This window comes from Lepidochelys kempii, chromosome 2 (assembly GCF_965140285.1).
Source record: "Lepidochelys kempii isolate rLepKem1 chromosome 2, rLepKem1.hap1, whole genome shotgun sequence".
Classification (NCBI taxonomy): Eukaryota; Metazoa; Chordata; order Testudines; family Cheloniidae; genus Lepidochelys; species Lepidochelys kempii.
In genome coordinates, this window is record NC_136381.1 from 30,989,583 (window position 1) to 31,566,298 (window position 576,716).

The 576,716-nt window shown below is 40.8% G+C and overlaps 1 long non-coding RNA gene across 1 annotated transcript; it reads right to left on the reverse strand.

Annotated features, from left to right (window-relative positions):
* Window positions 1-205,918: 205,918 nt before the first annotated feature.
* Window positions 205,919-481,164, reverse strand: LOC144930148 (uncharacterized). Its single transcript, XR_013635252.1, has 3 exons — window positions 480,909-481,164; window positions 431,993-432,189; window positions 205,919-205,983 (listed from the first exon to the last, which is right to left on the reverse strand). It is a non-coding gene; the product is annotated as an uncharacterized LOC144930148 (long non-coding RNA).
* Between the last annotated feature and the right edge of the window lie 95,552 nt (window positions 481,165-576,716).

A 576,716-nucleotide genomic window follows, 5' to 3' on the forward strand; every position in this document is an offset into this window, starting at 1 on the left:
TTAGATGGTAAACTGTTTGGTGACAGAGACATTCCCCTTTTTGTGCTTGTACAATTCCTAGTCCATTGTGAATGCTATGGGCAAGCAAAAATTGTAGTAGTGCAGTGCACCTTTCTAGAAGCCTGACAGCAGGGGTAACTGCCATTTTTATGAGGCAAAGATCATGTTTAAAAGGAAACAAATACTCAGCTCTCTCACAGGGCTATTTCTATTAGCTCTTTCTTGTGTATTGTTTATTCAATTGAAAATAAGCCCTTGAAATTTAAGAATATGGTCACTATTAGGGGCAGTTCTTCAGCTGGAATAAATTCTCATAAGAACATAAGAATGGCCCTACTGGGTCAGACCAAAGGTCCATCTAGCCTGTTCCTCAAATTCTTTTTTGGCCTTCCTAATTGTATTTTTACATTTCATTTGCCAATGTTTATGCTCCTTTCTTTTTTCCTCACTAGGATTTAACTTCCACTTTTTAAAGGATGCCTTTTTGCCTCTCACTGCTTCTTTTACTTTGTTGTTTAGCCATGGTGGCTCTTCTGGGGTTCTCTTACTAGGATTTAATTTAATTTGGGTATACATTTAAGTTGAACCTCTATTAAAACATTTCCATGCAGCTTGCAAAGATTTCACTTTTGGTGCTGTACCCTTTAATTTCTGTTTAACTAACCTCCTCATTTTTGTGTAGTTCCCCTTTCTGAAATTAAATGCTACAGTGTTGAGTCACTGTGGTGTTTTTCCTGCCAGAGGGATATTAAATTTAATTATATTATGGTCACTGTTTCCAAGCTGTCCAGCTATATTCACCTCTTGGACCAGATCCTGTGCTCCACTTAGGACTAAATCAAGACTTGCCTCTCCTCTGTTGAGTTCCAGGACCAGCTGCTCCAAGAAGCAGTCCTTTAAGGTGTCAAGAAACTTTATCTCCGCATCCTGCCCTGAGGTGACATGTACCCACTCAATATGGGGATAATTGAACTCCTCCATTATTATTATTATTGAGTTTTTTTTTTTTTTAATTTAATAGCCGGTCTAATCTCCCTGAGCATTTCGCAGTTACTATCACCATTCTAGTCAGGTGGTCGGTAATATATCCCTACCACTATATTCTTATTATTAGAGCATGGAATTTCTATCCATAGAGATTGTATGTTACAGTTTGATTCATTTATGATTTTTACTTCATTTGATTATTTGCTTTCTTTCACATATAATGCCACTCCCCTACCAGCCCGACCTGTATTGTCCTTCCGATATATTTTGTACCCCAGTATTACAGTATCCCATTGATTATCCTCATTCCACCAAGTTTCTGTGATGCCTGTTATAGCAATATCCTCATTTAGTACGAGGCACTCTAGTTCACACATTTTATTATTTAGACTTCTAGCGTTGGTATATAAGCACTTTAAAAACTTGGGGGGAGTTTGTCCCCTAGGCCTTACCTGTAGTGTTTGGAAGAATGTCACTACCTTCATTTTTCTCTGAAGAGGAGGCATTATAAAACTCATTTTAATGTCAAGCGATATATTGCAGCACCTCAGAGAAACTAATAATCCATTGTAAAGAGTGCCCCAGTTAATCACAATAATTGTTCTCAACAAATCAGCAGAGGCTGAGCTCCAGATGATAAGACAGATGTGAGGAAGTTCCAAGCTGTTCTTGGTAATGGGAAATATACAGAAAGAACTGAAAATGTAAATGATAGTAAGCATGACTGTCTTGTAGATAGTTGTGGTAATTTTCTCAATGCTTAAACCGTGGGAAAACAGCTGAGAATTTCCCAGATTATACTCTATGGATTAATAGTAATATAATAGTTATGATTATTATGTATTGGTATTCCAGTATCAACTAGGAACCCCAGGCACGGGCTAGGATCTTACTGTGCTAGGTGCTGTATGGTAAACAAAAAGTCCCTACCCCAAAAAGCAGCACTCATATCACCTTTCCTAATGTAGATCCTTCACAAAGCTTTACATTCACTGCATGTTTAATGAAACTGGCTTATTGTATTAATGTGTTAGCCAATATCTACAGATAGTACTCATTAAGCAGAGCCAGGGATCAATTCCAGTCACAGTCAGACGTTATTTATTTATTTGGAAATATATGAAAATATATCTAGACTTGGTTGAGAAAAAGAAATGACACTAACAATACTGTAAATAAACAAAACAAAAGTCAGCTATTATTTATGGGGCAAATTCTGCCTGGTCCTAGGCGTGGAGCAGAAGAAAGGCATAAGAACACCTCCTCCTCTAGTGCAGCCCATGTAAGGGTTAGAAACAAAAAAAAGGATGGCCAAATTGTTAATTGCAACCTCTGCTCTTGGAGTGCAGTGGCTGCTCTGTTCCTGTTTCCGCAGAGTGTATGAGGACAGGAAAGAGCTGGAGTCCTAGCTCTAGCCCTCCTAAGCATCAGACAGAAGTTGGCCAACCTCATGAAAATAAGATAATACTCAGACAGGTGAACTCACGGAGCTCTCCATGGATTGGTGTGGTCCCAACACAGGACAGCCTCTGCTGATTTGTTGAGAACAAACAGGGCTGTGCCAGAATGGCATAATGTAGCTGTATGTCAGTAAAATGAACACATCCACTATGGCTCTGACATTTATAAAACTTACTCAAGGGATAATAAGTAGGTTCAGTAAGTTTATGACTTAATCTGTTGCCATCAAGAAACACAGGTAAGGTGGTTATTTTTGCACCAGTCATGAGGTTACACGTACCAATGTTGACAATGCCTGACACTGCCAACTCTTCATTTTGGTAAAGTAACTTTTCTGCAAAGGTAACAAAGTTCATTGACATCCAGGGCAAATTGGGCTAGATCCACAAAGGGCTGTATGTCCTAAACACCACTTTGGATGGCCAAGTACAAAATTTAGATCCTTAAAAGCCCTGCTCAGCTGCTACCTAGAATAATAGGATTAGAAGGGACCACAAGGGTCAGCTAGTCTAACCCAGTTCCAAGATGCAGGATACCTAACCCTGTGAGTTCCAAAAGTCCCCAGGGACATAAAGTTTCCACTAATAAAGTCCCTTAGGTACCTAAAATTGCTGCTGAGCATGCATATAGCCACCCAGTCTTAATGTCTAGCTCATACCTAAGCCCTAGCAATATCCTCAAACTAAGCATTCCCCGGCCTATGGGGCCCACAGTGAAATTGGCTGCATGAGACTAACTGTAGCCTGGTGCTTAGGCATCCACCTAGGATGTGGGAGACCCATGTTCTGGTCTATGCTCCAATGACTAATTATTTATACAAATAGTTTTAAAAGTCTCAGTGCCCCACCAGAGTAGCCCATTTCCTAGTTCTCATGTCACTCTCCGCTGAAGTGGTAGATTTGAACCTCAGTCTTCCACATCTTGGGTTAGTGTTTGGACCACTGGGCTAAAGGTTGTGAGGCTCCTGACATTTTTTCTTTTTGTGGAAAATGTGCTTATATGACTAATTCTGTGAGATGGTTCATGACTGACTCCGAAGAGAAGACCCAGATGGAGGCACCTAACTCCCTTTAATTGGGGAGGTTTAGGCCACACCTCTGTCCCCAGAACTTCCTACTGACTATTTCCCTGCTCAGATTGCTGGCTTTTTTACATCTGTTCTTAGGGGCCTAGCTCTCCCTAAGTATTGTATAGGGAGCCTGGGAACCTAATTCAGGGCTGTGGATTTCATTACGGCAGCTCAAGTTAGACACCTCAAAGCTGAGTCTAAGTCCCCTTTGTGGATCTAGCCCATCCTAATCTCACCTGTGTAAATCTCTCTGGGTTAGAGCTGAGAAATACTTGCACTGCAGTTGCCCATGTTTTATATGTGGACAAATGAGGGAATTGATTTTCGAGGGCTTTCAGAGGCAAGAAAATTCATACAAAGTGTCCAAACAAATGAAATTCTAGTTAAACATTAAAGGGTAATGTATACATTAAGTTGCTGGTGATGACTGTGTTTGATGCTAGTAGTGACAAAAAATCCCTATTAGATAAATGGTAAGGTCTGTAAATAACATTATCATGTAGTATAGTATATGGATAATGTTAATCATTGCATTTAAGTCATGCTTTACAGAATGGTAATAAATCATTCTTTGTCAGAGCAATGGATTGTTACAGCCTTAAGGCTTCAGATACAATTTTATTATAGCAGAGGAAAAATACTGTTCTTAATATGACTCAAACAGAAGAAGTCAGGTTTGTATTACGTTGCTTCAAGGAAGCCAGAACAGTTTATTATTTACATGTTAATATCATCAAGATTGCCACACAATTTTAATGGTTTTCCTCCAGTCAGCCTATTTTGGCAAATAGCAGGGTGAAAGCCTCTTCACTGTTGCTCCTGCTGTCATGCTGAATGGTTTGGCTAGAAGACTGACACTGTAATTGAATATAGTTGATGAGAATGTGACAGTGGTAGCCAAGGTGTATCCCCAGAGAAGAGAAAATATTTTTTTATAGTGCCTTCCACGTTTAAGGTATCCTCATGCAATTAATTAGATACTGGTTCTAAAGTTACTCTGTAGGCAATCAGGCAACAATTATTTAAGAATTTAAGATAGTTTAAACTATCAAGTCTAAAGGGTCAGTATCTGGCACCCTTATTTACCATGAGTATTGCTTCACTCCTTAACTAGACTCATTGACCTAGATAGTAGCTGTTGGGGTTTGAGCACGTTCAAAATTATTCCACTTATTTTCATGAGACGTCATGGAATAATGCAGAAAAATAAAAATAATATAAAAATGAAAAAGAAAACCTTTTCTAAACAGGACATTTTGAAAGATTTTTTTTAAAATAAACTCTGAAACAATTCACCTCCACAAGGATATTTCATCAGAATTAATATAGATTTTACCCAAAAAATCAGTTTAGTCAAAATGGCATGTTCTGATGGAAAACTGTTTTGACAAAAACATTCCAACCAGCTCCGCTGCTCAGTGCTTGACTGTCATTAGAGTGGAAAAACAAACTTCAAAAGGCAAGACCTGATTGGACTGGATGGGAAATAGCCAACAGCAACAAAAATCACTTAAAAGGTGTGGTGGGAAGGGAATAGCTTAATGCTGGAGGTAGCTGGAGGTAGCAGTGGGTTGTTCTTCTGTTTGGCTACCACAGGTTGGAAGTCGAGGAACAGTCAGACGGCATAGTATCTGAGAGGACATGGAGGACATGGAGATGAGACTGCCTTAACTAAATTTCCACTAAGTTCAGAAAAGTTTATTTAGGTTTGCTATTAGGACTAATATGGCAAGGTGCAGTCACTTTAGGAATAATGTAGGAGACCGAGCTTTCTGAACCATCTTGGAATCAATAATTAAAATTTAATAGCATAGGCACAACTCATTAGAACATTGTAAAATTATTATATTGTCATGCACTCTTACCGAAATTGGCTATTCAGGAGCCTGGAGAATTGATTATAATACTGATGAAATGATCACACACTGATCAAAATCTTTTAAAATGCTAATAAAAATTCCACAGAGAAATTAATCAGGGGTTAAGTAACCTGATTTAGGATTGGAGATGGTTAAACTTGGCTTCAATGGGAGTTAAGGAGTGTCAGCATTTCATGAGATCAAGAACTAAAGCAACACAAGAGGCAAGATGAGCACTCAGAGTTCTTAACCTCTTTAGGAGACTGCAGCACACTCCCCCACTTGACATGTGTCCAGACTGATGGAAGCTCCAAATGGGTCCCCCATTGTTGTCACCCTTCTTGTAAGTGTCAATGGCAGAAACAAGGGCTCAGTTCAATCTGTCTAAAGATCTTTCTCTAAAAGAAATGAAACTATGGCTGAAGGCCTCACCAAGAGCCATACTTCTACTTCTGGCTCTGGGATATTAAAATAAAACCTCCCTGGTCACCTTTACAGATGGCTCTTCTGAGCAAGCATTTGGGATTATTGGGAGCATAGAACCACAAATACCTATTATTTGGGAGCAAAGGAAAAAACAAACAAAAGAAACATGACAGACATATACACACAAATCAATATGTCTGCAGTTTGATCAACCCCACAATTCATTGTCTGGCTCCTTGAGGTCCATAATTAGTCATAAAATAATTCCCATCCACTTTAAACTTCACTCATGGATACAGTTTAATTATTCAGTGGTAGTCAAGGATATCAGGGATTAGTTCTCCTCTTCCTGTCTACTACTATCTAGAGAAGTCAGCACCACCAAGTGTCACTCCGATGTTCAGCTACTGGGTTTAGTTCCATGACATCATCTCTGTCACTGCTGGTCTGGTACTGTTGTGAAGTTCAGCTCTGTACCACTGCCATCTACTGGGCCACTATAAAATTAGTTCTGAGCTTGTGTGGGCCCCAGTGGGAAGGGAAAGAGTGGCAGTGGCATCCATGGAGGGTGGGGGGGAAGCATATGGAGAGAAGAGACTCAGGAATGGGGTTTCATATAAAAGAGTCTGTGACAGAGTTTCCTCACCACTCTGGTGCCTCCTGGCAGTTCTCATGAAAATTAGGTCTACTCACCAGGGTGCCCTCCTCCCTTTTGTTCCAGGACCTGCACCACTCCCAGGAATGTGGCATCCTCTTCTGTGACACTGCCTTCCGGCTGTGCCATACTCTGTGCTCCCCACTTCCGGGAGTCCTGCAATATCTGTCCAGCCACTCCCTCAGTAGCAACTGCAGACCATTGTAGCTCCAGCACCCTCTTCTGCCCTTACGTCAGGACCTCAGCGTGCAGGCCCTAGCAGCCAGTCAGGAGCTCTTTCTAGCTCTCCTGATCCCTGCTTGCAGCACTGCTATGTCCCAGGTGCTGGCAATCCTTCCACCTGCTATGAGCCTGGTCTTCTCCTCTCAAGCTCCAGTCAGCTATTGAACTCTGCTCTGCCCTGAAGCCCTTCTTACATGAGCCTGCCACACCATGATCGGTTGCTCCTCTTAGCCCCTTTCTAATTGGCTGCCTCTGGCACAGCCTAGCTAGGGCTGCTTTTAATGCCTTTTTCTGCCAGTGAGGGGCAGCCACCCCATCACAGGGTCCAAGATAGAAATAATAGGGGACTGTATGGGGGAACCTGGAGGCAGAAGGGAGAGATGTATGTGTATCTGAATGCACTGGTCATGTGTCTGGGGGAGAGCAGGAGAAAGCAGCATACTCAGGAATTCTGAAGACTGAATTTTCAGTTTGATGCTGAAAAGGGTGCAAAGTAGGGTTGGACTTTTTATTTCTCCCTCCCTTCTTATTAATTGCCTGGCGTCGTGTAGCCAGTCACCATCTGATGACTTGGTCTTAGATACTACTTCCACAGCACTTAGAAAATGTAGCTCTGAGCCCTAATTTGAATAAGAGCAGGATCTAGCCAATACATTGATTAAGTAATTCAGGATAGTTATTTTTAATAATTATGTTTAATAAAACCCTATCACCTAAATTCACAATCAGTTGTCTCTTTATATCAAGTATAAAGCAGTACATCTATGACCATCTGATTTAATGTACACAATTATTTAGCTAGTTTGATTTAAGGTTGTCTATTATGTTGCAGTTTTTTGGTTTATATGGAAAACTCAGAAATGGCACACTGCTGTTTTAATATAGACAGTGGTTCCTTATTCTTGTTAATGTATTGTGACAACACAGAGAATACATATATCTCTCAGTATCTTGACCCCTTTACAAAATTGAAAAGCCTGAACCAAATTTGACTAAATATTTGTGGAGACTGACCTTGTCTGTTGCTACATGCTATATTGTACTATGACAGCGCTAATTATTCCTGAGATGCAGGTATCTGGAAATTGTCATTTTGCATTGTGTACAAGAATAAGCCTTTCTATACTGCAACTCCCATCACAGCATGATAAACATTCCACTTGTGTTGCATTTCCATTATTCTGACCTGAATCTGTATCTGATTTCAAGTAGGGTTAAGAATATCCATTAGCTGTGTCCTTATAAATCATTCCTACTTAATATTGCAGAAAGGAAGTGTGATTCAATGAAAGGTACTAAAAGAGTAAAGTCAGACTGCATGAATACACAAATCAAGGTAGTTAAAATACAAAGAACACAAGTTCAAGAACTCAATATGCATTTAGACTCTGATTTCGGTCTGAGTCACATCCAGTGCAAGTCTATCAACTTCACTGGGGTTCCTCATGATGTGAGTCAGGGCTGATTTTTGCCTTTAGGATAAATTTAATCATCTTCCCTCAGCAGCAACCATTAATTAGCCTAAGTAACTGGGTTTCAGGGGGATCTCTGTGGTGGGTGGGTGAAAATGGAATTCACTTTTTAACCCACAGAGAGATTCCCTCCATGTTTGCTATTCCAGCCCATAGCTACAAAACACAGCTCTGAAATGTTTCTCCTACTGTGCATTTTGATTTGAGACCGACAATTATTGTAGGTCACGCTTAATAGCTCTCATTATTAAGTGTGACTTACTGGAAGCATATAGCAGAGATGTATTGTGTTAGGTGTATGTGGAGTTTGTGATTGCTTTTAATATTGTTTGTCGTGGTTTTCTTAGCTAGGTTGAATGTCATAGAGCCTTAAAGATATACATTCAAAATGTATACAATTTTAATATTATTAGTCTTCATTTGTGGTTTTCTTGGCTAGTTTGAATGTCAGAGAGAGCTAAGGAAGATATACATTCAAAATGTAGGTTACGCAAATAAAATAGCATATTTTTCTTATTTCTGAGTGTATTCATTACTGGTAAAATCTGCAGACTAAGTATATGTATTTTCTAGCAGCTAAACGGAAATCTGTGCTGTCTACCTGGGATAAAACACGGGCACTACAAGCTATACTGGTACAAATGATTTATCTTTCTAAGATCTATATACTATTTTACTATAATTTCTCTTTCCTTCTCTATTTTTTTTACAGTTTCTTTATATTTAGTTTCACACTTTTCCTCTTATGCACCCATACAGCATTACTTAGGTTTCCTACGCATATATCTTGGTCGTTCCACTACGTATAGAGGCTTCATGAGTATATACCATTGACCCTAACTTGATCTTGGAGGGTCTATAATTTTAGGTAACATATAAGTATCCGTTAAGCATGCTTATAGAAATAATAATGGAAAATATTGAAGCTGTAACTACATGACAAAGAAGAATCAAAATATAGGTATTAAAAATAGGCTTGATTATCGGTACGTATTAAGTGTTAAGGGATTAGAGTGAAGCCTAGTAGCAGTTGGCATAAAATAGCATGAGTACTATGTGGTTGACCAAAAGTTATGGAATGAGATGTCCTTGACCTAAGGTTATAAAATTTAGCAATATGTATCTTGTGATAGTTTAGCAATTCATTTTGTAATAAACAGGTAAACAGCAAACAGACAATAGTTTCTTAGTGCTTTTTACAATAAGAGCTAAACTTAATTGATGTCTCAAAACTATTGGGAAAGTGACTGATGCAAATGGTTGTTTAACTCCTGGAAATGTAAATATGGTCCACTGGAATACCTCATATGGATGACCGGAACCCTAAAATTGGTCTCCTGAAATATCAGATATGTATAGAAGCATGGGATTTCATTAGATAGGTCAGGGTGTATGGCAAACAAGTATAGTGCCTGAAACCACTATGGCTGATTGCTAAAAGCAGCCAAGTCAGCAGGCCTTAAATTGACCATTCAGCAGTCTCATTTTAACCAAGGCAGGAGGGAAGGGGAGTTTTGGGTGCCACAGAGAGGGCAGCTTGACCCCATGTCATTCCTGATAAGAATTGTGTTGAAGTTGCTTTGCTGGTACATGTGTAAGCAGAGTCAGGATGAGCTCCACCCTGACATCTGGTGGTGAGGTGTGGCAAGTTGTGGAAAAGAACTTCAGGGGCTGATCTCATTTGCATAGGCACATCCACCCCGCCTAGAATGAGCCCAGAGCTGCCCAAATGGTCACTTTGGCTGCTGTGGGATCCCCAGTGTCTCTGTTATTGGGGCAGAAAGAATAAATTGTTATTATCCTGATTATGGTAATCAAGGACAGTGGAACTGTACTTGGCCTTTTGTTATGGTGGAGGGACTCGCCATCAACTAAGTAGCACTCGCTAGGCAAGGGACATGGATTCCAAAACTCTGTGAATGTAGAGAAGTTGGAGACAGGTATTAGTACCTGGTGGTGTGGGCCCTTTTGTGAGGACCTGAAACATCAGTTGCTCCACTGTAGAGCATCAGAGCTAATTTTGGGTCTATTAGGAATCTAGCTACAGGTGCTGAGCTGAATTCACTTTGGACTTATGGTGTACTAGCACTGAGGCTCCCACTACTACAAGCTAAAATCCCTAAAGAGCTAAAATTACTAAGAGCTGAAATCACTGAGCACTGTGTTAAGTAGTGGGAAGCCTGATGATCTATTGCAGAGTGGAGCAAAGCTGTTTGTGGGATGGCTGGAGCATCTTGTGGACGGGCTGGTGGAGCAGTTCGTGGGATGGCTGGAGAGGCTCATGGACTGGCTGGTGGAGCAATTCATTAGACAGCTGGAAGCTGCTTGTGGGATGGCGAGTAGAGCGGAGCAGTTCGTGGGACAGCTGGAGAAGCTCGCGGACCGGCTGGCGGAGCAGTTTGTGGGACAGCAGGAGCTGCTTGTGGAGTGGAGAGGTTTGTGGGACGGCTGGTGGAGCGGAGCGGCTCGTGGAGTGGATTGGAGTGAAGCCCTATGGAGCTGCGGGGCAGTCAGCTTCAGATCACGTAAGGTGCTCCTTACTTCTTCCCCCCTCCACCCCCCACACACATTTTCACCCAGACTGGGGAGTAACTCTCTGCAGATGAACTTTTGAACTCTGGGACTGGACTTTTGGGTTGTTGGACTCAAGAACCTGAGGGAAAGGACATGGCCCAATTTGCTGGGGTGGGTCTTTGCTCATGGTTTGGTTAATGAACCCGAGTTGTGGCGTTTTCCCAATTTAATGCTGATGTCGTTTACCTCATGTTATTAAAGATTCTCTGCTACACCGAGACTCTGTGCTTGCGAGAGGAGAAGTATTGCCTCTTTGAGGGGTGTGTGTAAGATTTTCCCAGGTCACTGGGTGAGGGCTCGAGCCAGTTTTGCATTTGCTTCGATGAGAGGGAACCCCTGTGTACTGAACCCGGCCCTTGCTGCTATCAACTCGGCCTGGCAGAAGGGTTACACATGCATTTTAGAAGAGCAGGATGTGCCCCAGGAATGTCTTTTGGGGCCTCAAGGCGGCAAACTCTGGAAAAACCCACACCTGGTTAATCAATAATCAGAAGGAACCTCTTGCTTGACCATTGAAACTGCTTACTTAAGAAGTTTGCTTTAAAGGACATGCCATTCTATTACTAATGTATAAATAAGGGGGAAAAGTTTGAGGTGGTGGGACTCTTCAGGACTGGACTCTCCCTCTGGATGCATCTTGTGTTCCCCACCTGCAGACAGGCTGCCGCTGTGCCACTCGAGAGCCACACTCAGCTTTGGTAATTATCAAGTGTTGGGGTGTGTTTTACTAACCTGTTGCGGACGTGTGTATAAGTGCTTGACACTGAGTAAAGTTTAGCTTTAAGTGAAAGCACTCTTGTGATGTCCTGTTTGTGCCAGCCATCTATCGGTCGGGCGGTCGTGTCTCCCCTAATTTATTTCCTGTACCACCTCGCACAGAGTAAAAGTTACCAAGAGCTTTGGGTTGAAAGAACCCCAGGTAACAAGGGATCGGCAACCTTTGGCATGTGGCCCATCAGGAAATCCACTGGTGGGCCGGGCCAGTTTGTTTACCTGCAGCGTCCGCAGGTTCAGCTGGTCGCAGCTCCCATTGGCCATGGTTTGCCGTTCCAGGCCAATGTGAGCTGCAGGAAGCGGCGTGGGCCGAGGGATGTATTGTGGATCAGATTGTGTGGTAAACCATGGAAGACATTTAATTTCTTTTGTATAAAATACAGATGCATATTGTTGTCATGGATTGCATATTGTAAACAAAACTAAATAATAACTGAAAGCTTTAACTTCTAAGAATATAGTCACTCTACTTCATGCTTACATATTTTAAAATTAATTTTGCTTGATTTTACTGTACTGCATCATGTGGGTGCATTTATATTATCTTCTGACTTATCGTTAGATTTGTGTTCATGATTTGTACTTTCCATTTAGCTTTCTTACCTACACTATATTTGCGTGGACTGTATATTTCTAACATTCAGAATCAAGTATAACAGATCTATAGCATCATGCTAGGATGATCTCTTATTGGGGCAACTTTGATTGCCAATAAAAATGGACTAAAATAATGAAATGTCAAATATGAAAGAGCTTATTTTTAAGTTCCAATAAGAGGACTTTTCTTGCTATTTAGTACAGAATGTATCCATCAATGAAGCCTTGCTTTGGGCTTATGTTCATTAGGTCCGGCTTTCAACTGATCATGCTGACTTCCATGAAAGTGGAAATTGTAAGGAAACTCAGATTGAAATAAATTGTTATGAAGCAACACATTATAACTGCTGGTTATGAAGGATATGTGTAAAATAATGCTCCTGCCACGATCCACTGGAAGGTGATGTAATGTTGCAAGGATTCTCAGATTCTAAGCAATATTTTGTCCTATTAAAGGTACTCCCACTGCATTTTTTAAAATCAAAAATAAATCTCCAATCATCTGAAATTCAATCCAAGCATTTCTTTATGTTCTCCCTATTAATTAATAACTTCTATAGTCTAAATTTTCTAAAACATGCAGCTGTCAATAGGCCCTTACAAACCCCAATTATATTAATAGCAGAAGAAAAAGTATGAACAGTATTGTAGCAGTGGCAATATATTCTTCCAAATCTTAGCATACCTTCCTCACTCCTTTTGAGGCCACTTTCATTGAAACAGAGCTAGAAAGCTCTAACAGTGCTCCCAGTTTTCAAAGAGGTTCAGGAGCAACTTGATACAGTTTCAAAGTAGGATATTTTTCCACAACAGTGACAGGTAGCTGGAGTGCTGAAGTGCCTATATCGAGGAAAAATACAAATAGCATATTCCATAATCATTTGTGCTATAGGCCTTGTCTACACAGAAATGTATACCTGTTCTGATTTAGATAAACTGATTGCAGAAAAATGGGTGGATATACTTGTTTCAGTTTAAGAGTGGCTTATTTAAAATCTATATAAATGTAAGTGTTATTGAAGATTGTAGAGTTAATTGTTCAGATTATTTGGGACTATTCCACCTCTTACTATGGGTTTTGTCTTTGTGGCACAAATTAGCTCTGAAATACTTTCAGAATCAACTACTCAAATACTTCTGTAGAAAATAAATTAAGGGTGCAAAGAGCAGTTCAATGATCTCACCATTTTTATAATCCATGCGTACTTCTAGTGGAATATTCATGCCTTCTACTTTAATCTCTGCTAGTCATGTCAGATATACTTCCAGAAGTCTGAAAAGGGAAGGAAAAGTACCCCAAGAGTAGCCTTCAACTCACCTTGGAATGACACCCACCTTCAGCACAATAGAGTCCAGGATCATGGAGAGTTGAATGGTGGGAGCTTTTCCGGCTTCTAGGGAATCATGAGGGCATGCCACATTCAGTGCTGTTTTCTTTGCATTCCCTTTTAGTGTCTTTTTACCCCATTTTATCCCTTCTGCATTTCACGGTGAAGTGAACATACAACCTTGCATTTTTCCATCAAGTATTATTATTCCACAAAGAATGCAAAAACTTTCAGCATGAAAATGGGTCTAAACTCTTGTATGAATCAACACTGACTATTTAGTCTTTTCAAGGGGTTTATTTCTATCTTAGCGAAGTTTTGTCATGTTTTCAACAAGCATTTTCCCCTTCCTTGGGCTATTTTTATGTTCACCTTATCAATGCCCTTTTGTTCCTTCCTAAAGTAAAAAGGCTAGTTGTGATGAGACTTATTTAGAGCTGTTGTCACCTATTACCCATGTTTTAGGAAATATCTCCAAAAATAATTAATGATACCAAGAAACTGAAGAGTAAAGTCTACTTGCTAATAATGATATATTTCATTATCTGATGATGAAGTGCCATGAGGTCAAATAGTCTGAGAAATGCCTAATTATGTCTTTTTCCCTAAAGAGATTCTATGAATGCATTTAAATGATTTGTAACCTCCCCCACTGCTTTGACTTGCAGGAGGGTTTCAGTCCTAAAACTGTGTTCTGTTCTAGAGCTATGCAAAAAGATATACACATAAAGCTAAGCTGGAGAGTATTTTGCAAAAAGGCAAATAAATAACAACAAAAATAAAATAAAAATAGACCTGTGTGATGTATATGTAACAAACCTTAACACACAAAATTTGCAATGTCTTAGTGTTTGTTAACAGAGCTGGAATTTATGGAATGTTATGAAAGATCAGAAAACAGGCTGAGTTTTATACCTACATTTACTGGCTCCTCTTACCCAATAAACACCATTTTTGTTAGTCTCTAAGGTGCTACGAGTACTCCTTTCCAGTTTCTTAATGTGTGTCCTTTTCCCCACCACACACATATTCTGGTACCTAGTCTCTCTTGCCACGGAACTCTTCTGGAGGGCTGCCCTACCTTGAAACTCTCCTCATACACTTGTCTGTAATATTTTTCTGGGTGTCCCTAACCCTAACGCTAACCCCCCATCCTGAGTCTTTGCAACTGTGAGACATAGCAGCTCCTCACATATGACCCAACTCTGAGGAAAAGTCTTCAAAATGCTGGAGTGGGAGGGAAAGGGGTAACTGAGCACTCATTATCACTGCTATAAGGGCTTATGTGTCATTAATGCTCCCAAGCTCAATACAGGTATCAGGAATCGGATGGGGGATTACCTCAATAGCTTTTCTTGGACTGGAAAGGGATAGTATCCACACTGGGAAGTCACCCAAAAGGAGAGAGCAGTTGGCTAGTACCTCATGAGTTTCTGTGGTTGGGTGAAGAGGCTCATATCAAAACAGAGCAGGGGATGAAGTGGGGGTGGGAAGAGTTTCAGGCTGGTTCCAACCGCACCAGAAGATTTGAAAATGATGGGATACCTCTGAACAAACTGCTCATTGCAAAGTTTTCACTCTCCCCTAAGAGTATTATTACTATTCACAGACAGGGAAACTGAGCATTAGAAAAAGTAAAATCCTGATCCCTCACTCCATTTTTAAGCTCTTTTCTTCTAAGGAAGCAGCAAGACTTTGAGGTAAAGAAAGAAAACTATGAGATTTTGCCCATTCATCAGGGTATCTCAGCTCCAGTGACAGTATTTCATTCCAAAATTTTGATACCTGTTTCAAGCCACAGAATATGCTTCTGCTGTGATAATGGGCAGAGGTTGTAACTATTATCTCTACATCACTAGTGGTATGTGGGGTGCTTTAGAATCAAAAAAGAAATCAACATTCATCTATTTTTTACTTATTCATGTATTCCTAAGGCCTTGATTACCATATCAGGTATGTACCAGATACAGTAATTAAGACTTTTCTTAAGTTTGTCCATAATAGATGCTGCTCTTCATCTCTCCTACTATGTAAACACAAACACATATTTATATCAATCCTGGCATCTATTTCCAGAGCTTAAACAAATAAAATGATACATGACAAAAGCTGAGACAGATATCAAAAAATGAGGAGAAAGAGAAAACTGCTCCAGGGAAAGCATTAATTAAAAATAATGTTATTTATAAGGATTCAAATCAATCAGTTCCACATTAGAAATACAACTCATGAATACAACTTTCATAAACCATTTCCTGTGTTTCCTTCAAGGAGAAGAAAATCCACTTTCCTTAAAAAGTAGGGGTTTTCCCCTTGTCCCCCCTCTCTCCATATTGCTATATAGAAAAGAAGCTCACTTTAACAACACTTTTCAGAAATGTGTGAGAAAGACTGAAAGAGACCTCTAATCTCTTCAAAAGCAGCTTGAAGAGTGAAAGAGAAACATATTTTTCTGTGCTCTAAATAATAGTAGCTTGGATGATCACTGTATAAACATTATCAATTCCTTAAAGTAGCTTTCTTGGGTATTTATAAAAAAACACTTAAATACTCAGAGGCAATGTTAGCATCTAAAATAAGATCATAACATTTTGCATAAAGGGAACCCATTACATGAATTCTTAAAAAAACAAATCCACTGGGTGCTGGGTAAATCAGGGAGTGAACATAAAATCTAGACATAATTTTACTGTTGTAGTTGAACTATCATAATATGGTGCTAACATTTTAAAACACATGGATCCACTGCTTTTAGCAATAATTAACTGAATCTAGAAAGAGTCATAATATTCCCAAATAAGAATCTAATTTACTAACAGACCTATGGATGGCTGAAAAAGCCAGAACGCTATTTTAATGATTTGGGCCCTGAATTATCAGCTGCTGTTGAGGTAGTTTCCTGCAGAGAGAAAAGTAGTTCCAGAAACACTGTGAAACTGGGGCAGCAATTCCTTCTGAAACACGGGATTCACCATCCAAATCTGAGCACAGTTCAGTCATGTCCAGTATCAGACCTTTGACAGTAACCAAAACCTGATGCTTAACAGAATAAATAATGATATACAGTACACGTTCTGCATCCATCAGTTGTACACACTTGTAGGATATGTGAGAGAAAAGTACCCTTCTTGACATCTGCATTGTAAGTCTGATATTTCATGTATGGGTAAAAGGAAAAAGAAAAAAAGCAGCACAGGGGGATGATAGTTCCTTTCACAGGATTTCTTGTGATAGGGCCTGGAAAGATGAAATGTATAGGAGAACTTAATGGAAAGTTTCTTCAAAATGATTGCCTTGCCCTTCCCCTTCCTAGAAGCAGCAGGGATCCTACTCCCAAAACTGAAAGATCCCCTGGCTGCCCAGGTTTATCCTGGTGTGATTCCAGGAGCCACTTTGGCTCTGCCCAGCACCTGGCATCGCTTGGAGCCCTGTTACCAGGATATCCTCACAGGTGCTTGGCAGGAGTCTGAGGTTCCCGCAGCATAAAGGGGACTGCCACAGAAAAGGTAATACAGCTTGGACTGAAGTATTTTTTGCATACGTCTTACATTGGAGTTGAAGGAGTATTGTGGGGGATGACACATTTAATCACCGACACACTGCAAACCCCTCCAGCTCCTTGCTTACACATGGATCTTCAGATCAGCAGAGAGCGTTCCACCACATGGCGACAAAAGGGAATGGGGGTGAGTAGAGGTCATCACATTCCAGATACATGAGTCTGCCTGAGTAGGAATGACAATCACAACATCGTCATGCTGTTGGACTGATTGCTGATGCTTCAGATTTAGGAGAAATAAGTAACTATTTGCATTTGCTGGAGTTTTGGGTCACAAAGTGAAGCTTGAAAATTTGTTTAACTTAGACAGTTTGAATAACATAATGTAAGAACATAAGAACGGCCATATTGGGTCAGACCAATGGTTCCACTAGCCCAGTAACCTGTTTTCTGACAGTGGCCAATGCCAGATACTTCAAAGGGAATGAACAGAAAAGGGCAATCATCAAGTGATCCATCCCCTGTTGCCCAGTCCTAGCATCTGGCAGTCAGAGGCACAGGGACACCCATAGCGAGGAGCTGCATCCCTGACCATCTTGATGGACCTGTCTTCCATGGCTAAGTCCCCCTTTACCTTTCTGGACTTTCCTGAAATCAATCTCCCAGTCCTTATTGGAATAACTGCTACATTCAAATTCCACACATTTTGGCACTTTCCAGGTACTACATTAAATTTTTTGGAGCATCTCTTTACTCCACAAATGTCTAAAATATCATGTAATTAGATCAATTAGCCAAAACTAGACGTGACATTGTATCCCTCTCTCAGCATGCATGCTCCCACTCCTCTTAGAATATCCCTGAAGGCAGGGGTCACATGGAAGTAATTAGGGCATGAGGTGGGAGGGCTAGGGCCAGAAATGGAACAAGTATATTTTGAGGGACGGATGGCTTGGAGGTGGAAAACCCCCACAAGTATGGATATGCCTCCAAACATCTTCATAGTGTATGTCATCTGAACTAAAATCTTGAATTCTGCCTGTCAGTGATTTTCATGGAACACAAACCTTTCTAAAAGTCGTCTCCCTCCTCCCTGCCAACAGAAATGATAACCTAAGTTAATGCTGCACAGATATAATTCATGCTGAGAAGTGGATTGAAGAGGTTGTGTGGAGCCTTGTTCTCTCCCCAGAACACAGAGGCCCTTTCTTTCATCTTAGTCAATCCAGAGATATTTTTATTCCCACCTTATGGGAAGACACTTATTTTTATTTGAGTCCAGCTGTGTAATCTTCAGCAGTAGAGACTTCTGGCTTGGACTTCAAAGTGCAGCTGTGACTATATTTTGGATTCTCTCCTCCTGCCCAAATCAGCCCAATTTTGTGGGGGCAGAGGGGAAATGATTTGATTGAAAGTCTGCCCATTGCAATTAGTTTGTAAGTAAGTAAGGGTTTTTTTAGGTTATTAAATATTGACACACCTGCTCTAGGTGCCTATGGCACAGCTGTCACAGAACTGCGGCATTGGGGATAGCAGTGGCTAGAGGCAGAGACAACTCAATATTGTCAGTGAAGTTATATGATTTTTTTATTATTATTATTTTAAGCCTTAGGTGCCTGGGGCTGGTAAAAAATGCCAGACACATGTGGCACTGAGAGGACGATGCTTGAAGAGAGCCTAGAGACAAATGGTGCTCGTGTTCAATGCTGGGCCTGTAGCTGTGTCCTGCTTTAAAAGCTCAGGCCTTTGCAGAGCCAGATATATTAAAAACCACATGAGCTGTTTTAAATGGATACAAAAACATAGCAGCAGAACAGCTGTCATGGGCAGTTTCAAGGAGAGTTTACCCACAAATCCTCAACCCTTGAACCTTTCTGATAAAGATAACTTAGCTGAGGTTTAATTCTTCACGCTATATTTTCCCCCCCAATATCAATATCACTGCAATAGAGATGAAAGAACCTTTATGTAATAACTCTAGGCCTGAATTGTCTCAGTCACCTTTCTTTTGACTCTTTCTTTTCTACCTTAACACAAACTACTGTTAAGTAATTGCTCTTCTCTCTCCAAATCTCTCACCAGTAGCTTGCTACGCCTGCATCCTATGCAGCATATACATGATGCCATTGCTAGAAATCATAAGGCATCATGGACTCAGAGCCAACAATATGAAGGTTATAGGTAACTTCTTTACCATCTCCTAGGTTAGGAGTTCTCGCAACAAATATTTTGGTGGCCTCAGAGTGCGGCCACCAATTCTTGCTGGTGGCCGCTCTGACAATTTTTCCTAAAATACATAATTAACTTTAGGAAAAACAAATAAATATACACATATACATGTCCAAATTATTGTAATTTATTTATGTAAGTTTTTTTTTCTTTTTCAGCCTCAATAATAAAAATAATGTACAGTTGTCTTTATTCTTTTTTAGTCATGCTAATGCGTAAATCTACTACTGTGAAAAATCATATTTGTATATTTGTTAATATCACTTTTAAGAGCAGACTTACTCAGCCCCAGCAAGCTGGGGGACAAATTAAGCCCTAGATGGGGAGGTGGGTAGGGAGACAGGGAGGGCCAGGGGCAATGTGGGGTGAGCCTGAAGCCCTGCAGATGGGGGACAGAACCCGCCACCACATGGCCAGAGCTTGCCTCCCATCACCCCTGGGCTGAAGCCCGAAGTCCAAGCCCCACCGCTCCCAGGAAGGTAGGGAACTCACACTGTTTGCCTGTTCCTACAGTGTTTGTGGCTCCAGCTGGGGGCAGGGACAAGCCCCTGCTGGCAGCCCTGGGTGGGGGTAGCTGCTTTGCCCCCCCACATCACTACCCAGGATTCTGTGGCCACAAGAAAAACCTCCACAGTGGCCGCATTTGAGAAACACTGTCCTAGGTAACCTAGTGTATGGCCAAGACCAGCACTTGGATGAAGACAAGTTGGCTGAAGTCACATATGGACTATGCAGAGGTTATGCTGACAGGAAGAACAAAATACTTTGTGGTGGGAAAGGGGAAGTTATCATCATCCAGCGAGGGATTCTGACTTCAAACGGTCATCCTGGTTTGTAGCCTCAACATCCTTCTGGATTCCTCACTGCAACTTGATATTCAAATAACTAGTTCTTCTAAAAATATCTGCTTCCTGCTATGGCTTTCCAAGAAGTGGCAACCCATCCTGGGAGATTCTGAACTGGCCTGGATGGCCAATGCTTTTGCAACATACAGGTTGATCACTGCAATATGCACTCTACCTTGAAATGAAAATTGTAACCCTGAAAACGATGTCACTTAGTTTGTACTGCACTAACCCAGTTTCTTAGTCATACAGATCTCTGAGAACACTTAACCCCAATACTCACCTCACGACATTGGCACCCCCTTGAATTCTGCATTAAATTGAAGGGCTTGGTCCTATTCTGAAAGCCCTGCAGGGGATTGGCCCATGCTAAAGCCTCATTTTTCCCTAGGTCCCTAGGTTTTTCCACAAGGTCCACCTTCTTCCTCATTCATGGAAATGTCAGCTCTGAGAGCGAAGTTCCCTTATCGGGAAATCTTACAAGGGTCTAAAATAGCCACAAATCTTGCCAGCTTCAGCGCAAAATGTAAAATGTTCTTATTCAACTTAGTTTTGCCAAAACGCCAATACAAAATAATAATAACAACAATCTATTAAAACAATATGTTTTATTCAGGTGGAGGAGAGAAATAACCAAGTGTTGAAATCTTGCTGAATTTTAAAGTGTGTAAGGCCCTCAGACACCACAATAACATGCATGGCACTATTACATTGAAAGATATATTGACCCTATCCTCCTTATTCAGACAAAATTCCCTTTGATTTCAATGAGAGTTGTGCCTCTGTATAGTAACCTCTCTGAGGGAAGGGACCGCATTTTTTTTCTGTGCTTGCATAGCACCTAACATGTTTTTTTCCCTGTGCTTGCACAGGGGTCCTGGCACATAATGGGGTTTCTTGTATACTACTGTAATACTACTACAAATAATAATAATGGGGGCCACAGGATTGGACCCTTTGCTATTGGCAGTGCTTGATTAGTGACATTTCAGCAAGGTGAGAATAGGGAAGCAACAATCTGTAAGCTGTGGACCAAGATAGCTACACCCATGTCCATGTCACAGGGCCTGAACTTGGAATCATAGAATATCAGGGTTGGAAGGGACCTCAGGAGGTCATCTAGTCCAACCCCCTGCTCAAAGCATCTTTCACTCACTGAATTCCTACTACATCTGTGAAGAATTGGGGCCATATTTAGCAAATGATAATACAATCTGTAGAAAAAAAAAAGACATTGAAGGCAAGGGCAAAATAGGCTGAGAAGTTTTGAGCACATGGAGTTAGGGCACAAATCATAGCATCATAAGAATGAGAAATGGAAAAGAAATAATAGCATATCTATTTCAATCCTCCTGTATAACTGTCTCTCTCTCTCTCTCTCTCTCTGTGTATGTGTATATTGTTAAAATCTACATTTTGCCATCTGATTTTATGTTGAATTGATACAAGTTCTCATTCTAAGGACATCTGGGATGTGTGATCTCATAATCTTGAATAGTTAATTATTCAGAATTTTATTTTTTGTAGACTGGAACTCCTCTGCCAACAGACATCTGTGGTAACAACATAGATTAATATTTTTAGTCATACTCACAAAAGACGATGACATAGCTTTTCCTCAGATGAATAAGATCTCCAGGGATCTCTTTATGTTCACTGGTAGCAATGTGAAATGTGTACTATGGGTATAGAGAGATAAAATGAGTGCCAGAAGGGACTATTTTGTCATTTTAAGTGAGAACAAAAATGATGATACTCAGAGAGCTCTTATTTAAAATAAATAAATAAATAAATAAACAAAACACTTACAACAACCTGCAGTATTGCACACCCATAGTCCAAACCGCTGTTTCAATCCCTGTGCCCTGCCAACAGACCCGTAATGAATTCATGCCTGTAGGGGGGGCTACCATCTTGGCCAACACACTGGGGACTGACTCAGTGACCTCCAGAGCTAAAGTTGTGAGCTCTTGCACAGACTGATCTGCAGTTCTGTTGGGGTTGGGGAAATACCTGAGCCTAGGGGGTCATCTGACCCAGGCTCTACTCTGGGATAGTGCTGAGTCACTGCAGACACTGTGGGAAAAGTAAGTCAGTGCAGCTGAGCTGTTGCCCCATGCCTGAGTGATGACTCACTGCAGCTCTGTTAGAGGGGCAGCTGAGCAAGCTGCTGTGGTTTGCATGTGGGTTTGCCTCACATTGTGGTCCTGGCCCAGAAGTGGTGCTCTGCACAGCAGGAGACTACCACGGTAAACACAACCAGCTCAGTTCACACCTCCATGTCCATATGGCACCATTCTCTTGATGCTGTCGACTTCTCCTAGTAACTATAAGCCATTGCCTTAGTCTTCCCTAAGCCAAAACCAGCCCCTGAAATATCCGCACCATGTCTTGGCAGCAGCTTCTCAGAGAAACATTGCCTCCAGAAAAAGACGCCATGGCAAATCCCGGTTATTAAAGAAAGCATGATCTGTACCCTCAGCATATAACAGTAGCCCACACCTGCCTGGGTCTTGCCAGGAAATGAATTTCCCAGGTCTAGACCATTTCCTCCCACATTCCCCAGAGTGGGCCGCACACCACACAGCCAATGAAAGCTTACAGTACACACTGAGTTGTGACACTATGCATCCTGGGATATGCTCCCAGATAGCTGTATGGCTCGTCATGATCAGATACAGGGGCAGGGCAGATGCGGGGTATGACAGAAGCCATGCTGATATTGGCAGTGTGGCCATCCTGCAGGGAACTAGGCTACCATATATCGACTAACTTGTGATTGCTTATCCTATTAGTAGCATGCAGTGAATACATACCCTAAGTTGTGCTGGTGGAAATGCAAGAGGGAACTTGCCATTGTGTCCACAGCAATGGTAGCTGCATTCACAGTGTGGCAGCTGTCTCAGAAAGCAGCAGCTGGTTCGATCCCTGTCCAGAGAGTATTGAAGATATTAGCAAGATGAACTGGCCTGAGCATTTCTAAGCAGGGACATGACACAGCTTTTTCCCAACCCTCAGATATAACTGATTCTCCTACACTCTGATCACCCCACTATGCACAGGTTAAGATGATTTTTTGGACACACCCCAGCTAATGAAATTTAAAAAATATATTTGGAGAGCAGGGGGAATTAGAAGTCAAAAGGGGAGGGAGGATCCTTTTGCTTCCTCCTAACTTCCTGTTGCTGAAATGGAGACAAGCTGATTGTTCTGCTCCACACTTGTTTGCATTTGTTAACATTGATTTATAATTTCCCATACTATCTTCACAGGGCCTTTACATCCATGCTTGGACTGCAGACAAAGGAAAGGAAAAGCTGAGATTCTGCTCCCTTGGGCACAAAGAAAATTTCTCTTGTTAGCATACAAATAGACCTACATTGCTCTGCAGTCTGGCTGGAGAGCAGGCATTGCCTTTGCTGCAGAACTGTAAATCACACGTTACAATATAATAACAATTTGAGGACTGTCCTACTTCAGTGTAAAATAAAGTTACTTATCTCTAATTCATACTTTGTGACCTATAAATCTCACAGCATTACTACTCCTTGGTCTATGCTTCCAGAAAATTACCAGGAGGGAACTACCACAGGTTCCTAGTTCTAGACACTGTTGCATTTTACACAGCCCTCAGTTGCTGCCCCTGCATTCCAATCACCTGACACACAGCATTTGTCTTTTCCTTAACAGTGTACTAGGTTATCCATTTAATTGAATGTATTCACAGTATCTATATAGGGCCAGATTCTCAGAAATAGGTATAGGCAAATGTATATACATGTCCATTTAATTGCAGATTTTGTTGCTAAATACTAAGAACACTCTATAGCTATAGATCGGTCCAAAATACCCCGAAACAACATCAGAACCATCATTAAACTGAGATCATCAAGCATTGAATAATTCCCTGACAGGACAAAGCAGAGTTCTCTGTTCTCAACAGGCAACAGATAGATTGCTTTGCTGAAAGGCAGCCACCTCTGGGATGGAAAAGGGAATTTTGGTCAAATACCAGAAGGTTAAAAATTTCAAATCTGAATCCAACCCAAGATTTGAGGCTGTTCAGATACATGATTTTGATCTAGCCCATTAAAAATTAAGGGCTATTTCCAAAAATCAGATCTTCATCCAAGTATGCTTGGATCCATACTTTTGATTCAAGTCCTACTCTACCCAATCCACCTGAACAATTCTCTAAGCTTATGAAAAAATCCAAGTTCTTTAATATCTGTGCAGAGAGGAGAGATTGGGGTTTTAAGGTGTCATGAAAAAATGGACATAGTAAAGTATAGATTAATCAAACTTTCTCCCCCAGAAAGAAGATAGAGTAATTCATCCCTATCAAAACTGACCCTGAGGATCTAGCGAGATAGCGTACTCCACATTGTCTTAGATCATTAAGCCAACTCTTTGGTTTAGCAGAGAACCCTTAAGAGTTGACCCTGCTTGCTGGCTAGTCAAATAAAAATGAAAAATACCTTGAAAGAAGAAGATACTTAAAAGAAAAAAATAAAGTAAAAGATTCAGCTACACTGCTGATGTTTAGAGCAATCCTTGCCCTTATCTTTTAAGTAACACTAATTAATGCTGTGAGATACAAATCAAAACACTCCAGGGAAAGGATCAGGCTAGGCACATTCACAGTTCAGTTCAAAGTTTGTTAGCACATCAAAGTAATTTCCCAGAATTAGAAGTTAAACTGCACTATTCTGGCCAGTATTGTGTCTATTACTACAAGGAATTTCTATTAATGTATTGGGTTTATTATAACCCTACAATTTAGTACAATTATTAAACGCCCTGGTGTGCTTAGCTATGTAACTGTCTGAATTGTTCAATAATGTCACATTTTTAATTGGTTAAGAATGTAACGATTTTAATGCATCCATTTGTGGTACTGTGACTCTAAGAATTCCTCCTGGGTTCTAACAGTGACTTTGGTTGAGATCCTAAAGTTATTCAGCTGCCACTGGATAAGCTCTGAACAGTAGTGACAGAGATTTCTGACTATTTATGTTGAGACATATTTCTTAAGTTTAGAATCCACTTGAGCTCATTTGAAGAAGCGGGTAATACTCCTTTAACTAACATAAAACATATGAAAACAAAACTGTACTGTGTGATTATCTACTGGAACAGGACTTTATTATAGAGTATCTAAGAAATGATATCCATAGATTCACAGTATCTATATAGGGCCAGATTCTCAGAATTAGGTATAGGCAAATCTATATGCATGCCTATTTTTGACAATTATGTCCGTAATGTTCCTGAGTGTTAATGTTTACATTAGGATCTTCATAGGCTTGATGCAAACACCACTGCTGTCAAGAGGAGCCTTTACATTGACCTCAATGGGAGCCTGACCAGGGTGTAAATTAGTATATACGTATAAATATATATATTTCTCCAATGGGCCGCTTATTATCTTCATATCTGAGGAAGCTGCTGCATCCAAGATTGGCTACTTAAGTGCTAAAATAACTTAACTCAAATTTCATTTAAAATAATTGAAGAATAAAACAGTCAGTTTTAGACCCTAATCCCCATTTGAACTGAACTACTCCCTTCTATTCCAAGCCTGAAGTCAGCATAAAACTCTAGTTTGGATTTACATTTAAATCTGAAATTGAATTGGTGCTAATAGATGCACACAGAAAAACCTATATATGCATGCATTTTGACACAGTCCCTGAATACGCAGTTGTGCATTGCAAGCAAACAAAAAACCCTTCAGTTAAACCACTCTCTAGGTGTTCATTCTACTCCTCTAATGGTATAATTTAGCCCTTAGAACCAGAAAATATGGAGAGAATTGTGTGCACAGTATATTTTTTCTGTGAATAACAGAATTTCTACTGTATTATGCCCTTAGATTTCTAGAAACCTCTGTTGCTGAATATGTAACAGTATTGTAGGTTTAAGAACTGAATATTCATGAATTACTAGATGTTCCCAAAAAGGGAGCAAAACACAGTGTCATGCAAGTATTTTGTGCACTGTGGCAAGCTTCCCCAAAATGTTACTTAGGCTTCCAGTGGTGCAATTTGATTAATTTTAGGTTTAGAATACTCATGCCCTAAGTTCCAGGTCTATTTCCCCCACCCAAAACCAACCTACTATTTTGATTAATGGGGCATGCACAGTACTGTGAGACAGTACCCACCCTGACTTTCCCTGAATACGATAATTTCTATGTATAAGAGTAAAACCACTATGCAATATTGTGGTGCAAGCCTTCTTATCCCATGGGTGGCCTTCTGGACATGGACCATAATATACCATAAATGAAAATAATTGGTGAAATCATAACTCTATTTATGTCAATGGCAAAACTCCAATCGACTTTAATGGCGCAAGTATTTCACTCAATACCTTTCACTTTGAGCAATCTCAAAGGTATTGTTGGCACCTAACAAATAATAATTAATAAGAAATAATATAGAATGATATAAAGGCTTTAGATTATGGAGTTCAGTTCTTTCATCCTTCCGAAGTGGGGAGGGGTACTATGTTGGTCTTAGGAAGAGATTAATCATTTCCTGTGAATCAGAACAGACCTCAGCAAGGGCTTGACTCAACAGGCTTTGAATGTATGTGTCTTTCTATTGACATCAATGGGAATAAGATTAGGCCCGAGAGAGACTATAGGAAGTTGGCTCCAAGGTTACAAAGAATGCGGCCCAATTCAGCAGAAAAGAAGAATCTGCAAGTGCCCCCCTTGGGTCAGATTTGGGATAGCTGCCAAATGTTTGTGACTTGGCAGTTCTGTGCTAGAATGGTTGGGGCTGCAAGGATGGTTTTCAGATTCACACTTCACAAACACATGTGGCCAGATTCTCTTTCAGAAACACAAAGGGGCTATTAACAGGCCAGATCCCCAGCTAAGGATTCCCTCAGCCTTGTGGAGCCCACAGCTTGCACAGAGCTGGTGTAACTCCTTTGCCATCCCAGCTCTCCCACAGGTGCTATAGCTAGAATTACAAGTGTATAAGATGAGTTACCAAAAATAAGAAGCTGAAGTCACCCAAATCTCACAGCACACTACACGTTCACTGAGCCAGCAGGAGTTAATGCTGCTGCTGAGTATGGCTTTAAGTATTTGGTAATACTCATTGGATCTGATTTTTCTCTCACTTACACCAGTTTTACAGCAATGTAATTTCATATATATAATGGGAGTGTTTTCCTGAGTTATACTTGTATTAGTGAAAGGAGAATCGATCCAGTTGTGTTTATGATAACCACAGGGAAATTTTAATTAAAAAGCACAGTGACATCATCTTTGGGCCTGATCCTACAAATTGTGAGCACTCTGGCCCCCACCAATGAAGGGAAATACTGACGCCTTTGCCTAACTTTAAGCATGTGAATAGCCCCATAGAAGCCAGTGGTGTACTCAGGAGCTTAAAGTTAAGTATACACTTAAATTAAGTAATGGGAAAAAACTGTGACACAGGTTCATTTCTGGATTTTAAATGGTATGCTGCATCTTAGACTTTGATCTTCACAACCTGTATAAGCCAAGGTCAGTGTATATGCTACTGGCAGTGGAGTAACTTTTCCCCTGATTTAGTGGTAGAAGATATTGTATTGCTTATGCAGCCATTTTTACAGGGAGTTCCAGACCACCTGTAGCCACTAAAAAGGTGCTCAAGGGCATTTAATGTTTTTACTCATGTACAGCAGATTTCTCAGGAGCCAGCCCATGACTGTGGAATGAACTTTGTCCTTTAAGTGCAAGGTACATTTCTCTGACTGCCTCTCTAACATAAACATATAGCAATACATGTTATATGAGAGAATCAGAGAACAAATATGTGAGAGACTTACGTCATGTTGTTTAATGCACGACTGTGCTCTGGTAGTACAGTGAAGAGCACAATATAAGAACCTATATAGACTAGAGTAGAATCCTAGTGCATGAGGTACATTCTAATTTGCATAATTACATTGTGCTATATCTATCTTAAATCCCTGTACACATCAACTTTAATTGGTTATATTTTAATAAAGTTTATATTAATGGAATTAATAAGTAGCTTTGAAGAAACTTGATTTTGAACCATGACAGAGTGATAGATAACATTTCACCCAGTATCCCAGATGTGGCGAAAGTTCTGCAAATTATTATTTTGTTTATGAGCCTTTATCTATTTTAAGGAAGTATGAGCACAAGGTGGGTGTGAATGGATAAGGAACTACTTTTGTATGTTTGTACTTTTGCAAGTCAAGGGATTGTGGTCATAAGTTATAACCAGGAAGACAACAGGCCCCAGTTGCCAAGAGGACATTGAAGATTCTCAGATAAGCATCAAAATACAACCAAGCTAAAGAGCAAATACTTATTCTTTTTTCTAATCTTTTTGTCTGCTTAACAGGACATTTGAATATTTTTGCAGGAATGCTATAAAAAAACCTGTTCTAGCCATTTTAGGATGTGTGTCTATGTGTATATTGCTATGAATAGTAACAATGTAGAATTATTTTCTTTAGTTGTCTAAGATGGATAAGGACTTTTTCACTTTCTGGTCTGAACTATTTTGTAGTATTAAACAAGTTCTGTGCTGGTTTTTTTTTCAAGGAGTGGCTAAAGTTATGCTTTAATTTAATTAAACTTTATAACTATATACTTATATATACAATTATACAATATAATTATAACATTATAATTTGCTCAAAGATTATTTGGCCAAGTTCAGACTTGGGATGAAAGACCGTCAATAGAGTTGCACATTAACTCTAAATTTGGCCCAAATAGCTTATTAAGTTTTGAATTCGTAAACAACTGCAAACATTTCTCTTAACCCTTATTTAAACTTGCTTATAAAAGTAGTCTATTAGTCAAGCTCCAGTTTCAGAATTTTAATGTTCATTGAAAAGCTGAGAAAAACTGTGAAACTTTCAACGATATCCTGTTCGCCACAAAAATGAATAAAACCTATGGCTGTTTTTGAGACATATGGGAGGTTTTATAGTCAGCCAAAATTGCTGGATAATTTACAACTGGAAAAATTCATCTGAAAACAGAGAGTGTGGTGTTGCATTGTTTTGCAAAGCACTATTTGTGTTGTATATTTCTTTTTGCAATAAAGCTTAATATTACACTTTTTTGGTCATATGTTATTCTTATTGCTGCTTGCTCTCCATGTCATTTTTACTGGGTTCGGTGGCTAATCATCACAAACAATAAAACCAATATCTTGGGGTAATAATAGACATACTTAATATGTACACATTTTGATCTTAGATGGCATTATGTTCAGCAGTTCTGTACTGGCATGCAAGATGGTTGACAGCTATTTACTATATGAGTCTATGACATATTTTTTGCACTATAATATTTACTGTGCATAAGACCTTGATGTTTCTTGTTTCTTTTCCTCCCTGACTGTATGACTATGGCAGGTAACTACCTTCCTGACTTTTCTCTTTTGTTATTACAGATGTACCAGAAGAGTCATTATACTTAAGGCTGATATGGCTTTTTCCACAGTCAACCCCATTAGAGGACTTTAAATGCTTCAACCATTTCCAATTGCATCAGGTTGAAGCTTGATAAATGAGCTGTCAGCTTATATGTGCCTTGTTTTCAAAAAGCATGGAATAAAATCAATAAGCCATTTAAACAAATATGGAGTGGCAAACACATAATTGACAATTCCAGTTTAGTCTCATTTTTGACAAGTCCTACCTAAAATAATTGTCATTTAGCAATTTATTAACCTACACTGAGCCTTTTGCTTTTTAGAAACAAAAACAATTTTGAAATGTGCAAAATGTTAAAATATTTTAAAATGCATATTGGATATAAAGTTATGGTCGATAACAAGTTTACTTAACTCTGCTAATTGTCCATTCCCTTTACTCAGTTTTAATAGTGCTACTCGTAACTATATCGTAATGAAATAATATATATTTAGGGTGAAGACTGAACATTTTCACTTTCAGTATCTTACAGTGTCAAAATATAACACTGTCCAGAACTCCAAGATCAAAAAGAAAAGCAGAAATACATCAAAGGTGCTAAGGAGTCCTCATTTCACAAACGATTGGATTTCTGCATGTGGTGTTAGAGGGTGAGCATTTTCTGAGGAGATCCATCACACTACATTTAAAGAGATTTCATTACACTGTCACCATATGTGAAGAAATTCACCCACCTGGAAGATTTATGTAAATGAAAAAGTTTCTATAAATCCATCCACAAGCATGTTTTTTTTTCCTGAGTAGTTCAAATTTCTCCTCCCACCATGCATTACTGTACATTATCAACATTAAATGCCATTTAGCACAACTACTCATTTAGCTTTGTGAGGTTCCCCTGGAGTTCCCTACACTTTTCTTTCATCTTGACTCACCTAAATAGTTTCATATCCTCTCCAAATTTTGCATCTTACTGTTCACCATTTTTTCCAGGTCACTGATAAATTCATAAACACCAGTACTTGTGGCATCCTACTACTAACCTTTGCCTATGTTGGAAATGTATTATTTGTGGGTTGGATATGAGGAGAATGTATTCACTCATATTTATGCTGTAATGCTGTGATTCTCAAACTTTTATACTGGTACATAGCAAGCCTCTGAGTGTGATCCCCCCTTATCAATTAAAAACATAATTTAATATATTTAACACCATTATAAATGCTGGAGGCAAAGCAGGGTATGGGGTGGAAGCTGACAGCTCACAACCCGCCATGTAAGAACCTCATGACCCCGCCCAAGGGGTCCCAACCCCCAGTTTGAGAACCCCTGCTGTATAGGCTGTGTGACGGAATATGACAAAATGGAAAAAAAAATTCTCTGGGAGTAGAATGGGGACAGAAGTAGAACCAAGACTGAGTTCAAATAAATTACACATTTTATTGAAGCAGCTGCATAAATTTTACGTTGTCCACAGTCCTCTTACACTTACCCTTCCAAATGGAGTGAAGGATTTGATGAGGCAAAAAGTGATGCATAAACTGTCCTAATGAGGAAACCAATATATAATGAGTTACTTTGGAAGCAGGAAGATGTAGCTGTTTAAAAAATCTCTATTTAAAAAAGGCAACTGTATAATTAAAATAGGTCAAAGGATTACACAACCAGATATTTAAGATATTTAAGATATATATATATCTTGTTTTTTAAATTGCCAAAATTAGAGCTGTTTTGACCTATTTCATAAATAATTAAATGACTTAATTATAAATTCAACTAATTAAATTAAATATAAGATATTTAAAGAAATCTTTGAAGGCAATGGCTATTTGGGAAGACTAAATGGTATTTCTTGGGTTAAAATAACTATCCATTCATTTGTTTATTTATATAGGACTCAAATTATAAGAGCAACTTTGTAAACAAAGAAAGCAAGATCCCAACCTCAAAAAGCTAACAATTTGCTTCTTATGGTCCATACAAAGCCTTAGTGAAGTAAATGATCTGCAAGCATGGAACAACTTGAGGATCAGGGCCTAAACAGATAATGTGCAGATGAAGGATAAAGGAAGGAAATCAATACAAAACAAAGCAATTGAGCAATGTCAATTAGCACCAACATTATTAGTTCCGGGACAGATCATTTTATTTTTCTTCTTGTTTTTGTTTTGACTTTCTACACTGATTTTGTTAGCACTTCAGTGAGAAGAGGACAAGGTTCATCGGCCTTATAGATGGAAAAAAGGTTATTTGCCTAGCAACTGTAGTTCCTAGTGGAGATTGACAGCATATCAATACTCTTGCCGACAGCACATGTGTTCCCCAAGAGTGGGATCTATGCTGTCAATACTTGAAGAAGCATGTTTTAATGAATGACTTGAAGGACATGAGAGTAAAGGCATGACAGACTGGGTCAAGGTCTGCTCTTCAAGCATATAGGATAACTCAGATGAAGTCACAGAAACAAGAGCAATTATTAAGGATAAGTGGAAGCACAGAATATGTTGTCATATTTCTAAATGTTTTTAAAATGTATGAATTAATTTCTACCTATATTTTTCTTGCTGCCATATAAAGATAACATCATTTAGGAAGGCTGTAAACTGGTATATTTTCTCTCCAAGTTAATGTTTTGCTGCTTTTTAAAATGTAGCAAACATCTACAAAATCACAATATGCTCTGAAGCAGTTAGCTCAGATATGTGCAATGTAAATATATGCTTTTTGTTAGAAAGCAAATGATAAACTTTATTGTATGATGTGGGAATGGAATAAGAGGACTGCCTCCAGCCTCCCTCATAAGAGAACAATTTGGGATTTCTCTGAACCTTTTTCTCTCCAGTGGCTGGAGAAAATAACTGGATGTACTACATGTGGCTCATAGTAGAGGATACAGTTCTTGGGAGCTTTAATCTTCTATACAACAGTAGGTAATAGCAGGGTGAAATCTTCTAGGGAATAGAAGAGCCTCAAAGTATGCACAATTGGAATTTTCTAGACCACAGAAGTGTGGAGAAAAAGACATGAAGTCCTTCAAAAATGATCTGCACCATTTCATGATTCTTGCATCTCTCCATGTTTTCTGTATTTGTGATAGATTGTATGAGTCATATTTAAGTGTAAATTCCCCACATCAGGGATCATGAGTTCCTTTATATTTAATGTGCAAACCCTAGTATTGGTCCTCAGTAAATAGTAATACTTTACATGAGAGATCACAGGATCCCAGATGTGAAAAACAAAGATTGGAAACAGTGAAAGCAGAAAGTGAAGAGAGCACAGTAGCAGCCTGATTTTGAAATTGCTCTGCATAAATATTTCTTGCTCATTTCTTTGAGTACATCATGGGAGAAGGATGGCTTTGTGGTTGAGGAACTGGTCTGGGACTCAGGAGATCTGGTTCAAATTCTAGGTCTTGGTGTGACTTTCGATATGACCCAGAGGGCTAAATTCACAAGGAGGACTTAGATGTTGTAATACTGAGCATTACCTAAATCCCACCCCTCAAAGGGAAATATTAATTGGATCAGAGAGGGTGAATGAGCACTCTGTAGCCTAGTGATTAGTGAACTCATCTGAGAGACACAGATTCCAGTCCCTGCTCCGTTGAATATTTAATTATTTTATACAAAGTGAAAGAGCTTCCAGCAAGACAGACTAAGAGAGCCCCATCCCAGAATTTTCAATAGACTAGTGGTTAGGTTTCTTACAGTGGGAACCTAGTTTTGTCCCCCTTCTGTAACAAGTAGCGTGGGGATTTGAACCAGAGTATCTCATATCCTGGGTGAGTACACTAACCAGCTTCTCCTCAGCTGTGTTTTGTGCAGGCCCAGTATGGTGGGCATGCTCTTTGATATCCACTGAACATGCATACTGGATCGGGCCAAGCAGGCAAGAGAGATTGGGGAACACCTAGTTTGTGCATCCCACGGGAGCATGAATGTGAGTTAGGTGCTCAGCTGCTCATCAGCATCAGGACTGGCTGTACACATGCCCAGCAACTGAAATTTAAGTGTGGAGGAACATTATCAGTGGAAACTTAGGTGGCTACAGCACTAAGGTGCCTACAGTGTTAGGCAGCAGCTGAGTAATGGTTGACCCATGGTACCTAAATGTTGGACTCAGGCACCTGAAGTGGCAGTCAGGCACCTTATAGATTGGCTGTGCGGGAACATCAAGGAAAAATAATCCATATTAACTAAAGGTGTGAATCTGAAGTGGATTAGTTAAACCATATTAAACCCCTGTGTGAACACCCTCATTCATAAATAAAGTGGTCTTAATTTGGGTTAGCTTAATTCACTTCAAAACAAATATCACTTTTAATTTTTAATAACAGCATCAACAAAGGGATTTAATGCGGTTTACTAATCCACTTCAAATTCATACCTTTAGGTAATTCAGATTAATTATCCTGGATGTCCATGTAGACAAGCCCTAACTCCACCTTAATTAAACTGAAGATCTGGAGTACCTTCCTAATTCACCAGGGTGTGGAGAGGATAAATTGATAAGGGAGGCACTCAGATACTGTATTAATGGGGGCTTTATAGGTCTGATCCAAAGATTGTTGTAGTTAATGTCCAAAGGGGCTTTGAGAAAGTGAAAAGATAAATAGCTGTGTAAACTCTGCAAAGTGCACCTATACTTCTACAGGTCATGCTCACAATGCAAATTGTAAAATGTACATACAAACGTACATACATTTTTAAAAGATTTATTTTTAAAATCAAGAAATGGCAGTGGGTACTAAATGGGAATTATTTTTATTCCAAGTCTCAAACATTTTATTCAAGTCAAAAACTGGGAAGAATTAGAAGGGGAAGAAAAAGTGGATGGGAACCTGGGAGGCAGTGACCATGAAATGGTCGAGTTCAGGATCCTGACACAAGGAAGAAAGGAGAGCAGCAGACTTCAGAAAAGCAGACTTTGACTCCCTCAGGGAACTGATGGGCAGGATCCCTTGGGAGAATAAGGAGGGGGAAAGGAGTCCAGGAGAACAGTCTGTATTTTAAAGATTACATATTGAGGTTGCAGGAAAGAACCACCCCAATGTGTAGAAAGAATAGTAAATATGGCAGGCGGCCAGCTTTGCTTAACAGTGAAATCCTTGCTGATCTTAAACACAAAAAAGAAGCTTACAAGAAGTGGAAGATTGGACAAATGACCAGGGAGAAGTATAAAAATATTGCTCAGGCATGCAGGACTGAAATCAGGAAGGCCAAATCACACTTGCAGTTGCAGCTAGCAAGGTATGTTAAGAGTAACAAGAAGCGTTTCTTCAAGTATGTTAGCAACAAGAAGAAACTCAAGGGAAGTGTGGGCCCTTTCCTGGCTGAGGGAGGCAACCTAGTGACAGAGGATGTGGAAAAAGTTAATGTACTCAATGCTTTTTTTGCCTCTGTTTTCACGAACAAGGTCAGCTCCCAGACTATTGCACTGGGCAGCATGGCATGGGAGAACGTGACCAGCCCTCTGTGGAGAAAGAAGTGGTTCAGGACTATTTAGAAAAGCTGGAGGAGCAAAAGTCCATGGGACCAGATGCACTGCATCCAAGGGTGCTAAAGGAGTTGGTGGATGTGATTGAAGAGCCATTGGCCTTTGTCTTTGAAAACTCTGGGCTATGGGGGGAGGTCCCAGAAGACTGGAAAAAGGCTAATTTAGTGCCCATCTTTAAAAAAAGGGAAGGAGGAGGATCCGGGGAACTACAGGCCAGTCAGCCTCACCTCAGTCTCTGGAAAAATCATGGAGAAGGTCCTCAAGGAATCAATTCTGAAGCACTTACAGGACAGGAACAGTCAGCATGGATTCACAAAAGGCAAGTCATGCCTGACTTGCCTTCTATAACTGCCTTCTATGACGAGATAACTGGCTTTGTGGATGAAGGGAAAGCAGTGGATGTGTTATTCCTTGACTTTAGCAAAGTTTTTGACATAGTCTCCCACAGTATTCTTGCCAGCAAGTTAAAGAAGTATGGGCTAGATGAATGGACTATAAGGTGGATAGAAAGCTGGCTAGATCATCGAGCTCAACGGGTGGTGATCAATGGCTCCATGTCTAGTTGGCAGCTGGTATCAAGCAGAGTGCCCCAAGGGTCGGTCCTGGGACCGGTTTTGTTCAATATCTTCATTAATGGTCTGGAGAATGGCGTGGACTGCACTCTCAGCACTGTGAGGAGTGGTAGATACACTGGAGGGTAGGGATAGGATACAGAGGGACCTAGAGAAATTGCAGGATTGGGCCAAAAGAAATCTGATGAGGTTCAACAAGGAGTCCTGCACTTAGGAAGGAAGAATCCCATGCACTGCTATAGACTAGGGACCAAGTGGCTAGGCAGCAGTTCTGCAGAAAAGGACCTAGGGGTTACAGTGGACAAGAAGCTGGATATGAGTCAACAGTTTGCCCTTGTTGCCAAGAAGGCTAACTGCATTTTGGGCTATATAAGTAGGATCATTGCCAGCAGATTGAGGGACATGATCATTCCCCTCTATTCGACATTGGTGAGGCATCATCTGGAGTACTGTGCCCAGTTTTGAGTCCCACACTGCAAGAAGGATATGGAAAAATTGGAAAAAGTCCAGCAGAGGGCAACAAAAATGTTTGGGGGCTGGAGCTCTTGACTTATGAGGAGAGGCTGAGGGAACTGGGATTGTTTAGTCTGCAGAACAGAAGAATGAGGGGGTATTTGATAGCTTCTTTCAATGACCTGAAAGGGAATTCTAAAGAGGATGGCTCTATACTGTTCTCAGTGGTACCAGATGACAGAACGAGGAATAATGGTCTGAAGTTGCAGTGGGGGAGGTTTAGGTTGGATATTAGGAAAAAAAATTCACTAGGAGGGTGGTGAAGCACTGGAATGGGTTACCTAGGGAAGTGGTGGAATCTCCTTCCTTAGAAGTTTTCAAGGATAGGCCTGACAAAGCCCTGGCTGGGGTGATTTAGTTGGGGTTTGGTCCTGCTTTGAGCAGGGGGTTGGACTTGATGACCTGTTGTGGTCCCTTCCAAGCCTGATATTCTATGATTCTATGATTTTTGCTGTAGCATTTTTGTATGGTGAGAATCTTTCTAAGACAAAAAGTATACATTTTTTTCAGTTTTGACAAACTCAGAAAAGGACGAAGGGCTGCTTTGCTTGAATGTTTGAAACAAAAATATTCCCTTTAGGCACAGACCAAACCTGGACAGTTATGGGCACAGATGGTTGTTTTCCTATCAGTCTTACAGTTAATAGTTCAATGGAGCCCTGATCCTGACTGGAAAATTTGACTTTTATCATTCTACTAAAGATAATTAATAATATGTGAAAGCAACAAGATATAAGAACTGTATATGTAGCAATTATTACAAAGCACTTGTTGAAGAAAGATAAGTTTCTGCAAAATCATGTTAACCATTTTAACAAGAAAAAATTCTGCATTCACGACTGTTCCTATATCGTTTCATCTCTGTATAATTCTGCTGTTCCTACAGCTCCATAAGAATATATATATATATTCTTGGGTTTTCAGATTCAGAGAAAAAACAAGCATATAAGAAATATATATATATATATGGGTTACCTAGGGAGGTATAATATATAATATAAACTTTATATATATATAAGATCCTAGTCAAAGGTCTACTTGTCATATATGGCTTCTGACATCTCTGTTCAATTGTTTATAATAATCTCTTTTCAGTGATTAAAGGCTGCTCCTGAGGGAATGGTGAACTGATTGTTTTGTTCAAAATGTGGATCAAGAAATGTTGCCAAGATGCATCTTTTCCCCCAACATTTTAATTATTCATGACTGTTGAAAGTCTGAGAGCTCTGTCTGCCGGCAAATAAGACACAAATGTGTCCTTTTGATTTTCTAATTAGATTTTATATTGATTTTACTATGATGTGTAGATATCCTACCTGATTTCTGGCAGTACCCACATTAAACATGGTTCAGCTGTAATGTCTTTCTAACTAACTATCACAGTCTGTCAAATATGCTTCATTAACTCAAATGTGGTTAAGAGTATTTGAAATGTTAGGATGAAAAGAAGCCAGGAAAGTCATTTAGATACAATGTATTTTGTATGACCAGTTGTCTTATGATGGTCCAGTGATTAAAGAAATGGAACTGAAGCCAGAAATACTTGCTGCTCTCTCTGGTTTATTTGTTACTAATGCTTGCTCTGTGAGTTTCTTGAGAAAGCCATTATTTTCATAGATTCATAGATTTGAAAGTTAGGTGGCCAAAAAGCCACAATTCCAGAATTGCAAAAATAGACAACTTTGGTTAAAAGATGAACCTTTGGATAAGAGGGGCTGTGAAGGCAGCGATTAGATATAAAAAACAACAAACGGAAAATAGAGTTTATGTTATGTTATGAGGCACTTCACTGCCACCTGCCTTTAGAGTGAGGGAACCTGTACCTCACAAGAATTACAAAAACAATTCTATATCTGTCAGGGATCGGCTCCTTGACTTCACGAGGCAACACAAGCACTCCCCCTCTCAGGCCACAAAGGCTTCATTGTCCGTCTGCAGGTAAGCGATAGGAACACTCCAACCCTTGAGCCCTCTGAGAGTCCTGGAGTATCCAGCCTCTGTTCCACTAGGCATGCACAAAATTCACAGATCTGCTACTCCCAGCTTACTAGTTTCACCTCACGATTCCTGTTCTACTCAATACATCACACTTAGATTTGTTTATAGTGAAAATAAGTAAGAGTTTATTAAACAAAGAGAGTCAAGAAGAAGCAAGTAGAATTCATGCAAACATATGGTTACACACACAATATAATCATAGCATGGTTTCTAGAGTCTACACTTAACTAACAAGACATTCCCCTGCTTTATAAAGGTTAGGTCACCCAAAGTTTTTATCCCACGATTATCACACAGCCACACTGGCAGTGATCCTCCATTCGTAAGACAAACCAGCTAGCAGCTTCGGTGTAGGATACTTGAGTGTATCTCTGCATGCCCAGATGTAGTTCCAATCATCTATTGCCTTCACTTGTAAACAGGGTACCCCCTCTGCTGCTTGTTTTTTCCCTGTAAAGAAACTCCCTTGGACACTTTGCAATCTCTTGATTCGCCTTTTGCTCACTTATTTAGCATTTTGGTCAGACTGTAAACAGGCAATCCTTATGAAGCATACAATACTCAATTTACATACAGCCAGACAGATATATAAGTGTCTCCTTCTGAAATAAACTTATTTATCAATAAGCTTCTGGTAACTAGCCTCAGTTCACAGACCTTAAGAGCATAACTTTCAGTATATACCCCTCACATATTATACATACATACATTTCACAATGATTATAAGTATGAGTAGGATACAAGATTTCAGTAGAAACCTTACATGACACCCTTTGATGAATTATTATATAGGGGCCAGACCCAGGGGATTCCTATAGCCCTGTGGACCACTATGCCTTCTGGCAGCTGGCACCAAGAGGTCCCTGAGTCACAGATAGTTATCAATGTAAATTGGAACTTATGAAGTGTAAAAAAATTGATAAGGGAAGCTAAATAGATCAAGGAAAAATCCATGGCTAGCAGGAGTAAGGAGAATAAGCAGGCATTTTTAAGTATATGAGGAACAACACACAACAAAAATCCTAACAACAGTATAGTGCCATTACTAGGGGAAGGTGATATTCTTAATAATGGGTCAGAAAAAGGAGATGTATTCAACAGTTATGTTTGTTCTTTATTTAGAAAGAAGCAGAATGATGTATTCATATCACATGAGGATTTTAATCTATCTGTGCCTCAGTTTTCCTGTGTCTTAATAAAACCAAACTGTTGTGAGGCTTAAATCCCTGGTGTTGTAGAAAATGCTTTCAGAATCTTGCACAGAAGTTGCAAAAAAATGCAAAAAATAAAAATACAAGTACAGTGATGCAACTCCATCGTACACACTGGATACAGCCCCAAATGACACTGGGTGTAACTGAGAGCTGAACTTGGTCATATATATCTATAGTTGCCCTTTCCAGTTAATTCTACTTGTAATGATATATCTTCTATTTAAAGAAATATTGTTTTAATTTCTTTATTGCCCAATCCTTCCTTAAATTCATGTTTCCTTGATACTAGATCGGATAATATTAAGCAATCTAATTTCTTTATGATCTTCAAAATGTGGACAGTCTATCTCTATTTCTAGAGAGGTACTCACCATAGTATCTGGGCACTTTCAAGAGAATGGGAATATGGACTCAGCAGGCCACAGAATCTCACCCACCCACTCCTGTGGCCTGCATTGTGCAGGAGGTAAGACTAGATGATCATAATGGTCCCTTCTGGCCTTAATATCTATGAAATCAGCACCCACTCCTGCAAAAAACCTCTCACCTATGCCTGCGCTATTGAAGTCCTCAAATTGTGGTTTAAAGACTTCAAGGAGCAGAGAATCCTCCAGCAAGTGACCCATGCCCCATGCTACAGAGGAAGGCGAAAAACCTCCAGGGCCTCTTCCAATCTGCCCTGGAGGAAAATTCCTTCCCAATCCCAAATATGGCAATCAGCTAAACCCTGAGCATACGGGCAAGATTCACCAGCCAGATACCCAGGAAAGAATTCTCTGTAGTAACTCAGATCCCACCCCATCTAACATCGCATCACAGGCCATTGGGCCTGTTTACCATGAATATTTAAAGATCAATTAATTACCAAAATCATGTTATCCCATCATACCATCTCCTTTATAAACTTACCAAGTTTAATCTTAAAGCCAGATAGGTCTTTTGCCCCCACTGCTTCCCTTGGGAGGCCATTCCAGAACTTCACTTCTCTGATGGTTAGAAACCTTCATCTAATTTCGAGTCTAAACTTCCCAATGACCAGTTTATATCCATTTGTTCTTGTGTCCACATTGGTACTGAGCTTAAATAATTCCTTTCCCTCTCCAGTGTTTATCCCTCTGATATATTTATAGAGAGCAATCATATCTCCCCTCAACCTTCTTTTAGTTAGGCTAAACAAGCCAAGCTCCTTGAGTCTCCTTTCATAAGACAAGTTTTCCATTCCACGGATCATCCTAGAAGCCCTTCTCTGTACCTGTTCCAGTTTGAATTCATCCTTCTTAAACATGGGAGACCAGAACTGCACACAGTATTCCAGGTGAGGTCTCACCAGTGCCTTGTATAACAGTACTAAAACCTTCTTATCTCTACTGGAAATACCTCGCCTGATGCATCCCAAGACCGCATTAGCTTTTTTCACGGCCATATCACATTGGCGGCTCATAGTCATCCTATGATCAACCAATACTCCAAGGTCCTTCTCCTCCTCTGTTACTTCTAATTGATGCTGTCATAAATATAAAGGGAAGGGTAAACACCTTTAAAATCCCTCCTGGCCAGAGGAAAAAACCCTTTCATCTGTAAAGGGTTAAGAAGCTAGTGTTGCTGGCACAGAGTGCCCGAGGCAAGCAACAGCTGGGTTTGTTGCCCGGTATGCGTTGCACCAGTGACCATTTTTTGGGACATAAGTGCAATATTTATTTTTAATGAGGGCACACACCCTGTTTTGAGAGGCCAGAAGATAATTTAGGGCCTGGCGGTTTTGCAGGGACAACAACTGGAGTTGATAAAGCTTTGAGTTAAGGCTTTTTTTAATGGCCAACGTGTTATTGGCAAACTTAGTGAGGAATATAGAGAGCTGGTGATAGAGCTTGGCCAATTTATTTATTTTATATGCTGGGATGAGGATTATATTGAATTTATTTTTTTATGAATGGTTACAGGGGTGGCATATAGAGACCGCCGATGCCGGAGATTGCCCGATGGGAGTTGGGCCATGACCCGAAGGGGAGGGGTAAGGTATTTTAGGTAACAGCTTTTGTGCCAGCGGTGGGGTATCCATTTATAGGCTGAGTTATTATAGATGTAAAAGGACTGTTTGTTAGCTACTATGCCATTGTGGCCCAATTTGTTGACTGCGGCTTTTAAGGGGAATAATATTGAAGCTTTTTGTTTGTGTTTTGGCTAAAACTATTAAAGAGAAGAATAGTGGTATTTGCGGAAGGGGACAAATAAAACTGACAGGTACTGTTACCGGAGAACCAGGTATGGTTAGCAGTGGCTTTTTGGCGATAACAAAGGAGGCTCAAGGAGATGGCACATAGCTGGACTGGTTTGGGGGCATGGGTTGCATTTTAGTAGGGTTTTTAGGGATTATTATTGCTGCTAAAATTTGCCTTTTTAGTATAGTTTTTTGTTAGGGTGGGCTGTGTTTGCAACCGAGTGGCGTTTAGTTTTAACTATTAGTTGCAGAGGTTTGACCAGTTGTGGGGGGTTGTCCTTTAAGGGAAGCCGGCCGCATGGTAGGGGATTTGGGAACATATTTAGCAGTTGGAAAGATTAAATTTACGGGCAAAAGCTATTTTTAAGGCCTTATAGGTGTTTATATTTTGATTAATGGTTTTTATTTATTTATTTATTAGAGAGAGGAGATGGGGAACACTAGGCAAATGACACCTACTATGAGGGACTTTATGGTGTATATGCTTTTTTAGGTTTTTTTTTTTTTTTTGCTTATATATTTTTTTAAAATAATGATTTGAGTTTAAGATTCTTGGAGGGTGAAGTGGTGATGGGCTGGACGGTTCACTGTTCTGCTGGCGGAGGAGTAAGCACCGCCTTCAGGTGAAAGTGATGGATTTAGTTTCTTGTGTTTTTTTACTTTTGCCACTGTGTGGGAAACCAGCAGGACGGTGAGGGTTTTTTTTAACTTTTTTTGGAGAGGCTCGTCTTTCCAGGTATGAACAAGCACGGAATTGCCTGGCTGCAAGGAATGGATAGGGACATCCAATGGAAGAGGCTGGAAGTTTTTGGTGTACTTGTGGAGAGAAAAGAGAACAGCAGACAGAAAGCACATATACTGAGACAAAAAAACACACCCCATTTTTTACTTTTTGCCCAAACTGGTGTTCTATTTATAGGCCATGCCCTTTAAACATAATTTTAAAGGGACTAAGCCCTAATTTACCCTTTGGGAGAGCACGGACGCAGAGCAGGACAAGGGGCAGAGCATTGGGCCATTGCAGGTAGGCTTTTTAGCACACTTTTGAGAGGTGTCACTTAAGGATTTGATTGGTATGCTTTATTATGCCACTGGCTTGCAGTTTTCAGGGCTTATGGAGTTTTTAGGGGATTTGTAAGGCATTTGAGATGTTTTGAATGATTTTTGATGTGAAGTGCGTTTTATTGTTAGATTTAATTTCTTTTTATAGGACAGCGTGAGCATGTAGCACTTCAAAAGCATATTTTGAATTGGTAAAATATTGACCCGCTTTCCTGTTGACAGCTTGAGCGCACGGGTCAGGGCTACCAGCTCGGCAAGCTGGGCAGAGGTCCTGGCGGGCAACCCCTCGGCCTTTACGGTATTATGGAGGGTCACAACAGCATAACCTGCCCTTTTTTGCTTATTTATTATAGTGCTGCTATTATTGGTGTACCACTCACAATTTGCATTTGGGAGTGGTTGATTTTTTAAGTCTGGGCGGCTGGAGTATTGGGCATCTATGATATTTAGACAGTTGTGTTTTTGTTTTTTTGTTTTTTGGCAAAAGGGTGGCTGGGTTAAGGGACGGGCAAGGCTGCAGGGTGACTTTGGGTTTTTTTAAAAGCTTAGCCTGATACCGAGCTATTTAAGAGACCACCCTTAGTGTTTAGCAGGGCCTGGACCATACGGGGAGTATACATTTGCACGCCCCCCCCCCCAGTGTTAGCTTTTTAAAGTATTAGGGCAGTGGCCGCGACCGCCCGTAAACATGCCATCCACCCCTTGCAACTTGATTTAGTTGTTTGAAAAAATAAGCCACGGGACGTTTCCAGGTCCCTAACAACTGGGTTAGCACTCCCAGGGCTACCCCTTTTTGTTTATGTATGTATAACTCAAATGACTTAGAGAGATCCGGCAGACCCAGGGCTGGAGCTTTTATTAGCTTTTTTAAAAAAAAATTAAATGCTTTGTTAGCTTTTGGGGACCAGTGAAAGGGGTTGTGATTTGTTTTTTTGACGCAGTTGTACAACGGTTTAGCTCATAGTCCGAACTCTGGGATCCATATTCTGCAAAAGCCTGCCATACCCAGAAATGCCCTGAGCCGTTTACGATTGCTTGGGGTAGGAACTTGGCATATAGCTTTTTTTTTTTGTTTGAAAGCTGGTGCTCCCCTTGCCATATGTGGAACCCTAGGTACTGGACTTCTGGGAGGGCGATTTGAGCCTTATTTCATGCTACCTGATATTTTTGGAGTTTAACAAAGTTTAGGAGACCTACAGTGACTTTAAGGCAAGGGGATAGGCCCACAGTGGCAATTAACAAATTATTTACAAATTGCAAAAGGAGGGCCTTCTTCGTATTGTTCCACTTTTTTAGGTCCTTGGCCAGAGCCTGGCCAAAGAGGGTGGGGGTGTTAGGGCCAAAGGGGACACCGAATCTGCCATTACAGCTTGGGGTGGTGCTCTGGGGACTAACATTGGTTACTATTGAGCCTGCCGGAGTCAAATTACACCGCTGCAAAATATTTGTTCTATTTTTTAAAGCCATAAACGCTTGCACATACATATGTTTATTTTATTTACCTGTTTGCTGACAAAACAGGATCAATTGGAGGATTGCATTATAACTAATTGACCCTCCCAGTGGCCACCGTTCCTGGTCCTTTAGCTAATATTGAGGCCAGTTTACTGTACAGAATCTTTTACAGTTGTTTTTAGTTATTAGATTTGACCCAAGCTCTTTTTAGTTTGCTAGAATGCATTCTAGGGGTGTACTCTGAGCCCTGCCTGTGGTACTTTGTCCCTGTTCCATGTTCTCGGACGACACTGGGCATCCCCAGGTCTTAACAGAGAAAAATCCAGACCACTGGACTGTTCCTACCTTATCCAAGGGACCGGTTCCCTACCATCACCTGCAGTCGCTTTTCCATTATATGAGCATGTTGCACTGTTGTGCCCTCCGGGGTCAATCAAATCGCGTCTCCTCCGAGGCCTTTCGATGAAGTCACCGGTGCGCACTGGGCGTTGGTTCTCGCCGCAATCTGTTGACTGCCGGGAGGGGTCTGAGCAAAGCTAAATAGCAGCCTCGAGCCCCACGTTGGGTGCCAAAAACTGTTGCTGGCACACAGTGCCCGAGGCAAGCGACAGCTGGGTTTGTTGCCCGGTTTGCATTGCGCCAACGACCACAATGGGGTGGAGAAGCAGAGAGTTTTATTTGAAGCTTTAAATAGGGACACAGGGTGACTGAGCTGTCTCAAATCCTGCTCACTAGAGACAGGTTACACTGTACAATTTATGGCTTTTTTTTATTTAACTATGCAAGCATATATACTTAATTATGTGTTGCTTTGTACAATAGCGCAGCTAATTATTTAAAGCAGCTAGTTATTTTTTTTTAATTAGCATTATTTATGCTGTGCCGTATATGGTTATATTTCCCCTTAATTTTTGCTAAACATTTTTTTTTTTATTTATATGTTTACTTGGTTGAAGCTGGTTCTGGCTAGCGAGCTATATGCAAACAGGTTTGTTTGTGTGATAGCTGCCGCATAGTTTTGCAGGGTTACAGAAATTTCAAGGAATGGAGGAGCTGAGGTTTGCCTGGGCCTAGAGCAGGAAGGCTTTATTGACACTTGTGGTTTTTTACCCTTTCGAGTTATTTAGAGTAGTGCCCAGTAGTTCCAACAGTAGGATAACCTCGCTGGCACCTGACCAAAATGACCAATGAGGACATAAGATACTTTCAAAGCTGGAGAGGGGGGGAAACAAAGGTTCTCTCTGTCTGTGTGTTGTTTTTTTGCCAGGAACAGAAAAGGAATGGAGTCTTAGGACTTAGTAAGTAATCTAGCTAGATATGCGTTAGATTCTGTTTTGTTTAAATGGCTGATAAAATAAGCTGCGCTGAATGGAATGTGTATTCCTGTTTTTGTGTCTTTTTGTAACTTAAGGTTTTGCCTAGAGGGATTCTCTATGTTTTGAATCTGATTACCCTGTAAGGTATTTACCATCCTGATTTTACAAAGGTGATTCTTTTACTTTTTCTTCAATTAAAATTATTTTTTTAAGAACCTGATTGCTTTTTCATTGTTCTTAAGATCCAAGAGTTTGGGTCTGTGTTCACCTATGCAAATTGGTGAGGATTTTTATCAAGCCTTCCCCAGGAAAGGGGGTGTAGGGTTTGGGAGGATTCTGGGGGGAAAGATGTTTCCAAGCGGGCTCTTTCTCTGTTATATATTTGTTAGACGCTTGGTGGTGGCAGCAATAAAGTCCAAGGGCAAAAGGTAAAATAGTTTGTACCTTGGGGAAGTTTTAACCTAAGCTGGTAAAAATAAGCTTAGGGTTTTTTTTCATGCAGGTCCCCACATTTGTACCCTAGAGTTCAGAAGTGGGGAAGGAACCTTGACAGATGCGTCCCAGCTTATAACTAAAATTCTTTTAATCCCTAAATGCATAACCTTACACTTCTCACTATTAAATTCATCCTATAACTATTACTCCAGTTTACAAGATCATCCAAATCTTCCTGTATGATTTCCCAGTCCTTCTCTAAATTGGCAATACTTCCCAGCTTTGTATCATCCACAAACTTTATTAACACACTCCCACTTTTTGTGCCGAGGTCAGTAATAAAAAGATTAAATAAGATTGGTCCCTAAACTGATCCCTGAGGAACTCCACTGGTAACCTCCCTTCATGATTTGTCTTCATGGTGTACTGTTCTACAACCCCATTAAACTTTCCATTCTTCAAAACAGTTGTATGACTCCATGTTCCTGGTTGCTTGCCTTGTGGTCTCTTCTTCTGGACTCAATTGCTCCTTCTTCTTGACTCACTGTACTCCCTACTTGGGTCTTGGTCACTATACTTTTCCCCTTCTAGGGTATCAAAGTCCTCTGGACAAACTGTCTCAGGCAGTCTTCAGCTCCACAGCCAAGGAAACTCTAACCCACCCACTACTCCAGCCTAGGGATCCTATGGCTAGCAACCAAAGTCTATTCAATCCTAGACCCTTCTCCTATTTCCCTGGGCTCCTTCCTTATTTTCTGTCCAATCCTGGGCTACCACTAGAGCTTTCTCTGCTCTCTGTGGCTACTTCACCCCCTCTCGACTTCTTACCGGGGTCTATAGTTCACAGCAGCATCCCAGTGCTTACTATCCCCCTAGATCTCTTCCTTGCCTCTTGCCAAGTCCCCTCCTCTCTAGGGAGTAACAGCAGAGCTCCTTCCTGCTGCCCCCTCTTGCCAACAACTTCCTCTCTTTATCCACGAAAATGTAAATAGTGAGGATGAAGGAATGCATCCATCTCTTTCTTTAAAGCTTATGCTATGGTCCCTATGTCAACTGCATGTTATCACAAACTATTTGTAACTATTCTGGGTGCCCATTGGATGGAAGAACTAATGGGCAAACACTAGTGGTTCAGGCAATATAAATGTATTGTTTAAGTGAGTATGTTTGGTAGGTGCAGAAAGATATGCACTCACATTCTTATAATTAGCACTAGGCAAAATATTTGTAATGAACAATTTTGTATTGTTAACATTTGCTTGTTTTCAACTTCGGGAAAGTTTTATGAAATTGGAGCAAATTTTACCAAATTTGAACAGTTTCAATAAAATGTTGAAATTTGTTTTTATTATTATTTAAGGGTTTACAAAGAAGCAAAAACTTATGAGAGTGAGTGTGCTGGGCTTTACCACGACCTCTTCCACTGACCAGGATTATTAAGGCGTTGCAATTATAAAAGCACTTTAGAAACATAACTGAATAGGACAACATTATTACCCTGATTTCTGAGGTTCTCAAAAGTAAATGCTATGCCTAAGGTTGCATAGAAAGCCTGTGGGGAGGAGGAGTCAGAGGAGAGATAGAAGCTAGTCTTAACTCTCAGTTCCTTGCCTAATCCATTAGGTCACAGTGCCTCCCGGGCTTGTTTCCTAACATCTCTGCGTCTCAATTGTCCCATATGTATGTGGGGTGGGGAAATTTTTTTTTACTACAAGCATTTTACATGGAGTATTATCCTTACTTTGCAGATGGGGAAACAGAGGCAGGAGTGTGTGTGGAGGGAAGGGGATGGGGAATGATTTCTTCTGTGCAGTAATTTACCAATAGCCTAGTTGCTTCAGGCCTTCTGCAGGCACTAACTTACCAGAATCCTAGATGCTGTTGGCCTGGGTCATAAGAAATGGAAAGGCCTTTGAGATGAGATGAGGATTGGTGGAGGGTACTGGAGAATGGCAATGCCTGATTAATCTGCAACTCTTCTGAATTTAAGTATTAAATTCTTCTCTCCATTTTTTCTTACTTCTGTTATACTTCTTAAAATTCAAAGTCATTTTTTTTCTTAAATGCTTCTTTTAAACTTCTGCATTATATTGAAATGTCTGAAGTGACTTTTTTCTTTTTTAAAACATGGATCCACTGGGCTCATTGGGGTCAGAGCTTTTTGATCTCAGGCTTTGTATCACTACTATATTGCCACTGTCATGTGTGGATCATGTTTCCAAAGAATAAAGAGTGAAGGGGAAATTCAAAAGTTCTTTCATTCATAAACCTGTAAAAAATAAAGACACAGAGGCGACAGCCCTACGGGGGTCCAGAATTCATTATCTGAAGCTCCCATCTATAGCCATAATAGCATTTCTTGGATCCCATTTCAAAGAGCCAGTTCAGGCAGTGGAGAGTATAAATAAGCTAATTCATAACACAAGGTAGCATTTAAATGATTGGAGATTAGAACTGATACTAACTATGATATAAAACATTGAAAGTGGATACTAGAGAAGACTCATTGGAGGAAGCATTTTTTAAGGAGTGATACACTGCAATAAATAAATAAATAAGTAAATCAATCAATCAATCAATCAAACTACAGTCCTAGGAGCTGTTTCAGAGACTATTATAAAAGGAAATCAGCACATTGCACAGGAAAACAAACACTAATGAATCAAAAGTGACAAGGCCAGAAAGGAGAATTTGAGGTTCACATTCTGACTATCAGTATTTTGCAGAAATATTCATTACTGTTTTGTCTAACCTGTTTTGAAATACAGGCAGTCCTGCTTCTCCCACCTTCATTGCTAATCTATTCCACTGCTTAGTAGCTTTCATTGTTAATCACATTGTTTTATTATATAGCCCAGAGTTTTCCTTCTCTAGTTTTGGGCCATTGCTCTTTGTCCAATCCTTTTCAGGGACTCCAAATAGTTTCTTAATTTCATTTTTATTATGCCGTCGGAACGCACACTGTAGGTGGTGATCGTGTCTTCACTGAGTCTAGTGCAAGTTTAGCTCTATCAGTCTCTTTGTATTTCCTACACCCCAACCCTTACATCACTTTTCAAATCCTTCATTTAATTTTCACTGTATTTTCTACATCCTTCCTAAACTGTGAGAAACCAACTCTACACATGATGTGTAGTTCCCCGAAGGGTATATAGCATAGCATTGTTCTCTCTCTGCACTGGAAGACAGCTTTGGCCTTTTTTTTTTTTTTTGCATCATGCTCAAAGGTCATATTTAGTTTGCTATATTATTCCTAGATCTTTATAAGACTCAGCCATAATATTCTGGAGTTTGTGTCTGAGCTGCTTATTTCCTCTCCCTGTAGACTAGATTGTGCCATCTGAGTTGGGAGACAACTGGAACTGTACCATCCAAAGGGGAACTTGAAATGGAATTTACCTCATACATACTCATATGACTCTAAGCTTCCTGGTGCATAAGGGTATGTCTACATAGCATTTTGAAGTGAGCTTCCCAGCCAAGGTCTACAGACTACAGGCTAGCAGGGCTTGCACTAGTATTCTAGCGATTGCTGCATAGACAGCACTTTGAAGTTTCAGCTCAAGCTGCAGTTTGGTCTCTGAAGCGTAGGGAGGGGACAACACCACTTGCTAGGCTAACTCATCTAGATCAGGGATTGGCAACCTTTGGCACGTGGTCCCTTGACGGGCCAAGTCGGTTTGATTACTTGCTGCGTCCGCAGGTTCGGCCAATTGTGGCTCCCACTGGCCATGGTTCGCCGTCCCAATCCAATGGGGGCTGCAGAAAGCAGCGCGGGGTGAGGGATGTGCTGGCCACCACTTCCTGTAAACAAACTGTCCCGGCCCGCCGGGGGCTTTCCCTGGCAGGCCGCGGGTCAAAGATTGCCGATCACTGATCTAGATTATTCATTCCAGCATTCACTTATATTTCTTTGGTATATTTATCTATTCTTATTATGTGCTTTGAAAAAAGAATAGGTAACTATGTGGACAATGAGAAGCACATTTAAGAAGTGCATGTGATGTTGGACAGGAAAGATGAGCAGTGTTTGAGAACTGAAAATGTTGTAACCTCTGTGTATTTTTTGTAAATATAAACTGGAATACTTAGAAAATATCAAGGTCTTGAATGAAGGGATGTGAGATACTTGAAAAAAAGGAAATTTATTCGAAATTCAAGGGATCTTTTTTGCATTTCATTATAAATTTGAAAATGGGCTTATTTTTGTTGATTTTTTTGCTAAAATAAATGGATTTTTGAGCATATTCAGGCTCATTTTCAAGTGAAATGGACCTTTTATTAGTAAAAGTGATCTTTAAAGAAAACACCATACCAGCCAAAAATCTGATCCAATAACTGACTGCATAATCTGAAAGTTGTAATTTCTATTTTTTTCATATTCATAGTTCAAAATTATTATATTTTGAAAATGGAAAAAGAAAAACATATTGATTTACATCCTGTGTCTGCTATGTCTCTATCTAAAGCCATTCCCTCCACCATGAAGAAGTTGACAACACCTGTAAATTATTTTTTTTTCAGTTAGTTGATTTACCTGAAATAACAAATGCACCAGTTGCTTCTCCCCCACCCTCCAAACTCATTATTCTAAAGACAAAAGCCAAGGATGAAGGTTCTATATTTCTGTACAACTTATCTACGAGGTTGGTATTGCAGAAGTTGGTTGTTTGATTTTTAGACGTATGTGAATGGTCAGATTTTAATTTACATGACAAACTGGAAATTTTTGTGCCTAAGCAGTTCCTGAAACAGATTTGCTATTCATATTGTAATGTATTTATGCCTTTCATTCAAAGCTCTGTTCTCAGGAGTTATAGCATGTCTCTTCTACAAGTGTTATGAGAAGCTATTTGCCCTTTATTATTTTTTTTTTAAATTACTTTGCTGATAATGGAGGGTTGGCTCTTTGTGCTGCATACCAGTAATGATTCTTTTGTTATGTTGATAGAAAGCTTAAAAGAAAGGGCAATTAAAAGTTATTAAGAGAGATGACGATGAAAAGTGATTAACAATTGTTTTTAGCTGTAATGAGATAACCGTGAGTCATTTTTAATGGTACTATGATAATTCTGTTCAAGTTACCTCATGACAAACTGATACATCTCTTAAACAAGGAATGTTTAACATTTAAATAGGTTTATCAGAATTCTGTACTGTAGTATAGTACAGTGAGGCTTGTTAAGTGATGCTAGTACAGTGATGCTAATTAAGGATCCCACAACACATACAGTACATTTTTAGCCATTATTTTCGTTGGCTTAAAAACTCCTGACCATTCGAAATTTCACTGAACATACACTTGTCACTCGTGGGAATCCTGGAGCTGTATAAATTGCTTTGATGTTTAGATATTTAGCAGTGATGACTGAAAATTATCCATCAAAAATGCATGGAAATTTTGGCTTTTTTTCTATTTTTGTGTGTGCAAAGTGTCTGGTTTTGATTAAAAGCGTTGCCTTTACATAAAATAAAATAAAACTGAGCAACTGAAAATCAAAAAGCCAAAACTGGAGAAAAAAATAGCCAATAGCCCCCCCCCCCAAATTTTTGATTTGGAAATGCCATGGTGGTACCTCTGAAGAGTTGCAGTTCAGGTGCCTCATGCCCTGTTTTGTTCCTAGATCCTAAGGCTGGAAGGGACCATGGTGATCATCTCCTATATAACACAGGCCATAGAACTTCACCAAAATACTTTTTAGAGCCTATCTTTTATAAAAACATCCAATCTTATTTTAAAATGGGCCTATTTGTTCAATATCTTCATAAATGATCTGGAGGATGGTGTGGATTGCACTCTCAGCAAATTTGCGGATGATACTAAACTGGGAGGAGTGGTAGATACGCTGGAGGGGAGGGATAGGATACAGAAGGACCTAGACAAATTGGAGGATTGGGCCAAAAGAAATCTGATGAGGTTCAGTAAGGATAAGTGCAGGGTCCTGCACTTAGGACGGAAGAACCCAATGCACAGCTACAGACTAGGGACCGAATGGCTAGGCAGCAGTTCTGCGGAAAAGAACCTAGGGGTGACAGTGGACGAGAAGCTGGATATGAGTCAGCAGTGTGCCCTTGTTGCCAAGAAGGCCAATGGCATTTTGGGATGTATAAGTAGGGGCATAGCGAGCAGATCGAGGGACGTGATCGTTCCCCTCTATTCGACATTGGTGAGGCCTCATCTGGAGTACTGTGTCCAGTTTTGGGCCCCACACTTCAAGAAGGATGTGGATAAATTGGAGAGAGTCCAGCGAAGGGCAACAAAAATGATTAGGGGACTGGAACACATGACTTACGAGGAGAGGCTGAGGGAGCTGGGATTGTTTAGCCTGCAGAAGAGAAGAATGAGGGGGGATTTGATAGCTGCTTTCAACTACCTGAAAGGGGGTTCCAAAGAGGATGGCTCTAGACTGTTCTCAATGGTAGCAGATGACAGAACGAGGAGTAATGGTCTCAAGTTGGAGATTTAGATTGGATATTAGGAAAAACTTTTTCACTAAGAGGGTGGTGAAACACTGGAATGCGTTACCTAGGGAGGTGGTAGAATCTCCTTCCTTAGAGGTTTTTAAGGTCAGGCTTGACAAAGCCCTGGCTGGGATGATTTAACTGGGAATTGGTCCTGCTTCGAGCAGGGGGTTGGACGAGATGACCTTCAGGGGTCCCTTCCAACCCTGATATTCTATGATTCTATGATTCTATTTCCCAGATGAACTATATCTCTGAACTACATATTGCAGGAAGAATTTCGTCAGCAAAATGGGAATGATCATTGGGAATTTTTAATAACACTTTACTAGATGCCCCAAAAGCCACAATCCCAGAATCCAGGAAGGACATTAAAAAAAAAATGAACCTGATTTAGAAGGGAAGTGAAGGAAGCTTTAAAAAGTATAACTAATGGAAGAAAGAGGAAGTTGATATTAAAGAATATAAATCAGAAGATAGCAACTGTAGAAAATTGATAAGGAAAACAAAGGGACATAAAAATAAATCTACAGTCAATAGAATTAAGGACAATTAGGTGAATTTTTAAAGTTTATTAGGATCAAAAATAATCATAGAAATCATAGAATCATAGAACTGGAAGGGACCTTGAGACATCATCTAGTCCAGCCCCCTGCACTCAAGGCAGGACTAAGTATTATCTAGACCATCCCTGACAGGTGTTTATCCAACCTGCTCTTAAAAAGCCCCAATGCTGGAGATTCCACAACCTCCTTAGGCAATTTATTCCAGTGCTTAACCTCTTTGACAGTTAGGAAGTTTTTTCCTAATGTCCAACCTAAACTGCCATTGCTGCAATTTAAGCCTATTGCTTCTTGTCCTGTCCTCAGAGATTAAGCAGAACAATTTTTCTCCCTCCTCCTTGTAACATCCTTTTATGTACTTGAAAACTGTTATTATGTCCCCTCTCAGTCTTCTCTTCCCCAGACTAAACAAACCCAATTTTTTCAATCTACCCTCATAGATCATGTTTTTTAGAACTTTAATAATTTTTGTTGCTCTTCTCTGGACTTTCTCCAATTTGTCCACATCTTTCCTGAAATGTGGCATGCAGAACTGGACACAATAGTCCATTTGAGGCCTAATCAGTGCAGAGTAGAGCCGAAGAATTACTTCTTGTGTCTTGCTTACAATACTCCTGCTAATATATCCCAGAATGATGTTTGCTTTTTTTGCAACAGCATTACACTCTTGATTCATATTTAGCTTGTGATCCACTATGACCCCCAGATCCCTATCCGCAGTACTCTTTCCAAGGCAGTCATTTCTCATTTTGTATGAGTGCAACTGATTGTTCCTTCCTAACTGGAGTACTTTGCATTTGTCCTTATTGAATTTCATTCTATTTACTTCAGACCATTTATCCAGTTTGTTCAGATCATTTGAAGTTTAATCTTATCCTCCAAAGCACTTGCAACCCCTCCCAGCTTGGTATTGTCTGCAAACTTTATAAGTGTACTTTATAAGTCGATGATGAAAGGAGAACAGCAGAATACAGTACCTGGATTTCAGAAAAGAAGACTTTGACTCCCTCAGGGAACTGATGGGCAGGATCCCCTGGGACAATAACATGAAGGGGAAAGGAGTCCTGGAGATCTGGCTGTATTTTAAAGAATCCTTATTGATGTTGCAGGAAAGAACCACCTCAATGTGTAGAAAAAATAGTAAATATGGCAGGTTGCCAGCTTGGTTTAAAGGTGGAATGCTTGCTGATCTTAAACACAAAAGAAGAAGCTTATGAGACGTGGAAGACAAACAACCAGGGAGGAGTATAAAAATATTGCTCAGGTATGCAGGAGTGAAATCAGGAAGGCCAAATCACACTTGGAGTTGCAGCTAGCAAGGGATGTTAAGAGTAACAAGAAGGGTTTCTTCAGGTATGTTAGCAACAAGAAGAAGGCCAAGGAAAGTGTCGACCCTTACTGAATGAGGGAGGCAAACTAGTGACAGAGGATGTGGAAAAAGTTAATGTACTCAATGCTTTTTTTGCCTCCGTCTTCACAAACAAGGTCAGCCAGACTACTGCACTGGGCAGCACAGTATGGGAAGGAGGTAACCAGCCCTCCGTGGAGAAAGAAGTGGTTCAGGACTATTTAAAAAAGCTGAAAAAATCTATGGGACTGGATGCACTGCATCTGATGGTGCTAAAGGAGTTGTGGATGTGATTGCAGACCCATTGGCCATTATCTGTGAAAACTCTTGGCTATGGGGGGAGGTCCCAGATGACTGGAAAAAGGCTAATTTAGTTCCCATCTTTAAAAAAAGGGAAGAAGGAGGATCTGGGGAACTACAGGCCAGTGAGCCTCACCTCAGTCCCTGGAAAAATCATGGAGCAGGTCCTCAAGGAATCAATTCTGAAGCACTTAGAGGAGAGGAAAGTGATCAGGAACAGTCAGCATGGATTCACCAAGGGCAAGTCATGCCTGACTAACCTAACTGCCTTCTATGACAAGATACCTGGCTCTGTGAATGAGAGGAAAGCAGTGGACATGTTATTCCTTGACTTTAGCAAAGCTTTTGACACGTTCTCGCACAGTATTCTTGCCAGCAAGTTAAAGAAGTGTGGGCTGGATGGACTATAAGGTGGATAGAAAGCTGGCTAGATCATCGGGCTCAACGGGTGGTGATCAATGGCTCCATGTCTAGTTGGCAGCCGGTATCAAGCAGAGTGCCCCAAGGGTTGGTCCTGGGACCGGTTTTGTTCAATATCTTCATAAATGATCTGGAGGATGGCATAGACTGCACTCTCAACACTGTGAGGAGTGGTAGATACACTGGAGGGTAGGGATAGGATACAGAGGGATCTAGACACATTAGAGGATTGGGCCAAAATAAATCTGATGAGGTTCAACAAGGACAAGTGCAGAGTCCTGCACTCAAGACGGAAGAATCCAATGCACCGCTACAGACTAGGGACCGAATGGCTAGGCAGCAGTTCTGCGGAAAAGGACCTAGGGGTTACAGTGAACAAGAAGCTGGGTATGAGTCAACAGTGTGCCCTTGTTTCCAAGAAGGCTAACGACTTTTAGGGCTGTATAACTAGGAGCATTGCTAGCATAGAGGGGTTGTGATCATTCCCCTCTATTCAGCATTGGTGAGGCCAGTTTTGGGCCCCAAACTACAAGAAGGATGTGGAAAAATTGGAAAGAGTCCAGCGAAGGGCAAAAAAATGATTAGGGGTCTGGAGCACATGACTTATGAGGAGAGGCTGAGGGAACTGCAATTGTTTAGTCTGCAGAGGAGAAGAATGGCGGGGGGGAGGGGTTAGATAGCTGCTCTCAACTATCTGAAAGGGGGTTCCAAATAGGATGGATCTAGACTGTTCTCAGTGGTAGCAGATGACAGAACGAGGAGTAATGGTCTCAAGTTGCAGTGGGGGAGGTTTAGGTTGGATATTAGGAAAAACTTTTTCACTAGGATGGTGGTGAAACACTGGAATGGGTTACCTAGGGAGGTGGTGGAATCTCCTTCCATAGAGGTTTTTAAAGTCAGGCTTGACAAATCCCTTGCTGGGACGATTTAGTTGGGGATTGGTCCTGCTTAGAGCAGGGGGTTGGACTAGATGACCTTCTGAGGTTCCTTCCTACCCTGATAATCCATGATTCTATGATTGTATGATAATTTGTACCTAACAATTGTACTGGTCCATTACTAAATGGAAATGATAAAAATAACAGTAATAATTCAGAAAAGACAGAAGTGTTCAATACGTATTTCTGTTCTGTATTCTGGGGAAAAACAGATGATGTAGTCATATCATATGAGAATGATAACACTCTTTCCATTCCGCTAATATCTGAGGGGTATGCTAAACAGCAATTATTAAAGTTACACATCTTCAAATCATCAAGTCCAGATAATTTCAGGCCAAGAATTTTAAAAGACCTGGCTGATGCGCTTGCGGGACCCTTCATGTGATTTTCAATGAGTCTTGGAGCTCTGGGGAAGTTCTAGAAGACTGGAATAAAGGTAGTGTTGTGCCCATATTTTAAAAGGGTTAATGGGATGACATTATAAGATATTAATGCCGGGCAAGAAAATATAAGGTAAATTATAAGGTAATTTAGGTAAATTATAAGGTAAACTGTAAGATATCGATGCCGGGCAACAAAATACAACAGCTAATACAGGACTCAGCTAATAAAGAATTAAAGGAATATAATATAATTAATGCCAATAAATTGGGGTATATGGAAATAGTTACTGTCAAACTAACTGGATATCTTTTTTTAAGAGTGAGAGGTTGAGCCAGTGAGGATTAAACAACTAGAAGGCTAAGTGACTCAGAAACAACCTTTAAGGGCATTTAAAAAGGTCCTGAAATAGTAAACAGGGCCATTCCTTGTAGATAGTTAAGCAGACTACATTCTTTAATATGTATATATGTATTGTTAGAGAATCAAAGGATAGATACTAAGTGCACTTATCTGTATTTACCTATATCTCATTAGAAGTTTAACAATGTAACCAGATTAGCTTGTTGATGGTAATTCCCTATTATGTCTTAATTACATTATATTCTGCGTGCAGATGGTGCAGTTAACCTTAAAATAAAGACCTTGTCTTTAGCTTAAATTGTCTATTCCATAATGGAATGCATTTCTAGTATGAATGGCTAATTGTTTTACGTTAATTAATACTACTAGTTTACCTGTGTATACATAGGGAATAGACGTTTAGCTTCAAAGCAACAATATCCACTGCCCATTCTTCATCCAGGAAGGCCCCTGCTGTGATGTCTGCTGTCAAGAGGATAATGGCCGGCTAGAGAACTATTAAGGAAGCTTCTGGGATGATCATGTTTTATCTCAGATCTGGTTAAACTTTGTCAGAGGAAGTTCATGTCTCAAGACTGAGGGCTCCAGGTCTACCCTGGATTATCCCTGCAAATTCTCCTGGAAGAATTTGAACAAATGCTACACTTGGACTGCCTGTTGCACTATAACCTATTGAATTGATTCTAGAAGGTCTTTTACCTTCAGCAGCCTCACCATCTCTGCTGTGAAACTGACCTGAGAACTTTATTCATATCTGTATGTATAATGATCTTTTAGCCACAGTAACTCCTTTTCTTTTCTCTTTTAATAAATCTTAGATTTAGTTAAGAAGAATTGGCTATAAGCATGTATTTGGGTTTAGGAGAAGATTCAGGATTGGAAGTGTGTAGGGGTCCTCCTCAGTAATAAACAAGGCTGCTAGAAGCCAGAGTGGGGCTGGTGTCTTGCTGACAAGCTTCTAGGGTCAGAGTTGCTGGACAAGTTCTGCAGTTATACACAGACATTCATGGTATTACCTCCATGCTGTTTGGCTGTTTGAGAGTCACCCACATTCAGATCTACAACACCAAAGTATTATCAAGTACCCAAGATACAGGGTAGAAGGTGGCAACCCCTCACTAGTTTGGACTGTGTCCCGGAATGTGATAGTTAGCCTGTTTCATATACTACTAAAATTTATTATGGATTTGTTTGGTGTTCAGTTTAAAATGAGTTAGTGATCCCAGTCAATTTTACAGAGGACAGACAACTAGAGTACATAAGCTACCACCACCAAATTTTAAGTAATTGGCACTAAATGTTCTTGTTGACAAATTTAGCAGAAAGATCAATAAGTGCACAGACATGGGAACTGTACATTATCCCTCCACACTGCTGCACCATTGTCCTTCCAGGTCAGGGCTGAGACACATCAGAGGGAAGCTTGTACTGTGATTGCATATGGTTATCTGTGTTTAGCAAGAACAGGGGGTTTCTATTCTTGTCAATCTGCCACCTTTCACAAGCACTAAATTCAGTTAAAAGAACAAATTAAATGGATATTTTGATTCTGGATTTCCATGCCAGAATCGAAGTGCAGCTGAATGAACTTGCAAGTTAAATGAAAGGATGAGGGTTTATGGAGATATATTTTCTCTTTCCAGAAGTTTATTGCCTTGTATGTTTAACATCCAATATGAAAATAATTATAAATTATTAAAATGCATCAGCTTGTGATTTTTTTACTTTGAGAAGTTAAACCATCACTTTGGCATTTTAATCCTGTATAATTCATTTCATTACTAGTTGTTAAAGAAAGGCTATAGGCATCTTAGAAGATTTATTCAATTGTTTTACCAGAAGATATATATTAATTGTGTTAAATACATCTTTTACAAGAGTGATTATGAGAAATAGAAGACAACAATGCAAAGATAAAAGGACCAGTTAGATTATGGGATTGGTGGCTAGACGGCTACACTGAATCTTTTCTTCTTAGGCCACTCGCTGGAATCTAGCCAAGAGGCTGATAGGACATGAAGAAGAACTTCATTCTGTAGTAGCTGTTTGACGTTTTATGACAAATGAGCTGATGGTGAATTTGATTTTATTATTTATAGCACAGTGATGTAGTTTATACATATACATACACACAGACATATTAAGGGCACCTAAAGATGGCGACCATTATGAACCTCTATTTTAGTATCCCTACAAATTTTGGCTTAAACAATTATTTAAGTGCTGAAAATGGCTATATTTGTTCTGAAAGTAAAGGGGAAATGTTTCTACAAAGGTTGAGTAAAACTGGTCAAACTACCTTTGAGTTATAGGTTACTAAAAATTGCTGTTTGGAAATACTGACTTTTGTCTTATATTTATTAATCTCTATGTAGTGTCAGACCTTTGATGTGGTTAAATCACCTTAAAATTAATGTGTGATCTGTATTTGACAAAATTTAGCAAAGTTTAACATGTTTTTTTATGGATAGTTTGGGCCCTAATCCTGTTCTTATTCACTGAAGGACCAATACAACTCCCATTAAAGACTTACACATATGTGAGATTAGGCCCTTAAACTGAAGCTATAGGTACAATCCTGCTTCCATTGAGGTTAATAGAAGCATTTTTTAACACGGATTTAAGTGCAAGCAGGACTGGGCTCTGTATAAGTGTGTGCTTGCTGTCTTTCTATTAGCTGTCTGAAACTTAGAAAAAAAACATAAGGATCCTTCTGTATCTAACTGACAAGCAAATTGTGCCAGATCTTCAAATATTGGCAATTTCTTACAATTTTATTTTTTTCTGGACTTGTATTATTTTTCATGTGGATACTGTAATAGCTTGTGCACTTCTTACACATATCACATCGGTGTGTACTTGCTCACACAAGTAGTCCTATTGAACTAAATGCGATCAGTTGAGTGAGTAAGTGCACACTAGTGAAAATAAAGGGTTACATAATCTTGTCTTAAATGTTGGTTGTTATACTCTAATTAAAATGTGTCTGACATGATATAAAATATGATTTCTCCAAATATATTTCTGGCAGGATTTAAACTAAACTATAAAACAGATTTATCAGTTTAAATTTCTGATTTTGGGTAACATTTTTAAAAGTGCCAAAGTTATACTGGAGCCTAAGTTACATTTCAAAATTGGCTGAGGGCCAGATGAATTTTGTACAAAATACGCCTTGTAAGGTATCATTTGAAAACTCATAATTGGCTGATCTTTATTGTCCTGATAAAATATGTGTGGAAACACAGTATGTAAAGTTATAAGATTCTACTGTATGACATTGCTGACACAAGTTCCAAGTCTAGAAAGGCATACATAAACCAGCTCCTCAAAGACAAAGTCAAAATGACACCTGCACAAGGTGTCCACAATATCAAATGACTATAACCTGGTTAAGTGGCCATTCTTCATCAGGAAAAAGGGTGTGAGCGAGAAATCTAAATTTTGGCACCAGAAAAACAGCAAAAGGTTCCCATTCCCACAGATTTTCTGTCTCCTGAACCTCTTCTGGAGGTGATTTTCAAAGAAAAAGAGGCCCCAAAGTACTCCTCCCTTTCTGTCTGCTCACAGCATCTACAATATTTGAAGGACACGCAAAATATCACTGGACTTGGGGAGGGGTCCTGGCTAAAAGGAATCCAGCCAGTAAGCATGTTGTGAGACAAATCTTTGCTTTGAATTAATTTAGCTCATTAAGTTATTGGTTGTATTTTACCTTTAATTTCTTTGTGACCAGTTCTGGCTTTTATGCCTCATTACCTGTAATCACTTAAAATTTATATTTCTGTAGTTAATAAAACTTGTTTTATTGTTTTATCTAAATCATTGTGTTTGGACTGCAGTGTTTGGGAAATTCCATTTCAGATAACAGGATTTATGCATGCCATTTTCTATTAATGAAATGACTGACTTTAGATGATCTTGTATTGTCTGGGCGGGTACTGGGCAGTAAAAGACACACCTCTCTGGGGACAAATCTGGGACTGGGAGTTTGCTGATGTCGTCCTGCAATATAATTCATGAGTGGCTGGCTATAGCACTCATATAATATATCTGGGAATTATTTACATGCTGAAGGCTGTGTGTGTGCAGACCAAGAGTAGTTGTTCTCATAGAAAAACAGTGTAAGAGGCACCCCAGGCTGTAGAATTGAGGGGACACAGCTTTCAATCTGTCCAGATTGTATCCTGGATAATGTCACAGCCACCACTACATTACAGCTGGTAATGTATTTCATTCTGCCTGGAAGAGTGCATCTTTCTAAATTCAATATTAGTGCATGGAAGGGGACAAATAAAAACATGGTATTTTGGATTCACAGTGTGCTTGATACTCCTTACACTTACATCAGTTTTCCACTGGTGTAACCCCCCTGACTTATGTGGATATACTTCTAATTTGCATCAGTAAGCCAGAGGAGAATTGTGTCAGAGTTACACTAATTAGAGCATCAAATTAACATTGGAATTAGTGATCTACCCTCCACAAGATAGGCCACATTTCCCTCTGCGGAGTGAACTCTGAGGGGCTCACAGGCTAACATCAACTAAAGAGATTTGGAAACCTAATGGTATGACAGAGCAAGGCAATGACGCTCTTGTATCCAGAATAAAATCAATGACAAAACAAGAAAATTAAGCCAAATACTGATGAAAGTACCAGAAATTAAAAGAAAAGAGCAACTGCTAGGATTGCTAAAAAAAGCAATTGGCCATAACAATCTATATTTCTTCCCAATGCTCCCCAGTGTAGCTGATCAGAACATTCTAGGTGTGTGGCAATAGGGATAAAGAGAGAGACAATCACATCCTAGAGTTTAGAGCACTGCCCCAGTACATGGGAGCTCACATCACTCTGAATCAGGCAAGGCAGGGATTTGAAACTGGATTTTCTCCGTGTAGGGCAGGGTCCTAATCACTAAGCTAAATACACATATCTGGCAGCTCCCAAATCAAACAGCTCAGGTTTTGATCAGAAAATGGACATTTCAGCACAGCTCTGTTTTCTCAGTAATGTTGGAAAGGTTTTGCTTTCATTCCAATTTGGAACAAAAATAGATTTTGAAACCTCAAATGTTGCTGTGAAATGTAATTGTCCTCCAGGCAACTATTCTCCCTTGGCTCTTCAGAACAACATGTGGGTGTGAAACATCAGGACCCAGACACCCCTAGGGGAGAACAAGAAGTTTGAACCACACAGAATAAACAATTGAACCAGCTGACTGTATACAATGTTATTGTGCTATAAAATATGTTGAGTAAGGACTTTTTGTGCAAGCTTGTAATGTTTTAAACTAAATGCTCATTATAAGATGTATGCAGACTGTGGTTATGAATGTATGTATTTGTGCAGATAGAAAACTGCGCTCCTAATCTGTGGCATGGTCAGGAAGGGAGGGGTTGCCTCTCAACCAGATGAGACTAGCTCCAAGCAGCTAGCATTTGTACAACCCAGAAGAAGACAAATGTTGGGCCACTAGAATTAATGGGAAGACATTGAGACATCACAGCTAGAATTTCCCCACCCTGAATAACCATAAGTCACCGTGCCAGGAGAAAGAGAGAAAGGAAAACACTTTTTTAAGTAGACGGCTTGAAACAGAGGTCTTCATACAGAAACTGAGGGACAGTCATTTGTTTGATGCTTTCTGTGAAACTCTAGATCCCCTCCATGGCAGGCAGTATCCTGAGAAACTGTTCAAAGGTAATAGGTAACTTGTTCTAGAAATGGGATTTTTAGCTAATTTGAAAGCGTGAAGGCTGAGTTTGCATCTTTAAGTTTATTTTCTGTGTAACTTATATGTTTGCTGAGCTCTCCCTTACTAGTTCATCTTGGAATCTGTGGTTTTTCTATCAAATAAATCTTTTGTTTATTTTTTAGCCCAAGCTCATCTCTATTGTGCAAATGGTGTGAAGTATGTGCACCAAAATAAGATGATGTCTGCGGTGCTGGTTTTACTCCTTTGGGGGTAATGAACTATAGAGGAAAAATCTGAGTATCTGGTAGCTAAGAACTCTTGTGTGAATGTATCTGGGGAGATGGGGGATTGGAAATGTCGTTGGTGTCACCCTGCAAGGAATAACTAGGTTGGTGGAAATCAGGGTGAGACCTTGTGTTTGTCAGTCGGCTACTGGTGTCAGAAATCTACACAAAAACAATGCAGCATAAAGGTAGGTGGTGAAAGACTCTATTACTGGTCTGAGTTATCCCGCAAATCTCACAGTGTGGTGCATTTTACAAGCACTTGCAAAGAAACTGGAGAGGCTAATTTGTTGCCTGAAATATATATTTCCAATTTTTCTTTTCAAAGTATACAGTGTTCAAACATATCAGACAAAGCTGGAGAATAAAGCCTTCTTTCCACACAGCAGCACACAGCATACACCATACAGGCAGAAGTTGTGCAAGTTTTCCCCACTGTCTTGCCATCAGGCCCTAGTGAATAGCTTTGATTACAAAGATCCTCCCAACATCAGGGTGCTAATAAGACATTGATAAAGAAGAATCACACAAAATATGTACAATCATTGTTTCTTGGGTTGTCTTTTTTGTATTTTTCTAAAGCCTTTTATACACATGCACAGAGAAATTCCTTCAAGACATTTATTTCTAACCTTTCACAATCCTCCTGATCACTGATACCCCAAAAAAAGAGAAGACATCCCATTTGTATAAATGTCCCACACATCAATGGGTAATCGTACTCGATAACACAAGAGGTCCCACCCAGTCTTATTTTCTATGATCTCATGATCTTCAAACAGAAGACATCAAGTGCGTCAATATTTTCTGTGCCTAGCCACATAGAGTTTGGAAGCCAGATGACTGCAGAGTGGCTGCTTTATAATATACTTCATTTTCCAGCCCCTGCTCACTGTGCCAATAGTTATTAAACTGGAAAAAAAGGTCTACACTGAAACAAAAGCTAATTCTAATACTGTAGGTGCACTTAGAAAGCTCATTCCCATTTTAGAGGTATTACCAGTTCCACCAATAGTTTCCACCATTTCAATAGTTTCCACCATTTCAAATATAAGGAATATTGCTGGAATCCGTAAAACTTCCAAAGTGGGAATGAACAAAGGTGTACCCATTGTACATCCAACATACATAAACTAAGCATCTGCAGATATTTTTAGAGCTACTGCACCACAGGAAGAACAGCATGTTGTATGGTGTCGGAGAGAAGGCTTTGGATTCTTTGACCATGGGATGGTGTCCCAAGAAGGAGTGCTAGGCAGAGACGGGCTCCACCTAACGAAGAGAAGGAAGAGCATCTTTGCGAGCAGGCTGGCTAACCTAGCGAGGAGGGCTTTAAACTAGGTTCACCGGGGGAAGGAGACCAAAGCCCTGAGGTAAGTGGGGAAGTGGGATACCGGGAGGAGGCATGAGCAGGAGTGCGTGAGAGGGGAGGGCTCCTGCCTCATACTGAGAAAGAAGGGGGATCAGCAGGTTACCTCAAGTGCCTATATACAAATGCACAGAGCCTGGGAAACAAGCAGGGAGAACTGGAAGTCCTGGCACAGTCAAGGAATTATGATGTGATTGGAATAACAGAGACTTGGTGGGATAACTCACATGACTGGAGTACTGTCATGGATGGATATAAGCTGTTCAGGAAGGACAGGAAGTGCAGGAAAAGGTGGGGGAATTGCACTGTATGTAAGAGAGCAGTATGACTGCTCAGAGCTCAAGTATGAAACTGCAGAAAAACCTGAGAGTCTCTGGATTAAGTTTAGAAGTGTGAGCAACAAGGGTGATGTCATGTTGGGAGTCTACTATAGACCAGCAGACCAGGGGGATGAGGTGAACGAGGCTTTCTTCCAGCAACTCGCAGAAGCTACTAGATTGCACGCCCTGGTTCTCATGGGAGACTTCAGTCACCCTGATATCTGCTGGGAGAGCAATACAGCAGTGCACAGGCAATCCAGGAAGATTTTGGAAAATGTAGGGGACAATTTCCTGGTGCAAGTGCTGGTGGAACCAACTAGGGGCAGAGCTCTTCTTGACCTGCTGCTCACAAACCGGGAAGAATTAGTAGGGAAAGCAAAAGTGGATGGGAACCTGGGAGGCAGTGACCATGAAATGGTCGAGTTTAGGATCCTGACACAAGGAAGAAAGGAGACCAGCAGAATACAGACCCTGGACTTCAGAAAAGCAGACTTTGAAAACCTCAGGGAACTGATTTGCAGGATCCCCTGGGAGAGTAACATGAGGGGGAAAGGAGTCCAGGAGAGCTGGCTGTATTTTAAAGAATCCTTATTGAGGTTCAAGGGACAAAACATCCCGATGTGTAGAAAGAATAGTAAATATGGCAGGCGACCAGCTTGGCTTAACAGTGAAATCCTTGCTGCTCTTAAATACAAAAAAGAAGCTTACAAGAAGTGGAAGATTGGACAAATGACCAGGGATGAGTATAAAAATATTGCTCGGGCTTGCAGGAGTGAAATCAGGAAGGCCAAATTACACCTGGAGTTGCAGCTAGCAAGAGATGTTAAGAGTAACAAGAAGATATGTTAGCAACAAGAAGAAAGTCAAGGAAAATGTGGGCCCCTTACTGAATGAGGGAGGCAACCTAGTGACAGAGGATGTGGAAAAAGCTAATGTACTCAATGCTTTTTTTGCCTCTGTCTTCACGAACAAAGTCAGCTCCCAGACTACTGCACTGGGCAGCACAGCATGGGGAGAAGGTGACCAGCCCTCCGTGGAGAAAGAAGTGGTTCAGGACTATTTAGAAAAGCTGGACGAGCATAAGTCCATGGGGCCGGATGCATTGCATCCGAGACTGCTAAAGGAGTTAGTGGATGTGATTGCAGAGCCATTGACCATTATCTTTGAAAACTCATGGTGATCGGGGGAGGTCCCAGATGACTGGAAAAAGGCTAATGTAGTGCCCATCTTTAAAAAAGGGAAGAAGGAGGATCCGAGGATCTACTGGCCAGTCAGCCTCACCTCAGTCCCTGGAAAAATCATGGAGCATGTCCTCAAGGAATCAATTCTGAAGCACTTAGAGGAGAGGAAAGTGACCAGGAACAGTCAGCATGGATTCACCAAGGGCAAGTCATGCCTGACTAATCTAATTGCCTTCTATGATGAGATAACTGACTCTGTGGATGAAGGGAAAGCAGTGGACGTGTTGTTCCTTGACTTTAGCAAAGCTTTTGACATGGTCTCCCACAGTATTCTTGCCAGCAAGTTAAAGAAGTATGGGCTGGATGAATGGACTATAAGGTGGATAGAAAGCTGGCTAGATTGTCGGGCTCAACGGGTAGTGATCAATGGCTCCATGTCTAGTTGGCAGCCGGTATCAAGTGGAGTGCCCCAGGGGTCGGTCCTGGGACCGGTTTTGTTCAATATCTTCATAAATGATCTGGAGGATGTTGTGGACTGCACCCTCAGCAAGTTTGCAGATGACACTAAACTGGGAGGAGTGGTAGATATGCTGGAAGGTAGGGATAGGATACAGAGGGACCTAGACAAATTGGAGGATTGGGCCAAAAGAAGTCTGATGAGGTTCAACAAGGACAAGTGCAGAGTCCTGCACTCAAGACGGAAGAATCCAATGCACCGCTACAGACTAGGGACTGAATGGCTAGGCAGCAGTTCTGCGGAAAAGGACCTAGGGGTTACAGGTTACAGGGGTTACAGTGGATGAGAAGTTGGATATGAGTCAACAGTGTGCCCTTGTTGCCAAGAAGGCCAATGGCATTTTGGGATGTATAAGTAGGGGCATTGCCAGCAGATTGAGGGACGTGATCATTCCCCTCTATTCGACATTGGTGAGGCCTCATCTGGAGTACTGTGTCCAGTTTTGGACCCCACACTACAAGAAGGATGTGGAAAAATTGGAAAGTGTCCAGTGGAGGGCAACAAAAATGATTAGGGGACTGGAACACATGACTTATGAGGAGAGGCTGAGGGAACTGGGGATGTTTAGTCTTCAGAAGAGAAGAATGAGGGTGGATTTGATAGCTGCTTTCAACTACCTGAAAGGGGGTTCCAAAGAGGATGGCTCTAGACTGTTCTCAGTGGTAGCAGATGACAGAACAAGAATTAATGGTTTCAAGTTGCAGTGGGGGAGGTTTAGGTTGGATATTAGGAAAAAACTTTTTCACTGTGAGGGTGGTGAAATACTGGAATGCGTTACCTAGGGAGGTGGTGGAGTCTCCTTCCCTAGAAGTTTTTAAGGTCAGGCTTGACAAAGCCTTGGCTGGGATGATTTAGTCAGGGATCGGTCCTGCTTTGAGCAGGGGGTTGGACTAGATGACCTCCTGAGGTCCCTTCCAACCCTGATATTCTATGATTCTATGATTTATAGTGACTGCACATATCTACCTTACTCATTCCACATGAACACACACAAATGGAATATAATTGAGGATAAATCTTCATATGCTCATTTATCTATCACTAAGTGACCTGCTAGAGCCTTACAGTGTATGCTATAGTGAACATTTCCATTTATATGCAAAGTGAAAAATAAAAAAGTTCTTTTAGGAGTGTATCTGTGCATAATGTATCCCTTCAGTCACATTAATAAAAAAACCCCAACAACTTGTTGTACAAGAAAAATCCAAATAATTTAAAAAACCTGCTTACTACTGTTTATTGCACAGAAATTGCACATAGACTGAAAATCCCTCTGACTGTAACAGTAATATGATCATAAATCACAAAAGCATTATGTTTAAATTCATAATTATTTCATTAACTGAGCTGTTCAGACTTTAAACCTACACAAGGTTTAAAGTTTTACATTTGTAGGCATACAAGGAGATGTAGACTTAGTCTTCAAATATACTTTTGAGTGGAAGCCGATTGTGTAATGTCTCTTGATATATTGGTTCGTGTCTAAGGTGCCACTAGTACTCCTTTTCTTTTTGCAAATACAGACTAACACGGCTGCTACTCTGAAACAAATTTCACTGTAAATCTGATTTGGATAGCCTCCTACTCTGATTTTTTTTCCCTAAATACCATCCCTGTAATGTGGCATTTCATATGGTTACTGAAGTCTTGAGCATAAGGAGATTTTCCCCACTAAATTTAAAGTAAATATGACTTATTTTATTGACATTTAAAATCATACATGTTTCCAGTGACAACTCTTGCTCTCTTTGTTTGTACATAACTCAGATCAGTACAGTCTAGAAACATTATAATGTTCTTATGGATGAGATCTCATTGAGACTAAGGAGGACCAGTTGTATTTACATTTGTTTTTATAGTGTTCATAATGGTCATGAACCAGGATCTCCAGGCTCACTATTACTACAGACTAGGCAGGAAAGCCAACAGAGAGTATAGAGGCCATGAGCAGCCTACCTCATGCTGCAAATTCAGGATAGTGTCACTTAAAAGCACTGCTGTTACACCTCTATGGTGAAATCCAGGCTCCAGTGAAATGGGAATTTTAACATTTTCAAATATTTTAATAATGTGAATCCAATTCATTCTATGCACGAGTTCTCATTGAAACCTATCTAATAAGAATATTTTGACATTTCTATTCCAAGTAGATATGAATGCAATGTCATGTGAGAAAAGACTGGAGAATCAGGGTCCTAGTGTCTCTTTGGAGTGTGTAATCACCGTTAGCCAAAAAACAGTTGATTCATGACCACAACTCACTTGCTTTTCTGCAGAATTTGTACAAGCCATCTGTTAAGTGTGCAAATAACTCACTCATGATTTGTGTAAACTCCATGGCAACATCCAAGAACTTACAGGTATCCAGTACATTATAGCACTTTGCATTTATATGGCTTTGAGACTTAAATAGAAATGTCCAGGGTTTTAAAGATTTTGTTTTGGAGTTAGGATTTTAAACTATAAGATCAGGCTTGACAAACCCCTGGCTGGGATGATTTAGTTGGGGATTGGTCCTGCTTTGAGCAGGGGTTTGGACTAGATGACCTCCTGAGGTCCCTTCCAACCCTGATATTCTATGATTCTATGATTCTATTTTTTCTATTGATGTTTTCTGATATATACAGAGAAGTATGTCTACAATGCTAACTCTAGGTTAATAGAATGCTTGTGTGTAGTAACAACAGCAAAAAGAGAAGGGTTACAGAGGATAGAGACAGAGAGAAAATCTTGTTTCAGAAAAGATATGAAAATGGATGGTGTCAGTGGTGTGGAAAATACAAGAAAGCTTTTCCAGAGAGGAGGGGCTACAGAGCTTTAAAGACAACAAAGGTGATAATGCAAAGAGGAATGCACATATTTCTGCATTCTATAGAGCAGTGGCTCTCAACCTTTCCAGACCACTGTACGCCTTTCAGGAGTCTCATTTGTCTTGTGTATCCCCAAGTTTCACCTCCCTTACAAACTACTTGCTTACAAAATCAGACTCAAAGATATAAAAGTATCACAGCACACTATTACTGAAAAATTGCCTACCTTCTCATTTTTTACCATATAATTATACAATCAATTGAAATATAAATATTGTACTTACATTTCAGTCTATAGTATACAGAGAAGTATAAACAACGCATTGTCTGTATGAAATTTTAGTTTGTACTGACTTCGCTAGTGCTTTTTGTGTAGCGTGTTGTAAAATTAGGCAAATATTTGGATAAATTGATGTACTCCCTGGAAAATTTCTGCATACCCCCAGGAGTACACATACCCCTGGTTGAGAACCACTGCTATAGAGAATATGAGAGTAACATGTCTCACACGTTTTATGTAGCTGTGACTCCTGTCACGGTTCCTCCCCCACTCTGAACTCTAGGGTACAGATGTGGGGACCTGCATGAAAAACCTCCTAAGCTTATCTTTACCAGCTTAGGTCAAAACTTCCCCAAGGTACAAAATATTACACCTTGGACTGGCCGCTACCACCACCAAACTAATACTGGTTACTGGGGAAGAGCTGTTTGGACGCGTCCTTCCCCCCAAAATACTTCCCAAAACCTTGCACCCCACTTCCTGGACAAGGTTTGGTAAAAAGCCTCACCAATTTGCCTAGGTGACTACAGACCCAGACCCTTGGATCTTAAGAACAATGAACAATCCTCCCAACACTTGCACCCCCCCTTTCCTGGGAAATGTTGGATAAAAAGCCTCACCAATTTGCATAGGTGACCACAGACCCAAACCCTTGGATCTGAGAACAATGAAAAAGCATTCAGTGTTTTACAAGAAGACTTTTAATAAAAAATAGAAGTAAATAGAAATAAAGAAATCCCCCCTGTAAAATCAGGATGGTAGATATCTTACAGGGTAATTAGATTCAAAAACATAGAGAACCCCTCTAGGCAAAACCTTAAGTTACAAAAAAGATACACAGACAGAAATAGTTATTCTATTCAGCACAATTCTTTTCTCAGCCATTTAAAGAAATCATAATCTAACACATACCTAGCTAGATTACTTACTAAAAGTTCTAAGACTCCATTCCTGTTCTGTCCCTGGCCAAGACGACTACTGACAGACACAGACCCTTTGTTTCTCTCCCTCCTCCCAGCTTTTGAAAGTATCTTGTCTCCTCATTGGTCATTTTGGTCAGGTGCCAGCGAGGTTACCTTTAGCTTCTTAACCCTTTACAGGTGAGAGGAGCTTTCCCCTGGCCAGGAGGGATTTCAAAGGGGTTTACCCTTCCCTTTATATTTATGACAATTCCCCTGAAGTTAATGGAGTCACTCCTGATTTGAACAAGTGTGATTAAAAGGAGAATCAGTCCATGTATTCATTATCATTCCCCTCACCTTTACAATATTGTGGAAATAAGTGATTAAAATACTATTGAAATCTGAGGCTGCCATAAGTGAAATTACTTGGTGTCTAGTCCACTTCCTGGTGGAGATGGGTTCATGTCAAAAAACACTGCTGGCACAAAATAGCGTGCTTTTTGGAAGTCTTGGTAGAGAGGTGAATGAGCATAATCACTGAATCATCTTCTAAACTCTCAGAGATGGTCCCTCTGACTCAAAGTTGATACACATTTATGGCTTGCAAAGGTTTGTGCCAATTCTACTACAGTGTATATTTTCTAATGTTAGATATGGTACAGGATTTAATTCTCCACAACTGTCAAACCAGCACCTTTCTTTCGTATTGAAGTCACTATTTACATTTTAAAATGAGCTACTGGAAATTTTGTACAATTTACTATACCAAACTCTTCTGTTCTTCTGCAAGTCAAGAAATATGCCTGAAGAAATTACACCAAAGGAACAATTTGCTGACAAATTCTTTAGATAAAAGAACAAGTTAGCACGTTAATCTTCATAATTATTACAAGCACTCATATTTCTAAGGCCCTTAGTAAGTACAAAGTTCATTAGTGTTCTATGCATCTTCATTCCCCTGGTAATAAATGACTTGTAAGAACCACTGATGTTTACTAAAAATTGTACTGTATAATGTACAATCCAACACAACATATGCAGAATAAAAAGAAAAAAACAAAAAGAAAAGGAGTACTTGTGGCACCTTAGAGACTAACCAATTTATTTGAGCATAAGCTTTCGTGAGCTACAGCTCACTTCATCGGATGCATACTGTCGAAAGTATAGATCTTTTTATACACACAAAGCATGAAAAAATGGGTGTTTACCACTACAAAAGGTTTTCTCTCCCCCCACCCCACTCTCCTGTTGGGAATAGCTTACCTAAAGTGATCACTCTCCTTACAATGTGTATGATAATCAAGTTGGGCCATTTCCAGCACAAATCCAGGATTTCTTCCCCCCCCCCCCCCCCCGCCACACACACACAAACCCACTCTCCAGTTGGTAATAGCTTATCTAAAGTGATCACTCTCCTTACAATGTGTATGATAATCAAGGTGGGCCATTTCCAGCACAAATCCAGGGTTTAACAAGAACGTCTGGGGGGTAGAGGGGAAGGAAAAAACAAGGGGAAATAGGTTATCTTGCATAATGACTTAGCCACTCCCAGTCTCTATTCAAGCCTAAGTTAATTGTATCCAATCTGCAAATGAATTCCAATTCAACAGTTTCTCGCTGGAGTCTGGTTTTGAAGTTTTTTTGTTGTAATATCTCAACTTTCATGTCTGTAATCGCGTGACCAGAGAGATTGAAGTGTTCTCCAACTGGTTTATGAATGTTATAATTCTTGACATCTGATTTGTGTCCATTTATTCTTTTACGTAGAGACTGTCCAGTTTGACCAATGTACATGGCAGAGGGGCATTGCTGGCACATGAGGGCATATATCACATTGGGGGATGTGCAGGTGAACGAGCCTCTGATAGCGTGGCTGATGTTATTAGGCCCTGTGATGGTGTCCCCTGAATAGATATGTGGGCACAGTTGGCAACAGGCTTTGTTGCAAGGATAGGTTCCTGGGTTAGTGGTTCTGTTGTGTGGTATGTGGTTGCTGGTGAGTATTTGCTTCAAGTTGGGGGGCTGTCTGAAGGCAAGGACTGGCCTGTCTCCCAAGATTTGTGAGAGTGTTGGGTCATCCTTCAGGATAGGTTGTAGATCCTTAATAATGCGTTGGAGGGGTTTTAGTTGGGGGCTGAAGGTGACGGCTAGTGGCGTTCTGTTATTTTCTTTGTTAAGCCTGTCCTGTAGTAGGTGACTTCTGGGAACTCTTCTGGCTCTGTCAATCTGTTTCTTCACTTCATCAGGTGAGTATTGTAGTTGTAAGAATGCTTGATAAAGATCTTGTAGGTGTTTGTCTCTGTCTGAGGGGTTGGAGCAAATGTGTTTGTGGGGTGGGTAGTGGGGGGGAGAAAACCTGGATTTGTGCTGGAAATGGCCCAACTTGATTATCATACACATTGTAAGGAGAGTGATCACTTTAGATAAGCTATTACCAGCAGGAGAGTGGGGTGGGGGGAGAGAAAACATTTTGTAGTGGTAAACACCCATTTTTTTCATGCTTTGTGTGTATAAAAAGATCTTGTGTACTTTCCACAGTATGCATCCGATGAAGTGGGCTGTAGCTCACGAAAGCGTATGATCAAATAAATTGGTTAGTCTCTAAGCTGCCACAAGTACTCCTTTTCTTTTTGCGAATACAGACTAACACGGCTGTTACTCTTAAAGAAAAAAACATTAATCAATTACAACTAATATATATTAGTGTTTCCTACTACCTGAAGCTATTTATTTATTTACTAGCATTTCTATGACTTTCAACATGTATTACAAGAGAGTCTATAGTTTAAATTATGTACATTATAAAATCTTGATTTTGTGTGCTCATAAATTTCTCCAAATATCAGCATGATTCTTCATTTCACCGAAAGGTGAGTGCTTGTGTAAAATTTGTACAAAATTTGATGCTAGTTTTGGAGTTATAAGAGTTTTTTTAAAATTAGTTTTGCTCACTAGGAATCCAAAACTCATTGTGGGGTAAAAAGAAATAAAAGCTTGAAGTAACTGATAAATCATTTTTTGAGCATGCTCGATGGACACCTGCTTAGATTTTTGCAAAGTTAAATGAAAGTCCACCTGCTTTTTCACATGAGAGATATTATTTCTAACTAACCTTTATAGGGACTTGCCAACAAACATGTAAAGAAACTGTCACAGAACTGCTCCCAGTCACCAGTTCCACTGTGTCTTGCTCTGTGAACCAACACTAAATATTAGGGTGAATGAAAAATGGGGTATAAAACAATCCTGAAAAAAAATTAATGGTTTAGATAAATCAATGGTTGCTTGGAAAATGGTGTTCATTCTGGTCATCCCATCCTCAAAGAGATATAGCAGAAATGACAAGTGATGAGTATGACAGGTGATGAATATGATTAGAGGAATGGAAAGATGTCCATAGGAGAAGAGAATTACATAGTTAGGGCCTTTTAGTGATGAATAAGAGGGAACATGATACAGGTAAATTTTGACACATGTAAGACCTTCGCAACATAGAAACTCCAAAGTCTATTTTACTGAGATGTGCCAGATGCTATGGGAATATTAAATATCCACAGATTATTGTATCTATATGCATTTTTGAATCTGTCTTGTTACCCAGGGTTTTCAGAACCCCCAACGGGGGCAACTTAACTGTTTCACTCCAGATAGTAAAAGGAATAAATCAACAGCAACACGATAATTCCATCTGATATGATTCATGCAAGTTAGCACGCTCTATCTAACACTGCAGTTTATTAGATTTAAGCACACACAAGCATAAGCAATAGGTTTAGAACATCCCAGATATTTACCTAATATCTGGAATGGTATTGAATAATTAACAGCAGTTTTGGAGTGGCCAGTTTCTCACCCACCAGGAAGAAAAGCATCAGGAAAAACATCTCTCGAGATGGCTTAAGAGGACTGCTCCAAAATACATTCTATTAGCTAATCTTTTATAACTAACTTCTGCAAAACACATAGGTAATGATGACCCCTGCTGTATCATTACTTTTCTACTTTTCAATAACTTAATGTCAGATTTCAGAGCGGTAGCTGTGTTAGTCTGTATCAGCAAAAACAACGAGGAGTCCTTGTGGCACCTTAGAGACTAACAAATTTATTTGGGCATAAGCTTTTGTGGGGTAGAACCCACTTCCTCGTGCCACAAGGACTTCTTGTTTTTAATGTCAGAGGCATCTAGACTCAAGGTTTTCCAGCCAACAAGGTTTTTCAGTCTCAGTTGTTTTCTTGTCTGTCCCCTCCTCCCATTCTGATTAGCAGAAACTGTAGCTAGTTTTGACCTTGCTTCTGAAAGCGTGTCTCCACATTAACCCTTAGCTATGTGGAGTTCTATTTCATTAATTCAGGGTGGCTGAATGCACATAATATGGTTGCAATTAGCTTGATCACATTCTGGGGTATACACACCCCTCAAATCCAGAGCAAGAGTTTTTCTGTTGCTCAATCATTAGATGTGTTTTCTGTGCAGTCTGGAATCATTTGGGGGAGACAGGGGATTCATGCAAAGTCCCTGTGTTGGTTATGCATGAACCCAGCCCTTTGAATTTTCACACCCTTGGGAAAGGTGTATTGACTGGTTTTACCTGTTTCAGGAGAACTGGATAAAAAGGTCTCAAACTATGTAAAGAGTCAGCCTAATCTGACTCAAGAGACTCATTCTAGGACACAGAACTGACAAACTGGTGTATAGACCTACCAGAATGCCATGAGGATAATGGATAATACCTGGTAAGTTTAGCAAGCATTTAGACTGTTTATTGTTTTATTATGTTTTCTCTGTAATGTTTACATAAATGCACTCTACTTTGTGAAGGCTGGCACATCATTGGTAATCCTTGTTATAGATCCTGAGAGAAGGCAGAACTGCAAGTATTGGACTACAATCAGACCTCCTGGGATAAACACAGTGAACTGCAAGGGAACTATCACCTACTTCCTGACTCTGGAGGGAGAGGAATATGAGTTCCTGCCCTAGGAAAGGTGATAAGTATAGGCCTGAGGCCAGAGTGGAGTTGCCCTCAAGTTGCCATGATGAGTGCAGAGGTGCAATTACCCTGTAACTATGACATATATATTAAATAATGAATGGTATACATAAATTAAATCAGCACTCCTAATTACTCTCTCTCATAATACAAGAGTGAAGGAGACAACAATCAAATTGAAAGTCAACAGATTAATAAATATTCAGCAGAATTATTTGCAGCAAGATACTATTGAAGACAAGAGCTTAAAAGGACACAATACATAATAAGGCAGGGCATAACTCCACCTCCCCCCCCCATTAATTTCTTAGGAGTAAGAAGCAACTTACCCCCTAGGAAAGTTACTCTCCAATTTTCCAACATGTCATTTCTGGCAACTTTCCCTAAATCATTTGGTACTGGCCACCGGAACAGACAGGATACTGGACTAGATGGACTAGTTCCCTATTCTCTTATGTTTTGAACCACAACATGACATTAAGTTGTTAATACACATGAATACAATGTTTTTACAATCACTGTTTTCCCTTTTCCCTTCAGGACTGGAGAACTTGTTGCCTTCCATCTATAAGATTAAGCCTCTTTTAAAAAAAGCACCACAGATAAATGGCTAAAAATACAGATTGCAAGGATGCAGTTTCCTTAGCAACAAAAATCCCGAGGCATCTTTCAAAAGAACATATACCTGTTGATAATGGGGAAAAACTGTTGCACTTATATGGGTCCCCCATCCCTTTTAGTAGCACTATTTCTTTAATTGAGAACATCTTCATTTAAGAGAGATAAATATTTTATTAAATAAAAGGCCCCAGGCCCCTAGCAACTTACCTCCCTCAACACCACATGAAAGGCAGCAGGTCCCCCAGGAAGAAAACCTCAGCAGAGGCAGGAGCAGCAGCAGGGACATGCTTCACGGCACTAGGAAGCCCACTGATATCAGCAGGACAAGTCTGTATAGAAGTTTGTATTTTTAGGGGAGAGAAAATTAATGGTTAATGAAAAGAAAAGACTGCAGAAGGTCTGGGGTTCAGGGTCGGGGAGGGAGGGAGCAGAGAAAAATGAAGGAGGTAAAATTAATGAATTATTTAAAGGTAACAGAGGATTCAATGAAAGGCAGGGAATTAATATAGGGAAAGGTTATAAACAGTTGAAGAACATGGAATGGACTAAGAAGGTGTTAAACATAATGATGAAATTTGAAAATGGTGATCTTGACAAAAATAATGGTATGACAGGCAAAGGCTCAGAAAGAGCAAAAAAGAAAACCAGTCAGGTATTGTTAGAGAGAAAAAAAGAGCAAATTCGATATAATCTTATGATCCTTCTGTCTGACACACTTTTGGTCTGTAAGTTGTCCAGCTGGATTGTTTGCTCTTTGGATCAGGTCTCATGTATTTAGAGCACCTGTGACAGTTTTGTGCCCTGTAACCCCAATTCAGCAAAGTACTTAAACATGTGCTTAGCTGGAAATGCATGCTGAAATCTACCCCTGCACAGGAAAGTGCATGATTACTTGTAAGCACCCTGATCCCACCATCTGAAATGTCTATTATTAGGTTTTTTTTAAAAAAAAAAAAAAGCTCAGGAAACGAAAGCAGCAAAAAGTATGGTTCAGAACAATTCATCATCTAGGTTATTCTGAATATATTTCAAAATCACATCCAATCCTGCTGTGCTACAGAAAGCTAAACCTTATATTCTGATGTGTATATTCCTTCTCACAGACATTTCCAAGGGAGATTTTTAACATGCTATATCTAGAGTATAACTTTGTCCTCAGGAATTCCCTGATTCTTTTAACATGAAATGGCATTTTCATGTGGTGTCTACATTCACCTCTATGCAGTTAAATTATGAATTGCAGTTAAATAACCTGGAGCTTATAAAGGGATGGATGGATCACAAGGGTAAGGACCTCATCACAGAGGAAAAGTCACAGTCTCCTAGCCAGCTGAAGGAAATGAAAGCATTCTTCACCACTGTTACCATTTTTGTTATCTGCAGCATTAAAGAGTCTCAAATAGGCTCTACGTTGAACACTAACTTGATGGTCAGAGGCTGTAATCTCTAAATCAGTGGTGAAGTCAATGTATTAGAGAGCCTCTAATTGTTTTTCCTTCTCATTATTAATTCCGTCTTCCCTGGATTGAAGCGAGTCAATTCCTTATCAATGGGCTACCTTAAAAAAAAAACAAAGAAACAGAAACACCCAAGGACATTTGTCATAAAAATAAAGAGAAGGGTAACCACCTTTCTGTATACAGTGCTATAAAATCTCTCCTGGCCAGAGGCAAAATCCTCTTAGCTGTAAAGGGTTAAGAAGCTCAAGTAACCTGGCTCACACCTGACCAAAATGACCAAAAAGTGGACAAGATACTTTCAAATCTGGGGCTGCGGGGGGAAGGCTTTGTCTGTCTGTGTGATGCCTCTGCCGGGCACAGATCAAGAAAGCAAGCAATCCAACTCCTATAGAGTTAGTAAGTAATCTAGCTAGAAAATGCATTAGATTTTCTTTTGTTTTTGGCCTTTGAAATTCACTGTGCTGGAGGGAATGTGCATTCCTGTTTTTGTGTCTTTTTATAATTTAAGGTTTTGCCTAGAGGGATCTCTCTGTTTTGAATCTGACTGCCTGTGAGATTATCTTCCATTCTAATCCTGCAGAGTTGTTCTTTTATCTTTGTTTTGTTCTTCTAATAAAGTATTGTTTTTTAAGAATCTGATTGGGTTTTTAGGGTTCTAAAAACCCAAGGCTGGTCTGTGCTCATCTTGTTTATTCTTAAGCCTCCCCAGGAAAGGGGGTGTAAGGCTTGGGGGATATTTTGGGGGAAGACGTCTCCAAGTGGTCTCTTCCCTAATTCTTTTTTAAATCACTTGGTGGTGGCAGCATACGCTCCAAGGGCAAAAAGTTTGTGCCTTGGGGAAGTTTTACCCTAAGCTGGTAGAAGTAAACTTGGGGTCTTTCATGCAGGTTCCCACATCTGTATCTTAGAGTTCAGAGTGGGGAGGGAACCCTGACAACATTGTTGTTGTGGCTCAGAATCCATCAGTTGAAGAGAAGATATATAGTTAATAAAGTCCATGGTGTCTCACGCTTTCTTTGAATTGTCTCATGATAACGTGTAGAAGGGCTGACCTGTGAGACTCCACCTCTGAAGAGGCTTGGTGTCGAGGAGCAGGTGTTGATGACTTTGACAGACTCTCCTTAACCAGTGAGTCATTGGGGAAATCAGAAGGAAATGAGAAAAATAAAATTTTAATGGATAGTTTTCAGGAAGACACAGTAATTAGGACAGTTATGTTAATTCAGTGCATATATCTTCTGCAAATGTTAAACTCATAATGCTTAAGATCATAATTAGAGGATGGCATCAGATAGGAGTCAGAAATATAACATGGAAATCTGTAGTTATAGCAAAAAGAAAAGGAGTACTTGTGGCACCTTAGAGACTAACCAATTTATTTGAGCATGAGCTTTCGTGAGCTACAGCTCACTTCATCAGATGTTTACCGTGGAAACTGCAGCAGACTTTATATACACACAGAAATCATGAAACAATACCTCCTCCCACCCCACTGTCCTGCTGGTAATAGCTTATCTAAAGTGATCAACAGGTGGGCCATTTCCATTTGTGCTGGAAATGGCCCACCTGTTGATCACTTTAGATAAGCTATTACCAGCAGGACAGTGGGGTGGGAGGAGGTATTGTTTCATGATTTCTGTGTGTATATAAAGTCTGCTGCAGTTTCCACGGTAAACATCTGATGAAGTGAGCTGTAGCTCACGAAAGCTCATGCTCAAATAAATTGGTTAGTCTCTAAGGTGCCACAAGTACTCCTTTTCTTTTTGCGAATACAGACTAACACGGCTGTTCCTCTGAAACCTGTAGTTATAGCGTTTCTTATTGTTTCACCTTTACTTCTATTTTAAATTAAAGCTTTAGATGTTTAGTTTGTTTCAAATTTTAATATATGTGACAGAGTGATGCAGGGCCACTAGCTATAACTGAGTTGGTGGCATTTAGAGTGCAGAATGGCTGGGGAAAGTAGGAAAATGCTGATTCCTCAGCTGGGAATGGGGCTGAGAAGTGGCGAGGTGGCAGCAAGTGCAACAGTAGAGGCAGAGAGACTGGCTGAGTTTGCTGCAGAATGGCCCTGAACTCAGTAGGGTTGGAGATGATGGCAGGAGCAGCAGGATTTCTGAGTTCAGGTAAGGGTGAGGCAGCAGTTGAAGCAGACATGGCAGCGCTGCGCTCACCTAGGGAAGCGATAGTAGCAATAGTACAGAAGCTGAAACTAGCTGGGGTTTGGTTGGTAGCAGGAGCAGCAATCGCACTGTGAGGAGGGTGAGCATAAGTAGCGCTCGTAAGCTTTTGGGGCTCTTGCTGATGCAAGACCAGGACTAGCATGAGTGCAGGAGGAGTGTAGGGGGTAGTAGAAGTAGTGTGGCATTCAGCAGGGATTTCCGCGGCCGTGGAGTAGTTGTGGTGATTTTGAGGTCTGCAGAAGCAAAGGAGGTGTAACACAAATACAGTGAAGCTTCAAGAGAAAGATCATAGCAGTTGGTGTTCTGGGATGAATTATTGTAACTTTTAGTGTCCCTGAGGCTGGATTGTCCATTGTTGGAGCAGGGACTCACGAACATGGAACACAGGAAAAACAGGGAATACACTCCTAAGATTTACTGGCTACAGAAGGACACAGGGAGTCAGGTGGGTTTTCTAAACTCTGATTGTACAAATGAGCACTCTGCTTATTTCTGGATTCTGGCCTACTCTGGGGTGAGTGGAGAGTAATATTTGGTTGCCTCCATCAGTGTGGATGGGTGTGGGGAGTAGGCAGGGGGGGAATGAAAGGAAAATATGGTTTAATTCTCTTAACATCTGTTAAAGTTAAAACTATAGACACTTTGTTGGGATTGGACAGCCCAATGATTTGTTTGAACAGCAATCTGTGACTGATTGATTACCAGTAAAATAGAGACACCATAAATTAGGACTCAGTTACTGGTTTTAATTTAGTGTAATATCTTCTGGACCATGATGTCCTTCTTACAGTGACAGAATTATTCTCCGGAAGCACTGTTTGGTCTCAGATCATAAGTTTTGCCATCCGGGATGTTAATGTTTTTTTGTCTTCTCTTAAGAAGATTTCACTGCCATATTAAATGATATTACATTAATTGTAATTCACTTGGTGTTACTTATAATGAGTGATGTGTAAGAAGAATGTAGACTGGGACATTTATTCAAATTTGTTACCCATTGACTGCAACTTAATCACTCACCTTATGCAAAAGAAGCCATGATTAGTTTTAATCAGAATTCTAAAATGGCTGCCTTTCAACACCTGGTGTTTGTAGAAAAAATCTTCATTGTTAAATGATCAGTTCAGAATGAGGTACAGATTTTCAGTGTACTACTAACACATGTTTATGAATCAGATGAGGATTTTCTTCTACTTATTGCCTCAATTCTAGCTGGTTATTCACCTAGTTAATACCTCAGATATGGCTCTCAAGGAATTGGAATGGCTATTTATTTCCAAATCAATTTTCTGCTGTACTCGAAGAATAATTGGGAATTTTGAAACACTTGACCTCTCAGCTAGTGTATGATCTTCATTCCTTTTATATTTTGTTGTTAATCTGTAACTGTCCCCTCTAACAGTCAGCTGGATTTGTATCTAGTATTTTCTGAATTGTTTTCTGAAATATAATTAACGTTCATCAAAATCTTTAATTATGGGGCAATTTGGATCTTCATATTGAAATTTATCAGCTCAGCAATTATTAGAACTGTTTGACATGGGTTTGAGCACACTTAAGAGAGTCAGAGGTCACAAGAAGAATCTGCACATTTCCCAGGCATCCCAGCTATGTCCCTTGCCCAGCTGGTCCCACCCTTTTTATTTGCTGTGTTGGCTAAACTGATCTTCCAACTAACTCCCTCACCACCAGAAGGGTAGAGAAATTGAGAAATTGCACATCGGCAAGCCCCTCTTCCCTCCACTTCCTGGCAGACTTCCTTGTCTGGGACCTACAATCTAGCTTCTGCAACTGGAAGAGAATCAAGACAATTGTATTTAATTATGTCTATTGGCTGTTCCTGTTCCCACTCTACTTTTGTGTAGGCAGTTCATATCTACTGATTTTTTTTTCCATTCTCTCTTCTACTTAATAAATCTGTTGCAGAAAACAAATGAATATCTGTTAAACTCTTATCCTTAGCTTCTAAATGATCTCTTTTTTCATTCATTTTAGCATGTATTTTATAGGCTCTGTCAGGTATTCAGTTTTAGGTGAGATTGCCTCAGAAACATGCAGTAGTCAGCTACCTATTATTTCAGGCAAGATGATGAATTTAAAGACAATGAGGCAAGGGACAGATGATGACCTTGTAAGGTGCTGGACTTGGATTCAGGAGATTTTGGCTCAGATCTTGGATATATTGCCGATTTCCTGTGAAATGGGCAAGTCACTTAGGCTCAGATTCTCAAAGGCATTTAGGCACCTAAATATCTTTGAGGATTTGGGTCTTAATTCCTCTGTGCTCTAATTTCTGCCCTGTAAAATGTGGGATATTGATATTTTCTCTCTCCCATTCTTTATACAACTTGTCTACTTAGATTTTGAGCTCTGGGGTAGGGACTGTCTTTCGGATATGTCTACATGGCAAAAAAAAGACCCATGGCACTGATTCTCAGAGCCTGGGTCAACCGACTTAGGTTCATTGTGCTTGCACTATCATGCTAAAAATAGCAGTGTAGATGTTCAGGCTTGGGCTGCAGCCTAAACATCTAAACTGCTATTTTTAGCCCTGAAGCATGAGCCTTATGAGCCTGAGAAAGTTGACCCAGACTCTGAGACTCACTACTGTGGTGATATGAAAGGATTTTGAGCTCCTCTAATTTGTTTCTCAAGCACATCACTGAAAACATTGCTCTGCCACTATTAATTCAAAATATGGAAAGAACTGACAAAAATTAACTAAACTGGTAAGAAATGGGGTGGTAGCAGTAGACCATAACATTAAGATGCAGAATTTAAAAATTAAGAATATACTAAAGAAATAAGGTGATCATAGAATCCCAGAATCATAGGACTGGAGGGGACCTCGAGAGGTCATCTAGCCCAGTCTCCTGAACTCATGGCAGGACTAAGTATTATCTAGATCATTCCTGATAGGTGTTTGTGTAACCTGCTCTTAAAAACCTCCACAACCTCCCTAGGCAATTTATTCCAGTGCTTAACTTCTCTGACAGTTAGGAAGTTTTTCCTAATGTCCAACCTAAACCTCCCTTGCTGCAATTTAAGCTCATTGCTTCTTGTCCTAGCCTCAGAGGTTAAGAAAAACAATTTTTCTCCCTCCTCCTTGTAACATCCTTTTATGTACTTGAAAATCCCTTCTGTCCCTTCTGTCTTCTCTTCTCAGGACTAAACAAACCCATTTTTTTTTCAATCTACCCTCATGTTTTCTAGACCTTTAATAATTTTTGTTGCTCTTCTCTGGACTTTCTCCAGTTTGTCCACATCTTTCCTGAAATGTGGTGCCCAGAACTGGATACAATAGTCCAGTTGAAGCCTAATCAGTGCAGCGTAGAGGGGAAGAATTACTGCTCATGTCTTGCTTACAACACTCTTGCTACTGCATCCCAGAATGATGTTTACTTTTTATTTGCAATAGTGTTACGTGGTTCACTTTTAATTAGCTTGTGATCCATTATGACTCCCAGATTCCTCTCTGCAGCACTCCTTCCTAGCCAGTCATTTCCCATTTTGTATGTGTGCAACTGACTGTTCCTTCCTAAGTGAAGCACTTTCACAGAATCACAGAATATCAGGGTTGGAAGGGACCTCAGGAGGTCATCTAGTCCAACCCCCTACTCAAAGCAGGGCCCATCCCCATTTTTTGCCCCAGATCCCTAAATGGCCCCCTCAAGGCTTGAACTCACAACCCTGGGTTTAGCAGGCCAATGCTCAAACCACTGAGCTATCTCTCCCTTTGCTAGCCCTCCCTTATTGAATTTCATCCTGTTTACTTCAGACCATTTCTTCAGTTTGTCCATATCATTTTGAATTTTAATCCTATCCTCCAAAGCACTTTCAAACCACCCCCAGACCTCCATCTTGGTATCATCTGCAAACTTCATAAGTTTTCTCTCTATGCCATTATCTAAATCATTAATGAAGATAATAAACAGAACCAGACCAAAAACTGATCCCTGTGGGAACTCACTGAATATGCCCTTCCAACTTGAGTCTGATAACTCTCTCTGGGTACCCACCTTACAGTGGCTCCATCTAGGCTGCATTTCTCTAGATTGTTTATAAGGAGGTCATGTGAAACAGTATCAAAAGCCTTACTAAATTCAAAATCTACCACTTCCCTCTATCCACAAGACTTGTCACCCTGTCAAAGAAAGCTATTAGGTTGGTTTGACATGATTTGTTCTTGAAAAATCCATACTGACTGTTACTTATCACCTTATTATCTTCTAGGACTCTGCAAATTGATTGTTTGATTATTTGCTCCATTATCTTTCCTGGTACTGAAGTTAAATTGACTGGTTTGTAATTTCCAGGGTTGTTCTTATTTCCCCTTCTATAGATGGCTCCTAGTTTAAAAGTTTGGTAATTTTAGTGTGCATACAATGTTGGTACACAACCAAGAACCATGAATTGGCAGTTTAAGCAGTTACGTCTATGCCTAGTGTGTTGGTAGGCAGAGTATGGACTGAGGTTAGCTAAATGTCACTCCAAAACTGAAGGGAGCGGTTAGTCAATCATGCTCAGTCAAAAACTAGGTGCAGGTCCACCGATCATAATAGTAAACATCCCATAATACTAAGACTTGTTATGTGACAGCTTTGTGTGACAGTTAGACTTAGCAGTTATGATTGGTTCATACTTATACACCAATCAGAGAGGGTCTGAAGGTGATTGCAGGATAGGTATGCTAATACTAGGATTGGGAAACAAGCCAATCAGAACAGGCCAAAAATTGTATCAAAGGCAGAGAGCAAGCAGGCAAAAGTCAGTCAATTCAAGGGAAGGAGAAGAAGGAGAAGCAGGAGAAGACCAGAAACAAACATAGAATACAGAGCAGAGAGACCCTGACAGAACAGAGGGAAAGAAGCCTATGGGAACCAAAAAACTGCCACCGTGGCTAAACAACAAAGTAAAAGAAGCAGTGAGAGGCAGAAAAGAATCCTTTAAAAAGTGGAAGTTAAATGCTAGTGAGGAAAATAGAAAGGAGTATAAATTCTGGAAAGTAATGTGTAAAAATACTTTTAGGAAGGCAAAAAAAGAATTTGAAGAGCAGCTAGCCAAAGACTCAAAAAGAAATAGCAATTTTTTTTAAGTTCATCAGAAGCAGGAAACCTTCTAAACAACCAGGGGGGCCATTGGATGATCGAGATGCTAAAGGAGCACTCAAGGATGATAAGGCCATTGCGGAGAAACTAAATAAATTCTTTGCATTGGTCTTCATGGCTGAGGACGTGAGGGAGATTCCCAAACCTGAGCCATTCTTTTTAGGTGACAAATATGAGGAACTGTCTCAGATTGAGATGTCATTAGAGGAGGTTTTGTAACAAATTGATAAACTAAATAGTAATAAGTCACTAGGACCAGATGGTATTCACCCAAGAGTTCTGAAGGAACTGCAATGTGAAATTGCAGAACTAGTAACTGTAGTAGTTAGGACCTGTACCAAATGACTGAAGGACAGCTAATGTGACAACAAGTTTTAAAAAGGGCTCCAGAGATGATCCTGGCAGTCACAGGCCCGTAAGCCTGACTTCAGTACCGGGAGAACTGGTTGAAACTATAGTAAAGAACAAAATTGTCAGACACATAGATAAACATAATGTGTTGGGGAACAGTCAACATATTTTTTGTAAAAGGAAATCATGCTTCACCAATCTACTAGAATTCATTGAGGCGGTCAACAAGCATATGGATAAAGGGGATCCAGTGGAGATAGTGTACTTAGATTTTCAGAAAGCCTTTGACAAGATACCTCAGCAAAAGCTCTTAAGCAAATAAGCTGTCATGGGATAAGAGGGAAAATCCTCTCATGGATTGGTAACTGATTAAAAGATAGGAAACAAATGACAGGAATAAAAGGTCAGATTTCAGAATGGAGAGAGGTAAATAGTGGTGTCATTCCAGGGGTCTGTACTGGGCCCAGTCCTATTCAATATATTCATAAATGATCTGGGAAAAAAGGGGTAAACATTGAGGTGGCAAAAATTGAAGATGACACAAAATTGCTCAAGATAGTTATGTCCCAGGCAGACTGCGAAGAGCTACAAAAGGGTCTCCCAAAACTTGGTGAATGCGCAACAAAATGGCAGATGAAATTCAGTGTTGATAAATGCAAAGTAATGCACATTAGAAAACATAATCCCAACTATACATACAAAATGATGGGGTCTCAATTTGCTCTTACCACTCAAGAAAGAGATCTTGGAGTCATTGTGGATAGTTCTCTGAAACATCCACTCAATATGCAAAAAAAGCTAACAGAATGTTGGGAATCATTAAGAAAGGGATAGATAATAAGACAGAAAATATAATATTGCTTCTATATAAATCCATGGTACGCCCACATCTTGACTACTGTGCGCAAATGTGGTCACCACATCTCAAAAAAAGATATATTGAAATTGGAAAAGATTCAGAAAAGAGCAACAAAAATTAGGGGTATGGAATGGCTGCCATATGTGGAGAGATTAATAAGACTGGGACTTTTCAGCTTGGAAAGAGATGACTAAGGGGGGATATGATAGAGATCTATAAAATCATGACTAGTGTGGGGAAAGTAAAAAAGGAAGTGTTATTTACTCCTTCTCATAACACAAGAACTAGGAGTCATCAAATGAAATTAATAGGCAGCAAGTTTAAAACAAACAAAGGGAAGTATTTTTTCACACACCACACAGTCAACCTGTGGAACTCCTTGCCAAAGGATGTTGTGAAGACCAAGTCTATAACAGGGTTCAAAAAAGAACTAGATAAGTTCATGGAGGATAAGTCCATCAATAGCTATTAGGATCTAGCCTCCTTTTGTCAGAAGCTGGGAAGGAGCGAGAGGGGATGGATCACTTGCTGATTACCTATTCTGTTCATTCCCTCTGGGGCACCTTGCATTGTCCACTGTCAGAAGACAGGATACTGGGCTAGTCTGACCCACTATGACCATCCTTTTTTCTTATGATCCCTCAGTCTGTTATTGGGATCTTGTTTGGCAGCATAGATATACCCTTACTCTTAGTTTGTACAATGCCTAGCCCTATGGTGACCTGATTTCACTTGGGGTCTCTAAGTGCTATTCTGATACAAATAATCACCTCTACTATCCCTCATTATTCCCCTGTGATATAGTCCAGGCCTGATCATTTCTAAAGGTGATGTAAAGCTAAATGGCATTTGATGAGACTGCATGATTTTATGAGACAAGGAAACCTCATGTTAAATTACTGAGAAGCTCTCTGAAAGGGAGAAGCAGCATATTTGTGTTACTTCCAGTTGGAAGAATGGTCCTGCAGCTGCTTGTAAGATCTTACAGGCTTTTAAATCAGGCAAATCAACTGAAAATCTTTTGTAACTACAGTGCTTACACTGGATGTTTACAATAAGTCCTGTTACAGTTTTTCAATACGTTTTCATGGCTGTTTGTTTTTACTCTGCATATAACTTTGCCCCCCAAAAGTTTCTACAGCTATAATTAGGGAAAAAAACAAAAACAGGAGTTTAGAAATGCTGTATGCTCTGCAATTTGTAATATCTGCTTTATGTGTGGACTGGTAATGGCCTGTCACCTTCACTGACTCCTTTTGGACCAGATCTGTCACCATTACTCTCTGCCACCCTTGATTTCAATAGGACTGTTTGTGGAGTGAGATACTACTCTGCATGAGTACTAAAGGAGAGTAGTCTCCCATTTTGTTGAGTTTCAGAGAGAATGTCCTATTTTCTCAGCACCTTTCCAAACTATAAACAATATCAGATATTCAGCAGAGTCCTCACAGTCTCCTTACTCTTCCTTTGTATTATGTACAATACGTTATAGATCCCCCAGTTTTGAGTCTCTGCTTTCTGTTAGGGGGTGACTTTCTTTTACATTAACACTGAAGAAATTCTTCCTCTATTCTGTCCATGTCCAAATAGTCTACACTGATGATGTCCACAGAGTTTCTTTTGATATTCAGGCATGGGATTGTATAAAATGGCCAGTTGGAGATGGATGTGAAGCTCAGAAGTTCTACCTTCCATATAGGGTGGGTGCCAACTCCTTGTTTTAATGTGGAGTTCCCTCTTTGAAAGAATACTGGAGTCATTCATGGTGTGAAGAGTTTAGCCTTTTTGCCTGTTAGTAGAGCACACTGAAATTTTTCAAATGAAACAAATGTTGTCGTAAAATACTGCTTTAACAACATAGAAGTGTTTCAGGAAACCTTGTTGATTTCTTCAGTTTCCCTTTTTTGTTGATGAAAACTTGAAACAACAAAAACAGTATTCCCAGTATGAAAACTGAGGTGTAAGATATATTCAGCAGAAATCTGTATGAGAAACATGGTGTTGGTTTACAGCAAGAACAACCTACCCAACCATTTTCATACCATCTACAAGATAGGCTTCCTGCCCACCAAAAATATACATTATCCCATTCCTTTTTATAATTGCATTAGCATCTTGCAGCATGCTACATTTGAGAATTCCCCTGAAAGGCGATCAAGTTTGCCTGGATGGCATCAATTGCTGGAAGACAGAACTGCATCTGCCTAAAGTAATGCATAATATATAGAGAAATGGTGAAGATCTAACACGCTGTCTTTCTCTTTGTATACCCTACTGAAGTCAGGACAACTACTGTAATCTCCTTCAACCAGAATACAGCCTACCTTAGCCATGTGGAATAATTTAAAAGGAAAGATCCTGACATCACGATTAGAAGTAGGTATAAAAAGTTTCGTACACGTAGAGTTAACATTTTTCCTGAACATCACAGGAGAGTACAAAATAAGATGTCAATTCTAGAGAATTAGTTTAGATCAATTAACTTTAATCGTACCTTTTTGGACTCAAAGATTTTTTTTTTAAATCTCCAACTTGGGAAAAAATCTAGTTCTTTTTTAGTAAGATATGGTAATTTAAAAAAAAAATTATAGTTAACTGCAATTATACAGTACTTTTTAGCCAAGGGTCTCAATGCGCAGGACATAAGTATTATCACAGTTGTACAGATGGGGAAACTGAGGCATGGATAAGTTAAGTGATTTAACAGTGTCAGTGACAGGGTTGTGAACAGCACCCAGGTCTTCTGATTAGGGCTCCTGGACTAGACCCTCCGGTTACACTTTTCATATGAATTATATTGTATAAAACATAACAAGTTAGAGCAATTTACAGATATTTAAGGGAATATGATGTATCATCACCACAAGAGCTATCCAAAGTGAAATTCATGAATATTCTAAGTGCCCTTTCAATGACATATCTGATGATTCTGAGGGATTCATTATCATGTAATTCTGCCAGAATTTGACAATTTTGAATTGGTGTCAGAACCCACTTCTTAAAAGAATGTCTGTCACTGGAAAAATATATACAGTAAGACTATGTGAAATTGTAAAAATAAAAAAAGGACATGAGCCAAGGGGGAGAAAAAACATCATAGCTATTCTCCCTGAAAATCACCTGTTTCAAGCAATTGGCATGTTGCTTATTGCTTGATAATAAATTAACTGTGGCAGAATCTGGGGATTTAGATTACAACACCAATGATTCTGTATTTGGTGTCGCATGGAACTTGCATATTGATAGAACAATATGCTCGTTGAATTCTAAAAATCATTTAATTATTAGCTGAGACACAAATATTTCTGCAGTCAAGTGCTCCCAGGATAAACTGAAAATAAGATATGTCGCAACATTCATGCTTTGTTTTTAGATATCTTTTCAAAAACAAATGAACCTTTTAATTCTGTTAAGACTGACCCTGGGAGCTATTCATGACAGGAAAGAGGCAATTCAGTGTTGGACCGTCCTCATTCTTACTTACTGGTGGAAGAAATCACATTATAATGTCTCTATTTCACAGATAAAGAGGTAGAAATGGAGGTAAATGAAGTAGTTACAGCTGTTGGATTTGCTCCTGAATCTGAAGAAGGGAATAAAAACCTGACAAATTTCTAGACACCCTAGTTAATGGAATCAAGTTCAGTTTGAGTCTTTGAACTCAAACTTTGCAGTTCAGTCAGCTGCTAATTCTTTTTCCCCCTTTTTATTTATGTTACTTTCCCTTTTGAAATAAAGATAGTAGAGGGGATGTATATAAACAAGAAAAGAAAAGAAAACTGCAAACCAAAGCTAAAAAGCTTCAAAGAGTACGAAATACTTCTGTGTTTGAGAATGAACAAATACACAGAGACAAACCCAGATATTAGAATTACAAGGCAGAGGGACATATAAATCCACATTATATTAAGATGCCACACAGTGGGCCATGCCAGTTTTAAGTTAGTTATTTGTCAAATTTGTATGAGCAGTTTATAGAATTAAACAAGTCAATTGCTTTTCATGTTTTGGCTTTGTATAAAATATATTTCTATTTCAAACACAGAAAAAAATTGATACTTATTATGGCAATTGGACACCTATGTTTTTAGCTGGATAGAAGACAGAATTCCCAACCCACTCTTAATACAATCTACATTCCTAGGCCTAGATTTACAAAGGGACTAAGGCGTTGCAGCACTGATCGATGCAATGCCTAACTTTTAGGTGCCCTGCTACCTAATGGAGTTCACAACCCCAGTGTTAGGTTCCCTATACAATGCATGGGAAGAGTTAGGGTATGTTTACAATACATTAAGAGATACATGACTGGCCTGTGTCAGCTGACTTGCACTGCAGGTCTACAAAATAGCAGTGTAGATGTTTGGGCTTGGGCTAGAACCCAGGCACTGCGGCCCCGAAGGTCCCTGAGCCCAAACGTCTACACTGCAGTTGTATAGCCCCACACTTGGAGCCCTGCAAATGCAAGTCAGCTGACCTGGGCTAGAGGTGACTTTGCTGTAGGTCTTTTATTGCAAGCATAGACATACCCTTAGGTGTATATGAATAGGATTCACAAAAGCCAGAATCCTAAGATAGGAGCTGCCTAACCTAGCTAACAGGATGCTGAGGAGAGATGCCCCATCCCTCAAAGGGAAATAGGAGCCTGAGGCATGGTCTACACTACAAAATTAAGTCAACATTAGGCTTTCCATCAACCCAGTTGCACATGTATCCACACTTAAATTTGTCTCCCACTGATGTAACTGTGCCATTACGCTGACATGGTAACATCGCTTCCACAAATGGCATTGAGGCATGGCTGATGTAGAGAGGCACATCCCACAGGCCGAGGGATGTGCTGGCTGCCATTCCCGCAGCCCCAAGTGGCCTGGAGCGGTGAACCGCAGCCAGTGGGAGCCGCGATCGGCTGAACCTGCGGACGTGGCAGGTAAACAAATTGGCCCGACCCACCAGGGGCTTTCCCTGAACAAGCGGCGGACTGGCTTTGAGAACCACTGTTCTTGCGGCTCTGCAAATGCTCCAAGATCATGCGCCCAGTGCTTGTAATGCTCATGACAATTGTGCAGAGCTGTGCAGACCCTTTTTACCAAACAAATCACTGCTGTGTTCCTTAAATCTAGGGGGAGTTAATGAGTTACACTTTAGTCAGCACTCAGAAGGAATCAATAAGCAGCTCCCTGCAGGGTTTTAATACCTGCTAATAGTATGGGTCGAAAAACGGCTGCCATTCTATTACAGGCCTAATGGCTATTCCACAATGATGTCAAAAGTATCTGTTTTACATTTTTAAGGTTGTGAGTTGAAATCCTAGGGTTTGCATTTTTATAATGAATTCTTAATATTTTTCTTCTCTAATTGTCAAATCAATAAATACATTTCCAAGACTTCACCCTAAAATAATCTCTATTGAAATATTGAAATAATAAATTTTAGCTCAGTTCAACAGAATTATGAAGTCTAAATTATGTGTGCAGATGGACCCTGGTTTCAACCAGGGAAAATACTTTTGAACTTTATTGTCCATATGTACAATATTTTATTACTGTTTTAGTCCTTCTCAATATATTTAATATATATTGCATTAATGGGAAAAAATGGGAGCTCGCTGGTGTAGAAGAATGTCGATTCATCACCAAAGATTTTGTAGCTTGGGGTTGGGGGGGGGGGGGGGGGAATCCTTTTATTTCAACCAGGATCGAGTTAATCTTCCATATTTGTAGCTTAATCAACACTTCTAACTTTTTTTGTAGCAATGAAGCTGTAGATTAACATTTTTTTCTGAAGTAAAGGGGTAATAAAAGTGCCAAAGCCTTCATGATTTTTTAAAAACCTCATTGGGGGGAAAAAAACAGTTATTTCTATCTGTCGTCCCATCCTGCCCAGAGAGCCAGTTACAAGATCAGGGCCTGTAAGATCAACCATATCAGAAAAGTCTGAACCATTGACACTGTCATGTTCAAGGGTGGTTATATTCAATTTTCCACTGACACTCACATTGCAAGAAAAGTAAGGGTAAAGGTTAATCAATGCCCAATCTAAACATCTTTTTAAAAAGAGATGGAGGAGAAAATAAGCCCTGGCCAATGCTAAGCAGCTGAGGAGCTCTCAGATTTCTCCAAGGGTAGCAGAGGGCAGCCCACCACTGTGGCAGAAGGAATGGTACCAAAGCAGGAGCCCAAAATTTTGTCCAAATAGGGAACCATGGATTCCCTTCTCACTCAACACGGTGGGAGACAAGCTGAACAAGCAAGCATTTCCTTCTCCAGAGATGAGTCAAAATAGCAAGGAGCCCGTCCAACCCCGCATACGCATACATTTCTGTCTGCCTCAGGCATTCTAGGCAGCAATCATCCCCTCTCTCCATCCCAAGAAAAGAAATATACTGTGCCTCAGTGGGGGAAGTAGGAAAACTGCTGTCAAAGGTTCCTATCCTGCTAACTCTTATGTGAATAGTTACATTGGCTTCAGAAAGATGGCATGAAGGGACAATGCCAAAGAGGCCACCAGAATTCTGAGCTCTTCTCTCTAGCCTTCCACTGCATGCAGATAGAGCTGCTCCATGGTTTCTCCTCATTCAGCAGAATGGCTCATTGATACAAGGTGGAAAAACGAGAGTGGAGTTACAGGCCATCTGGTCCAAAGCTAACACTGACCATGTGAAAAGGAGTACTTGTGGCACCTTAGAGACTAACCAATTTATTTGAGCATGAGCTTTCGTGAGCTACAGCTCACTTCATCGGATGCATGCCGTGGAAACTGCAGCAGACTTTATTTATACACAGAGAATATGAAAAAATACCTCCTCCCACCCCACTGTCCTGCTGGTAATAGCTTATCTAAAGTGATCATCAGGTGGGCCATTTCCAGCACAAATCCAGGTTTTCTCACCCTCCACCCCCCCCACACAAATTCACTCTCCTGCTGGTGATAGCCCATCCAAAGTGACAACTCTTTACACAATGTGCATGATAATTAAGTTGGGCCATTTCCTGCACAAATCCAGGTTCTCTCACCCCCTCGCCCCCCTCCCAAAAACCACACACACAAACTCACTATCCTGCTGGTCAGGATAGTGATAGGATTACCAGCAGGACAGTGGGGTGGGAGGAGGTATTTTTTCATATTCTCTGTGTATAAATAAAGTCTGCTGCAGTTTCCACGGCATGCATCCGATGAAGTGAGCTGTAGCTCACGAAAGCTCATGCTCAAATAAATTGGTTAGTCTCTAAGGTGCCACAAGTACTCCTTTTCTTTTTTGCGAATACAGACTAACACGGCTGTTACTCTGAAACTGACCATGTGGTTGATGTTTTACTTAAAAATTTTCTCCTCCAGCCATGTCCTCTTCTTTGATGCCTGTCTATTGGTCTGTCTGTCCATCCATAGACTAAGCTTCTTCAGTCCTTCATGGTATCCCTGCTTGTATGTTTGGAAAACCTCACACACTGCATACATGCTACTGCAAATAAATAATGGGATGTGGGGAGGATTATAGGATTGATTCCATTTCTAGCTGTATGCTGCCTTAGGTGCTCAGGTAATACAGTGGTGAGAGAAACAAATAAATAAATGTGCCTGGATTAAACCTAACCTGTACATTAATACGAAACTATGAAAAGTTTTGTAGGAGGAGGGAGAATTACATGAGAAAATTTGAGTTTATTAAGCACAAAGTTTTGCTGAACAAAACTGGCTATATGACTTGGTCCCAGGGAGGTTTACATGGCTATACACCTGGGTGATAACAAAGCTGCCAATATGCTATGTTTGCTTGTTTGAACCGTCTGCAACTTTCTTTCTTCAGGGACTTTACCAGTAGTCCTGTGAGATATTAAAGAAAACTGGTTTCAGAGGAAACATGGTCTAACCCTAAATAGAAGTCTTTATATTGACTTCAATGCACTCTGGATCAGGACACATATTTGATTGAAGTATGCTTTAGTGATGTATTTGAAGAATGTATTTTTTTGTTGTTTTTGTTTTGTTTTTTTAGTTTTGTGGAAAGGATTCCACAGAATAATAATAATAATAATAATAAAAAAAACATTGTTCACTAACAATTTGGGTCTCAGACTAGTTTGTGGGTTACCTAGTACATCACAGTATTCTCACAATACAAGGGTCTCTTTAAGGCATATTCCTATGAAACTCCCTGCAGATATAAAGGGGGAAAAGTCTATATAATTACAAAAGGCCATTTGAACAACATTCCTGGGTTCTCAGAAATCATTGTAAATTAGAGGAAGAAAGCTTTGTTTGCTAGAGTGTTCTGCTCTGCAGCTAAATCTAATAACTCATAGTGATCATATTGATGTAAAACTTGAAAAAGAAAATTTCAGTCACCAAATAATTCCATTTTGCTTCTTGTTTGCCAATTTACATTCATATTCAAATAACAATATATATTAATGCCTGAAAGGCTGCCACTGAAAAGAATAGAAGCAACACAATTGATGCCTCTTCCTTGTCATAAGACAGTTTTTAAAATGAATTAGTAAATTTTTTATACATCATCAGAAGGTACTCACTAATGAAGAATATGACTCACTGCCTGAGCCCAATCACTCATTTTTACCCACTTGTGCTATTTTAGTTAAATAATAGCTGGATGCTTAATGTGGCACATTATCAAAAGGTTGGCTTCCATTTGTGGGCACAATTCAATGGTGGGTTGTTTACTCTCTAGCTGACTGTGGGCATGAATTGAGTAGGAGGCTGGGAAAAATCTTGTTGTGAAGAACAAGTAGCAGTACTTTTTGGGTAAGTAATTTTTTTTTCTTTTCTCCCCATTGGACAAGGAAAACAGAATAGGCTGGCCCTGGGCTTAGTGACATCAAACAAAACAGCTATGAATTGCTGGGGAGAGGGCCTGGATAGAGAACATCAGGAGGAGGCAAAGGGGTAGAACAGAACAACAAAAATCACCTGCCAGTCAGGGAAGAACAAGGAACAGAAAAGGACAAAGAGTTGAGTAGATCAATAGTGCTGAAATGCTAGTAAGCGGGAAGGAGCATGGCTCTAGTTTATGTCAGCTCCACGAGAAATGCTCAGGAAAAGAGTGTGGGCTTAGAGCAGTGTTTCTCAAAGCCGGTCCTCCGCTTGTTCAAGGAAAGCCCCTGGCAGGCTGGGCCAGTTTGTTTATCCACTGCATGCGCATGTTCGGCCAATCATGGCTCCCACTGGCCATGGTTCGCCGCTCCAGGCCAATGGGGGCTGCGGGAAGCGACGCAGGCTGAGGGATGTGCTGGCCACCCTTCCCGCAGCCCCCAGTGGCCTGGAGCAGCGAACCGTGGCCAGTGGGAGTTGTGATCGGCTGAACCTGCGGACACGGCAGGTAAACAAACCAGCCCGGCCCGCCAGGGGCTTTCCCTGAACAAGCGACGGACCAGCTTTGAGAACCACTGGCTTAGAGCACTGTTGAGCATGACAGAGGCTCAGGGAATGTCTATGCTATATCAGCATAGTTATGTCACCCGTACCAATGCTGACATAACCATTCAGTATAGACAAAGGCTACACTGACTGAAGGGTTATTTTCCCATTGGTGTAGCAACACCACCTCCCCAGGGGATAGTAGCTACATAGGCAGAATCATTCTTCTATCAGCCTACTTGCATCTAGAATTGTGGTTAGGTTGCCATCCTATGTTGATGTAGCTTTTAAGTGTAAACCAGGCCTCAGGCTGAATCTGTTGCTTGTTAGTGCTCAAAACTGAAAGCTGAGGATTGAACACATATATTCATGTTTAAAATGATCTCTCCACTGTGGTGGGAAGCTTTCAAAGAGATGGGTTCTGCAACATATTCTAACGGTGGTCAAAAATTTCTTATCCACAGCCCATGAAGGAAGAACACCTCATCCCATCTGATGTATGTTGTACCAGAAGAATGTGGTTACCTTGGCAGGCAATGAATATAGATGCTGTTGCAGATATAGCTGCATCCTAACCCAGTGATGAATTTAAAGATCAGCACTAAGGCATCAGAAATCCAGGGAGACAACTGGGGGAGCCAGATAATGTAGAAGTTCATGGGAGCATGTCTACTTGTGCTGTCAAGGAGGTTGCGGGGGCAGGAGACCAGCAGGGCAAATTGCAGTGGCTCTGAGATCTGGTATTTTCCCCTGGTTCCTGAATTTTGGGTTCCAGAGTCTAATCTTTCATTTAAACAAACAAACAAAATATAACTTTTAATCTTTGTTATCAAGATAACCGATAAAATATGAACAAGATGTAAGCCAAATGTACTGAAGCTTGCTTGAGTCTGCAAACAGATTTAAAAAAAATAGTTCTAACACAAGCCACACCTAATCATTTAGAAGTGATGTTAACTCTGAAAGCACAATGGCAAATTCCATATCAATGTTAATTAACACTCTGCTGATCAAAACTTGAAAGAAAGTAGAAAGATCTTTTAACTGTGAAATGTGCTGAGTGGCATCCCATTTTGAGTTGACAGGGTTTAGAAGTATTATCCTTTCATTGTGTTTCCAATCTAATTCCTCCTAAGTACCAGCCATCACTATGGGGGTACACGGTCTTCACACAGATTGCCTTGGTCTCAATGGATCTCCCAATGTCTATGAGTTTGAAAAGCAAAAGTCTCATTTCTCTAGTGGAACAATTACGGGGAAGCTCTGCAAATCCAAAAAACAATGAGTATTTAGTCCTCCATGCTGAACAGTTTCACTTCAAGACATTTAATCCTATTTGTTAAACTTAAGTTGTTCTTACTATGTAAGAGTCAAAAAGCTAATAGCTAAGATAGAGCCATGGAATATAGCTTTCTAATATCAGAGCCATGAGATATTGCCGTTAAGAATGAGATATTTTCACCCATAATACACAGTATTTTATGTTTTCATTTGTTTTGGCTATCTAAAGTCTGTGGAAAATATCTGATGCTTCAAACATTACCAGAGCTATTACACTCACTGCTGCTTCCATTCTGTTACTGCTGCTTATTTTTGTGACACAACCCACTGCTTCTTTCTCCCCACTCTCTTATCAATGGGGTATAATTTAAAAGCACTTCCTTCCTTCTGTGTTGATGCCCATATGGTTTCTTATGGTAAGCTTTTTGAAGTGCCTTTATGCTATCATTCCGTTGTCAGATGAATGTGTGCAGCTCATCTATGTAAGAATCTATAGCAGACTGAATTTGCCAGCCACTAGTTTAAAGTGATTACATTAATTTAATCTGATTTGGATTCTAAGGAGCATAGCATCTCCCCACTCTCTTGTTCTTTCAGACTCATTCTGTCCTCAATTAAAAATTTCATTATATAACATTTTTTGTAACTCTAAAATGAATACCCCTTAGACACCCGCAGAGCCGCCAAAGCAAACTCATGATCTTGTAATGGTAACTTTTCTAAGCCTGCAGGCATACTCACCATCTGGGGAAGATAGAACAGAATCCAAACTGCAGTTTGATTCCTCAGGGCTGGCTTTATCACCACAAAAGGATTTGTAACACAAGAAAAATAACTCCATAATACTTGGTCGCAGCCACCAGAGGCCTTTCCAACTTTCACCAAGCTGCGAGGAGAGCATATCTTTCCCTGGTATCTTGTAGGCCTCCTGACAGGTCCTCACAAAAAGACTTCCCTCAGTGTCTTCCCTCAATCATCCTCTTCTCCAGACAGTCCCCTCACACTTCTCACCCCTCTCCCATCCTAAGTCCCCCCTCCCCCAGAGTCCTCTCTCTCTCTTTCTCTCTCTCTCTCTCTCTCTCACACACACACACACGGAACAAGGAAAATTCCATTATATGTTCTTCAGAAGGCAGTCACATGACAGTTAGTTGATTCTCTCCATTGTGTGCTCTGTCTGGAGACAGGTTTCAGAGTAACAGCCATGTTAGTCTGTATTCGCAAAAAGAAAAGGAGTACTTGTGGCACCTTAGAGACTAATCAATTTATTTGAGCATAAGCTTTCGTGAGCTAAAGCTCACTTCATCGGATGCATACTGTGGAAAGTTTAGAAGATCTTATTATATACACACAAAGCATGAAAAAATACCTCCTCCCACCCCACTCTCCTGCTGGTAATTGTTTATCTAAAATGATCACTCTCCTTACAAAGTGTATGATAATCAAGTTGGGCCATTTCCAGCACAAATCCAGGTTTTCTCACCCCCCCCCCCCTCACACACACACAAACTCACTCTCCTGCTGGTAATATTAGGTTTATCAGGGGGGGTTGAGAATATCAGGGGGTTTGAGAATACCTGGATTTGTGCTGGAAATGGCCCAACTTGATTATCATACACATTGTAAGGAGAGTGATCACTTTAGATAAGCTATTACCAGCAGGAGAGTGGGGTGGGAGGAGGTATTTTTTCATGCTTTGTGTGTATATAATAAGATCTTCTAAACTTTCCACAGTATGCATCCGAGGAAGTGAGCTGTAGCTCACAAAAGCTTATGCTCAAATAAATTGGTTAGTCTCTAAGGTGCCACAAGTACTCCTTTTCTTTTTGTCTGGAGACAACAATTCCAGGCACCACCATTCTTAACGGGTGTATTTCACTGTAATAAGAGGCAAGCAGCAACAAAACTTACCTTTCCTTCCATGCCATTTACCTGTTCCTTTGGGTTTTATCATCACTTGTCACATCATGTCTCTGTTTAGCCTGCAATCTTTCTGAGGTAGGAACTATGAGAATGCCCAGAAGAATTAGGCACCTGGAAAAACTCACTGTGATTTTCAAAGCCTGAGTTAGGCACCTAAGCTCCTATACAATAAATGGAGAAAGATAGACTGTCACAGTTCAGGGTGACTGCACCCGTATTTCCTCTTGATGGTCCACAAGGACACACATTCCCAGATTTCCAGGTCTCCCACTGCTGCCTCTTTTCAGTGGAGATACATGTTCCTCTCTCTTGTGACTGGGTTATTTCCAGGCTGCAGAGTTCCCTGCCTACACTGTGTTATTCCTAGTACAGACAGGTGCTTAATTTGTAATGAAAGAGGTGCCACGGCTCAAGCAATTTCATTTTACTTTCATAACTGAGGTGGCAAGCCCAGAGGTGCTGGGGCTAAGAACTGCCAAGCTCTGAGGTGCTGGGGCTCAGCCCTGGCAAGCCCTGACACAAATGAAGCACTCGTAGTGTCCATTTGCTGGATCAGAAAGAAGGCCCTGTGTTAATTTAAAAACAAGCTATTCATCCAAAAATCATTTCTTTGTCTGTTGGTCCCTGGAGAATCTAGCACATGCACACATCTCCAGAGAGGTGCCTTTCCTGGAGATGTTACAACCTGGGTGAATTTGCCTAATCATCCCCTGCTGTTCTCTTATTTACCTTTCCCATGGAAATACCTACACAGTCTACAATAATACATACACTGATGTATTCTTAATCCAATGAACTGCAAAAATACTAAAACTAAGTAAATAAGGTTTAACTAAATTCAATAAAGTTTATTCAGGATCTTGTAGGAAATTGTCATTCTGTCACATAAGTGCCTTAGACAGTTATTCACAAAAGCCAACACTCTGCTTAAGCTAGCCAATGGGAGATACAGACAAGAGGGGCTTGTGCTAAGGTCCACTCCTCTCATAGAGATAGGCATCTAAGCCTGCACTGCAGGGAGATGCCTAATTCTTCTTGTGATTCTGAATTTGAGAATCCTCTTTAGACTAAGGCACCTTATGTCATTTTAGAAAGAAACTTCCGGAGGATGTTCCCACCTTTCAACTTTTAGCCCAGTGGTTACAGCACTTGCCCAGGATGTGGGAGACAAAGGTTCAACTCCTCCCTCTCTTTGCCTGAGGGGCAGAAGAGTTTGAATAGGGGTCTCCCCATACTTAGGAGAGTGCTCTAACCACTGAGCTAAGTGATATTCTGATGTGGGTCTCCCTCCACCTCTCCTGTTGATGCAGTTTCACTGTGGATAAATACTGAAATAGTCACTCTATGTATTTATCCACAGTGGATCAGTCATTTGGCCAGAGAGAGAGAATGAGAATGGCTCTAGTCTAGTGGTACGAGCACCCCCTAGGATCTAGAAAACCCAGGGCCCAGTCCCCTTGTTCCAATTGCTCTTTAACTATTAATCCACAAAGGAACAGTTTCAAGAGGAGAGATGCAAGGATTCCCATATCAGAATATCCCATAGCTTACAGGGTTTTGGCAGGAGCTTTGGGCATCACAGTGGAGCCAAAACTTGGATTTAGGCACCTAACTCCTTTTGAGCATATGGCCCTATGGACATTGGTCTATAAAGCATGCTGGCAAGATTTTCAAATGGGAACTACTGGCTATTCTGTACTTTTGAAAAATCAGACCCCCATATTAAGTGCTGTAATATGTTGCTAGCTGCTGTATAATTATTATATTTTTCCCTCCTTCCATCTATTTTCTTTGCTTGGTAGCAAATCCTTTTCACTAATTCCCTTTTCCCTACAATGTTGGCTCTTACTCTTCTCCCTTCCATGTTTCCTCTCCCCATTCTGGTCCTGATCCAATGTCCACTGAAGTCAATGGAAAGGATTCTCCTTCCCTCTCCTCCTTTATCAAGGTCAGGGTAGGCTGAGGATGTTCCCAATGGGCCAGGATGGGACCTGCTGGCACAGCTGCTAAGGTTGCACAAGGTTTCCCCCCGTAGGATGGAGTGCACTCTGAACAGTACGCTCAGTCTCGAATCAGAATGTTGACAAAGGAGCAGAAAGTATGGCTGCATAAAGGAACTCGGTAACACTTCTTTCAAACAGATACAAACGTGGAGTTCAGAGGCCTTTGCTTTGTATCAGATAAAACAAAATTTCAAAACAGAATGTCAGAGAAAAGTCACTCCCCAAAAGGCATTTCTGAATTCCACTTTGCATCTTACCATTGATCTCCAGAGGGAAGTGTTTATACATGTACATGGATTCTGTAAGGCAGTCACTTTTCGTGAGCCATAGTGCATTTCCACACTGTTTGGTTCATTCAGCTAAGAGAGAATGTGTCTTCCATGGATTGCTTGTTTAGTGTTATTAAAGTGCAATATATATGCTCAGAACATTCTGTGGTAAAATATCGAAAGAGCACTCAATGACCACAAGAGGAGGAGGTTATCTAGACCTAACAAACATGATACACATGAAGTGTTATAGAAATGATCTTTTAGTTAACAGTCCTTTGAAGTCTTCCTTGTCTTAAATAATTTTTGAAGTGCTTTATAGATGAGATCATGGATTTAAAATTTCTGCAAACTTTCACAACGTATAGTCTAGATCATAAAACAATTCACCCGAGCTTTGCAAACAGGCAAACGCATGGCTTGTAGCTGACTCTTGCTCTGTTACATGAGGTATGCTTCTTCCAAGAAAGTGAGACTATGACATCTATAATCCTGCAGAAGCCATTGACCCAGAAAGCTGCAGTCTTATTCCTACTCATGAAATAGAGTACCATACAGCCTGACAATGTGAAAACAGAGATACAAGAAATTCCAAGCTGTGACATTACTGGTTGATAGGTATCAACTGGTATAAATCAGAGATAAATATATATTTGGGACCTAATCTTATAGTAGGTTTCAGAGTAACAGCCGTGTTAGTCTGTATTCGCAAAAAGAAAAGGAGTACTTGTGGCACCTTAGGACTAACCAATTTATTTGAGCATAAGCTTTCGTGAAAAAAAGCTTTTGCGAAAGCTTATGCTCAAATAAATTGTTTAGTCCTAAGGTGCCACAAGTCCTCCTTTTCTTTTTGCGAATACTATAGTACTTACTTAAGCAAGTCTTCCACTGAATTTCAATAGGAGTCCTGTTTGCCCTAGTGAGGACAGCAGGAAAAACCCCTTTTACTTTTCTATCATATATAATATTTTCTAATCACTCAATTAGCTGCAATTCATTAATTGCCTTGGAACTTGTTGGTGTAGTAATGATAAATAGCTATTATCAATAGATGCACAGTGTGTTTTACATAATATAGAACAGCACACAATGCCTGCCCCAAAGAAATGACAATTAATCCTTTCTTATTATTCCTACTTAGGGTATTTATATAGATAAACCAGTGCAGAGGTACAGTTGCACTGCAGTAATGCTTCAGTGAAGACATTCTCTATGCCAATTGGAGGGGTTCTCCTGTTGGTGTAGGTGCCCTACCTCCCCAAGAGGTGGTAGCTAGGCTGATGGGAAAACGCTCCTGTTGAGCTAGTGTAACACCAACAGACCCTAATTGTCGGTGGGCGGTATTGAACCTAGGACCTCTGGAGCTTAGTGCATGAGCCTCTACTGCATGAGCTAAAAGCCAGCTACCTATTACCTAAGGCTATAGAGCAGACTCAATCTCTCTCTCTAAACCATCTCAGTGCCACTAGATGGGACAGAACACCACACCCAGGAGGTGTGTGGGTTACACTAGCGCTGTCTACACCAGGGATTAGGATGGTTTAACTGCGTCGCTCAGGGGTGTGGATTCTACTTCTACCATAGTTATCATATACTTACATCTTAATCTTTGCTAGCACTTCCATTGCATTTATAATAATGTAATGTATAAAGTTTTTGTTTTGTTCTTCCTGGAAATTACAATAATCAAAAGGTAAATTAATGTTTTATGTTTGACTCCTTCCTCTGAAAATAGCTAAGGATTGTACATTTCATGATAAAATCCCCTGATTTCAACACTGGACTAGACTCTGAATAGATGTGTAGTTGTTCTACAGTAGTATTTTCCTAAAGTAAACAATAGTAAACAAAAAATGAATGTAATTGTAATTTGTTCTACAATATATTTGAAGAACTCTGACAAAATACTTAGTCCAAAATATTGACCAATAGTAGATTCTAAATGTTTAGAAAACTATCATTCATGTTCAGAAATTTAAAGGGAAGACAAAGAAACATATTAAAACATGTGATAGATGGATACAGCCATAAAAAAATCCCCATTGAGAGGCTGATCCTGCATTTTTGACTTACACAAAAGTCTTGTTGAATAACAATAGGAGTTATGCCTCAATTAGGGCAGCACGACTGGGCCTCAAAGTGTATGAAAATAGATTCCCTTTTAATTGCATATATTTAATACAGGACAATATGTTATAGCTTTGCAAATACCAAACATCTTTTCATGGTGGTAAACACTGCAAAATCTACACTCAGGAAAAATCCCTTTTGTTACATTTTAAAGCAGATAATATACAGATTCATGGTCAAATTATTCTGTTTTAGAGACAATCAATCACATACAGAAAAGATATCTGAATGCTACCAGGGTAATCGAATTTATTATTGCTTTTGCTACATTGATGTTCTTCGATATTACTGTGGGTTAGAGATGGCTGAACAGTAAAAACACAAATAAAAGCATCAAGTTTAGTTTGCACTGACAGATGGGACCATATTTTTCATTATTTGTGAGTACCTCTTTCACCTGATAAATGTCAGCATGATTATTTGTCTGTAAATTGGTAATGACAGTATGTAATGTGTCATTCATTATTCTCCTGTTTAAAATCTTTCAGTCATTTAGCTTCTCATTCTGCACCACTGAAGTACATAGAAGCTTTACATTGACTTCAGCTGGTTCAGGATCCAGCCCAAAAATCAAGAAAATGAAACAATACCAGGTAACAGTATCATATAGATGACTATTCACATAACATGAATAATGAATACCAAACAGCCCAAACCAACAGTTTGTGAATGATAGGCTGAAAATAATTTGCTAGAACTATTCAACAAATGGATATGAATAACAAACACATTCACTGAAATCATGGTTCACTCATTTAAAGAGGGACTAAATCTGTAATAAATACTACTTATAACAATGGTTTGAACAGCTCTATTATAAACATAGTTTCCATTAGGGGATCTACAAAACATGGTCATTATTTTTCCTCTTGACACAATTATTCAATACTTGGGTTTCTCATGTGATTTTGTGGCTATCTTCTATCTCATTTTGTTTGTTCAATTTAGAACAGACTTGCTAATCATTCCTATACCGTACATTGAATTCTGGGCTTTCTATTCCCATTGAGTTCAGTGATAGCAAGACCATTAAATATTATTACTAGTAATATATATTCTTTGTTTCAGAGTAGCAGCCGTGTTAGTCTGTACCCACAAAAAGAACAGGAGTTCTTGTGGCACCTTAGAGACTAACACATTTATTTGAGCATAAGCCTTTGTGGGCTACAGCTCACTCCATCAGATGCATAGAATGGAACATATAGTAAGAAAATACATATACATACAGAGAACATGAAAAGGTGGAAGTTGCCACACCAACTCTAAGAGGCTAATTAATTAAGATGAGCAATTGTCAGCAGGAGGGGGAAAAAAAAACTTTTGTAGTGATAATCAAGAGGGCCCATTTCAGAGAGCTGACAAGAAGGTGTTAGGATACTTAACATGGGGAAATAGATTCACATTGTGTAATGGCCCAGCCACTTCCAGTCTCTATCCAAGTCCAGGTTAATGGTATCTAGTTTGCAAATTAATTCCAGTTCAGCAATTTCTCATTGGAGTCTGTTTTTGAAGCTTTTCTGTTGCAAAATTGCCACCTTTATATTTGTGTTACATTAGTGCTTCTGGGCACCAATCATAGAATATGATACCATTGTACTTGCTGCTGCACAAGCATACCGAAAAGACAATTCCTGTCTAGATGCATTTACAACCTAAGTAATCTAATGTTCAGATTATGTTAGAGGAATAAAACATATTCCAAACAGCACAACATCCTGATAGCCTAGCAAACTTCCTATATTACATTACTGTTTGTGTTGCCAAGTCTCATGATTTAATCATGTCTTGTGATACTTAGTGTTCTCCATAAAGCCACAAATTCTAGAGTCTTGTGACTACATGACATTCTGCTGTCATTTTTTTTTTAAAGGTTAGTTTCTTGTCCTCCAGGTTATGGAGAAGAGCTTTCAAACTTGAGATGAGTGTACTCTCAAAGCTCAGAAACCAAAATAAAATTTACAGAACTTTCATTAGTTTTTCTTTTTAAAAAGAAACCTCATGATTTTTAACCTAATTTCAAGATCATTTGAGAGCTAAGATGATCGTTGAGTATTTGGTAACAAAACTGCATTTAAGAGGAATACATTTCCCAGAACTAAAGAAGAGTTTTTTATAAGCTTGAAATCTTCTCTCTCTCACCAACAGAAGTAGTCCAATAAAATATATTACCTCACTGAGCTTCTCTCTATAATATTGCATCAAGAAATATAGTAGATAGAATGTGTCCCCATTTGATCACATTCTACATCTTAACAATATGTTTTGCAGCACTGGAGATTTCCAATCTCTTGCATTCTTTTGCACATGATTTTTGGAAAGAGTAAAAGGTTATATTTTGCTTAGCCAAACATCTGGATGTTTAAAAGTTAAATATGGGTTCCTTGGCATACAAAAAAAGTGAAATGTAAAGATTTCTTAAAATAAAAGGTTTTAATGACGTGTCTCCTTCTGTCTCCTATTTTCCTCTCATTCTTATACATATAGCATTTAATATGCTAAAAATATTGTCAGATGTCACTTATTTTAACCTCTTTCAAAACCTGGAAATAGCTGAGAACCATCAAAGCACACTGATTATATTTCATCTCTCTTCAGAGACCTGACATGCATAAAAAATAAGTGTTTTACTCAGCAAGGTACTTCCCCCAATCCCAACACTGTATTTTTTCAAGGGCTTGTCAACACTTACCTGGTGATCTACGTGCGGTGATCGATGCATCGATGGTCGATTTAGCGGGTCTAGTGAAGACCCGCTAAATTGAGCACAGATAGTTCTCCTGTTGCCTCCTGTACTCCTCTGGATTAAGAAGATTAAGGGGAGTCAATGGGAGACCGTCTCCTGTCGACATCGCATAGTGTGGACCCCACAATAAGTAGATCTAAGCTACAACAATTTGAGTTACGCTATTCACGTGACTCAAATTGCATAGCTTAGATCGACTTTTCCCTTTAGTGTAGACAAGACCCAAGATACAAATAATACATGTTGGCCTAGTTTGGTGTCCAACTTGATATTGGTACTATGAAGGCTCTGTTGTAGCTCATTTTGATAAAAAAAATGAAGAAACTTTGTAGATAGTACCTACACTTTATCATTTAAATACTCATGAAAGTCTTCAGTATCTGCAAAGAAATTATGGGATTGTTTGATTACATGATTCAGTGCAGTGATGTGGCATTAATCAGTTCTATTCAGTTACATAAACCTGACAAGCAGAAGAGACTTTGCAGGACAGGTCAGAATTAAAATTTATATTTCATTTTTATAGCATCTATGATTATAAATGGAGAGGCCAGGTTCAGCTCAGCATTAGCCTAATTTTGTACTGGTCTCTTGAATTTGTACTGGAAGAATTGCTCTAAACCAGCAAGGTGCTCTAAACCTTGTGAATTCCCGCTTTGTTAAGGAATCTCTGAGTGTCATAGAGCCATGTAGTAGCTCCTATACTACCTTCCCTCCTAATTCCCGTGCAGTTGGCACTGCTAAAACAGACTCTGGTAATCCTCCACGGCCAAATTGGCACCTTGTATGAGAGGCATCCAGTGCAATTTAGAGCTGAGAAAAAGAGGATGTTTAAGGTATGCTGAAATAAGTAATATTGTCATTATATTTTATTAATTTAATGTTTGTCTAGTTTAGAAAATGAGGTCAATGTTAGATCAGGTTTAGCTAAAAGACAGGTAAACACTTTTTACATTGATTTAGCTGTTCAGTGAGGCAGTGTGGTCCCTCACTACCCCGGAGAGGGACGAGTCCCTCTGGACACCAAAGTGGGCAGAGCCCATGAGTCCTGCGCCCGCCCCCACATTGATCAAGGTGCAAGACAGGAAGTATAAAAGTCCAACCCCAGAGCTCACTGGAGGAGCAGCCGCCAGAGATGCCAGACACCTGCAGCCTAGCTCCTGGTTGGGAGATTCCAGCAACTGGCGGTGGACCCAAAGACTGACCCACCTGAACAACACCTGACACTGATCAGAGCCTGGAGGAGCTGTCAAGACTGTCCCTCACCAGTTACCCTGAGGAGCCCATGGTGCTTGACCCCCCGGAGGACACCGTCCGGACCCAGGTAACTCTACAGCGGGAGTTAAAAAGTAGCCCCGGGGGCAGCTGACCCTAGTCTGGCTGTAGCACTGCCAGAGCGTATGTCAGTGTGTTGCGGTCAGGATCCCCACTGACTCAGCAGCGGGCCTTTTGCCACTGCTAGGGCTCCAGGCTGGGACACAGTGGAGTGGGAGGGCCTGTGTTCCCTCTGCATCCCCCCTACAGCATAAATAATATTCAGCTGTCAAGTTCTTCATCATTGCTCTCATATACTAGAAACAGGGATTCATTTATTCCCTTGGCCTTGTTCTTCTAGGAGTAGATGAGTAAACCAGTCAAACATGTTCTTGTCACTTTCTTTATCTACTGTTGCTGGCTACGAGTCTGATGGTAGCCAAAGAATAGAAGTCCAAGCATGCCCCTTTGTGAAATAACTAATTGATGAAAGTGTGGGACATTACTTTATTGGAAAAACTCACTTGGCTTAGGAAAGGCAGAAACAGGAAATATTTAGCAACATAGCTTCCCTTTATGAAATATGTAAAGAGGGATAATACAGGATTTTTTTTCTTAATTGTTCTATGATAATTTATGAATTTATAATCTGAGTTATTCTGAACACCTAAAACCATCTGTATCTTATTTTGTAACCATTCCTTTATATACTGTAACTGTTTTAATATACCGGTAAATATTTCTGAACAAATTACATTTGAAGCTTTCAGGGTTGATGGTATCTCTAAGATTCATCCTGATGTTCTCACTATCACGTTTCCTTGCAATTGTTTTGGAAAAGATTAAATCAAACAATCAGTGTCAAAATAAAGAGAAATTGTGTAGTTGGAATTTTGGACATCTATTAGAACTGCAAGGCTCCAAAAGTTACTATTAGTTTCCATACACATTCAGTTAAATGCTTTCAAGCCTGCATTATTTCTCAGCGTGTACATTATTTCCATAAATCTGAACATAACCATTTTATTTCTTTTGAAAAGAATGTTTAGCTAGATTTCTTTTTTTGGCTCATGCATGTTAAAAATATACTTCAGTAGTTTAGAACAATGCTTAATAATGCTGACAGCTATGCTGTTATTCCTTCCTGGGGGACTAATGGAACCCCAGAACTGTGAAATGATATAAATGGACAAAGATGGAACGTTTCTAAGATGAAAACATCAGTAAGCTATGTAAAAAATGTAACCAAAAATAGAGTCTAATTAATTTCCCTGACACAAAATTATGCACTGCATCTTACCTGAAATGTTTACTGCAGTTCTGCTCATGCATTTTCTAACAAATACCCGTAGATGTGACCTTTGGCAGCATATTGTTTTATAACTTGAATAGATATTCTAGGAATCCAAGTTCTATTTATTCAAAGAAAAATTCTTACTGGAAAAAGCCCTGAAGGTAAAGTCCTACAGATTTTAGGAGAAAATGATAACCCTTTTTGAACCATCATATTGAATTCCATAAAGAATGCCACAGAATTCTAAAGGATGGGTAAAAAGACTTGTAGAAAGGATATAATTCTCTATTATATTTGAGTGACTTCAATATAAATCTATTAAATTTCTATAGAATCATGTTGGTTTCATCCCTACTAAAATTTAAACTACTTTTTCACAAGGAAAATCTTTCCTATATAGCTATAAATCATTTGACAATATTTAAAATAATTACAGATTTATTCTTTTTTTGGAAAATACCTTGTACATTTGCAGCACTCCATAAATGACTAATTATAGCAATATTAAATACTATTCTTTAAAATCCTCTAAGTGCTAATTTTAGTCCATTCATGCATCATATATGCTACTGGTCTCAAAATAGAATATCAGATAATTTTCTGCTTCATAATTAAACTCTCAATGGGAGCAACAGGTCAGACCCAGATGAGTATGATACATTTTGGGTAAGGCTACAATTTTGTCATGGATATTTTTAGTAGAAGTCAGGGACAGGTCATGGGCAATTAATGGAAGCTGTGACCTGTCCCTGACTTTTACTAAAAAATGTCCATGACAAAAAGAGGGAGGGAGAAGGGTCCAGCACCCTGTCCTGCTGTGGCTGGGAGCTGCGGCCCCGGCCCCATGCCTGGGAGCTGGGAGGGATCCCTGCCTGTGGTGGCTTGGGAGGTGCAGAAGATCCCCCACCTCCCAGGGACTGGGGAGTCTGGAGGATTCTCCCCACACAGGGGAGCTGCGGGGTTCCCTGTGGCCTGCTGGGACTGGAGAGCTCCGGGTGATTCCCCTGCACCTGCAGCAGTTGGAAAGCTCAGGGGGTTTCCTCCCACCTCCAGCAGTGACTGGGGACCTGCCGGGGGTCCCCAGCACCCATGGGGACCAGAGAGCTCTGGGGGTCCCAGCACCCACAGGGACTGGGGAGCTGTGGGGAATTCGCCCACTGGCAGTGTCTGAGGAGCTGCCTGGGATCCCCTGCTGCCCGTGGAGACTGGGGAGTTCTGGGGGATTCCCCCTACACCAGTGGAGGCTGGGGAGCTGTGGGGAGCCTCTGATGGTGTGGCTGGTGTGGTTGGGTCCTATGATGGTGTCACTAGAATAGATATGGGGCCAAAGAATACAACAGGGATTGGTTCCTGGGTTAGTGTTTCTGTGGTGTGGTGTGTAGTTGCTGGTGAGTATTTGATTCAGATTGGGGGGCTGTCTGTAGGCGAGGATTGGCCTGTCTCCCAAGGCTTGTGAGAGTGGGAGATTGTTGATGATGCGCTGGAGAGATTTTAGCTGGGGGCTGTACCTTATGGGGAGTGGTGTTCTGTTATTTTCCTTGTTGGGCCTGTCCTGTAGGAGATGATTTCTGGGTACCCGTCTTGCTCTGTCAATCTGTTTCCTCACTTCCCCAGGTGGGTATTGTAGTTTTAAGACTGCTTGATAAAGATCTTGTAGATGTTTGTCTCTGTCTGACGGATTGGAGCAAAGGCTTCGCTGTAGACAATGGATCATGTGATGTGTCCTGGATGGAAGCTGGAGGCATGTAGGTAAGTATAGCCACACCATCAGAGGCTCGTTCACCTGCACATCCACCAATGTGATATATGCCATCATGTGCCAGCAATGCCTCTCTGCCATGTACATTGGCCAAACTGGACAGTCTCTACGTAAAAAGATAAATGGACACAAACCAGATATCAGGAATGGTAACATACAAAACCCAGTAGGAGATCACTTCAATCTTCCTGGACCCTCAGTAACAGATTTAAAAGTAGCCATCCTTCAACAAAAAAAACTTCAAAAACAGACTTAGAGGAGAAACTGCTGGGCTACAATTCATTTGCAAACTTAACACCATCAATTTGGGCTTGAATAGGGACTGGGAGTGGCTGGCTCACTACAAAAGCAATTTTCCCTCTCTTGGTATTGATGCCTCCTCATCAGTAATTGGGAGTGGACTACATCCACCCTGACTAAATTGGCCTTCAGCATTGGTTCTCCACTTGTAAAGTAACTCCCTTCTCTTCATGTGCCAATATATATTTATGCCTGTATCTGTAATTTTCACTCCAGGCATCTGAAGTGGGTTTTTTACCCACAAAAGCTTATGCCCATATAAATCTGTTAGTCTTTAAGGCACCACCTGACTCCTTATTGGTTTTGTGGATACAGACTAATATGGCTACCCCTCTGATCATTTATTAGGGTTACTCTGGGGCTGGGGATTCTGTAATTCTATTAATGTACTGCTTGTGTCACTTGAGTTCTGATACGGAGATCTACTTCTCCCTGCTGCAAGGTCCCTCCCAATAAAGCTATCCTGCAGGACCTAGGTTCCCCAGGGATGGGTTTTTCCAGCCGCAGAATCAGACAAACACACACACACATTAACATAATGCGTCTGAGAGGGCCGGGTTAATCAGCACTCCTCAGCTGACCCCTTGTATGTCCCTGGACTCAGCAGGCTGGGTCGAGCAGCACTTCCAAGCTGCCACCCACATGTTTCCCAGGTTCAGCACGTCCCTTTCCCCACTTTCACGTTACAGTTGTTCTGGTCATTACCCACTTGATGAGCAAACCCCACAGGATTTTGGGGCACTGCAGGGATCTTTCAGCTTAGATACGGGAAGCGTTGCTGCAGAGCGAATGAGGAAACCAAAAAAACACCCATGAGAGGGAGAGAAAGAGAGAAAGAGAAGCAACCAGCTTAATCATAAAAGTTATTTATTGCCAGGTAATAATCATAGGGGAGCCAAACAAACAAAACAGTGATAATATTAAGTCTAACTTAAACTTGATTATAAAAGTCAGGTTTAGAAAACTATAACTGATCACACAAGTCAGGGTCAGAAGGCTATACCTAGAGAGAGAGAGAGAGAGAGAGAGAGAGCTGGGTTCTCACCACTCCGTGAAGCTTGAATCAATCGAGGGTCCCAAGTGGTGGTGGTAGCTGAGGGTCCGGAGTGCTGGAGACAGGCAGAGCCCCCACCATGATCAGTCAGGAGAAGATGAAGTCCCAATTGGACTGATGCAGATTTTGGATCCAGGCTTCAGAACACTTACTTGAGCACAGTTAGGGGTTTTTGTAGAGAAACAACAATGGTTCAAGGGAGAACACTAGATTTGTATTTATGTAAACAAGGGAGTATACCAAAGTTGTTTTGTTCAGGCTAGACCATGGGAGCTGACCATTCCTGTCTTTGGGTGGTGTTCCTTGGAGGGAGCTCACAATGCAATTAAGAAGCTTCACTATTTTGGATACCATTAAAGGTTTTATTACTAGAATTGGTCTGATAACTACTGAGCAGGGTGTGTGCAGGTGTGGGTTCATTAACATCTGAAGCAGACATCACCCACCATGCATTGCTTCCCTACTTTTCTATTCCCAGAGTTGCAGGCGGTTTTTGCCTTGGAATCTCAGTTCTCTATTCTGTATGCTAATAGAAATGCCTCCTTGTCCCATCTTTGATGCAGATGAAGCTAGGGGAGTTTCCTTAATCCTGTCATCCTTATCCCAGAGGTTTATTTGTGTCTCCAACTGCCTTTTCACTGCTTTTTGTAAGTCTTTCTTCTGATGCAGTTTTAGTTAAAGCAGAGGCTGTCGGGGTGGGTCTTTCATGAGTCAGACAGGGTGGGTACTGCATCATGGTTCCCCAAGAACACATTGCTGCTAGGTAACACAAGTAGCTTCCCAGGTATCGAGGTCAGGCTGACTGATCTATAATTCCCCAGCTCCTCCCACCTCCTTTTAAAGATGTGCACTACATTAGCCACTCTCCAGTTTTCCAGGACCTCTCCTGTCATCCATGAGTTTGAAAATATTATTGCCAGTGGCTCCGAGATTTCTTCAATTAATTCCTTCAGCACCCTGTGGAGAACAGAATCAGGCCCCACTGACTTGAATTCATTCAAATTGATCAAAATATCTCTGATGTATTCTTTATTCTATTTTGCATCCCTTCCCTTTTGTCATAGAATCATAGAAGATTAGGGTTGGAAGAGACCTCAGGATGTCTCAAAGCAGGACCAACTCCAGCTATTGTTTATTGTCTATGGTAGCTTCACTAGTTGTCCAGTCACATGTTATTTTTTGTGAGAAAACTGAAGCATAGTAGGCATTGAGCAGCTCTACATTCCTAACATCTTCTGTTACCAGCTCACCTTCTCCATTGAACAGTGGGCCCACACCATCCCCGATCTCTCTTTGTTGTCTGACATATTTGTTTCTAACATTCCTTGCCAGCTTCCACTCATTCTTTGCCTCGGCTTTCCTAATTTTGTCCCTACACACTTGTAATATTCCCATATATATTTCTTTGGTGACACGCCCCTCTTCTGTTTCCTGTATATATCCCTTTTGGGTTTAGATAGCTAAAAAGTTTCTTGGGCAGCCATATTGGCTCCTGCGGTTCTTCTTATCTTTCCTCTGCATCAGAATAGCTTGATGCTGAGCCTCTAGTATTACATATTTTAGGAAATGCCAGCTCCCTTCAATTTTTTTTCTTCCTAATTGGTCTTTCCATGTGACCTTGCCTACTAGTTCTTAGAATTGATTTAAATCTGCCCTTTTGAAGTCCAGTTTTCTTGTTTTGCTGTTCTCATGTTCTCTTATCCTTAGGATCTTGATCACTTCCTCCCAAGTTCCTGATCATTTTCACATTCACAACGAATTCATCCTTGTTGATCAAAACCGTATGCAAAATGTATGATTCGGAAATTTGTGCCCTACAATGCTAAGAACTTGTAGGACATATTACGCTTTGCTTTAATAGTCTTCCAACAGATATCAAGGAAGTTAAAATCCCCCATTAGTACTAGCTCATGTGCTTTGGCTAATCTTGTTACCTGCTTGTAAAATGCCTCATCCACGTCCTCATCCTAATTTGGTGGTCTATAATAGACCCTCCATCATAACATTGCTACTATTCTTTTCCCCTTTTATTGTCATCTCAGTAGATCTGCTGCTCACTTCCTCTTTAACCTCGGAGCAAGTGTATACATTCTTGCTGTACAATGCCATGCCTCCTTCTTTCTTCCCATCTCTATCCTTCCAGAACAAGCTATATCTCTCAATGCTGGTACTCCAATCATGGGAGTTGTCCCACCAAGTTTCTGTAATCATAGAATCATAGAATCATAGAATCATAGAATATCAGGGTTGGAAGGGACCCCAGAAGGTCATCTAGTCCAACCCCCTGCTCAAAGCAGGACCAATTCCCAGTTAAATCATCCCAGCCAGGGCTTTGTCAAGCCTGACCTTAAAAACCTCTAAGGAAGGAGATTCTACCACCTCCCTAGGTAACGCATTCCAGTGTTTCACCACCCTCTTAGTGAAAAAGTTTTTCCTAATATCCAATCTAAACCTCCCCCACTGCAACTTCAGACCATTACTCCTCATTCTGTCATCTGCTACCATTGAGAACAGTCTAGAGCCATCCTCTTTGGAACCCCCTTTCAGGTAGTTGAAAGCAGCTATCAAATCCCCCCTCATTCTTCTCTTCTGCAGGCTAAACAATCCCAGCTCCCTCAGCCTCTCCTCATAACTCATGTGTTCCAGACCCCTAATCATTTTTGTTGCCCTTCGCTGGACTCTCTCCAATTTATCCACATCCTTCTTGAAGTGTGGGGCCCAAAACTGCACACAGTACTCCAGATGAGGCCTCACCAATGTCGAATAGAGGGGAACGATCACGTCCCTCGATCTGCTCGCTATGCCCCTACTTATACATCCCAAAATGCCATTGGCCTTCTTGGCAACAAGGGCACACTGCTGACTCATATCCAGCTTCTCGTCCACTGTCACCCCTAGGTCCTTTTCCGCAGAACTGCTGCCTAGCCATTCGGTCCCTAGTCTGTAGCTGTGCATTCGGTTCTTCCGTCCTAAGTGCAGGACCCTGCACTTATCCTTATTGAACCTCATCAGATTCCTTTTGGCCCAATCTTCCAATTGGTCTAGGTCCTTCTGTATCCTATCCCTCCCCTCCAGCGTATCTACCACTCCTCCCAGTTTAGTATCATCCGCAAATTTGCTGAGAGTGCAATCCACACCATCCTCCAGATCATTTATGAAGATATTGAATAAAACCGGCCCCAGGACCGACCCTTGGGGCACTCCACTTGATACCGGCTGCCAACTAGACATGGAGCCATTGATCACTACCCGTTGAGCCCGACAATTTAGCCAGCTTTCTACCCACCTTATAGTGCATTCATCCAGCCCATACTTCCTTAACTTGCTGACAAGAATACTATGGGAGACCGTGTCAAAAGCTTTGCTAAAGTCAAGAAACAATACATCCACTGCTTTCCCTTCATCCACAGAACCAGTAATCTCATCATAAAAGGCGATTAGATTAGTCAGGCATGACCTTCCCTTGGTGAATCCATGCTGGCTGTTCCTGATCACTTTCCTCTCATGCAAGTGCTTCAGGATTGATTCTTTGAGGACCTGCTCCATGATTTTTCCAGGGACTGAGGTGAGGCTGACTGGCCTGTAGTTCCCAGGATCTTCCTTCTTCCCTTTTTTAAAGATTGGCACTACATTAGCCTTTTTCCAGTCATCCGGGACTTCCCCGGTTCGCCACGAGTTTTCAAATATAATGGCCAGTGGCTCTGCAATCACAGCCGCCAATTCCTTCAGCACTCTCGGATGCAACTCGTCCGGCCCCATGGACTTGTGCACGTCCAGCTTTTCTAAATAGTCCCTAACCGCCTCTATCTCCACAGAGGGCTGGCCATCTCTTCCGCATTTTGTGATGCCCAGCGCAGCAGTCTGGGAGCTGACCTTGTTAGTGAAAACAGAGGCAAAAAAAGCATTGAGTACATTAGCTTTTTCCACATCCTCTGTCACTAGGTTGCCTCCCTCATTCAGTAAGGGGCCCACACATTCCTTGGCTTTCTTCTTGTTGCCAACATACCTGAAGAAACCCTTCTTGTTACTCTTGACATCTCTGGCTAGCTGCAGCTCCAGGTGCGATTTGGCCCTCCTGATAACATTCCTACATGCCCGAGCAATATTTTTATACTCTTCCCTGGTCATATGTCCAATCTTCCACTTCTTGTAAGCTTCTTTTTTCTGTTTAAGATCCGCTAGGATTTCACCATTAAGCCAAGTTGGTCGCCTGCCATATTTACTATTCTTTCGACTCATCGGGATGGTTTGTCCCTGTAACCTCAACAGGGATTCCTTGAAATGCAGCCAGCTCTCCTGGACTCCTTTCCCCTTCAAGTTAGTCCCCCAGGGGATCCTGGCCATCCGTTCCCTGAGGGAGTCGAAGTCTGCTTTCCTGAAGTCCAGGGTCCGTATCCTGCTGCTTACCTTTCTTCCCTGCGTCAGGATCCTGAACTCAACCAACTCATGGTCACTGCCTCCCAGATTCCCATCCACTTTTGCTTCCCCCACTAATTCTACCCGGTTTGTGAGCAGCAGGTCAAGAAAAGCACCCCCCCTAGTTGGCTCCTCTAGCACTTGCGCCAGGAAATTGTCCCCTACGCTTTCCAAAAACTTCCTGGATTGTCTATGCACCGCTGTATTGCTCTCCCAGCAGATATCAGGAAAATTAAAGTCACCCATGAGAATCAGGGCATGCGATCTAGTAGCTTCCGTGAGCTGCCGGAAGAAAGCCTCATCCACCTCATCCCCCTGGTCCGGTGGTCGATAGCAGACTCCCACCACTACATCACTCTTGTTGCACACACTTCTAAACTTAATCCAGAGACACTCAGGTTTTTCTGCAGTTTCGTACCGGAGCTCTGAGCAGTCATACTGCTCCCTTACATACAGTGCTACTCCCCCACCTTTTCTGCCCTGCCTGTCCTTCCTGAACAGTTTATAACCATCCATGACAGTACTCCAGTCATATGAGTTATCCCACCAAGTCTCTGTTATTCCGATCACGTCATAGTTCCTTGACATCACCAGGACCTCCAGTTCTCCCTGCTTGTTTCCAAGGCTTTGTGCATTTGTATATAAGCACTTGAGATAACCTGTTGATCGCCCCTCATTGCCAGTATGAGGCCGGAGCCCTCCCCTCACAGACATTCCTGCCTGTGCTCCCTCCCGGTATCCCGCTTTCCCACTTACCTCAGGGCTTTGGTCTCCTTCCCCCGGTGAACCTAGTTTAAAGCCCTCCTCACTAGGTTAGCCAGCCTGCTGGCAAAGATGCTCTTCCCTCTCTTCGTAAGATGGAGCCCGTCTCTACCCAGCACTCCTCCTTCATGGAACACCATCCCATGGTCAAAGAAACCAAAGCCTTCTCTCCAACACCATCTGCGTAGCCATTCGTTGACTTCCACGATTCGATGCTCCCTACCTAGGCCTTTTCCTTCCACGGGGAGGATGGACGAGAACACCACTTGCGCCTCCAACTCCTTTATTCTTCTTCCTAGAGCCACATAGTCCGCAGTGATCCGCTCAAGGTCATTCTTGGCAGTATCATTGGTGCCCACGTGGAGAAGCAGGAAGGGGTAGCCAATTCAGTCATAATTTTCTTCATATACTATGACTTCCAGTTCATCTGGCTTGTTCCCTATAGTCCTTGGATTGGTATCAGGCATCAAAGATAATTTGCAGACTGCCCTGTTGCTTTTCCTCTTGTCTCTTTAATTCATTTGTGGTTTCTAGTCCCTTCTCCAGAATTTAGTCCCTTTCCCTTGCCTTCATTACTGGAGCTTAGATGTGCATTGGCCAGATTTTTGTCACCATACTCCAAAAGACCTAGTTTAAAGCTTTCCTTATCAGGCTAGCCAGACAATGTCCAGAGGTGCTCTTCCCAGTATTTGATATTTGCCTAACAAGGTCATATGTTCCAGAGCTATCTAGGGAAATTCAAAAAACTGCAGTACTAAGTGAACAGTCCTTCATTTTATCTGATCTCTCTTAAGAACTCTTACATAGAAACTAAATCTGCACAACATGACAGATGTCAGACCTCATGAATATATATAAATATTCATCAACGTATGGAAGTCTCAGCTACCAACTGAGAATGTTTACATTTGAACAGGAAAATCAAAGCATTATGCCCACATGCTTAAAACATAATTCATAATTTGAAAAGTCATTATCATATGAGAAAAGCTGAATGGCTATTAAAATATTAATTCCTGTGGGAAGATTCAATTTCCTCATTGTAATTCAATATTATTTGAAATTGAAGTAGAAAGGAAGTTGAGGAGAAAGATTTCTCAACTATGAAAATACCTTTCAGGTAATTGCGAGGATTTCCACAAACATTCTCTACCTTTTTATTCCGTTAAAAGTTTGAAATGTCTTTTTAAGAAAAAATTGTTCCTTTAGTAACTAGAGACAGAAACCTGTAAATCATCTTTGAAGCTTTGGGCAAGTCACTTTACTTCGCCCTGCCTCAGTAATACTATCCATACAATGGGTAAAATACATAACTATTTCACACAATTATTTAAATGATATTTGTAATGTGCTTTAAGAACCCAGGCAAAAGATACTACATTTCTGCAAAATATCATAATATGCTTTTAAAGAATGGGAAATATCAGATATCTGTACTTCTTGCATGCTTTTTTACTGTAATCTGTAACAATAAAATAGGAAACATTTAAGAAAATATAATAGTATATTTCTATTTTGCAAGCCCACGCAATGAAAGCTATTGTGAAACTGCCAGGTTTGGGACATATCATCAAAAGTAGGCTACTGAGTTTTATTTACTTCATATTTTACTTACAGCTGAGGCTATAAATGATCTAACCTTGATAAGAAAGAAAAATAACCCAAGGTATCTGGAACTATAATAATAATTGAATATTTTAAAATATCTTCCAGGAGTGGACTGGTGGACATGACCCAGCAGGACAGAGACCAGCTCAAAGTTACCGTTGACCACACATCCCTTTTGGTCATGTGTTAAACATGGTTTGCCTGGACTGGAGAAGGTGGCCCTAAATCTTAAACTAAATAGTCATACAAAACCACACAAAATAATTTTAAACTTACCAGACTATCCTCCAACACACAGTGATCCATCCCCAAGGGTTCTATACTTAGTTTTTTGATATCCTTGGGGAAAACCTACTCCCTTTCTTCATGTTCATTGTCTTTAGGAAAGTTTGACTGACCTATATCTCCTCTTTCTAGGAGCTGTGATGAGTTATTCAGATCTCACAATAACCAGGAAGGAGTAAATTAAAGTTTATGGGTCCAATTAGCCCCATCCCATGACAACTGGGCAAGGTGTCAAGCCTAAAGGAGGAGATATAAGGAGGAAAACTCCAGCTCAGTGCCAACATACAGAGAGGAAACAGACTTCTTGATGTAGCCATGGAAAGGAAAGCCTGGCTGGAACTATAACCTAACCAGAAACTGCCCTTGAAGCTGCCTGGGAGTTGAAAGAACAACTGGGGCTAGAACCTCACCAGAGATTCCAAAGGGTTAGAACTTCCTTGGGAAAGTTAGATCTGGTGCAGGACCTTTGTTGTTTCTTTTGGTTCTCAAAACCAGTTTGTTTTGGGATCTGAAGAAGGGTCAGATGAGGTAGAGACTGTAGGAAAGACCTAGCTGAAGGCATGGTAGCAAGCAGCCCAGGGAAGAAACAGACCTTCTCTCCTTCGTACAGGATCCTGGGATGGGTTCTTCTACCATCCCACCAAGGGCAGGGGCAGGAAAACCCCAAAGCCAAAGGCTAGCAGACACCATAAGAACTGAAATTGGACCTGTAATGATCTTGCAGTTCATTAACCAACAAACCAGTGAATGAGAAAGGAATAAAACTTTTAATAAAACAAACTGGAGAGCCTCTCTGGTGAATTGCTGCACATAGTAACGCGGTGTTCCCGGGCCTCACCTCCAGGGCACATTTCCAAATTCATATGTTCATAATACTGTCTCTCATGAGGGAGTGTCTCTAAATTATAATCTTCTATAAACATATCTCTCCAGAGTAAACCCTTTGGTATGACGCTACTAGACCACTGGCGTACTGGACTTCGGTTTCCCTGGAAGAGGAAGGACAAAAAGTGACATGGCCAGAAGTGCTAAGTCACAGGAAGAGACAAATAACTTCAGGGTCAGCATATCTCTTGGCAAGGGAGGGGATGCATATGGAGTGAGTACACTCTTGCACGGGGCTAGACAATAACCCAGTTATTACCCAAAAGTCTCAGATATCCTGAGGGACGGGAACAGTTTCCTTACTCACTCCTCTGCTGTAATGAAACTTGGAAACACTCCTTTAAATACCCCAGAGCAATGGCTCTAAGCTTTGCAGACTACTGTACCCTTTCAGGAGGCTCATTTGTCTTGTGTACCCCAAAGTTACAACTCACTTATAAACTGCTTGCTTACAAAATTAGACATAAAATACAGAAGTGACACAGTACACTATTCCTGAAAAATTGCCTACTTTCTCATATTTGCCATATAATTGTAAAAAAAACAGTTGAAATATAAACACTGTACTGAGACACTTCAGTGTATAGTAAGGTATATAGAGCACTATAAACAAATCATTGTCTGTATGATAGTTCAGTTTGTACTAACTTCACTAGTGCTTTTTATGTAGCCTGTTGTAAAATTAAGCAAATATCCAGATGAATTGATGTACCCCCTGGAAGACTTCTGCATACCCCCAGGGGTACACATACCCCAGGTTGAGAACCACTGCCCCAGAAAGAAAAGGAGTACTTGTGGCACCTTAGAGACTAACCAATTTATTTGAGCATAAGCTTTCGTGAGCTACAGCTCACTTCATCGGATGCAGTGTGATGCCCCAGAGTGCATCACACTGCTAGGAACTTCTACACTATGGGGGCATGTTAGTCACATAGTGCAGTTAGAATTCAGTGGCAGCAACACAGCCAGGATCAGCCTTTCCAGACCTGAGGCTGCAGGATGGAGAAAGGATACAGGCAACTAACTTCAGATAACTTTGTCTAGAAGACAACTTTGGGTAAGGATGAGCACAGGGCCTATTGGAAAGACAAAGCCCTTCTGGTTAAAGGGATTCCTAATATGTCTGGGCGAAAATGTAGTGTAAAAGCAAGTGAAATATGACTGGTTGAGGGTTTGAAACCTAGTCCAAAATACCACCAGGTTCATTGAAACATTTGCTGGATGTTTTGTTAAACTCCGGTATATTTTTGCCTAAGCAACATGTGCCCTTTTCATGTGCCCATCAGCACCAGTGCCCTTGGGAGTGGATGTTCTAATTTCCCAGCTCCTCTATCCTCCCAGGTCTCTTCCTCATATAATAATCTGTGTCCTCCTCTACACATTGTTAACTGCTACTACTCCTGTGTCTCTAGATTGTAAGCAATTCATGGCAGGGGCTGTGTGTGTTAGTTAAATTGTTTGGGAAACATCTAGCATACTTTAGCCACTGGAAAAATAAGGAAAACAATTGCAGATTTTATCACCTAGATTTTTGCATTATGATTGCCCAGAATACAATGTATTAAATGGAACAGTTGTCTTCTGGTCTAGCAGTTCTTTTATTCCTATGTACCATGTTTAGACATGTATAGTTGATTACAGATTATCTCTATTGAGATGATGGACATCCTATGGTGAATAAGGTGTGATCCAACATGTCTGTTTTTAAATCTAAATCCAAGGAATTCTCCTACCCATATTTTCTTTTTAAAACTGAAGTCAGAATAAATATAAGTTTATCAACTGCCCACTATTTCCAGATCATTTCTGCATCCTGCTTACCATATTATGCACACACACACTTCACAATGTTTTATAATAATTTATCAGCACATATATATATATATATGTATATATATATATATATATATATATACATATATATATATATGGATAAGTATGTTCATCCTTTATTCTTTCTGAGTTGAGATAAAATATTAAACAGTGTGTGTGTTTTGTTTTTGTTTTGATTGGGTACTGTAGCATTCCACAGGATATTCACAGATGTTTCTCCAGAATTTAAAGCAAAAAATAATAAATAATAATAATAAATTAATTAATTAGTTTCTGCCACTGAGTACAGAAATCCAGAGCTTTGCTTTCTTTACCATTAAGATTTCTTTTTTTTCCAGATCATTAGAGTTATATGGGAAATCAAATGCCTTGTAGACCATGCATTTAATAATATCTATTTGACCTCCAAAAATGAAGGTTAACCTTGCCATCTTTAGACTGAGATTAACTTAGAGGAAATACAATAAAACAGAGACTGAACAAGCTGCATAGTCTCATCCAATCTGTTGAATACTCAGTCTTTCCCTTGACAAGTTGATATACGAGAAATATCTATCATGTACTAAGACAGATATGATTGTATTGTATTAAAGTTGTGTCTATAAGTACCAATAGAGATATGGATCTATTGTTATTCCATATATGAAATATCATAAATATTGTTGTGACAGATATGACAATTTCCTGCCATAGTCTTGGGAGACCTTACTGAATTAATTGTAAGTATCTTTGGCATTTATTATATTAAATGAATGGTATTAAATGAATGGTTTGTACTACTGTGAGCTGGTATTGTATGTAATCTTTCAAGGGAGGAGACGTAACAGATGTGAGACCTGGAGGTTTAAAGGACTGTATTGAACAATAAGCCAGACAAGAATGGACTTTTGGAACAAAAAATGTTAAGTGGTTTTCCTGAAGAATATCCAAGGACAACGAATGCAAAGCATTCCCAACCTTTGATTATGCAAAAGTCCAGACATTTGAAGCTACACACTGAGGAAAGGGCATTGTCTGATGATCACCATTACATGAGGCCAACATCAAAGGCCTAAGCTATAGAAAGGAAAGACTGAACTAATCATAACTGTTCTTGTTCTGAATCTGAGACCCAGCTGTGGGTTTTGAAGAACTGATACCAATCAAAGCCTGAATTTGGAGTTGGGGTAACTTCTGGTAAGCTTTTAGCATGTGTATAATTTTTAATGTTGTTTTCTTGGTAATGCTTTCATCTTAAGAATAACTGTGCTTGCTTATAAAGAGCTGTGTGGTAATTTGCATCTGAAGGAAGATATGCTGTTCTTAGCTTCTGACGAGAAAGCACAATGCAGTCTGGCTTGTTGGGAATATTGCGGTGCAGGCAGGAAACTGTGCAACTTGGAAAAACCCCAATCAGGAGGGAGAGAGACTCAGGTCTCTGCCCAAGAGAGGTGATGGCTGAGGAGCCAGGAGATTAAAGCGGGTGCCTGTGGAATAACACACAGGGGAAATACAGTTACAGTTGCCCTGAATTGTGACAGTTACTACTTAGGAACCTGGATTTTCAAGGTTTTATAACAACACTTTCCTTTGACTACAATTCCTTATGCATGGTCTCAGACTAAGATCAGATTAATTTAAAACCAAATTTAGAAAAAACAACCTAAATTTTTTGCTTACTGTCTCACCTGACCAGGATGGGAAAGGGAGAGTGTGAGAGGTCAGAGTTCCTCTTGGAAACTGGAGATGCTCATGCCATTGTAGCTTTTCCTTTTCTCATTACAGAGACTTTCTATTGTGATGAGAAATTAAGCTTAACATAGAGCTCTCTTTTACTTTTGGCCTGAAAATTGTTGCTGTGAAGATTTACTCTGCATGCCCTGGCTAGTGTATGCAGATATCAGCTACATTAAATGTGTAATAATGCTCTGTTAGTAATCTATGCTTTTAGTTACCCTCAATATACAAAGTTTTTTCAATCATAATCCTAATAGTATCTCACTTTGTGGACCAGTACCTCAACTGGTATAAATTATCATAATGTGATTGAAGTCTATGAAATTATGTCAATTTACATAATTGTGGATGATCTGGCCCTTTGCATTTAATATATCTTATCAGAATCAGAAGCTTCAGTAAATGTATCTTCCTAATCAAGACTAGTTATGAAACAGGGCATCAGAAAGAGTGACTGTCATAAAATCTGACTAGTTTTCTCAAACACCAGCTGTCAGTTTGCCACTGAACATAAAACAGCCTCTGTCCAGATAAACCAAGAACTACATTTAAAATTATGTTAGAGACTTTACATTCACAGTTCACTATATGTTTGTAGATGTATTAAATTCACACAGGTCTTTCAGAGACTGCACATGCCCCAAAATGGTGAAAATGCTCCATAGTCTTCTCATTTATTTTGCATAGGTGGTTTGAACGAGCTAAAATAGATTTTTAACTAAAGAATTTATCTTGTTGTAATACATGAGCATTTTATGGATGGTTATGGATACGGTTTCTTGAGTTTAATTAAAAACTATTGTTAGTCATGAAATCTAGGTGCAACTCAAATTTAAAGTTACAAATGTTAGTTTAAACTGCCTCAGTGTACAGTAAAAACAATATCTCCAACAGAGATAGAGATGTTCTCTGAATTACCAAGGTCCCAAAACCTTTGTGACTTTACAGATTAGAACCACCAATACCACCCAGAAGCAGATGGGACGCCAGATGCTAAACTAATGAAAACTTGAGTAAGATATTTGCAAACAAACAATTACCTTGTGTGAGATAAGAGAAGTTTAAAATACATGTATTCCAGAGGTGTGAAAAACTTCACCCCTATAACAAATCTGGCAAAATTAATTTGCTTCCCCCCCAATTTTAGGGCTGACAGAAAAATTCTGTGCCCAAGGCACTTTTGTCAGCTATAATAAACGTTCTCTCTAGCACAACTGGAAAGCCTTGACAGGTGAGAGAAGACGAAAGGGACACTGAAGAATGAATAAAATTTGCTAAATATTTTGTGAAAATCACCTATTGGTGCATCTCATCTACAACTTCCCTAACACTGAATACAGCAAATAACCAATATAAACAATATACACTCCAAAGTTACAATCTTCATGTCCCTGCTCAAAGACTATATCCTGATTACAGGTTTCAGAGTAGCAGCCATGTTAGTCTGTATCTGCAAAACCTTTTCTTTATCCTGAATACAATTAATCAGTTAAGAGAGAAATGTTAACTATGGTATTAGAAAAAAGTGTATAATAGATACACACAAATATTTCAATCATTTAACCAAGGCTATCAGTGGGATGAATAAATATAATTTATTAGAAAAAATCACAAAAATATCAAGTAAATTATTCAATTTAGTCTTTAATAAAATAAAATAAAATAAAATAAAATAAAATTAAATAAAATTAAATTAAATTAAATTAAAAAAAAAAAACTATGGCTAGTCAGAACTTATTTGACCCCTCTGTCTGTTTACCCAGAGAATGGTAAAAAAATATTTTCAGATTTGGAATAATTTGTGTTTCTGGACAACATATCTTGTATAGCAAAGATCTGTACATCACCCTATAGACTCAGATTATGTAATGATCACAGTATAACACATCTTGTAAAAGGTTAAGTAACAGTTTCTAAATCCCTCAGTTAGAGGAATCTTCTCAAAAGTAAATAGAGAGAGTAGATAAACTGCCATAAAAAGAAATTCCCAGCAACACAGAACAGCAAAGACTAGAAATATGAAATGACCAGGAAAATTCAGAATATTATCTGAAGATATAAATGTTAGATTAATAATTGAGATTTATACAGAAACACATACATTGTTTTAGATCACTGTACAGAACTATTGGAAAGCATTGCTAAGAATTTACTTTATTATCCCTGTCACAGTTATAGTTGGCTGAATTATGCTGTCAGAACTTGGAGTGCATAAATCCACTTTACATATAGACAAGAACAGAGTCCTTTGCAGAAATCTTTAAAATAGTACAGAATTCAGGCAGATGCTTGCAGTAAGACAACCTATACTACAAAAAAAAATCAATTTGCCATTTGTAATGAGAATTTTTATGAAGAAAGACGTGAGATTATTGTACTTCGTTATCATTTTCACAATGGTACATCTACTGTATGAAGTATTATAACACAGTAGATAGCAGGAGCCATTTTGTCCTTGTGAATATGAGCACAGCACTGAAATCCACCGATGGAAGAGGTTAATTCATATTGAGAACTTTGGAAAAATGTTGTTAGAAAAGATTTCCCTCCCTCTGGCTTTCCATAATACACATTCTTGTTCTGTTTCAATATGTCTCGAGGAAAAGAATGTTCCCAATTTTCTGGCACTAGTTACTGAAAAAATTTATAAACAATGGAGGGGTTTTTTTAGATATAGAGCAAAGATGGTGCTGAGATGAGATTTGGATTCATAGTACCCAAATTTTGAGGGTATCTGCTTTTGGTAAATCTTGTTTAATTAAATCAAATCTAGTACATACCTGACACCTTATAAACAACTTCACTGCAGTCTTTCGAGTTACAGACTATGGGGTAGATCTAGATGAGAACAGGGAAACTGCAGCACAATGTGGCAGGGGTCTTCTGTCATTTTTGTCTAATACTGATTTCAATGTCTCCTCAAAATGCTCTGCCAATCCATTTGATGCTGGGTGACAGATAGACTTCCTCTATTTAGCCAGCTCATCGTCTGACAATAATAAAAATAAATAAACCTCAATCTGACTCTTGTGCCTCCTTTCCTGTGGAGATGGGGGGTCATTGTCAATCTCACTTTGTATACCACACTCACGACTAGAGTGCTCCCCTGGCATTAGGGTGTGACGCTGCAAGAAGATGCATCTCTAGAACCACTTGATGGTCATCTCTGTGTGCCGAATTCAGTCCTCTGGATAACAAGCGTCCAAGTCCATCCCTTTCAGGCAACAAAAGCTCAAACTAGTCATCAGAGTCTCTCAAAAAATCTACCCTTCTCTGGTTTCTGGGTTCATCTCCTTCTTCATCTATTCCAGAGTCTTCTCTCTTAGCTCCAGCATTGATCACTGACCTCTCAGAATGAGTATCTCTGAGATCTCTGCTCTCTTGCAGGCATAGGATCCATCACAGAAAACCCTGCAGTCCCTCCCTTCAGTCAGACCTTATGGGGCCCAGGGTGTCCATTAATTTATCACCAGATGCTCCACATCCCACCCGTTTGGCTGAGAAGCAACTAATTAGGTACACCCATTGCATCTATGCTATAATTCATGGAATATTAACCACTTTCCAGTCCATGATGGGTTTTCACCCTACCACACTGACATATTATGGTTCACTAGATTTTATCATAGAAATGTCAGAAATAATTGATGGACAGTTACCTGAAAAAGGTCCTTAAGTAACAAATAGATGAGTAAACATATTGCAATGTGATATGATGAGTAAACATATTGCAAAGCATTTCAGCTGCTTTTACTGAAGAGGGTGTTGTTATGTGCCCCACCTCTGGCCACCAAGAAGAAGGATCAACCACTACTAAGTAAAATTGCTTATTTCTGTCTGAAAACTCAATGTGCAACTATTGCCAGGGCTTTAAAATCCACTTCCATGGATGACATGGTGTCTTTTCTGTCATGCTATGGTGGCTATTCAGGATTCACACTGGTTGATTTTCAGGGGCATCATTTCAGATTTTGGTGTGTGGGGGTGGGGACTTTACCCGTGATTCCAGGGCCTACTTAGGGCCTTGAAAACTCTAGTTTTTTGGCAGTACCAGTTTTATTAATCTCTCCTCATATGGAAGCTGTTCCATACCCCTAATCATTTCTGTTGCCCTTTTCTGTGCATTTGCCAAATCGAATTATCATTTTTGAGACGGGGTGACCAAATCTGCACACAGTATTCAATATGTGGGTGTACCATGGATTTATATAGAGGCACTATGATATTTTCTGTCATATTATTTCCTAATGATTTCCAATATTCTGTTAGCTTTTTTGATTGTCACTGCATATTGAGCAAATGTTTTCAGAAAACTAACCACAATGATACCAAAATCTCTTTCTTGATACATAACAGCTCATTTAGACCCCATCATTTTATATGTATAGTTGAGATTATAGTTGGTTCCAACCCTGCTTCCTCATAGTCTCATCACCTCAGTTTCACTCCACACCTGCTCCTTCTGCCCTCTTCTCTCCTCTGCTGTCCCCCGCAGCTCATTTTCCTTCAGTTTAACTGATCTCCTCCTGAGTGAACCCAACTCACCCCCACCTGTCCAAAAAAACCAACCCATGGAATTAACATGTTTGTTGCCATCACATGGTCCACTCTGCTTGTGTGCCCTTCCCCCACTCTGTGACCGTCTTGCCTATTAGATTGTAAACTCTTTAGAGCAGGAACCATTTACTATGCTGTGTTTGTACTGTACCTAGCATAGTGGGGTCCCACTCTTTGCTAGCCCTTAGGCATGACCATAATAAAAATAAAATAAAAAAAAAATTGATTGCTTCCGCTTAACCAGACTTTAGTAAGTAGGAAGAGTCGGTTAACTGATTAACTCACATAACCTAATTGATACACCCACCCTACAAAATGAAGCAGAAGATAGAGTTGTTCCAAAATAATAGATAAGTTTAAGTACATTAATGTTCTAATATGATGCAGAAGTTTGAAATTTCAAAGAGTGGCAAAGCTAACAGTTTGCTGCTAACTGATGCAAGGAACCAATTGAAGATAGGAAAAAACATTAAAGAAGTCTGAAACATCAGTGATGGAGAGTTATTTGAATTAACTAGTAAGGAATCAATTTTCAACATGCAGGATGCACAGGAAAAGATAGTTGGACCAAATTTTCACTCAGCTAAATTGGCCTAGTACCACAGCATGTGAGAATCTGGTCCATGAACAGAAATAAAAGAGAGAGAGAAAAGCAGAATTTGTTAAAGCAATAGTTAGGGGGAGTAAGCAAGACTCTTAGAAAACATAAGAGAACTATGAGCAATGTCTATTCGACATTGGTGAGGCCTCATCTGGAGTACTGTGTCCCTATTCGACATTGGTGAGGCCTCATCTGGAGTACTGTGTCCAGTTTTGGGCCCCACACTTCAAGAAGGATGTGGATAAATTGGAGAGAGTCCAGCGAAGGGCAACAAAAATGATTAGGGGACTGGAACACATGAGTTATGAGGAGAGGCTGAGGGAGCTGGGATTGTTTAGCCTGCAGAAGAGAAGAACGAGGGGGGATTTGATAGCTGCTTTCAACTACCTGAAAGGGGGTTCCAAAGAGGATGGCTCTAGACTGTTCTCAATGGTAGCAGATGACAGAACGAGGAGTAATGGTCTCAAGTTGCAGTGGGGGAGGTTTAGATTGGATATTAGGAAAAACTTTTTCACTAAGAGGGTGGTGAAACACTGGAATGCGTTACCTAGGGAGGTGGTAGAATCTCCTTCCTTAGAGGTTTTTAAGGTCAGGCTTGACAAAGCCCTGGCTGGGATTATTTAACTGGGAATTGGTCCTGCTTTGAGCAGGGGGTTGGACTAGATGACCTTCTGGGGTCCCTTCCAACCCTGATATTCTATGATTCTATGATTCTATGATTCTATAATAAGCTTAAACAACTGATCTTGCCAGATACATATAATTGCTTTTTTGATAGTTACAAAATTACTGGATAAAGGGAAAGCCTAAAAGTAATGTATTTTGATTTCACTGAAGCATTTGAAATTGTCTCATGACAACTTATTTGAAAAAAATAATTTAAATCATCTTGCATATGAACAATGTCATATGGATTGATAAAGGCTGAGGAACTTTAAAGGATTATGATGAACGGCAAATTATTACTATAAATTGGAGGGAGGTGTCAGTGTGGCACCATCAGGATTTGTTTATTTAATACTGCCATTAATGATCTGGAAGACAGATTAAAGAGCACATTTATAACATGCATAGATAATGCTAAATTAGGAGGTGAAACATACACCAGGAAGGATCGAGAAATATAAAGGAAACTTGAGAGTTTAGAAGTATGTGTGGAAAATGCATACTAATGGCGGTGGTGGTGGTGGTGGTAATCCACACCTCAGATAGTCAATGGAAGGGAAAAATGGTTATCAGTAATGCCTAAAGAGATTCAGGTGCCACAGCATACAACAAATTAGATACGAGTTTGCAATGTGATCTGAAAGCAAAAAATGCCTAATACAATTCTGAGCTACAAACATGGATGTGTCACCTAATGGAAACAGTTCCTCTCCATATGGCTTTGGTGTGATCAGATCTGGAACATTACCTGCATTTCTGGATATATTATTAGAAGGGAGGGAGATTCGAGAAAAGCAGCATAATGGATAAGCACCCTGTAGTGATGGATTGAGAAGGGAAGACAAAAGTTAAATAAGCATAACTTGCCTAAGAGATGATGAAGGGATGTATATTAAAAAAAACACCTACAAATATTGGAATGGTGCTACCACACCAAGCAGAAAAAAGGAATTATTCAGGATTTTAAAAGGAATAATGGGATAAATAAAGAAGAGTAAAAATTAAGACATCATAACACTATTCCCGACAATCTGAATTATTAGGTTATGAAATATTATCCCAACAGGAATGGTAGAAACTCCATCAGCCTGGACATCTGAAACTAGACAAGGTAGAACAGCAATAAATGTATGACAGGAATAGCCTTTTATTGGCAGGGAGTGGTCTAAGATGACTTTGTAGGTCTTTTCAAATTCTAATTTCCTTGACTTCATGAATCTATGGCATATAAAACAGTCAATAACTAGACAGATCATATATAAAACAGATCATATTTTAACTGAATATTTCCCATACTTTTCCTGTTTGCACCCATGTATGCAAATTAGAAGCTTATTTTGGATATTGTGCTCCCATACTATATGGCCCAGATCCTCAAAGGATCCTCAAATTCCTTGAGGGCCTGGGCCTATGTTTTATTGGCAGGCATATATTATAAAACCAGAGAACATGTATACTATCAGCCCTCCATTACAATAACATTCTCTTTTGCTACATACTAACAACATATTTAGTGTTTTTAAACAGAATGAACTACAGTAGGCTCAATTTTTTCCAGCTGTCATATCCATCTATAGACACACAAGAATGTCAGTACCCGAAGATAGTTTATATTCTAATAATACTTATTCTTGTATCAAAAATATCAGAAAACCACTGTTGTATAACTGCTTGAATACTTTGGGCTCTGTTAAATAGATAGAATCACAGCTTGTCAGAATCATCAACCACCAGCTCAGACCATGAAATGGGAATATCAAAGATACCAGGTTTACCTTTACTCAACAGTGTCTGTTTGTATTTCCAATGATAGGTAGATTGTTTTAACTTGTGATTATAATACAGTGTTTGCCTAGCACTTACAGTAGCAAAGCAGTTCCCATTATAAACACTGTTTTCAGTTGGTCATAACTAACTGAAACGTGCTCTGTTGGGCTGAAATGTCTGTAAAAAAAGCCTTAACTATTTTGTGGTTGTTAAAGGGTGAAAAAATATTTTCTCTTTATGGAAAAGAATTGTTCTCAGTTTTTATAGGATGGAGAAAGACACAAATAGCTGAGCATTGAAGCTTGAAGATTGCCATATAAATTATCCACACGGAAAAGTAGATGATTTTCTAAATTGCAAAACCATAACAACACAATGATGAAGTGAAATAATTCTGCCCTGTTCACTTTTGTAAAATTACTCTTTAGTAATAACTTGCCAAGTTTAAACCTTCATAGGTTTAAAACTACACAACAATTTTCTCCCCATCAATTTTGGAAAGAATTGGAGCACACATATCAGGGCTCCAGCACAGGAAGATCATTTGGTGGATTGCATGTCAAAGGGATGGACAGAAGCACCAGGAAGAGGTTTCAGTACTGCAGCTAGCCATGTTTGTAGGTATATCATGAGATCACTTGCTGAAAAAGAGGCATCATGCAAGGGAGGTTGAAGATCAGGAAAGGAGTCACCTTTACTCTCCTTTGAGGGTCTCTGAGCCTTAGGCAACATTCCTCAATCTCGTTAAGGGACAGATCAAACCAAAATGCATGCTTACCCCTAAAGTAATCTAGCATAACTGTGAGGAGCTAAAAGGAGAGCTGAGAGCTAGAGTGGCCAACTAAGAAAGATGACCTCACTGTCTCAAGCATGGCCAGCAATGCACTCAACAGTCTTGGGTGTTTTGAAAGAACCATTGAGGATATTATTGGCATTGCCCAGTTAGCTGTCTTTCTATGCTTAGAGGGCTTCATAAATTCTATTATTTGCAGGACTACAGAACACATTCACTTGCACACAAGAAGGCAGACCCGACCATAAATTAGGCAAGATTTCCATGCCATGGAGAACTTCCTATCTCTAATGGGAACTGTAGATGTCTCCCATATCCCTGAGGAGATAAAGTCAGACAATATGTGCTACAGAAATAGAAAAATGACCTATACATTTCTGAATAATCAATATAATGGGTGTATGTGATGCAAAGGTGATGGCTTTATGGAAGTGATGGCTATATGTCCAGGATCATTCTAGGAATTATATCCAGATACACCCTATAGCCTTTACCCAGTTTACAACCTGATCCTGTAACTTTTGTTTTACTTTTGCAGGGTGGGGGTGGGGGAAGATGTTGCCTAGCCCTTCATCCTTGAGGGGTTCATTTCTGTAGTTGAGGTGTCAGTTTCTGAATCTCTTCTCCCTCTCATCCTCTCTGTAATCTCTCCCATCACCTATGCTCCAAATCCTGTGGGTTTGGCTATCCCCAATGGCATTTGAAAACAGTCTGTTTTTACTCCCCAGTTAATATGTCTCAATATAGTCCTTGTTAAGATACATAAAGATATATTAACATATGTGAATGTGTACCTGCTGAGTGTTTTTTGCACAGTTCCAACACCCCCAGTAATCTGTATAACTGTTTTTGAAAAGCCCTCTGAGCAATGAGTGCTCAGGAACTGGGTGTGATGTTCCCCTGGAGTTATCCAGACCAGTGATCTGCAGGTCACTCCAATCCTTGACTCTGGAAGCCAGCCTTGCCCTGCTCTGCTGTGAGAACCCCCACTCCTGGGCTGTTCACCCACAGCCTCTGGCATGTAAGATGCTCCATGGATTGTACAACCGAATTATACTTGTCAGTATCTCTGGTTCCAGACACAACCCTAGGAACCTCCATCTTGCAGTGTCCAGTTATGCCCGCTGGATACTGCAAGCTTAGGGCTTGGCTACACTTGCGAGTTAGAGTGCATTAAAGGTGGTCTGGGAGCACTAGCTCACTACCTGTCCACACTGGCAAGGCTCGCAGAGCGCTCTGACTCTGCAGCTAAAGCGCTCCTGGTACAACACCTCGGAGAGTGGAATAACATTTTGTGTGCCCCTGTTGGAGCACAGTGGCACCAGTGTGGATGCCCTGGTCTGTTAGTGCGCTCTGATCAGTCTCCAGAAGTGTCACACAATGCCTGTTCTAGCCACTCTGGTCATCACTTTGAACTCTACTGCCCTGCCCTCAGGTGACCAACCACCAGACCCACCCTTTAAATTCTCCTTCCTGTTTGCTCACCCAGGAGTGGAGTGCTCTCAGCGAATCTTTCCAGGTGACCATGCCTCCATGCTCTAGGCAATCCCCAGTATGGAGCAATGGCGAGGTGCTGGACGTCATCAGTGTTTGAGGGGAGGAAGCTGTCCAATCCTAGCTGCGCTCCAACTGTAGGAATTACGATACCTTCAGGCATATATCAAGGGACATGATGGAAAGGGGCCATGACTGGGACGCACTGCGGTGCAGGATTAAAGTGAAGGAGCTGTGGAATGCCTACCGCAAAGCCCGCAAGGCAAACAGCCACTCCGGTGCTGCCCCTGCGGCCTGCCATTTCTACAAAGAGCTGGACGTGATACTTGGGGCGACCCCATCTCCATTCTAAGGACCACCATGGACACTTCAGAGACCAGTGCAACAAAGCAGGAGTGAGGGTGCTGAGGCGGAGGAAGACACCCCAGAATCCCTAGATGCATGCAGCCAAGAGCTGTTCTCAAGCCAGGAGGAAGGTAGCCAATTGCGGCAGCCGGTGTTTGGGGAAGGACAAACACCAGAGGAGGTTCCCGGTAAGCAGCTTTTATTTTGGGAAGGAAGTTAGCTGGTGCGGGCTCTTGAGGTGAGGAGGGTTAGGGCTGCATGCATGTCTAGATGCGGAATAGATGTGCTCTCTCACATCGCGGTAATCGGCCTCAGTGATCTCTTCAAATGTCTCATCCAGAACTTGTGCAATGCACTTGCACAGGTTTTGTGAGAGAACCACTGTGGTTCTTGTCCCAGTAAGGCTAACTTGTCTGCACCACTGTGCCGTGAGGGGCAGGTGGACCATTGCTGCACACAGGCAAGCTGCATATGGGCCAGGGCAGAAGCTGCATTGCAGTAGAAGATCCTCCCTTGCTTCCGAGGTCACCCTCAGAAGCAAGATATCTTCCAGGACAAACTCCTGTGGAAAATGTGGGGACGATGTTCAGTATAGGGGCCCCCTGCCGCTGTTGGCTCTCCCCAAGGCACAGAAACCCAGAGGGCAGTACAGCCATGAAACAATCAATCAGTCACGCTTGACCCTGTGCTGACTCACCATTTTGGGGCTCCTGGGGGTTATGTGCACTTGCTTTGGGACAGGCAAATTATGCTATTGTGTATACTGTGCTTGCCCTTAAGTACGGGAGAATGATTGCTCTGTCTGGTGTGAGCAATGCTGCCTCTGTTAAGTGTTGCATTTTGCCTTTACAGATGCAACCTTGAGATTTCAGCTGTCCGTGTTATCACCGGCCGAAAGACTCCAAAAAATCAGAAAGAGGCCACGTAGAAGCAAGGAAGACACATTGCATGAAGTAATGCAGCATTCAAGTAATGAAAATCAAAAAGTGCAGAAGTGGCAGGACAGTGAAAGGAGGATCCGCCAGCAGAGTGAGGAGCACCGGCACAAAAGCACAGTGCTCCGGCAGCAAAGCACAGATCGGCTGATAAGCATAATGGAGCGCCAAGCGGACTCTATGCAGGAGCTTGTAGCCATGCAGGCTGAGCACTACAGCGCCCATCCCACAGCGCCACCAGCAGCCCTTGTCCCAGAACTCTTTCCCTTGTGCCCCCATGTCACCTCCAACCCACTTTCCCCAACATCTGGGTTCTTATCACCACCAGCTGCCTCCAACACCTGTAGCTTCACCACCCAGCCCTGAAAACTACGACCCTTACCGACTGCACTCAACCCCCATCACCATGCAGTATAGCCATGCTGAAGTGCAGCATTCATTGCACAGCACTCCAGACAGGAAGGCTGAGTATGAGAACAGGACATATGCAAATCTGTGATTGTACCATTCCGCAGCCCACCCCCTTGCCCTTTCTGTTTCGCAAGCACTTGTGTTTCTTTTCAATAAATGAATTTTCTTTTCAATAAATAGATTTCTTGGCTTTGAAAAAAATTCATTATTGCACAAAGTAAAAAATACCTTATCCCAGGAAAGAAACAGGCACTGCAAGTCAGCATAGGAAACACAGATTCCTACTAACATTGGAACCACTGAACTTCACTCCTGTGCAGGGCACCAGATGTTACTGGCGGCTTTCAGCCTCAGATTGCTCCCTCAAGGCATCCCTAATCCTTGCAGCCCTGCGCTGGGGCCCATCTAATAGCCCTGCTCTCTGGCTGTTCAAATTTAGCCTCCAGGTGTTGAACCTCCGAGTTCCATGCCTGAATGAATAGTTCACCTTTCCCTTCACAAATGTTGTGGAGGGTACAGCATGCGGATATAACCGCGGGGATGCTGTCATCAGCCAGGTCCAGCTTCCCATACAGAGAGAGCCAGTGGCCCTTTAAATGGCCAAAAGCATACTCCACAGTCATTCTGCACTGGCTCAGCCTGTTGTTGAACCACTCCTTGCTGCTGTCAATGCTCCCTGTGTAGGGTTTCATGAGCCATGGCATTAAAGGGTAAGCGGGGTCTCCAAGGATCACAATGGGCATTTCGACCTCCCCTACGGTGATCTTCTGGTCTGGGGGAAAAGTCCTGGCTTGCCGCTTCCTGAACAGGCCAGTGTTCCAAAAGATGTGTGCATCATGCACCTTTCCGGGCCAGCCTGCGTTAATGTCAGTGAAATGCTCATGGTGATCCACAAGCACCTCACTTCATCGGATGCATACTGTGAAACGTATAGAAGATCTTTTAATATACACAAAGCATGAAAAAATGGGTGTTTACCACTATAAAAGGTTTTCTCTCCCCCCACCCCACTCTCCTGCTGGTAATAGCTTATCTAAAGTGATCACTCTCCTTACAATGTGTATGATAATCAAGTTGGGCCATTTCCAGCACAAATCCAGGATTTCTTTCCCCCACCCCACCACACACAAACCCACTCTCCTGTTGGTAATAGCTTATCTAAAGTGATCACTCTCCTTACAATGTGTATGATAATCAAGGTGGGCCATTTCCAGCACAAATCCAGGGTTTAACAAGAACCTCTGGGGGGGGAGTAGGAAAAAACAAGGGGAAATAGGTTACCTTGCATAATGACTTAGCCACTCCCAGTCTCTATCCAAGCCTAAGTTAATTGTATCCAATTTGCAAATGAATTCCAATTCAACAGTCTCTCGCTGGAGTCTGGATTTGAAGTTTTTTTGTTGTAATATCGCAACTTTCATGTCTATAATCGCGTGACCAGAGAGATTGAAGTGTTCTCCGACTGGTTTATGAATGTTATAATTCTTGACATCTGATTTGTGTCCATTTATTCTTTTACGCAGAGACTGTCCAGTTTGACCAATGTACATGGCAGAGGGGCATTGCTGGCACATGATGACATATATCACATTGGTGGATGTGCATGTGAACGAGCCTCTGATAGCGTGGCTGATGTTATTAGGCCCTGTGATGGTGTTCCCTGAATAGATATGTGGGCGCAGTTGGCAACGGGCTTTGTTGCAAGGATAGGTTCCTGGGTTAGTGGAACAGTTTCCCTACTGTGCTCTCCGAAGGCAGGTTTAACTGAAAGTGCTCTACATCTGCCAGTGTAGCCATGTCCTTATATGAGTTCATCAATTTAACAAAGAAATTGATATGTACCAGGCTTGTTATCCCAAGGGGAGTCTCTGACATGCTTCAAACCAAACTCACTGCTTCAGGTAGAATAAACAAACAGATTTATTAACTACAAAGATAGATTTTAAGTGATTATAAGTCAAAACACAACAAGTTGGACTTGGTCAAACGAAATAAAAGCAAAACACATTCTAAGCTGATCTTAACACATTCAATGCCCTTACAAGCTCAGATGCTTCTCACCACAGGCTGGCTGGTTGCCCTTCAGCCAGGCTCTCCCCATCGATCAGCGCTTCAGTCGCTTGGTGGTGATGTCTGTAGATGGAGGCAGAAGAGAGAGGAAGAGCATGGCAAATGTCTCTCCCTTTTATCATGTCCCTTCTTCCCTCTTGACTTTGGCCCCCCCTTCAGAGTCAGGTGAGCATTACCTTATCGTAGCCCCAAACTGACCAAAGGAAGGGGGTGACTCACTCGAGAGTCAAACATATCCTTTGTTGTTGCCTAGGTGTTCCTTTGAGACTGGGCTGGGTTTGTGCCATACATGCCCTGATGAGGTGTGAACTGCCCCTAAGCACTTGGAGAGTTTTTGCCTGGGCTTGCTTTAAGCCATGAGGACACATTTTCAGCCTCATAACTATATACATGAAATTACAACCTATAACATTATTATAACAACAGTTACTATAACATTATTGTAACAACAATGCTCAGTGCAGCATGAGCCTTCCAAAGACACCTGGCATGATAAAGATTGCATTAGATACCACACAATCATATTATAAGGATGAACATGGGGGTGTAGAGTGTTCCCCCGAGGAACAGGACATCACACTGGGTATGGCCAAATACCAGCTTTGAAAATCCCCTGGGACCCCCAACCTCCACTTGAACCCTTAGGTAGGAGCCCAAATGACAATTAACACTGGGCCAGACTTTTGGAACTATTGGCATAATTTTGGTGACACACCCACTCTATATGTATCCATGTATCTATCTAATCTGTATACCAGCCAGAGTTAAGGTTGGAGATTCAATTTTAACTTTTTCAACTCTTTGCTTTGCATGCGTTACTGTGGAGTGTCATCATTCTGTTCATGTTTCTGTATGGGTTTTTGATCTTTTTCTCAGTCAAGCTGATTGTATTATAAACCATTAAATAGTCAGTTAACTATTTTTCTTTTCTATCTGTATCTTCAAATTAGAATAACTAATGACCTTACACAGGAACTACCAAAGCTATTCAATTAACTTGTAATGTGGAAAGGGCTACCATTCTTTACCATGTTTGACATGAGTCTCAGCATGTCAGGTAATCTCTTTATATCAGATATCACCACTATTTTAATAAAACTAATTATTGCTTTAGTAAAATCTTTTAAAATAGCAAATAATTGATGCCTCCTGATTTCAACTTCCCTGGTGATTAATTGGATTATGCACTGCATGATATAGTCTGTACAAACTCAGGATGTGGAAATTAGCTGGACATTTTCCATTGCTTTGTAAAATCCATTCTTATTTGTAACAGTCAAAGGACTTTCAGTAAAATGTGCCTACTCAGAAAAGTGACCTTGTAAAAACACCAGTATGAGGTTCCACATTAATTATATCTCAAAAGCTTCTATAACACATATACTCATTTTGCAGTAAAAAACAAAAAGATGATTCCCCCCACAAATTTCTAGAATTGTATAAAGAGCCTGAGCTCTGAGGATCTTTCCATCAAAAGTAAATGTTTCTGCAGGACAATCATGCAATCATCTTGTCTTAAGAGGATTTACATAGCAGTGGTTTGTTAGAACTTAATAAACAATTCTGTTGATGATACAAAAGAAAGAAAATGTTCTAAATACTTCCCTCTGGCCTGTGTTGGTTTTGGAGGCCTAATAGGAATAAAATATATTAAACATTTTTTTGTCCAGTGAAATGTGCAATACATAAATAAATAAATAAATAAATAAACCAGCTAAGTATGAAGGTGCTATTTTTACAGTTATTTTTCAAAGTAGGAATGTACATCAAATTTTCATGAAAAACAGAAATTATGTTTTCCTTTAGAAAACTTTTACTCCCAATGGAAAAATAATGTAATTGTTGATAATAAAATAAATGGAAAATGGTCAAATCCCTGTATCAATACAACCCTAAATCTTTAGGGGTTCAATGCATGAACCCAGACCAACATTTTGCAAGTGCCTTTTTTATGAGACCATGCAAGGGGGTAAGGCAAGCAAGAAGGCCCATATCAGATCAGAATCCAGATATAATTCTAAATTCATTAATAATAAATATTAAGGTGAATATTAATAATAATAATAATTAATAATGTCATTTATATATGGCCAAAGACAGAAATTATAACTCATTTCTTAAACAGACAAGACTTCATTCAGATCAATGGAACTTTTCCAAGAGAAGAGCAGGATGCACTGTTAAGGCTGTATTGAGATTTGCAGTTACATCTGGATTAAGTCCCTTTGTTATGTGTGAAAATCAATATATATTAGCAGGAAACATATAAATACTTCCACTTAGAATAGAGACTTGGGGCCTGATTCTTCTTTACTGTTCAGCTGTAGATCTGGTTAAAATTTTTAACTCGGTTTTCACAAAAAAACAAAAGGTTTCACACAAATTGTCCAAATTATCCAAATTTCATGTTTTTTCATGAAATTTTCCACACACACACACACACACATTTCTAAAAAAATATTTTAGTAAAAATGGTGAAAAAATAACAGAACATTTCACAAAAATAGAAAATGTTCTTTGAGGTATGCAAAATACAACTATGCAAAATACAAACACCTTCAAAATTTCCACAAAATCTTTTTCATATGTTTTGACCAGTTCCTTGTATACTCCTCCATTGCAGTACAAATAAAAGTAAATCCTTTCAGGAGTTTAAGATTGACAATAGCATTTAAAGATGACTCCTTTTTGAAATTTAGATTTGTAGTCTAATGTTTTTTACCTAACAAATGACTTGGTTATAGCAGTTCAAATTTAAGTCTAATTTAACTGTAGAGGAGGCTAATTAAAATACAATGGTAAGCCTAATGGCCAGAAGATCCAGAGGGGAAAGAACTCTCTACTCCCTCTATTGGTGAAAAGGGAAAATTTCTGCCATAGAGAGCTTCAACCTACCCATAACTTTTTTACTGACTGGCCCTTTTTGCTTCCATTAACCACCTGGCAGAAGAGTTACATAATACTAAAGTTATTAACATTATAAATCTCACTGTTTCTAGGCCAAAGGAGCCAGTAGAGGATGTATCCTCCATAAAACAATCAGTTAACAGCACATAGTATGCTTCACCGTCTATGCTGGTCCTGCTGATGACCCTGCCCTTCCAGACCTGTTCCATAACTATAGCTGTCAGTCATCCCACCCCTCGATTTCCTCTGTGTTTTCTCTGTTTATTCTCCTTTTTCCCCTTCACCCAGCTTCCCACAGACTTGCTAAGCTTCAAAGGGGACCCGATCAAACAGATTTAGTAAGGTTCTTTGGACCGGACAGCTATTGAGGCAGACTATTGTAAATCCATCTACTCAATAAAGTGCTTCACTGGTGGAACTGGAACTAAGAAGGGAGATAGGAAAGTGTGGCACAGAGACTGGTGTTGTGCTAAGGAGGCACTTTCTGTGGTTGTCAAAACTTTATTTTTGAGCTCCCCAACACTGGCTTCCCAGTTAAAGACACTAATACTCGCTTCATAGCTCCCTGTATGTCCTCCTAACCCACACCTTTCTCTGCCTGTCCAACCTCCTGTCACCCCCCATCACATTCCACTTTTAAATACTTCCTGTTCATATTATATGAAGGATGTGCATCTGATTTTCAGTAACCAGATATTAACTTTTTGGGAGGCTATAGGTATGAACTAGAGGGAATGTGGATGTGTACTGTTGGTATGTGTGGTTGTAAACATAGGTAATATGTGGGTTATCTGGATGCTAATGTTTCCTTAACTAATGATTTTCTAAATTTCCAGTGGTTTAATTGATAGACATGCATATGAGCAGCCTTAACTCTAAGGGCTTGGTTACACTGCACCACCATGCAGACTATAGGGGTGTGAATTGCATTAACATAATCCTGTTTCAAATAGGACTATGTTAACATGAACTAGGTACCTTTTAGTTTGCTGCAGCAGAGTCCACACAGGGCAGTTAGACCTCAATACTCTGGTCCACTACGGTACTGTATAGACACAGCCTTAGTTGACCAAGTGTTTTGTGTGAGATTGTAGTAGTTGTATCTGTTGTCTGTAGCACATGGCTCCTTAATCAGGGCTCTGTTCAAGAGAGCAACCTGCAGGGCTAACTCTCAATTTTTGTTATTATTTAATTATCTGACATACAGTGACATCACACATAGAATTATTTATTCCTGATGCATTTCTCTATGGTTTGTATCCTTTTCCCTTTAGGAACATCATTCTTGTTAAGAGTTAACCCTTTGTGGTTGTTTCCTACCCTTTTCACTCGTATATTTCAAATATGGTATGTTGATATCAGGTCAAAAGAACAGAAACCTGGATCCAGCTTCCCCTGATGATATGGATCACCTTAATGAAAGTGATTGTCAGTGCTGCTTTTATTGCTAGTCTTTCCCTTTATTATTTAATGTTTGTTGCCTACTGCAATACATGATAATTCACACACAGAAGAAAAAATTGTAAACCACGATGTTCAGTTCTCATGTATTGTCCTCACACTGGGCGAAAAAAAGCAAGGAAATCATATATCTATATTCAACGCCATTCAGTTTTCAAGTATTATTCCACTACCTTCACAACATTCAACTGCACCAGCACCTTAATACCCTTTCCAATATGCTCAGTTTCAGTCCAACAATACTATCACCCTTAAGGCATCAGTGAATAGAAAATCAATGTGGAATACACAAGCATAACACAGACCTTCCAGTGCTACATTATATAATAATGTAATGACAATGATAATCTCGAATGAGGGGATAGAAGAAATGCGGGGGAAAGGAGGATCAGAAGGGCAGGAAATTGGAATGGGAAAGACTGTCCTCATCAGTTTTAAATTAGCTCTGGCAGACATTCGTTCTGCACAGAGAAAAAAAATATTTAATAGGAATACTAGTCCTATCACTTAGACCATGCCAATAGACTGGGCAGGGGGAGGGAATGGATCAGAACTGATCCCTCTTGGGATGAAAGGTTCTGCACATGACATAGGGGGTGTTCTGGGCTTTATGCACTAGAAAACAAACCATGTACCAATGGTCTCTGTTTGAGATGAAGTATGGCAGTGTAACCCATAAGCTAAAGAGGCAAGGCACTGCAGTTGGGTGCTCTACCATCAACTCATATCCTCTACAGCTTGGCACAGAGAGGACCTGTAACATACAATCACCAGTAGGTTACAGCATTACAAGTATTTTTTCACTCTGGTTTATAGCTTTGTTATTGAGGATAATAGATATCAGATACATTTTAAATATCTGCTATATTCTAGCAAAGACAGGAATAAAACCTACATAATATACTTTATAGATTCTTTAGACATTTCTGCAGTGTCCCATAAACTGGAGAGACAATCTCTACAAATCTACAGCACTACAAGTAGAGGATCCTAGATGCAGTGAGAAGAGTGGGCTTCATGTCTGATCTCACTTACAAGGTAGAAATGAGGAGTAAGTCCACCGATCTCACTGGGGTTAGCATAGTGAAAATGAGATCAGAATCAGGCCCAGTCACTGGACACTGGTATGTGGAAAGCATCTGAAATCTGTAGTGAGAACAGTCTAGATAACTGTGATTGAGGTGACCATAATGTACAATCAGATAAAATGATAAATGTAATATGATGTAATGGTGAAATAACCCTGGTATGCTGTGTGATTGAAATAACTATGAAGATCTCAAGCCAAGAGTGCTTGTTGTGTGATGTGACTATCCACTGGGTGAAAAATGCCCATAATGTACATGTAATGTCCTTCCCTACATGATTAGGATGAGCTGTGATTGCCGTATGACTCAGAGCACTTACAAGACTCTGCGGTATTAAAGTTTTGCACTATGGGCCAGATTCAGATACTAGAATTTCAATTAACTTTATCAAGCTTTGGATCAGGTCCTAAGACCATTATACAACTGATAATAGTCTAATGTGTCTGTGAGAAACTATGTGCATTATCTCCTGCAACTGTGTTTGGCTGTTTTTGGTTTGATTTGGTTTGGATTTTGTGGGATAGCAGAAGTGCCCTAAAAGTAGGGGGATCCACTGGCACCCAAACCATGGCCCTTCCCCATGCCACCCTTTCCTTGAGGCCTTTCCTGCCTCTTCCCCTGAGGCCTCCCGTGCCCCACCCCTTCTCACTGAGGCCCCACCCTCACACCGCCTCTTCCCCCAAGACCCTGCTTCTGTGCCACCTTCCCCCCCCAAATCCCACCTCCCTGCTTGCTCTTCATCCCTCCTCCCCCATCGCTCTCCCTTATGGTAAAAAGTGGGAGGGCCATGCCCCCCTGGTCTGGTAACCCCTGCCCTCCTTGCTAACTTTATCCCCCAGGTAAAGGGTAGGAATACGCCAGTCTTATTCAGGGAAACCTTCCATTATCACCATTGTTATGGCACATTCCATTATTTACCCCCTAAACTGAGACATTAACAAAAAAGATTAGTGTGCAAATTACCACACACACACAAAATCAAAGTAACCACTCATGGTTCTCAGAAGAATTCTCAGAAGAATTGTGGACCATTGTGACAATACAGGAAGTTAGAGAGCTTTCCCTTCATCCCCTTCCTTTGGTTCTTGTCATGCGGACAGAAAGCAGAAGACCAGAAGTCCGAAGTGCAGGCAATTCAATGTTTATTGGGGTTAGTTTCCAAGCAAGCATATCCATAGCTCTACACGCTGGCAGAGTCTGTTTCCCAGTGTTCCATTCCCAGCTCTGATGCCACAGAGCCTTTACCCCCTATCTCTTTTCCCAGCTCTGACACCAGAGAGTCTTTACTCCATATCTCTCTTCCCAACGCTAACGCCTCAGAGCCTTGCCTGTGTCCCTGTCCCCTATTCCCCCTTCCCTATCCCCCTCCTCCTCCTCAGCAGGCCCAAATATACCTGCAGTGCACGCCCCTAGTCAGACCTTTTACAATTTATGGTCATGTTTTGTTTTGGGAGCTTATGGGTCTGTGGTCTTCATCCCACCCCTTTTCTACCTCATGAGAGGGGTAAGAAGTGATGTTGTGTTCTGCCCAAGGCCAGGCCTTTCTTTGGCTTTTAGCATTTCTTATGCCTCCCCCCCACGCCCCTTTTGCCCCTCCTAACTGGCTGCTTGACCTTGGTTTGAGAGAGGAGCCAGGCAGCCTTCCAGTGTATGCTCATATAGTACACTCCCACCATACCCTGTAACACTTTAACTCGCTCTATACCTTATCTCTTCACCCCATCTGCTTGTGGACAGATGTAACACAGTGCCTTTGTCCTTTGTTTACACATATTAGTATAAGACAGGGCAGAAGAGGGCTGATGTATTAATGTAGTTGAAATATATGGGCCCAAAGAGTTAAAGGGGTTAACATGACTCAGTCACATCCAACATTAAACCGTTTTAAACAAGGTTCAGGTTTTGATACACAGAGCCTTCAGCCTGTTTAGCACCATGGCAAACAAGCCATTAAACGTTATTCTTATCTGCTGTCAAATATAAAGAAAAGGAAGGAAAAACAATTAAAGTTAAGTAAGAATTTTAACAACATCCCTTTCCCTTTAGCTGGAAAGAATATTTAGAAGGGAAAAAAGCTCTTGTTTGACAGTCTCTTAGATGGTATAAATGATGGTAATAACTGTCCTTTTAGGAGAAAAGAAGAGAAGTTAGTAGAGATGGGCTGGAACTGTTGTTATTGCTATTGTTGTTAAAGTCCGATCCCATTTCCTGGAAGGCAAAAAAAACCAAACACACAAAAGGGAAAAGAGGAGAACAGCAAAGACAGAAAATGAAGCTTCCATCTCTGATATTGATTCTCACTTGTAATCTCACTGCTGGAAACACACAGGCACTGCACACAATCTGATCAGCCACTCTGAGAGCTGACTAACTTGTACGAGCATTGGGCTGTTCAGGGTATTGCACTGAGCTGCCTTTCTAGTCACAGGCTTGCAGTAGTCTTGCAAAATATGCAGTCGTGGCTGGCTAACCCAGACACTTATTAGATAGATGGGAAAAGATGACAGATGGGAAAGAGAAGAAATAAGGTAGGGAAGAAAAAGAACACATTTTTGAGTGGGAAGATGAAGTCTCCCATCCCAGGTGGTGTTTGGAATTTAGTGGCACTGATGGAGTGGCACTTTCATCTGTTTCCCTCTCTTTGGCCCGGTTTAGTCAAGACATCTTTCAGGATTAGGTGATAAAGGTCTGGGGTGCCAGGAGACACTGAGGAGTGGCAACCATGGTAAAGCCTGCTCCTTCCCTTTCCTCAATCTTTTAGTCAGCTAGCATTTACCATAGCCAGCTCTCCCCCAACCCCCGCAACAAAAAGCCTTTTTAAAAACAAATAAACTCCAAAAGGGAGAGATGGGTAGCCCATCCCCTCATTATTTTGTCCACTCATTAGGCCTAATTCCCAACACACAAATTTTGGTTACTTGATTTCCTGTCTCACACTGTTCTTGTTTATCGGGCATAATTTTGACACAGTCCTTGATTTATATCAGTAGGTCTCTTTCTGTTTTAGATAATTCAGTCTCCATCTCTTTTTCACAACTTTCCTTGTTTAGTGTTATGAGCTATTATGACATTTTATGAACTCTCTTTTTCAAAGTTCATCTCACAATTAGGGTAAATTTTTAGGCTCAGCTATTACAACAGGACATAAGTTTTACACTTGCAGCTCCCTGAGATACATTTTCTTCTGAAAGAGTAGTGCAGGTGCATGATGAAAAATTGTATTTGCAAATAATTTTACAAAAGAAACCTGTCAATACTTTTCCAGCATCCTTGGCTGGTTTATGAGCTTCCTTGTAAAATATTCAAATGACTAAATTGTAACTCAAAACAATCATGGACCACAAAAGGGTCAGGAATAATTATGTGAACTAGTTTTGTTCTATAATTGCCCCTGGCCTTTGCATGGGAATGTATAATAAAAGGGGTGGGTGAGAAAGCTGCTTGGGTCCTCCTCAGTATGGGCCCAAATATTTCCAGTCAAGGACTCTCAGGGCCATTTTGAAAAGCTCTTTTTTATTATCTGTACCATACATTCAAAGCATTCACACAGGTTTCCAGGGGTTTTTTTTTTTCTTCTTCTTTATAAGGCTTTGGTCATTCATTGAGGGAACACAAACGCCATCAAGTGAATTAGATCCATATGTGACATGGGCAGTAAATCAACTTACTCGTAGCAACCCGTTTACAAACCAAACCATAGCCTAACAAATGCATGCACAAACTATTAGCGGAGCAGTTACAAATAAGGAACACATTCATAACAATCACAGCTTGATCACAGATAACAAGTAAACATTGAAAAGGGGATGCTAAGTTTATCTGGTAAATAACTGGCCATGTATAATTCAAACAGCTTTAATGTAAAGTGTGCTTCTGTAATTAATAATGTGAGACCTGGGCCTAATATTGCACATTTTAAAAATGGTTCCCCTGTATGTCCAAAGATCTGGAACTGCAAACACTGCAGCATTATACATGAACTATATTCATTTGATTATCAATCTTCTTTGTTAACGGTTCAGTTTGTTTGAGTGGCTACAAAAAAAGGGGATAGTATATTGTATTTCTGCTGAATAGGCTTTATTTTTAGTATAGCAATGGTTTGGTATTTGTGTTTGATGTCCTGATTTCTGAAATGTATTTTTCCATCTAACTTTATATAGCAATTCAATAGACTACTCTGTTCTCCATAATACTCTTCAAACTATTTATTGTTACTATGGTCATAGAAAAATAACCATAAATTCTCTTGTTTTTCTATGAAGCAGGTCAGAAAAAGGAAGCAACTCATCATTCTCCAAGATTAGGGCAATATTCAGTGACTCCCTAACAACTTAATAGCAAACTTGTTTCTATCTCCAGTCAGTGGTCGTTTCAGTAGATACTATGTTGGATCAGCTGTCCCCACAGTCATGATGTTTGAGTTGATAACACAGATGTAAACATAAACAAGAAGTGAGCAGAATTTACCTAGCTTGAAGTGTTCATTTTCAAAATTATCCAAACTTTTATTGACTAAACATGACTAATTTACATTGATTGTATTTGTAATTCCTTTAAATTCACTTCCTGCGAACATTTGTGTAGCAGAAATTTAATTTGCACAAAGGGAGAGTGTTACAAATATTTGTATGATGTGGATTTATTTAGGGTTTTCAAAAATGTCTAAGGGAGTTAGGAACAAAAATCCCATTGACTCTTTAAGATGCTTGGCCTGGACACTCAGGACAATAAAATATATTTCTGTGCCTGTATCTCAAAGTGGAAGGCCACAGCTTTATCAACTTTAAACTATAATGTGGGGAGGAAGGGGTGGTTAACATTCCGCTCCCCCCAATACATATGAAACATTTATTTGGGTTCAGTGGGGTGCTACATGGTCTTAAAAGCTACAAGATGTTGATACCTTCAGAAGGTGTTGTATTATATTATTCTGAGAGGTAACTGCTGTTTGTGGATGTTAGTAGTTATCACAGACATTTATCTGAGTCAGGGCTCCCATTGATCAGAAAGGAAGGTACCCTATTGGTCAGTTAGGAAAGAGTTCATAGAGACGATGGGTCCCCTCTTAAGGGAAAGCCTGCTGGGCAGATATGGAAAGTGGAGGTTGCTGATGGATTTGTAGGGGAGGCTGAAGGGAGGGTCTATTGAGGGTGTGAAGCAGTAGAAAGGCTTAATTGAGATATGGAGGGAAAGGGCCTTTATATGAACTTCTTGAACTTTTAAATATCATTAGAACATAGATTTTTGTTTTAATTGTCTCAGTTCACCCTTCCAATGAGAAAGTATGTATGTATCAACTTGTACATACATCAAGAACTCTACTGACTTTGTGGTTGCTATAACTAAATAACATCAGATAAAAGAATAAAACCCTAAAAAGTCAATCATTCTTATTTTATCCAACAGCACAGCATCAAAGTGTAAATTAAAGCAACTTATTCTCCCAGTCAAATTTAAGCCAGTTGGTCCAGTTTTACAAAAGCAAGAAAGTTTGAGAAGAAAGTGTTAACTGTAAGGGAACTGAATACCCAGCTGATATTATGAAGGTAGCCAAGATACTATATAGTAATGTAAAAAAATTATGTTGGCATTGAATCCAAAGCATTCCATTGATTGCCTCAATTTCATCTAATTACCTGTACAAATATGTAAAAAGCTGAAAGTATCCAGCAAATGTTGGAATTTCCTAGGAACTTAGAACACGCTAACAAGAATGCTATATTTCCAACCTATCGTTTGAATTCCCATGATACTGGAAAAGGATCTGAAAATTAACATTTTATATTTTACCCCACAACAGCACACAATTCTGTATATATATTAACTATTTCCATTCTTGCTTCCCTTTAAATAGCCATATGTAGCATGTTTGTAGAAACAGTTCTGTACACCCAAGTTCCACATTTCAGTAGCAATACCCAGCCTTCAGAGAACAAGGGCTCAAACAAGAAATGCTCAGAACATTTCAAGGAGGGCTCCAAAGTTTGGATCCTCATCCAAACTTAGCCAAACTTCACTACCAATCACCTACAATACCAATCACCTACCTAGACATATTACGATTAATTCCGAATTGCAAGGTTAGAGTAAATTCTGTAGCTGTCGTTTTATGGACAACCCTCTAAAAAGGCTCCTTCAGAGTTTATCTCATAAAAATAAATCATACCTTTTTGCAGTTTGGCCAAGTGTTGCCAATGTCATCATCCAACGTCTGTAGTCATTTCCTATTCACCCTTTAAGTTACAATTACTTTTCTTATAAAATATTTAGTTTTCTACAGATATTTTCTAAATTATTACAGCTTACAGTAGTGATATTGCAATGTTTTAGGCTATTACTGTCGAACAGTCAGGTTCTTCTGATACAGGCTGTTCAGTATGCTTACATTTAAAAAAATAGTTTGTTGGCATTCTCCTCCCCCATTTTTAGCTCTTTTCAAACACATTTAACTCAGATATTTTATTCATGCATTCTGATTTGCAAGTTCATATTTGACCTGTGTATCAATATGACTGCTACATTCAATGTCAAATATGGAACAATGTATTCTGAAATAAAGAATCTCTGTATTCTTCAGACTGTCACATTTTTACCATTGTGGTTTGTTCTAATCTTCATTATAACCTTTCAATGTTCTCAATGTTATATTCCAAAATTCATAACAGCAAATGGCAAATGTGTATTTTTCCAGTCCTGACCCCCATTAATAAATGATAGTTTCTGTCATTAAATAAAAATATTCAGTAGCTACACTGTAATGAGGAATTTTAATAAGTTCAGATAAAACATTTCTTTTTGTAGAATTCTAATAAGCATTCTCCTTCTAACGAGAAATGTTTTCCCCCCAATTTGACAATAAAAGGCATATTTCAATTATGTGCACATTGGACAGACATGTTTTACTTCACTATTCTAATTTTGACAATGGGGGAAAAGTGAAAATAAGGACTCTCCACCAACATGTTTTGCAGCCTCTAAAAAGTCTTGTTCCTAAAAGTAATTGAACTTAATATTTTCTGAATCAATGGTGTTCCAACCCTGCTCCAAATAAAGTCAGTATGTGCTGTATAGGGTCAAACTCGCCAACTCCTGAGGTTTGGCTTTAACAATGAAACAATACAGTATATATTCCATGACTTCTCACCAGGCTGTCCTTAGGGTTCCTCCTATTGGACTTTTGTGGACTAGATATTAAATGCCTTTATCCAAAAGACCATTCCTATCTCCATTTATATATGCATCGTAGAGTTAAAAAAAATCACAGCTACAACATTTTGTCTGTAGAAATCAAGGAAGTTCCAACATTGGCTAACAGGATGCATCAGCCAAAGAACTCTGCCACTTGTTATCTATCAGCTTCTCACACAAAAATCTCCAAGCTTTCTTTTCCCTTACATTTGAAAGGCCAATCCTCCTTCCTCTATAAGTTGATAGGGCTATCCTTCTTTAAATCCCTTCTGAAGACCCAACTTTGCCTTAAAGGTTAAAAGAAATTATTCAATGAGTGATGGCTGTGTTGCTGGTTCTTAGGGATAACTGGTTCTAATTTGATAACTAACAAACAAAACAGTTCAGCTGTACAGCTGTATATAAACATTGTATAGATTGAAGCATACTGTTTCCTCTCTCCCTTCTCTATTTAGATGTTATTTGTCTTCTTAGACTGTAAGCTCCCTGAGGCAGGCAGTGTCTCTTACCATTGTTTGCAGAGCACAATGGAACCCTGATCCTGAGTGGGTCCTCAGAGCACTGGATCAACAAAATTGTTCGATAATAATGACAATTTTGTTTTCAAACTACTTGATCCTCATAACATCCCTATTAAGGAGGTGATTATCATTAGCCCTATTATATAGGAAGCACACTTGAAACACAGAAAGGCTAAATATCAAGTTTTCCAAAGTAAACTCTAAATTTGAGATCCTGATTTTTTGGGTGCCCAGCTTCAGACATCACACTCACAGCTCCCATTGACTGCAAGTGGAGTTGGTGGTCCTCAGCACCTCTGAAAATGAGGCGCAGGGTATCTACAATTTTGCATCTAAAATTAAGGTACTGTGACAAAGTTCCTCCTCTACCTTGGTGGGTCTTGCGCTTATTGGCGGATTTGCTCGCCTTGGAGCTTCATGGCAGCCCTCAGTTTGGCCGTTTTCATGAACCCACAGTCCAGGTCAACTCCTCCTGTGTCTGTCCAGGAGTTGGAAGGTTTGGGGGGAATGCGGGCCCGCTCTCTGCTCCAGGTTCCAGCCCAGGGCCCTGTGGAATGCAGCTGTCTAGAGTGCCTCCTGGAACAGCTGTGCAACAGCTACGACTCCCTGGGCTACTTGCCCATGGCCTCCTCCCAACACCTTCTTTATCCTCACCATAGGACCTTCCTCCTGGTGTCTGATAATGCTTGTACTCCTCAGTCCTCCAACAGTACACGTTCTCACTCTCAGCTCCTAGTGCCTCTTGCTCCCAGCTCCTCACATGTGCACCACAAACTGAACTGAGCTCCTTTTTAAACCCAGGTGCCCTGATTAGCCTGCCTTAATTGATTCTAGCAGCTTCTTGATTGGCTGCAGGTGTTCTAATCAGCCTGTCTGTATTCATTGTTTCCAAAAGATTCCTGATTGTTCTGGAACCTTCCCTGTTACCTTACCCAGGGAAAAGGGACCTACTTAACCTGGGGCTAATATATCTGCCTTCTATCACTCTCCTGTAGCCATCTGGCCTGACCCAAAACCCAAAATCAGAGCCCTCTTTTTATAATTTGAGCAGAAGCCCATTCCTCAACAACCCTATTTCTGATCTCATACACACTAGTGTCAATCTGGAGTAACTGCATTAAAGCTAATGGAAGAATTAGTAGGGGAAGCAAAAGTGGATGGGAACCTGGGAGGCAGTGACCATGAGGTGGTCGAGTTCAGGATCCTGACACAAGGAAGAAAGGATAGCAGCAGAATCCGGACCCTGGACTTCAGAAAAGCAAACTCTGAATCCCTCAGGGCAGGATCCCCTGGGAGAATAATATGAGGGGTAAAGGAGTCTAGGAGACCTGGCTGTATTTTAAAGAATCCTTATTGAGGTTACAGGGACAAACCATCCGGATGTGTACAAAGAATAATAAATATGGCAGGCAACCAGCTTGGCTTAACAGTGAAATCCCTGCTGATCTTAAATACAAAAAAGAAGCTTACAGGATGTGGAAGATTGGACAAATAACCAGGGAGGAGTATAAAAATATTGCTCAGGCATGCAGGAGTGAAATCAGGAAGGTCAAATCACACTTGCAGTTGCAGCTAGCAAGAGATGTTAAGAGTAACACAAAAGGTTTCTTCAGGTATGTTAGCAACAAGAAGAAAGTCAAGGAAAGTGTGGGCCCCTTACTGAATGAGGGAAGCAACCTAGTGACAGGATGTGGAAAACGCTCATGTACTCAATGCTTTTTTTGCCTCTGTCTTCACAAACAAGGTCAGCTCCCAGGCTACTGCACTGGGCAGCACGTCATGGGGAGGAGGTGACCAGCCCTCTGTGGAGAAAGAAGTGGTTCAGGACTATTTAGAAAAGCTGGATGAGCACAAGTCCATGGGGATGGATGCGCTGCATCCAAGAGTGCTAAAGGAGTTAGTGGATGTGATTGCAGAGCCATTGGCCATTATCTTTGAAGACTCATGGCGATAGGGGGAGGTACTGAACGACTGGACAAAGGCTTATGTAGTGCCCATCTTTAAAAAAGGGAAGAAGGAGGATCCGGGAATCTACAGGCCGGTCAGCCTCACCTCAGTCCCTGGAAAAATCATGGAGCAGATCCTCAAGGAATCAATTCTGAAGCACTTAGAGGAGAGGAAAATGATCAGGAACAGTCAGCATGGATTCACCAAAGGCAAGTCATACCTGACTAATCTAATTGCCTTCTATGATGAGATAACTTGTTCTGTGGATGAGAGGAAAGCAGTGGACGTGTTATTCCTTGACTTTAGCAAAGCTTTTGACACCGTCTCCCACAGTATTCTTGCCAGCAAGTTAAAGAAGTATGGGATGGATGAATGGACTATAAGGCGGATAGAAAGCTGGCTAGATCATCGGGCTCAACAGGTAGTGATCAATCGTCCATGTTTAATTGGCAGCCGGTATCAAGCAGAGTGCCCCAAGGGTAGGTCCTCAGGCCGGTTTTGTCCAATATCTTCATTAATGATCTGGAGGATGGTGTAGATTGCACCCTCAGGAAGTTTGCAGATGACACTAAACTGGGAGGAGAGGTAGATATGCTGGAGGGTAGGGATAGGATACAGATGGACCTAGACAAATTAGAGGATTGGGCCAAAAGAAATCTGATGAGGTTCAACAAGGACAAGTGCAGAGTCCTGCACTTAGGACGGAAGAATCCCATGCACTGCTACAGGCTGGGGACTGAATGGCCAGGCAGCAGTTCTGCAGAACAGGACCTAGGGGTTACAGTGGACGAGAAGCTGGATATGAGTCAACAGTTCGCCCTTTTTGCCAAGAAGGCCAATGGCATTTTGGGCTGTATAAGTAGGGGCATTGCCAGCAGACCGAGGGACGTGATCATTCCCCTCTATTCAACATTGGTGAGGCCTCATCTGGAGTACTGTGCCCAGTTTTGGGCTCCACACTACAAGAAGGATGTGGAAAAATTAGAAAGCATCCAGTGGAGGGCAACAAAAATGATTAGGGGACTGGAACACCTGACTTATGAGGAGAGTCTGAGGGAACCGGGATTATTTAGTCTGCGGACGAGAAGAATGAGGGGGGATTTGATAGCTGCTTTCAACTACCAGAAAGGGGGTTCCAAAGAGGATGGATCTAGACTGTTCTCAGTGGTATCGGATGACAGAATGAGGAGTAATGGTCTCAAGTTGCAGTGAGGGAGGTTTAGGTTGGATATTAGGAAAAACATTTTCACTAGGAGGGTGGTCAAGCCCTGGAATGCGTAGGGAGGTGGTGGAATCTCCTTTCTTTGAAGTTTCTAAGGTCAGGCTTGACAAGGCCTGGCTGGGATGATTTAGTTGGGGATTGGTCCTGCTTTGATCAGGGGGTTGGACTAGATGACCTCCTGAGGTCCCTTCCAACCCTGATATTCTATGATTCTATGTAGTGCCCATGAGTATACATGGGACCAGAATCAGGGTCAGGCATTCTTATCTCCCAGTCAAATTCTCAGTCCTCTACACATTTTACATTTCTACCAAATTTCAGTTCATAAATTCAATATGTTGAAATAATTACCATAAGGAGAAGTTCTTCAGTTTAAGTAAGATATCTGCTCCATCTCTATATATGCATGCTAACATGTACAAATAAATAACAATGGATGAATCTAAAAAAATTCAGTGATTCCATTTGGATAAACACCTAAAAGTTTGCATGCTTAGCCACTCTGAGTTTTGAAACTTGAGCTGGAAGTGACACAAGAACAGAGTTTCTTCTGATTTATTTATCCCTCTTCCCCCTACTTTTGGTTGAGCTAAATGTGTTGTTCAAACAGACTTCTGGATGCAGTGAGGTACTTCAGCTGCAGACCACTCACACAACCAGGAAATGAAGATATGTGTGCAAAAAGTAGATCCTCAGAAGAATAGTCATGTGTTTCTGTTCCTGTCTCTGCTATGTAATTACTGTGTTGCTTTAGACAAGTAACTTGGGGTCATATCTCCCAAAAGTGTTTTCCAATTTTAGGTGCAAAAGTTCAGACACTGAGGATCTAATTTTCAGAGGTGCTAAGCACCAGTAATTCCATTTAAAGTAAATTATATTTGAAGATGTTTTTAAAATTATCTTGATATATTTGACTATTTGAAATTCCCACATTCCCTTGGCTAACTTGTGTTCCATTTCAGTAATGATATTTGGCCTGGGAATCTGATTTCTGGTGAATGGATTTTTCTATACTAAAAAGAACAGGTGACACAAGTACTCCTGTTCTTTTTGCGGATACAGACTAACACGGCTGCTGCTCTGAAACTTTTTCTATACTCTTACTCTTTATTGCTCAGCCACATCAATTTGACTCCTATTGCAATTATATGAAAGCAAATCTTATTTTGTCTGATATTCTGTTACTTCCAGGTGTACTCATTATAAAAGTTGCATATGGCAGTAATTAGCAAAATGCTAATAAACCAATCAATCTGCCTAGTTTTTTATGACATGACATGCATATATTTAGTCAAATTTAGCTTTATATAAGAGCCAGACTATTATTTATACATAGCTATAATTTTATACAGAATTGATTCTGATTTCACACCAACATTAGATTGATGTAGCTCCATTGAGTTGAGAGCAAAGAATTAGGCCCCATATGTAGATTTAGTAGTTTTGTGGGATGAATCTCTAAAAATAATAACAGAGAATGAGTAACAGGGATGAATCTTGCACATAGAACTTTGGAAGAAAATCATCATAGTCAGGAGTAACTTGTAAGTTTCTGGAGTGTAGAGCCATGGGCACAGCCTACCCCATCCAGTTCAAACCATTTCTCTTCTCTAAGCACCACTGAGTCAGACACCATATAGCTCAGCTCCATAGTCCATAGTGGGCCAAAGTCCCTCTGGGAGAGAAGCCTGAGGCTATAACCTCAGCTGATGTAATTTGGTGGGCTGCCTTGACTACTGAAGATCTACTGAGACTCTTGCCTGAACTATGTCCTGACTTTCTCCAGTAGATTTTGGCCATTCCACAGGAAATGTGGGCATGGCAGTATTCATACTAAGTGAAAAGAAATGTATACACTCCTTATAAACCGTATAATTGATTAGCTAAAAAGTAACCAATAAGAAATCTACTGCTAGGTGTACAATATATGAGGTGATATTTTGGTACATAAAATTAGTTAACAGATTTAGGTACATAAAAATTAAATTATCTCACCAAATATTGATTAAATCCATATATGGCAACATACTGATGTCAAATCAGGCAAAGGGGAAAACACAGGGGTTTTTTTTACAAGTAATTGATTTTGACCTTGACACATACTATCTGTCAATATGTACCTGTCAATTTTGTTGTGTCAGGATCACTTAACATATTGCCTTAGAATATTCTGAGTTGTTCCTGATTAGTTTAACTCAAAGATTCCTTAGGTGAGCAGTGTTGTTGAAACTTTGCTGTAGAAGAAAAACATCCCCTGTACATATTTATTCATGAAGCAGTCACAAATCCGGCTGAAATGTAATTATGTGACATATCACAAAGCAACAGGTTTATCTCAGAAACAAACTTGACCTATAAGTTATACAGTAACATAATTTGACTTGACTAACTGACTGCTTTGGTGCAATGTTGGAGTAGAGTAGCAGCTGTGTTAGTCTGTAGTCTTGTGGCAGTACTCCTTTTCTTTTGGTTGGAGTAGGTCATTCATGAAGGTGTGCAATCTCTGTCAATATGGGCTATGGATGAATTAGTACACACAATAACTTGGTAGCTATCATGCATCTTTGCTCATTTAGTCTTACGGAGATGTATAACAATGATTTTTTTTCCCTGTGACGTGTTTCTTGGGGATTTGTACAGCACTGAACCCAATGGGGCTCCATTCTAATTGCGTACTTTGTGCACTATTGCAAATAGATGCTGTCCACATAGTCCCTGTCCTACAGAGCTTAAAATCTAAGAATGCAAGCCAAGCATGGAGAAGTATGTAATCAAACTGTGTGCAGTTTTTATATACATAGTATGCATTAGTTACTTTATACAGTTATCACTGTTATATGTATTATATATATATATATTGGTTTCATTATAGATACATAATTATTCATATGCAGTATATGCATCTTATTAAGTAAATTAATTGACTTCAGCTCTACCCAGCTGCCTGCCCCTCAACTTATTCATTATCCTTTTTGTATAATATACATATTATTCTATATCATCAAGGTCAACTCTAATGGAATATTTGTGAAGCCTTATTTCTCCTGCTGCTACACAAATACTGACAAAGTTAATCCAGACAGGTAATGTGGTCAGAAAACAATATTGTTTTTCTGACTTCCAGTCTAACGATCTATTCTCAACATAACTTTTCCTCTATCAGTGAGTTCTTCCAAAAAACCTTATATGAGAAGTGCCTAACATTTTCAACAATGCACACAGCCATCTGGTATTATTAAGGTAAACTAACCTAGTCAAATACTTTTCTACTGTACCACTCCAAAGATGGGAGCTTATCTAGTAAAACTCTCTGGGAAAATATTTATTCCTACAATTTCATTCGCCACACATTCCAAGAGCAAAATAATATGCTAATGATGTGACATAATACTTTTGGTTGCTCATCAAAATGAAACAAACTCTCCAGATTTCTGTGCAAAGAATTGCCACTAGCTACTTCATATGTGCTACTCTTGTGCCACAAAAAGATAAACTCCACATATATTTGCATAAGAGGAGCTGCATACTGAATCTCCTTAAATAGTGACATTCATGGTTGTTGTTGGGGTTTTGTTTCCATTAAAAAGGCAGGACTTACAATATGTTATGATATAGAGAATAAGAACAATATTATAACTAGTCCATTGTTTAAATGTAATAAATTCACTGTTCCAACTTGTTAGGGGAAATCAACCTAGTTAGCATATGTGACTCCATTTTGGGTTTCCTGTCAGCCATTAACTTGAAGCGAGCACACCACGTACCAAGGAAGGAAGGATCCTTCAAGGTGGACAGTTTCAAGGTAAGGGAAACAAAGGACACAGGAACCAGCCGACATGCCTGAAATAGTTGCCGCTTTAGCTTTTTTGCATGGAGAAGATGGCTGCAGGGGATTGGTAATAAGGAGATAAGGAGAAGGCCTGTTTATTGGTTTAGGCCCCCCGAGGCACACAGGCAGGATGTTTTGCCAACAGTATATAATCTTTGTGTAACCTGTAATTGGGGTCCCGTTCTGCTTAACAGAGTGGTACCACACTCAGTAATAAACCTACAAACTTTAAGACACTCTGCAGTCTGTCTTTATTTGGTTGCCACAGCCTAGAAACGAACTGTACGTGTCCTAACTGGAATAATTTGTAACAGTTTTGGCGACCCAGATGGGACTCTAGGCTCGCCCTTGTAAGCGAAACCACACTCCTTCCCTCGGACAACTCCAGCTGGCACCGGGTGAGTTCACCTTCAAGAACTCCAAGGAACGGGAGTGTGGGCCATCGCTTAGGAGATAAGGTGGCACATTAGGCATTCTTTTGGTAGCCCTAGAATGGGCTCTGGGCAGAGGGTGAGCAGGGGAACCCCTTTGGCTGAGATTCTCGAGAATTGGAAAAATATTTCTGGTACCCATAGGTTAGGTAAAAGGAGAGCTGTAATTTTGTGTAAAGTTGAGTGGCCAGCACTGACTATTCAGACGCCCTTTGGATGGCCACCCGACAGAACTTTTGGACAGGATGAATTAACCTGCCTTAGACAACAGCTGGAGGACAAGTATCCAGCTCAAATGGATTATTGGTATGTATGGAATAATTGGGCATACGCCCGAGATAAGGGACGCCCCTCGACTTTGGGCTCTGGTACCAGATCTAAGGTTTGCATGCCGCTTGCGGGTTCCGCTCCACCCTATGCTGCTGTCCCTCCTCTGTCTCTTCCCCCTCCTCCTCCTCTTGTTGCCCCTCTATACCCGTCTCTAACCCTACCCCCTGTTGTGCTTCAAGCGCCCCTGATACAACAGCCCGTTGCGACGGGCAATGACCGTGTCACTATCGTCACGGTCCACCGCCCTTTTGGCCCTGGGGACCTGGTAACCTGGCAGTCACAGATGCCGAGGTTGCGCGACGATCTGGAAAGAGTCCTACAGACTATCCGTTCAGTCTTCACGGCATTTAACCTAACTGGGCAGACGTCCAGGCTATTTTGCAAACCCTATTTACCCCTGACGAGAGGTGTTCTATTCTAGACGCTAATCGGCGTTGGGCGGGGGACGCTGAGAATCGCACCCCTTGGCCGTAAGCCAATCCAGGTTGGAATCCTAACAACCTCAATGGCCGGGCCAGCCTCTCAGCTGCCCGGGAAGGGCTCCTGGAGAGCATCCGTAGGGCGGGTAGTAAGACGGCAAATTGGTCAAAAATTAGAGAGTGCCAGCAAGACCTAAACGAGCACCCATCTGCATTTTTGGCCCGCTTGTTTAAGCAGGTTAGAATGTATGGGGGAGGGGTGGAGCCAGAAGCCGAGGTTAGCCGCACGATGATGGTCTCTTACTTTGTCGATCAAGCGGCACCGGACATAAAGAAGTATTTAACTATACACTTTCCCGATTGGCCAGGGAAACCCCTAAGTGAACCCCTAGTTCGCCTGGCCACTTTTGTGTTTAATGGTAGGGATGAGGAAAAAGCTAAGGAAAAATGTAAGCAAAAGAAGGAGGAAGTAAGTATGTTGGTAGCCGCATTGCAGGTTCCCTTGGGGAATCAGCACTGGCAGGGACATGGGAATACAGTGGGGAGGGGACGCAGATGCGGGACAGGACGGGGAGGAGGCTGGGGTGGGACAAGGAATGGGAACTGTAATTATTGTAAGCAACCAGGGCACTGGAAGAGGGAATGCCCCCTGCTTCCACGAGGGGCTCCTTGGCAGGATCAGCCGAAGACCGGTTCCTCCTTTCCCCCTAACGCTCCCCAGGACTTTGCTAATCCCCAGTGACTAGAGGCAGAGATTTTGGGAGCCGTGGGAGAGTTGGAGTGGGATCTTGGATTGCAGTCGCAAATTTACTTGAAAATTGGAGAACGGTTTGTACCCTTTTTGGTGGATACCGAAGCCACCCTTTCCACTTTAACTTTTGTTCCGGGCTCTCTTTCTAATACCAAGGTCTGGGTGCAGGGTACTGAGGGCAACCCGTGCTCGGCTCCCCTATCCTGCCCCATCCCTGTGGAGCTGGGTTTTTTAAAGTTGTCACATAGATTTGTTGTTATGCCAGAAGGCCCCACTAACCTTCTTGGGTGGGATGTGCTTAGCAAGCTGGGAGCCCACATACATTGTGCCCCTGAGGGGTTTCGCATGTCCGTCTTGGACTCGGCAGTTGCTTCTCTTATGGCCTTGGTTACCCCGGTTCCCGATCTCCCCACAGAATTGTCCAGCATTCCACCCAATTTGTGAAGCGTGAGTTCCACCGACGTGGGCCTCCTTAAATCAGGCACTCCAGTCAGTCTGCAGGTGAGGGATGGGCCACCTCCCTCTGTAAAACAATATCCCTTGCCGAAGGAGGCAGAGGAAGGTATTTCCCTTCTTATCTCTAGCTACTTAACCCAGGAGGTCTTGGTTCCATGCAGTTCTCCTTGTAATACTCCTATCCTTCCTGTGAAAAAGCCAAACCAGGCCTGGATGGGTGCCCAGTTTATCGGTTCGTTTAAGATCTGTGTGTGATAAATAGCTATGTTATAACCCCCCACCCAGTAGTCCCTGATCTGAGTACTATCCTGACACTGATTCCCCAGTCGGCTACTTGTTTCACAGTTGTAGACTTGAGTGCTGCATTTTTCAGTATTCCTTTGCACCCTGACTCACAATATCTGTTTGCGTTCATTTGGGGGGTCAGCAGCTAACCTGGACGCGCCTCCCCCAAGGGTTCTCAGGCTCCTCCACTATTTTTTCCTGAATTCTAGCCAATGATTTGAAAGACATTGTTTTGCTAGCTCCTCTGTTCTCGTTCAATATGTGGATGATTTGTTGATTGCTAGCTCTGATTATAATGCGTGTTTAGCTGATTCTGTTACTCTGCTTACTGCATTAGCTGTCTCCATCCAAGCTGCAGCTGTGCCAAACCCAGGTGATCTATTTAGGTTTTGTGATTCGGCCTGGAGAGCGTTTACTCTCCCCTGATAGGGTGCAGGCAATCCAGGGTTACCCGCGCCCAACTACAAAAAGCAGTTGCGGGCTTTCCTGGGGGCTGCGGGGTTCTGCTGACCCTGGATAGTGGCCTTCAGGGAATTGGTGAAACCATTAGTCCAGGCCACCACAACTTCTAACCCTGATCCTGTTCTCTGGACCCCGGAGATGGAAGCCACTTTCGCGTCCACAAAGAAAGCCGTGATCTCTGCACCCGCCGTGGGATTCCCGGATTACGGTAAACCATTTTTTCTCTTCAGTCACAAGCAGCGGGGAGTGGCCAGTGGTGTCCTATTGCAGTACCTAGGGGATCGGCCACGCCCCATAGCTTACTATTCCGTACAATTAGACCCTGTCATTCGGGGATCAGTCTCCTGTGTGCAGTCCATTGCCACTGCAGCCCTTATGGTAGAATGGTCACGCCCTATTGTTCTGGGGCACCCTTTGACAGTCTGGGTCCCCCACGAGGTTGAGGTTCTCTTAAAACAGCATACAATGTAGGCGCTGTCTCTGCAGCGGGCACACAAATATGAGCTGATTCTGCTGGCCGCTGACAACATCACCCTTCGCCGCTGCAACGTCCTCAACCCCGCTACACTGACACCCCTTCTGGAGGATGGCATGCCTCACCATGTATGTATGGACTTCGTTGCTGAGAGTGGTAAGCCTCGCCTGGATTTACGCGACCTCCCTCTGAAAAACCCAGACCTGTCCCTTTTTACCGATGGCTTCTCCTTCTATTTGGAGGGCCAGTGGGTATCCAGCTATTCCGTCACTACTCAGACAACCGTTGTAGAAGCAGCCCCCCTTCCACCTTCCTTTAGTGCTCAGGGAGCGGAATTGCACTCTCTTACTAGGGCTTGCTTGTTGTCTGTTGGGAAATCTGTTACCATTTATACAGACTCTAGATATGCTTTCAGGGTTTGCCATGCTACGGGCCAGCTCTGGAAACAGCGAGGGTTTCTAACCTCCTCAGAAAGTAAGATTGCAAATGGCCCTTTAATCTCTGCACTTTTGGGCGCCATTCAAGGTCCTCTCGAACTGGCTGTTGTCTACTGTTATGCTCAGCAGCAGTCTGAGAATCCTGTCTCTCAAAGTAATGCCTTGGCTGATGCGGCCACAAAGACTGCTGCCCTTCAGCCCCTCCCAGTGTCAGCAACTGTTCTTCTGGATATGTCCTTCCCGCTGACAGACTGGACGCACTTGTATGCTGATGTGCCGCCTTATGAGCTCCACAACTAGAAACGTTGGGAAGGCTCTGAAGGTGTCGATAAGGTTTGGCGAATCGGGAACAAACCTATTCTCCCCCGTCGCTATCTGCTCCCAGCCGCCCACTATTTTCATTCTTTGGGTCATGACGGCATTCAGGCCATGGTGGCTGCTATTCTTAAATGTTGGGCAGCATCTCATGTCTATCTGGCGGTGAAGCAAGTTCTTGGCTCCTGCTCTACTTGCCTGGCCTTCTCTGCTCGGTCTTGGCTCGATGCCAACACTGTGGGGGAGACCTTGGGCTAACTTCCCATTTCAGCGATTACAGATGGACTATGCAAAAATGCCTAAAAGCTCGGGGTTTCGCCACCTCCTTGTAATAGCGGATCAACTTTCCGGATGGCCCGAAGCAGTACCAACCAGAAAAGCAGATGCCAGATCTGTGGTAAAATTTCTGCTGAAAGACATCGTGCCCAGATTTGGAGTACCTGAAGTCATCGTCTCGGATCGAGGATCCAACTTCACTGCAAAGATTTTAGAGGGCTGTACCTGATTTTAGAGGGGCTGGGGATTGCGAGACAACTTCACAACCCTTACCACACCCAGTTGGCAGGGCAGGTGGAGTGCATGAATCGAACAGATAGAGCTCAATAACAACCAGTCTGCGGCTCAGTTGTTTCAAACTGCACCATTGGGGTTACAGGATCATTCCTTCAAACCAGGGGATTGGGTGGTGGTAAAAAATTTCCCACGTACAGTCCCCTTGGAACCCTTATGGGAGGGGCCGTACCCGGTTCTGTTATGTACTTATTCTGCTTTAAAAGTTGCAGGTAGAAGTTCCTGGATCCATCACAGTTACACTAAGTTGGCGCAGGGACCCCCGCCTAGGCCCGACGAGCTGTCTGACAAGCCGCCCCGTGAATGAACACCTCTGGCGGTCCCTGGGCTGAACTCCCCAACTATTGGGATCTCGAGATTCCATCAGGACTTCTTGTTTTCTTGTTACTCGGACTTATATTTGTTGTCCTGTTTTTTGCATGGTACACGGGAGAATGCAAATACTGGTATGGGTGGCCTGCGGAATTCCCTCTCTATTCCCGAGTTCGGTACACGGATGGGAAGGCAACAGCTTCCTGGATTTAATCCAGGCTATAGCACAGGGGGTTAACCGAACACAGTGTTGGGTCTGTATTCATACCCCCACGTACATAGGTCAGGGAATCCCATTGGTAGGGGTGCCTATCCCTCTCAACCGAACCCTCCAGGTCGGATTATGGACAGACACTCCATTTAACTGGAATGTTACAATCCAAACTTGGTCTATTGATATGGTGGTCCAAGGTAGTTATGCTTTATGTGTGTCACAACGTAAGAATTTCAAAAATACTGTTTTTGTGGGTAACTTTGTAGGGTGCAAAGATACCACCAGCATTGGCTCTGGTGCAGCAAGTTCCCCCAAGTATTCCAGGGCGCCATGGCCGGTCCCTGAGGGATCAGGCTGGTTCTGGTTGTGCAACCACACAGCTTATAAGGTCCTCCCGGCAGGTTGGTGTGGTACATGCACATTAGGAGCCATAGTACCCGCTGTTGCAGTACACCAGACCCTGGCCCAGGGGGAGATTCAGAACCTGGTATGGAGGAACCAACGAAATGTCCCATTAAACCCTCTCTCTGAACGGCCTACAGCCTTTCACTCCTTTGTTAGTTGGTTTTTGCCCTGGGTGGGGGTGAGTGAATTGGAAAAGGCTATAGTTAATATTTCTGCAGCCTTAGAATTAATGGCAAATGCCACCGCAGACACCTTGTCTACCCTTCAAATTGAGGTGACTCAGTTATCTCAGACCACACGGCAGAACCGCTTAGCCTTGGATTATCTCCTTGCAAACCGTGGGGGGTGGGGGGGGGGTTGTGCTCTTGTTAACTCAAGCTGTTGTGTCTTTGTGAATCAACACCGCAGGGTGGAAACCGATATCTACACCCTTATGCAGCAGGCCACCTTGCTTCACCGTTTCACCCTTGATGACACCAGTACCAGATTCCATGAGGCCTGGAGCTGGCTCACCTCCTGGCTGCCAGACTTGGGGGCTTGGGGAAGGCGTATTTTGTACCTCATTCTTATGGCTGTTTCTGTTTTTGTATTATTCTTTGTATGCTGTAGTATGTGCTGTCGGCAAATTTTAATCTTGCATCGAGGTTATTCTGCCCCGGTATAGTTTACTGACGTACATAAGAAAAGAGGGACTGTTAGGGGAAATCAGCCTACTTAGCATATGTGACTCCATTTTGAGTTTCCTGTCGGCCATTAACTAGAAGCGAGCACACCATGTACCAAGGAAGGAAGGATCTTTCAAGGTGGACAGCTGGACAGTTTCAAGATAAGGGAAACAAAGGAGACAGGAACCAGCCGACATGCCTGAAATAGTTGCCGCTTCAGCTTTTTTGCATGGGGAAGGTGGCTGCAGGGTTGGTGATAGATAAGGAGAAGGCCTGTTTATTGACCTGCTGCTCACAAACTGGGTAGAATTAGTGGGGGAAGCAAAAGTGGATGGGAATCTGGGAGGCAGTGACCATGAGTTGGTTGAGTTCAGCATCCTGATGCAAGGAAGAAAGGTAAGCAGCAGGATACGGACCCTGGACTTCAGGAAAGCAGACTTCGACTCCCTCAGGGAACGGATGGCCAGGATCCCCTGGGGGACTAACTTGAAGGGGAAAGGAGTCCAGGAGAGCTGGCTGTATTTCAAGGAATCCCTGTTGAGGTTACAGGGACAAACCATCCCAATGAGTCGAAAGAATAGTAAATATGGCAGGCGACCAGCTTGGCTTAATGGTGAAATCCTAGCGGATCTTAAACATAAAAAAGAAGCTTACAAGAAGTGGAAGGTTGGACATATGACCAGGGAAGAGTATAAAAATATTGCTCGGGCATGTAGGAATGAAATCAGGATGGCCAAATCGCACCTGGAGCTGCAGCTAGCGAGAGATGTCAAGAGTAACAAGAAGGGTTTTTTCAGGTATGTTGGCAACAAGAAGAAAGCCAAGGAAAGTGTGGGCCCCTTACTGAATGAGGGAGGCAACCTAGTGACAGAGGATGTGGAAAAAGCTAATGTACTCAATGCTTTTTTTGCCTCTGTTTTCACTAACAAGGTCAGCTCCCAGACTGCTGCGCTGGGCATCACAAAATGGGGAAGAGATGGCCAGCCCTCTGTGGAGATAGAGGTGGTTAGGGACTATTTAGAAAAGCTGGACGTGCACAAGTCCATGGGGCCGGACGAGTTGCATCCGAGAGTGCTGAAGGAATTGGCGGCTGTGATTGCAGAGCCATTGGCCATTATCTTTGAAAACTCGTGGCGAACCGGGGAAGTCCTGGATGACTGGAAAAAGGCTAATGTAGTGCCAATCTTTAAAAAAGGGAAGAAGGAGGATCCTGGGAACTACAGACCAGTCAGCCTCACCTCAGTCCCTGGAAAAATCATGGAGCAGGTCCTCAAAGAATCAATCCTGAAGCACTTGCATGAGAGGAAAGTGATCAGGAACAGCCAGCATGGATTCACCAAGGGAAGGTCATGCCTGACTAATCTAATCGCCTTTTATGATGAGATTACTGGTTCTGTGGATGAAGGGAAAGCAGTGGATGTATTGTTTCTTGACTTTAGCAAAGCTTTTGACACGGTCTCCCACAGTATTTTTGTCAGCAAGTTAAGGAAGTATGGGCTGGATGAATGCACTATAAGGTGGGTAGAAAGTTGGCTAGATTGTCGGGCTCAACGGGTAGTGATCAATGGCTCCATGTCTAGTTGGCAGCCGGTATCAAGTGGAGTGCCCCAAGGGTCGGTCCTGGGGCCGGTTTTGTTCAATATCTTCATAAATGATCTGGAGGATGGTGTGGATTGCACTCTCAGCAAATTTGTGGATGATACTAAACTGGGAGGAGTGGTAGATACGCTGGAGGGGAGGGATAGTATACAGAAGAACCTAGACAAATTGGAGGATTGGGCCAAAAGAAATCCGATGAGGTTCAATAAGGATAAGTGCAGGGTCCTGCACTTAGGATGGAAGAATCCAATGCACAGCTACAGACTAGGGACCGAATGGCTAGGCAGCAGTTCTGCGGAAAAGGACCTAGGGGTGACAGTGGACGAGAAGCTGGATATGAGTCAGCAGTGTGCCCTTGTTGCCAAGAAGGCCAATGGCATTTTGGAATGTATAAGTAGGGGCATAGCGAGCAGATCGAGGGACGTGATCGTTCCCCTCTATTCGACATTGGTGAGGCCTCATCTGGAGTACTGTGTCCAGTTTTGGGCCCCACACTACAAGAAGGATGTGGATAAATTGGAGAGAGTCCAGCGAAGGGCAACAAAAATGATTAGGGGTCTAGAACACATGACTTATGAGGAGAGGCTGAGGGAGCTGGGATTGTTTAGCCTGCAGAAGAGAAGAATGAGGGGGGATTTGATAGCTGCTTTCAACTACCTGAAAGGGGTTCCAAAGAGGATGGCTCTAGACTGTTCTCAATGGTAGCAGATGACAGAACGAAAGGTAATGGTCTCAAGTTGCAGTGGGGGAGGTTTAGATTGGATATTAGGAAAAACTTTTTCACTAAGAGGGTGGTGAAACATTGGAATGTGTTACCTAGGGAGGTGGTAAAATCTCCTTCCTTAGAGGTTTTTAAGGTCAGGCTTGACAAAGCCCTGGGTGGGATGATTTAACTGGGAATTGGTCCTGCTTCGAGCAGGGGATTGGACTAGATGACCTTCAGGGGTCCCTTCCAACCCTGATATTCTATGATTCTATGATTGGTTTAGGCCCCCCGAGACACACAGGCAGGATGTTTTGCCAACAGTATATAATCTTTGTGTAACCTGTAATCAGGGTCCCGTTCTGCATAACAGAGCGGTACCACGCTCGAGCGTAATAAACCTACAAACTTTAAGACACTCTGCAGTCTGTCTTTATTTCTTTGCCTCAGCCTAGAAACGAACTGTACGTGTCCTAACTGGAATAATTCGTAACAAACTAGATGGAATGATCAGGAAAGGAACAGTGAAAAAGAGGTGGTAGGAGGCAGACTGCCGAATGCTAATTTCTCTGATAGAGGGAGAATCTCTTTTATGTCTGATAGGTACTAAATCCCAGGGCGCTGAATATTAAACACTGCCCAGAAGAAAGAAAAGGCTCAGTGGGGCTCTGCTGAGTCCAAGGGAAGCATGGACAGGGCCGTCCTTAGGATTTATGGTGCCCTAGGCGGGATTATTAATCTGGTGCCCCTATGCCTGACTTGCTCTTAGCAACACAAATATAAGTTTACAGTATTGGAAAACTTGCCACATGCACTTTATTAAAAACAGTTTAACTTAATTAAGCACCCTGTAATGCTGGTGGACTAGCACTAAAGAAGTAGTGCAACAGAAAAAAATCTGATTTATTGACAGAATGATGCAAATAATATAATTTTTTTAATTTGTCAACATTTTATTGGAAATTTCTACGAAGAGGTATTGAAACAAGGATTTGTTTTTAATTAAAAGTGCAAAATCAGTAATAATGTCATCGTATGACAGAGACAAAGTGATGTCTTGTTCGATTGCAAGAATAGCAAGACCAGTCAATCATTCCTGACTCATTGTAGAATGGAGATAGTTTTTAATGAGCTTTAGTTTTGAGAAACTCCGTTCTCCTGATGCTACTGTTACAGAGATTGACAGTAGAATACGAGTGGCAATGTACACATTAGGGTATATGTCAACAAGTTTGCTGATATGAATAAACTGTATAATGTCCGTCACCGATTTTGCATGTGGCAACATTGATGACAATGTACTCAATTCTTCACACAGTTCAAGTCCATTTAAATCAAAACTATCACCGTGCTTTACGAGGCTCTCTAGGTTCTTGCACTTTGTCATTTGCTGCTCTTGTTTTCCTATTTCGTTGACTTTAATTATGTCATACAAAAATCCAAACCGTTCATGGTGTGCTCGTAAGGTATTAAACCTTTCATCAATGGCAGATATTGCTTTATCCATCACAACATTAAAAAACTCAACCTCAAATTTCTTTTCTGGATTGTCTGTGGGCTCATCTGCGCCTTCGTATTCCTCTTGCCGTCTTTTCCTTGAAACTCGTGTCACACTTGGACATGGAAATTTTGGTTCTATAGCGAGTGCCTGTGCAAGCTCTCTTGCTGTAACCTGTGCTTCTTTGAATCCATTTTCTCTGTATTTCATTAAAAAATCTTGTGTGTTGTTTAGTAAGGTAAATGTTGAATCAAGCTGCATCATTGGACTCTGCATTATTTTGCTTACACTTGGATTTTAACAAGAATGTCATACCAGATTACAACAGATGTTAGAAACTTGATGCTGGATATTTCAGAGGCCAATGACTGTGCTTCACTTTTAGCTTTTGGATCTCTGGCTTCTTCCAAAATAGCAACCAGTGCTCTGTAAACTTCCTCAGATTGATATCTCAACATTTTTGCACTTTCTACCCAGCGTGTCTCAGATAGAGGCTTAACGGGAATACCATTGACATGTGCTTTGAATATTTGCCATCGTTGAGTGGAAGCTGAAAAGAGCTAAATGCGTTGCAGCAAACCAAAAAAAGAAATAGCTTCTACAGAAGACTTGGCCATATCACACAAAAACAAATTAAGGCTGTGGCATGCACACGGAACAAAAAAGGCTCATGGATTTTCTGCCAGCAATCTAGCTTGCACGCCAGAAATGCATCCTCTCATATTGGCACCATTATCATAGCCTTGTCCTCTAATGTTCATTGTGGACAATCCCATTCGTTTTAGTTCATCAAGGAGAGTTTGAAGAAGTCCAAAACCTGTAGTGTCCTCTACGTCTAAAAATGTGATAAATGATTCCTTAACTGTAATCTGTGCTGAATCACTAATGCAACAAATTTCACTACTAACGACATTTGTTCTTGATGACTTATGTCCGGAATGCAATCTAGAATTACGGCAAAATATTTTGCCGAAGTAACCAGTGAAACAATTTTGTCTCTCACTTTATCACTCATTAGCATGATCAGTTCATTTTGAATTCTTGACAGGTTTCAGAGGAACAGCCGTGTTAGTCTGTATTCACAAAAAGAAAAGGAGTACTTGTGGCACCTGCCACAAGTACTCCTTTTCTTTTTTTGAATTCTTGGTCACTCATCACTGTGTCAAATTTTCCCAGCAGTTGTACAAGGCCCAAAAAATTGCCATTTTGGGGCTGGAATAATTTCTCAATGCTTCCTCTAAAAGCAAGATTGTTTGTTGATAGATATTCAACAATAGATAATAGACGTTCAAGAACACGATGCCCATGCTGCTTCTTTGACTCCAGCAATCTTTTATTTTGGGCATCACAAGTTGTCTGATTTTTTAACCTTATACTCAGCTCACACCATTTGTGTATACTTTCAATGTGGTGTTGTGCCTTTTCATGTTGCAGTAATATGTGACTAAGATTTTTCCAACCATTAATACCCATGGTTGCTATATTAAAATTGCAACTATTGAAAAGCTTGCATGGAAAACAAAATACAGCATCCTTGAATTTAGAGTACACAAGCCACCGTCTGTTAACAATTTCACCATTAGAAAGTCTTTTGTAGTAATTGTTTTCTGTGAATTTCCTATCTCTAATGTCTTTAGAATATTCAAGACCTTTTATTCTCCCACGGCCTCTCTCAAGTATAATGGAATGGAATGCGTTGTTTAAAGATTGCGGCCATGTGCCAATGTCATCTATATCCCGTGCTAGTACAGTTTCAACTGTTGTAATTTCTTGTTTTGTGTCTGTATCTGTTTAAATTATTGTTCTGTGTGTTGTTGCATTTCTTGAGCTTCCTCTGCATAAATATTTTCTTCGGCAGTTACTTGATGATCTTGATCAACTTTGTTGTTTTCATGACATACAAACTTAAGTATAGAACCCTTCTGTGCTTGTACAGCTAATCCTATTTCATCTTTCCATTTCCCTTTTTGTGACCTGGAAAGTTGTTTTCGATATGACATAACTGATAAGGATGTTTTTTTTTAAAGAAATAGCTGTTTAAATTATCAGATTATCAGAAATATTATTTAAAATAACTAATATAGGATAGTTGTGAGTCTGTGACCTTGAGCTAGTGTGAAGACACCTCACAAGGCGCTCCGCCCTGACTGAGACACAGTAGAGTTGGAAACCCAAGTCATTTTTACAAAGCCACTTTTTAGTTTTAAATGTATAGTGGGCATCAGTCTTAATGTTAGTTACAACTCTCTATCAACCTTACACCGTAAATAGGTCAATGGCATTATCCAGTTTAATAAGCTGGGTTTCCAAAGTGGCAAAATATTATCCTAGTTTTACTTCCAGGTAAAGCACAAAGTGACCAAAATGAAGTCAGCACAGAATCATCTCCTCTTGATTAAGGCAGCACAGAAATGTGACAGGAGTCCTATTGTGCCTTATTTTTGTTTGGAAAGACATTAGCAATAGCAGCACATTTTGGGCACAGCCAGAAATACATGACAAATCACTGCCTCTAAAGTTCCATCAAAAACTGACATTTTCACAGCTCCAGCATGATCTGCTGCACAGATTCTTCACAAGGAAGCATCCCTGGCCTTTTTAACTCATATTAACCATGTATTTACTTTATGAAAGTTGGACAAAACATTGTGAAAACGTAAGACATTGGCAGCCCAACCTCTGGGCTGGCAGAAGCTACACTGACTCACTGGGGAAAAAAGCAAGAGACTCTGCGTACACCATATGGTCACTCTATACATTAGTAAGGAGCTGAGCGTATTACAGTTGTTGAAGGGCTCTATTTAGCAGTAACAGGGCTATAGGAAAGCCAGTCAACATTTTTTGTTTCTCTGATGAAAACTGGCCCACTCCATGCCCCAAACCAAACTTGTCACTAATAATTGTCAACAACTTAATTTTCTGTTTTCGGATAAGATATTGATTTATATATTTTTTAAATATTGAAATTGGATTCAGGATTGTTAGCAAGCATTTTTGGCAAAAAAAAAAAATCAAATGACTATCTCAATGGCAACACAGTACTGCTTTCATGCTTAGCTCACTCACGTCCCAGCCTGCTGGTCCAACAGCTGCAGTAGAGGAGGAGATAGGTGGAAAACTGCAATACCCCTAAATCCACCTCTTGGGGGGCAGAGTAGCAAGAGCAGCAGCAAAGCCTCAGGTCCAATCACACACCGATGGGCACCACCAGCAGCCCAACAGACCGTGGTGAAGTTAGTGCAGCATCTGATCTCAGGGACGGGGCACCCCGGAGCCACAGCAGCTCGTCCTGCCCTGCGCAGCTCCCCCCAGATGAGATGGATTGCTGCAAGCCCAGGGGAGAGACGCGCTCCCCAGCTTGGGTGACCAGATGTCCTGATTTTATAGGGCCAGTCCCGATATTTGGGGATTTGTCTTATAGAGACACCAATTACCCCCGCCTAGCGTGACCAGACTGCAAGTGTGAAAAATCAGGACAGAGGGAAGGGGGTAATAGGAGCCTATATAAGAAAAAGACCCCAAAATTGGGACTGTTCCGATAAAAGTGGGACATCTGGTGACCCTACCCCAACCCCCATACTGGTTTTTCACACATGCTATCTGGCCCAGCCAGCTGCCTGTGACTTTTCCAATCCTGGCTGGCTGCGGAGGAAGTGAGTTACTTTCACTTTCATTCTTCAGCATGCACCCACTCAGCCCCCCCTTCCCCTCACCCAACCCAGCCCTGCCGGAGGGGAGGAGGGAAGGGGGGATGCTCCGTGGGGGGGGAGGGGAGAAGAATGGACGTTTTTTTTGGGGGGGGCAACAAAGGATACTGCAGGCGCCGAGCCTGCCCCACCTCACTCCAGGGGAGAGAGTCACACTCACAGGTGAGTTCCTCCTTTCGCCACCCTTAACCCCTCCCCTTCCCAGAGACCCCAACAGCCAATCCCCTCCCTCAGACTGCTGCATGCGGCTCTCTCTAGGACCCAGCATCCCTGCTCTTACATGCTCCACTGCTTCCTGTCTGTCTGGACTTCCAGCAGAGTGGTACCCTAGGCAGAGTGGTGCCCTAGGCAGCTGCCTATCCTGCCTATGGCTAAGGACGGCCCTGAGCATGGACCACAGGATGTTCATTCAGTTTAGTTCCAGTCCAGCAAAGCACCAAAGCAGGCGCTGAACTTTAAACATTTGAGTAATTCCACTGAAACCAACAGGATTACTCATGTGTCAACCATGAAGCACATCCTCCAGTGCTTTGCTGAATTGAGACATTGAGTGGAAAGCCTGGCCAGATTTCCCTGGGGTAAAGCATGGATAGTAGCTTACTTATTTTCTTGAGCACATACAAAATGTCTGCAAGCTTAATGAATGCAGAGACTCTCTAGGTCTCCCTGGGGAAATGGGACCATCTAGGAATGGACTACAGGAAGGAAGGTATTTTGTCCTCTAGAATTGCCTCCGAAGAGATTTTGGGCATTAAACTTATCTGACTCTTTGGAACATTGTTTTGATGAAAGATTGTGGGGGATTTTCTCCTTACTTTATCCTATATCCTATATATATATATGCCATGGCCTCTCAGGTCCCCAGTGATGTGAGTGCCGTGGCCTCTTGGGACACCTTCACATAACCTCACAGGCACTCACGTGCACAAGAACAAAAGTCTTAATTCAGAATGAGGCTGTGACATTGGTGCTTTAAAGTTACCTAATATTTTGAGCAGCTAGTATTTTTGTGGGTTAGAGGCTCATAGTTCATGGCATAACTGGGAATTTTCTCTAATTATCATAATCTTGATGTGACATTCTCTAAGGAAATCATGCTTAAGACATAAACAGTGGTTTTCATCCAAGAACACATTACATGCAAGGAGTTGAAAACTTTGATGAACAACTCAGTATACCCATTTTTTCACCCATTCCTTAACTTTAATATACCTCACAAGTGACTGTATTCCTTCCTGTTAGATTTAATGGCTATATGACTCCCAAAGGGGGCTAAAGCAGAGAAAGAGTTATTTGTATATATAAAAAATACAAGATGAACTTGAATACAAACAAAATCTTCCAGGAATGTTTCAAAATAGTGCATAACATACTACCACTGACTCTGGAAAGGTCTCTGGTGCTCAAGAAAAGTCAGATTATTATTAAATGTCTTCCTGCCTTCAAGTTTTGTGCTATGATATTAATAGCAAGACAATCTGGCAGGTAAGTATTTTTAATTTTATTTTATTCAAGACGTATTTCTTTACAACTAACTTTTTATTGTTGTCTTTTGGGCTATTACTTAAAAAATGGATCAATGTTACTTTCAATTATTTTCAATATTTAACATTGTCAGAACTTATGAGATGAGGTTGATATAGAAAATGTTATAAATTCTGGTTGCTTGAATGCATAGGAGGTTAGATCTTGAAGAAATACCTTTTGTTGGCTGTGGCAGTTTTGTTCTTTGTTTTTGTTTTGGTTGGTTGGTTTTGGGGTTTTTTTGTTCCAATATATTACCAATAAAATGTGTTCTACCTAAACCTCTCTCAGTAAGAATCTTTCTTTGGTGTACTTCTGCTTTCAGGTTGTATCCATGAAAACAAACAGAACAATACATAGTGCCAAAACATTAAACAGAATTTGACTGATTGGGCCAAAGTCTGCTTTATTTAACCAGTTTCAATATGCAGTAACTCCACTGAAATCCATTGACTTATTTCATCTCCATAGTCATGGAGCAATATTATTTGATTCACTGGACTTCATGCTCTTCTCAGATCAATGTAAAAAAAAGAGTAACTTTACTGAAGATATATCATGTTCAGAATAATTCCAATTATTTCCTAACCCTTAAATGCTAGAAACCAAAAAAAAAAAAAAGAAGAAGAAAAAAAAAGCTACATAACAAAGAAAATAAAACCAAACAGATAACAAACCCACTTCCCATGATGACTTTTTAGTATTAGTCAGACATTTAGGAGAGTGTTTATTTCCAGCTTACTTTCTAAAATAATCTTTTTACTATTTAGAAAACACTACAGAATTTGCAAAATGACAGTTCAAAAAGATAAATATAAATTTTCAGTACTTATTCTATTTATCTACTCTTACCTCTGTGGGAAAATAGGGCTTTATTGACCTCTATAAAGTCTAAACAGACATTAATGAATTGAGTGTTTCGAAGTGGATCATATAATTTATCACTTTAACAAGAAAGCTTAATGGGGCTTGAAATTGGCAAAATCTAAGTTGCAAATTGTACCCGAGTTATAAAGAGGACCTGATCTACTAATAATGCAGATCAGAGTTCTAAGTTTTCTGTCACAGCAAAGTCATCAACCAATCAGAGAGTACATATTTATCTTGTTTTTTTTTATAAACCATTTCTATAAATGATAGCACAACAATCAAGGATATTAGTAAAATCATTGTCAATCTTTCCTTTGGGATACTACTGGCTCATTTATCTTTTATCCTATTTTTAATGCTATCCAGACCATAATTTCTTTTCTTTCATCCTCTTGTTCATATCGTAACCTAGTATTATTTCCAAAATAAAAAAAAAAAACTCTTATATCTATTTAAAAAAAAAAAAACACGGTTACTATATATGCTTATAACAACAGAAACATATAGGGTGAAATGGGTTAAAGGGCTATAGTTGAGATTGAGTTCCAAATTTCATTCTCATCCTTCCTTTTTACTTTTGATCATAAGTTTGTCAAACTAATTCCTCAGGGCACAAATTTTCATTCCTACATTTCAGAATGAAGGTGAACTATTTTTGGAAAGTCAGAAGGCTGCCTAGGGGTTTCATAGGTAGGCACTGAAAAAATATTGTTCCCAATATGCTCTAATTGGAAATTTTCAGCACAGATAACAAAAACGGCATTTGAAGATGGAAATATATAACTTGGTTTGTTTCGTAGATCTCAATGAGACCCAAAGAATAAGCCAAAAATAAGAAAATCATGAAATGTTTACCATTTTGAGTGTATAAAATGGAATATTTCAAATCTGAATAGTGCTATCTCAATACAAAAGCTAGACGCCCTTTGGATGTTGGGGGTGTTAAATCACTTCAAGTTAGAAGCAATCTAGGGGTGTCATCCTGCATCATGCTGAAAGCCTGCTAATAGATGGGAATTAAGTGTTCCCAGTTACCTCTTAGATGCTGAACACTTTATTGCATTCAACCTTTATGCTCAGACATGACTTTAAAATAAAAATATAGGTCCAGATTTCTAGTCCAAGATAGCCATCTAAATGTGAAGTTGTGCACTTAATGGAGCTGATATTATTATGTGTTCATGGCGTTTTCAGAGGTGACTCTTCTGAGTACAAGGTGACTGTACACTTTGCTGAGTGGGTGCTCATTTTGTGGGCATTATTGTTGTGGCCATGGTGATAGTCATCCTGAAGGGGTTAAACTGTAGGGGACAGGAAAGAGCATAAAATAAGTTAAATACAGAAAAGTTAGGCCATCCCAGGGTAGGGGTTAGGTGTTTGGTTGTTTTTATTTTTCAAAAGGTTTTTTTTTTTTGCATGTTTTATATGAATATTAGAGGTGAAAGAATATTACTGTATTTCCCTTTGGGTCAGAGTTAAGGTTGTGATACAATATTATTCAATTTATTTGATCAGAATAATCTGTTTGTGTAGACAATGTAACATTTCTGATCTTCTGATTTATTGATTTTCTTGGTTTTAAGTGCTTGGGGTTTGTAAATGATGTCAGATGATACATTGCTCTCACTCAGCATCCTTATAACGGAGTTTTGAAACAAAGTTTTTGGTTTTGGAATATATTAAAGCAATCAGTAGCATATGCAGCATACATGAGGATACAAGTGGAAAAAACACACATAACAACCATGCCAGTTAGCACCCCATGTAATATTGTGCACTGGAGTAATAAAAAACTCTACATATTTGAAAAGGTGCTGATTTATGGTTCCCAAAGAAAATATGACTTGGATTTCCTTGACTTTCTTTGCATTTAATATCTCAATCATACTGGCGTAGATCAAATGTAGTAGTTTGCTTAATAAGGAAGTAGCATGAGGTAAAACTGTATTTTTGTGAGGAACAATATAATAGGGCAATATTCTTCTCTTGATTTAAATAACCCTGGGAAGATTAATCCATTCTAAAGCCACTTAGTCCCTCCTGTAATCCTGTCACCTATACTTAATTATCATTCACATTTACTTTATTGCACACTGTACCTTATAAAATCGGGCTGTCCCAATCATTCACATTTTATCTAGAAATGACAGCACAGCTGATAGACAAGGTATATGTATCATGTAACTGTACCTTGATCACTGCTTTCAGGCATTGTTGTTGTTGTTTTTTTTAGATCTAATAATTAGATACATAATGCATCTCTGCCTAGCAATTTATGAATAGTGAACTATTATACATTATACGTCTACATTATTATTACAATTATAAATGTAATAATCTGTTTGAGTGGAGAAGTGACTTATCGTTGGAAATCTTGGGCTAGTGCAACTCTTAATGTAGTCAAAATATTTCTACAGTATCTTAGTATTTCATCGAACAAATAGATGGCCCTAATGTTTTAATTGATACAGAGTTTCATAGTGATATCGTATAAATTTCCGCAATTGTCTTTTTAAAATGGCAATATGTATGGGGTATTGTGTTGGGGGTGTCCTCCCACACTAGCCCTGGAAGAGCTGAATTGGGCCAGGTGGACTCAATTAATGAATCAGGCTGCAAACAGAGGAACATTAGGCAGGAGCCAACTAATTAGAGAGAGGCTCATTTTTTTAGCAGCATATAGGAAAGCCACGTAGAGGGCTACAGATGGCGTGGCTGGGAAAGGCTTCAGGAAGGCAGACAGCAGTCACTCCCTGGAAAGAGGGAGGAAAGTTCTTGGAGCTGGTACACCCAGAGAGAGAAGGGGAACCAGAGTGTCAGGGAGTAGTCCCGAGAAGGAGTAGTGAGGGCAGAGAGAGGAAGCCCAGAACTGCTGAGTTGAGGGTCCCTGGACTGGAACCCGGAGAAGAGGGTAGGCCCAGATTGTCACCGAGGGTATGGCATAGAACTGAGGCAGTAGGAAGGGGGAAATGCTGGATGATCTGCAGGGCTAAGTCACAAGGAGATGCTGAGGGTGCTGGAGTGGGAGAGGAGCTTCCGACCACAGGGAGAGAGAGAGTGATGGCATACAAACCGCAGATGGGGGCATTGGCCTCAAGAGCTAATCCCCTGAGCAACCAGGAGGAGTTGCCAGACCAGTGATGAGTGGATGCACCCTGTGACAGGTATTATTATGTTTAATTAAAACAATTTAGGAGACTAAGTTCAGTAAACTACCTTCTTACAACATCTGTAAGTACTGTCCAAGAAAGTATTCACCAATTACTAAAAACAGGTATATGGATGCAGAGAAAAACATGAATTGGCACAGATAATCACATTTACAAATGAAGTTCATTTACCACCATTATATTACATATGAATTTTGGAAGAATTATTATGAGGGAAAATAAGCTTAACATTCAGAATCTAGTAGAAGTCTGCAATTTTTTGAGTGTAGAGCAGCTCACGGAAAATGTAGTTCACCTCTACTGTCTGATAGATAATTTATAATCAAAACCAAGGTGCTTGAGTCATTGACCCGTGAGTCAATTTTCAGACTTCAAAACAAGCAAAACTGAATGAAATGGCATTTTTTCACTCACCAGGCGATCTCATCTGTTCTGATGGTATCAGTTATACTTTTGAGCTGACGACTCTGAGATCTATTTTCTCACCTGGAATCTCTCAATCGACAATGTATCCTCAAGGATGCCTGCTGCTTCTCAAAGGAACAGGTTAAAAAAAACAACCTGAACTTTGCATCCTTCCCCAACTCTGACAACTCTACTGTCTCTACTAGTTTCCACTCTTGCTCACATCACTAAGGTCATTTCTGATTTATTCCTTCATTCTCTCTCACCCAAGTTCTCACAATATCTTTTCACTTCTTCCTCCACTACATCTTCAAAATCTACTGCTTTTTTCTCCATCTCCACAACTAAAATTCTTGTCCAAGCCTTCGTCATCTCCTTGATTGGACCACTGCAGAACATTTCTCCCAAGCATTCCTTATCATAAGACAGGAAGGGTTGTCAAAGCAAATTGAGCTCAGCACCCCCTTCCAGGAATGCAGGAAAAAGAAAGTAAGTCAATAATAGCATTGACTGCTGTAAGATTCCGATACCATCACCCAACCATACTCACCACCATGTATAACATGTGTATGAATTGTTTTATTGTATCTAAATTAGACTGTAAACTCCTAATGGCAGGGACTGTGTGACATAAATATAAAGGGATGGGTAAACCCCTTTAAAATCCCTCCTGGCCAGAAGAAAAACTCCTCTCACCTGTAAAGGGTTAAGAAGCTAAAGGTAACCTCGCTGGCACCTGACCAAAATGACCAGTGAGGAGACAAGATACTTTCAAAAGCTGGGGGGAGGGAGAGAAACAAAGGGTCTGTGTCTGTATATATGCTGCTTTTGCCAGCGATAGAACAAGAATGGAGTCTTAGAACTTTAGTAAAGAGTAACAAGAGTAACAAGAAGGGTTTTCAAGAGTAACAAGAAGGGTTTCTTCAGGTATGTTGGCAACAAGAAGAAAGCCAAGGAATGTGTGGGCCCCTTCCTGAATGAGGGAGGCAACCTAGTGACAGAGGATGTGGAAAAAGCTAATGTACTCAATGCTTTTTTTGCCTCTGTTTTCACTAACAAGGTCAGCTCCCAGACTGCTGCGCTGGACATCACAAAATGGGGAAGAGATGGCCAGCCCTCTGTGGAGATAGAGGCGGTTAGGGACTATTTAGAAAAGCTGGACGTGCACAAGTCCATGGGGCCGGACGAGTTGCATCCGAGAGTGCTGAAGGAATTGGCGGCTGTGATTGCAGAGCCACTGGCCATTATCTTTGAAAACTCGTGGCGAACCGGGGAAGTCCCGGATGACTGGAAAAAGGCTAATGTAGTGCCAATCTTTAAAAAAGGGAAGAAGGAAGATCCTGGGAACTACAGGCCAGTCAGCCTCACCTCAGTCCCTGGAAAAATCATGGAGCAGGTCCTCAAAGAATCAATCCTGAAGCACTTGCATGAGAGGAAAGTGATCAGGAACAGCCAGCATGGATTCACCAAGGGAAGGTCATGCCTGACTAATCTAATCGCCTTTTATGATGAGATTACTGGTTCTGTGGATGAAGGGAAAGCAGTGGATGTATTGTTTCTTGACTTTAGCAAAGCTTTTGACACGGTCTCCCATAGTATTCTTGTCAGCAAGTTAAGGAAGTATGGGCTGGATGAATGCACCATAAGGTGGGTAGAAAGCTGGCTAAATTGTCGGGCTCAACGGGTAGTGATCAATGGCTCCATGTCTAGTTGGCAGCCGGTATCAAGTGGAGTGCCCCAGGGGTCGGTCCTGGGGCCAGTTTTATTCAATATCTTCATAAATGATCTGGAGGATGGTGTGGATTGCACTCTCAGCAAATTTGCGGATGATACTAAACTGGGAGGAGTGGTAGATACGCTGGAGGGGAGGGATAGGATACAGAAGGACCTAGACCAATTGGAAGATTGGGCCAAAAGGAATCTGATGAGGTTCAATAAGGATAAGTGCAGGGTCCTGCACTTAGGACGGAAGAACCCAATGCACAGCTACAGACTAGGGACCGAATGGCTAGGCAGCAGTTCTGCAGAAAAGGACCTAGGGGTGACAGTGGACGAGAAGCTGGATATGAGTCAGCAGTGTGCCCTTGTTGCCAAGAAGGCCAATGGCATTTTGGGATGTATAAGTAGGGGCATAGCGAGCAGATCGAGGGACGTGATCGTTCCCCTCTATTCGACATTGGTGAGGCCTCATCTGGAGTACTGTGTCCAGTTTTGGGCCCCACACTTCAAGAAGGATGTGGATAAATTGGAGAGAGTCCAGCGAAGGGCAACAAAAATGATTAGGGGACTGGAACACATGAGTTATGAGGAGAGGCTGAGGGAGCTGGGATTGTTTAGCCTGCAGAAGAGAAGAATGAGGGGGGATTTGATAGCTGCTTTCAACTACCTGAAAGGGGGTTCCAAAGAGGATGGCTCTAGACTGTTCTCAATGGTAGCAGATGACAGAACGAGGAGTAATGGTCTCAAGTTGCAGTGGGGGAGGTTTAGATTGGATATTAGGAAAAACTTTTTCACTAAGAGGGTGGTGAAACACTGGAATGCGTTACCTAGGGAGGTGGTAGAATCTCCTTCCTTAGAGGTTTTTAAGGTCAGGCTTGACAAAGCCCTGGCTGGGATGATTTAACTGGGAATTGGTCCTGCTTTGAGCAGGGGGTTGGACTAGATGACCTTCTGGGGTCCCTTCCAACCCTGAGATTCTATGATTCTATGATTCTAAATAATCTAGCTAGGTATGTGTTAGATTATGATTTCTTTAAGTGGCTGAGAAAAGAATTGTGCTGAATAGAATGACTATTCCTGTCTGTGTGTCTTTTTTGTAACTTAAGGTTTTGCCTAGAGGGATTCTCTATGTTTTGAATATAATTGCCCTGTAAGGTATCTACCATCCTGATTTTACAGAGGGGATTTCTTTACTTCTATTAAAAGTCTTCTTGTAAGAAAACTGAATGATTTTTCATTGTTCTCAGATCCAAGGGTTTGGGTCTGTGGTCACCTATGCAAATTGGTGAGGATTTTTACCAAACCTTTCCCAGGAAGTGGGATGCAAGGGTTGTGAGGATTTTGGGGGAAAAGACATGTCCAAACTACGTTTCCCAGTAAACCCAGTTAGAGTTTGGTGGTGGCAGTGGATATTCCAAGGACAAAGGATAAAATTAATTTGTACCTTGGGGAAGTTTTAACCTAAGCTGGTAAAAGTAAGCTTAGGAGGTTTTCATACAGGTCCCCACATCTGTACCCTAGAGTTCAGAGTGGGGGAGGAACCTTGACATGGTGGCAGAGTGGTGGGATTAACCTGAAATCATTTTGAGATCAATTTGAGATTTTTTGAACTAGAAATACAGATTTTAAAAAGTATTTTTTTTTCCTTTGGAGCTGCTGGAAATCAGGTTGTTTTTTCTCTGCTTTGGGACCAGAGGAGAGACAAAAGGGGATTATCTTTGTGAATTGCAGGTTTTCTTTGCCTGGAGGCAATGTACTTAACCTCCTGTAGGGAAATTCACAGTCTTGGTAAACCAGAAGTTTTTTTTTTTCCCTAAAAGTAAATGGGGGGGGGGCGGTTTCTACCCATTTGCCTGGAGACAAAAGTGGCAGGGGCTTTTTTTTAGGATTTTGATTTTTTTACAAGGAGCACCGGTTTGAAAAGGAATTTTCTTTCCTTTAGGCTGCTGGTAAGCAGCTTTCCAAGTAGTTGGAGGTTTTTTGCTTTGATTTGGGGCCAGAGCAGAGACAAGGGAATTGTCTTTTTCTGTAGGCTGACAATCACTATCAGAGAATAGGTATCCTATTCCAGCACAGCAAAATTTTACAGACAAGTTTGTTTGTTTATTTCTAAACCTCGGGTGTAAAGTTAGTTGAAAACAGAGAGGTTAGGATGACAAAATCCATGGCTCAACAAAAGCTGGAATTAGCCAGATTTCAGGCTGAGGAAAAACAAAAGGAACATGAAAGAAAGATAAAACTCATGTGGCTGGAGAAGGAGGAGAAGGAAAAAGAGAGGAAGCATGTGGAGGAGGAGAAGGAAAAAGAGAGGAAGCATGTACTGGAGATGGAGAAGGTAAAGGCTCAGCAGAATATACCAACAAGCCCTAGCAATCCTTCTCCAGGTACCACTCCCCATCCCAGAAAGTTCCCCACCTACAAGGCAATGATACTGAGGCCTTCTTAGAAAAATTCGAAAGGGCCTGCCTTGGGTGACAACATCTCTACTGACCAATACATGGTAAAGCTGAGGCCGCAGCTCCGTGGACCCTTAGCTGAGGTGACAGCTGAAATGCCTAAAGAACACATGAACAAGTATGAACTGTTTAAATCCAAGGCAAGAGTCAGAATGGGGATAACACCCGAGCAGTCTCGTCGGAGGTTCAGAGCCCTAAGGTGGAAACCAGACGTGTCATTTACCCAAATGCCTACCACATTGTGAAACATTGGGATGCCTGGATATCAGGAGCAAGTGTTGAATCTCCAGTAAATTTGCCCTTCCTAATGCAAATGGAACAATTCTTAGAGGGTGTTCCTGAGGAAATAGAAAGATACATCCTAGATGGGAAGCCCAAAACTGTAATCGAGGCAGGAGAGATTGGAGCCAGATGGGTGGAGGTGGCAGAGAAGAAGAAAACTGGTCGCAGTTGGAGCGGAGACCAGAAGGGACAACTCCAGACCACACCCTATTACCGGGGGCTGCCCAAAGCCCCACCTACCTCCCAAAGAACCCTCCAGACCCCTTATCGTCTCACCACCCCGTTCTCCAGCAACCCACCTCGTCCCAGTGACCCATCAGCTGGACAATGTTTTAAATGTAACGAGCTGGGGCATGTAAAGGCCAACTGCCTCAAGAACCCCAACAGATTACAGTTCATTGCACCGCGATCACACCAGAGGTCTGCAGGCCCAGATACCTCCCAGACACCCTTGGAGCGGAGGGAAACTGTGAGTGTGGACGGGAAGAAGGTCACCGCGTGGAGGGACACCGGAGCACAAGTGTCAGCTATCCACGCTTCCTTAGTGGACCCTAATTTAATCAACCCAGAGATCCAAGTGACGATTCAACCCTTCAAATCCAACTCTTTCAATTTGCCTACAGCCAAATTGCCTGTCCAGTACCAGGGCTGGTCAGGAACGTGGACTTTTGCAGTCTATGATGATTATCCCATCCCCATGCTGTTGGGGGAAGACTTGGCCAATCATGTGAAGCAGGCCAAGAGGGTGGGAATTGTCACCTGTAACCAGGCTAAACAAGCCATGAGGCCTAGTTCTGTTCCGGAAACTTCTATCAGGAGCCGGTCAGAGGTGATGGACCCGGAACCCAGGCCAATGTCTGCAACAGCAGTAGTGGATCCAGTCCCAGAGACCCAGACGGAACCAGTCCCAGAACCGGAACGAGCCGAACAATCAACACCAGACCCATTGCCAGCACTGAATCCAGTACTTGCAACCTCAACACCAGAGGGCCCCACTGAACCTGAACCGGCAGCAGCCCATAACCCTACACAAGAGGCTCAGCCAGAGCCTGAACCCCAACATAGTGTCCCAGCGGAAAGCAGTTCACAGTCAATGGAAACAGCCCCATCCCCTACATCGCTTCCAGAGGGACCAAGCATAGGTCCACAATCCAATGAGGAACTGATGTCTCCAGCCTCAAGGGAACAGTTCCAGACCGAACAGGAAGCAGATGAAAGCCTCCAGAGAGCTTGGACGGCGGTACGGAGCAACCCACCGCCTCTCAGCTCTTCAAATAGATCCAGGTTTGTTGTAGAAAGAGGACTTTTATACAAGGAAACTCTTTCTGGTGGACACCAGGAAGACTGGCATCCTCAGAGACAGTTGGTAGTTCCAACTAAATACCGGGCCAAGCTCTTGAGCTTAGCCCATGATCACCCTAGTGGCCATGCTGGGGTGAACAGGACCAAAGACCGTTTGGGGGGGTCATTCCACTGGGAGGGAATGGGCAAGGATGTTTCTACCTATGTCCGGTCTTGTGAAGTATGCCAAAGAGTGGGAAAACCCCAAGACCAGGTCAAAGCCCCTCTCCAGCCACTCCTCATCATTGAAGTTCCATTTCAGCGAGTAGCTGTCGATATTCTGGGTCCTTTTCCAAAAAAGACACCCTGAGGAAAGCAGTACATACTGACTTTCATGGATTTTGCCACCCGATGGCCGGAAGCAGTAGCTCTAAGCAACACCAGGGCTAAAAGTGTGTGTCAGGCACTAGCAGACATTTTTGCCAGGGTAGGTTGGCCCTCCGACATCCTCACAGATGCAAGGACTAATTTCCTGGCAGGAACTATGAAAAACCTTTGGGAAGCTCATGGGGTAAATCACTTGGTTGCCACTCCTTACCACCATCAAACAAATGGCATGGTGGAGAAGTTTAATGGAACTTTGGGGGCCATGATACGTAAATTCGTAAATGAGCACTCCAATGATTGGGACCTAGTGTTGCAGCAGTTGCTGTTTGCCTACAGAGCTGTACCACATCTCAGTTTAGGACTTTGTAACCAACCTACAAAACACCCTCCGAACCTCTTTAGCCCTTGCTATAGAAAACTTACAGGATGCTCAAAAAGAGCAAAAAACCTGGTATGATAAACATACCAGAGAGCGTTCCTTCAAAGTAGGGGACCAGGTCATGGTCTTAAAGGTGCTCCAGGCCCATAAAATGGAAGCATCACGGGAAGGGCCATTCACGGTCCAGGAGCGCCTGGGAGCTGATAATTAACAGCTGATAATTATCTCATAGCATTCCCCATCTCCAACCGAAAGCCTAAGGTGTACCATATTAATTCTCTAAAGCCCTTTTATTCCAGAGAATTAAAGGTTTGTCAGTTTATAGCCCAGGGAGGAGAGGACGCTGAGTGGCCTGAATATGTCTACTACGAAGGGAAAAGTGCTGGTGGTGTGGAGGAGGTGAACCTCTCCATGACCCTTGGGCGTATGCAGCGACTGCAGATCCAGGAGCTGTGCACTAGCTACGCACCAACATTCTCAGCCACCCCAGGACTGACTGAACGGGCATACCACTCCATTGACACAGGTAATGCTCGCCCAATTAAAGTTCAGCCTTACCGGGTGTCTCCTCAAGCTAAAACTGCTATAGAATGGGAGATCCAGGATATGTTACAGATGGGTGTAATCCGCCCCTCTGGAAGTGCATGGGCATCTCCAGTGTTTCTAGTTCCCAAACCAGATGGGGAAATACGTTTTTGCGTGGACTACCATAAGCTTAATGCTGTAACTCGCCCAGACAACTATCCAATGCCATGCACAGATGAACTATTAGAGAAACTGGGACGGGCCCAGTTCATCTCTACCTTGGACTTAACCAAGGGGTACTGGCAGGTACCGCTAGTTGAATCTGCCAAGGAAAGGTGAGCCTTCACCACACATCTCAGGCTTTATGAATTTAATGTACTCCCTTTCAGGCTGCGAAATGCACCCGCCACCTTCCAAAGACTTGTAGATGGTCTCCTAGCGGGATTAGGAGAATATGCAGTCGCCTACCTTGACGATGTGGCCATATTTTCGGATTCCTGGGCAGACCACCTGGAACATCTACAAAAAGTCCTTGAGCGCATAAGGGAGGCAGGACTAACTGTTAAGGCTAAGAAGTGTCAAATAGGCCTAAACAGAGTGACTTACCTTGGACACCAGGTGGGTCAAGGAACTATCAGCCCCCTACAGGCCAAAGTGGATGCCATCCAAAAGTGGCCTGTCCCAAAGTCAAAGAAACAGGTTCAATCCTTCTTAGGCTTGGCCAGTTATTACAGACGATTTGTACCACAATACAGCCAAATCGCCGCCCCACTGACAGACCTAACGAAAAAGAAACAGCCAAATGCCGTTCAGTGGACCGAAAAATGTCAGAAGGACTTTAACAAGCTTAAAGCGACACTCATGTCTGACCCTGTACTAAGGGCCCCAGATTTTGACAAACCATTCCTAGTAACCACAGATGCATCCGAGCATGGTGTGGGAGCAGTTTTAATGCAGAAAGGACCTGATCAAGAATTCCACCCTGTAGTGTTTCTCAGCAAAAAACTGTCTGAGAGGGAAAGCAACTGGTCAGTCAGTGAAAAAGAATGTTATGCCATTGTCTACACTCAGGAAAAGCTACGCCCATATGTTTGGGGACGGCGTTTCCACCTGCAAACCGACCATGCTGCACTGAAGTGGCTTCACACCGTCAAAGAAAATAACAAAAAACTTCTTCGGTGGAGTTTTGCTCTCCAAGATTTTGATTTCGACATCCAACACATCTCAGGAGCATCTAACAAAGTGGCTGATGCACTCTCCCATGAAAGTTTCCCAGAATCAACTGGTTAAAATTGTCCTTGAGATGTAGAAAATATTGTTAGTCTTTATGTACTTGGTAGTATATTTAGAGACGCATGTGTCTTATTAACTCTGTTTTTCCTAGAGCTCCAGGAAGAAATCCCAGCCAGTGTTTCACCCTAGCTGAGATTTGGGTGGAGTGTCATAAATATAAAGGGAAGGGTAAACCCCTTTAAAATCCCTCCTGGCCAGAGGAAAAACTCCTCTCACCTGTAAAGGGTTAAGAAGCTAAAGGTAACCTCGCTGGCATCTGACCAAAATGACCAATGAGGAGACAAGATACTTTCAAAAGCTGGGAGGAGGGAGAGAAACAAAGGGTCTGTGTCTGTCTATATGCTGCTTTTGCCGGGGATAGAACAGGAATGGAGTCTTAGAACTTTAGTAAGTAATCTAGCTAGGTATTTGTTAGATTACGATTTCTTTAAGTGGCTGAGAAAAGAATTGTGCTGAATAGAATGACTATTCCTGTCTGCGTGTCTTTTTTGTAACTTAAGGTTTTGCCTAGAGGGATTCTCTATGTTTTGAATATAATTACCCTGTAAGGTATCTACCATCCTGATTTTACAGAGGGGATTTTTTTACTTCTATTAAAAGTCTTCTTGTAAGAAAACTGAATGATTTTTCATTGTTCTCAGATCCAAGGGTTTGGGTCTGTGGTCACCTATGCAAATTGGTGAGGATTTTTACCAAACCTTTCCCAGGAAGTGGGGTGCAAGGGTTGGGAGGATTTGGGGGGAAAGGCGTGTCCAAACTCCGTTTCCCAGTAAACCCAGTTAGAGTTTGGTGGTGGCAGTGGATATTCCAAGGACAAAGGATAAAATTAATTTGTACCTTGGGGAAGTTTTAACCTAAGCTGGTAAAAGTAAGCTTAGGAGGTTTTCATGCAGGTCCCCACATCTGTACCCTAGAGTTGATAGTGGGGGAGGAACCTTGACACCGTGTCTTCTGGATTTATTGTAATGTGCTGGGAATAATGGAGTTCCTCTTTCTCTAGGATAGAGGGACAAAGATACCCCAGCTGCAGCTATGCTATCTTGTGGCAGATGTGGGAGGAGAAGAGGTTGGAAAAAGTGCAGAGAGAACTGCAACCTCTGTTAGGAGGAGAAAGAATGGAGGAGAATAGGACTGGAATCTCCACCTGAGAAGGAAAAGTTCTGTTACTTGAATGTTTCTCTTGCAAACGTAGACTTAATTTGAAATACAGCTACAGTGTCTCTCTCCTTCTGCCATTTACACCAAAGAAAACTACAGTCTCTGTAACACTGGCTGGTCTGAACGTGAGAGAGGAGTTCCTCACTTTTCTGTTTCAGAGTAACAGCCGTGTTAGTCTGTATTCGCAAAAAGAAAAGGAGTACTTGTGGCACCTTAGAGACTAACCAATTTATTAGAGCATAAGCTTTCGTGAGCTACAGCTCACTTCATCAGATGCATATCGTGGAAACTGCTGCAGACTTTATATATACACAGAGAATATGAACCAATACCTCCTCCCACCCCACTGTCCTGCTGGTAATAGCTTATCTAAAGTGATCATCAGGTGGGCCATTTCCAGCACAAATCCAGGTTTTCTCACCCTCCACCCCCCCACACAAATTCACTCTCCTGCTGGTGATAGCCCATCCAAAGTGACAACTCTTTACACAATGTGCATGACAATCAAGTTGGGCTATTTCCTGCACAAATCCAGGTTTTCTCACATCCCCCCCACCCCCATACACACACAAACTCACTCTCTTGCTGGTAATAGCTCATCCAGACTCACCACTCTTCAAGTTTAAATCCAAGTTAAACCAGAACATCTGGGGGGGGGTAGGAAAAAACAAGAGGAAACAGGCTACCTTGCATAATGACTTAGCCACTCCCAGTCTCTATTTAAGCCTAAATTAATAGTATCCAATTTGCAAATGAATTCCAATTCAGCAGTTTCTCGCTGGAGTCTGGATTTGAAGTTTTTTTGTTTTAAGATAGCGACCTTCATGTCTGTGATTGCGTGACCAGAGAGATTGAAGTGTTCTCCGACTGGTTTATGAATGTTATAATTCTTGACATCTGATTTGTGTCCATTTATTCTTTTACGTAGAGACTGTCCAGTTTGACCAATGTACATGGCAGAGGGGCATTGCTGGCACATGATGGCATATATCACATTGGTGGATGTGCAGGTGAATGAGCCTCTGATAGTGTGGCTGATGTTATTAGGCCCTGTGATGGTGTCCCCTGAATAGATATGTGGGCACAATTGGCAACGGGCTTTGTTGCAAGGATAAGTTCCTGGGTTAGTGGTTCTGTTGTGTGGTATGTGGTTGTTGGTGAGTATTTGCTTCAGGTTGTGGGGCTGTCTGTAGGCAAGGTCTCTCTCTGTGGTCACGCAATCACAGACATGAAGGTCGCTATCTTAAAACAAAAAAACTTCAAATCCAGACTCCAGCGAGAAACTGCTGAATTGGAATTCATTTGCAAATTGGATACTATTAATTTAGGCTTAAATAGAGACTGGGAGTGGCTAAGTCATTATGCAAGGTAGCCTGTTTCCTCTTGTTTTTTCCTACTCCCCCCCCCCAGATGTTCTGGTTTAACTTGGATTTAAACTTGAAGAGTGGTGAGTCTGGATGAGCTATTACCAGCAGGAGAGTGAGTTTGTGTGTGTATGGGGGTGGGGGGGATGTGAGAAAACCTGGATTTGTGCAGGAAATAGCCCAACTTGATTGTCATGCACATTGTGTAAAGAGTTGTCACTTTGGATGGGCTATCACCAGCAGGAGAGTGAATTTGTGTGGGGGGGTGGAGGGTGAGAAAACCTGGATTTGTGCTGGAAATGGCCCACCTGATGATCACTTTAGATAAGCTATTACTAGCAGGACAGTGGGGTGGGAGGAGGTATTGGTTCATATTCTCTGTGTATATATAAAGTCTGCAGCAGTTTCCACGATATGCATCTGATGAAGTGAGCTGTAGCTCACGAAAGCTTATGCTCTAATAAATTGGTTAGTCTCTAAGGTGCCACAAGTACTCCTTTTCTTTTCACTTTTCTGTGTAGCTAAAGTGGAAAGGGTTGACACTGCTTGAAATGTCTCCTCTTTTTTCAGCCTTGGGGCAACCATCTAAAAGAAGGCAGCTTCTTGTGCATTGTTGATACATGTGCAGGGAGGGGGAAGGAGGGGAGAGAGGAGAGGGCGATTGGAAAAAATAGGCAGCAGACATGCATTCATGAAACAGAACAGTTCAGGAATTGTATGTTTATAACAGGGCTCTTTAAACTAAAGGCTTATGCAGTTACGTCTGTTATGCAACAATGTTTGTTTGTCAGCAAGTGAATAGGCCTGTTTTGTCATTACAGACATAAAACAAGGGAAAGAAAGGTGCTGGTTAGAACTTTGTTTCACTATGTATTGTGCAACTGGCTGTGATGCTTCCTGGGAGTACCCAGGATTGTGAGGCACCTTGCTACCACCTATCCTTAGTGTGTAGAAGCCTTGTCTGTGCCTGCCATGGCTCAGCTCCCTAACTCCACTGGCCACGGGCCACCCAAGCACTCCTCTAGGCCTTGTGGTCCTCACTGTCACTCTAGAGGTTAATGATTGGCACATCACAACCACTGACCCCTCTGAGCATCTTCCCAGAGTATCCAGCCCCTAGTCAATTGTACTCTTGCAGTATTCACAGATTTGCTGCTTTCAAAGAAACAGTACACCCCAGCTTACCAGTTCCATCTCTGATCACCACTCTGCTTAACACCCAGAACCTCGATACATTTATATTGAAACCAAATATAAATCTATTTAACAAAACATAGATTCAGGAAGTAGCAAGTAGAAGTATTGGGAAAATGGTTGCATGTAAAATTGAATCATAACACCTATTCTTGAGCGTAGACTTAGTTAATAGGATACCTTAAGTCTTGTAGAGTGTTGTTCATCCAAAATCCATTTAGTGCTTTACAGTCAGGCTGGCTGTGACCCTTCTTTATGAGATAAGTACACTGTTAGTTTGCCTCCTCAGTGAATGATTCAGTTTCTCTCTCTGCACTCCAAAATCTAACAGACCAATCCGTTATCTTATTCATAAACAGGACACCCCAGACTGTTTGTTTATTTCTGTAGATTTCTTCTCTTGTAGATTTTGCAATCTTTCAATCTGCACTTGGCTGGGTCTGCAGATAGGCATATATTGTGACCCACCCAATACAGAAATGGCTAAATAGGAAGATAGGTGTCTGTTATTTCCTGCATGAAAGTAACATTTCCAAGGTATGTTGCCTCTCAGTGGCATGCTTTAACTCCAAGACCTTAAGAACATGATTTCCAGTATAGATGTATAACTCATTATATATTATCTATCCATACATTTTGCAATTATTTTAATGACCAGTTGGGTGCTGGCTGTTGGTAGAGACCTCACATGCCACCCTTTGGTGACCTACTCTCCTGCTATCCAACCCAGGGGATCCATGTAAAACCCTATACACTCTGTCCTCTGCCAATTAGTATCAAGGCAACACTGGCTAAGTCCATTATAAGCTTTTTCAAGTTCCTCTGACACATCAGATATGGTTTACCACTATAGACAAGACTAGGAACTGAGTATATTGTTGGTCTGCTCTATAATGGCAATACAGATGTTGTTCCTGATGCATTAAAATTAATGATCAGAGAAGATATAATCTAAGGGAGAAAAAGAAAGAGTGTTTATTGTTACAGACAGCAATGCATGAGATGGTTTCATCCTTTACAAATACCATGTGGAAACTCAGCATTGTGTGAAAGCATAGTAAAAATAAGCAATATTTATAAAACAAACAAACAAAACCCAACAACAGTGGGATCTAAATCAAGAAGTGTAGTTTTAATACCACTGTTTTGAAAAGTACATGTAAGGACTTTAAGATTTTCAGCTAGATTGATTTAAAACATTGAACATTACTAATTTGGACTTTAATATTAAAAGTGGCTATGGGGAAAGAAAACAAAAGGAGTTATGGGTTTGTTTGGAATAGAACTTGACAATGGAAAAGGAAACAAAATGACAGAATTTCTGAGCAAGCAAAGAGCCATGGAGATCTTTATAATTGGAGAAAATTTTCTACAAGGCTGAGTTTATAAGCGCTTCAATGTGTTAATAGTGTGGGAAGTCTAATGGAGGGGGTCAACTTTCAACATAGACTTTTTATTAGTGTAAATCTAGATTAAGTTAAAGTAGCTCATGACATCAACAAAAATTCAAAGCAGCAGGTGGAAGGGAATCTCTACCTTCTTTTTAGTGCTGGCACATTTGATTCTGCACATCAGCTCCTACTGTACCCTGGAGCAGAATATTTAACATGACAATGGGATGCTCAAGATCATAAGTTCTGACATTAGAAATAGAAATCTGACTGCATCAGCTCTGTGGGGAGAACTGAAATATCTAAGACTTTTAAATCTAGAGGTTATAAGTTAATGAAAGGAGCCTCATGATCTGATTCCTCAAAGAAAGTGAAGATGGAGCAATTGGAAAGGAATACATTGCCTCTTAAAAGCTCCCTGAGACTGGGCCATACTGTGAGGGGCACAATACTAGGAAGAGGATACAATAACAGGGGTTTATTTAAGTATTAGAAACTGTCCCTTTATTTCCCTGTCTGTAAAGAAAGTGGAGAGGAAGGATCACAACACAATTGCTAGTTTCTTTCTTTTTAAGAAGTTCTTTACAGGTTAGGCTTTCTGTTTTTATGTTTACAGGACAAAGGGAAAAAATGGAATTTCACAGCATAAAGATATATTTCATAAGCACTTGATAATCTCTCATTTCAATTGTTTGACAGTCACAAGCACTAACCTGATATGTGATTAATGTCTATAAATGGCTTTGAAGATCAAGAGCACTACTGCTTTCTAGGTGCTAAGCATTATGGGACTGTTAGTAAAAAACAAGGTAGCAAAATGTATATTTTCACATCTTGTATTGCTTCTCTCACTAGCGCTATTTAATCTCTTGGCACCTAATTTACTTTTTGCACAAATAATTGTACTCATCATGGTGCAGTGGTGACCCTGACCATCTGACAGCTATGTTGCTGCAAAATCCTACCTCAGCGCCTCATCGTGGCGCAGCAGTGACGCTGGCTGTCTGACAGCTATGGTAGCGGGGCATATGCCCTGGTAGGTCTAACCATGCTACAAAGGTGTTGGACTATCCAGTCCAGGGAGGGGAATTGCTTTCTCAGAGGAAAGAGTGCTTTTCCTTCTCCTTAGAGGTTGAAGGCTAGCTAAGCTTGAGGAGGTATGCATGCCTGCCCACCTAGCCAGTGGGATGGCTTGAAGTTAACAGCTAAAACAACATGAGTAAATGGGTCTTAGTTCCCTGCGCATCATTGAACCATTCTATGGTGGTGGAGTAGAAATTGAACAATGAGAGGTTGCTAAAAATATCAGGTGCTAGGCCAACATGGAAAAGGACAACCCTTGCCATGTGTACTTACAATTGTAGGTCACTGGTGAGGGAGTAAACGTTAAACCATCTCATGGAGGAGAAGAAAGGATAAGATGCGAGAACAGAAAAGACCACCAAGTCGGCCTCCAAGAAGATGGGAAGATGACATAGTTAAACATTTTGAACGAACGTTGGGAAGAAAGCAAGAGTGTGAGAAGAATGGCGGACGTGTTGTGATCAGCGCAGTCTTAAAGACAGCTGAAGACCAATCAATCCAGGTGATCCAGGTGAATTGTACTCCTGCTATTTCTAATGCACACAGAAGGCCTTGAATATGTCCCTGTGACAATCAGACTTCTCCTTGGCATTTGTTTTGCCTTAGCATTGGGTCTCATAAGTGATATCAAGATTTGCTGACATCAGGATGTTGCTTCATCTATATTGATGTGGACACAGTGGCAAAATGAGGACAGACACATGCATGGAAATAAGCAGCAGGTCACAACTTTTATTAAACTTTACCACAGGAGATAGATGACTACCTGCCCATCACCCATACCAGGCATTTAATTGGTTCTAACCCAGGGGTTACTTTGTTCCCCAAAAGATGAATTTTGGGGTGCTGCTACAATAACCTACCTATTGCCCACTTAATCTATTCTTCCTGAGATAAAAGTTCCCGGGGTTGATAAGGAAAACAACAAAGGACACGGATATAACGTTCCAATAACATAATTGACAAACTTTGTTTCAGAAAGAATACTACCTATCTTTTTATTAAAGTAACTAATAATCCCTACATCGATATAATCTAAAAATACTTAACAAAGCACAAAATCCCTGAGACACAAATCCCTTACTGCAAGTTAAAGAACACTTAAACTACAAAAGCATAAAGTTTAAATGATTCCAAATGAAGCAATTTGTTGCAAATGGCCAGTTTGCAACAAATTGCTGAAAGCAGATCTTAAATTGCTTTAAAGTTTACATAAGTAAAACATAATTAAAACATAAAACAGACACCCATATTTCAAGCATACACATACTAACCCTATATCCTATCCTATCCTTATACTAAACTATAATTAAAAGAATATTAAGCTTACTCTATAAATCTTTTAAAAATCAAATAACTTCTGCTGTTCAATTTTGGTCAATATTTTAGAAGAATTAAAGAAAAGATTTGCAAGATAACACTCTGCCTAGCAGAACCACTTTTCAATTGAGAAGATCTATACTTCCCTTTTTGTTTTACCTTAAATTGTTTAATTGTTGCTTTAAATTGGCTTTAATTGTTTCTGTCTGTGGCGTAACTGGTTTCACAACATTTGCATTGACTCTTGTATATAGACGGTAAAGTGCTAGGAGTGGCTGCTCCAGCTTTCTTTTCTCTTCTCTTTGCCGCAATTTTTCTTTGGCTTCTCTTGCCGGCTTCACGGCTCTCCCTGCATGCCTCTCTCCTTCTCAGACACAGCCTTCAGACTGTTGCTGGTAGCTGGCCTTTTATGCTACATTGTAGCTCTTTCTTTATATATCTATTTTTAGCAACAGTTACCTCACTTGCAAATGCTCAGTTTTGATTTATCTCAGAATTTGGCTTGACAGCTCTAACGTTTAAATCAAGTTGTGACTGGAATGAGTGGGCTCTGACCAGCTAGCTGCTTAGCTAACTGACCTTTCTGTAACCCCTTATTATGCATGCTCAATAGTTGCCAATCTTGCACATGCTCACTGTTGTCCTTTATGTGAGGATCAAAATTTACAAGAAAGGGATCAATGTTTTTATGTCAGAAACAAAGGAACCCAAAGATGTATGTCTGACATATTTACTGAGCAAAAGTCACCTGTTGTATATGCAGGAAGGGGATGTATTTGTGTTAGAAGTCATTGTCCCGTGGAGGTAGTAGACAATAATGAATTGTATTTTATGACTTATTTAGTTAATAGAGGTTTTTCACAATATTACAAAAATTAAGAGTTTTGAATTGAATTGAATTGATTTTGAATTCTATGTACCTGTTTGGACTGTAAACTAGTTAAGTTTTAAACCAAAGTTGTATCACAGTATAATGCCTGTAAATTTAGGCATGAATATGACTATGATAAGGAAATTGTTGGTCCATCATAGGTTACATTCACATCTACAACATATTGCACAGACAGGAGAGCAAATATGTACTGAAATACAACATGATAATGCAGACATCACCCAAGTGCTGAAAACTATTGCAGACACAGGACATAGTTCTTGGTAGGAAAATATGAAAGTGGTCGCCTTCTGTGACTGGAATGCTAAACAATGGTTCACCCCATTGTGTTGATCATTGGAATCCAATGAGCTTTATTGGTAGGCATGATAGCTTTGGCTTGCTGGATGAAAAGAATTGTTCAGAAAACACAAGAGTCTGACATACAAAGTCAAATAAGCCCATTGTAAATCTCATCCAGGAGGCAAACCCAAGCTCAGAAGGTCTAAGTATTGGACTCCTGTAATTGTAATTACAGGTTTGGTGAAAGTGTCATTAAGGAGGGGAATTGTGATCTGAGGCTTTTTTCTGCAGTAACGGATCAGCAGCTATTAGTTAAAAGCAGGGGAACCATGTCCCATCTAAACTGTATCAAAACCATCTAAACTGTATCTAAACCTGTATACAGGTTGTTAAGAAAGTATTCCTGCCCTAAGGAAGTATAAGCACCAAGAGTGTCTTCATCAACAGGCAGACATTAAGATGTTTTGCAAGATAACACTCTGCCTAGCAGAACCACTTTTTGGTTGAGAAGTTCTATACTTCCCTTTTTGTTTTACCTTAAATTGTTTAATTGTCTTTGTTTCTTTCTGTTGTGTAATTGGTTTCACAACATTTGCATTAACTCTTGTATGTAGGTGGTAATGTTCTAGGAGTGGCTAAAGAATTGTTTCATAATGTGCTAGGATTGGTTAAAATATTGATTCATAATACTTTAGTAAAACTGATTGTTAAGGTACAGATAAGCAGGACCTAAGTTTAACTATATAAAATGGGGTCCAAAAGGAAGTTCTTTGGAACCTAACTACAGGACACAGCCCAAGATCAAAGCTGCCAGAACTCGATAACCCGCACGACCATTCCATGCCGAAGCCAGAGCCCCCAGATGATCCAATTCCAAGGCCATTGGGAGAAGCTCATCTGTCTTATCAGGAGTGGTGAGCATTATATGCTTAGTGAGTGCATTCTATTGATTAATTGTTAATAAATACAAGTTTAGGATATTACTGTGCAAGGCTCTTTCACTGGGAAAAGATCCTGCAGACCCATAGAGGTGGGTCCCTTACAACCTGAGTACCCACAAGAGTGTAGGGGGACATTCAAACCCAGACCCAGGGAGGGTAGGGGGTGGGAGCCCTAAATTGTGCAGGTAACATTACAGGGCTCCTTACATATAATCCATAATTTGGGGTAATAATTCTTTAGTCTACCCCCACGACTCAGCTCTTTCTGAGTCCTAGCACTCTCCCCACCATGAGGGGAGCAGAGGCTGCAGAAGAGGGGGGACCATGTCCCAGGAGGGCCACAAGGTCGAACCTTAGCCAGTGAAGGCCAGAAAGTGTTACCCTAACCATGAACCAAGGCCCATCAACAAAATCCCAGGTCTTTTACTTCTGGAGACTGTTCATTTTATCCTTTTGATCTCACTGGAAACCAGCCACAAGTTGCAATAAATTAACTCCACCCAAGTATCTCAGTTAGGTACTAAGTGCATACCTACTTACACTGTGGATTGAAGGTGTTGCAAGGAAGGCAAAAAACTCCCTTGTACTCTGCCAATGGGAGGAAAAAATCCTTCTTGACCCCCAAGCATGTGATTGGATAGACCTGCAGCATCTGTCAGAACAGGTTCCCATTCATAGTTCAGGATGGACAGAGTGTCACTGCTGGAACAGGGTTGGAAGAAGCTCCATATGGCCTCAACACTGGGTTAAATCTAGGGAGTTTGGGAATGCTGGCCAACCCGCACACCCCTGCAAGCTGGCCAATGGCTGCCAGAGACTCCACGTGAGGAGGAACTACCTTGTGTCCCTTAGCAAGTGTCTCTCTCCCTCGCTTCTGAGATTGTCCCTAATTGGCCCAATCAAGTTCCCCCACCCATTGAGGCAGGTGAGTGCCATTTTTGGGGTCTTGATCAAGGAGGCTAGTAGTTTGTGGTTTATTAGAAGATGGAAGAAATATGATCTATACAGATGGTATGTAAATTGCTCACTGAACCCTACCCCTATTAAACATTCCTTCCCTATCTGAGCATCTCTTTTCTGAAACAGTTAATGATTGGGAACAAAATGCAGTTGAAAGAAGCCTTTCCCCATGTACTGCAGCAAAACTAAATTGGTTCTCACCACTGTCAATCTTCAGATATCACAGAATGCTATGTGCAGGCACAAATCCTTTCTATGATCTCCCCAGCATCTGAATTATTGAAAGAGATCATAGAAAGTTAAACTGTGGTAGAAAAATCTGCCAAAAAGTTAATCTTATCAATCTATTGGTATAACTCTATTGATACCAGAGTATGGACGGCTCTGGAACAGCTGGGTTAAGTTTACTCCACTCTGTAAAAATACTCAATTTCACTTTCCTTAAACTTCCATTTTTGTTTTAATTATTTTTATTCAGATTCTCTCAGGGTTACATATTAACTAGGTAAATGCACACGGTATCCCTCTCTGTATAGAATAATGCCATTAACTATTGCATCCGCATGCTCCTCCCACATCTCAATTATTTTCCTCTGGAATATTTCTGGTACGGGGTGATTCCAAATGGGATTAATTAAGAACAATTTCCAGAACGGGGAAATAAATATGGGGCCAGATCCTCAGCAGGTGTAAATGAGCAAAACTCCATTTCAATGAGTATACACCAATTTAGACCAGCTGAGGATCTGGCCCAGAGTGAATTTAGTTCTCTCACTGCATAGATGTAAAGTATCAGATCTGCCAAAATCCATTAGCATTTAGGAATTGAAGTGAAGAGACTTCATGGGCCCCAGCTATTTTTGCAGCAGCATCTTCTAATGACAGATGAATACATCTTTCCTACTTTCTCATTCAACTGCCCAAGAGCTAAGCAAATTTTACTTTTCTGTTCTCTCTTGTCACAGGAATCACAGGTGCACATCAATCAGCTGTCTTCTTAACTTTCTCTTTGACATCCACATTTTTCATTTTCATTATTTCTTCCTCCACATTTTTGAAAGCAATGAAAATGGCACCAGGCCAGGAGTAAGCAACACTACAGGCACTAGCGTTTTCTTTAGGTTAATTTTTCACTGGCTCATTTAACCAAACCGATATCCCCAAAGACATCTAGATGTACTTCCTCCATGCACAAAACCCATTTCACAGCTATGCTTTGGCCCCAGTCAATTGTTTATACACGTAACTGACACCATGAAGTCACTAATTCAATTCATAGGTTTTTTTCACTGCATTTTGTCTGTGCCATGAACTTTTCAAGATACTGTAATTTCCCTGCATTGGTTTCAAAATGAATCACTATAGTCTTTAGCTATATTTGCTGTGTGAGGCCCTGTTATCTTTTATAAGTATTATATTGAAATCTGCTGCTCTGTCAATCTTGAATACCACCGTTTTGCCAAACAGCTGTAGTTACACCTGCCAAAATGCATCTGCATCCTTTTCACATGTAATCAGTCCCAAAAAAAGAATGCTTCCTTTTCCTGTCTACTTTCAGCTACTTCACTCCCCATTTTAGTATAGTCAGCCACCTGAAAGTGCCCAGTCTGTTTGTGGTATTTCTTGTTTGCTGCTGAGCAGTTTTCCCCCAGCCTATGCTTGCAACTACAGTCAGCACATGGCACAACCTGGCCTTATACTAGTTCCCCATCTTCCACTTTTCTGGAACTTATTTGATTGCTTCTCTCTCTCTCTCTCTCTCTCTCTCGCTTGCTTGCTTTAATTGAATTGACTAATAAGTATCATCATCCATCTGTTCCCAGCACTGTATTTTTCTGCTTAATAAGTTTCAATTAACAAGGCATTCTACCAGCTTCTTCTAGTATTAGCTCTGATTTGATCTGTAACTTTAGTTGTACTTCCTTGAAATACCACTTACAAACACATCCATAATTTGCACTTCTATATGGATTTCCAAATCTCCCATGATCTTTGTGTGTGTTCCTGGACAAGTCACTTAATCTTTCTCTGCCTCAGTTCCACACTATGTAAGGGCAGGATTTATTTTTGCGCACCATTTGTCTCTCTTGTCTATTTAGACTGAAAGCGATACAAGCCTGAAATTGTCTCTTAGCATCTATTTGTAAAGTGGCTAGCATGAAGAGGCTGAAATCTCAGTTGGGACTATAGATAGTACTGTAATAGCTATTACCATAATACAAATAATTAATACTAATAATTAGATATAATGGTCACACATTGTCTCCTTCTGACATTGAGACTGATCCAAGCCCAGTGAAGTCAATGGAAAAAATGTCATTGACTTGAACTAGCTTTGCATTAGGCCCTACCATCAGTCATCCTATCTGAAATGTTACTGCTGAACAGGGCTGCAGGGAGTGAGGTTTCCCCTGCAGTTCCTCCTCCCAGACACTAGAAGACTACTCTCAGTACTGCTGAGCAGGCAGACAAGGCTTCTTTGCCCAACTCACTGCTCCTGCTAGTGATTGATTTACCTCCACTGTACCTCTTCCTGCATCAATGTAGGGCTGGCAGGTGGGCAGGCAGAGAGAGAGAGAGAGAGAGAGAGAGAGAGAGATACCTGCATCTTCTACCTCCTACTCATGTAGCCTTGCAGAACATGTAGCCTTGTAGAACAGAAGCCGCATATACCACCCTGAGCAGAGCTTCATGGGGGAGGGACACTGCACATGTGTGGCTGGGAGAGACAGGACCTGACAGGGAAACAGTGTGGGGAGAGATAGGAAGGGGGTTGTGTGGCAGTTCAATGATGAGACAGAACACAGCTTTATGCAAGCAAGCAGGCTGGTCAGCTGAGATGGGCTGTTCTGCCCCCCGCCTTCCACCTTCTCCTTTTATTATATTTCTCCCCCCTAAGCATTACACACTGCTACCGCAAAAAGATACACAAAGGAATGTATGACATTGATTAATATACTTATTTACCATCTTTTATCTACTACAATCCTGGTTCTCAGGCCTTGAGCCCAGGCTAAGAAAGCTTCCCACAGTCACTGTCCCAATAATCAAGTTCTCATGGTTCATATCTAGCCCTTGTCCTTGGATAGAGCAATGTGTGCATTACTTCTACAAAACAGTCAGGGTGTGCCCTGCCTGCTTCCAGGTGGAATAACTAAACATGAACCCTTCATCCCCCAGTTTTTTATTTAATGATATTCGGCCATCTCATGGTAGACGTCAATTTGTTTTGTCATGCTATTTAACTCCCAGACAGACAAGGACATAACTTGGGGAGCTTTCCAGGGCGAAATTTCACAAAGTCTTAACAAGGAAGGAATACATTGTACACAGCAGCAGCAAAAAATAAGCCCAATGATTACAAACACAGCATAACCGAAAAGCTGCCGCAGCCATTCTAGAGAGGGCAGCCAACCTGTAAGCCAATTCCAAAAACCCTCAAACCCCAGATCTTGGCGTATGTGTGTTGTAAGATTGGCCAATTCAGCCAGTCTAGTTTCTATGGAGCGACTATTATCAGTTAAATTAAAGCAACACATGTGCTGAAACATGGAGCAGCCTAGATGGTGTTTCAGGAGCAGAAAATCAATGGCTGCTCTGTTATCCAAGATTGCATCCCTAAATTCGTGTTGTTCTGTGTTAAGTAAGGCAATAGCCTGGGATGTTGTATTAATTGCCTTTGCTGCAAAGCATGCCAGGTTATTTAAAGTTCTGGCTGAATACATGGCAAGCACGGGGACCCCAACAATAGAGGCCGCTAAAGCAGTATACTCAGCACGACTAAAAAGCTCAACATCTGCAATACAATCATCTGAAAGGGGTACACTTCTTCTACTACATTTTTGACTGGCAAAAGGCAATATAAGTGTCATTCTACTAAGACAGCAAAGGGTGCCATCACTTAAGTTTGCAGGAATATAATTAAAGGTGCGTGAACCTCAAGTAAAAAACTATCCTGATGGTAGGATGATATGGCCATAATTGTATGAAACATTAACAGCATGGGAACAATTTAAAAGGGGTTGAGAAATTTTTCGACAGCCCAAGGGCACCTTTGTACTACACCTTAGTTACTACACCTTAGTTAACTACACGCGCACAGGTGACATTGTCAGCCCCGGCTGGGTACGGTGTGTGGAGGGATATAGCCGTGCGAGGCAGAGTATAGTTGGCCGGGCCCCAATTAGCCATGCTAGAGTACTGGGAAGAAAGATTCGCATAAGCAGAAAACAGTGTCTTATTTTCCATCTCCTCAGGGTGATGACATACTGGAATAAGGCATGTACCTAACAAATCTCCGGCTGCTACAGAATTAGATAGACAAAAGTGGGTAACATTTGCTATGGAAGCCAATCTTTCCCATATGTTATATGTCATTCGGGCTCGTAACGGGGGAAGCGCTTCCGAGCCAACCCCTACAGGAAATAGCAGACACAAAAGGCACACAATCATCACAGAATTAGCAGTGATTTGGGCGAGAATCGCCACAAACAAAGTCTCAGGAGTCTCTGGCTGTTGATCTGCTGCCAGTCCTCGTTGGGCCGCGGCGACCAATGCTTTTACTGCTCCCCATGTCACGGGCCAGTTTGGGACACTACGCCTCCTCCGTTTCCGTCCCGTCATTGTCGACTCGGAGGGCAACGCGGTCTCCTCCAAAGTCAGCTGAAACTCTGGTATGGGATTCGACAGCCCCTGGTGCCATGCCATGTTGTTTAAGTGCCGGTCGCACACACCGAGCTGGAACCCACAACGGTCCTGCAGGGAGAGACACAGCAGCATATCCCTGACCCCAAGTGATTAGAGGTACTGGGCCCAGCCACTGTGGATTGGGCAGCTGACGGTAAAAGACACGCGGTCTTTCCAGTACCTCAGATTTGTGAAAATGTCGATCCGCAGGGGTCTGCTGATCTGTATTCAGTGTTAAATTATTTAAAGTAAACAAGAGGATATGCATTTGTTGTTGAATGTCTCCTAAGGTTCGGAGACGCAGCTCCCCTTGTTTCAATTGTTTATCAAGCAAGGTTTTGAGCGTGCGATTGGCACATTCAACAATGGCTTGGCCCGTGGAATTATAAGGGATTCCATGTTTAAGACAGACGTCCCAGCGGGCACAAAAGGTGGAGAGGGCTGCAGAGCAGTAGGCTGGGGCATTATCTGTTTTAATTTGGCAGGGGCGACCCATAACAGAAAAGCAGGCCAGCAAATGGTGAATAATTTTGTTAGTGGCTTCCCCACGTTGTGGGGTTGCCCAAAGGAAGCCCGAATAAGTATCAATGGAAACATGTAAAAACGAATAGGGGCGGAATTGTGGCACATGAGTAACATCCATTTGCCACAGCTGATTTGCTGCGGTACCTCTGGGGTTAATGGCATAAGAAAAGGTAGGAACAGCAGCAGCACAGTGGGGGCAGGAACGAACAATGGAACGTGCATGATCAGCAGGAATGTGAAACTGCCGGGCCAAAACAGAGGCAGACTGATGAAAAAGGGCATGGCTTTCAATGGGGTCAGAAAAAAGGGAATTTACCTGACCACGCAACGCGCAATCGGCGCATGCATTGCCCTCAGTGAGTGGCCCAGGCAGAGGGCTATGACTGCGAATATGAGCAACAAAGTAAGGGAAATGACAAGTGGCAATAAGATGCTGCAAAGACAAAAACAGGCGAAGGAGGTCCGCATCAACCTGAGGGGTAATGAGGGCAAGGGGTAAATGATCAATTACCTGATAAACATAATGGGTATCCACAATTAAATTAAAGGGGCAATCAGCAAAAAGTTGAAAGGCCAAAATAACAGTAGCCAATTCTGAACGCTGTGCAGAATGCTGAGGCAGTGTAAAACGAGAATGCCAACGAGGGGGGTCACCCAACTGATAAGTGACTACACCTCGGTGGGGAGAGCCATCAGTAAAAAGAGCGACAGCGGAAACAATGGGTTGAGAGCGGCTAAGACGATGAACAATTAGGGGCACCTTTTGGGTAATGACCAACCGAGGATCTTTTGGAGGATTGTAAGAAATCTCTCCCACATAATCACAAAGAGCAACCTGCCAGGCCAAGGAGGTGTGGCACAAGGAGTCAAATTCAGTACGGGACAAGGGGAGCACAATGGCAACTAAATCAGTGCCAGTGAGTTGCACTGCACGGTGGCGGGCTTTACGAACAAGATCAGATAGGGCATCTAAATACGGGTAAATATTTCGAGGAGGGGTGGATGAAAGGTATAGCCACTCTATAATAGAAACGGCTGTGTCTGTACGGGGTACAAACAGAGTTGCAGTTGGCGTATGAGGGGTGGCAAGAAGAACCAACCGTAAGGGACGGACCTCTGGGAGTCTGTCCACAAACTGCTGACTCAATGCTGCATGGATTTGTCGAATGCAGGCAATATGCTCTTCAGTGATGGCAATAACGGCACCCGGTGCCCGGGCTCCACGCAGGAGCTCAAACAACGGCTGCAGCATTGAAGTGGGGAGACGAAAGTAGGGCCGAATCCAATTTAAATGACCCAAAATCTGTTGTAATTTAACAAGGGTTAGGGGTTGAGGTAGAATTAATTCCGGACGAACCGGAGCAGCATAGGTTTGTAAAACCTTATGTCCGAGGTAGTGGTAGGGATAAGAGCGTTGGATTTTTTCTGGTGCCACTAACAGGCCGTTTTGGCTGAGAATCTGAGACAAAGATTCAAGCTGTTGTGCCGTGACCCGGGGACCACTAAGCAAAATGTCATCCATGTAATGGTAGACCTTTAGCGTAGGGTACCGGGCACGGAAAGGGGCAAGGGCCCGATCCACAAAAAGCTGACATAAGGTTGGACTATTTTGCATTCCCTGGGGCAAGACCTTCCACTGATACCTATGAGAGGGTTGCTGATTATTATATTGTGGCACCGTAAATGCAAATTTTTCGCGGTCTTGTGGACAAAGGGGGATGGTGAAAAAACAATCTTTTAAATCTAACACACAAAGCTGGTCGGTTTGAGGAATTAAATTCAGGTTCGGTAAGCCAAACTGCAAGGGGCCCATAGGTTGGATGCGTTTATTTATTTCCCTTAAATCATGTAACAGCCGCCAAGCACCCGATTTTTTCTTAATAACAAACACCGGGGTGTTCCAGGGACTAGTGGAGCGTTCCAATCGCTGTGCTTGCAAATGCTGCTGCACAAGCGAATGAAGCGCTTTTAGCTTTTCTAGAGGGAGGGGCCACTGGTCAATCCATACGGGCTCTAAGGATTGCCATACCAAGGGTAATGCGGAGGGCAAGGTGCGTGTGGGAGGGTTTTGGGCCATTAGATATTAATATCGAGGGTGGTGTCTAACTTTGTAAGTAAATCACGGCCCCAAATATTGAGGTGGACAGGGAGCACAAAAGGGCGGATAGTAGCAAGGGCACGGCCTCCCGGTTTAGAGACCGTGACCCAAGACAAACTTTGGCGCCCGGGTTTACTACCCCCGATCCCCCACAACTCCTTAGAAGGAACTGTCGGCCAACTGACCGGCCACTCCAGATCACGAATCACCATAACGTCAGCTCCAGTGTCCACCAGCCCTGTAAAGGGAACATCATTTAAGAGAAGTGTTAACTGAGGTTTCGAGGGGCAGACTGACATTGTCAGAGCAACAAGTGGAGAAGACGTGCTGTGAGACGGCGAGTGAGACAACGTCGATCCAAAGCCGCCTCCGCCCCGAGTTCGATCCTCGGCAGCTGGCACCTGATAGGAGACTAAAATCAATTGTGCAATTGACCGTCCACGCGGGAGCGACTGTGGAAGATGAGTCCACACCTGAACCTTAATAATGCCTGTGTAGTCAGCATCAATGACCCCTGGAATGACAAAAAAGCCCTGTTTCCCAGCATGTGAGCGAGGGAGAACAAGACTGACAAAGCCGGCAGGGAGAGGTCCCGTCACCTGTGTACGTATGGCACAGACCTCCCCTGGCAGCCAAAAGTCAGTGTCCTCCTGCATGATCAAATCAAGCCCCGCACTTCCAGCAGTCGCCACTCTCATAGAGTCTACGGATTTTAAAGGCAGAGGAGCAGTTGTCTGAGTGGGAAACACCCCCGTTTGGCCCTGGGTTCGGGGGGGACCCGTCGCGCAGTTTCCCGACCCGCTACGACACTGATTAGCCCAGTGATAACCTTTCTCACACTTGGGGCACTTCTTGGAGGGTCGGGCTGGTGCCTTAGATGAGCGGCACTCCCGCTGAAAATGACCCTCCTTACCACAGCGGTAACAATGCTTCCCCTCCTTCCCGGTTTTTCTCAGGGCGGCAGCCAGAACTCCAGCCTTGTGGGCTTGTGTGCCGATGTTCTGGCACGCCCGCAGCATGTCTGAGAGCTCTAAAATACCAGAGGCTTGCGCTGCCTGGAGAGCACGGTGGCAATCCTCATTTGCATTTTCAACTGCCAATTTTAACAGGAGCTCGTGAGCTGCCTCAGTGTTATCCACCTGTCGGAGGATAGCCTCATGCAATCTGTTGGTAAAATCCAAAAAGGACTCTGAGGCACCCTGACGGATACTGACAAAGCTTTTGGTAGGCTTTCCTGAATCCGGGACCTTCTTGAAAGCATGCTGGGCATAGGTGGAAATAATGGGGAAGACGGCCTGAGGGAGTTGAGACTGCATCTCAATAATAGCAAACGGGCCCTCCCCTGCCAAATGCTCATAAATGATACCGTGCTCTCTATGTACCTGAGCTTGGTGTTCTGCCATCTGCCGATACTCACTAATCCAAATAACATACTGACTGGGTGATAACATCATGCGCAGCAGCGTTTTCCAATCCTCAGGGATTAGGGAGTACCCAGTACCTATCCCTTCAATGAGACCACGCACAAAGGTGCTAGTCAGGCCAAACTCACAAATTGCTGTCTTTACCTCTCTAACCACCGAGTATGGCAAAGTGGTCCAGGTGCCCACGGGGTTGCCCTGGTCATCATTCTGCCAGGTCACTGGGCAAACTGAGACCAGATCAGCCAGCTCCTCCGCTGTAAGATCTGATCGAGCTTTCGCTGCGTGAACTATTTGTTGCACCAGCGAAAGCTTCTGAGCAGATGCAGATGACCCTCCAGGGGGCCCCAGAGCATGGGGCCCCACGGATGGAGGGTGATCACACACCGGCTCCGGTGGGGAAGGCAAGGGAGGCGGTGGTAATGAAGACACTGGGGGCAAAGCAGGGAGTGGGGGGCTGTGGGTACGGGAGAGGGTCTTTCCGAAGCGACACGCTGGGTTGCATCAGTAGAAGGGGGGGAGCTGCAACGGGGATGGCTACAGGAGCCGACGGGCATGGCGAGATCACCAGCCTCGTGAAAGAGGGCCTATCCGAGGTGACACGCAGTATCGCGTCGTGACAGAGGTGCCAGGCATGTGAAGCCTGCACGGGTGCCCGAGGCTCTTCGTGCAATGTCTGGCCCAATTGCTCCCAGTCCGCTAGCTTAAGGCTTCCGGCTTCAGGGTACCACGGGCACTGGGCACGCACCTCCTGTAGCAGGAGAGTGAGCTCTCTAGTGGGACAGTCATGCTGAGCCTTATGCAGCAAATACTGCAGCTCATTGCGGTGTTGCACTTGCAAAGCAGAGAGGGAGCTTCCCATACTTACCACAATGAAAAATACTCACCGGGATCCACGAAGTGGATGAGTGACGCGTCTGAAACCCTTGCCGGGCGAGGTGAGTGCTGAGGGCCCCACGTTTGGGCGCCAGTTGTGGCAGTTCAATGATGAGACAGAACACAGCTTTATGCAAGCAAGCAGGCTGGTCAGCTGAGATGGGCTGTTCTGCCCCCCGCCTTCCACCTTCTCCTTTTATTATATTTCTCCCCCCTAAGCATTACACACTGCTACCGCAAAAAGATACACAAAGGAATGTATGACGTTGATTAATATACTTATTTACCATCTTTTATCTACTACAATCCTGGTTCTCAGGCCTTGAGCCCAGGCTAAGAAAGCTTCCCACAGTCACTGTCCCAATAATCAAGTTCTCATAGTTCATATCTAGCCCTTGTCCTTGGTTAGAGCAATGTGTGCATTGCTTCTACAAAACAGTCAGGGTGTGCCCTGCCTGCTTCCAGGTGGAATAACTAAACATGAACCCTTCAGGGTTGGATAAAATAGGGAGAGGGGGACAGAACCAGGAGGGAACAAAAATTGGAGAGCAGGAGACAAACTGAAAGGGAAGATTAAGGGAAGAGGACACCAGACTATTGCAGGAGGATGGGAAGAGAAAGATCAGAGGGCGGGCAAAGAAAGACAATTGTAGAAGGGAAAAAACAGGAAGAGCAAACTCTTTGAAACAGGGACTGTCTTTCTGTTATGGGTCTATATGGTGCCCAGCATGATGGGGTCCTGATTTCTGACAGGGGCTTCTAGCTGATACATCAATAAGAGTGGTAAAATAGGGAATGGAATAAATTAAATTAAAAAAACTCAAACAAATAAAGAGAGGATGATTTAATGAAGGTGTGGCACACAGAAGTACTGTTAAGAGCCCATCTTTATTCCCTGCCCAAATACATGACATAGGTCAGGCTTATTGAAGGTTTAACCCCTGTCACAGTCTATCTGATGTCTTCAATGGCTATTGTTAGAAGATAGTTTTGTTGGTGATTCATGGGACTGTGAATCAGGGTCCTAGCTGTACCAAGGATTTGCTCTGTCATATTGGACAGATAACATTGGGGACTTGGTTGGAAAGTGTTATGTACCATTAGCCTTAATCTATCATTAGTAGTGATAGGAAAACTGAATCTGAAAAACTTGCTCCACTCACTCAAGCACGCCATAGAAAATCTTCTGTCACTCAAAAAGCTAAATGTCACTTAGGGAGAATTTGGAACCCAAGAAGTACTCATTAAACATCCTTATTAAAACACTATAATTATTTTACTTGCCTTTTTCATATGCAAAACTATTGGATGTGTTCACCTTCTTTCATCTTGGCAGCTGTAGCTTATCTTGAGAGCTGAAGAAAAATAGAAAAATTCTATCTATTTTCTCTCAAAAATGCTTGTTTTCTTTGAATTTTCTCATGGACTATTTCAATTGTTCAACTGAATGAAAACTGAAAAATGACCAAGTTCACAATAAGCAGACTCCATTATATAAACTTAGACCCAACAGACCCATCTTTCATGAAGTATAAAAACTTTATTTCAAACTGTTGAGTACAACTGATCAATGTAATACAGGACTGTACCCAAAGAGGAAAAAAGAAGGGCTTCTAATCAGGGTTTTTATAACAGAACGAAGCCATCTGATGCATGCTGCAAAGATGAATGAATACAACCCACTTGTGCAAAAAGACTTGATAAATATAAGCAGGGTCTTGATTCAGTGGAATATTTCATAGATGTCATAGAGATTTTATAGAGTTTTAAGGCCAGAAGGGACCATTAGATTATCTAATCTGACCTCCTGTATATCACAGAATATTAAATTTCACCCCTATACAAACTCCAATGATTTTAGTTAGGCTAAAGATCTTTAGTCCACTGAAGACTGAACTGGTATGTGCTACAGTCAGAGAACTGGAGCACACAAGGTGCCACCAGTAGCCAAAAGGTCCCTGCAATAGTGGGAAATTATTAAGTGAGTCATGCCTAGATGTACCACCTCAGAGCACTGGTCCACCCTATCTGGTGTCCTATCTCCAGGTATGGCCAATCTCTGATGCTTCAGATGAAGGAGGTTGTGAGGAATCACCCAGATTACATCTGGCCAGTTGTCCACAAGGGAAATAAATCCTTCTTGACCCCTGAACCCCTGAAGCATGTGATTGCCTTATAGTAATTGTCTATGGGTTATGAGCACGTTGAGGGCAATGCAGGCAATTCTGTTCTCCCCATGAATGAAAGGGATAACCAGGGCAATTCACAGATTCCTAGGACGGAAGAGACCACCATGACCATCCAGCCCACCCCCCTGCAATTTCTCCCAGAATTGGATGAAAGCATATTTTAGAAAGATGCGTAATCTTATTTTAAAGACTCATACTGATGACAAGTCCACCACTTCCCCTGGTAAGCTGTTCCAAATTTTAGTTAACCTTACTGCTAGGAAATTGCATCTTATTTAAAGGTTGAATTTGTCCAACTTCAACTTCCAGGTACTTTCTTTTGTTATGCCTTTAGCAACAAGGTTGAAATGTGCCCCCACTATCAGAAATTTTCCATGTTTAGATACGATGATCAAGTCACTTTCAACCTTCTCTTTGATAAGCTGAAAAATTCAAGCTCTTTAAACTTCACATCATAAGGCTTGTTTCTACCTCCTAGATCATTTTTGTGGCCTCCTTGGGAGTCACTCAAGTATTTCTACATCCTTCCTGAAGAGTAGACACCAGAACCAGACACAATATTCTAGTAGTGGTCTTACTAATGCTGTGTACAGATCGCTTACCTACTTCTATTTGATATTCCCCTAGTTATACAGTAAAACCTCAGAGTTATGAACACCAGAGTTACAAACAGTCAACCACACACCTCATTTGGAACTGGAATTATGCATTCAGGAAGCAGAGACATACGCACACACACAAAAGAAAATACAGTACAGTACTGTGTAAAAGACAAACTACTAAAAAAATAAAGGGAAAGTTTAAAAAAAAAGATTTGACAAGGTAAATAAACTGTTTCTGTGCATGTTTCCTTTAAACTAAGATGGCTAACAGCAGCATGTTTCTTCTGCTTAGTAAAGTTTCAAAGCTGAATTAAGTCAATGTTCAGCTGTAAACTTTTGAAAGAACAACGATAACATTTTGTTCAGAGTTATGAACAACCTCCATTCCTGACGTATTTGTAACTCTGAGGTCCTATTGTACATCCAAGGATTTCATTAACATTTTTTTCCCAAAGCATTGCACCGAAAACTCATGCTGAGGTGATTATCTATAATGACCTCTAAGTCCTTCTCTAAAGTCACTGCTTTCCTAACTTGTAGGTATAGCCTACATTCTTTATTCCTAGATATATTACCTTGCATTTGGCAACATTAAAATGATTTTTTGCTTGTGACCGTTTAATCAGAAAATTCAGATCACTCTGTAATACTAACTCCTCCTCCTTTTCCTCCTTCACAAACCCAACAATCTTTGTGCCATCTGCAAACTTTACAAGTAAAGATTTTGTGTCATTGTCTAGATAATTTCTAAAAATATTAAATAGTGTTGGACCAAGAACTTATCGCTGGGGGACCCTGATAGAAATGGTGCAGCTCATTGATAGCTTTCCATTAACATCTAAATTTTGAGGTGTGTCAGGAACGCAGTTTGTAATCCATGTAATGTGGACCCTGTTAATTTCATATAATGTAAGATTTATTTTTAATCAAAATGTCATGTGGTGCTAAGTCAAATGCCTTGGTGAAATCCAACTATACTCTACTGACACAACTGTATTTATCAACCAGGCCTGTAATTTTATCAAAAAAAGACAACAGATTTGTTTGACAAGACCTACCTTCCATGAAACAATGATGACTGGCATTGATTATGTTTTTAGCTTCTAAAACTTTATTAACAGAGTTCCAAATTAACCATTCCATTATTTTACCCAGGGTTGACATCAGGCTAAGGGACCTACAGTTGTCTGGGTCATACCCTTCTTTAAATATTGGATCTACGTTGTCAGCCCTCCAGTCTTTAGGCATTTCCCAAAATTTTCAAGATTTGTTAAAAAAATAACAACAAAAATATCAGGGGTTCACAGACCACCTCAGCTAGTTCCTTTAAGACTCATGGAGATAAGTTACCTGGGCTTGGTGATTTGAAAATACTTAATTTTAGCAGATACTGCCTCACATTCACTTTGTTACAGATGGTAAATTTTCCTTTCTGTCTACAATTTCATATGCGATAGATTCAATCTGCTGCTTCATTCCAAATACAGAACAGAATTAGCTATTGAACATTACTTCCTTTTCTACATTCCAATTTACAATTTAACCATATGTATCTAGCAATGCACCTATGCTGATCTGATTCAGTTGGTAACTTTTCAACACATTGTTATATATATATATATATATAAAACAATTTATATATTCAGCAGAACAAACTTCAAGAGTTTTGTGTTCTAAATGTTTTTAGAATACCTAAAGTTTTTTTTAAACTGTGAGATTTTTTTTAATAATGAAGAAATTAGAAAGCAATGTGATTTTATTAAAAGTAAACAGATAATTTTCCCCCTGTTGCTGGCAGGAACTCAAATGTTAAAAATGTAGGTTGAAGCACAACCCAGGTCTGATTCTCAGATCACTTACATGGCTGTAAAGCAGGAGTGCCTCTATTGGAGTGGGCACAGTGTAAAACCAGTGTAGAGCATCAGGATCTCAGAGTGTAGATCAGAGTGTAGTTCAGCAAGAATGTGTGAGCATCACTGCACCTCATCAGGGATCAGGGAGTGCAACTTGTGAATCCTGAGTCATCCCTTAGGAAGTACTCTAGCTCTTGTGTTAAATACTAGTAAAAACAGAGGTATTAGACATTTTTATTATTTGTATTACAGTAGAGCCTAGAGGCCCCAAAATATGTGTGTGTCTGTGGAAGGGGGTTACTGTGCAACGCACTGACCTCAAAAACATGAAGATATGGTCCCTGCCTAGGAAAGTTTAGTCTAAAAAGTTGAGACAGAGACAGGAAAGAAGTAGTAATACCCACACTGTACAGAGCGGGAGATGAGGTACACAGATACTAAGGAGGAGATTTTCAAAGGGATTTTCAAAGTGACAGTTAAGCACCTAAATATTATTGATTTTCACGGGTGCCTGTCATTTGTGTCTTTTAAAATCTCCCCTGAGGTCACGGAAGAAGTCCATGGAAGAGGCAGAAATTGAAGCCAGATTGCGTAAGTCTCAGCCTGGTGCCTTAACCACAAGCCTATCTTTCCTCTCTAGAAGATGGTAGGCCAGCATACTTCCCAGTATCCTGGTCTTTGTCAAAATAAAACTCTGTCTTTCAGTCCTGGTTCCACAGGGGGCATTAGCAGTCCACTAATATCCCTTAGGATGGTTTTATAGCTTCCGACAAATTCAAGTACATAAAATATGAGTGGTTCAACATTCCACTCCCACAAAAAGACAATAAATCCTAAGCCCGCAATGAAAGTGTGCATAGTTTCTTCAAGAAAAACCCTCCTATAATCCCAAAGGCAGCTTCTAAGATCCTTTATCTGACCACGAAAGAAGAGGAAAAAAACCTTGCCACTTTTTAGATGCAAAGGCAAAGGAGCAAGAAGAATTATTGTCACACATGAAACTGAACCAGATGATCTTTACAATGTAATAAAAAAAAAAATGCTGAGAACATCAAGGATGAAAAATGTCAGTGATCCAGCCATTTCACCAGAGACCCAGAAGGGGCAGAAAAAGCTTTGAACCAGTAGTTGTAACAGATATAGACACACAGTGGGGAGATGAAAAAGGAAAAGTTATTTTCCTTGGTGTGACATTGATTCTATTAACTCTGAATGATAAACTAAAGCTAGGAAGATATGGAGACTTAAGTTTTCAACAGTGAACAGACACAAGCAATTGCTTCACAACAAAACCTTAACAAAGCATTTTTAAATAAGTGGCACATGCAGTCTTTGCAATCCATAGATTCTAAGAAAAATACAAGCAAGAGGATATGTTTGCCATGATTGTTTTAAAGAAAATCTGAGAAAAATGCACTTGGTTCTAAATAAGATGTACTTCTCCATAAAAGAGGAATCTTCATTGGTTGTAATTCTCAGGAATCTTTGAGTAGTTCTTGAAACGTCTAATCATTGTAAATACTGGAGATTTTTTTTACAAATACTGCATGTAGATGATACTCAGCAACAAAACCAGCCCACTCCTTTGCAGATGGTTCCTGTGCAACCTCCTGTCGGCTCTGCAGTGAGGACTGGAAACTTGTGCAGGGAGGGAGTGCAGGGTGGAGCTGGATCATTCACAGATCCTATCTCCAAACATTTCCCATGGGGGAAGCTCCTTGGGTCAGTTGCTGAGCTGTGACATAAGACCTGATTTCATATTCTGTAGTGTGGAGTGTTACACATACAAGGAACAGGTAAAATTTAAGTAGACCCAGCATGCAGCAGGATCTGAAACTGCACTGAGGAGAGCGCTGCTGCCCAAGTGCCAAATTACTCTTGCTAGTATCAGGAGTAATGGATTGGAGGGACACACATCATGAGGACTATTCTTAATTTATTATCTTCTCAGAAAACCTGCTCCTTTTTCAACTTACTTGTGAGTAGCAGAGCTTATCAAACATGGTGGCGGTTGGGGATTGGGGCAAATGTGATGGACTTCAACAGCCTTATGCACCCTGATTCTTATTGTGCAAATTGCTGCAGGATCAAGACCTTTCAGATCCATCCAATTTCTCTTTGGTGTAACTGTACAGGAAATTGCACCCATATCTCAAAAAGAGAAAGGGTCCCTTGCAGAGGTGAAATGTGCTTACAAAAACCCCAAACAGCTAAAAAATAAGTATACATTTCCGCAGTAAATTTTATGGACATATGCACAATACGTCCATATCCCTCTCTCTCCTTATATTCACAAGCATATGCAAAAAATACATATAAAAATTCTGTGGCCTAGTGTGCTTTGTGATAACTAGTCTCAAGCTAACAATTGAGGTAGTCATCTAACAAAGTGCTACTGTGTTTCAACTGTACCACTTCCTTACAATCTGCTATTGCAGTAAATTTGGTCTAATGACCTGTCACCCCATATTTACTGCTAAAGTGCCTTGCCTCATAGTTACCTGTCTGTCCCGTGAATTAAAATTGAATAGAAGCACTCTTTATAGCATATTGTAATTTTATCTTTACTGCAACAAAGCTGCAGTGGGACTTCACTGCAGTAAAAGATATTTGATATATAAATTTAGGAATATTTCAGTGAAGTATAAAAATATGTTCTGGCTTTTATATGCTTCTTTAATTGGTTTGCTTTCTGGAGCCAATTGCAGGGCAGTCTGATAAATCAGTCTGCAAATTGTTGTATAGCCACAATCAAAACAAAAAAAAAATCACATTAATTAAATTTCCAAGTGTTTTCCTGGGATGAAATTTTTGTTTTGTGGGATAGTGTGATGGAGCAGATCGGTCACACAGTGGTATGGCAGGGGTTAATCCTTCCCTCCTAACAGAAGAAACCCCGCCCCTGAGGCTCCGCTGGGTATGCTCCACCTGGAAATCAGGTATAAAAGCCTGCAAAGCTGTTCAGTCAGGGCTGACTGCCAGGGAAGAAGGACGCTTGGTGGGGGCTCCAGCCCGGGAGCCCCTTCAGCCCCAGACGGCAGAAACCAGAGAGTCTGAGGCCCAGACCAGAGACCGATTGCCCACAGTTAGTTGACAGGAGTCGGAGTCCCAACAAGTTACCTGCACCAGAGAGCTTGGAGTCCCCGATGACAAATGGACCCTGTCTTCAGGACACATGGTAGGAAGTGGCCCAGGGGGGTGGAGTGAGTGATACCTCATACCTGAAGAAGGTCAGTGTGTTGAGGAAGGATCCCTGCTGATTGGGTGGTGACCATGCTCACTGTTGACAGGGCCCTGGTCTGGGAACTGGTCGAGAGGGAGAGGCTGCGTCCCCCTACCAACTCTGCCACCACCCACCCCCAGGTGGCGGCCTACTTCTTTGATTCTGGCCACTAGGTTGCATAGCCCTGACTTCAAGGGTGCCTTGTATGGACTCTGGCCACTAGGCTGCATTACCCCACCAGAGTAGGGGAATTAGATGGACTCTGGCCCTTGGGCCACGTTGCCCTAGGGGTGCATTGTATGGACTCTGGCCACTAGGCTGCATTATCCCACTAGGGAAGGGGAAGTAGATTGACTCTGGCCCTTGGGCCACACTGTGATAACTACAGAGGGGTTTAGAACGTGGACTTGGGCATAAAGAGGCTGTGTTACCTACCGCCCCCTTGATTTAAGGGGCCGTCGAGGTACTAGCCCCGCGACACATGGTGGAGAATGTGGGCACTGACCAGGGCCTGCTAGAAGGACCCACGCCTACAGGAAGGAGAAGCTCCTGAAATGGCTGCTGGAAAACCAGCAGCAACAAGCTGCCCAGCAACAGCAGGCGGCAACTACAGGCAGCACAGCAACAACAATCACAGCAACAGCTGCTTTGGGAATTGGCCACCCAGCAGCAAGTAAATCAGGACCAAAGCTTCCAACAGATGGCAGCCTTGTTGAGGACAGCTCGAAGTCCCTCACCCACCCAATCCGGAGCGGGGCCTGGGGATGGCCTTTGGCGACCACCGGTGTGTCTTATAAAGACGGGGCCCAGGGATGACCCTGAGGCCTTCTTGGTGACTTCTGAGAAGGTAGCTACTGCCAATCAGTGGCCCCCCAAATACTGGGCCACTATTCTAGCACCATACTTAATGTGATTGGCTCAGGCCGCTTACCGCAATCTTGATCCAAAGAAGGTGCTGCACTATGAGAAGGTTAAGGCCACTATCCTAGACTAGACAGGTATCAACCCAGAGACATACGGGCAGAGACTCCGCCAAGAGAAATATTTGCCAGGAGCCAGACCGTGGGCAGTGGCGCAGTGGGTCCGCAGCCTTTGTTGGAGGTAGCTAGAGCCGGAACACTGGACTAGCTGCCAAGTGGCCGAAGCTGTGGCCCTGGAGCAGTTCCTTCTGATCCTGCCCACCAGAGGGAAGGAGTGGGTGCAGTGGCACCACCCAAAGACCCTCGCGGAGGCCACATCCCTTGCCGAAGACTACAAGGCGGCCGAGCAGGAGAAGCGAGCGATCCCAAGTCAAAGAGCTCAGGAAGGGGGGACTGGCCCCCAGGTGGAGGGTTATGTAAGACAGGAAGGGGAAGCCCTGGGTCATACGCCGGGCAGACGGGGTCTCCGACAACCCCCAGAACATGGGGCCCCTCGGAGGCACGCCTGCCCTGGGCCCAGTAGGAATCATTGAGAGGATTGGGCCTACTACAAACCACTCCACCCATGGAGGGGAGCCAGGACCAGTGCTACAAGTGTGGACAAATAGGACACTTCAGGAGAGAGTGTCCTTACATGGACTGCAATTACAAGCCGGCCCTAGCAGTGGACCGAAGAGCCCGGAGATTGTGATCCTCGTGAGAATAGAGGAAACTCCAACTGTGGCATTGGTGGACTCGGGGTGCAGCCAGACTGTCATCCTCACTGGACTAGTAGAGCACTCCGGCCTCACTGGGGCACCGATATGGCTGCAATGTATACATGGGGATGTGAAATCTTACCCCATCATCTGGGTCTGACTAGCAGCAGCCCAACAGGAGGGGTGGTGCCTAGTTGGGGTGGCCCTTAGGTTAGCCTACCCTGTGATTCTGGGGCACGACTGGCTGGGTTTCGTTGACCTTTCTGGGGGTGGAGCGGACGGCCCATGAAGAAGGGGAGAATCCGCCCTGGGAGACATGGATTGTTAGGCCAAACAGAGCCACAGGACCCCATGGAGGGCACATCGGGAGACCCCCAAAGTAGCCAATGAAAGCCAAGCCCCAGATGACAGTCCGACAGGAGAAGAGCCGGGATGGCTGCATTATCCCACTAGGGAAGGGGAAGTAGATGGACTCTGGCCCTTGGGCCATACTGTGCTAACTACAGAGGGGTTTAGAACTCAGACTTGCGTGTAGAGAGGCTGTGTTACCTCCCGTTCCCTTGACTTAAGGGGCCATCGAGGTACTGGCCCTGCCACAGGTAGGTATTAATAAAAAAACACATAACCATGATTCAGACAAGAGTTGTGGTTTGTAATGGTCAATCATCCATTTTTAGGTATTCTCCTGTGTGTTTTCTATTACACAAAAACATTAGGTTAAATTAATTCCTGGTTAAAATCCAGTGAAGTCAGCAGATTTGAACCAGCAGTTAATTTGATCCTTTGTATTTTTTCCAGTTTATGCACACATATATATCTTAATGTGGAAAAAGTGTCTCTTTTAAGGGTAGCAGGAGTCAGTGTTCTGTTAATATGTGCTTGCTCAGAAAGCAGCATCACTAAGGAATTATTGTGGCCGTATTTTTTTAGTGCACCTACAAACCTACAAAGCTAGAATAAAAGTGCTAAAAATTATACAGATATCAAAAGTATGTCTATACTTCAAAAAAATGACAGTGATTTTCAGAGTCCAGGTCAAATGACTCGGGCTGACATGCTTACAGTAAAAATAGCACTTTAGCTGTCTTTGTTTGGGCTGGAGACTGGGCTCTGAGACACAGTGAGCAGGAAGGGTGTCAGAGCCCAGGCTCCACTCCAACTGGGAATGTCTACACTCAGTGGTGAGCTGGAGCTGGTTCGCACCAGTTCACGCGAACCGGTTATTAAATTCTGAAGCCGGTTTAGAACCAGTTGTTAAAGGGGTGGGCAAACTGTGGCCTGCAGGCCACACGCGGCCCGCGGGCCCGTCCTTTCCATCATGCCTGAGCTCTCAGCTGGGGAAGCTCCCCTGAGAATTTTTACTCACCCAGCGGCACTCTGGGCCTTCGGCGGCACTTCGGCGGCGGGTCTTTCACTTGCTCCGAGCCTTTGGCGGCACTTTGGCGGCAGCTCTTTCACTCGCTCTGGGCCTTTGATGGCACTTCGGCGGTGGGTCCTTCACTCACTCTGGGCCTTTGGCAGTACTTCGGGGGCAGGTCCTTCAGTGCCGCCGAAGACCCAGAGCAACTGAAGAACGTGCCGCTGAAGTACTGCCGAAGACCCGGAGCGACTGAAGGAAATGGTTCTTCAGCTTCTGGCAGCTCATCACTGTCTACACTGCTATTTTTAGTCCCATAGTGCAAGCCTGAGTCAGTTGATCCAGGCTCTATGACTCACTGCTGCATGATTTTTTTTTTGCAGTGTAGACATTCATAATCCAAATTGTGAGATAGTAAATCTGTCCACAACCACAGTACAGTCAAACAGTGCTGACAGAAAAGCCAGTGGAGCTGTGTAGTCAAGAGTCACTGTCATAAGCAGATGGACTGAGGATTTAGAGGACAAGGAATATGCTCCCATGTGAAAATACCTATTTATCAGACTTTAACAATATTGAGTCTTCAGAAAACACCACGAAGTTGGGCAGCCTAGGCAAATGACAAGGAAATCAGGAGGAAAGGGAGAATGTAAGGGGTGAGGGGAAGTATAGACAATACTCTTGAAATGAGAATGAAGACTAATTGAACAGACAATGCACTAAGGTACAGGAAAAAAAGAAACGACAAACCAGGAGAACAAGAGAAAAGGAAAATATATTATTTTTCTGCCACTGAATAGACAGGTTTGTTACCAGGATAAAGTATGCAAAAGAAACAGATTGTACCTGTATTCTAGGAGTGGTTTAGTAACAAGTGCTACGTGAAGCGCATTCTAGTGTGAATTCAGCCTATGTTGCTGGATACTTCACCTCTGAGAGAACAAATTATAAAAAGCCTTTCAAGGCCATGTCTTACCTTTTCTTATTATTAAAATGCATTGTGTGCAGAGAAGTGGCTTACCAGCTGTGCAGCATGTAAAGCTCTTAGTCTTTTCCTCCTTTGGGACTGACCTTTTGACTGCAGAACTTCCAGTGGCATGCATAAGCCAACTGTATGCTCTCTGCTGCATTGGTCTGTAGGTAACCGGTAACAGTCCTGATAAGGTGGCAGTCTGTGCTAGGCAAGGGTGGAGCACACACAAAAGAACCCAGGCAGATAGAGAAATTAAACATTAAAAAAGAAAATATTAACCAGTTATACCTTAAAATCTTTAGTTTTTTGTATATGTAGTCAGTGCATTATTGTTTATGTTAATGTTAAGGAACTATAGTGAAAACGCCTCATATTTCAATTTAGCAATTAGGAAAAAAAAAAAAAAACTATTTACAGGCTTAGAAAAAGGCATGGGCTCAGAAACAGTTCCAAGGTAGTGAGGAGTAGACTAAAAGGAACAAACTAGAATTTATTGCCAACTTGCAACACTAATGAACTTGAGCAAATATTTTCTGATGTTAATGGTCTGTGTAAGAATACCTATTTCATTAACCACTGAAGTGTTTGTAAAAGTAAATCATTGTTTCACAGGCAATTTTCTTTTACAATTTGTCCCAAAAGAGAGAAATCTGAGTAAGAGTTACAAATAACTTTGTCATGCCAAGAAGAAGTGGTGAGAAGGAGCAATGCTCAGACTGCCTGGGTTGTGGTTCGATCAGATAAGCGTCAGAAAAGATTCTCACGGACCTACAAGAGTACAAAGAAATCTTCCAGGAGGCCTTTAGCACTTCAATGCTCAAAAATTCCATCCAAATAGTGGATGGAAAATTCAGCAGAGTCCTGGCTTACAGAGGGTCTGGGCCAACAGTAGTTGAACCCACAATTGCATCTGAGGGGCGCTTGAATTCAGGACAAAGCTGAACCAGGCGGTGCAGGTGGAGGCCTAGTCTGGCCCCAGTTCCCCTTCTGTTTGAATTTAGCATGTTACTGTGTTGCGTTATGTTATGAGAGATCATTGGATATACTTCATGATGCAATGCACACTGGCATGCTAAATATAAACACAACGGACAGCGTGGGGCAGGCCTAATGCTGAGGCTGCAGTGCTAAGTTCTGGTACCATCAGCACAGTTTGAAGGGTGGCAGCACTTTCAACCTCCTTATCTGAACAGAGAAAAAACCATTCTCCTGAGCCTTGGCAATGGTATCAGTGGATAAATACATTATGAGCTTGCTCTGTCCCGATCATCAACAGAGCCCTTTCTTTTATGCTTTCGCTGGAGGCCTTTGCCTCCCTAGCCTGACACTGAACAGATTTTACTCCAAGCAACAGAGCAAGGGAGCATGAGAAAGATAGAAAAGATTATGGATTATAGAGTTAGTCAGTCAATAACTAGATTAAATTACACTTGTTTGACACGGTAATTGAGGAGTGAGAAGTCAGTGCTGGGAATGATCAGATTTACAATGAGCCAGAATACAGCAAAAGAGCTGATTAACTCAGACTAAAGCTGAACAGCCTGTGCACACAAGACCATTTAGTCTTGGGCTTGATGGATAAGAAAGACAGTGAGATGGTCACAGAAGAAAGGGTTCATCAGGAGCATCTGCACTCACAGCATCAATCCACAGAACTGCAGGTGTTTCTGAAAGACAGAGGGCAACTCTGAATCAGAGCCCCATCTCTTGTGAAGTGTCTTAGATCAGCAGTGAGTGCAAAGTCATCAAGGGTGAATAGGCTTTCTCTCATATCATCTACTGGGTCAGCCTAGTGTGGCAGCTCTTATGTTCTTTAGATAAACTGAATACATTTTTAAATAAATTATTTTGCATCATTTGCATCAAATTATTTTGCCCTCATCAGGGACCAGGTGAGAATCCAGGTGGTCAAAAAGGAAGAGAACACAGTGACTGAAGTAAGAAATAACCAGGTCCTGGACAAAGGTTTTCACAGCAAAATGGATGCATGACAGCTGTCTTCTTGACTGACACCAGGGACCGAACTGGAAACCTCTAAAGTGAAATGTATAAATATTTACAGCTTGAGATAAAAAGCCAGGCTTTATTGATGAGGATTTGTGGAGTGGATCTGGCACAGAGGGGACACAACACATACTGACCGGTGAGTTACAGATGGATTCTATAAACGTTTTGTAGGAAAATCCAGCACACTTTAGGAGCAGCAACAATATGAAGGGGGAGTAGGGGAAAGAGGATTTGTTGTAACCTATCTGAACAAAGCAAAAATCACATGATGATGTTTCCACTAAATGATCACCAAAAACCTGTGGGCAAGTGTTAGTAACTCAAAGATAGGTTATGCTAATAGCAGCACTGATGACAATGCTGATAATAAGAATGGAACTTAACAGACATGGTATAATAATAAGTGAAACTGTTTTTGATATTGGAATGACTGTTCTGACTAGACTGGACATACACAACAAATAATATCCAGATTCAGGCATTTGTCAAGTCCAAAGGGCTTTACCCTCAGCAAATCATTTAAATTTCATTCCCTGAGCCTGTTCATTAGTCACACAGCAGGGATATCACAACACAGAAAAATAGGAGCAAGTATAACTTCATGACATCACATCCAAAGTAAGACGATGGGGTCTAATACTCACTACCTTGCACCTAGTTTAGTTATCTACATTTGAACAGAATGGGTGTCAAATGCTGACATACTAATTTTCTTTTCATGGTCATTCCTTTTACCAATCTATTCCACCCTAAACCCCAGCAGGAAGATGCCTATAATGCAACCTTCATCCTTGAAGAGTGAGTGTGTATCAGGGAGAGTTGCCACTGTAATTAATTCAAGTCGTTTTTAGGAGCTTTGTGTTTAATAATCTCTTGCTGCAGAAGTGTGCAGGCATGACACAGATAATGGGTGGTAATCTGTCCACCTTTCTTCTTATCACTCTGATACCTTACTCTGGAGCAGAAGAACTTTTAAAAAATGACTATTTTAGTCCCTGAACCAAGTATCCTAGACAGATGCTACATGTAGGTAGGTACAAGTAGTTTTTTGTTTTTGAAATACATTTCTACAATGACAGAATTAAATCTTACTGAATGTCTTTTATGCCCCTCAGAGACAGGGCCATTCTTATAGTGAATGTCTAGGATTGGGGTACCTTATTGTTTTTCTACCAGTATTTGTATAATAGTAGCACCTGGAGGCCTAACAGTGATCACGGCCCCATTGTGCTAAGCACTACAGAAATACATAGTAAGAAACACTTGCTGCCCCAAAGAGCTCTGGAGAAGCTTGTACTTCTACTACCTCTGCTGTCCTACTTCTCTGCATAAACAAAGTAATTAATTCTCCTGTTTGAAAGCTTGTCTCTTTTACCAACAGAAGTTGGTTCAATAAAAGATATTTCCTCATGCTCCTTGTCTCTCCTGATCTGTCAGTCAGGCAACTTCCATGAAAACTAACTTCATTTAAGGGCGGGCGGGGAAGAGAAAGCCAGCAATGAAAAAAACCTTACAGAAATGTATGCAAACAGTTTATTCCCCATAATGAGATGCCATTGACACAATTTTTCCCAATTAAAACTCTGCCATTTCTGAAAATTAAGAGTGTGGCTATCCCTTTTTTCTAGGCAATAAAGATTCCAGCAGAAACAGCTTTATGTCATACCTGTAAATATGAGAATTGAATAAGACTTGTGGAACAGGATTGTCCTCATTGAGAACATGGCACAAGTGACAGAAATATCCAGTGGCCAGGTGATAAATGATAAAGTGACTAAAACGTTTTTATAGTTTAAAACATATTTTTGGTACGTCTGTCTTTTTCTTTGATCTGCTTTGGAGAGCACATCTCTGAAACTGCAGCAGTGTGAGATGATCTCTTGCTATGTCTGTCGAGCTGAATGCCACTGATGCTTACCACTTAACCTCAAGGTTAGCTATTGATGAACACATCACTTGCTTTGGGTGACCTCTTTGTGTCATCTTCTGTCAATGTAGCTCTACTTCCTAGCTTTAAAACACCACAAAATATGAAAAACAATTAAATGTTCATACCAGTGGAAGCCTTTACATGATGTTTGCAGTGTGTTTATGTACAGTTATAACAGCCTCAATTTTCCTGCGACTCATGAAAACCAGTGTTTGTCACAATCAAAATTAACACACCCAGGGCCAGCTTCTAACTTGCCTTTGTGAGATGCACATGGAAGGATAAAGGAAGGAGCTTCTCCACTGTTGTGGGCCCCATGGAAACCCTGGGGTGTGGACTACTTCCCCAGGGTTCCCCATAGGGTAAGGGAGAAATGGACCAGACGTAGGATGGTGTAGCTTTGTACACTCCCTATGCACATAGGGAGGTTGAGGAAGGACCCGTTCCTCTCAGAGGCAGAATCTCAACTCAAACACAGGTTTCAGAGTAACAGCCATGTTAGTCTGTATTCGCAAAAAGAAAAGGAGTTCTTGTGGCACCTTAGACTAACCAATTTATTTGAGCATAAGCTTTCATGAGCTACAGCTCACTTCATCGGATGCATACTGTGGAAAGTGTAGAAGATCTTTTTATATACACACAAAGCATGAAAAAATACCTCCTCCCACCCCACTCTCCTGCTGGTAATAGCTTATCTAAAGTGACCACTCTCCTTACAATGTGTATGATAATCAAGGTGGGCCATTTGCAGCACAAATCCAGGGTTTAACAAGAACGTCTGGGGGAGGAGGGGGGAGAGTAGGAAAAAACAAGGGGAAATAGGTTACCTTGCATAATGACTTAGCCACTCCCAGTCTCTATTCAAGCCTAAGTTAATTGTATCCAATTTGCAAATGAATTCCAATTCAACAGTTTCTCGCTGGAGTCTGGATTTGAAGTTTTTCTGTTGTAATATCGCAACTTTCATGTCTGTAATCGCGTGACCAGAGAGATTGAAGTGTTCTCCAACTGGTTTATGAATGTTATAATTCTTGACATTTGATTTGCGTCCATTTATTCTTTTATGTAGAGACTGTCCAGTTTGACCAATGTACATGGCAGAGGGGCATTGCTGGCACATGATGGCATATATCACATTGGTAGATGTGCAGGTGAACGAACCTCTGATAGTGTGGCTGATGTTATTAGGCCCTGTGATGGTGTCCCCTGAATAGATATGTGAGCACAGTTGGCAACGGGCTTTGTTGCAAGGATAGGTTCCTGGGTTAGTGGTTCTGTTGTGTGGTATGTGGTTGCTGGTGAGTATTGGCTTCAGGTTGGGGGGCTGTCTGTAGGCAAGGACTGGCCTGTCTCCCAAGATTTGTGAGAGTGTTGGGTCATCCTTCAGGATAGGTTGTAGATCCTTAATAATGCGTTGGAGGGGTTTTAGTTGGGGGCTGAAGGTGACGGCTAGTGGCGTTCTGTTATTTTCTTTGTTAGGCCTGTCCTGTAGTAGGTGACTTCTGGGAACTCTTCTGGCTCTATCAATCTGATTCTTCACTTCCGCAGGTGGGTATTGTAGTTGTAAGAATGCTTGATAGAGATCTTGTAGGTGTTTGTCTCTGTCTGAGGGGTTGGAGCAAATGTGGTTGTATCGCAGAGCTTGGCTGTAGACGATGGATCGTGTGGTGTGGTCAGGGTGAAAGCTGGAGGCATGTAGGTAGGAATAGCGGTCAGTAGGTTTCTCGTATAGGGTGGTGTTTATGTGACCATCGTTTATTAGCACTGTAGTGTCCAGGAAGTGGATCTCTTGTGTGGACTGGTCCAGGCTGAGGTTGATGGTGGGATGGAAATTTTTGAAATCATGGTGGAATTCCTCAAGGGCTTTTTTTCCGTGAGTCCAGATGATGAAGATGTCATCAATATAGCGCAAGTAGAGTAGGGGCGTTAGGGGATGAGAGCTGAGGAAGCGTTGTTCTAAGTCAGCCATAAAAATGTTGGCATACTGTGGGGCCACGCAGGTACCCATAGCAGTGCCGCTGATCTGAAGGTATACATTGTCCCCAAATGTAAAATAGTTATGGGTAAGGACAAAGTCACAAAGTTCAGCCACCGTGACATTATCGGGGATAGTGTTCTTGACGGCTTGTAGTCCATCTTTGTGTGGAATGTTGGTGTAGAGAGCTTCTACATCCATAGTGGCCAGGATGGTGTTATCAGGAAGATCACCGATGGATTGTAGTTTCCTCAGGAAGTCAGGTGTCTCGAAGGTAGCTGGGAGTGCTTGTAGCGTAGGGCCTGAGGAGGGAGTCTACATAGCCAGACAATCCTGCTGTCAGGGTGCCAATGCCTGAGATGATGGGGTGCCCAGGATTTCCAAGTTTATGGATCTTGGGTAGTAGATAGAATATCCCAGGTCAGGGCTCCAGGGGTGTGTCTGTGCAGATTTGATCTTGTGCTTTTTCAAGGAGTTTCTTGAGCAAATGCTGTAGTTTCTTTTGGTAACTCTCAGTGGGATCAGAGGGTAATGGCTTGTAGAAAGTGGTGTTGGAGAGCTGCCGAGCAGCCTCTTGTTCATATTCCTACCTATTCATGATGACAACAGCACCTCCTTTGTCAACCTTTTTGATTATGACATCAGAGTTGTTTCTGAGGCTGGCTGTGGATGGCATTCTGTGGATGGCATTGTGTTCCGCACGGCTGAGGTTATGGGGCAAGTGATGCTGCTTTTCCACAATTTCAGCCCGTGCACGTCGGCAGAAGCACTCTATGTAGAAGTCCAGTCTGCTGTTTCGACCTTCAGGAGGAGTCCACCTAGAATCCTTCTTTTTATAGTGTTGGTAGGGAGGTCTCTGTGGATTAGTATGTTGTTCAGAGGTATGTTGGAAATATTCCTTGAGTCAGAGGCGTCGAAAATAGGATTCTAGGTCACCACAGAACTGTATCATGTTCGTGGGGGTGGAGGGGCAGAAGGAGAGGCCCCGAGATAGGACAGCTGCTTCTGCTGGGCTGAGAGTATAGTTGGATAGGTTAACAATATTGCTGGGTGGGTTGAGGGAACCATTGCTGTGGCCCCTTGTGGCATGTAGTAGTTTAGAAAGTTTAGTGTCCTTTTTCTTTTGTAGAGAAGCAAAGTGTGTGTTGTAAATGGCTTGTCTAGTTTTAGTAAAGTCCAGCCACGAGGAAGTTTGTGTGGAAGGTTGTTTTTTTATGAGAGTATCCATTTTTGAGAGCCAATGCCTTAATAGATTACTATTATGGGACAGGTGGAGTTTTTAGGAAAGATACAGGGAAATATTTTTAAAAAAATGTTATTTGAAGAAATTTTTTTCTCTGGTATCTAAGATCTTTAGAGAACCATATGCATTAAAACTTCACAAAAATCCTTCTGTGCTTTACAACTCTAGTCTACTATGAAACAAAAAACAAACAAACAAAAAAACCATGGAAACCGTAACTCTGAAGCCACCTTAAATGAAAAACCATTTTATTTAACTTTGTTGCGCCATCCATGCAGAAGTCATAAAAGGTCAGGACAGGGTTGTCTGGAAAACTGATGCAAAAAAATTAGACTAAGGACCTTAATGGTAGTCTTTTAATATATGCTTAGCATCAGCCTAACTCTGGTCCCACTGAAGTTAATGGCAACTGAAGACTTCTGAAAATCCTACTTTACATGCATTGATCCTTCCTTCTGTCAGTTCACGCCCCTTAATACACAATAGATCAAATGCATCTATGGTAAAAATCAATGGATGCATTTGATTATTCTATTATGGCTTTTGGCGCAGGAGTAGAACAACATGGTGTAAATAGTACAGCAATGCACGTGGTATTTATTGCTGTGCAGTCATAACATAATCTTATCTTTACTGATGGAATTATCAAAAGGCAGTTTAAAAGAGAAAAGAAGTCTGAAACAATTTCATACGCTATCTATGTTTTGAAATGTATTTGACAAGCGTATCTGTTTGACCAAGTAAAATTAAATATTTATGCATTCGCAATGCTTCTTATAACCTGGTAATCAACATGTGGAATGGATTTATGCCACACTGACATTCAAGGCCACAGCCTTGCATTTTCATGCATTTAAGTTAACCACTGAATCATGGAATACAATTTGATTTCACTGGGGCTGTCTCATCAGAACAAAATGAATAACAGTGGAATTAGAACTGTTGACAAATTAGTTCAATGCTCCTTTTTTTTTTTGTGCTGCTCCAACTTGAGCTGTCAAGACACTGTTGCTTATTCTCTCAGATGTTGTTGCAAGGATCTTATACAGAGTGGAAAGAACCAAAGAAGCTTTCAAATCATATTTGAATAGTTAAGCAAAATCTTAACTATTTTGGAGGGAAAGAGAGAAAGAGAGAAAGAGAAAGAAAGAACTTTTAAAAATAAAATGTGCGGATTAGCCTGAACCAGAAATACAGACCACCACACCAGCACAATTTGAAGCACACTATCAAATCTGAATTCAGAGCCAAACTTCAGGGAAACCACTTTTTATATTTGGTTTGGATCCCAAACATCAGAAAGTCAGGGGTCTTGTTTGTGCTTCATTTCACGAGTGTGAAGCTCCACCTGGACCATGCTCCTTGCTCTGAAAGGCATTTCCAACGACCAAGTGTCTCCACAAGCCGGGCCCCAAATCTCGTTTCTAGTTCAATAAAAGTTGAGACCCAAACTTCCATGATCTTCAGCTATCCCAAACCCCTTTTCATACTTCAGTTCAACCTACAATCTCCCCAACTCCTCCCATCCTCAGTCCAAACATATGGTCTTCCACATTCCCCAAATCCCCCCTAGCTCTAGCTGCCCTAACTGCATCTGCTACCGTAACCTTAAATCCTCTGGATACCAGTCCCCCAAGCCCTGCAAGTCCCCTCCCCAAGCCTCAGTTCTGTAAAACCATCCACCACACAGTCTCCTGCCTCCATCTAACCTCCTGGCCTCCAGCTCTTCAAAAAACCCATGTTCTTGGTCCCCATTCTGGTGCCTACTAGTGCCATGAAAGAACTGGATGACTGAGACCTTCCTTATGGCTACTTCCTGACTATGGGAAATGTAAAGGAGTACTTATGGCACCTTAGACTAACCAATTTATTTGAGCATAAGCTTTCATGAGCTACAGCTCACTTCATCGGATGCATACTGTGGAAAATACAGAAGATGTTTTTATACATACAAACCATGAAAAAATGGGTGTTTACCACTACAAAAGGTTTTCTCTCCCCCCACCCCACTCTCCTGCTGGTAATAGCTTATCTAAAGTGATCACTCTCCTTACAATGTGTATGATAATCAAGATGGGCCATTTCCAGCACAAATCCAGGGTTTAACAAGAACGTCTGAGGAACGGGGGTGGAGGGGGAGGCAGGGGGTAGGAAAAAACAAGGGGAAATAGGTTACCTTGCATAATGACTTAGCCACTCCCAGTCTCTATTCAAGCCTAAGTTAATTGTATCCAATTTGCAAATGAATTCCAATTCAACAGTCTCTCACTGGAGTCTGGTTTTGAAGTTTTTCTGTTGTAATATCGCAACTTTCATGTCTGTAATCGCGTGACCAGAGAGATTGAAGTGTTCTCTGACTGGTTTATGAATGTTATAATTTTTGACATCTGATTTGTGTCCATTTACTCTTTTACGTAGAGACTGTCCAGTTTGACCAATGTACATGGCAGAGGGGCATTGCTGGCACATGATGGCATATATCACATTGGTAGATGTGCAGGTAAACGAGCCTCTGATAGTGTGGCTGATGTTATTAGGCCCTGTGATGGTATCCCTTGAATAGATATGTGGGCACATTTGGCAACGGGCTTTGTTGCAAGGATAGGTTCCTGGGTTAGTGGTTCTGTTGTGTGGTATGTGGTTGCTGGTGAGTACTGGCTTCAGGTTGGGAGGCTGTCTGTAGGCAAGGACTGGCCTGTCTCCCAAGATTTGTGAGAGTGTTGGGTCATCTTTCAGGATAGGTTGTAAATGTGTGTGTCTAAATCCTCTCGTCCGCTTGAAAAGCCCCCTTATTTCCATCTCTGAGGTTGGTGACATATCACAGATTTAAAGATCTGATTATTTTATGTGTAGAAAATCTGTTGCTGAAGGACTGGATTTTGCCCATCCTGGGACTCAGGCAAGTATAATTTTTGGGGAGAAATTCCACTTTTGCAGGGAAGAGGAAGAAAGATTTCTGTGTCTATTTTTTTTAATAGCAGCTGCATGAAGTTGCTCAGTGATCTAGAATGTTAGAGTAAATACTGCTGTGGTGGATTCGTGGATGAAGAGCAAATGAATGCACATAGGTGAATGATGAATAAATGTGTCACATGCCTTTGTAATGTAACACATGGCTCTCACTTTCACATACGAAATGTGTGTAAGCACATGCTACCTACACACAGAGGAAAGCTATATCTCTTTTTGTAATTGAGCAATTGAAATGCCAGCAAAAACTCACACTTTGACATAAATGTGCAATGTAAACTTCAATAAGAAGGTTATGCCACAACCACACAGATACTCAGAATGTGATCAGCCATAATGAAAGAAAATGAACCACACATGACAGATGTTAGTCACATCACTTCATGTGATATTGGAAGGTACTTGGCTGATATAAGAACTTATGTAGAATAGAGTAAATAAGACTGAAATAGAATCAATTCCCCTTTAAACTATTGGTAACCATATTGCTGATTGGAAATCATTCTCCAAAAACCTTAGGCGGTCTTGCTTGTTTGTGTATATATTTAGATTGCATTGCATGTGTGTTAGCCCCAACCCTGTCTCTGACTATAAAAAAGATATCAGAGGAAAACTGCACAGAACTTAATATCAGAACCAGAGTCAGTGAGAGAGAATTCATTTTATTTATGAAGTCAGCGAACAGGTTTGCAAAAGATTGAGGTGTAGATCAGCTATAAAGTGCCTCCTGACACTTTCAGAACAACTTTACTGAGGAGATGGTACAGAGAACACAGATTTATGCCTGGCTTGCAAATGTAAGAAAAATCTTGTGAAATAATTTAATCAAATGGTGACCCTGCAGATTGTGATCAGTTCTGTCATTTACTAAATGGTCTTGTGATTTTACAGCTGATGGCTAAAATCTTAGCAAAATCATAGTTAAATAAATTCAGTAAGCTATTAAAATATATCCATTTTAAGAAGCACATAAAGGGAAAAAAATGATAGCACTGTAGGCCTAGCCTTGACAGCCTACAGGAAATGTCAATAAGGTATTCTCAAGCACCTTTTCAGACTGTCCTTCACACAAGGATACTCAAAGAAAAAAAATCCAAAAATAATTTTGTAGAATAAACACATAACTAACACTTTGATGGTTGCCATTTTATTACTTCTTAGCACTGTTTCCTGCACAGGCTTTGGTGTGGACTGCTAAGTACACATTCCGGAGGTCAGAAATAAGAGGACTTATTTCAATCTGATTGTATGGAGTCTTAAAATTAGCTACCACTGCTTCCTCCTCCAGTTGTTAAAGTGGATTCATGCCTGATGTATTGTGGAATTAAGAAAGCTGACAGCCTCCTCAAATAATTGAGCTAGTTAAGTCTCTCCCACACATTTTCATTCCATTACTCCCCAGCTAGAAGTTTCTCATGCTATCAGAAGTCAGCATTTCATTTAGATTTTAAGCACTGACACATTACTGACAAGAAACCAAAAAGCCATATCCTATGATAGCAATTAAAAAGAAACCCTGCCCTGCTGTCTTACTTGATTTTTCATTAGACTGTCAAATTATCATCTTTCAGGGATCTACCAGGGCAAAGGGGGGAAGAATATTACTTTTTGTTCTTATGACACAACTTTTATTTAAGAGAGACGGCCATTTGGATGAAAAAGAGAGACATACAAATGATGAGAAATTAAATGGAACATTGTCATGTTCTGGGGGGCAATCCAGACCAGTGATGGGTTGTGTCACTCGCTGCCTTGTTACCCTGGATGCCTTAAATTGCTCTGCTGCTGCATAGCCCTTGCCTGGCTGCTCCCAGCCAGCATACAAGCCTGGACTGAGTGTGTGTGTGTTAAACAGCTCTGATTCCAGCAGCCTGTTTGTTACAACCCAGCCACATTCTAGTTACACTTAGCAAGATGACTCAAACACCCCCAGTCTTGAATTGTCTCAAAGCCATCTGGTCTGCAATGTCCAGCCCTCTCCTAGACCTTTCAGAGACATATTAACATTTGTTTGTTCCTGCCACATTAACTGGAATTAACATTCACTTTAAATCAAACACAGTACTAGATTGGTTTAATTAAAAAGTTGTTGGCATCCTTTCATCTGCTAGAGATGGTGGGAATTGCAGCCTATGATGTAGATGGTTTTCAATGTCTCATGTGACTGAATAGTCCAATTTGAGATTTGCATGATCTTTGGCAGTTATTGCAAATGTATGTATCTTGTTTGGGGGCTGCTTGGTTCCTACAAGCTCTTTTCTCTTCAAGCTGTAAGAGCCAGGTCCTGCCATGGTTTTGATGCCTGATGGAGACAATGGCGCCTCTTGTTATGATCACTTGCCAAGATTTCCCATCGGTCAGGACCGATTCCAAATTCTTTCATATCTTGCTTGCATGTGTCTTTACAGCAAAGCTTGGGATGTCCTGTTGTTCTTGTTCCCTCTGATAGCTTCCCGTATAGCATGTCCTTGGGTATGCATCCGTCTTCCAACCTACTCAGATGGCCCAGCAAGTGCAGTCATCTTTGCTTGAGCAGGGCTGTCACACTTAGTAAATTTGCCATTTGAAGGGCCTGTGCATTGGTGATTTTATCTTGCCATTTGGTGTTGAGTATGTGGCATAAACAATGTAGATGGAAACTGTTTAACCTTTTCCCCGATGAACACAAGTTGTCCATGTTTCCACGCCATACATGAGAGTGCTGAGGACACAACCTTGGCACAATAGCATTTTGGTCTTGATGGTAAGCTTTGAGTTGTTCCATGCTCTTTCAGTTAGTCTGCTAAAGGTGGCGGCAGCCTTTCCAACGTGAACATTTGGTTCTTCATCCAGAGAGAGGTCGGAGGTCACTGTAGAACTTAAGTAGCTGAACTTCTGGACTATTTCTAGCTGGTTTGGTTTAAGCTAATTGAAGAATCTTGTGAACCTCCCTGTCCTAATACAACCGTTTTCTTAATGCTGATGGTGAGAGCAAATGGCTAACAAGCACTTGAAAGTCCATGAGTTCTTGTTGTAGATCTTTATCATGGGCATTAAGGGCAGCATCATTAGTGAATAGAAGTTCCTTGATTGGCACCTTTTTGACTTTAGTCTTTGACTGAGGTCATGACAGTTTGAAGAGTTTCCCATCTGATCTTGTGTGGAGATACACTCCATCTTTCATGTCCTTAAATGTGCATTTCAGGAGTACCAAGAAGAAGATTCCAAAGAGTGTAGGGGCAAGAACATATCTTTGCTTCACTCCTCTTTTCATCTCTAAGATGTCCAAAGTGGATCCGTCAAACTGGACAATTGCTCTCATGTTGTCATGGAATGAACGTATAAGGCTTAACAGTGTTGGTGGGCACCCTAACTTTTATAGTACTGCAAATAGACCTGCTCTGCTGACTATGTCAAATGCTTTGGTTAGGTCCAGAAAGGTGATATGCAATGGCTCGTTTTGCTGTTCTTCACTTTTCTTGGCGTTGATGCAGACAAAATATCATGTCTATGGTTGATCTTCCAGCCCTGAATCTGCACTGTGATTCAGGATAGACATGATTAGCTAACTGTTGTAGTTGTGTAACCCACACCCTTCCTGGGTGTGGTGTTCTGTCCCATCTAGTGGCACAGAGATGACTTAGAGAGATTAATGTGTCTGCACTAAAGCCTTACCAAGAGCCATATGGCTTTTAGCTCATGCAGTAGAGGCTCATACACTAAGCTCCAGAAGCCTCAGGTTCAATCCTGCCGATGACGACTGGGGTTTCTCAATGTTACAGTTGCACTAAGATGCAAGGATCGTCCAGCCTTCTGAATACTACCCCATACTACTCATCCATGTGGGCACTAATGATACTGCAAGGTATGACCCTCAGCAGATCAGAAGTGACTATAGGGCTCTGGGAGTACGGGTGAGGGAGTTGGGAGTGCAGGTGGTGTTCTCTTCAGTCCTTCAAGTCAAGGGTAGGGGTCTTGGCAGAGACAAATGCATCCTGGAGGTGAATACCTGTCTGCAAGGATGATGTCGCCAGGAGGGCTTAGGTTTCCTTGACCATGGGATGCTGTTCCAGGAAGAAGGACTGCTAAACAGAGATGGGGTCCACCTATTGAGGAAGGGGAAAAGCATATTTAGCTACAGACTGGCTAATCTAGTGAGGAGGGCTTTAAACTAGGTTCAACAGGGGCAGGTGACCAAAGCCCACAGGTAAGTCAAAAACATGGAGACCTGGGAGAAGGATCAGAATCTGGGGGGAGAATGGGCTGTTATAGAAGGGATAGGGAGAGACAAGACAACTTGGGGGGAATCAAATTGGTATCTTAGATGTCTGTATATTAATGTGAGAAGTATGGGGAATAAGCAGGAAGAACTTGAAATGCTAGTAAATGAACACAACTATGACATAGTTGGCATCAGAGAGACTTGATGGAATAATACACATGACTGGAATATGAGTATAGAAGGGTACAGCTTGCTCAGGAAGGACAGTCATGGTAAAAAGGTAGAAGGTGTTGCCTTATATATTAAAAATGTATACACTAGGACTGAGATTGAGATAGAAATAAGAGACCGACATGTTGAAAGTCTCTGGGTAAGGATAAAAGGGATAAAAACCAAGGTTGATGTCATGGTAGGGGTCTACTACATACCACCAAACCAGGAAGAAGAGGCAGGTGAGGATTTTTTTAAACAACTAACAAAAGCAGCCAAAGCATAGGATTTAGTGGTCATGGGGGACTTCAACTACCCAGACATCTGTTGAGAAAATAACACAGCAGGGCACAGATTATCCAACAAGTTCATGGAATGTATTGGGGACATTTTTTTTTATTTCAGAAGGTGGAGAAAGCTACTAGGGAGGAGGCTGTTCTAGATTTGATTTTGACAAATAGGGAAGAACTGGTTGAGAATTTGAAAGTGGAAGGGAACTTGAGTAAAAGTGATCATGAAATGGTAGATTCTAAGGAATGGTAGGAGGGAGAAAAGCAAAGTAAAGACAATGGATTTTAAGATGGCAAGCTTTAGCAAACTCAGGGAGTTAGTAGGTTAAAATCCCATGGGAAGCAAATTTAAAGGGAAAAACAATTTAAGACAGTTGGCAGTTTTTCAAAGAGACATTATTAAGGACACAAGAGCAAACTATCCCATTGCATAGGAAAGATAGGAAGTACAGCAAGAGACCACCCTCACTTAACCAGAAGATCTTCAATGATCTAAAACTAAAAAACGTCCTACAGAAAGTGGAAAGTTGATCAAATTACAAAGGATGAATATAAACAAACAACATAAATACGTAGGGACAAAATTAAAAAAGCCAAGGCACAAAACGAGATCAAACTAGCTTGGGACATAAAAGGAAACAAGAAAACAGTCTACAAATACATTAGAAGTAAGAGGAAGACCAAGGACAGAGTAGGCCCATTACTCAATGAGGGGGAAAAACAATAACAGAAAATGTGGAAATGACAGAGGTGCTTAATAACTTCTTTTTTTCGGTTTTCACCAAGAAGGTTGGTGGTGATTGGATGTCTAAAATAGTGAATGCCAGTGAAAATGAGATAGGGGGATCAGAGTCTAAAATAGGGAAAGAACAAGTCAAACATTACTTCAGGTATGTCTTCACTACCCGCCGGATCGGTGGGCAGTGATCGATCCAGTGGGGATGCATTTATCGCGTCTAGTCTAGACGCAATAAATCGATCCCCAAGCGCCCTCCCATTGACTCCTGTACTCCAGCACCACAAGAGGCACAGGCAGAGTCGACGGGGGAGCAGCAGCAGTCAACTCACCGTGGAGAGACCACGGTAAGTCGATCTAAGTACCTCAACTTCAGCTACATTATTCACATGCCTGAAGTTGCGTAATTTAGATCAATCTCCCCCCGCCCCCCAGTGTAGACCAGGGCTACTACAAGTTAGATTTCTTGAAATCACCAGAGCCTGATGAAATGCATCCTAGAATACTCAAGGAGCTGACTGAGGAGATATCTGAGCCATTAGCAATTATCTTTGAAAAGTCATGGAAGACGGGAGACATTCCAGAAGACTGAAAAAGGGCAAATATAGCTCTCATCTATAAAAAGGGAAATAAGGAAAACTCGGGAAAATACAGACCAGTCAGCTTAACTTCTGTACCCAAAAAGATAATGGAGCAAATAATTAAGCAATCAATTTGCAAATACCTAGAAGATAATAAATAACAGTCAGCATGGACTTGTCAAGAACATATCCTGTTAAACCAACCTGATAGCTTTCTTTGACAGGGTAACAAGCCTTGTGGATGGGGGGGAAGCAGTAGATGTGGTATACCTTGACTTTAGTAAGGCTTTTGATACTGTCTGGCATGACCTTCTCATAAACAAACTAGGGAAATGCAACCCAGATGGAGCTACTATAAGGTCGGTGCATAACTGGTTGGAAAATTGTTCCCAGAGAGTAGTGGTTCACAGTTATGCTGGAAGGGCACAATGAGTGGGGTCTCGCAGGGATCAGTTCAGGGTCCAGTTCTGTTCAATATCTTCATTAATGATTTAGATAATGGCATACAGAGTACACTTATAAAGTTTGCGGATGATACCAAGCTGGGTGGGGTTGCAAGTGCTTTGGAAGAGAGGATTAACATTCAAAATGATCTGGACAAACTGGAGAAATGGTCTGAAGTAAATAGGATGAAATTCAATAAGAACAAATGCAAAGTACTCCACTTAGGAAGGAACAATCATACAAACATACATACAAAATGGGAAATGACTGCCAAGGAAGGAGAGCTGCAGAAAGGAATCTGGGGGTCATAGTGGATCACAACCTAATTATGAGTCAACAGTGTAATGCTGTTGCAAAAAAAGCAAACATCATTCTGGGATGTATTAGCAGGATTATTGTAAGCAAGACACGAGAAGTAATTCTTCCGCTGTACTCTGCACTAATTAGGCCTCAACTGGAGTATTGTGTCCTGTTCTGGGCGCACATTTCAGGAAAGATGTGGATAAATTGGAGAAAGTCCAGAGAAGAGCAACAAAAATGATTAAAGGTCTGGAAAACATGACCTATGAAGGAAGATTGAAAAAATTGGGTTTGTTTAGTCTGGAGAAGGGAAGATCGAGAGGGGACATAATAACAGTTTTCAAGTACATAAAAGGTTGTTACAAGGAGAAGGGAGAAAAATTGTTCTTCTTAACCTCTGAGGATAAGACAAGAAGCAATGGGCTTAAATTGCAGCAAGGGCAGTTTAGGTTGGACATTAGGAAAAACTTCCTAACTGTCAGAGAAGTTAAGCACTGGAATAACTTGCCTAGGTAGGTGGTGGAATCTCCATCATTGGGGATTTTTAAGAGCAGGTTGGACAAACACCTGTCAGGGATTGCCTAGATAATATTTAGTCCTGCCTTGAGGGCAGCAGACTGGACTAGATGACATAGAATCATAGAATAACAGAGTTGGAAGGGACCTCTGGAGGCCATCTAGTCCAACCCCCTGCCTAGAGCAGGACCAATCCCAACTAAATCATCTCAGCCAGGGCTTTGTCAAGCCTGACCTTAAAAACTTCTAAGGAAGGGGATTCCACCACCTCCCTAGGTAACGCATTCCAGTGTTTCACCACCCTCCTAGTGAAAACGTTTTTCCTAGTATCCAACCTAAATCTCCCCCACTGCAACTTGAGACCATTACTCCTTGTCCTGTCATCTGCTATCACTGAGAATAGTCTAGAGCCATCCTCTTTGGATCCACCTTTCAGGTAGTTAAAAGCAGATATCAAATCCCCCCTCATTCTTCTCTTCCGTAGACTAAACAATCCCAGTTCTCTCAGCCTCTCCTCATAAGTCATGTGTTCCAGACCTCTAATCATTTTTGTTGCCCTTCGCTGGACTCTCTCCAATTTATCCACATCCTTCTTGTAGTGTGGGGCCCAAAACTGGACACAGTATTCCAGATGAGGCCTCACCAGTGTCGAATAGAGGGGAACGATCACGTCCCTCGATCTGCTGGCAATGCCCCTACTTATACACCCCAAAATGCCATTAGCCTTCTTGGCAACAAGGGCACACTGTTGACTCATATCCAGCTTCTCATCCACTGTCACCCCTAGGTCCTTCTCTGCAGAACTGCTGCCTAGCCATTCAGTCCCTAGTCTGTAGCGGTGCATTGGATTCTTCCGTCCTAAGTGCAGGACTCTGCACTTGTCCTTGTTGAACCTCATCAGATTTCTTTTGGCCCAATCCTCTAATTTGTCGAGGTACCTCCGGATCCTATCCCTACCCTCCAGCGTATCTACCACTCCTCCCAGTTTAGTGTCATCTGCAAACTTGCTGAGGGTGCAATCCACACCATCCTCCAGATCATTAATGAAGATATTGAACAAAACCAGCCCCAGGACTCACCCTTGGGTCACTCCGCTAGATACCAGCTGCCAACTAGACATGGAGCCATTGGTCACTACCCATTGAGCCCGAAAATCTAGCCAACTTTCTACCCACCTTGTAGTACATCCATCCAGCCCATACTTCTTTAACTTATTGGCAAGAATACTGTGGGAGACCGTGTCAACATCTTTGCTAAAGTCGAGGAATAACACGTCCACTGCTTTCCCTTCATCCACAGAACCAGTTATCTCATCATAGAAGGCAATTAGATTAGTCAGGCATGACTTGCCCTTGGTGAATCCATGCTGACTGTTCCTGATCACTTTCCTCTCCTCTAAGTGCTTCAGAATTGATTCCTTGAGGACATGCTCCATGATTTTTCCAGGGACTAAGGTGAGGCTGACCGGCCTGTAGTTCCCAGGATCCTCTTTCTTCCCTTTTTTAAAGATTGGCACTACATTAGCCTTTTTCCAGTCTTCCGGGACTTCCCCTGATCGCCATGAGTTTTCAAAGATAATGGCCAATGGCTCTGCAATCACATCCGTCAATTCCTTTAGCACTCTCGGATGCAACGCATCCGGCTCCATGGACTTGTGCATGTCCGGTTTTTCTAAATAGTCCCAAATCACTTCTTCCTTCACAGAGGGCTGGTCACCTCCTCCCCATGCTGTGCTGCCCAGTGCAGTAGTCTGGGAGCTGACCTTGTTTGTGAAGACAGAGGCAAAAAAGCATTGAGTACATTAGCTTTTTCCACATCCTCTGTCACTAGGTTGCCCCCCTCATTCAGTAAGGGGCCCGCACTTTCCTTGGCTTTCTTCTTATTGCCAACATACCTGAAGAAACCCTTCTTGTTACTCTTAACATCCCTCGCTAGCTGCAACTCCAGGTGTGATTTAGCCTTCCTGATTTCATTCCTACATGCCCGAGCAATATTTATATACTCATGCCTGGTCATTTGTCCAATCTCCCACTTCTTGTAAGCCTCTTTTTTGTGTTTAAGATCAGCAAGGATTTCACTGTTAAGCCAAGCTGGTCGCCTGCCATATTTACTATTCTTTCTACACATCGGGATGGTTTGTCCCTGTAACCTCAATAAGGATTCTTTAAAATACAGACAGCTCTCCTCGACTCCTTCCCCCTCATGTTATTCTCCCAGGGGATCTTGCGCATCAGTTCCCTGAGGCAGTCAAAGTCTGCTTTTCTGAAGTCCAGGATCCGTATTCTGCTGCTTCCCTTTCTTCCTTGTGTCAGGATCCCGAACTCGACCATCTCATGGTCACTGCCTCCCAGGTTCCCATCCACTTTTGCTTCCCCTACTAATGCTTCTCGAGTTCCCTTCCAGTTCTATGATTCTATGAGTCTATAAGATGAATTTTGCGAAAACTTTTCCTGCTACACTTAGCAGTGAGGTATTCCTGTAGTTGTTTATTAACAAAAGGAGATATGCTTTTAAGAGAGTTCAGGTATAAAGGGTAGAATTAGGAATAGCTACAAGGACATAAAAGTGAAAACATGCTTTCTATAGCATAAGACTTAAGAAAACTACGGTCTTTGTCCAAGGTGAGATTTTTTATCATACTACCTTCCAGTAAAGTGACTGACCAACCCTTTGGTCAGGATCTCTCACCAAGTCCAAAGTGCTTGGTTCCTTTGTCTTCTTAGAGAAAGATCCCTTGTGGTTCTTCGCCCGTTTCTTTTACATCTGGTCAACCTTCTGACTATTGCCCCACAAAGTAAAGTTCATTCAAGGTATGAGGAAGGCAACATGGAGTCTGGTGATTTCTGCTAATTTCTTATCCCACTGTTGTTTGCTAAAATGCAAATTATTCTGTTTCCTGAAATCGCCTCCCCCTGTTGTGATGCTTTAGTGTTACCTCCTCCCATTGTTAGCTTGATGGTCCTCTTTACCTTCTGTGTAAATTGCATTCCCATTGTCTCTTAAAGTACCTTCCAAGTGCCAGAACTATGTTCTTCTAGGGTGAAGTAACTTTAGCCTTGCCTGATAGATATGCTTTGATAAAATAATTTCCAGTATGCTTTTAATTTTGCATTTGTCCTCCATATGTACATCATGTAATAATCTTAATGATCATTATGTTATTAGCCTTCCATTGATGTCTTACATGACACCTTTTAGATATAGGTTATGACACCAATGAGTTGGGGTACACTGAATTGGTCAGACCAGATGAAACTTACTACCAGACATCAGCGAGCCCCTTGCCCTGTTGCATTTGGATGTTGTTAGAGTCACAAACAGATTGCTACATAATGAAAGTCTAGAAAACTCCTAGCTGCAAGTTTCAGAGTGGTAGCCGTGTTAGTCTGTATCAGCAAAAACAACGAGGAGTCCTTGTGGCACCTTAGAGACAAACAAATTTATTTGGCCATAAGCTTTCGTGGGCTAGAACCCACTTCCTCAGATGCATGGAGTGGAAAATGCAGGAGCAGGTATAAATACATAAGCAACTCACATCTTTTCATATATTTATACCTGCTCCTGCATTATCCACTCCATGCATCTGATTAAGTGGGTTCTAGCCCACGAAAGCTTATGCCCAGATAAATTTGTTTGTCTCTAGGGTGCCACAAGGACTCCTTGTTGTTTTTCCTAGCTGCAAGTTAATCTCTCAGGAGCAAATACAAGGAAAAGACAAGAGAAGGTGGTTATAATTAGTTGGGAATACTCAAAATATCAAAATAATTTGAAGGAATATATGGTCTGGAATTATAGGTCTTATTATAAGGGTGTACCACCAATTTAGCTTTAGGGTTTCAGATAGCCTTCTGTAAAACAAATCTACACTTTTGCCAGATATTTTAGCTAACAACATAAAAGTATAAATTGCCACACTTGGTCAGACCATATGGTCCATCTAGCCCAGCATCGTCTCTTCTGACAGTGACCAGTGCCAGATGCTTCAGAAGGAACAAACAGAACAGGGCAATTATCGAGTGATTCATCTCCTGTCATCCTGTCGCAGAGTCTTGCAGTCAGAGATTTAGGGACACCCAGAGCATGTGCTTGTGTCCCTAACAATCTTGGCTAATGGACCTATCCTCCATAAATATATCTAATTCTTTTTGAACCCAGTTATAGTTTTGACCATCAGAAATTATTTCAAAGTAACTGCCTGAGGTCTCATCAAATATTGGGTCAGATTTAGTTTTGTGTGAGGCATAATATTACATGAGAGTTTAATTAGTACCACTGTTGTATGTTTTTTGTTTTATTTTTTTCACATACTGTGGTCACCCAATACAGTCAATTCATGACTAAAAAACTTGTGTTAGGTGGAAGACTCCTTCTGGACTGGGTCTACTGGGGATTAATTGTATCATGAACATTTTCAGTCATGCATATTTTGATACCACATTTGGAAATGAATTAAATAAGTTTGGATGCTATCCACTGTGTTGCAATCAGTACACAGATCATTGGGTTACCTATGCAAACACTACTGCTAATGTTAATGTGACTACCCTAACTAGCATTACCCTAACTAGCATTCCTTCTCTTGTCCCCCCACCTTCCCTTCACAATATTCTTTTCCACATACTACTTTATCTCTCCAATTTGAGTCAGTCAGAAGCTCTGCCAATTTGTCCAACTGGATGACAGATGGTTTTGGTAGAAATTAGACAGAGACAGGTACAGCAACCTTCAAAGTATCCATAAAGCCATTTTTCCCAGTTGTGATGTCATTTTTATGTCATTTGAATAGACAGCCATAAAAAATGCACTCTGAGGAGAGAAATACCATGTGACAAGCATTGTATGTGGATCATGAGTAGTGTGTATACACACACATACATGCACACCCACCTTCACCCCTTAAGCACACTCACATTATACACATATGACAGACAGGTATGCATATTATACAGAAGAAATATTAATTCTTGACAGCTTGGAGGAATTGGCAGGAAGAAGGAAAAGGGACAGAATGAGGGACACAGAGAGAAAATTATGTATTCACTTGTACTGAAAAGGATAATTTTTGTTTCATGATCAACTTGGAGAAACAAATCCTCAGCCACCATTCTGACTACTTTGCATTGCTGAGGTGAAGCAGCTTGAAGATTGCCTTAAAGGTTCTCCTACTTTGTAGAAATCTTCAGATATCATAAGCCCAGCATAGCCATCTGCTCCCTTCCATTTCACACAGGGAATGTGAAAGGAATGGGGAGGGAAGGAGGAGAGTTTGGTCCATAGTGGTGCAGCCAAGCTATCTCAGAGCAGTCCTCAGCCTCACACCCTTCTCCTTAGGTGTGTTCAGCATGAGCTTGGTGTAGCTGAGGATTCATCCATGAAGTTTTGCCCCCAACTGTCCTCACTCTTTCCCATTTCTTCCCCTGTTGCTCTGCTGACTGACTCAGGATCAGAAATTATCCTTGTCCGGTACTGATACTTTTAAAATAGATTTAGTATTTAAAAATGGCCTCATAACGACATGCCTCCACAGTCAAACATTTTAGTTCATAGGTACATGGGCCTGAATACCTCTGTGTGAACATGAGTCCCAGCCATGCTACAGCTTACTGTTTTATTCTGCAAATAGAAGACAACACTGAAGATGCAGAGTCAAGAAGATTCACACATCAAAGATTGAGGACTTTGGAGTTGCTTCTGACATCTCTTAAGGTTTTTTCTAGCATATTCCTCCTCGTTCTCCTTTTCTTACAGCATCTTCCCCTCTAATTTAAAGGTGTTGGATATACTCCCACCTACTAGTTCTGCTGGTATCACTACTATGCATGTTGAATACTGCAAAAATAATACTGAATGCTGTCAGCTCATAGTAAATGTCATAAATATAAAGGGAAGGGTAAACCCCTTTGAAATCCCTCCTGGCCAGGGGAAAGCTCCTCTCACCTGTAAAGGGTTAAGAAGCTAAAGGTAACCTCGCTGGCACCTGACCAAAATGACCAATGAGGAGACAAGATACTTTCAAAAGCTGGGAGGAGGGAGAGAAACAAAGGGTCTGTGTCTGTCTGTAGTCGTCTTGGCCAGGGACAGAACAGGAATGGAGTCTTAGAACTTTTAGTAAGTAATCTAGCTAGGTATGTGTTAGATTATGATTTCTTTAAATGGCTGAGAAAAGAATTGTGCTGAATAGAATAACTATTTCTGTCTGTGTATCTTTTTTGTAACTTAAGGTTTTGCCTAGAGGGGTTCTCTATGTTTTTGAATCTAATTACCCTGTAAGATATCTACCATCCTGATTTTACAGGGGGGATTTCTTTATTTCTATTTACTTCTATTTTTTATTAAAAGTCTTCTTGTAAAACACTGAATGCTTTTTCATTATTTTCAGATCCAAGGGTTTGGGTCTGTGGTCACCTATGCAAATTGGTGAGGCTTTTTATCCAACATTTCCCAGGAAAGGGGGAGTGCAAGTGTTGGGAGGATTGTTCATTGTTTTTAAGATCCAAGGGTCTGGGTCTGTAGTCACCTAGGCAAATTGGTGAGGCTTTTTACCAAACCTTGTCCAGGAAGTGGGGTGCAAGGTTTTGGGAAGTATTTTGGGGGGAAGGACGCGTCCAAACAGCTCTTCCCCAGTAACCAGTATTAGTTTGGTGGTGGTAGCGGCCAGTCCAAGGATAACGGGGGTAATATTTTGTACCTTGGGGAAGTTTTGACCTAAGCTGGTAAAGATAAGCTTGGGAGGTTTTTCATGCAGGTCCCCACATCTGTACCCTAGAGTTCAGAGTGGGGGAGGAACCTTGACAGTAAAATATTCTCAACTTTAGAAAAGTTCATATAAATCTAGTCATGTGGTAACTTTAAAGTGTTCATACAGTAGTTTGGATTGGATCAGTAACAAGAGTTTGGTACCCAGATATACCCCAAAACATCTAAACCTGGATGACTTCACCAGGCCACAAATCCCTCCATCCACACAAATTCCCTTTATCTTTACCAGATAACCCCAATGCCCCCTATGTTTTGTTATTGCAGGTGAGGAGAATGGATGGGCTGTTACTGCCCTCTGATGTGTTTGGTGAAGGCTCACTCTGGTAATTGAAACATCTCATTCCTAATATGTGCTGTGAACAAACACATTCAGATGTCTTCTGCAGACCTGCCTCTGCGTACAAGCTATGCTCATTCAACCAGGAAACCTGAAGAAATAACACAACTTGAATCATGGGACAAAAATAACCATAACCTATCTCAGAATTTGAAAATGCATCAGCACTAATTGTGCTGACTTTTTGATGATGTTGTCATCAAATCAGTCATTTTTGCTAATGCAAAATCACAGGAAACAGTGCATTTTAGCATATGCATCACAACCCCAAAAGTGAAAACTTGAAGCATTTTCAGTGTTTTTCAAAAATTTCTCACATATCCAATAATTATACTAATAGATAAATAAATAATACTAATAAAATGTTTGCTTTGTCCCCCATTTATTCCTCCTTTTCTCACTTTCTTCTCTTTCCCACTTTATCCCTGTAAAATGATTCTGAACCTGTGGAAATAGGACCTTAAAATTTCAATTAAGACACCTCAGCCCTCTTTAACATACATATGAAGTGCTTTAAAAACATTTAGAGCTAAATCCTGCTCCTGAAGATACATATGGTACTTCCACTAAAGTTCATGGGAGACTCATAGGAGCACCTAATGGAAGAATCTTAAATAGTTTGATATATTTTTGTAGCTTATTTTCCCTCCATCAAACACCAAACATAAGTTCCAATATTGAAAAGATGTACACATGCGCTTAACTTTACACACTTCGAGAAGCCCAAACAAAATCAGTGGGATTATTCTCAGTATATAAAGTTAAGTAGTTGAACAAGTCAATGCAGGATCAGGGATATAATGACTGACCTTCTCTGGAGCAGGCTGAAACTGATGTTGGCAGTGCCAATACATCAAAAGGGATGAGTTTTACTTGGAGTTGTCAAGGTTCCTCCCCCACTCTGAACGCTAGGGTACAGATGTGGGGACCTGCATGAAAAACCTCCTAAGCTTATCTTTAAACTTCCCCAAGGTACAAAATATTCCACTCTTTGCCCTTGGATTGGCCGCTACCACCACCAAACTAATACTGGTTACTGGGGAAGAGCTGTTTGGAAACGTCTTTCCCCGCAAAATACTTCCCAAAACCTTGCACCCCACTTTCTGGACAAGGTTTGGTAAAAAGCCTCACCAATTTGCCTAGGTGACTACAGACCCAGACCCTTGGATCTTAAGAACAATGAACAATCCTCCCAACACTTGCACCCCCCCTTTCCTGGGACATCTTGGATAAAAAGCCTCACCAATTTGCATAGGTGACCACAGACCCAAACCCTTGGATCTGAGAACAATGAAAAAGCATTCAGTTTTCTTACAAGAAGACTTTTAATAGAAATAGAAGTAAATAGAAGTAAAGAAATCACCTCTGTAAAATCAGGATGGCAGATACCTTACAGGGTAATTAGATTCAAAATATAGAGAATCCCTCTAGGCAAAACCTTAAGTTACAAAAAAGATACACAGACAGAAATAGTTATTCTATTCAGCACAATTCTTTTCTCAGCCATTTAAAGAAATCATAATCTAATCAAGCACTTGCATGAGAGGAAAGTGATCAGGAACAGCCAGCATGGATTCACCAAGGGAAGGTCATGCCTGACTAATCTAATCGCCTTTTATGATGAGATTACTGGTTCTGTGGATGAAGGGAAAGCAGTGGATGTATTGTTTCTTGACTTTAGCAAAGCTTTTGACACGGTCTCCCACAGTATTCTTGTCAGCAAGTTAAGGAAGTATGGGCTGGACGAATGCACTATAAGGTGGGTAGAAAGCTGGCTAGATTGTCGGGCTCAACGGGTAGTGATCAATGGCTCCATGTCTAGTTGGCAGCCGGTATCAAGTGGAGTACCCCAAGGGTCGGTCCTGGGGCCGGTTTTGTTCAATATCTTCATAAATGATCTGGAGGATGGTGTGGATTGCACTCTCAGCAAATTTGTGGATGATACTAAACTGGGAGGAGTGGTAGATACTCTGGAGGGGAGGGATAGGTTACAGAAGAACCTAGACAAATTGGAGGATTGGGCCAAAAGAAATCTGATGAGGTTCAATAAGGATAAGTGCAGGGTCCTGCACTTAGGACGGAAGAACCCAATGCACAGCTACAGACTAGGGACCGAATGGCTAGGCAGCAGTTCTGCAGAAAAGGACCTAGGGGTGACAGTGGACGAGAAGCTGGATATGAGTCAGCAGTGTGCCTTTGTTGCCAAGAAGGCCAATGGCATTTTGGGATGTATAAGTAGGGGCATAGGCAGCAGATCGAGGGACGTGATCGTTCCCCTCTATTCGACATTGGTGAGGCCTCATCTGGAGTACTGTGTCCAGTTTTGGGCCCCACACTTCAAGAAGGATGTGGATAAATTGGAGAGAGTCCAGCGAAGGGCAACAAAAATGATTAGGGATCTGGAACACATGACTTATGAGGAGAGGCTGAGGGAGCTGGGATTGTTTAGCCTGCAGAAGAGAAGAATGAGGGGGGATTTGGTAGCTGCTTTCAACTACCTGAAAGGGGGTTCCAAAGAGGATGGCTCTAGACTGTTCTCAATGGTAGCAGATGACAGAACGAGGAGTAATGGTCTCAAGTTGCAGTGGGGGAGGTTTAGATTGGATATTAGGAAAAACTTTTTCACTAAGAGGGTGGTGAAACACTGGAATGCATTACCTAGGGAGGTGGTGGAATCTCCTTCCTTAGAGGTTTTTAAGGTCAGGCTTGACAAAGCCCTGGCTGGGATGATTTAACTGGGAATCGGTCCTGCTTCGAGCAGGGGGTTGGACTAGATGACCTTCTGGGGTCCCTTCCAACCCTGATATTCTATGATTCTATGATTCTATGTACCTAGGTAGATTACTTACTAAAAGTTCTAAGACTCCATTCCTGGTCTATCCCCGGCAGAAACAGCATATAGACAGACAGAGACCCTTTGTTTCTCTCCCTCCTCCTAGCTTTTGAAAGTATCTTGTCTCCTACTTGGTCATTTTGGTCAGGTGCCAGCGAGGTTACCCTTAGCTTCTTAACCCTTTACAGGTGAGAGGAGTTTTTCCTCTGGCCAAGAGGGATTTCAAAGGGGTTTACCCTTCCCTTTATATTTATGACAGGAGTGGTTTCAGTATCAACAAGAAACATTTACTTAAGCAGAAAATCTTCCTTCACCCTTAAATCACTAATTCCTCCAGGGCCAGTTAAAAAAAAATATGGCCTACCAGATAAAGGTAATCAATACCTTTGTATAAGCGTGACCCTCCACATGGAGTTATGGAGTCCCTTCCCCAGGTGTGCAACCACCTGATATTCCCTGAACTGGCTTAGCATCTCACAAGACATCAGGATACCAACCGCTTCTTACAGAAAACTAAACCCTTAAGGGGTGCTCATATATATGCTGGGAAACATTCACTCATTAAAGGATTTAGTGGATATGGTTCATAACCAACTGAACATAAGCTCCCAGTGTGACCCATTGCTAAGAAAGCAAATGTCATTCATGGATGTGTAAACAGAAGAAGGGATAGGTTATTCCCACTGTGCATGGCATTATTGGGATCATTATTGGAATACTGGTTCAACACTTCAGAAAGTGTGTTGAAAAATTGAAAAGGGTTCAGAAAAGAGCTATAAGAATAATCTTTGTCTGGAAAATTTACTTTACAAGAGGAATCTAAAAAAAAAGCCCAACAGATTTAGTTTATACAAGAGAAGATTAAGAATTGACTTGATCATGGTCAATGAGTAGCTATATGGGGAGAAGATTTCTGATAATAGAGGTCTCTTCTACATAGCAGACAAAAGCATAACAATATCCTATGTCTAGAAGCTGAAGCTAGAAAAAAAGTCAGCTATAAATAATATAAATATATACACACACACACACTAGAGAGAGAGAGAGAGAGAGAGAGAGAGAGAGAGAGAGAAGAGTTAATTATCCTATTTATAGTGAGGGTAATTAACCACTGGATCAACTTACCTAGGGATGTCATTGATTCTCCATCACTTGAAGCTTTCTAAATAGAGATAGGATCTCTTACTGAAAGATACAGCTCAAACAGATGATATGGGCTAGATGCAGGAATTACTGGTTGTAGTTCTATGGCCTGTGTTAGCAAGGGATCAGACTAGATGATCATCATGTTCCCTTCTGGTCTTAAAACCAATTAAAACTATGGGAAACGTGATTAAGAAGACTGTTGTAAAGGAAGTACAGTTGTGTATCTGAAAGGATGACCTTAGCTCACTCTCAGATAAAGCAGTAGTGGTGAATTCTGATTAATATAGCAGGAAGATTTACAACATATGAGGATGAAACAAAAAGACCCAGTTAAAAAGCACAAGTCTGTAAATGCAGTGCAAGGGGTCGGAGAGACTGTAACTAGTATAAAGTGAATTTGAGTAGTGATTAATCAAGGGCGCACACCAGGGTATTTCACGCTTTACCATATTGCCTTGTTCCATTTTCAAAAGACAATGAAAGTGTGCCGTGTTGCATTAGGTCATGTTACTCACAGTGTCATTAAATATGAAACAGTACAAATCAAAGTACAGGAGGAGGTAAAGAGTTTTAAAAAGTTTTTTAAATGTTTTGCTTAACTCTTTTACTTGATTCAGAGGTTCTGTTCAGGTAGCATATAATTTAGGAAGCTTATGTTTCCCCTACCACATAGGTAGAGGGTTTTATTTTTCAGTGTCATTTTTGGAAGGCTATTAAAAATGCAGCAGGTCTATTGAGCCTGTTATAGTGACACCACATTACTATATGGACAATGGAGGTTGCTTTCACTCGGAATATTGGTTTTAAGCAGAAATGAGACATTTTCCCCTCCTGGAACCTCTATCTGCTAAGTATTTTTATGGGCCTCAGCACTGTAGCACCTGAGCCCATCTCAAAGTGAGTGAACTTTATCTTCACAACACCCTTGTGAGATACAGAGATATTGTACCATTTTATAGACTGGGAAGAGAGGCACACAGTAGATTCAATACCTTGTCCAAGGATACACAGAGATTTGTGGCTGAACCAGGAAGCAAAATCAGGTATCCTGAGTCCCTGTCCAATGCTTTCTCCACTTACCTACTCTTATTACCCAATAGTGGCCAACATTTTCAAACTCAGGTACAAAACATTATACTCCTGAATCCATATTTGCACACCTTAACCAAATGTGTCCTGATTTGGAAATTGCTGAACACCCAAAATTCCCACAAAAGTGAATAGGAGTTGCAGGTGCTCAGCATCTTTGAAAATGTCCACCTCCTTAAAGATTAACCAAGAAGTGGAAAAGATCTTGTGCACCCCTGTTCCCAGTTTTCTTTCCCCAAATAGAGATATGCGGTGTGGCTGGTGCTTTCTGGAAAGGCTCTTTCTCAGTGAGTAGAGTTGCTGGTGACGATGGTGGTGAGAGGCGTCAGGAGCTTGCCTATACCTGGATGTTCAGGGTTAGCGTCATTGTTCCCTCTAAGCTGTGAACATGTGTGCATGCACACACAGATCCTAAACCCTGCGCACACAGCAAAACGCACAAAAATTTGCACAGAAGCAAAACAATTTACACAGAAGAAATTTTTTGCGCACACGGCCTGTCAAAAATTAGAGGGAACCTTGGTTAGCATACACCTTTAAGATTAACGATTTCAAATGAAGAAAACATAAATTCTTATATATAAACAAATGTGTACTTATTGGTCCAGATTCTTCTCTCAGCTACACAGTGAGGGCTCCATGTGATGTAATGGGAGCCCAGTCTGTATAACAATGCATCCGATGAAGTGAGCTGTAGCTCACGAAAGCTTGTGCTCAAATCAATTTGTTAGTCTCTAAGGTGCCACAAGTACTCCTTTTCTTTTTCCGAATACAGACTAACACGGCTGCTACTCTGAAACCTAGAACATAATGTGGTTGATCATTTTAGACTTCTCCTACCGTATTGCCTGACAGCGTGCTAATTTAGTCACCCTGACAGAGTGCTAATTTAGTCATTACAGTTTCTTTTGCTCCAGATGTGCTACATGAACCTGTATTCTTAACAAAAACCACCCTATTCTCAAACTCAATGCACTAAAAAGAAAAATGTTCTTTCTACAATCAGGAATAACTATCTCAGAAAGTGAATCAGGGCATTGCTAATGTGAAATCAATTAGAATTAACCCTCCTTAAATCTTAGTAAAAGCATTAGTTCATGGTGTTATTGCCCTAAAGCTGTGATTAGAACCAAGTTTTATATGTAGCTGTGTTTGATTAAACTGTCATTCTTACAGCATATACTCTCTAACATTAATCTGCCCTAAGAGAAGTTAGCTGGTAGTGGAAAAGGCCACTGCAGTTCCTCAGTTAAACTACAGTGCATCTCAGTTAATATGATTTAATATTATTGTATCACAGTACAACCCACACCAATAATTTACATGATATTTGATTTTACTTTAGCTTTATTTTGTAGAACTATGCTATTCAAAAGATTTTTTTGCTACTTAGCTGATTGCTTTCCCTCATTACCTCTGTACACCCACCACTCCATTGAGAGGAAGAAAAGCAAAACCATGTTTATTAGGAAAGAACCAGGAGTCAGGAGACAACACCCTAAATATTTTTAGCATCAAAATGTCAGCATTTAAAAGTAAGCTTTGTTAGTTCTGGCAGCGACTCCTCTAAAGCAGAGCGGCACAATGCTCTTGATAACCAGATGCTTATCGTCTGGGGAGAAAGCATAATTCTATAAGAGCTCTTCTTTCCAACTCTTTGTGGGGGGGTTTCTTTTGTGGGAACATTGACTCTACTAACCACATACTTGGCAACTCTTAATGCCAAACCTCATCTACAGGAGCAACCCAAGCGACCTCTCTCCCCCTTTGTTTTTTCTCCCCATAACGAGCTTGCTAAATACTAACCTTATCAACTTCCCTTCTAGTATATATATTGGCTTTCTCCAGATCCTCTGGACACAGCCCCATTTATCTCTTTCCCAACTGAAACCAACTTCCTAATGTTACTGTAGTGCGTGCACTTCTTGAATCCAAAACATATAATGCAATATTGTTGTGATGGCTTTGCGGTTTGTGTGACATATTATACCTAGGGGGAATATATTGTAACCCCCATATTCCTCATCTGTATATAATTGTGATATTGCATATAAAGCATGCCATGTGAGGTATCAGGGAAAAGGCTATGATTGGCTGAAAGTCACTGTTCTATCTAAATATGTATATCTTTAATGCACATGAAGTTATGAGGTTGTATTGTATGGTTGTCACTAAACCAGGCTGTAAATTGGGGAATCAGCCAGATATTAGCTCCCCAGAGACAACAACAAGGAAAGCAATCAATGCCCGGGAGGGGTGTCAAAAAACCATTAACAGCCATTGTCCAGGAAGGGAGCTACAATTCAATGACTCACTTGCATGAGACCATACCAGGGGAATTGCTCAACCTTACCTAGGGACTCAGCAATGGCCAGCAGACATGCCTGGACTTGTGTTCTCCAAGCACATGGACTAAAGGTATAAAATGGAATACAGTGGCTATATTCTATGCCTTTGTCCTGCCCCTATCTATGCTGCAAGCAAAAAAGACACTCAGAAGAAGACTGATGACTCTAACAGAGGAGACTGGCCCAGATTTAAGGGACAAACCTGTATATTAATGACTGCAATATCCAGTGGGGTGAGAAAAACAGCTTAATCTAGATGTAGCTCAGTCTAATAGGGTTGAGAGTTTAGACTATGTGCTTATATTTTATTTTGGTAACTAACTCTGATTTTTTGCCTATCACTTATAATCACTTAAAATCTGTTTTGTAGTCAATACATTTGTTTTACTGTTTATCTTTGCCAGTGAGTTTGACTGAAGTGTGTAGTAAATCTGCTCAGGTTTGCAAAGATTAGTGTATATCCACTTTCCATTGATGAAGTGGTGAACTAATTAATAAATTTGCACTGTTCGTCTTGAGCAGTGCAAGACAGCATATTCCTGAGGCACAAGGTTGGGGGTTGGGGGTTGGGGAGATTTGGCTGGTGCCTTTCACTGTGTGATTCATGAGTGGCTCTGAGAGCATTCATGCAATCTAGCTGGGGGTGGGGCTCCATGTGCTGTAGTGCTGAGTGATCACAGTGCCTGGAGAGGTTTGCTGCTTGTCACTAGCAAAGCATTATGAGAGACAGCCCAGGCTGGAGAGTTAAAGGGACGCAGTGGTCCCACAGTCCCAGGCTGCACCCCGGGGATACCATCACAGTTTGTTTGTTCCCTTCACCCCTGCCTCTAAACATAGAAACAAACAAAGTACTCCCTGAAATTTTGTAATCAGTTGATACGGAAGTGATGAGGTCCTTCTTTTTGTAGTTCACTATTTCTATGTACTTTGTATATACGCATACATTTCTTGAGGAAAAACAGATTAAAGCACATAATATAGTGGACAAGTTGGGTCACATTCTCCATTGCCTTTCACCTTGTGAAGCCAATTACATCTGTGCAAAATGAGCGCAAAGTGAGTGAAAATTTCCATTTTGATTTAGTGGTGTTTTGCACCCACTTTGCTCTGACATCAGTGAACAAGGTGGAGGGCAATGAAGAATCAGGCCTCTCCTCCAGAAGGTAATGATTTGACATACAATGGAGTTAGCCATGGAAGAAGGTGGCACAGGCAAATTTGAGACAAAAAAAGTGTGGGAGTAAGCTAAGCAAAGGAGTGCATAAGGAGGCTATAATACAGGGATTGTCACAAAATTATCTTGTTCAATTATAAATGTTTCTGAAGGCTGCATCTTTTTGAGCAGTCATGTTATTGTATTCTGATCCATTTGATAGACAGAATGCTTGCAACTATTGCTAGTTGACTTGGTTATGTACGTATGCAACTACATCAGGTTCAAGTTATTTAATCTGGCTAGAAAGAAAAGGAGTACTTGTGGCACCTTAGAGACTGACAAATTTATTAGAGCATGCGCTAATAAATTTGTCAGTCTCTAAGGTGGCACATGTACTCCTTTTCTTTTTATGGATACAGACGAACACAGCTGCTACTCTGAAATTAATCTGGCTAGGTTCTCATATTGGTGACCAACACTGTAGCATAAACAATGACAACAATGATATCTAGTTTAGCATTTGGATTAAATATAGGCGATATAGGAGCCCAATATTAGAGGAAGCTGTGAAGGGAGGGAAAAGGTCTTATATTGTAGAATGGAAAAGTATGGGAAGTTGCTTCATTATGGTAGCAGGAAGGAGACAGTAAAAAGGACTGACTTGCCTTCTTCATTCACCTGAAATTTTCTGTGTTAAAACTGGAGTAAAAATTATTTGGTGAAGATGGTAACTCTAATTTCCTATGCAGTTCTGGCATCACACTAAATGTGTTCATACAGCAGAGACAGAGACCTTTAGGAGACCTAGGAAACACAGAGAGATGTGTTTATTAACTAGACTGCAAATTTAGCTTTAAATAAAGCTTCTAGTATTAAGCACCAATGAAAATGACATTGAGCTGATAAGGTTGAACATTCTTTCTTCCTTTGCCATATAGCTAACCATCAACCCTAAGAACTAGCAAAGATACGCAGGTAGCAAGTGATTTATAAAACAAACAAAACAATGATTTGAGCAGTAAGCAAACTAAAATATGGATTATGTATCACAGAGCCTTTCCTATCTAAAATTGCTTGAAAAAGCCATCAATCCCAATTTGTCTTTACAGTATATACTAGGTGAGTGTATTCTGACACCAATACCTTCACATTCCAGTCTAACATCTTAAAGGCATAGACATGAAGATGATGCTAAATACAAGGGAAATGATTTTCAGCTTAATGGTTCCCTTGTTTTTATGAAAACATACATGAAGACAGAAAGTATAATGACAAAACAATGAGGTCAGTTCTGATGCTAATTCTTCCCACCATTTCTTTCCCAAGAAAGGAAAGAACTGTTAAAGACATGAGGTCTATTTCTGCTTGCTTTACTCATGGGAGCAATCCTTCTGAAGGCTACTCAATCATGGGCCATAGAAATGAATGGGACTACTTAGGTGAGCACCGCATGACTAAATTTAGTAATCCTTTACTACTAGCATTTGAACAAAAAAGTAACAATAAAAATGGAGCTTATCGCTCCGTTCTGAACATCTGCATGCCTTCCTTCTCACCTTTATTACCAGTGGCACAAACACTAAATGGTGGCCCAGATTTTTAACTTTAAATATGAATGTCCTGCCTTATGTAGGTTGAAGGCAGATGTTCAATAATAATTCACTTCGGTGAGGTTTGGCATCTGCTACCTTTAATTTTTTTATGGAAGGTCAGGGTTTTTTAAAAGGTAAAAAACAAGCAATGGAAGAAAAGAAAACATCTATCATATGAATAGATGCTGGATCTTCTTTGCTCAACACCCCGAAGGGGGACGCATGAAGCTATTGCTATGACTTCATCCCCCTTCTACATCAACAAGGGGAAGAGTGCAGGGCCAGAGAACGGACAGTACCTTTGCCTTACGTCAGGGCTCCCAACTCTGTCATCCACTCTCTTAGGGTTCTGGAGATGTTCTGACTGACTCGTACTGACTTTAGTGACAACAGCTCTGATGGATCATTCACACATTCCTGTTTCTCCAATGTGAGCTCTAAGTGTAAAAGCAATAATTAGGCTGAATATTCAATAGCATAAGCATGTAGCAGTTAATCAGGTTCCTGTGGCTCTTTCAGGCCTAAGTCCTCAAATGTGCATTAAGAAAATTGCCATGTTCAAAATTGGCATTACTCTGTTCTTTATCTATGTACCTGTGTTGGGACTGACAGCAAGTTACCTTGGCCTGTTATTACAAAATGGTCCGGGTGGAGCTAGTCGTGAACTGGCTTTGACTAGTCTGGTTGGCTTGCAGCCACTCCGACTAAATAAACAAGTGAAGAGATAAGCGGGGCCCAAAAATGTTAAGTGCAAAAATAAAAAGCAATAGTGTTTCCTGCCAGAGCCTGCTTGTGGATGTATAGGCCCCCTAAAAAATAATAATAATAATAAAAATGGCTATAAAAATAGCTTTTAACGAACAGTCTCACCTGTGGACCTTGGCCTTGTGGGTGCCCAGAAACTCCCCACGCTGGAGCAATACCTGCTACGAGCCCTCAAGGACAAGGCTGGCGGGTCTGGGACTATCCGTAGCAGAAGGGGCGTAAGCATTGATTCTTGCTTGCCTGCTTGATTGCTAAAAAGCACATATTTAATAATGCATAAAGGCTGGAAAGCTTATTATATTTTGGCAATAAAACTGGTTATACTTATACACCTGCTGTGGCTTCATTGAGTGTATCTGAGCCCTGCTTCTGCACATCGAGACAGCAGTTTCTGGAATACTGCATAAGGATGCAGGTCTTTCTTCTATTAATAAAACAATAAAAATGATTCATTGTTCTTATACAGTGCTATTCATCAGTAGGTCTCTAAGCGCTTCACAAAGGAGATAAGTATCATTATCTCAATTTTACAGGTGTGAAACTGTGGCACCTAAGTGAACATCCTTGCCCCTAAGGTCATCCAGCACAAGAGTGGCAAAGCTAGGTATAGAACCCATCTCCTGAATCCCAATCCACTGCTCTCCCCATTAGATCACTAAGTCTCCCTAAGTTACTCTTAGATCAGCTGGTAGAATCCTGTACTAAGATGTCGAGTTATTACTGCTAATTCATGTTGGCTGGTGAATCCTCTTAGCTGCATCCATAATGTAAGGGGGCTGATATTTTTCTCTGAGGTAGAAGGAATTAAGAGCTTGAATTGAGAAGGACCTGTAGGGAAATTTTAGTAAGAGCTTGGGGAGAAATCCTAGGCTGAAGTTTATATTTTGTTATTTTTTTGTTTAAGTTTCCAGTAAACCTCAGCCTCAGGAAGTAGATATATCTGGGCTCTGTACTATGTTGTTTTCACAGTACGGTGGAACACTACTTACAATAACAGTATATGAAATATATCACAATGATATTATTTTGTTCAATTTAATTATTTATGCATATATTTTAGCTATTACATATTGTCCTGGATCTCTATTATAGAAACCCCTTTGAAGAGGTGACATGAGATTAAGTAAGAATACAAAAGAACTTTTTAAACAATCTCTCCTCCGAATCAATCTGTTGCCTAAAGAAACCATTCAGGCAAAAAGAAGCACTCCTCATTAATTTCACCCAGCCTATTTGGAAAGAAGTCCAAATGGCTCTGAAATTCAGTGGATACTATTCTTCAAATGCACCCATCTGGAAAAATCCAAATATTCATGCTAATAGAATTCTGTTATTCAAGATACTGTATGGCTGAAGGGAGAAAAATATCATGCTTATAATTCTACACTGATAATGTCGAAAGCAAAAATGTGAGGAGCATCCAAAATTAAAATTAATTATGCAATTCTAGCTTTAAAAAGTCAAATTAGCATCTCATAACTGGAATGATAATTGTATGGTTTTTCGCTGAGCGCTTAGTTTTATCACCTTTATAGCAATATATAATACAGTCAAACACAATGTTTGCTGATTTCAATGGTTCTTCGAGGCAAAAAAGGGATCAGATATTCAATTTCAGAAAAAAAAATGTTGTGGGCTTCACCATAATTATTCAGGGAGCTGGAGGATTTTCTCTCTGAGTGAATTGCATGCCTGACTATTTAAATCTGCAACAGAACACAACAACCACCTTTGTAAGGCTACTCGTCTATCATAACATAGGAAGGCAAATGAGCACAAATTTCAAAGCTTTAGAAAAACAGGTATATTTCATTCTGTAATCAAAGAAGAAATCCATGGCCCACTCTCCCTCCATCTCCCTCCCTCCCTCCGTACTGGATGTGGGGGGAGAGACCTACCTGATGGAATTTTACACTTATTATTATTAATTATTTATTAATTATTATTATTATTATTATCCTAGCACCTAGGAGCCCCAGTCATGGATCAGGACTCCATTGTGCTAGGCAATGTGGGTTAGATTCAGAAAAGGACTTAGGCATCTAACTGCAGCTTTCAGCACCTAAATCCCAGAATCAGGTCCTAACATCTCATGCACACCCTCAGCAGCCCATCCCCCCAACCCTGTAGGGACCTAAACCCATGGTATCTACATGTTTGCAGGAAAATTTCCATAGCCACCTGCGTTCCTGCCTCTGAGCATGCACACTGCAGCCCTACACCAGGCGTCTGGACACCTAAGTCCCAGAGTGATGCAAGAACCAGGGGAAAATAGGTGTTTCTCTGCCTAGCTCATTTGACAGGGCCAATCTAATAGGCAACCTCTGAACCCACTCACTGGATTGCAGCCCTGCAGAAGAATTTACCCAAAATGACTGGGACAAGGGGAAGAGCCTGCCTCCTAACTCTTAGCCCAATGGTTAAGGCACTCACCTGGGATGTGGCAGATCATGATCCAATCCCCCTGCTCCAGTGACTTTTTAAAAATTATTTGTCCACAGTAAAAACAATTTCAACAAATGAGACTGAGGGAGCCTCACAGTAGAATATCCTCTAGCCAACTAGCTAAGGCATGCACTTGAGAAGTAGCAGTTTGTTGTTCAAATTCCCTCTCCATCTGATAGGGAGAAGGGATTTGAAATGGGAGCCTCCCACATTCCATGTTTGTACTCTCACCCCTGGGCTAAAAGTTCTGAGGGACCTCTTCTCCCAAAACAGCATAGGAGCCTACCACCAAGAGAGGGTTTTCAGCTAAGATTTCAAGCAGGGAGGCTAGTGATGGAAAACTGCATCTCCACTATTATACCCAACACTTGTGGAGTCCTACTCTCCTTGACTACTCTCTCCTGTCCTATTCAACATCTATATGCTGCCATTAAGTGAACTGGTAAGATAACATGGACTCAAGTACCAGTAATGTGCAGATGACACACACCTGTACTTAAGTATCAGGGGTAGCCGTGTTAGTCTGTATCCACAAAAACAACGAGGAGTCTTGTGGCACCTTAAAGACTAACAGATTTATTTGGGCATAAGTTTTCGGAGTAAAAAACCACTTCTTCAGATGCATGGAATGAAAATTACAGATGCAGGCATTATATACTGACATATGAAGAGAAGGGAGTTATCTCACAAGTGGAGAACCAGTGTTGACAGGGCCAATACAATCAGGGTGGATGTAATCCACTCCCAATAACTGATGAGAAGGTGTCAATTCCAGGAGACACAAAGCTGCTTTTGTAGTGAGCCAGCCACTCCCAGTCCCTAGTCAAGCCTAAATTAATGGTGTTATATTTGCAAATGAATTTTACTTCTGCAGTTTCTCTTTGAAGTCTGTTTCTGAAGTTTTTTTGTTCAAGTATAGCTACCTTTAAATCTGTTATAGAAAGTCTAGGAAGATCGAAGTGTTCTCTTACTGGCTTTTGTATGTTACCCTTCCTGATAAGTACAGTTGTTACCACAGCTGTACTTATCCTTCACCACATATGACCATGCCACTATCTCCAAGATGATCCAGTGATTAAATGAAAAAAGCTTGTGGTTGAAGAACAGCTGGCTGTAGCTGAACCCTTGGAAAACAGAGGTGATGCTGGTGGAACAAAGGAAAGCACTAGGAGAGTTTGCAGCCACAGCACCTTCTCTTTTATTTGAAGGTTCCCACCCACAATAGGTCAATTCAGACTGTAGTTTAGGAGTGATCCTGGATTCCTTGCTGACACTAAACTATCATGTAACAGCATCCATGAGTCATGCTTTCCACCATTTCTGGTCAGCTAGGAGACTCCATTTTATCTTCATGGATGATGATCCGGCTTCAATTATTCATACCACCGTCACCTCCCATTTGGACTATACCAGTACAATATATCTGATGTAACCTTTTTGTAACTGTTATGTTGAAATGTTCTCAATTTATATTAAGTGTTAAATGATAAGTGTGCAATAAAATTCAACTTAGTTTGCAGGTTTGAGCCTCTAGGTCAGTTACTGAAAAATTTAGAAAAGAATCACTAGAGTACTTCGTATGATACAACTACATTTTATTGAAAAATAAAAAAAATATTATTTGAGCCAACAGGAAAGCAATTACCACTTATACAATACTACAATTATACCTTCCACATAAAGATGAAATAGTGTATCAATGGATGATCAGTCTACTGAGAACAGAATGAAGTTCAGTCTTATAATTCTGGAACCTAACAGTATCCTTTGACAATAATTGGAGCTCTCTTGAAACTCAGCAAGGCTACTCCTTTAAAAAAGTTATAAACTCATATACTAATTAACATTATTATACTAACTGTATTATATTAATTAACATTTAGTATAATACTAATGAACATTAAACAGTTTTTACCATACTGACATTTTGATATTTTTTATTACTTTTTACATTATTTATTATTAAAAGTATTATCAGTGTAGTATTTTATTAAAATATTCACAATTCCTTAAACAGATTAAAAATCTTGCTCAAATCAGTTATAACCAAAACATAATGGTAACATAACTTTAGGTCCTTGCTAACTCTTATTATTTATAATACTCTCTCTTCAACTTATCTCTAACTTTCTCACACTAGCAATTCAGTTTTCCACACTCTACACGTAGGCTAACTTAGGCACAAAACTTAACTTCTACTTATTTCTTAACCAAAACTATTCTATAGGCTACACTAGGTATGAAGTCCTCAGATCGTAGGAAATTCCAATTAGCTTAGAATACTGTGGCACATCTCCTAAGCATCACAGACTACTGTAAACACATCCAACGTGTCCTCAGCTCTCTACACTGGTTTACCGTGGAATAGCAAATTGAGTTCAAAGTCTCAGTCCTTATCTTCAAGGTGTTCAATGTCCAGGGCCCAAACATATCTAAAATATTACTTAGAGCTCTGGAATGAAGGCTGTGGTTGACAACTCTGCTCTTCTTGTACAAAGGAAATTTCCACCATGAGAGTAAGGTTTGCTTCTATGGGAGACAGATCCTTCTTAGGGCTGAGATTGTGGAACAAACTCTCACAGGAACTAACATCCATCACAAACCTCACCACCTTGCACCCCAAATGGAAAGCACAGTTCTTCAACTTGCCTTTTCTAACACAGACACAAAGTAATATGTATATTTAAAAGAAATCCCAGAAATTAAAACCTTACCATAATAAAAAATACAAAACCCACAAAATTATCCCTTTGGGGAAAGGATGAGAGAAAAAACTAACCACACATGACAGATGTTAGTGAAAAAAGTACTCAGATATTACAGTAATAAGGGTGGAATAAGAACATATATAGAACAGAATAGATATGATGTGGGTATGATGAAGCTATAATAAGTATGAGTAAGTGTCCATTTGCTCTAAAATACAAACTTGAGGTGTAAATTGATTTTGAATTGAACAACACTGGATTATGCAATCTGAAAAAAAACAATTGTAGATTTCTCCTAGTCCAGTTCTGTGCTTCCTAATGGCAAATATGAAAGCCATTTTTATAAAGAGATTTAGATTATGGATTGCCTACATAAAGTCCAGTTTTTCTGAACCAAAACATTTAAGTTCAAAGTTTTGAAATGGCAGTATCTAGACATCTGTCTTCCAATGGGCACAAGTTAAAAAAAATCTTTTGTGGGTACAAGTGCTGCTATTACCATCACTGTCATTGTAATGTTTAATATTTCATCACTACAAATGACTATTGAATGTCTGATAATACCTGGCTTTAGCCTAGTTTTCTTGTTGTCTGATTTTTCTGTTATACATGTGATAAAAAAAAAAGTTATAAACTCATATACTGAGCTTTCAAAGCCTGAGCAAATGAGTGAAAGTGCTGATTAATTCTGCTGTTTAAGCAGAGGTTAATTAATTGTGATAAAGACTAATTAGACTCTCCTTTTCTTTCTCTTTGAAAACAATTTTTGTGATGAGATCATGACACCTATTAATGAACATCAAAGTTTCATAGATAAAGGGCAACTGAGAATTTCAAAATTATACTCCAGAGAGAGATGGGCAGAACTAAAACAGGTAAATTCCATATTCACCAACAAATAATCTGAAGATATATCTAGCACCTGAAAAAATGAATACCAGATATTTGATGAGATAACATAGGTGAGGTAATATCTTTTATTGATCAGCTTCTGTTGGTGGAAGGGACACACTTTTGAGCTTCACAGAGAACTTCATCCAGTCTGCGGAAGGTAACCAGAGTGTCTGAACTAAATACAAATTGGAACAGATTGTTAAGCATAAGGGGCTGACACATGCTGAAGGAGACCACTTCAAATGAAGCTGGCAATTAAAAGTTAGCAGGCAGCAGGATGTAATGAGCCAAAAAACAATGTCTCTATTTAGTATCAGAGGGTAGCCGTGTTAGTCTGGATCTGTAAAAGCGGCAAAGAGTCCTGTGACTGTCTCTGTTTAGTTCAAGTTTTCTAGTAAGAACATAAGAAGAGCCATACTGAGTCAAACCAATGGTTCACCTAGCCCATTGTCCTGTCTTCTAACAGTGGCCAGTGCCAGATGCTACAGAGGGAATGAACAGATAGGGCAATTGTCAAGTAATCCATCCCCTATCATCCAGTACCAGCTTCTGGCAGTCAGTCAGAGGTTTAGGGAAACCCAAGCATAGGGCTGCACCCCTGATGATCCTGGCTAATATCTATTGACGGACCTATTCTCCATGAAGTTATCTATTTTTTTAACCCAGTTATACTTTTGGCCATCACAACATCCCATGGCAATGAGTTCCACAGTTTGACTGTGTGTTGTGTGAAGAAGTACTTCCTTATGTTTATTTCAAACCGGCTGCCTATTAATTTCATTGGGTGACCCTTAGTTCTTATGTGTGTTTATGTGAAGGGGTAAATATCACTTCCTTATTTACTTTCTCCACATCGTTCATGATTTTATTGAGATGAAATGGAGAAACTACCCTAGCACGGCAGGGGTTAAGGAGAGGCTTTGGGCTCAGCTAGCCCTGCCTCGTTATACCTGCAACCAGTGCCAAGCCTGAGGGGGAAGACAAGGAGAGAGTCAAGCCCCATTCAGGGCTGAGGGGGTGAAGAGGCTGGAGACAGCTATTGCCCTACCCAAATGGAAGGATCACCAGCCTGCTAGCCAAGGCAGGAAAGAGACAGGTTGTCTTCAGCAACTGAGGTATGTGGGTGACTGAAGCCTAGAGACATTGTGGGGTTCAGCTTCACCAAACTTATGTCTGCCATGCCTGAAGAAGCCTGGGACCAAGGCACGGTGCCACCCAAGATCCCCAAGAGGGGCCATGGGAGGCAAGCCACTCCAGCAAATTGGATTATAGGGCCACACCCCAAACTGAAGGGACGCTGCTAGAAAGTAGATCAGGGCAGTAGATTTAGATTCCATGCTTGGAGTGCTCCCTGTTCAGAGATCAACTCACTCATGTCCCAGGACTGGGACCCAGTGAAGTGGGAGGGCTTGGGTCCTCCTATCCCAGCTGCCTGAAAATCTGAGCCACCCTGACCAGGTAAACAACGGACCAGAAGTCAAGCACACCAACCACTACATCACCTGGCCCCCAAACACCCCGTAATATTTATACAGCTCTGTCATATTCCTCCTTAGTCATCTATTGTCTAAGATGAACAGTGCCAGTCTCTTTAATCTTTTCTCATATAGAAGTTGTTCCATATCCCAATCTTATTTCTTGCCCTTCTCTGTACTTTTTTCTGTTCTCTTGAATCCTCTTTGAGATGGGGAGACAAGAACTGCATGCAGTATTCAAAGTGTGGGCATTACATAGATTTATACAGTAGCATTATTATATTTTCTGTCTTTCATCTATGTCTTTCCTAATGGTTTCTAATATTGTGTTATTTTATTTATTTATTTACTGCTGCTGCAACTGAGCAGATCTTCTCAGAGAACTCTGCGTAATGTTTCCACAATCTTTTTCTTGAGTGGTAACAGCTAATTTAGACCCCATCATTTTGTATGTATAGTTGAGATTATGTTTTCATATGTGCATTACTTTGCATTTATCAACAATTAATTTCATCTGCCATTTTGTTGCCTTCACCCAGTTTAGTGAGACCCCTTTGTTACTCCTCACACTCAAATTTGGTCTTAACTATCTTGAGTAATTTTATATCATCTGCAAACTTTCCCACCTCACTGTTTACGCTCTTTTCCAGATCTTCAAGGAATATGTTGAGCAGCGTTGATCCAATACGGCTCCTTGAGGGATCCCACTATTTCTCTCTCTCCACTGTGAAAACTGACTATTTATTCGTACCTTTGTTTCATATCTTTTAAACAATTACTGATCCATGAGAGGACATTATCTAATCCCATGACTCCCTACTTTGCATAAGAGCCTTTGGTGTGGGATCTTGTCAAAGGCTTTCTGAAAATCCAAGTATACTATATAATCTGCTTTACCCTTGCCCTGGTGTTTGTTGAAACCCTGAAAAAATTCTAAACTGGTGAGGCATGACTACCCTTTACATAGGCCATGTGGACTCTTACCCAACATATCATATCCATCTGTGTGTCTGACAGTGTCTAGCAGAGTTATGAATTTAAATTCCCAAGCTTATCTTTTGAAGGTATAGTGCAGATTTCTTTTGAGGACAAGGACTGAAAGTTCAGATGTGGAGTGATTGCTTTGTGAAAAGTGTTTGGCCGTGGGTGATGCAATGTTTTTGTCTCATTTTTCTGTGTGAGTTCATTTAAGAGGGTAGTGATTGGTTTCACCCATATAGTTATTGCTGGGGTATTTGATGCATTGGATGAGGTACACCACGTTGTGACAGGCAAGTGTAATTCCCATAGATCTTCAAATGTGTATTGTGGTGTATTGATCTTTGTAACGGTAGAGATGTATCTACACGTTTCGCATCTATTGTTCTGGCAGGATCTGGTGTTGTTTTGAGTTGGTGTGTCCTGATCTTCTTCTTCTGTATGGCATTTAAAAAGAAATGGGCTGAGATTTCAGTTGAATCTTAAGATTTGAAGATGTTCTAATGCTTCTGGGGTAGATAGGTGGATCCCCCTTGTGCCACCACTGTAGGCATGAATGGGTCCATTATCCATGATGGTTTACATGATTTGTACCTCACCACAGTCACAATTTAGTGATTCTTTAATTTTCCATTTGTGGAGGAGATAGCCACACTTTCTGTGTATTGTCCAAATGCAATTGAGTGCAGTCCACTACCTACTTGGAAGGCAGAATCACAGGACTTCTTCCATTGGATTTTCAATCAGGTCTGTTTGGGACATCACAGGAGGCCCACAACTGATATTGGCTGTCACAATGCTCACCAAGACTGGGAGCCACAGTTTTGCCATTGATTTAGGAGAGCTGCTAACAATCCTCAACACAGCACTGATTTCAGTGTCAATGAGACTGGTGTGGGAGCTGTTGCATCAAACTGGTGCACAATACTCTGCTGTTGACCAGGGCTTGTACTGATGTTTGAAGGATGTATGCTTCACATCACCAGGGTGTGCCAGAGAGCTTCTGGATGATGTCAATCCTTCTCTTTATCATCTTCTTTTATGTGTTCTTGAGGTATTGGTGAGCTGACGGTAACTGCAAAGTACCATGGATTGCGGTCATGAAAAAGAGACAGACCACAAAAGTACACTTTCAGCAACATTTTGGCCTCATGGTTATTCAAGTGGAAGCCAGAGAAAAGCGCTTTTGAAGTGTTGGGTTTCATCACCAAGCTTTGAAATATGTCTCAGGAGTCCGGATGTTGTTGTTCACTACCGTTTCTGTGGCCTTCAGTGAGGATGCTTTGCTAGCACAATGTCATCTACATATATGAATTTATGGTATAATGTGCCTGGAATGTCACTGCTCTAGAGACTGAACGGTGTATGTGTTAACACGGATCCGTGTGGGATGCTGTTGATCACTGTCTATAACTTGCTGGAAGATTCACCAAGGTGTATTGTTAATCTTGTGTTACTCAGCATCTTGGTGATGAGTCTATGTTGATGGACATGGGAAAGACAATGATAACTTCAGCAGGAAACCTGTGCACCATACAGTATCATATGTAGCTGAAAGATCAAAGAATGCTGTGGCTTTTTACAATTTTCTCTGGTAACTGGGGGATTCTATGGAGCTGGTTAAGGCCAGCACCTGTTCACAGCAGTTGTCACCTGTTCACAGCGTGCTCTTTGGGGACCAGTTGCTCTAGCTTTGGCTGTTATCTTTGAAGAAGGAGCCATTCCAACAGTTTATAATAACTTCTAGGATGGAGATGGAAACTGATGGCAGGGAGACAGAACAAACCAGAAGGGCCATAAAGCAGGAGCAGATTTACCATGAAAGAAACCGTGCGGTGGCACGGGACCCCCAACAACAGGGGGCACCCCAAAATGCAGGGCAAATATCTGACAACCTGCCCCTGAGTCCAAGCCTGCGGCGCAACAGGGCTCAGGCAGGCAGCCTGCCTGCATGCCATGGCCGATGGCCCCACACTACTCCTGGAAGTTGGCACGCCTCTGCATGCCCCTGGCACGGGGGGAGGTGGCTCCGCATGCTGCCCCCACCCCGGGCAGCACACGGAGACCCGCTGCCCCCCTCCCACCAAGGGGCACGCAGAGATGTGCCAGCAGTAGGGCTACGGCAGCTCCCTGCACACTCTGCTTCCCTCCCTCCATGCTGCTTCACTCCCAGAAGCAGCTAGCATGTCCCTACAGACCCTGGGGGGGGTCTCCACACGCTGCCCCCACCCTGAGCACTGACTCCACAGCTCCCATTGGACGCAGTTCCTGGTGGTGCTTGCAGGCAGTGGCACACGGAGACTCCCTAACCCTCTCCCATCTAGGAGCTGCTGCCAGAGGGCCGGGTGCGCAGGTCGCTTTTGGAGCTGAGCTGCCCAAGGTAAGCACTGCCCCCCTTCCCCCATCCTGCACCCAACCCCCTGCCCAAGCCCAGAGCCTGCACGCTGCACCCAAATTTCCTCCCAGAGCCCATACCCCTCACCCCCTCCCACACCCCAACCCCCTGCCCCAGACCAGAGCCCGCACCCAAACATCCTCCCAGAGCCGGCCCCCATACCCTCTCCTGCACCTCAATCTCCTGCCCCAATCGAGGTACCTTTACCTTTACTTATAATATAGGAGGAGGATGAAGAAAAAGAGAGTGATAAATGGGGGCGGGGGTAGATAGAGAATGTTCTTTTTCTTGGCTGGGTCCCGACGGGTGCCCCAAAAATGAAGCTGCGCACAGGTCCTCACTAACTCTAAATCCACCACTGCCATAAAGGTGATGCCTAACAATCAAAGGCATAGAGTCAGAAAGAGAAAACAATAGCAATGCAGCACCCTTCCACTGATCTACAGTGTGTCTACATCAAGTCCAGGCATGGTACTACCTCCAATTAAAAGTGGACAATGACTGAAAAAAAATGCAGTCACCTTACAATTATTGGTGGAATGTTGTGAATTTCAAAATCTAAAAACGAGAAATTTCCCTAATCCAAGCCCAACTTTTGATTGTTCTTTGGTGCTTTGAGAGTGAAATCCTGGTAGAGAGCAAAGAGCCTGAGACACTAGGTTGTACACTCAGGTTGTACATGTGCACAGGTATGAGGAAAAAGAACAGAAGTACTTGTGGAACCTTAGCGACTAACAAATTTATTAGAGCATAAGCTTTCGTGGGCTACAGCCCACTTCATTGGATGCATAGAATAGAACATATAGTAATACACACATACACATACAGATCAGTTGGAAGTTATCATACAAACTGTGAGAGGCTAATTAGTTAAGTTGAGCTATTATCAGCAGGAGAAAAAAACTTTTGTAGTGATGATCAAGATGGCCCATTTAGACAGTTGACAAGAAGGTGTCAGGGTACTTAACTTAAGGAAATAGATTCAATATGTGTAATGACCCAGCCACTCCCAATCTCTATTCAAACCCAAGTTAATGGTATCTAGTTTGCATATTAAGTCAAACTCAGCAGTTTCTCTTGGGAGTCTGTTTTTGAAGCTTTTCTGTTGCAAAATTGCCACCCTTAAATCTTTTACTGAGTGGCCAGAGAGGTTGAAGTGTTCTCCTACTGGTTTTTGAATGTTATGATTCCTGATGTCAGATCTGTGTCCATTTATTGTTTTGCGTAGAGACTGTCCGGTTTGGTCAATGTACATGGCAGAGGGGCATTGCTGGCACATGATGGCATATATCACATTGGTAGATGTGCAGGTGAACAAGCCCCTGATGGTGTGGCTAATGTGATTAGGTCCTATGTGTCACTTCAATAAATATGTGGACAGAGTTGGCAACAGGCTTTGTTGCAAGGATAGGTTCCTGGGTTAGTGTTTTTGTTGTGTGGTCTGTGGTTGCTGGTGAGTATTTGCTTCAGGTTGGGGGTGCTGTCTGTAAGCGAGGACTGGTCTGTCTCCCAAGATCTGTGAGAGTGAGAGATCATTTTTCAGGATAGGTTGTAAATTTTGATGATGCACTGGAGAGGTTTTAGTTGGGGGCTGAAGGTGACAGCTAATGGCATTCTGTTATTTTCTTTGTTGGGCCTGTCCTGTTGTAGGTGACTTCTGGGTACTCTTCTGTCTCTGTCAATCTGTTTTTTCACTTCAGCAGGTAGGTATTGCAGTTTTAAGAATGCTTGATAGAGATCTTGTAGGTGTTTGTCTCTGTCTGAGGGATTGGAGCAAATGCAGTTGTATCTTAGAGCTTGGCTGTAGACAATGGATCGTGTGGTGTGTCCTGGATGGAAGCTGAAGGCATGTAGGTAAGTATAGCGGTCAGTAGGTTTCCACTATAGGGTGGTGTTTATGTGACCATCGCTTATTAGCACAGTAGTGTCCAGGAAATGTACCACTTGTGTGGATTGGTCTAGGCTGAGGTTGATGGTGGGATGGAAATTGTTGAAATCATGGTGGAATTCCTCATGGGCTTCTTTTCCATGGGTCCAGAAGATGAAGATGTCATCAGTGTAGCACAAGTAGAGTACGGGCATTAGGGGACAAGAGCTAAGGAAGTGTTGTTCTAAGTCAGCCATAAAAATGTTGGCATTCTCTGGGACCATGCGGGTACCCATAACAGTGCTGCTGACTTGAAGGAAAGGAATCCTTAGGCCCAATCTGCAGTAGCTGGTGTGCAACAATTGTGTATCCATTACTGGCTGGAATAGTAACCAGGAGCCTGTTCATCTCCCATCCCCTTATATGTCCTTCTGGGACAGAGAAGCCACACAGTTCACAAGCTTTGTGGTTAAACCACCACCTGTGCCCTTCCCTGTGCTTGTGCAAAGGGACAACTGGAAGCGTTGTTCCCTGGTGCACAGATGGCACAGAATCCTACTGTATGGTAAGTTTTTGCTGTTGCAGTAGATGATAAAGGGAATTTCATAGCTCTGATTTCACTAAATATCTGAAAATAAAATCATTTGATTAAATATTCAAATTCTGTACAATTCAATGCTACAACATAGAACAAAAAAAAAAACCATCAAAAGACATTTTTTCAGTTTTCATATGCAGAGTCTCCCCAAGGGAGAAAAAGCCTGGTAGCTTCATTTAGTTATAACTAGTATTCAGGGTTTCAATTCAGCATCACTTAAGAGAAGAGTGTGAGTAGTGTCCACTAAAGCCAAAATCCCTTTTAGCAGAATGAATCATAGAACCTGGGGAGACAATCCAACAGACTAGCCTCTTGACGTTTATGTTTACTCAGGGCATCTAGGAAGAATACTGTCGGAAAAAAGGGTGGACTCACAAGGGCATGAGATAAAGGAACTTTTGCCTTTTGCTGTCTCTTTGGTGTTGCAAAGCTATCTATAGTTTCAAAATAAAAATGAAGGAGCCTACATGTTCAGCTCCTTTCACTCATTCATCCTAGATCCTAATATACTTGCAGTTACTAAATATAGGAATAACTTATCACTTATTAGGATAGCCACTTACAGTTCCAGAGTGCTTTATAAGAGAATAAAAGTTCCCATAGAAAAGCTTTAAAAGAAGTGTGTTTTAAGGTGGCAATTTTAGATTTTCATGTCAATCTGCATATCTTTGTGTTGCATAATCCAATGACATTTTAATGTAATCATTAAAAATTCCAGTCCTACATCTGTTTCTCGAATATTTTCTTTTTTCCTCCCATTTCAGTGTTCAATGGCTGAGCTGTGTAGTAAAAACATCTCATGATAGAGCCTTTTGCCTCTCTACACCACGACTACTATGTGAGGCAAAGTGATTTAATTGTCCATTGTAGAAATGCTTTAAACTGCTTCATTACTAGTTGGTACATAGGGAAAACTGTATGTACAGTGCTCTCAAAACTACACTCATCATCCTACTGCAAGATACCAGGACATCAAAGCAGTTGGACATCCCAACTTTTTAAAAGCAGGGCACAGGAATGTAGGTGTGTAGCTCCAGTTAAACTCCTTTGGAGTGATAAGAGTAAATCCCTACCCATTGCTTTCAAAATGTAGTAGTTCTGGACCATAAAGCACTATTTGCCATTGTATGAAGGGTGATATTTAAAATTAAGTTTGCTTTCTTTTTAACTGGGTTAATTTTACATTCAATAAGCTCAATTTCTGTCATTAAATTACTTTGAAAGATCCAGCTGCAAGAACATTTAGCTTTTACGAGGGCCCTTGAAAAGTATTCAAGGCAGATATTTCATCAGTGAATGAGTAACAAAAATCCTTTTTTAATGCCTTTTGATGAATTGTTCAATAATAAATGACTCATGTAGAATAACATTTTTTTAAAGTCCAGGCCCTGAATTTGGCACATGCTAATATTGCTTTAGGCCAGTGGGGAATTTGCTCTGGGTTTTGAAACAATCTACTACTCAATTGCTGAGGGAAAAGTCAAATCACAAACTTTTGAATCCTTATCTCCTCCCCACCAACAATATCTCGGGATGATTCTGCAGCAGCAATTCATGAACACAGAGGCTCTCAAACTTACTGAGCCTACAGACCTCACACCATTTCCCCCCAGAGATGCAGACCTCCTCATCATGTGTGTTTTGTCATGCTAATCGAGCATCAGTTATGCTGTTGCAGAAATTCCGGCTATGAGCAAGTTTTGTTTTTTTAAGGACTGGACTGACAATGCTAAGTGGTTTGCATTATATGTATGAACAACCACACAATATTTTACCAAGGAGAGGATAAAGACCTCATGTGGGGGTCCAGGAGACCCCAATCCCATTTTCAACATGTTTTAAAATACATGATGTTTGGAGCAACCTGGTGCATTACACAGTCAAAAGATATATTTTATATTAGTGCTTCTGAAGCACATTGCTTGTCATTCAAAGAGAAACATTTCCCCCTTTTTCTTTTCATTATTTTAATGCTTGTTTGCCTAGAGTTAATTTCCTAATTTTGAATTTCCTAATATGCAGCTGTACAGTGCAGGAGAGGGCACTAGGATTCCTTTCCCTCATCTCCTTTCATAGGCCACATAAGGAGAATGCAGGATTGCAGCCCCTACGATCTGAATCTAACAGGGAGTCAGATAATATAAACTGTTGCAATTTGCAACAAGTGTAACAGGTTCAAAGGAAGTCTCATAAGATAAAGACAACTTAATATATAAGAGGCTGAATTGGTGACAGGACTTTAATTTACACATCTCTGCATTTGGCCCTCTGGATCAAGTTTCTGTCTTGTATGGCATGTGCATAATTTGGCCAAGCAAACCTGTATTTGTTCAATACTTACCAATTTGTACTTACAGATGTATGTTCTGCAGGTGTAATTTTTGAAGCTCTTTTAAAAATCAGCTTGGTACTATAGTCATTTACACAGATTATTTGCCCCCTTCTCATCTTTCCAGCTGCTGCTCATCATACTAAGTTATGAATTCCCACCCCTCCGTTATCTTCTACAACAGGAATCCACAAAGTTAATGTTGAAATATCAGAATGAAATAATTTGACTTTTAACCAGAGAAGAATATACAGTGTTAATAATCAAGGAAGTAGCAAATTCTGGTTTTTTTTGTTTGTTTTTTACAAAAGCAATTCAAATGTTCAGATTCTGCATGTGTCACTAATAATAAACGGACAAATGAGCCAGGAGATTTTTGTAGGATATGCATAGTGGGTCCAGTTTGGGCCAGTGTATACTGACATCCTGATAAGTCCATCATCCTGCATTGGACTGAACAAGTAGGCAATATGATAATGAAGGATGAATAAGGTTAGATATTATGCCTCTTGTCAAAAAGCTTTATGAAGCACATCTTTATTTTTTTTCAGGATGTTATGTGGGCTAATGCTTAATGTGATCAAAGTGAACAAACACATTGTTAATGGCCTGTAATGTATTTGCCCCTTTCCTAAACTAATCCCATCATTATCACTGTCACTGTATTTGTACAGGCAGTACATTAACTGGCTGCAACACGATGACTGAAAACAAATAATAGATGGGATATTCCAAAATGAACTTTTGCTCGCTGTTATCATTACAATGTATAGTTGTAGGGAAGACACAATAAACTGATCCATAGTGAAATGTAACACAGGGATCACTCCATACAGTGTGGAGTGTATATCAGTGTCTCAGATCATGTAGCTTTGATTAAATGCATTATTTTTTTCTTCCGTTGCCTTTCTCTTGTTTCCATTTTTCAAGTTCTTAAACACCTATACATATTCCTCTGCCATTGCACAGGGGATTCGCCTCACCTCTCAAGCTCAACATTTCAGTGGTCCCACATCAATATTTTTTTCCAGAATTTTGTAGGACACCTCAGCTTCTCATCTGATTCTAAATGGTTTCCCCCCCAAAATGTCGGAATTTCCCATGGAATGGAAATTCCAGTTTCCAGTCAGCTCTAGACAGAATCCTGCGGTTAACATTCTGTGAAGGGAATACTGTCTGTTCTGTGAATCAGCACAGCACTGTCAGTACATTGATGATGGTTAAAGATGCAGTGCTTTAAGTTTCAGATCACTGCATATTTTCAACTCGTTAAGCGCTGTCTCCCGCTTGCAGAGGAACGTACTGCTTCAGAGATAAACACAGCCTTGTGCTTATACTTTTGGACTGTGATAGAGAACTTTGACGACCGCTGTATTAAAGAAAAATCAGACATTTGATTGTGTATTCCCTGTTGAACCAAATCATCCACTACTCACTATCTCAATCATAACCCTCTCCTTTTAGCAATATGCGGGCTGAAAAAAACCCAAACACTGATCTACCTTAATGCTCATAGATACATTAGTAATACAGATGCATAATTCTGATGCCCTTCATACCAGTTCTACTAAATAAACAAAAAACACAAGGTTGTGAGCAATTATTCATATTGTCCCTGAAGATACCTAGTGTATTGCCCATCAGTTATTAGATTGTATATTGGTTCAGAACTTTTATAGGATACATGCAAAGAAACATTTAAGAGCCTGCGGGAATTGGTTTTGGTGAGACAAAAAGTTGTATTCTTCCCTCTGGGCTGGAACTGATTTAGTATCCCAGCATGGTGTGGGGCTGTTAAAAGTCTGACATTTCAAAAGAGATATGCAATTGTCCTGACCAGTCAATGATCAGTTATGGTTATTAAAGCACCCATGACACTTTTAACAAAGACACTTGGGCCAAATTTCAAGTTGGATAATTGCCTTTTACATATTATGTATGCAGGCTTATGGTAAATTACATTCTGTCAGTGTATGTGTGCTTGCTTCTGATAAATACCTCGGCAGTAAGAGCTGGATGATAGTCTTCATTCCCTTTCTTAAGTGGTCTTATTACACTTCAAAGAGAGCTATATCTCAAAGGTAGGTGAAGTAATCCCCAATTAATATAGTCTTAAAACAATTGCTTTAAAAAACACTTTTGGAAGGTGCTAAATAAATGCAAGATAGTTATCCGATACCTAGGTACTCTCTTTCCTGGTAGATTTTCAACTATTTAAACACTTGACTATTTGTACTTTATATTTCTCATTTCACAGTCTGTTTTAATGAGGAGTTCTGTGATGGTAGGTACTAATGATGATAATAAAGAATACATTCCTAAGGATTGTAGAAAGACTTGGCTCCCATATTCATCCATTCATTTCTCTGGGAGTTGATGAGTTTGTCAGATATGACAAACGCTTGAGTACAAGCTATTTTAAAATAGATGGTGGAACAACCAGCCAAGGGATTGGCAGAGGGAGCCCTGAATGGCCTCGCTTTTGGATGGGCTCGAGCTTCTCTAAGTGTACTCATCTCATATCTTTATCCACTCTCTGAGTAATTATGTCCCAGTGCTGCTCGCACTGAAGTCAATAAAAGTTTTGCAACAGACTTCAGTGTGCACATGCACACAAATGATTATTAAATTATTATTTTTAATGTAAATTATTAAATTTAAGCCATGGTCCTTCCCTTTGCCTGCTATGCCCCAGGTCTCTCAAGGAACACTTAAATTAACCCAGTGAAACATCACTATTTTGTGATGTGGATCTAGTCTGTTTTCTCCTCCCTGTGATCTTCAGATAGAAGATGAGATGACCTACTCAGAATCAGTAATGCTACCCCCACCCCAGAGCTCTCCCTGTGGCCTTCTCATCCTATAGAGGGCGGTGCAAGTCTTAGTGAAAATTATATCAGAACAGCTACTCTCATGGTATTTTCAATAAAAGGATTCTAAAACAAGCCTCTCCTCTAATGCACTGAATGATGTCTAGCAGGCAGGAAGAAAAGTATGGTAATAATCCTGTCAATTCTAGGACCTGGAATTGCCTTAAAGTTATTTTTATAGCTATCTTGATATATACGTGGAGAATGGCAAGACGGAAGAGTTCTGGGAAGGCAATTTTGTGCTAAGAGAAGCTGTACTAAAAGAGTAGAACTACCATGCAAAGAAAGTACAAGATATACACAGTATAGTTCTTTGGCTTGGTGCTATCTACATATGTAGGGGTTTATAGGTGAGTGTTGGATGCCCCCAGGGAGAGTAGAGCTTGAGAGAGGGATGGATTGTTACAGTCAGTGAAACTTTTATGATTCTATTTAGTGTGTGTTTATTATTTGGGGAACATGCTTTTGCCCCCATCTCTCTTATACCTTGACCCACCAGCCTGACCTTGGCAGCAGGTGGTCCTAGATGGAGGGTTGGACTTGATGCGATCTGAGGACAAGGTTGATGATAGATAATTAATTGTGGGGACTAAAGACCCACTAGCTACCAATAAAAAGCTTTTGGTAGGGAGGTCTTCAAATATTTTTTACGTATAAATTTTACTGGGATCTTATACCAGTACAAATAACAACTGGAAATAACAATACAAAAGGAGTCTAATATTGTTCAGGTTCACATTTTGGGGATCTTATTAGATACTCACCTGTACCCAGATGCCCCAACAGCGATGGTGGTGAAAATTGCTTCTTATTATTTGTACCTGTGTGCACACTACATAGAGCTACACTTTAAGTAGACTTGGAATCTGCAGCTGGTGTGGAATGTTGCCCCTGCTTTATTGAGCAGTGCTTCACACTGAGAGAACATTATACCAGTATTCAAAGATCTGCAAATTTAGGTATTGATTTTAACCTTTAACACCATAAATAGCTTGGTCCTTGACTATCTCCTCTCTCTTGGAGTGATACCAAAACACTTGTCATTAGCTTCAGCTTACAGGTCCCTTCTTTAAAGGTAAAGGGGCACTTTAACACGGTTTCTCCATTCTGGAGATCTCTCCCTTACTTTGACAGTGCCTGAATCTGTTAACCTTCCCTTCTCTGTCAGCAAGAGCAGGGAGAGGTATCTGAACTAACTCACTATGGGCTCTTATTCTTTAAGGGAGACTTAGTTTATATGGGGACATGATGTTACCAGTTACTTGATGATGTTTGAGGTGAGTATGTTATGTTATTGGGGTGTGTTAAATTGTGGCCTGTCTGAGAATCATTGTGCTTGTATTTTACCTGCATTAGATTTTTTTTTAATCTCTCTCAATGCCTAGAACTGACACATACACTAAATTCAAGTACAAGCAAAGAAAATAAAACTTCTCCCATCCCGCAGCTCTGAGAGACAGCACGTGGTATCTTGTTTAATATTCACGCTAGCATAGTCACTGAAAATAAATCCCCCCGCCACAAATTAAGTTTATTACTGTCAAAACAAAACTGGCTTTTTTTGGGGAGATGGAGAGATTCCACTGCATGAAGTTAGCTCATTAAGAAGCTATTCAGAAAGATGAGGAATTACCCGAGCAATCTTACGTCTCTCCCCCAAGGCCGGATTTAGGGGCAGCCAACCCAGGCAACTGCCTGGAGTGTCAGGCTTCGCAGACGCTGGGATCGGGGAGCTGGGTTTTTTTGTTAGCAACAAAAGGAAAAATTTGAAGTAAAATGTTTCCGGCCTGTGGACAACTCTCTTGGAAAAGCATAACAGAACTGTTTATAAATGTTTTGAATGAGAATAAAATAAAGCTTCAGGACTGCCACGCACAAGGCTATGACAATGGCGCAAACATGAAGGGAAGAAATAGTGGTGTCCTGGCAAGGCTCCTTGCACTGAATCCAAGAGCTTTCTTCATGCCTTGTGGCTGCCATTCCCTCAACTTGATTTTGTCAGATGCAGCATCATCTTCTTTAGACTCAATGTCTCTCTTTGGAGTACTACAAAGAATATACCTCCTGTTTTCAGCATCAACTATCAGGCGGAAGATCCTCACGGAGAATGTTACAAATCTGACCATAAAGCCAATAAGTGACACTTGTTGGGAGAGCTGCATTGACAGCGTAAGGCCAGTGATGTACCAAGTGACTGAGGTTTACGATGCCCTGAAGGAACTGGCACAGTCAAGTAAAGCCAAGGCCGGAATCTGACATGAGGCGCAAAGCTTGGCAAACCAGATCACTGACTTCAAATTTCTGGCCTCAATTGTGGTTTGGCACAATAGCCTGTTCCAAGTTAATGATGTAAGGAAGGCATTACAAACATAGTCAATGGACATCATGACCACTACTACTTTGATGGGAAGCTGTCTTGATTTTGTTGTGGCCACAGAGCCAACAGATTTGAAGATGCCATCACTGCTGCCAAAGAAATGGCAGAAAACATAGGAGTTGAGCCTGTCTTCAAGGAAACTGGTATTCAGAGGAAGAAGAGACAGTTTGGTTATGAGGGCAGAGATGAGGTGATGGGATGCTCAGAAGAAAAACCAAGAGGGAGGTATTTCTACTCGCTTGTTGACACTGCTTGAGTGTCCACTGAAGAAGGGTTCATACAAATGAAGTACCATGAAAAGACCGGGGGGGGGGGAGGGTTGAATGACCTTAGTAAGCTGCCAGCAGACAGGAAAATACTCTTGAACAATTATACAGACCTTCACCGGATACTGACATGGGGAATGTTCAGAGGCCAATGATAAAGACCTCTATGTCAAATTGGACAACATCCATCACATTTTGCCACACAAGGATAATTCATGCATGCAAATTGTGCATCAAAGTTGTGAAATGGGCTACAAATTACAAAAAACCTAAGGTATTCAAAAGTTTAACAAATGGAGGGGGTGGCGCCAAATATGCTTCTCACCTGGGGTGTCATTTGTCCTAGGGCCAGTCCTGCTCTCCCTCAACTACCAACAGTGACTCCTTATAGCTAATACACCTTCTAAATCAACTAACCTTTGTCATCTCAGAACAGAAACAAAAACTGCAGAGTAAGCTTGAATCATCAAGATAACAAGCTTGATTGTGAGGTTCCAACCAGCTGGTCGTTCTCAAAAACACCTCAAGAACAGCATTTTTTGGAGTAATGACAGCTATCTATAAATGCATTTAAGTTTATCATATGTTTTCAGGCTTGTAAAACTGTTGGCCCAGATTCTCAGCTGCCACAAACTGGTGTTGTTCCATTACTTCAATGGAGTTATGCCTATTTACACTAGCTGAGAATCTGGCTATTTCATTTCAAATTTGTTCAGAAGGATGGGTTGCCTCTTATATCATTCAAACAAATCCACCCAACCCTTGGTAAACTCTCTTCAGTTTCTGTTACGCATAATGCATGTTTTCATTATCCTTCCATTACATTACAATGGAGAGAAGCAGCCTTTAAATTACTTGATACTAATCAAACATTTTGACAATTATTAAGCATACGAATCTATTTCTTAAGAAATAATACATGAATTCAGATTCATATGTTAGGGTACCGGGGTGAGATTTTTAATGCATAGTTTGGGAGAAAATCTACATCATAAGAAGTCAGTTTTTATTTAAAGTGATGTTAAATACAATTACCAACAGTGGAGATTTTGACAATCTGCTATAAGTAATCACTGAGACTCTGTGAGGCGTCTGCTGGTAAACACAGACATTATCTTGTGACCTCTGATTGTCAAAGCCAACATCATTAAGTGGAACACTGAAAGCATTTCTAGGAAATGTAACCATTAAATTTGCATTAAATTAGTAGAATTGGTAGAACTGGCATTTGATGGATACTAGACATTCTAAAATTGAAGTTCTTGTCAAACTGTCAATGTCTATAATACATGAAAGACTTCATAACAGTTAATTTAGTGGGTTTTTTTCCCTTGCGTGAAGGACTAATTTTGCAAATTAAAAAAACAGCATCTGATGTTTACAATGAAGCTGTTTAATTAGTATGAGTAAACATCATAGAACAGGTTTGTTAAACACAATTAAAAGTACAACAATCCCAAGAATGTGGGTTTTTTTTCCCCATAGGCACACATGAAAATTGAGCATCTCACTCCCACATGTACTTTTGAAAAACTCCTTCTCCTAGCAACTTTCGCTTTCTAGTCAATTGATATTTTCATACTGTTAATGTTAACATTAAACAAAGTTAAAGCAGACCATCAGTGAATGATTCAAATCACTGAATGAGTCAAACACAGATCAACCAGTGAAGTTTGGTAAGTAGTCTCTCTCAAAACTTATTCATTTTCTAATATTCAGACAATGTACTGGGGATAAAGCATGATGAACCTGAAGTAAACACCCAGCTGAATCTCTTGGAGACAGGGGAAATGTATACATTTGTCATGAGATCCAATGTTGCCAATTCAGTGAAATATCTTTCTGCATGGGATCACTGCACCATCATCTACTTTGAATGGTAATGTTGGGTTTTTATGAAGGGTAGTATACTTACTGATATGTGTAAAAAAAGGATGATGGGGAGAATAAAGGAACATATCACAAACATTAATAAGAGAGACTCAGGATTGGAAATGATATATCTCCTCATCCTCCTTATTAGTCCTCTCCTCTATCCAACAGGCTTTACATCTAGGTGTACTTCAAGAGTCAAAAGGCCTGAATTCTTCCTTCAGTTCATGGGAATGTCATGACCAGGAAAATACAAGTTCAGCAAAATGTTTAAGTATTTGGTTAAGTCCATCCCTATTCAGCTAAGCACGTGAATATGTCCTATTGGCTTTAATGGGTGTTAAGCACGTCTAAATAATTTGTTGAATAGGGAGTCTTTGCTGAATTCAAGCCTAATGCAGGCACAGGTTACTGTAGTCTCTGTAGCCAGCCCCCTCATCTCTGTAAAGAGGGATGTTTGGTGAGTGGATCCACAAATCCCCTGAGTATGGAATTGTCAAGGTTCCTTCCCCACTCTGAACTCTAGGGTACAGATGTAGGGACCTGTATGAAAAAAAACCCTACGCTTATTTTTACCAGTTTAGGTTAAAACTTCCCCAAGGTACAAACTATTTTTCCTTTTGTCCCTGGACTTTATTGCTGCCACCACCAAGCGTCTAACAAATATAACCGGGAAAAAGCCCACTTGGAAACGTCTTTCCCCCCAAAATCCCCCCAAGCCCTACACCCCCTTTCCTGGGGAAGGCTTGATAAAAATCCTCACCAATTTGCATAGGTGAACACAGACCCAAACCCTTGGATCTTAAGAACAATGAAAAAGCAATTAGGTTCTTAAAAGAAGAATTTTAATTGAAGAAAAAGTAAAAGAATCACCTCTGTAAAATCAGGATGGTAAATACCTTACAGGGTAATCAGATTCAAAATATAGAGAATCCCTCTAGGCTAAACCTTAAGTTACAAAAAGGAAAACAGAAATATACATTCCATTCAACACAACTTATTTTATCAGCCATTTAAACAAAACAGAATATAATGCTTATGTAACTAGATTACTTACTGACTTTTTACAGGAGTTCTGACCTGCATTCCTGCTCTAGTCCCAGCAAAGCCAACACACAGACAGAGAGAACCCTTTGTCCCCCCCCACACCACCACCTTTGAAAGTATCTTGTCTCCTCATTGGTCATTTTGGTCAGGTGCCAGCGAGGTTATCTTAGCTTCTTAACCCTTTACAGGTGAAAGGGTTTTTCCTCTGGCCAGGAGGGATTTAAAGGTGTTTACCCTTCCCTTTATATTTATGACAGGAATCTTAACCCCTTTTCTGATAAGGTAGCTGAAAATATCCCAGAACAACATTCTGCATAGCACTGGGAGTCCACAGACCCATGACATTCCTCTCCCCCTTCCCAAATGCAGCAGGGCTACATAGGGATGTCTACACTTGGACCTTGTAGCAAAGGCAGCAGCAAGTGGTGGCACAGGCTAGCCATGTAGAGTGCAAACTTGCCTGAACCCCATGGGTATGTACTTGGCACAGCTAGCCATGCCACTGCTCACCACTGCCTATCATACCCAAGCTGCACTACTATTTTTAGCATGCTAGCTCAATGAGAGCTAGTGCAAATATGTTTACGCGAGATGGGACTCACACCCCACCTCCAAGTGTAGCTGTAGCCATAGCTTCTGTTGCTTTTCAAAAAACATGCAATGTAATGGGGGTAGGTGAAACAGGATTTGGCTTTGGGAAAGAGGAACCCAAGGCCAAAATGGAATAGGAAGCTCAGAAAAATACTTGCTCAAATAAATTTGTTAGTCTCTAAGGTGCCACAAGTACTCCTGTTCTTTTAACTTTGAAATAGATTCTCCTTCAGAGCACTGAGATGACAAAACCTTAAAACACCTTTGTTACTTTTTAAAAAGTGCCTTGGAAACAGATTTAGGCCAACATTTGCAAATTCAGGCGTTAAAGTTAGATGACTAAAATAGGTGGCCTGGGGCTTGGAAATACTGAGCATCCACAATTTTCACTGATGTCAATGAGCATAATAGGAGCTCAGTATGTTTCAAAACCAGGCCACCTACATTTACATGTTTTAATATGGATTTACACACCTCTGTCTGAAAATATTTGCTTGTTTTTAATGTTAAGATCTGATAGCTCTGTCAACAAATGTGAAAAAAAGAGGAGAAAGTTGTTTTAATTGAAACTTGTGTTGGCTAAACAAGAGGGACACACACACAGTTAATACTTCACCTCTTTCATTTAACTAGTTGAGGTCTAAAGGGTATTTTTGTAGGTAGATCATCAAATGTAAATTTACAACTGGATAGAGGTAAATATGCCTGATATTTTCAAAATTATGCATGGAGTGCAATGGGAGTGTCATAGCTAGAACCCTCCCTAATGTATTACCAGTAAATTCCAATGATTCCTGCTTTCAGCAAGCACCCAAAGGTTGCACAGGGCCAATAGCTTGTTGTCATGGGGGAACCATTCATAATCTATCCTCTCTACAAAAAAAAAAAATCACACTTGCAAATTTTCTACTCTAGCAAGGTTCTCCTTGCAGTTAAAAGGGCTAGGAAACTACTTTTTCCTTTAAAATGAAAGCTGAGATTACCTTTTACAATTAGTCATCCACATTTATGGGAGAGGGGAGGGTACAGGTATGGGTTTCACCCTTAAATTCTGGCTTTGCTCTATTCAAATACTTACCTCCCCAACCCTAGTTTAAGCTAGTGAGATCTGCTCAGATTTCAGGCAGGAAAGTAAAGTCTGAGTCAGAGGTGGGAACTGAAAGCATGGTCTGGCTCAATCAAAACTATAAATTATTATTATTTCTTTATCTTTGTTCAACAGCTACAAGTAATTCTTTCCCCTATTCTCTCAAACAAGCATTTATCTAGAAAGTGCTGCTGAAACAGATGCCAGTAAGAGCTCATCAAGAATTTTCCTTTTGAAATGTTTTCAAAAACACAGAAAAAGAGAGATTTGGAGCAGGCAGAGTAGCAACATAAACATGGGTGAAGGGTTCATGTAGCGTTCATGCACCTGGAAACAGTCAGGGCACACCCTGACTGTTGTGTAGGAGCAATGCACACATTGCTCTGTTCTGTCCAAGGACATGGACCCTGAAAACATGGACCATCTGGGAAGTCAAAATAAGAACATCAGCCGTGGGAAGCTTCCTCGGCCGAAGCTCAAGGCCTGAGAATAAAGATTGTAGTAGATAGAGGCTAGTAAATAGGAATATTAATCAAAGTCATATTATTTCCTTTGTTGATGCCTTTTGCGGTCGGTTGGGGTATGTGATGCGCAGGGGGGAGAGAAATAAAAGAGGTGGAAAAGCTGACAGGGGTAATCCCATCAGCAGACCAGCCTGCTTGCTTGCCTAAAGCCATGTCCTGTCTTGTATTGAACCGCCACAACTGGCGCCCAAACGTGGGGCCCGCAGCACTCACCTCGCCCGGCAAGGGTTTCAGACGCGTCACTCATCCGCTTCGCGGATCCCGGTGAGTATTTTTCATTCTGGTAAGTATGGGAAGTTCCCTCTCTGCTTTGCAAGTGCAACACCGCTGTGAGCTACAGTATTTGTTGCGTAAGGCTCAGCATGACTGTCCCACTAGAGAGCTCACTCTCCTGCTACAGGAGGTGAGTGCCCAGTGCCCGTGGTACCCTGAAGCTGGAACCCTTAACTTAGCGGACTGGGAGCGGTTGGGCCAGACATTGCACGAGGAGCCTCGGGCGCCCGTGCAGGCTTTACATGCCTGGCACCTCTGCCGCAACGTGATACAGCGTGTCGCCTCGGACAGACCATCCCTCGCGAGGTTGGTGATCTCGCCACCCCCGTCCGCTCCTGCAACCATCCCTCCCCCTGCTTCGCCCCCAGGGCCTCTATTACCACCGCCTCCCTGGCCTTCCCCACCGGAGCCGGTGTGTGATCACCCTCCCCCCGTGGGGCCCCCCGGAGGGTCATCCGTGTCTCCTCAGGGGCTTTCGCTGGTGCAACGAATGGTCCATGCAGCGAAGACTCGCTCAGATCTTACAGCGGAGGAGCTGGCTGATCTGGTCTCAGTTTGCCCAGTGACCTGGCAGAATGATGACCAGGGCAATCCCGTGGGCACCTGGACCACTTTGCCATACTCGGTGGTTAGAGAGGTAAAGAAAACAATTTGTGAGTTTGGCCTGACTAGCACCTTTGTGCGTGGTCTCATTGAGGGGATAGGTACTGGGTACTCCCTAATCCCTGAGGATTGGAAAATGCTGCAGCGCATGATGTTATCACCCAGTCAGTATGTTATTTGGATTAGTGAGTATCGGCAGATGGCAGAACGCCAAGCTCAGGTACATAGAGAGCACGGTATCATTTATGAGCATTTGGCAGGGGAGGGCCCGTTTGCTACTATTGAGATGCAGTCTCAACTCCCTCAGGCCCTCTTCCCCATTATTTCCACCTGTGCCCAGCATGCTTTCAAGAAGGTCCCGGATTCAGGCAAGCCTACCAAAAGCTTTGTCAGTATCCGTCAGGGTGCCTCAGAGTCCTTTTTGGATTTTACCAACAGATTGCATGAGGCTATCCTCCGACAGGTGGATAACACTGAGGCAGCTCACGAGCTCCTGTTAAAATTGGCAGTTGAAAATGCAAATGAGGATTGCCGCCGTGCTCTCCAGGCAGCGCAAGCCTCTGGTATTTTAGAGCTCTCAGACATGCTGCGGGCGTGCCAGAACATCGGCACACAAGCCCACAAGGCTGGAGTTCTGGCTGCCACCCTGAGAAAAACCGGGAAGGAGGGGAAGCGCTGTTACTGCTGTGGTAAGGAGGGTCATTTTCAGCGGGAGTGCCGCTCATCTAAGGCACCAGCCCGACCCTCCAAGAAGTGCCCCAAGTGTGGGAAAGGTTATCACTGGGCTAATCAGTGTCATAGCGGGTCGGGAAACCGCGCGACGGGTCCCCTCCAAACCCAGGGCCAAACGGGGGTGTTTCCCACTCAGACAACCGCTCCTCTGCCTTAAAATCCATAGACTCTATGAGGGCGGCGACTGCTGGAAGTGCAGGGCTTGATTTGATCATGCAGGAGGACACTGACTTTCGGATGCCAGGGGAGGTCTGTGCTATACCTACACAGGTGACGGACCTCTCCCTGCCGGCTTTGTAGGTCTCGTTCTCCCTTGCTCACATGCTGGGAAACAGGGCTTTTTGTCATTCCAGGGGTCATTGATGCTGACTACACAGGCATTATTAAGGTTCAGGTATGGACTCATCTTCCACAGTCACTCCCGTGTGGACGGTCAATTGCACAATTGATTTTAGTCCCCGATCAGGTGCCAGCTGCGGAGGATCGAGACCGGGGTGGAGGCGGCTTTGGATCGACGCTGGCTCAGTCGCCATCTCACAACATGTCCTCTCCACTTGTTGCTCTAACAATGTCGGTTCGCCCCTCGAAACCTCAGTTAACACTTCTCTTAAATGATGTTCCCTTTACAGGACTGGTGGACACTGGAGCTGACGTTATGGTGATTCGTGATCTGGAGTGGCCGGTCAGTTGGCCAACAGTTCCTTCTAAGGAGTTGTGGGGGTTTGGGGGTAGTAAACCCGGGCTCCAAAGTTTGTCTTGGGTCATGGTCTCTAAACCGGGAGGCCGTGCCCTTGCTACAATCCGTCCTTTTGTGCTGGCTGTCCACCTCAATATTTGGGGCCGTGACTTGCTTACAAAGCTGGACACCACCCTCGATATTAATATCTAATGGCTCAAAACCCTCCCGCACCCGCCATGCCTTCAGCATTACCCTTGGTGTGGCAATCCTTAGAGCCCGTATGGATTGACCAGTGGCCCCTCCCTCTAGAGAAGCTGAGAGCACTTCAGTCGCTGGTGCAGCAACATTTGCATGCGCAGCGCTTGGAACGCTCCACTAGTCCCTGGAACACCCCGGTGCTCGTTATTAAGAAAAAATCGGGTGCATGGCGGCTGCTACATGATCTAAGGGAAATAAATAAATGCATCCAACCCATGGGCCCCTTGCAGTTTGGGTTGCCAAACCCGAATTTAATTCCTCAAACCGACCAGCTTTGTGTGTTAGATTTAAAGGATTGTTTTTTCACCATCCCCCTTTGCCCACAAGACCGCGAAAAATTCGCGTTTACGGTGCCACAATATAATAATCAGCGACCCTCTCACAGGTATCAATGGAAAGTCTTGCCCCAGGGAATGCAAAATAGTCCGACCTTGTGTCAGCTCTTTGTGGATCGGGCCCTCGCCCCTTTTCGTGCCCGGTACCCCACACTAAAGGTCTACCATTATATGGATGACATTTTGCTTAGTGGTCCCCAGGTTACGGCAGAACAACTTGAATCTCTGTCCGAGATTCTCAGCCAAAATGGCCTATTAGTGGCACCAGAAAAAATCCAACGCTCTTATCCCTACCACTACCTCGGACATAAGGTTTTACAAACCTATGCTGCTCTGGTTCATCCGGAATTAATTCTACCTCAACCCCTAACCCTTGTTAAATTACAACAAGTTTTGGGTCATTTAAATTGGATTCGGCCCTACTTTCGTCTCCCCACTTCAATGCTGCAGCCGTTGTTCGAGCTCCTGCATGGAGCCCGGGCACCGGGTGCGGTTATTGCTATCACTGAAAAGCATATTGCCTGCATTCGACAAATCAATGCAGCATTGAGTCAGCAGTTTGTGGACAGACTCCCAGAGGTCCGTCCCTTACGGTTGGTTCTTCTTGCCACCCCTCATACGCCAACTGCGGCTCTGTTTGTACCCCGTACAGACACAGCCGTCTCTATTATAGAGTGGCTGTACCTTTCATCCACCCCCCCTCGAAATATTTACCCGTATTTAGATGCCCTATCTGATCTTGTTCGTAAAGCTCGCCACCGTGCAATGCAACTTACTGGCACTGATTTAGTTGCCATTGTGCTCCCCTTGTCCTGTACTGAATTTGACTCTTTGTGCCACACCTCCTTGGCCTGGCAGGTTGCTCTTTGTGATTATGTGGGAGAGATCTCTTATAATCCCCCTAAAGATCCCCGATTGGTAATTACCCAACAGGTGCCCCTGGTTGTCCATCGTCTTAGTCGCTCTCAACCCATTGTTTCAGCCGTCACTCTTTTTACTGATGGCTCTCCACGTTGCGGTGTTGTCACCTATCAATTAGGTGACCCCCCTCGTTGGCATTCTCGCTTTACGCTGCCTCAGCGTTCTGCGCAGCGCTCAGAATTGGCTGCTGTTGTTTTGGCCTTTCAACTTTTTGCTGATTGTCCCTTTAATTTGATTGTGGACACCCATTATGTTTATCAAGTAATTGATCATTTACCCCTTGCCCTCATTACCCCTCAGGTCGATGCAGACCTCCTTCGCCTGTTTTTGTCTTTACAGTATCTCATCACCACTCGTAATTTCCCATACTTTGTTGCTCATATTCGCAGTCATACCCCTCTGCCTGGGCTACTCACTGAAGGCAATGCATGCGCCGATCGCGCGTTACGTGGTGAGGTAAATTCTCTTTTTTCTGACCCCATTGAAAGCCATTCCTTTTTTCATCAGTCTGCCTCTGTTTTGGCCCGGCAGTTTCACATTCCTGCTGATCATGCACGTTCCATTGTTCGTTCCTGCCCCCACTGTGCTGCTGCTGCTCCTACTTTCTCTTATGCCGTTAACCCCCGAGGTACCACAGCAAATCAGCTGTGGCAAATGGATGTTACTCATGTGCCACAATTCCGCCCCTATTCGTTTTTACATGTCTCCATTGATACCTATTTGGGATTCCTCTGGGCAACCCCACAGCGTGGGGAAGCCACTCCTAAAGTTATTCACCATCTGCTAGCCTGTTTTGCTATTATGGGCCGCCCGAGCCAAATAAAAACAGATAATGCCCCAGCCTACTGCTCCACAGCCCTTTCCGCCTTTTGTGTCCAATGGGACGTCCGTCTCACATACGGGATCCCTTATAACTCCACGGGCCAAGCCATTGTTGAACGTGCAAATCGCACACTAAAAACCTTGCTTGACAAACAATTAAAACAAGGGGAGCTGCGTCTCCGAACCTTGGGAGACATTCAGCAACAATTGCATATCCTTTTGTTCACTTTAAATAACTTAACGCTAAACGCAGATCAGCAGACCCCCGCGGATCGGCATTTTCATAAATCCGAGGTGCTGGAAAGACCACATGTCTATTACCGTCAGCTGCCTGATCCGCAATGGCAGGGCCCAGTACCTCTAATCACTTGGGGTCGGGGATATGCTGCTGTGTCTCTCCCGGCGGGACCATTGTGGGTTCCGGCCCGGTGTGTGCGACCGGCACTGAAGCAGCATGGCGTGGCACCAGGGACTATCGAACCCCATACCGGAGTTTCAGCTGACCCTGGAGGAGGGAGCGGTGCCTCCTGGGTCGACAACGAAGGGACGGAAACGGAAGATGCGTAGTGTCCCAAGCCAGCCCGTGACATGGGGAGCAGTAAAAGCATTGGTCGCCGCGGCTCAACGACGGCTGGCAGCAAACCAACAGCCAGAAACTCCTGAGACTTTGTTTGTGGCAATTCTTGCCGAAATTACTGCTAATTCTGTATTGATTGTATGCCTTTTGTGCCTGCTATTTCCTGTAGGGGTTGGCTCAGGAGCGCTTTCTCCGTTACGAGCCCGAATGACATATAACCTATGGGAAAGATTGGCTTCAATAGCAAATGTTACCCACTTTTGTTTATCTAATTCTGTAGAAGCTGGAGAATTGTTGGGTACATGCCTTATCCCAGTATGTCATCACCCTGAAGAAATAGGGAATGAGACGATGCTCGCTGCTTACGCGAATCTCTCTTCCCAATTCTCTGGTATGGCTAATTGGGGCCCGGCCAATTATACTTTGTCTCACACGGCCATATCCCTCCACACACCGTACCCGGCCGGGGCCAACAATGTCACCTGTGCACGTGTGGTTAACTGCACTATTACAAGGGTGCCCTTGGGCTGTCGGCAAGTTTCTCAACCCTTTTTAAATTGTTCCCACGCCGTAAATGTTTCATACAATTATGGCCATATCATCCTACCATCAGGATGGTTTTTTACCTGTGGTTCATGCACCTTTAATTATTTTCCTGCAAATTTAAGTGATGGCACCCTTTGCTGTCTTAGCAGAATGACACTTATATTGCCTTTTGCTGGTCAAAAACGTAGTAGAAGAAGTGTACCCCTTTCAGATGATTGCATTGCAGATGTTGAGCTTTTTAGTCGTGCTGAATATACTGCTTTAGCAGCCTCTATTGTTGGGGTCACCGCGCTTGCCATTTATATAGCCAGAACTTTAAATAACCTGGCATGCTTTGCGGCAAAGGCAATTAATACAACATCCCAGGCAATTGCCCTACTTAACACAGAGCAACACGAATTAAGGGATGCAATTTTGGATAACAGAGCAGCCATTGATTTTTTGCTCCTGAAACACCATCTAGGCTGCTCCACGTTTCAGCACGTGTTGCTTTAATTTAACTGATAATAGTCACTCCATAGAAACTAGACTGGCCGAATTGGCCAATCTTACAGCACACATACGCCAAGATCTGGGGTTTGAGGGCTTTTGGAATTGGCTTACAGGATGGCTGCGACAACTTTTCGGTTATGCTGTGTTTGTAATTGTTGGGCTTATATTTTGCTGCTGCTGTATACAATGTATTCCCTCCTTGCTAAGGCTTTGCAGAGATCTGCCCTGGTAGGCTCCCCGAGTTATGTCCTTGTCTGTCCGGGAGTTGAATCACTTACAAAAGCAAATTGATGGCTACCATGAGATGGCCGAGCATAATAATAACAAAAGGGGGGATGAAGGGTTCATGTAGCGTTCATGCACCTGGAAACAGTCAGGGCACACCCTGACTGTTGTGTAGGAGCAATGCACACATTGCTCTGTTCTATCCAAGGGCATGGACCATGAAAACATGGACCATCTGGGAACTCAAAATAAGGACATCAGCTGTGGGAAGCTTCCTCGGCCGAAGCTCAAGGCCTGAGAATAAAGATTGTAGTAGATAGAGGCTAGTAAATAGGAATATTAATAGAAGTCATATTATTTCCTTTGTTGATGCCTTTTGCGGTCGGTTGGGGTATGTGATGCGCAGGAGGGAGAGAAATAAAAGAGGTGGAAAAGCTGACAGGGGTAATCCCATCAGCAGACCAGCCTGCTTGCTTACCTAAAGCCGTGTCCTGTCTTGTATTGAACCGCCACACAGGGGCTTTCACATCCCAGGCCAGTGCCCTAACCCCAGAACATTGGGTAACTTCGGGTGAGGGGGGCAGTTTCTCCTCCTCACTCCACCTCCCTCCAAAGAAAAATCCTGGAAATGAGAAACCTTCCCAATGATGAAAGTTTAATTTAAAAAAAAAACTGATATGCTTGCACAAAAACTTTCAGTTTTGACCAATTAGCATTTTCTAGTGAAAAGTCCCAACCAGCTCAATCAATTCAAGCCCTTATTGGTCCCCTTTATTCTTCCTATTGACTCATCTAAGCAGCTACATGGTGAAGATTTAGGTATTAGTCAAGGCCCCTACCTACTTACAGTTCCTTTACTTAGACACAGAGGCAGAGGTTTCCACAGAAGTTCCCTTTATTAAGAGTTACATAGCAGTCCAGTCATACATGACCCTTCTGGGCTGGTACTTGTACACTATGGCTGAGTGACTGCTACAGCCTAAGCCCATGTTACATCCAGAAATTAAATCAGTTTATCTAAATTGCTTTCTAATTGGATTGAGTTAAAGTGACACAACTCCCTTGCCCAGCCATTATTGAACTTGGTTTAAGAATAGCAGATATTGATGCAGCTTAGCTTGACAACAAATCAATGCAATTTCAGCTTGTTGTTCAGCCCCTAGTTATGTGCCTAAGACTCCCAAGTAGAGGGAAATGATAAAGAATTACACAGAAGTGCAAATTAAAAAAAAGTCAACTGAACTTGTTTGAGCCTCAGATCGGAATTTAGGTTTTGGGTGAAGGCTTGGGTTGCTTCTGAACCAGTCCACCTCTCCCTCAAGATATTATTTGTTTAGATATTATGGGATAAATGGAGAAGCAGCCAAGCATCTTTGCTTTTATTAATGCCAGTTGTGCTACTAAGGCCTGATTCTGCAAAGTGCTGAGCACCTTCTGAACAGCGATGAGCACCACCCAGGACAGAAATGTAGAAAGAGGGTGCAGGCCTGAGAAGGACTGGTCACAAAAGGTGTTGCAGGCACTCAGTGAGTTCAAAAGGCATTCATCATCTGGCAGGATCAGGCTCCTAATTCTTTAGGGATCCTGAAAGAGAGGCAAAGCAGTGTACCTTCTCTCCCTAAAAAGAAAGGAGTACTTGTGGCACCTTAGAGACTAACCAATTTATTTGAGCATGAGCTTTCGTGAGCTACAGCTCCAGATTTTCTGTACTTTCCACAGTATGCATCCAATGAAGTGAGTTGTAGCTCATGAAAACTTATGCTCAAAGAAATGGGTTAGTCTCTAAGGTGCCACAAGTACTCCTTTTCTTTTTGCGAATACAGACTAACACGGCTGTTACTCTGAAACTTCTCTCCCTACACTCTCCACAAGAACTAGCAGAACCGCGGCTAAAAGGCAGGGGGCAGGTTGTGAAAGTCCCCTCCCCCCCTTTGCTATTTATATGTTTCTGTTCTTCATTCCCACATCAAGAGGCAGTCAGCTTAGTTTTGGAAAGCAGCACTGCATCCCCTCCCCCGCATCAAGAAAATCCTTAGATCCCTTTCAAATTCTCATTAAAACACCTGCACAGTATCTGTGACATTGGCATCTCTTTGAGGATGCACTCTTCAAAGCTATTGTTAAACACAAATTTGAATCGAATATAAATAATATTATATATCCCATTGATGTGGCACTGACGTAGCTTGTCTCAGAGTCACACGCCCTGTAGTGCTGCTGGCAGTGACAGTCACAGTGAGCTCAGATGGGCTGACTTTGGAGGTAAGGAAAAGTGTTTTATATCATTCAGACACATTCTAGAGTTTGAACAGATAATCCCAGTTACACAATCCGCCTGTCTGTAGTGAAATAATGGGGAGTTAATGCTGCCGAAGATGTTCTGTCTAAAGGATCGGAGGCTATGACAAAGTTTGAAGCTCATGAAACCTGGTTAACTTCATGTTATTTGGATATAAAGGCTGAGCTGCAGCTTAGAGATGCGTTTTAAAAATAACATAGGGTTTCTAATTCTGAATATGTTGCTGAAACCAAGAAAGATGTTCATATCGGAGTGAATAAACACACAGGGCAGGCATCTAGAGGCTAAATCCTAAGCCAAGGGGAAAATATCTCTTAGCCACAGGTCATAAAGTAAACACAGATGCAAAAACCTGGTTCATCACAGGCAAACAGAACTGAAGCAAAATGTAAGAAGAAACAATATTATAGTTTGACAAGAAGTTCACAATAAAGAAAATTTCACAATGCCTGAATTATTTGGCTGGAAAAAAACACAGGGGTTTAAAAGCAAGAATGGCAACTAAAAAACTAAACAGAACTGTGTGTCATTCACATATATAATGCAGATTGTCTTCAAATTTCTGTTATAAACCTCATTTTTCAACTCCCTCTAACTTCTCTTGGGCATATTTGTTTAGTTCAAATAGGGTAGAAAGGTTTGAGACTGGGAAGAAATAGATTTAATGATGTTTATATGCTATTTATTCAAAAGTACTTATATTAATTTGATTAATCAAAATATTTTCCCTCAGCTCATGCTTTTCATTCTGTAAACTCTCAGCAGCAGCAGGTTTTCACACCTCCCAATGTCCCACAGAGTCAGCTATTTACACATTTTGAACAGTGTGATATTCATACATGGGACATTTTCCAGGAGAGAGACATTTAGACATCTTCAGCCTTACTGACTGGAGATAGGATGGGATCAGGTTAGACAAGACAGTTTCATTAGCCCGAGAAGCATGATGCCTCTTAGCCACTATTCTCTATGACTCTTGAGGATGATAGGGTCTTCCAGAATTAGAGAATGAGAGACATTCTCATTGGGAACTAAATGAATGAGATGTTAGATGGTTCTCCTGCTGGTAATAGCTTACCTTACCTGATCACTCTCGTTACATTGTGTATGGTAACACCCATTGTTTCATGTTCTCTATGTATATTAATCTCCCCCTGTATTTTCCACTGAATGCATCTGATGAAGTGAGCTGTAGCTCATGAAAGCTTATGCTCAAATAAATTTGTTAGTCTCTAAGGTGCCAAAAGTTCTTCTTTTCTTTCTGTGGATACAGACTAACACGGCTGCTACTCTGAAACCTGTTAGATGGTTTTGTAGCTGTTGCATTAGAGCAGGTCTCAGGAAAAGAGAGTCTATTCCTGGTTCTGCCACAGACTTCCTGGGTGACTTTTGCAAGTCACTTAACCTTGATGTACCTCAGTTTATGTTGGTAAAATGAAGGTAATAGTTTTCTCTTCTCTTTTTCTCTTTTGTCTATACAGGGAAAGCTTGTAGGAGCAAGGCCTATCTCTTACTAGATATTTGTATAATATCCATCACAGCAGACCCGCTAGACACTACTATAATACAAACAATAAGAACTTAGGGACTAGAGAACAGAAACCAAAGTTAAGTGGGGGGAAGATGGGGACTGGCGAAAGGAATCAAGGGTTACAAGATGAGGTTACAGGGGAGTAAAATGAGACGTGATGATGGACAAAAGTGCATTGAGTGGGAGGGGGATTAGAGAGGGTAATGTAGTTTTTAGGAGGTAAGGGGAGAGGCAGGGTGAACATGAAGAGACAAGATGTAAAAAAATAAACAAAAGGAGGGGAAAGAGAAGAAATCTAACTGAACACTTAGGATTGAGAACTACAACTTTGAACATGTAATAGTGCACCTTATATTAATAAATATATGTAGCCCAAGGTACAGTGTGCTTCAACAGCAGCCATGGGAGTTACAAGTTGTGGACTACAAGCTGTGGCATGTTGGGAGAACGTCCTGGTTCTTGCCAGGATGTACCTTCTGCCCCTCCCAGCAGGAAGTTTCAGCACTGACTGAAGCTGGGAGCATAAGCAGGCAAGCAGAGAGGAGGCTGCTGGACTGTAATCCTGTTCTATGCTTCCTTATGGAATAAAAAAAATAAAATAAAATAAAAAAAAATAAAAAAGTGCAGGGTCCTGCACTTAGGATGGAAGAATCCAATGCACCGCTACAGACTAGGGACCGAATGGCTAGGCAGCAGTTCTGCGGAAAAGGACCTAGGGGTGACAGTGGACGAGAAGCTGGATATGAGTCAGCAGTGTGCCCTTGTTGCCAAGAAGGCCAATGGCATTTTGGGATGTATAAGTAGGGGCATAGCGAGCAGATCGAGGGACGTGATCGTTCCCCTCTATTCGACATTGGTGAGGCCTCATCTGGAGTACTGTGTCCAGTTTTGGGCCCCACACTACAAGAAGGATGTGGATAAATTGGAGAGAGTCCAGCGAAGGGCAACAAAAATTATTAGAGGTCTAGAACACATGATTTATGAGGAGAGGCTGAGGGAGCTGGGATTGTTTAGCCTGCAGAAGAGAAGAATGAGGGGGGATTTGATAGCTGCTTTCAACTACCTGAAAGGGGGTTCCAAAGAGGATGGCTCTAGACTGTTCTCAATGGTAGCAGATGACAGAACGAGGAGTAATGGTCTCAAGTTGCAGTGGGGGAGGTTTAGATTGGATATTAGGAAAAACTTTTTCACTAAGAGGGTGGTGAAACACTGGAATGCGTTACCTAGGGAGGTGGTAGAATCTCCTTCCTTAGAGGTTTTTAAGGTCAGGCTTGACAAAGCCCTGGCTGGGATGATTTAACTGAGAATTGGTCCTGCTTTGAGCAGGGGGTTGGACTAGAAGACCTTCAGGGGTCCCTTCCAACCCTGATATTCTATGATTCTATGATTCTATTCTATGATTCTAAAACCTTGCTCCTGGTGGTTTGTCTGAGTGGGTCTGGTCTGAGGTGAATACACACTGACACACAACGCAGAGCACATAGAGGAGCCTCAGGCCCAGTTTCCCAAAGTTGTGCAAAAGTCAAGGTGGACTTCCCTTATCTTGAATAACCTCAAACAGAGAAGCAGGGGAGCTATATATACAAAAAATTAGAACCATGGAAACCACCAACTAAGATTTAATACTGTAGACCCTCAGAGTTATGAACACCAGAGTTAGGAACTCACTGGTCAACCACACACGTCATTTGGAACCGGAAATATACAATCCTGAGGTGTTCATAACTTTGAGGTCCTACTGTATACAGTTCTCACACCACACTTTACACACTTTTTAAAAAAGTGTGTTATCATAATTTGCATTGTTGAGAGTAGCACTTCTCAACCTTAGCATTTAACTAAAAGTTTTTTGATTGTGAATAGCTTATTTCTTGCGTCATAAAAATGAACAGATTTAATAGAATATACTAATTTTGCAGAGTTGGATCATTTATTGATAGTTTTTGGTTTTCTGCTTTCCCATCTTTCTGCTCTCAAAAGTCTGTCTTTTATTCTTATCTAGAATAGAAACTCTGATAGCAATGTTACAACTGGTCCTCAGTTCATGTGTGTGCTCAGCCTATGAAATTGGTGCAGCTATTTGTGCTCTGAATTGGAATGTGAACTGAGATAATTATACTGATTCTTCTGACTAGGAGAGCTGAGTGTATGGGGAGGAGCTGACAAATTTGCTGTGAGGATTGCTAGATAAAGAGAGGCCAGCCAGTACTGGATTATCACAGGAACAGAGTGGAATAAATTCAGGCCTGGAATGAGGACATTTAAAAAAACAAAAAGCTTACACCAACGCAGAATTTGGCCTACAGATTTGAAACAATTACACCAAAGTTGAGAGATGCCGAGGGACCACAGCTCCCATTGATTTTCAAGCCATAACAGGAGCCGTGGTTGCTCAGCACTTTTGAAAATCAGATCCTACTAGAATTTGATCACATTCCAAATTTGAAGTGTTATACTCAAAGGGCCAGATCCTTAGTTGGTGCAAATGGGGAGCTATTCTAATGTACATATTGGATTTTGGCCCTAGCAATTAGCAGAACTAGGAGTTATTTAATATAGAACAATAAAAAAGTTAGAATAGCAATGAAGGGATGCTGCAAACAGTTTAGTTCCTGGTGGCAAGATACTTTTACTGGAGATGGACAAAGAATTTGTCACTAGTACTTAAATTAATATATCTCCCTTATCTTTTCTGAAGAATATAATCAATCGTGTTTGTTCAATGAATTGACTTTAAAATAGCTGGGTTGCTTTCTGACTGATTGAGAGAAAAAGATATAAACCAGATTCATTCACTGTTTGGAAGACTTGAAATGTTGTGACCTCTTATCACCAAGTATTGCATATATATATATATATATATGCAAGATCATAATCATGGAGAGTTTGACCAGCCCATTATATTGTTCATTTAACTACCTGTGTGCCAGTTTGAAAGAGCCTCACACGTTAAATTGCATGGAAATAGTAGTATAGGAAGGACAAAGGGGTGAGCTCTGTTCTTGGATTTGAACTTGTGATTCCAGGGAGTCTAGGTATTTTAAACTGGAGATTTAGGTCATTAAGACATTTCTTGTTGCCATCAACATTTACCTGTTGCAAAGGTAACACAATATTTCCCTTGTAGACACATCCCCAATCACAATTTTGATACTTCAAGGTCATGAATTTGTTCCGGTACCATTGTTTGCAATAGTGTTAAAGGTCTTCCTACACAATACATAAAATGCAAGATGAATTGCCGAATTATATACCATGCTAGCTTTAACCAGTCATCCAGTTTTGCACTTGTAACTCCGCAGGCACTCTTTTACACCCATAGTGATTTGTGGGAACAATTAATGTCATCGTACCCACCTATCATGTACTTTGATATCTAAAGCCCACAAATTGCAGGCAGAAAAAAAACCCAGACACCAGTGTTTGGAATTGTCACTTACTCCTCTCAATTACTTCTGGAGACATTTCTCAAGATTAGCCATTACAATTTCTCTGTATATTGGGATAACGTTTAACTGTGTCAACATCCATGCTAAAAGCTTTTCCTACTTTAGAGAACTGAACCATTTGCAGTTGAACTAGGTGTACTACAAATCAGGGTCATAACTAAGGCGGGGCAAGCAGGACAGCTGCCCAGCGCACAAAGCCAGAGGGGGTCAAAAAAATGGGGTGGAGCAGGATCAGGCCTAGCAGTGTCGGCCCAGCTGCATAGGCCCCAAACCCCTGCAGAGTTGGGCCCAGGATGATCAGGTGGAGCCCAGGCTGCTCAGAACCCCTCTTCCCCACAGGATCGCAGAACCAATGAGCCCAGCCGGAGCAAGCTCTCCCCATAGTGCTAGGACCATGGCAGCAGATGGGCAGGACACTGAGTTTCACCAGCTCCCACCGGGAAGTACTGACTGATGGGCTGGCCCTGCCACTGTGACAGGGAGCATGACACTGCTCCCACCTCTAATGGGTGTCTGGGAGGCTGAGCAGGGCAACCCTCTGTGCCCTGAGACCCACTCCCTGGCAGGAGTGCTAGGTGGGCAGAGCGGATGAGGCACAGGGATGCCCATTTTTCCAGGGGCTGCAATTGACTAGGGCCCCTTAGCCACTGGGTCCCATGAGCACAATGGCTAATCTGCCACTGCTCCTAATACACAGACACCGCTCCAGTACCCCCCAAATACCCGCTTTGGAACCCCCCCATACACCCTCTTAGTAATACATACCCCCCAGCACCTCTGAACTGTAACCTCCCCTCCAGTTTCTCCTCCTCCCCTAGCAGATGTCACATGCTGCATCTGGGACCTGTGCCACCTACTGTTGCTGCCAGATTTTATGATGTTTTATTTTTTATGGTGTCCGTGTCTCATTTTTTCCATGTTCACTCCAATGTTGTAAATGCTTTAACTGGGTTGATTTCTAAAGCAGGCCTATGGAACAGTATCAGTTTATCTTATCTTATCTTATCAAAAGATAAGTTCATCTATACAAAAAAAAATTTCCAATGATTATCCCAAGCTAGTGAGATAAACTATAATCAAAATTGCCGTCAGAAACACCACAAAAAGAACCTTTTTGTGCTGTCTATATTCAGATATATAAACGATATTAAATAAAAAGAAAGTTGCAACAAAGTTCCTTTCAGAGTTCTAACCATCGGCTGAAGAAACAGAATGCCAAAAGATAAAATTATTAAAGATTCCTGGAATTTTTTTCCCCCATAAGCATAGTAAGAAGGGTAAAATGCAATAACACATTGATGATGGCTCAGGGAAGAAATCAAAATAAACCAATGGGAAACTCCCAGCAGTGCTGAAGGACCAGTGAAACACTGCCATGGGCAATCTCACCTCAATTGTTCTTTTAATACATGGGCAAATGAAATAAATATTCCTGTAACCACTGTCTATGTCTGACGATTAAACAGCTGATATAATAAGGTGCTCAGAAGATAAAGTCACCATCACCTTTAAGTCAGAATTAGCTCTCCTGATATTATGTATTATGAAGTATGATATTTGCACTATATAGACAACAACATCTCATAACTGTGTATTTAGTGCTCGTGAACATCAAGTCAACAGCATCAGGCATCTTAAGCCATTTGGTTTAATACTAGTTCTTCAAGTTGCTCGTCACTCAGGGAAACCTGAGGCATGATCTGTGAATATCAGGACACTAAGGTCCAGAGTTTTAAAGGTATTTAGACGTTGCTGCACTCAGCATTGCAATGCCTAACTAATTTAGGAGCCTAAATCTGAATTTAAAAGGGCATTTAGGCACTTAGGAGCCTAAATCGTATTTACGAAGCCTAAATACCTTTAAAAATTTGGACCTAAATTTACCTTTCTTGTTCTTATATTAGAACTGCATCCATATATTATATTGGCATAAAGACAGAACTGTCAAGGAGAGACGGTTAATATGGTGGCAAATTTAGCAGGAGGAAATCTGTGGGGGCTAATATGTGGACAAAAGTAGAAGGCTAGTATGAAGTACAATTACTTCTTCTTACAGTTCAAGATTAAAAAAAATAAAATAGGCTGGAAGTCAAAGGCACACATGGTGACAAAGGAAAGAAATGTGAGGATATCTTGTGGATGTATCTACATCCAGAAGAAAAGGTGAATGCAAGTCAATAAACTAGCTGTTAAGGTTAAAATAGTGATATTTAATAACGTTTCAGATGGATTGTAGGTTTGGCTGCAGTATAATCCTGGTAATTTCACTGAAAAGAGGAACAAAAAGAATGGAAACAAACTAAGTACTGGTAATGTATAATAAAAGTACAATGTTACGAGTGAGTAAATGCAAAAATAATAATTATAAAAAAAGAATTCCGGGCATCAGAAGTCATACAGACTGGAATATGTGGTAGTTGTAGATGATTTACACATACAGTACCACTTTTAGTGAGAAAAGCATTGTAGGAAAAGGTTACGGTGAGAGTGAAATTTCAGCATATCTTGATTATGAGCAATGACCTGAAGGATGAGGTTTGTATTGGAATACTTTTGAGTGTGGATGCCATCCTACAGAGGTATGTTGATGTGTTTCAGGATGAAGGATATTTAGATGAAAAATACAAATTGGAAGTGTATACAAGTGTGGAGCCCACCCAATGCCTCAAAATGAGAGTGCCTGTAGTTAAGCTTTAAAAAGGAAGAGCTGCATAGCTTGGTTAATAAGGGGTGAGACCTGGGGACTTTTGGATGCCAACTGGCAGAGGCCTTAAGGGGTTACAGGAATCCCTTCGATATTTACAGTCTAGTTCACCAAAGATTGTCATATAAAGTCTCTCATGAAAACCTGTGACATTTTGGTCCTCTTAATCACAGTGAGATGTATGTTCAAGTAATATGTAAGGAGTTATGTATATGTACTAAAAATATGTTCTCTAGGTCTGTGAGTTAAGTCAGGAAGAGAGAAAGAGATGCTTATCTTACTCTTGCTGGTCATATGCAAACTAAGCATTGTATAAAGAAAAGGAGGACTTGTGGCACCTTGGAGACTAACAAATTTAATTTGTTAGTCTCCAAGGTGCCACAAGTCCTCCTTTTCTTTTTGCGGATACAGACTAACGTGGCTGCTACTCTGAAACCTGAGTATTGTATGGTTCACAGTGAGCATCCACTCACAAGTCTTAGCTGAATGCTAATGAAAGATTATGAAATTTTGAGAGAGAAGCAGTTAACAGAAAGAAGTAAACAGCAGAAGCTATCCTGTTTAGGTGTAAGAATGAATTTTTGGAACTATATCTGCGGTATTGATGAACCCCTAGGTATTCCTTCAGTCTGTGAGGACAAGCTGTCAGGAGGTGTGATCTTATAAGAAGGGGTCTCAACCAGCAGATTGAAAATGCTGGAGAAAAAACTTGCGGTAAGCTATTTTATAGGACATAGGGGAACACCTTATTAGTTTAGTCTCTCAAAAACGTGTTATGACATTGTTTTATATGTAGCCCTTTGTTCACAGCTCTCACACTAGTATTTTTATTTGAAAAACTATTCTTTCTTAAACAAATGTCCTTTTGTTTTATAATTGAACTCAACTGCTGTGTGTGATACATGCGCAGTGGTCTAAAGTGAAACTGGTAAACTGTAGTACACTGTTCCTTTGGGAACAGAGGATCTGGGATTTCTATGGATATATGGTGTCCTGGGCTGGACACCACTGGGGGACACTTTGAAGGGACTCAGGTGCATATTAATAAGAATACATTTGGCTCCAGAGGAGACTTAACCAAAACTAAACTAAGGTCCTGAAGGCGTGCCTGCCTATTATCATCATAGCTGTAGATGCTTTCATTATTGGAGAAGAAGGCTATGTGAAGAGATCATGGGCAGAAAGTAACATTTTGGGAAAGATATAGGCAGAGAAATATCAAATTGAACCTGGATAGTCTGGAACTGCATTGTCTTTGTCTTAAGAAAAGAAAGAAGTGCCATACATCACACATTTGACAGTGGAAGAAGTAAAGTCTGATCGGGAAAAAATCATAAGGCTGCCATGTCCCACAAGTATATGTGGAAGTCAAAAAGCCCTTAAGGACTGTGTTGAAATTGTGTGACCTCTTGCAGAGAAGCATGAGTCTTTGAGACAATTAATACTTAGCCCTGGTCTACACTACGAGTTTAGGTCGAATTTAGCAGTGCTAGATGGATTTAACCCTGCACCCATCCACATGATGAAGCCATTTTTGTTGATTTCAAGGGCTCTTAAAATTGATTTCTGTACTCCTCCCCGATGAGGGGATTAGTGCTGAAATCAACATCGCCGGGTTGAATTTGGGGTAATGTGTATGCAATTCAACGGTATTGGCCTACGGGAGCTATCCCAGAGTACTCCATTGTGACTGCTCTAGACAGCACTTTCAACGCAGATGCACTAGCCAGGTACACAGGAAAAGCACCGGGAACTTTTGAATTTCATTTCCTGTTTGGCCAGCTCGGTGAGCTCATCAGCAGAAGTGACCATGGAGTCCCAGAATCGCAAAAAAGCTCCAGCATGGACTGAACAGGAGGTACTGGATCTGATCACTTTATGGGGAGATGAATCTGTGCAATCAGAACTCCGTTACAAAAGACAAAATGCCAATATATTTGAAAAAATCTCCAAGGGCATGATGGACAGAGGCTATAACAGGGACCCGCAGCAGTGCCGCGTGAAAATTAAAGAGCTCAGGCAAGCCTACCAAAAAAAACAAAGAGGCAAACAGCCGCTCCGGGTCAGAGCCCCAGACACACCGCTTCTACTATAAGCTGCATGCAATTCTAGGGGGTGCCCCTACCACTATCCCACCCTTGTCCATGGACACCTGCAAGGGGGGAGTCTCACACAAGGATGAGGATTTGGGGGACGAGGAAGATGAGGAGGAGGATAGCGCACAACAGGCAAGCGGAGAAACTGTTTTCTCTGACAGCCAGGAACTGTTTATCACCCTGGAGCCAATACCCTCCCAACCCTCCCAAGGTGGGCTCCCAGACCATGAAGCCAGAGAAGGCACCTCTGGTGAGTGTACCTTTGTAAATATAATACATGGTTTAAAAGCAAGCGTGTTTAATGATTATTTTGCTGTGAAGACTTGGGGTGCATTTGAAGCCAGTACAGCTACTGGAAAAGTCTGTTAACGTGTCTGGGGATTGAGTGGAAATCCTCCAGGGACATTATTAAGGGGACATTCAGAGGTGGCCGTTCCTGCTGGGCTGTTTGCCTGTGGCTGAAAAGAAATCATCCCCACTTTTAGCCACGTGGTATGGAGGCCGTTCACGCTGAGCTGTTCACGTTTGGCTGGCCGGAATTTTCCCGATACTAGTCACTCAGTGGGAGAAGGGGTAAAGCAATCATCCCAGAGAATTGGGATGGGGTTTAGTTGGGTTTGCGCTGTGCGTTAACCCAAAAACCGCAGCCCCTCCTTTTAAATGGCCAACCCAATGGGTCCTTGGTATGGGAAAGGAGGGTGCTGCTGTTTGAAACCATTCCCACGTCATGAAGGTTGAAGAAGCCAGAAGACTGTGGCTTACCATGGCTGCCTGCAAGCTGAATTCTGTTGCCCAGCCCTGCGTGTGTGATCTCACACCAAACCGGCAGGCCCTCAATATAAGAGGGAAAATGCGACCTTGTACCGAAAGCACATGTGCTATGAAATGTTAACAGCTTGGTTCACGGTGAAAGAGTCTATTAAAATGTGTCTTTTACTACTACTCTCCCATTTTTTCCTCCTGCAGCTGCAAATGTTTCAATGCTTTCCCATCATCTCCACCCCAGAGGCTAGCGTAGATAAGAAGGTGAAAAAACCGCACTCGCGATGAAATGTTCTCTGAGCTCATGCAGTCCTCCCTCACTGAAAGAGCTCAGCAGAATGTATGGAGGCAAACAATGGCAGAGTCCAGGAAAGCAGAAAATGAACGTGAGGACAGGAGGGACGAGCAAGATGAGAGGCTGCGGGATCAAGAGGAGAGGTGGCGGCAGCGTGATGAGAGGAGGCAGGATGCAATGCTGAGGCTATGGAGGGATCAAAATGATATGCTCTGGCGTTTGGTGGAGCTACAGGAAATACAACAGGAGTCCAGACCGCCGCTGCTTCCCCTGTGTAACTGCCCGCCGTCCTCCCCAAGTTCCATAGCCTCCTCACCCAAATGCCCAAGAATGAGGGGAGGGTTCTGGGAACCCAACCACTGCCCGAGCAACAGAAGACTGGCATTCAATAAGTTTTGAAGTTTTCAACTGCCCACTGCCCAAGCAACAGAAGGCTGGCATTCAATAAGTTTTGAAGTGCAGTGTGGCCTTGTCCTTCCCTTCTCCCCTCATCCACCACCCCACCAGGTGCTTCCTTCCTCCCCCACCCCTCCCGGGCTACCTTGGCAGTTATCCCCCTATTTGTGTGATGAATTAATAAAGAATGCATGATTTTGAAACAACAATTACTTTATTGCCTCTGCTAGTGGTGATCGAAGGGGGGAGTGCGGTTGGCTTACAGGGAAGTAGAGCAAACCAAGGGGGCGGGTTTTCATCAGGAGAAACAAACAGAACTATCACACCGTAGCCTGGCCAGTCATGAAACTGTTTTTCAAAGCTTCTCTGATGCGCACCACGCCCTCCTGTGTTCTAACCACCATGGTGTCTGGCGGTGTGTAATCAGTGGCCGGGCAATTGGCCTCAACCTCCCACCCCGCCATAAACGTCTCCCCCTTATTCTCACAGATATTGTGGAGCACACAGCAAGCAGCAATAAAATGGGAATATTGGTTTCGCTGAGGTCCAACCAAGTTAGTAAATTGCACCAGCATGCATTTAAATGTCCAAATGCACATTCTACCACCATTCTGCACTTGCTCAGCCTATAGTTGAACAGCTCCTTACTACTGTCCAGGGTGCCTGTGTATGGCTTCATGAGCCATGGCATTAAGGGGTAGGCTGGGTCTCCAAGGATAACTATAGGCATTTCAACATCCCCAACAGTTATTTTCTGATCTGGGAAGTAAGTCCCTTCCTGCAGCTGTTCAAACAGACCAGAGTTCCTGAAGATGCGAGCACCATGTACCCTTCCCGGCCATCCCACGTTGATGTTGGTGAAACGTCCTTTGTGATCCACCAGTGCTTGCAGCACCATTGAAAAGTATGCCTTGCAGTTTATGTACTGGCTGCCAAGGTGGTCCGTTCCCAAGATAGGGATATGCATTCCATGTATTGCCCCACCACAGTTAGGGAATCCCATTAGTGCAAAGCCATCCACTATGACCTGCACATTTCCCAGAGTCACTACCCTTAATATCAGCAGCTCAGTGATAGTGTTGGCTACTTGCATCACAGCAGCCCCACTCCAAATTGATTACTAACTGACTGGTAGCTGTCTGGCATTGCAAGCTTCCAGAGGGCTATCACCACTCACTTGTGAACTGTCAGGGCTGCTCTCATCTTGGTATTCTTGCACTTCAGGGCAGAGGAAAGCAAGTCACAAAGTTCCATTAAAGTGCCCTTACCAATGTGAAAGTTTTGTAGCCACTGGGAATCATCCCAGACCTGCAACACTATGCAGTCTCACCAGTCTGTGCTTGTTTCTCAGGCCCAGAATTGGCATTCCACTGTATGAGCCTGCCTCATTGCCAACAGGATGTCCAAATTGCCGGGCCCGTGCTTTGAGAGAAGTCTGTGTCCATGTCCTCATCACTCTCGTCACCGCACTGCCATCACTTCCTCAGGACAAGATTCTAGATTTATGAGCATCCCTGAGATTTATGGGTACCCACCATCCTGTCTCCAACACACCACTTCCTGTCCCTGATCTCACTCACCCTGGCACAACTCGTGAGCTGAGGCTTGTGAGTGAGGGCAACATAGATCCACTTATGTTAGTTCCCTATACTAAGGTAATTCTCCCCTGACCCCTTGCAGCTCATTTATAGCACCCATATGCTGCTGAATTGTCATTGATGGGCCGGAGCAAGGAGCAAAAATCTACCCCTACACTCCTTTCTCTATAGAAACAAAGATGAATCATAGTAGATAATATCTATTGGACATTACTTAAGACCATTGCACTACTATTACATATTTTTGCTAGTTTTGCTGGAGAACCTAACCATAGACTCAGGTCTCCAATCCATGCATGTGCATGGCAATACTCCTTTCATAATGTTAGTTTTATTTCTGGCCTCCCTGTTGCTTGGAGCTGTCTAAAATTCACAACACATCACTTGGGTAACATGATTTTGTTGTTGTCATATTGTTTGGATCAGACCATATTTTCCTTTTTCACAAAAGCAGTCCCACTGGAATCCTGCTCACCTTAGTCAACTAATTAATTTGGGTTATAACTCCCACTTGAATTAGAAGAACAGAATTTGTCCCTTTATTGAGACCTAATACTCACCATGAAGAATGAGCCTTCTTGGGTGACAGATCATGAAGGGTTGGGTCACAGAAACCCTCCTGGGACTGCCACCTGATGTGCTGGAACTACCTCTGAGCCCGTTTTCCCTGGCAGCTTGAGACTTCATTACCTTGCCTGCTTGTGCCAGACATGCTAGCCTGCTACAAACACAGACCCAGGTCTGAACCACACCCCGCAAAAGCTGCAGGCTTAACTGAAAACAGCTTAAGAAGTGCTTCTGGCTGCAACACCCAGATACCCAGTTCCCAATAGATCCAAACTCCAAACAAATCTTCTTTATTTTGTATAAAGCTTATACAGGGTAAACTCAAATTGTTTGCCCTCTGTAATACTGATAGAGAGATATGAACAACTACTTGCTCCCCCAGGAATTAACTGCTTGCTCTGGATTAATTAATAAGTAAAAAGTGATTTTATTAAATATAAAAATTAGCATTTAAGTAATAACAGACAGAACAAAGTGAACTACTAAACAAAATAAAGTAAAGCATGCAAGTCTAAACAACTACTAAACAAAATAAAACTAAATAAACAAATAAATAAATAAATAAAACTATTAAATAATAAACTAAACAAACAAATAAATAAATAAATAAATAAAACTACTAAACAAAATAAAGTAAAGCATGCAAGTCTAAGCCTAATACAGTAAAAAACTAAATGCAGGTAAATCTCACCCTCAGAGATGTTCCAATAAGCTTCTTTTACAGACTAGACTTCCTCCTAGTCTGGGTCCAGAAATCACTCACAGCTCTGTAGTTACTGTCCCTTGTTCCAGTTTCTTTCAGGAATCTCTTTGGGGTGAAAAGACTATCCCTTGAGCCAGTTGAAGACCAAATAGAGGGGTTTCCAGGGGATTATATAGTCTCTCTCTTGTGGGTGGAAACCCCTCTCTCCCCCTGTGTAGAATCATAGCTACAAGATGGAGTTTTGGAGTCACATGGGCAAGTCACATGTCCATACATGACTCAGTTCTTTACAGTTCTTAACATGCCCCACATGTTAGCCCAAATGTTCCCAGGAAAGCTCAGATGTGGATTAGAGTCTATCAAGGTCCATTGTTACCAAGTACTTCCACTTACTTGAATAACCCCTTCACACTATGTTGACCAAATCTGCTTTAGGTGCTTTCTACAGCAAATGTTTTATATACAAGCATTGAGCCAACGTTCATAACTTCAGATATAAAAATGATACATGCATATGAATAGGATGAATACATGCAGTAGAACATAATCTTTGCAAGGATATGTTACATGGCATATCTAGCATAAAATATATTCCAGTTATGTCATATATACACTTATAAACATATTTCTATAAAGCATTATGGGGTGCAACGTCACATCAATTATGAGGCTGAGTTACACCACTTAAACAGTTAAACAGTTCTCTACAGCTCTAATCATGATCTAGTTTCAACTAGGAAAATCTTGAGACCAACTAAATTTAGAGTGATAAACTTTTTTTAAACTAACTTTGTTTAACCAGCAGTTGGCACATGGTCTCTGAAATGCACGTACAAATTATAGTTTTCTATATGCTACAGACGGGTTTGTTGACTCTGTTGAATGTAGATCCTCATCTGTCATTTAACAACCATCTGGTGTTTGTTGGCAATGCATCATTTTATCATCTGTAGGATATTGTTCATCTGAGGACTCTACTCCCTAAGCAAATCTTGAGATAATAATATATACAACCTCATCACATCTTTTATCTGCTATGGCAAATCTTTGTTTGAGGATTTTTGAGAAATCAAAAATATACATTTTAAAGATTTTTCAAACCTGGCTGCTTAAAGCTAGGCTCCTAAATCCATGTTCAGGCATGTAAATAAAAGCAATGGCAGCAGAAACTCCCATTGAATACAATCAAATTTGTAGGACTGAGCCCTCCTGTGTAGAAGGCCACTGATATTTAAGAGTCTGAATATGGATTTAAGAGTCTAATTTTGGGCACCCACATCTGAAAACTTCAGGCCACAATATTTTATTTTTCAAATAACAGTTTGACAAATGTCTCTCTAATTTCCAACTGCTGTTCTGATTTTTTATTAGATAATCATTAGGGCACTGGTTTCAATAGGAAAGAAGTGATGGTTTCCCAGAATTTGATTTCCTGCCAAAATTTGAAATTATATGCAAGTACAATATGAAAATTATGCACAGTTCCTGCCAAGTGCATACTACTGTAAAAGCCATTTGAAACTCTACCAACTTTAGAATAGAGTTTGATTCCAGATTATTCTTGCACTTTTAGATACAATCACAGATTGGTCTCCTGTTTCCTTATTTACAATTGTATCTCATATTTGTGTCCATTTCACTAATTTAAGGATAATATTTGATAAGGCTACATAAAATAGTTCCACAATCTATCATTAAAGGGGAACAGTTCTGCTGATTTCAATATTGCTTGAAGATAAGCATGTGTGAAAGATTTTGCAGGTTCAGGGACTTGTTAAACACAAGTTTTGGGGTATAGTTTTGAATATAGATAAATATAAACCAGGGAACCTGAAGCCTAGAATTGTCAACAGTTAACATACATCTCTTTTAGATGAGTCAGATATTCTCACAGTTGATTATATTGTGTTTGCAGTTTCTTATATTCATGTTATGTTTCTAGACTAATAGCACCTGGAGCTAATAATATGGTGGTGGTGGTAACGAACTGCACAGATAGTAGAGGACAAAAAAGGGTGGAAGTTTCAAAGTGGTCTAAAGGAGTTGAGTCCCTATCTCCCTAGGGCTCCTTTGGAAGTCTCCTAATTAAATAACACAGTGGTTTTGTTTGTGAAGTTTGATGGTCAGAATCCCCTGGGGAAAGAACAGAGAGGAATATTTCCCTCTAAACAACGGAGGAAAGGAGCTACCAGGATGATGGAAGTTTGAGTTTGTTGCTTCTGTTCTGCTTTATTCTCCTGATTAAAGTTACCAGAACTCTGCCTACTGGTGAACTGGGGATATTTTTAGAGATTACTTTGGCTGTCTTTGCCTGTCTGAAGATTTTTTTAAGGTGTTTGACACCAAGGCAGAATATTCCAGAGAAATCGTTATTTAATTCCTAAATTCTGCCGTGAACATTTTTTGCAGAAAGGAATCACACCATCTCTATTTTATCCTCCCCCATATCCCCACCATGTCTCCTCTTTCTTCATCTTAGCCCTATAATCCTATATAATGAAAGAAATGTCTATGAAAGTGTCTTTTAAATGATATCATCTGCTATCAACTGTTTGGAAATGAAAATGTATACATTTGTCACATGGATTGTTAAACTAAAAGGTTTGTGTGAGCGCCATCAAGAAAAAACTACACACTCTGAGAAATCAATAAGATACATAAATGTAATCCCATCTGCCACATGGTTCCCAGCAGCAGTAAGGACTGGGTTAAATCTATCTAGCATACCTCTTGAAGAACAAAAAATCTGGCTTGAGCCTCCACCCAGAATACAGGGGAAAATAAATAAATTCTCCCGAGGTTGCCCTTAGTAGCTAGAACTTCCTCTTTCACAAGCACTCCAAGTCTATATGAAAAATGAGGGAGTTTGGGGAAAAAACGGGACATAGAATCTGGAAAAACTCAGAAATAAAATCACATTAAAATAAAGATTAAAGCACTCTGTAAATCTGCAGTAGTCTTGTCAAAGGCTAATGTCTCAAGGTAACCCCATTGGAGTGAGAGCAGGTACCTCATTTACCTCCTGTATTGTTCTCTGGGCAGCTGCAACTCTGTGGTCCAGTTCTGAAGTATGATATACAGTCCTTCAGCTGTGCCTTTTAATGAGTCCACCCACTTTTAGGGGATATAAAGCAGTCCAAACAAAAGGAAAATACTTCCCCAACTTCCTTTCTCATGCAAGCAAGTGGAAAGCAGAATCTAACGTCCCACAGGCAGTCTCAGGTCCCCACTCCTCAGTGTGAGTAATGCTGGGGCTTAATCCTAGGGGCATTTCAACACCTAGCCATATCACTCCACACACCCCAAGCCCACTTACACTTTGGGTCCGTGAGTAGCAGGAGTCTGGGAATATGAGGGTAATGTTCTCAGCAGATCTGAAGCTGACTTGCCCAGTCTGACTTTGAGGCACCATCACCTGACTCAGCTTTGTGATTCAGCTCAATGAAAGGTATTCACTGAAGTCACCTCAGCTCTGCTACCGCCCCACCAGTCTCCCTCTTCTAAGGCATCCTAGCTGTGTTGCACTTTAGGCCTGCACGCTGAAAGTGTTCCTTTAGCCTTGGTAAATCATATTGTATTGGATCAGTCTCCACTGCCCTGTCTCAATGCCGCTGACTGGCAAGGGGCCCTACTGCAGGATAGTGATATCCATGACACTGTGATTACAAAAAGAAAGGAGTGAAATCCGGCAAGGATTATTCCACTTTTCAGAGGCTAAACTGCTATTAAGGGACTGGAGTAAATGGAAGCTGATTAATGGCATGTTGCACAGAATAACAGCAGACACTTTACAAAATCTGAAGCAATTAGTGCTACCAAGGAACTACAAAGTCCTCACCATGACATGCTTGAATGATAGTTTCAGATATTTGGGAATTGAGAGAACCCAGGAAGTCATTCAGAGTCAATTCTATTGGCTCAATAATGACTGAGGACATTTCAAAGAAATGTGAGTGTGTTCAGAGGAAAGCCTTACTCATCAGAACATCACCAGCAGCAAACCTTTGGAGCTGATATGCATTGATTTCCTGTCCCTAGAAACATATAGACAGAATGTTGGGAACACTACAGTTGCACAAGTGCTGTGAGAGAAATACTTTTTAATGTATGGATTTATGGTTCAGATACACTTAGACCAGGGGAACAAAAAAAAAACTTTGAAAGTCAGCAGTGCTGAGAATGACTAGAAATAAGTCCAGGACTTATCAGCCACAAGATGATCCTCAGCCAGAAAGATTTAATCAGAACTTCTGAACATGCTGGGGACTTTATGTCCAAAGGAGACTTCAGATTGGACCCAGCGCATTGCATTTTTGGCTCATGCATGCAATGCCACGAAGAACAATGCTATGGGAGTTACATGATATTGTCTGATGGTTGTGTGAGAACTCTGATTACCCATAGACTTTTGTTTTGGTGTATTGGAGAATGGAGACAACCATGAGACTTACCCTCAATATATTGCAAAATTGAGAGAGAAATTTAGAAATAACTTTCCATAGCAGCAGCCCATGAGAACTCAGATAGGAACAAGCATTGGTATGACAATAAGGTGTGTTCTCGAGAACTCCTGCTGGGGGATAGAATTTTGCTACAAAATCTGGGTGTGACTGGCAAACACAAAATAACTGATGGCTGGAAGGCTTCATCTTACCTTGTAGTGGAAAATTTAGGAAGCCTGCTGATTTATAATATAAAATATGAGATTGGGTCTGGTCAAATAAAAACAGTACATAGGAATCGTCTTTTACTTGTAGGAGTATTAATAGATGTGCCTGAGCATCAAGAAGGCCATGGCCAGGAACATCAAGCTAAGGTTCGCAGTAGCCCCCGGGAGACAATCAGTCACTGCCTTGCACAGATGGCTATAGTAGTGAATCCAAGGAAGAAGAAACTAGTAGAGTTAGGGACTCAGTCCTGATTACTATGTGATCCTAATCAGGCCACAAGCTTCCAACCTTGGTAATCAAAACCCATGAGAAGTGAAGAGAGCCCAGCTCCTAACATTTTAAACCTAGAGGTGGAAACATACATGCCATTGGCTATCCTGCCAATGCTTCCAGCAGGGCCTGTGCATAAGGAACCAGTTCTACTCCAGATCCCCCTGAGGAAAGGAAGGACTTTGATTAAATTTCTGTTTGTTTGGATAGCTCTGACACACATGCATAGAGTACCTGTAGAGTCTTGGAACCTTTTTCACTAAAGCAAGACACAGAGTAATCAATGTTGGTATCCAAAGAATTCTTGGGACCCATCAGGACATTAGACCAACGAGCAATCCAACCTCCACCTATGATACCTATAGTTAATAGGTGTGATAACTATTTTACCGACTAATCACCCTAATATACAATTAATCAGAGGTTGTAAGTGGAAAAATCTGTATATATAGCTTGAAGCTTTGTGGCAGCAATGGTTGGCATCCTAAGACCAATGGAAAGGTGGGGGGGTATAACTGAAGTAGTGTAATTATGTGATATGATTTGCCAGGATGACAAATTTCTGGTTGGAAAGAGAATGTTAGACGATATTCAGAAGCTTCTGAGTGGCAGAAACTCTCTTCTCCCTGTGAGTACAAAGGTACCAGCTACAGGGAACCTCTCTTACATATGTTGTATATCCCTAAATCGACCAGTTGTATTTGGAAATTAACCTAATGGTACCAAACTTCCATTCTGGTGAAGTTTGAACCTTGAGAGGGAGAAGGGGAAAGATATCTCTTCTTGTTGAGAGAAACTCATCTCCAAGCAGCAAGGACTCTGCCCCCAGGCCCTAGATGCTTCTAACTTCCCATACTGATGATCCTGGCAGCTGTGTAGACATACCCTTTAAGGCCAAGAACTCCAGTTTGTGTACAGGGTAGCAAATCTCACTGTCAGAGAGTCCTTGGCTAGCAAAGGCCACAGGTTTCCATTTTCCTTCAACTTCTTGGTACAACAGTGCACTCCAACCTTCCAAACTGGCATCGGTATAGAATAAGAGGCTTGCTTAGCAAAGACTAAGACTGAGATATGAGTTAAGCAATTAATGATCTCCCTAATGGCCTTTTTCACATTTTGTTTTCCCATCAATTCCTACAGACTTTTAAGGGATCATAATGTTTCTGTTCAGAAGGCTTTTGGACTTCTTAACTTCTGCCTTATGGTTCCTTTTAATTTGTTGACTGGTATCCCCGGTGAGATCATTCAGTGGGTTTAAAACAATATAGTATAATTCTTTATACTCGATATATCTGCAATAGTCCATTCAGCTCCCTCACAGTCAATCATTGTCATTGCCAACAGGCAAAAGTGCCTTGGACACTTCACTTTACCCACTGCAAACACCACTCATGGTGCAGGTCAGTGAATAATGGTAGTCCAGGTGTTAAAGGTGCTTTCTGCAGATCTGGCTTCCACCCTGCTGCTAAGCCAGTCCCACCCCGAGACACCTTTACCTGACCCAGCTTTGTGATTCAACTCAGTTTAAGTGCCGAGTAGGGAGGGACTCACGAGGTTGCCTCAGCTCTGCTACCCTCCCCCCGCCCCCAGTCTCTGCTGAAGATTGCTCTCTGCAATATAGATATGTAACATATGTAAAAATGAACAGATAACGTTTGGCAAAGTTATAAATAACTGAAGACGGGGTCTCATAATGAAAAGTGTTGGGCAACCTCAAGTACAGGCCATGCTACCTGCACTGCCTATTATAAAATAACTAAATAATGTTGCAGCACTACAATAGCAGTGTTGTCAAAGAATGAGTACCAAGGCTACAGGTACCGATACTGATAGCCACGCCCACATCAATGGCAGATGGCTACCAGCTAGTGACAGAATAAAGTTACACATGTATTATTATTGTAAAAGTGTCCAAAAGTGTGTTAGGCATTTCAGAGGACATAGAAAGGCACAGTCTCTCTTCCAATCCAATTTTTTTTTGAAAATCCACTCTGCAGTTTGCATGTCCCTTTCAGTTTTGACATTAGCTTGAGGAGAACATGGGATGTTTATAATGCGATAGAAGTGTCATGGGGTGCTCTACTCACTACCTGAGCACCTTCTTGCGTCCACAGCTGGGGATCAGCTCTGCCAGTCTGACACCACTTCCTGCAGATGCACTCTCGCTCGCTCTCCCTCTCTTTCTCAGAACTTGATGGTTTTCTCTTTGTAGCTGGTCCCTGTAGTTTTCCCCTTCTGTGGTGGGAGGGGGGAAGAATTGTGTAGCAAAGTCTCTCTTTGCCAACTGTCCTAGGAAGTCTTCCAATTCAGTGCCCCCCACTGGTGCCACTTCCCGAGTGGCTGGTAGGGGAACACAGGCCTGCCTTCTTCTCCAGGTTCCAGCCCAGGGACCATACTATCAGCAGCTAATGTCTACACTGTGCCACACATTGCTGCTGTTTCCCTGGTCTCTTTCCTATGTTGTCCCTATAAGGTTCCTTCCCCACTCTCCTCTGGGCCAAGCTTCCTTCTCTCCCTAGCCTCAGAGAGAATAACTGCAGACCTCCTCCCTGAAGCCCCATTCTGCCCTCAGCTACTTGGCTTTATACAAGCCTCACCTTTTCCCGTCCAGGTGAGCTCCAGCCTTTAATCAGTCCTCGTTATTCCCTGGCTCCCCCTCCAGTTGCAGCACAAGGGGTTAATTGCCCCACCTAGTCACTTTAACCCCTTCAAGGACTATTGTGGGGTGAAAATCCCATCACATCAAGTTTTACTTGTCCATAAGTTTTATTAATTCTTTCCTCACAACTTGTGGGCAAACATATCTTCAGGCAAATCATGACGCTCAAACTGGTAAATGTAACAAGCATGAAGTTTCTGAGAATCTAGAAAAGTGGTCAACTGAAGCCAAATTCTTCTATTCCTGTAACTCAGATGTCAGCCCCAATAATTTTCCAGAGTTTCCTTGGCAGCTGAGTAATTAGTAATGGTACTGCAAACTGGATAAACTTGGTTTCTTGACATAACATAATTAGCTACAATCATTTGGATGCTATTTAAATTCTAGGTCATCAAATAGTTATATTTCCTCTTTCACAACCTCTTTAAATTCCTAAGTGCATCACTGAGTCTCATGAAGATACTGGGATAACTCTACCTTCTTCATGAAGTAACATTCCATCAAATTCTATAATGCTACTCCTCTCCAGGAAAAGAGTCATTATACAGTTAAGTACAATTCTAAATATTTAGGCCTACTACTTTTCACTAAAGTAACATTATCTGGAATTCCAGAAGTGCCCTATGTGATTTGTGACAACAGTAAATCAGACTTTGTTTTTTAAAGACTGCAGTCCTTTCAGAAACGTCAATTTCCTGAACCATTTGCAATGTTCTGCATTAGTCACATTCATAACAGCTGATATGATGTATCAGCAACCAACCAGGGCCTTGCCAGGGAAATTGTCTGTTTGCAGATTGTGCTTCATTTTATAGCGGCAGTAAACAGTAGTCGTTACTAATTCATATGGTATTACATCTTTACATCAGGGGTCTAATTAGTAGTGATCAGTCAAAATTTAAAAGAATCTAGCTCATATATGTATTTTACCAATGTTTTACATGGCCATCCTGCAGTGAGACCCCCATCTCACTCTGCACATAACTATCCTCAGCAGCAATCATTGTTCTGGAACAATAGGCAACTGGCTTCAGCTGACTATCATGACCTTCCAGTAATACTGCCTCTAGTATTTAGTGAATGGCATTTGTGCTTATTCTAGTTGGCTAACTGGTACAATTGAAGATAAGAAATTATGCTGCAGGTATGAATCCTTATCTGAATGCCTGTTCTTGCAATGTGTTCCATGTGTACCTGATGATACTTTCATGAGTTGATTCAAGGGTAGTATTCTTCTTTTACTGAACACACTCTAAAACATGACCTATTTGGAAAACATGACCTATGAGAAAAGGTTATAAAAACTGGGCATGTTTAATTTTAAGAAAAAGTAGACTGAGGGAAGGACTTATTCTTCAAATACGTAAAAGATGGTTATAATGAGGAGAGATCAAGTGTTCTCCATGCACACGGACGGTAGAACAAGAAGTAATCCTTTAATCTGCAGCAAGGGAGATTTAGGTTAGATTTGAAGAAAAACTCTGAGGATAATTTAAGCACTAGAATAAACTTCCAAGGGAGTCATTGGAGGTTTTTAAGAACAGGTTACGCAAACATCTGCCAGGGATGGTGTAGGTATACTTGGTCCTGCCTCAGCATGGTACTGGATTAGAAGGCCACTTAAGGTCTCTTCTAGACCTACACTTCTATGATTTAAAAAAGATAAAATGATCCAACCTTTTAGAAAATGTTATCAAATGAATTAACCATAAAAAAGAAAGGAAAGGAAGTTTGAAGCAAGTAAGCAATCTTTTAGATACAACAAGAATACTTTCATAGCGCAACCTCTTAAAAGCAAAATGTTGTTATAAAAATTAAAGCTTCTTGAATAGTAGTAAAATATTTATCAATTTATTATTTGATTAATTTCACTTGCATTTCTTAAATAATATATTTGCCAAATGATGTCTGGCCAACTATAAAACTAATTGATTACCAGGACATATTTAGCAAAAAAATGTTAAATGAAAAACATTAAAATGTGTTGAATAATATATGCATTGAAATCCATTAATTCTAAATAGACTTAGTTCTACATGAACTCAAACTCACAAGTGGATACATAGCTAGGGAAATTCAAATAAAAATATTCAGTAACTTTCAGCAACACTTCAAAATACTACCGAGTACAAATATCTTATTGAATTAACCACCAAAATAAAGCACTTAAAGTTGCATGTGTCACAACATTAATTATCATTTTGATCAGAAGATTTCCTCTGTAGTGAGAACAGAGGGATTATCCAATCGAATTTGATTTGCTTTACTTTTAATAAATGATTCCAATTGACCAGAATCATAGAAAACATGCAGATTGCTTTGAATCCTTTTGTGACATGTACAGAGGGAAAATTCTGTACCAAGATATATGATTTCCTAATAATCTAATAAAAATAATACCTATGGAGTTGTGTTGCCTCAAAAATATGAGCAACATTAGCAAATATTCACCACATAAAAGTATATTTTGATACTGCCAGTAAGGACAACATTTGTTTATCCTTGAAAGAATGAAAACAAACAAAGTTACACTCAAGGTCTGCTCCAAAGATTAATCTGGAAAGAAAGGATTCAGTGGTGACAGAGGGCACTGATATCCTACAAACCTTTGACAAGAGATACAACTTTTATTAGAGGAAGTAAATTCCTCTTGAATACCTACGCTTCCTGCAGATATTTTTCTAACAAAATCTAAGGACACTGACAATGATTTATGAATTCTTAGTTTCCCTGATATATTTATAGTCTTAAATGTGTTTTGACTTTCCATTCCTTCATAGCTAAATACGGTTTTTAAGAAGCATTTCTACTGCCACTTCTAATGTTCTCTGCTTTCTTCCGTTCTAATGATCCCATCACTATTAGTCCATTTTTTTCAAGATGTCAAACGATACCTCCACTGTGCCTAAATGCAAGCCTAATTAAAAAGGAATCTTACAAATAATCCAGAGTAATCTTTTCCATTTTATTAACAGAATTTGTCAAATTGTATAGCTAGTGAAATGTTGGAATCAGTTGCTAAACTTTCACTAAAAAGAACAGGAGTACTTGTGGCACCTTAGAGACTAACAAATTTATTAGAGCATAAGCTTTCCTGGCTACAGCCCACTTCATCGGATGCATAGAATGGAACATATAGTAAGAATATATATATATATATATATACATACATACAGAGAACATGAAAAAGTGGTGTAAGAGACTAATTAATTAAGGTGAGCTATTAGCAGGAGAAAAAAACTTTTGTAGTGATAATCAACATGGCCCATTTAGACAGTTGACGAGAAGGTATGAGGATACTTAACATGGGGAAATAGATTATCTATTCTCACAGCCAATAACATTAGGTGGGAGCTAAGAGGTTGTCTGTGAAGGCACTGGACAGAAAACAACTAGGATGAAGTCATAGAATCATAGAATCATAGAATATCAGGGTTGGAAGGGACCCCAGAAGGTCATCTAGTCCAACCCCCTGCTCAAAGCAGGACCAATTCCCAGTTAAATCATCCCAGCCAGGGCTTTGTCAAGCCTGACCTTAAAAACCTCTAAGGAAGGAGATTCTACCACCTCCCTAGGTAACGCATTCCAGTGTTTCACCACCCTCTTAGTGAAAAAGTTTTTCCTAATATCCAATCTAAACCTCCCCCACTGCAACTTGAGACCATTACTCCTCGTTCTGTCATCTGCTACCATTGAGAACAGTCTAGAGCCATCCTCTTTGGAACCCCCTTTCAGGTAGTTGAAAGCAGCTATCAAATCCCCCCTCATTCTTCTCTTCTGCAGGCTAAACAATCCCAGCTCCCTCAGCCTCTCCTCATAACTCATGTGTTCCAGTCCCCTAATCATTTTTGTTGCCCTTCGCTGGACTCTCTCCAATTTATCCACATCCTTCTTGAAGTGTGGGGCCCAAAACTGGACACAGTACTCCAGATGAGGCCTCACCAATGTTGAATAGAGGGGAACGATCACGTCCCTCGATCTGCTCGCTATGCCCCTACTTATACATCCCAAAATGCCATTGGCCTTCTTGGCAACAAGGGCACACTGCTGACTCATATCCAGCTTCTCGTCCACTGTCACCCCTAGGTCCTTTTCTGCAGAACTGCTGCCTAGCCATTCGGTCCCTAGTCTGTAGCTGTGCATTGGGTTCTTCCGTCCTAAGTGCAGGACCCTGCACTTATCCTTATTGAACCTCATCAGATTCCTTTTGGCCCAATCTTCCAATTGGTCTAGGTCCTTCTGTATCCTATCCCTCCCCTCCAGCGTATCTACCACTCCTCCCAGGTTAGTATCATCCGCAAATTTGCTGAGAGTGCAATCCACACCATCCTCCAGATCATTTATGAAGATATTGAATAAAACCGGCCCCAGGACCGACCCCTGGGGCACTCCACTTGATACCGGCTGCCAACTAGACATGGAGCCATTGATCACTACCCGTTGAGCCCGACAATTTAGCCAGCTTTCTACCCACCTTATGGTGCATTCATCCAGCCCATACTTCCTTAACTTGCTGACAAGAATACTATGGGAGACCGTGTCAAAAGCTTTGCTAAAGTCAAGAAACAATACATCCACTGCTTTCCCTTCATCCACAGAACCAGTAATCTCATCATAAAAGGCGATTAGATTAGTCAGGCATGACCTTCCCTTGGTGAATCCATGCTGGCTGTTCCTGATCACTTTCCTCTCATGCAAGTGCTTCAGGATTGATTCTTTGAGGACCTGCTCCATGATTTTTCCAGGGACTGAGGTGAGGCTGACTGGCCTGTAGTTCCCAGGATCTTCCTTCTTCCCTTTTTTAAAGATTGGCACTACATTAGCCTTTTTCCAGTCATCCGGGACTTCCCCGGTTCGCCACGAGTTTTCAAAGATAATGGCCAGTGGCTCTGCAATCACAGCCGCCAATTCCTTCAGCACTCTCGGATGCAACTCGTCCGGCCCCATGGACTTGTGCACGTCCAGCTTTTCTAAATAGTCCCTAACCGCCTCTATCTCCACAGAGGGCTGGCCATCTCTTCCGCATTTTGTGATGCCCAGCGCAGCAGTCTGGGAGCTGACCTTGTTAGTGAAAACAGAGGCAAAAAAAGCATTGAGTACATTAGCTTTTTCCACATCCTCTGTCACTAGGTTGCCTCCCTCATTCAGTAAGGGGCCCACACATTCCTTGGTGGGCCCCTTGTCAAGTCATTCCTTGTCAAGTCACAAGTCCATGAGTTCCTCCTTATTTCCCTGAGCCTCTCTCTTTCTGTGACAGACCATCAGTGTGGCATAAGCAGCTATGATCTAGAAAACTGCTTTTCTATCACCAATATGAAGAAAGAAGCAAAAAGTTTAAATGCAGCTGACCTCAGATTAACATTTAGACTTCTGGAAAAGGCCCCAGACTGGTTCTACACCTGCTTCATGCTAACCCATACACAGAAATTGGCAGCAGCAGGCTCAAAATTCAGTCTACCCATAGCCTACCCTCTGCCCAAAATTTTGTGTTTCTGACAGGTTGGATGCACAACTGCCTAGATAGTGAATCATCTCAAGAGGCTGCATTTCCTTCACAGTTTTTAATTTCTTCAGATCAGGGCTTCTACTTTGCTTATTTATATGTTGTCCTGGGAAGTCTAATTGTTTCTGCCAAGCAAGAATTTCTTTTTTGTTGAGCTTTATATCTGAAGACTTGATTGTTTCCAATATACTAGACAGACTTTTGACATATTTCATTTCTGCATGACCATATGCCATAAGGATATTGTTCATGTAAGAAAGCACCTCTTTCATAGCTCTGTCATTTTCCTCTATAAGATCTCAGATGCAATAGTAATGCCAAGCGGAAATCTGTGGAAATAGTATCATCCAAGTGCTATGATAAGGGGTTACCATGTTGCTGTCTGACTGTGGAAGAACCAACCAAAACCAACCTGTGGAATGTAGAAGTGAAAATATTTGGAAACCTAAGATTCTCAAAAGGATGTTGCTAGTGAGCAGAATGTCCCTCTCTATTTCAACTGTTTTGTTTAGTTGCGGTCATCAAATGTGTGCACTGTCGTTTTTCCTAAGCACTCTAACCACAGGTTCATGCTTCTGTAGAGGTCTGTAATTTTTTTCTCTAATGATTTTTTAAAGAATTCAAAAATTCAAAAACAAATTAATTATTCAGGTATTGAAAAGGAGCAATTATTAAATTTAAATTTTTCCATTATCTTTTAATTTTCCAGTTTGCCAAACTTTTGGTTCTCATTTTTAACCTTTGTCCTCCCCTTTCACCCCCTCATTTTCAACTTTCCACAAAAAGTGGGGGAAAGGAAGCGAAAGTAGTGAGAGGAAAAACACCCACACAAACCAAAAACTGAATTTTTGGTTTCCAAGGTTTTGTTGTAAAATTGGTACACTGTGAAAAAAATAGGGGAGAAAAGTTTATTTTTTTATCATTTTTTTAAATTGACTAGCTCTACTCCACATCTTACCGGTCTAATGATTTTTCAATGCTGAGAAGAATTGGAACGGAAATGCTTGAGGCTGTAAGGCTGCAGTCCTCAAACTGTGGCCTATGGACTACAAGTGGTCTGGGGAGAATGGTCAAAAATCAACACAAGGCTGTTTCATTTAAACCTAAACCTAAATAATCCGGAATGATGATCAAGTGTTTGCACTTTGTAGATGGTAAAATGTAAATAAAATAATCACAATGGGATTCAGTTAAGCTAGCTCAAAAAGTACATAACCAAATGGTTTAACACTTGTGAATAACACTTTCTAATCATAGAATCATAGACTATCAGGGTTGGAAGGGACCTCAGGAGGTCATCTAGTCCAACCCCCTGCTCAAAGCAGGACCAATCCCCAACTAAAACATCCCAGCCAGGGCTTTGTCAAGCCTGACCTTAAAAACTTCTAAGGAAGGAGATTCCACCACCTCCCTAGGTAACACATTCCAGTGTTTTACCACCCTCCTAGTGAAAAAGTTTTTCCTAATATCCAACCTAAACCTCCCCCACTGCAACTTGAGACCATTACTCCTCGTTATGTTATCCACTACCACTGAGATCAGTATAGATCCATCCTCTTTGGAACCCCCTTTCAGGTACTTGAAAGCAGCTATCAAATACCCCCCCCCCCCACAGTCTTCTCTTCCGTAGATTAAACAATCCCAGTTCCCTCAGCCTCTCCTCATAAGTCATGTGCTCCAGTCCCCTAAGCATTTTTGTTGCCCTCCACTGGACGTTTTCCTATTTTTCCACATCCTTCTTCTAGTGTGGGGCCCAAAATTGGACACAGTACTCCAGATGAGGCCTCACCAATGTCGAATAGAGGGAAACAATCACATCCCTCGATCTGCTGGCAATGCCCCTACTTATACATCCCAAAATGCCGTTGGCCTTCTTGGCAACAACGGCACACTGTTGACTGATATCCACCTTCTCGTCCACTGTAACCCCTCGGTCCTTTTCTGCAGAACTGCTGCCTGGCCATTCGGTCCCCAGCCTGTAGCAGTGCATGGGATTCTTCCGTCCTAAGTGCAGGACTCTGCACTTGTCCTTGTTGAACCTCATCAGATTTATTTTGGCCCGATCCTCTAATTTGTCTAGGTCCCTCTGTATCCTATCCCTACCCTCCAGTGTATCTACTTCTCCTCCCAGTTTAGTGTCATCTGCAAACTTCCTGAGGGTGCAATCAACACCATCCTCCAGATCATTAATGAAGATATTGAACAAAACCGGCCCGAGGACTGACCCTTGGGGCACTCCACTTGATACTGGCTGCCAACTAGACATGGAGCCATTGATCACTACCGTTTGAGCCCAATAATCTAACCAGCTTTCTATCCACCTTATCGTCCATTCATCCAGCCCATACTTCTTTAACTTATTGGCAAGAATACTGTGGGAGACCATGTCAAAAGCTTTGCTAAAGTCAAGGAACAACACATCCACCGCTTTTCCCTCATCCACAGAGCCAGTTATCTCATCATAGAAGGCAATTAGATTAGTCAGGCATGACTTGCCCTTGGTGAATCCATGCTGACTGTTCCTGATCTCTTTCCTCTCCTCTAAGTGCTTCAGAATTGATTCCTTGAGGACCTGCTCCATGATTTTTCCAGGGACTGAGGTGAGGCTGACTGGCCTGTAGTTCCCAGGATCCTCCTTCTTCCCTTTTTAAAAGATGGGCACTACTTTAGCCTTTTTCCAGTCATCTGGGACCTCCCCCGATCACCATGAGTTTTCAAAGATAATGGCCAATGGCTCTGCAATCACAGCCTGTCATAAATATAAAGGGAAGGGTAAACCCCTTTGAAATCCCTCCTGGCCAGGGGAAAGCTCCTCTCACCTGTAAAGGGTTAAGAAGCTAAAGGTAACCTCACTGGCACCTGACCAAAATGACCAATGAGGAGACAAGATACTTTCAAAAGCTGGGAGGAGGGACAGAAACAAAGGGTCTGTGTGTCTGTCTTTATGCTGGGGTTTTCTGCCGGGAATAGACCAGGAATGGAGTCTTAGAACTTTTAGTAAGTAATCTAGCTAGGTATGTGTTAGATTATGATTTCTTTAAATGGCTGAGAAAAGAATTGTGCTGAATAGAATAACTATTTCTGTCGGTGTATCTTTTTTGTAACTTAAGGTTTTGGCCTAGAGGGGTTCTCTATGTTTTTGAATCTAATTACCCTGTAAGATATCTACCATCCTGATTTTACAGGGGGGATTTCTTTATTTCTATTTACTTCTATTTTTATTAAAAGTCTTCTTGTAAGAAACTGAATGCTTTTTCATTGTTCTCAGATCCAAGGGTTTGGGTCTGTGGTCACCTATGCAAATTGGTGAGGCTTTTTATCCAACATTTCCCAGGAAAGGGGGGGTGCAAGTGTTGGGAGGATTGTTCATTGTTCTTAAGATCCAAGGGTCTGGGTCTGTAGTCACCTAGGCAAATTGGTGAGGCTTTTTACCAAACCTTGTCCAGGAAGTGGGGTGCAAGGTTTTGGGAAGTATTTTGGGGGGAAAGATACGTCCAAACAGCTCTTCCCCAGTAACCAGTATTAGTTTGGTGGTGGTAGCGGCCAATCCAAGGACGACGGGTGGAATATTTTGTACCTTGGGGAAGTTTTGACCTAAGCTGCTAAAGATAAGCTTAGGAGGTTTTTCATGCAGGTGGGGGAGGAACCTTGACACAGCCGCCAACTCCTTTAGCACTCTCGGATGCAACACATCTGGCCCCATGGACTTGTGCACGTCCAGCCTTTCTAAATAGTCCCAAACCACTTCTTTCTCCACAGAGGGCTGGTCACCTCCTCCCCATGCTGTGCTGCCCAGTGCAGCAGTCTGGGAGCTGACCTTGTTCGTGAAGACAGAGGCAAAAAAAGCATTGAGTACGTTAGCTTTTTCCACATCCTCTGTCACTAGGTTGCCTCCCTCATTCAGTAAGGGGCCCACACTTTCCTTGACTTTCTTCTTGTTGCTAACATACCTGAAGAAACCCTTCATGTTACTCTTACATCTCTTGCTAGCTGCACCTCCATGTGTGATTTGGCCTTCCTGATTTCACTCCTGCATGCCCAGGCAATATTTTTATACTCTTTCCTGGTCATCTGTCCAATCTTCCACTTCTTGTAAGCTTCTTTTTTCTGTTTAAGATCAGCAAGGAATTAACTGTTAAGCCAAGCTGGTCGCCTGCCATATTTACTATTCTTTCTACACATTGGGATGGTTTGTCCCTGTAACCTCAATAAGGATTCTTTAAAATACAGCCAGCTCTCCTGGACTCCTTTCCCCCTCATGTTATTCTCCCAGGGGATCCTGCAAATCAGTTCCCTGAGGTTGTCAAAGTCTGCTTTTCTGAAGTCCAGGGTCTGTATTCTGCTGCTCTCCTTTCTTCCCTGTGTCAGGATCCTGAACTAGACCATCTCATGGTCACTGCCACCCAGGTTCCCATCCACTTTTGCTTCCCCTACTAATTCTTCACAGTTTGTGAGCAGCAGGTCAAGAAGAGCTCTGCCTCTAGTTGGTTCCTCCAGCACTTGCACCAGGAAATTGTCCCCTACACTTTCCAAAAACTCCCTGGATTGTCTGTGCAATTAGTTCCTATGCTATTCTTGCAGGAGCACTGATCATGGTTTTTTATATTGGATTATGTGCATGAATTACATAATCCCCAGGAACTCCATAGAAATTTAGCATTAGTACCTCAAAAACCAGAAAGGTAGTACCAACCTTCAGTTCACACAGGCCCCAAATGGGAGTTGGTGATGTCCACAGCCTCACACAATTGGGCCTATGAAGAGTTTAAAAAATCTGGATATATACATTCAAATGAAATTTTTTTAAAGAAACTGTCAGAATATTTATTTCCTCCTAAGGAAGGTTTTTTCAAGATGTGGCGCACTGAGGATACTGGAAGGTTAAAAAAAAAAAAGGAAGACAGAGAGAGAGAGAGAAAATGGGATGGAAACCTAAAGATGCTAAAATGGACTGAGAAAACCCTACAGAGAAAAAAGAATTCTGTGGTTATAGATAAAAAATAATTACAAAGGGAAGTTACATGAATGTAAGACAGGATAGGATGAATCTTCTTTTCTCATCAACTGACCTTCTGGAAGGTATTCACTTCATCCATCTACTGTTCTTCGAACAGCATTGTTCATGTGTTATCTCCTATTACCCCACTGTTGTCTTCTTGAAATCCCTTGAAAGTAAGTGTGTGTGTATGCGGTAGAATGCAAGGAATGTTCATTTATTGCTCATGATTGTTCAGTCGAAGATTTGAGCTTCTATCTAAAAAAAAATGTCTGGTTACTTTAGGAAATAAACAGCCCAAAATTAATGAGAAATGACAGTTACAACAAATGCCACACATATATGAAGGTAGCAATTCAGACTGTAAAAATCTCATGGTTGTTCTCTTGGGAAAACATGATCCAACACAGACAGGAGAGACACGATTAAAACATTACGGTGGGTTCTTGTTTGTTTATTTTAAACAATGCAGCTGCTATAGTGATCTAAAAACAGTTGTCTCACAGAAGGTAACAATTCCAAAAAATGAGCTCTTTTACAGGCCAATCATGCAGGAAAGCAGTGAGATGATCCTCTATTTAGATCGAAGAGCTCATCTGGTATTCAGATTAAAGGGCTGAAAACTCTTAACATCCTGGGTTAAATGTAACTTTAGACAAATCATTTGAAATACTTGTGATATATCAATTTAGCTTCAAAATTAGAGCCTTGCTGAAAACCAGATGCTCCATTCAGCTGTCTTTCCAAGGTAAATAAGATGTATCACTGATATTTGTTTACAGCACTTCACCTTTTTGCTTTATAAATGTAACTTTAGTGCTCTTGTTGCCAAGAGGGAGTCTTCTCTGCAGGCAGTTTTAGCCAAGAAAAGGCATAGACAGGAACATACAGCAGAGAAACTCCTTCTACCCCAGGGGCACCTGTTCCACATTCCCTGGAATAAACACACACACTCTGGAACAGTACAATGAATACAGGAAAGGGAAATATTTATTTAAAGAGGGACGAACGGAGAAAAACAACAGGGGAAGAAATAGTGGGAGTGGTAAAATAGAGTTACAGCCAACACCAGGCCTCACAGGCTTAGTGGTACCATAATGCGAAACGGCAGACACCGGGCAATGCATCTACACTTCGAGTTCAGGAGTTCTGGGCAAAGTTCCAGTCCAAACATGAGTCTTGGATGCTCCTGGTCTTCAGTGTCAGTAAGCTTTCCCAACAAACCCCTCTGGTACCCTCTTTGGTTGTTCTCTGACAACCCCACAGAATGACAACCTCTCCGATTTAGCTAGCTAGAGCTTCCCTCCTTACTCCCAATGAAAGGTCACAAGCCCCCGCACTCACAGACCCATACAGCTCTGGGCAACAGTGATACTAGGTCCAGCTCTGGTTTATTCTTCTTGGGCAATTCCTCGCTGGCACAGTGCTCATCCTGGCTCCTGTCCCAGGGCATCCCAGTTGGCCGCTCTGTCCCTCCCAGACTTTGGGTAGTTTCTCAGCTGCTTTACTATGTTAGGACCTGCTTGCTATAGTCCTTTTGTCTGGAGCTCCTATGAGTATGAGCTCATTAGTCATATGACATGAATAATTTAAATGAAATTGCAAGAGAAGCAAGCTGTTGTAGGGCTTTTGGGAGATGGGGTGGGAGAAGGGAACATAATTCAGTCATATTTTCCACAAAATGTAAGGCTATTTTTTTAAACATCAGGGTCTAAAGCTAAGAACCTAAATCCAGAAATAGGTACTTAGATAAGATGAGGGTTGTAGAGCCCTCAGAGGTCCTGTTGTCTTCAGTGAAAGTAATAGGCAAAAACAAACAAACACACAACTTTTTTGAAAAATGGCCTTTTATAAATATAATTTGTTTTCCATAAGTATCATGCCTTTTCTCTTCCTCAAACTTCTCCCTCCCAAATCTTAAGAATTGGTTTTAACTAACAATGGTTTTCAGTATACGACAACTGTCTATAAGCACCACAATGCTTTCTATCTCACTTTTAATAAAACATTGAAAAAAATACAAGTCTCTAAAAATGAAAATTGTCCATTTCAAACCTTTTGAAACAAAATCAACTTTGTGAATTTTTTTCTCCACGGTAATTTTTCATTTTTCAACTGGCTCTGCACGTGACTGCACAACTGCTCTGAAAGCCTGGCAACTTCTATTTAGGAACCTGATTCAGAAAAGAACTTAAGCATGTACTTAAGGTCCATAGACTTCAGCACATACATGAATTGGGGCCCAAGGCTCTAAAAAGGGATTTAGATGCCTAAGTATAGGGATCCACATTTTAAAATACCAGACTGTTTGTGACAAATGCTCTATCAATGTCCCCAGTAGCTGAAGTTGTCTCAAGCCGTATAACATAACACCACAAGTAGTACCACCAGCTTCTTTACACCACCATCCCAATGTGCATTTGAGCTGGGCTGAATGAACCAATTCTAACACCTACTCTTTGGCCTCTCAATTTAACTCATTATCAGAGTTTCCAATTGTTGCGACTGTTTTGGGGACTGACACCTGTTCCTTACAAACTCCAATGTAACCTGTTGTAAAGTAACCACTTAATTATAACATTGTAACAACTTATCCTTTGCTAACCTCAGTGACCAGCAGGGGAAAGAGTTTCTGAGCCAACTACCCATCATCCCTACTTTTTTTTTAATTAAAACAAAATTGAAAATATTGGAAGAGTATATATTTCTAAAAAATACATTAAGGTGAAGGGGAAAGTGTAAGCAGATGACCAGAGACAGATTATAGAGGAAAATAAATAGCAAATGCTATTCATGTAGGTCTCTTATCCATGTACTAACTAAGCCCATTTTTACTTAGCTTCTGAGATCTGCCAAAAATCACATCTCACAGTGATATAGCTGAGGAATTAACTTGTTGTTATTACTGTATTCACTGAAGCTCTCGGGAATTATATAACTGCATCAGGTGTCAAACTCAGTCATGTGCATAGTAATACCACTATTTCACTACCTACAATAAAATGTAGTATAAAATAAAGAGCAGTCATGCCTGTCACATTTAAGAACAAGTGAAATATAGCGTTGCTCCTAACCCACAGATCCACATGTGTTGGGGATAATACTTGCATGAGTTTCCTGTTTCAATGAAGAAGAAGGATAAATCAGTTACTTCCATTGGACTCTTTTCCCATTTCCCTAAATGCAATGGAGGACCTTCCTGATTCCTGCTGTGGGACCTCCTACTGTCCCTAATCTCCAGAAAAGGGCTGTCTCCTGGGTCTGAAATCCAACCATGTGGCTGAGCAAGCCAGGGCCAGGACTGGGACCTGAGCTGGGGATCCCCACCAACCCAGTCCAAAAATTATTGCAGACTGATTCTGTCTTAACAGTTCTGCAGAGACATCCTGCACCGTGAAACATCTCTAAGGGAAATATTAAGGGCAGTGGCAGGCTGACGAAGCTTTGAGAATACAGCTTCATTGGAAACTCATCCTCTTTCAAGTACCCAACCTCATCAGTGGCAAATTACTGTAATTCCTATAATGTATTCAACCCACAAAAGCACGCATTGTTGCAAAATCATTATATGAATATGCTTCTTATTATGTGATTTTAAAATATTATGAATTATAGAGCTTGGTCTGTGTTAAAGAAAGAGGGTTTTGAGCTGTGCTCAGCATAAATAAGTCACAAATTATTCAGAATACTCATAAATGTACTGCATGATGTCTAGAAACAACCCCAGGTCCAGTACCATGTGTCCAATGGTAAATGTAAACAAATGTTTTTGCATCAGAACATTCGCACATTGAAATGCACATAGTTGAAAGACATCATCCAGTTTGTCTGCAGCTGTGAACATCTAAAGCTTCACAGTTTACTATATCATTATGTTGTTAAAAGGACACTATCAGATAAAATTTGCTCTAGAGCTTGGATTTTAAAAAAATATATAACTTTCACAAAATGTTAAGACCAAAGGAAATGTTTCCATTATTAATTTCTTGAGATTCCCATAGAAATAGGTTGTAAACCTGTAGGGGGGAGGGTTAAAAAAAAAATCTGTCCCAAAACATTGCTTTATAAAATTTGTAACCCAAATGATAGAGTGTTGTGAAAGTTAATGCCTGAGAACTTGAAAATGAAATTTACTAGAAACTGATCAGAAACATAACTAAAATAGTTTAATCTGTTTTTATTGTCCTGGCTAAGAGAAGTATAAAGAAGGAACAAATAGCAGAAATTGTGAAAAGCTTGTAAATTGGATTTTAAAAAAACATATTTTGCTTCAACCATTCCTGGGGAATAATATCCTATAGGATATAATAGGAACATTTCTATAACAACTGAACACATTTCTATAGAAAATATATTAAAACTTACTGAATGTAATATAGATTTATATCTGTCTGTAGGTGTTTTGAAGCAAACAATAGAATAATTCTATAGCAGGAGTATAACTATTAAATTCTATAGAATGTTTCCAATAACCTATAAAAAATATATTTTTCTATTAAATTCCATATAATTCTCCCATTTGGGAATAATCTAGAATGTTACTTTGCAGATATATGGCAATATCCTTTTAAGAGAAGAGTATACCAGGTCTATTCAGCCATTGTGGTATTTTTGAATTTCACAGTTTTTGTTCTTTTTTTTTTCCCCTCAAGGAAAAAAACAGGCAAAGCATGCTAGATTACATTAAAGGCCTAGAGAGTACTTAAATGCTGACACTACTGTAAGTCTAATTCACTTGATGTGCTTGTATAAATAACCAGAGACATATGTACTTGTGACCCTATCAGTTTGAAAGTCCAGAAAGGTTCCTCAGCCTTGGGTGTTTATTTGACTGCTTGCATGCTTTAATTAGTTTTAAATAAAAGCTGAGAAGAAAAGAATTTCTGCCTGCGGCTTTATTTGGAATGCCAAAAAGGACTCATAAGGACTGTTCAGCTGCTTCGTGACCATATTATATTTCCTTTCACAGTGAAAATAAGATTATTGCATATAATTCTACCAGCAATATGTTTCATACTGTGAAGTGGATTATCACAAAGGAATTGTATTTGAAAAGTTCCCAGACTGTTTTTTGTGTGCACAAAAAGGAAAGGAATACTTATAGTTAAATTGGGTGGGGGAATGGAGTAACTGAGATCATAGGCTCTGTTTTGCACTGAGTTCTTCCCATGGAGTCTGTATACCTCGTTAGGTATTCATATTAGGTTTGTCACCGTGGCATCTGAGTTCCATACAAGCAAATGATTTAAATCCTATTAATATTAGGGAGGTTGCATAAGTGCAGCAGAGAACAGAAATTTGGTCCTGAATAGCTAGGGAAAATATTCCTAATTTTAAAATTAGATCGTTATTTGTTACCAACAATATTCTTCATTGTAAACATTGTGCATAAAAATAGCAAATCCTGTCAACACGACAGTATGTTCTGTATGCGTTGACCATACAGTAGGTCAGAATTAAATCCCAGCTCTGCTCGCTGTAGCTAAAGAACATAACTCTATACCAAAGGATAAATTGATAGCTCTAAACGCAAGGGAGCCGTCTTTCTAACCGTGAGCTCAGAGCACTTGACACTTTGGGGAGAAATGGCACTAGACTATCCTGTTCCTTGATAATGGTATTCTGAATTAAAAAGGGGAGTAAACTTTAATGTGACACAGTCCTTGTTCCTAGAAATGTGTGATTAATTGGCCATGAATCTTATTTTGGCTTTAAAAAAAAAGTACTCCACTTGTAGTTCCTCTAAGCATTTTCTTGAATTTAGTGGTAAGTCAGTACATAGATTTTTTTCTTCAATGTGTATATTCTTTTCTGTGCCCCTTCCCCCAATGCCTTCTGCCTACATTTTAGTTCTAAAATAAAAACATTTTTGGGGAAAAAAGAGGAACCTGTTAAATGGATTCATGAACAAAAGAGAAAGAATAAGCCATATTTCATTAAAATAAAAGCAGATATTTCAATGAATTCAGAGTATAGTGGAGCATAAAAGGGGGATTAAGTGATTTTTTCTTCTTCTGACTCTTTTGCTGTTCTCCCCTCCGATTGTTTGACTTTTCCCCCTCTTCTCAAGCGATGGAAGTGATACATAATGGCAAGGACAATAACTCTATGAAGATTTCATCTTCAATCCACTCCAAGGGAAAACTCCCTTTGAATTCAATAGCATTACCAAGCACTATAGCACTATTCTTTCAAATGATATATTTGAGTAACACAAGCCAGACCCATATATTGTGGGGAAAACAAGGAGTTTCAGGCTACCTTATGGGTGTTTTGGGTGCCCTTCTATCTTTTCCCGAGTAAAGTGGCCAAGTATTTCAGGACCGGGGCCATAACCGGGAGGAGAGAAGGTATATGCAAGGAAAGGAAGGTGAAGGTGTAATATTGCCCCAGGTCCTGAGTCTGTATAGTTTTCTGGGAATATTTTTAAACTGCTGTTTGTAAATTTATGCTGCAGCTTCAGGCACTTCATTCCCTCCTCCCCCCTTTCCTCCCCCGGAACAGGCCCCTGTGTCACCCTTTTTTTGTGAGCCCTTGTAGGGGTGGGACCTGCGCTTAGAGTGGACAGAGGAAGGAATTGGAAAAGTTGGCCCAAGTTCAGCACGACAGAAGCCTAAAATGCTAAACTATACTTCTTGAGACCCCTCTCAGGCCTAAACAGTCAGAAGAGAAGAAGAAAAAGAATCCTTCACTCAGACTGCTAACAGAGGAGGAGAAACCATAGCTCTGTGGAGAACACTCACACACCCACAAGAAGATGCCACTCTCTTCCACTAGCCTGTGCAAAGAGGTATGTGCTGAGAGATGGTGATGGTGTGTTGGAGAGGGCAGGTTTTGAAGGTTGAGTGGTAAAGAGTGAAAGAGGAGGAATAGAAATATGGGAAGGCAATAAGGGAAGAAGAGAGAAGAGAGGACACCCCACCACACACACCCCTACACCCAGTGGTCCTGCCCACTATTTTCCTACATGACCCGCGAGATTCAGTGGACGGTACAAAATTCAAACTTTCTGCTGGCCTCACCTATGCTGCCTCAGCCATCTGCTCACCTGCCTGTAGTACTGCCCCTATCGGAAACCTACTCTGGGATCATAGGCTGGTTTCAGAATTATTTAACGTCTTTAAAAAAACATTAAAAAGCTGGTAAAAATGGAAAAGGGAAAAACTGGAGCGGAGGCAGAAGGACAAGTCAGCTAATACTTTGACACCACAAATCTTGGACTTAAGCCTTGATATTTGAAAATTCCCATGTCAGCTGACTCAGGCTGCTGGGTTGTAAAATTGCAGTATAGATGGTCAAGCTCAGGCTGGAGCCTGGGCTCTGGAACCCTCCTCACTTGCAGGGTTCCAAAGCCCAGGTTCCAGCCTAAACATCTACACTGCAATTTTACAACCCCATAGACTCAGCCTGAGTCAGCTGGCATGGGCCAGCCATAGGTGTATAACTGCAGTGTAGATGTACCCACTAGCTGTGGTACTTCAAGTTAGAGCATAGATGTCAAAGTAAGGGGTATGTGTTGTTTTCACTTTATTTCATTTGTGTTGTTATGGTTCTCCTCACTGACAATGTGTTCTGAAAATGTGTTTTCAAAACACTTTTGAAAATTGTATGCTCGATCATATAAGTTTTTACAAGTATTGACTTCAGTAGAGCTGCACAATCTATATGGTAGGGCAGAATTTGGACTAGACATTTTATTTGTATCAGTACAATATCTTCTGCAAGGAAAGAAAATTACATGGCAAGAGATACACAGAAACACATCCATATAAAAATAAGACAAACAGATAGGAATCTTTGGAAGCTGTTTGATAACATCTGGCTCTCTTCTCCTCTTTCTTTGCATTTGGAAATTACAATGGACTATTCCTGTTTAATGCAGTACAGTATTAGAAAAATCAAACTCATGTTTGCATGTAAAGAATAGTTAATAAAAAATAATTTTGTTCATGGAGACACCTACCCAAGATTTGTGAACAAATCCCAAAATTGGAGGACAATGATGAATGCAGAATCTAGAGTGCAATAAGCTACACTTTAGCTCATTGTTACAGGCTTATGGTTCTTTATTAAATGAATCTTTCGATTTTCTCCCATTTCATCATGTTTCCCTTTCCTATTCAGTACTAGATAACCTCTTGCAGGTTGAACAAGTTAAGAGGGTCGAGTCTGAGATTTTAATTTCCTAAGGGTGACCATCTTTAGTATTAGTGTGCTATTGAGGATCGTTTGTCTATCCTGCACCTTTCATATAGACAAGTTCTCAAAACAGTTTTCCCTATACCCCTCCAGTAAAACACTAACACAAAGTTATCAGGAAAATAAAATAAGTGGTTCCACTCATTATAATGGGACTTGTATACATGAATAATAATTCTAAGCACTGACATAACATTCTTGAACTTCGAAATATTTTAAAATATCAATATTTATCGTCACAACACCCTGCGATGTAGGTAAATATTATACTATATAGAAACTGAAATAGAGATGGGTATGTGACTTGTTCACGTTCAGAGACCGAATTACTGTGAGAAATGGCATCAGATTGCAGGCACTGCTGATGCCATATCCTGTGATCAAAGCACTAGAGAACATGTGATGATCATTAGATTAATAAAAATAGTCCTAATTCAAATATTTGATCTTTTACAAATTGTTTTTTTACAGAGGATCTGATTTACGAGTTGTGCACTAAAAGTGACAAGGAGTATAGTGATCTGGTTACTTTCACTTGAAAAAAATAGAATGAAAAAAGGCATCGGCTCCTCTTTGCTGACAGTTCCACAAATATTAAAGGACTGTTGTTGTTTTTTTAACACTCTTTGTGAAAATAGAGCAACAGAGACATCTACTGACACTTTCATAATACTGAACATGAAAAATTCTGCTGAGAAAAACCACTAAAAGATTTTGCAACAAAAATGTTTTATCTTTTTAATATAGCTTCTGTGATGATCAATTGTCATGATTTGGGGGGGAAAAGAGTGATATGTTCTTATTTATATCAAAACAACAACATGTTCTAGCTTTGGAGCTCTTTCCTCAAAATCCCAGTACTTGAGCTGGATGAAAATAAGGACTAAAACATGTAACTATATGGAGGCAAAAGTTCCCTAATAAATTGGTGATACACTTTAGACTGGCAGACTGGCATTCCTTTGTTTGGATGGCATTCCATCTATAGTTTTAATCCCATACAGTTTAAAGACCAGGGGTAGAAACTCAGTTTTTAATAATGTTGACTGACTTATAGAGCAGACACGGCAGCTATTCCTAAACTGCTTGGGACAGATAATAAAATATCCACATGACTGACTTTGTCTTCAGAGGTTGTTTTTAGCGCTTTCTTCCCTGCACTGCTAGAGCCTCATATCTGGTGACAAGCTCTGCCTTTCTATCCCTAGTAAAAATCATTGTATTTAAAATTGTGTCCCTTTTTTTTTTTAAATAGAGCTACTGGCAGTTCTTGTGGATAAGTGCTGAACTTTTAAAAATTGAACTTTAAAAAAATGGAAAGTGGATTCTACCTGGAAAAAAACCCTGAAAGTCTTGATTTTTCCCAAAGCTTTCAGTGACTTCTATTAAAGGAGGTACCATGCCTATATGGATACTTCTCTCCATCTTTTATTTGTCCAGAGCAAGAAAAAGTAATTTTCCCCATGAGACTTGGCTGCTATTTAATTAAGAACATGAACTGATTACGGACTAATTATTGAGAGTATATCCCAGAGGACTGAAGGGGAGAAGCTGATATAACATGGCAGTTGCTTCGTATTTCTCTTCCATTTATTGACACCAATTTCCAAGCTGGTCTCGGCCATGACTCATTTTATCCAGGAAAATTAGCAATAGGAGATGAAGAGACTAAATGAGAGTTGACTTATACATCCTCCAACTGATCAACCTAGGAAACTGAGAAGTTGCTTTGCCATTAGCATTGTAAGATATTCTTCTGCAAAGGAATAGGTGGAACTCAATCCACTGCTGCTTTGGGATAAACTAAAGAGTATATAGATGCCTTGATAAAGCTGGTTAGTCTTTTCTTGAGATAAGACAGATAAAATTCTGAGTGCAAGTGAGAAAGGAGAACATGTTAAGCAAAAAAAGAAGTGACATTTAAGTTTAATGAAACCATGGCAAAGGAGCCAGTATTGGCACAGCAGAATGGACGACAGAGCAGGGTTGTGGAAAAACAAGGCCACAGGTTTTTTTATACTTATGTTTATATACGTAGAGTAAGAAATGTTTATTGTAGAAGACTGTTGAAAACAGTGATTGTGTTTTGTTCACAGAGAAAACGTAGGGAGAAGGTATAGCTTAGGGTTGCCAACTTTCTAATTGTACAAAACTGAACACCCTAGCCCTGGCCCTTCCCCAGGGCCCTACCACTACCCTGCCCCGGCCCCAAGGCTCTGCCCCTGCTCACTACATTCCCCCTCCCTCAGTGGCTCACTCTCCCCCACCCTCACTCACTTTCACAGGGCTGGGGCAGAAAGTGGGAGTGCGGGAGGGGGTGAGGGCTCCGGTTGGGGGTGCAAGCTCTGGGGTAGGGCTGGGATGAGGGGTTTGGAGTGCAGGAGAGGGCTCCAGGCTGGGAGGGTGGGGCTGAGAGACTCAGAATATGGGAGGGGACCACAGGTTGAGGCAGGGGGTTGGGATGTGGGAGGAGTGGGCTCTGGGTTGGGGGTGCGGGCTCTGGGCTGGGGCTGGGGATGAGATGTTTGGGGTGCAGGAGGGGGCTCTGGGTTTGGAGAGACTCAGGGCTGGGGCACGGGGTTGGGGCACAGGCTTACCTTGGATGGCTCCTGGTCAGAGGCCCAGCAGGGCTAAGGCAGGCTCCCTGCCTGTCCTGGCTCTGCATTGCGCCCTGGAAGTGGCCAGCATGTCCAGCTCCTAGGCGGGGGGGAGGGGGGGGCGCACAGGACTCTGCACACTGCTCTTGCCCACAGCACCATCCCCCCAGCTCCCATTGGCTGTGGTTCCTGGCCAATGGGAATGCAGAGCCGGTGCTCAGGGTGGGGGCAGCGCATGGAGCCCCGTGCCCCCGCCCACCACCTAGAAGCCAGACCTGTAGCCTCTTCTGGGGTGTAGCGCGGTGCCAGGATAGGTAGGGACTAGCCTGCTTTAGAGCTGTCGCATCACTGACCAGACTTTTAATGGCCCGGTTGGTGGTGCTGACTGGAGCCGCCAGGGTCCCTTTTCGACCTGGCATTCTGGTAGAAAACCAGATGCCTGGCAACCCTAATATAGCTGCAACCCAGACCACCAAAGAGAGCTGATCAAAATGGGCAGGTCAGCATCTTCACTTAGTCATGTATGATAGGGAGTGAGACTGCGGTCTAGCACTGCTGTCTGAAGACAAGTGGCCTGTTCAGCATGACTGGGAAAATGTTGGATAGTCAAACCCCAATCTAAAGCGGGTTCAGCCAAATGAAAGTTCATAAGAGCTCTATGCAGAATCACAATCACTCCCCAGAGACGTTAAGGAGCAGCAGAAATTCTTTAAAGTGACTGCTTCCATCCTATTCCAATAAAGGTTCAAGTCTTCATGTAAGTGTTTTTGTGCCTACATGTTCCTCTCAACCCACCCTTCTCTTCAAATACTCAGCTTTCTGCTCACACCATCAGAAAGTACATTAGCAGAGTGCAACTCCAGCAATGGAAGGGAGCTGGGCAGCTGTTCTAGAAAACATAGTAGTAAACTCTATGACAGCAAGAAGCCTTCCTGGCTGGCTGAGTTGCTTTATTTAGATTGCAAGCTGTGTGGGATAGGGACCCGTCTTGATTTCTTTCTTGTAGAAGTCCAAGTGCATTGTTGGTACATAACAAATAAGAAAATAATTAAGTTATAATAAATAAAAATGTGGAATGATCCATTGACAGGAGAAGGAAAGGATTTTTTTCTCTAATTGGAGTGCAGGCAAATGAAAATAGTAAAAACAAAAAACATCACCAAAAAGAGCCTCTGTGTCATAGCTGTGGAAGAGAAATAGAAAACAGACTATGTAGTGGACAGAGGAAATAAGTCATGAACAATTAAACAAGGATCCTCAGTCTTTTAATTTTCTTTCTGATGTACAGCACAGAAAAAGATATACCTTTGTGGCCAAATTCTGCCCCGACTTACATCACATGCATTTCACTGAAGTTAATTCAGTGAGTTGAATGGGATAACTTGTAATTCGGCCCAAGGCATTGGCTAGAGAAGACTGAAAATCATTGTGGATGCAGGCACAGGTTCATAAAGGGAGGAAGTTTGAAAATAATCTATTTCTTGAACAAGATAAATGACATTTCACGATGCAGAGTTAGTTACAATGTTCTTGTTAGGTAGACTGGTGACAGAGGTTGGAATTTTAAGTACAGGAAAGAAATATCAGGCTCAATATATTTTCAGTGCAAGTCTCTTGGTTGTGCGGATGGTGAAGAGGAAAGATATATATTATGCAAAGGACTTGGAAAGATGGCTGTGTTAGCCTATACTACTATGTTGAACACATAGTGTTCAAATTATAGCAGGCATAACAACTACTTTTAACAGATAGTCTAGTAATGTTAGTATAACTGCTGTCACCAGTTGTAACCTGTAAGAGGTGTGAAGGATACTTTTTTTAGTAATTAGGATTGTCTTTCATAGAAGCCACATATCCTGTGGTAATATGATTAAGGGTCTACCTCAAGGAAAATAGAGGAAAGAAAAAAATAGCAAAGTTAGACTTCCTGATCCAAATCATTCATATTACTGCCCACATCTTGTCCTAAACTCTTCCACCTAACTATTATACAGTAGCAATAAATCAATCTCAAACTCAGAAAGGATTAATTTGTAATTCCCTGAAATTCCAAATCAAGGCATGGCATAGATCATGTTGTCCCAAAGTCTTGTATTTCCCAGTTCACAAACCTAATTACTTTAGAATACAGAAGTATCAGTAACTGACAAGTATTTTTCATGTTTTATAACAGCTATGGTAAACTTGTCACAATTATGATGTACGGCATTAACCATATCTCAACTGGAGTCAGATTCTACTTTAGTGTCACTTTTAAATAACTTCAGCAACATGGTGTGATATAATTCATATTGATGACAAGGGCATTACCCACATAAGAAAAAGTGGAAATCAGACAGGCATAATTAATATTATATATGGTCATGGTTGTTGTCTTTATTCTTACAACACTAAAGCCAGTTGTAAACACTGTTTTCAGAAAATATATTGATAACCTTGTCTAAGATCACTTTTTATATCTCTTGGTATGACCATTCATCAGACATATTCTGCTGAGGTGTTTTTCTGTTTTTAGCCTTCAGTGTGCACTAAAAAAATTCTTAACTGTACAATGGATGATAACCGTTCACACCCGTTTTGATAGCTTTCCTGTTTGTGTGGGTAACAGTTAGTCCTTAAACACACCACTCTGTAGTGTATCATTCACTGAAGGCCATTCTGCTCTCAAATCAGCTAGCTGTGCTACCTTCATTGACGTTACTGCTGCTTTTACATGTAACCAGTAGCTTCAGAATAACAGATGCAAAACTTTTTTTACATGTTTGGACATTAAGCTGATTTACCTGGTCAAAATCATTTTTTCCCATGGATAGACAAAGTTTCAGAGAGTGAAAAGTATCCCGTCAACTGTTTTCTTTAGATGAAAAAAATGGGCCCGAGGTGTTAACATAACTCACTTGCTGTCTAACACTAACAGTGTTAAATAAGGTGCAGGTCCTGGAAAACAGAGACCTGAGTCTGCTTAGCACCTTGGCAAATACACCATTATGAATCCTTTTTAAAACTTTTTTAATTAAAGTAACAGCAAAGAAAAACAGTTAAAACATTTGAAATGTAGAGTATTAAAAGAGGCTCATTTTAACAACATCTCTTGTTCCCTTTCCCTCTAGCTGTAAACAGTTTAGAAGGATTTCCCGTTTGACAGTCTCTTTGATGGTATCAGAGATGGTAATACTGTCCTTTGGGGGACGAGAGAAGTTATGGACTGGAGATGTCGCTGCTGATGTTGTTGTTAAAGTCAAATTTTAGAAAAAGTGGAGCTTACTCCAGTAGTGTCTGGGTTTTTGTTTTTGTTTTTTTTTGTTCCCCCATTCCCCAAAACCTCTGTTAAGGACCCCAAAAGGGAGTGATGGGTGGAATAGCCCATCCTCATTATTTTGCCCAGAAATTAGGCTTAATTAGGGGTGCTGGAATAATGTTTATAGTGGGGGTGCTGAGAGCCATTGAACCAAACTGTGCACCCTGTATATGATGGAAACCACGCCAAGCCAGGGGGTGCAGCAGCATCCCCAGGACTGCTAGTCCCAGCACTAATGGTTTTAATATCTGACATATCAATTTCAGTTTTACATCTGTTTTTTAGATCAACATGGCTTTCTTTGTTTAGAGTAATCCAGTTCTTCTGTCTGGTTTTTTTGCACCTGTTTCCATTATAGAGTATGACACTTTATGAATTTACAGTCAATTTTTCTAATTAAATTCTTAATTAAGGTAAATTTGTAGGCCCATTTGTCACAAAAATTCTCATTTGTATACTGTTTCCTAACACTATTGCAGTGCCACATTAGCTACTGCAAATCAAAATGACGTTCTCAATCACAGTACAGAAGGACATAGATTTAATACTTTGGAAAACTGTGCTCTGTTATACTAATGTTCTTAAAAAGGAAAAAAAAAACATTTACACAGATGTTGAAAGCACTGACATTGTCTACATTGGTGGCACCTTAATGACCGCTCACCATAAATCAAATAAGCTGCAATACATTCAATACCTGATCTCATGGAAATATGTAGAAACCATTTGAAGATTAAAAAAATTGCCACTTTATGCACATTTGGATGCCAATCATGCAACCCTTATTCACATTGGTGAGTGGGTTCCACTGACTTTTAATGCCACTGCTTGTGTAATTAAGAGCTCACCAGACAAGAGATGTACACAACCAGGCCTTCAAAAAGACAAATGAAGAGTAGCTCTGGGCTGGTGTGTTAGAACGGTAGAGAACACAAAGGGAAAAGGGGGCTCTATCCTTCTATCAGTGCACTCCTAAAATGAGGTGCCTATAATATACCTAGAAGCAGTAGGGAGTAGAAAGAGGTTTTTTGCAGCAGTACTAGCTGGATCATTTGCAGCCCCAACAGAGTTGTGGCTGGGTACAGTCATGACCTCACATCCCTCCCTGAATACCAGCAGGTATCACCATATGAACCTAGCAAATGCCATACTGGATCAGACCAGTAGTCTATCTAATTCAAATATCCCACCTCTGGCAGCAGCCTGTAGCAAATGATTTATTAATTATCTATTTACCAGGAAAGTTTCTTCCTAAATCTCCATCAATTACTATGTATTATTTTTTACTTTGGATACCTAATGTAAGGTACCAAAATCTATAGTTAGGCACCTAAATAAAAGTGGCCGTGTAACCTTCTCTAGCTCAGGGCCATGGCACCCCCTGTGGTAGCATTCAGCGATCAGTACATCTGCTGGATTAAGCCATCAGGCAGCCTGGCTGAGGGTTATGCACCTGCACAAATGACAGTTCAAACCTCCTGGATGAGGGTTCAACAAATAAACAGGAAGGCAGTTTATAGCTCCAGCCTGCTCATGGACTGTGCAGTCAAGATGTCTGTGGCTCTTGGATTCTAGGTGGGGGGGGTGCTGAGAGATTAAACAGTCTCTCAGGCCTTCTGGCTGGAGTAAACAACTATAGTTTATGGCTCCAGCCTCCGGGTACAGAGCTACACAGTTAAACAGTTAATTAGCTCAGACCTCCCAGGGAAAGGTGAATAAAAGCAACACCATCTGGGGCTTAGGCCTCCTGGATAGGCTGAGCAATGAAATGGTCTATAGTTCCAGCCTCCTGGCTGGAACAAACAATAGTCTATGATTCAGGCCTTCTAGGATGAGGCCTGAGCTGCTCACAGTCAATGGCTTGGGCCACTTGGTTGAAGGCTGAGCAAATAAAGTCAGTATCTCTGGCCTTCTTGCCTAAAGGGCTGGAGGTGGGGGGACCCAGGTCCACTCTGGTCCACCAGGTACCAGCCGAGGGCTCTTGAAGTTCCATCTTTGGATCAGCGGGAAAAACATTGGATGGGCAGTTCCATCTTTGGATCAGCGGAAAAAACATGGGGTCACTGCCTCACTCCCTGGTAGCACAACAGGACCAAAGTTTCATTTCCCTGGCATTCTTCCTACTGTTTCTTGGCGGGGCTGCTCTGTCATCGCTGGAGCCTGGCTCCCAGTGTTGCTGTCGGGCAGCCCTTCTCCTTCTTCTTCCATGGAGTTGTCCACCTCTGAGAGTGGTGGTTTGCCTTTTTTCCCCACTGCCGGATGTGGGCTCTGCTGGTGGCACAGCTCCCTGGGAGGGGCATCTGCCTCCTTCTCTGGTCAGGCCGCAACTGAGCTCCATGACTTTGCTTTTATACTTCCTGCCCCAACTTGGCACTTCCTGAAGAGGTGGTGCGGCAGGGTTAGCTACCCCCAAGAGTACCCTCTGTACTGGAGTGAAGCCACTCTGGTTCACTATAGGCCTCCTTCAGAAGTGCAGAGCATCATTAGGTCCCATTGATCTCATGGCAGTGATATGATTTATTGGAATCTAAAGATTTGTCAGAATTGATCCTCTCACTCCTTTCAGCAAGCTGAAGCGAGTCCCAGATCTGGATGGTGACACTACATGCTCAGTTATGGATTTTGACACCTTCTAATAAATTTATTTTGTCAATGTTATAGGAATATTCCTCAGAACAACACTGAAAGTATGTATGTGTCTGTGTGTGTGTGTGAGAGAGGGAAACACACACACAGGAGAAATATTTTTAAGCTCTTGATTTATGGGGTGGTTCTGCCACTGGTAGAAAGGCAGTTCACTTCTTTGTGTAGTTAAAATTTAGTTGAGAATCTAAGATGAATAGAATCCTAAATTTGGATAATTCCTAGCGTGCAAAGCCACAGAACTTCTGACTGAAGATATCGAATGCAATTAGTGCATTTGTCCCGTAGGATTTTCTTATATTTCACCCAAAGTGTCAGTACAAGGATGAAAAACACTTAAACTTAATAGTCTGCTAATTACTGTTGTACATTGCAGTATCGTTTAGGAGAATGCTAATAGATTTGGTGTAAATGATGTCTTGGTGTAAATGACTGCAGCTCTGCTGATTTCAGTGGAGTTACACTCATTTTCACCATTAGAAAGTCTGATCTTTCTATTCAAGGAAAAAAGAATGGAGAGGTTAAGAGGCAAACAGGAGCTTAAATACTATGGGCTATCTTGTGTAAACAGCTTTCAACTTTTGCATCCACAATCATGGGATTAGATATGAAGAATTTAGATGTCTAATTGCCTTACACAGAGAGTTATCTACATTCTATCACTAGGGATACAGTTGACTGTGCATACAAAATTAAAGCCACTCCAAAAAAATGTCTATTAGTTAATTATGGAACCTTCAATAAACTATCATGTATATAATGAGGATACCATCATCACAACAGCTAAATCATATCTGCTCTCTAATTTTTACTGAAAGATCCTCCCATAATGACACTATGGTAATTTCCAGAAAATAAAAAGCTAAAATATTATTTTAGAAATCAATCCCATACTCAAGCCATAATGATTAACAATGTAATTTATTAGAGTATTTTTTTAAATAGGCAAACAGTCAACCGATAAACAGTAAAAACCTCTGTGGCATTTTGTCACTAGTCAGACCACTGAAAAAGGATGGTTTCAGATTTTGAGACCACCTCTTCTGCAGGAAGCATTTTATTACAATGCAGAGTTCCTTCATGTGCCTTACAGAGTCTTTCATACATCTCTCTTTCCAGGGATTTTGCTTTTCAGCTATCTTTATTGCATAATAGAATATTGTATAAAAATGGAATATTCAAATAAAACAGAAGGAAAAAGCACAGATTTATGCTTCCAACTAACATATTTTAGTAATATACTACCTCATGAAAAGGAATCAGTTTGTATTCTTTGTACTATATTTCCCTTAATCGGGACTTTCAGAAAAGAATGCAAATAAAACACAGACTTTGAGGCCCTTAGCTAAAGTATCTGTAATTGAAATTTGAAATACAACCAAGCACCTTTTGCAGTGTTATTCACAGTATTAACATAGTGCTCTCTATGAGGTGAGGTAATTGTGAGAACCCTGCATGCTATATCTAGCTGGAATGCTTTTGCAGCACATTGGTATTTCACAGAGAAGGTAAGCCTGACTCTGGAAACCAGCAAAAAGGCTTTGACCTCCTCAGACTTACCACATTTTTGAAATAGCAGTGAACTGCAAGAGTGTTCAGAGTATTAAGAACATAAGAATAGCCATACTGGGTCATATCAAAGGTCCATCTAGCCCAGTCTTCTGACAGTGGCCAATGCCAGTTGCTCCAGAGGGAAAGAACAGAACAGGTAATCATCAAGTGATCCACCCATCCCCTGTCACCCATTCCCAGCTTCTTTAAACAGAGGCTAGGGACACCATCCCTACCCATCTTGGCTAATAGCCATAGATGGACCTATCCTCCATGAACTTATCTAGTTCTTTTTTGAACCCTGTTATAGTCTTGGCCTTCACAATATCTTCTAGCAAGGAGTTCCACAGGTTGACTGTGCGTTGTGTGAAAAAATACTTCCTTTTCTTTGTTTTAAAACTGCTGCCTATTAATTTCATTTTGTGATCCCTAGTTCTTGAGTTATGAGAAGGAGTAAATCAAACTTCCTTATTTACTTTCCCCACACCAGTCATGATTTTATAGACCTCTATCATATCCCCCCTGAGTCATCTCTTTTCCAAGCTGAAAAGACCCAGTCTTATTAATCTCATATGGAAGCTGTTCCATACCCCAAATCATTTTTATTGCCCTTTTCTGAACCTTTTCCAATTCCAATATATCTTTTTTGAGATGGGGCAACCACATCTGCACGTAGTATTCAATATGTGGGCATACCATGGATGTGGTAGAGACCACATGATATTTGATGTCATATTATTTATCCCTTTCTTAATTATTCTCAACATTGTGTTCACTTTTTTGACAACCGCTGCACATTGAGGGGATGTTTGCAGAGAACTATCCACACTGACTCCAAGATCTCTTTCTTGAGTGGTAACAGCTAATTTAGACCCCAGCATTTTATATGTGTAGCTGGGATTGTGTTTTCCAATTTGCATTACTTTGCATTTATCAACATTGAATTTCATCTGCCATTTTGTTGCCCTGTCATCCAGTTTTGTGAAATCCCTGTGTAGCTTTTCGCAGTCTGCTTGGGACTTAACTACCTTGAGTAGTTTTGTATCATCTGCAAATTATCACACAAATAGGCATAGCAAACATCTCATGTCTCTTCAGAACCCAGATCTTTTACAAAAGAAACCCCAAACCTCCCTCTACCCCTACAGCTTCCTCCTTCCCTAGCCCTCAACTTCTTCCATTCTGTATGACCAGGGACCTCCTTACTTGTGTATGCTTCCTTGCACTTTCCTGAAGCCATGTGACTCCTTCATGTAGGGGAGCCAGAGGCCACACCCTTCTCTTGTGTCTTTGGGGGATGGCAGTCTGCCAGATAAGGGGAAGTTGCCTCCAAGCCAAAGGACCTGAGATGTTGAAAAGTGGCCATGACACATATAATAGCCATTAGATATGAGGAGAGACAAATCTCACTTCTGTCCTGCAGCCAGCTTTTACACTGACTTCAGGGCCGAAAGCAGTCCATAAGCATCAGCACTGTAGACAAAGCACCCCCTTCAGTTCCCAAGCAACAATGTCTTACAGGGAAAGCACTAATCTGAAATGGAGGCAGTACCGCTAGCTGAGGCTAGGGTGCCTGTACCCCAGCAGAAGGAGGAGTAGTGTTCTTCCACATGTGCTGTCAGGGGATGAGACCAGATCATTTCCTGCCACCACAAGACCCTCTAATATTGAGAATAGTGTCTCGTTGCCTTCCCCTTTCTCCCTCCCCCAGACACAGTTTTGTGATAATCCAGCATCACTGAAGGTAACTTAGGGAGAGATGGTCACCAGGCCACAAGAGAGAACTGAGGAGGGAGAAAAGGCGATCACCAACTCAACTGCCACTCACCAAGAGACAGCAAAGCTAAGGTTTGAGGAGGAATGTGTGGGGATCAGGGCAGCTGGGGAGCAGCCAGAAGAACTGCTGGGCAAGGAAGTAATGGTGCTAGCCATACAAATTCAGCCTGGATGGCGCCTGTTGAGCACCGCCCTGTGCTGGGGTGGTGTGGAGTCACACTGTCCCAGGGAACATATAGCTGGCATTCTGTCTCAAGGAAAGTCCTCACACCACTTCCCTTCAGAGATGCAGCACATATACAGGGGTAGAACCACAGGTCTTCCTACTCTCTGCTCTTCCAAGCCCCTTTGGTTTGTCATGCCACTCTGGGTACTAGTTAGGGAACAGCCCCCCATAGTCCTCTGAGAGCAGGGCCTGTAATTCTAAAAGCCTCAGCCTCATTTGTAGTTATAAAACACATGTGGAACTACTGCCCCAGCAGCTATACTGTAGATTTTAACCTAGAGCTTAAAATATTCAGATATACTTGCAGTGGCCTAGTAGTCTCACTATTATATGACGTTGAAGTTTGATAAGACAAGATATTTGAAAACCCATACAGCATCATAAAACAATTATAACAACAAGGAAGTTAAGAAGCCATAAATAGTCTGTAGCGGGGGGCACTCACCTCTTGAATCTCGGTATGGTACTACAATCCTTTTCCTGTTCCTGGCTCCCCTGTAGGTTTGCAACATCTCTAGGCAAGTCTTCAATGGTTCAGCCTTCTGGCCAAGTCACACAATGAAAAATGAATGCCTTATGGGGTAGCAAAGAGTTCACTAAACTGTCCGCCCTCAGCAGTGTCTTTAGCCCCATCTCTGGGCATTTTAAATCCAGCGCTTTGTATGAATTACAAAAGGATCCTTGTGCCCTTCTCAGGGCTTGGGCCACTTCGCTAGTGTCTGGTGGGGGAACGCAGGCCTGCCCACTACTCTGCATTCCAACCCAGGAAGCCTGTATACAGCAGCCATATACTGCTTCCTTTAATTAGTAACCACTGCATTTCCTGGTCCTCTTCCTACCTGGTCCGATTATCTTAGGGTTAGCGTTCTTAGGTCTGGAAAATACTGTCCATTGACCTTCTTTGTCCAGAGATGAGCATCCTTCTTCACCTCTCTGGTCCCAGCCACAAACTGACCTGCTCAGGCCCTGCTGCTCCTTTTAGCTGAGCCTGCTGTGCTCTGATTGACTGCTTCAATGTAACCTTTCTAGGCAGGCCTGGGGGAACCACCTTTGCTGCTCTTTTCCTACGGTGGGCATAGTAGGACCACAAGTCTTTAAGAAGAGGACCATGAAAGGCCAGATACACCCTGTCACATGGTGTTTAATAAATAACCAGGCCAGAAAAATATATTATGTTGGCATTTAGAAAACTAGTTTTGGCGTGGCTAGGACTAAATAGGCAGATGCATAACTCTGCACTGGGGATGTGCTTCAGTGAGAGCTTTGAGAGATATTCTTCCTCAAATAGGAACAGTGTCTCCTTGATCTCCCAGGTATCAGAGTAGCCATGCCACTACAAAAGAAGGAACACTGCACACTCCCTTTTATCTAGCCAGCTCCTTTTGCCAAATACAAGGAGAGTTGGGGCTTGGATCCCTTGTCAGAGGCTAGCCATCTTCAGTTCTTGCACTATGAGCGTACCCTGTGTGCCAGTTTTCACAGTGACCCAGTGTTTATATCATCATCTTAGCCCAATAAGAAGACCGGGTCTGACTTTAGACAGAATATGTTCTCCATCCCCCTAGTTTAACAATTTGATTTTGAGTCATATGTTTCATTTATGTTTTTACCAGAACTCTTATTAACTGAACCAAATCAGGGCAAAAACATCCAAATTTATATGTAATCATAGAGGTGTAGGACTGGAAGGGACCTTTGTAGGTCATCTAGTCCAGTCCCCGGCAATCAAGGCAGGAGTAAATAATAACTAGACCATTCTTGACAGGTGTTTGTCTAACCTGTTCTTAAAAACCTCCAATGACAGAGATACCACAACCTCCCTAGGCAATTTGTTTCAGTGCTTAACTCCCCTGATAGGAATTTTTTTCCTAATGTCCAGCCTAAACCTCCCTGGCTGCAATTTAAGCCCATTGCTTCTTGTTCACTCCTCAGAGGTTTCAGAGAATAATTATTCTCGCTCCTCCTTGTAACAGCTTTTTATGTACTTGAAAACTGTTACCCTGTCCCCCATCAGTCTTCTCTTCTCCAGACTAAACAAACCCATTTTTTTCAATGTTTCATCATAGGTCATGTTTTCTAGACCTTTACTCTTTTTTTATTACTCTCTTCTTTCTCAAATTGGTCCACATCTTTCAAAAAATGTGGCACCCAGAACTGACACAATACTTCAGCTGAGGCCTTATCAGCACAGAATAGAGTGGAAGAATTACTTCTTGTGTCTTGCTTACAACACTCCTGCTAATACATCCCAGAATGATGTTTAAGTGATACTTATACCAGTTATCAACTACACACCATATTAAGTTTAGTCCATAATGGATCTTAAAATGCCTGCCATTCCCCTTGTCTTCTTCTTCTATAAGAAGCACTATATAAGAACATTTTGGCCCTCATGGTTTTACCCAGGTTCCAAACTAATTGCTTCAACAAGTTCAATCATTTTAATGTTGAGCTAACTATCAAACAAATTTTAAAAGGTTGATACAATCTCCACTGATTCTTCTGGATGCTTTCCACAAAATACAAGCATTACCTCAGTCTTTTCCAAGTTGAATATCAGTGACCTATCCCTCAGTCAATCCCCGTCATAATCAGATATTAAGTTGATCAACTGCATCACCTAGGTCAGGAGATTTGCAGACACAGCAGCCCTCATCTCCTCACTATAATTCCACTACTGACCTCATGTACAAATTGAGCAGAAGAGGAATGGTTACAAGATGGAACATTCCGTCACCGCACATCAACCTGTCCCCACCCATAGTATCCTGGGAGAAGTCACCTACCACCATTCTGTGTCCTTTCAGGCAGAAAGGAGAAAAGATATTCCAAAGAGGACTTTTTCTATCTCTGGGGAATGGAAATAAGCTACTTAGAATCTCAATGGATACTTTACCATAATTCAGCAACAGTAGGAGTTTAAACAATAATGCATGTCACACTTTCTGGACCATACCCAGGCCTGAGCCCCAACTGACTAGAGTAAAGGAAATCTAAGCATTCCATACATTATCAAAAATGTCTTGTCAGAATCTTTCAAAGACCTGTATAAAAAAAGTTCAAAATAAGTAGTTATTTATTAATTTCTAATAATTTATATATTAGCGATGACATTGTGCTATGAGTTTTTCTAACAGGAGCAGAAATTATTACTTAAGAAGTGGTGAGAAGAGTCTATGTCAAAAGGTGGTTTTCTTGAGCAGGGGCCTAACAAGTGTTTCCTTAATGGAAGCTGGCACGCCTGCCCTCCTATAGAGAAGACAAGGTTATATTTGTCAACATTCTGTCTCCCACAAACACATTTTTTTTCCTGGAAGAAGTCTGAATTAAATAAAAAAAAGAACTGGTATTAAATTTGTAATAAAAATGAATGCACATAATTTAAATGTGGATGATTAAGAGAAAAAAGTTAACACATTAACTAAATAACATTTTTACTAAATAGTTTTCTCTCTCTTTTGAAACGCTCTTTTGAATGCTGCTGTAGGCAAGTTGTGCTTCTAGCTGTATTTTAGAAGACAAACACCTCATATGTTTCAGCAAGCTGCATGTTATAATGCAGGACTTTGTCAGGAATACACTTGAGATGGCAGGAGTCATAATGCAAAAAGAAACATGACAGGATGATGATGGGTCCCATTAGTCTGATGCTCTCAATACTTTGCTGTAGCAAACCAAGAGAAAGCTACAACCTCACTTGCTCCCTATTGATACACCATTTTTGAAAATGAATGATAACAATTATAGCAACGCTCACTCAATTTCTTAAGTGAGCAGCTATCAGATATCAAATATTAAATTGCTATGTAATGAAGATGCTATTTAATAATTTCATATTTACTTTTTACTTATTTTTATATCACTATTTTATACTATTAGTTATTACCACTATGATAAAATAAATATAAAAATAAATATAGAAGTCTTTAGATTTAAATAAAAATGTTTTGCTAGTTTCAGAAGACAGCTTCAATTAGCTGACAGCTATTTTGATTTGATTTTGTAATACTGTTTGAGTCTATGTAAACATCCCCAGTAGGGCTGGCATCAGTTTTCTGAGAGATCATCTGTTCCCGTCTTGGTCACTCTCACCTACTGGTTCCTACAATTACACTCTGCCTGACTGGTGACAGGGTATTCTCAATGGAAGGCTCACATTTCTAGAATTTGCTCATTCCAGTGTCCCATGAAAACTACAGGTTAGTCAGATTTAGGAGTCAGTGTAAGACTGACAGTGGTCATCATGAAAAACTAAACATTTGCTATTCCTCAGCTGTTATGGTACCATACCGTTTCTCCTGGTCCAAGTCTAGAAAGACACTGGAGTTTCTAAATGTACCTCAGATACCCAGGACAGTGAATTAGACTTTAAAAGCTTACTTTTAAATGGCATCCACAGGGTCCATTGTATTAGACTTTGAAAGATTGTGTGTGCAGTTCAATAGGAGCGATTGGGGATTTATTTATTTTGGGTATGGTCAGCAATGGTATTACTTGATTTTGCATGTTGGCTGTTTGTATTTTTGGATGATTTTTTTTAGTTACACCACTAGTATTATCATGCCCAAAAGTAAACACAATGGGATTTTAATTATTATTACAATGGGGTGAATTATTATATTTAAGCTTTAGTCGCCATAAACATTTTAGTAATGTTTTTTACCAAGAGTGATTTTTGTTTTTTTAAACGTTTAGTTACTTGTAAATTGCTGTGCTGTACTTTAATTTGGTTTTTAGTGCGTTTTATGTATTGCAAATGATTTTGCAGTATAGTGTGAATTTGCAATTGTTGAACTAAATGTATATTTATATTTACATTAACAGTTTATTAAACACAGGGATATTGTGCTGCACATGTTTTATAATTTAAAATGGTACATATTTAAAATTATTTGTTTAAATTTTATTAATATTATAAAAATAATTATGAAATATATATACTATAAAACATTATTATTCAAAATAAGTTTGGATAAGGAGTTTTAACACATACAGATTTTGCTTGCGTACATTATCGACAATTTTTGTTTTGTAAATACATTAAACATGCACCTCTGCATGTCATTGGTTTTAGTGTAAAAGCACGTATTTTTTGTTTGCAAGTTTTGTTTTTTACATATATATTTTCAATTTTTATGAGCTGTACGTTGGGATGCATTTATGGGTTTTTATTGCTTATGTTTTTGGTATACCCTTGGAAAGTGGTTTACTGAATACATTACTAAATTTTTGGTTACTTGAATTTTTATAGGTAGTATTGGGTATATGTTAATGATGTGGCTAGGGTAAATAGTTATAACATATGCTTGAAGGCTATTCGTTTTTATAAAAAGTAAAATTTACTAATTTTTCCTCGGACATTAATTGTTATAGTGATATTGTATATCATTTTTAATTTTTAGTGGTAGTTTTAAACATATTTTTAATTATTTCAATAACTAATTGGTTTTTGTTTTGTTGGCACTTTTGGGCAGCCACTGCTTTTTTAATATACACATTGAAGTGCCAGTGTTAATTAATATGGTGGGGCAATATTCTTTTAAATTATATTTATAATACTCCCTACAATTGGATTCCCCTATTTATTATAAAGCAGTTGGGTTATTACCAGAGGGATCTTAGTCTGGCGAGGTGGGCATTTTATGGGAGATGGGGGAGGTGTCAAAGGTACTTGATTTACTATAGGGCTAACCAGATTTAAAGGGGCTTTTTTGGCTTTTTTTTCCCCCCTTTTTTAGCTTTTTAGCTGTGAGACTTGCTGTAATAGTTTGTAGGCTTCTTGTTTTATTTGTTGTATGGCTTTTTTTGCCCTTTTTAGCGTTTTTAATGCTTTGGCTTTCAATTTATTTTTACTATTTTTTATTTTGGGGTTGAATATATATATGCTTTTTATACACATTTTTGTCCCTGTTTTTCCTCCTGGTAACCCTGGTAACCGGGTGGTCTGTTATTAGGAAAAGTTACTGCCTGACCAGTTTCAGCTTGTTATTTGTGTTTTGTGTGTTTGTTTGTTTGGGCCCTTCTGGAAAATAGCACTGCCCCTCCCCCCAAAATTGTTTGTTTTAATTCAGCATAATCTTGGGTAGTATTAATTGGTTCTAAAATCGCCTTCATTTAATCCATCCACTGGGGCAGTCTTAAAGCTTAGTACATTAAATCCATTGTCCGCAACTCCTGGGGGTTGGATGGTGCCAGCTGCTATAGCTAACGTTTCCTTTTTAGTAAGATACAACTCGGGATATTCTGTGGGGCCCTGTTCGTTTAAATAAAATAACTTCCTCAATTGCTTTGCAGACATTATAAACTTCAAAGCTTCCTTGATCCAGTCCCACCTATCCCTCTGGTCCTGTATGTGTTCAGGGCATTGGCAATAACAGCCCAGTCCAAGATGCTAGTATAGGCCTGGGCCACTGCTATATAATCTTTTACCCTCCACCCAAGTCTCTGAATAGCCATTGCCATTCAATCCAGGCATGTATCCTGGTTTAAGGGTCCCAGACCTTTTTCAGCTGCTCATATTTGCGCAGGGCTCAGCTGTGTTGTAATTTTTACCTCTTCCTGAACCTGCGTTTTAGCTCTGGGGTCTGCATCCATTGGGGCTAATTCCCTCTTTACGACTTCCTCACTTACAATGGGGGTCCACAGGGTGCGCTCGTGGAGTCTCTAGCTCCAGTGCGTATAATTCCTGTCACAAGGGCTCTACTGGGAAACATGTGGGGGGTGGCGGGAAGGGGGGAAATCAGGCCATTCAGAGTCTCCCTGCTTGAGGTTACTCGAAATGCTCCTTTCCCCCATTTCCCTGTATAAATCCATATTGTACTGAGCCTCTCTTCCCCTCTCCCCAATACAGCAGCCACCATACCCCACCAGATTCCCATCTTATATTTCAATTCTTTAATCTGCTGTATGCAGATGGAGTGATCGCCGTTTGCCTGGCCCGATCCTGTTTTTTCTTGCAGGATCGTTCTGACAGCTACCCGGGCATCCCTCAATTTCAAGCTTAATATCCCTATTTCCTCACTTGATCCTTCTGTCTTTCTCTTCCATTGTGTTCACTGCCTTTTCTTTTAATGCAGCAGTACTTTGTAGAGAGTATTTAAGTCCTTGTTTACATAAGGACACCAATATTCTGTCTGACTGCTGTATTAGGCTCAATCTGTTCGGTCCAAATGACCTAGGTTACCCGTGTTCTCCACCAAATTTGCTACCCACAAAATCTGGGGCATCCCAGCTATACCCTACCGAGGGCTCAAGGCACAACCTGGTCAATTTAGGCACCCCCATCCTTTCTCTTCAAAGGGATCAGGGCATAAGGCACTTACTTATAAGGCTCAGGTAGAAACTTGGTTAATTTAAGTACCCATCCTTAACCATGGGGCTCAGGGCTCTATGGGTCTGCAGGACATTTTCCCAGTGAAAGAACCTTATACAGCTATGCTTTAAACATCTATTTATTAGCAACACACAGAGAATACATGTAACAAGTAAATCGATTATGCTCACCACTTTCAATACATAGACAAATTTCACCCAATGGCCAGTCAGGATCTACTCATTTGGGGCTTTGCCCAGCACGCTTATACATCACAGTTATGCATTGTATGATGTCTAGTAGCTTGTTGTTGTACTGCAGTCCAGAGTTGATGTCCAAAAAGCTTTGCTTTTTATTTCCATTATATAAGTAAAAAGAACTACCTTTTTTAAATTTCCTAAAACTATCATATTATGCCACAATTTTTAAATCAATTACACACTGGAACCTATGTGTCTTCCTTCCTGCCCAAGTATTTTTTTACATTTTATTTTTTATGCTAGAATTGTAACTTATTTGTGACCTTCTGTGTTTGTACAGATAGCACAAATTCGCTGATCAGAGTTTATTTTATTTATTTATCATTTGTTGAGTCTTTTTGTATTCTTCCTAAAACTTCCGAGCACCTGGGTGTCTTTACTTTACATACCTCTGTAGTAATTACTCTTGTTAGGCGGGGGTGCTTTATTAGGAGCAGAACATTTTTTTTTTTTTTAAATTTTAGTGGTGATCTCCCTGAGTTTCATCCAATGCTGTTTTAATGTGGTTGATTAGGTCCGAGGCCTACCACCAAGTTGTTCCCCACTCTTCCAATACTTAACATACCTTGAAGTGAAAACCTTGTGAAACAACATAACAGAGGCAAGCAGAGTCACCTGAAGCAATGCATGTGACTAGTTGAGGGCAATAGACAATTCAGATAATGAAAAGCATTAAAAAGAAAATCCATAGCTATCTCTTGAAAAATGTCCTGAAGTTCTGAGGCTTCCACTGAGTGACTCAGATAGCCTCACATGCTTATCATGTAGCTGCTTTCTGGACTCCCTCAGCAAGAGAAGGACCTCTCAGGGGCCTCTTTAGGATATTTGGAATTTTGTTTTATGTGAAAAAGCAACTTTGAGAACAGAAGAAAACGGGGCCAAATTCTGTTCTCCAGGTACTGAGCCTGGAATGTTCTAAATGTAGTAGAAGCACTGGTACATAAAAACAAGATAACAACCGTACAGGGTCAGACCAATGGTCCATCTAGTCCTGCATCCTGTCTTAGAATCATAGAATCATAGAATATCAGGGTTGGAAGAGACCTTAGGAGGTCATCTAGTCTAAACCCCTGCTCAAAGCAGGACCAACCCCAATTAAATCATCCCAGCCAGGGCTTTGTCAAGCCAGGCCCCAAAAACCTCTAAGGCTGGAGATTCCAACACCTCCCTAGGTAACCCATTCCAGTGCTTCACCACCCTCCTAGTGAAAAAGTTTTTCCTAATATCCAACCTAGACCTCCCCCACTGTAACTTGAGACCATTGCTCCTTGTTCTGTCATCTGCCACCACTGAGAGTAATAGTAGGATTTTATGTTTGTATTTTGTATGATTTAGAATATAAATCATACAAGGATAAAGAATAATGAGATAATAATGTAGCATGAATTAAATGTATTGGTGTATGATTTGATCATATCCTGCCAGCCACCCTTTTTGAATAGCAGAAAGAAATGGCCTAATGGGCCATTTGGTAAAGATGCATCAGTCAGAAGCTTTATATGCGCTGATTTCAAGGCAGTAACAGACATTTTAAGGTCACTATTTTTTTGTAGGTTTAGCATTTTAAAATAAGTAAAAGAATGCCATATTGTTTTCTTGTGCACTGCAACCTGATGTTCCTGTTTAAAATATTTTGTGTAAATTCTGTTTTGTGTGTGAATGAGGAATGTGTGTGATAAGAGATAAGTGTGAAGGCCATCGCTGAGCCAGATATACGAGGGAGGAACTGGAGACAGACGCAAGGGTGCCAGGAGGCTGCAACACACCCCTATTGAAATGTCAGAGGGCAGATTGACAACTATAAAGATGAGACAGGCACCTATCAATGGGGACAAGATAGCTGTGATAAAGAATGAGAAGGACATTTTAAGAAAACAAGCACTTTGATTGAAACAATCAAACAACAATTGATTACAGCATGATAGAGCAAAACTCATTGGTCCAGGGAAGGAAAATCACTATATAAACATGGTGCCTTGCCATGAAACTTTGGGTTCATCCTGCCAAGACTTCCCCGGAGTATTGTGTCATGACTGACGGAACCCACCTCCTCCCTACTCATGATCAACATAGCTGGCCACTAGATTGATCCGGACTCTGGACTGGTAACTATAACATTGAATGGTGGGACAGTGTGTGTGTGGTGTGATTGAATGCATATACTAATTGTTGTATCTTCAATAAATGTGGCATATTGCCTTTTCCTCTGAAAAAGATATTGTGTGCTTCTTATAAGCTTAACATGAGAACAGCCTAGCTCCATTCTCTTTGGAACCCCCCCCCGCCCTCAGGTAGTTGAAGGTTGCTATCAAATCCCCCCTCACAATTCTTTTCTGAAGACTAAATAAGCCCAGCTCCCTCAGCCTCTCCTCATAAGTCATGTGCCCCAGTCCCCTAATATTTTTTGTTGCCCTCCGCTGGACTCTCTTCAATTTGTCTGCATCCTTTCTATAGTGGGGGGCCCAAAACTGGACACAGTACTCCAGATTTCAGAGTAACAGCCGTGTTAGTCTGTATTCGCAAAAAGAAAAGGAAGTGAGCTGTAGCTCACGAAAGCTTATGCTCAAATAAATTGGTTAGTCTCTAAGGTGCCACACGTCCTCCTTTTCTTTTTGCGAGTACTCCAGATGTGGCATCAGCAGTGCCCAATAGAGGGGAATAACCACTTCCCTTCATCTGCTGGCAAGGCTCTTACTAATGCAGCCCAATATACCGCTAGCCTTCTTGGCAACAAGGGCACACTGTTGACTCATATCCGGCTTCTCATCCACTGTAATCCCCAGGTCCTTTTCTGCAGAACTGCCACTTAGCCAGTCGGGGTCCCCAGCCTGAAGTAGTGCATGGGATTCTTCCATCCTAAGTGCAGGACTCTGCACTTGTCCTTGTTGAACCTCATCAAATTTCTTTTAGCCCAATACTCCAATTTGTCTAGGTCATTCTGGACCCTATCCCTACCCTCCAGTGTATCTATCTCTCCCCCCAGTTTAGTGTCATCCACGAACTTACTGAGGGCGCAATCCATCCCATCATCCAGATCATTAATGAAGATGTTGAACAAAACCAGCCCCACAACTGACACCAGGGCACTCTTCTTGATATTGGCTGCCAACTAGACATCAAGCCATTGATCACTACCTGTTGAGCCTGACAATCTAGCCAGCTTTCTGTACACCTTATAGTCCATTCATCCAATCCATACTTCTTGAACTTGCTGGCAAGAATACTGTGGGAGACTGTATCAAAAGCTTTGCTAAAGTCAGGGTATATCATGTCCTCCACTTTCCCCATATCTACAGAGCCAGTTATCTCATCATAGAAGGCAATCAGGTTGGTCAGGCATAACTTGCCCTTGGTGAATCCGTGTTGACTGTTCCTGATCATCTTCCTCTCCTCCAAGCGCTTCAAAATGGATTTCTTGAGGACCTGCTCCATGATTTTCCACTGTCTTCTGGCAGTGGCTAATGCCAGGTGCTTCAGAGGAAATGAACAGATCAGGCAATGATTGATCCATCCCCTGTTGTCCACTCCCAGCTTCTGGCAATCATAAGAACATATATTGAGAGGATTGGGGAGGGGATGACAGGAGTCTGTATGGGCAGGAATGCGTATGTTTTTTGACATTATAGAGCAGAACTTGGCAGAGGCTATGTAAGTCATACTATGATTTGGGGCTAACAAGATGCAAACACAGGGCTGCTAGATCTGCAATTAAATGCAACTGTTGACCGACACTCTTGCCAATGGAGAGAGAGAGAGGACAGGGAGAGGCACAGCAGTCTCTAGAGCTTATTACATCTCTTGACATTGCAGTAACAGTCACTCCCCAGCTCTTATGCTGCTCTGGGGTCTTGCGGGAACCCTCTCCTCTAACCTCTAAAAAGACCTCTAAAGACCTCCCTAGCTCAGAGCCCACATTTTTCAACTATGAGCTAAACAGGCTTTTGCCCTGCATGTTTCTACCATTGTTTTTGGAAAGAGAATAGTGGACTTCACATCCATATGGATTGTAATTAATTTTATTTTATTTCTCAGACATTAGATTTATGACATCTTAAATCAAAATATGTATAAATCCCATACAGAGATCACTTAAATTCCAGTACAGAAACGGAGGAAGAGAATAAACAGTGTCTGAAGTAAAAAAAAATCCCTGTTCAGGAGATCAAGCTGCAGGGCAAGTTATCACTTTATAGGCAGCCCCATGTACAAAGCGCTGTGTGTAGACGTGCTGCTCTGCATGCATGTTGGAAGGCTGACTGTGATTCAGGCGTCACAATCAGGATCCTAATTTCCCCCATTCCACAAAAGATGTTCCTTCCCTAAACCTGGGTGCAGCATATTGCCCCTGGTGGACTAGCACAGCTGGGATGACTGGGACATTTTTGAGGGCGAAGCCAAGACGGCCCATTCCCCGTCTCTTCCAGACCTTTTCCTGCCCAAATTCAGCATTCAAAACTTTATTTTTAAATTGCCATTTCCATATGAGCCACTGAACATTTCAACTACGGTGTGTGGGACTGAAGTCCATTACTGGGAACCAGGAACATGCACATTCTAACTGCACCCCAGGCTTAGTTTGGGACCTTTGTGTTTCTGTTTCTCTATCTATAAAGGAGAAACGATAGTTATTCACTTGCCACAGAGGTGCTCTGTGGATTAAACAGTCACTGTCTGTAATCTGTTCGTGGAGATAGAAAGTTCTACAGCAGTTGCAGGTGATCGGCACCTCTGGGAATCAGACAAGTTGTTTAGGGTTCCAGCTGTAGAAATCCATGCTTGAAAGTTTTGGCCACAGCCTTATCTCCTGGCTTCAGGCCTTAACTAGAGGACTATTCTTTGCCACCCACAGTTTGATTGTTCAGCCAAACTTTTTATTCTTCAAACCTGTTTGGTGAAACTCAGTGAAGTCTGATAAAGTACTTAAGTCTCTCTCTGTCTCTCTCCTTCCCCCATCCTCCAGATGATGCAGAATTACAAGAAACAAGAGCTAGATAAATGGAAATGTAGATTACTGCAAAACAGGGCTTTCTGAGCAATTGCCTGCTATGAGAAGGGCATCGTTTTACAAGTGATTTACAATTACTTCAGTGACCATTTATTTAAAATATGAAGCACTTCCCTTCCCCCCCCCCCAATTATATACTGTTTGAGTTTCTTAGAACTCTGCTAATTACTTGTCTGACCAAATAACCCTGTATTTCTTTGAACGTGGGTTTTACAACAGTGACCATAGCTGGGTTACTCTTGCTAATTGGATGATGTACTTTCATTTCACATCTGTATTGTACCAAATAAATGAGAGCTCTTCCTTAGTTAAAAGTTGTCATGTGGTGCTTTCATTTCCTATAGTAGCTGGCGTTGTAGAATCAAGAATTGTGTCAAAACTTAGCCCAAGTCAGGAAGTGTTTTGGTGAATGTGTTTCTAGTTTGGGATTCATAATTTAAGCTGAAACCAGACAAGTTTCTCCTGCTTTCTGGACTCATGAAATGTTCTGAACTGTAGGCACAGTAGTAATATGAGGAATATAAGGTATTAGTATCCAAATCAATGGCAGACTCTAATCTACATCAGGTCAAAAGTATGACAGCCCTAATTAATCAATATGACATTACTTAAAGAACTATGCTCTATAGATACCTAGTCTGATAACAGTTATTTCCTGTCTCTTAAGAAGTGTTACTAATTGGGCCTTTACCACTGTGGGAAACTAACACATATTAGTACTGAAAAGGAATCTGTTTGTAGTTCACAAATGTAATTTCTCCCTTGCCACCTTTACCAAATGTAATTTACTTGTATATCCATGCCATCCCACTGACAACTATGAAGATGCATGTGTGCTGTTGTAACTGAAGACAGAATCAGGTATTTGGTAGTGTTCCTCAGAGCTCATCAAGTGCATGCTAGCTGAAGGTCAACCCAGGCAAGACTGAGGTAATGATAGTGGTTTGGGGGAAACATCCAGAGGAGATGTCGGAGGTAACATCAGCCCCTTTGACGGACAGAGTAGGACCTCCATTAGTTAGTAGGGTTTACAATCTAGCTTTGATTTTAGGCTCTCACCTGCTCTTGGACTGTCATGTAACAGGAGGAATCCAGTCATCTTTTTACCATCTGCAATTGGGAAGGAGGTTACAACCCTTCCTTTCAAATGTGAACTTTGCCACCATCATCAATGCTTTTCTTACCTCAAGATTAGACTATGACAATATGCTCTACATTGAACTATGTCTTAAAAGCATTTGGAATGGAAATTTGGAATGAAAATTGGAATGGAAGCATTTTGGAATGGAAGAGGGTGAATCTGGTGAAGTGCTCACTTATTGAGCAGGCATCTCGCAGGGAGTGTATGACACAAATGCTTCAAGACTTGCACTGGCTGCTTACTCATCTCCAGTGGGATTTTAAGGTGTTGTTTATGACCTATCAAGCCCTAACTGGCCTGGGACTGGTTTATGTGAGGGATTCTCTCTCTCTCTCTGCCTTACTGCCACAGCTGAAGTCAGCAGGTGCGTGCAAGGTGGATCCCCCTCATTATAAGAGGGAACCAGGACATTCTCTGGGAGGGCTCCAGGACTCTGAAACTTGCTCCATGCCTTGGTCCAAAGCAGCCTGAATTCCGTGGCCTTCCAGGCACACTGCAAGACGTTCATTTGATAGGACTTTTCAAGAAGGCTAAAAGTGTGCTTCCCATAACAATGAAAATGATTTTCTGTAGGTGACTGTCTGAGTTGATGCTGAACTGGTCCATTTAATACTGCTGGGATTTCATTGAATTATTATTACTTGTTAGGGTGTTTACACCCTGGGATAGGAGTCTTTTATTATTGTAAATGTACAGCAAAGTAAAATAATACATAATGCATCTTCTCCTCCTACTTTTTCTTGTACTGAATTACAGGTAGAATAGGGCCAACTTTCTGAGTTATGACTAAGGAAAATTTTGCAACAAAATTGTGAATGTTTGTGACATTTTGTGGATTTTATCCTCATGAAATAATACTTACAAAACTTCAAGAAATTGGCAAATTCATCATCGTTTAACTGATTTTTTCTTGTCATGTTGTAAACACATTATATCAGATACATTTGTAAAATTCTATTTGAAGCATTCTCTCTCTCTCTCTCTCTCTCACATGCAAACTTTTGGTAATGCAGTAGAAGACAAGAAACTCATTGGGACTATGTTTTGGTTTCAATAGTGCATTATAGAAGAATTCACACCTTACGGACTTAAAAGGTTTCCATCATCCTGGTAAGGGAGCAAATTATCAGTATTCTCCAATGCCAAATTAGCAAAGAAATAGAACGTGTGAAAGTAAAAGGAAAACTGAGTGTTAATTTGCTTACTTTTATTAATGAGTGAAAATATCCATGAACATAATGTGCCCATGCTTCAAGAGTGAGAAGACCTGCATGCTGTTATGCCATCCATTATTAATGTCATCATTTAAAACCATAATTATCCACCCATACATAATTTTCATCACCTATTTCCAGTTGTTAAATTCAGGTTTCTAAATTAATGTAAAGAATTACAATTTTAAATATGGGTTTCAGAGTAACAGCCGTGTTAGTCTGTATTCGCAAAAAGAAAAGGAGTACTTGTGGCACCTTAGAGACTAACCAATTTATTTGAGCATGAGCTTTCGTGAGCTACAGCTCACTTCATCGGATGTTTATATGGAGTTTAGTCTAGCACCTGCATCTTCCACAGTAGAATTTTCACAACATTCTTGGGAGTCACAAGATGGTGCCATTACAAATAATCATACAAGTTCTGTTTCTCAGAATTAATAGTCAGTAATATCTTGAGAAATGCTTTTAGTGGTAGTGAAATTCATTGTAGAATCTGTGCATATCACTAATACATTTTGTTTATTGCAAGAGTCTGATTGAATTTTTTGATAGGTATGGAACTGTATTCTTCAGGATATGCCCATGTAAGAAAACAAACATTACATGGGGAGGTGCCCAATAGGATGGGATGAGTCAAAGGTAAATGGGGTATTGATTAACATAGCTATGGAAATGGGTTCCCTCCTCAAAAATCCCCCCCCCCCCCATAAGAAACTTAAACCTTTAATGGAGCTTTGGCACACAAGCAATTAAATAGACTGAAAAACATTCTGACAGACATTATCAACTAGAACAGTGTGTATAATTACTTTGTGTGAATGGGATGACATTAAACTACATTTAAACCAATCTTCACCAAAAAATAAATATTACAGTAGTTGAATTACTATTAGATAATAGGAAATATTCAAAGTCGTTAGCACATAGAGAAAACATGTATACAAAAATAATCTGTCTAATTTTCTCTTGTGTGTGAATTCTGCCTTAAGATTTTTCATATACATGTAAGAGTTCATCTCTTTTTAAATTTCTGATATAGGATTTTTGCTGCTTTCTGCTGCCTACCCAAAACTCAGTGGGCAGTTACATTTAACCTTTAAAATAAATGATCATGGAATTGCATTAGTACTAAAAATGCCTTTTATGGGAAAGTGAGATACTCTGAATTCAGATTATAAAAATCAGAATGTGCACAAAAGAAAATTGGAAAGTGATCTATGACCGTGCTTACTTTGCAAATTAAATAAAAATACATAAGAAGCCTGGGAGGATTGAGCATATGTCATTTTTCTTCATAAAAAGCTTATATTGATATAACATACCAAAGGAAATTAGAACACAAATGTTATCAGACAAATTTAACTGGAAATGGCCTACGAAATGTTTTGAACAAATCTTGCTGATCTAGCAGATCTTGAGATTGAATTTTAGATACATCACTTTCTTGCTTACTTTCTTTTATATACCATAAATTGTAAATTCGACCTCCTGGCCCCATTGAAGTCAATGGGAGTTCTGCGACTGACTTCAATGGGGTGAAGATTTCACCCCCTCTGAACCTACAATTAACTCCATGAAGGCAAAACACATTTGTGCAGAGCCTCACATGTCACTTGGGTTCCATATGGGGGCACAGATCCCCTAGCACAGAGATCATTTCAAGATCAGATCCTAAAGCCTTGATCCTATGAAGACATGCATATGTGCTTAACTTTAAGCATCTGAGTAGTCCAGTGGATTTCAACAGGACAATAAATATATATGTGCTTAAATTTAAGTCTGAGCGTAAACCTTTGCAGGATTGGGATCTAAGAGAGTAAGTCAATTACAATCATCTCTGCTCTTTCATGTAGAAACCGTAAATTGAAAATTCTTTTTATACTAAGAAAACTTACATACATCGTCTCTTCAAACTGAATATCTATTCAAGATTCATGCGTGACCCAGACTACAAAATATGTATTTGTTTAAGTCAGGATGAAAGTTATCTGCATGATAAAGAGTCCATGACATACTAATACAAAAACCCCATTTCTAAATTAAATTTCCTGCTCTCCAAAATGCTCAGCATCGGAACAATCCAGACTCAAGTTAATTCAATCCACAAAGACACAGCACCAAAGTAGGAAAAAAGGCTAAGTTCACTGCAGTTCCATTACTTAAGGTAAACAATTCTTTTGAAAAGAATAATTATTTCATGTTTACATTCAATTTGTTCTCTAGAAACTGAGTGTATGAAAGATTCATGCACTTCAGAATTGTACATGAAATACAACTACATTTATAATACTGGTTTCAGAGTAGCAGCCGTGTTAGCCTGTATCCTCAAAAAGAAAAGGAGGACTTGTGGCACCTTAGAGACTAACAAATTTATTTGAGCATAAGCTTTCGTGAGCTACAGCTCACTTCATCGGATGCATGCAGTGGAAATTTCGTGTATCAGATGAAGTGAGCTGTAGCTCACGAAAGCTTATGCTCAAATAAATTCATACTACTGTGGTTCATGTCAACTATATATATATATATATATCACACAGATATAATTACCTCTGTACTCAGGAGCCACCTGTTGCACTCTATATCAGCATGCACTCTATATCAGCACAGCGGTGATCACATGCACTCTATATCAGCACAGCGGTGATACCAGGACTTAATCATATCCAACCCAGTGAGATTATGTGATGGCTTATGGTACCGAGTAAATATTTCCATTGGAAAAGATGACTTGCAGACACAGTAATGGATGATATAGCTATCAAGAGATCTCCTAGCAAGAATTAACTGAACCATAAGTCATCACCAAACTTATATAAGTCAAAGTACAATCCAGATTTGAGTTCATTCAATCCACAAAGACAAACAGCTCCCAAAGTAGCAGAAACCAAGTCACTGAAAAAAATAAAACTAAAAACGAAGTAGGTTTGTTACAGTCCTTTCCCATTCACTAACTGAATATTTTCCTTTGCACCAGAAGTTTTTATTATGTAACTATATATATATGAATAATAAAATGTACTCTTATATTAAATAGATCTGGCTTCAGCTTTAATAAGGATATTCAACTGCAGGTTTATTTCAAATTGACTTTTTCAATATTTCCTCCAAACACTCTTTCTTTCCCTCTTTATAGAACCACAGAAGTGTAGGACTGGAAGGGACCTCAACAGATCCTTTAGTCCAGTCTCCTGTGTGACGTTGCACCCCATAATGCTTTATGGGAATATGCTTATGAATGCATACATGACATAACTGGAATATGTTTTATGCTACATATGCCGTGTAAGATATATCTGCAAAGGTTATGATCTACTGAATATATTCATCCTATTTGTATGCATGTGTCATTTTTGTATTCGAAGTTATGAATATTGGTTGTGTACTTGTTTGAGTTTAAGGAGCCTTAGTAAAGCATTTGGTCAGCTTCTTGAGAAAGGAATGTGCAAAGTAAGTGCCCAATCAAGAAACGCTTAACTGACAATGGATCTTGGAAGACTCCAATCCACATAAGAAGGCTTCCTGGAGACATTCAAGATAGCATGTGGGCAATGGCTACTGCCTGTAAAAACGGAATCATGCATGGACATGTGACTTGCCCATGTGACTCCAAAACTCCATCTTGGAGCTGGATTTTGCATAAGAGAGAGGAGGGAGGTCTCCACTCACAAGAGAAAGTCTATTTAAGCCCCTGGGAGACCCCTCCATTTTGTCTTCAGCTGGCTCAAGAGATAGCCTCTCCACTGCCAAAGGATACGTGAAAGAAACTGGAACAAAGGACAGTAACCATGGGGGTGTGAGTGATTGCTGGACCCAGCTAGAAGGAGGCTAGTCTGTAAAAGAAGCTTACTGGAACATCTCTGAGGGTGAGATTTCACGTGTAATCACTTTCTTACTGTATTAGGTTTAGACTTGTGTGTTTTATTTTATTTTGTGTGGCAATTTACTTTCTCCTGTGTGTTACCACTTAAATCCTACATTTTGTATTTAACAGAATCTCTTTTTACTTATTAATTAACGCAGAGCAAGCAATTAATTCCTGAGGGAGCAAACAGCTGTGCATATCTCTCTATCAGTGTTATAGAGGGTGAACAATTTATAAGTTTACCCTGTATAAACTATTAAATTTTTGACTAACGTCAAAAGCCATTCTCTTATACTGACCCAGCCATGCATGGACCCAGCTTTGATTTGCCACACCACTCATGGGCCCTTCTGAACTGATTTCTAATGGACCTGGGTCAAAGTGCAGCCAGGCTTCACACCTAGGGCCAGTGAGAGAATCCCACACATGACTGTGGCGAAAGTCTGCTTGTAAGAGGATCCAGGTTTCTGACCCATATAGCAACAAAGGCAGTGCACGAGTTTGATGGGTGCTGAACTTTGTTTCAGCAAAAAGACATTTTTGCATCCATAAGCAAGACATGGACTTCAAACAGGAGCCAGCAAGGCCAATCTGTCAAAGAACATCTAGTTTGCAGTGACAGTTAGAACTCTGCTTGTTGATCATTTGAACTCTGCTGCTCAAATAATTATATTGTTTCAGCACTCTAACCATATCAGCTCCCTCTTCAATCCTGCATCTAATATAAGCTTGACTTTACCTTTATGGTCCTTCATAACATAGCCCCACACTGTAGACAGTAAGCTTTATATCTATGTAACATGCTGGAGATACCCAAAGCCATGAGCCACTGTGTTACCTATCTGCCTCAGCAAGAGTGAGTTGAGCAGGAGATTAGACTTTGTGGTTATTGCAAACTCCTCAAGGCCCTCCCAGCCCAAACCCTGCCTAGCAGTAATACTTAGTAAGCTTCAGCCCCCAAGCTCCTCAGAGATGTTTCTGTGCAAACCACAGCACTTAATACAGTAACAGAAGATATTAACAGGTTTCAGAGTAACAGCTGTGTTAGTCTGTATCCGCAAAAAGAAAAGGAGTACTTGTGGCACCTTAGAGACTAACAAATTTATTTGAGCATAAGCTTTCGTGAGCTACAGCTCACTTCATCAGATGCATGCAGTGGAAAATACAGTGGGGAGATTTTATATACACAGAGAACATGAAACAATAGGTGTTACCCTACACACTGTAATGAGAGTGATCAATGTGATACATGCCATCATGTGCCAGCAATGCCCCTCTGCCATGTACATTGGCCAGACTGGACAGTCTCTACGCAAAAGAATAAATGGACACAAATCAGATGTCAAGAATTATAACATTCAAAAACCAGTTGGAGAATACTTCAATCTCTCTGGTCACTCAATTACAGACCTAAAAGTCACAATTCTTCAACAACAAAACTTCAGAAACAGACTCCAATGAGAGAGTGCTGATTTGCTAATTTGCAAACTGGACACCATTAACTTAGGCTTGAATAAAGACCAGGAGTGGATGTGTCATTACACAAAGGAAAACTATTTCTCCATGTTTATTCCCCCCCCCGCATACACTGTTCCTCACATGTTCTTGTCAACTGCTGGAAATGGCCCACCTTGAGTATCACTACAAAAGGCTTTTTTCTCTCCTGCTGGTAATAGCTCATCTTACCTGATCACTCTCATTACAGTATGTATGATAACACCCATTGTTTCATGTTCTCTGTGTATATAACATCTCCTCACTGTATTTTCCACTGCATGCATCCGATGAAGTGAGCTGTAGCTCACGAAAGCTTATGCTCAAATAAATGTGTTAGTCGCTAAGGTGCCACAAGTACTCCTTTTCTTTTTTAGAAAATATTAAGTTTTCTGCTCCATTAAAGAGTCAGTACATTACAGTTCATTAATTTAACTGGGGTAAATACACCCTTCCCTACAAACACAGCACTGAACTGATTTATTGTAAAAGTAAAACAAGTTTATTAAAACAAAAGCCACAGGTTTAAGGGATATAAAGTAGAATGGAGAATGGTAGAAAGGACTGCAAAACAAACAGAAATATAAATGCACTTCTGAGACTAAAATCCAGTGTAACAAATTTAACAAACTGGGGTGTTTTGTTCAAAATAATTATCTCACCACAGTTATTCCAGCATGGTGAGTCCAAGGTATTGATTTTCTTTTTCTCCTCAGGTGAAGGATCATTTAGGGATGTTTTCCCCTTCTGTTTAGAGTCCAGTAGACATTTGAAATAAATTCTTCTGAGATGTATCCCAAGATAAAAGTTCCTTTTCTCTACTGGGTGTGGGTGCCATGCTACCTGGTGTGGCCTCTTCTCCCCTGCTGGTGATTTTTACAATGCCTCTTATTTCTTCCTGACACCCACAGTAAAAATGAATAGTCCATTGAATTTGGGCACACTTGGGTCTGACATGTTGGCTTCTTTCCTTTTTCTGGAGAAAACCTGTTTACCAACTCCCCCTGACATGACTGGTTTAAACACCTTTTCACAGATTTTAAAGCATAATATCAGTGAGTATTCATAATTCCACATACAGCATTATCACATACATTACTTAATGATATGATTGACCACTGTCTTGTTAGTTTTCAAGTGATAGGTCACAAGGCTTATTTTGTATATTATTACAGTAGCCTGTAGGGTGTGAATAGATGGGTGCCCAGCATCACAATTTATACCTGCTAAGTTGACTGAAGTAACATGACAAACAGCATAATCATCTTCTGATTGAATGTGGAGCTTCCCAAGCCAATCTGAGGCAGTCTCATCTGCAAAGTGCATAATCCTCAGAGCACCATCACATCTGGTCAGAGGGCTGTCATCAGTGATGTGTGACTGTGTCTTTGGCCACAGTCATGTGTGGGATTCTCTCACTGGCCCCAGATGTGAAGCCTGGCTGCACTTTGACCCAGTTTCATTAGAAATCAGTTCAAAAGGGCCCATGAGCGGTGTGGCAAATCAAAGCTGGGTCCATGCATGGTTGGGTCAGTATAAGAGAATGGCTTCTGATGTTAGAGTAAAAAATGTAATAGATTCAAAGAGGGATTGGATATTTATATGCAAACAATGTTTTGAAAAGGACATAAAATTGCATGTTTTAGGGTTTCAAGCAAACTAACTTTTAGGGGTCAGGATGAGATCTTCCAGGGGGCATCACACCAGATCTGCTTACTGAGGGGTTTCTTTCCCCTTTCTCTGAGGCATCTGATGCTAGGCACAGCTGGAGATAAGAAACCAGACTAGATTCACTACAGGTTTAATCCACTATGACAACTCCTATATAGCTAGTTGATTTAGTTACCTGTTGTGATTTTGACCCTTGGCTTTACTCTATCAGCATTTTACAGCTTTTATCACCATTCACTTTGCTCTTCCTATAAATACCTCTATATCAGGGATCGGCAACCTTTGGCATGTGGCCCATCAGGGAAATCTGCTGGCAGGGCAGGACCTGGCCTGTCAGGGAAATCTGCTGACGGGCCGGGATGGTTTGTTTACCTGCAGAATCCACAGATTTGACCGATCACAGTTCCCACCGGCCGTGGTTCACCATTCCAGGCCAAAGGGGGCTGTAGGAAGTGGTGTAGGCCGAGGGATGTGCTGGCCGCCCCTTCCTGCAGCCTTCATTGGTCTGGAACGGAGAACCACGGCCAGAGGGAGCTGCGATTGGCCAAACCTGTGGAAGCTGCAGGTAAACAAACCATCCCAGCCCGTCAGCAGATTTCCCTGACAGGCCGCATGCCAAAGGTTGCTGATCCCTGCTCTATACTTTCTCCCATACCACCTCTGACAATTGGTGAAAACTCCCTGACAAAATCTGAAATAACCACCACTTTATGTCTCCTTCATATCCCTCTTCAGGCTCACCTTTACCATGATCATCTATAAACCCAGCGTACTCATCATGGCTAGCCAACTGAAAACCAAACTGACACCCCACACACACATTCCCCTCCACACACTTTTTGGTTTGGCAAAGCAACCAACGAGCCAAATAAATCAATCAAATATATTTATTATTTGTTCAATTCTAATGCAGGTTAAAATGTATAACAGAATCTGCAGGATTGGATCATATATCAGTATTCTGAGATTCACATTATTAAGATGACATTCCTAAACACAGCGGGGAAAATGCTCTAATGCTCACTAGAGATTTCATTCCTCGCCAAGAAACCAAATGGGGAGACTGCTCTGTTAACGCTGTCAAACCCAATATGGAAGCGAATCGCCATATCTCAATGACACTGTTCCATCCCAAACATGGGTGAAATTAATTCATGGTATAAAGTTGACTGGAGGCCAGTAAAGGCTCATGACTCTTTTTGCTTTCTCCTTAAGAAATACTGGACAGTACCTGCTTGAGAAAGTAGTAATTTGCGAAGACACTCAGATTTTAATGGTTCTTGCAGTTACAGTAAATATTTCTTTGATTTATTCCCCCCATCCATCCCAAGGGGGTATATATGGAAAAAAAGCTACATTTGCTCCTAAGGTAGTAACTGACATACTGTTAAGTGCCTCTCAACCTTTCTTCATTACAAGGTTCATTCTCTATTTAGTTCACATTTATTGTTTTATAATATTTACACAAATACACTGATGCATGAAAAAGAGTCTACACAAATCAAACGGCTGCTGACCTTAGCAGCATTGCAGGGATATTTTTGCAAAGATGAACTGCTCTTGACCTATTTCTCCAGTGAATTAAAATCTAGCATGCTTTCCATTAACATGATACTTTGATGTTTCTAGTCTAGCTCCCAGTGGGCATGTGTCGATATCAAAAAAACATCATTGCAACTGGTATTAATAGCACTGGCAGAGAGGCCAAAGATTATTTGGGCCATGGAGACTAAAGTATCTTGTCACCCCTAGAGTTAGTACAGCTTGCTCAAGTGACACTGGTGAAGCAACCTGCAAAAGCTTATACTGGCAGTGTAAACTATCTAACATCTTTCAAAGGCACACACACACACAGCACCAGCCAAGATTAGATTTGATCCTACAGTTCAGTTTGTTTTATTTACTTTCAGGAGTCCATTTATTCCTCAGTGTTGTCTAAATAAACTGACTTTCATTACCCAAAAAGGTTTATAGAGCACAGTTGCAAATGTGTATGCACTGAGAGTCTGAGAAGAGAGATTTGAATTCATTCCTAACTCACACAGTGCTTAACAAGTCTCAGTTAAAGTGAGAGCTACTTTCTTCAATGAATATTTTATGTTTTGAAGAGTCTAGCAAATAGACCCTAAGTATAACTAAACTAATATCCTTTACATTTAATCATGCAGACTGTAACTATAACCAATGACTTAATGTGTGTGCATGGGCATGTGAGAATTTGGTAAATGCACTCATCACAATGTGAGAGCATGATTAATTGCTTTATTGGATAACAACAGGCCACTTGGCCCAAAACACTTACCTCCAAGTTTGTTTCAACTTCAGCTCTCTGTTTTTCATGTGGCATGTGTGCAGGAGACAGAGAGAAGTAATTCACAAAAGGTAGGGAAGTAACATCACAAGCTACATAGCACTGAATTAGAAGAGAAATCTGGCTTTGCAACTTTATCCTTTTCAAAGAAACCGAAGTACTAAAATCATATACAAACAAAAAAAACCTTTGCATCATAGTTATGGAGAAACATGTTGCTAAAATCAAGAGGAATTATGTTTCATTGTCTCACTGACATATTAAACCGGGAAAGTACACATGAAGTGAAGTGTTTTGCATGAAATATTTGGCCATTTCTCAACTTCAGCCTGCATGCTAAAATCCAGTGATGTCAATGGGAATTCCACTTGTGGGTTAAGAACATGACATAGCTTTTTGCATGCCTGGTGTTCTTGGAATGAACAAGGAAAGTGATTTTGTTTGAATGCTGTGGCAATTATGTTTTTAATTAACATTTCCCTTTTAGTTCTTAACTCATTTATCTGTGTGACCCACAGAGTCCCTCAGTGCCAACTGGCAGAGAGAACATCACCACATAACTCACATGAGGCCTGACACACTCATTTCCCTAACACACTTGTCATGATCTGTATTTAAAATGTGTCATGTGAGGCATCATATGCAAACCGATAACACACTGATCATTAATATTGTGTTATGTATGCACAGGAGGTGCATAAAAATTATAGATGCGTTCTTTGCAAGCAGTGCATAAACCCAGTCAGTCCTAGACCAAGGAATGTTATTTCCCAGTTTTTCCTGTGCCTTCAAAGTTAATTGAGTCAGGTAACACCTCAGAGGACAATGAAAAGTACATCTGCTGGGAAGGTAGACAAAGCTATGAAAGTAAATGCTCAGGGCACAAAGACCGCTTAAGGCTCACAATGCGGGATTGGAGCCTTAAGGGAGCCTGCACCCTCACAAAACCTTCCTGGCTCTTGAAACAGAGATGATTAGAACTCTGATTAGAACAGAACTTAAGACATTACAGCCTTTTCCTAAATAAAGTGTTCTAAAAAAAGAACTATTTTATTACAACTATTTTTTCCTGTTGCACAGTTCTTGAATGGGAATAAAATCTAGTAATATGTGCATATTACATAGGAGATATCCATGAATTAAAACATAGGGACTTTTCAAAAGCTAAAAAATTTGGCCTGAAAGAGAGAGTGTTCTTAATACTCAATTTTACCATTACAAAATGAACACATCTGGTATTCTGCAGACTAATATACTACTTTTTCTCTCCCACATGTTAACTTGCATCATTTCCAAAACCATTTTACCATGTACTCAGCTGCCTCAGAGAATATCGCAGTACATTTCTATGTGAGTTAAAATGATAAGCATTGTACTTTAACTTCTCATTCATTGGCACAAGCTTTGTAATTGCAGATGACACGTTATTGGTATCCTTTCAGAAAGAGTTTACACTATTTATATCTTACTCATACATTCAGACCACTGCTACAACATTGTATTCTTCAGTCTACTCATAAAATATAACCCTTTCAAATAAAGTCTTTTTTTAAAAAGGGTTTTCTTTCTTTCCCCCCATTCACCTCTTAACCGTGTTCAGTTTGACACAAGACTCTCAGAACTCTCAGAATGTGAAACAAGGGCCTTCAACTCTGTACTCTGAGTACTGTCATGGATGGTTATAAACTGTTCAGGAAGGACAGGCAAGGCAGAAAAGGTGGGGGAGTAGCACTGTATGTAAAGGAGCAGTATGACTGCTCAGAGCTCCGGTATGAAACTGCAGAAAAACCTGAGTGTCTCTGGATTAAGTTTAGAAGTGTGAGCAACAAGGATGATGTAGTGGTGGGAGTCTGCTATAGACCACCGGACCAGGGGGGTGAGGTGGATGAGGCTTTCTTCCGGCAACTCGCAGAAGCTACTAGATCACACGCCCTGGTTCTCATGGGCGACTTTAATCTTCCTGATATCTGCTGGGAGAGCAATACAGCGGTGCACAGACAATCCAGGAAGTTTTTGGAAAATGTAGGGGATGATTTCCTGGTGCAACTGCTAGACGAGCCAACTGGGGGGGAGCTTTTCTTGACCTGCTGTTCACAAACCGGGAAGAATTAGTGGGGGAAGCAAAATGGATGGGAAACTGGGAGGCAGTGACCATGAGTTGGTTGAGTTCAGGATCCTGACACAGGGAAGAAAGGTAAGCAGCAGAATACGGACCCTGGACTTCAGGAAAGCAGACTTCGACTCCCTCAGGGAACTGATGGGTAGGATCCCCTGGGGGACTAACTTGAAGGGGAAAGGAGTCCAGGAGAGCTGGCTGTATTTCAAGGAATCCCTATTGAGGTTATAGGCACAAACCATCCCGATGTGTCGAAAGAATAGTAAATAGGGCAGGCAACCAGCTTGGCTTAACGGTGAAATCCTTGCGGATCTTAAACATAAAAAAGAAGCTTACAAGAAGTGGAAGATTGGACAAATGACCAGGGAAGAGTATAAAAATATTGCTCGGGCATGTAGGAATGAAATCAGGAGGGCCAAATCGCACCTGGAGCTGCAGCTAGCAAGAGATGTTAAGAGTAACAAGAAGGGTTTCTTCAGGTATGTTGGCAACAAGAAGAAAGCCAAGGAAAGCGTGGGCCCCTTAATAAATGAGGGAGGCAACCCAGTGACAGAGGATGTGGAAAAAGCTAATGTACTCAATGCTTTTTTCGCCTCTGTCTTCATGAACAAGGTCAGCTCCCAGACTGCTGTGCTGGGCATCACATCATGGGGAGTAGGTGGCCAGCCCTCTGTGGAGATAGAGGTGGTTAGGGACTATTTAGAAAAGCTGGACGTGCACAAGTCCATGGGGCCAGACGCGTTGCATCCGAGAGTGCTAAAGGAATTGGCGGTGTGATTGCAGAGCATTGGCCATTGTCACGGTTCCTCCCCCACTCTGAACTCTAGGGTACAGATGTGGGGACCTGCATGAAAAACCTCCTAAGCTTATCTTTACCAGCTTAGGTCAAAACTTCCCCAAGGTACAAAATATTACCCCCGTTATCCTTGGACTGGCTGCTACCACCACCAAACTAATACTGGTTACTGGGGAAGAGCTGTTTGGATGCGTCCTTCTCCCCAAAATACTTCCCAAAACCTTGCACCCCACTTCCTGGACAAGGTTTGGTAAAAAGCCTCACCAATTTGCATAGGTGACCACAGACCCAAACCCTTGGATCTGAAAACAATGAAAAAGCATTCAGTGTTTTACAAGAAGACTTTTAATAAAAAATAGAAGTAAATAGAAATAAACAAATCCCCCCTGTAAAATCAGGATGGTAGATATCTTACAGGGTAATTAGATTCAAAAACATAGAGAACCCCTCTAGGCAAAACCTTAAGTTACAAAAAAGATACACAGACAGAAATAGTTATTCTATTCAGCACAATTCTTTTCTCAGCCATTTAAAGAAATCATAATCTAACACATACCTAGCTAGATTACTTACTAAAAGTTCTAAGACTCCATTCCTGTTCTGTCCCTGGCCAAGACGACTACAGACAGACCCAGACCCTTTGTTTCTCTCCCTCCTCCCAGCTTTTGAAAGTATCTTGTCTCCTCATTGGTCATTTTGGTCAGGTGCCAGCGAGGTTACCTTTAGCTTCTTAACCCTTTACAGGTGAGAGAAGCTTTCCCCTGGCCAGGAGGGATTTCAAAGGGGTTTACCCTTCCCTTTATATTTATGACAGCCATTATCTTTGAAAACTCGTGGCGAACGGGGGAAGTCCCAGATGACTGGAAAAAAGGCTAATGTATTGCCAATCTTTAAAAAAGGGAAGAAGAAGGATCCTGGGAACTACAGGCCAGTCAGTCTCACCTCAGTCCCCGGAAAAATCATGGAGCAGGTCCTCAAGGAATCAATCCTGAAGCACTTATATGAGAGGAAAGTGATCAGGAACAGTCAGCATGGATTCACCAAGGGAAGGTCATGCCTGACTAATCTAATCGCCTTCTATGATGAGATTACTGGTTCTGCGGATGAAGGGAAAGCAGTGGATGTATTGTTTCTTGACTTTAGCAAAGCTTTTGACACGGTCTCCCACAGTATTCTTGTCAGCAAGTTAAAGAAGTACAGGCTGGATGAATGCACTATAAGGTGGGTAGAAAGTTGGCTAGATCGTCGGGCTGAACGGGTAGTGATCAATGGCTCCATGTCTAGTTGGCAGCCGGTATCAAGTGGAGTGCCCCAAGGGTCGGTCCTGGGGCCGGTTTTGTTCAATATCTTCATAAATGATCTGGAGGATGGGGTGGATTGCACTCTCAGCAACTTTGCGGATGATACTAAACTAGGAGGAGTGGTAGATCCGCTGGAGGGCAGGTATAGGACCTAGACAAATTGGAGGATTGGGCCAAAAGAAATCTGATGAGGTTCAACAAGGATAAGTGCAGGGTCCTGCACTTAGGACGGAAGAACCCAATGCATCGCTACAGACTAGGGACCGAATGGCTAGGCAGCAGTTCTGCAGAAAAGGACCTAGGGGTGACAGTGGACAAGAAGCTGGATATGAGTCAACAGTGTGCCCTTGTTGCCAAGAAGGCCAATGGCATTTTGGGATGTATAAGTAGGGGCATTGCCAGCAAATCAAGGGACGTGATCGTTCCCCTCTATTCGACATTGGTGAGGCCTCATCTGGAGTACTGTGTCCAGTTTTGGGCCCCGCACTACAAGAAGGATGTGGATAAATTGGAGAGAGTCCAGCAAAGGGCAACAAAAATGGTTAGGGGTCTGGAGCACATGACTTATGAGGAGAGGCTGAGGGAACTGGGATTGTTTAGTCTGCAGAAGAGAAGAATGAGGGGGGATTTGATAGCTGCTTTCGACTACCTGAGAGGTGGTTCCAAAGAGTATGGTTCTAGACTATTCTCAGTGGTAGAAGAGGACAGGACAAGGAGTAATAGTCTCAAGTTGCAGTGGGGGAGGTTTAGGATGGATATTAGGAAAAACTTTTTCACTAGGAGGGTGGTGAAACACTGGAATGCATTACCTAGGGAGGTGGTAGAATCTCCTTCCTTAGATATTTTTAAGGTCAGGCTTGAGAAAGCCCTGGCTGGGATGATTTAATTGGGGATTGATCCTGCTTTGAGCAGGGGGTTGGACTAGATGACCTCCTGAGGTCCCTTCCAATCCTGATATTCTATGATGCTATGATTCTATGAACTCAGGAGGACAGTAGGCCCCAGGCCTGAGTAGCATTCCTGCCTCAGCTTTTATTTAACAGTGTTGGGTGCCATACAAAACCCTAAAATAGATACGATAGGACCAAGATGAGTGAAGCTGCTGCCATAGGTCTCTGCTCTTATGGAAAGACCGGGCTATCAATGACACCATACATTCTGCTTCTTCTTTTCACTATATTGAGTGACCAGGGAGGTTGAAGTGTTCTCCGACTGGTTTTTGAAAGTTATAATTCTTGATGTCTGATTTGTGTCCATTTATTCTTTTGCGTATACATACAATATGATGGGGGCTAATTTAGCTACAACTAATCAGGAGAAAGATCTTGGAGTCATCGTGGATAGTTTTCTGAAGATGTCCACGCAGTGTGCAGCAGCAGTCAAAAAAGCCAATGGGATGTTAGGAATCATTAAAAAAGGAATAGAGAATAAGACAGAGAATATCTTATTGCCCTTATATAAATCCATGGTCTGCCCACATCTTGAATAATGCATACAGATGTGGTCCCCTCATCTCAAAAAAGATATACTGGCATTAGAAAACGTTCAGAAATGGGCAACTAAAATGATTAGGGGTTTGGAATGGGTCCCATATGAGGAGAGATTAAAGAGGCTAGGACTTTTCAGTTTGGAAAAGAGGAGACTAAAGGGTGATATGATAGAGGTATATAAAATCATGAGTGGTGTGGAGAAAGTGAATAAGGAAAAGATATTTACTTGTTCCCATAATATAAGAACTAGGGGCCACCAAATGAAATTAATGGGCAGCAGGTTTAAAACAAATAAAAGGAAGTTCTTCTTCACTCAGCGCACAGTCAACCTGTGGAACTCCTTGCCTAAGGAGGTTGTGAAGGCTAGGACTATAACAGGGTTTAAAAGAGAACTGGATACCTTCATGGAGGTTAAGTCCATTAATGGCTATTAGCTAGTATGGGTAAGGAATGGTGTCCCTAGCCTCTGTTTGTCAGAGGATGGAGATGGATGGCAGGAGAGAGATCACTAGATCATTACCTGTTAGGTTCCTCCCCTCTGGGGCATCTGTCATTGGCCACTGTTGGAAGACAGGATACTGGGCTGGATGGAACTTTGGTCTGACCCAGTATGGCCATTCTTATGTTCTTATGCGTAGAGATTGTCTGGTGTGGCCAATGAATATGGCAGAGGGGCATTGCTGGCACATGATGGCATATATCACATTAGTAGATGTGCAGGTGAACGAGCCTTTTATGGTATGGCTGATGTGATTAGGTCCTATGATGGTGTCCCTTGAATAGATATATGGACAGAGTTGGCAACGGGCTTTGTTGCAAGGATAGGTTCCTGGATATGTGTGGTGTGTGGTTGCTGATGCGTATTTGCTTCAGGTTGGGGGGCTGGCTGTAAGCAAGGACTGGCCTGTCTCCCAAGATCTGTGAGAGTGAGGGATCGTCCTTCAGGATAGGTTGTAGATCCTTGATGATGTGTTGGAGAGGTTTTAGTTTGGGGCTGAAGGTGGCGGCTAGTGGCGTTCTGTTACTTTCTTTGTTGGGCCTGTCCTGTAGTAGGTGACTTCTGGGTATTCTTCTGGCTCTCTCAATCTGTTTCTTCACTTCAGCAGGTAGGTATCGCAGTTTTAAGAATTCTTGATAGAGATCTTGTAGGTGTTTGTCTCTGTCTGAGGGGTTGGAGCAAATGCGGTTGTATCATAGACCTTGGCTGTAGACAATGGATCGTGTGATGTGGTCTGGATGAAAGCTAGAGGCATGTAGGTACATATAGCGGTCAGTAGGTTTCCATTATAGGGTGGTATTTATGTGACCATCACTTATTAGCACCGTAGTGTCCAGGAAGTAGATCTCTTCTGTGGACTGGTCCAGGCTGAGGTTGATGGTGGGATGGAAATTGTTGAGATCATGGTGGAATTCATCAAGAGCTTCTTTTCAATGCGTCGAGATGATGAAGATGTCATCAATGTAGCGCGAGTAGAGTAGGGGTCTTAGGGTACGAGAGCTGAGGAAGCATTGTTCTAAGTCAGCCATAAAAATATTGGCATACTGTGGGGCCATGCGGGTACCCATAGCAGTGAAGCTGATTTGAAGGTATACATTGTCCCCAAATGTGAAATAGTTTTGGGTGAAGACAAAGTCACAAAGTTCAGCCGCCAGGTTTGCCGTGACATTATCGGGGATACTGACGGAACCTACTTTTCAGAAATGTTTCAGAGATGGCTGCATTTCAGTAGCAAGCGAAATGAACCCTGCTTCTAAACATCTCCTCGTGTAGATTGTGATTCCCAACACAAAGGGACACACTTACACTAGATTTGATCTAACTAGAGAGCTAAAAATAGAGACTAGCCATGGCAGTGCAAGTGTGGGATGGCTAGTCCAGAGTCTCAGATGGGTAGTACTTGGGCTGGAACTCCTGTGCTGCTGCAATGTTATTTTTAGCATTCTAGCTCAGAGAACGTCTCCTTGATCTTGGATGCCAGCTCCAAGGGTAGACATACCCCTATAGTTTTTAAAATGCCTTGGCATTTTTTGTGGTAAAAGTCACTCTATAAATATAATATTGAATTAGAGATAGCATTCCATGGGCTCTGAATAGAGAATATGTGTACTGGATATTTTCCCAATGTATCTTCTTCCTGCGGTTTTTCTTTACTGGTAATTTAAGACTAGATAGTATCTTGCCCTATGTGACATATCCGGGCCACCAGGAGGAATAGGGCTACATACATCTTTGTGCAACCGCCTCAGACTTTGGGTCTGGTATTGTAAAAGGTAAGCATACTATGTGTGAGAGTTGGTTGGCAGACAATAAAAAAGGGGTAGAGAAGGAGTATACTCTTGGCTCTTCCTCACCAGCACACCAGAGTCAGCACTGGGTTGTGTCATAAGGTATTTCTAAGTAAAAGGCCAACAGGAAGTTGCCACTACACCCACGCAGAGAGCAACGGCAACAGAGAAAATTGTGCCAGTGTGCCCGGTCTATTGCTGGGGTGGTGCAGCTGTGCTTCACAGCTGTGTCTAAAGGCACAATCCAGTCCTAATCATGAATGTCTTATGGAATTTTCAAATTCAGGTTTTTCAATTATTCACCATGTATTAGGTGCATGCATGCATACCTAAAAGCATACTCTTTCTGCCTGCCCCTCTAGACTAGGGACCGAATGGCTAGGCAGCAGTTCTGCGGAAAAGGACCGAGGGGTGACAGTGGACGAGAAGCTGGATATGAGTCAGCAGTGTGCCCTTGTTGCCAAGAAGGCTAATGGCATTTTGGGATGTATAAGTAGGGGCATAGCCAGCAGATCGAGGGACGTGATCGTTCCCCTCTATTCGACACTGGTGAGGCCTCATCTGGAGTACTGTGTCCAGTTTTGGGCCCTGCACTACAAGAAGGATGTGGAAAAATTGGAGAGAGTCCAGCGAAGGGCAACAAAAATGATTAGGGGTCTGGAACACATGACTTATGAAGAGAGGCTGAGGGAACTGGGATTGTTTAGTCTGTGGAAGAGAAGAATGAGGGGGGATTTGATAGCTGCTTTCAACTACCTGCGAGGTGGTTCCAGAGAGGATGGTTCTAGACTATTCTCAGTGGTGGAAGAGGACAGGACAAGGAGTAATGGTCTCAAGTTGCAGTGGGGGAGGTTTAGGTTGGATATTAGGAAAAACTTTTTCACTAGGAGGGTGGTAAAACACTGGAATGCGTTGCCTAGGGAGGTGGTGGAATCTCCTTCCTTAGAAGTTTTTAAGGTCAGGCTTGAGAAAGCCCTGGCTGAGATGATTTAATTGGGGATGGGTCCTGCTTTTGAGCAGGGGGTTGGACTAGATGACCTCCTGAGGTCCCTTCCAACCCTGATATTCTATGATTCTTTTTTCTTACAAATTAAAAATGTTTCATGGGATCTCCTTCATGTTTTTCAAAAATCAATTAATTATGCAGAGAACTTGCAATTCAACTTTTTAGTTTGTGGTTATAAAGACTTGGAAGAGCCTTGATTCTAGGGTAATGAAAGTTATGCTCCAATATAAGTAGTGTGTGTTTGGAACATTATTCCTAAGCAAGTTTAGACCTGTGTTGTAGACTCCAGCTTGAGTTCATTTGTCTCCTTTTGTGTTCTCTCCAGCTAACCTCACATTTGAGAAATAACCAATATTTGACACATTACAGAAATGAAAATGAATATAAATGAATAAGCTGCTAAATTGATTCTGCATTGTTAAGTTTCACCTAGGACTGTGACCTACCAGTAAAAGAGAAAAAACATATGATTAGGGTTTCAGTTATTAGGGTGAAATATATTCATGGCTGCACTGCTTCCAGCTTTTAGAAAAGGTGCATCTATACACTGACATAAACCACATGTTCTTAGTGATATATGTAAGAAAAGAAAATCCCCCAAACTATTTGATTAAGCGAAAAGGTTAATTATAAATTGACCTGAGGATTCAAGTAACCTGGGTGGCTAATATAGGGCATTACTAATATGTACATACCAGTTGAAACTGCATCATTTGTAAAAAAATATTTGCTTTCATTTTGAATATTTTATTTCAATTTATGATGTACATGCACCAGGTTTATGAATAGACCTGATTTAAAAAATGCTATTGTTACCCCAAAATTTGGACCCAAGGCACCCCAATAGTGGCCTGTCTATAATTGTAAACCAATTGCTAATTTGGCGCACTTCAGTGGGTAACAGGATATGACCCGTCCTAAAGGAATTTCCTGGGTTTTACCAGCGAGTTGGTCTCTGACCCTCAGAGGACTCCCCAGAACAGACGAATTCTGTTAACCATGAGAAGATATGGATACAGCCCTTCGCTCAAAAGATTGACACTCAAGCAGTAAGTCTTTGAAAACAAAATAACATTTATTCAAAGAAAATAAGCAGTTACAATACTCTTAATAATCAAGAAAGAATACATTGTAATACAGGACACACAGCATAGCACAATTGCATTGCATTTAGAAATCATATACTAAGGCAACGCAATAGACTATACAGACCATATAGTGGATGCAATGTTGCATGATATAGTACACAGTGAACCCCTTAAACCAATGTATAAAACCTTAATATCATGCAATTAAATCTATCACAATGTAAACAGGTTTCCTATACATATGTAAAATGCAACATTACAATTAAAGAACATTAAATATTAACATTCTATGAATGATGCTTAATCAGTCATAGAATGAGTAGGGTACAAATCTAGTCAAATGCAGACATCCAGCATTATTTAGAATCATATTCATGCATTCCTTATAATTAAAAATGAAGTATATACTTACTTTCCTGCTTTATAATCCCCCTCTACCATTTTAAGGGTCCTTCTGTTCTTTCAGATAGTGATTTCTGCTCTGCCACTGCTGCTGCTGCTTCATTCTTGCTCTTCTCCTGCTGCTGTCTTCTCACTTTGCTACTACTTGCTCTTCTCCACTCACATATCCACACCCAAGCCTGTCAGCTTTCTGCTGTATATATTATTTTTGGCCTTCTCTGATTGGTTGCTTTCTCAATTCCAGCTATTAGCATGGATCATCCCTGTGGGGTGAGACCTACTTAACCAATCAGCTTTACCTTTACAAATTTGCGGATGATACTAAACTGGGAGGAGTGGTAGATACGCTGGAGGGGAGGGATAGGATACAGAAGGACCTAGACCAATTGGAAGATTGGGCCAAAAGGAATCTGATGAGGTTCAATAAGGATAAGTGCAGGGTCCTGCACTTAGGACGGAAGAACCCAATGCACAGCTACAGACTAGGGACCGAATGGCTAGGCAGCAGTTCTGCAGAAAAGGACCTAGGGGTGACAGTGGACGAGAAGCTGGATATGAGTCAGCAGTGTGCCCTTGTTGCCAAGAAGGCCAATGGCATTTTGGGATGTATAAGTAGGGGCATAGCGAGCAGATCGAGGGACGTGATCATTCCCCTCTATTCGACATTGGTGAGGCCTCATCTGGAGTACTGTGTCCAGTTTTGGGCCCCACACTTCAAGAAGGATGTGGATAAATTGGAGAGAGTCCAGCGAAGGGCAACAAAAATGATTAGGGGACTGGAACACATGAATTATGAGGAGAGGCTGAGGGAGCTGGGATTGTTTAGCCTGCAGAAGAGAAGAATGAGGGGGGATTTGATAGCTGCTTTCAACTACCTGAAAGGGGGTTCCAAAGAGGATGGCTCTAGACTGTTCTCAATGGTAGCAGATGACAGAACGAGGAGTAATGGTCTCAAGTTGCAGTGGGGGAGGTTTAGATTGGATATTAGGAAAAACTTTTTCACTAAGAGGGTGGTGAAACACTGGAATGCGTTACCTAGGGAGGTGGTAGAATCTCCTTCCTTAGAGGTTTTTAAGGTCAGGCTTGACAAAGCCCTGGCTGGGATGATTTAACTGGGAATTGGTCCTGCTTTGAGCAGGGGGTTGGACTAGATGACCTTCTGGGGTCCCTTCCAACCCTGATATTCTATGATTCTATGATTCTATGATACCTTTCATTCAAGCTGGACCTAGCTGGGAACCTCCTCTTGACCCCTCCCTTCAAGTTTTTTGGAGTGAGCTCAGCCCTACTCTGCTGAACTTTATTTCACCCCAGTCTCCTGTCTGCTGTTGGTCAATTTAGTCAAAGTCTTTCATTTTGATGTCTCTAATATAAAATTATTGTGGTCGCCATTTTGGATTTCTAGCTATAAACTATCATTATTTATCAAAAGCCTTAAACCTCTAACTAATTACATTTTTGTGCATGTTCAAGCATTATGACCCTGTCACCACTTTGTTATGTTAATTGGGTGAAGTGATTTCTCAAGGAACTTAGGTGTGTTGTTCTCCCTGTAAGAAATACCCCTTAAACTGGTTCCTACATTCTACTATAGCTGCAGTTTCTGATTGGTCATAGAGGGTAGCCTAATGCAGAGTGCACCATAGTAATCCAGTCCCAAGATGACAAAGACACAGATAACTGTGGTGAGGCCCTTATCTAAAAGAAAAGGCTTCAGCCTGTTGTCCAAGCAAAAATGACAGAAAAGCATTCTTAGCTATCGTTGCTAACTGAACACCCCACAAGGTTCCCAGAACCACAAGGTTCCCAGAATGTGAACTTGAATAATGAAAGGAATGCAGATCCCCTGACACCAACTGAGGGGAATGATATATACTCCTTCCTTTCTTCAAGTTGTTTTTTCCTCATTTACCTGCAGAACCTGAAAGGACTGAATTACAATCAGCTTTACATTAACCCTTGCCAGACATTGGAAGATCAGATCAACTGCATGAGTTATCTAATTAAATGGAAATGTCACCTTGAAATAAGCAACTAGAATTGGCCAGAAAACAAATTAATGTTCTGTGGAAATGTGAGGTTTTGGCAACAAATTTCATCCCAATTTAGGGCAGAACATTTTTGTTAAAGTGACGGTGACAAGAACCTTCCAGATGGGGAGTCGTCCTTTCAATTTCCCAATGCAAAAAAAATAGGCAAAATTGAAGTTTTCCTGTAGAAAAATAAAATTTTGCAAAAATGTGTTTTCTGTTGGAAAATTATTCGAGTGGAAAATTGCTGATCTGTTCTAGAAGCAATATAAGAGAGACCTTGATGAAGAAACAATTGCTTAACACTTTATTGGTCCTCTTAGCAAAAAAAGGGAAAGTGCTGTTCAAGAGCAACTCCATTCATTCTTCCCAGAGTCTGCTATTTTGTCAGCAACACCTCATGGTCAGTGTTAACAAGGGCAGATGATAGACCACATGGACACTTGGATGTTGTATAATACCAACAGACCACTGACAAACAAAACTAGTGAAATTTCTGTGCCCTACACCTAGACCTAAAACCAGATTGACCTCTGAAGGCTCCATTTTTGACAGAGTTGCTTTGACATCCCTTCAATCATTTTCCTTAAAATGGAAGATTAGAGACCAGGTGATCATCTGGTGAAAGTTTTACATTTTAAATTTGGTTTCCAACATGATGCTTGTTAGCCAGTATCATATTTTTAGAAGACTTTATGCTTATGATAAATTGTAACACTATGAACTGTACTCCCAGCATGTTTTGCATTCATGCTAAACTTGTAGTGGAAATGTACAAAGAACAGGAGTCAAACACAGTTTACCTACTATTACGTATAGGAACTGTTGGAGACAAGTTGTATGTTCTAGGAATAATTGGTGAAGATGGTCTGTGTATCCTGAAAAACAGGTATGAAACTAGATAAGAAAAAGAATGAAGAAAGCCTTGTGCTAATGATAGTGGAATTTGAGGAATTTTCCATCTGCTGTAAATAAGTAGGGTAATAATTTTGGGACAGACTGAGCTGCTGCAAGACAGTTTCCCAGAGATTTGTAATGTATGTGTGTGATGATTACTCTGTGTTTAATATACTAATTGAGCCAAGTTATCTGACATGTTCTCAATAAACCAATTGAATCTTCAACCTGCTGGCATGCTGCCTTTCTAATGGGAGGCACTGATAATCTCTACCAATGTTGGTTACTCTAGCTCACTACTGGATTTTATTAGTTATGAGTCATTTTTGCAGGTGGTAACACAAAGCTCCCTAAGTCTCTGATACCATCTAAAGCTTAGAGAAGGCGGCTCCAGAACAGGCTTTGTATCCATGGAAACTCAGTTCAAATCTTGGCAATCTTGGCAAAGGGCATTTCCTAAGGATCAGTATCTGGAGTGAGGGCTGGGGTTTCACAATGCCCAGAAATGCTATCCAATAGTCTAGGAAAATAAGTGACAGCACCTTTTAAGTCTGTGAGGAGAATTCTAGAGTTAGAATTATAGTACACATGGAGGTATAAGGCATATATATGTTTCACTCCAAAACATCAGACATTACCAGTATATAGAGAATGATCACCTGGGCAGCTGCCATGAGACCTTTTTATCTAAGTTTCTTTTACATTGACATGATTAGTCTTGATAAGTGTTTTGTTTTGCTATGAATTATTTAACACGCTGGCTTATTTATATAAATTACAAAATATCCTGTACACAGGATCACAAAGTCTTGTCTAAATTTCATCAATTAAAAAGCATAAATTTAAGTGTCACTGTGTGATCTTTGTGGTTAATATGACAATAAATAAATGTGCCCAATGTACTAATGGTCTTTCCTCAGATGGTATAAATTGGAGCTGCATCAATTTAGTTCATCTGAGGATCTGGCTTGAAATGTTTTAATTTTTAAAGCTAAATTGTGACTTGGACTACACCTGTGCAGAGAAGTAATGCTGAGTGAGAACCCTGCCTCCCCATGGGATACTTGGGAGTATATTAGGTCCAGGCATGCAGAGGTAAGTAGATGCAGCATGCTCACTGCTCCTAACTTTGTAGCAGGTGAATAGGAAATATGTGGAGCCTTGATTTTAGCCCCCACAACATACCCAACAGCACAGCTGAATCAGCATGGGGGTTGCCATTATTTGACCCTTGTGTTGTTTGTTTGTGTCAATGCTGGTTCGAGATTGTCAAATAACAGGCTCAGTTGGAATTAATCAATCAAGGATTATCAATCAGGGATTAGTACAGCACTATATGGAATTCAGAAAGAATACATACTTTATCTTCTTGATGTAATAAAGATCTGGTTCTCTTCTTCACTTTAACTGGTGGCATGCAGCAGTTTCATTCCCCAACTAAGTTCTAATGCCCAGTGTCATTATATATGGTTTTTAAACAAAGAAACCTCTTTGCCAAAGGGAACATATGTTTTGATGTCATTTCTCTATATTCTCAGTTTACCTAATTGATGTGTGAAGGCATCATTATTTATAGTTGAGACGAGTAACAATTCTTCAAGATAATATCTTTCAGTGGGTCTTTCTTCCCATATAATCATTCTTTCCTGTTGATTCCCCAATAGGAAATATCTGCTTTAACAATCATCTCTTATCAGTTTTCCAGGTTTATATATATATATATAATGGTCTTGTAAACCAAACCGTCCCCTATATATATAATATAGGGGATGGTTTCCAAGACTATCTAGCATTCCATAGACATGGAGACAGTGGGTATTATTCGGTACAGTCTAACACACAGAATTCCCTCAATACTGTTACTTATCAGTCAAGGACCACTGCTCTGGCTTTATAATTCAACATCATCATCACCATCACTCCCATAACTGCATTGGTCATTGGGACACCATCACTGATGAGCAATCAACCAATTGTCTCCACCCCTGATGATTGTGAATCAGTGCTTGAGTCTCCACAAAGTCCATTCCTGTCCACTCTTTATTGATGTCAATCCATCTCATCTCTTCTTCTCTTCCTCTGTACTGTTCCTTGGGGGATGATCTTGGATAGGACAGATGATCTTGTTACATGGCCATACCACTTCAGCTTGCACTTCTTCACGGTCATCAGGAGGTCTTCATATGATCCAAAGCATTGGGTGATGATATTGCAGACATCTTCATTAGTGATGTGGTCGAAGTAGGAGATGCTCAAGATTTTACAGAAGTATCTCATCTCTACTACCTGTATTTTCTGTTCAAGTTCTGGCTTAAGGGTCCATGTCTCGCACACATACAGAAAAATGGAGATGACCAATGCATGCAGCATTTTCAGTTTGGATTCTAGGGAGATGTTCTTATTCCTCCACATTGGCTTTTTCTCCACATTGCTGCTGTTGTTTGCACAGTTTTTGCCCCAATTTCTGCCTTGGATCCTTCATCAGTGATGATTGCCCCCAAATACTTGAACTGTTTCACTGTCTCCAGCTCTTGTCCACTGACAGTGATATGTGAGCTGATTCCATCATGTTTGTTTGTCATCACCTCCTTGTTTTAGCTCTGTTAATCCCAGAATGAAATCGGTTTTGCACCATGATGTAGTCAATCTGGCTGTGATGTAGATCATTAGGTGTGTGTCATGTTTATCATCTGGATGCTTTATGTGCTCCTAATGTGTTTGCAAGAACCAGATTGTTATAGCTGGCAAACTCCAAACGACTCAATCTTTTCTCATTGGTTACCTCATTACAGAAAGGGCCACAATAATCTCACCAATCTGCCTGTGCATCAGTACCCACTTTAGTGTCCCAATCTCCTTATACAATCAAGATATCTTTCTTGTGTACCTTATCGATGATGTCTGGGAGCTGATTGTAAAAATCTTCAAAATTTGCTCATCATCATAGTCTGTTGTAGGGGCGTAGACTTGTACCACTGTGATATTAAACGGTACTGCCTTTAGAAGGATGGAAATAAGCCTGCTGGACATTGGGTGGCATCCTAATACTGAATTCTTGATGTCTTTATGCACAAGAAATCCTACGCTGTTGACATGTGTGTCCTCTCCATTGTAATAAAGTACATGGCCTTCTTCCATTAGTACTTCTCCAAAGTTCTTCCATCTGACCTCAGAGATTCGTAGGAGGTGCCAGGTGTATTGTTCCTTTTCATACGTGAGTTCTTTCAACCTGCCCATTTGTCCCAGGTCCTTACATTCCATGTGGCTATGGTGATGTTATCTCTTCCACGGATCTTCTTTGTTGGGGTTACACCAGTAGTATACTTGTCGTATCTATCCTGGTGAGAGACAGATGGCGCGGTCATTATTAACCTGGGCTGCGATCAATCCGGTATGGACATCGTTGACCTGTTCACCACATGGTGTGTCTTGGGCAAATTTCTAACCTGGCAGAGACCATCCCTCTCCAGGCGGTCCCCTTTTAGACACCTCTTACGACATGCAGGAGGAGCAGTGGGCCTATTCTGTCCCTGGACCCACAGGGGAAACAATTCAACATACTCTTTGTAATTATCATAAAGATTTTAAAGAAGAGTTGATATATGAATCTAGTATAAAAAAGAAAAGGACTAAAAGGGTTAATATTTGCTAACAGCTATTAACACTGGTGTCAGCCAGAGCAAATTATTCTCTCCACCTCTGGAAAGCAGGAAGGGAACTGGGTCTCAGGAGAAATGTCAGAATGACCATGCATCCTGGAAACACTCCTGAAGTGATGCAGTTCACACGTCACTCCTTGTTAAGAACTGCCACTAAAAGTACAAATTAGCCTGCAATCCTTACTTTCCCACTGATGGTGAGTAATTAAAAGAAGAAAGTTTCTTTAAAATACCAAATCAAAGGCTGTAGATCAAATAAGTATCTTCCTGAATGTGGAAACATAAGTGCTAAATTAATCAGGTTTGAGATAATTTAATCTTGAATGAGACTCAGTGGAAAGAAGAAGGTTGTTTGTGCTTATGAAGTTAGCTGGAGCAGTCTCCTGTTCTGACTAGCTGTAACATTCACAGATTCATAAAAAAGATTTGTTTTATGTGAATATGCCTTGTGTATACACCTAAGCTCAGTTCATCCCATTCCATCCCCCCAATATATCACATTTTTTGATATATCATCTGAGATAATATGATTTATAGCAGCAGGAAAAAATAAGTGAATTATAGCATACTATTCTTCACAAAGGAATGCATTTGTCTTTTTCCACAAGAAAGTGTGAAATTTACTTTGAAATTGCCCTTGAGCTTGACACAGTGGGACATACTTTCAAAGTAGTTGCAAAAAGAAAAGGAGTACTTGTGGTACCTTAGAGACTAACAAATTTATTTGAGCATAAGCTTTAGTGAGCTACAGCTTCATGCATCTGATGAAGTGAGCTGTAGTTCACGAAAACTTATGCTCAAATAAATTGGTTAGTCTCTAAGGTGCCACAAGTACTCCTTTTTTTTTTGCGAATACAGACTAACATGGCTGCTACTCTGACACCTTTCAAAGTAGTGTAACACTGGCCCACACAGGAACACTGGCAGTGGGGATCAAACCTGGGACCTCTTGAGCTTAATGTATGAGTCTTTACTTTGTGAGCTAAAAGACGTACATCTTAGCCAATGCTGTAGCAAGCCCATCAATCTCTAGCTGGCCTAGCCACAACTAGAGGAAGGCAGGGTGCTACCCCGAGTAAGCACAGTTACAGTAGCATCAACTTGGTCCATAAGGGCCTGATCTTGAGGAGTTCCAAGTACCTGCAATTCATTGACTATAATGGGAGAAAGCATGTTCAGAACTTCTCAGGATAAGCTCATAAATCCGTTAGCCTAAGTTTATAGCTTGTATAAACAAACAATTCTGTGTGCCAATCTTTACATGTGCTATTAGCTCAATGTATTTGGAATAATAAAGGGATAACTGAAATTCTATGGACTGTTATGCAGTGATATACAGGAGGTCAAACCTGATAATCTAATGTTCCCATGTGGCCTTAAAAATCTATGAATACGTGAAGGTAGTTGGATATCTATCCAAAATCTGCATGAAAATACTGGTTATTACTCTATTTACAAATTGTGGCTCATTTTTTTCATCAAAAATAAAATATTCTGACTAAATTAAAATGTTAACAAAAAAGATTGATCAAAAAAGCACTTAATAGAAACAGTAGTAATTTGGGCTGAACATTTTCTACTAGCTCTAGTGACTGTATTATTATACAGTCCTTCTTGTTTTCTAATGAACAAAAGTCTCAGTCCAAAGGCTAAATTGTTTCCATCAGATAGCTTTGAATTCTAATCTCTATCTGCTGACATGTTGGTTTAATTTGTAGCTGATTGCTTCTTAAAAGAATGAAGAAAAGAAAGAAAGAACGAGCACATTATATCAGTCTGCAAAATGGCTGCATTGATTTTTTTTTTAACTGTGGCTGCTGCTTGAAGAACAGTATGAGTCTGGTAGCTATTCACTTTTGACATAAAACATATACAAAATAGTTATTACTAGTCGTGTTGATCCATTAAATTATGTGGCTGTAAATCACATAAAGTGGACACATGAGACCTGCATTTAACCTATCCTGCTATGTAATAAATGGACATGTGAGAATGTGGAGGAGGATATGCTAAGTAACTTGGATTTGATATTTTTTTAAAGGCAATACAGCCTATCCTAGAACCCGAAGTGATGATCTCCCCAGATATTCAAAGCTAAGTACCATAAGGTGTGTGTAGTTATTATTTTTGAATGTCCTAAAATGTGCTGGGTGTCTCATAAACAAAAAAGACATAGATCCTGCCCTGAAGAGCAAATAACTGAAATTCAGATTTATGTAAGTGAGGGGCATGATCAAAGCATCACTGTCTTTCACTTGGTATTTGTACAATTGCCAGCACAATGAGAAGGAATCATTAGATACAGGATATAATTAGGGTTACGCCTCCCCAGAAAACTATTCCTATCCACCATAACTTCAAAAATTAGGTTTAAACCTAAACAGTCCCTGCTCCCCTGTCCTTTCACCCAATCCACAGCTCCCACTTGTATGTGGGGAGGGAAGAGAGGGCTTTGGGATTTTCATCCTTGTAGGGATCTCCCTGCACAACATTCTCACTACCAGTGTGGGCTCTGCTGTCCTACCCAGTTGTTATATCGTACCCCTCCAAAGCTTACTTTTTCTGTAGTAAGAGGTGGTGTATAAAAGAGCATGAACAGCTGACAATGTTTGCAAGGAATCTTTCTGCTGCAGACTGTCATCTCATAGTAGGAAGCAAAGGAGAGGCTCTCTCCCCATTTTCTCTCAGAGGAGGAAGTAGATGATGGAAAGGCACATGGAAACAGCCGCAAGAGCAACTGACTGAACTATTGGCTATTTGCACTAGGATAACATTTGGCGCAGTAAAGAGGGGCAGCATGAAGCCTATCCACTGTTTAAGTCCTTTCATAGGACCTTCCTAGAGTAACAGAACACTTAATACAATGTAGTGTAGCTCACCTAATTTTATTGCAAGTCTTGCAATATTTGATGTTGTTCCTAAGCCTCCAGCTCCTGGATTCATCTGATTATATGAGAATTTCTGCTTTCATTTAAAACAAAAAGTAAGTGGCTAGCCCTCATGGCCAGGGAGAAGTGATCGAAAATATGTCTAAAATGTAAGCAAGAAGGTGAAGATTTCTCCATAATTTATGTACATTTACAACTCAGAATTAATTGAGACCCAACTCATGATTTTTCAGCATTTGGGGTTGGCAGTACTGCATACTGGAACAGTCCAAGGAGTACTAAAAATTTTTTAAATCATCGTTTGATAAGTGTTGGTGATTTCTTTTTACTCAAATTCACAATTTCCCACTGTTTCCCAGGAACAATTTCCTAGATTGTGCATGTTGCTGGAGAATTAGAACATAAAAATGAGGTCATGACTAGTTATGGTTATTAAAGTGACACTGATACTTTTCACAAGGATAGGATGAATAGCCACAAAAACCTAAGAAAGATTCCAGTTTCAAAGTTTACATTATCCCTCTACTACATTCTCCCTGTAGTTTCACTGGATAAACCATTTTCTTATTTACTTTCTGTCCTAAATCACCCACAGAGTGTCTAGGCACTGTTAAATCTGTCACAGGCTAGTCCAGAGGTTAGTTCATCTTGTGATTTAACTGGTTCATATTATACAGTATATTCAGTGTTCTCTAAATTTTGAATAGCATGAGGATGAGATGTGCTATATGTAAATATTTTGTTATTCTATATGAACCAGATTCTGAGGCCCTTGATCAGAAACTCCCATTGACACTAGTATAGCGTAAACAACTCTTGAAGGTTTTAATTTTGAGTCTTTCAGAGTAACAGCTGTGTTAGTCTGTATTCACAAAAAGAAAAGGAGTACTTGTGGCACCTTAGAGACTAACCAATTTATTTGAGCATAAGCTTTCGTGAGCTACAGCTCACTTCATCGGATGCATACTGTGGAAAGTGTAGAAGATCTTTTTATACACACAAAGCATGAAAAAATACCTCCCCCCACCCCACTCTCCTGCTGGTAATAGCTTATCTAAAGTGATCACTCTCCTTACAACGTGTATGATAATCAAGTTGGGCCATTTCCAGCACAAATCCAGGTTTTCTCTCTTCCCCCTCCACCCCCCCCCCCACATAAACCCACTCTCCTCTTGGTAATAGCTTATCTAAAGTGACCACTCATCTTACAATGTGTAGGATAATCAAGGTGGGCCATTTCCAGCACAAATCCAGGGATGGCCAATCTCCAAATGCACATTATTTATATGAATACTGTATTGTAGTGAAGATTTCAAGGGCTACTGTGTTCAGCACAAAATAAGACATTTAGAATACAATTATCTAGAATTTGAAACTTATTCACAACTTTCTACAGCATTTATCTTTAATGACACAATCTTCACACGGCAGCAAAATATGGAAATTCTTAGATCCTGAGAGAGTTGGTAACTGATACAAGACACTGTTTAAAAATGAAACTATGAAAACATCTTAAGGTGCCAGATCAAGTGTAATTATATGAAAAGCCAATTCCACTTAGACCTATGAGAAATAGATTCAGATATCAAAGTATTCTCTTTATTTCACACAAGTAAAGGTAAGGAAGCATAATGTTTGTAAGGGTTAGAGACCTAGAGCTTCAAGTGAGACGTGTAAATGTAATTATTGTACATAAAATACTTTGAAAATAGGAAACATATATTATTGACTTGAATTATATTTAAAAAAAGAGAACAGTGCAAATAGTTGATCACAGCCTCAGCTGGTTGAAATCTGTGTAGCTCCACTGATTGCACTGGAAAATTGTTGTGGATCTATCCCAATGATTTTTTGATCTACTACCCCTGAAGTGTTTTTGTAGTTTCATTTTCCCCCCAGTAGTGCTCAGATGTTCATTCCTAAATCATTGCAGTGGAATTACTTCAATTTACACCAGTTGAGGAAGTGGCCTAAAGTTTTCTAAAATTTTACAGCCATCGGTGCTTTTTCGTTTTAAACACCTGTATACCTCATAAATATGCTTCCTGTGGCATATTAATACATTTTTTTTTACTGCTCTGGGAGAACAGATCAGCTGTCTTTCTGAATTATTTCAAAACTCCAAACAAACGTAAGATCTCACAATACTGAAATTGGTTGCCAACTATATATGTGAAAAACAGAGTTTTCAGAAAAAAACAAGAACATAGTTTTATATTTCAGAATGTCTAACCAAAACCAAACTTGGTATATTTTCATTATAAATATAGAACCTGTATTATGCAGAAGTACAGCGGTATTTGTACAGTATATGCCAAATTCAGGACCTACTGAAGCTTTTCAATTTACCTCAATGGATATTGTATAGGGCTCCACTATATGTGGGCTGTATGTGATATTGTATGTAAGACACTGCAGTTTGTGTTATATTTTGTATTATATAATAATATATGGAGATAAAAAGAAATACCATATTTGAAGGCCTCTCTACAAGGAGCAGCGTTAAGGTTCAGTGTCACTGTTTGTAATATTCTGAAAGAGTCATTGATTTATCATCCTTACCATTGCATTAATGCTACATTATTACATAGAATTTCCTTGGTTGAAAAGAAAAGAAAAATATCTGAGCTATTTATATGGTAAATTCTTTAGGCCCCAATTTTGGGATCTCATCAGTTTGGGTGTATCCTTACAAACACATAAAGTCTCACTGAAGTGAACAGAGGTATTCACAGGTGCTAGGGTTCACTTGCATGTAATATGATTGCAAAATCAGGGCTTTAATTTGGACCTATTTAGACTAATGCTTCCTGAACCAAGGTCTCCTTAAGGCCTCTTAAGCTCAGTAGTGTCCTTCACCTACAGTTTAGAGCGACACTAACATAAAACACAGCAAAGATTCTCATTGCTCTACATCATGCTAGCTTTGAAATTATCTTTTTTTAAAAAAGCACATGAACAAATAGAACCATTTAACTGATTTCATGCAGAGTTAATTCTCACACTCTCATGAATATTTACTTAGCCCTCACTTGTCTAGGCAAAGGTACACTTTCACTTTTTCCTCTCTTCCTCCTTTGTAGGAAAAGTAACATCACACACACACACACATACACACGCACGCATGCACACACGATAAAAGGTTATTGTGAGTTTCCCTTGATATATTCTTTGGGAATTTTCTCTCCTCTCTCAACATGTTAGTTGTGATACATCCCTGGGTTAGGAACATTTTAGACTATATTATTTTATTTTTGTCTAGTGTAGATCTCAAGTGCAGTGTATGTGTGTGTGTGTGGTGGTGGATTCAGTTTTGCACATACTATTTGTTGCCTTTATATTTAAATTTACACAGCACTGAGGATGGATATATGATGTACTTTCGTTTTATATGCTTTTATGGGAAGCAGAATTGAGTCCATTGAGTTAATATTCATCAGAGGAAATATCAAAAAATTGCTATATTCCAAGTGTCTTAGTCTGTTGTGGTGCCTAATTTAAATACCTGTGAAAAAAGGAAAATAAGAACTCATTTTAGGAGACTTTAACTACATTCTTTTAAGTATGAAACTTATCTTTGCTTCCCTGACATCATTTAAAAGGCAAGGTCAGACTATATATGAAAAAATAATAGATCTTTATTCCCTCATATAAACAGAATGTTGGAAAGCAGAGGTAATCGTTTTCCATTAAACATTTGATATTGAAAGGTTTTCTTTACATGACTCACCAGTGTAAATAAGTAAATTCTAATTTTGGACACTTAACTATGATGCTTCTAGCTTAAAAATTGATCACAAATCTAAAGTCAGGTTGTTTTCACCTGGATCATTCAATGGCAATCATTCATTAGAAATATGTTGGCTTACCCTGTAAAAAATAATACTTTAAGCTCACATGTTTGGGAGTTGGGGAAACACTGTTCTTGTCTTTTAATTCTTGTATATTAAGTATTAGATCTGTGCTCCAGAAGTATAATATGGTTAACAAATAAACTAGGAGATTAAAGCATTCATCCATGAATAAAAAAGTGAGAAGGATGGCCTATAAGGGCAGACTGATGCATGAGATGCATTAGCAAAAAGCTCAGCTGGCAAATAAGCAGGAAAACATGTTTTACCCACAGGTCAAAAAAAAAAAAAAAGATGTTGCACATCAAATTGCCAGAGATAAACACAAATTTCAATAAGGAAAAAGAATCCTGCCCCATATTCACAACAAGAAATGCATCAGGCAAAATAAATTACTCTGTTCTTTGTGCCCTGGAAGACATAGAATGATGGGGGAAAAAATCTCAGAATAAAACAGCATAGCTACTAAATAATGAGCACCTTTCAAAGTGAGGAAAAATACACTCTGGGGAATAAAAATCCCAGAATGAAGCAACTACAAAAATGGAATAAGATCCCTCTAGAGAGGGGAAAAGAAAATAAGTCATGAGAACTCAAGATACGTTAGCACTAAAAATAGCACCATATGAATTAAAGAAATCATATTCTATGATTAGAATATAAGAAGAAAAGGGCAAGGCTCTTACTATCATTGCTACATCCACAAACAATGCAAAACTTTATCAGGGAATTAATTTCAATTCAAGATGTCTCTGTCCCTAAGCATACTTTTCACAGCTAGACAATGCTTGGAAAGCAGATTAAAATTTTCCCTGAAAAGACAAGCATTGCTATAACCAAAATCATCTCTAGGATAAAATAAAAATCTGTTCTCCAGAAGTTTATAATATTTGTAGATTACAGAAGCATATTCCCAGTAAAATTACATGTATGAAGTGGAGGAAGCTTTAATCATCAGCAAAGTTTGTGCAGTGGCAAACACAACATTATACATCTATTCAAACTACAGGTAAACCAAATATCCAGATATCTTAGCACCCACTGCCTAGCAATATAGCTTTGTGGGCTATGTATTAACATTTTGTAACAGAAAACCTCTACTCCGGAGAAATTTAACACCACATACAGCAGTAAAAGCAATTTTATGCCCTGTTTGGAGAAGCATACAAATACAGAGAGATTTGTGTAGTCAGAAAAAATAATAGAAAATGACTAAATATAGGAGATGAAATTTTCAAACAAAATCCCTAACAACTTACTAAGTAAAAATAAGTACATATACACATGCACAAACATATATATATACACACCTTCCCATGTTGTTGTTGGTTTGAATTCATATTTGATTGTGTGAACTACAAACATTTATTTCTGTAGTTAGGCCTGTTTTTAATGAATACACATTATGTGCAAGGTTATATTCACTTCTGATTTTATAACTGTGAAATAATAGATTTGTTATTCTCCAGTTTGAGTGGAAGACTTGAACATGCATCTGACAGGGAGTAAAATTTTAATCAAAAGAGGGGGTGAGTTATCACCACTCATTTTGTTTTGATGGTAAAAGTCCTTGAGTAGTGAGCATCCCAAACACAAGTGTTACACTCCAATATAATTACAGGGTATGTTTGGTCATAATTAAGGTTAAGTACTAGGAGTTAAATCCTGGCCCCACTGAAGTCAAGGCAAGATTCTATTGACTAAAATGAGGTCAGGACTTCACCCTATGTGTAGTTGCTCCACTTAGTGGAAGTCATCACTCTCCCACTTTCTAGAAGTGTTAAAAAGGGCAGTTGTGGGTAGAGAATAGGTGTCTAGGCAGACTATATCCTAAGTGCTATTCTCAACAAGCAAACAAAGATCCTAGATGCCCTACCTATAGCTATTGTGCTTGACATACCTGAGCACTAGGGTAGGGGGGAAAGCTGGCAAAGCCTTGCTCCAGTGTAGTGGTAATCAGGAGAATAATTTTGGGTGTGAGGGTGGGTTGTGTTACAACTCTTCTCCTATTCCCAAACAACCAATGACCTCTGGGTGTGCTGGCTTCTGGTGACAGCTGGGGCCCAGGCTGCTTCCTACCAAGAAGACTAAGAGCCCTATCTAATGAGTTGGAGGGAGGTTATAGAGAAAATTTAGGAATTGCAGAAGTTGTGATTCATTTGTTTGTGGAGGTATACCGTGGAGGAAGGAGAGAAATGAGACTGGTCAGAAGTACTTCAGAAGTCTATTCAGGTTCTAACATAGCTTTTCTGTTACTATACAGAAAGGAGGACACATGCCTTTTTCCCCAACCCTAGACTTTCAAAAAATCATGAGTCAGACCCACAAAAAAATCTTGAGATTTCAAAGCTCATTTTATTTGAATCTTGTTTTTTAACAATTAGACTGCACTTGGGTCACATTTTCAATTTTTTCTCTGAAACTATGAGGATTCGAAATTTACTTTAAAAAAAAGAAAAAGGAAAGCTGATATTTTCATGTAATATTTCAGGTAGGTATTTAAAGGGAAAAAAAACCCACCAAATATTGTGAGACTTGCAATGAAATTCTCATTGTTGGCAACACTAAAAATTGGACTGAAATGATCAACTATTGACAAAGCTCATTCTCATGTCGATCTGTTCTGCTCTGGAGCTTCCCTATCTTGAGAGATCTGAAAACTTCAGAAAATATGTTTCCATACAACTCTTCTAATATAAAATTTGACCTTTTATTTGGAATATTGTATTTCCTCAGAGATATTCTTCAGCAGACTTTCTTAGGCATTGATTTATATGAGCAAACTAAGTTTAAGGAATTGCTGAAGCTTTCGTGCATGACAAACAACATGATCGTTTTGCTAAAATATTTCACAAATGCCCAAAGTATAAGTATAACCTCTCACCTCTTTCACAAACTGAAATAGGTCTAGCAAATCTGTATCTCAGCAGATCTAATAGAAATACCCTCAGAATGATGTCTGTTGACAGTTAAAAGAGTTAGTCTTAGACCTGGGACAGGATAAGAATAGTCCAACTGCAAAATAATTTCCTACTTACATTGCAAATACTGCAGTGTGCTGTACAAAAGTTGTATTTTTGAATGTAAGGTACATTATAGTATTCTGAAACTATTTGAAGATCACTGTAAGATGAATGTATAATAGTATAAGAAAAGGAGATCCTAGGTGGCCACTCTCTTTTTAAGATGCTCTGGGAAAAGAATAAAACAAATACAACAACTGTTGCGGGTGTGAGTGGGTTATTTTCCACTTGATTCAAAGGGCTGTCCTGATGAGTTAAAATCTATTAATTGATTTATGCTTTGAATGCACCTTAAAAGGATGTCCAGTTTTTGTGACTATTTCTGTATCTTATTGTTAAGGCTATAGCTCTATTATAAACACACTTGAGTCAGGTTTATGATTGTGTCTCTATATTGATTTCAGTGAGTTGCTCCTGATTTTAATAGTGCAAGATTAGAACCAGGCTCCCTAAGTTTTTATTGTAATTATAGTTTAGACATAGTAAAAATAGTAGTAAACAAATGAAGCAAAAACATGACAACATATTAATTTTCTTTGCCACTCAGAATGAGCACACAGATCCTACTGAAGTGAAAAAAAAATGTATTGATAAAATAAACACTAAAAATATGGTTCTGTGCTTCATGAAATTGCTAGTTCTGTACCAAATAGCAGCTTTGTTTGAAAAAGAAGCTGGAGATGGCATTATGGCAGAAGTTATCATAACATCAGACTGCTGTCCTGAAGCTTCTGATAGCAGACTCTTGAGAATAAGCTTAGAATCATAGAATATCAGGGTTGGAAGGGACCCCAGAAGGTCATCTAGTCCAACCCCCTGCTCAAAGCAGGACCAATTCCCAGTTAAATCATCCCAGCCAGGGCTTTGTCAAGCCTGACCTTAAAAACCTCTAAGGAAGGAGATTCTACCACCTCCCTAGGTAACGCATTCCAGTGTTTCACCACCCTCTTAGTGAAAAAGTTTTTCCTAATATCCAATCTAAACCTCCCCCACTGCAACTTGAGACCATTACTCCTCGTTCTGTCATCTGCTTAGAATGTTCCTCTTGATTTTAGGTATTTGAAAGCCTTTTACTTGCTGGTCTAAGTGGATCGTTACACCATACCTAGTACTGTTTTCAGTTGTCACAATTCTCTCCCAACCCTCTCACCCCCATGTTCATTCATTGTTCATACTTATGGCATAGGTTTTATCTTTGATGTCCAAGGTCCCGTCAGAGTAGTACAAGTACCCAAACCCAGGTGATCCTGTAGGCACTTTGGTCTGCTTTATGCAACTTGGAGATAAGCTTAGGAAACATTATAAAACACATTGTTATAACTCATTGGATGGGTTCTAGCCATACAATCTGTGTGCCTCATCTATAACATGTGTGAGAGCCTGTCAGAGGGGAAAACATGCTCTGGTTTTGTTCTCAGTCCTCTTAAATTTTTCAGGCCCATTCACCTTACCTTTTACTGGAAGTCTGAAATTATAATGACCTGACTCTCCTTTGCATACTTGGTATTAATATATATAATTATGACCTCATGTTGTATCCACTCCTTATCATCAACATGCTGAGGGAATGTTGTCACTTAACTAAACTGAAGATCTTTTTACTTCTTTGGAAAATTAATTAATCACTCTTTCATTTTCAGATAAGAGGGCTAGGAATTAAATTTTGTGCATTCTTCACAAGCATTCTAGATTGGTTTTGAATGAAAGAGACAGAACAACTTGTTATGAAAGACTATGTGGGGATTTTGTTGAACCCTGGCTGGAGCATGGTAGAACTACAGTTTCTTTAAAAACACTGATTGTGATTTAGTCCTGTATACATTTTCAGTTAAAGTTATGTTTAGCATTGACTCAACTGTATCCATTGCTGATGCCTGTTATCAGCAAAGGAAATATTTCCTAGTGTAGGCACAGACACAGAAGCCCTAGCCTTCAGCCTTCTAATTATCTAAAATTATCTAGGGAAAGCATAGAGAATTTCAGCCAAGAAAGGAAAAAAAGTCAGCTAAAAATAAGTTTATTGGGAAGTATAAACAAAGAGATATAATGCAAATTGTGGGGGAGATTGTGCCTTTGGCAAAGGACATTTCAGCACCCAACTCCCATTGAGTTTCAAAATCTCCCACTGTTTTGTTACCTTAACTATAGCAATCACTATTGGGAGCTACTATAAAACAACATTTGAACAGAAGTGTAGGTTTTAAAATCTCCATCAGCACACTTGAGAAAATAAAGAAATCATATCAGAATTAGAAAGAAACCACAAACTGTCCACCTAGTCTCAGGCACAGGGCTTTCTATGCAACTCCTCTCCAGGTGAAAGTAAGGATTTTAACAAATGTGTCTTTAATGGTTATCAACAGTCTTTCTCTCACTGATAAGTCATGCTGTGAGGCTGACTTGAAGAGTTAGACTTTGAAAAATGGAAGAGGGAAAGAAAGAAAAGGTTTTTAGTAATAGCAGTTCAAACATCTAAAATGCTACACACTATACTAAGAAACACTGACGTATCAGAAAGCATATGCAGTATGTGGCAGTGTTCTGCACACCATGCAGCCTTTATGCAGTCAGGCACAAGAAAAAAAAAGGTCTGATTTTTGTTCATGTTTACAGACTTAGTGCTAGCTACTTGCCATCCAACAATGTTAGCCTAAGCAAAATGAATTTAGTCTTGCAAGAGTCAAGTCACTTTGTTTCCTTAACATGCCACAAGTTCTGAAGATCAGAAGATGGACAATTGGAAAGGGGAGGATTCAGAAATGGCTATTTATTTGCATTCAGAATTCTGGTCTTCTTTGTTGTTTTTACCAATTGCCAATAGCTCATACTTTCAATGTATCAGTGTCTCAAAGCAACTGTTTGGCTTGCAGGAAGATTTAGAAAAAAAAAAAAACCACCACCATATGCATGCACACAAATGAGCTAATGTCCACTGATGTGTTACTAATATGAACATCAACTTCATTACAAAGATAGTTGTGTTGTTTTCCATTGCCTGGAAACAAAGTAAGCTCTTGCTTGATGATTCAAGTATTTGAAGGATTCCTCTGATTCAGATGGGCTGATCTTTTTCGCAGGTACAGACATATGTCTGGAAAGGATGGATGTCATTTTGACTGTGGTTGAGTATTAACCGTATTGACCAATTTTTCGTAATACTATTCTAGAGGTGCTGGTGGAGCTTTCAGCTTCTATAGTTACCCCAAAAACAGAATTAGGGTACCCCCAGAATAACCCACTTATTGGCTCCTCTCAGGTTACCAAGGGTTCTTTTAAACAGTCCATCTTACATACCTGTTCTCATCAGATATGGGTCTGCAGGGTGATCAAGGAATATCTTGGGCTTGCCAGGGATTTACTACTACAGAAACTCCCCAGAACATCTCAGACCTGTTACACCCAGAGGACACAAACACAGCCTTCCGATAAATGATTTACACAAGCAGTGTTCTTTTCCAAAACAAGGCACTCTTTTATTGGTGTGAACAACAATCCCTGACACAATAATAATAAAAACACAAATCATAGGTGCTGGAACTAGGGGAGCTGGGAGTGCTGCTGCACCCCTTGGCTTCAAGTAATTTCCATTATATACGGGGTTTACAGTTTGGTTCAGTGGCTCTCAGTATCCCCACTATAAAAATTGTTCCTGCACCCTTGACTCAAGTCCCTTATAACAAGTTAAAGAGCACTCCAAACCATATTGCCTTACAGTTTGAAGTGATTCTAAATGATGCACCCTGCTTCAGATGGCCAGTCTTCCACAGGTTGCTGACAGCAGTTCTTAGATGGTCTTTAGATCTTACATACATAAATTCCTACTACAATCAATACAATACGAACGTTGATCTTTATAAACCCACAAACACACATATACACACTAACACTAAACTATACTATAACTCTGACTATAGCTATAACCATAACTTTGTCTGACAGACTTACTCTGGTGATTGTGCTGCACTGTCTCTCCTATGCACTCTCTCTGAATCTTAATTTCTCTCTCTCTTCTCAGCTGTTTTCTCAACCTGTCTTCTTAGATGTCATCTGTCTGCCTAACTCTGTCTGCTGTCAACTGACACACTGACCTTTATACCATTTTTCAACCCTATTTTAGACACAACATCATCCTGCTTGTTTACCTTCTTTTGCTAACTACCAGCTCTATTTTCAGCTTGCAACCATTATTTACCTCACAGTGTTATGATCTGCCAAATCATTGTTGAGCACCTTTTCCCCACCAATCCTATATTTAGAAATATGTGACCTGCAGCTTCCATCTAATGGTGGGGTGACTCTTGCTTATTCAAAATGGAAGCCCAGGATAAAAAATGGAGTCTGGGGACTTCAAAATAGAGTTTCTCTGGTATCATTATCTGTTAGTTAAACCTGTTCTCTTAAAAACTTGTAAAATCTAGCTCAGGTCTATTGGGGAAGCTGTTTATATATCATTAGTTCCTCCAACACTCTATACAGGTCATAGATATGCTGCAAAGAAACAGTTGTTGGGCCCATGTTTAAAGAACCATCTCATAATGCTGATGATTTGCTGTTACCCTCTCTCACCATCCCATTGTGGGCTATGCAGCATATCTATGACCTGTCTAGATGTGAGTACCTACACAGCGGAATGAGTCAAAGATGACACCCAGATTATGGGCATGAATGACAGGCAGGATGGTGGTGCATTCTACAATGATTAAGAAAAGAGGTACTGGGGAGGGAGAGAAAATTAGGAGCATTATTTCACTTGAGCTGATGGCTAGATATCCATGAAGATATGTCAGGAAGACACGTTGAGTTTTTAATTTGGATCAAAGGAGACAGGGCTGGAGTAGAGAGCTAGATCTGAGAGTGAGCAAGGTGGTAGCTGAATTTGTGTTTGTGGATGAGATTACCTAGAGATAAGGTGTAGAGGGAGAAAAGGGAACCACGAACATAACCTTGGAACCGCCAAAGAAAGTAGATTAGATCAGTGGTTCTCAACCTATTTATCATTGTGGGTGCAGATGCAGCTCTCTATGTGTTATGTGGGCTGCATCCACACAATATATATACTACCTGTATGGCTCTCAGGCTGTCACATGGGCCGCAGCTGTGTGCTGATTGGGTCACAAGTGGCCCATGGGCTGTGGGTTGAGAACCACTGGATTAGATGAATTATGTAACTGAGCCAACTATCGGAAAGAATTTCAAATATCACAGTTGACTATATAATTTAGAATATGCTTTAAGTGAAGCTTCATACTTAAAATTTAACTGATGCAAGTATTCATGCTAATAAAGTTCAACTTGCATTTTAATGGAAACAGAACACTAAAGGCGTTAAATGAACATTCAGCAATGTTTTCCTCACTCCATTGTATTGATTCATATTCATTAGTTGTGAATTCATATTCAGAAGAGTACATAAGGGAGAACTGGATGGGCTCAGGGTTTTGGAGCCGATATGGCCATCTGTTGAAATACAGCTCAGGTCTGTGGTGTATGGTGTGCTATGGGTAATGAGTGGTCACGCAGCATTTCCCAGTAGAAAAGAAGCCACGTTACTAAAACCAACACAGTTGGCACTCTTGTTGACAGACTCAGAGAGGCGAAGGACTTCCCCTTTGGTGGTAGTGTGGTGAATCTTGCACACCCTGCTATCAGTGCTGCGGACTTCAGTCTGCAGGACTGTAACAACTTTCATAAGCATTCAATTCACAGGATAGTACATCGTAACTATGCTATGAAAAATACATCATTTAAAAGAAAAACAAAATCAAACAGGGGAAAAGTAGGTGGTTTAAAAGTAAGTGATCCTAAGAGGCACCATAGCATTTCAATGAATCTCTATTTCTTCAACTCAGCAGCCTTTTTGGTAGCATTATAAAGCCCCAGTCAGCACATCCAGTACATTTCAATATGTTATTTATTTTTAAAGTAAAATCTAAATGGTGAAACATGGAAAATAAAGGTCAGTCTCTATGCTGTTAGGTAAGCTATTTCAAATAACAATGAACATATAAGAATCAATGCACAATTTTTGAAATGATCGTGTATGTTGCAGGAAAGATCGTTCTTACTAATTCTGATGTAGACAAAAGTGGGATTTCATGGAAAAAAAATGATTATATAAAATTGCTTGGAAAGTTATTGGATCAATCAAGAACAGTGAAGGCGATAAGGGTTATCAAAATAAATGTTGAATAAGATTCAAGAGAAGCAGATCTGGAATGTTGGGTTGAGGCAACTATGGCCCGGTCTACACTAGGAGTTTAGGTCAAATTTAGCAGCGTTATCTCAATTTAATCCTGCACCCATCCAGACAACGAAGCCCTTTTTTTCGACTTAAAGGGCTCTTAAAATCGCTTTCTTTACTCCACCCCGATGAAGGGATTAGCACTGAAATCGGCCTTGCTGGGTCGAATTTGGGGTACTGTGGATGTAATTCAATGGTATTGCCCTCCGGGAGCTATCCCAGAGTGCTCAGTTGTGACACCGCTCTGGACAGTGCTCTCAACTCAGATGCACTGGCAAACTTTTGAATCTCATTTCCTGTTTGGCCAGCGTGGCGAGCTCACCTGCACAGGTCATCATGCAGAGCTCATCATCACAGGAGACCATGCAGTCCCAGACTTGCTGAAGAGCTCCAGCATGGACCGAACGGGAGGTACGGGATCTGACAGCTGTATGGGGAGACAAATCTGTGCTGGCGGAACTCCGTTCAAAAAGACAAAATGCCAAAATATTTGAAAAAATCTCCAATGGCATGAAGGACAGAAGCCATAACAGGGACCCGCAGCAGTGCCACGTGAAAATTAAGAAGCTCAGGCAAGTCTACCAAAAAAACAGAGAGGCAAACGGCCGCTCCGGTTCAGAGCCCCAGGCATGCTGCTTCTATGATGAGCTGCATGCCATTCTAGGGGGTGCAGCCACCACTACCCCAACCCTGTGATTTGACTCCATCCAAGGGGTGGGAGGCAACATGGAAGCAGGTTTTGGGGGCGAGGAAGATGATGATGAGGAGGAGGAAGTTGTAGATAGCTCACAGCAAGGAAGCAGAGAAACCGGTTTCCCCAACAGCCAGGATCTGTTTATCACTCTGGACCTGGACCCAGTACCCCCAAACCCACCCAAGGCGGGCTCCCGGACCCTGAAGGTGGAGAAGGGACCTCTGGTGAGTGTACCTTTGTACATATTATACATGGTTTAAAAGCAAGCATGTTTAATGATTAATTTGCCCTGGCATTCGTGGCCAGTACAGCTACTGGAAAAGTCTGTTAACATGTCTGGGGATGGAGCGAAAATCCTCCAGGGACATCTCCCTAAAGCTCTTCTGAATGTACTCCCAGAACCTTTGCAAAAGGTTTCTGGGAAGGGCAGCCTTATTCCGTCCTCCATGGTAGGACACTTTACCATGCCAGACCAGTAGCACATAGTCAGGAATCACTGCAGAACAAAGCATTGCAGCGTATGGTCCCGGTGTTTGCTGACATTCAAACAACATCCGTTCTTTATCTCTCTGTGTTACCCTCAGGAAAGTGATATCATTCATGGTCACCTGGCTGAAATAGGGTGGTTTTAGAAAGCAGACATTCAGAGGTACCCATTCCTGCTGGGCTGTTTCCCTGTGGCTGAACAGAAATCTTCCCCGCTGTTAGCCACACAGTGGGGGGAGGGGTGGAGCCATCATCTCAGAGAATTGGGATGTGTGTGTGTGGGGGGGGGGGGGGGTTAGCTGGATTTCTGCTGCACATTAACCCGGAAACCGCAGCCCCTCCTTTTAAACTGCCAACACATTTTTAATGGCCAACCCAATGGCTACTTTGTATGGAAAATGAGGATGCTGCTGTTTGAAACCATTCCCACATGTTATGAAGGTTAAAGAAGACAAAAGACTGTGGCTTACCATGGCTGCCTGCAAGCCGAAGTCTGCTGTCCGTCCCTGCATGAGTGATCTCTCACACCAAACTGGCATAAGAGGCAAAATGCGACCTTGTAATGAAAGCTCATGTGCTATGTATGTAATGTTAACAGCAAGGTTTACGTTGAAAGAGTGTACCCATTGTTCTATAAAATATGTCTTTTAACCTACCTCTCTCCCTTTTTTTTTCTCCATCAGCTGAATATGTTTCTCTTTCCCAGAGACTAGCAAAGATTAGAAGGTGAAAAAAACGCACTCATGATGAAATGTTCTCTGACCTCATGCTGTCCTCCCACACTGACAGAGCACAGCAAAATACGTGGAGGCAGACAATCTCAGAGTACAGGAACACACAATATGACCGTGAGGAGATGGCGGGTTCAAGATGGTAGGTGGTGTCAGCTTGCTGAAAGAAGGTAGGAGTCAATGCTCAGGCTGCAAACTCATATGCTCCACCGTATGGTTGAGCTGCAGGAAAGGCAGCAGGAGCACAGACTGCCACTACAGCCCCTGTCTAGTCAATTGCCCTTCTCCCCAAGTTCCATAGCCTCCTCACCCAGGCGCCCAAGAACGCAGTGGTGGGGCCTCCAGCCACCCAGCCACTCCACCCCAGAGGATTGCCCAAGCAACAGAAGGCTGGTATTCAATAAGTAATTCTTAAAGTGCTGTCTTTCCCTCCTCCACCACCCCTGGATAAAAATGCTGTCTACAAAACCGACTTCTATAAATTTGACCTAATTTCGTAGTGTAGACATAGCCTAAGAATGAAGATGATATTAAGGTATTCTTTGAAATCTATTACTAGTGTGCCACATGTCAAAGCTAGAGATACAATCTATTGCTGTATAGCCTATCTGAAAAACAAAGATGTCATGTACTGACTACAGAAGATGATGTTTGCTGCTTGTCTGATCAGTGAGAAGATTTTGAATAGACTAGCTCAAGACTCTCCAAGTCTAATATACATACACACACAGAGCAGTAGAATTACCTATTGATCTATATGATTACATTAATTTGATGGATGGAGACAAATGCAGAATGAATTATGTAATACCTGTCAATTAGGATATGTGATTGGAATGCATTTGGCCAGATACTCTGGTGTGGTGCAATCTGTTTTCATTGCACTCCCAACATAACTCAGCTGTACAGCCAATATATTTGGCCTGAGCAAATCATTTCTGTGAACGAGGAAGCCTATTGTGGTGTAGAGGCCTAAAGCCACCTCTAACACTTGTTGCTTAAGTAGAGGCATGAGACATGGGGATGTGGTTATGGTGACCTCAACTTCCACCAGTCCTGAGTAGCTGTATGAATCCAGGGGAGTGTTAGAAACGAGCCTGAGTTATTCTAATTTGACCAGACATGAATGCAACCATCGAAGATAAGATATCAAAATGTGAAATTTGCAATAAACACAGCAAAACGAACAAAAGACAACCACATCAGAATCTGTCTGGGTTTCCTGTTGCCCTTGGATCAATGCTGGTGCAGATATATTTAAATTAAATGGAAAAGATTACCTCTCATTAATAAACTATTTACTAGGCTTTTTAAATCTCAGGTGTTGAACGGATGGTCATGTGGCTAGAAAGCAACTGAGGTTCAGAGATAGTAAGCTGTTGACAAATGTTCAATAAGAGGCAGAATAATTTAATTTTAAGGGAGTTCAGAATGTTTATGCTGACCTCCATTTCAGCCTTATCTTTTTAAGTGTTTTATAGAGCTGATTGAAATAAGTTTCATAAAAAAAAAACTTTAAAGTAATTTCCACTACAAAATGGAACAATCTTTTTAGTTTTTTTTCTCCCATTTTTTACTTCTGCAGAAACGAATGAATGAGGTCTGCATTTTGATCCGCCCCCCATGTTTCTTTCCTTTTTTCCATCTTTTTCTTTTGCCATTTAACTATTCAAAAGTAGAGGACATTTTGAAAAGCTACAGAGTGGCAAAATGAAAAATAAATAAAAAGGGGAAATATCAAAGGGTAGAAAAATATATAGATTCATTCTGTTGCATTCAGCAGCAAAAAGAGGGAAATGGTAAGAAAGTAAAAATGCAACATTTCCAGTTTTGATGCAAAAAAAATTGACAATTTAAAAGAAATAGAAGCTTTTTGCTAAGTAGTTTGCAGATTGTGGGGGAAGCTATTTTTCATGAAGAAACAAAAAAGAATAGTTGAACAAAAAATGTCAGCTAGCTCTATTGGTTTCAGTAGTTGGTTGGATCAGTCATTAGTGGTTGATTTGGGATAATATTAGGTTTTATTTAAAAAAAAAACCCAGAATGTGTAATAGTAGCCATTGGAATCAGTGGATACTGATCTGTGCCATGTGACAGGCATATAACATATACTAAACCTGAGCCCTCTCGTTTGACCGGGGCCAGACATAAAAGTGAGTCTCTTATTAGTAGAGCCCTACCAAATTCACGGTCCATTTTGGTCAGTTTCATGGTCATAGAATTTTAAAAACCATAAATTTCATGATTTCAGCTATTTAAATCTGAAATTTCATGGTGTTGCAATTACAAGAGTCCTGACCCAAAAAGGAGTTGTGGCCGTTGCAGTACTCCTACCCTTACATCTGCGCTGCTGCTGGTGATGGTGCTGCCTTCAGAGCTAGACAGCTGGAGGATGTTGTCTGCTGGCCTGGAACCCAGCTCTGAAGGCAGAGCCGCTGCCAGCAGCAGCGCAGAAGTAAGGATTGCGTGGTGTGGTATTGCCACCCTTACTTCTGCACTGGCTGCCTGCAGAGCTGGGCCCTTAATCAGCAGCCACCGTTCTCTGGCCGCCCAGCGCTGAAGGCAGCAGCGCAGAAGTAAGGGTGGCATGGCATGCTTCTGTGCTGCTGCTGGCGGGGCGCTGCCTTCAGAGCTGGGTGCCCAGTCAACAGCTGCCGCTCTCCAGCCACCCAGCTCTGAAGGCAGCGTAGAAGTAAGGTTGGCAATACCACGACTCCCTAAAATAACCTTGTGACACCCACCCCCCTCCCGCAACTCCTTTTTGGGTCAGGACCCTCAATTTGAGAAACATGAAATCTGATCTCCCCACATGAAATCTCTATAGTATAGAGTAAAAGCATACAAAAGACCAGATTTCACAGGGGGAGACCAGATTTCACGGTCTATGACATGTTTTTCATGGCTGTGAATTTGGTAGGCCCCTACTTGTTAGAATACCTATGTGTCACTGTGATACAGGAGGGCCAGGGAGCAGTGGGAGAGTGCTAGAGGGGAAATATGTAAGCTCAAGGCTAATTAAGCCATGGTTCCCTGTAGACTAGGGAAGGTGGCTGCAGGTTAATTGGAGCACCTGCAGTCAATTAAGGCCCTGTTAGGAACCTAATAAAACCCGCTGCGTCAGGCAGACAGAGGGGGAGGAGGAAGGAGAGAGGACTGGAGCTTGGAGGTGTGTTGAGAGATTTGGAAGACCTGAGTACTGAAGTAAGGGAGACCCTGCCCCAGCAGGACAGGGAGACTCCCTTCCCCCCATCATCTAAGGACCGAGGGTAACCCCACCTAAGGGGGACGAGGGTAAGAAACCCACAGGGGTTGAGAGGGGCTGGGACTCAGAGCGAGGAGCAAACCCAGACCCCTCCCCTGCTTCCCTCCTCTATTACCTTCCTGGGCTAGTAGCAGTGCCCTCAGCACCCAAAAGCAGGGGCAAAGGGTGGCATCTTAGCTCCCTGCCAAGAAAAGCTCAGGACCCACCATCTTGCCACACGTGGTGTGAGCAGTGGGATTTCTGTGCCCTGAATGTAGTCCATGGGGGGTCACAACCACCCTGCCTCAAAATGGAGGGTGTGGTCAAAGCACTGGTGCAAGCCACTGCTGCCCAGCAGGAGGCTACCCGGGTCCAGGCAGTTGCCCAGCAGGAGGCCATGAGGCTGCAGCAAGAGACCAATCGCCTGCTGATGACCTAGGCCACCCAAGATTGGGCCATGCTGCAGGAACTAGTGAACCAGGTGAAGGCCCTTATGGAGAGGAGCCACTGGTATGAAGAGACGCAGACCATACGGGTCAGCTACTGTCTGCAGAAAATGACCCGGGAGGATGATGTGGAGGCGTATCTCCTGGCCTGTGAGAGAACAGCCCTGCAGGAGGCCTGGCCCCGAGGCCAGTGGCCAGGCATCCTCACCCCATTTTTCTGCGGGGAGGCCCAGAAGGCCTACTATGATATGACTGCAGAGGAGGCAGCAGATTACCCCCGACTGAAGGCAGAGATCCTGGCCAGGGCAGTGGTAACAATGGCCCTGTGAGCCCTGAGGTTCCATGAATGGCAGTACTGCGAAGACAAGACACCACGATCACAACTATTTGACCTAATACACCTATCCCAGAAGTGGTTACTCCCGGAGGCTCTCAGCTCAGAGAAAATGATGGAGCTCCTGGTGCTGGACCACTGTATGAGGGGACTACCCTCGGGCCTCCGAGCCTGAGTAGGCCAGAATGACCCCTCCATCTATGATGAACTGGTCACCCTTGTTGAGGGAAAACTGGCAGCCCGTGAACTGTTCAAAACCCCAGGAGGTGGAACACGGTGTTTCAGGAAACCATTCCCGACCCCAAGGACCCAGATCATCGAGAACACCAGGAAAGCCATAGCCAGAAGAACAGGCCCCAAGGAGTGGCCTGAGGCCCCAAGAGGACCTGGGGTCCAGGGGGAGAGGGTTGGGGGAGCGAGTCAGAGGGTCTAAGACAGAGGGCAACCTCCGGGATGAGATATCGCTGTTATGAGTGTGGCGAGTTGGGGCATATAGCAGCCCAGTGCCCCAATAGGGAGGAGCCCATGCAATGTAATCTGGGGGATCCCAGGGAACAATGTGGACTAATCAGCCTGGTAGGGGTCACAACGGCCCCACATGAGTACACCAGGCTGGTAAAAATGAATGGCATCCAGGGTCTCCCTGCTTTCTGGCCAGCTATTGGGTTTCTTTCCTGGATTCCAGACTCCCAACCTGGGCCAGCTGCCTCCTGGCCAGCTTCTTGGGCTTCCTGGCTTCCAGGCTTCTTGAGCAGTTGGCTCCTTGGGCTGCCCACCTGGCAGGCAGATGCATGTACTGCCTGGCTCCCAGGATGGCCAGCTCCCTGTGTTAGTGAGCTGCCTAGTTGACTGGATTTCTGGACTGCCCATCTTGAGGGCAGATTGTTGGGTTCCCTGACTCCCAAGTTTCTGTCTGAACAGCTTGGTTTTTCAATGTCCTGACTACTTCTACCTGCCAGCAACACAGTTTACAAAGTACACTCAATGTAAAGAGATATTTGCTTCCTTGAAGTCATAAAGTTAATCTGCATATATTTCCAACAATTACTGGAACACATTCAATTTATTAATCTTTTAACTTTTAGTGGGCTGTGTGTCCCCAGTTAGGGTCCCAGGATACAGTTAAGTTAGCCTGTCTCAAATGTGCACCTGTTCAGTTTAATTCATTTTCTGCTTGAGTTACCTGAGATAGTGCCCATAGACAGACTTTCTGAGTCTCTTCACAGCTATACTTCTAGTAGAGGTAAATGTATTCAATACAAAACAAATTCTCCCTGTGCACTACATAGCTATATGCTGGGGGCCTCACGTATCGCACAAAAGATTAGAGGACAGAGGAAGCAGATAGATTTGTGACTGCATGAATCCACCAGTCTTTATCACCACAGAATGGGAAGAACACTAGCTATTGATGCTACTGAATACTGAGGTTGCAACAATGTCTACGGAATGCTTCCAATGCTGATTTGTAGCCTAGTTAGGTGGAAAGATCCTTTCACTCAACAGCCTTTACAGAGATCCCCAGCACCTAAATGAAGGTCTAATAACAGAACTCTTTTGGTTTAAACTTTTTCTTGTCTTTCCACCCTTACAGAATACACCAGACAGCAGTGGTGCTGAAACAATTTGTATAATGGGGGTGCTGACAGCCATTGAATCAAACTGTAAACCCTATCTATGATGGAAACCACTTCAAGACAGGGGGTGCTACAGCACCCCCCGACACTCCGAGTTCCAGCACCTATGCCAGACAGAAGTATTCAAAATGCTGGGTATGCAAGGCTACAAAAATTTGACTAGGAATATGTGATTTAAATTGACAAAAAACATTTATGCTCTTATTTCAGCTAAGGAAAATACAGTTATTATACTAAGTAAGCTGGAGACAATTGTCCATGTGCTACCTGGGAAGTATTGCTTGGCTATTATTCTTTTGTCAGATATATATAGGGTATATCTTTAAGTCATGAATAAGACTCTCTAAGTATTTAAGATTGTCCGCTCAGCTGGAGTCTCAGTTTAAATAGACCTGTGCTTTTAAGCCATAAATTGGGACTGTGATAGAGTAGAACAAGAATGCCCATTATATGCAAGATCCATGCCCCACAAAGTCTAGGAGTTCCAGGAACCAAGGTTTTTAGCCTGTCAATCCAGATCAGAATTCTGTAACACAATACCTTCCTACATATGTGAAACATATGGTTCCAGCATGTCCTTAGCTTGTTTAGTTAATAAATATTTTGTTTCTATTTTCTTAAGTTAAAAAAAAAAAACTAGTTTGGATGAGTGTGTGGGTTACAAAGCATAAGGAAATGTAGATGTAGGAAATGAAATATACAGATATAAAGGTTTCCACTGTCTAAAAAATCCAACAACAATACTGTAAATGTGTGTAGCAATCACCAGACTTGCTAGCTGTGGGTATAAACCTGGAATAAAATTTTACAGACATCACCAAACATAAGCACACCCAGGGCACCTTTACTTTTTCAAGCGATCATAACATTTATGAGAGGCATGGCTAATTAGTTCAGTGATCTATTAGACCACAAACTGTTTCAAATCTATAATAACTAAAGCAAAGTTGCTCAAGCAGAGTGAAGGAATGCATTAGAGTTTATATCCCTGAATGGACAGATTGATTCACAGTGGGAGAATTAACTTCAGAGAATCAAGGCCTTGACATGACTATAAAACCACTTGCAACGGAGTAACCTAAAAGGGTTTTGCCTTGCTGAGAATTTCTGTTTGAGAAATAAAGGCTCAAAATATCCACTGTAGTTGATTTCATTCTTGCTAACAAACAAGAAGCACAATAGTTTGCTTCTCCTGCTATTTGAGTGATTAAGTATATGATCTTGGAATTTATATAGACTGTATAGAGGCTGAGTTCTTTATACCTAGTCCTAGAAGAAATTTAAGAGCACCTCCCCCTGGCAGATTAATCAAGATGTTAGAACTGCCATGAGATATTTCTATGGCTCATTCAAATTTTAGTATTAAAATAAAAGTTTAAGCATAGTTACAAGTATATTAGGTAAGTTTCTAGCACTCATGGTTATAGAAAAAAGCTGGAAAATGTGACTTCAGTATAACTGGAAAGTTCAAAGGCCAGAAGGCTGAAAAAAAAAAAAGGTATTTTTAAAATATGACTTCTGGGGGCCTGACTCGTGATTTTTGTATTCTTGGGAATGGAAGTATGGCAAAAATATAACTCAAGAATCCTACAATAACCAGTAGAGCACTGTATTTCAGATAAGATGACAAATGCCAAGATAAAATAAATAAAACTATTGCACATTTCTAAGTAATCAAAACCCAATGTTCTACAGTCTCTTCCTGGGGAAACTGTAAAGGCATTCAAGGGAATTTCACCAGTTAGTGTCAATAATGAAGCTGTAGCTCTTCTGAGCAGAACTGCCATATACAGTGAAATCATTTTAGTCAGAACATAGCTCAGGATAACATATATTGTCCTTCAAATAATTATACTCCTTGTTGTAAGGAAAGCCCAGGTAGTGACTTTCTGATCAGCTTCCTCAATGCACTCTCATCCTGTACAATCTTTTATCCAAGATGACGTCCTTTACTTAGTCTAGAGAACACTCCCCCAACTGCAAATCAATAATCTTTTAATAAAGTGGTTCAGTTTAACTCATTGTGTAGCTCTGCTTAATCAACTTGGCAGCTCCCTCAAATTAGGGACAAATAATAAGGTGAACTCAGCAGGCTGCTTGTGTTCCTGGGTGAAAAATTAAACACAGGAAGCAGGGAGCATACAGTTTACCTACCGGCAATAGAGTCTTTTCAAAATCAGCAGGAACCAAAGAAAGATGTTAGCTTCTTGGGGTAAAATACCTTATTTAAAAACACAATTATCATTTTTCTTGACTTTTCCTGCATGCCTTGGGCAAGAATATAGGTGTCAACATATTCTGACCAATTGTTCCATATTATTAGTGGTTCACCATGCAGTTTAGGCAAGATGAAAGAAGAAATTTCTGTTGCCTTATTTAATAAAAAATGCATATTGTAGATTTTTGTCTTTAAACATCTCTACTTAAGCCACAAAGTTTCAATTGTGCTGCCTTTAAGAAATGTTCTGAAATGGACTATAAGACACACAAAGAGACATTAAAACATACACAAAGAAATCATGTGTCAAACTATTCCCAAAATAGACTAAACAGTGTCTTATATACTGGGCACAATAACTATTAGATGCAGCATAAGCCAATCTCTAAGCTTGTTCACTTTTGTCATGCATGATCTGGAGTAATTCAGCGTCAGAAGTTACCTTCAGACCTCAACTCCATTATCCAATGCTCATGGATAGTCTTGTGCTGAGACATGGGCCTAGCAGCTGGGAAATGTGGATTCTATTCCTAACTTTGCTACAGGTTTATAACTATTCAAAATGTGTATAAAACACTACCAAATCAGAACAGTGGCATTTACACCTACTTTGCCATAAATGTAAATGATGTTACAAGATAAAGAAAAATAGAAAATTGGTCTTCTAGTGTGGCAAGGTTGGGCCATTTAAAAACAAGATTTTCAAATCTAGAAGTTTAAAGTTAATCTAAATAAATGGCTTGATTTTCACAGGTTCTGAGCACCTACAGCTCCCATTGATGTCCTTGGGGATTTTGGCTGCTTAGCATTTCTGAAGATCAGGACTTGTGGTTTTTTTACACACCTAACTTTGGATTTAGGATCACCTGACTCACCACATAGGGCTATTGAGAGGCTTAATTCATTGCCCTTTGAGACTCTCAGATGGACAATGCTCTATAGTTGCTAAGTATTGAAAAGGTGATTCCACCTAGTACCACACAAATGTGGTAGAACCTCAGAGTTACAGACACCTCGGGAATGGATGTTGTCCATAATTCTGAAATGTTCTTAACTTTTTTAAAAAAAGCAGTTCAGGCTCCAGCAGCTCACACTCCAGGCCAGACTCCAGCAGCAGCTCCCTCCTCAGCACCAGCAGCTTCCTTGCATGCAGCTTCTTTCGCAGGATCGGACTGAGATTGCAAACTTGTCCCCCTCACGGCCGGGAGGGGTGTGTGTGAAAACAGCCTGTCCCCGTCCCAGCCAGGGAGGGTCGTGAAAACAGCACATCCCTTTCCTGGCTGGGCTGGGCAAGGGGTGAAAACAGCATCTGCAGATTACAGGAAAGCGGCACAGACCCCAGAGCTGCTCCTACTCTGCTGGCTCAGGCTGCCCTGGGTGTGCGGGTGGGGACAGGCAGCCCAGATGTGCCTACCTTTAAGATGCAATACAGGCACATTCCAGTATTTGCTTTTTTGGAGAAGAGGGGTCTCTGTTGCTGCCTGATTGCTTACTTCCGATTCCACATGGTGTCCAGTTGACCAGTCAGTAACTCGGATGTTTGCATCTTTGAGGTTCTACTGTAACTGCAAAAGTCTAAAAATTTTCTATTGAGCATATGCAAATTGAGATTTTTCAGAGGCTTATAACGTGGCCAAATTTGAGCCATTTTTCACAGGAACAGCAAAAGGTACAAAAAAAAAAAGAGCCAAATTTCAAGTTCCTCTTCCACAACATGGAGAAACTAAAGCTTTTCAACAGAATGGTTGTAAGAACTTTAATATGGGCAAACAACATATTTTCCCCCAATCAAATCCTCAAAAATGGCATAACCATTTTTGATTAAACCTCTCCCCCCCAAAAAAAAAATAATTAGTCTGAGGCACGAAACCCCACGGCATGGAAAATTTCAGCTCAAATTGTTAAAAAATGACTAAGTTAATTTAAACTTGTAACCAAGTCTTGTTAACGGAAGTGAAGACAAACGTAATAATCGGCAGCACTACCAGATTCTTTTCTTTTGTATTTAGTTAGTTGCTGTTGGAACAAAATATTCCCTAAGTTTTGAAAGAGACAAATATTTAGGGCTAAATTCTCTGCTAATGTAAAGGAGTAAAACTCTATTGAAGCCAATGAAGCTGCCTGGTTTTACACCAGCAGAGAGTTTGGTCCTTAGTCATTTGTATCAGTGTAGCTTTTATTCCTCTAAATTGTAATTTAATAATTCGTATATACAATTATTTGGTTTGCAACACCCAAAGTGTATCTGGCATACGCTACTTACAGCCCCAGCCAGTTGCTCTCACGTATCTTCCATCATATTTTTGGAAGTGTGAATTATTAACAAAAGACAAACAAACAAACAGAAACTAAAATAAGTTAAGGTAATGTGAAAGCTGTGCTCAGATATGACAAAAAGGCTTCAAGATGGAGCCAGACAAGCGTTCTTTGTTCCAGCAGTTCCATCAGACTGTTTTTGTAGCTGTGAGCAAAAGTAACATGGGAAATGGTTTTGAACACTTTTCTTCTCCAAAGCAAAAAAAAAAAAAAAAAAATCCTCGACCTTTTGTAACTTTACAGGTCTGATGGGAGTGGGACATGTTCAAAATGCTGTTTTTCACTTGTGTTCTTCTAACTTTTAGAATGTAAGTCCAAATCCCCATGATCTTTCAGTGCTGCATTCCTAGCATGCCTCCATACTTTTAAGTAAAAAGAAAAGGAGTACTTGTGGCATCTTAGAGACTAACCAATTGGTTAGTCTCTAAGGTGCCACAAGTACTTCTTTTCTTTTTGTGAATACAGAGTAACACGGCTGTTACTCTGAAACCTACTTTTAAGTACTTTGTGTTCCATATGACTTTCACAATATAACTACACTGCCTTTTAAGATGATATCCACAACAGTAAAGGCAATAAAGACAATTCACTTGATTACATTTTAATGACTATTAACTATTCTTAAATTGTACTCAACAATATTTATCCTGTGCAGGCACCCAATAAACATAATTGTTATGGCACTAGCAAATATTTGTGTTCTTATAACTAGAGAGTATACAGTAGCAATGCATATGGCAGAATCAAAATGGTATTTCTTTGTAGTAAAACTAACAGCATCACAAAGCACCAATAAGAATACTGAGAAATACCATCTCCATCATTTTAAAATGTCTATTACAATTCTTGCTCTGTGAGACAGGACACTTTTTGAATATAACTGTGCTGCTTTTTCATTGTTCAACAAATAAAACAGCTCCACAATACTTTTAAAACTGTTACCAAGTTTATATCTTTATAGGTTTCCTTAATGTGCCTCCTTAAGAAAACCCAGGAAAAAAAAATATTGGACGTGGTAATTTAAAGATTGACATTGTTTTCAGAAAAAAAACACATCAGAAAGTCCTCTCAATTCCCCCTGCAGAAATTCAGGGTTTGTTTATATGTTTGTTTTCCCCATTTCTTTGAATACAAACTGCACAGATATTTCCTCATCTTTCAACTGTAGTTAATTTGCAGACATTTTCACATTCTGAATAGTACACTTTACAAAGTGTTTCTCTGCCAATAAAATTTCTGTAATTAGGATGTGAGACGAAGAAAGGAAGTGGTTAAAGGAACTTCATACATTGGATTCTCTGTGTTGTATATTTTGTTTACTCTCATTTTGTTTTTAAAAATACTTTAAATTTCTCTCCAATATCCACAGGGAAATACACAGGCTTTTGGAAATACTATCTTTTAAAAAAAGACCACATTGTTTCAGAGTTTAACCTCCACAGGTGAGTAATGGGGTTTCAAGGCTTCTGTTCAGTTTTTTTAGAACAGCAGCAAAATTGTCTAAACAAGAGCAAAACTAATCTTTGACAATATAAAGGATGTAGGCAGTTCAGCTCAGTATAAGGGAAACATTTACTCTAAGAACCCATGTAAAGCCCCAAAACCACTATTTGGGGATCCTTGGCTATGCTTAGGCTACAGAATTTTCTATTAATGTATTTTGAATAATCATGACAAAGTGAATTGATTTAAAAATACTGAGAAGCTTGGCTGGAAAGTAAGCAGTGATTTATAATAGGAAGTTACCCGCCCCCTAAAATGCAACGGCAATGCACTACCTATGGGAAGGGAATGGGTTGTGCAATAAATAAACTAAATAAAAGTGACACGATGAAGGCTTTTCATGCTCAAAGCAGTATTCAGACACGCAGCTATTCCTCAAAACAACTTTGTAAAAATAATAGCATTATACCTCACCTCCCACCGCATGTTACAAACCAAGGCAGAGGTCACTTTGAGGAGAAAGAGACTGGTCTTGTGGCTCAGGCATTAAACTGGGCCTCAAGAGAGTAGCGTTCAACTCTGTGTTCTTCCACAAATTTCCTGTGTTACCTTGGGGCAAGTCACTTGAGCCCTGATTCAGCCAGGTGCTTGTATGCTTAAAAGTTAGGGATGCAATTAATGTTAAGCATACATTAAATCATATTAATGTCAATGGGACTTAAGCCAATGCTCAAGTGCTTTGCTGAATAGGGATGGACGTAAACACATGCTGAAAGGTAACCATGTTCTATGTGCTTTGTTGAACTGGGACCTTAATTTCTCTATGCCTCTGTTCCTGACCTGTAAAATAGAGATAAGAATCCTTCCTTTTTCTACCTCTTCTATTTAGATTGCAAACTCCTAGGGCCAGGAACTGCCTCTCACTATGCAGGTGTAAAAAGCCTAAGAGTAGCTCTGTGATGTCAGTTGAGACTTCTAGGCATGAGAAATAGCAAATAATAATAATTGTCCAAGGCCACTGTGGGATTTAATGTCATAACTCATAAGCATCCAGATTCCTGTTCTGTACGTAAATCACTGAACAATTCCACTCCTTCATATTCATGATAGTAATTACATAATGCTTTCCATAAAGACGAATCCCAAAACATTTTACAAATTGCATTAAATGTGTGATGGACATGAGTTGATGTGGTGGCATTTGGACTGGGAACCAGTGAGGAATTGGGCTAAGGTCTGGAACTCGAATCAGAACCAGGATTTGTAATCATTGCAATTTCACAAGCTATTAATTAATACAGTTGTGACTTTGTTATCATTAGGATTTATGCAGAACCATAGATGAGCATAGCCCTCTACAAAACAAATAAAGAAAGAGCTATTCCCCAAAGAGCTTATAATGAAGGAGAATATGACAAGGGTTCGGAGATGGACTTTGAGGAATAGGATGGTGAGGACAGTATGAACGTAGGATAATATGGAATGATAATACATATACCTTGAGAAATACATAGTTGTGTTTGTTGTTTTGGGTTTTTTTTTTGTTGTTGTTGCATGCATGACTATTGTTCATAAATGAGTTTAAGAGAGAACTTTGTTTAGTTCACGAATTTGCATCAAATTAACCAGGATTGAGATGGATTTAATTAAACCAGTGTAACTAATTTAAGAGTGCATGCACAAGAGGCACTGATATAATTAAATCTATTTAGAAGACCTATTTAGTTGAATTTGTGCAAATTCTGTATGTAGACCAAGCCTTAAAGGAAGAGATGGTAGAAATGGGTACACATGATAAGCAATGGAGTCCCAGGCACAGGGAAGAGCATGAAGGAAGATATGAAAGTGACCATGGGAAAAGGACACAGAGGGCTCGTGAAGATAAGTAGCTTGAGGTGAGGGAAGAGGATTTTGTGGGAAGTAACAGGAGACCAGAGCCAAGAGGTAGTGAAAAGCTAAGTCAAATGTGGAAAAGGGGTGAGTGATGATTGTAAGAATGAGACTCTAAGGGAGAAAAGGGAAAGCTCTTTGTTAAGGATGAAGAAAAGATGAATTTGTACTGGAGGAAGTTTACATTTTTCTGGATTGTCCACAGAGTTGTTCAGAGAATAAGATGAGAAAAGAATCTCCCAGACACTATGATAATGGGAACTATAGATTACATTAGACAGAAAGCAAACGTGGGAAGTAAATCAGGGGATAAACCTGGCAGTCAGAGATTGGGGCATAGGAGTAGACTGTGAATGAAAGCATGAAGACCATGGAGTCAGTGGAGGTGTGTGAGGCAGGAGATGAAAGGAGAGAAAGAAAGCATCAGCGATGTTAACAGACTAACTGAAACCTCAGTTGGAGAAGGAGTGAATGGGCGATGGTAAAAGAGAAGAGCTGTTACTTATGAGATGTTGGACATATCTGAGCTGGTACTAGTACAATAGACCATTTTCAAATTTGAATCCAACCCAAAGTAATAACAAGTGCAATCCTTTAAATCCTACCTACCCACTACAAAAAATATTAAAAGAGGTTTAGAATTCGAGTTCTGGAATTGTACCATACCTTGAAAGACTTGTATTTCATGCACTCCAGAAATACAGGTTCCTCGAAAGAAAGGGAGATATGTATAACTGAGAAACACTTGAACTCTGGGAGAATAAAGAGTTAAACATTACTATAGATAAAAGATATTTGAAAACAATCTATTGGTAAAAATATATTTGAAGCTAGCTGAAAGGATTAAAGTATTTAGGACATTATAAGGTGTTACAGAGAACTAGAGAGAAAGCATAGCTTCCTTACATATTCATGAGAATGTAATTTTATTTTTACACAGGATTTTTATCCCATACTATATGTTAAGAGAAGCAGCAAGCAACTCACCCACTCTGCATCTCATTTCAAATATCCACTAAAAACACACCTTTCCACCTTGCCTATCCTTTTAAACTTCTATTTCCTTTCATTATACTTACAGTTTAGCCCTGAAATTGTATTATGTCACTCTGTGAAGCATTCTGAGATACAGTCCACAAGAAAAATCCTCTACAAACTACAATGCAGGTTTAGTGCATTTATTGAAAAAAAAACAAAAGGCTGCCTGATCCCATTAAAGCCAATAACAAAAATTCCATTGAATTCAGTAGGGCAGGATTAAGTCACTAGTGAACACTGCATTTTTCAAAATTCTATACAGATAGCAAAAGTTTGGAAAAAAAAAAACCCTACCTATGAAAGCCCTTGCAAAATATCACTTTGAAGATTTTAATTTTTTTAGGGCTATAAATGGAGTGTTTGTTGGTGTCAGAACCTCCAGTAGAGGATATTAATTTAACAAAACACCAGCATCAACATTTAAAGCTATGAAAATGGATTCAAACTATGAAGAAAACCAATGTTTGTCAAAAAGTTTTTATGAGATTATTTTCTTAAGTGGAGGCTACATCTTGTCAAATGTGAGGTGACATTAACAGCATGTGACAAGATGTAATTCAGTGCAACATGATGTCATGTGGTGATAAGATATAATTTGTAAATGCCCCTGTTACCTGTGGCAAATTTTGCCCTGTCAGACCTAATGAAAATTAAAACATTTTACTGACACAGTTGAGTGGGATTTATTTTTCTGCTTTTTCTTTCTGACATGTGAACACAATGTAACGTTGATAATACATGTTTAAAAAAGCTGTCAAAATGAGTTGAACTTATAGATGAGTCAAGCAAGTTGGAAAAAAGTTGCAACCTGAAATTTGGGTTTGGGGTATGAAAGCTGTAAAGTGTGTGTTTGGATGGTTGAGGATAGGTTATTGTAACATGAAACAACCTACATACCTACAGTTGGATGTTATTGTGTTTTTTCATATCATTCCCTGAAATACTGTCCTCAAAAGCAGTCTTGTCAGGAGAGATACAGCTGAAATAGAACTTTTGATTAACTGGCACGTGACATTATTCCCATAAGTGGCACCTGTGGCAGCAAGTCATCCGGCTGGTGTTTGGGAGATATTTTGGGTATTTTTCAAGTTCATCTCTAGTTAAGGATGTCTAATATGCTAACAATAAAGGCTTGCTGGAAGCTAAGCCCCAGGGCTTCTGCAGAGCATATATTTTAGCTGGTTGTTAATAAGACGAGGCTCCTAAATAAAGGACAGGTATAGGAAATGGGTTCTGAACATTCTGGTTTTAGAAGGGAATACGTCTGCATGCACAGCAACAGAGCTTGGTGATAGGAGAGGCTTCTACACACATTCAAAGTTGAATTCTTCACTGCTCTCCAACTTTCAAACACATATTCTCTTTTCCTCTTCCACCTTAGTTTCAGCATGCATTTTTATTATTAATTATAGTTGCAATACCTGTTTTAAAATGCCAAGCATTGTATCTTCGGTTTAATTAGCATCTGCAGTACTCGTGGCATTTCTTATTCTTAGTGAAAATTGTAAAAACTTTAATGGTGACCATCGTAAAATTGTACTTTGATAGTTTGATAGCCCCTTCTCTCAAAGAATTGCAAAGCCCTTCCAAAAGTGGTTCAGTAACATTAGCTAATCAAGCTTAACATGTCTTCTCTATTGGACAGAAACTGAGGCACAGAAGGGTTAAGTGACTTGCCCAAATATCACACAGGGAGTGTGTGGTAGAGGCAAGAATACAACCCAAATCTCCAGACTCTACAAGGCTATACCTTTGCTCCTACCTACTAGATATTCTTGACACTAGCATTTACCTTATCATACAGGTTAGTGGTAACTAGCTTGATGACATGTTAACGTTACTCTTTTATACTAAGAACAGATATATTCCTTCTGATTGTCCTCCTAATCTGTACACCAAACTCCCATACCAATCTCACCTGCATACTAAGAGAGTAAATTGAGAGCAGAGTTAGCCTTTTAGTATTGTATTAGTATAGTATTTAGGATTATATTTAATGTGGAAGCTCAAGGACTGCACCAGGCTAATGCTTGGCCTCCCTAAAAGCTATGGGGAGGGGATACACAAGGACATAGCAGAGCTGGTCTTTCTAGGATGAGATGTAGCACATGATTCATCCCAATGGCTGCTCTAACAATCACTCCCTGACAGACCCAAGTGTTGTATCCACTTCAGACATAATGCCTCTGGATTTTCCACTGGGCTGTGCATCTCCACAACCCACTAATGCAGTGCTGGGTCTTAAAGCTACAAGCTAGCTCTTAATTTGGAAACAAAAAAGATCCCTTACATAGTGGTCCATCCACAGTACTACTGCTGAGTCAATGTGTCAGTCAGGTGAAGGGGGTGTTACTCTCTTTTTTTCTTGTGGTGGTGGGAAAGGGAGTAGGTGGAGATTTGTATGTGAATACGAATTTGTAAAGATTCAATATTTTGTCCTGTCTTTGGGCCAAATGCTAGCCCCACTGAAACCAGTGGAAAAATCTCACATTTATTTCAACAAGACCCGGGTTTGGCCTGCTATCTCTGAGGCTTTAGAACTGTCTCACTAAATTAACAACACAAAAGCTCTTGTTGAAACAAATTATAGTGCATATGTCTCTGGCAGCTCTGCTGGAAGTTGCTGGTGGATGGTTCAATGGCAAAGATTTTGGCAGATCTTTTAATCCCCATCTACAGTGCCCAAAGAACTGTTTTTTAAGCCATGTCTAAGCACATTTATTAAATACAGTATTTTTGGACAATGAGGACAGGGCCTGTGGCTCCCTTCATTGTCTAATCATGGGATTCTGGGAGACCAATTATAATCTCGTTTTCACTGGTGGAAAGGAGGAGAAAACCCATTGAAGATAATGGAATTATGTCACTGTAAAACCAGAATAAGTGAGCAGTGAATCAGGCGTTCAGTCTCTAGGGCTCAGTCCTTCAATATGGAAGTCAATGAGGTTTGCCATTGAATTGTATGGGTGAAGGATAAGGCCCTCAGAGAGCATCTCTAGTGATGAACATAGTGTCTCCTGCAAAATAAATACAAAAAAACTTTCCTATATATTTTCATCTGAATATATTTTCAAGTTAATGTTTGAATTGTCCTTGCCTATGGTACAGTAAGAGCACAGTCATATAATATACTTTCCTTCCTCTTTGCCTAAACCAGATTGTTTGTTGTCTATTCTTGGCAAAAAGCTGAGAATGCTGAACAGCACTGACTTCTTACACAAGATAGCCTCAGAGGCTTTCTGAAGATGACAGATCCCTTGCTTGATGGAATGTTTGAGATAATTCACTCTATAGCTGAAGCATGAACTATTTCATTATGTCTAACGAGTATCACCATCTGAACGTATTCTATATGTTCGGGTAGCTTTGTCATTCGATCAGCTGAAGTTCACAGAAGATCAAAATTGGATGAATGTGGGAATGTCTTCAGAGTTGAAAAAATTTCAATGAGGCAAAACTCAATAGTTCTGCACAGTTCTAATTGAGACAGTCAACTAGTGGCTAGAGCAGAGGTCAAATAGCTTAGGCAGTTGTTTACAAAGTTTTATTTGTAATGTGGACATTATATTAAAATATTAAAGCTAGGATTAGAAGAAAAATAAAATGGTCTACAGCATCTATAAAAAAATTTCAAAAACATCATAATACCTGGCTCTTATACAGGGCTTTCAATCTTCAAGGACCTGCAAACACATATATTCATAAATCTAACATGGATATGAATTCAGCCATTGCATAACTGAAATTTAAAAGGACTAAAATATCTCCTTGTTTTGGGCCAGATCCTCAGCTGGTATAAATCTGTGTAGTTCCATTAAGGTAACCAGCTGAGGATCTGGCCCTTGATTTCTTATTTGGAGGGAAGTGTAATTGTATTGATTAGAGCAAGTGATGGAGAGTCAAATGTCACAATTTCTAATCTAGATCTGTTATGGGTTTATCTTGCAACTATTGGTTAGCAGCTCTCTGTACGTCATTTTGCCCAGTTTTATAAATGTGTCTACTAATACCAAGGCTGGTGATAAAACTTTTGATTTCTATCAGTTAACACTATAGCTGGGTGGGAAAGTATTTTGAAAAAGAATTGCAGCCCCCAAACAAGGATGAACCATTGAAATTGCAACAATTTTTGCAAACCAAATATCTGAAAAAAATGTTTAGTCAAATCAATTTAAAATTTCATTTCAATTTTGATTTTTTAAAAAATAGTTTACTATAAATTCACATATTTAGAAATGAAAAATCATTTTGAACCAAAGAAGCTTAAATTTTCATTTAAAAATGTTGAAACAGTATGTTTTGACAACTTCAGATTTTTTTCTCAATTTTTTTTGAAACTGGAAATTAAAAAAAAGTCTCTTTCCTGTGAAAAGTTCCAGTTGTGAAAATATTTAATTAAAATATTTCCAAGCACTGCTATTCAACACATAGTGGAATATCTGACCTAAATTGCAGGCAAAACTGTGCTGCCTCTCATACACCACTGTTGGTACATTTTGCATTTTTTATGGTGACCACTTTGTATAAGGTTCATAGACTGCACTGAGCTCCTCAGCTGAAAGCTGTTACAGAAGTGCAAAGAATTATTATTAATTCATCACAATGTTTTTATATTCTATTATATCTTTAAAAAGCAGGACAGTGTTTAAACATAAGGGGGGGGACACCCTGCAAAACTCCCTTTCCTGAAAGAGGATTGAAAATGTTAAATAACAGCTATATTTCAGCTAAAGTGGTATTACTCTGAAGATGTTAAAGGCAATGGAATGACAGTAAACACACCTCCACAAAACTTACTACACTGCTGTGGTGCCTATGGCATAATAAAACAGATCAATCCAAAAGAGAGTGGACTTTAGACACATACACACACAGAGTACTGTGTAATGGATATTTTGTGGTCATTGCAATACATTGGTCTAATCCTGTTACCACTGACATCAAAGACATACCTCATACTGACATTAATGACAGCAGGATTGGGTCAACCATGTGTGTCTGCTGTAAGGAGTCACTCCTAAAAAGTTTATTTACATAATAAAGTGCCTATCTAGGGCTCTACAGACCTGATCCAAAGCCCATTGAAGGCAACGGTGGTCTTTTAATTGACTTTAATGGGGTTTGGATCAGGGCCTAAGAGGGCTTGTCATATATTAGATTTATAAGCTAGCTATCACAACAAAAATAAATGCCTCATATCCCTCCCCGCCCCCGCTGTGTCTCCAGTAAACAAAACCCATTTCAGCCACAACTTCCAACCTGCAATGCTCAAAATCCCATCCCTCTGTACATCCCTTGGAAAAAAAGATGGGCCTAGCAGTGTGCCCTGAAGATTGACAGCTTTAGGCTGTTTCAGTCTTTTCTAACATTTAAATGGATCCTTCAGGGATAAGGAAAATTATCATAGCAAAATGTGCCTTGAAACTGTTGCTAATACTGTACACAGCTATTTTAGAAAACATTTTGGAAAAAATATGGCACATTACATGCTAGTAACTTTACTGTCAATTTTTTAGAGGTTTTACATGCTGCGCCGAGTGTGCAGGTTGGTGGCCCCTGCCCCACCTCCATGGAAGCATCAGATGGTTTACTACTTGTTAAGTTCTAAGAAGCTCCTCAAGTGACATTTTTGCAGATGAGAGTGCCTGAGTTTTTTTCTGATTCAGCCTATCTACTACTATATAGTAATAATAAGTTAATGACACAGACTTTCTAGGATTTTAAGATCCTACGATGTAGAACAGTACTATTTTTCCCATTTTACAGATTAGTAAACTGAGCCACAGTGGCTTTTCCAAAGTTACACAACAAATTGAAACAGGGCTGGAAACACAAACCAGGAGATCTGATTCTCAGTCCTGTGTATTCACCTCAAGACCATCCTTCCTCCCATTTCTTTTCTGATGCTAGTTCCTCTCCTGTCTTTTTTTTCCCTTTACCTACTACCCAGCCCTTTCTCCCCTTTCACTGGCCCTTTCCTCTCAATGGTCCAGTCTCTGGTCTTCCTTCATTTATTTGTATGCCTCTTCTCCTGTCTCCCTCATACCATGGATGTCTCCAAGAGATTGAAATCATGACTACTCAGAGCCAGGAAGCAGCAATGCTGATCACCTCTTCCTCCTTCTCCTCCTTCCCACTTCCAGCCTCACTGTGCTGGGGGTGAGGGAATCAGCAAAGAGACTGGGAAGAAAGGGAAAGGGAAAGAGAAGGAATTCTTGACTGCCTGTTCAGAAGCGCTGAGAGTAGCTTCCCGTAGCAAACAGCAGAAGTTGAAAGGGAAATCTTGCTCACTGCCTACAGCCCTGTTTATGAGCAGCATGACAAAAAGCATGACTGAGAGAGAGTTCCCAGCAGGAGAGAATGTGTGACTGTCAAACCACATGAATGACATTTGTCAAGTATGGGTTTAGGACTCGAAATCAAGTTATTTCCCTTAGCACAGATCCTGAAGCCCAGGGAGTCAGGGAAGCTGGGAAACATGCAGTGGAGAATGCAGTTCTTTCCGATGGACCCCAAATTTTGGATCTGCTGGATGTTTGTTCCCCCGATCATATGAGTAAAGGAAACTATATGATTCTGTGTGCTGGATCCTTAGCTGGTGTAAATTGCTATGCTACATTGAAGTAATTGGCGATACACTGATTTTATACCAATGAATGATCCAGCTCTATGTTTTTTAACATGATCAACAACATTACATTCTAAACAAATAAAATGCTAATTACTGAGAAAAGAGCATGTGAACATACATCTTTTGTCCCTCCCTATCAAAAAGGACAACCTAGCTCATTATTAAAGCCTGATCCAATTCCCAAAGACTTAGGAGTCTTTCCTTTGATTTCAATGGGACTTGGATCTGACAGGTTAAGCTCTATAAAAAAAAAAATCCCTGCCACATTAGGACCTTGTACTCTAAGTTTTGGGACAGAAAAATGTTATAGCCAAGTAACAAACACCCATATATAAACTATTAGAAATTAAACAGTAATAGAAAGTTAAGTGTAATAGACTATAAGCATAATAGCGTAAGTGTAATTTATATGGATTGCAGACAACTGAACAGAATTTGCCATAATGTATCTTTAGTGAATTGAAACAGGTTTTTTTTTTTTTATTATTTTATTCTTCTTCTTCTGAAGAGACTGTGCTATAGTGGACACTTTCATTATCTGCATGTTTCTAATAGAAAAGGGAATAGCTTCAAAAATCCTCTCTAGGAAAATTCATACCCACTATTGGCTTTTGAAATAAGTAGTTGTGATTTATGAAGTTTTAATCCCTAAATCTGTTGAATAGTAATTGTTTTTATTATGTGTGACTGACTTGCTTTCCAAGAAAATTAAGAGAGACATTTTCTTATATTGTTGTCATAGTCATGTTGAAATAGTTATTTATGTTGACCATTTACTGTACAGGTAGTACTGAAATACCAACTGTTTCTAATTTTCTTATATTATCCAGTTATATGGTTGTACTTTACTTTGTAATTACTTTGTTAAGTCTGGTACGAAGGAAAATTGAGAGATCTATACAAATAAGCTGGAGCATGTTATGTAGTATAATTAGAGAAGCAAAATATATTAACAGAAAACTGCAGTATTTCAATCACCAAAAACAAAACAAACAAACAAAAAAACAAAAAACAAAAACAAAAAAAAGAGGTTTCTTACAATATGTTTCCGGCAGCAGAAAGTAAAGGAGAAAATTCATCCATAGGATGTGCTAGCACAGAATTGGAGAGAGAGGGAGAAATGAGACTGATTAATAAATATTTCAGTTATTCCTTAAGAAAAGGAAAACAAAGATCAGGAACAAAGACTAGAGCATCACACTATATTTTAATGGGCAGGAGATATTCTAATACAAATAAGAAAACGTTGGGCACTCAAAGATCAGATCCACATCCCTAGTTCTGGAAGCTCCCTGCTCCCTAGCTCTGTTATGACTCCACCCCCATTTGTATGAGAACCCCCTCCCCCAGAGAGAGGAAGGATGATCTGATGGTTAGTGTGCTAAACTGGGGCTCCAGAGACTGGAATTTAGTTCTATACCCTTCCACAGATTTTCTATGTGACACTGGATAAGATCTCCATGTGGGATCTACAACACTGAGCATTATGACAACTAGAAAATCACAGGAACAACAATGGGATCCACAAAGCCAATTTGGTGCCTAGATCCCTTCTATGATGAATGGGGAAAGACAGGTTCCTAAGAATATGACTCACAAAAGCCAGCATGCTAAGCAGGGAGCTGCCTAAGCTAACCAATAGGCATTGCTGAGGGCAGGGGTGTGTACTAAGCTCCACCACTCTCGTGGAGATAGGAGCCTCCTATCTCCACTTAGCAATCCACAAAGGGGAACCTGGAGCCAGGCAACTGCTTCTTGAATAAATGAGTTAGATGCCTGCCTTTCTCCACATAAAGCAAACTAAGGCAGTGGTGGCCGCTGCCTTCTAGTTCAGTGGTTAGAGCATTTGCCTGGAATGTGGGAGACACACTTTCAAATCACCCCTCTCTGTGATAGAAGGGGAGAAAGGTTTTGAACATGGGTCTCTCACTTCATAGGGGCATAATCTAACCACCGAGCTAGAGGATATTCTGTTATGGGGCACCTTCAGTCTCTTCTGTGGAAGCTGTACCACTATTGATAAATAATAAAAGCTTGATAGGGCATGGGGACTGGACCCTGTGCCTCCCACATGGGTGCCCTGTCAAGGTTCCTTCCCCACTCTGAACTCTAGGGTACAGATGTGGGGACCTGCATGAAAAACCTCCTAAGCTTATCTTTACCAGCTTAGGTCAAAACTTCCCCAAGGTACAAAATATTCCACCCTTTGTCCTTGGATTGGCCGCTACCACCACCAAACTAATACTGGTTACTGGGGAAGAGCTGTTTGGAAACATCTTTCCCCCCAGAATACTTCCCAAAACCTTGCAGCCCACTTCCTGGACAAGGTTTGGTAAAAAGCCTCACCAATTTGCCTAGGTGACTACAGACCCAGACCCTTGGATCTTAAGAACAATGAACAATCCTCCCAACACTTGCACCCCCCCACACTTTCCTGGGAAATGTTGGATAAAAAGCCTCTCCAATTTACATAGGTGACCACAGACCCAAACCCTTGGATCTGAGAACAATGAAAAAGCATTCAGTTTTCTTACAAGAAGACTTTTAATAGAAATAGAAGTAAATAGAAGTAAAGAAATCACCTCTGTAAAATCAGGATGGTAGATACCTTACAGGGTAATTAGATTCAAAACATAGAGAACCCCTCTAGGCAAAACCTTAAGTTACAAAAAAGATACACAGACAGAAATAGTTATTCTATTCAGCACAATTTCTCAGCCATTTAAAGAAATCATAATCTAACACATACCTAGCTAGATTACTTACTAAAAGTTCTAAGACTCCATTCCTGGTCTATCCCCGGCAGAAACAGCATATAGACAGACAGAGACCCTTTGTTTCTCTCCCTCCTCCTAGCTTTTGAAACTATCTTGTCTCCTCCTTGGTCATTTTGGTCAGGTGCCAGCGAGGTTACCTTTAGCTTCTTAACCCTTTACAGGTGAGAGGAGTTTTTCCTCTGGCCAGGAGGGATTACAAAGGGGTTTACCCTTCCCTTTATATTTATGACATGGAGCACCTTCAATCTCTTCTGTGGAAGCTGTACCACTATTGATAAATAATAAAAGCTTGATAGGGCATGGGGACTGGACCCTGTGCCTCCCACATGGGTGCCCTAACCCATGTGGACTACAGAGTCATTCTCACTCTCTCTCTAGCCCAATGATTATTTAAGGATTTAGCCACGGTGGAGTAGACATTGGGCCAAAGAGAGAGGGACAGCAGCCCTGTAGTCCAGTGGTTTGGGCACCCACCAGGAATGTAATAGACCCAGGGCCCAATCCCCCTTTCATTATTTATCCACAGTGGAACAACTTTAGCAGGAGAGACTGAGGGAACCCCACAACAGAATATTCCATAGCTCAGTGATTAGAGCACTCTCCTTAGAGGTGGGAGACCCCTATTCAAATAATTTCTCACTCTCTAGCAGCGAGGGGCAAATTAAACCTATGTCACCCATATGTCAGGCAAATACTCTAACCACTGTGCTAAAAGTCATAATGTGAGTACAACCTTCTCCTCTGGATGTATTTTGAATGGGACCCAATCTGATCAGTGGCCTCTGAGCATGCCTACTGGATCAGGCATATGTGACAAAGGTGGCTGAATGCTTATCTTCTCCTAGTGAACCACTCTGGGGCTTAGGCAGCAGACTGGCATCTGGATACCTAGAGGGAGGCAGCAGTGTGTGTGTACAAAGGCTGAAACATAGGTGCTCAGGAAACATGTATTGCAAAATCAGGCACCTACAGGGTTCAGTGGAAGTTTTAGGTATTGCAGTGGAGCCAAAACTGGGATTTAGACTCCTAACCCTGAGCCTTGGGTGCCTATGTAGCTTTGTGGATCTAAGCCTTTGTGCTTCAGTTCCCCATCTGTAAAATGGTGATAATAGCACTACCTTAGAAGGGTTTTGTAAAGAAAGACATATTTAAGATTGTAAGATGAGGTGCTCTGACTCTATGGTCATGGAGGCCACATAAGTACTTGTGATAGATGACACGCTTCTCCTAAAGCACCTAACATCCATAATTTTTACACTTGATTCCCTTGATAGAAGTCCAGTAATAATAACTGACTGGCATAACAGTTAAACAAATAATATTTATTGGATAATGGCTTGTTTGCAATAAGATCTTCCTAGTGAACTGGCATTTAAATAGCACAGAGTAACATAAAGGCAATGTAAAACTTAAGAGTGACAAGCCTTGGTTTTAATCTATAAGTACCAAAAAAATTATTACTCTGTGAAAATGCAAATAATTAGGATAGAAAAAGAAACCTCTTTTATTATGAAAACACTGCCATTTTTTCTTATAAGTAAAGTCTTCTTAAGCAAATTAGAAAGATATATTACTAACCAGAGTCAAACACCTACAAGATCTCTATCAAGCATTCTTAAAACTACAATACCCACCTGCTGAAGTGAAAAAAACAGATTGACAGAGCCAGAAGAGTACCCAGAAGTCACCTACGACAGGACAGGCCCAACAAGGAAAATAACAAAATGCCACTAGCTATCACTTTCAGCCCCCAACTAAAACCTCTCCAGCGCATCAGCAAAGATTTACAACCTATCCTGAAAAATGATCCCTCACTCTCACAGATCTTGGGTGACAGACCAGTCCTCGCTTACAGACAGCCCCCCAACCTGAAGCAAATACTCACCAGCAACCACAGACCACACAACAAAAACACTAACCTAGGAACCTATCCTTGCAACAAAGCCCGATGCCAACTCTGTCCACATATTTAGTCAAGTGACACCATCATAGGACCTAATCACATCAGCCACTATCAGGGGCTCATTCACCTGCACATCTACCAATGTGATATATGCCATCAGGTGCCAGCAATGCCCATCTGCCATGTACATTGGCCAAACCGGACAGTCTCTATGCAAAAGAATAAATAGACATAAATCTGACATCAGGAATCATAACATTCAAAAACTGGTAGGAGAACACTTCAACCTCTCTGGCCACTCAGTAAAAGATTTAAGGGTGGCACTTTTGCAACAGAAAAGCTTCAAAAACAGACTCCAAGGAGAAACTGCTGAGCTTGAATTAATATGCAAACTAGATACCATTAACTTGGGTTTGAATAGAGACTGGAAGTGGCTAGGTCATTACACATATTGAATCTATTTCCTTAAATTAAGTATCCTCACACATTCTTCTCAACTGTCTAAATGGGCCATCTTGATGATCACTACAAAAGTTTTTTTTTCTCCTGCTGATAATAGCTTAACTAATTAGCCTCTCACAGTTTGTATGGTAACTTCCAACTTTTATATATATGTATGTATGTGTGTATATATATATATATATATATATATATATGTTCCACTCTATGCATCCGATGAAGTGGGCTGTAGCTCATGAAAGCTTATGCTCTAATAATTTTGTTAGTCTCTAAGGTTCCACAAGTACTCCTGTTCTTTTTGCGGATACAGACTAACATGGCTACTACTCTGAAACCATTTAATATGTAATTACTTCACCCTGAATTACATCTGATGTCAAATACAATAAGAAATGCCATCTGAAAAATACTTTCATAACTGTCTTCCAAAAATTGACTGACCTCTTAATAGTTGTTGATGGATCGAGATTTCAAAGGACAACGAGAATACACTATTCTGCAATGAGATATTATTATAGCATCCCCTATGAATTTAACATTGGATTGTTTCTGTTTGAATGGTCAGCAACAGCAAATGTTTAATCTGCTTACATAGTCTTGAATAATCATCATTGTTATGGACATAAGATTAGAACAGGCCAATAGATGTCAACACATGTCAGTTTAGGAAAATTTTGAAATAAAGACAAGCTGCCACATGCATTATATGGGAATAAAGGGCATACCGAAAAATATATAGAGAAACCCTGCACAATTCACATTTCCAAAGTAGGCTGTAGAAAAGAAACTACTTCTAGGTGTAGAATGTTCCCTCTCACAGTGTTTCCAGAGCCAAGACACTAGCTCTGCCAAAAAATAATTGTGAGCTTATGAATCATGGGGATAAGTCTAGTAAAAAATATTGATGATACATGTAAGAACATTGTGGGTATCTATGTATCTAGCATAGGCAAATGAGTAGCAAGGTGTTTAAGTGGACTGGTATGGGGTACCTACACTTTTCCAAGGCTCTGCTGCCCAAAGCCTGTTTCTTTAAGCCTTGTATCAGTTAAATCACAAACTGCAATTAAAATAAAAAAGATTTTAGAGGTCTTGTTAACATTACTTGGCTGCTCCACATACACATGGATTGGAGCAGGAAGGTTGGGGGTGTGGCTGGAGCAAAGCAGTAAGAGAAGGAGGACAAAAAAATAAGACACAGTGACGAATAGTCAGTAGAAGATACAAATAAGACTGGATGAAAAGAAAAACTGAGCATCCTAGTTAAATAGCAATCAAAATCACTAATAAGACCAAGAGCAAGAACTCCTCTCCCACTGTGTTTGCTTCAAGCTGAGTAAAAGGGCTGGAGTTACCTAAAGGGGTTCCAAAAGCCCTGGTTCTGACTGGAGCAGGGTTCCCCTTGTGTGGGCACTGAGGAACACAGCCCGTAAATCTGCCTTCTATGGTGCCCAGGATTAGGAGCATGAAAAAGGGGCTAACAACTCTTACAGTTATAGCACAGAATCTCACCCTGAATATTTACAGGTGACAATGTTTAAAGATTAGACTTTTACATCTTATAACTCTTCTTTATTATAGATTCAGTAATTCTCATTAAAAGGTTAATTTGGAAAAGACATCTTTCAGAATTGCATACGCATATTGCCATGTCCTCAGAGAGTGCTCAGTCAGTAAGAGTTTGTTCTAAGATAGGAGGCTTCTAAATTGTTTAATTGGTTAAGCAGTTAGTCACTTGATCATCTTCTGAAGACTGTTAGAGTACAGGGATTTTTTTCAGAACATAGAAGTAGGGAGGAAGAATTTCATAATTTTTCTATGAACTTTCATGTTGGCTACCAGGAAAGATTGAATTTGGTGGTGGATTATAAAATGCACAAGTACTTGTGAATCAAAAATTGCTAGTTCCGCAATGCTCTTTAGTGAACCAGCCAGCCTCACAGATGGCACTTACAATTTTCTTGTGAAATGCAATGTTTTCAGATTCAATAAAGCCTGATTTTTGTAACTTCATTGCTAAAAATAAAGCTCACTCACAGCAAACTCAGTCACACACAGTACTCTAACTAATGGATAAGGAAAGGCTTTGAACTAACTTTGATTTACTGTAATCCAAATGCCTTAACCAGCAGCTAAAAAGATACATGAAGGTAGCTTTGTAGAGCTGGAACACCTTTCTTTTATATGTTTAGCCCTGACTAAGGAGCAAGTAAGGGAAGTGGTTACAAATAATCCAACCAGGCATTTACAACACCTGCTAAACCAAGCTGGGTTTTATTTTATTTTATTTTTTATTTTAATGTAGCTTGTGTGATGTACAGCCTCCTTTGTAATTTGGAAGGTAAAGTTCTAGCCATTCTCATTGCTTTTGACTAATATTTTTAGCTTTCCCCAGGTTTTTAGTGTAACAGGGACTCTCACAATTTTTCATCGTTGGAACCTGAGAAGTACAAAAATAAGTTCTGTTTCAGGCTGTAGCAATGTGGTTTGAAATGTTCAAACATTGTTTTTAAAGGATTAAACAAAAAAAAATCTCTCTAGCTACAGGTCATGAATGTACATGCTTATATTAGTTATGAAAAGGAACATTATGGGGGGGGGGGAAGGAAAAGAAACTTCCCCACAGATGAGCTGAAACAATTATGCCAAAAAGGAAATTTTAAATACAAGATTATTTTAAACGTTTCAGTTAAAAATAGTATACAACAAGTTAAGGACCAATTTTGCCTCAGTTACTTTGAGTTTATTGATTTTAAACATTTTCCTGTGTCTGCACCTCTTTAAAAACTTTTATAAATTATGTAGGTTTAGGTAGGAGATATAGACTCATATAAATAAATGAAATGGGATAGATCCTCCGCTGCTATAAAATGGTGGAGTACAATGAACCAATCAACAAGCTGAGCATCTGGACATTTAATGTGCACACGCACATCTGTATATCTATCAGAATCCGATCATCTGCATAAGGGAATGAAAAGGTGCATACCACATTGCATGGAAGGATCTTATATGGAAACAAGAGTGCTGTCATGATACCCCTCTGTGAAATGCAGCATAGGCTGCACTGAGAAAATGGGTGTTACAAAGAAACCAGTATGGTCAGAGAAAAGAGCATTGCAATGTATTCTCACCTATCAATGAATATTCTGAGAAGGGGTTTAGGTCAGGATAACTTGTCAGCTTTAATATATGCTGCTCTCCCAATGCACCAGCACATCCACAGCAGAAGGATAATATGGTAAGTACACAGAAAGGAACAGTCAGTCAGAGAAAGAGAGAATAAAGGCCCCACTCAGCAAAGACTTACTTTAACCTTTTGCTGGGACAACTTACCATCCCCTCTGTACTGGCTCAGCTGCATTAGTGGTGCCTGGGCGAAGATGAAGGGTGAAGCCAAAACTCCACTTACTACCCCCCACCTATCTGTGAAGTAACAACATGTCCAGACTCTGGTGATACGGGAAGCCTGCACCAGAGGTTAAGAGAAATTCTTAGCCGCACACAGTACTCAAACACTCAACAAGATTTTTAATATGAATTCATTGCATCTGTGCATGCATTCTTTCATGTGTGGGTGAGGTCCCCATCTTAGAGAATTAAACTAGACTCTAGAATTGAAAGCAATCATTTTTTTTATTGACCTAAGAAACCAGCCTCTCTAGCTAAGAACTGTAACAGATTCAAATCCTATATGGCAGATGTACAGACAAGTACATATGCCACTTACTGACTAGGAGGTTACATGCTTCTGCTGGACAGAAGAAACAGATCCCAAACATATGAAGATTACAGGAATTTAATGCTGGGTGAGCCTCTAATCATGTGACAGCCACCAGCAGGAACTGAACGACAGCCCTCCAAAGTGGAAGCATAGGTTGTGACAGCTCCAGCTAAAGAGCCCCACTCTGACGGTACAGACTGTAATAAACTCACATAGTCTGTGACTTGGGTACAGAGAGGCACATATAACACAATGGCCAGTGGGCTACATTTGCTTTGTGCAAACATTAAATCAGCCTGTCATAAATATAAAGGAAAGGGTAAACACCTTTAAAATCCCTCCTGGCCAGAGGAAAAATCCTTTCACCTGTAAAGGGTTAAGAAGCTAGGATAACCTCGCTGGTACCTAACCAAAATGACCAATGAGGAGACAAGATACTTTCAAAAGCTGGGAGGAGGGAGAAAAACAAAGGGTCTCTGTCTGTCTGTGTGATGCTTTTGCCAGGGACAGAACAGGAATGGAGTCTTAGAACTTAGTAAGTAATGTAGCTAGATATGCGTTAGGTTATGATTTCTTTAAATGGCAGAGAAATTAAGCTGTGCTGAATAGAATGGATATTCCTGCCTGTGTGTCTTTTTGTAACTTAAGGTTTTGCCTAGAGGGATTCTCTATGTTTTTAATCTAATTACCCTGTAAGGTATTTACCATCCTGATTTTACAGAGGTGATTCTTTTTTACTTCTTACTTCTATTAAAATCCTTCTTTTCAGAAACAGAATGCTTTTTCATTGTTCTTAAGACTGAAGGGTTTGGGTCTGTGGTCACCTATGCAAATTGGTGAGGATTTTTACCAAACCTTCTCCAGGAAGTGGGGTGCAAGGGTTGGGAGGATTTTGGGGGAAAGATGTTTCCAAACAACGCTTTCCTAATAAAAATAAACCCAGATAAACATTTGGTGGTGGCAGTGGAAGGCCAAGGGCAAAGGGTAAAATAGTTTGTACCTTGGGGAAGTTTTAACCTAAGCTGCTAAAGTAAGCTTAGGAGGTTTTCATGCAGGTCCCCACATCTGTACCCTAGAGTTCAGAGTGGAGAAGGAACCTTGACACAGCCACATCTGATTCACATGAAAATTTAATTTTAAGCTCATAGACACAACTATTTGCAACATAAGTGGTATGCTTTATAAATCACGGGAATGAGGTTCTTCAAATCCCTCAGCAGAGACCTGACAGAGAAGATGTGAAATAAGCCAGGCGAGAATCTGACCAGCATTTACAATTAACACCACGCATTTGTGTTAACGTGACGATGGAAGAAAATTACAGGCCAGTAATACAATAATGTACATGGTATATTTATATGAAATGGGACTTTGCTGAACACAGAAGAGGGACAGGGCTCCCAAAACCTTTCAACTGAGTCAATTAAATGAGCCAGACAGGAAACTAACCTGTCTACATCCTTCATAAATAACACTGTATATGCACCTGCAATTATTTTGTATATAATGAGACAAAAGGTAAATTCCAGTCTATAGTCATACACCTTGCAATAGCCTATTTTTTTCTGGGAATGATGCCTTAGGTAAAATGTTGTGTGGCCTAAGAAGGAGAAGATTTAAAATATATTAAGATTCCTAAACTTCTTTATCTGTGACCTTTCCCTAAACTAATAAGTCTCTCCCAGAGATTGAAAGCTCCTGTGACTTCTTCAAATCTCCCTCTTGAATCTAGGAGTTACACAAATCAAATTGGTAAACAGTCATAATACCATGTTTTAGGTGATCAATACCAGTTGGGCCAACACAAATCACATGTCTAAATTCAACTATTGAATGCTCATAGTGAACTGTTCATGATCAGCTGTAGGGAGGGAAATGTAAATTCAAATCATGAGTAATGGTAAGGGAATTATGGTCTAAAGAGAATAAAAGTTTAAATTCTTAGAGTAAATGATTTTTTTTGCTCTAAGAGACCTAAGGAAAATGTTTTGGGTTAATAGTTTATTCACCAAAAAATGCAGCTTTGGCTGACCCAAAACTATGTGCAAATTTGAAACAAATTCACTAAATAGTTTCAGTAAATACAGTATATGTATTTCAGAATTTAGGCACCATTCACAAGTAGCAACTGTAGTTCTACTAATGTTTAGGTCAGGGGTTATAGCACTTAGCTATGATACTACAAATGTGGGTTCAGTTCCTCTTTCTGGCTGAGGTGGAGAAGGGATTTGAACTTAATTTCTCCCAAAGCCAGAAGACTGCCGTCACCTTGGGGGTACAGAGTAGAGGGTGCTTTCAAGCTTCTTTACTTCTTTATAAAATATGTGAATTGTCATGGGCCAAACAGCAAGCGTGAAAATGACTCTGTAGCCCAGTAGCTAAACTACCTATGAGGTAGGAGACCCAAGCTCATGCGCTTAAGCAAATAGCTATTTAATTATTTAAACATAGTGGAACAACTTCAGTAGGAGAGATTCCCACACTAGACAACCCCAGTGGCCAAAGTGCTCTCTTGCCGTATGAGGAAACACAAGCTCAAATCCTTTCTCCACTTCAGTTGGTCAGTAGGACAGAATTGAAATCTGAGTCTTCTGTGTCCCAAGTGAGTGCCCTAAGCACTGCGTTAGAAGAGAGGTAGCTGCGGCTGCAGTCATTTTGTGAATCTAGCCCTTCATTTCCTTTGATTTAATGTTAAAAAGTGTCTGGAAACTAAACAAAACAGTACACTTTGGGTCAAATTATACATTTAATTTGACTCAAACTAAAAATTTTGCAAACCTTTTGAAATTACCAAAGGGTTTTGTAACCTTTGGATTCAGTTCTGACCAAACCAATGTTATTTGTTTTTTTCAGAAATGCCAGCATGCTGAAAAATCAGTTATTTGCCCAGATCTATGCCCATGGTCCTCTCATTGTTATTCTAGTGTCAGTATTCCAAGGAACTTTTCAGTTATTCTGAGAAAGCTGTTTGTAAAAGGAGTTGTATCTTTTCTTCCCAGGTGAATTGAACAGATGAGGAGGGTTGGGTAGGGGGAAGGGTGCATATGAAATTATATTTTCTCACTATCTTACCAAAGTCAAGGAAACTGTTTCTCTCATCTGAACTCATCCCTGTACATTCAAGTTATTTAGAATTGATCTACACGGTATATGACAGGCAGGGATTAATGCAGCTGTCCTCACATTGTACATTCTCAGTCCCCAGTCACTAGACTAGAACTAAGGAAGGCAATACCTGCTGTGCAAGCCGTCTTTCTGAGCAGAAGTTATGCAGGCTGGAGTTTCTTGTGCTGTTTCCAACAATCAGGAGTAAAAGAACTTGTCTGTTTCTTTCTCTTGAACTCTGCGTCAAAGTATAAACTTGTCATCAGCTGCAGAACAGCTGCTTGCTGTAGCTTCCAAGCAGAAGAAACAATGTGAAGCCACAGCTGTCTTTAAGAAAGAAAAAAAAAAGGACAAAATAAGCATTTCTCGACAAATGAAGAAATAAGCTGTTGGCCTTCATTATTTAATTTATTTGGAGGTTAGATGGAGAATCTCGACTTGAAGAATTCCTTGCTTTTAAAAGCTTGAGTAGCAATTTTTTGAAGTGAACCTAACTATTTCACAGCTCTAAGGCTTCAGTAGTGTACTGAAATTCAACAAAGGCATGAGTCTCTCACTCAGCACTAAAATAAGACACTCTAATTCTTATTTAGAAACAGTAAAGCTCTACTTTGTCACAAATTAAACCTTGGCAAACTGAACAGATTGATGGATTAATCATTTCCCTTATAATAATAAAAACCTCTCGGTTCAATGAAGTCCATTGCAACGAACGTTATGGAATTTTGGTCTCTGTCTGTGAGAATGAGGAAATACACAATAGTAGAGGATGTGAGGTTCACTGTTGTTAAGGTAGAAAAACAAGTTTCTGTGAAGCCTTTTGAAAGATTACAGGATCATTATATGCCTGAAGATGATTTTTTTCTTCTTTCTTAAGTGTGACCAAAAAACATTCTGTTTTTGGTTTGTTTGTTTGTTTGTTTGTAAATGAGATTGAGGGGAAAATTTGTCATTATAGAAAAAATTCTTACAACATTGTTTTGAACAAGGCTACCTTAAAAAAATTGGCTGAGGTTTGAAAGGTGAAATTTGGTACAGCAACTAGCCTCCTTGAGAAGCAGTGTGTTTTGGAGAATATTGGTTTGCACTTTGAGATTTGAAGGCTGCAAGGTAATTTTATTTTTCCGATATACTTGTTAATGTACACTTCAAGAATGATATATTGCATAGGAATGCCTCTGTAGTCCAGCATTGACTGAAGTGCTCCAAGCTAGCCAAAGCTAAGCTAATCAAGGTCCCATGTTCATACCAGACCAGAGTTTTTGGAATCCAAGGAAAGGCTTCCTCCTTTTGCTGCTAACAAGCAAACAAGACAGTAGGGGGAAATCCTTGTCCCACTGAAGTTAAAGGAAGTTTTCCCATTGCTTTCAATGGTGTTCAGATTAGAGCTGGATGACAAATATCACTTTCCCGTAGAAAATTTCAACTGTTTCTCAAGAATCAGATATTTTTGTCCAAAACCCAAATTTTCTTCAGCTGAAAACAGACTTTTTCCAATTCGGGCAAAATATTTTGGTTTTTGACACCTTTCCTATTAATTATTAATTATTATTTTTATTATTTATTTCCTTTAAAGAAATCAGACATTTGCACAAAGAGCTTTCATTCATCCAAAATCCCATTTTCCATTGAAAGCAATTTTTGAAAGAAAATTTCTCACCAGACCTCTTCAAGATTTCACCCCTGGATTCTGATCTTGGACCTCACACTTATTTGCTATGTTGCTTGTGTCCTTGGGTTACCAATTAACTTTGTTAATTTGTGCCTCTATTACTACTTCTGTAAAATTGGCCTCATTGTATGTACACACCTTTGTAAAGCATTTTGAAATAATTTCCCTCATTCATAGCTACACTAAATGTGTTACATTTTAGCCATGTACTCAAGTCCTATTGATTCAATGGATCGTTAAATACTCTCCTGACCTGGTATGAAAAATACATAGCCAAACAAGAAATAACTAAACTATACTGTTAATACAAGTCTATATAAGCATTTATTCCAGGCATTAGAGGGTTCAACTTCTCATGGATTTTATTGTCTGCAAAACACCCATGTAACTGTAACATGTAATAGTAATTCTTGGGCAAATGTGATAACTGATTTTAGCTATTTTTCTTTAAAATATTATGAAAAATAGAGAGCAACCAAGCAACCAAGTTTTTGGCAATCACAGTTTCACAGAAGAAAAAACATAGCCTGATTATCATTTGATGTGACAGCTGATTTAGTAAAAACATAATTTTAGTCAATAGCAGATGAAATATGTGTGTAAAACAGTTGCCTAGGAGCTGCAACAATCTATGCAATTTATTTTTCAATAGTTTACAACATTTCTTTTCTTTTTTAAATGTATACCTCTGTTTCTGGGTGATCTGCTGTGGCAGATCCTTTTTTTAATCTGACTCCAGTGTCTATTTAGAAATCAACATTAACGATAAAAGAGAGGTACCCAGTACTCTTGCAGGACAATAGTTCAGCAAATCCAAGCATCAATCATTTACACTGAGACACTGCAGAACAACTCCTATATAGTTTCCAATGTCAATAATTTGAAGACACTAGAGAAACAAAGTGCAAGTTTTCTAAATTAGGCTCTTAAAGTGCAGTAGTCTGGTTGATGTCAACATTTTCCCACGGTTGCTGGTTTGCAAAATAAGCAAAAGCTTACCTGCCTGAAAATAGCAGGAACATGCAATATTTTAGTGCAGGGTATCCCACCCTTGGAAGGTGCGAACTTGGGGGGACACTGAAAGACCTCTGAATTGTTCTCCAGAGCCCCAGCATTCATTTTAAAAAGTAAATCTCTAGCTGTTATGATTTTATTAAAAAAAACTCCTAAATTAAATGCAAGCATAACTGATCCAGACAAGTGTTCCTGAGGTTGTAGGAAGCCTTGTCCAGTGGCTAGGCGATAACCTGGGACTTGGGAAATGGAGTTCAGGTCCCTACTCTACTACAGCCTTCACGTGTGATGTTCAGAAAGTCACTTAGTCTCATTGTGCCTCAGTTATCCATCTGTAAAATGGAGTTAATACTTCCATACCTTACATGGTATGGTACATTCATTAAAGGTGGTGGGGTGCTCAGATAAGATGATGGGATCCATAAGACAGATAAAAAGTGTGCAGCAATTGCTACCCCGTTCACTTTAATAGGTGCTACCTTAGGTGCCAATGATAATTCTTTAAAAGTCAATATTAGTCAAAGGAGATAGAAAAGAAAATGAAATATCATATTATGAAGACCTATACCTGTATTTCTGAAAGGGTATAAGGTGGACAGAAAGCTGGCTAGATTGTCGGGCTCAACGGGTAATGATCAATGGCTCAATGTTTAGTTGGCAGCTGGTATCAAGCGGAGTGCCCCAGGGGTCGGTCGGGGCTGGTTTTGTTCAATATCTTTATTAATGATCTGGATGATGGGATGGATTACACCCTCAGCAAGTTCACAGATGACACTAAGATGTGGGGGAGAGGTAGGTATGCTGGAGGGTAGGCATAGGGTCCAGAGTGACCTAGACAAATTGGAGGACTGGGCCAGAAGAAATCTTATGAGGTTCAACAAGGACAAGTGCAGAGTCCTGCACTTAGGATGGAAGAATCCCATGCACTGCTACAGGCTGGGGACCGACTGCCTAAGCAGCAGTTCTGCAGAAAAGGACCTGGGGATTACAGTGGATGAGAAGCTGGATATGAGTCAACAGTGTGCCCTTGTTGCCAAGAAGGCTAACAGCATATTGGGCTGCATTAGTAGGAGCATTGCCAGCAGATCGAGGGAAGTGATTATTCCCCTCTGTTCAGCACTGGTGAGGCCACATCTGGAGTACTGCATTCCGTTTTGGTCCCCCCTCTACAGAAAGGATGTGGACAGTTTGGAGAGAGTCCAGCTGAGGGCAATGAAAATGATTAGGGGGCTGAGGCACATGACTTACGAAGAGAGGCTGAGGGAATTGGGGTTATTTAGTCTGCAAGAGAGAAGGGTGAGGGGGGATTTGTTAGCAGCCTTCAACTACCTGGAAGGGGGTTCCAAAGAGGATGGAGCTAGGCTGTTCTCAGTGGTGGCAGATGACAGAACAAGAAGCAATGGTCTCAAGTTGCAGTGGGGGAGATCTAGGTTGGATATTAGGAAACACTATTTTACTAGGAGGGTAGTGAAGCATTGGATTGGGTTACCTAGGCAGGTGGTGGAATCTCCATCCTTAGAGGTTTTTAAGTCCCAGCTTGACAAAGCCCTGGCTGGGATGATTTTGTTGGGGTTGGTCCTGCTTTGAGCAGGGGGTTGGACTAGATGACCTCCTGAGGTCTCTTCCAATCCTAATCTTCTGATTCTATGATACATGTGTTGGGTGGAGAGGCATGAAGCACTAGCTGGTGGAGCACAAAAGCTGATGCCGTTAAAATAGGTAGACCTTTCACAACACAGCATGGGGCTACAGGGAGGAGCATGACTGGATTAATTTTCCTGAAGGATGGCTCAGCTTTCTGGTTTGGGAAACTCTGCTTCAGCACATTGATCCCAAGCCTTTGAGATACAAAGAGGTAATGATGCCCCATTAGCATCTCTGTCTTTATAGGAGCCCTTCCAAACATAATGGGCCTGATCCTCCACTGCTTTGCACCTTGTGCAGTCATTTAAAATTTAGCCCTATTCCCACTAAGATCAGTCAGTGGTGAAACTCCCATTGACTTCAGTGGAGCAGAAGCAACCCCTTATACTCCTCAGCAATGTGGGTGTAAGTAAGGGGATGATTCTAATATTGTCGCTATTTATACCCACTTTATCTTTGCATATTGTTTACAGTGTTGCCCAAAACCCAAGTGAATCAAAGATTACCACAGTATAGAGGGATCTGGATAACTCAGGGGACTAGTGACAATTAATAAAGCCTTTCATTTCTGTTCTTGCCAGGTCTAATCCAGTCATGCTGGCAGAAACTGAACGTTGTTATCACTGCTCACTGTTTGGTGGTTTCTATCAAATAAATTTGTTCATCTGACTTCCCGGTGTCCACATCAAAATAGACACAAAGTGGCACTAATTACCAATCCTTTCTAATGTCTGAATAGACAAGAGAAGGGCTGACTGGGTATATTGCATTATCTTCTCATTCTGGAAGGTGTCTCACGAAATCAGGGCTGAGGCAAACTGGCTTGGCAAGTGTGGAAGCTTTCCTTGGTGTTGCGTGTATCTGCTCTCGGGATACACAAAGTGCCCAACCTCCTCTGTCTACTATTTCCCAAACACAGCACATTCACACACAAAAGGGAAACCACATGTAATTATGCACTACATTTACACAGCACTGTTCAGTGTGATCTAAAATTATGAATTAGTTAAGCCTCAGAACACATCCAAGAGATAGGTACAATTATCCCTATTTTAAGCACGGGTAAACAGTGTCATGGACAGGTTGTGACACTTGCCCAAGGTCACAGATTTGGTAGCAGTGCTAGAAATAGAACTACAATAACCATAATAATAGTATTAATGTTTAGCTCATATATAGCACTTTTCATCATTAGAATGCAAAGTGCTTTACAAAGGAGGTCAGTTCATTATCCCTATTTTATACAATATGGGCTTCCGTTCATTAAGTAGGAAATATGGGACTACTGGAGCCAAAACCACTCTGTTACCAATGAGATTTGCCAACCTATGAAAATACCTTGTATATCCAGTTTGACTTGTGAATATAAAAATTCAATAACGAAGCATGGGAACAGCAATATTTAGGTCACCAATGGAACAAGAAATTGATCAGATGAAGTCTTCTGTGTCACTGTTTGCTCAGCAGTGAAGCAACACAAAGGCACATTTACTGAAGCTTAATTGATTCAGATACTTGTGATCAGAGTCTTCTTTTATATAATTATAAAGAAATGTCAAGGCTGCAACACTGTAGTTAAAATGATTTTTTTTAAAGAAAAAAAAACAGCAGCCAAATTACATGAAAATTGCATTTGCCAAGAAAAAAAGTGTTTTTTGTTTTAGAAACTGTAAAAAGGACAACAGACCATCTTGTTTATTCTTTCTGACTGTGTATGAATGTCACAGTGCAACGGTGTCACCTATTGGTACATGATATACATGAAAATCTTGATGTGCAGAAGGTTTTGTTTTTTCCAAACTGATATTTAATACAGTCTACTCTGTGTTTCTGCATGCTGAGAGCAGCACTAGAATGACAATTCCTGCATTGAGACAACAGCATGATTCAGAGCAACTGCTCTGAGATTAGCAAATTCTGATTCTGGATTCTTCCCACATGCAGTGAGTAGGTTCCTGGATTGAAGGCACTAGAAGATTGCAGGTCTTTCAAAAGCTAGTAGGTTTCTCAACTCCCCAAGCCACCAGGGGATAGCTTCCACTGAACAGCTAGCTAACCCTTCTATGCTCCCTGTATGAGTCACTTTCTTTAAGATTTTCTTACAATAGAAAGAAAGAATAATGGGAACATATACTGGAAGAATGGATAATAAAAGCACTATATGGATCAAACTATGCCAAATGGAGTTTCCTAATCCTCATCATTACAAAATATAAATTATATTGGAACTCTAGATAGATAGATGGACTAATCTCCAAGATATTTGTGTGACTCATAAGGTCATATTAATGCAAGAATTTACATAGATAAACTATAATTTCCAAAAACATCATTGTCTTGTAATGATCAAGTTTGGGAAACTGTAAACCACATTTAACACCTCTCATAGGCTACTGAACAGTCTTCCTAAGGAAGTGGTTCAATTTCTTGGGACATTTAAATCTGTACTGCAAAATATACTTGAATAGACACTCCTGCATTAGCATGGAAATGGTCTGGATGAACAAATAGGCCTTTTCCAGCTTACCACATATTGCTGTACAATGTTCATTAAGTAACTGGCCCCCTTTTGGTACACGGAGATGGGAGTCCCCTCATGGGATATCAGTTGATTACCATGTGGAGACAGGGGGTAACGAGGTTGGGGCTGCAAGCCCATGAATTTGGTTCCCACTCATTCAGAATAGAGGCAGCTATGACAGCAGTGCAGATAGGTATGGAAGCAGAGGCTATTCAGGAAATTGGACCCTGGCAGTCTAATGCATACCGAACGTATGTAAGACTGCAGGTGGAAAATCAACATTAATCGGTTGTGTTCTCATTTCAGATACATGTGTATGTGTTTTGCATGCATAGGTACCCATCCCAGGTTCCCCAAGGGCTCCCAGCTGAGATTCGGTAGTGAAGCATTACTCAGTTGGCACACACGGAGGGGCATGTTATGGGATCAATTGATACTGCTGTTGTATGCTATGCGGGTGCGTCGGTGGCCACCAGATATATTCGTGATACACCTGGGAGAAAATGATCTAGGAACACTTAAAGGGGTGGAGTTAATGCTTCAAACTAGGAGGGACGTGATGCAGATCCTGGCAATTTTGGGGGGGCGTTAACATTGTCTGGTCAGATATGCTTCAATGCAGGGTTTGGCGTGGAGCCATGAACCTGGTCAGGGTGCACAAAACCAGGAAGTATGTGAACAGGGAAGTGGCCAAATTCTTGCTGCCCTTGATGGGGACAATAATTTCACATCCTGATATATTCTATGGGGCACTGGAGTTATTTCGAGAGAATGGGGTGCACCTGTCAGACTCAAGTGCTGCCATATTTTGGCTGATAAAAAAGAGGGCATTGGGAGATGTCTGGAAACCCGGCTGGGTGTGGGGAGGAGGCAGCCAAGCTAATGGTTGGTGCCTCCTTGTGGCGGATGTTCAGTGCAGGCACTCCATAAATTAAGGCACAAAAGAATGGACAAATGGCTTGGAAAAGGAATTAAGGAGAGGTGCTTGGTAACTTAGCAAGCTGGAGGCAGTTGGGGACTCCTCTGATTGGTACAGCAAAAAACCAACCCCCCCCACCATCATTAAAGTCCACCTTAACCCCTCCTACAGGCGGGGGTGGTCGGTAAGATCCCAGCAAGGGAATTGCTGGAGGGATCTGAATGAAAAGGGGGGGAGCTGATGGAAGCCCCCCCACCTCCTGGAATTGGCTGAAATTGGAGGGTCCTGGGAGTGGATCTGCTGGAGGGACATAAACGGAAAGCACTCACCCCTTCCCACCCCCCCACCCCCGGGTGAATTGTGGGTGTTTTCATCTGCACTGCCCATTTTATCCACCGGGTTATTCGCAGACATCTAATAATAAAGTTGTGACCTAATTAAACCCATGTCTAATGTCTCCTGCCATTCTTTCGGCAAAGCCAGACAATCAAAAAATCAGTGCTTTATTTAGGGAAAATCTACTTTGTCAATGTTAGCCATTCCATAGTAATGTCAGAAAAAATAAATCAAACAGGACTAAGTGAATAAAATATACAAAATGTGACAAAATGGAGGGAAGACCCTTCATGGATTTTAATGCCAGAAGGAACCATTAGATTATTTAGTTTGTGTAACACATGCAATAGGATTTTATCAAGTAATTCCTGCATACGGCTCAATAACTTGTAGCTGAACTAAAGCATATCTTTTAGGAAGACATCTACTACCTTTGGGCCATTCAGTATCCTGGGGAAAGGTATTTACCTCTTGTCTGGTTCAGAGGTAAATACTTTCTCCCTTTTCTGTTTTCTTGCAGAGCTAAAATATAACCGATAAACTGAGGGCAGAGGATAATATCTGGTCACTTATCTAAAATATATTGATGACTTACCACAATATCGAATCTTAATTTAAAGTCTCCAAGTGACAGAGAATTTTGTCTGTAATTAACCTCACTGAAAAAAATGTGCATCTAATTTTAGTTTCAATTTTTCTAACTTCAGATTCTAGCTATGCAGTCTTGTAGGCTCTTGGCTGCTAGATTAAAGAGTCTTCTAGTATGAGACATTTGGTTCTGGGATATAGATATAAGACATATAGATATATGTAATAATCCTCTGTGAGGGATAGAGAGACTGACAAAGATGCTAAATTTCTTAGAGAACCAAGTTTAATTTGAACTCCTAGACTAACAAATAAATGTACTTGTATTCTTACAAAATACATTTGAAATCATTAGAAAATGAATTCCATACCCAGACAGTAAGCGCTGTAAATTTGAGGATACTCTTTTTTTCATGCATAACAAAGAGCTTAAATTCCCCCCTTAAAGTATAAAATGGTCTTAACAACAATGTAATGCAATGCAACAATGCAGTAATAGCCAGAGCTGAGAGAACAATTGGTTTTTTTGTTTGTGGGCCAAATTGCGGGGCGGGGGGGAGTTTAATTCTAACATAAACCATTTTTTTAAAATTATTGTTTTCATTAAATAAAAAAAAATGAGGAAGCTTTGAATCAACCAGAACATTTTGGGTCAATTCAAAAAGAGTTTCTTTCTCCTCGTTTTTCACTTTGAGTCAGGCCATATCTACAATCACCAGCTTACAGTGGCACAGCTGCACTGATACAGCTTTGCTGCTGTAGCCATGTTATGCCAATGGGAGAGAACTCCCTTGTCGACATAATAAAACTCGCTCAATGAGCAGCGGTAGCTATGTCGGCAGGAGAGCATACCGCTATGCACACGAGCACTTATGCTGGCAAACCTTATGTCTGTCAGGGGTGTGTTTTTTTCACATCCATGAGTGACAAAATTTTGCCAACATAAGTGCTAGGGTAGACATGGCTTCAGTCTTTTTAGGTGTCTTTCACCATTTTTGTGGGTTTTTTTAATTAAATGCTTTTTTGCAATGATAAAGTTGAAATGAAACATTTTGAAATGGATGAAACTAAATGTTTTTTGACTTTTTAAATTTTATTTGTTGCTGAAACTATTTGTTGAATTTGACCATAATTTTCAGATACTTTTGGAGCCCCAGAAATTGCATTTTCTTTTTCAAAATTCGTGTTCTCTGAATAAATTTCTCCCATAAATTAACAATAATAAATTAATCGTTACTGGAGTCTACATAACTATGTATAATTTGCAAGTAATTCTGTTAATTAGGTTAGGAGATAAAATTAATTAAAGCCTCAGAAATTTAACATCTCATTCTTTCTTTTCTTTCTCCTCAATTATTTTAATAATGAAATAGACTCCTCAAACTTTCCATATAGTTAAAATTAAATGAATACCTTTTGTATAAACCATATTTGAAGAAATTACTTTATAATTAACTTTTGTATCTATCTAACCGTTATGATTGCACATAATCTAATCTGGGACTATGAACTCCACAATGACTTAATCATAAATGTACTGATTTTGCATGACATCATTACAGTGCAGAATTCATTTTGTTTGAGTGCCTAACCTGTGATTTCCTTACCTGAACATGTTGGGATTTTTATTTTTAAGAGTACCCTTAGCTCTAAATGTTCTGGGTTTGTAATGCTTGGTTTAGAGATAATTACAATATCCATGTAATGTGTTTTCCCTTACCCTTCAATTAGTGATACATATTCTGAACCTTAACTCCATTTTAACACAGGTTGTTTGTATTTTTTCCCCAGTAGGATACTATATAGACGAGGGGTCGGCAACCTTCAGTACATGGCTCATCAGGGTAATCTGCTGGCAGACCACGAGACATTTTGTTTATGTTGACCGTCCACAGGAATGGCGCCCTGCAGCTCCCAGTGGCTGTGATTCACCGTTCCCAGCCAATGGGAGCTGTACGAAATGACGGCCAGTACATCCCTGCAGCCTGCTACTTCCTGCAGCTCCTATTGCCCGGGAACGGTGAACCGCGGCCACTGGGAGCTGCAGGGGGCCATGCCTATAGACGGTCAACCTAAACAAAATGTATCGTGGCCTGCCAGCAGATTAGACTGATGAGCCATGTACTGAAGGTTGCCGACCCCTGATATAGACAGATATAAGAAATAGATTTTATATTAACGTGTGGAACTCAGATACCTCGGCACTGACTGTCGAAGAACCACCTAGATATCATATAATTCTTCAAAATCTCCCTTCCTGAGAGTATTGTTACAAAAAAGCAAAAAATTAAAACTGAATGTGATTAACAGTTAGTGGAATTAGAGTTTTAATATTGAACCAGTAGGGTTGATTCAGAATGTAAACATTTTTTCAGCTTCTTTTCCATCCACAAGCCACTTTTCAGTTATAAATAATTCATTAAACATTTTTCCCCATTTAGCCCTGAATCACCTGCATTGTAAAGCTTTAAATGGTAAGGTTAAAAGGTTTCTAAAATTTGAATAAAGTATTTATCCCCAGTTCCAGTTTACCTCCTTAGTACCTATTATGAAATTTTAAAATTAATATTACTTTAAAATATCTAATAATAAACACAAATTAAACACAATTAATAAGCCACTCATTTTGCTCAAATGGTATCTGATTTTTTAAATACCTAAGTAAATATTGATTGGATTCTTATATGCAAGTTCATTTTTAATTGCAAATAAAAACAGCAGCAAACTGATTATGGATGTTGTGCCTGGATTTGTTGAAAAACGTAAGGGCCAATCCAGCTTCTGTTATGGGTCAAGGAATAGATGCTGTTACCCGGGGTTTTCAGAACCCGCAACAGGGTCAACGAAACTATTTCACTCCAGGCATTATAAGGAATAAATCAACAGGAACACAGCACTTCCATCTGATAAGATTCATGCAAGTAAGCATGCTCTAGCTAAAATTGCAGTTTATTAGATTTAAGCACACACAAACATAAGCAATAGGTTTAGAATATCACAGATATTTACCTAACATCGGGACTGGTACTGTGTAATTAACAGCAAGTTGATATGGGGCCAGTTGCTTACCCACTGTGGAAAAAAGGTGTCACGAAAAACATCTCTCAAGATGACCTCAGAGGACTGTTCCAAAGTACACTCTATTAGATAATCTTTTATAACTAACTTATACAAAACACACAATGACCCCTACTATATCATCACTGTTCCTAACTTTGCATATCAGAGGCATCAAGACTCAAGATTTCCCAACCACCAAGGCTTTTAATCTCAGTTGTTTATATGTTTATCCCCTCATCCCATTCTGATTAGCAGAAACTGCCAGCTAGATATGACCTTGCTTCTGAAAGCCTGTCTCCAAATTAACACTTAACTATGTGCTGTTCTAGTTCATTAATTCAGGGTGGCTGAATGCACATAATATGGTTGCAATTAACTTGATCACATGTCAATGCCCACAAATCCAGGGCAACATTCCCCTCCTTAAAGGCGATATATTTTTATTTTTTTATTTTTAAGGCCTTTATATATATATATATATATATATATATATATATATATAAACGAGCTCAGTGAGTTACTTTTGAAGGCCCAGGCCGAGACCAAGCAAGAATCTTCTTGCTGGCACTCTCTGGTTTCACCCCTGACTTTGCTTCATTAAGGACCAGACTTCATGTATTTATCTTCAGGGACTACCTATGGTCTATAAAATTGCTGACTTTGCAACTGATTGATCTTCCTTCAAATCCAGAATATCAGTACTAGAAGCATAACAACCAATGCCACCTGAAGCATTAGAATCACAACAATTAAATGTTAGGCCAGATTAAATCTCCAGTGCTGTGGGGCACCATCTCAATAATGTCTCCCACCAATTTTGTTCCGAATCTCTGCTAACCCTCTCAATCACTTATTTAATTTAATCAGAAGTGTAGTGGATGGTAACCATGACTCTGCACTTCTCCTGCCTAGCAATTTACAAATAATTTAATAATCCTCCAGCAAGTGACCCATTAAATATTAATTATTATTAATTTATTATTAATGAATAAATAATTATTGTTAAATAATAATATTTAATTTAAATAATAATCCTCCAGCAAGTGACCCATGCCCCATGCTACAGAGGAAGGTGAAAAACCGCCAGGAGGAAAATTCCTTCCTGACCCCAAGTATGGCGATCAGCTGAACCCTGAGTGTGTGAGCAAGACTCACCAGCCAGATACCGAGGAAAGAATTCTCTGTAGTAACTCAGATCCCATAACCTGGGAAGTGCAGAATATTTCAAAGCAGGGAATTTTTCCAATGTCATCTAGTGGATATTTGTAGTGTATTTATGTTACCATTGATTGGCAAAGCTTCATGAAAATGCTATGTTTCTGAAGTTCAAAAGTTCTTATATTCAGTCCTAGTTCATTCAGAGAAGGGAGGTGTCACAGTTCATGGCAACTGCACTTGTATTCTCCCTTTATGGTCCAACAAGGATGCCCACTCTAGGCTTCTGGCTCCCCCCATGCAACTCTTGGCCTTCTAAGAGGGTACTTCCAGGCTGAATAGTTTCATGACTATACTGTGACCTTCACAGAAAAAAACAGTCTGCTTAAGCATGTCTGTTTTGTTTCTTTCCTCATCAATGGTACACAGTGAAATTGCTACAGTTTATTAGCTTTTTATAAGCAAGGCTAAGATTTGGTCATTGGTATTTTTAGTAAAAGTCATGGACAGGTCATGGGCAATAAACAAAAATTCACAGCCTGTGACCTCTCCATGACTTATGCTATAAATACCTCTGACTAAATCTTGGAAGGCTACTGCAGGGGGTCCCCCAGGGGGTTGCTGCTGTGGGGAGCAGGGCCAGTGGCACCAGCTACCGGGGGCTGCTGAGCAACGACTGCTCCGTCAGCGGCTGTTCCAGCTGTCCAGGGACCGCAGCTCAGGCAGTCCCTAGGGCTGCTCCAGTAGTGGCCGGTGCGGCTGTCCTAGGGCCACCTGAACAGCTGGCCCCAGAGCCAGTTGCTGAGGTGGCCCTGGGATCAGCCACACTGGCCAATGCAGAGGCCACAGAAAGTCATAGAATCCTTGATTTCCGTGACCTCTGTGACAATCACGGAGCCCTATTTATAAGCAAGCATGTATATTTCTAAGGTAAAAGCATTACAAAGAAAATGTTTTAAAATTAATTAAAGTACCTACATGCATGGTAGTAAGCTCACTAGACATCACCCTCTCACTCCAATATGAATTCTGTTTGGCGATTAGTCCTTCAAACCATACACAAGGGATCTTCCTGTGTCACAAGTTCATCACAACTTAATTCAGTAGGCCAAAGACCTTCCAACCCTTCCCTAAAGAGTGGGTCCTCTTTTGGACGAGAACTCCTGTTCGTGTGCTGGATCAGAAAGAAGGCCCTGAGACAGTTTTAACTCAGGCTATTTAACCCAAATCCATCTTTATTGTTGCTCCCTGGAGAATCCATTTTGAACCAGTATATGCAAGGTGGTGGCAGCTCTCTGGAGGTGTTGCAACCTGAGTGAATTTGCCTAACCACCCTCTCCCCACCCTCCCACCCACCCACCCACACTGTTCTTAGTTGCTGGAGGGCTATGGACCCCTTCCCCTATGGAAATACATACAAAGCCCAATAGTACATAAATATTGGCCTTTTTAATACAATTAACTCCTAACATACTTAAAAGTAATTCAATAAGGTTTAACTTAAATCAGTATTTCTCCATAGTATTGCAGGATATTGTTATATCTACACAGGAGGAAGGATAGTTTTGAGGTAAAGGGCTCAGAAGATCTGGGTTCAATAGCCAGTTCTGTCATAGACTTGGGAAAGCAGTGGGTACTGGGAAAAACACATGACCTTTCCATGTCTCATCTTCTGTAATGCTGGGATATCAATTTCATCAAGGGAATTTATCAGTGAAGAATCATTACTATATATAAGGCAGTTTGATACTATGGTGATGGAGATTATGTAAAATGCTAGTAATGTGAGCAAAGAAGAGAGTTACAGTTATCAACTCTTAAGAAAAGAGGAAATGAAGTTGCAGGATAACAAAGAAAAATAGTAATTATGCGAAGTACATTATTAAGTACAGGGTATATTTTTCTTGGTTAAGGAGGCATAAATCAATGGTAGCTTTGTTCAAGGAAGGGATATAAATCCCTTATGGCAATGTGAACGGGGCCTAGGATTTGGCCCTGTAATTACGGAAAATGAATATAGGCATTTCTTTTACATTTTTGAGAAGAGGTAAAAGCATATATGCCATGAACAGGCATCCCATTTGTGAAAATATAACACCGTTTTATTGTCATATTTATCACAAGCTGTCTGTTAAGAGAAGTCCATTAGTCAAAGAAATACAACAGTATTGGATCAATTCATATTCCATATCCCTCTTGATTCCTATTTGAAGCTATCATAATGGCACAAATGAGAAAATATCTTAGCTTTATTAGAAACCGTCCTTACATATTACAATGTTTGATGTCAGATTTTCCAGCCTTTATTTTACTAAATATAGGTTGGTAACAGGATCAAGATATAACAACAAACTATGCATTTACAGCATTTTCTTCTTTAGTATTAACATCAGCGTTTCTGTTAAATTATGATAATCTCAATTAAAAAAATCAAAGAACAAAAACAAAACAAAGATGTCAATTAACAGTGTTTATGTTATTCCTATCTACGACTGTACTTTGTTTCCTTTTTTCTTTGCTAGACTTAAATGTAAGAATAGGTGACTCTGGAACAACATTTTCATAAAGCATGTTGTTTTTATTAGGAATTTCTGCTTTTTAAGCATCTCTCTCTTTTGATCTTTACTTCTGGGTTACAGACTGAAGACCTTTTCTCATTCTTCTTTCCTTCCCCCTCCATCTTTTTCTTTCTAACTCCCAGAGAATTTTTTGTTGTTGAAAGTCTGAAGAACTTGGTCATGTAATTTTAATGAAGTAATTTCTTTGTCATTTTCAGTGTATTATATGTCTTATTGTAATTTCTTGTAGTAGCCCCAGGGTTTTTCTTGTTTAAATAGATTTGCAGCTGTATTACTATGTAGCAATTTTAAACACAACTTAGTGGCTAGTGCTACTGATAAAACCAGACTTACTAGTAGAGATCAAAATTTCCAGTCAGGATCTGAGCCCCATTGTGCTAGGTGATGTACAAATATACATACAAAGAGACAGTCCCAGTATCAACTCTAAGAACTTCATCATGCAAACACACAGATGCTTACCTCAGTGACACTGTTCAAATAAGTAAGGGTAAGTGCTTGCACAATTTTTTTGTAAGGGTCTGTAACAGATAATGTAACAAAGCAGTGTAAATAGAAATGAGAGGACAAAGGTAAAACGCAAGGTCAGATGTCAAACAAAAGACAGCTTGCTCACATGTATATTTGTAATTTACCCTATGTAAGCAGAGTCAGGATGAGCTTCACCCTGACATCTGGTGGTGAGGAGTGGCAAGTTGTGGAAAAGAACTTCAGGGGCTGATCTCATTTGCATAGGCACACGCACCCCGCCTAGCATGAGCCCGTAGCTGCCCAAATGGTCACTTTGGCTGCTGTGGGATCCCCAGTGTCTCTGTTATTGTGGCTGGAAGAATAAATTGTTATTATCCTGATGATGTGAATCAAGGACAGTGGAACTGTACTTGGCCTTTTGTTATGATGGAGGGACTCGCCATCAACTAAGTAGCACTTGCTAGTCAAGGGACATGGGTTCCAGAACTCTGTGAATTGAGAGAGGCTGGGGACAGGTATTAATACTTGGTGGTATGGGCTCCCTGGTGAGGGCCTTATATACTAATTGCACTTTCTCCTCTCTTCACTGTGGGCTATCAGAGCTAATTTTGATTCCATTAGGAGTCTAGTTACAGGCTCCTGAGCTGAATTCACTTTGGGCTAATGGTGCACCAGCACTGAGGCTCCCCTACTACAAGCTGAAATCACAAAAGAGCTAAACTTACTAAGAGCTGAAATCACTGAGTGTTGTGTTAAGTAGTGGGGGAGCCTGAAGATATACGGTGGAGCAGTTTGCGGGATGGCGAGCAGAGCAGAGCGGCTTGTGGAGCAGAGCAGTTTGCAGGACGGCTGGCCAAGCAGAGCATTGCAGTTTGCGAGACGGCGAGCAGAGCAGCTTGTGGAGCAGAGCGGCTGGTGGAGCAGAGCAGAGCGGTTTGTCGGATGCCTACAGCAGCTCATGGGGCAGTTGGCAGAGCAGAGCCCCATGGAGAGATGGGGCCAGCAGCTTTGGGTCATGTAAGGTGCCCCCTAATCCCCCATCTCCACCCAGGTTGGGAGATAAAACTCTGCAGATAAACTTTTGAACTCTGGGGCTGCCCTGACCAGGAACAGAGACTTTTGGGTCGCTTGACTTTTGGGACTTTGGGTGATTTTGGGTTGCTGGACTCAAGAACCAAAAGGAAAGGACACACCCCAATTTGCTTGGGGTGGGTTGTTTGCTCACAGGTCGTGTTATGAATCCTGTTGGTGGTGTTTCCCCAACATAATGCCACATTGTTTCTCTCTATTATTAAAAGGCTTTTTGCTACACTCAGACTATGTGCTTGCGAGAGGGGAAGTATTGCCCCTTGGAGGCGCCCAGCGGTGGTGGTATATATTTGTCCCAGGTCACTGGGTTGGGGCTTGAGCCGGTTTTGCATTGTGTTATTGGAATGGATCCCCTAGATACTGAGCCCAGCCCTTGTTGCTGCCAACTCTGACAGGCAAAAGGGTTACACCTAAAAATACAAATCTCTTGTTTACATTTACTTTATTCATCTCATGTTTGTGTTTTTGTTTTATTTTGTTATGTTCTAATTACTAATTTTTGTCTGTAAAATGTATTCAGCTCCCTTCCTCTACATTCTCTCAGCTTTTCTGGCCCTAGCCACAGTGACCACAACTCCTCCTACCCTTATGACAACCTCATCCCTGAACAAATAGGCAGGGGGGCCATATCCAGAATGAATGCAACTCACAACTAGAACTTCAGTATTCAAACACTTTATAATTTAAAGTTTGAAAATATTTTGGACATCCTTTGGCATCCTCTAAACTCAAAATTAAAGCCTGAGAACACTTGATTAATGAATTAAATATTTATTAGGAATAACATGAATCATTACAATCATGATTTTGCCAATGAAGTGGCTTATCATGCAAGTGACACCATACTTATTATTAGATAACAGCAACACAGGCTATTTTCTGTTATGTCTTTAACATAAATACATCAATTTATTTCACAAAATAGAGCTGCTCTGAAACACTGAATTTCCATCCCATGGGAAATTCTGATATTTCAATATTTGTTTTCATCATAAATTGGGATAAAAATTCAAAATCTTTAACTGTTTTGAAGAATTAAATATTCTGAAATATTTTGTATTAAAATATTTTCTTTTGTCACTTCTGATGCAACTGAAACTAGGCAGTATTAATACAATCCCAGGAAAGATCCAAGATTTCTAGTGCAATTTTTTTTATCAAAGAGGTTTAATATGTTCCAATTTTGTGCTATTCACATTATTCCACTGCAATCGAACAATGATCTTTCCTTTTATTTTATTTCCTACTTCAACACACATCTAGAGTTATGCCTGTCATCCAGGGAATGACTCATTCGTGTAACCACAGTCGCATACACCAGCACTTACACAAATATTAGAATACATTCAATTCTTTGGATGCTTATCCAAACTGAATGTCCAAATCCTTAGAGGTTTTTCTTGTAGCTCTTGGCCTCTGAATGTTTCAAGGTTGATATCTGATGTACGTAACTTGCATCTGTTCTGGCTTGCTTTCTATATATTGCTTCTTCAAATGGCGGGAAGTGTCCCTCCCTGCTGCAGCGGTAGGTGACATTTTGTGATCAGATGACATTTTGTCTTCCACCTGCTACTGAGGAGGCACATACATTGTGCTCTGAGGGAGACCTTATTTTTTTCTTCCTGGTTTTTCTCTAATAAAATAAAGCTCATTTTGACTAAAAGTAGTTGTGTTATAAGAAAACATAACACTTCACTAATTACAAAATCAGTTTAATGAACTTTGGTCCACTGCATTCAGGAGTCAAGTTCTACCACTGGAGGGAAATGCATGTCATATAGAAATTGGCTTTTATTTCACTCTGATTATTTCATGTTTTCACTGAAAAAGCTGGAATGCCTCTCTCCCTTCTCCCTATCTGTGCCCCTTGAAGACAATTCAGCTCACACTACTTATCCAGAAGCAAATGTAATGTGTTAGGCAAATGCAGAGGCAATATTATGTATAACTCTCCCACACTCCTCTTCTTGCACCATAACTTAACTTTTTACTGAAACACAGGACAAAATTCTGTCTTTTTACGACTTCCAGAAAACATTACGCAGAGTTAAACCTCAGGATTATTATATGCAAAACCTGGACAAGTGGGTGTTAATAGTTCCCAGGAAGAAGTATTAACTCCAACTCCAAAGAGACAGGAACATACACAAACTTTTCATGCACAATTCTTATCATAACATCTGGACACCTGTCTATTGGCATTGGGCACAGCTGTGTGATCATTACTTAGTCTTTACTGACACCAAAAAGTAATTTTCTTGCATAAATATTGGAGGATTTAGCTCATTGGTTAGAAATATATTTATAGTAAACTTGATTGTTCATGCTTTGAGGGTCCAATTTTGTAATCATTCCTGAATCTTTATGAAAACAAAAAAGTAGGAAATAGAACTCCCATTGATTAACAAATGACCGGGACAGGACCACATTGCATACACAGACATTTTGCCCACCACTGAAGTATAATTTTGCCTCACCTCCATGAAGAAATATGGCAACTGTTTGACAGTGCATATCAATGTCCTATATTTAGGACAATATAGTGAAGAAGAGTATCACAGATAATGCAACCTACAGTGGGGAAATAACCTTGGCTTAAATTCATCCCTCTAGCACCAAACCAAACCAAACAAACAATAAGATATTTAAATGCATAAGCAGGGTCTGAATGAATGCTTCCCTGACAACTAGCAGGGAGGGAAAGAGACTATGGGTATGTTTATATAAATACACTTTGTTCCTACTCTGTTTACAGATTCATCAGATATCAGATACAGCTGTGTCAAAGGACCAACTTTGGCTGGCGTTGGGTACAAAAGACCATAGTACTGCATGCAGGGGTAGTGAAATATGGTTACCAATGTTGCAACTATTGTAGGAATACAGGACTGTGCTTAACCTGTCCCAAATGAGGGGGGCCACCCTCAGTTGATAGAACCTCGTTAAGCAGGGGCTCGAATGTAAGAGCCCTGTGAAAGTAAGAGAGGTGGGAATGGGTATCTCTAGCCAGGAGGCTGCACAGCCTCAAGGGTCCTTCCTAGACTGGTTTAACCTGTTCCTCCCCAGCATTCAAAGACTAGAGCTAGATAGGCTTCATTAGGAGCCTCTTTGTCGTGTTAAAAACACAATCAGAGCTGAAATCAGTTGTGGTAGGACTGTGTTTCTGCCCAGCCTGCTAAGGGCTGAAAATTACTAAGCAACTGATGTGTGGAGGTCACAGCAGAGAGGCAGGTGGCAGCACCGGCTGACTGACAGTCAGCTGGTGAACGAGTGGCTGGTGCAGTGGAGAGGCATGTTGAGTGGCCAGCAGGGCGGCTAGTGGAGAGGCGCAGGTGGTTGGCAGGAGTGGCCGAGTGGCCAGTAGGGTGGCCGGCAGAGAGAAGCGGCAAGCGAGTGCCTGAGCAGCGGATCGAGTAGGGTACCTCTTTACCCCACCGGGGGGCTGGGGGGGAAGGGATGGAGGGAGGTGAACTCTGCAGATGCACCTCTGAATTCTGATCCTGCACTGACCAAGGACAGCAACTGTGAGTGGGGTGCAGAGAAGGGTCGGGCATGTGAGAGGGACTTTTGGGTTCCTGGACTTAAGAACCTGAGGGGAAAAGGACACTGCTCAATCTACTTGAGGGTGGGCCTTTTACTCATGGTTTATGTTTATGAACTCTGTTTGCAGTGTTTTCCCAAATTAGTACCAAGTTACTTCCTTCCTTTAATTAAAAGTTTCTTTTCTACACTCAGACTCTGTGCTTGCGAGTGGGGAAGTATTGCCTCTCAGAGATGGTGTGTAATTTCCCAGGTTACTCAGGTGGGGGCCCGAGCCGGTTCTGTGTTGTATCAATGGAAAGGAACCCCTAGACATTGAACACGGCCCTGTTTGCTGTTGGCTCCACCTAGCAAAAGGGTTAAAAATGAATTGATGTAGTTAAGGGGATATTGGTTGTATGTCTCATCTGACAGATGTTACTTCCTGTAGCAACAGTCTGTCTTTACACCATGCTTGGGCACTGGTTCAGCACTAATCAACGGGGAAAAGTATGATCTTTTGAACCATCCAGCAGCACTTGCATGATCATCTGAAGTTTCCTAAGTACCTATCAGACCTAATACTACTTAGCTTGGCTGATATGATAAGATCATAGTCCAAAGTAGGATACAATAGTGTTACAATACTTAGTAGGGTATTTTCTCAACCAGTATTTTGGACCTGACCCTTCATTCCTAGCACACACAAAATTCCCTTCAAGCAAACGGAGTTTTGGTTTAACAAGTAATACAAGATCCAGCTAAGTAACTTCTTACCTTTACTTTCATGACCACCACCAAAGCACTGTAGATTTATGATCATTTAGCAGTCGTTTAGTGCAGCAATTCAGCCAGGAATACTTAGGCTGAATGTTGTTTCAGGAAAATTTTCCTGCTAATGATCTTATTAAACTGTGATGTATAAACTCCCAAGGGAGGTCATCAAACCCAAGTCACAAGAATTATTTAAACTCCTTATAATTCTTAATAATTTTTACTAATGTATCATTTGGACACCCAAATCAATATGTTGTACAGCTGCATAGTTAAATGCAGTCCTTGCCCTGAAGCGTTTACTATCTAAGCAGACAAGACAGATATGACAGTGGTGATCTAAATGACAGGCTAGTCCTATCTTTGCTCTTGATACCACAACTGGCTTGAAACCTGATAATGATAAAAGAGTAGGGCTGGGATTTTAAAAGGACCCAGGGGAATTAGGCACCTAGATTTCATAGGCTCGGGGCTCCTTGACTATCGCAGCCTACAGCCTTACACCATCCTAAATAATTGAAGCCATCACACAAGAGAAGGTAAATCTTCAGAAATCACATTGCTAAACTTCTGTACATACAATATTCCATACAAATATTTTTATTTGAAAACTAGTTGCATTGATAACTAAGTTTTCAGTTTTCAGCAATGATAATTGATGATTCGTGTGAATTAATGAATAGATCCATGAAACAATGTTCCTTCTAGCTAAATATTCTTTTATTAAAGTATCCAGAGCATACAAATCTTGAAATTATTGGTTAGAAAGGGCCCCAAGAAGCAGCAGGATGAATTATGCTTAGAACCACATTTATATGCACCATCTATTATTAGACTAGACTACATATTTATCACTGCCCATTCATTAAGATGTCACTGAAAATGGTACTATTACTACTTTAAGTGCTTGGAGATGCTCATAAATCATTCCAATTTGTTTAAGTTCTTTCAAGAACTAGAAAGTGTCATTTTAATAGGGATTGGTCAAGGAGAATAAACAACCATGGTAATCATATTTCAGACACACTTGGGAAGAGTAAGTGAACTCTTGTTGTTTCCTATTCTGTGCATAGACACCGATTCCGTGGGTGCTCCGGGGCTGGAACACCCACGGGGAAAAATTGGTGGGTGCAGAGCACCCACCAGCAGCTCGCCTCCACCTCCTCCCCTGAGCAGTCCGCCATGTCCTGCTTCTCCCACCTCCCTCCCAGTGCTTGTGCCACAAAACAGCTGTTTCGTGCAGCAAGCCTGGGAGGGAGGAAGGGAGGGGGGAGGAGGAGGAATGCAGCATGCTTGGGGAAGAGGCGGGGACAGGGCGGGGATTTGGGGAAGGATCCAATTAGGGTGGGGGTGGAGTTGGGGCTGGTGCGTGAGCACCCAACAGCGCCAACAAAAGATGGCGCCTGTTATTCTGTGTATGAAATACAAATACAGAATGTGGTTTCAGCAGCCAAACACACTGTTGGTGACTTTACCTTCCCTCTGAACTTTCCATTTAAATGACAGAAGAAAAATAACCAGTCAGTATTTTAGGTCAATTTTCTGTGTAGGGCACTACAGCTTTCCTTTGTTGCCTGTATGCCGATTGAAGACTAGCAGCCACATTCAAACACTTTCTAAATTGTCCCTCAACTGCTACTATTTTAATATCCTTCATTGAAACATACTCTGTCCAGACAGTCTATGCCACCATAAGTGGTGCTCCACCTAGCTGGAAGAACTATGTGGTTAACTAGTAGTTGCGAATGGTTCATAAATTTAGGATGAATGTAACTGTTTTTCACTTTGATTGTATTTTCATATTTTTCTGAGTGGAGTGGTATCTCAGACACTCTCTCTCACACACACACCCACTCTGCCCAGCAAAGGAAATCTGCAAGGCTGACCCAGGTTCCATGGTGCCCTGTGTGAGGTACCAGGGCAGATTTCCATAATCTCTAACTCAATAGTCAGAGGAAGGGACATGTATCCATACCGATCTGAGACACTGATGTCAAATTTTATACACAGCATTTCCCAGTGGAGATTCAGTGCTATATCTCAAAGCACCCACAAAGTTCTAGTTTATATAGGTATGTACACAATCCTCAATGTCACTGTATCTGAGTGCCTTCCAGTAGTGCATTAAGCGATGACACTACCGTCTGTCAAGTTAGTTCTCTCTTTTATCCTTTCCTCAGGGTGAGAATTGTGTGCGCAGGGGAGTGAGGTGGTTTGGGAAAGTTTTACTATATGTATTTTATATACACAGTTATAATTATGGCTGGCTAGAAGACAAGGATTTCAGTGTGTGGAAAAATTCTGAGTTTTCAACAGTTGTTTCCATTCTGAAGTAGAAGAATACCAAGGTCTTTTGAATTTTTTCACAAAAAAACCCTGACAGCCTATTATAGCTAATAACCTAATGGTTAGTGCTCTCAGCTGGGAAGTCAGAGACCCAGGTTCAAGACCTTGCTCTGAGTCGGTCTCCTATATCCCAGATAAGTGCTCTATCCAAATTACAGGTTTCAGAGTAGCAGCTGTGTTAGTCTGTATCCTCAAAAAAAAAAAAAGGAGGACTTGTGGCACCTTAGAGACTAAAAAAATTATTTGAGCATAAGCTTTTGTGAGCTACAGCTCACTTCATCGGATGCATTCAATGGAAAATACAGTGGGGAGATTTATATCCACAGAGAACATGAAACAATGGGTGTTACCATACACACTGGAACAAGAGTGCTCAGGTAAGGTGAGCTATTACCAGCAGGAGAGAGGGGATGGGGGTGGAACCTTTTGTAGAGATAATTAAGGTTGGCCACATCCAGCAGTTGACAAGAAAATCTGAGGAACAGCGGGGGGGGGGGGGGGAGCGGGGAGGGAATAAACATGGGGAAATAGTTTCACTTTGTGTAATGAAACATCCACTCCCAGTCTTTAGTCAAACCTAAGTTAATTGTATCCAGTTTGCAAATTAATTCCAATTCAACAGTCTCTTCCAAACAGGAGTCTGCTTCTGAAGGTTTTTTGTTGAAGAATTGCAACTTTTAGATCTGTAATAGAGTGACCAAAGAGATTGAAGTGTTCTCTGATTGGTTTTTGTACGTTATAATTCTTGACTTTTGATTTGTGTACATTTATTCTTTACCTAGAGACTGTCCAGTTTGACCAATGTACGTGGCAGAGGGGCATTGCTGGCACATGATGGCATATATCACACTGGTAGATGTGCAGGTGAACGAGCCTCTGTTAGCGTGGCTGGTGTGATTAGGCCCTATGATGGTGTCCCCTGAATAGATATGTGGACACAGTTGGCAACGGGCTTTGTTGCAAGGATAGGTTCCTCGGTTAGTGGTTCTGTTGTGTGGTGTGTGGCTGCTGGTGAGTATTTTCTTCAGGGAGGGGGGCTCTCTGTAAGCAAGGACTGGCCTTCTCCCAAGATCTGTGAGAGTGATGGGTCGTCCTTCAGGATAGGTTGTAGATCCTTGATGATGCATTGGAGTGGTTTTAGTTAGGGGCTGAAGGTGATGGCTAGTGGCATTCTGTTATTTTCTTTGTTGGGCCTGTCCTGTCTTTGGTAACTTCTGGGTACTCTTCTGGCTCTGTCAATCTGCTTCTTCACTTCAGCAGGTGGGTATTGTAGTTGTAAGAATGCTTGATAGAGAGCTTGTAGGTGTTTGTCTCTGTCTGAGGGGTTGGAGCAAATGTGGTTGTATTGTAGAGCTTGGCTGTAGACAATGGATCATGTGGTGTGTTCTGGATGAAAGCTGGATATATGTAAGTAAGTATAGAGGTCAGTAGGTTTCCGGTATAGGGTGGTGTTTATGTGACCATCGCTTATTAGCACCATAGTGTCCAGGAAGTGGATCTCTTGTGTGGACTGGTCCAGGCTGAGGTTGATGTTGGGATGGAAATTGGTGAAATAATGGTGGAATTCCTCAAGGGCTTCTTTTCCATGGGTCCAGATGATGAAGATGTCATCAATGTAGCGCAAGTAGAGTAGGGGCGTTAGGGGATGAGAGCTGAAGAAGCGTTGTTCTAAGTCAGCCATAAAAATGTTGGCATACTGTGGGGCCATGTGTGTACCCATGGCAGTGCTGCTGATTTGAAGGTATACATTATCCCCAAATGTGAAATAGTTATGGGTGAGGACAAAGTCACAAAGTTCAGCCACCAGGTTTGCCGTGACATTATCGGAGATATTGTTCCTGATGGCTTGTAGTCCATCTTTGTGTGGAATGTTGGTGTAGAGGGCTTCTACATCCATAGTGGCTAGGATGGTGTTTTCAGGAAGATTACCAATGGATTGTAGTTTCCTCAGGAAGTCAGCGGTGTCTCGAAGATAGCTGGGAGTGCTGGTAGCGTAGGGCCTGAGGAAGGAGTCTACATAGCCAGACAATCCTGCTGTCAGGGTGCCAATGCCTGAGATGATGGGTCATCCAGGATTTCCAGGTTTATGGATCTTGGGTAGCAGATAGAATACCCCTGATTGGGGTTCCAGGGGTGTGTCTGTGTGGATTTGTTCTTGTGCTTTTTCAGGGAGTTTCTTGAGCAAATGGTGTAGTTTCTTTCAGTAACCCTCAGTGGGATCAGAGGGTAATGGCTTGTAGAAAGTGGTGTTGGAGAGCTGCCTAGCAGCCTCTTGTTCATATTCCAACCTATTTATGAGGACAACAGCACCTCCTTTGTCAGCCTTTTTGATTATGATGTCAGCGTTGTTTCTGAGGCTGTGGATGGCATTGTGTTCTGCACGGCTGAGGTTATGAGGCAAGTGATGCTGCTTTTCCACAATTTCAGCCCATGCATGTCAGCGGAAGCACTCTATGTAGAAGTCCAGTCTGTTGTTTCAACCTTCAGGAGGAGTCCACCCAGAATCCTTCTTTTTGTAGTGTTGGTAGGAAGGTCTCTGTGGGTTAGTATGTTGTTCAGAGGTGTGTTGGAAATATTCCTTGAGTCGGAGATGTCGAAAATAGGATTCTAGGTCACCACAGAACTGTATCATGTTCGTGAGGGTGTAGGGGTAGAAGGAGAAGTCCCGAGATAGGACGGATTCCTCTGCTGGGCTAAGAGTATAGTTGGATAGATTAACAATATTGCTTGGTGGGTTGAGGGAACCACTCAGAACACAATAAAGACTGGGAGTGGATGTGTCATTACACAAAGTAAAAATATTTCCCCATGTTTATTCCCTCCCCCCTTCCGCCCGCTGTTCCTCAGATGTTCTTGTCAACTCCTGGAAATGGCCCACCTTGATTATCACTACAAAAGCCGCCCCCCCCCGCTCTCCTGCTGGTAATAGCTCACCTTACCTGATCACTCTCGTTACAGTGTGTATGGTAACACCCATTGTTTCATGTTCTCTGTGTATATAAATCTCCCCACTGTATTTTCCACTGAATGCATCCGAAGAAGTGAGCTGTAGCTCACAAAAGCTTATGCTCAAATAAATTTGTTAGTCTCTAAGGTGCCATAAGTCCTCCTTTTCTTTCTACCCAAACTAGTTATTCTCACTCACCCACTTACAGTCAAGTACCAGAAATGATCTTGGACCTGAGCAATGGTTTTAGCAAATCAGTATTTTCCAATGAAATAACATTTTGTCAAAAAAAGTAGCTCCCTTTCAGTCAGCCGGAGTACATGAACCCCTGTGATCAGACCTTTTTCTGACTAAACAGTGAGCGCAGTACTGAGTGTGTTTCTTCTTCAGGAGAGCACTTGGCCACAGTATCTGCCAGAGCTCAGTGGGAACAGCAAAAATGGCGAAGGAAGTGAACAATTCTGAGCTCATCAAATGTCTGTAAAATGGCTGTGGGCATATATTCCTGGAATGAGATCAGTCAAAATCCAATGGAATCACACTCAGTACATGCTAGGGTCAGCACTGGAAATTTGCCAAGGAGGTGGCATTTTTCTCATGGATGTGACTTTTGCTCTTCCTGTGAAAAGTCACCCACAATATGGCCAAGTAATATGTCTTGAAAAATATCAGTTTGCACATGCTCGTGTTTAGCAGCTTAAAGCTCTGAAGGTTGTGTACACATTGAGCATGCTCTATCCTCTCCCACAGTTGCTCGTGCTGAGCACAGTCTGTATTGCCATCCCCAGAAAGCCACTGTGCATGCACCAGCCCCTCACAGTTCTTTCCTGTGTCTGTGGAGTGCACAAGATCACCTCTACAAAGCAAATGAGAATGTTCCAGCCCAGAAATTCAGGGGTGAAACCAGATGTTTCCTGTAAATGCTGCTCTGGGTTGTGCTGGGGCCAGGCACTGAAACTGACAGTAGAGAGCCTGTGTCTGCTGTATAGAGCTAGGTGAAATTGTTCAGCCATAATTATTTTGTGCAAAAAATGCAGACACCAATTTTTTTCATTAATTCATGTCAATTTCACTAAATTGTCTTGCTAAAAAAAGTTCCTAACTTTTGAATGTTTGATTTTGCAACTTTAATGTTCTTTAATATAGTTTCTTATGGGTAATTCTATATTTTGAACACATAATATGATCATTCCAGGGTGAGTCAACATGAATCAGTAACGTTAATCATGACTTGAATCAGCAAGCTTAAAAACTCTTGATTTAAATAATCAATTTTAAGTATGTATTCCATTTTTCTTATTTGTAGTTATTTCCCCCCAAAAAGTTTCATTCTCACTGGTTGGTATAACCATTTAAATAAGTTGATTTGATTATTTACAACTAAATTTTGTCTTTTCACTAGATTTTATATTTCATTTTGTTAATCAGGATGACACACATTACTTATATTATTTTGTGCTCTAAGTGCAAGGTGAATTTCTTCGATCTTGCTTTCTCTCGCAAGTATATAACATGTGTGTCTGTGATTGAGGGAACAAACATGTGACAGATGTTACTCATTTTGTTTGTTGCCCTACTGGAAGGTGTTCAGGTACTACACTGATGAGCATGGTATAAGAACCTATGTAGAATAGTGTAGACCTCTACACGTTTACTTAAGCAATTCTATATCATAACAAAAATATACAGATTCTTAATTTCTACATTTTGTCATTATATTAAAAATAGTGGATTATGTATTTTTATTTATTAGGTAATCAACTTTCTACTAATGAGTTATGTCAAACTGCATTTAGATGGAAATTGGAAGTCAATAAAAAATGCACACCATAGAATTTTAAATTGCTTTCTGTTAGCTGAACAAAAATTACTCAGCTTTTTTCACTCACTTTCTAATTGTTGAAATCTACACTAGAAGACCTACTCTTAAGAATGCTAGATGACTCTGATGATTAGACTGCAAAAGTGAGACAAAAAGTACTTCTGTGAAACTGAAAACAAATGTCATTGAGGCAAAAGCTTTTGTGCATGGCAAAAATAGAAAATAATTACTTTGGGAGAAAAGTAAATGAAATTGACTCCATTATAAAGCCAGAAAATGATACAGATACTCAATGACTACATGACATATTGTGTAAGATTTATAAAGCTCAAGCTCAAAAGTTAAAGATGTTTTTGCCCTTATTCTATACATAAAAATGCATCCTTTAGATTAGCTGAAGTTTATGAAGAGAGTTTATTGATCTCTTCAGATATTTAAAAGAATGTAATAGATAATAGCAAGTTTAGGCCTTCACATTCAAATTTAATTTAAGCAGTTTTATTTTTTTTACAGGAAAAAAACCTGTAATTCAAATTTTAAAACAGTTTAAATTTTTTAAAAGTCCAATTAAAAATCAGTTTTTTTAAAAAATCATTTATTTTTGTCTACTGTGGTTGATTCAGTCTAGTTACTCATGCAAGTCAAATCTATTATGCAAGTAGAAACAAATTCTATCTAATCTATCTATATTCAACAGGCAAAATAGCAAATTCCGCGCTACTTTCTTGCTATTACTTTCTGAGTCTTGCAGCAATTCCATTATGATGAAAAGATTTCTCAAAATTGAAGACTGTATCTTCAATTTATTTTTTCTTCATCTAATTCTAAACGAATGATTTTTTGCACTGCATTTGTGTACTGCTGCCTGAAGGAAATGCCTCAAGATATTTCAAGCAGTCCCTTTTCTTAGTGCAGTACAAGGAATGATAGCTGACCCGGTTTATCCAGTTGGACTCAATGGAACTAGTAGCGTGAGTAAGTTCATCAGTTTGACTAGGGACTGCAAAACCAGCCCTGAATATACACAATCTAAATCACTCTAAATGCTGGCTTGCTGATTAAAACATTATTTATAAATATAACATATAAGAGGTCAGTTACAAACATATGGCTCATGCACTTTTAAATAAATGTTTTCAGATTTAGAGTTCTCTCTTATGAACTTAGTAGATTCAAGTTAGTGATTTATGGCAAATTAATATTTAATTTAAAAAGTCAGACGTGTTAATCTAAACTGAGTGTTTTCATAATACTTAGTTGTTTTCAGATCATTTAGCACAGCAAGATAAGGGAGAAAGCATATGAAACAGAAGTTGCCAACAACTTTTTAAATTACGATGAAGGTATTTGAGCAGGGTTTTCCTCCTACCCTGGTGCAAAACTGGTGTAACTCCATCGATTAAAATGGAATTATTCCTGAGTTTCACAAGTGTAAGTAGGAAGATAATCAAGCCCTTTATCTGCAGGAATATTGCAGAAGGAATTATGAACTTATATTTATTTCTTGGAGAAATATGGACCTTTATAAAAGCACTAAAACTAGTCAGTATAAAAGAACGTCTCACTATTTTACTGTAATGGAAAGATTCTGTCTCAGGATCCAAACAGCATTCTATAGGAGTTTTAGGTATGCACTGAATGAAGGATTGTCATTATAGGTATCTGAACTCAAAAAAAACTTGTGCTGCTCAAAAAGTTAGAGTAGACACCAACACTAGATGCTGCGAACTTCAAAACAAATATATTGTAAACATAATTATTTCAATACTTAATTCAAAACATAAGCATCACTGTAACAAATTATGTTGCCCATTATTTAAAAATAATCTTTCATACAAAAAGCAATAAATATGTGCATGTGGTAAATGAAAATGTGATTTCATCTTCCCCAAGATGTTTTGACATGACATACTGTGTCATATTGATTGCATACAAGCAATTGTTATTTATTGTGCATCATGAACTATTACATTTCATCACATTGGTCTACCATTTTATTATAAATTACACGACAAAATGCTGCATATATGATGTCACGTACATGACAGTATCATAACTGAAATAAAATATCACTGTCAGATGAATCAAGAACAGATGTTGATGTTTCCCTGTGTATTGGATAACTACTCACATTAAATTCATATAGCATGACATATTTATTGTACATTATGCTTTCAATAAAATGCAAACTATAGTATCAACACATTGCTTTTGGTTGTGGAATGGATTCAAGTTACTGAACTGACAATTTGTATCATAATTTTGAACTCCCTTCCTGTGAAATCAATTGGTTATTTTTTTCAAAACATTCAACAACAACAGAACTTAGGTGTCTCATGGGTCTATGCTTATTCTTTGCCAGCAGTTTCTGTATAGCACTGCATTTGCTACTTCTCAGTGAAAAGTGAGACTGAAGCTTTCAAGGAGACAGTTCATTAACCAAGAAAGACATTAGGTTTTATAAATTTGTCAGACAGTTGCACTATTTTCTTTTCAATCTCACTCAGACCCCAAATACAATTTCTAGCTATGGAACAGCGATGGGTTCTGATCCTACAATGTAGAACAAATGTAATTAAGTGATGTATACTCTAAATAAGGGAAATGGTTTAGTCTTTAGACATTTCAAACCAGAAAATTCAATCACAGGAACAGTGAAACAGAGCCATTTCCCCCCTCTTGAGTTTGGAAGTTACATATCATTAGCCTGGCTGATATTTTGGCACTATTTTGTCAGTCTGGTAGATGACTTAAACAAGGATCCAGCATATATTTATGCTGGATAAGAAATCATCATTCACTTTACCTTATCTCATCTACTGAGGGACTTTTAGATAATTGTGATTAGATTAAATTCTAAATTTGCAAGTCATTTGCAACTTGTGCTGTGGGCAAACGAATGCCAGCTATGATTCTGAAGTTGAGACACAATTAAAATACTTATATAGCCAGGCTAATTAAAACACAAAATGAATTGTTTGGTTGCAGCCATATCCCATCAAAGTCATATTCTAAAGATAATCAAAATGAGCAAACAGCCAGTCTGCTTTAAGTGCAAAAAGGAGCCAAGGATCTTTGGTATCAGGGCCAGCATGGGGTCCAGACGGTGTTGCGCAGTCTGTGTCAAGAACCCCTTCGATTGAGAAGAGGTTTCCGTGCTTTGTTCCAGGATTTCCTGGACTTGTAGGGAGCAGTCTCTGTCCATGGGATTCAGTGTATATCTACACCAGCATTTCTCAAATGCAGTCACCGTGGCCGCATGCGGACACCAGGGGCTTTCTTGCGGCCACAGCCTTCTGGGGTGTGATTGGAGGAGTATGGGGGGGAGAAGCAGCCCCTCCCCCTCCCTGGTGCTCCTGGATGCACAGTCTTGGTATTGGTTTCTCAGGCTTCCAGCAAGAGTTGGGTAGCTGGAGAGTTCCCCATTTTTCCAGGGGCTGGGGGGCTCAGGATTTGGGCTTCAGCCCGGTGGTGGCAGGGAGGCAGGCTCTGGTTGTGAGGCTTTGGGCTCCAGCTGCAAGGCTTCAGGCTCCACCACTCCCCATTGCCCCAGGCCCTTGCTTCCTTCCCCGATCACCCATCCAGGGCTTAATTTGTCCCCAGACTTCCCAGGGCTGAGTCAGTCTGCTGTGAAAAGTTGTATTAACAAACATACAAGTATCACTTTTCACAGCAGACTTCCTAGTTAGCAATAAATAAATTACAATGATTTGGACATGTATATGTGCATATTTATTTGTTTTTTCCTAAAGCTAATTAAGTATTTTAAGAAAAAGTGTGAGAGCGGCCACCAGCAAGAGTTGGTGGCCACATTCTGAGGCCACCAAATAATTTGTCCTGAGAACCCCTGATCTACACTGTAATTAGACACCCCCAGCTGGCCCGTGCCAGCTGACCTGGGCTCACAGGTTTCCAGCTAAGGGACTCTCTAATTGCAGTATAGATGTTGCAGCCTGAGTTCTGGGACCCTCCTACCTTGCAGGGCTCTGGAGGCCTGAACATCTACACTGCAAATAAACAGCTCCTTAGCCTAAGCCCAGGATCCCGAGTCAGCTGGCATGGCCCAGCCATGGATTTTTAATTGCAGTGTAGGCATAGAATCATAGAATATCAGGGTTGGAAGGGACCTCAGGAGGTCATCTAGTCCAACCCCCTGCTCAAAGCAGGACCAATCCCCAATTTTTGCCCCCAATCCCTAAATGGCCCCCTCAAGGATTGAACTCACAACCCTGGGTTTAGCAGGCCAATGCTCAAACCACTGAGCTATCCCTCCCCCCGTCAGCCAACAGCTATGCCATCAGATGCAGTGACTGAGTCTGGATGCAGGATTTGGCAATGATGTGGTAAATCAGGTCCAAGCAATCTGGGAGCTGGATCAGAGGCTGAATGGACATCTGTAATTGCTCTATCAGCAAAATCTGCTTTATCCAGTAAGGAGCTACAAGAATGACCATGGCTTTATTTCTTTTTACCTTGGAAATCACCCCAGGAAACAGGGGTATTCGGGGAAAGGTGTGGAGAAGACCTGTTCCACTGCAGAAGGAAGGCCTCCTTGAGAAAGCACAAGCTGATGACCCTTTCAGTTATTTGGAAGTGGTCACCTCCTCTGGATCTGACCTGATGCACGTCAGTTACTTGAGGGCACGTAGCTTCAGCCACACATTATTCACCTTGCAAGTCCTTGAGTAGAACAATTTGTGCACCCAACACTTAGGAGAGATGTGCTGCTTTTCTACATAAAAACAGGGAGTGAGTATGCCCATTGACAGGGGGATGAGTCCATTGCAGATTGAGCAGGGTACTAAAGGGCAGCTGGCTCCTTTAAATGAAGCATGTCCAAGTCTCCTGTGCTGGAACAGGTGTTTCCTCTTTGGCCAATTAAGAAGGTAGGGCAGCACCTAAGGCTGTAAGAGCCAGACTATCAATAAGGAAGCAGGAGCAGGAAGTTCCCTGGGAGAGGAGGCAGTGAGAAGTTGCTGGGAAAAATGGCTCCAGGGAGAAAACCATGAGAGGCAGTGCTTAGTGAAAAGAGCACAAAATAATTCTGCAATAGGCCCTGAAGCAGGAGGGACTGAGAAAGGCAAAGACAAGGCTGTAGCCCAGGGTGGGCTGAGGATCTATTTTTGTTTGTTTGTCTACATTTGGGAAATTGAATTGTGCCTAGAGAAAGACTTGGCATGGCAGTTGGCCCTTCATGAGCTGGGGGACAAGCCAGAGCCTTACATAGGGTTTAAACCCTGAGGTTTAGAGGTCAACATGACAATTATCCTGAGGCGCCTCGGCCCACTGTACAAAACTTCTTTTTTTGGTCCAAATTAAAGAAAATAGAGGGTAAGAAGGATGAGGATAGATTATCTTCACCAAGCAATCCAAGGAAAGGATGAGTTTGAACCTCAGTAGGACTAGCAGGCCAGACACTCGCTAGATTCTCTCTTGCAGCCCCGGGGGGGGGCTAAAAGGGAACTGAGAGCCGATCGCAGCCACTCCACACTTTATGACTTTGCCTGGAAGCATGAAGAAGAATGGAGCACATGTGTGATCTTAGCAGAAACTGCTATTTTAAAAAAAAAATCTGGTCTCCTGTGCATAAGATGAATGACTATATGTCAGTGTGGATCATACTGTAGGTTTTCAGAGAAGGTATACCTCTTTTTTTACTCCAGAAAAACCTTGTGCAAGTTAATTAAATAAACAAAATAGTTTTGGTGAGGTGTTTACGTTTTATTAACACTGTTTCTTGTCTCCCTCCTTTTCAAAGAAGGGTACTTTATTCTCAGTAGGCCTTTCTTTACAAAGTGCTGAAGAGAAAATACATGTAGAACACCACCAAAAAAAACAACAACCCTAAATAGAATCTTTTGGGTAAGCTGGCTTATCTCTCTGTCTGAACTACAAACTTCAGGCCCAAGTAAATAAAAGTCCAAACTAAAGTCACAAACGGAAGTCCAACTAGCTAGTCTTACCTAATTTCTCTTTGGGTTGTGGGCTGAATGAATCTTCCAACTGTTCCTCCTCCTTCAGAATCTAATAGCCACCGCCAGAACCATAGTCAAACCCACCGGGGCACTCCATCCTTAATTCCTATACAATGAAGCAGGCTTCAGGTCTGACCATTGACTCTTCCTGTTTCTCTTTTCCCAGGTCTACTTCCTTCACTGTAGTCCCTTAGCTTTCATTTTAGAATATCCCTGCCTGGCTCTTTAGCCAAATGACACCCCCTACTTGGAATAGCATACCCATTTATCTGGCAGCCTCTTTCAATCTCTTCCTATGCTCTTTTAATGGCTCTTCCTAAACTCACTCCCAGGCTCTTTCCCAGCCCTTTGATTGGAGAGTCCCAGAGCTGTTTTACATTTGCTAGTAATTCAGCAGAGAGAAGCAGAGCCGGCCTAAGGTCTTCATCCCTCTGAGGAAAAGGAGGCATTTACTCATGGTCTGCCTTCCCAGAATTCCTTGCTGTGAGGCCTACAACTCCCAAAATGCCTCTATTCTGGGCTCTGTTGAGGAATAGGGCCATCATGGATCTGGAGCCTGTCTTAATAGGTATGGTCTGTTACAGTTTTTTAAGAAAAGTGGCAAGTTTTTAATTTCTATGATTGCATCTGTACCTACATAGACAGATATTCACTATCTATAAATATTGATACATTACCAAGACTAGATTAGACAGAGCTATTCCCATTTTGCTTCCGTATTGTGTATCTTATGACACCAGCATCCTATCACTGACACCAGTGTTCCCCTATGCCAATTAGTAACATAATTATGGGGACTTGTAAGTCCACTTCCTAGTGGAGGAGAAATCAGTGCCACAATCTGGTTATACTCTAATTTTAGCTTGTTTTTTTTTCCGACAGACAGCAATCCTGCAATAGTGAGGGAAATGGGTGCAACTGTGAACCAGTTGATTGGGAGAGTCACTAAGCTAGGGGAAGTGGGAGACTGGGACTGGGATGAGTAGAGATTGAGACTAGGGTTGTCAACTGTCTAACTGCACAAACCCAAACACCATTGCCCTGCCCCACCCCTTCCTAAGGCCACACCCCTACCCCTGATCCAAGGCACTTCCACCCCCCCCCTCCCCCGCTCACTCCAGCCCCCATTCCTCTTTTGGTCACTCGCTCTCCCTCACCGTCACTCACTTTCACCATGATGGGGCAGGGGGTTGGGGTGTAGGAGGGGGTTCAGGCTCTGGCAGGGAGTTTGGGTGCAGAGTGTGGGCTCTGGGACTAGCACATCCCTCTAGCAGCAGCTCCTGCGGGGGTTGGGGTCTCCTTGCCCTACCCCTGCCTGCAGGCACTGCCCCCACAGCTTCCATTGGCTGCAGTTCCCAGCCAATGGGAGCTGAGGAGTCGGCGCTCGAGGCGGGGGCAGTGCATGGAGACCCCCTGCTTCCCCCAGGGACCACAGGGATGTGCCGACCATTTCCAGGAGCAGCAAGGGACCAGGGTAAGCAGGGAGCCTGCCTTAGCCCTGCTGTGCCGCAGGACTTTTAGCTCCTAAAATCTTCCAGTTTGGCATCATAGCCTCTGGGAAATTAGAACCTGATTCCAGGAGACTCCCAGTAAAACCAGGAGGGTTGGAAACCCTAACTAAGACTAGGCTGACCAGGAGAATGGGACTCAGACAAGGAGCAAGGGGTGTGGAAGAGACAGGACTGGGGTAAGAACAGACATAAACTGGAATGGGAGGGACAGAAGGTGTCAAGGTTGAAGGAAAACAGGCAGAGGAGTATATGTGCACTAGAGAACACTCCCTTCCAGAGCCTGGAATGGAAATCAATATTCCCATGTCTCACCATCTGTGATGCTGTATGATTGAGTATGACATTTATATCCTTGACATTGCCACTGTTTTACAATTGCAACAACTGTTGTAGAAAGTGTAAGGTGTCAGTGGAAACGTTATGATTTGCTAGTATGATCATCCTGTTTATATGTATCTTTTTTTAATCTGAAATTATAAATATTGGCCATGTACTGGCATCGTACATATGTGCTGTATTCCTGGGTAACACCTACCAGATAAAATTTATATTGAGGCCACACAGCTATGTATTGATGGTCCATCAAAGACACTTAGCTCTCAGAATGGACCATAGAAGAAACCCATTCAGCCCAGATAGCTCTTCCTTTGGACACCTCAGTAAGAATATGGGCCATGGCTACCCACTGTGAGTCATCAAACCAAATAAGCACATGTGATATGCTCATGTGAACCTGGACTCCATCCTGATCCAGTAACTTTCCACAAACTGGGCTGCGAGCTTTGTTTTGGGACAGTAAATTTCCAAGCACATGGCAGAAGATATAAAAGATCCCTGACATATCTCCATTTTCCCCTCTGGAATGCTTTTTGGAATTTACCAGAGAGACTTTACAGGCTAGAAGTCTATTCCATCACTTCTACAAACCTGTTCTAAGAACTTTGCAACTATTTGTATACATATGATCTATTAACCTTCATAAACTCTTATTCCTTTTTTTTATTATTAAACATTTAGTTTTGAGTTTCTGAAGGATTGGCATCAGCATGATTATTGGGCAAGATGAGAATTATATCTTGACCTGGTTAAGTGTGTGTTGATCTTTTGGGATTTAAATACCCTATTTTTGATTAAACTCGTGTTCAGTAACCACTCATCATAGAGTCCACTGGTGGTGAGACAAAGGCTGGAATGCCTTAGACTGCATTTTTGACTTCCTTTTAACCAGTGTGGTGAGACAGAAGTTTACTTTTGTTACTGGTTTAGTATAATCTAATGAGAAATTAACTACTAGTTTGGGGTGAGTTTGCCCTATTTCTCAGCAGCTTGTCCTGAATCTGGCCTTCTCAACTGTGCCCCACTGAGACACGGTGACACCATCCATCTGCTGTTACTAAATATCTGTGAAACCCACTGGCAATGGATCTGCCTCTTTCTCCTCTAGAGCTATTTCATGCAGAGGTGGAAACCAAATAAGTTGCTATCAGTTATTTCATTAGCTCATTAGCAGAGGTCTGAGCAGTAGTTCTAGAGCTTCTAACCCTGATGATGAACCGTGGGGGTGTCACTATGATTCCATGCTACAGAATCTTTTTTCAATTTGCTTTTTTTCAAAACCTAGAAAACTAAGTTAAAGAACCTTACGGTTAAAAATTCAAGTACTCAAAAGTTAGGAAATGCCAGAATTAACGTTGTTAGTGTGACCTTAATTCAGTCCCCTATCTGTATGCATTGAGATCATTAATTATGTGATCACACAATTTTCCACAGGATCCCTGCCCCAGTCAATGCACAGGTGAGATGCAGAAGGGTGCCAAATTAAGTATTCAGACAATCATAAATCTGGCATGTCCTAATTTTCAAGTGCTTGACATTTTAACTGAAACGTTATTTGAGCATTTATATAAATGTGATGGGGTGTCCCCCCCCCCACACACACAAGGCCTGACAGGGTAAATTAGGCCAATTAACCTATAGGTTGCACCTGGAGGTAAACCAGGGAGTGCTAAGGCCTAATTTGCTGGGGAAGGGCGTGGGCCAGATTTATAAAGGCAGGAAGCTGGCACCAGAGAGGGAAGTAGCAGCAGTTGTAACCTTTGGATGTGCTAAAGTTCACTTCATTGCCCTTTTCCAGTGCCTAAAAAAACAGCTCCCATAGAAAAGTAGCTGGAGATCCAGAATTAATTTCTAAGGATTTTCAGCAAGGATTGTACAGGGTCAGCTTCCCCACATTCAAGTCCCAAAAGGATCTAAAGAATTAATTTAATTAAATAACTTTATATTTTTTCTTGATCATAAAATTAATTTTTACAACATAACATGCCAATTTTATAATCCACATACATTATTTTCAGTTATACATAAATAAAGGAAACAAATTAAAATCTAAACAGTTCAGTCCCCACAGAAACACAGCGAGAAGAAACAGAGTTCCCAAAAGCTTAGGTTGAGTTCACTTGAGTCTCAGAGTCTTTGATCACCAAATCTATACAGTCTGAGTTGAAAACAACATCTTCCCTGTAGGAATCTGCAGTTGGAATCCATGCAGACTCTTCCTCTTCTGCTGAAAGCACCATTAGCCAGACAGCTAACTGATTAACCAACCGCTCAGTTAAGTGTATAGATTTCTTTTTTAAAAAAAGCCCTGTTACAAGAAAATACAAAACTGAGAGTAGCAAAATATAAATGACTTTTCCCATTACTACATTTCAAGAAATGTTGGTGAATCATACTAGTTGAGACAATTTAGTTGAAGCAGGTTGGCTAAAATTAAAACATGCGAAGTATGCAATTAGAAGAAGTTATTTTTCCCACCTAGTTTTCCCTTTCTATAATTAACATTGCCCTTGCTTCCTTTTAAGGGGATTAACAATATCACTAACCTGCTGCAAAAGGCTTCAGAGTTGGGACAACAGCCTGCTTTCTGTTCCTGGGCTCAGCTTCTCCCAGCTCACACCAGGGCATGTGGCCCTTTGTAAAGCAGCTGCCCTGACTGCTTGCCGTCATGGAGCCTGACCTCAGCAATAGGGAACCTACTGGAGCAGACCCAAAACTACCACACCCAATTCCAGAAGCTTCTGGATGTGGAGAATTAAATCTGCTAAGCAACAATGATCCAGGCGAGGGGTTCTCAAACTTCATTGCATCACAACTCCCTTGTGTAGGCAAAAATTACTGCATGACTCCAGGAGGGAGAACTGAAGCCTGCGGCAAAGCCAGAGCCCCGCCAGTCCAGGTGGGGAGCCCAAGGCAATGCCCAAGGGCTTCAGCCCCAGCAGGGAGCCTATAACCTGAGCCCTGCTGCCCAGGGCTGAAGCCCTTGGGTTTTGGCCCCAGGTAGTGGGGCTCAGGCTTCAGCTCTGGCCCTAGGCCCCAGCAAGTCTAAGCCAGCCCTAGTGACCCCATTAAAATGGTATCATGACCCACTTTGGGGTCCCAACCAACAGTTCAAGAACTGCTGACCCAAACACTACTCACTCATACTCCCACAATGGGCCTCTGTCATAAATATAAAGGGAAGGGTAACCACCTTTCTGTATACAGTGCTATAAAATCCCTCCTGGCCAGAGGCAAAATCCTTTCACTGTAAAGGGTTAAGAAGCTAAGGTAACCCCACTGGCACCTGACCCAAAATGGCCAATGCAGGGACAAGACTCTTTCAAATCTGGACGGGGGGGGACAAAGGGTTTGGTCTGTCTGTGTGATGCTTTTGCCGGGAACAGATCAGGAATGCAAGCCTTACAACTCCTGTAAAGTTAGTAAGTAATCTAGCTAGAAAATGTTAGATTTTCTTTTGTTTAATGGCTTGTAAAATAAGCTGTGTTGGAGGGAATGTGTATTCCTGTTTTTGTGTGTGTTTGTAGCTTAAGGTTTTGCCTAGAGGGCTTCTCTGTTAAGTATTTACCATCCTGATTTTACAGAGGTGATTCTTTTACCTTTTTCTTTAATTAAAATTCTTCTTTTAAGAACCTGATTGCTTTTTCATTGTTCTTAAGATCCAAGGGTTTGGGTCTGTGTTCACCTGTACCAACTGGTGAGGATTCTTATCAAGCCTTCCCCAGGAAAGGGGGTATAGGGCTGGGGGGCAGGGAGGATATTTTGGGGAAGACATCTCCAAGTGGTCTCTTTCCCTGTTCTTTGTTTAAAACGCTTGGTGGTGGCAGCATATCCTTCAAGGACAAGGAAAAGTTTGTACCTTGGATAAGTGTCTAACCTAAGCTGGTAAGAATAAGTTTAGAGGGTCTTTCATGCAGGTTCCCACATCTGTACCCTAGAGTTCAGAGTGGGGAAGGAACCTTGACAGCCTCTGCCATAAATATAAAGGGAAGGGTAAACCCCTTTAAAATCCCTCCTGGCCAGAGGAAAAACCTCTTCTCCTGTAAAGGGTTAAGAAGCTAGGATAACCTCACTGGCACCTGACCAAAATGACCAATGAGGAAACAAGATACTTTCAAAGCTGCAGGGGGGGAGAAACAAAGTGTCTGGGTCTGTCTGTGTGATGCTTTTGCTGGGGAAAGAATAGAAATGGAGCCTTAGAACTTAGTAAGTAATCTAGCTAGATATGCATTAGATTCTGTTTGTTTATATGGCTGAGAAAATAAGCTGTGCTGAATGGAATGTATATTCCTGTTTTTGTGTATTTTTGTAACTTAAGGTTTTGCCTAGAGGGATTCTCTGTTTTGAATCTGATTACCCTGTAAGGTATTTACCCTCCTGACTTTACAGAGGTGATTCTTTTTTATTTTTTCTTCTATTAAAATTCTTCTTTTAAGAAACTGAATGCATTTTTTCATTGTTCTTAAGATCCAAGGTTTGGGTCTGTGTTCACCTATGCAAATTGGTGAGGATTTTTATCAAACCTTCGCCAGAAAAAAGGGGGTAAGATTTGGGAGGATTTTGGGGGGAAAGACGTTTCCAAACGAACTCTTTCCTAATAATACCGGTGTTAGACGTTTGGTGGCAGTGGAAATCCAAGGGTAAAATAGGTTAAAACTTCCCCAAGGTATAAACTAAGCTGGTAAAAGTAAGCTTAGGAGGTTTTCATGCAGGTCCCCACATCTGTACCCTAGCATTCAGAGTGGGGAAGCCTCTTAAAGAGAGAGCTCCCTATTAGGCACATGGCTTACACAGTCCCTTCCTGGGAGTAGGGAGGGGTGTTCAGTTGTCTGCAGTCCCTCCATGGGAGGAGGGAGTTAGAGCTGGCACACCCGGAAGGGGCAGGAATCATAAGTTTTAGGAAGGAGCAACAGGGTCTGAGGGAAAGCAGACCACAGTTGCCATGTGTAAGGTCCCTGGACTTGAACCCAGAATAGTGGGTGAGCCCAAGTTCCCTTACCAGCCACTGGGGAAGTGGTACCATCAGGACAGTGCATGAGAAGAGTGTCTGAGACCATTGATATGGAAGGACTTAGATACTCTGGATGGGGGAAAACATGTAGTGACCTGGGCAGTGGGCCAAGTCACAAAGGAGCATCCCAAGTTGTAGAGCTAGACACAGCAGTGTCAGGGCATCCAGTGAGCAGCAGAAGTGGGCATCAGACCTGAGTGAAACTAATCCCCAGATGTAGCCACTAGTTTATCTGAAGTGTTAATGACACACTGAACACACATGAATGATTTCAGTTTTACACTGCAGATAACATAGCAGAGCCTTAACCTGAGCGCATACAATTATAAACGCTCATACTGCAGAGCATAAGCCAATCTCTAACTATTGAGAGTTGGGAGAATATTTTCTCTGGGTTATCCCATAACTGTCTGTCGCACAGTTAACTATTCATTCCTTTGAAATATCTGGCTCTAGCCATTTTTGGTAGCAGGATACTGAACTAGATGGAATACTGCTCTGTTTCAATATGGCAATTTGTGAATTTATTATTCCTCCCTATTGTGATGCTTAAAGCCATATATTATAGTACCAAAGCCAATAGGTAAGACTTTTGCTCTATTATTATTCTTTATTATTACAGTTCTGCACAATAAAACACCATATGCAATGTTACAATTAAGGATAGAAAACCATTCTGGATAAAGACTATAACTGATCTAAACCCTCTCTCAGAACATGAAATAAAGGCAAACATCCTCTTGAACATTTAGAACTATTCAGTTGCAATTATATTTAAAAAAAAATTGTTGCTCTCTCTGCCAAAGCTGCCATCTGGAAGAAGTGTAGAAATTCCACACAAAAGACCGATCTCACAGGGCTAGATCCAAAAAGGAGATTTGGGCTCAGCACTGCAATGTCCAACATTAAACCATAGCCCTGAGTGAGGCACCGCAACTCCCAATTCAAGGCATGGGAGAGTTAGGAGCCTAACAATAGGACCCACAAAACCCAGAACACTGAGTGGGAAGCTGCCTAGGCTAGCAAATAGGAAATGATGAGGAGAGGGATCTGGCCTAAGTTCTGCCCCTCAATGAGTATTTGGCACTTAACTCTAGGCCAGAGGGCGGCACCTATCTCCACTCTGGATTTAGAGCCATAAACCAGGCCAGTCCTTTCTCCTGAAAAGAACAAGAAAGGACCTGTGATGTTGGTGCCCCTCCATTTACCTGATAGCCCAGTGTTTACAGCAGTCACCTGTGATGCAGGAGACACCAGCTCACGTCTCTGTTCCAGAAGTGGAACAGCTTCACCAAGAGAGACAGGGAGACTTGCCCCAAAATACCTTATGGCCCAGTGCTCAGGGCACTTACATGGAAAACAACAGATCTGATTCAAGACTCTGCTCCACTTCAGATAGAATGGAGATTTAAACCTAGGTCTCCCAGATCCTGGGTGAGTGCACTCACCAGTGGGCTATAGGGTAAACAAGGACCTGCATTACCATCTCTGCTGTTCTGTGCAGGGTCCAATCTGGTAGGCAACCTCCAGACACCCATCTCAGATTAGGCCCTGCAAGCAAGAAAGGTGAAGGAATGTCTAGTTTGAGGATCCTGCCAAGGCTCAGGTGTGAACTAGGCATCAGAACTCAGGCAGCTGTGTGCATCTCCACTGGCAGAAATCTAAGTGCCATGGAGATTTTACCAATAGAAACTTAGCTCTGTCCGTGCCTAAATTCTCTAGACACCTAAGTGGAAACTAAGTAGGGGTTTTGAGGATCTACATTTGGATTTAGGCATCTGAAGTGGCAGCTAGGCACCAAAATCCCTTGAGGTCAAAGGGCCTGATTTGCCAATGTTCTTAAGATTGAGTGAAAATCCTATTCCTGTTGAAATCAATGGAAGTTTGACTTTAATGGGAACAGGATTTCACCCCTTGCATAGTCATTCACACTTGTGCAGAGTGCATGGAAAGTGGATATAAAATGCTGCTAAATCAGAATTATGTTTACTCCAACTTTGCACTCACATTTACCAGGTAGAAATTGTTACACAAGATGACAGGCCTATAATATTTCCAGCCTAATCAAAAGCAAGAAAAATAAGAAATCTCACAAAAGAAATCAGTGGGGCTATACTGATTTACAGCAGCTGAGGATGTGGTTTATGGTCTTTTATATATGTGACATGACGTGCCTACCACTCTCCTGAGTGATCAATTAATAATGAAGACAAACATTTTTAAAAATGAACAAACATGTACTTTTACTGATATGAAACCTATTAGTTCGTCACTTGCTTTGTATAGTATAGCATACTGCTCAGGCACCATGGATATCAGAGTGAGAAGAAAGACCTCTATTCTTAGCCACCACCAATAAAGAATTGATCTCTACAGTACATACCCTGCAATTTACAGCTATAGCAGACACAGCCATCCAAGGATGATCCTATGAACATGGAGCTGCAGGTTGTATCCTTGCCCTCCACCTTTCCCCAGGTCTATTAAGCACCATGTTTCTTTCTTTTAATTGCCCTCCTTTTATCTTTTATTACAAACGTTGTCTTTTCTCTGTGTTCTTTTTTTGTGCTGTACTATGGCAATGGTTCTGAATAATGATGAAACAAACTTTTATCCTAAAAAGTTATTTTTCAGATACATTTCTCAGGCACAAATCTTATGTTGATGTGGGGAGCAGTTGAGTCTAGTTGCCTATTAACAGTTCATATTTCTTAGATTTCAAGCACTCTGGGTGAACTAGGAATATCACATATGGGTAAGAATTTCAACAAACAGACAGCAGCTGATAACACTTTGCCCTGTCAACTCTTATTTCTCTCTCTTTGCCTCTTCAATTCCCTGCTGGTACTGTGCTTTCACTGCCTCAATGTTAGCTCTGTCATTCATTGCCACACAAGCCATTCCCAGATCCTACTGCTTGACTGGTGACTGATTGGTCTGTCAGCATTTCTTCTTTCCTTTCTCAGCCTGATTCCCATGCTGCCTGATTTTCCCTTTCAACAGACCCATACATACAATTTGTCAAACTGAACTTTAGTATCCCACTAATTAGCTCTATTTGTCTAGGGCCAGAGGACACCAAATTGGGATATAATGGGTCAAAAGGACACAAGAGGAGAGGAAGCCTAGAGTTTACGGAAGCCAGTCTGTGGCTATGCCATGTGAGCAGGGCTTCAGTGCTGGTGGGTGAGGAAGAGATGGATGATATAGCTGGAGGTACACAGGGCCAGGGAGCACTCATTCCCTGCAGCATGATCACCATGGGACGGGAAAACGCCTACAGAGGAAGTAAATGTGGACAGAAGGATTAACTTCCACTCTGAAATGACTTCTACTGTGGGTGTGGAAGTAGGGTACTAGCACAGTGGGGCAACAGATGACAGACAGGGCTCCCAATGCAGCCCTAGTGCAATGGGAGGAAGATCTGGGCAAAAATGTAGAAGGGAGAGGCAAACTCTTCACAGGGAGGCCATAGTGTCTATATGACAGGTTTCAGAGTAGCAGCCGTGTTAGTCTGTATTCGCAAAAAGAAAAGGAGTACTTGTGGCACCTTAGAGACTAACCAATTTATTTGAGCATGAGCTGCTCATGCTCAAATAAATTGGTTAGTCTCTAAGGTGCCACAAGTACTCCTTTTCATAGTGTCTATAGTATGTTGAAAAATGTATACAACCTACCCTTTCCATTTCCTCACAGATCCAGAGGCTCCTCAAGTTTTGGAAGCCATGGATCTGATTTCCCACTGCCCTGTAGTAATTTACACCTGTGTAAAATGCCACCATTCTGCTCGGTAGAGTTATGCACCCACTTTTTGCTGCTGTCACTGACAACTACAGGTGCAAGGCAGGTGAGAATTAGGTTATTTCTTCTGTACCTTAAGCAAGTTACAACCCTTAGGAGAAACTCCACAAGGTTCACACTGAAACTTCTAAAATCTGCTTTCCACCTTCTTACCCTCAGGAGTGTGCAGCTTGGTGTTCACATAAAATGCCTATCACATAAAATATAAATTGCAGCCCATGAGAATTTATATGCACTTCCTCAACCATTACTAAGGGGAAATAAAATCATTATTCAATTAATTTGTGCTGAGTTGAGTCATAGAGCACTGAGTCCTCTTGCTTATCCTTTCCACATTATAATAAAGTGAAGCAACTTCTATACAATCAACAGAAACAAGATGCATTCAGAATTTCCCTCACATTATAGCCCTTGGTAGAATATGGACTTAAAAAAAAACCCTCAGGCCTAGAGAAGATAGAAGTGATGTTGATCAATTGTTGGAAACAACTGGATGTAATAGGAGAGTCTGCCTGCTCTGGGGATATAATTCACGCCTGTTCAGAGAGCCAGAAAAAGGCTCATTAACCATGTCGGTGCTGGGCCTCTGTGTATGGGTGAATTTCATCCTTTGTTAGAAAAGTGCACAAACTGCGGATCCCATCAGATCTCTGGAAGCTTTTATAATTACAAGCAAACAGATAGCCAAGAATACTTTTTCATCTTCATCTGGTTAGAAGAAGACCTTTCCACAGTTAACTTTGCATTTGTCACCTCCACAGAATTGCTGCAATGTGCACTAGGCGCTCATGTGGAAAAGTCCATAGAATTTAATAGTGATGAGATTAATATGGTTGCATAGAAATTACACTAACATCCTATGGAACTTAATTATATCTTCTCTTTAGGTTTTTGTAACCATCCTGTAACACTGTATAACAGGGATATAGTTCTTCATTATAAAGTTCTAGAGGATGACTAAAACTCAATATAAAGATTGTTTTTCTACGAAATTGTATAAGACTTTTCCATAAGGGTGGAGATGCTCCTGGAGACCATGTGGAAATGTCACCCACTGCCAGATGTGGCTGCCTGCTACCTAGTGGTGATTCTCACAGGGCGTATAGGACAATTGTGTTAGTCTGTGATTGGCTTATAATTCATTTCTGGATGCAATCCAAGGTGTGGCATTGATCTTAAACATCTATATATTTTAGGTCCTCTTGGAGACTGCCTCTCTCCTCATGTTACACCATGGCACTTATCAGTAGTGCTAAAACTAGCAGTCCCAGAGGCAGAGCCGGCTCCAGGATTTTTGCCACCCCAAGCAAAACAAAATTTTGGACGCCCCTGATTTTTTTTCCATGACCACCGTGCCGCCCCCGCCCCTGGCTCCGCCTCTTCCCAACCCCTTTCCCAAATCCCAGCCCCACCTCCTCCCCCGGGCATGCCACATTGCTTCCTGTGGCTCCTCCCCAACCCCCCATCCTAGGTCATCTCCACTCCACCTGCTCCCCTGAACACGCCGCCGCTCCACTTCTCCCTGCTCCCTCTCAGGCGAGGGAGAGGCAGCGCATTCAGGGGAGCAGGTGGGAGCTGGGGGTAGGGTAGAGGAACTGCTCCCCACCCCAGCTCACCTCCACTCCACCACCTCCCCTGAGCATGCCGCCGCTTGGTTTCCCCTCCCTTGCCGCAGCACGCTCAGGGGAGCAGGCGTAGGCGATCTGGGGCGGCGGGGGCACATTTCTAGGGGCGGCATGGACGGCGCCGGAATGCCGCCCCTAGAAATGTGCCGCCCCAAGCACCTGTTTGTTTTGCTGGTGCTGAGAGTCGGCCCTGCCCAGAGGCCTGGTGACAGGATGGTTTTAGTAAAGGGCCCTTACTCCTGGAACACACTTCCCTTGGCACTAGTTTACTGCCATTCCAAGCACATTAAAAGGATTCTTTACTTCAACAGGCTTCTAACTGAAGGGGATGTTTGGGAAGTGTGTTAGGATCCCTTTACTTCAGGGGGGAGTAGAGGGGAATTAGGATACTTTTTGGGGCTTTGAATTAACTCATACTCTATGAAAGTGAATATATGTTAAACCAAGAGCATTCTATGCAAATTACACTTGGATTTGATGACATTTAGCAGAGAGAACTATGTTTTTATTTTTTTTTTATAATCACCCTATAGAATTCTACTACACAGATACAATTTTCTATTATATTCTATAGAATTGCTAAAAAAAATTATGCAAAATTTATAATTTTCCATTGAATGATATAGGACGTTTCCTTGAGATTAATGTAAATATTAAATAGTTTGCATGTGCTTAGAGATCTACCAATTTAGCACATTTTATCACTCAAACAAAATTATATTTGTGATAAATATTTTCTTTCTGTAAGATACATGTGTTCTATTGGCCACTACATTTCAGTGTCACTTTTCACTTTCTTGGCAATTTGCTTAACATTTTGATATGCTATATATAACAAAACTTTTAAGACTGGTGACAATTGCAGGCACTGAACAGGGAATTGTGAAATCTCAGGAAGGTGCAGCTTAAAAGTGTGCTTTAATAGGTTTTTGTTGTTGTTGTTTCTGCATTGCTCTGTAAATATTTTGGGAAACCTCTAAAAACCTGTAACTTATCAAGAAAAAAACATATGCAGTAGCCCAAAGGTGCTTAGGAAAAGAAATAGTAAAACATTTAAATTGAGGCAAAGTTGCAATCATGATGTCTATGATGTCAGATTTTATTAGAAAAATATAAACAAATAGGACCTCAGTTATTTTCACTTCAGTCAACCCAATGTGTCAGAAACTGAATCAAGCTTCTATTGACAATATAAAAAAAAATCAATTACAATAAAAGTCATCAAGTAAATACACAAAGGAGATAAGATATTTGAATTTGCAGGTGATTAGGCCCCGATTATGGCCCACCCAGGAGAGTAAAGAGATGTAAAGCAATCCCATAATCTGCTCTCCTGACTACCTGCATTGCAGGTAGCAATGTGGCAGATGGGGGAAAGGAAGCAGCCTTAGCAGAGCCACTACCCCCACCTCTGTGTAGGTGGGTGGGAAGATGGGAGCAGGAAATGGTTAGAGTTTTGACTCCTCCCTCTTCCCCAACACATCTCACAGCACAGCTGCAACACCTATAGGACTGGCTCGGTATATATTTCATGTCCACCCTCCAGAGCAGGGGGAGAAACTAGGAATCAGATTGTGACTGAGTCACAAATTGCTTCTTAGGAAACTCATTAGGCAGAAAAAATAATGTATTGCCCCATAAAAAAGGCATGTGGCACAGGGATTTTTTTTAGTTTAAAAGAGTAGATACTGTCTAAAATGAACTGTAGTGCCCAGGTACGGTACTTTTTCAGCAAACACAGGGGACTGCTGTGATGGAGTCTAATACTGATTGCACACAGTATTTCTTGGTTAATGTGCAAAAATGAATGCCTAAAAATAGGCCACTAAATCTAGATTTAGGCTCCTGAATAAGTTTGGCTTGACATCCAAAATTGGTGAGCAGACTCCTCTCCCACTGGCATTACTAAGCAAGAAGAAAGGACATCATTTCTGACAAAAAGCAAACTCTTTAAGAATCCATTAGCCATGCAACAATTTTGGAAGAACATGTAAAATTGCAAATGTTCTATCAATTGGTAAAATGTCACTAAATGCAGATAGTTTCTCAGTTCTCTTTTCTTTTATCCTGAAAAAGGAAAGACAGAAGTCCATTCAGCTCTTAACTATATTAATTAAGAGAAATAAAGAATATTCTAATGGTAATTTATAGATTAGCTGATGAAAATTCTCCACTAAAGAGATTGCAATTACACTGATTGCCTCCTTCATACATATGGTAGAACATGAACAATTTCTTATAATAAGACAATTGACCCCAAACTGATGCTGTAGGTTGTTTTGTATTAAAACCACTAACATCGCTAAGGTAAAAAAGGAATATAACCCTTACCAGCACAATGCCAAAAGTCGTTGCTCAGCAAGATGTCTTCCATTAATTTCTGACAAAATCGGAGGGGTTGAAGCAGGTATTAAAATCCCAGGGCAGATTACAATGTTGCCATTAATAGTGGCAGTTATTTTCCCAAAGGAAAAAAAAGAAACCTGAATGAGAGCCAATTTTATGTGGAGTAGCAACCTGGGACTTCTCCATGTGTCAGGTCTCATTCATTTTAGTAATGCAGTGTCAGCATACTGCTGATGTTCACAAGAGAACTGTCACAGATGGTGTGCTTTTAAAATAGAACTGGCAAATTTTGTTTCTCCTGAAGTGAATTTGAGTGACACTGTACCTTATGGGAAAGCTTTAAAAGTTGATCTAGACTAAGGAAGATTGGATTAGCCCCAGGCAAGTAATAGTCAGTTTTAAATCTAATCAAAGGCCTGACCCAGAGAGATGCTGAGTTCTTCCTGCAAGGTCCTCAACTCTTATTGGCTTCAGTAACAAACAAAGACAAGGTACTTCAAAGTCAAGTTTTCTCCCCTCTTCCTCTCTTTCCCCTCTGTTCTATTGGCTTTCAAAGCCAAATTCTGATCACCTGACTCATAAGAGTAAACCCATTGATAAAAATGAGGTTGGTCTTTAATAAGCAAAATATTGACCAATACAATATATGGAAAAGCAGGTTATCTACAGATCTGCTGCATCAAATATGCTGGAGGTGCCAGTATTCCAGAATAGAAAGATTTAGTCACAGGTCATGAGGTCATACACTTTAAAATGAGTGGGAATGTTATTTCATCATGGAAAGAGGAAAATATAGTGGGAAGAGAAGTGTAAAAGTTTGCCACATATTTCAAGAGGGTACATTCATGTCAGCTTTTCTTTTGATAAATTTGTGATTTCTAACACTATTATTTCTAATATTTAATATAATTATTTCTAATTTTGATATGTAGATGGTGCTCATGAAATGTGGCAGCTTAATAATTAGGAAGCTTTCAGTTTACAGAAGAGGTACAGTGTGAACAGAGATAGTTTGAAGAAACCTTCATTATCCCACAAATAGTCTCTCTATTACCGTGTTGAGGCCTATCTCTAGAGCGAGAAGTTAGTTCAGTCATGACCATGAAATCCTTGAGAGGCGGCCTCACCTGAGTCTACCCCAAACAAAGTTAGTTAGTGCAACTCTGATGTAGACAGGTATGTACTATAGACTGGCCATGCAGTCATTGATTTTAAGGCCAGAAAGGCCCGCCACATCATCTAGTCCCAACAATTAAAGTAATGAACTTTCAAGCACTACCTAGGCTTGTTTGAACCAGTGGTGACATGGTGATATTTTTGTATTCCAATACCAACCCATTAAACATAGAATAAAATACTTTTATTTTCTTACAAAAAGGGGATTCTTGCTTTCAGAAACTACATATATAGAGTATGAAATGAATTGTGGATTTTCATTGTTCATAGCAAAGGGGATAGATATCAGTATTAGTTGGGAGTAATGCAAACTGAGCAGCAAAAAAATAAAATAAAACTGCAGTGTCCTAACATAACTTTCAATGTGTTACTTATAAAGAAGTGACATGAAAAGCCCCATGTATGATTGTCTTTTCCTCACTTTATATCTTCTTGCCAAGTCCATGTAAATGAATCCATGTAAATGGATCCTTTTGCTCTCTTTTTTCAAAATCAATCTTTTAGAGCAACGTGTCCTTCAAAAATATAAACAGCCCAGGACTTTTAAGTAAAAGCAGCATTACAATAAATAGGAAGCACACATATTAAACAGCTATTTGAAAAAGTAGTAATGTGGTATTATAGAGTTTTGTTTCCAGGTTATTAAAAACGGGAATCCATCCTAAACATTGAAAACCAGTAGAAGGGAAAACATTAAAACTCCCTTTCAGCTTTGAAGCCATACAAAATGCAAAGCATTTTCTTCCAGTGTCCTCTACAGTGTTCCGCAGTAGGTCTAGATGGTCCAACCTGTGCAGCTGCTCTCCCTCTTCCTCGCACCAACAGCAAGTTCCTCAGCAGTAGCAGCCAGCCAAGAGAGACCCCACAGGGTCCCTCATTCCCCCTCTGGGGAGCAGGCCTGCAAGATCTCCCCCTGGGGAAGCAGCAGCAACCAGGCAGGCCACCAGTCAATGAGGTAGCAGGGGTAGGGGGGCCTGGCCCAGGTGAAAGCTGAAGATGGTGTTCTGGGCCCAGCAACAGAAGCTCCACACCCACAAAAGTGTGGTGAAGGCAGCTATATGCCACTTGCTCCAGTGGTGATTGTGGTCTCAGGACCCCTCTCTGATGGACCAAAAACCTGTCATGGTGGAGAGGCTTGCATGGGCTATACACCCTCAGAGCTATCTTGTCCAGAGATTTGATACTCCTGGTAGGGTCCCCCTTGGTGAGCAGGTCTGAGATGAGGCTCCTGACTAACCATGGTCCAAACTTGAAAAGACTCCAGCGGTGGATTAGGCGCATATAGAGGACCTTCTCGTACTCTGTGGCTGTGAAAGCTGATGAGGGCTGCAGTAGGAGGGAGGCCCCTGGTTGTTTCGGATCTCTTTGCTGCTGGGTCAGGATTTTCCTCCTGTCAAGTTTTGCGTGCTTACTGCCTGTGCACTGGTTTCCCCATGTTAAAAGATTTCATGTGCAGGCCTCTGCCAAAGGGTTCACACCCGCTCAAAGTCCTGTGGCCATGGACAAGTGTCAGGGAAGACAGGTGCAGTGATCTCTGGGAGTCTTTAGTCACAAATCTGCATGCAGGTGGCAGCCATGTGATGGTCATTTTGTGCATGATTGAGACAGAAGTGCAATTTGGCAGCAGTGGCTGTGACTGAGCAGGCCTTTTCATGATCCCCTCTGCTCACCCCAAATGGGGAGGGGGCTAGAATAGGTGCCCCAACATAGGCTGTCTCACACTCTTCCGACTGGATGGCCATATCCTGTGGGATCACTCAAATCTGCGGACGAAACAAGAGATATAAGACAATGAATTTTGCTGCCTGGAATGTCCGCACCCTTATGAACTCTCAGCACAGTGAATGCCCAGAAAGAAGAACTGCCATAATTGCCAGAGAACTTGCAAGACTCAACATTGACACTGCAGCTCTTAGTAAGACCTGCTGGACTATTGAGGGCCAATTAAAAGAGGATGGAGGTGACAACACCTTATTTTGGAAAGGAAAGCCACCTGAAGAGAGATTCATTCATGGGATTAGCTTTGCCATCAAAAATAAGTTCACTGGTCAGATTTTAGAGCTTCCCATGGGGATCAACAATCCTCTCATGAGTCTTCGGCTCAAGCTTAGCAACAACCAATATGCCATGGTCATAAGCACATACACCACAACACTTGATGAGGAGGAAGACAGTAAGGAGCAGTTTTATAGAACTCTTGATGCAGTTCTCACAACCACATCTAAGGCAGACAAACTCATCTTCCTGGGAAATTTCAATGCCAGAGTCAGATGGGATTCCCAGCTCTGGAGAGGCACAACAGGCAAAGAAGGAGTGGGAAATGTAAACCCCAATAGTATTCTCCTCCTCAGAAAATGTGTGGAGCATGACCTGCTCATCACAAATACCATCTTTTGGCAGAGTAACAAATTTAAGACCATCTGGAAACATCCTTAGTCCAAACACTGGAACCTCCTTGACTATGTTATAGTCGGAGCCAGAGACTACACCAACATCCATAAAACATGAGCTATGAGAGATACCAATTAGCAATCAGTAAGATCAGTCATGTACCTGCAGCTTGCTCCACCATACCACAAACACCCAAAGATTAAGTGAAAGCAGTACAACATCAAAGCACTTCAAGTCCAAGCCAGCTGTGAGACATTCCAGCAACATCTGTCTGAGAAACTCTAACCTATCTGACAACATTATTGACATTCAAGCGTACTGGGATCAACTTAAAAACACCATTCACAATGCACCTGCTGAAACCATAGAATATCCCACTCATTGGCACTAAGACTGGTTTGACAAAAACAATGAGGAAATCCAAGCATTAATTCAATAGAAAAGAAATGCATTTTGTAACTGGCAAAATGATTCCTCTAACAAACAAAAACATGAGGCCTATCACCTGCTTAAAGCCAAAGTCCAAAGGAGGCTACATGTCATCAAAAACAAGTGGTGGCAAGAGAAGGCCTCCTAGATCCAGGGTTTGGTAGACCAGGATGACATGAGAAGTTTTTTTTTCAAGCAACAAAAGCTATATATGGGCCAAGCTCCAAAGGTCCAACCCCCTTACATTCTCAAGATGGCTCCACCCTCCTCAAGTACAATGCAGCCATTAAACAACTCTGGAAGGAGCACTTTGAGAGCCTACTAAACCGTGAATCCATGGTCTCTGAAGACACCATTGAGTTTATTCCACAACTCTCAGCAATGGAACACCTTGCTGATCCCACATCTTTTGAGGAAGTCCAGCACGCTATCAATTGGACAAAAAAACATAAGGCACCAGGCCCAGATGGCATCTCAACTCAAGCTTTTAAAGCTGGTGGAACAATGCTCCAGCACAAACTTTGCTAACTCCTCAACAAAATCTAGACCTGTGAAGAAATTCCACCTGACTTTAAGAATGCCAACATTGTTACAATATTCAAGAAAGGGGACAAATCTTTATGCGGGAACTATAGAGGTACTGCTCTCCTCTCCATCGCAGGGAAGATTCTTGCCCAGATCCTACTAAGCCATCTCCTCCCCCTTACCAAGGAACTCCACCCCAAATCACATTGTGGTTTCAGGCCATCCTGAGGCACAACTGACATGATCTTTGTTTCAAGACAGATTCAGGAGAAGTGCAGAGAGTCACACCAGGAAATGTTCATTGCATTCATCAGCCTAACCAAGGCCTTTGACTCTATCAATTGTGATGCCCTGTGAATGGTGCTGTGTAGGTTTGGCTATCCACAGATATTCATTTCCGTCATCAGACTACTCCATGATGGGATGACTGCCACTATTTTGTGCAATGGCTCAGAGACCGAACCATTCACCATTCACACCAGTGTCAAGCAGGGCTGTGTCATTGCTCCAATATTCTTCTCCATTTACCTTACCATGATCCTGATTCTCATCCAAGACTGCCTTCCTGGCAGAATTGAGATTGAGTATCATATGGATGGCCAATTCCTCAGTCTTCAACATCTCCAAACAAAATCTAAAATCATGAGAATTAGCATCACTGACGTTCAGTATGAAGATGACTGTGTCATTCTTGCACACACAGAGACTGACCCTAAAGCACCCTAAATCTTTTTGCAGATGCTTATCACAGCCTGGATCTCTCTCTCAATATTGGGAAAACCAAAGTACTCTACTAGCCCTCGCCTGCACAAATTACCCTTCGTATTCCACAAATCACCATCAGCAGAGAACCCCTGGAAAATTTGGACCATTTTCCATACATTGACAGCCAGCTTTCCCAAACAGCCAGCATTGACACAGAAATTGAATACAGGATCCGCTGTGCCAGCACATCTGTTGGAGGACTACTCAAACGAGTCTTCAATGATAGGGATCTACAAACAGGTACAAAGAGCCTGGTTTACAGGGCAGTTGTCATCCCCACCCTCCATTATGGGTGTGAGACCTGGGTAACCTACAGACGGCAACTCAAGCGGCTGGAGTAGTTCCAGCAGCGCTGCCTCAAGAGGATTCTCAGGATCAGCTGGGAAGACCGACGCATTAACATCAGCATTCTCTCTGCAGCCAATGTCAGCAGTATAGAAGTGCAGGTCATGAAACACCAACTCCGCTGGGCTGGCCACTGTATACGTATGCCTGACACTCACCTCCTGAAGCAAGTACTCTTCTGTCAGTTAAGTCAGGGAAGAAGGGCAGTGGAAGCACTTCAAAGACGTACTGAAAGTACATCTTAAAAATGGAAGCATCAACCCAACGAATGGGAGGACTTGGCACAGAACAGAAAACAGTGGTGCCACACCATACACTAAGCCATAGCTGACTTTGAGGAGAACAGATGTGCTCATGAGACAGAGAAGTAACAAAGGAGGAAATATGGGGCACAACACTCCAGTCAACAACTATGTCTCTTCCATGATTACACCTGTCACTTCTGTGGGAAAATCTGCAGGGCAAGAACTGGGCCCCTCAGCCACTTAAAATCTCACCAGTGAACCCCCTTGGCAGACACCATCCTCGTATTGAGGGATAACTGAAGAAGAAGAAGAGGTAGCAGGTCTCTTTAATTCACATGAATGAGGAAGCAAAAGAAACTTCTGAAATTAGTATCTATGCAAATAGCTTGAGCTATTATTCTGTTTTGTAATTCATTTTAATATAACATTTATATTTAGATTTGCTACAGATTAAATTATAGATATATGTGGTAGTCTGTTGAGGAACTGCAATTATTGAGAGTGATCTTCAGCATGTGTAAATTGGCAGAGTCCAGGATTGAGCCCTTTATTAGTAGTAGTCGTGTTGCATCCAAAAGTTGTAGATATTACAGCACAGATAGAAACAGTTGCTACAGTGAAGAGCTTATTTTCTAATTTTTGATACAACAAAACAAGTGGTAGTAACAAAATAGATAGGAAACGAGCCCAGGAAGGACAAGGATTACAACAATGAGATCAGTTGTTTTGTCTGGTCATTTTATGTATTACATACAAAAAAGCTCAGTTAAAAGAATGTCATTTTGGTTGGAATGTCAAGTCCTCAAATTTAGGAGGTGCCAGGTTTATGGTTGCCCAAGAAGCCTTTACTCTCCACCAATGTGTGTCAATCTGAATAAAGCAATGTCCTGTGGGAAAAGAGTTGTTCATGTTATTAAATGCTATATCATGATGAATATGCACAAAGGGACAAAATTGAACAGACAACCCTAAATCTGGCATTTCCAACTTTCAAGTGCTTGCCTTTGAAACATAAAAAATATTCTTGAAACTTTTTTATAGGAAAACAATAACAAGTTATATTATTATGTGTATCTGCAACAACATCCAATTGCAGATCATCATCAGGTTTGGAACCCTAAATTATCATCACTGCTGCATATCTTACTGATACTTGGCTACATAAGGCAGTACATGAGAAACCTGCTGATCCCAAAGTGGTGAAGGAGCTACTGGTACCATGTTCTGGATCAAGGGGTGGTCGGGGAAGCCTTGTACAGTTGATTCTCTCCCTCCCCTTGAGGCTGGAGCTACTGTCCCATATGATGTCCCCACAGGAGGAGGTGGGGCCTCGCTTGCCTGTCTTCCATCCCCTTCTTTCTGTGGGTGCTCTGACAGCATTCCCAGTGCACCATATGCTGCTGCTACTGCTTTGGTGGCAGTGGGAGCCCCGCTTCTTAGAGCCTTGATGCTCCGTGACACTCCCAAAATTCTTCTGGGAAGTGCCAGGGAAAGAAGATAAATGGTGAGGGTTTTTTTTAATAGAATTTCATGGGATAAAACAAAAGTCTCTCTAGCTTGAGGGGTTTCTTTCTGCTGAATTTCAGAAATCTTCTGTAAATAATGGAGGTGCTAAGATTTTCTCAAAATAAATACATAGATAATCTTTTATCATGAAAAGTGTTAGTCAACCTAAATATACTGGTCACTATGCTGACTCCCCTATAAGAAATATTATGGTTTCACATTTTTTGTTCCTGTAATAAATGGGTGTTTAGGAGAGACTCGAATGAGGAGATTTTCTTAGCACTGACACTTTGATATCCCAGGGAATAACACCTTAGAAACAGGTTTCAGAGTAGCAGCCGTGTTAGTCTGTATTCGCAAAAAGAAAAGGAGGACTTGTGGCACCTTAGAGACAAACCAATTTATCTGAGCATAAGCTTTCGTGAGCTACAGCTCACTTCATTGATGCATCCGATGAAGTGAGCTGTAGCTCATGAAAGCTTATGCTCAAATAAACTGGTTAGTCTCTAAGGTGCCACAAGTACTCCTTTTCTTTTCACCTTAGAAACATTGTCTTTCTGTTGGATTCCAGACAGGATGGATCTTGAAAATGTTGAATTGCATCTCCTAGCACTCACTGATGTAGCAATACATAAAGAAATCTTATTGTTATTGAAGGATTTTTAAGGCTTCACCTTGATATTAACACAGATTAATTTCATGACACATTTTCCTGAAAGCAGGGAAAAGGCATCTGAAACACCAGAAACCAAATATACTCTGTTAGATTTACACTGCTTTGATCCTGAAGTGAAATTAATGCCCCTGGATTCTGAAGAGCACAATTGTAGTCAGAAGTGGTTGGTACACCACAATTTACAAGTCAATATTGTGCTAAAAGTGATCCAAAATCCAAAGGTAATACATTATTTCTCTGTTCATTATTTTTTAAGAAAGGGTGAGATTTGTGCTTAAAACATTTTGGAACTTAAGATCTGACCAACACATTTTAATTCCCAAATTATAACTATCAAATTGTGTTATTCAGATATCTAAGCTGTATTGTGAATAGGCTATTTTTATAAGAAATATAGATACTCAGTGATCAGATATAATATTTTAAAATGACAAAAATCTTTAAATTAAAACAAATGCTGCTAACCATTCATGTGTTGATGAATTCTGCCTAAAATTTCAAACCTCTAGCCAACGAAGCATCATTCTGCTGGTGATCCCACAGCAGTGATAGTCCATCTTTCTTATTGAGCTGAGCAGTGCCTTTACTATGTAAGTAGCCCAGTAGGCATCAGTGGGGGTATGAATAACATGTTACTCAGTGAGTGAAATCATGGCCTTACTGAAATCAATGATGAAAGTCCAGTTTCTTAGGGCCAGAATTTCACCATGTGTGATTATGGGGGTAAGAATCTGCTTCTAAAAGCCCAATCCAATATGCAATGAAGTCAATGAGAGTCTTGCCAATGATTTCAATGACCATTAGATCATGGAGAAAGATTCCCATTGAGTTCATTGGTTTTTGGATCAAGCCCTTAATGAATATTTTGATACTCTCCCCTTTAGTCAAATATGCATGCAAATAATTAGATAAAAGCAAAACTTTACTTTTTAAAAGAAAATATAAATTAATTTAAGATTACTGTTTTGTAATATTCTAGTTAATCTTCCATAGAGTACCAGAAATGGTAGTCTCAGCCTTCTATGGACCACAGCAATCTCTTGTCCTTGTGTGGGTACTCTGAAAACTGCCCGGCTATTTACTTTTATCATGAAAATCGCACAACATTAAAACTACATCTAAAGCTACAGGACCTGAATCTCAAGGTAATGCGCATAGATGATACATAATGGTTGGCCTGAATTCTTTTTCCCATTTGGGAATACACAGGTAGATGCCAAAGTAGCTATAATTAACTTACTGTACATTCAGTGGACTACAGCTTCTAAAGGTTAATTATCAGCTGTACTTTAGAGTATTAATAGCTTGCTACCACCAATTCCTTACAGCACTATTTTTAAAACACTTATATTACAGCAGTTTAAAACATATTTTCTACATTTCATATCATCACCTTAGCATTTATTTGGAATGTTGCATGTTTATTATTATACAACAGTGGCTTACATTCCATACAAAAGGCTACAAACCAATACAAAATAAACAAACAAACAAAAACCTACCAACCACATCTGTAGAGATGAGACAATGAAGCATTTTAAAATAATTTAATGGAATTTATTAATAAGATCTCATGTGAACATTTTCAGAGCTTGACAGAAAATCTACCTATTCAGAGAATCCTACCTGGAAAAGCAAAATGTGAAGAAAGATTAGTGGAAGAGAAGAGTAAAGGAAAACTTTAGGAAGAAGAGGAAAAATATATGCTTATCAGATATCAAACCACAGGATGTCGAGAGTAGACTCCACTTTCAATTTTTTATTCTAATTTCTATTCTGTGTTTGTAATAAAGATACTGCATTGACTGATGCTCTCTAAGTAGTAGACATAGACCTAGCAGATTAGATAGATAATGTATAGTTTTGATTAGATTGAACAGTTTCTTTGATAGTAAAATTTACATGTTGAAAACTCATCTTGACTTTTTCCATTTTCTATCTGTTGGACTGTCATTTTTGGTTACCCATTCCCTTGATTAAATCAAGAAGGACGATTCTGTATTACATACTCCCGTATACATATTTAATTATCCTATTGTCTGTACTTTCTAAGCTCTTTTTTTTTTCTTTTCTTTTTTTTTCTGCAGGATCGAACTTGATTGGCATCAGTCATCCACCTAGTCCGTTATATCAACATACCTGGACTGTTCTTAGTGAAAGGCAATAAATGATGTACTTAATGAATTCAGATTCATAGTTTGAATTACATGCATTTAGGCTTTGTTCTAAAAAATACTAAAATCAATAGGAGTCTTTCAATTTACTTCAGTGGGCTTTGGCTCAGACACTTACTATAGATCCAATTCACAATTTTCACTCTCAGAACTGAAACTTCTTTCTTGGCTTTATAAAATAAGGAAAGCCTGAAATTTCTCTGCTGTTTAGAAAAGTTTTGATCTGTAAATATGTGTATTTTCGACTCTCTGTATAGAACATATAACCTAAGCATACTGGTGTTGGGCTTGCTTACTCTGTTTAATTCTATTCATCAAAACATCTTACATGTATGGTGCCAATTCACTCTCCTATTCTGGTGGGCTATAACATTTAAAGATATAATTTGGCCCTTTATTAATATTATATTAATTTATTCTTCCACGTTATACAGAATTTAAATAAGATGGCTCTATCACTGCCCTCTGCCATGAAAGATGAGAATATGACTTTTTGCTGGTATTATTACTCTTTGTTTATGGGCTTTAATTTTGTCTTCAAGCCAGTTCATCGTTCTCATACCCAATCCAAATTTGAATTTTTTTTCCTGGAAAGCTTACCAAAGGCATCATATCAAACGGTTTAATAAAATCCAGGTATTTATATTTGGTTTATCCCCTTTATCCAGTTAGTTCAAATGCTTGATTATTTTCAGCAGGATTTATTCTTTGTCTGGTGTTGGGTGATTACAGATTTAATTTATTTCTTACATTCTGTGTAATTTATTAAAGTTAAATACTGGGTCTGATTCCATGAGGAAAAGGGCTCTCTAAACTCTAAATGGAGCTCAATGAGAGTTGAGGGTGCACCATGCTTTTAAGAACTGGACAGCAATTGCCAGAATCATTTCACCTTTTTCTTTTAAAGGTCCTCACAACATTTGAAGGGTTTTTCAGTCTTTTGGCAGAGGTTTTCCCAATTAATCACGATTTTTAAAAAAATGTTTGAGTAATAATCCAAGCCCTGATCCATCAATACATATGTTCTTGCTTAACTTTAAACATGAGTAGACTCATAGGATTCAATTAAGTATATAAATAATATTGGGGCCTAAATTAGCCAGTTCCACTCTGGTCCCGCTTTACCTGCATTTTATCAACAATATTTACAACGTCTTAGTTATTTTCCTACTGTCTTTAGATATTTGCTCTTCTTCCCCAATTTACGTGATTGATTTAAAAACTACTTTAAAAAGTAGATCAACAACTCAGTAATTCTCTTTGATTTTATTCATTAATGGGCTTACTTGCTCATTTTGTTCCGCTCCAACCTTTTTCTGGATGGTACTGTCTGAGTCTTTTCCACACGCTGATATTTGCAAATTCACCAGGACTGCAGAATTAAATAACTTTGCTGAACCACTGACATAGTGGTATAAATGAATGCTCATGAGCATAGGTCCCTATAAATTGTAAGTATTGATGTGGAAATCAATGGAGACATGTTGAAAACTTGCCAAGTAGAGAGCATTTCCAGGGTCAGGCGCTGCATGTTTCAGCATTTTCATTCTGGAATAAAGACAGCTAGTTGTGTCACAAACCCCTGCAGTTCTAAGGGCAGATGAATCCATGGCTGAACACGTATTGAATTATGTGTTCGCTGCTACCCAACATTCTCTTTCTGACAGTCCACTAAGAATTTGATGCACTGCCTGAAAATGCTCCAGGAAAACTGAAAGGGTGTTAATTCTTCCATCATAAATTTGACATCTGGGAGAAATGCAGGTGAACCTTACTTGACTTTCTTGCTCGAAGGTGCTCAACATTTCTACTTTCAGCAAACAATTTTCCTTTAAGGCAGAAAGATTATGTATATGTTTCAAATATTTTGTTCTAGTAATAATTTGAGCAACACTATCAGGTTTTCAATATGGTCAATTTTATTTAAAGAAACCTGAAATCAGTTTTAGCCCTCTTGAAGGTCAAGCAGTAAGCAGTATGATCAACTGAAATTTTTTCAAGGGGAAAGTGCCTTTACATTCTGCTTTGTGGAAAAATTGTTCAAGTAAGCATTACTGCTCCCAGACTGAATAAACCTAAACAGATAACCCAATGTAATATTGTGCATAAAGGGGCGGATTTGTCACAGCCTAATGTAATCCTGGAAAGAGTTTTTACTCTTTAAAGAGTATTCCTATGTTGGCCCTTTGAACTTTGTGGCTAGCCCCTAAGCCACTGAATTGTGAGAGGGACAGGAGAATTCTGTGCATGGAGCAGCCATATTATTCAACTGAGTGCCATAAAGAGGATCTGTTAACTGTAAAGAAATTAATTTCCAAAATGAAGAGCTTAAATCCAAAAGAAATTTATATATATATATATATCAGAAAAGGAATCCTGCTACCTTTAAACATAAAAGTTAAGGAGGGTCTGTAGTTCTAGATCAGGAACCGGAAAGCTGGGTTATAATAATGTGCCATATTATAGAAGACCACAATCTTACCCTATGTAGAATAATTTATACATACTGTACTTCTAATTGTACTTATAGAAATAGACGGGAATACCTTTAGGAATGGACACAGGAAACAAGACTTTGATAGGGGTAGTATGCAAGGAAAATTTGGTATTATAATTTTATTAGTGTATGCAAAAAACAAGCACAAATAATAAAAGACTTCTAGCTTTACTTAGGACCAGGTTCTTCTAGCTGTATTCTCCTTGAAAAGTATCTTACTCCGAGAGTCATTCCATATATTCATAATATGCAAAAAATTAAGAATCCTCATTATCATTAGATCTTCTTCCCACTACCTTCACAGTATTCTAAGCAGGAACTGAGTAAAAAAAGAAGCCATTGTTGTACAAAGCACTGTATTTAAAGGGCAGAATAATGAATATGATCAACAAAGATCATTGTTGATAAATCTCTGCTAACTGGATTAAAGTATCATTTTTTCAGCTACCTATATATATTCCACAGATGGAAAAGATGTAGAGTATGTAAAGATTCAGGAAAACATACACCAGCTGTTTTATGATCAAAGTTACTAGAACTATGTACTTTGATCTCTTAATTATTTCTCTTAAATACCTGTATGCTACTGTGTGAAGTGAATAAAATGTTTACCTGAAGTAAAACAAAGTGGTTGAGCAGGGTTTCTAATCACAATGGAGAGCCAAAACTCTCTGCCCAGGGGACTTTCTGCCACAGGTTATGCTGTACATTTGGTTATATTGTCAGAAGACAGAGTAACCCCGGGCTACATCTAATGATGAATGAATGAATTACCCTTTCACTCTTAGAATTTGTCCTGCTGTTACAGAGTTGCTCCATACTAGCAGGGAGTGTGAAGGAGCCCTGTTTCATAATTATAGGATTTCCGTCTCCAGAGTTATTGATCTACAGGTTATTAGAACACTAAATTTCCCTTTTAAAAAGGAAAGATTAATTGGAAAAAGATAAAAGAAAAATCTTATTATCTGAAACAATTTTAGAGCTGGTTTATAAATTAAGAGAAAATGCTTTATTTCTGAAAATCACAATGCTCAATATATTGGACTTTTACTGCAAATAAAATAGTTCTTTTAATTGGTTACTACTGTACTGAATGCACAAGTAAATTGACAAGAAACCCAGAAACAACGAATCTGGATGCTTATTATTATTATTTATCTCAGTATGAATATGTTTTACAATTCTTTTAAACCCAACCACTAGAAGGAAAGTGATATTCAACCCTAGATGAGTGCCATATATTAAAGCATATGCCATGCTACAGTATCTTTTAAGTTTACACTACTAATAACAGCAAACAATAAGTCTTACATATATATTCAAAGATTAAGAACCTCTATAGGACTATTCATGTTCCTACAGTTAAGCATGTGCTTAAATGCTTTGATGGATTGGAGCCAGTGCTCAGTAATTAGCAGAATTAAGCCTGATGGAGTGACAGGGCCTGAAAAAACCTGAAAGCATGAGCTAGCTAAAATAGAGAGATTGCACCTTGCTTGCCAGCATGTGGCTTTGATAGGGTTGGGAGCAGTGGAGACACCCAGGTGGGGGGAGCAGAAGATGATATCTCAATCAGGAGCAGTGAGGGTAAAGCTCCATGAGTTCCCTCTGCTTTCCCATCTCCACCCTTCTCCCCCCCCCACACACACACATTCCATACTACATCCAGGCACCAGATCCTGTCCTGTCTACTGCTGCTACTATTGGACAGTGGGGATGGTAATGGCGCCTGGTGACAGGCTCTTTATTGGATGAGCTGGTAGGGGAGAGAGATGGCTACAGTTTACTGTCTAGGGTAAGTAGCTATTTTGGACTCACTGTTTCAGTCTCAACCTTCAACCAGTTGCTAGATCTCCTTCAATGCCAAGGGATAGGCTGATTGCTAGTTTTGGGGTAAGGAGTGATTTTCACTGTATAGCAAAACTGGCAAACTACCATTTTCACCTGCATCCTGAAGTCCAGTTGTGATCTCTGTAGCTCAGTGGGCTGCCTGGGTACTGCTCCTGGCCACAGCAATGCATGGTGAAGGTGTGTTTCTCTGCCTCATGGAGTAGGCAGTTCCCTTCATTGTCTCTTTATCTCTGGAGTGAATGGCGGGGGGCAGGGGTCTGGCTTCCAATCAGGGTCCCTGAGCAGGTGTGATGGGGTAGAATGGTTATGGCCTTCATATCAAGCCATTGGTGCCAGTTGAGGTCCACACTGGAACAGTCCTTCCAGGTCGTTTGGAGTGGTTACTGCAGTTAAGTAAGAGTTGTGGCCTTGGCATTGAAACACACTCTGGTGTATGCTTCTTCTTGTTTCTATATCCACAGCAATACCCAGCTTGTCATAAGTTCCCTTTTCCAAATAAAAAATTGAGCAGTTATTTCTTTATCAGGAAGTAATTGATTAAATGCCCATTCATAGCTAATCACTACCAGAGATCACTTCTGTTCTAATTAGCTCTGTGAAGAAAATATTCGATTCTGCTCTCAATTTCATCGGTATTACATTAAAATCAGTGGGAGCTGCTGATGCTCTATACCTCTGAAAACCAGGCCATTTGTATTTACAACACTGCATGTGGGTTTAGAAATCTAATTTCAGACAACCAGGTCAGGATTCAAACTGAAAATTACAAGTAACACTTCCCACATCCCTTTATCAGCCCCAGGAAGCAGAACATTCCCATAAGGAACCATTTTGGTGAAGGGTAGAAGTGGGCATGAGATATAAAATTCAGAGGTGAGATCTAAACTTCCCAAGGCTCACAGTTGATCAGAATGAGGGTTTCACCCCTTCTCTGAGAGAGGAGCAAGTTGCAAAATTTGATTATGGAGTTCGATCTGAATTTCACTTAAGTTCTGTGCTGTTTGGATCTGGGGCTTTGTGTCTATCCTTAGCTAAGAGGTGTCAAATATACTTGACTTTGATGTCTTTGACTTCCTCCAGCATTCCTTCATCTCCTGGAATGTTTAAGTGATTCCTGACCTCTGCTGGACTGCACTACTTCCCTCCCATCCCCCGCTCTCCACCCCTGCTTGCACTTAAAATGGCATCCCTAATTAAATAGCATTTTTATTTCTATGTGTATATTTATTTCCCATTGAAAACAAGTGACTTGGTAAATCATTTTACCACCAGACGCTCAAGACTGCAGTCTGATGTAATGCAGGAAGAAACAAACTTCATTCCTGGCTGTGCCATAATTTGTGTGTAATTTGTGAGTCAGTACAGTAGCTTACAGGTGGGTGCTCAAACTTAGGTCATCACATTCCTATCTGTCCCTGATTTTCCTTCTTCTCTGTTATAGGTTATGAAAGCTTGTAATCATTTAGAGGCTTTCAGGGTACAAGATGGGAAATGGTATAAACACAAGTTGAAGCAGCTTGCTTTTCAGCATGAGATAAATAGAGGTCATGAGAAGAAACTGGACATTGAGGTACATTATTAATTAAGATTAACATAAAGTTTATATATTTATTTACCCCTTCAAAAATTGAGGTAAAAGGATAAAGGAAACTAATTTTTCTGAAACTAAACATCAATTGACTTTTCATTTTTCACAGTAATTTGTGATTTCTTTCCGCTGTGACTGAGCAATAAATAGAACTGTTCTGCCTAGGTCACCTGGAATGATGAAAGATGCTGGTGGGGACAGAATATACTATAACTCTTACAGGGAAAGGGGGAGGTGATTTCTTGAACTTAAGAGAAGTGCAGGCATTATAATACCTATTAATTAGCAATAAAATGTCATATTCTACAGTATTCATTTGAACTTCTATGGCATGACTTTATCTAGTACTCTAAAATGCTGAACTGTTCATCTTCCTCCTTTACATATGGCTGCCTCTCCACAATACAGCATGGAACATGTGCAGGAAAGTAAACAAGATGTTCCATCTGTTGATCAGTAGGTAGAATTGGGGACCTTAGCAAAGGCTGGGTTCTAATGCAAAGAGAAATCAGTGAGGTGAATATTCAGGATACCTCTTCCTTGTCTATTGAATTCCTAATGGTCCAGATCCAATCCCCACTGATTTTAATGAAAGCAGGATCGGGCTCTGTACATACAGAAGTCCTTTTCATCTAGAACATCAATGGTAAGCATAACAACAGAACTGCCCTCAGGTAATTTTAATTACAGAACCTCCTTAATGAGGAAGGATTTAGGACATGATCTGGGACTCAGAAAATCCAGGCTGAACTCCTGGCTCCACTAAAGTCCAGGGGCGAGCTGTCTGTCTGCTGTGCCTGCTTTTAGACAGAATTCTCTCTTTCTCTGTGTAGTCGTGTGCTGCTTTAATTGCATCTTTTCATTTTTTTGACATACATCTCTCCAGCCCCTTTTTAGGAGCATAGTTTAATAGGTATAGCTCTTATCTTATCACATTTGCCCAAAGTGTGTTCACACTCATGCATGTGTGCTTAGAGCTAGATTCACAAAGGGACTGAGGCACCTAAGTGTCACTTTAGATGTCTAAAGAATCAGGCACCATGGGTACTGTCAGAACCATTGCTCAGCTGTCATTGAACCCCGAAGGTGCCTAAATTCACTCGGTTCCCAAGCTCCCTAGCTTACTCGGTAGTGTTCTAGATAAGCATCTTTGGTAAAAGTACGCTGGAAGCTTGGGATGTGGCAAAGCAGAGCCTTTCATCAGTGAAGAATTCCCTTATGCTGGGAGAACCCTCAATCAGTACCTAAAGCCAGGTGCAATGCTGCATTGCATTACTATCAGAGCCAAGGATCTGGCCATTAAAGTTCAAAAAATGTTTTTGTTAAGGAGAATATGGGCAACCACCTCACATCTTTTTTCCAAACTTTGTACAATAGTTTACAGTTAGGTACTAGAGAAATGGGTTTATAATTGGCAATGGGGCCAGGATGTCATTCCATTAATGATTTGGCAGATCACTTGATGAGAAAGGAAATGTTCTTGCAGACTGTAGGAAACTCATGGTTCTCCATGATGCACATTCTTTGATGGAATAACTGGTTGTGACATGCATACCTTTTGGTTCCTCTCCTGTTTCTCTGGGCTGTCATTTTACTGGCCCCCACTTTTTGAATGCAGACTTCAGAAGTTACTGAAGATCAACATTTTTTTTCTTCCTGGTGGCATGTACTGTTTCAAATTGTTATGTTGTTAGAAGACCATATGTACTGTATTACCTTGCAGAGCATTTAGGATGAGAAATATAAATCAGGATTGCTGACATCTAAAATAAGCTATTGTGGGTTGCATTAACAAAGGCATAGCGTGCAAGTCACAGGAGGTAATAGTATCCCTCTACTTTGCAGTGGTTAGGCCTCACCTGGAGTACTGTGTCCAATTTTGGTCATCACTGTATAGAAAGGATGTGAGAGACTGGACAGGATCCAGAGGCAAGAGACAAAGATGATCAAAGGGATGGAATGCACGCCATTGTGAGCAAAGGCTGAAGGAACTGGCTATGTTTAGTTTGGAAAAGAGGAGATTAAGAAGAGACGTGATAGCGGTTTTCAAATACTTGAAAGGGTGCCACAAAAGATGGAGAAAAATATTCCCTCTTGCCACAGAGGGCAGGACAAGAGGCAATGAGTTCAAATGACAGCATAGCAGATTTAGATTAAATCTCAGGACAGACTTCCTAACTGTAAGAACAGTAGGACAATGGAACAAACTGCCTAGGGAAGTCATGGAATTTCCTTCACTGGAGGTTTACAAAAAGAGGCTGGAGGATAGCTATCTGTCCAGGATGGTATAGACACAACAAAGCTTACATCTTGGCAAGGGGTTAGACGAGATGACCTTTGTGGTCCCTTCTAACCCTATGGTTCTATGATTCTAAGCAGTTTTACGTGCTGGAGATGAGCACTCATAGGACCTGATGAATGGCTCCTTTCTAAAGAAGTAGTCCTATTGACTTTAATGGACTACTTGTGTAGCATAATCTTTACTTGATGACAGTTGCTTCTGGGACCCAGTGAACTGATGAAGAAACTACTAAACATCAGCTAGCCAATCTATTATTCATGATGTAAGAACACAGGAATTGCTATATCAGACCTTAACATGGTCTTTCAAGGACTACAGGGAAGAACAGTCTAGTGTCCTCCTTATGATAATGCTTCAAGGGAAGTTGAAATAAATTATATGAGGGTGTTTCTTGTGGTGTCTCACAGGAACCTATTCTTAGCCTAATGCTATTCAATATCTTTCCCAGTGATCCAGAAGAAAATATAAGATCACTGCTAGTAAAATTTGAAGATGACACAAAAATTGGTGGAATAGTAAATGATGGGGGGGATGACAGGTCAGTTATACAGATGGGCCTGAGACACTTGGTAAGGGGGACACATCTGAACAAAAATGTGCTTAATACAGCCAAATGCAAGGGCACACATCTTGTAATAAAGACTGTAGGTCACGCTTACAAGATGGGAGACAGTATTCTGGAATGCTGTGACACAGATAGGCTTAGGAGTAATGGTAAATAACCACCTGAACGTGAACTTCCAGAGTGATCCTGTAGCTAAGTGGGTGAATATGATCCTTGGGTAAACAGGAGATTATCAAGTAGAAGTAGGGAGGTGTTTTTACTTCTGTATGCAACATTAGTGAGGTCATTTCTGGAATACTGTGTCTAGTTCTGATATCCACACTTCAAAAAGTTGTTGCAAAATCAAAAAGCATTCAGAAAAGAGCTACAAAAATACAGATTCAAGGTCTGATAAACATGCCTTACAGTGACAGACTAAAGAAGCTGAATTGATTTAATTCAGTGGTTCCCAAACTTGTTCCGCCGCTTGTGCAGGGAAAGCCCCTGGTGGGCCAGGCTGGTTTGTTTACCTGCTGTGTCTGCAGGTTCGGCCGATCACAGCTCCCAGTGGCCACAGTTCGCTGCTCCAAGCCAAAGGGAGCTGCTGGAAGCGGTGCGGGCCCAGTGACGTATTGGCCGCTGCTTCCAGCAGCTCCCAATGGCCTAGAGCAGCGAACCGTGGCCACTGGGAGCTGCAATTGGCCGAACCTGCGGACACAGCAGGTAAACAAACCAGCCCGGTCCTCCAGAGGCTTTCCCTGCACAAGCGGCAGAACAAGTTTGGGAACTACTGGTTTAATTTATTCAAGAGGTCACTTGATCGTAGTCTAAAAGTACCTACTTGGGGGAAAAAATTTTGATCGTAGACAGTTCTTTAGTCTTGAGGAAAAAAGCATAACAAAATCAGACTGCTGGACTCTGAAGCTAAACAAATTAAGACCAGAAATACTATGTGAATTTTTAATCATAAGGATGATTAACCATTAAAACATCTTATCTAGGGGGATCAATGGAATAATGCTGGTGTAATACTCGTGTAAGGGGAATCTGGCCTCAGCTCTGGGACCCAAATAAGAAATGAAGCACTTCTTTTTAGGAAAGCATTTCTGGACAAGGGGAATGATACCTCTGCTCCTATCCCTGCTGAGCAGCAAGTAACAGAAATGGAAAGAAATTATCAGCAATACTGTCATGGTAAAAAGATTATTACAGAAATGGCTTTGTTTTGGGACTTCTGACCATGTGGATTCTGATATGGAATGCTAAGATGCCTTCTAGCTACTATTTTGTTTCATAGAAAACAGTACAGAGTAGCTATAATTACTTTTTTTAAAAGAAATCTGCATCTTGGTTCTTTGTTGTAAATTCAGCCCTTAACAAACCTCCATTTAAGGCATACGCACTTTAGGGGAAAAAAACAATGTTTCAATACAAATGGACCTGATGATACACCAAGGGAAATTAGTGACATATGAAAACTCAGAGACATTTATGGAGTTCTCCCGCCCCTTTAAAAACTTTGAAACTGTTGCCGGCACCCAGTGCCGAAAGGCAAAACAACAGCAAGGGTTTGTTACCTGGTGTGTTTCACTCAATAATCACAACAGGGTGGAGAAGCAGAAAAGTTTATTTGCAGCTGCAAACAAGGTACAGGGAGAATAGAATCTCAAATCCTGCACACCAGAGCAGGTCATTACACACACTTTTATATACCTTAATGCTACTGCACTACATATCAGCCAATTAAAACTTTGCACAAATACTCTGCCTTCCTTATATGGGTTACAACAATGTTTATTTCCTGCAACCTCTAACAAGCATTCCTAGCAACTTAAACAACCAGCACATTCTGTCTGGCCTTGTAGCTATCTCCTATTATCTTTAACTTGGCATCAGCAAACCTTACACTATAAGGCATTATCTGCGGCTGCAACATTGTTTTAAGAGCAAAATAGCTTACTTAAACCAGCCAGGCCTGAATTCTATTAAGGGGGGTTGAGAAGAAGCCCTTAGGCCTTCAACAGGGAGACTTCCTCGACCCTTATGGCCTTCCATCCCCTCGACTTAACTAGTGGCCATGCCCTGGGGTCTCCAACAAAACCAATAGACATATGCAAGAAGATACCCATATGTCACCCTCCACCCGCACTCAGTTCTGAACAGATCTTAGCCATATAGCCACACTTCTGAAGGTACAAGTTGTCATTTAAAATACTCATTCAGCTCACATCTACCTGCTCCCATTAAAGATTTATACACACTGCCAAGTTTAGTTGCTTTCCTGTACTATTCTGTTTATTAGTGCTATAGGTGGGTTAAAAATTTTTACTTGTAACAAGACTACTTAATCGTCTAATTATATAATGGCTAACTTTGATCAATTCCTCAACATTTTTCTTGTGTTTTGAAAGTTGTAACTGGCAGTAAAAATCAATAAACAGAGTTGAAAAGCTGCCTACCAACATGAACTACAGGTAATGAGAACCTACAGCTGTTTCTGAACTAGAGGATATAATATATTCCTTCAGACTACACACTACAATTTGAGTCCCCTTCTAATTCAAACACCTGATCTGCTGGAATCTGAATTAAAATTCATCCTTCCCCAAATTTGAAATGTATCACTGCCATGTTCTCAAAGTTTAGATTTCACTGTTTTCCCCTTGAAACGATGCAGTTACTTGGGACAAAATGTTCTGATGTGAAAATGATCATATATTCGAAAATTTATTGTTAAAAAGGTGAAATAGTACTACCACTTAGAAACACTACAATTATACATATCCTTATAAATGACTTATGAACAGTTTAAACAAGATAGAATGCATACAGAGCCCTGGAGAGTCAGAACTTAGCACCATAGAGAAAATAATAATTGGGATAAACGTTTACTTAGAACTCTAAGGGGACATTCAGATATGCAATTTTTAAAGCTGGTCCAAGATGCATTATGATTTTCCCACAGTGATTAGCAGACAGCACAGTGTGGGAACCAAAGCTCACGCTAAAATTTTATGGAATAAAATTTGTCTGAAGTTACCACCTAAAGGGGCCAGTACAAGTTAGTTGCCTAGTAGAAATGGTAAGCGTTCTCTAAAGTTTTACTGGAAACTTCATGGGACTAAATAAAAGTAGTGACTTAAGACAATGTGTTATCTGTAAGGGATCCTATGATGTACGGTGCTATTAATTCATTTAGGGCCCAGTTTTAATGCCCTCCTGAGGGAATTCATCATTCCCCAAAGGCAGCAGCAGTTGGGAGCATTCAGCATATTAAGATGAAGATCTAAACACTGGGCAAAGATTGTCTCAGGCATATGAAGACATGGAAGAGCCTGCCATGAGCAGATATCCAAACAAACTGTGTCAGTCACTGAAATCCAGGTTCCAAAGTAAAATCTGCCTCCTCTCTCTCTACCCAGGCAGCTGCAGTGGGATGTACTACAAGCTGTCCAGCACTTTTTGTAGTAGTAAATAACATACTCATGATCTCCAACAACAATTCTGAACTTACAACCAGGAATAATCATGACCCAGACTCCTCTTCAGCAAAAGCCTTCATCATTGCCTCCAGCAAAAATGTATGGTTTAGAAATAATTTGTTAGGATTGCTTTCACCTTGCATCATGACCACAAATGAAATCTTTAGACAACATAGAGAGTTACAGAGAATTAAAAGTGTACAAAACTTGCTTATCCACCTTTTTCTTAAAATTGTATCTGAGGAGCTGTCAGGTTGTAGATCTAGAATTTCTGCAAGCCATCCTAGCAAAAGGGGTATTATGAGTTGTTCCTGGGAGACCCAAAGGCTTGATATTTTTCACCCACACCTTATTTTCTAATAAATCAGCAAACAATGCCGTTTGTAGACTCCTACTAACTCAATGTTGTGGAGTGAGATTTGCAGAGGCTCCCAAGGTTGTTAGACATCCAACTTTTATTGCCTATCTGTCACCATGGGTGCAGAGTTCTACTGTCAGTCACAGAAAGTTTCCTACAATACATAAAAATATCAAATTATTAATTTATTACCTCTAGATATTAAGTTTGCTAATCTTTTGAAGGATATGTCTGATTCGGAGCTTGAATTTGAAGGATTGTCATCTGTGACATGCTCCCTGTAGCTGGTGAGGGCTTGATATGGAACATTTATTGTTTTTAAAGGACATTTATGCTCTTTGACCTTGTAATTCCTATGCCAGAGATCTCCATATTATATTGGTTACATCAGAGACTAGAGACTCTAACACTGACTCAGCACTGGGGGCAGGCACATTTTCAAGAGGTATTTCCTCAGTATTATTACTTGGCTGAGTGAAGACCATAGATTAATGTCTTAGTAGTAAGATCCTGATTTAATTCCCCTCAGAGTTAATAGGGGTCTTTCCAATGACTTCCGTAGGAGATGAATTGGGCCCCATATGTGAACAGTTACTGCTCATACGAGTAGATTCACTGAAATAAGGAAAAGGAGTACTTGTGGCACCTTAGAGACTAACCAATTTATTTGAGCATGAGCTTTCGTGAGCTACAGCTCACTTCATCGGATGCATACCGTGGAAACTGCAGAAGACATTATATACACACAGAGACCATGAAACAATACCTCCTCCCACCCCACTGTCCTGCTGGTAATAGCTTATCTAAAGTGATCATCAAGTTGGGGCATTTCCAGCACAAATCCAGGTTTTCTCACCCTCCCCCCCACACACACACACAAACTCACTCTCCTGCTGGTAATAGCCCATCCAAAGTGACCACTCTGTTCATAATGTGTATGATAATCAAGGTGGGCCATTTCCTGCACAAATCCAGGTTCTCTCACTCCCTCACCCCCCTCCAAAAACCACACACACAAACTCACTCTCCTGCTGGTAATCGCTTATCCAAAGTGACCACTCTCCCTACAATGTGCATGATAATCAAGGTGGGGCATTTCCAGCACAAATCCAGGTTTTCTCACCCCCCCACCCCCATACACACACAAACTCACTCTCCTGATGGTAATAGCTTACCTAAAGTGATCATCAAGTTAGGCCATTTCCAGCACAAATCCAGGTTTTCTCACCCTCCGCCCCCCCACACACAAACTCACTCTCCTGCTGGTAATAGCCCATCCAAAGTGACCACTCTCTTCACAATGTGTATGATAATCAAGGTGGGCCATTTCCTGCACAAATCCAGGTTCTCTCACCCCCTCACCCCCCTCCAAAAAACCACACACACAAACTCACTCTCCTGCTGGTAACAGCTCATCCAAAGTGACCACTCTCCCTACGATGTGCATGGTAATCAAGGTGGGCCATTTCCAGCACAAATCCTGGCTTTCTTACCCCCCCCCCCGGGGGAACACACACACACACACACACACACACACACACACACACACAGAAACTCACTCTCCTGCTGGCAATAGCTCATCCAAACTGACCACTCTCCAAGTTTAAATCCAAGTTTAACCAGAACGTCTGGGGCGGGGGGTAGGAAAAAACAAGGGGAAATAGGCTACCTTGCATAATGACTTAGCCACTCCCAGTCTCTATTTAAGCCTAAATTAATAGTATCCAATTTGCAAATGAATTCCAATTCAGCAGTTTCTCGCTGCAGTCTGGATTTGAAGTTTTTTTTGTTGTAAGATAGCGACCTTCATGTCTGTGATTGCGTGACCAGAGAGATCATCATGCATCCGATGAAGTGAGCTGTAGCTCATGAAAGCTTATGCTCAAATAAATTTGTCAGTCTCCAAGGTGCCACAAGTACTCCTGTTCTTTTTGTGAATACAGACTAACACGGCTGTATGTAGAGTCAGAATTTGCTATCTTTGAGGTCAGTAGCCCATGACTTCAATGGGTGCAAGTGTTCTTATAATCATTCATGATCTTTAATTTTTCCAGGGAAAACACTCTCCACACAAAAAGAAAAGGAGTACTTGTGGCACCTTAGAGACTAACCAATTTATTTGAGCATGAGCTTTCGTGAGCTACAGCTCACTTCACTGTAGCTCACGAAAGCTCATGCTCAAATAAATTGGTTAGTCTCTAAGGTGCCACAAGTGCTCCTTTTCTTTTTGCGAATACAGACTAACACGGCTGTTACTCTGAAACTCTCCACACAGAACTTTGCAGTGTTTTAGAGCTTTTTAAAGAGAAGGGGTAAAATGCTTATGTTAGCTCAGTTACTGTGGGGATGACTGTGATGGAGCTGCTTATAAACAAATGAATGAAGTAATAACTCCTGCAATATGTCCACATGAAAAATTTCCCATTAAATTTAATAGGAGTTCCGTGTGCAAAATGACTGCAGGTTGAGCTCTTTCATCAATGTCATACATTACATTACTGGATTAGCTACAGATGGGGAATTCACATGATAAGAGTATACCTGTTATGCTAATACAACAGCTAATGGCTACTATATTATCAAGTGACTAAAATATGAATATTTTTATTCTAAGTGTGCATGCTGAAGCTAAAATGTGAATCCTTGGTTGGAAAATAAAGCAAAAACTGCATCGTGCCCTCTGACAAACTGTAGAACTTCAGCGAAAGGAAAGGTAATCTATGCTAATGTAGTCATTTTCCCATGGGGTTTCATGCAAATTTAAAATGAATGGTTAAAAGTTTATGAGGATCAAAATAACATGAATGAGGAGGGAGCGATTATCCAATGAAATATGTCCGATTTTGGCACCAAAAAGACAAGAAAAAAAAAGGCAAAGATTGGCTTTGCTTTCAAAAAATGTCCTATGGAAGTCATTTCCACATGAATGGCCAGATTTGCCAAAGCCTAAATCACCCTGCAACTCCCATTGATTCTAATATAGATTAAGGAGACTAATTTTATTCATTTATTTTTATTAATTCTCCTGCTTGTGGAGCATAGAATGTACACATCAGTTTACCGATTTTCAGATAGCCCAGTCTCCTGCCAGTGTTTCAGCCTACTCTATGTTAAGGCTGAGGCAGGTGAGATCAGAAGCCATGACATCACTCCAGCATGTGTGAGGACATCCACAAGGTTGTCTCCATCCTACTTTTGTTGGACTGAACAAATAAAGCTGGTGGATTGTTCTATAGACTCTGGCATACAGAGCAGATGGCCAAGTCCTCTGAGCTGGTGCTGAGTCACCTGGGAAGACATTGGAGGCTAGTTCATCCCATGCCTAATATCCTTGTTCATAATGTGATGAAACCACCATATGACTTTATGCATTGTTGCTTTTCATGTCAAAAGCATTCGGCTGGCACATTTGTGTCTTTGTGGTGACCTAGAGCCATTCACATTTTGGAGCCATTCACAAGGACAGAAGCCTTGATAGACACACATCTTAAGACTAACTTCAGGCCAACCCCTGACCCCTTTTGTTTTTGTTTTTAATCTTGGTGTATATGTACTTCCCATGTTGGAAAACTTATTTTAAAAACTCACCACACTTAAAAAATAAATCTATTAATGGACCTAGAGAATAATGGACATTCTACTTATAATATCAAATTAATTGATGTGAAACCATTCTTATTATCTCCAAACATATTTGCATAATGAGTAAAAACACTTACGTCCCAGACAAAGCATGTGGGATTCAAGCTCATATGAATGTTTTCCAATACAATTGAATCTTTCTCATTTTAATAGAGTAATTTCTGAATAAATTAACAATGATTTTAGGTGGTCATTTCTGTAAAGCAGAGTTGTTCCATCCTTTTATATGCAACACCGTCCTTATCAAAGTCATAGCAAATAGAATTATGCCCTTCAACTATATTGGGGAAAGTTGGAAGAGTAGTAATCTTCTCACTGTTTGTATTTGTTAATTATTCCAATTTCTGAAGAGTAGGGCAAAACAGCAGACTAACAGTCACTGTGAACATGAATATCAGTGCTGCACCATTCCAGTGAATTGCAATGCAGGAGTCTTGTATGCAAGAAGAAACCAAATAAAAATGATATAGTACAGCTGCAAATGTTTTTATATTATGCAATAATTAAAACTGCAAACAGCAAGTTCTCCAGTTACACATTTTATCTACTTATCCTCTTTGGTACTTTAATTTCTTTTCATGTTTGATTCAGAAGCTATTCAAATACAAATTAATATTTCTCATTTTGGCCCAGATCCACATCTCATAGAAGAGGATTAAGCTAATGTGGAACACGACAGTGTTATTCCAGAATAAAAGCATCCACACACAGGGTTAATCAGAAATAGCTATGCCACAAAAACTCCCTGTGTAGATACATCCTGTAGAATAAACTGCAGAGTTCACTTATTGATGTCTCTCTAAACGCATCTGTGTGAACCTTAGAGGACGATTTGTATAGCAAATGAAAATAACCACACAAGATCAATGAAAATGGGTCAGAAATGGTGAACCAGGTACAAAAGTGGAGTTTGCAGACAACTGTGAGGATTTACTTTGTGAACAGCGATAGATTTGCTCAGAACTGAGATTTGTTCGGTTAGTTGAAAAGTTACTGAATCATATCCATTAGCTGATTCAAGCAAAACTGGTACCTTTTCAGTGTGTCTGCATCAGTTAGAAGAGATTACTATATGAGGATCTAAGGCCATGTCTCTACACCATTTCTGTTGGCAAAAATTATGTCACTCGGGGGTTTGAAAAACCTAAATTACACTGGCATAAGTGGTACTGTACGCAGCTTCTCCCACCGACATAGCTACTGCCACTCATTGGGGGTGGTTGAATTATGTCGAAGGGAGAGCTCTCTCCCATCAGCATAGAGTGGCTACCCAAGAGATCAGCTGCATCAGTACACCTATAAGCTCTCTAGTGTAGACATAGCCAAAATTTGACTGGATTGTAACTAGAAGTAAAAATACTTTTGAAAACATATTTGAGATTGGTGCTGGTAATGGCCAGCTAGAGGTATCACTCTCTGCTAGGTCCTGCATGTAAAAATGCTTGAAGCATCAGAATGACTGATTTGTTTTCCTCCCAGCTCCCTTTACACCCATGAACTTCTGGCAATGTGCAAATTAAGCTCCTCATTAATTAATCCGTTTCATTGAGACCACATAGAAGGAGCTGCTTATTAAGCTTGTACAGTGAAATAAAGTAGGTGAGAAACCATTAACTGAATCAGTTTAAGGTCTGAACATTGAAATATTGGATAAAAGCTTGCATATACCAGTAATTTATGGTGATATTTAAGGACCTGAACCAAATGCCACTGAAATGAAGATATGTTAGTTTTATGTGCATTGTTAACCAAGGAGTTGGGAAAGACAAATAAACAAATGCCATTTTTTTACTGGAGTATTCTTATGAATATTACATTTCTTCTCCTGAATTTTCAAAGAATTTGTTTCCCCAACTTCCCATCAACTTTAGTAAAAAATAGTGTAGTTAAAAAATCCATAGAAATCTGAAACATTTTTTCATTAACCTTTAAAACACCAGTACTATTACAACCAAGATACCAGTGAAACACAAAAATGAAACAGACCATATCACAGACTAGCTAAAAAGATCCCAAACAAACAGGAAAAACATTATTTGTATTACTGTAGCACTCAGAGACTCTAAATGTGATTGTGTTTCCATTGTGTTAGGTGCTATACATACATCTAGGAAGAGACACTGTAAGTTCGTGCCCCAAAGAGCTTACAGTGTAAAGAAGACAGACAAGGTATATAAGACAGATAAAGGGTGCTAGGAATCACACTGATCAGTGGCAGAGATGGGAATACAATTCCAGTCTCTTCGCTTTCCATCTACCTCACTATCCACTAGACCATGCATCAGAAAGACATTGTCTATGGTATGTGTTCCTATTTAAGGGTAGGTGGATACTAAATACGTGTTAAAAATTGGCAGAAATGTCACTCCATGTACAAACATCTCATTGCATAAGTAGCAAAATATATTCTGCATTTATCAATATACATGTGAAAGTCATAAGTACAATTTACTAGTACTTAGCCATTCATTCCTTTTTTCCTTTCATTATCTTTTTTTTCACTACAGACATATTTTGACATTAAACTGTATTGTATTTTCTTTATGGTATTACTTCATAGATTAAGATTTTGTGGAATAGCTGGTCCAGCGCAACACAAAACAAAATGATCACTTCCCAATCAAACCAAAAGACCAATATGGCTTAATTATAAGCACCTACAAGTGTGCATATGTTAAATCTATGACAGGTAATTTAAATATGATCTTATTACATGGTGTAGTATATTTTTAGTTAACAATTCTGAACTTCTTCCCAAACTAACATACTTTCGGGGCTTCAGCTGTAAAACAGAACAAGTAATAGGTGTCTTAATTTGAGAGGATCAAAAATATTTTGATGGATAATTATTATATGATTTAGTTTCATGGGAGGATAAGACTCTGGCTAGGTAATTGTTACTGACAGTTAGATTGCCCACTGTTAAACAGTGGTGTTTATCATCCTTTGTGGGATGGCTGTACAAATCAGAACTTATTTACCTAAATGTGGAGTTACATAGGCACAACTGTGGTATTCAAATATGAAAACTGGGACCATATGTGAAAAAACAAATCATGATTGCGAAATGGCTTTGATAACATTGTGTTGATTATTTAATATGGAGTTTAGTAGTCTCATTATTTATATTTTCTCTTGTACTTGAGAATCCACTGTAATTTCAAATGTTCTAATAGGCTACAAAATAAATGTTATGTAAATGAAACAATTCTGTTTTTACTTGTAGTTGCCCTGGTTAATCTCTTTGTAATATTAGTAATAATAAGGCAAACAACTTTTTTTTTAAAAGGACAATTACTGTTCCAAATCCTAAAACAAGTCTGGCAGTTTCTATTTTATGGGATTGTTATTTTTCCCCTTATTATTACTGCACAGAGACTCAAAAGCTGGTTAGCCTAATAGTGTCTCTGACAGGGAGACTCACACAGCAGTGAAAGAAACTGGTGGAATACACATCCAGGACACATTAATTCTATAGGAATATGCAGTTATTGTTTGGCATCAGTAAAATACATGAGTGCAGTAGATGTTAGCTGGCTATGATGCAAGAATTATTACTTGTCTGTAGACTAAACCAATAGACTCTCAGAAGGACTGGTTGTGGCATGGGTCTGGTGCATCTAACTCTGATGGCTTCTCACTTTCCCCTCTTTCTGTCAAATCTGCCCTTAATTCACCACAAAAAGTAAGATAATTAGGGTTCTATGTCCATAATTGCCTTTCTTCCATCCTCTCAGAAAAACTGCTATAATTATCTCAAGTAGTATAACAATGTAACAAGGAATCCTGTACTCTCCCTTAAATCAAATGGAGGATATGTCTCTAACAAAAAGCCACCTCAATTTGCTTCCTCCTGCCTCAATTACCAAGTGGCTGTTCATTAGCCCAAGAAAGCGTTACAGTAACAAAAGCTTCATCCTCTCCTGAAAAAGGACAGTAGACTAATGTCAAATTAGACATTATTACTGGTAGAAGTGAGTTTTTAAAGACTTAAGACTGGAGAGTGTAGGATGCTTACATAAGTCATTCAATAATTGAGTTTAAAAGGAATTAGAAGTACCAAACTCTCCCACAAAATGATGACTTTCCATGCTGAAGCATTGTATAAAAATATCAAAAATGTTGCTTGATTCTGATAATGAAACATACATGGATTATAATAACTAAAATTGAACTGTAGGGTAGACTGTGGAAATAATCTGACTTTGGTTAGATATACAATATTCTAGGGCCTTGAACATCCAGATACACACTGAAGAGTACACAATGGGGGAAAATATATACACAAAAGCATAAATGAGGGGCTTCAAAAGATGCTGATGGTGAACATTATTCAAAAGAAGCAGATAAGTGGAGAATAGCATATTCACACTGAAAGTACTGAAGTTTTACAGATAGCAGGATCACATGGCCACAACCAGAAATTCCACCAACCCCATTAAAAAGTGTTACCAGGACTTTTGGTCACACTAAAGAATAGACATGGTGGCTGGAATAATAAAGTTATTACCAGCAAGAATTTTTGGCTCTCGTTAGCCCTGAGTAGACTGTTCATCAGTTCAGCTAGCCCTGTTTCTGGGCCAGACCCTATTGCATCTTGACACACTAAGCCATCCCTGCGATGGCTAGAAGTCAGACATGGTGGTGTACATAGTTGGTTAAGCCAACACCTTCTAAGGAGATGAGTCCAACTTGTCACAATTCAGGAGGGGACGGAAGGAAAGGCTACTACTCTAAGACACCATTCTTTTCCCTTAATCCTGGGGGATTCTATCAGCTGAGGATTGGCCAAAGAACCTTTCCTGACACACTTCTCCACACCCTCAACACAGCTCTTCCATTTTTCTAGACTGTTCTCTCAAGGAAAGCATTTTTTCTTCACAATTTCAAGTCTAGAAGATTCAGCATTACTTCTAGAGCAGTGTTAGTATAACAATCCAAGATGGGAGCAAGAACCTACAGGTCACCTAACACCTTAAAAGTAGGCCAATGTTTTTCTCTGGCCATGTAGTATTAGACATCAAGAAATAGATCCTATTCTAGTGATCAGAAACATCATTTTTCCCCAAAAGCAAATGTAAACATTGTACCAAGTAAAATGCAATGTGCCTCTTTTAATCCATTTTAGCTAATAAAGACCAGTGGTACAAAGTATGCTTTATTGTCACTGCACATCTTAGCCATTTAATAGCCATATTCACAATGTAAAGGAAAATGGATAAGCTGTTTATCACTCATAAAATCAAAGAAGATTAGGGTTGGAAGAGACCTCAGGAGGTCATCTAGTCCAACCCCCTGCTCAAAGCAGGACCAACACCAAAAAAATCATCCCTAGTGAAAAAGTGTTTTGTCAAGCCGGCCTTAAAAATCTCTAACGATGGAGATTCCACCACCTCCTAGGTAACTCATTCCAGTGCTTCACCACCCTTCTAGTGAAAAAGTGTTTTCTAATATCCAACCTAGACCTCACCCACTGCAACTTGAGACCATTGCTTCTTGTTCTGTCATCTGCCACCACTGAGAACAGCCTAGCTCCATCCTATTTGGAGCCCCCCTTCATGTAGTTGAAGGCTGCTATCAAATCTCTACTCTACATGTGACCTCACCAGTGCCGAATAGAGGGGAATAATCACTTCCCTCGATCTGCTGGCGATGCTCCTACTAATGCAGCCCAATGTGCCATTAGCCTTCTTGGCAACAAGGGCACACTGCTGACTCATATCCAGCTTCTCATCCACTGTAATCCCCAGGTCCTTTTCTGCAGAACTGCTGCTTAGCCTGTCTGTCCCCAGCCTGTAGCAGTGCATGGGATTCTTCTGTCTTAAATGCAGGACTCTGCACTTGTCCTTGCTGAACCTCATCAGATTTCTTTTGGCCTAATCCTCCAATTTGTCTTGGTCACTCTGGATCCTGTCCCTACCCTCCAGGGTATCTGCTTCTCCCCCCAGCTTAGTGCCATCTGCGAACTTTCTGAGGGTGCAATCCATCCCATCATCCAGATCACTAATAAAGGTGTTGAACCAAACTGGCCCCAGGACTGACCCCTGGAGCACTCTGCTTGATACCGGCTGCCAACTAGACATCGAGCCGTTGATCACTAATCATTGAGCCCGACGATCTAGCCAGCTTTCTATTCACCTTATAGTCCATTCATCTAATTCATACTTTTTTAACTTGCTGGCAAGAATACTGTGGGAGACCATATCAAAAGCTTTGCTAAAGTCAAGGTATATCACGTCCACTGCTTTCCCCATATCCACAGAGCCAGTTATCTCATCATAGAAGGCAATTAGTCAGGCATGCCTTGCCCTTGGTGAATCCTTGTTGACTGTTCCTGATCACTTTCCTCTCCTCCAAGTGCTTCAAAATGGTTTCCTTGAGGACCTGCTCAATGATTTTTCCAGGGATTGAGGTGAAGCTGACCGGTCTTTAGTTCCCTGGGTTCTCCTTCTTCGCTTTTATAAAGATGGGCACTTTGTTTGCTTTTTCAAATTGTCTGGGACCTCCCCCAGTCACCAGAAGTTTTCAGAGATAATGGTCAATGGCTCTGCAATCACATCAGCCAATTCCCTTAGCACCCTCGGATGCATTAGATCTGGACCCATAGACTTGTGCATGTCCAGCTTTTCTAAATAGTCCTTAACTTGTTCTTTCAGCACTGAGGGCTGCTCCCATCCTCCCATAATATGTTTCCCAGAATAGCACTGTGGGAGCTGACCTTTTCTGTGACAACCAAGGCAAAAAAAGCATTGAGTACTTCATTAAGTCTATGTACTGTGCAAAACCATGCTACTTTAAGATATGACAAACTCTATCCCCACATCCTCACTAACATGTATCCAAGTATTTTATCAATATGTCGGACATCCAAACAGGTGTCAAGTACATATGTATAAATGTTTTCAACTAATCTAGAGGGAAGCAGTGGAAGCTTTATGATAGCTCATATTTTCTGAGTCTTCGTAAACAGAACATCTTACAAAGCCCTGAGACTTCATATTAAAAATCTTCCTACATTTGTGAGCTTTCCAAAATTCCTTAGCTGAAAGTGGTAATAAGATGCAGAAATTAATATCTCTTTGATCACCAATGGCAACATTCCAGAGGATAACTGATAAAACAGAATTTAAAAAACCTTTAATTGCTTCTTTTTCTTCCCAAAATGTCTGAGTATTTAGGAAAGGAAAATCATCACTCACAAGCTACAGTAAAAGATGGGAGGGAGAGCATTTGAAATTTCCCAGAAATTGAATTCTTTAATTTTAGAACCCAATGAGACAGTTCCTTCCCTTGTATTTTTTCTTAATTCACATTAAATCATATGTTTTGTTGCCTTCCAATCCTTATTTTGGATTTCCACACAGTGACAATGACGAAGGATGGTCTCTGACATTTTTAGGGCTAAATTACTTTAAATTTTAGGGCAATTTATCTGGAATAAAAATCGTCTTTTAAAAACTTCAATCTAATGCTTGATATTTTTCTTTGATATTAAATGTACTCGGTAACAATTATTATAAAAGTTTAGGTGAAACATACACTGGTAGGATAAGTAAAATGTGGTCTTGCAGCCAGTTCTTTTTTATTGCATTTTCTTCCCCCATAAGTAGATATAAATGACTTACTTTACAGTTTCCCCCGTAAATTTTGAATAGCAATGGCTGAAAATAGCGATATATATATATATTTCAGCCAGACTTCACATTGAAACCACAGTTGAAGCTTGTTCTTTGCTCAAGCAGACAGGAGGCTTGACTATCTTTCTTAAATTAACCTTATAGCTAGAAATCAACCCAAGTTGAGAGTTTATTTTTAAAGAATTTAGCAATGTTCAATATCTCTCTTTCTTCTTCAGTGATGTTTCCCATCACTAATAACTATGGGCCAGACTGCAGTGCCCTTGCTAATGTTATATATTATCTTGCACAACAAGAAGTCCCATTGAAATCAAACAATGTAGTGACTCGGTGTGACAATAGTCATTCATGGAATAATGACCTGATTTTCAAAGGTATTTAGAACTAAATACCTTTGTAAATCTCACCCTAAGGAAGTGTATTTTATGAATCCAAAATTTGTAAAATGTAAGTAAAGAAAAAGGGAACAACTGAGATGAGAAAGGGGTAGGAGAGAGGATGGAGGAATGTTTCCAGATAATTTAGCTTAATCATATTTATTTTATGTTTCATAGCACCAAATCTTCTACATAAAGAGTTGAATAAGTCAAAGTAAAGTTATAAATATGGGGCAAGGGTAGGTGGAGAATAAAAAGCACGGCTCCTATATAGGTCAATTTATCTTGTATGTAGAGCACACAGACTCTAACTTACTAGTGATGCCTGCCTAGAGATCATTTCTGAGTTCTCTTGAGTACATGAAATGAGTTTTCCACTTCACCCAAGTCAATATTTCTATTAAAGAACAAGATATTTTTCAATAAAATTCACTGTGACTAATTACGTAGGTTCAGTTAAAATACAAAGATGCCTAATACCAATGTCATGGTATAAAGAAGAAGAATGAGATAGTCCCTTTGAATAAAAGAGGGAATATAAAACATGAATTTTGAAGTGTTAAGTGAATTCATTGCCAGAAATAGATTCTTTGTGTGCAATGTTAGGGCTATTTCAAAAACAAATTGAGCACTTGATAAATAGTCCTTGATAAGTGTCTGTGAAAACGTCTGACAATAAACTGATTTAATCATTAAAAACATTATTGAAAACTAATTTATGAAGCATTAAGGGTTCAAAGAGTCTAATAACATTGAATATTACAAAACTCAACTGGAGAAGTTTCATGTCATGAATTAATTTTCAGTTAGACTATCAGTATTCACCTCTCCCCACCCCCCCAAAAAAGGACATCTTGATACATGGAAAGTTGACTTATGAAAGTTGAAGGAAGAACCCTTTTGTAAGACAATGAGAAAAAATATGCAAATCAAAAAAACTGTCAATCACGTCTGACTAGACTAAAGAAACTGAATTGGCTGTTTTCATTTCTCTTTTTCCTGTATATTAAAATTTGCCCAGTTTCTATCTATATTCATATAGTTTTATGGTCAAAGTTGCATTATATATATATATTTCAAACATGCATGTGTTTCACATTTTAAATTTGTGCTGACTATTTGCAGCATGACAGAATTAGGACTATTAAAATGAATTACCATAATACACAAAACACTGGAAAAAGAGAGAGATCCAAAAGTCATAGGAGCTAAATTTAAGCTGTAGCACAAAGTGCACCATACACTTGATCCTATACCTGTGTAGGCAAAAAGAAAAAGAGGACTTGTGGCACCTCAGAGACTAAAAAAATTATTTGAACATAAGCTTTCGTGAGCTACAGTTCACTTCATCGGATGCATGCAGTGGAAGATACAGTGGGGAGATTTTATATACACAGAGAACATGAAACAATGAGTGTTACCATACACACTGTAATGAGAGTGATCAGGTAAGGTGACTGGTTTCACAGTAACAGCCATGTTAGTCTGTATCCGCAAAAAGAAAAGGAGTACTTGTGGAAGGTGCCACAAGTACTCCTTTTCTTTTTGCAGGTAAGCTGAGCTATTACCAGCAGGAGAGAAAAAAACCTTTTGTAGTGATAATCAAGGGGGGCCATTTCCAGCAGTTGACAAGAATGTGTGAGGAACAGTAGGGGGGAGAAAAATAAACATGAGGAAATAGTTTTGCTTTGTGTAATGACACATCCACTCCCAGTCTTTATTCAAGCCTAAGTTAATGGTGTCCAGTTTGAAAATTAATTCCAATTCAGCAATCTCTCGTTGGAGTCTATTTCTGAAGTTTTTTTGTTGTAATATTGCGACTTTTAGGTCAGTAATCGAGTGACCAGAGAGATTGAAGTGTTTTCTGACTGGTTTTTGAATGTTACAATTCTTGACGTCTGATTTGTGCCCATTTATTCTTTTGCATAGAGACTGTCCGGTTTGGCCAATGTACATGGCAGAGAGGCATTGCTGGCACATGATGGCATATATCACATTGGTAGATGTGCAGTGAACGAGCCTCTGATAGTGTGGCTGATGTGATTAGGCCCTATGATGGTGTCCCTTGAACAGATATGTGGGCAGAGCTGGCAACGAGCTTTGTTGCAAGGGTAGGTTCCTGGGTTAGTGTTTTTGATGTGTAGTGTGTGGTTGCTGGTGAGTATTTGCTTCATGTTGGGGGGCTGTCTGTAAGCAAGGACTGGCCTGTTTCCCAAGATCTGTGAGAGTGATGAGCCGTCCTTCAGGATAGGTTGTAGATCCTTGATGATGCGCTGGAGAGGTTTTAGTTGGGGGCTGAAGGTGACAGCTAAAATATTTTCAACAAAATATAATATACAGTTTGATTTTAAAGCCATATTTAGGCACCTACCTTATTTTCAAAAGTACTGAGCACATCTACAAAAATCAGGATTGTTTCATGAATGATTCAGTTTACAGACAGGAAAAAGAGCCAAATTTACAATGAACATTTGAAAAAGGTAACGCGACTAGTTAAGTTTGTTTATTTCAAAAGGCATTTAATTCTGGTAATGTATATTATAAAGCCAGGTCCTGATCTGATGTAGATCAGTATGGATCTATTGAAGTCAATGAAGCCATCTCAGTTTGCACCAGCTGAGAATCTGGCCCTATTTATTTCATAAAACTGCCATGTAATGCATATAATGAAAGTTTGGATCACCAGAAATATAGTAGATTAAAATATTCACAATATATTCTTCCAGTACAGTAATTGTAGACAGTAATATAATATGGATAGAAAGAGAATTTTTTTTTTTTTATAATTTACTTTTTATTGAGTTTTTTTTCAGGAAAAGTACAATATTCTTCCATTGGTGTTCTGTTATTTTCTTTGTTGCGCCTGTCCTGTAGTAGGTAACTTCTGGGAACTCTTCTGGCTCTGTCAATCTGTTTCTTCACTTCAGCAGATAGGTATTGTAGTTGTAAGAACACTTGATAGAGATCTTGTAGGTGTTTGTCTCTGTCTGAGGGATTGGAGCGAATGCGATTTTATCATAGAGCTTGGCTGTAGACAATGGATTGTGTGGTGTGGTCTGGATGAAAGCTGGAGGCATGTAGGTAAGTATAGTGGTCAGTAGGTTTCCGGCATAGGATGGTGTTTATATGACCATCGCTTATTAGCACTGTAGTGTCCAGGAAGTAGATCTCTTGTGTGGACTGGTCCAGGCTGAGGTTGATGTATACCTGTATAGGGATTTTACAATCCATCCATGCTGAGACTCACCTTCCTGAGGGATATGTCGTAGACTAAGGCTAAAGACTAGGGAACGGTGGAATTTATCATCCATAACTTTTTTTTTTTTAAAGGAAAACTTCAGATTTGTATTGCCTGAAACATTATGTGAACTCATATTGATTTCACTGAATTATGTTTGGTGGGGAAACAAAAAAAAAGAACCCCAGAAAAAAAAATAAAAATGTTTTGTTTTAATATGTTTGGAAACAATGTTTTGATTTTTCTATTTGAAATAACTTTTTTTAAAAAAATTTGCTTTATTTTATTTTTTAAATAAAAAACCCTAAAAATTATAGTTGAATGTTTCATTCAACCTAACATGAATTTTGTTTTACTTTTCACTTCACAGAAAATTTCCGAAGTATTTTGTTAGGATTCACCCTGAAACGATTTTTTAAAAATATTTTGGAACTGCCAGAGCACTGAAAAATCTATGATGAGTCTTCCTTACATTTTACTGTAACTTCAGGCTCAATTTCCTAATACTCCAAAGGAAACATGTCCAGATATTATCTACTAATAGCTTGACTAATATTAATTATTTGACTCCACAAATATAAAATTGAAAATAGGTCAGTTACAATGGAAGAATATTGTACTTTTCCTGGAAAAAAACGCAATGAAAAGTAAATTATAAAAAAAAATTCTCTCTCTATCCATACTATATTACTGTCTACAATTACTGTACTGGAAGAATATATTGTGAATATTTTAATCTACTATATTTCTGGTGATCCAAACTTTCATTATATGCATTACATGGCAGTTTTATGAAGTAAATAGGGCCAGATTCTCAGCTGGTGCAAACTGAGATGGCTTCATTGAATTTAATAGATCCACACTGCTCTACATCAGATCAGGACCTGGCTTTATAATATAGAATACCAGAATTAAATGCCTTTTGAAATAAATGAACTTAACTAGTCGCGTTACCTTTTTCAAATGTTCATTGTAAATTTGGCTCTTTTTCCTGTCTGTAAACTGAATCATTCATGAAACAATCCTGATTTTTGCAAATGTGCTCAGTACTTTTGAAAATAAGGTAGGTGCCTAAATATGGCTTTAAAATCAAACTGTATATTATATTTTGTTGAAAATATTTTCGCCCATGGAACCTTTTTTTTTACTCTGTACATTTCATTTCTAGTGCACCGTTGGAACAACATAAGTGTTACACAACATTGATTGGGTTGTTGAGAAGTACTGAATAAATGAAAGAGGGCAATTTGCTTTTAACTGCATCTCCAAGAATAATGATCCACTTGAATAATTATTGAAAACAAATAGTCAGGATAAATAGAAAATAATTGTAATGTGTTTGGTGTGAAGTTACATGCAGAACTTTTTTGCCTGATGAACATTAAAAGGGAAGAAAACACGAGTATTTCTGTAAAATACTCCAGGCACTGTCTGTTGAGTGCACACGGTAAGAAATACTAGCTATCTGCTATTTTGAGCCAGTTTGGATCGTGCTGCTTTTGCTGTTTAAATCCTTTCTGCTCAAAATCTATTGGCAGAAATCTGTACATTTTCTAAATAAAACTAGCTTGGTTATAACATAATGATATCATGAATGCTGTCCACTCATTTTCTCTCATAATATTAAAACCCCACCATTCAGCACTTTGATAACTACAATGCAACTAAATGTAAAGCTTTCTGGCCAGAAATTGCAAAACTATTGATTTTGGGTGCCCAGCCAGAGAATTCTGGAAAAAGGAAGTGCTGAGCAGCAACCCTCAGAAAAGTCCAGCTTTTTCAAGCTGAGTGCTCAAAATGCACTGAACCCAGAAATCACAAATCACTTCTGAAAGTCATACTTAGACCGGTAATGTATCATTTTCTGATGCAAAGTGCAATTCTTGTCTTAATTTTTAATTTCCTCTGTTACTAGTCATTTAAATAAACCAAACAGGTATATTTGCTCCAAAGCTAATACAAACAATAAGTTTCAATTAGATTGGTATTATGGGGCCAGATCCTCAGTTAGTGTAAACCAGTGTAAGTTCATTAAGTCAGTGGATCTGTGTCTATTTACACCAGTTGACAATCTGGTCCTCTGTTTTCAAACTGCTTCCAGGCAGGCAAAACACAAAACTCTTTGCCTTGAGATTTATGCCAAACAATGCCCCTTGAACAATATATTATTCGATGAACTGCATGGTTTGAATGTTAAGAAGGGCTGGTAAAAGGAATGTTGAAGATGCTATACATGAAAAATAAATGGCTAAGGGACACCAACACAAATCCTTCTGTAGCCTGTTTGTCTAGATTGTAACTGGTTCTTGCTTTATGCTCTAAAAAGCACTGAGTACACTGTGGAGCTCAAAAAAAAAATTAACATAATCATAATAGCTTGAGTCAAATACACATGTGATGGTGCAGAGTGAGGATGAGTGTGTTTGCAGCTCTGATAGACAAGGAACATATCCAGATATATATTCCTCTGACACACATTCAGATAAACTAGAGTCAGAATAAAAACACCTTCCAGTTTCAGAGCCAAATTTTGCCTATGGTGTAGGCAGTACCACTGCTTCTTTATCACAGAACGGGATTTGGTCACTACATTATATTGCGAGTACAGTCAGGAAAGGAAGCTCTTTACACTCAGGCCTAAGTTGTGATCTTACTGAAGTTCAGCCATGAAGTAATGACAACATAAAAGTTTGTCCTTTTAAAAAACAAACCATTGAACAGTAGAGGAAAGAGCCACTTTGAAAGAATCTATCTGCTGAAAGACAGATTCAGAGCAATTCATTTACAATGTGTAGGAAACTGCTGTATACTGAATGCTGAAGATTTATAGGTGTAAGAAGAAAAAAATCCATTCTCATTCCTGTTGCTGAACGTAGACACAATGTAAAAGTCTTGTCAAATTTCTCTTTTCAGTCTCGTTTGTCACAAGTGGAAAGGAAGAACAACAAGGTGGTGCCAAAGAAGGGGCAACAGAGCAGGAACAAAAGGCTGGAAGATTACAGTACTGATGAAAACTGCTGAGGCAGATGGACCACGAATGACTCCTTAAAAATGGGATTTCAGATCACCTGAGGTATATGTACTACCTGCAGCTAGATGAGCAGGAGCCATATGTTTACTTGGCGCTATTCCAAACTCCGTGTATATCACTCAGAGTTTAGCAGCCTTGTAATACTCACTGGACCTGCAAGTAATCCTTATGGAGGTGGGGAGGAAAGAAGTAAAACCAACTTGTATCTGTGCAAGCTTTGAAGAGCCTTAAGGCTGATGAGAACACTGTGCAAAACTCCTGGGTAAAAGCCTTCACCAGTTTATTTTGTAACTTGAGACTGGTGAGAAAGAATTGACGGGGTATTGGGAATACTAATTTCAGGATTAGATCAAGTCATATGAACACTACATATCTTTTAACAATAGATCTGCATCCTAACACTGCAGGCTGAATATACTGCATGCAGAAGTAAGACTACTGTGCATATTCTACCTGTGTTTTAAAGTACAAGATTAGGAAAAATGGTAACACTTTACTATACAAAACCAAATAGCTTCTGGTTTAGCTGTACCTTAATGTGCATTTCTACTGTGAAACTGATCAGGGGTTTCCAAATGTGCTCAGTTTATAAGTGAAGAGACATTTGTTCTTCCAGCACTGCAATCGTAGGGCCAGATCCAAAACCCATTGCAGTCAGTGGAAAGACATCCATTTGAGTTATGAGAGTCAAGCTGTGTTCTTTGCTGAACTGGGTGAATTTTTTGGCATAGTGCTTATGGAGTTGCATGTATAACTTTTATTTATGTTTATAGGAGCTTTGGACCTAATTTATCTCACAGAACAAAACGTTTGCCCACTGTCTCTATATGTCTAATTAAATACAAATATAAGATATGCAGTGTGGTTGTAGCTATGTTGGTCCCAGGATAAAACAAACAAGGTGGTTGAGGTAATATCTTGTTTTGGAACAACTTCTGTTGATGAGAGAGATAAGCATTCAATCTCTCACCACCAGTCCAATAAAAGACATTACCTCACTTACAAATATAAGAAGCAATTTAGCAAATCTTTATTGTCTTCAGAAATGGATGGGCATTGTGGATGGGCATTGTGGGTCGTCCAAACCCTTACAAATATACAATAACAAGAAGTGAAATAACTGTCTCCTTGGCAATCAGTCTCTCCACAGTTTAAGTTGTTACTAGCTTTCCATCAAAGCCCAAGTCTGAACTCACCTCCAAATTTGCCAAAAGGTATGTACTAATGCCCAATTCAGAAAAAAAAACACTTAAGTATATGCTTAACTTTAAGCATATGAATAACCCCATCCATATTCAGCAAGACACTTACACATGCCTGCCTATAAGCTTAAGTTATTTGTTTGATGACATTTGCTTAAGTCCTCTGATTAATCAGAATGGATTTAAGAATATGCTTAAGTTTAGTATGTACTGAAGTAGTTTGCTGAATCAGGAACTATGTGATTTGATAAAACATCTTGCTTCCCACTTAATATAAATGATTTAATTCTTTGTTTAGAAACAAGGAGTACCTTTGGAGAAATATAGGCCTGACACCAAGGAATAGCTTGGGCCAACACCTAACAAATTTGGTATGCTTTGGACTGACCTAACATTTCAGAGCTCAATTCTGTCAATGTCTAGAAAATTCCTGGTCATCCCCACATAAATATTAAGAGCACCCACCCCAGTACACAAAGCAACCCTCCATGTACACTATTAAAAATTCCATATGCAACTATGTTCTCTACTTTTGTACCTGATTATTTACCCATGCTATTTTTCAGGAGCCTGAGCAACACTGCCACTTGGGTTGTGCACTTGCTCCCCTCCTAAAAATGTCTCAGGTTGCTAGGAGCATAATTGAGCACTAAAGGTATAGTCCTGCTCCTACTAAAATTAATGGAATCTATGCCACTGATTCCAATGACAGCAGGATTGTGCACTAAATGGTGAAATACAGCATCAGTGGTATAACAAGACCACCTGGCTTAGTTCAAGTAAAGGCACACATATTTTTCAAACCCTCTATCAAGTCAGACAGCAAGGCCCAGACCACAAAACTATTTAGGCTCCTAACTTCCATTGATTTCAAGGGCTCTGAGCTGATTCACAGTCCCATTTTCTTTTCATTTTTTGTACCTAAATGGAGATAATTAATTAGTAAAAAACATACAGGAATAACATGAAGGCATGAAAGGCTGCTACATAGCAAGGATACACTTTCATATCTAGTTTAGTCAATGTCACTCTCTAAGCACCGGTATTGAATAAGCAATTCTTAATCCTGGCCAGATTTTATAAAATGTAAATAACCTTGAACAAATTCTCCTCCATGCTGGCACTTGGAAAGGATTCTACTGCAGCAAAAAACAAACAAACCAACCACAGATCCAAATATGCTTATTGACATCAGAGTTCCCCCATTACAGTGGACCATTAGGTCTGCAATAGTTAAAGTTTATACTGTTAATCTTTCAGTGACATCTTTAGAGTACTGAAACAACCACAAAATGTCATCATAGAGGGCTCTTTCATAAATTCAAAAAGTGAAAATTAAGGGGAAAATGCCAATTTTAAAAAAAATAGCTGTAAATAGGGATCATTTGTTAATGATCTTCAAAAACAGGACTTATTAAGATTGGCAGAACAGATGGTCCCCCTGGAAAAGCAAAGATGTTGCTACTAATGCTTGTAATTAATGCCAGGTCATTATAGTGATAGCTACACCAGAACTACTGAAAGGGAGATACCTATCTTTGAAATATAGGTTGCCTTTTTGAGCAATTTAGGTATAGTGCTACAGAACTGCAAAGAAGCTCGATGTTTCTAACCTAATGTCTGAAGACAAGTCAATTAAAACAGAGGTAGTATGAGACTGGAGTGTTGTATAGATATTGCAAAGCATAAAACTGTCATAAATATAAAGGGAAGGGTAAACACCTTTAAAATCCCTCCTGGCCAGAGGAAAAACCCCTTTCACCTGTAATGAGTTAAGAGCTAGGATAACCTCACTGGCATCTGACCAAAATGACCAATGAGGAGACAAGATACTTTCAAAGCTGGAAGGGGGGGAGAAACAAAGGCTCTGTGTGTGTGTGTGTGTGTGTGTGTGTGAGTGAGTGTGAGGCATTTGCTGGAAACAGAAAGGAATGGAGTCTTAGAACTTAGTAAGTAATCTAGCTAGATATGCGTTAAATTCTGTTTGCTTAAATGGCTGAGAAAATAAGCTGTGCTGAATGTATATTCCTGTTTTTGTGTCTTTTTGTAATTTAAGGATTTGCCTAGAGGGATTCTCTATGTTTTGAATCTGATTACCCGGTAAGGTATTTACCATCCTGATTTTACAGAGGTGATTCTTTTACTTTTTCTTCAATTAAAATTCTTCTTTTAAGAATCTGATTGCTTTTTCATTGTTCTTAAGATCCAAGGGTTTGGGTCTGTGTTCACCTATGCAAATTGGTGAGGATTTTTATCAAGCCTTCCCCAGGAAAGGGGGTGTAGGGTTTGGGGAGGATTTTAGGGGGAAAGATGTTTCCAAGCGGGCTCTTTCCTGGTTATATATCTGTTAGACGCTTGGTGGTGGCAGCAATAAAGTCCAAGGGAAAAAGAAAATAGTTTGTACCTTGGGGAAGTTTTAACCTAAGCTGGTAAAAATAAGCTTAGGAGGTTTTCATGCAGGTCCCCACATCTATAACCTAGAGTTCAGAGTGGGGAAGGAACCTTGACAAAAACGAAGAAAGATTTAAAATAATAAGGAAACAATCTATTTTATTACCATTTCTTTGTTGCTCAGTGTTAAACTTTTTGTTCTTTCATTGCATTTTCTAAAGCCTCCATTGTTTTTTTTTCTTTACCTAAGTTACATTTTTTATGACACTTTGGCTGTCTTTGTTAGTCAACAGATATCTGAATAATTATAATCTGTGTAGTCCAATGTCTTCAACTTAAAGAGTTCATCCTGGTACACTGCAATAGCTTTCCACAATAATTTTGTCCTTGATGTTTGTATCTTAAACCCAAAATATCTTCAATCACATTCCATTCCCAAATTATAACTCTGGCATTATGAATACTTTTGATAAAAAGTGTCACCCCTTTACTATTATTTTCTTTTCTACAGTTTCTATAGTGATTATTATATCCATATATGTTGATGATACAGTTATGACTGTACTATGTGTTGATCATATTTGACTACTATGTGATTGATCATTACACTATGTGTAATATGTGTTGATCATACAGTTATGACTGTGAGACTCTACTAACTAAGCTGCCATTATTCAAGCAAGACCATAATTTTAATCTTGTAATGTATCTTCTTGCTTTTTGTGTTTGTTTCCTTCCTCACTGAAGTTGTGTTTAAATATTAAAATATTATTTTTTCCTTTTGTTCATCATCATCCTTTAGTTCAGAACAAATTCTGGTTTTGCTTCACTTTTCTCCTTAATTTAAAGACCAGTTAACAAGATCTGTCAGTTTTGCAAGAATGAGGTCAGTATCCCCCTTTTCTAAAACACAGCTAACATAGTCCAAAGAAGTTTTCATCCAGTACTTTGGAAATTTGTTCTCCAAGTTTGCCACTTGCACTTAGCACTAGATCTTGAAAAGATGGCTTGTATTATTCCGATCTTAACTTCTCTTCTCAGGTCCCTGAAATTATTTGTATGTATTTATTTACTATAATTTGATATCTAATTGTTCTGGAATCAAAGCATGCTCATATGAGAAGTTCCTTTGCTGATGTCATTTGTCTATTCTATCCAGGTACTTATAAAGCCACCATCTCCATAATATCTGAGTACCTAATGGCACCTCTTGTTCCCACAGGATCCTTAATCAAAGGGGTGGAAATCAGCATGTGTGAGGATTTCTGAATTACTTATTGCTTGCTATGTCATCCTATTCCATTACCAGGTATGTAAGCAATACGTTGCCTCAGCACTCTACTGGAGTCTACAAAGGGAAGAGGAACAGAGTTATCTTTTCACCCCATTCTAGCTTTAATTGAGTCTGCAATCTATCAGAAGGGGAGTTGTTGGCCTGCCACACCAGTATAGGATTATTATAGTTGAAAGGTGCCAACATTTTGCAACATAAGGCCAGGATGGATTATGTTTACAAGAGGCCCAAACCCTGGCATAGACTAGGCAATAAAAATATGCAGAAAATAAGCATTAAAGAGCCTGCCACCTTCCCATGTGGTAGTGCTGATGAACTGTGTGTCATTTCTATCATGCGTTGTTTCAGTTTTACTTACATAGCAGTCTGATGTGCAATATAACAATAAAGACAATATCAGGTTCCCAATTCAGCTAATTGTATATAATATATTGTGGTCAGAGATGTGCTTCCACACTCAATCCAGATTCTCCTGAACTTTGGAAAAGTCTGTCAATTTGAGACCATCTTTATTGTGGGTCAGACTGGAACACTAAATCCCAAACCCTTGATCTTTAAGGGAGTTTCAATTCAGAGCTGAACCCATATCCAATCTCTATGACAAGAGTCATTCAGGTAGGTAGCTTGAAAATTCTGTTTCAGTTCTCCCAAAATGGAATTGTTCTTTAAATCCTTCCCATGAAAATATTCTTATTTATGAATAAGAATATGAATCATCCAGCTTGGGATGATTTAGAAAACTACATTTTCCACAGGGATTTCTATTCTTCTGTCTCTAGTACAAAATAAAAACATTTCAGAGATACTGTAATCACCCACAAATCAAGCAATATAAACACAGGTTTAAGGATTAAGGAAATAATTTCATACATGATAAGGTAAGAAATTAAAAGTTGAGGCACCCCAATGACCTTAACTCTTCTTTGCAGTGATGCCATGAAGAGAGAAAAAAATTGGGAAATAATCAAATGTGTCTTAAAAAATCACTTACAAATTTCATCTAATCTGGGACTACAAATACTCTAAAACGCTTTAACTGTATCGGACGTCACTTCAGAATAGAATTAAGGTAGTTTGGGTGTGCATTTCTTACCTTAACAGGTTTGGATTTCTTTTAAGAATAACTTTAATTCTGAATTTTGTGGCTTGGTAATGTTTGGTTTTTGGATAATTACAGCTGTGACAGAAGTGGAGGTGCTCTTTAAGACTTTATGAATATTGTATATGGACCTGGTTACTGGAATATTCATTATGATTATACTGGGTTAAATCAACTGGGATGCTGGGGAAATCAAACAGGTACAGAAACAGTGGCTCAGGATAAACCACCACATGACAAACACTTGAGAGTTGTTACAGAACTATGGGACAGTGATTGGCTCTGGCAATTCTGGCTCAAAGTCCTGCAGAGCCTATCAAATTGGTTTGGACATGCAGGGCCAAGATCCTAGGGCCTGACAAACTCAATGGGACTCTGCCAGGATAAAAGAGACTCTTTCCAGAGAGAATGCAGTTGTTGGTAAGCTGTTCAGACTGACACAGGTACCTGTGTGGGAGTCTCAAGAAGTTAGGCCTGCCCAGGGGATGGTAAGCCTATAGGTAAGATAAGACATGTGTATAGACATTTTGTTGTGTTAAAATCTCTCTCTCTAAATGTTTAGTTACTACAGTGAAAAACAATACTTTGCTTCTAAGAAGGCTGTCTGGTCACTCCACTCATCACAGGTCACAGACTCCTGAGGAGAAGATCATGTATCAAAGTCAATCAGACCTGCAGGGAGTAAGCATGATTGATCCAACAGAATTTGGTCTAAGAATGGGAGAATTATAGAATTCCACCCCAGGAGAGGTAAAGGTGAATTAAAAATATGATATAAAAAACTTATACAAGAAAGCCAAAAAGAAAAGCACATGAGAATTAAATGACTTGCCCATGCTGACAGACATGCCTCAGTATTCAGTGCTTCCTCTTGGCCTTATTGGAAGATTACTCCTTTTACTGCATATGATGTACAACCCTTGAATCCTGGAAAATTGCCAGTGCTGTGCCCAGCTGAGGAAGATTTGTGTGCCCCCACCATCTTAAGGTAATAATGTTACAGCTATGATGTTCAGTATTTTCTCACTTTAATTTCCTTTTTAATGTTACTTCATTGTATCAATTTGCTTCACAACACTTTACTTGTAACATGGGTATGATTTCCTGTAATGGAGTGTTCACCCCCGCCTGCCCCCCCCCAGCCTGGAAAGGGTTAATGTGGCTCAGAAAGGGTGAAGTAACTAATAGGCCTCAGCCTGGAGGGAGAGTTAGGCTTGATAGGAAAATAATGACTGAGGATGAAGCCCTGGTGGACATGAGCAGAGGGGGCTGGTATAAAGGCAGGATGTTTGCATTAAAAAGAGGGTGCAGGGTGGAGGTCTACAATTACTCTCTGGGATTTGAGATTGAAGAGGAAAGAAACCAGGGGGATAGGAGAAGCCCTAGGATCCTGGCCCTGAGAAAAGGGTGTACCCAGAGAGGAGGTTGAGAAGTAAGACGGATAGAAGTAGAGTAGGAAGCAGCCCAAGGAAATAGTTGCAAGGTCTTGGTGACTGATTGTAGATTCTTTGGGCTGGAATGCAGAGTAGTGAGTGGGCCTAGGCTCCCCTACCAGCCATTGGGGAAGTAGCATGGTTTGGAATTGGAGGACTGCCAGGAACGATAGCCAGATAGGCAGTCCAGTGAGACTTTGATATCCCTGAAGGGGAAAACTATACAGTAACCTGGCAAAAGGGCCAAAAAAATAAGAGGTAGCAGAATGACACACAAAGAGGGTGCACTGCAACTCCTGGAGTGTGAGAGGGGCTGAAGCACAAGTGAGAGACAGAAGGGAGCATCAGACCAAGCAGAGCGATTCCCCAGACACAGCCATGCGGGGGCAACCCAGTGGTGAGTAGCACCCTGTGACACTTCCTATAAAAGAGAAAAGTAATTCTTTCTTTGATTTGGGGTATGTGAAAGAGAGAAGATGGAGGGAGGAGAGAAAAGGAGGGATGTGGGAAAGGAGCTTCATATTTTAGGCCACTGCCATAAAAGTAAATATATGTTGCAACATCAATATACTGCAACATCATTATAATCTTCTATAACTTATGCTGTAAGCAGGGAACCTGAAAATAAAATTCACAATAACTCAAAGTCACTGTTGAAAAAAACTGGTTTAAATCCTTCAAAAAAGGCAGAGGACATCAAAGGTATAGACAGAGAAAGGGGAAGGATAAAATATTAATGTTTTCATTCTGCCTTAAACTAAGGAAAAACTGAGAAGCAATATATATTTTCCCAGAATAAGATACACACACCATCCACTTAAACTCCACAAATCTATTGAAATAAATTCCTGTCTGGAAAGATTATAAAATAATGAATAGCTGTCAGTTGGAAAAACTAGAAGATAATGAATTAAAATCATTTTTTGTTCAACTAACCTTAGCTGTAAAGACAGCTTGATGACTTCATTGAGATTATGATAACTTTCTATTTGACAAGTTGACACCACTAAAGGATCTCTTACTGAATAACTAATGAGCACAGTAAATGGATTCTAGCTAAGGTGTAGGAGTACTTGTGGCACCTTAGAGACTAACAAATTTATTTGAGCATGAGCTTTCGTGAGCTACAGCTCACTGTATCAGATGAAGTGAGCTGTAGCTCACGAAAGCTCATGCTCAAATAAATTTGTTAGTCTGTAAGATGCCACCAGTACTCCTTTTCTTTTTGTGAATACAGACTAACACGGCTGCTGCTCTGAAACCTAGCTAAAGTGTGTTTTGGTACATATGTAATACTGGGCATTTTAATCACTAGTAATCTTGCTGCAAATTTTATTTAATAGTTATTAGCTGATATAAAATATATGATTAGGATAGATAAAATAATATTTTCTTGATAGTTAGGATGGTGTTATGTATGCAAAACTGTACAATGGTGAGTTCTAATTTGGAAATGCTGTCAGGAAGCTTTTGGGGCTTAAATGTTTGAGTCATTTTAGTGGACTATTTAGTGAAGTTTGTCATCTTTTAGCAAGATCTATTTATAATTTAGCAAGTTTTGAACAATTCTTGTGGTTAGAAAAAAGGCACTATACCACTGCCATACAGACCTTGAGTTCCCAGCATTCCTTACTGCCAAAAGACAGTTCGCATATAGGGAAGGCTCCCAGGAAGTTTTGCAAAGTAATGCTAAGAGACAATAAGGAATTACTAGATTTTATTTGCTTATAGAGTGAAAACATATTTCTAAAGGTCATAACCTATTTTTATAGCTACGCAAGGATATCCTTGTGCTTACGATGAAGTTCTGAACTTCTTGGGTCTATACGAGGAAACATAACTTATCTCACAGGTGCACAGAAAATGCTGACCACAAAGGTCATATTAATGTCTGATCGGATAATATATCCTGCTGGAGAGGGCAAAATAAAATGATTGTTTGAGACTCTTGTTTTGAAACCATGCTAAGCTCTTGTTAAATAGGTCAAAGTTATTATGATTCTTTGTAACTAGAATTTTAGAGTATAATGGCACATATTCCATAACAAGTTGACATTTGATAATAGTTGGACAATGCTAAATTATGCAGCTAACCACAAATTATAACAAGTAATGTATAAGGTAAACAAGTAATGTATAAAAACTCATGAAAATTGTAATAATTCGGACCTCTGCAAGAGGATATTCCTGGCACCCAAATCACTATGCATTACCTTTCAATTTATGCTGACTAGTCTGAAATGAATAAACCAGTTGAGCCTGACCTTTGGGTGTCTTCTTAATCAATGATCTAAATAGAACATATTAGTACACATATATACCTGCACATTGCAAAACAGGTATTGCTTGCTCCATTTATCTATAGATAGGACAATCATATTTTCTCACCATCTGTCAGCTCTAAAAGATTGGGAATTACTTCAGATCTGAGCTACCGTCCTTAGAGTTCAGTTGAAGTGAGCCACAGCTGCAATGGGTAACAGATTTTACTATGGATTAGATGATTGTAAGTTTGATTCCTGCCTAGTTTGGCTCTCTTTTTTTGTGAGTGTGATGGGGTGACAAAAGGGTTAAAGTGGAACTCGGGTCAGTGTTTGGACAGTTTGAAGCTGGAGCTAGCATGCAAAGTAGGCTACCAGCTGAGTCCACCTGGGCTAAGGACTCAGTTGTTTTGCTATTTTCTGTTGGTCTTTAAGTGAAGAACTTTTTGTGCCCTGCAACTTGTTAATCTCTTTCATCTCACTTTTGCTGGAGGGCCGGGTCATGTCAGTGACCAAAATAGGACAAAGAAGATGTTCAGGGAAACTGAGGCACAGTTGTAGCAATGCCACATACAGCCAGCAGGGGGAATAATGCACTGGCAGCTTTCACATAGGGAGAATGGATGGCTGATCTTGTGACTAAGATACAGAACTGGAAACTAGGGTTCTACTCTTTGTTCGGCCATGCACTTCCATTGTTGATTTCATGGAATTATTTAGGTCCAGATTTTCAAAATTAGGAGCATCCACTTTTGCTAAGGAGCAAGCGAAGCAACAACCACTCTCCCTCCCCTTGTGGTGATAAAATTCCAGATTTAGCCAGGACCAGCTGTGGGCCTCACAGTAGCTGTTCCTTTTTAGGGGGCTATGAAGGAATTTTCCCCTTATCACCGGATTGGCCCAGGTGGAATTGGGTTTTTTTCACCTTCCCCATTGGGTTCAGGGTGGGCTTTTTTAGGGTGGGGAATGAAGGGAGTTAGGCTGTATGTCACAACTCATTATGTGAATGTGGGGCGGATGTCCAGTGCAGGTACTCCATGGGGAAGGGATACAGTGACCGGATAAATGGCTTGGTCAAGGTCTTAAAAAGAAGGTGTTGGTTAAAGGAGCGGGATGGGATGAGGGGGCAGTTTGGGGCGCCTATGTCTGATATGGCAGGGAGCCAAACCCCCTTCCTTACAGCCCACCTTAACCTTGTTCGGGGTGGGGTGGTAAGGTTCCAGGGGTTGGCTAGGGGATCTGGCTGGAAAAAGGAGGGGGGGGGCAAAGCCCCCCAGGTAGTTATTGAATGAACATGGGATTACCCACACTGTACACTTATTTGCTGTGTAGTCCCAGACATCTAATAATAAAGTTGTGGCCTGATTAAAACCATATCAAGTGTCTCCTGTCCTTCTTTCGGTATAGCTAGAAAACCAAGACAGCTACATTTTGCACTGTGACCTTACCAGTTTTTATTCATTTCTTTATAATCTAACTCTCCAGCTGAATTTGATTACCATTTCTATTTTAATCCTCTTCCAACAAGCCTACATTATCACCCCTGTATTTCATGTCTGGCTCCTTAGCCAATTGGTGGATCAAAGGCTTTCACTTTTCCTTCATGTTAAATTTCTGCTCCATTAAATCAGATTATTTTAACAAGGAACAGATAAACTTTTGACACTTGCAGCTCCCACCCTTTTCTTTCCTTTTGATCTTTCTTCAGGTACTGACTCATACATTTCTCATGTTTCCAACAAAGCTTCTACTGTTTCTTCAAAGAACCAAAGATAATATTTATTTTTTTGGGGGGGGTGGTTGTTTGACTACACAAAGAATACCAAGATACAGTTTCTTATTTTAATCATTAGAATAGGAGCTAATATTCATCATTTATTAACCACATGAATCTATATTGTACACATCTTTATAACAAGAGGGGCATAAGACCCTAACTTCTTTCTTACTTACATGTGATTCCAGATATTTCCAGAGCATTCCTAAATCCATACTAATATTTCCATTCTTTAAATAAACTTTTTTCTTCTGGAATAAAAACTGGGTAAGTGATAAACTAAGGTTTTGTCTATGCTTTTTTTCATATGACTGTTCTTTTCACAGTAGTGAATCTGGTCCTGTATCTCCAGTCCTGAAACAGTCCTGCTTCTGCTGGGGTGGGAAAAGGCAGCAAGAGTGAGCAGATCTTGCACTTTCCAAAGTGCAAGTGCTGCTATGGGTGTGGTCTTTGTACAGCCACCCAAAGTGGGAAAAGCATCATGTGCCAAGCCAAGACAATTCACTTTGTCTTCTGCATGCAACTCACCTCACATAATTTACATTATATTACATGTTTAAAACTTTAATGTAAATGCATTTATTTTATTTACACCAATTTTAGAAGATGCCTAAACAAGTGCAGCAAAATGATGAAAACAAAACATGCAGAGGATTTGCAAAAAACCTGGTTTTGCCAATTTTCCTCAATTCTATCCACCATATACAGATCCAATACGGGAATTGCATGTCAATCCTAACTGTTGCAGGATGATACACTTGTTTTCTTAGCTCATTTCCAGATGAGGGCCAATATAGTCAGTTTTCCAGAACTAAAAATTTATAGATGAGGTCACATTAAGAGCAAGATCTTGAAAATCTTTACTCACACAAATCATCCTCATGTGAATAAAACTTTCAAAGACTTGGTCTTAAATTAGGTGCTATGCTACCCAATAGACAAAATACACTTTGGTCCTAGTTTATTTTTCCTTTCACCAAAAACAAACTGCAATTTTTAATTAGTAGGCAAGTTAGTCAGCTGATGTAAATCAATGTAGCTACATTGACTCCCTATGCCAATTTATATGACATGATCTTATTCATTATATTTTTCTTGGAAATTAATGTTGAGTCTTTATTATAAAACTCTGAGGACGCAAAATTAGAAAGGGCATGTGACGGGACGTATTAAGAATAAAGCCAGGCCACCTATCATAGCAGGTCTGTCGTAGAGCAACTGGAGAACAGTTCTACCTCAAGTTCTCTCCATCAAACAGTATTTAGAGAGGGAAAATGTATGGGATTTAACATAGAAGACATGCAAGGAGTAGCCCGGAATAGACAAGGATGGAGAAAACTTGTTCATGTTGTAAATGATATCTGATGACGCAGGAAGGATTCAGATAATGAAACTCTGCAGAAAAATTACTGCTAATGACCAGACTTTGATGCTCTTTTCTACTTTCAGAAGTACATTACTCCATGGCGTGACTGAAGGACTTAAACACTGCTTGTTGTACACAATGTCTACCATACACATTAATTTTAAATCACATTTCTATGGACCAATCATCCAGATCGTAGTAAATAAAAAGAAAAAGTATTTCCTTTTTAACATAGATTTTCGAGAAAAGCATATTTCCTCTCCCTCCCCTGTCTTCAGTCTGGGCCACTGAGATACAACTTGTCATGTTAAGTGTTACCAGTCATGTCACGTTATGCCATGAACTGGAATGATACAATGGCATATGTCACAATATAAAAACACCCTGGCTTATAAGATTTGCAAGGGACTTATCACCACCTTTACTCTTAACATCAAGGTGGAAAGAGACAGTTTGCAAAAAGAAACAACAGTTCTGAAGTGTCTTTTTATAGAATCCATTCCTAACAGTAATAGGATGCTGTTTAGCTCTCAGATTCTATGTGTTTCATTAAAATGTCTGTGCCACCTGAGAGGAGCCTATGTTTATTCTGTAACCCTATAAAGAGACTACAACAGACGATCTCAGCCTGGCACACTTCTTCTTCCTTGAACTTTAATATTTTCAGACTCTCTTTATGCTTTTTCTTAAATTAAATAAAGCACATTGGGGAAGAAACAATTTTCTTACCAGATTGAATATTTCTACTCTGTTCCTTTGGATGGAAATCACAGGACGCAGCTGCTAAACTGGGAAAGACTTCTTTCTAGCAGCACCATCTGATTTGTTGGCAGACTCCTCAGGCAGTTTGTGTTGGCAGCTTTGGAACTACTTCTGGGTCAATCACATGGTTATGCAGCTGATACCTCTCATTGTCTTTATGCTCCATGTCATGTTCCTGTACCAGATATGGACTGGTTGCAGAACTTACTTATACACACCAGATGTGTTTATTACAAGATCCTTTAGTGCTCTCCCAGGTATGGCTGAGTTTAGCTTAAATACCGTCTTTTACACATAGTGCCACCTAGTGGCTGAACAACATAATACAGTTTAACATTCCTTTACATCTCCCCCTTTTAGTTTTACATTCCTACCATTTACAATATTTATACTAACACACTGTCTTTGAAGTTCAGTATGTATCAGTTTGTTAAGTGTCTCTGAATTGTACTCGTTTTCTAATTACATTATCTGAGTGTGTAACAACTTGGTCATCCACCTGTCCATTATTTGCAATGACTGGCTGGGATCAGTTTGGAATCCTTGAGTCTTCTTTCTTTCTGCATCTGTCATCTGCAGAGTTTGCTCTGATTTTTCTTTCTGAGGAAATAAAGTATAGATGTTGATGGTTTCTGTGGAACACACTCTGCTGTCGGTGTCAATCACATATTATTTGGGCACTGAATTATTTTTCTTTACAACAGCTGGAGTTTTCCATCCTTTTTTCCTGCCAATTTGAGATGAACACAATCACCGTATTCTAGGCTCGGCAGTTCTCTGAGTGATGTCTGTTGTAAAACTGTTTGTAGGATCTTTTAGGCCAGGGATCGACAATCTTTGGCCAGTGGCCCCCAGAGTAAGCCCCCTGGCGGGCTGGACTGGTTTGTTTACCTGCCGCGTCCACAGGTTCGGCAGATTGCAGCTCCCACTGGCCGCGGTTTGCCTCTCCAGGCCAATGGGGGCTGCGGAAAGTGTTGCGGGCTGAGGGATGTGCTGGCCGCCGCTTCCCGCAGCCCCGATTGGCCTGGAGCGGTGAACTGCGGCCAGTGGGAGCTGCGATCAACTGAACCTGCTGATGCAGCAGATAAACAAACCTGCCCAGCTCACCAGGGGCCTTACCCTGGCGGGCCGCATGCCAAAGGTTGCTGATTCCCGTTTCAGACTTTTTGTCCAATTTGGTTACTCTCTTCATGTCTGGCCACTCTGGAAATAGGTCCTTCTTTTCCAAAGTCAGAACAGTAGTTCTGAGTTGTCTTCCCATCTGGAGTTATGCTTGACTATATCCAGTAGCCACTATCAGTGTTGATCTATAACTCAAAAATGTAAGGAATGGATATTCTTGCTGTAGGATTTTCTTAGCTGTCTTTACAGCTCTCTCAGACTCTCCATTCTCTTGTGGGTAATGTGATCTGCTAGTAATATGATCAAAATCATGTGTCATTAAGAATGACAAATTCTGCTGCAGTGATTTGTGGTCTGTTGCCAGTCGCTAGTTTTGGAATACTGAAAAGAGCAAAAGTGCACTTAAATATTTTGATAACACTGTGACATGTTATGTCCTTCAAGTACATTATGTCTATATACCTGGAAAAATAGTCCATGAGACGTAATGATGTCCTCTGAATTTGCATAAATCTGCAGCTAGTTTCTTCCAAAGTCTCTTTGGAAGTTTTTGTACTCTGTATGGTTCAGGACTATCTCTTAAGTTGATTTGTAGTGGATCTCTTTTCCAATATCATTAAAATCTCTGTGGAATTCTTCCAACTTTCTTGCCCAGTCTGGCTACGATGCTGCAGCTTAGGCAGCTTAGAAAGTTGTTGGTTTTTGATCATTTGAGCACATGCACTCTGAATGCATTGCTGTTATCTTTGTAGGTTGTTTCTGTGGTGAACTGACCCATACAGTTCAGGATACCTGCAGGGTTAGTCAGAGCTATGTCAGATGACTTCAGCTCTGGGGTGGGGAGGTTGAAAATGATTGTAAATACATTTTGAAATGACTGCAATATCAGCTCCTGAGTCAATTTTAAAGTCAATAGTCTTCCATGAATATTCAGTTTCACTTTCAAAGAAGGCTCTGTGTTATCAAAAGTGATAATCCCAGGAACAATGCCTCATGATTGTTTGTAATATGAATCAACTCCATGACTGGTTTGGTGCAGCAAACTCTTGCAAAATATCCATATTGCATGCATGTTTTACATCATGCACCTTGGGCTGGACATGCATCATATCTTGGAATCTGACTTTTTCCACACCTTGTGCATGTAGGCTAGAATGTGCCTCTCTTAGCCTGGGAGCTCTCTCTCCTTGACAGGGGTTTTATGATGTGACTTCTAACACTTAAATGTCTGCTTATAGCTTCTAAGCTAATTTCAGGTATTTCAAGTTACTCCTGCCTTTTTGTTCTGTCGTTTGACTAATTCTGACTGCTTCACTATCTGTATAGCTGTGGCTAGGATAAAATCTCTGTAAATTGTAGCTCCTGTCAAAGGTTTTTATCTGTTAACCCAATAACTAGCCTGTCTCTGATATTTTCATGTTTTGTATTCCCAAAATCAAACTTTTTCAGCCAGTGTATACTGAGCTCTTACAAAACATTCAACATTCTCCCCTGATTCTTGAATTATCTGGTGAAAACATGTTCTTTCATAAGCCACATTTCTATGGGGTAGAAAGTATACATCAGACATAACCAGAACCCTTTCATAATCATCTTTGTACTATCTTCAGTAAAGTCAAAGGATTTGAAGATATTTTTGCTTGCTTCCCCATAGCCTAAGTTAAAGATGATACATACATATCTCCAGTTTCTTTGTGCAGCTCAGTAGCAATGAGAAATGTTGCTAAATATTGTTTCCAGTCTTTCCATTCTGAATGTTTGTCAAAGCTGAAGTTCTTGGGAGACTGAAGAGTGGTACATTGAGATTCTGCAACCTTTGTTGCTGTTTTCCTTCTATTTCTGTTCTTAGTTCACTCCTGACATCATGTCATGTTCCCATAGCAGAAGGTCACAGAGCTCGCTTACACACTGATGTGTATTCATTATCATTATCTTATATTTAATGCTCTGGCAGGTATGGGAAACCTAGTGGGGGAACAGTATTATACAGTTTAGCATTCCATTACTCTCCAGAACTTCATTTTCCTTTGATATACGTATATTTTGTACAAACATAGTTAGATTCAGCCTGTGTTGAAGTTAAAGAGTCTGAATAGCTGATGTGCTGAATAGCTGAAACTGCTGCAAGTGATCGAGCGTGTTTCTGTTCTCTTGAGTAACCCCTTTTCCTTCTGCTTGCTTCAGGTTACAGAAGTTATTTGAATTAACACAGTACAAGCTCAACCAATGTTTTTGTCTGCAGTTGAAATCACGGTGTTACGGAATGGTGTAAGAATACGTGGGTCATTATATTTAAATAATAACCCACAGCCATACACCTGCCAGATGTACAAGAGAACCCACTACCATCTCATGAGTTTCCATATCAAGATCAGTTTTCTTTGCAGTACAGTTGAAGGAGAAATTCTGCTAGATTATCCATTCTAACATGTCTATGACAGCTTTTCTTCAAAGATTCCAAATATGCAGTAATATCCACACTAAGCTAGAAAGCACCCAGAGTCATAAGAGCTGAAGTGTATCTAGATTGGGTATCACTATTAGTATGGACTTACCATCTGCAAACAAACCTCCTCTGGCAGAAGCCACAGAACTTGAACTCTCAGCCTTTAGCTTCAAAAGTACAGACGATTCCAAATCACGTTAATGGAGTTGTGGGTGTTCACCACTCTTGGGAAATCAGAACTTTACAGTTGGGATTCTTATAATTGAGACACCCAAAATGAGGACCTTTTTTATTTTGGATGGGAAGAAGAGTAGAGCTGAGCCTCAAAGTTTTTATATGGATCCATATTTCTATGCAGAAGGTTTCTATCCTTCCTCTGTAAGCAATGGTGGATGTTTTTATTACCAATATACATTTCTAATCCTTTTCTGAACCTTACTGACCTCTTGGTCTAACTTGAGTTCTATTTCTGGTTTGGCCACTGACCTGCTGTGTGACCATGAGCCGTCACTTGTCTTCTCTGTGCCTCTTTCTCCTCCCATCGTTTCCCCAGTTTGTCTACTTAAATAGTATCTTATCACATGTTTATGTACAGTGCCTAGCATGAGGGGGCCCCACTTTCAGCTAGGGCTTCTGCTGCCATTGTAATATTACTCAGATTTATCATGAATAATGTACCAAATTATCTCTTTTTATCAGTCTTAAATTTGGCACCTCTCATTGGTGCTGGATGCCCATTTGTTCTTGTATTGTGAAAATAGTAAATAGGAATGCCCAACATACCCCTTTCATGTACACCCTCCCACAAACATCTACTCTCTAAACTAATCTGTCACCATCTTTTCAGCGCTGTAGTTGTGTCGGTCAACCACCATGTTTCTCCAATCACATCAATCTCTCATTTATCTACCTGTATCAGTACTTACTGCCCGTGTGAAGCAGCAGATCCATTTTAGCATGCATAATTACAAATAATAATATTGGACATAATTTTGAGGCAACCTAGTGATATGGAAAAAGATGACGTATTCAATGCTTTTTTTGCCTTGGTTGTCACAGAAAAGGTCAGCTCCCATAGTGCTGTCCTGGAAAACATGCTATGGGGAGGAGGTGAGCAGCCATCAGTGGTGAAAGAATAGGTTAAGGACTATTTAGAAAAGCTGGACATGCACAAGTCCATGGGTCTGGATCTCATGCATCTGAAGGTGCTGAGGGAGTTGGCTGATGTGATTGCAGAGCCATTGGCCATTAACTTTGAAAACTTGTGGTGATCAGGGGACATCCCACACAATTGGAAAAAGGAAAATATAGTGCCCATCTTTAAAAAGGGAAGAAGGGGAATCTAGGGAACTACAGACTGGTCAGCCTTACCTCAGTCCCTGGAAAAATCATGGAGCAGGTCCTCAAGGCATCCATTTTGAAGCACTTGGAGGAGAGGAAGGTGATCAGGAACAGTCAACATGGATTCACCAACGGCAAGTCATGACTAACCTGATTGCCTTCTATGAGGAGATAACTGGCTCTGCAGATATGGGGAAAGTGAAGGATGTGATATACCTTGACTTTAGCAAAGCTTTTGATACGGTCTCCCACAGTATTCTTGCCAGCAAGTTAAAAAAGTGTGGATTGGATGAATGGACTATAAGGTGAATAGAAAGCTGGCTAGATCGTCAGGCTCAACAGGTAGTGATCAACGGCTTGATGTCTAGTTGGCAGCTGGTATCAAGAGGGCCCCAAGGGTAGGTCCTGGGGCCGGTATTGTTCAACGTCTTCGTTAATGATGTGGATGATGGGGTGGATTGCACCCTCAGAAAGTTTGTGGATGGCACTAAGCTGGGGGAAGAGATAGATACGCTGAAGGGTACGCATAGGGTCCCGAGTGACCAAGACAAAGTGGAGGATTGGAGAATCGAAAAGAAATCTGATGAAGTTCAACAAGGACAAGTGCAGAATTCTGCACTTAGGACGGAAGAATCCCATGCACTGCTACAGGCTGGGGACAGACTGGTTAAGCAGCAGTTCTGCAGAAAAGAAGCTATGGATTACAGTGGATGAGAAGCTGGATATGAGTCAACAATGTGCCCTTGTTGCCAAGAAGGCTAATGGCATATTGGGCTGCATTAGTAGGAACATTGCCAGCAGATCAAGGGAAGTGATTATTCCCCTCTATTGCGCACTGGTGATGCCACATATGGAGTTTTGGGCCCCCCACTACACAAAGGATGTGGACAAATTGGGGAGAGTCCAGAAGAAGGCAATGAAAATGATTAGGGGGCTGGGGTACATTACTTACGAGGAGAGGCTGAGGAAACTGGGCTTCTTTAGTCTGCAGAAGAAAAGAGTTAGGGGGAATTTTATAGCAGCCTTCAACTACCTAAGCGGGGGTTCCAAAGAGGATGGAGCTCAGCTGTTCTCTGTTGTGGCAGAGGACAGAACAAAAAGCAATAGTCTCAAGTTGAAGTGGGGGTAGTCTAGGTTGGATATTAGAAAACACTTTTTCACTAGGAGGCTGGTGAAGCACTGGAATGAGTTACCTAGGGAGGTGGTGGAATCTCCATCCTTAGAGGTTTTTAAGGCCCGGCTTGACAAAGCCCTGGCTGGGATGATTTCTGGGGGGTTGGTCTTGCTTTGAGCAGAGGGTTGGACTAGATGACCTTCTGAGGTCTCTTTCAACCCCAATCTTCTATGTTTCTATGATTCTATGAACTGGAAAAGATGAAAGAGATACAGAGGAACATGTAAGAAATGTCAAAGATATTCTGAAAAAATTGCAAAAACATCATTTTGCTTGAAGTTAATAAAGAAAATCAAATTACTTCATGACTCAAGCTACTTAGTTGAGACATAGTATAGATTCAAAGCTTCTGCATCTCAAACTTATGTTGTGAGCTACTGAAAATGCAGCTGTATCCTAAAATGTTTCTGAGCAGAGATTTTTGTTTGTCATTGTTAAATTGTCATGGAAGATTCATTCCAGACTTATCAAGATTAATCAGCTCAGTATCTGTATCATTAAGAAAAAATGTTAAATGAGTTTGGACCAAGAGGAAAAAATAAGAATTTTGGAATAAGCAAAAGCAAAACTGCATCATTCCAGCTACTGAAGTACTTTACACCTACCTTCTTTTTGGTATTAGTATACAGTGCTTCTCCAGCAGAGGTGAGAGCTGTCATTTCAAACATATGTAAATACTCAACATTATCAAAATCATGGTAGAATTATGCCTAATAATCAGAAAAGAGAGAGAGACTTTAGGCGTTATTCTGGAGGAAATTAAGTTGTATGTGTATTTGTTTGGGGAAATATTACTTTGATAACTATCAGATACCTCTGACAGAAATATTGCACTAAATTCTCTTCTCATTTACATTGGTAATAAATAAAATACCTCACAGCTCAATTTCCATTACATATTTGGCCAACTCACATGCTAGGTTTTATTTTCTAGGTTTTATTGACACTTGCTTGGGATGACATATATAGCTCACTCATGGATTTTATACTTGTAGTAATGTGGCCATTCCAAACTAACACTCATAAAAACTTTATTTTGCACTGCACCATCATACATTTTCTCACCACATAGAAAATAAATGTATCTATTTGATCTGCAGCTGGTGCTGTAGCAGCAAGACTAACCATCTTCCCCTTCAAACTTTTCATAAATCAATAGTGAAAACAATGTATGTAAAATGAGTTAATTCCTTGCTTCCAAATAATCCCTATAGTCAACAATTAAGCTATTGCATGTAATTACAAATTTCCTGATTCCTGAAGCTTATCATGGTACTATATGCCAGTTATAAGCAGTTCCATATAAAGTGTTCCATTACAACATCTTAAATTTGTTTTATAGCTTAAAGAATCTACTGAATCCCCAAAACCATGATATGCAAAATAATTTTATTCACTAGTAGGCCTTTGGGGCTGTCAAATATTGTTGTAACAATAATATTACTAGCATACTAAAGCTGTTTGTCTGGGACCAAGGCTGTCAGATATAAATAAATTTGACAAGCCAATGAAGCCTGTTCAGAATGTCAGCTGCAATTTTTTTTTTTTACTGTGAACAAACTGTAAAAATCTATCTTGACCTCTTTTTCTGTCATCCATCAAAGCTACATAATCTGACAAAGGGATTTGTTTAGAAAATCCATAATGTATTCCCTAAAGATTTAAAGGATTTGAGACAATATGTCTTCCAATCATTGCACATGTTTAACCTCAATACAATTTTCTTTTCTTCCTTTAAAAATCTTTAAAGTTAGAATACATGCATTTCCTACTAAAACAAAGACAATTAATACAATTTTAGTTTATTCTGTAGCTGTTTACTGAATTTTAATAGGGTAATGCTTCCATTTAGAAATAGCTATTGATGTTTAGTGACCCAGAATTATTAAACAATCTCATACTCTGTGGAGACCAAATACTTGACTGTATTACAAGAATGATGGCAGTCACTAATTAAGCACAAAGGTGTCCACATGAAATCAGTGTTCAGCCAGAAAACCTTCACTGAGAAAAGGTTTTGTTAGTTTCCTTTTGTAAAGAAGGGAAATTGTTACTTATTCTTCTAAACAAAGTGTTGGGCCTTCCCCTGCAGCTTTTACTCAAGAAAACAGTCCCATTCTCCAGACCCATACACCACCATGCATTTGCCTGGACTGGATTCTTGGGCAGGAAGTGGGCATAAGAGATGCAAGAACTGCCCCCCTATATTTCCTTCATCAGACAGAAATAAGAACTCTCCCCATATCCAGGCAAAAAAGAACCACTAGCATGTTCACACCAAAACCTCTTCCAAAATGTATATGTAGGAAATGCTGTCTATATGAAGCCATATGAAGCATGGGACAAAGTGCTAGCCATACACAAATAACATCCAGCACATCAAATATGAACTGGACCAAGTATTGGCCTTTTCAATGCCCTGTTGAAATGGGCTCCAGAATGGAGACCATCTGGGCAAAACTGAATCCTAGCAATATTAAGCAAATATTGGTAAAGACTTCTTATCAAATTGAGTGCATTCAGAATAGTGCAAGAGTCTCTTATTGGCCTTAAAGATGCAGGAAATTGTGCAGCATATCCAGTAGCTATATCCCATGGTGAGTAGGACTCTCTCAATCCCTAAAACAGATATACTATTTCTAAAATAAAAAAAGTAATGATCATGTAGTTAAAAACTGTATTGGAATGCACATGCAGATGGGAGCAGCATGAAGATTGGGCATACAATCTTAGCTTTGGCAATTCCTGATTTTTGTTTATTCTGTACAACCTTAAAGGGTTTTTCTTTTTAAGCACTTTTTGTATTAAAGAGCCTAGATTTTATAAAAAGGGAAAGGAAAATTAAAAATCGTCGGTAGAAGAAGTTTCAGTTTCTACTATTTTGAAGTTCTTCAGGCCTATAAAAAAACCCTGGCAATAGTGTATGTAAATTTCACACTCTGGCAATATTTGGCTAAATGTCACCAAAATGACCTATCCCACTTATTGATGAGGGTCTGAAAAAAAAACACGGTCACAAATCTGTCTTTGACAGAGTGCCCCCCTGCCTCCCTTTAGGAGTTAGATGGGGAGCAGAAACATGCAGGTCCCATTGCCTCCACCCCAGCAGGTGCTGCAGAGTGTCCGTCTAGTGGGGCCAATTTTCACCCCTCCAGATGAGGTCTTTTGACTGTTTCTTCCCCACTGTTCCAAACACCTTATCAAGACTGCAAGAGTGAATGCCTCCTCTCACTTACAGTTTTGCATCCCCCCCCCCCCCACTGTGCAACTCCAAAAAGTTCATCATAATAGGGGCTATCTCCTGTGATCCTTAGTGATCGTGGAAGGAAAAGGCCTGGGTAGAGACCGAATCGTGGAAGTCAACGAATGGCTACACAGGTGGTGTTGGAGAGAAGGCTTTGGATTCTTTGACCATGGGATGGTGTTCCAAGAAGGAGGAGTGCTAGGCAGAGACAGGCTCCACCTAACGAAGAGAGGGAAGAGGAGCATCTTTGCAAGCAGGCTGGCTAACCTAGCGAGGAGGGCTTTAAACTATGTTAATCGGGGAAAGGAGACCAAAGCCCTGAGGTAAGTGGGGAAGTGGAATACCGGGAGGAAGCACGAGCAGGAGCGTGTGAGAGAGAAGGGCTCCTGCCTCATACTGAGAAAGAGGGGCGATCAGCGGGTTACCTCAAGTGCCTATATACAAATGCACGAAGCCTGGGAAACAAGCAGGGAGAACTGGAAGTCCTGGCAAAGTCAAGGAATCATGATGTGATTGGAATAACAGAGACTTGGTGGGATAACTCACATGACTGGAGTACTGTCATGGATGGATATAAACTGTTCAGGAAGGACAGGCAGGGCAGAAAAGGTGGGGGAGTTGCACTGTATGTAAGGGAGCAGTATGACTGCTCAGAGCTCAAGTATGAAACTGCAGAAAAACCTGAGAGTTTCTGGATTAAGTTTAGAAGTGTGAGCAACAAGGGTGATGTCATGGTGGGAGACCACCGGACCAGGGGGATGAGGTGGACGAGGCTTTCTTCCGGCAACTCGCAGAAGTTACTAGATCACAGGCCCTGGTTCTCATGGGAGACTTCAATCACCCTGATATCTGCTGGGAGAGCAATACAGCAGTGCACAGACAATCCAGGAAGTTTTTGGAAAGTGTAGGGGACAATTTCCCGGTGCAAGTGCTGGAGGAACCAACTAGGGGCAGAGCTCTTCTTGACCTGCTGCTCACAAACCAGGAAGAATTAGTAGGGGAAGCAAAAGTGGATGGGAACCTGGGAGGTAGTGACCATGAGATGGTCAAGTTCAGGATCCTGACTCAAGGAAAAAAGGAAAGCAGCAGAATACGGACCCTGGACTTCAGAAAAGCAGACTTTGACTCCCTCAGGGAACTGATGGGCAAGATCCCCGGGAGAATAACATGAGGGGGAAAGGAGTCCAGGAGAGCTGGCTGTATTTTAAAGAATCCTTATTGATGTTACAGGGGCAAACCATCCCGATGTATAGAAAGAATAGTAAATATGGCAGGCGACCAGCTTGGCTTAACAGTGAAATCCTTGCTGCTCTTAAATACAAAAAAGAAGCTTACAAGAAGTGGAAGATTGGACAAATGACCAGGGATGAGTATAAAAATATTGTTTGAGCATGCAGGAGTGAAATCAGGAAGGCCAAATCACACCTGGAGTTGCAGCTAGCAAGAGATGTTAAGAGTAACAAGAAGGGTTTCTTCAGGTATGTTAGCAACAAGAAGAAAGTCAAGGAAATCCTTACTGAATGAGGGAGGCAACCTAGTGACAGAGGATGTGGAAAAAGCTAACGTACTCAATGCTTTTTTTGCCCCTGTCTTCACGAACAAGGTCAGCTCCCAGACTACTGCAGTGGGCAGCACAGCATGGGGAGGAGGTGACCAGCCCTCTGTGGAGAAAGAAGTGGTTCAGGACTATTTAGAAAAGCTGGACGTGCACAAGTCCATGGGGCCGGATGCGCTGCATCCGAGAGTGCTAAAGGAGTTGGCGGATGTGATTTCAGAGCCATTGGCCATTATCTTTGAAAACTCATGGCGATCGGGGGAGGTCCCGGACAACTGGAAAAAGGCTAATGTCGTGCCCATCTTTAAAAAAAGGGAAGAAGAAGGATCCTGGGAACTACAGGCCAGTCAGCCTCACCTCAGTCCCTGGAAAAATCCTAGAGCAGGTCCTCAAGGAATCAATTCTGAAGCACTTAGAGGGGAGAAAAGTGATCAGGAACAGTCAGCATGGATTCACCAAAGGCAAGTCATGCCTGACTAATCTAATTGCCTCCTATGATGAGATAACTGGCTCTGTGGATGAAGGGAAAGCAGTGGATGTGTTGTTCCTTGACTTTAGCAAAGCTTTTGACACTGTCTCCCACAATATTCTTGCCAGCAAGTTAAAGAAGTATGGGCTGGATGAATGGACTATAAGGTGGATAGAAAGCTGGCTAGATTGTCGGGCTCAACGGGTAGTGATCAATGGCTCCATGTCTAGTTGGCAGCCGGTACCAAGTGGAGTGCCCCAAGGGTTGGTCCTGGGGCCGGTTTTGTTCAGTATCTTCATAAATGATCTGGAGGATGGTGTGGATTGCACCCTCAGCAAGTTTGCAGATGACACTAAACTGGGAGGAGAGGTAGATTCGCTGGAGGGTAGGGATAGGATACAGAGGGACCTAGACAAATTGGAGGATTGGACCAAAAGAAATATGATGAGGTTCAACAAGGACAAGTGCAGAGTCCTGCACTTGGGACGAAAGAATCCAATGCACCGCTACAGACTAGGGACCGAACGGCTCAGCAGCAGTTCTGCTGAAAAGGACCTAGGGGTTACAGAGGACGAGAAGCTGGATATGAGTCAACAGTGTGCCCTTGTTGCCAAGAAGGCCAATGGCATTTTGGGCTGTATAAGTAGGGGCGTTGCCAGCAGATCGAGGGACGTGATCGTTCCCCTCTATTCGACACTGGTGAGGCCTCATCTGGAGTACTGTGTCCAGTTTTGGGCCCCACACTACAAGAAGGATGTGGAAAAATTGGAAAGAGTCCAGCGGAGGGCAACAAAAATGATTAGGGGACTGGAACACGTGACTTATGAGGAGAGGCTGAGGGAACTGGGGATGTTTAGTCTACGGAAGAGAAGAATGAGGGGGGATTTGAAAGCTGCTTTCAACTACCTGAAAGGGGGTTCCAAAGAGGATGACTCTAGACTGTTCTCAGTGGTAGCAGATGACAGAACAAGGAGTAATGGTCTCAAGTTGCAGTGGGGCAGATTTAGGTTGGATATTAGGAAAAACTTTTTCACTAGGAGGGTGGTGAAACACTGGAATGCATTACCTAGGGAGGTGGTGGAATCTCCTTCCTTAGAAGTTTTTAAGGTCAGGCTTGACAAAGCCCTGGCTGGGATGATTTAATTGGGGATCGGTCTTGCTTTTAGCAGGGGGTTGGACTAGATGACGTCCTGAGGTCCCTTCCAACCCTGATATTCTATGATTCTATGACTGGTCTTCCCTCCTCGCCACCCACCTTGCCCAGGACCCCGGCCGCCCTGCGTACCAGTAAGTCCGTTAAGTTACTTTCACCCCTGAGGTCAACCCTATTCCCATAACTGTCTACATAGAAGTAAAAGCCCTAGATTTCAACTAGCTACTTTGAGGTAAAAACTGAAGGGTTTTGTTTGCAAGAGTATTTTACATCAATAGTTCTCTCAAGGGGAAAACAAAACCACACCTTTATTTGTAGTGAAGACAAAGCCTGAGGCACCCAAGAGGAAGAACAGCAGGGAATGCTGTCAGTTGTGACTAGGATGGGTCACAGGAGGGTCTGGGTTTGTTAAGAGAATATAAATTGGTTCTGCTCAGTTCTGGCAACTTAAGAGAAAGTCTACCTAACTTAGCTTGCAGTGAAGCATGAGAATATATGAGACTCATTTTGTTTTTAAATCCTTTTTTCTCGCTAATGCTTTGTTCCAACTGCTAAATAAAAATGCTATATTTCAAGAAGGTTGATGGCCACTCTCACTGGCCACAGTTTCCTGAAGGGAAGAAATACAGGTACCTGAAACCCTGTCAAACTTCCAGGGTTATAGGTGATTGGGATATATAGGCAGTGTACCACACACTACAAGAATGGAAGAATTATGAGGTTCCACCCCAAAACAGGCAAGGACAAGAAAGTCTAAAATCTAAGGTGGGTGTACTGAGTGAGACCAGAAAATAGACAGAGGTGCAGCTCGACCTGTAACCTTGACTCTGGTCATACAATTATCCAGGCTTTCTTCAGTCTAGTCTCTTTCTTAGTGACACAGTTTGGAGAAGTTGAACCTTTCTCTTGATGATCTTGTGGGGGCAGGGAGAAGCAAAACAAAAAACTCTTTTGCTGTAGGACTTGAGTTTCTTTAGCCATAAACTTGTGACCATCCTCCATGCTGCCATCATTTCAATCTTTCAAGCAGAGTGTCCCTGCAGTCATGTATGAAACCTTATATGCTACCTTTAAATTAAATTAATTAATTGTCTGGAGGTCCATATTAACCAAGTATTGAAGAGAAATTGAGGCATAATCTGAGGTGAAATACAGATATAGCTGTACCTGATGCCAGACCACCTGAACAATTTGACTACACATCCCTACAAATAAAAATACACTCCACAAACACAAGATGTAAAGGCTTGATTGTCAAAAATGCCAGCACAATTTTTATTTAGATTTAAGATAATAAAAATGCCTATCCAAGGCTCTAGGGACTCTAACATAACTAATTCTAAATACAATTAAATTCAACCTTACTAGCACTGAAATCAGTTCCACAGACTCAGCCAGCCAGGTTGCTACTAATGTCCTTCGTCATCTAGGAAGCACGCCCTCAGCCTTTTCCAGAGACCCTATCAAACAGAAGTCTATTGAAGAGTGCCTGAAAGTCAACAAATCTGGGCTATTTTGGACTAACTCTGAACCTTTATTGTCTGTGTAATTACCACCAATTTATGTGCAATTAGTTTATTATGCATCTAATGGTAATTTCTGTTTGCAAATATCCAATTTGTGCACTCCACTGTGGAAATTCTCTGTCCACACTTCTGAAGATAAGGCTTTAATAGTTTTGAGAAGAGTTGGTTAAAAATGTGGAAATGTGGCAGAGAAAAAGCAATTGTTTTTCAAAATAGGAAGCTTTCAAAAATGATTTTTAAATTATTATTTTTAAATCCTGTCATATGACTAAGCCAATCACTTACTGGGATTAAAAAAAATCATTTGTAAATGAAAAATGTCTATATTTTTAAAAAATCTATGTTTTTCACAAAAAAGCATATATAAAAAAGCTTTTTTTGTTTGTTTCCAAAACATTTTCAATTTTAAATATTTCAACCAGGCAGACTTTTAAGTCTTTTTTTGAAGGATGCCATATGCTTTATCTAGTGTGATGGTGTGGGAAGAAAATTTTAGAGTAATGGCCCTGCCTCCTATCTTCTCTGGGTTATTCCTTCTCATGGTCATTCATTTCATATTTTGTCAGCTTCCAAGTCACAAAATGGGGAAGCAGAGAGATAGGAAAAAGTCATTTGAATAATAAAACCAAACCCTTCTATTTAGATTATTATACTGAACCCATCAATACTGTATTTATAGAAAGGCCGGAGGTTCAAAATCCTGGGCTGGATATCACATGCATCTCAGAGTATATAGCAACTCTTGCATAGACTAATGGAAGAGAGTACTTTGTCAGCCCAGTTTTGGCCAGGTCTAGGCTAGCTATATGACACGACCAAAATAAAAAAAACAAATTAAAAATATAAGGAGAAAACCTGAGTGATTTTTTTTCAGACAAATAGTTTATTTGATGAAAAATGCAGTTTTCAGTCAACACAAAACTTTGACAATTCAACACAAATTTGCTGCATAGTTTTTTTCAAGCCAGATTCATAAGGGGACTTAGGCACCATTCACAAAACCAAAGGAGGAGGATGTGGTGGCTCTGGCAATTTACATCAGCTGAGGATCTGCCCCACATATTTTATTCATATGATATTACAAACAAAAACATTATTTAGGATACTGTGCACCTACTGACTTTCACCTTAATTATCTCTAATGGAATGGAAACGTTCCGTTATTCTGATAAAATCCAACTCTGCTATTCAGGGTGATAATATATAACAAGCACAGTATATTACAAGGCCAGTTTGGCAATAGGTCGCATAAGAATAGAATAATTCATCATATCTTTATAGAAAATGAAGGGGAACATTTCTGTCTCCAAAGCCCTTGACCTCCTAAGTACACTGGGACTCTTCATGTTAGCTGCTCAGAAACATAGTGCATTCTGAATAATTTTATCTTAATAAAGGCAAACACAAGGTAATAAAATGTTCCCATTTTTGTGTCTCAGGGTGCCTGCACCTATTTAAAAATTACACAAAAAGAAAAAACACTAAAAAAAACCCTCTACCAACCGCCCACACTGCCCTAAATAAAAAGCGACTCGATGGATCCTTAGTCTGTGCCTTAAAAGGTCATTACACTCTTCCTGGGTCAAGAGGTGAAATTATGGCTCCACTGAAGCCAATGGAAAAACTCCCTTTGACTTCAGTGTGGCCAGGATTTCTCCCCAGGTCCCTAACTCAGATCATTGAATGACCAGGAATAGACTGATTATGTGAAAGATGTGTTCGCTCAGTTCTCTCAGCTGACTGTAACTGCCATGTTGGCTCACGGGGTGGGGACAAGGCAGTCTCCTACATCTCAAGGCTTCTAGGACTATAAAATGATCAGTCATTACATTTAATCACTGCTGGAAATGCACAGAAAGCCAGCACAGCTGTCAATGGATGGATGTAATGTGTTTCCTTTGGCTAATGCCTGTGGGTGCTGCGTGGTTTTGAACCCCATATAGAGAACAATAATCTGATCTATAAGTAACAAAGTCATGGATCATAGCTGAAAGATCTGGATTGAATGGGAGAAATCCCAGACATCTAATAGATACAGATGGAAAAATCACTCATCATCCAAGGTATATCAAACTAAAACTGATAGAAGAAGTCCAAGGACACTCCTAAATTTCAAGTTCCTTGGATGAATGGTCAGTCAACCCCCCACCTGTAACAATGCTGAAGTCTCCCTTGACGTATCCTCAGAATTCACCTCCAATGCACTAGTATCACCTTTGTCTTATCTGGATTTGTTGTCAGCCATCTCACTTTCATCCACACTCTCAAATCAGTCAAGCAGTGGAAAAGCAAAGATACTTAAACATCTGTCTCTGATGTAAATGGGACATTGGGCTGTGCATTATCAGCACATTGTTAGTGACTCAACCCAGCTGTCCCCACACAACTTCAACAATGTGAAAAAAAAAAAAAGGTGACGAGAAACTTGACTCAGAGCCATAAAGAGATACCTTGGCCAGATGATCAGTTTTCCAAAAACACCTTTCAGGGGACCACACAGGAAAAAAATAACCTAATTAGAGATGTGGAGAGGTTGGAAATTCTAATTCACAAAGGACTTTGAAATTTGGCTTAATTTCAAATCAGAACAAAACCCCAAAATTTTCAATTTCTCCACAAAGGAAAATTCATAAATAAAAACATTTAAAATCATCAAAATGTTTGATTTCAACAGAATCAGAATAGTTCGATTTTATATTTTATTATATAATGCAACATTTAAAAAAACTAAATGAAATGTAATTTTAAAGTAAAAAAATCAAAATGTTTTATTCTGAGAGTTTCTAAAATGAAAATTTTGATATTGCTGAAATTTTTGTTATTCATTTTTCTCCGAAACAAATTTTTTTTGTGAAATTGACACATTTTCAGGAAGTATTTCAATTTCAATGGAACTGCATTTTCAACAACAAATAAAAGCTCCTTCAAAGTTTTTTTCCAGTCAGCTCTAAATCTAATGTATAATTTAGCTCTGGCTCACATATCATCAAGAACTGCAACCAACTGCACACAACTCCCACTGAAATCAACGGGGATGTATTTCACACAAACCCTTCATGCTCAGGCTTACAGAGTGCACTGGCAAAGATAAATTAAAGAAAATTGATGGCTGAGAAGCTATTTTGCCTTTGATTCAAATACAGAGTAGTAGTTCTGTTCTACCATAACAATTTATCTGCTGATGGAGAATTTAATCAGACATCATACAAGGGGACACAATAACTGCCTTCAAGTATCTGATGGCATAAGCAACAAAAAAAAAAAAAGGGGAATTGTTTAAGGTAATTCAAAAATGGCATCATTAGCTAGAAAGGGACGAAAATACAGGGAAGAAAAATATGAGACAATTTCTTAATGGTTAAGAACATAAGAATGGCAATACCAAAAGTCCATCTAGCCCAGAATCCTGTCTTCCTACAGTGGCCAATGCCAGGTGCCCCAGAGGGAATGAACAGAACAGGTAATCAAGTGATCTGTCCCCTGTCACCCATTCCCAGCTTCTGGCAAATAGAGGTTCTGACACTGAGCCAGAAGGGATTACTCAGCTAGCAGGCTAAATGACCCAAATTCTACCTTTAAAGACATATTAGAAAAGTATGTAAATGGTAATTAAGGCCATTCCTTATAAATAGTTAACAGAGCTATGTTAGATAGACTAGAACTTTGAAATGCAAACCTGTATTGTTAGAAAATTAGAGATAAATACTAACAGGTATTCCTATGTGTTTATTTATATCTTATTAGAGGTTAGCAATGTAACCAGACTGTTCATGTTCTATTCATTCAGAGATCAGAAGGGAATATTAACATTTAGATGGAACCTGGGTGTAATAATATCATTGTCTATATTTTTCTGTGACGTTTGTAGTAAACTGTTTATGAACTGCTTAATGGATAATGCTGATGATGAATGCAACTAATTACCTGTGTATACTTAGGAAATAGAAACCCACAATCTTTCATTCAAGGAATACCTGCTGTCAAGTGGTTATTGATAGCCTGCCAGAGATCTATTAAAGAACTTTAAGGCCCCAGTCCTGTATCTCAGATCTGCTGAAACTTGGTCAGGGGAAGCTTGAGTTGCAAGGTTGAGATCTCCAGCTCTACTCTGGATTACTTTGCTAATTCTCATGGAAGAATTTGAACAAACTCTTTATGTGGACAGCCTATTTGGACTATAACCTGATGAACTGAGTCTGGAAAGAACTTTTTGCAACTCAGCAGCTCATCATCTCTACTGCCCAGTTGATTTCCAGACTGAAGCCAAGATCCCATTCAGCATGATATATGCCCTCTCTGAACCTGGCTCTCCACATATATTTGCAGAAGAACCTTCAGAAAGGATTCATCTACCTATCCATATGCCAAGTGGGTGCTCAGTTTTTTTGTTTTTGTGAAGGACAGCTCTTTATAGCCCCATGTATTACTATCAGGCTCTGAACAAGATGACCATATGAAACCACTCACTGCTCCTTTATCAATGACCCCTTAGCAGGCTATGCATGGCCCATATTTTCACAGAGTTAGGTCTGTGCAAGACCTATAACCTAATGCACACGCATGCGGGAGACAAATGGAAGAAAGTCTTTCATACTCAATATGGCCACTATGAATATCTGGTCATGCCATTTGATGCTCCAGCAACCTTTCAACATTTTATGAATGATATATTATGAGATATGCTGGACCACTTTGTCATTATCTACCTTGATGACATTCTGATTTTCTCCAAAAATCCAGCTCTTTATAACCTGCACGTGCATAGAGTTCTTGAACAACTATGTCAGAACCAACTTATGCCAAGCCAGAGAAAAATGAGCTTGATTGGAATACCCTTGAATTTCTTGGATACATTTTCTCACCCAAGGGACTGGAAATGGACCCCCACAAGGAGATGATCATCACAAATGGGATGGCTCTGAAGGATGTCCACAGAATCCAATGCTTCTTTGTTGTGCTAATTTTTATATATGATTTATAGACCCTCTCTTAAAAGGTGATGGAGCCCTCCCAAAAATGGGGATGGCCCACCCCCAGCCAAGCCAGAAGCTGGAGCTGGGCTGGGGAGCCCCCCTTCCAATGATTGGGGAGTAGCCAAAAGTATACCCCTGCCCGTGTCCCAGGCCCCCTACCCAGGGCAGGTGGACGGTCCGCAACTCTGTGGCTCCTCACAGCTGCCTGCATGCAGCTCTTACCATGGCCAGGCTGCAGCTTCGTTCCCCCCGGCCCCTGCCCCAAGCCAGGTCAGGGACAGAGCTGCGTGGGCAGATGTGGGGAGCCGGTGCAGAGTAGCGGACCCTCTACCTCCACCTGCCCTCAGCCAGGCGGGGAGGCCGGGAAGCGGGGACATGGTCCGGGAGCTGCTCTCAGCTCCCCCGCACTCCAGGCAGGTAGAAGGTCCACCATGGTTCTCCAAAGCTGCCTGGGCTCTCCAGCCAGGCTCCACGCTGGCCTGGCTGGGAGGTAAGGCCTTGGGGGCAAGAGGAGGGGAAGGGGGCAGGATCCACCACGGTGAAAAGTAGATGGACCAGGCCTGTCCACTTCCAAAAAATCGGAGGGCCCTGCCCCCTCTTCTGCCACCACTGCCTCTCTTCACCCCCACTTGAGTACAAGCACAGCCCCTTTTGGTTGCTTTATGCTTCTACGTGGTTCAGACAAGGAACTTGAACTTGGGTACTCACATTCCTAAATACGAAGCTATTCTTGGGTGATCTTTCATTTTTTCATGAAAAACTTCAGAACAACATGGTTTCATTCTTTATTGGAATGAAAAACGCCAAAACCTCTAAAATTTTCCACAAAATGGCCACCTTCACACAAACCAATCATACTAAACTATGTTCAGCACATCTCCTTTATGGGTATGTTACAATATCTCAAATAGGAGGACAGGAATATGAGACTCGCCCTCTGAACCAGTTGTGTTCTTGATTTTGTAGCACTTGGGGAAACATCAGCATTTACTATTAACATTAATTTACTATAAGTAGTATGTCCATCTAGAGGCCCAAGAGCTAAACCATGAAGTCAGATAAAGATGACATTATGATCGACAAGTAAGGACATTTCTGAAAGACTTGGTGGCGCTGAAGCTGGTGCAGAAATGTAATTCAACAGAGAGACAAAACTTCACAAAACTCATTAAAATCTCTCTTACATGGATCTAGGGCCAGATCTAAATCCTATTAACACCAGTAGGAGTCTGTCCATTGAAGTCAGTGTGCTTTGGAAAAGACCTTGGAAGGTCAGGAAGGCTTTCACTGGGTGGTCTCAGTCATTATACCAGGCACATTGATCAGAAAGAGAGAGGGGCAGGAACCAAGCCATGCAACAATGCCCCATTCCCTGAGGACAGTGTCTTTTGTCATGGAGTTTGGTATGTAAAAAGGAAGAGGGTCCCATTCCAACTGTACACTGGCACCCTGCATGGAGGGCCCTCTCCATCACAACTGTGTGTGAAACATCAATCAGAAGGGGAGAGGAGCAAGCCCTGACAAGGACACCAACAGTTAGAGCTCATGTCTAGGCCCCTGGGATGGCTCCAGGAAACAGAGGAGGACACCAGGGTCACCAGAGACCAAGATCTGGGAAAAAAGGCACTGTGTCAGAGGAGCACCAGAGAGCTGGTTCCCACCTTTAAATGTCTGCTTTCCCCCACATATAGCTTGTGAACAATACTGGGATAGGTTCATTTCTGGTTCTCACCAGATGCTGAAAACCCTGTACACAATATCTCCAAGGACATTTTGCACAGCAATTAATAGGAATATCACTTGGCCCCATCAGTGGGGATGTGCAGGGGGACAAATCCGCCTGTGTGGTTTGAACAATTGACGCACAGTTTTTAAGCGACATATTGTGGACAGCTTTGAAGGAACTCAAATACGAAATTGCAGAACTACCGCCTGTAATCTGTAACCTATCATTATATCAGATTCTGTATAAAATGACTGGAGGATAGCTAATGTGACACCAATTTTTAAAAAGGACTCCAGAGGTGATCCCGGCAATTATAGGCTAGTAAACCTGACTTCAGTACCAGGAAAACTGGTTGAAATTATCGTAAAGGACAAAATTATCAGACATATAGATTAACATAATTTGTTGAGGAAGAGTCAACACACTTTTTGTAAAGGGAAATCATGCCTCACCAATCTACTAGAATTCTTTGAGGGGTCAATGAGCATGTAGACTTCAGGGATGTAGTAAATATAGTGTACTTATATTTTCAGAAAGGCTTTGGCAAGGTCCCTCACCAAAGGCTCTTAAGTAAAGTAAGCTTTCATGGGATAAGAGGGAAGGTCCCCTCATGGATTGGTAACTAGTTAAAAGACAGGAAACAAAGGGTAGGAATAAATGGTCAGTTTTCAGAATGGAGAGAGGTAAATATTAGTGTTCGCCAGAGGTCTGTACTGGGACCAGTCCTATTTGACATATTCATAAATGATCTGGAAAAAGGGGGAAACAGTGATGTTGCAATTTTTTCAGATAATTATCTTGAGTAGTTTTGTAGGTCCCAAGCAGACTGCAAAGATCTGTGAAAGGATCTCACTAGACTGGACAACAAAATGGCAGATGAAATTCAATGTTGATAAATGCAAAGTAATGCACATTGGAAAATATAATCCCAAATGTATGTATAAAATAATGTGGTCTAAATTAGCTATTACTACTCAAGAAAAAAAAAATCTTGGAGTCATTGTGGATAGTTCTCCGAAAACATGCACTCAAATGTGCAGTGACAGTTGAAAAAGTGAACAGAATGTTGGGCATCATTAAGAAAGAGATAGATAAGAAGACTGAAAATATCATATTGCCTCAATATAAATCCATGGTATGCCCAAATCTTGAATACTGTGTGCAGATGTGGCCACCCCATCTCAAAAGAGATATTTTGAAATTGGAAAAGGTTCAGAAAAGGGCAACAAAATTGTTAAGGGGTATTGAACGGCTTCCGTATGAGGAGAGATTAATAAGACTGGGATTTTTCAGCTTGGAAAGGAGATGATTAAGGAGAGATATGATAGAGGTCTATGAAATCGTGACTGATGTTGAGAAAGTAAATAAGGAAGCATCAAGGATCCTTCCCCACTCTGAACTCTAGGTTACAGATGTGGGGACCTGCATGAAAAAACCCCTACCAGATTAGGTTAAAACTTCCCCAAGGTACAAACTGTTTTTCCTTTTGTCCCTGGACTTTATTGCTGCCACCACCAAGCGTCTAACAAATATAACAGGGAAAGGGCCCACTTGGAAACGTCTTTCCCCCCAAAATCTCCCCAAGCCCTACACCCCCTTTCCTAGGGAAGGCTTGATAAAATCCTCAACAATTTGCATAGGTGAACACAGACCCAAACCCTTGGATCTTAAGAACAACGAAAAAGCAATCAGGTTCTTAAAAGAAGAATTTTAATTGAAGAAAAAGTAAAAGAATCACCTCTGTGAAATCAGGATGGTAAATAACTTACAGGGTAATCAGATTCAAAACATAGAGAATCCCTCTAGGCAAAACCTTAAGTTACAAAAAGACACAAAAACAGGAATAAGAAAAGGAGTACTTGTGGCACCTTAGAGACTAACCAATTTATTTGAGCATAAGCTTTCGTGAGCTACAGCTCACTTCATCGGATGCATACTGTGGAAACTGCAGAAGATATTATATACACAGAGACCATGAAACAATACCTCCTCCCACCCCACTCTCCTGCTGGTAATAGCCCATCCAAAGTGACCACTCTCTTTACAATATGACAGGTTTCAGAGTAACAGCCGTGTTAGTCTGTATTCGCAAAAAGAAAAGGAGGACTTGTGGCACCTTAGAGACTAACCAATTTATTAGAGCATAAGCTTTCGTGAGCTACAGCTCACTTCTTCAGATGCATATCGTGGAAACTGCAGCAGGCTTTATATATACACAGAGAATATGAAACAATACCTATTCCCACCCCACTGTCCTGCTGGTAATAGCTTATCTAAAGTGATTTCCAGCACAAATCCAGGTTTTCTCACCCTCCACCCCCCCACACAAATTCACTCTCCTGCTGGTGATAGCCCATCCAAAGTGATAACTCTTTACACAATGAACCTGGATTTATGCAGGAAATAGCCCAGCTTAATTGTCATGCACATTGTGTAAAGAGTTATCACTTTGGATGGGCTATCACCAGCAGGAGAGTGAATTTGTGTGGGGGGGTGGAGGGTGAGAAAACCTGGATTTGTGCTGGAAATCACTTTAGATAAGCTATTACCAGCAGGACAGTGGGGTGGGAATAGGTATTGTTTCATATTCTCTGTGTATATATAAAGTCTGCTGCAGTTTCCACGATATGCATCTGAAGAAGTGAGCTGTAGCTCACGAAAGCTTATGCTCTAATAAATTGGTTAGTCTCTAAGGTGCCACAAGTCCTCCTTTTCTCTTTACAATGTGTATGATAATCAAGGTGGGCCATTTCTAGCACAAATCCAGGTTTTCTCACCCCCGTCCCGCTTTTTTCCAAAAACCACACACACAAACTCACTCTCCTGCTGGTAATAGCTTATCCAAAGTGACCACTCTCCCTACAATGTGCATGATAATCAAGGTGGGCCATTTCCAGCACAAATCCAGGTTTTCTCCCCCCCTTCCCCCCCCCCCACAAACTCACTCTCCTGCTGGTAATAGCTCATCCAAACTGACCACTCTCCTTACAATGTGTATGATAATCAAGGTGGGCCATTTCCAGCATAAATCCAAGTTTAACCAGAACGTCTGGGGAGGGGGGGGGTAGGAAAAAACAAGGGGAAATAGGCTACCTTTCATAATGACTTAGCCACTCCCAGTCTCTATTTAAGCCTAAATTAATAGTATCCAATTTGCAAATGAATTCCAATTCAGCAGTTTCTCGCTGGAGTCTGGATTTGAAGTTTTTTTGTTTTAAGATAGTGACCTTCATGTCTGTAATTGCGTGACCGGAGAGATTGAAGTGTTCTCTGACTGGTTTATGAATGTTATAATTCTTGACATCTGATTTGTGTCCATTTATTCTTTTACGTAGAGACTGTCCAGTTTGACCAATGTACGTGGCAGAAGGGCATTGCTGGCACATGATGGCATATATCACATTGGTGGATGTGCAGGTGAACGAGCCTCTGATAGTGTGGCTGATGTTATTAGGCCCTGTGATGGTGTCCCCTGAATAGATATGTGGGTACAGTTGGCAATGGGCTTTGTTGCAAGGATAGGTTCCTGGGTTAGTGGTTCTGTTGTGTGGTATGTGGTTGTTGGTGAGTATTTGCTTCAGGTTGGGGAGCTGTCTGTAGGCAAGGACTGGCCTGTCTCCCAAGATTTGTGAGAGTGTTGGGTCATCCTTCAGGATAGGTTGTAGATCCTTAATAATGCATTGGAGGGATTTTAGTTGGGGGCTGAAGGTGACGGCTAGTGGCGTTCTGTTATTTTCTTTGTTAGGCCTGTCCTGTAGTAGGTGACTTCTGGGAACTCTTCTGGCTCTATCAATCTGTTTCTTCACTTCCGCAGGTGGGTACTGTAGTTGTAAGAATGCTTGATAGAGATCTTGTAGGTGTTTGTCTCTGTCTGAGGGGGTTGGAGCAAATGAGGTTGTATCGCAGAGCTTGGCTGTAGACGATGGATCGTGTGGTGTGGTCAGGGTGAAAGCTGGAGGCATGTAGGTAGGAATAGCGGTCAGTAGGTTTCCGGTATAGGGTGGTGTTTATGTGACCATTGTTTATTAGCACTGTAGTGTCCAGGAAGTGGATCTCTTGTGTGGACTGGACCAGGATGAGGTTCATGGTGGGATGGAAATTGTTGAAATCATGGTGGAATTCCTCAAGGGCTTCTTTTCCATGGGTCCAGATGATGAAGATGTCATCATTATAGCGCAAGTAGAGTAGGGGCGTTAGGGGATGAGAGCTGAGGAAGCGTTGTTCTAAATCAGCCATAAAAATGGAATATATATTCCATTATTTTCTCAGCCATTTATACAAAACAGAATCTAACGCATATCTAACTAGATTGCTTGCTGACTTTTTACAGGAGTTCTGACCTGCATTCCTGCTCTGGTCCCAGCAAAAACCAACACACACAGACAGAGAGAACCCTTTGTGTCGTTCCCCCCCCCCTCCAGCTTTGAAAGTATCTTGTCTCCTCATTGGTCATTTTGGTCAGGTGCCAGCAAGGTTGTCTTAGCTTCTTAACCCTTTACAGGTGAAAGGGTTTTTTTTCCTCTGGCCAGGAGGGATTTAAAGGTGTTTACCCTTCCCTTTATATTTATGACAGGAAGTGTTATTTATCCCTTCTCATAACACAAGAACTAGGGGTCACCAAATGAAATTAATAGGCAGCAGGTTTAAAACAAACAAAAGGAAGTATTTCTTCACAGAGTGCAGAGTCAACTTGTGGAACTCTGCCAGAGGATGTTGTGAAGGCCAAGATTAGAACAGCATTTAAAAAAGAACTAGATAGATTTTTGGAGGATAGGTCCATTAATGGCTTTTAGCCAGGATGGGTGGGGATGGTGTCCCAAGCCTCTGTTTGCCAAAAGCTGGGAATGAGAGACACAGAATGGATCACTTGATGATTACCTCTTCTGTTAATTGCCTCTGGGGCACCTGGCATTGGGCACTATTAGAAAACTCAGCTAGATGGACCTTTGATCTGACCCAGTATGACCATTCTTACATTCTTCTGTTCTTTGGTCATATGAAGAGTGTTACATGTATAGGTTCAGTGTGTCCAAGTGACTAGACCCCAGGACTGGGTTTTAGTCGTGGCTCTGCCACTAGCCTACTGGTGATCCCACCTCACTGGAATAAAAATATTGGCCACTTTGTTTGGAGATGCTTTGAGATCTCCTGATGAAAAGGTCTATAGAAAGCATTATTACTTTGCAGCCCCACCATCTGACTCTTGGTTTCAAGAGGAGGCAGGGGGAAATAGGATATTTCCTCAGCTCAATACATCAATAAAGCCAAAACTTGATAACTTTATGCAGGTTTCCCCATTTTTCATCCCTGAAACTTACTTTCTTTTCCTTGTAGAGTACAATCATTCTTGTTCTCTTCCTAATCAGTGACTAGCAGATATTAAACATCAGCATGATTCCATTAATTCTCTCATTTAGTAACCATCACAAATGTATTTAAAGTCTATTACTGCGCTGTTTGTGTTTTGTGACCTAATTATAGGCAGCGTTCTCAAAATGGGTTTTTAAAATAAATGGTTCTGTAAAAGTTACTTATTGAGCATTTTGTCTATATGAAAAACATTGTTTAAAAATAGTTATTTCAGTTTGTAATGCAGTCATGCAAACCATTTAATTGCTGAGGTATGTACATAATCAATCTACTTAAAAACATCAGTTTACTACTTAGTATTTGGTTTTGTATTTTTTTAAACGAATGTACTAAATTGTTCATTGATCGTCTAGGTATCTACAGCCACACATAACCCAAACACAAGCCATGTTAACACAACCTCTGATGCTTTTATACCAGATACAGCAACCGATTAAGCAAAGCTGATTGTCACTCATTCCACATGCACATTTGGGAAGTTAATCTCCCTTAACACTGCTGAGGTTGCTGTCAGGATTTTGGTTTAGAGAGTAAGTCTGATTAATTTGGGGTATGTGTTGCTTTTTGGTATCTGCTGTAAATTAAAGTGAAAGCCTTATAAAGTGTTGGAGTATGTTAGCGACAGTATTGTTGGAAATATGGCGATGGAAAGGAATTCACAAGCCTTTGACTGGAATAGATTTGTTATTTCCATGTTTTTAAGGTTTTGAGTGAATAGAGTGTGTCCTGACACTAAATTTAGTTTGATAAATTCCTGGTTTTTTACATATAGCTTTGGTGTACTTCAGCGAATAGCTCTTCAGGCTATGCTTAGATGGGGGAAATTGACCAGTACAGCTACTCCAGAATAACTATTCCACCATAGCTATTCTGATATAATTTAGCTATTCTGGAATAACTACCCTGCTTGTGTTGTCTGCAGTGTTGTTGTAGATGTGCCAGTCTCAGGATATTAGAGAGCCAAAGTGGGTGAAGTAGTATCTTTTATTGGACCTTCTGTTGTCTCGCTCACCAACAGAAGTTGGTCCTGTAAAAGATATTACCTCACCCAATTTGTATCTCTAATACCCCCATGTGTACATACATTCTATACTGGAATGATTACTTCACTTCCAAAGTGAAGTAATCATTCTGGAATGAAGTCACTAGAATGAAGTCACTTATTTCAGAATAGAGTTACTCCAGAATAGCTATATCAGAAAAGTTATTCTAGATTAACTATGCCAGTCAATTTTCCCATGTAGACAAACCCTCAGAATCAGGTAGAAGGGGACCTGCACATGCTTGGGATTCAGATGGAGAAACTGCACAGTTCAAGCAGCTCCTATGTTGACTCTCCTGAAGAGTGAGATGTACCTTAGTAATTTTTTCATCTACTACATCTTGTCCTTGCTTAATGGGCACTAAAATTAAGTACATCATAAGCAACTCTCCATGTTTAGAAGTGATGATATAACCATTCAGCTCAAGGGAACATCTATGAAAATGTGTCATCACATCCCAAAACAGCTTCTCTTGGACATATTGGAATTGCCAGAAGTGCCTGCCTATTTTACTCCCCTTTCTTCTTGGCCTCTCATCTTTGACAATACGAAGCATACTTCTTAACCTACAAACATCCCAACATGGGAGAGCTGCAACTGTGATAGCTACCATCTTGGCCAACACCAAAGATTGAACAGATGATCTCCAAAACTAAAAGCATAAGTACTTACAACTTCTAGTTTAAAGAAGCACACTTACAATGGAGAGCTGTCTCATCTTCTGTGGATTGGGTACAGAGGGGGCTGTATAGCACACAAGCAAAATGTAAATGACTCAAATGTGAAGCATGTGTATTTTGGTAATCCATACATTAATTTATCATACTTTTTACAGTACAAAATCTGCTTTACAGAGGACTGCTCACTCTTTGGCAGGCAGACACCCGAGCTCCCCAGGCAACCAGCTTTACCTTTACCCATATCCCTGGGCTACCTGGATGGCCAACTTGTCTGGCTGCTGCAGCAGCCAAAGCATCAGGAATGATCTGATGTTTCCAAAATGAAATATTTCAGGATTTTCAAGTCCTGCAAAAAACATTTTTACTTTGATTTGGAATATTTGTTTCAAAAACTCAATTTTTCACATGACAAAAATTTCACTTTCCAGCCAGTTCTAGAAATCAGGAATCCTGTTTGCTATCTCTGTCTTTGGGAGAGAAGTGTGGCTTACAGTAATTAAATACAGAACAACTGAAACTGGTTTCTTCATTCTTCAATGCACTGTGGTGCAATGGATAAGCTGGGGGTTTGTCATGTTAGAAACCTGGGTTCTTGGGCTACAATGACTTTGCATAAACTCTCTGAGAACTTATTTTGGAAGCAGAGGTGTTTGGGAGTTCTTCCACATCTTGGTGGGCTGGAGTACGACCTGAGTTAATTGCATGGGTATTTAAGCAGAGCTCACAGGTGAGATTTGAATGTCTGATCTCCTTTTTAACCCAGAGACTGTTCTGCTAGGCCACAGGGGGATTTAGTAAGTCTCTGCCTTTACATGAGTGATGCTATTTGCCCTGCAGCAGATTTGTCACTGTTTACCCTGCCTCACATATTTTCCATTATGGCTAAGTTGTTATAAAATGCTCTGTAGACAAACACTATCTACACATAACTGATATTGAAGGAATCAGCACATGCGGAGCGATGATGTGAACAAAGGACAGGTATCACAGTGTTTTATATTTCTTGCTGGAGGGGAACAAAGATAAGTGAGACAATTCAAAAATTGCCAAAAGGGGTGATTTTTAAACTCCTACTTTTCCCTCTGTATCAATCAATCCAACACAAAAAATTCAAACACTGCTCAAACTCTATATTCTATGCTTCCATCCTTGCTATTTCAATGAGGTTTTTACTAAATAGAGGTTTAAATCCCCTGTTAAATTGAACTCCGTATCATAAACTTAACTATGGTGCAGATCCCACTACTGCTACACTGAACAATAATTTTTCCCACATTGTTCTGCTAACGTGAAGCAGCATCCCTAGAAGAAAAAAGGAAGTTACTCCTCGTGCCAATTTAAACCTACCTTTTCATCTAAGACTGGCAAAAAACTAGGGTCGCTTGTGAGGGTGGGTTTTGGAATATCAATGTTTGGCTAGAAGTAACTGGAGTGAGACCACAAACTCACTTTGGCAGCCATCAGATCATCAAGGTTTTTAGCTACTTATCATCTAGAGAGTAAAAGTTCCATGTATAATACACAGGTGAGCTATCCAGCTCATGAGACCCTTTAAAATGCTAAAAACATATATTGGACTATAATTTGCTGTGCCTTCTAGCAATGCAAAAATATATTTACACTTATACATTCAAGGCAATATACAAGTACTCATTGGTCCTCATAACTCCCATGAGAAAAATGTGCTATAGGTATTATCTCTGCTTTACATATGAGGAGGGTGAGGCATAGAGAAATTACATGTGACAGTCTGAACACAACAACACAGCAAGTCACTGGCAAAGCCAGAATTAGAGCTCAAGAGTTCCTTGGCCCTGTGTTCCATCAAATCCTTTGCTACCACACAGCCTCTGCCATGGCCAGAACCAGGAAGTTCAGAGACAAACAAAAGAAGAAGATAATTAAATCATTTAAAAACTCAGTAAGAGCTTCTGGCTTGGTTCAGTGAGTTTTAAACACCAGAAGAGTTGGGGTCATCAGGTAGCCATTGAAGTTTGGCAGACTCAGAGCTGTACATTTGAATACCTAAGGCCTCCCTCCTCTAAAAGCTTTCTGCAGTGTGGGTTTGGCCAGGTGGGAGCTGTGATGTTGCAGCAAACCGCAGCCCCGGCCGTAGCTGCTGGGGCAAGGGAGTGGTAGGGAGTGCACCCTCTGAGGCTGACACCTTGTTCTCAGCAGCTGGGTTGGAGCATAGCTAAAAAATCAACTGCTAAGGCAGGTGACTTACACCTAATGTTTTTAAATTACATTTGATTTTCAAGAAGGAAAAAATAGGGGAAGATGATACTGACCTTGACATTGGATTTTGATGTGTGATTCTTTTTGCAACTCTGACCCATGTCGTGTGAATGGAATCAGGAAATAAAGGTCAGTGTCATAAAAGCACTCCATCATGTCGTATTATTATCGACACTAAAGACAAAACGTACTATGAATGGCATCAGCCCTTGTTTTGAGACCACAGTTGGCTCCTATGCATTACGTCTTTAGACTCTTCAGTTACTGCACTAGTCATTTGGACTAGCTGTGTTCCTACACCCCCTAATAAATTATGACAATTTTTCTGACACATCTTTCCTTCTTTCAACTTCTGCATTTGTAATATCTTTTGAGGAACATGACGTCACTAACGTCTTGACACCAGCAGCTGAGTTGCATCCCACGGCTGGGAAGGGACTGCTGTGCAACAAGAAAATCCAACTGCAGGTTTCAAAAGCTCGAGGAGCTCAGAATATTGACTTTATTGGCTGAAGCCCTTATGTTAGATGAAATGTTCAAAAGATATTTTCCATATGTGAGAGATTCACCCAGAATTGTCCTGGTATCCCATAGAGCACAATATGAACAATCTAAGCATTTAATTATAGCTTGGTATTGTAAACATTTACTGTGCTGATTTATTGTGCAGAACAACACATGTAAATGCATATTTTTACACATTTTCTTTTAATTCTTTTTGATAACTCTGGGCATTCTCTCTTCTATCTCTGTTTTAAGTCTCTCACAGTTCTTTTAGTCTTAAAACTTCAAAGTCAACCAAAAATGAAGTTCTGATCAATACCTACATGTACAAAAAAAACCCAACCCCCCAAAAAAACAAAATAAAAAAGGTGGATGCTATTTGCAATGCTGTTGTACTGCCTTTGAATCAATATCTCTTGCCATATTATAAAAGGTCAGAGCTCAGAGTTCAGTAGACCATTCTTAACAGCAATTTTTGCTCAGATTCAAAGTTAGATGGCAGATGTCACTGTTATTGTTTGCTTTGTTGGGGAGGAAATGATAGCAGTGGTGATGGTACTTCCATTAGCCATCCAAGCAAGATTTATTTCATGTTCTTTCCAACCAAAGCTAGTTTAGATGAATTCCTAAATTTCCTCAGGAACCCAACCTTTTGCCCCTCTTTGGTCATTTTTTCAAGCTCTTCTTCCATCTGAAGAACAGATGAAGGGAAGGGGAATAAAGTTTAGTTAGAGGATTTAATAATCCCTTCCTTTCCTGTCAATTCAAGATTTCCTTGGAGCATAGAGAACACTGGTCTCACACAACAAGACACAATACTAAACTAATGAAAGCTTCCAGTGATCCACTCGATGTATGTCACTGACCCGTAACAGAACAAGATTTATAATGTATTAAAATATTAAACATTAAATATCATAAAATAAAATATTAAACATTAGTTTATTTTTTAAAATGGCACTGTGAAATATATTGTCTGCTTCCTTTAATCAGTATCAGCTATCAATGTGAACCAATATTATGGGGGGAAATATCAGTAGTCATTCTTGTCCTAGTTTTAAAATAACTAAGATATGCTAACTCACAAACATATGGACAGCAGCTGGTTGTCATATTAGTTTTGCAATTACTTTCATCCTCTTCAAAAATGCCCCTAAAATAAGCCACTGGAACATGTCAAATCCAGGAGATTTGTGTGTCATATTCTTAGTAACTTCCTTTCCAACTATTCAGCTTTTCTACAGTAAAAAAATTAATATGCTTTGAAAGGGATGTCTTTAATTATTTGATGGTACATATTCCCTTCATGTTACAACAGGCACAATAGCAGCCCTCTTGGCAAACAGTTTTTTACATATTTTAACAATAATAAGTATCTGTCATTCCTTCTTTCAAAGATTTAAATGTAAAGATGAGTAACTTTTTTCCTTTTTTTAAAAAAAGCCCTATTTCTTTTGTAATCAGTAACACTTCTGAGACATCTTCAGCAGAATTTAGCAAGTAGACAGACTGATTGTTTGAAGCAAGGGATTTATCAATTAATCTAAATTTAAATTCTGTTTTATTGTTTGGAGTCTTAGAAGTTTTGGATTTCAGTTGGAACTAAATTATAATAAGCAGCATCACTGAAAAAACAAACAGAATGTAAGTGAAAAACTATACTAGAGTGAATCACTGTGACCTAATGAATAGGGCACTGAAGGGAGAGAAAGAAGGACCTGTGTTCTATTTCCCTGATCCACGGTGTTCACCAGGTCCTCATTGTAAAAACTGTGAAAAATAAGTCTCAAGATCCAGCTGGTCCAAGGAAATGGAGAGATGTATAGGACACACCTGTAGTTGACAGCTTGGCCCAACCTGTAAGAAAATCAAGCTTGTCCACAAAGAGATCACTAACCATCCAAAGAAGATAGACAATCATTGGTGGGAATTCAATACTCAGAAGAATCAAAAGAATTTTGCCTTTAGAATTGTAGAGAGAGTTTTGTCACTTGGTTCCAGGTACTTGTCCTTACAGAACAGGGTATCAGCCTTCCTATTTCTTGATCCTGGGAGACAGGTGACTATGAAATCTAACTAGGCAAAGAATGGTGACCAGCGGATCTGTCATTAGTTGAGGTCTCTTGCCATTTGAAGATATTCCAGGTTCTTGTGATTTGTGAGCACTTGGACAGAGAAACTGTTACCCTCCAGGAGATGACACCATTCCTCTAATGCTGCCTTGGTAACTAAGAGTTCCTTGTGAGCTATATCATAATTTTTCTCTGCTGGGGCTAGCTTGCAAGAGTAATAGGCATATAGGTGAAGTCGAGCAAAATTGGATATATTGGTCTCTACTGTGAATGGTTTTATGGGATCTTGGTGAATCAAGATGTGTACTGTGGTGAACTTCTCTTTTAGCCAATCAAGGTGGTTTGGGCTGAACTGGACTCCTTTTTTGCAGGAGTGCCAGCAGAGGAGCAACTGGGCTGGAAAATCCCTCAGTGAACCACATATATAAGTTGACAAAGCCTAGGAATTGTTGGACCCCATGGATGTTCCTTGGTATGGCCTAGTCGGAGATTACTGCAACCTGGCATGGGTCTATGTTTAGTCCCTTAGGGGAGATAATGTAACCAAGGAATTCTATTGTATCCTGGTCAAACTCACATTTTTTGGCCTTCAAATATGTATGGTGTTGGCAAAGTCTTTCTAGGATTCTCTAGACATGCTGATAGTGAGAAGCCTGGCTGTCAGAAAAAATAAGGATGTTGTCCAGATAAATGATTACATAGCAGTCTAAGACATTGCTGAAGATACTGTTTATGACATGCTAGAATGTTTCTGAGGCATTGCACATGCCAAATGGCATGACAAGGTACTCAAAGAATCTTTACCACATACAGAAGGTGGTCTTCAGCTTATCTCCCTGTCTAATCCGGACCTGACCCAGCAAAGGTGCAGTTTAGAACAAACCTTTGTGGAACAGAGTCTTTCAAAAAGCTCATTAAAAAGATGGAGACAGCATCTAGTTAACTATGACTTTGCTTAAGAAAATTGGAGACCCAGCCTGAGACATGAAAGATTTTCCTGGAGATAGCTGTGGAGAGCTCCTCCAAAAGGCAGTAGATGTGGCCAAAAGGAACTTCTACTTCAAGGTGGAAGTTGATGGGACAGCCGTAGCTGTGATGATGTGATGGTGTGGCAAATGTATGCATTCTTTTTGTTGAACACATTGGCAAAATTGTTTTATTTAAGCAGTAATACAGAGACAGTGGACCAAACTGTCTGCTCAGACTCAGAATCTCGAGGAAGGCAAGCTGAACTATAAAGGGCTCCCAATCTATTGCCCCACTGTCAGGTTTCAAGAGACAGAATTGTCAGCAATGTGGGGAGCCAAACAGTATCATGCTTGCTCACCAGTGAACACATGGGTCATGGGCAGTAAGTTCACTCAGGTGTCAAGAGCACTGAGCAGGTGCAGCTGCACGGCCATACTCCTGACACTGACGAACAAACAAGAGGAACTGGAATAGCTCATTTATGAACATAAGTTCAATCTAGTCGGTATTATTGAAACTTGGTGAGATGATTTGCATGATTGGAATGTTAAATGAGTTTATAATAATTTATTTAGGAATGGGCAAAAGGGGAGTGGTAGTGGCACTCTGTCAAAAATAGCATTACATGTTTCCAAGTTGTAGTAGAAAGAGAGCCTAACATATAAGCCCTTGTATCAGAGGACTGGTATGAGGCCTAAACTAAAGTAGTGAGCAAGCTTTTCTGATATAAAGCAAAGTTAGCAAAAGTCAGCTTGTAAGCAAACGTCAGGCCCTGCCTGCTTGCAGGTTCACAGAATCTGACAAGAAAGGGGCTGCTATTGCAAAAACAAACATTCTGAAGACGTGCTAGTCACAGAGTGCTCATGCAAAGACATCTGGATATCAAGGATGGTATAATAACATTCCCCCAAAGATAACAGGAACACACTGACCTCTCCTAAAAGATAAGGTCAGGATAACAGTACATAACAGAGATTTTAAGTCAAACCAACACGTGCAAGGTGATGGATAATAACTAGCCAAGTCAGGGGGAAGTAACTAACTATATCAGAGGGACAGTACTAGCTTGTCTGTATCCGGGTATAAAAATGTATCTCAGAGGGAGTATCTTTGTCTGGCCTAGGGAGGAATGGAAAGTTCCACCATCCACTGAGCTGGTCCATTATCATGGGCATACACATATTAGTGGTCTGGTAGAGTCTGCGGAATACTAGTACCATGCTGGGGCAGCACACAATGGGAACACACACATGCATGCAAACAAACTTCTATCAACATCTAACCACACAATCAATCACTGATAACTCAGAAGAAAATGATCTTGAATTCTTATGTCCTATTAGATGAAGTACATGGTGGGGTTTTAGTTGGTGTCTGCTGCAGGCCACTACATCACACTAGGGAACAGCCTCCTTATGCACCAATCTATAGCGTGCAGGAAAAATAAACTGTGTGTTCATGGGGACTTCAATTCAAGTCACATATGCTGGAGGTCTCGTGCTGCTGTTTGGAAATATATATATATACACATTGTGATTCATATATCCATATAATATGTTATAGGTCACTGGGGCCTGGTATGAATGATGTGTGCTTGACATGAATACATACATTGCAAGCTGGCAACCAAAGCAAGAACTTAAGGTCAAGGACTACTAGAACTATTTGTGCAAAAAACAATCTTATGTTCCAAGAAAAATACAGAAAATCATCAGAAAAGGAAACACAAGCTAGACTAATATAAAATTGTATAAGAATTGGAGGAAGTGACATGCCTTGGATGATGGCGGCCTGCCCAGGATTGTCTCTTTAGAATTATGTGGGTAGAAGGCCTAGTAAACAAAGGCAAAGAACTGATGACATGATGGAAGGGACTATAAATGGTTGCCTAGCACTTCTGTAAATCAGAGTTGTTTTTGATACAGAGCCCCATGGGGATATTGATGTGGTTTTCGCCAGCTTCTGGCATCTTATGCTCTTATGACCAGAAGGAATCTCGACTGGCCATTGGGACCATTCTGACCTTTGGATTCTGGTATAGTATATTTGGGGTGTGAATGTGGAGTGAGTAAGGTTAGTTTTGGAATCACTAAAAAGCATTTAGAGTATTATATGCTAACATTGTGTCCGGTATCTGCCTGGTCCCCATCCCACAGGGAGACTTCTACTGGGGGCCCAACATGTGGTGGAGAATGCGGAAGGGAGAGAGATATTAAGGAGTGCCAGATTTCAAAACAGAGTCTTACAGCCTTATTTAAGACTAATAAGGGTGACTCCTTATTTGTGAAATTTGTGAGAAAAAATATGAGAGGAGATACCATGTGGTGTTGTTATAATAATGTTTAAAACACGGTTTAAGAAAAGTAAAGGGCTGGAAGAGGCACCTCAGTGGACTAAAGTTAAAGCCCCTTCTCTGTTAGAGGAGATTATTGCATTTGGGACATGCCCTTGGATGGAAGGTGCAGTGGAACTGGATGTAATGATACCTTAGAAAACATGTCTGAGAAATATGTACAGGTGTCCAAGCCAAATGCCAGTAAAAAGCAAATGGCCGAAGTATGGCTGTTGTGGCAAGCTGTAAAAAGGGCAATTGCACGTAAGGGGGAATTCTTTGCAGAGTTACAAACATTACAAGAAAATTTTAAAAACTTGCAAGGAAAATTTGGAGTGGGAAGTGAGGCAGGCCCAGATAATGAAAACTTAGAACAAATGGGAAAATAAAATAGGGAACAGGAGAAAAGAATGATGGACTGGGAAAATATTAAAGCAGACAAAGATAAATTAGACCATCAAGTGATATGAATAAAATAGTTAATTTGAGATTTGACTAAGGAAAAGGAAGAGGAGATCGCAAGTGATTCTCACAGTTGGTGCCAAAAAACTATAGCAGCATTGAAAAAGCATGTGAAAATACAGGAGCTGCAAGTTGCAGCTTTGTGTCAAAAAGAGAAATTTGGATTTGGATTCCAATGATATTTGGTATGGAGAGGATCTGCGAGGGGGTCAAGAGAAAAGGGAATTTGACCAACCTCAAGAGGGGATTTATACTAAATTGAGGGAAGAAATAAGAAACTGGCTGGGAGACCCTAAGCCAGAAAAGTCTGTAGCCATGATAAAACGGAGATCAACCATCAAGGATGCAGCAGGAGAGATACAGTCAGAACAGACATAAATAATTCCTGCAAGTTCGTCAGACTTACAATTGATGGTAAAGTCATTAGGCCCAGTGAATATGAAAAAATTAGCTATATGGCTAGAACAGTGGGAAGAGTTAGGAGGAACAGAGAATTGAAATATGAGTGAATCATATGGGTTAATCAGGGCAGCTACCACTGGAGAGATTAGACAGGCAGTAGATCAAGCGAAAAATGCTTTGGACAGGCAGCCAGAAGCACACCAATTGATACCATGATTTATTATGCTGTTAGGAAGAGAGAAAGGTCAAAAACCAATGAAGGTGTTATCCAGTGCAGATTACATGAAGCCTGGAGATTCGCCCAGGGATTACCTGTTAAGGAGAATAACATTGGGATTATTGGCTGGAGAAATAGAACCGGTGACTAAAACCAGGGTGGAGGTTGCCAGACATGTCATAGCTGATTCTTTGATGGCAGTTGATTTGAATCAGAGGGAATTTTGGAATCATGTGTTTGAAGGATTGGACAGAAATATATTAGCAATATCTACTAATTTGGTGAACCAAGCAGTCCAGGATGAGGGGCTAACTGTTATGAATGCACTGGGTAGTATGCCAATGAATGATCAAAGGGGGAAGCCAGGTAGAAGGATTGAAACCCAGAGTACCTTTTGTTGAAGCAATAACATATTCAGATGAGAGTGCTTATAGATCAGGATACCATGAGAGAGGAAGAGGCTGTGCTAGAGGACAAAACATCCCACCCCAAGGAGGTAGAGGGTGGAATAATCAAAATGAGCCCCAGAAGGGAGTAGATGTGATTCGGAATATCGCTTGGAGGTATTCAAAATTGAGGGGAGTAGATATGGATAAGTGGAATACTGATGAACTGATCGAAGAAATGCAAAGGATGGGAGAAGAAATGTTGAAGGAGCAGAAAAAGGTTGCAGCTATGAAAGCTGAAGGTTCAAAGAAACTTGCTCTATAGGGAAGCCCCAATGACAAGTTGCTTCCACTGGAAATGTGTCCTCAGGAGTGGGAGATGGTAACTAGATTAAGGTGAGGTTCAAATGGGAGGCCTAGGACAACTGTCATTGTGGGAGATAATGGACCCAAAGATGCCCTATTGGACAGTGGGGCTGATGTAAATATTGTAAATAGAAATTGTGATTTGACTCAATATGTGTAAGATATCAGTACAGCAGCCTCCTTTATTGGGGAAGAAGTGATGAAAAAATGTATCATTCAGTAGAAATAGCTATACCCAGAGGAGGGGTTGGGGCGGGGTTGTTGTAAAGAACAAATGCTTCAGATAGGTCAGGAGACTGAGCCAGTAATATTGGGGACTCCTTTTTTGAAGAGGAATCAGTTACTTTTGGATTTAACGAATGGAGTTCTGTGGCGTGTGCCTGGCTGGACGGAAAGCATCCTGACAGCAGGGTACATTCCAAGAATATGTGCTGCAGTGGAGGAGATTATACTGGATCAACAGCATGTGCGGGTAAAGGAGTTTCCCAATGTATAGATTAAGAATAAAGCAGAATGTGGTAAAATTGAAGCATGTGTTAAAATCATGGGGGACAAAGTGCCACCACAGAGATAATATAAATATCCTGTGCAAGCAGAGGCAAGAATTGAGAAAATAATTGAATCATTAGAACAACAGAGAGTGATGGAAAAGGGGAACTCCGCATACAATAGTCCAATTTGGCCCAGATTAAAAGCCTCAGGAGATTGGAGATTGACAGTGGATTTTAGACAAATTAATAAAGTTACCCCCCCGCCCCCATGGAATCAATAGTGGCAGATCTACCCCAAGTAATGGCAAGAATATAGGGGGCCCCTAAATGGTTCTCTGTCATAGATTTGGCAAATTGTTTTTTCGCCATCCCATCCCGATTCTTGGGCCTACTTTGCATTTACGTTTAAGGGACGACAGTACTTATTTAAAAGAATTCCCCAGGGCCTACACTGAACACCAACATAAGGTGCGAATGCTGGGTCAATTATCCAAAGAGGATCGGGAGAATGTCACCTCATATAATAGATGCCATAGTAGCGGCGGAGGTACACTGAAGAGGAGGTGCCTGAGTGGACTAAAAAAGTGTTGAGACTCATCCAGGAAACGGGTTCAAGGCTAATCTAGAGAAAGCCCAACTAGTGCAGAGGCGAGTGAATTATTTGGGGGTAACCCTAGGGGAAACAAGGAATTCAGGTAGATCAACAAAAGGGGAAATTATGAATGAATTTATCAAGGCCAGAGGATTTTCATGCATTCAGGGTGATGTTAGGAGTGTTTAGCTATTTAAGGAAACACTTCTGGAATTTTGCCACTATAACTGGACCCTTGTGGTGTTTACTAAAAAAGAAAGTAGAATGGGATTGGGGTCCTGAACAAGAAAAAGCTTTCTGTAATTTAAAACAAGCCTTGTTGCAAGCTCCAGCATTGAAAGTACCAGAGATAAACGAGCGGTTTGTGATTAAGTTGTCAGCAACCCAACAGAGTCAAGAGGCAGTACTAATGCAGAAAATTGATAGGAAGTTAATACCGGTAGCATACGAGTCTGGAAGATTAACCCTTATGGAGCAGCAGTCTGGGATCTATGAAAGAGAATGTTTAGCTATTGTGTGGGCATTTGAGGCTTTTGCTTTGACTACTGGCGCAGACCCTATTATAATACAAACACCTCACTCTACCCTGAAGTATATTTTATCAGGGAAACTGCAGGGGAAAGGAGTGTCAAATACCAATGGACCTTGATGTTAACTAGCAGAGATTTTACTTATGGGAATAACAAACAAGCAATAATATTACTATATGCCCTCCTGACAGAAGGAGAGGTGCATGAATGCCCACTTCCAGAAAACAAACCAAAGTTAATTGAAGAAGCACCCCAGTAGAGGAAGTGTCAAGCCTCGGAGAAAAAGAGATTTGGTTTACAGATGATAGTTTATTCCATGAGAGCTCTAAGCAATAGATGGGGTATGCTGCTATACAAATTGATGGGGAAACCATTTCTGTTTCTGTGAGTATGAGTTCAGCTCAGAGAGCAGAGGTCAGAGCTCTTAGTGATCTGCTTAAACAGAAAAATAATGTTGCAGATTGTCCTTACGTCTATATGGATTCAGATTTTGTAGTACAAGGACTGTTATACTGGATTGCGATTTGGAAAAAGAATCATTGGGAAACAGCTGAGGGGAAAAATTTGGTCCAAAAGGAGAATTGGAAATCTATGATTGGTTGAAAAAAACACCGAGGAAAATTAAGAATAAGACATATTAAAGGTCATCAAAATTGAGAAGGGAATGAAAAATATTGGAATGATAAAGCGGATGCTTTAGCTAAATTAGCAGCAGAGGAACCTTTGGGAGCTCTGGTAGTTATCAGAGCTCAAGCCATAAAACAGGAGGTTAAACCTGAGGAAAGATACATGATGGTTATGCAGTGAATAAGAAAACAGAGAGGTAAAGTGGGTACCTGACAAACTTCAAAGAGAAGAGATTATTAACCTATGTCACTCTGTGTCCCACCAAGGAATAGAGAATACTCTCTTTAAGGTAAAAGAGATTGGAATATGGCCTAAGGTGCAAAAGGACATAGAAAACATGGTTAAAAACTGCATAAGGTGTGAAGCAGATAGCAATAGACCACCAAATTTGGGACCCTTGCTACACCAACAAATTGTGGGGCCATGGAATATAATACAGGTTGATTATACTGATAAATTGCCTATAACCCAAAGGGGGAATCAATATTTATTAGTGATAGTAGATTCCTTTTCTGGATGGGTGGAGGCAATTCCCACCAGAAATCATACTGCAGAGACCACTGCCAAAAAGTTGTGGGAAGTCGTGTTTAATAGATATGGAACTCCCAAAGTAATTGATTCGGCTAATGGGCCACATTTTGTAGGAGGAATAATTACAAGTTTATTAATAGCTTTAGGAAAAAGCAACAACTATTGTGGATCAAACAATCTGATTGGAAGGAGCACAAGTAAATATAAGTGACCAACATCTGGAGTGTGCAATATATGCCTTGCCTGTATTACAAGCATGGCAACAACAATGGGGAGACAGGACTATACAACATAAGAAAGGTATAGGGGAAATATATCGTAGGTAGCATTGGTGCTGGAGCTCGGGTTTTAAACTCATTTGATATTGAGAGGTTACAAGGGAAAATGTCAGCTTTGGTAAGATTTTGGAGGCTATACAGACACATGTGATACAAAATTTTGGTGCATTATCAGAATAAGTGTGGAACTCCAACTGAAACAAGCCCAAGCCTTGAAAATGTCTCTAAATGTAAATCTATTTGGTATGTCTGAAACTATACTAGCAATATGATGTGTACAGATGTAAATTTATGTGATACATACATAGAGGGAATGGTTAATCTGTTATGTAATGGGCAATGGCCTTTTGGAGTGGTTCAAAGATCTTCACAGAGAATCAATGGATTGCAGGCTGGAAGAAATATATGGAGTTTAATTGGGATCAAGCCACTCTGAGGGGAGAGTGGAAAGGCAGAATGCTGTTACACAACACAGGGAAGCAAAGAAAAGCAGCAATGGCCTGGGTGTTGCCAAAAATTATTAATGAAGAATTATGGCAAATAGAAATAAGTGGGACACACTTGATTCAAGAAGAAGGGGATTATAAATTAGTAGAATTAATGAAACATT